At 41.2% G+C, this 487587-nt stretch overlaps 1 protein-coding gene, 1 long non-coding RNA gene, 1 other non-coding gene and 1 pseudogene across 16 annotated transcripts; 3 read left to right on the top strand and 1 right to left on the bottom strand.

Moving 5' to 3' along the window:
• Positions 1–90090: 90090 nt before the first annotated feature.
• BICC1 (BicC family RNA binding protein 1) lies at positions 90091–487156 on the top strand. 14 transcript variants are annotated; one of them, XM_060406437.1, is made up of 23 exons: positions 90091–90174; positions 91438–91577; positions 99455–99557; positions 237309–237355; positions 325394–325463; positions 425207–425286; positions 427097–427255; positions 428751–428804; positions 429794–429988; positions 430455–430706; positions 432870–433001; positions 435467–435653; positions 437480–437641; positions 438243–438439; positions 438574–438706; positions 439497–439653; positions 451869–452028; positions 456565–456604; positions 456975–457129; positions 467282–467438; positions 476177–476337; positions 478910–479009; positions 484512–487156. In XM_060406437.1, the coding sequence occupies exons 3-23, from the start codon at positions 99524–99526 to the stop codon at positions 484640–484642; spliced, it is 2763 nt and encodes a 920-aa protein (XP_060262420.1). In that variant the 5' UTR covers positions 90091–90174; positions 91438–91577; positions 99455–99523; the 3' UTR covers positions 484643–487156. The 14 variants fall into 14 exon arrangements, with proteins under 14 accessions (XP_060262420.1, XP_060262419.1, XP_060262422.1 ...); XM_060406436.1 differs by lacking the exon at positions 91438–91577; XM_060406439.1 differs by lacking the exon at positions 91438–91577 and having other exon boundaries at positions 451872–452028.
• Positions 120422–120509, bottom strand: LOC114110897 (U6 spliceosomal RNA; annotated as a pseudogene).
• Positions 141048–164591, top strand: LOC132658625 (uncharacterized). Its single transcript, XR_009598490.1, has 2 exons — positions 141048–152321; positions 152364–164591. It is a non-coding gene; the product is annotated as an uncharacterized LOC132658625 (long non-coding RNA).
• Positions 361616–361688, top strand: TRNAG-CCC (transfer RNA glycine (anticodon CCC)). The gene has a single exon. It is a non-coding gene; the product is annotated as a tRNA-Gly (tRNA).
• Positions 487157–487587: the final 431 nt, after the last annotated feature.

Below are 487587 nucleotides of genomic sequence, written 5' to 3' on the forward strand. Positions count from 1 at the left end.
CTTCCTAAGCCTCCTCACAAGAAGAGAGTCTCCATTTACTCAAACTCCTAGCCAAAAAGGAGCATAAAGTCTCTAAGGAAAAACTGAAGTTTGTTCAAACTCAAGTTTGTTCAGCACATCTGTTCTCAGAACAAAGACTGCACCCAGATCAGACAGACTTCACGGCATCTTGAACTTCCCAAAGCCCCAAACCAAAAGCAAGCTGCAAGTTTTCTTGGATTGGCAGGCTATTTTCTCAATCAGATCCCTTAAACTTCCCCAATGGCGCAACCCTTATATTCTTGTTAAAAACTAATAAATCTCTCATCACCTTGGAATATTCAGGTGACATGACTTTTACAATCTTAAAGGAAAGTTTTATAACCACTCCTGCCCTTGAAAACCCCAATTATCAATTCCTTTTCTTTTTGTGCATGAAAAAGAAGGGAATGCCCTTGGGGTACTCACCCAAAAGTATGCGGATCACGACTGACCCATGGCGTTTTACAGTCAACAATGAGAACCTGGAGCCTGGGATACGTCTTAACCCCCACCTCAGAGCTGTACCTGAAACTGCCCTTCTTGTAAAAATCACTGAAGAATCGTCATGGGATCTTCTTTAACCATTTTGTGCCATATGCTGATGAAGCTCTTAACCCTTAGCATACTCAACATCTTGCAGTAAGCCACCTCACCTTCTATGAAATTCTCCTGTTAATGAACTGCCCCATAAATCACTCTTGCCCAGTGTAGTAACTTTAGCCCTGCTACTCTTCTCTCACAGATGAACTGTGCCCCTCATGCACCGCCCCCCACACTGCCATGACTGCTTATAGGAAATGCCCTTAGATATACTGACCTTTTACGGTTCACTGATGGTTTTTCTTTGAAAGATGAACATGGCAACTATTGTGCTGGACATACAATGTCCATTCTTCCAAGAAACTGAAGTGGCACTTTTGCCTTGGGCTGCTTTGGCCCAATAAGCCAAATATATGTACTCACGTGGGCCTATAGACTAGTTGAGGGCGAAATGGACAACATTTACACTGACAGTAGCTTTGCTTTGTCTTTGGCATGGCTCACAATTTTGGAATGTGATGGAAACAACATGGCTTCCTTACTTCCAGGAGAGATCAAATTAAAAAAAAAACAGCCTTTTTGTTCAAGAGTTATTAAAGGCCATATTTTTACCTGCTGCTGCTGCTGCTGCTGCTGCTGCTGCTGCTGCTAAGTCGCTTCAGTCGTGTCCGATTCTGTGCAACCCCATAGACAGCAGCCTACCAGGCTCCTCCATCCCTGGGATTCTCCTGGCAAGAACACTGGAGTGAGTTGCCGTTTCCTTCTCCAATGCATGAAACTGAAAAGTGAAAGTGAAGTCACCCAGTCGTGTCTGACTCTTCGAGACCCCATGGACTGCAGCCCACCAGGCTCCTCCGTCCATGGGATTTTCCAGGCAAGAGTACTAGAGTGGGGTGCCATTGCCTTCTCTGTCTTACTTGTTACTTTGCCTATTATTAAAGTTCTGGGGTATGCTAAGCTTGACTCTTTAGAAGCTAAAAGAAGTTACCTTGTTGATATTTCAACAAAAAAAGCTACCCTTCTGGGACTTCCCTGGCACTCAGGTGGTTAAGACTTTGCACTCCCAATGCAGGGAGCAAAGGTTTGATCCCTGTTCGTGGAACTAAAATCCCACATGCCACACAGCACAGGCCCGTTCCCCCCTTCCCCCTCCCCCCACAAACAAAATGCTGCCCTCAAAGGATCATGGTCTAGAGGAACTTGGATACTTCTGATTGTTGGATCTGTCATTAGAAAACCTAATCTGTCTATGACAGCCATGACCCTTTAGTCATCTCCGTTGTGACAGCTAGTTGTAGCTGCACCCCTTTGGATATTTATCGTCGAGTCAAACTTCTGCAACCAGCTTTTCCTGTACCTTGCTTTGACCTCTCCTGTGTTGTAACTCTCGATCCAGCTAATCATACCTATTCTGCCTATATATTAATAGTTCTTAGCAGCAGGTTAGGTCTGCTTGTCATGGCAAAACAACTCCTTCTGTATGGCCTTTGAGAATGAAGTCCATATAATAGGATGGTTTCTCCCTAATTGCTCACCAGGCACCACTAACCCTTGGCTGGAAAGGGCCAATAGAATAATCCCAATTAATGGCACTAATAATAATCAAACCCAGTAGGAATCTTATGTGTACTACCTGTTCTTATATCTGTAATGAATGGGCCTCTTGATGAGTTTATGAATGTTTGTACAGCTGGTGGATTGAAGGCCAGTGCTTACTAGGATTTCTAACTGTCCGCATGGATGTTGACAATAAATCTGAATTCTCCCATTGGTCCTGTCATTTGTCTTCTCCATTAAACCACATTGCCACCCTAAATGGGAATTCCCAAGAGGTAATACACATGACTAGATTTGCTTTGCTTCCATTGGAAGGGCACTTATTCATGGCAAACTTGCCAATTCTACCACTAAGGCGATAGCAGCCCAAGAACAACTACTTGACTCATTGGCCAAAGTAATTTTGGATAATTGAGTAGCTCTTGATTACCTAGCATTTGTGCGAATGCAAATACCACCTACTGTGCATTGATAGATTCCTCTAGAGAAGTAGAGACTCCAATGGTATACCTTAGATATATTTTGGGTTTGGTTCTCAGCAACCACAATAAAATAAATATTACAGTAAAACAAGTTACAGAAATTTTGATTTCCCAGTGCATGTAAAAGTTATGTTTATACCATACTGTAGTATATTAGCTGTACACTGTATGAAAAACCAATGTACATACCTTGATTGAAAAACATTTTATTGTAAAAGAATGCCAACCATCATCTGAGCCTTTAGCAAGTCATAATCCTTTTGCTGGTGGAGAGTTTGAAATATTGTGAGAAATACCAGAATGGCACGTAGAGACACAAAGGGAGGAAATGTTGTTAGAAAAATGGTGCCAACCGACTTGCTCAATTCAGAGTTGCCATAAACCTTCATTTTGTAAAAGTGAAAACAAAAAGTACCCCCCCAAACGTCAATATCTACAAAGCATAATAAAGTGAAGTGCAATAAAATGAGGTATGCCTATACATTAAATTAGGAAACAAGCATATTGGCTACAACAAATTTCACTGACGAGCCATAGTCCTTTGATCTGCTTTCAGCTTAAACTTTCAACTTTTAGCGGTCTTTTATTGAGATAGTAACATTTAATAATTTGTACAATATTCTAAAAATTATTTTTATCAGTTTCTAAGTAACTGTTGTAAGAATTTACTTAATTTACCAGTTACTGGTCTATCAGAAAATTATGTTTTTCTGCCTGGAAGTCTTCATTTAAAAAAGGAGATTTTTTTTCATGTTTATAATACAATATCAAAACAAAATCCTTATTTTAAAAAATTTCTAAATTTTATTATGGAAATTTTCAAAAATACAGAGAAAGAAAGAAAGAATAATCTAACTAAAAAAAAAAAAAAAAAAGAACTGACCAACAATATGAAAGTGCAGCACATAAGTGAAAATGCTAGGAGGGAAACTGGAATTGAGTATAAATGGAGTTTATAGAAGAACTTGCTGAATGGGAGAATGTTGATACTGTTGCTGTTCAGGAGACTAGATCTGCAGGCAGAAGTAGCAAAAAAATTCACATGAAGGGATTCTTGGAGATATTTCATGACATTAAAAGTGGAAAGGATACACATCATTGTAAATCAAATGTACTTGGATAAAATAATTTTTATAATGTGGAAATGGACTTCTGTCATGGTCCAGTGGTTAGGATTCTGAGCTTGCACTGCAGGGAGCATGATTTGATCCCTGGTCAGGCAACTAAGACTCCACAGCTGCTCAGCCAAAAAAAAATATATATATATATATATATATATATATATATATATATATATATATCACCCAACACTTTAATGCTGAATGTTTCTAATAAGTTATGGAATACAAAATAAATATTAGTTTTTGTATTAACTTCCCAAAACACTCTATTTTTGAGAATTAGCTCACCTTTTAATTGAGAGTGTGAGAAGGAAAGAGTAAACATGTTACCTTAGCAGGAATGCTGCTCTAAGGAAACTATCAAAGTCGGCTTTTATCTCAGTTCAGTTCAGTTCGGTCTCAGTTGTGTCTGACTCTTCGTGACCCCATGAATGGCAGCACTCCAGGCCTCCCTGTCCATCCCCAACTCCCAGAGTTTACCCAAACTCATGTCCATTGAGTCAGTGATGCCATCCAACCATCTCATCCTCTGTCATCCCCTTCTCCTCCTGCCCTCAATCTTCCCCAGCATCAGGGTCTTTTCAAATGAGTCAGTTCGTCACGTCAGGTAGCCCAAGTATTGCAGTTTCAGCTTCAACATCAGTCCTTCCAATGAACATCCAGGATTGATCTCCTTTAGGATGGACTAGTTGGATCTCCTTGCTGTCCAGGGGACTCTCAAGAGTCTTCTCCAACACCACATTTCAAAACAATCATTTCTTCAGCACTCAGCTTTCTTTATAGTCTAACTCTCACATCCATGCATGACTACTGGGAAAACCATAGCCTTGACTAGATGGACCTTTGTTGACAAAGTAATATCTCTGCTTTTTAATATGCTGTCTAGGTTGGTCATAACTTTCCTTCCAAGCAGTAAGCATCTTTTAATTTCATGGCTGTAATCACCATCTGCAGTGATTTTGGAGCCCCCCAAAATAAAGTCAGCCACTGTTTCCACTGTTTCCCCATCTATTTGTCATGAAGTGATGGGACCAGATGCCATGATCTTAGTTTTCTGAATGTTGAGTTTTAAGCCAACTATTTCACTCTCCTCTTTCACTTTCATCAAGAGGTTCTTTAGTTCTTCACTTTCTGCCATAATGGTGGTGTCATCTGCATATCTGAGGTTACTGATACTTCTCTTGGCAATCTTGATTCCAGCTTGTGCTTCATCCAGCCCAGCATTTCTCATGATGTACTCTGTATATAAGTTAAATAAGCAGGGTGACAATATACAGCCTTGACGTACTCCTTTTCCTATTTGGAACCAGTCTGGCTTTTATCTCATTTGATGCAAATATATGTACACACAAGTCATAAGCCACAATTGGTGTTTAAGGACAAAAATATAGCTTCTTAGAATGCAAGAGCTAGTGAGCATTTGAAAACTACTTGCACTCTGAAATTAAAATAAAAAATAAAACCTTAATAATAGGGCTGAGTCTGCTGGTATCTGCTCAAGAAGGGCCCTGTGTTAACTCTAGAGGAGGTTTCCTGTCTAGGTGGTTGTATACTGCAGAGGTGATTAGAAGACAGGTCACAACTGGAAAAGCCAAAGGGAAGTTTTCATGAACTTTAACTTATCTTAGGGCTCTTGTTCTAAGAAATCTTCAGTTTTCATCTAAGAATGTTAGTCTGTTTTTTCTCAATAGAGACCTTTTTTCTTGGTTGACCTTTCCTTCTTTTGATTTTAACTACATCATTTTATGATTCCATCACTTTTTCTGGAAATGCTGGAAGAGAATCACCACAATTATCATTATGACCATTGCTGCATAGGCAAAGCCAATGGCCAGAGCCAGGAAGTAGAGCTCAGAGAGGTGTACAGCGTACACAACAGTGAGCCAGAGCTCCCCTGTTCCCTGTTGCCACATCAACATCAGGTGGGTCCTTCACGTGGCAGGTGCATGTCCCATTATCGTCAATCTGCAGCTTCCAAAGGATGGAGACATCACACTAATCAGGGCTCCCATCCCATACCATCCAGTCCTTGAAACTCTCACTCATGGGTTTGAAGGGATCCACATGGTAGTGGAAAATAAATAGATCCCTCCATCTCAGGGACAAAAATTCCAGGTCACTGTTACAGCATAACCCATAGGGATGAAGTTAGAGAAAGTATACAGATGATAAAGAGAATTAAATTGTTTGTGCTTGCCTTTAGAGAGCATACCACAAAGGTCAGGGATTTTTATTCTTAAGAATAAAGTTTAAAAAAATTACAGATAAAAATTCTTGGAAATTCCTTGGCAGTCCAGTGGTTAGGACTCTGAACTTTCACTGCTGAGGGCCTGTGTTCAGTCCCTCATTGGGGAACTAAGATCCCACCAGCCTCATGGCAAGACCAAGATAAAAAGAATAAAAATTCTCAGGAATCAAATGTAACTAAAAAGACTATGAGAACTGAAACTTTGAATAAATAGCATCATAATAAAATAGCCAGATTACTACAAAAACAATACAACTCCAATCAGTCCTTGTCTAAAATATATTCTCAAGCACCTGTGAGCAACCCTAAATTGTACCAAAAACTGTAAGTAAAAGCCAATCACACTTAATCACAAGGGGGAGAGTTAAGAGCAGACCTTGATGCTGCCCATCCCTCTTTTACCCTGAGATTTTGAATATTTGTGCTTTTCACAAATAAGACAACTTCCTAAAAGCTGCTTTTAAATTTTAGACGCTGGCTTAGAGTAAGTCCAGTGTGAAATAATCCATTGTGGGATAAAAGTTCAGGGGGTGACAAATGGAGTTACAAGTCTCTGGTGACTTCCTTCTGAGAGATACCACATCCACAGAGTTACAGTGAATGACTAGTACCCCAGAAAGCTGCATTTCCTTCTGTATACGAGGTCAACTTCCTCAAGGAAACAGGAGCTTTTTTTTCTGAGGTAGTTAGTACTTCCCTGGTGGCTCAAATGGTAAAGAATCTGCCTGCAATGTGGGAGACTCAGATTTGATCCCTGGGTTGGGAAGATATCCTGGAGAAGGAAATGGCAACCCACTCCAGTATTCTTGCCTGGAGAATCCCATGGACAGAGGAACTTGGAGGGCTACAGTCCGTGGGGTTCCAGAGTCAGACACGACTAAGCATTTAACACTAATCACTTTAATTAGTCTGAGTACCATACCTAGGGTCTTCCCTGATATCTCAATTGGTAAAGAATTTGCCTGCAATGAGGGAGACCCAGGTTCAATCCCTGGGTTGGGAAGATGCCCTGGAGAAGGGAAAGGCTACCCACTCCAGTATTCTGGCCTGGAGAATTCCATGGACATATAGTCCGTGGGGTCGGAGAGAGTCGGACACAACTGTGCAACTTGCACTTTCACCGCCCTTAAGGCTTCCCTGGTGGCTCAGATGGCAAAGAATCTGCCTGCCTTGCAGGAGACCTGGGTTTGATCCCTGGGTTAGGAAGGTCTCCTGGAGGCGGGGATGGCCATCCACCCCAGTATTCTTGCCTGGGAAATCCCATGGACAGAGGAGCCTGGAGGGCTATCGTCCATAGCGTCACAAAGAGCAGGTCACAACTGAAACAACTTAGCACCCTTGCACAGCACACACACCACACCTAAGACTTAAATAACAGTTCTAATCCTCTAGTCCATCCTAAAGGAGATCAGTCCTGGGTGTTCATTGGAAGGACTGATGTTGAAGCTGAAACTCCAATACTTTGTCCACCTGATGCGAAGAACTGACTCATTTGAAAAGACTCTGATGCTGGGAAAGATTGAGGGCAGGAGGAGAAGGGGATGACAGAGGATGAGATGGTTGGATGGCATCGCCGACTCACTGGACATGGGTTTGGGTGGACTCCGGGAATTGGTGATGGACAGGGAGGCCTGGCGTGCTGTGGGACACGACTGAGCAACTGAACTGAACTGAACTGAATCCTCCAGGCTGAGTGAAGAAAGGCAGTGACTTAGAGCAGAGACTGAGCTGCCAAGCAGCGCTTTCAGAGTGGCCTCTGAAGATAGGAATTTCTAGTCCTCTTTATCCTTTGTCTCAAGCTGCTCTGTGTGATAAGGGGGCCATTTAGCCACACAGGCTTGTTGAGCACTTGAAATGTGGTGAATATGACTGAGAACCTTAACTTTTTATTTTGTGAAGTACACAACATAAAGTTTATCATCTTAACCATTTCTAAGTTCAGTAGTGTTAAGTACATTCAGTTTTGTGCAACCAATCTTCACAGGTCATTTTTACTTTGAAAACTTGAAACTCTCTATGTATTAACAACTCCCGATTTTCTGCCTCCTCCTAGTCTCTGGAAACATCACCATTGTAATTTCTGGCTCTGTGAATCTACTTTTGATACTTAATGTAAGTGGAATCATACAATATTTGTCTTTTTGTGACTGGCTTATTTCACACTGCTTAATGTCAACGGCACTCCACTCCAGTACTCTTTTGCCTGGAAAATCCCATGGACAGAAGAGCCTGGAAGGCTGCAGTCCATGGGGTCGCTGAGGGTCGGACATGACTGAACGACTTCACTTTCATTTTTCACTTTCATGCATTGGAGAAGGAAATGGCAACCCACTCCAGTGTTCTTGCCTGGAGAATCCCAGGCACGGGGGAGCCTGATAGGCTGCTGTCTATGGGGTCGCACAGAGTTGGACACGACTGAAGCGACTTAGCAGCAGCAGCAGCAGCAGCAGTATCCTCAAGGTTCACCCATCTTTTAGCCTGTCTCAGAATTTCCTTCCTTTTTAAAAAGGCTGAGTAATATTCCCTTGTTTGTATATACCACATTTTGTTAATCCATTCATCTGCCAATTAATGCTTGGGTTGCTTTCAACTTTTGATTACTGAAAATAATGGTGCTATGAACACTGGTATACAAATATTTTGAAACCTTACCTGTAATGCTTTCAGATACATATCTAGCAAAAAGAATTGCAGGATTATATGGTAATTCTTTTTAAATTTTTGAGGAGTTGTTATACTGTTTTCCACAGCAGATGCACAGTTTTATTAGGTTGGTTTAAAAGTAATTGTGGTTTCAAACAGTGAATTTTAAATTATAACTAGGCTCAAACACATTTTTATCAATCAGGATAGGAACCATTACAATCAATATATTTTTGCCAATGAGAAATGAGTTTGTTTATTCCTGTAGTGTAAATATCCATGCTTTGGGATTCAGTGAACTCTTAGCATTTTCTGCACCCTGCTGGCTGTGGAAACATTTTCCCTGAAAAAAGTTGTTGAGACACTTGAAGAAGTGGTGCTAGGTTGGTGAACGGTCAGGTGAATATAGTGGATGAGGCAAATCTTTGTAGTTCAATTTGTTCAACTTTTGAACTGTTGGTTGTGTGACAGGTGGTTGGGCATTGTTGTGGAGATGAATTGGGTCTTTTCTGTTGATCAGTGCTGGGAAGGCATTGCAGTTTTGGGTGCATCTCATTGATTTGCTGAGCATAGTTTTCAGATGTAATGGTTTTTTCGGGATTCAGAAAGCTGTATTGGATCAGATGGGCAGCAGACCACCAAACAGTGACCACGATCTTTTTTGGTGCAAGTTTGGCTTCAGGAAGTGCTTAGGAGCTTCTTCTCAGTCCAACCGGTGAGCTGCTCATTGCTGGTAATGGATAAAGTCCATTTTTCATCACACACCACAGCCTGATGGAGAAATGGTTCATTGTTGTTGCATAAAATAAAAGACTTCAAAATAACAGTAAAAAATTTTTTTTGGTCAGCTCATGAGGCACGTACTTATAGAGCTTTTTCGCCTTTCGAATTTGCTTCAAATAATGAATGACCACAGAATGGTCGACATTGAGTTCTTTGGCAACTTCTCGTGTAGTTGTAGGAGGATCAGCTTCGATGATTGCTCTCAATTAGTTGTTGTCAATTTCCAAAGGCTAGCCACTGGGCTCCTCATCTTCAAGGCTCTTGTCTTTTGCAAAACTTCTTGAACCACCACTGCACTGAACATTTGTTAGCAGTTGCTGGGCCAAATGTGTCGTTGATGTTGTGCGTTGTCTCCACTGCTTTACGACCTATTTTAAACTTGAGTAAGAAAATCACTCAAATTTGCTTTTTGTCTAATATAATTTCTATAGTCTAAAATAAATATAAAATAAGCATAAAGTAATAAGTCATTGAGCTTCCCTGGTGGCTCAGATAGTAAAGAATCTGCCCGCAATGCCGGAGATTGAGGTTTGATAACTGGGTTGGGAAGCTCCCCTGGAGGAGGGCATGGAAAACCACACTCCAGTATTCTTGCCTGGAGAATCCCATGGACAGAGGAGCCTTGCGGGCTATAATCCACAGTGTCACAAAGGGTCAGACATGGGTGAAGTGACTTAGCACACAACGTCATTAGCCAAAGAACATAAAGTGAGAAAAGCATATTAAAATGATGTATAGCATAATCACATTTATTGAAGAATGTATCCAATATCAAATGGCAAATTTCAATAATGTAAAACCCATAATTACATTTGTACCAGCTTAAGAATTGATGCTTTTGAACTGTGGTGTTGGAGAAGACTCTTATGAGAGTCCCTTGGACTGCAAAGAGATCCAACCAATCCATTCTGAAGGAGATCAGCCCTGGGATTTCTTTGGAAGGAATGATGCTAAAGCTGAAACTCCCGTACTTTGGCCACCTCATGTGAAGAGTTGACTCATTGGAAAAGACTCTGATGCTGGGAGGGATTGGGGGCAGGAGGAGAAGGGGACGACAGAGGATGAGATGGCTGGATGGCATCACAGACTCAATGGACATGAGTCTGAGTGAACTCCGGGAGTTGGTGATGGACAGGGAGGCCTGGTATACTTCGATTCATGGGGTCGCAAAGAGTCGGACACGACTGAGCGACTGAACTGAACTGAACTGAACTGAATACATTATTATCAGCTACACACAAGAGTTCCAATTTCTCCACATCCTTGCCTGAATGTAATCTAAAAACTCATAATTCAGTTATGGGAAAACCTTTAAGTATGTTTGGAACAACATGGATATGTGTGAATCTGCTTTTTCATCTGTAAATTATATGAAATCTAAATATACATTAACTATTCCCCAAATTTAAATTCTTGACTAAAAAAAATATGGAGATGCACTATAAGTGGAAAATACACATCAACCTTCAAAGAATAAAAAAAGAACATAAAATGTCTTATTGATAATGTTACATACTGACTACATACAGGAAGATATTTTGGGTGTGTTGATCCAAATAAAGCTATTAAAATGAACATTACTCATGTTTTTACTTGTAAATGTGGCTACTAGAAAAAAATTAAATCACATTTGTAGCTCACATGTTTGTATTGGACAGCACTGCTATAGCTACTCCCACCACATAATGAAAACCATCAGATTCTGGAAGACAAGGTCCTTCTCCTGGAGTCTAATTGTAAGTCAAACAAACCCTTATCATCTTCTCGTCTGCCTTTGGTATTTACATGCATCTTTTTTTACTACAGGAGGATGATCTGAATGAAAATTTCTATCCACTGCTACTGCAACAAGCTGGGCTATTATAGCTAGTCCCTCAGTGACTGTCTGGTATAGGCTTGGGTATCCTATTTTCTCTCTTTTGTTGGTGTTTCATAGCCTGATGCTTTCCATTACAGTGTAAATTAACTCCTGGGCTTGGGTCATGGCTGGGGTCTGTGTCAACACCACACCAGGGAAGGCTCAGGAGATGCATTCATGTGTTTGCAGAGTCCAAAGAAGCATTTTCATCTCTTTGCCTTTGACCTGAAAATTCTTCCTTGACACAACTTCTCCTCTTGTACTTTTGTGATTCTTACCCTCTTACAACTTATTTCTACTCTGAAATCAGTCAGGAATCTTACTTTTGTCTATATGATGACAAAATAATGGACCAGACCTAGATCAGGTGTGGTCACTTTAAGTGACTGTGGTGGCTATAATCCCACAGGGGTTGGGGCAGGTGTATAAGGACTCAGGAAGAAACCCTGAAATGTCAAGTAGAGAAAATCCAGAAGCTCAAATTGAGTCAGAAGAGCAGCTGTTGACTAGAGCTCTTCTCATTTCTGTTGCTCACACTGGGATCATTCTGGATGCAATAACCATCATCCCAGTCAAAAGCAAAAATAAGCCTTCTCCCTAGAGGATAAATTGGGCATAAGTTTTTAAAAAATAAAATTGTTCCAAAATAAAAATTTTTAAGTATTTAGAAAAGTTGCGGGACTTCCCTGGTGGTCCAGTGGTTAAGAATCTGCCTACCAATACATGGGATGTCGGTTTGATCCCTGGTTGGGTAACTAGCAGACTGGTTCCAAACAGGAAAAGGAGTCACCTTGCTTATTTATTGTGACCTTGCTCATTTAACTTATATTCAGAGTACATCATGAGAAACGCTGGGCTGGATAAAGCACAAGCTGGAATCAAGATTGCCAGAAGAAATATCAGTAACCTCAGATGTGCAGATTACACCACCCTTATGGCAGAAAGTGAAGAAGAACTAAAGAGCCTCTTGATGAAAGTGAAAGAGAAGAATGGAAAAGTTGGCTTAAAGCTCAACATTCAGAAAAATAAGATCATGGCATCTGGTCCCATCACTTCATGACAAATAGATGGGGAAACAGTGGAAACAGTGGCTGACTTTATTTTTCTGGGCTCCAAAATCACTGCAGATGGTGACTGCAGCCATGAAATTAAAAAGATACTTACTCCTTGGAAGAGATGTTATGACCAACCTAGACAGCATATTAAAAAGCAGAGACATTACTTTTTCAACAAAGGTCTGTGTAGTCAAGGCTATGGTTTTTCCAGTAGTCATGTATGGATGTGAGAGTTGGACTATAAAGAAAGCTGAGTGCTGAAGAATTGATGGTTTTGAACTGTGGTGTTGGGAGAAGACTCTTGAGAGTCCCTTGGACAGGAAGGAGATCCAACCAGTCCATCCTAAAGGAAATCAGTCCTGAATATTCTTTGGAAGGACTGATGTTGAAGCTGAAACTGCAATAGTTTGGCCACCTGATGCGAAGAGCTGACTCATTTGAAAAGACCCTGATGCTGGGAAAGATTGAGGGTAGGGGGAGAAGGGGACGACAGAGGATGAGATGGCTGGATGGCATCCCTGACTCACTGACAATGGACATGAGTTTGAGTAAACACTGGGAGTTGGTGATGAACAGGGAGGCCTGGCATGCTGCAGTCCATGGGGTAGAAAAAAGTCGGACACAACTGAGCAACTGAACTGAACTGAACTGGGTAACTAAGGACTTCCCAGGTGGCTCCATGGTAAAGAATCTGCCTGTCAATGCCAGACATAGGAGACATGGGTTCAATTCCTGGCTCAGGAAGATTTCCTGGAAGAGGAAATGGTAACCCACTGCAGTATTCCTGCTGGGATAACCCTATGGACAGAAGAGCCTGGCAGGCTACAGTCCATGGGGTTACAAAAAGTTAGACATGACTTAGGGACTGAGCACATGGAGAACTAAGATTCCCACATACCACAGAATGGCTGAGCTTATGTAGCACAACCAGAGAGCCCTCTTGCTGGACATAAGACCAAACATAGCCAAATAAATACTAAAAAAAAAGAAGCTGCAGATAGTAGAGGGTGTTCCTGTATACCCTGCATTATGTCTCCTGTATTTAACGTCTATATAACCATAGCATAATTGTCAAAACTAAGAAATTCACACTGATATGATACTCTTAATTAAACTACAGACTTTAATCTGATTTTATCATTTATGTCCTTCCACTGTTTCAGAATCGAAACTACAATCCCATATTGCATTTAGCATACAAGTTTTTTATACACCAAGTTCAGTTCAGTCGCTCAGTTCTGTCGGACTCCTTGTGACCCCATGAACCGCAGCACACCAGGCCTCCCTGTCCATCACCAACTCCCGGAGTCCACCCAATCCCATGTCCATTGAGTCAGTGATGGCATCCAACCATCTTATCCTCTGTCATCCCCTTCTCCTCCTGCCCTCAATCTTTCCCAGCATCAGAGTCTTTTCAAATGAGTCAGCTCTTCCCATCAGGTGGCCAGAGTATTGGAGTTTCAGCTTCACCATCAGTGTATACCAAGATCTTGCCTCATTTTATTATTCACAATGTTTTTTTTCATTTCTCTTCAGAATAAAGGCTCTAAGGCTTTGTATGGATATATATAATTCATCAATGTAATTATCTATATCCATAAATGTATGGTTATGTATAATGGTTATGTATGTGTCCGACTCTTTGCCACCCCATGGACTGTAGGCTACCAAGCTTCTTGGTCCATGGGGTTTTCCAGGCAAGAATACTGGAGTGGGGTGCCGTTTCCTTCTCCAGGGGATCTTCCCCACCCAGGGATCGACCCCAGGGCTCCGGCATTGCAGGCAGATGCTTTACCTTCTGAGGAACCAGAGAAGCCCATATATAATTCATAAATGTAAGTATCTATATCCATAAATGTATGGTTATGTATAATTCATAAATGTGATGCCCACAACTACCAAAACACAGTTATGGTCAAACAGTGTAGGCCTGTTGTAGCCAGGGAGATCTGACACTATGGGGAACCCTTGGGTATCTTAGGAAGTGAATGTTAAAAGGGGCTTACTGGGACTTACTGAAAGGCCAGTGGTTAGAACTTCACCTTCCAAAGCACGGGGTGCCAGTTGGATCCTCCCTCAGGGAGCTAAGAATCCTACATGCTTCTTAGCCAAAAAACGAAAGCATACAACAGTAGAGATTTTTTAAATGGTCCACATTAAAAAAAAAAATATTAAAAAAAATAAAAAGGGCTTATTGTAGTGTTTGGGCGTATGTAGGTGATTTGGGGGAGGGCCCAAGGAATCAGTGATTTAATTGTCATCTGAAAAGCAGGAAGAATGGAGCAGGGCTAGAGTTGTCACTGGAAAAGCAATAGTCACTCATGTTAGCTAGAGAAGGGATGTTTGGTCTTTTTGTGTTTGCAGTGTCTGTTTACTGTTCATGCATAGTAAGTCTTAAATTTCTTTACCTTCTGTCTCGTTAGATACCTCATTTGACATCAAAATTCCATGATGTCGCTTATGTTCATCCGGGCATTCAGGCCACCTACCAACGATGGTTGTCGGGGCTCCTTTACTTTTTAACGCTAAATCTGACCATAATTAAGATGAAAAACAAAAGGAGATCGCTCAGCTGCTTTTGTAACAGAGTATGACAACTCTTGGTCCCTGACACTACTAATTCTGACTTTGTACAGGTCCGTAACAAATAACTCGTTACCAAGGGCTGGAAAGTTCAATGTGTCTTGTTTAGAGCAAAAACAGCTGGCCTGGATGTAGCAGGAAACGAAACGACACTGGCCTAAACCGTGTTTCTTCCAGAAGTGAAGGGCTCCGGGGTGACTTCCTCTACCCCAGGACTTTTAGGAAAAAGCCCTGCCCTCTGAAGGAACCAGTTAAGAGGGCTAGCCGATGTCACGTGACCGTGCAGAATAGCGACCGTAGAGAGCACACCTTGCGGCTGCGGTCGCTCGACCCGCCTTCATCGGTCTCCGATGTTCCTGGTTCCCTTCCTTTCTCGCCAGGAAATGACTCTCATCTCCTTATACCACGCTAGTTTTCACTCTCGACATTCTTTGAGCTCACTGGGAGAACCTCCCAGTCAGTATCACTAAAGCCTCAAACTTGCCACAAAAAGCCTCTTCTTTCCCAAGGGCTCGCCCACGTCCCGCAGATCCCCTCCTTGCAGAGGGTCGCTAGGCAAGCCCAGGCCCTGCCCTGCGCCTGGAGGACCAAGCCCCGGGTACGCTCCTTGTGCGTCACAATGGCGCCCTGGTGGCCCCGCCCCCGGCCGCCCGTCTCGGAGGCCCCGCCCCCGCGTTGTCCTTCCGGCTCGCTTTTAGAAGTAGGATTGCGCTGTCTTCCGGGAGAAGAAGGTGGGGTTTGATGAGAATCCGGAAGCGGGGCGGGGGCGCGGGCTCGTGGGCTGTTGTTCCCGGATGTTCGAGCACATGACCGATAGAGGGCAGGGCACACCGAGAAGGGCGGCGGGGGTTGTTTGACTCCCGCCCACAGCGCTTCTGCGGGGAAGGCAATGGAGCCCCTCTCCAGTACTCTTGCCTGGAAAATCCCATGGGCGGAGGAGCCTGGTAGGCTGCAATCCATGGGGTCGCTACAAGTCGGACACGACTGAGCGACTTCACGTTCACTTTTCACTTTCATTTATTGGAGAAGGAGATGGCAACCCACTCCAGTGTTCTTGCCTGGAGAATCCCAGGGACGGGGGAGCCTAGCGGGCTGCCGTCTATGGGGTGACACAGAGTCGGACACGACCGAAGCGACTTAGCAGCAGCAGCAGCAGCACAGCGCTTCTGACCACGCCCCTCCGTAGCCCGCCCCAGGGATTTCCATGGCGATGGTAAACAAGCCTTCCTTGACTTAACGAGAACTTCACAGTCCCCAGCGTTTCGTTCTCCTCAGGGTGTTCAGGGAACAAGGACGGCCGAGGTGTGAGATGTGAAGTGTGGGAACGTGGAGACTCGGAGCCTTAAGCGAAGGGTGGACCGGGCGGCCTGTTCGAGACCTGCACACTCAGAACCGACTGGGACCTGGAACCCCTGGGGTTAGAGGCTGTGGGTCTGTGATTTGGGAAAGGGGGTAGTCGTTGCTGAGGTAGCGAAGAGCATCCTTGGTTCCAGTGGAGGAGTCGCCAGCCCACGTGGGGAGACGGAGTCAAGGGGGCCAGAAGGGGTCGCGTTTGGGGAGAATACCTTTTTTAGGGAAGAGATTTAGGGGAGTCGTTGACTGGTCCAAATCCTAGGACCCAAGGGTCTGCGCTAGCCTGTAGGGATCAGGTGTGTAGACGTGGTTGAGAAAAAGCTCTTGTTACTTTTATATCTTACTATATTTTATATCTTAGAGCAGTGCAATTTACTTAAGGCTTTGCTACTCAACTTTGCTCCTACCCATTTCCTGTTCCCTGAGGAAATATTTTCAAACCTTTGAATTTTCTTCCCCATTAGCTTTATTCCTTTTGTACCTGGATCTCTGTGTACTTCGTTCATCAGCTTCGCTAAATTCGAATGCTTAAGTCTGAAATATTTCCTGATTGATTTCCTTTGCCTCCTGGTCGCACTTGGCTGCAGCATGTGTGTAGGCAGCTGTTTGCTTTTCTTTCTTTTTCTAGACGTATCCTTGACTGTATTTTGCACTGGTTCCATTTTTGACGGCTCATCTTGGAGTGAATTTGAATTCAGCAGATTGTGGGAGTGGGTCCAAGGCTCTCATACTTTTCTTTATTACCAAGATTTGCGTGTAGTTTATTTTTTCCCCACTTTAAAAATATGACATGTAAGAGATCTTTTGTAAAACATATCTCAAAGGTGTAAAGAATACTACTCAATCCAAATCTTAAGAAATAGAACTCAGCCTGGTTCTCTTTCTCATCAGATCTGAGCACTGGTCTTGGGAGTTCAGTTCAGTGGCTCAGTCGTGTCCAACTCTGCGACCCCCTGAATCGCAGCACGCCAGGCCTCCCTGTCCATCACCAATTCTCGGAGTTCACTCAGACTCGCGTCCATCGAGTCAGTGATGCCATCCAGCCATCTCATCCTCGGCAGTCCCCTTCTTCTCTTCATAAAGGTCATAAAGTAGTAGTAATGAAACTCTCCTCACAGTGCTTGGAGTCTGCTATATGGCCTGTGGGCTTCTTTCAAACAAGGTTAAATTCTTTTAGAACTTGTTTCCTCCTCCCTTGTAAAATGGCATAATCTCAGGCTTAAAAGTGAAATTGCCCAGTTATGTCCTACTCTGATCCCAAGGGCTGTAGCTTACCAGGCTCCTCCGTCCAAGGGATTTTCCAGGCAAGAGTACTGGAGTGGGTTGCCATTTTCTGCAAAAAGGCATCTGCAGTCAGGCAGACACTTTACTGTCTGGGCCACCAGGGAAGCCCAACAATAGGTGAAGCTTTGTTGTTCAGCTGCTCAGTGGTGTGGTTCTCTTTGCGATCCCACGGACTGCAGCGTTCCAGGCTTCCCTGTCCATCGCCATCTCCCATCTCATTTCCATTGAGTTGATGATGCCATCCAATCATCTCATCTTCTGCCCCCTACTCCTCCTGCCTTCTACCTTTCACAGTATCAGGATCTTTTCTGATGAGTCAGCTCTTCCCATTAGGTGGCCAAAGTACTGGAGCTTCAGTTTCAGCATCAGTCCTAATGAATATTTAGGATTGATTTCCTTTAGGATTGACTGGTTTGATCTCTTTGCAGTCCAAGGGACTCTCAAGAGTCTTCTCCAACACCACAGTCCAAAAGCCCCAATTCTTTGGCGCTTAGACTTCTTTATAGTCCAACTCTCACATCCAAACGTGACTATTGGAAAAACCATGACTTTGATTATATAGACCTTTGTTGGCAAAGTAATACCTCTGCTTTTTAATATGCTTTCTAGATTTGCGATAGCTTTTATTCCGAGGAGCAAGCATCTTAATTTTGTGGCTACAGTTACCATCTGCGGTGATTTTTTAGCCCAAGAAAATAAAGTCTCTCCCTGTTTCCATTGTTACCCCATCTATTTGCCATGAAGTGATAGGACCAGATGCCATTATCTTAGTTTTCTGAATGTTGAGTTTTAAGCCAGCTTTTTCACTCCCCTCTTTCACTTTCATCAAAAGACTCTTTAGTTCCTCTTAGCTTTCTGCCATAAGGGTGGTGTCATCTGCATAATTGAGGTTATTGCTATTTCTCTCCGTAATCTAGATTCCAGCTTGTTGATACAGTGATTGCTGACTAATATTTCTGTATTTGGGAGAGATTTCTCATAAGCTCTCTTGCCTCTTGATTCAGAGTGATCCTTTATTCTAAGATATATTACCAGTAAAATTGTATTTGTCTGTTATTGTGAATCTACAGAGGATCTTCTATAGGAAGAGGAGAACTAAGAGATAATAGATTCTTTTAGGTGAAAACCTTGACCTTTGATGTTTTGTTTTGTTTGCTAATGTTACCTGGCATGTCAATAACCAGTAAAAGATGCCTGGATGTAAAAAAGAACGAGAACTCCACATTTATCTTAAGACACTCTGTGTGATCCCAGTCTTCCCAGCTCCCCCATCAGTATCTTGAATTTTATGTTTGTCAATTGCTTGCTTTTCTTTATAATTTGACTAAAATTGTATCCCATAGAAAAATGTGTTTAGTAGTTTTGCATGTCTTTGGATTCTGTATCTGTTGTTTTCATACTCCATTTTCTTCCATGCCTTTCTTTGGTTAATCAGCCTTGTCGTCTTCACAGGATTATGAAGACCAAGCATAAAGCTATAGTATTTTTTGCTGTTTTATAGTGTTCCGTTTAGTAAGTGGGCAACAACTTATTTCCCCACATTCTGTTAAAGAAGTTATAGATTGTTTTTGTTATGCGCCGAGCCCATATCTCCAAACCAACCGAGAGAGTGAACAAGTCCACCGTGGTAATGCAAAGGCAAGAAGGGAATTTTTATTTCTAGCGCGCTAGGGCTCAAGCCTCATCCGATGCAGCAGAATCAGATGAGAGCCTCGAACAAAGCAGTATGGCGGTTTATATACATTCAGTTCTTTGTCTCAGTTACAGGGTACTTGGCGATACCTGATTGGACAGGCAGAATGAGCTCATGCAACGCCTTCCTTTTGCTATCGCATATAGAAAATTTTCCTTATTTGGTTAAGGAATGTTCTTCAAGAAAACAGGAAACATGACTCAGGTCCCCGGCTCTGTTATGCACCTCATTGAGCCGACCACCCTGCCTAACATTCCCCCCTGTTCTTAGATCATACAGAGGAATCCTTCTCTGGGTCCTGAGATACTGTTTGATATTGCTGCCGAAGCACGAACAGCTCTGCTGTATTAATGCGCTCTTTTACAAAGGCTACAAGTCTATTGATAATACAAGGGCCGAACGTAAGCATTATTAGGATTATCAGGGGTCCTAGCAAGGTAGAGATTAAAGTAGTCAGCCAGGGGGATTGTTGAAACCAGGACTCAAACCATCCCTGTTGAGCCTCACGCTCTCGTTTACGCTGGGCTAGCCCCTCTCTCACTTTGGCCATGGATTCCCTAACTATTCCAGTATGGTCTGCATAAAAACAACATTCTTCTCCTAGGGCAGCACAAAGTCCCCTCTGTTGCAAAAATAGCAGATCTAGACTTCTTCTATTTTGCAAAACTACTTCAGACAGGGAAGTTAAAGATGACTCTAAATGACTAATAGACTGTTCTATACAAGTGATGTCTTCATCTATGGCTGCTCTTAAAGAGTTAAATCCTTGACTTTGCATGGACAAAGCTGTTATTCCAGTTGCGGCCCCGGCTATTCCCAGACCTAACATAGTTGCTATGGTTTTGGCAGTAATGGGTTCTCTCTTAACTTTATAAGCCCTTTCTTGTTGAGTAAGAGTCGATTTGTGGGCCCAATAATCATATACAGCTTCTTCTGGTCGATACAGTATCTTTGGTATCACAGCCACCATAACACAAAATTCTTTTTTAGGATCAAAAATGGAGCTATGTACACAGGGAGTCAACCCAGTGTGAGAGCACACCCACCATCCTCCCATCTGTGGAACTGACCACCCGGCTACCGGCAAACTCATGAGTTCAACAGTGAGGGCACACAATGAGGATCTGTCTGGTGGCACTTTGCCCATACATAGTCCCTTTCCCCACACTTCTCTCATTGTAAGGCCTACTTTTCGTTCTCCCCATCGACACTGGGGAGGATCGGTGCCGTTGGCCAGGTCGTAAGAGGCGTTGAGGCCTACTGCCTCGTAATAAGGGGGAATTAAGTTGTAACATAACCGACAGGATTTAGTTGCCTCAGGATGGGTTTGATTTAAGGTAGCATAAGCTGCCTTTACTAATTTCCATAGTGGATCTGTTTGTCCAAGTTTAGCAAGGGGTCCCGTCTCTGGGTCTTTTGTTGGTCCTTGGGATGTAGGTAGGGAGGTTGTCGGGTAGAGAGTTGCATGGACCTGTTCAACGGGGTTTGGACCGATACTATACATTTGTACCGGTTCTAAAACTTGACTCACAACAATGATCCCATTATAAGTAGTCAGGTCATTTCTGGTCTGAAATCCCCATGATATCCCGTTGACCCAGGCCTTCTCTTTTTTTGCTTTGTCAATGTTAAACCTTATTTTTACCTGGGCAAAGTTATGATCCTTTCCCCAATCGGAGTACGGAGGTACGGGTCCTACAAATGAGAAGTTAAGCAAGTCCCGATTTCCTACATCCCACCGTCTATACCCTGGAGCCTCCGACCCATCATTAGAAGTTACGCAGTCCCAAGATTTACAATAAGAGTCCTGTATCCCCCCACAGATCTTCCAGTTGTGCCTGGGTGCACCTGGACATGCCCAGAATGCATGATTCCGGAGGTAGCCCCTTTTCCAAGGTACATTTACCACCGGCTTAAGGTCAAAGTATAAGTCTGGCCACCAAGTATTTGGTGGATGTATTGCGGTGGTGGAGTTAAGCATCTCACGTGTTAGTCCATTTTGCAGTTTCCAGGTGATTTTGACGGGTTGGTGTGGGTTCACGCTGGTAGCTTCGGAGCAGAGTAACATGGTCATCCATAAGATGGTCCAGACAAGTTGCCTTGGTCCTGTCGACGACGCTGGAGCTTCAGCCTCAGGGGGTTGGACGGGTGCAGAGACGCTTCCCATTCTTTTTTAGCGTCTTCCTGCTCTGCTGAAGTAGCTGGGCGTACGTGGTTGCAATGCACCCAAGGCCCGATACCGTCGACCTTTAGGGCAGTTGGGGTGGTAAGAAGAACATAAGGACCCTTCCATTTAGGTTCTAGTGCCTTGGTGTGGTGCCTTTTGACCCACACCCAATCTCCGGGGCCGATGTTATGTGAGGGGATAGTCCCCTTGTTTTGACCCTCATGTATTTCCCGGAGCAGTTTCCAGACGCGAGAATGCACTTTGCCCAAAGCCATCAAAGCCTCCTGGAATTGTCCCAAAGTAGGCGGTGGAAGTTTCTTTCCTTCAAATATTGGACATACAGGGGGAGGTTTAGGAGGTTTAGAAGGAGCGAGAACAAAGGGTTTAAGCCATTCCGGCGGGTTTCTCACTAGATCCTGCCAGACCAGAATGTAGGGAGTCTTGTCTGGGTGCCCGGCAGGACTAGGGGTAAGCACCCTCCCTTTAACTGCCTGGATAATTTGGGGATTGAAGGTTCCCTTTTGTGGCCATCCGACGTCAAAGGTGGGCCACTTGGCGGAACAGAAAGTCACCAGTTTGCTCTTCTTTACCAGTAACGAAAAATTCTGAGCTCTAGACTTAAAATCAGAAAAATGGTAAGTCATCAGAGACAGTGGAGTAGAAGTAGATTGCCCCATGGGTACAGAGAACACAGACAGTGACAACAAGACTCACACAGACAGTGCCGGCACACAGAGTCACAAAAATGACACAACAAACAGATTCCAACTCTCAATATTACTTTCAGTCTCCTTTATTGCACTAGAGACCCCTTCTCTACTTGCAAGTGTCTTACCGTCAGGACGTCCTCAGTGCCAGCTGCCCTCCCGGTTCGCTACCGGGGACCCGGCCTTACGCTGGGCTTGCCTCCTCACCTTACACCTAGATGCCTCCCCACTACGATACTGGGCCCCGGACTTAATCTAGGCCTCCGCACTGCTAGCACCAGTGCTCGGAGCTCTCAACTCCTAACGAGATTATTCCCTTCTACCAGGAGAGTTGTCCTCCCTGGTAGGCCGGAGATCCTGGACGAGCTCCCAAATGTTATGCACCGAGCCCGTATCTCCAAACCAGCCGAGAGAGTGAACAAGTCCACCGTGGTATTGCAAAGGCAAGAAGGGAATTTTTTATTTCTAGCGCGCTAGGGCTCAAGCCTCATCCGTCGCAGCGGAATCAGACGAGAGCCTCGAACAAAGCAGGATGGCGGTTTTTATACATTCAGTTCTTTGTCTCAGTTACAGGGTACTTGGCGATACCTGATTGGACAGGCAGAATGAGCTCATGCACCGCCTTCCTTATGCTATTGCATATAGAAAATTTTCCTTATTTGGTTAAGGAATGTTCTTCAAGAAAACAGGAAACATGACTCAGGTCCCCGGCGCTGTTATGCACCTCATTGAGCCGACCACCCTGCCTAACAGTTTTCAGTTTTCTGTATTATAAACAGTGATGCTCTGAATTAGTACCTATTTTCTGGTCTGGGGAAATGTTTCCTCCTCTTCCATTTTCTGAGAGAGATTGTTTAAACTTGGTTTTAATTCTTCTCTAAATATCTGATACAGCTTTTCCAGTGAAACCATCTGGTCTGGAGATTTGTGGGAAAGTTTTAAAATTATGAATTCAATTTTTTGGTAGTAACAGAACTGTTCAAATTATTTCATACTAGAGGAGGTATTGTAGTAACTTTTTGAGGAATTTGATCTAAGTTGACAAATTTATGTGAGTAGAGTTCTTTATAATTTTCTCATAAAGCAGCCTTTGAGGTGGTTTTGCCAAAATCGGAATATTTTCAGTCATTATTTCTTCGAATACTTTCCAGGCTCACGTTCTTTCTCTTTCCCTTCTGAGACTCCCATGATGTGATTATTTGATCTTTTGTTATATTCCCACAGGTTCTGGAGGCATTTTTCATTTTTTGATGCTCTGTTTTCATTCCTGTTCCGATTGGATAACATATTGTTCTTTATTCAGGTTTTCTGACTTTTCCCCCATCTATTGGGTCCATTCTGCTTTTGAGCCCATCTATTGAGTTTTTAATTTTGGTAGTTATATTTTTCAGTTCTAGAATTTCTCCCTGGTTCTTTAAATCTTCTGTTTCTTTGCTAAGTTGTACTTTTCCACTTACTTAAGACATGTTCATAATTGCTCATTGAAGCATTTTTGTGATGGTTGCTTTAAATTCCTTGTCAGATATTCCAAAGATTGGTGTTTTTGTCTTTTAGTTTTTTTTTTTTCCTGGCCACACCATGGGGCTTGTGGGATCTTAGATCCCTGAGCAGGAATCAGACCCAAGCCCTTGGCAGTGAAAATGTGAAGTCCTAAGCATTGGACCACCAGGGAATTTCTTCTGGTTTTCTTTTCTCATTTAAGTGGGAATTTTCCTGGTATTGGTATGATGATTTTTTTTTTTTTTTTTTTAAATCCTGGATATTTTGGTCATTTTCTTGAGACTGTGGCTCTTACTCAAATCTCTTTTTAGCAGGTTTTCTCTGACACCATACTGGCTAAGAAAAGGAGATGCTGCCTCATTACTGCCAGGTAGGGTGGAAGTCTAGGTTGCCCACTAGGCTTCTGTTGACTAACTGGGGCTGGGGAATGGGAGAGGTACCTCATTCTAGTGGACTGGGGTGGCTGTCTGGTTTCCTACCGGACCTTCAGTGACAGCAGCTTGGCTGCGAGAATGAGATGTGTGTGTTGCAGCCTGGTGAGGGGAGGTCTAAGCTTCCTGTTAGACCTTGATTGATATGGGTGGCGGTGGTGGCATGCTTATTTTCTGTGGAGTTTGGTTGAAGTAGGGTGGTTATTGCCTGCAAGTTTTGTCTTGCAAGGCTGCCCCTTTCTTTATCCTTTGGCTCAGAAGAGCGAGCTTCTCTTAGTACCCACTGACATTTTCAGATGGCTGGCTTCTCAGACACCCAATGTGGAATATATGAGGCAAAAAAGAAAACTCAGGAACCCTATGTCATATCATTTCTTGAGTCTCAAGATAATTTCTTGGTCTAGTTTCTCTTCACCTTTCAGTTTTGTTAAGTTTAATGTTTATAATTTCAGTATGTTTAGCTGTATTTAATGGGAGGAATATGAAGCATATCTTCTTTATCTTCTGGAAGCTTTGCCTTTATTTTTAAAAGGTATTTTTGCTCTCTCTGAAATTATTTGACAGTTTTTTTTTTTTTTAGGACTTTAAAGATGTCATTCCACAGTGTTCTCTTTTGTATTGTCTCCTGTGAGAAATCTGATGTTACCCTTTATATGTTCTTTATTTAACATGTCTTTTTCTGGCTGATTTAAGACTAAATACACTTGATCTTAGCCAAAAGGCCGAGAAATGATTAAGATTTTTTAAAAAATCTCTTGTTTTGAGCAATTTGATTCTGATGTTATTTGGTGTCACTTCCTTTATGTTTCTTTCGTTTAGGGTTCATTGGGTTTCTTGGAACTGTAGGTTTATAGTTTTTTTAAGTGTGGAAAGTTTTGGGCCATCATTTTGTTACTGAACAAAGTTTGTGTGTCTGATAGACAGTGAGGCCAAACAAACCAAAATGGTGGAGTTTGGAGCAGAGAAGGGTTTATTGCAGGGCAAAGCAAAGAGGACCTGTGGCTCATGCTCAAAATCCCCTAATTCCTCCATTGTTTTGGTGTAGAAGTTTTCCTAAATTTATTTCTGTTTATTAAAATTTTTGCTGCACTGGGTATCTGTTGCTGCTCATGCTTTCTCTGATTGTGGTGAGCAGTGGCTACTCTTCGTTGGGTTATGCAGGCTTCTTATTGTGCGGCCTCTCTTGTTGTGGAGCACAGGCTCTAGTTGTGTGTGCTTCAGTAGTTGTGGTGTGTGGGCTCAGTAGTTGTGTCTTGAGGGCTCTAGAGCTCTGGCTCAGTAGTTGCAGTTCACAGGCTTAGTTGCTCCATGGCATGTTGCTTCCCAGACCTGGGGTCGAACCCATGTCCCCTCATTGGCAGGTGGATTCTTAACCATTACACCACCAGGGTTATAAGCTAAACTTGAGATGAAGACTTCGGGTGTATGACTTCCTTTTGCTAGGCTGATGGTGAGGTAGTGTAACCAAAATTCAGCCCCTGTACACTGGTACCAAATTGCATATTGGCATGGAGTTTTGGGTGAAGTATGAATAGCTATGGGGTTCCCAGGTTGCCCTAGTGGTAAAGAATCCACTTGCCAATGCAGGAGCCAAAGGAGATGCAGTTTTGATCCCTGGGTTGAGAAGATCCCTGGGGGAGGGCATGGCAACCCACTCCAGTATTCTTGCCTGAAAAATCCCATGTACAGAGGAGCCTGGCAGTCCAGTGGATCACACAAAGTTAGACACGACGGAGCACACATACATGCATCCATGAATAGCTATGTTGTTTGGCCAGGCAAAGGGGGCCACAGTAGGCAAGTGCCCTTCAAACTGTGTCCCAACCTAGAGGAGTAGTGAGGAGTTTTTATACTAATGATCAGCATGTGGACATTCTTCTGACTGTTTATTGGTGAGGTAAGTGGGAGTCAGTGACAGCAATCTTCTGGTTCCAACCAGTCTGGGATCTACATGCTTGAGGGCAGCATGTGGACTCAAACTCAAAAACCCTGCTTGGGACTTGAACCCAGGCACAACCCATAGTCTTCCAACTGAGATCACAGACTTGGTTTCAGGGTGTAATGAAGCGAAGGTTCTTGATGTCTCATCACAGAAAAAATTCAGTGAGAGACATAGTGATAGGTAAGAAGTGGATTTATTCAGAGAGAAACACACTCTACAGAGTGTGGGTCATTGCAGAGGGTGAGTGCAGTGGCCTTGAAATGTGTGGTTAGCTTTTATGGCCTGGGTAATTTCATAAGCGAATGAGTGGGAGGATTGTTCCAACTATTTTTGGGACGGGATGAAGAATTCCAGGAATTGGGCCGCTGCCCACTCTTTGGTCTTTTGACAGCTGACCTTGGAACTGTCATGGTGCCTCTGGGTGTGTCATTTAGCTTGCTGATTGAGGATCATGGTCTAGTCATCAAAGTTGACTTGTCTGCCATCTTGAACTCATTTCATTCTAATAAGTTTATGTTGTATCCTCTAGGCTGTGTCATTCTTTCAAAGGTTGTGCCCTGCCCCTTTCCCTCCCGGAAAACTACTGAGCCCACTTGCTACAACTGCTGAAGCCATGTGCCTAGAGCCCGCGCTCTGCGACAAGAGAAGCCCCCGCGGTGGGAAACCCGTGCAGTGCAACTGGAGAATAGCCCCCACTTGCTACAACTACAGAAAGCCCACATGCAGCAGCGAAGACTCACCACAGCCAAAAAATGAATAATGAGTAAGCTAAAAACAACAAAAAAGCAATTTAATGAAGAATCAGCAGGCTCGTAGAAGACATATTCTCTTTTTAGGTTTAGGACAGTTCTTAATACATGAATGGAGATTGGGATTATCTACCAGGAGTAGAGCCAATACCAGGTAGATCTGTAGCCAGTCATGACTAAATAAGTGGTTTTTGACAGATTTATCCCTTAGTCCATTTGGCCTTTGTAGGCATTTTGATTGTCACGACTGGGGCAGTACTACTGGTATTCAGTGGACAGAGGACAAGAATCCTGCTAAACGTACATTTTGTAGATTAGTTACCAAACCAAAAAAATTATCTAGTCCCAAATGTCAATTATGCTGCTGTTGAGAAGCTTAAATCCTGTGTTACCCGAAAACTGGGTTTGCCTCTTGAGGGGTGTTGAACCAAGACACATCCAAGCCAAAGATCAGGAGGAGGAGGGATTTATTACTTGCAGCAGGTGTGGAGAACACGGGAGTCTTTCTCAAAGCAGTGTCTCCCTGAACAGCAAAATTGGGGAAGTTTTAAGCTGAGGATACATGAATATTCATGAAGTGATTTGAACAAGTGGATTCAGCATAGAATAGGGGCAGAGGTTGATAGAGTCCAAACTTTGAAGTTGTGAGGGTTAGAAAAGGTCAGCATCATCATTCCTTTGGTTCCAGCTGATCTAGTGGTTGAGACCTTGAGGAGGGGTTAAGTTATGCAAAATAGATAAAGAAAATGCCTCAGGCTAATCTTTATCATTAAAAGAGAACTGGGAGTCTTTACAACTGACTTCCCTGGGTGGCTCAGACAGTAAGCAGTCTCCCTGCAATGCTGGAGACCTGGGTTTGATTCCTGTGTCAGGAAGATCCCCTGGAGAAGGAAATGGCAACCCACTCCAGTGTTCTTGCCTGAAGAATCCCCATGGACAGAGGAGCCTGGCAGGCTAGTCTGTGGGAGTCACAAAGAGTCGCACTGAGTGACTAAGACTCTCACTTTACAGCTGATTTACTGTCTTTGCTATTGTTATCTCTCTGGCCTGATAACAGTTTATTCTTTTGTTCCTTTAGGATTATTATTACTGAGACCTGTTGAAGGGCAAGCATTGTGACCAGGCTTAGATTCCGAAATGGCTTAGGCCAAAAAATTGCTTGTCTTCTGTCAATAAAGTCCTGCCTAGTTCTCTTTCTCCTGACACTCCCTACCCAATTGGCTTACAACTGGCCTAACAAAAGATCTTGGAATAAAGAGAAGAGTAATTGCTGGCAAGACTTAAGAGAGAATCAAAGTAGTTCTGGGCTTTCCTGGTGGCTCAGTTGGTAAAGAATCCGCCTGCCATGCGGGAGTCCTGGGTTCGATCCCTGGGTTGGGAAGATCCCCTGGAGAAGGGAATGGCTACCCACTCTAGTATTCTGGCCTGGAGAATTCCATGGACTGTATAGTCGGTGGGGGTCGCAAAAAGTGGGACATGACTGAGCGACTTTCACTCCCTAAAGTAGTTCTAAACCATTCTGCAGGGGGAGTTGCTACCATTAGCAATACCCACACCAACACCAAAAGAAATACTAAGCTTTTGTGTCAAGAGAAGGATTAAGGTGGTGCTAGTGGTAAAGGATCCACCTGCCAATGCAGAAGGCACAAGAGATGTCAGTTCAGTCTCTGGGTCAGGAAGATCCCCTCGAGGAAGAAATGGCAACACACGCTCTAGTATTCTTCCCTGGAGAATTCTATGGACAGAGGGACCTGGAGGGCTACAGTTCATAGGGTCTCAAAGAATCAGACACGACTGAAGTGGCTTAGCGTGCATGCACACACCGTCCAAGGCTAAAGAATGTACAAGTGCTTCATAAGCATTATACACAAGCTGTATATATTAGTGCTATAAACATTAGTGCTATATTCAGTCCACTACACGGGGCACCAGTGACCTCCATTTTAAATTACTAAGTCACGTGTTTAATTAATTGTGGAATTTGGCTTTGAGCCCAAATCCTAATCCCATTTTTTATCACTATACTATAAATTGTAACAAGAGACAAGAGTGAGAGAAATAATAGCTAAGGCACAAAAAGAGACTAGAAGAGTGATAGAGAAGTAGAAAACAAAATTAAATTTTTAGCAGACTTGAGATTTGCGGCAGTAAGCTAAAAGAAATACTACTGTGAAAAAAGGCAGATGAGCCCAGGGGCAATTGTTGTTAATAAACATTCCCCTGGTTTTTTCTTTTTTGTCACCACACTTGTGGGTGAGTATTCTAGGCCTGGAACTATCTACGGTGGAGATCATACCATTTACTTAAAACAGTTGGCTCAGTGCCTTGCGAATAATAGCACTTCTCCATTGGAAGGCATCATAGGTACTGGCCATGGTTATCAGTTAATATATTTGTGCTTAAGTTCTATGAGGACTACTGATGTGATATTTTTATAAACCTTGCAGATAGTTACTTGTCAGATGACTAATACTCTCAGTTCAACAGTAAACCCTGTAGCTTTCATTTTTTATATTCCTTGTCTACTGAGAGAGAATGCTGTTTTCAGAGAAACTTTGGGTACACTCTAGAATCACCTAGGAAACTTTAAAAAAAAAAATATTTATTATTTACTTAATTAGTTTGTTTGGTCACACCAGATCTTAGTTGTGGCTTTCGGCATGCTGTATCTTTGGTTGTATGTGGGATCTAGTTCCCTGATTAGGAATTGAACCCAGGCCCCCTGCATTGGGAGTGCACTGGCTTAGCCACTGGGCCACCAAGGGAGTCCCCACCTGGGGAACTTTAAAAGTGATGATGTTTCTGCTCATCCCAAATCAATTAAAGCGCAACCTTTATGAACAGGATGGAAAGAAGGGGTACTCAAGCTTTTTTACTTCTGTTTTTTAATTTTCACATTCATATTTTAAAATTGATATCTAAAATTTCATAAATTTAAAGAATTTTGAAGTATTCAATTTCTGGTATTTGTAAATATTGACTTAAAAAGATAAAAGTCACCTCACTTCTTTAAATGTGAATAATAAGTTGTAATAACCTTAGTGTAATATGTGATAAACTTCTTGTCATTGGGAAGTTTCTCATCATTCTTTTCTGTTCTACTCTTCCCATAGAATTTTATCCCACTAATATATATTCATGCTTTAATGTCTTTTTATTACTCTTTGAGAAGGAAGTGGCAACCCACTCCAGTCGTTTTGCTTGGAAAATTCCACGGATGGAGGAGCCTAGTAGGCTAGAGTCCATGGGATTGCAAAGACATGGACATGACTGAGCGACTTCATTTTGTACTTTGTACTTTATAATTCTCTGGAGCAAAAATTCTTGCCTGGAAAATCCCATGGGCGGAGGAGCCTGGTAGGCTTGCAGTCCATGGGGTCGCTGAGTCGGGGACGACTGAGCGACTTCACTTTCAATTTGGATTAAACTTTTAAGATTTCCTCTGTCCACAGGCTTTAAGTACTTAAAATTTCTGGATTGTGGAATCCTTATAGTACTTGTTAAAACACAGTTAATATAAGCAGTATACATATGTTAAAGCTTTAAGCCCACAAAACCTAAATTTCCATCAATAGGTTAGACGATAAACTAAATATGATATGTTTATACAATGGAATGCACATCAATAAAAAAGTACTTGTATTAATATAACACTAGTATGAATGAACTTCAAAAGCATCATCCTGATTGAAAGAAGCCAGACATAAAAGAGTATATACTCTATGAGTCTGTTTATTTAAAAATCCTAGAAAATGCAAACCAATTCTATGGTGACAAAAAGCAGGCTGATGGTTGCTTGGGATTAGCAGTGGAGGGAGGCATGGACTATAAAGGAATGGACATAGACTTCCCTGGTGTTCCAGTTGTTAAGACTCCCAAGTTTCCAATACAGGGGGCATGGCTTGGAGGCATTGATTCCTGGTTGGAGAATTCAGATCCGTCAAGCTATACAGTGTGGCCAAAAAATAAAAGAGGATGGGTGCTTACAGGATGATGGAAATGTTCGGGAACTTGAGTATAGTAGTGAGGTCACAGGAATCATCATTTATCAAAATTGATTGAATTGTACAGTTTATACATCAATAAGGTCAACAAGAATATATTCCAAGTTTTTAAAAGTAGTGAAATGTACAGCTTTATTGGAAATATGCAGAAGAATAAGTTCAGTTGTTCAGTTGTGTCTGACTCTTTGTGACCCTATGGACTGCGTTATGCCAGGCTTCCCTGTCCATCACCAACTCCTGGAGCTTGCTCAAACTCATGTCTATTGAGTTGGTGATGCCATCCAATCGTCTCATCCTCTGTCGTCCCCTTCTCCTCCCGCCTTCAATCTTTCCCAGCATCAGGGTCTTTTCCATTGAGTCAGTTCTTCGCATCAGGTGGCCAAAGTATTGCAGTTTCAGCTTCAGCATCAGTCCTTCCAATGAATATTCAGGACTGATTTCCTTTAAGATTGACTGGTTGGATCTCCTTGCAATCCATGGGACTCTCAAGAGTCTTCTCCAACATCACAGTTCAAAAGCATCAATTCTTCAGTGTTCAGCTTTCTTTATAGTTCAACTCTCACATCCATACATGACTACTGGAAAAACCGTAGCTTTGACTAGACAGACCTTTGTTGGCAAAGTAATGTGTCTGCTTTTTAATATGCTGTCTAGATTTGACTTCCTTGGTGGCTTAGATGGTAAAGCGTCTGCCTACAACTTGGGAGACCCGGGTTCGATCCCTGGGTTGGGAAGATGCCCTGGAAAAGAAAATGGCAACCTACTCCAGTGTTCTTGCCTGGAGAAACCCATGGATAGAGGAGCCTGGTGGGCTACAGTCGATGGGGTCGCAAAGAGTCAGACACGACTGAGCGACTTCACTCACTCACTTAGTCATAGCTTTTCTTCCAAAGAGCAAGTATCTTTTCATTTCATGGCTGCCGTCACCATCTGCAGTGATTTTTGGAGCCCCCAAAAATAAAGTCTGTCACTGTTTCCCCGTCTGTTTGCCATGAAGTGATGGGACCGGATGCCATTATCTTAGTTTTTTGAATGTTGAGTTTTAAGCCAGCTTTTTCACTCTCCTCTTCCACTTTCATCAAGAGGCTCTTTAGTTCCTCTTCACTTTTTGCCATAAGGGTGGTGGTATCTGTGTATCTGAGGTTATTGATATTTCTCTGGGAATTCTTGACTCCAGCTTGCACTTCACCTAGGCCAGCATTTCACATGATGTACTCTGCATATGTTAAATAAGCAGGGTGACAATATACAGCCTTGACGTACTCCTTTCCCTATTTGGAACCAGTTTGTTGTTCCATGTCCGGTTCTACTGTTGCTTCTTGACCTGCATACAGATTTCTCAGGAGGCAGGTCAGATGGTCTGATATTCCCATCTCTAGAAGAATTTTCCACAGTTTGTTGTGATCTACAGTCAAAGGTTTTGGCATAGTCAATAAGGGAGAAATAAATGTTTTTCTGGAATTCTCTTGCTTTTTCTATAATCCAACATATGTTGGCAATTTGAGCTCTGATTCCTCTGCCTTTTCTAAAACCAGCTTGAACATCTGGAAGTTCATGGTTCACGTACTGTTAAAGCCTGGCTTGTAGAATTTTGAGCATTACTTTGCTAGTGTGTTCAGTTCAGTTCAGTCACTCAGTCGTGTCTGACTCTGCGACCCCATGAATCACAGCATGCCAGGCCTCCCTGTCCATCACCAACTCCCGGAGTTCACTCAGACTCACGTCCATCGAGTCCGTGATGCCATCCAGCCATCTCATCCTCTGTCGTCCCCTTCTCCTGCCCTCAATCCTTCCCAGCATCAGAGTCTTTTCCAGTGAGTCAGCTCTTCACATGAGGTGTCCAAAGTACGGGAGTTTCAGCTTTAGCATCATTCCTTCCAAAGAAATCCCAGGGCTGATCTCCTTCAGAATGGACTGGTTGGATCTCCTTGCAGTCCAAGGGACTCTCAAGAGTCTTCTCCAACACCACAGTTCAAAAGCATCAATTCTTCGGTGCTCAGCCTTCTTCACAGTCCAACTCTCACATCCATACATAACCATAGGAAAAACTAGAGCCTTGACTAGATGGACCTTAGTCGTCAAAGTAATGTCTCTGCTTTTCAAGATGCTATCTAGGTTGGTCATAACTTTTCTTCCAAGGAATAAGCGTCTTTTAATTTCATGGCTGTAGTCACCATCTCCAGTGATTTTGGAGCCCCCAAAAATAAAGTCTGACACTGTTTCCACTGTTTCCCCATCTATTTCCCATGAAATGATGGGACCGGATGCCATGATCTTCGTTTTCTGAATGTTGAGCTTTTTAAGCCAACTTTTTCACTCTCCACTTTCACTTTCATCAAGAGGCTTTTTAGTTCCTCTTCACTTTCTGCCATAAGGGTGGTGTCATCTGCATATCTGAGGTTATTGATGTTTCTCCCGGCAATCTTGATTCTAGCTTGTGTTTCTTCTAGTCCAGCGTTTCTCATGATGTACTCTGCATAGAAGTTAAATAAGCAGGGTGACAATAGACAGCCTTGACGTACTCCTTTTCCTATTTGGAACTAGTCTGTTGTTCCATGTCCAGTTCTAAGTGCTGCTTCCTGACCTGCATACAGATTTTTCAAGAGGCAGGTCAGGTGGTCTGGTATTCCCATCTCTTTCAGAATTTTCCACAGTTTATTGTGATCCACTTAGATAAGTACAATTGTGCGGTAGTTTGAGCATTCTTTAGCATTGCCCTTCTTTGGAATTGGAATGAAAACTGACCTTTTCCAGTCCTGTGGCCACTGCTGAGTTTTCCAAGTTTGCTGGCATATTGATTGCAGCACTTTCACAGCAATATCTTTTAGGATTTGAAATAGCTCAACTGGAATTCCATCACCTCCACTAGCTTTGTTTGTAGTAATGCTTCCTAAGTTCCACCTGACTTCACATTCCAGAATGTCTGGCTCTAGGTGAGTGATCACACCATCGTGGTTATCTGGGTCCTGAAGATCTTTTTTGTATAGTTCCTCTATGTTTTCTTGCCCCCTCTTAATATCTTTTGCTTCTGTTAGGCCCATACCATTTCTATCTTTTATTGAGCCCATCTTTGCATGAAATGTTCCCTTGATATCTTTGATTTTCTTAAAGAGATTTCTAGTCTTTCCCATTCTGTTATTTTCCTCAATTTCTTTGCATTGCTTTCTTATCTCTTCTTGTTATTCTTCTGTTATTTTCCTCTGTTTCTTTGCATTGATCACTGAAGGCTTTTATATCTCTCCTTGCTGTTCTTTGGAACTCTGCGTTCAGATGAGTATATCTTTCCCAGGGGAATAAATGCCTACTTGAAGTAGTAAAAATCTCTTATTTCTTTGAACCAAAGTTAATAGGCTACTTTTAATAGGTAGATTTACCTCCTCTCCTCCCGCATTTCATTTTCTGATCTCATTTCCTGTTGTACCCCAACTCATCTCGTTTTACTCATGTTGCCCCCGCCAGGCAATATGTCTGCTTCTGGAACATGCTTCGCTTCTCTGAGTGTTTTCTCAAATGTCAGTGATACCCATCCGGAACACCTTCTAAACTGGCAGTTTCCATCCCCACATTCCCATATCTTTTATCACTTTATTTTTCCTTTATTCTGTAGACATTAACTCCTTTGAAAAACTATATAATTTACTCATTATGTTTAGTATTTATTGCCATATAAACCCCAGGAAGGCAGCAGTCTTTCTTTTGTTCTCTGTTGTACCTAGAGTTGTCCCCCAAAAGTGTTGAATAAAGAATGAATTGAAGTAGACTTAAAACTGAAGACTGGGGACTTCCCTGGTAGTCCAGTGGTTAAGACTCCGTGCTTCCAGTGCAGAGGGCACTGGTTCGATCTCTGGTTGGGAAACTAAGATCCTATATGCCATGAGGCCAAAAAAAGCACCTCTGTGCTTGTGGTGATAGTTAGGCAACTCTGTCAGCATACTAAAAATCATTGAATTGCACAAGAATAGTAAGTGAATTGTATGCTATGTAAATTATAACACAATTAAAAAGAAAAAAGTTTAAGAACTAGAAAAGAAATTATAAAACTGAAGGCTTTCAAATTAGTGCATATTTGGGTCAGTAGACTCCCTGCTTATAAACATTTTAAACCCGTATTGGGATTTCTATGAGGGTACCCTGTCTGAAACAAACAAAAAACCCAAACAACCTTCAGTTCCAAGAGGTCAAGTCAGTGCTTTTGAGATAAAACAAGCAGGTTGTAAAGACCGTGGAATTCAGAAGGCAGTGGCACCCCACTCCAGTACTCTTGCCTGGCAAATCCCATGGGCGGAGGAGCCTGGTGGGCTGCAGTCCATGGGGTCACTGAGGGTCGGACGCAACTCAGTGACTTCACTTTCACTTTTCACTTTCATGCATTGGAGAAGGCAATGGCAACCCACTCCAGTGTTCTTGCCTGGAGAATCCCAGGGACGGGGGAGCCTGGTGGGCTGCCGTCTATGGGGTTGCACAGAGTCGGACATGACTGAAGGGACTTAGCAGCAGCAGCAGTATAAACATCTGATGACCCAATACAGGGTCTTGGATATGAGGCGGAATTCCCTAAAACTCAGCACTGACCCTTCTTCCTCACAACGAGAGTACCAGACTTAGGAGGAAAAGTAAATTTGAGGGAAAATAAGTTTAGGATGGTTGAATAGATATGTTGAGTTGCCCAACCTGAAGTAAAATACCATTATCTGGGGGAACAAAATTCCCAGAAGCTCTAAATAGATGGTTCTGCATATAAACTGAAAGAGCAGGAATTCCCCTGGGGGTCCAGTGATGAAGAGTCTAGGCTTCTAATGCAAGGGGCATGGGTCTGATCCCTGATCAGATCCTACATGCTGCACCCAAAAAATGGAAAAAAAAAAAAAAAGACAAAGAGCAGACCAGGTGTGAAGCAGAATAGGGGACATCTCTGAAGTGGAAGGGGTGGGGCCAAGGGTATTGAACTTCCTGTGGGGCTTCTGTTACATTCCAGCTCCTTCCTTGTATATCATGAAAGCTTTGTGCTTTCAGTCAAGACGCTGAAACCTACTTTCTTAGAGCCTTTATTAATTTCCCAAACCAAAGGAACCTCCACCTTTGACACAAAAGTGTCATAGCTTAGGTAGATTTCTAGACTACATATGCTAAGCACTGAAGCCCTATAAATGGACATGATGTCAATAATGGGTGAGGAGAAACTGTCCCAGCTGTGTGGGCTTATTGTCAGCATTTAAAGGGCCTAGTGAACTCTGGAACAGATCAAGTAGACAATAATCTCTAGGAAGTCAAACTCAATAGCCCAATTAAGGGTGGGGTGCAGGGGAAATACACAGTATTCAGAGGCAATGGAGATAGCCGGCAATACTCAGAGATAGGTAGACGCAACGGTAATGCCACGGGAAGCCATTTTCTAGATATTGAGGGCAAAGACTGGGCAGTGTGTCAAGAAGGGTGGAGTGATAGCAAGGACCCCCTGTTTCAGCAGCAGCTATGAAGACACTCTGATGGAATCTTATTCAGCCATAAAAAGGAATGAAATTGGGTCATTGTGGAGATGTGGGTGGACCTAGAATCTGTCATACAGAGTGAAGTGAGTCAGAAAGAGAAATATTGCATATTAAGACATAAATATGGACTCTAGAAAAATGGTACAGGGAAGCCCATTTCAAGGGCAGGAATAGAGACCAAGATGTAGAGAACAGAGTTGTGTACACCGTCAGGGGAGGCAGGAAGGGGAGCGTGGGACAAACTGGAAGAGTAGGATCGACATAAACACCACGTGTAGAACAGGCAGCTAGTGGGAACCTGATGTCAAGCACAGGGAGCTCAGCTTGGTGCTCTGATGACCTAGAGTGGGGTGGGCAGTGGGGAGAGGTGGGGGAGAGGTCCACGAAGGAGGGGATATATGTACAGGTACAGCTGATTTACTTCATTGTATAGCAGAAACTTAATGCTATAAAGGAATTGTCCCTCCACTTCCCCACCCCCCACAAAAAAAAGACGCTGTGTAGTTGCAGGGGCTGTCTTGGAGCCCTGCAATATGTAGGGAAAATTCTGAGAGCACTAGGGTGGCCACTGAGTGTTCATATTTTCAGATCATTTACTCTTGAAATTAGATAGTATGGGGAGATTTGAATTCAAGATGGATTTCATTTAGGGTCAGAAGTCTAACTTGTACAACAATAATGAGAGTCAGCATGGCATTGTGAGACTAGCACTTACCTTATAGTCTTGTTTGAAGATTAAATTAGTTATGAAGCATTTAGAACAGTACTTTACATCGTGAGTGCTACTTATCAGGAATAGTGTCTTATAATAGAATTATTGAAAATGCAATGCCTGTGTTCTCATTTAGTATTTAATATTATATTTTCCTGAATAAAATGTAAATTTAGCAAGTTCAGATGGTGAATAACCTGCCTGCAATTCAGGAGACACAGGTTTGATTCCTGGGTCAGGAAGATCCCCAGTATCCTTGCCTGAAGAATTCCATGAACAGAGGAGCCTGACGGGCACAGTCCATGGGGTTGAAAAGAGTCGGACACGACTGAGCACTAACTTTTTTAACTGTGATTGAGTCCAGGAATATTGATGGTTTTGAAAAATATTACAAGAAATTTCCTGGCAGTCCAGTGGTTAGGACTGCACACTTTCCATACTTCAGAGGGCAAAGGTTTGATCTCTGGTCGAGGAACTAAGATCTTGAAAGCCACAAGGCATGGCCAAGCATAAACAAATACATTGAAAAATATTACAGAGCTGATGAAAAGAATGATGAATAGTGGTATAAGAAAAATGTATATATGGTACGTAGGTATTTACACTTGTTTTACCTGAATCACATCTAAGGATAGCAAAAGAAATTGTATCTAAAGATAACAAAAGGCTTTTTTTAAGTCAAAAACAAATGGCAAAAGACAGCTAATGATGAAATAGACTTCAAGAAAAGAAGATAATTGACAATAATGTAGCTACAATACTCATATACATGAACTACAGTATATATAATACATAGAAGTGTATAAATGGTCATTTAAGGGAGTATCTATCTCATGGGTTCACTGAGAAAGAAACTGTCACCATCTAAATTATTGTTGTTTAGTCATTAAGTTGTATTCGACTCTTGTGACCCCATTGACTGTAGCTTGCCAGGCTCCTCTCCGTGGGATTTTCCAGGCAAGAATATTGGATTGAGTTGCTATTTCCTTCTCCAGGGGATCTTCCCAATCCACGGATCAAATCATCATTTTCCTGCATAGCAGAAGGTCTCCTGCATTGCAGGAGGACTCTTTACCACTGAGCCACCAGGGAAGCTCCACCATCTAAATAGAAGTTGGCAGAACATCCTTTAGCCATAGACCAGGCAACCAGTTGTTTTGTGCTCATAGATCCAACTTTCCATCTGTGAGTAACTCTGGATGACCAGCAATTACCTCTGTTGCATTGCCATGACAATTACTATGAAATGATGTAGATAACCTCAAGCTCAAAAGAATGAAAATATGAACATGGAAGGGCTTGCTTCCATGATCAAGCTTTTCAGTGAACAGCAGCCACATTTTAGGGCTCTTTTGAGCTTGAGCTTGAGACCAGATGATGTGTCAGGACTGCCCTCTCATAGATCCTCACGGATTCAACTCTGAAGCCTTTAGTTCATCCCAGATGCTACTTCTCCCTTGCAGGAAGATTTCTTACCACTGAGTCACCAGGGAGGCCCAGAGCAGGAAGTATATAGGAAATTCCCATACCTGCCTCTCAAATGTGCAGTGAACCTAAAACTGTTCTAAAATAGAAAGTCTATTTAAAAAACAAAAATCTCTACTAATTCTGGGTTCAACTCCATACCTACTGAGTCACAATCTCTAAGGGAAGATCCCTTAAATTTTCATTTTCAGCAAGTAACTGATGACTCCTATTCCCACTTAGTGTGTAACCTGCTTCACTAGAGGACACTGATGCGCAGCTTCGTCCACTGAGGCTGCCCAGTTCAGGAAAGCTCAGTCCCCAGCTGGCTAAGAGGCCAAAGGCATCAGATGTGGACAACAGATACTTCCTTCTAGCAAATACTCTTCCTCTCTCCCTTACATTAGCCTTGAATGGTGGTATAATACACATGTTCTGCAGCTTGATTTTTTGTTGTTATTGTTTTGCATTTAGCAATGTATCCAGACATATCGAATTTTTTTTTTTTAAGACTTCCCTGGTGGTCCAGTGGTTAAGAATCCACCTGCTGTTGCAGGGGACACAGGTCTGATCCCTGGTCCAGGAAGAGCCCACATGCTGCAGGGCAACTAAGCCCTTCTGCCACAACTATTGAGCCCACACTGTAAAGCTTGTGCTCCTCAAGAGAAGCCACTGCAATGTCTAGGAGAAGCCCAGGCACTGCAACAAAGAGTCTGTCCTGCTTGCCAAAACTAGAGAGAGCCCTCACCTAGCAACAAAGACCCAGCGCAGCCAAATATAAAAATGTAAAAGACCATACTGTATTTCACTGTATGGCTGTACCATAACTTTTAAAATATGTTCCCTAACTCTGGTTCCTAAATGTTTACAAAAAATGCTGCCATAAGTAATCTTGTACAGGCACATATGTACATATATCATTTTGCACCTCTGAATATGTCTAGAGGATGAACTCATCCAAGTGGAATATGCTGGATTAGATAGAGGTTTATGCATTTGCATTTTCCATCTGTGGCCCCAAGTTGCCCTCTTGAGGGCAGTACCCATTACACACCTATGAGTAATATGTGTTTTCCTCCTTTTTTTTTTTTTAAACATTTTATTTTGTATTGGAGTCTAGCTGAGTAACAATGTTGTGATAGTTTCAGGTGAACAGCAAGTGTCCTACGTTATTTTTTAATGGCTGCGTGTTATTCTGTTGGAGGAATTACCATCATTTGTTTAATCTGTCTGTTGTTTGTGAATACTGAAATTGTTTCTTTACCCCACATTTCTTTTGCTCTCAAAGCCACACTGTTTGACTGTCCTATGACTTAACTACCCAGCATGAGGGATTTTGCCATTTTGGGAGGATCCTTGTGGTTGACTTATTATTGTTTTGATTATCATAACAACAGGCCTACAAACTCTTTTTCTTAGTGTGTCTCCGTCTATGAGCTCACTTCTGTGGCTAGACCTCACCTCTAGCCTCTGGGAATTTTCTTTTGTGAACCCAGCAGGATGAGATCCCGTAAGTCAAATTCCAAAGCTTTGAAGCAAATCAGCAGAGCAGGGCCCCCTAATGACTGATTACACACAGCTCTGACCCCACACAGCCTTGATCTTGTTGTTTTCTACAGCCTTTCATCCCTGCAACCTGAAGATGAGTCCATCTCCTGCCCAGTGGGAGAGCAAAAATAGTGGGGTGGAAAGAGCGATGATGCATGTCCCCTGGGCTATGCCTAGGGGAACTCTCTGATCTCTGCAGTGACTTGTTTGCAAATGCCAGAGGACCCAAGAGACAAGTGAGGATGGGGACAGCTCTGGCACCTGAAAACTGATGATTTGATTGCATGAAGCAATACATGAAGTAGTTTCTGCCGAGCATCTCCAGCTTGTAGTGTTTGGGGACTGTTCTAGCCTCAAACTTGGATGGTTTCATACTGTTTTTGAAAGAGTTCCCAAATATTTAGCGGTTCTCAGAGATGGTGGTCTTGGGGTGGAGACAGTTCTCAGAAAAGAGTGCTACAATTCCAACCATGATGGCCTTTTCTCATTAATCTCCTTGTTTTCTCTATCCTCTATTTGGTTAGAAATCAGAGTGAAATCAAAATGCTATTAGAAATTATTTTGGCCAGACACACAGGAATTAACAGATGATACCACTCTAATGGCAGAAAGCAAAGAGGAACTAAAGAGCTTCTTGATGAGGGTGAAAGAAAAGAGTGAAAAAAAAGCTGGCTTAAAAAAGCATTAAAAAAAAATGTAATGGCATCCAGTTCTATCACTTCATAGCAAATAGATATGGGAAACGTGGAAACAGTGACAAATTTCATTTTCCTGGGCTCCAAAATTACTGTGGATGACTGCAGCCATGAAATTAAAAGAAGCTTGCTCCTTAGAAGGAAAGCTATGATAAACCTAGACAGCATATTAAAAAGCAGAGACATCACTTTGCTGACAAAGGTCTGTCTAGTCAAAGCTATGGTTTATCCAGTAGTCATATACAGATTTGAGAGCTGGATCATAAAGAAGGCTGAACACTGAAGAAATGATGCTTTTGAACTGTGGTGTTAGAGAAAACTCTTAGAGAGACCCTTGGACATTAAGGGTGTCAAACCAGTCAACCCTGAAGGAAATCGGTCCTGAAGATTAATTGGAAGAACTGATGCTGAAGCTGAAGCTCAAATACTTTGGCCACCTGATGCAAAGACCCAACTTATTGGAAATGACCCTAATGCTGGGAATGATTAAGAGCAGGAGGAAAAGGGGACGAGTATGAGATGGTTGGATATCCGACTTAATGGACATGAGTTTGAGCAGACTCAGGGAGATAATGAAGGACAGGGAAGCCTGGTGTGCTACAGAGTCAGACGCCTCTTAGCGACTGAATAACAACAGCTAAAGAATAACCAAGAAAGTTATACAGTCAAGCAAGGTTAGCAAAGGAAAACAGAGTTACACTTGGTTGATGAATTTGCTTTTGATCCCTAATCCCAATGCAGACAACTCACATGAAGTTGTCTGTAAAGAGGAGGCTTACTCCCACCAACAAACCCACCCAAAGATCCCAAGCCATAGTTTTGGTGCAGCACGAAATGACCATAGGAAAGAAGAGGGAAAGAAAGGAAATGGCTACAGGTTGCTTTCTGGTGAGCATGGACCCTGCACCTTACTCCTTTAGCAGCTTGGAAGGAAGACAAAAGAGACTTCCCTGGTGGTCCAGTGGTTAAGACTCTGCACTCCCAGCCGGGGCATGGCTTCCATCCCGCCTGGGGAACTAAGAGCCCACTTTTTAAAAAATTTTTTAAAGAGCCATACTTCTATATAGGGATACACTGCTGGGGAAAAGCCTGTTCCAAGCAGGGAGAAGGTAAGGGCATGGAGGCACAAATATCGATGTGACCAAGGGACAGCCTCTGATCCTTGGATTTTATTATTTAATCCATGATTCTGGCAGGTGTTTTGGGTTGATAGCTGTGGATTTAATAATTTTAAACATAGTAGCTTTCATTTTTTAGTTGTACTGAGCAAGAGTTTCATATAAGAACTTTGTTTTGCTGATACACTCATTTCTCCTGGCATATGAAATTCTGAGCATCAGTGATGTCATTTTTCTCCTAACCAACTGTGGTGGCGGTGTTTGGGGCAGACCTTGCAAAGATAGATAACAAACCAAGAAAATCAAATTAACAATGATGGCAATAAATTAATGCTTTATTGGAAGTTGTCTCTTGGATCCATAATTTATGTAAATAATTTAGTTTTTTGCTTTCTTTTTTGTGAATGTATGAGATTTATATTAGTTTCTTTATTATTATTTTTTTTGGCCAAGCTGGTGTGGGATCTTAGTTCCCTGACCAAGGATCGAACCCATGTCTCTGCATTGGAAGCCTGGAGTCCCAACCACTAAACTGCCAGGGAAGTCCTAGTGTAAATGATTTATAATTTAATTGATCATCTGCTTTCCTGATCATTACATGAATCACAAAGAATACTTACCCTGACTCTGTTATGGAGGGAAAAATAACCCATATCCAGAGGTCTGAGCAATATTTTGGCAAAACTTGATCTCAATGTCAATTGGCCGAATCATTTGTGAGTAGTCTTAGTGTCCCGGTTCAGTGAATTTTCCCGTTTCCATAAAATTCGGATCGCCATAGCTGTTCACTCTGGCTAGATGCATTGTTTCATCAAGTTCTGCTTCAGCGTTTCTTAGTGAAGTCGCTCAGTCGTGTCCGACTCTTTGCGACCCGTGGACTGTAGCCCACCAAGCTCCTCCGTCCATGGAATTCTCCAGGCGAAAATACTGGAGTGGGTTGCCATTTCTTAAACGTAGTTTATTTCACAAACACTAGAGGGCAGCATTTGATAGAGATTTCAGAAAGACCCAACGCTCCACGTCAAACCCGCCTCAGTGCTCCGTTGGGCTAGGCTTTTCTCCCTTCTTCTCTGGTTCCACTTCTGTTTTCAAGCCAGGAAATGCCTTTCCCTGTGGCTTTCACTGCCCACCGCCCTCTTCCTCAAGAAACACCGCTAGCTGGCTGGGGTTTATAGTGGATTAGTGCTCAGTATCCCCTTCCCCCTCCTTTGGGGACGTCAGTCTGTACCACACAGCCTGGAATGCCAAAACCCGTCTTCCAATTCCCTTAGAGTTAAGATTCCAAATGTCATTTAAGTTCGCCCAGTCAGATGCTCCTGGGGGACATTTGGAAGAAGGTATGTCTGTGGAGAGGCGCGGTTGTTGCCTGTTACCTGCAGGCAGGCATGGTGCGGAGAGGTTGCGCTTGCTGGGGTAGCATCACCATCTCTAGTTACTAGCTTCATGGGGGTTGCCTTGTGAGGTCTGAACATGCAGTTTGTTGCTGATGCCAGTCTAGCAGTGTGACTGAAGGCAACAGCAGCAGCAGTGGGCTGTTGTGATACCCAGACTTGCTGTTTAGGCTCTAAGTTTCTACAGCTAACAGTTCTAGGGTAGTTTCTAATTGTATCTTCTTGATTTTATGTGGTTCCTTGGCAGGACAGTTCTGTCATCTGGGAGCCATTTCTGGAGGCCCTGCCTCAAACATGCTTCTCCAGATCTTCCAGCATTTTTTATTTCATCCATTTTTTTACTTAATACCTGTATACATGTAGTAATTACAGAATTGTCTATCCATACACTGTTTATGTACACCTGTCTTTAGACTTGCAGTTTCTACTCATTGCCAAAGTTGCTTAGCTCAGCTTTCTTTTGCCCTGTACTCTTCAGTGAGCTTTATCATTCATTTTATTTATTTGAAATTGATGTATAGTTGGCTTACCATGTTGTGTGAGTTTCTGGTGGACGGTAAAATGATTCAGCCATATGTGTTATATATATGTGTGTGCGTGTATATGTATGTATTTGTGTGTCTTTTCTGAAGGAGATCAGCCCTGGGATTTCTTTGGAAGGACTGATGCTAAAGCTGAAACTCCAGTACTTTGGCCACCTCATGTGAAGAGTTGACTCATTGGAAAAGACTCTGATGCTGGGAGGGATTGGGGTCAGGAGGAGAAGGGGACGACAGAGGATGAGATGGCTGGATGGCATTACCGACTCAATGGACGTGAGTCTGAGTGAATTCCGGGAGGTGGTGATGGACAGGAAGGCCTGGCGTGCTGTGATTCATGGGGTCGCAAAGAGTTGGACACGACTGAGCAACGGAACTGAACTGAACTGTGTGTCTATATAATCTTTTTCAGATTCTTTTCTATTACAGGTTGTTGAATATAGTTTCTTGTGTTATACAGTAGGTCCTTGCTGTTTATATAATTTCTATATAGTAGTGTGTATCTGTTAGTCCCAAACTCCCAATTTATTCCTCTCAGCCTTTCCCCTTTCGTAACCATAAGTTTATTTTTGCTGTCTGTGAGTCTGTGTCTGTTTTGTAAATAAGTTCATCCATATCATTTTTTAGGTTCCACGTATAAGTGAAATGATATGGTGTTTGTCTTGCTCTGTCTGACTGCACTTAGTATGATGATCTCTAGGTCCATCCATGTTGCTGCAAATGGCATTGTTTCATTCATTTTTTAAATGATGGAGTAATATTACATACATATACACATATGTAATATTATATGCATTATACACACACACATATAATACATATGGCTGAATCACTTTGCCATACACCAGAAACTAACACAACATTGTAAACCAACTGTACTTCAATTTTAAATAAACAGAATGAACGATAAAGCTCACTGAAGAGTACGGGGGAACAAAAGCTGACCTAAGTACCTTTGGCAATGAGTAGAAACTGCAAGTCTAAAGATGGGTCTACAGAAACAGTGTATGGAGACACATACATGTGCACACACACACACACACGTATAATGTGTGCCACATCATGTTTATCCAGTTGTCTGTTGATTTAGCTTGTTTACATGTCTTGGCTATTGTCCATAAATGCTGTTGTGAGCATTGGGTTCCATATATCATTTAGAATTCGAGTTTTCCAGTGTTTTCTACTTACCCTGCTGCTGCTGCTGCTAAATCACTTCAGTTGTGTCTGACTGTGCGACCCCACAGACAGCAACCCACCAGGCTCTGCTGTCCTTGGGATCCTCCAGGCAAGAACACTGGAGTCGGTTGCCATTTCCTTCTCCAATGCATGAAAGTGAAAAGTGAACGTGAAGTGGCTCAGTCGTATCCAACTCTTAGCGACCCCATGGACTGCAGCCCACCAGGCTCCTCCGTCCATGGGATTTTCCAGGCAAGAGTACTGGAGTGGGTTGCCATTGCCTTCTCCAATCCTTTGCATTTCTTAAATCCCTTCCTGCTTAAAATAGCTAAAGTGGTTTCTGTTTTTCTAAAACTGACCCATGAATGATACATTAGCTGAAGGTAAACAGAAACTGCAGCTCAAGTATACCTCTGTGATCTTTGTAGTCTTTAGGTGAACTGATGAAATGCCACCATGAAATCTTGGGTGTAACGAGTTACTTCTTCCTGTGTACCTTGCCCCACTTCTAGAGTACATAATTATGATCCCACCACTGCTACTATTATAATGGACGTGAGGTGATAATCTCTTGGGTTGCATGCTGGTGATCAAGCTCACAGCCATGATTCATTCAAAAAGCATTTACCCGGTAGATGACAGTGAGAGAGTTTAGAAAGGCTTATTAGGAACTAACCACACTTAACGTTAGTGTAGTGTGGCTTTCCTGACCCCACAGACATCCTGGGTGATGGATTCTGGTATCACTGGCACGAAGACTCTGTAGATCTCAGGATGCCTACCAACTTCCTCAGTTACTCTACATACTTGCTTCATGAATGAGGCACAGCTGAGATGGCTTCCCCGACACTATCCATACCTGTATGAGAAATATCTAAGCCCATTCGACCTCATGGGGTTGGTCCTAAACAAGACACATTGTGCTTTTTTTTGGGTGCACTATGTCACATGTGGGGTCTTAGTTCCCTGATCAGGGATCAAACTGGTGCCTTCTGTAGTGAAAGCACAGAGTCCTAACCACTGGACCACCAGGGAGTTCCCCACATTTTACTTATTTATACATTTCAACATCTTTTGGAGGTATTTGAAATCCAGGGGCACTTTACATGAATTCCTAGTATACCAGGAACTCTTAAAATGACGTTTCTCCAGATGGTTTATCAAATAGTTTCTGGTAAGTGAATTCTCTACTGAGAATATCCAGAGTTTTGTGTAAGATACTTGAGAAGACTTCCAATTCAACCTGAAAGTGAAACTCCCTCAGTCGTGTCCGACTCTTTGTGACCCCATGGACTATACAGTCCTTGGAATTTTCCAGGTTAGAATACTGGAGTGGTTAGCTGTTCCCTTCTCCAGGGAATCTTCCCAACCCAAGGATCGAACCCAAGTGTCCCGCATTGCAGGCGGATTCTTTCCCAGCCAAGTCAGCTTTCCTCAGGGAAGAGAAGCCCTCAAATTCAACCTACAATTTAGAAAATCAACCTCAGAGTTTGATTTTCAGGGAGTCACAACTGAAATTCCTCAGTTTTCTGTGACCGGTATATGACAAGAATCCCTAACTTTGATAGCTTCAAGGCTGAGATTGTGATAAGAATTGAACAGGAATCAGAGATTTCCAACTTTTCAGTCTCTTAAAAACCCATGTGTGTGAAGTTGCTTCAGTCGTGTCCTACTCTGTGACCCCATGGACTGCAGCCCACCAGACTCCTCTGTCTATGGGATTCTCTAGGCAAGAGTACTGGAGTGGATTGCCATTTCCTTTTCCAGGGAATCTTCCTGACCAAGGGATCAAACCCAAGCCTCTTATGTCTCCTGCCTTAGCAGGTGAGTTCTTTACCACTAGCGCCACTTGGGAAGCCCCACCATTGAAATCTCACTGCATGAGGGAGCAGTTCCACCTTCCTTGTCTGTAGCGACTGTTTTTTTTTTTTTTTTTTGCCATCCAGAGAGCCCTCTTCCAGGAGGAAGCTGATATTCCCCTCAGGCTACATCTACTGTCAGCAGGCCAGGGACAGGGACCAGGTCGCTTTTTTCCCTGGTGGTGGTGTGTGATGCTCAGTCATGTCTGTTTGCAACCCCATGGACTATAGCCCATGGGATTCTCCAGGCCAGAATACTGGAGTGGGTAGCCATTTCCTTCTCCAGGGGATCTTCCCAATCCAGGGATTGAACCCAGGTCTCCTGCATTGCTGGCACATTCTTTACCATCTGAGCCATGAGGGAAGCCCATTTTTCCTTGGGGTCTTATGCAAAACCAGACATTTTAAAAGAAAGTTTATGTTCTGAAAACATTGCAGGAATTGGTTAATTTTTTATCAGCAAAAAACAAAAAAAAACCCCTTTTTACTAATAGATGTTGAGGCTACTTGGCTCAGAAACAGCTGATACTTTCAGATGGCGCTCATCTGTTTCTCTGGGTGACAATTCCCTAAATGGTCCGTACCCTATATCTTGCTCCCTGGAACCAATGTTCACTATCTGTTAGGATTCTTCAGTTGTAAACAACATAAATCAATGCTATATAACTGGAATGGTGTAGTGGTTAATAGCTTAGGCTTTCCTGGGCACAAATTCTGACACTTTAACTTGCTAATTATGTCACTTGGTAATCAAACTAATCTCCATTTGCCCTCTACCAAAGGGAATGCTTAACAATACTACACCCTTCATAAGGCATTGCGAGCAACAAGTGGAAAACTGCATTTGAAGATTTGGTACATGGTGACGATGCCATAGATTTTAACTACAATTTTGTTTCTAGCTGGCCTTGCTTTCATTTCTTGAAAGAATCATAATGCTCATTAAATAAATCCATGCTGCCATTCACCCTGGAGCCCACTGTGTAAAGTTGTTGAAGTAATAAATAAATTTTTGTTTGAATGAGCTCTTGTAGTTTGCAGTGTTGGGCTTTGTGGTGTTAAAACTCGGAGCTTATGCCTCAAATCATTTGTATTAGTTGGGGTCCTGGAGTAAGCAGACCGTGAGACAAAGTTGGGAATGCAAGAGGTTTATTGGGAGGTAATATCTGTGAAAAACAAAAGGGAGAAAAAGTGGTATTTGGCACGGAGAGTCTTCAGACTGTGATGATGCCTGGGAAGGGAGACAAGAAGGAAGTAGGATTGGGATTGGAGAGTCTCAGACTGAGGGGCAGAGGTGACAAAACCAACCTGATGTGGAGCTCTAGAGGAAAGATTGCTCTTAGAGCAGAAATGACCAGGCCCTGATGTCCCTGCTGTGCTGTCATGGGCTGGGGGATCCTTGGAAGAGAGTGGCTTCAGCGAGAAAGTTAAGGCAGATTCCCAAGCATGAATAGACAGGCTAGTTCTTTTTGAAGGGAATTCTGAGTGGTCAGCCTCTGTGACTTCCACGTCCACCCCTTGTGCTGCACAGCACAGCTTCTCCAGGGTTTCAGTGAACCTCTCTTCCTACTGGTGAAGTTATGGGCTCCTATTATTCAAACCAGTCAATCCTAAAAGGAAATCAGCCCTGAGTATTCACTGGAAGGACTGATGCTGAAGCTGAAGCTCTAATACTTTGGCCACCTGATGTGAAGAACTGATTCACTGGAAAAGACCCTGATGCTGGGAAAGACTGAGGGCAGGAGGAGAAGGGGGGGACAGAGGATGAGATGGTTGGATGGCATCACTGACTCACTGGATATGAGTTTGAGCAAACTCAGGGAGACAGTGATGGACAGAGAAGCATGGCATGCTGCAGTTCATGGGGTTGCAAAGAGTCAGACACCCCTCAGCAACTGAACAACGAACAGCCAATAAAAAGTGTCTGAATAACAGACACTATTATTCAGTGTCTATTCCCTTCCAGTGTCCATTCTGAATTTCCCTCTCTCTCCTTTACCCCCTGTCTATCCTCAGTGGCTTCATCTGTTGGTTCAACCCATGTGCTAATTCTGAGTGTACTGAATCCTTGGGAACCATACTCTTCTCATCCAGCAGCACTTGTCCATTTACAGTTATGATTGGACAAGGAAGTAACTGGAAGTACCCCGGTGGGTCACCCAAGTTCCACGAATATTCCTCCCTGTCCTAATTGTGTCATAGCAGCCGCACCTCCTACTGCTCATGCTCAATGACCCCTGTAAAGGCAGTAACTCCTGTTCTTGCCTCCTGGTCCTAAGTATAAAGAGACCAGAATGCCCACATGGCAGTCATGAGATCAGCAGAAACCTTGCTGTGTTCCATTGCAAGGATATGTTCCCTTTTGGGATCAGGATCTAGAATCCTGCAGAGCCCAGAGTTGTTAGACAGAACACACAAAGTCTCCTGATGGATCTTGCTACTGATGCTAAGTCGGGTCACCCCTGCTTGGTTCTTGGATCCATGGATTCTTCCTACTGAGAACACGGAACCAATGCTTGTCTGATTCAGTGTGTGCACTGCACCCTGGAGGATGGTACCCAGTCCTTGCAGAGTACTGCCTAGGAGTACTCTGAACCTGAACTAACAGATGACTTCTGAGTCGTCTTCATCCTAAGATTCTGTGAGCCCAATAATGAGTCATAGTTGGAGAGTATGGCTAGGGAGCACCTAATCCATAGTCTTAGAAGTCCTACATACTGTAGCATCCAATCAGGTAGGGATGGCAGGGGCCAAGACTATGAGATCCATGGTTATCTCACATACTGCTCCATCCAGAAGTGGCCAACCTGTTAGAGTACGGGCTTAACTGCCCCAAGGCATGTGGGATCTTAGTTCCTAGACCAGGGATCTAACTTATATCCCCTGCTTTGGAAGGTAGATTTTTAACCACTGGACCACCAGGGAAATACCACACCACTATTTTTTTTTTAATGACATTTCTGTCTCTGCTGAGTCCAGATGGGGCCTCAGAATCATCTTCAACAATTCAGCAAACCCTGGAAGCAGCTAACACTAAACCATCTGATCACATTGGGTTGAAATCTATGTGCTCTTCTGATCTAGCCTCTACCTGAGAGCTAGCCAAAGACTGGGAATTTCATTGCTATCATTGCATGATTCAAAATACTAAGATCATGGTATCTGATCCCATCACTTCATGGCAAATAGGAGGGGAAAAAACTGAAAGCAGTGACAGATTTTATTTTCTTGGGCTCAAAAATCATTACGAATGGTGACTGCAGCCATGAAATTAAAAGACGCTTGCTCCTTGGAAAGAAAGCTATAACAAACTCAGTGTATTAAAAAGCAGAGATATCACTTTGCTGACAAAGGTTGGTATAGTCAAAGCTATGGTTTTTCCAGTAGTCATGCATGGATGTGAGGGTTGGAACATAAAGAAGGCTGAGTGCTGAATAATGCTTTCAAATTGTGGCACTGGAGAAGATTCTTAAAAGTCTCTTGGACTGCAAGATCAAACCAGTCAGTCCTACAGGAAATCAATCCTGAATATTCATTGGAAGGACTGATGCTGAAGTGGAACCTCCAATACTTTGGCCACCTGATGAAAAGATCTGATTCACTGGAAAATACCTGATGCAGGGAAAAACTGAAGGCAAAAAGAGAAGTGGGTGGCAGAGGATAAGACAGATAGCATCACCAACTCAATGGACATGAGTCTGAGTAAACTCCCGGAGATAGTGAGGGACAGGGAAGCCTGGCAGGCCGCAGAACATGGGGTCACAAAGAGCTGGACACAACTTAGTGACTGAACAACAATAATATATGTTGTTAGGCATATGGCACCCCACTCCAGTACTCTTGCCTGGAAAATCCCATGGATGGAGGAGCCTGGTGGGCTGCAGTCCATGGGGTTGCTGAGAGTTGGACACGACTGAGCAACTTCACGTTCACTTTTCACTTTCTTGCATTGGAGAAGGAAATGGCAACCCACTCCAGTGTTCTTGCCTGGAGAATCCCAGGGCCGGGGGAGCCTGGTGGGCTGCCGTCTATGGGGTCGCACAGAGTCGGACACAACTGAAGCGACTTAGCAATGTGAATATGTAATATGAACCTATATACAGTTTTCCCTTGCTATCTGAAAGCAGAGCATTCTTATGAAATATTTCATAAGCTAAAATGAAGGAACAATTACCTTAGGACACATCTTGCTGATGGATGCACAGGACAAATGGAAATAAAGCACAGTTAGTCAGTCTCTCAGTTGTGTCCACTCTTTGTGACCCCAGGGACTGTACCACACCAGGCTTCCCTGTTCACCAACTCCTGGACCTTGCTCAAACTCATGTCCATTGAGTCGGTGATGCCATCCAACATTTCATCCTCTGTCACCCCCTTCTGCCTTCAATCTTTCCCAGCATCAGGATCTTTTCTAATGAGTCAGTTCTTCACATCAGGTGGCCAAAGTATTGGAGCATCAGCATCAGTCCTTCCAGTGAATATTCAGGACTGATTTCCTTTAGGGTTGACTGGTTTGATCTTGCAATCCACGGGACTCTCAAGAGTCTTCTTCAACACCACAGTTCAAAAGCATCAGTTCTTGTGTGCTCAGCTTTCCAACTCTCACATCCTTACATGACTATTGGAAAAACCATAGCTTTGAGTATATGAACCTTTGTTGGCAAAATAATGTCTCTGCTTTTTAATACACTGTCTAGGTTTGTCATAGCTTTTCTTCCACGGAGCAAGCGTCTTTTAATTTCATGGCTGCAGTCACCCTCTGCAGTGATTTTGGAGCCTAAGAAAGTAGTCTGTTAGTGTTTCCACTGTTTCCCCATCTATTTTCCATGAAGTGATGGGATTGCATGCCATGATCTTAGTTTTTTGAATGTTGAGTTTTAAGCCTGCTTTTTCAGTCTCTTCTTTCACTTTCATCAAGAGGCTCTTGATGAAATAAAGCACAGATGCTCACACACATAGTTCAGAGCTCTGGCAGCTTAATACTGAGATGCAGAGTGTAGTTGCCAGGGAAGGAGCTTGGTGGTGCCCATCTGGCTGCTCAGGTGAGCCCTGCCTCTAGAATGGATCCCTGTAAAGTCAACACTGAACATTGCTTTTGCTTCTTTTTTTCAAAAGCAAAAATCCTTTTTAGATTTTTTTTCAGTTAGCAAACACAGGTGCTCATGTAAGCCTTTCATTCAACTGAAGGAGCATAAAGCAAACTTTCTAAAAGCTTGGTGTATCTATATATGCATGTGCAGCTAAGTCCCCTATATATGGACCTTTAAGTTGGGAACTTTCAAAGGTGTGAACCTTTGTTCACATGTCCAATCAGATGTTAGTTCTTGTGTCTGGCATACATTGTCACATGTGTACATCCTCTTCAAGTGGCTGTGCTTTTGTGTATTTTGCTATACAGTACTGTGTAGACTACAGTACCTTATTTCAAGCCTAGGATGTCTGGAAGCAAACATAAAAGCAGAGGAATATAGCTGGTATTACTGTACTCTTCAAAGTAGTGTACTATAAGATTAAAAATGCATTATTTTTGGGGTTTGTTTTTAATGTTTTATTTGTGTATAAAGTATTATAAACCTATTACAGTATAGTATTATATAACTGATTGTGTTAGTTGTGTACCTAGGCTAACTTTGTGGGACTTGGAACAAATTGGACTTATGAACATGTAAGAGGACTTACTGTACAGACATATTCAGTGGAAATGCTGGGCCACAGAGAATAGCAAGGAGAGACAAGAAAGCCTTACGTGAACAATGAAAAGAAATAGAGGAAAACAATAGAATGGGAAAACCCAGAGATCTCTTCAAGAAAATTAAGAGATATCAAGGAAACATTTTATGCAAAGAAGGCACACTAAAGGACAGAAACAGCAAGTACCTAACAGAAACAGAAGAGATTAAGAAGAGGTGGCAAGAATACACAGAACTGTACAAAAAAGGTCTTATGACCCAAAGGATCACGTTGGTGTGGTCATTCACCTAGAGTCAGACATCCTGAAAATGTGAAGTCAAGTGGAGCTTAAGAAGCATTAGTTTAAACAAAGCTAGTGGAGGTGATGGAATTCCAGCTGAGCTATTTAAAATCCTAAGAGATGATGCTGTTAAAATGATGCACTCAATATGCCAGCAAATTTGGAAAACTCAGTAGTGGCCACAGGTCTGGAAAAGGTCAGTTTCCATTCCAGTTTCAAAGGAGGGCAATGCCAAAGAATGTTCAAACTATACAGTTGCTCTCATTTCACCTGCTAGTAAGGTTATGCTCAAAATCCTTCAAGCAAAGTTTCAATAGTTCGTGAACCAAGAATTTCCAGGTGTATAAGCTGGATTTAGAAAAGGCAGAGGAACCAGAAATCAACTTGCCAGCATTCTCTGGATCATAGAAAAAGCAAGGGAATTCAAAAAGAAATCTGTTTCATTGATTACATTAAAGCCTTTAACTGTGTGGATCACAGCAAACTGAGGAAAATTCTTAAAGAGATGGGAATACCAGACCACCTTACCTGTCTCCTGAGAAACCTGTATGCAGGATAAGAAGCAACAGTTAGACGTGAAACAATAGACTGGTTCAAAACTGAGAAAGGAAAACATCAAGGCTGTATATTGTCACCTTGCTGATTTAACTTTATGCAGAGTACATCATGTGAAATGCCAGGCTGGATGAGTTACAAGCTAGCATCAAGATTGCCTTGAGAAATATCAACAACCTCACATATGCATATGACATGTGCACTCTTAACAGCACAAATCGAAAAGGAACTAAAGAGCCTCTTGATAAGGGTGAAAGAGGAGAGTGAAAAAGCAGGCTTAAAACTCAACATCAAAAACCTAAGATCATGGCATACGGCCCCATCGCTTCTTGAGAAATAGATGGGGGAAAAGTAGAAACAGTGGCAGATTTTATTTTCCTGTGCTCCAAAATCACTGCGGATGGTGACTGCAGCCATGAAATTAAAAAATGCTTGCTCCTTGGAAGAAAAGCCATGACAAACCTAGATAACATATTAAAAAGCAGAGATATCAGTTTGGGAACAAAGCTTTGTACAGTCAAAGCTGTGGTTTTTCCAGTGGTCATGTACCGATATGAGAGTTGGACCATAAAGAAGGCTGAGCCCCGAAGAATTGATCCTTTTTGAACTGTGATGTTGGAGAAGATTCTTGAGAGTCCCTTGGACAGTGAGGAGATCAAACCAGTCAATCCTAAAGGAAATCAATCCTGAATATTCATTGGAAGGACTGATGCTGAAGCTGAAGCTCCAATACTTTGGCCGCCTGATGCTAAGATCTGACTCATTGAAAAAGACCCGGATACTGGGAAAGATTGAAGGCAGGAGGAGAAGGGGGTGACAGAAGATGAGATGGTTGGATAGCATCACCAACTCGATGGACTTGAGTTTGAGCAAGCTCCGTGAGTTGGTGATGGACAGGGAAGCCTGGCTGCTGCAGACCATGGGGCTGCAAAGAGTCGGACACGGCTTACCGACTGAGCAACAATAGAGTATATATTCGTTCAGCTTTGGTAGCTTTTCAAAGTGCTTTACCCATTTAGAAAGGACCACAATGGGGACCTTCCCCGGTGGTCCAGTGATAAAGAATCTGCCTGCCAATGCATTCGACCCCTGGGCTGGGAAGATTTCACATGCTGAGGGGCAGCTGAGCCCAGTGCCACAACTACTGAGCGAGTGCATGTGCTTGTAACAACTGAAGCCTGCATGCCCAGAGCCTGTGCTCCAGAGGAGAAGCCACCAAAATGAGAAGCACTGCCACTGAAACCAGAGAGCAGCCTCTGCTCGCTGCACCTAGAGAAAGCCTGCTAGCAGTAATGAAGGCCGGCACAGCCAGTAAATAAATAATAGTTAAAAAAAAAAAAAAAAAAGGACCACATTGGGACTTCCCTGGCAGTCCAGTGGTTAAAACTCCATGCTTCCACTACAGGAAGCATGGGTTCCATCCATGGTTGGGGAAGTAAGACCCTGCATGCCGCATGGTGCAGTTAGAAAAGTTAATTAATTAAAAACAATTAGGACCACTTTAAGCAGAGGCCCGAAGGACAAAGGGACATGGAAGCTGCAATGAGATTTCTCTGCTAACATCTCCACACTGTTTTGCCAAAAATACGTCCTTAACGTGGTTGGAGTCCAACGGGAGAAGTCCCCTGCCTCCTGTCGTCTGTGGTTTCTCAGTGACACTCTGGTGAGAGGAGCCTCCGTAATTTTGGTCAGACCCTGGGCGACAGGAGATGATGACTGATGACTCAGGCTTCCTGACTCCACCGCCCAGGGCTCCGCTCACCACATCAGTAAGCCTGGCACCGGGGGGAGAGGTAAACACAACACGTGTTGCCATCGATTCTAGCAGAGATGTCAAGAGCCAATGCCTGAGAAGAGGAGGAGAGAATTGGGGTAAATGTGTCAGTGGGAAAAAAGCCAAGCAAGGGACCTGAGAGTCATGTCTGAAGAATTAAGTAGCTCTGGCAAATGAAAACAAAAGATCTGACTGCTAAAATAATCTGTGTTACCTGTCTCAGATTCCCAGGCATCGCTATGTTTTGAGGAAGTCTTGGGACCCAGGGTTTGGCCAAATGTGTGGCCTGGGAGGAAAGCCGTCAATAGAGGTTGGAATTCTCAACAGAAATGAAAGGAGGCAAAAAACAAAAACAAAACGAAACAACAACAACAACAAACTGGCCACAGTAAAGCCTGTAAATGGTGTGTGGGTGTGACGGCCTGCCTCTTTGTCCTGGTTCAGGAGGTGTAAACAAAAAAAGTTGAAATGGGTCATTTTGGGAAAAAGTTTCCAGTGGGAAAGAGAAGAGTGTAGTGTTTGCCCTTCAGTGTTTTAGAATTTCTTCCAGGTACAGAGAGATGCCAATGTGCTGCTTTCAGATGCTGCTCATTAAAGTTCCATTTTTTTTTTAAAATTTTCATTTTTTTTGGCCATCCACACAGCTTGTGGGATCTTAGTTTGCCCACCAGGGATTGAACCCAGGTGGGTCCTCGGCAGTGAAAGTGCTGAGTCCAAAGCAGTAGTGTGAAGCGTGTGTGTGCTCAGTCGTGTCCAACTCTTTGTGACCCCGTGGACTGTAGCCCGCCAGGCTCCTCTGTCCATGGAGTTCTCCAGGCAAGAATACCGGAGTGGGTTGCCATTTCCTCCTCCAGGGGATCTTCCCAACCCAGGAATCAAACTTGCATCTCCTGCATTGGTAGGCAGATTCTTTACCACTAGCACCACCTGGGAACTGCCAGGGAAGTCCTAAGTCCCATCTGTTAAAGAAACAAGACAACAAACATGATTGGTGCATCAAAGTGAGGTTTCCTTCCACACACATGTGACTGATCCCGTTTTGAACCACATGCAGTGTCTTTGAGGTGCTGAGCCCAATGTGTTACAAACTGCACAGTGTCTAGGGCTATAAAGGACTGAGTCTTATGCCAAAATATCTCTCTTTTTTTTCCTTTCTTTAGTTGGCACAAAAAGTTAGACGTTTAAAAGTATCTCAGGCTCATCATTCTGAACTTTAGTTGAGCGCTCATGTTTATAGAGTTGTAAAGACTGGAATGTATATACTCTGTCACAGTTGTGTATATGCATGTTCTGAGAGAATTTCTCATATGAGATAATAGATAATTCTTTCATTTATTTGTTTTTTCCTTTAAGTTTTCTGGGAAAATAAATTAAGAAAATGCTGATTAGCTGGGTTCCACATATATAGGTTTCCTTCTATAGGCATAAAGGAAAGATGAAAGAGAGAAGCAGCCCATTTAAACCTGGGGCCCCATGTGGTCCAGTTTGTATGACGTGTCACATTTCATTAAACACAAGTTTGACAACCGAGAAGTTAATTCAAATATTTACTGAGATTCTCAAAGAATGTCAAAAGAATATCTAGAGTCCTTAATTATTTCTTCATCTCTTGTTAAATTTTCTGCCCATGCTCAAGTTCTTTGCAAAGACTTTCTCAGCTCACCAAACCTCTTTCTCATCCCTGCATGCACTCAGAGTTCTTGTCTTTCCCCCTTTTTTTCTCCCCCAACAAAGCAAGTTTCCATCCCCCCTTTTAAAAGATTAAAATTATATGCATCCTCAGTTTGTCTGTTATCTTCTAATATTCAGATCTTTATTTTTTTTTAAATTTTATTGAAGTAGAGTTGTTTACAATGTGTTGATTTCTGCTGTAAGCAAAGTGATTCAGTTATACATGTACATTTTTTTCATGTTCTTTTCCATCATAGTTTATCACAGGCTATTAAATATAGTTTCCTTGCTGTTTAGTAGGACCCTGTTATTCATCCATCCTATATATAATAGTTCGCATCTGCTAATCCCAAACTCCCAATCCTTCCCTCCCTTCCTTGACAACCACTGTTCTCTATGGCTGTGAGTCTGTTTCACAGGTTTGTTCATTTCTCCTTCTGTTGTATTTTATTATTATTTTAAAGTTCTCTTATTCCTTGGGTTCTTTACTTCCTGTAGATTACTTGCTAGCTTTTATTTATTTATTTGAAGGATAATTGCTTTGCAGTGTTGTGGTAGTTTCTGTCGGACAAGTGAATCCCTCCCTCTTGAGCCTCTCTGCCATCCACCACCTCCCGTTCCACCGTCTCACCCCCCAGGACGTCACAGAGCACCAGGCTGTGTTATCCGCTAGCTGTCTACTTTACACAGGGTAGTGTGTATATGTCAGCGCTATTCTTCCCATTCATCCTCCCCTCTCCCGTCCCACTGTGTCCTCCAGTCTCTTCTGTGCATATGCATCTCTATTCCTGCCCTGTGGATAGGTTCATCAGTACCATTTTTCTAGATTCCACATATATGCATTAATACACATACTTGTTTTTCTCTTTCTGACTTACTTCACTCTGTGTGGCAGACTCCAGGTTCATCCACACCACTACAAATTCATTTCTCTATTATAGTCAGACAGTATCTGATGTCTGCTTATCCAGGAGGTAGGATGGGCCAATGCCAGCATCTGAATCTCGGACCCGAGCCAGAGCAGACAGAGAGGGAGTTGAAGAGCACCCACGATGAAGACATACATGATTTGATAAGATAGAAGCATAATAAAAAGTTAGAGTTGAAAAGAGAGATGGTTAGGTACCGTCACCGACTCAATGGACATGAACTTGAGCAAACTCTGGGAAGTAGTGGAGGACAGAGGAGCATGGAGTGTGCAGTCCATGGGATCACAGAGAGTTAGACATGACTTAGTGATTGAACAACAGCACCACCACCACATTAAATGTAAACATGCTGAGGAGATTGCCACACAAGAGTGTTTTTATAGTGTGGCAGGACAAATAAACACTTCCTCGATGAATAGTGTATTTAGAAAATTTCCATGTCATTTGTACTTGTCTGGAAAGAACTATTTCAAAAGCATCTAGATGTCTTGAGATTAAACTTCTCAGCCCTCAGGGAAAGAAGCAACTGCCTGTTCACTTATCCTTTAATTCAAAATGTGTTTACATGGAACTTACCAGGCATCCAGCAGTCTTATATGGGGCTTCCCAGGTAGTGTTAGTGGTAGAGAACCCACCTATCAATGCAGGAGGCATAAGAGACATGACTTTGATCCCCAAGTCAAGAGCCCCTGGAGGAGGGCATGGCAACCCACTCCAGTATTCTTGTTTGAAGAATCCCTTGGACAGAGGAGCCTGGAGGGCTACAGTCCCTGGGGTCACAAAGAGTCTGACATGACTGAGCGACGAAGCATAGCACAGCATAGTATTAGGTACTAGGAGGAGGACAGAGAATAAGACTAGCATGGTCCTTTCCCTCAAGCAGCCTACAGTATAACAGGGAAGGCAAACATTGACTAGGTTATTTCTCATTCAGACATTAAATGTGTGCATTGAGAGTTGTGATGAAGAAGTGCTAGTATGGTGCTATTGAAACTAGTCAACCAAGGAAGCCTTTATGGAAGAATATAATTTTTGAAAAAGCAGACAATTGCCTTCCTTTCTGTGGTGTATAAAACCAAGTGAATATCCATTGAGCTGTCCAGGTGCTACCGTTGTCACCTCTGGGCTTGTCTTTCTCCTTTACTTGGGAAGAATACTTTCACATCAGATTTAGCAAAGAGCTTATAAAATGCTTGATAGCACACTGACCAATCAAAACATACCAAGCATTCTTTTCCAGAGGATTGGGAAAGAGATTCATTTTGAAATAATTATCTGGCAATATGTTAAACTTGAAAAAAATAAACATTAAGCCATAATTATTTTTCAACAGAACTAGAGACTTATTCATCCTGCTTTTTGAAATCGTATATCTATTTCAGAGCACTGGAAGCTCAATACTATGTTTTATGTTCTAAGGGTAAAAACATGATGTCTGTTTTATTTCACAACATGAATTGAAAGCATTTGTGGGACAGGATGTTGTTTTGGTTCAATAGGTTGTTCAAGGTTCCTTAGGAGTTTTATCCAGTAACTGCTTTCAGCTTTAAGACATTAATGTTTCCATTTGGTTTTCAGATCCAAAGACTGTGTAAGCAGATTTTTCTGTTTTTGATGCCTTATTCTACTGCAAGTGTGGTTTAAGGTCATCAATCATATAACTGAGAGTAATAAAGGACTCTGGCTAAGAGTCTTTACACAAATAAAACTTGCGTTGGTTTGAGTGAGGATGGCGATTATTCAAGGATTGCAGGAATAGCTTGGAGTCAAACCTCAAAAATGTTCCAGATTTGCAGCTCATGCGCTGGTTGGGAAAGCTGCCTCTCAACGTTAATTCAGGTAAGATGCTGGCCAGGCTGAAGCTAGGAAAATGAGAGGACCTGATGGGAACTATAAAGGAACTGATTCCCTTGGGCTATTAAGCAAGTCTCAGGAATCTTTCTGCCAGGAAAACCTTCTCTCTCCTTTCTTTGGGGATCAAAGTCCAGGGTTTGTGTTTCGGAACACAATGAACTAAGTGAATTTGTCATAGACTCTTTTCTCTCAGATCTCCTTTCCCCTTCCTGGATCTGTTATTCACATCTTCCCATGCTCAGAACTTTCCTAGCACTCTCTAGAGGTCAGAGTTCACCACTTTGGAGCCCTAATAGATCTGCCTTAGTAGGAAAGTTATGGCCAACCTAGACAGCATATTAAAAAGGAGAGACATTACTTTGCTGACTAAGGTCCGTCTAGTCAAGGCTATGGTTTTTCCAGTGGTCATGTATAGATGTGAGAGTTGGACTGTGAAGAAAGCTGAGCACCGAAGAATTGATGCTTTTGAACTGTGGTGTTGGAGAAGACTCTTGAGAGTCCTTTGGACTGCAAGGACATCCAACCAGTCCATTCTAAAAGAAATCAGTCCTGGGTGTTCATTGAAAGGACTGATGCTAAAGCTGAAACTCCAGTGCTTTGGCCACCTCATGTGAAGTGTTGACTCATTGGAAAAGACTTCGATGCTGGGAGGGATTGGGGGCAGGAGGAGAAGGGGACGACAGAGGATGTGATGGCTGGATGGTATCACTGACTGGATGGACATGAGTCTGAGTGAACTCTGGGAGTTGGTGATGGACAGGGAGGCCTGGCGTGCTGCGATTCATGGGGTCGCAAAGAGTCAGACACAACTGAGCGACTGAACTGAGTGGCCCAATATTGCTACCTGTTTTGGTATTTTCCTCCCACTTTTATGCTTCGCCGCTATTTCAGTTGCCTGTTGTTGCAAACAAGTTCCTACATGCTTAGGGTTTAAATCAGCACACATTTATTTACACTTCTGGAGGTCAGAAGTCGGCAATGGTCTCACTGGGTTGAAATAAAAATGTTGGTAGGGCTGTGTTGCTTTCTGGATCCTCTAGGAGAGAACCTGTTATCTTGCTTATTTAGTTTCTATATCTGTCTTGTCTTATTTAGTTTCTTTCCATATTCAAAGCCTGGTTGAGTCTCCATCCCTTCATGCGTCTCTTAACTTTGCTTTTGTCATCACGTTTCACTCTGACTCTTAACTCTCCTAGTATTCCTATTTCCAGTCATGACACTCTCCCATACCATTGGTGGTAACCACTAATCTAGTTTTTATCTATTCATTTCCTTGCTCTGCATTTATTCTCAACTCTGCTGGGTTTTGTTGCTGTGCGGGCTTTGCTCTAGCTGCAGAGAGTGGGGGTTCCTCTCCAGTTACAGTGTGTGGGCTTCTCATTGCAATGGCTTCTCTTGTGGAGCACACGCCCTAGTTTGCTCGGGCCTTAGTACTTGCGGCTCCCGGGCTCTAGAGCACAGGCTCAGCAGTTGTGGTGCAGGAGCTTAGTGGCTTTGCTGCAGGTGGGATCTTCTAGATGGAGGAGGGAATTGAACCCATGTCTTCTGCATTGGCAGGGAGATCTTTATCACTGACCCACCAGTCAGTTCAGTTCAGTTCAGTCGCTTAGTCGTGTCCGACTCTTTGCGACCCCAGGAATTGCAGCAGGCCAGGCCTCCCTGTATATCACCCACTCCCAGGGAAGCCCTAAAATATATATTTTTCTCTGTGAATTTTTTTGGTAATCTTTTGGTCACACTACATGCCATGTGGAATCTTAATTTCTCAACCAGGGACTGAACCCTCACCCTCTGCGTTGGAAGCATGGAGTCTTAACCACTGGACTGCCAGGGAAGTCCTCATCTTCAAATTTTATGTAAATGAAATCACACACTATATATTTTATTGTGGTTGACTGTCTTTTTCCATTTACAATTTTTTTGAAATAGATTTATAGAAAAGTTGAAAGTATGGATCAAAACTTTTTTTCTTGCACTATTAGAGACAGATTGCCCCATCATTTTAGAATTCTATAGCAGGTATTTTTTATAAGCAGGGACATTGTTGTATAGCTTAATACAGTCATCAAAAACAGGGAAATAGCATTGGTGCAGTACCATCTCCTCTTTAGATTCCATTCAAGTTTTGTAAATTATCTCAAAAATGTCCTTTATAGCTAATGGACCCCATTCAGAATCACATGTTGTTGCATTTATTTGTTCAGCATCTTTAGTCTCCTGCAATCCAGAATAGTTCCTCAATCTTTCCTTGACTTTCAGGACCAAGATACGTTTACAGATTACATATAAGTTATTTTGTGGAATATCCCTTAATTAGAGATTATCTAATATTTCCTCTTGGTCATATTTAATTTATACATCTTTGACCAAAAAAAACTATAAAAATGATATTGTTCTTTTCATTGCATTCTGCCAGATGGCACATAATTTTAATTTGTTCCATTATTGATGTTCATTTTGATCATTTGATTAAGCTAAGTCTGCTAGGCTTCTCAGCTGTAAATTTACTCTTTTTCCCTTTTATTACCAATAGGTATTTTGTGAGAAGATTTTTTTTTTATGGTATTGAAGCACTTCATTTAAATATTCTACAAAGCTTTCAGTTCATTCATATTAAATTTGAGTCATGGTTTCCAATTTTATTCAGTGGGTTATAGTGCTTTAATATATGATTTATTGTGATGCTCAAATGATCCCAGGAAGGGGTCCCTTCAAGATAGTTCTTTGCCCCTTTGACATATCACTATCATTCTTTGAGCAATTTCCCATTTTCTGGCACAAGAAAAAAGAATGTTCCAGGATCATCTTCTACGTTCCCTGCCTATTCGTTAGAACCAACTATTCCTCTGATAAATTTAACACCAAGATTCCATTTAATGGATATTTAGAGAACAAGATCTGAGCCCCAGGTGTGGTTATTGCTTTTGAGGATGCTGCTGCTCCCATGCCCTCTTAGTAAACATAACTAGAAAATATATGTGTGTATATACACATTTATATGTGTATATGCATATATCTAACATGTATTTATAATATTCACAAATAACCTCTTGTTTATATCTATTTCCCCATCAATCTATGTGTTAAAAACTATGAGACCACAATGTAACTCTAATTTTAATTCAGTACCGTAGGGTTTATTCTAGTTTTCTTTCTCTTTTATAACTTTATTTATTGACTCTACTGGGTCTTTGTTGCTGCGTGAGTTTTCCTCTAGCTGTGGTGAGTTGGGGATACTCTTCAGTCCCAGTGGCTTCTCTTGTTGCAGAGCATGGGCTCTAGAGCACAGGCTCAATAGTTGTGGTGCACAGGCTCTGTGGCAGGTGGGATCCTCCTGGCTCAGGGATTGAACCTGCGTCTCCTGCATTGGCAGGCGGACTCCTAACCACTGGCCACAGGGAAGCCTTCTTTATTAATTTGTCTGTGCTGGATCTTAGTTGCAGCACTCTGGATCTTCGATCTTTGTTGCAGCAAGCAGACTTTTTTTTTTTTTTTTTTTTTTTTTGCTGCATGTGGGATCTAGTTCCCTCACCAGGGATTGAATTCAGGTCCCCTCCATTGGAAGTGCAGAGTCTTAGCCACTGGGCGACCAGGGAAATCCTTTTTAGTAAAGTTTGATGAAAGAAACTGGACAGGAAAGTCCATCTTTCCCTGATGATGTATCAAAACATCCCTTACTGTCACATTACCATTTGCCAACTGCTAAGAATGACAGCTGCCAAAAGGTGTACAGGAATGTGTTTAAATCCCCATGGGATGTAGTAAATTACACTAGTATAGAGCCATTCTATTTAATGTTTCAAAGCATTTTCAAAGTTATCCTCTTCTTTGATGCTCACAACAACTGTGAAATAGGTTGAATTAGTAGTTCTAGCCTTGCTTTACACAGAAGTAAATAGGGCCCAGAGAGACTAAATGTTTACCCAAGACCATATGGCTAATGTTTGGCCAAATTTGGGCTAGAATTCAGGTCTCCAGCCATTTAAACTTGAGCTATTCCCTGGTGGATCAGACAGTAAAGAATCTGCCATAATACGGGAGTCCCAGGTTTCATCCCTGGGTCGGAAAGATTCCCTGGAGAAGGGAATGGCAACCCACTCCAGTATTTTTGCCTGGAGAATCCTATGGACAGAGGAGCCTGGTGGGTCACAGTCCATGGTATCGCAAGCAGTTGTACACAACTGATGACTAACACTTCCTCTTCTGTGGCTCTCAGGGGCTGCCGCTGAAGGGAAATGGGAGATAAGGTGGAGGGTGGATAATTAGGGATCTGAGCCTTCCACCCTTCTCACAGTTCTGCTGCTGTTCTCTTTACATGTTACCATTCCAAATGATTTTTCCTTTGGAAATAGCTCTGCTGTTGATTACAACATGAATCTACTAGTCTGTAAGCACACGCTTGCTTTCTGGCACTACGTGATGCTTCAGTTTCACTTTGTACATTCCTTATACCAATAGACTTGGTATCAGCCATTTCGCCAAGGAGTTCTGGTTCCTTTTGCTGGGGAATGAGATTTAGAATACAGTGGCAGGGCTCTAGGTATGCCCATTGTTTCTTACTGTTTTCAGGGACAGTACTCGGAAATTGCTTTTTAAAAAATCCTGGGTTTCTATCGATACGTCTAATTCAAGTCTAATGCCACAATATAGCTTATTTTTAAATGCTTTTTCTTTAATACTTTTATTATTTTTCAAAAGTATTTATTTATTTATTTGGCTGCACTGAGTCTTAGTTGTGGCATGCAGAATCTAGTTTCCTGACCAGGGATCAATCCCAGGGCCCTCCCTCCCCCTGCATTGTGAGTTTGGAGTCTTAGCCAATGGACCACCAGGGAAGTTCCCCAGTGTTTCTCATCTTCTCCCATCCCATTTTTGTATTACCCCTTTGCCCACTGTGAAAACCCTACTTCCCCGAACGATGCTGCAAATAGTGCTTACTCATTTTCTTTATCCTGCAGTGCACACAAAACAGTATTAGAACAATACCATAATGGAAGAGAACAGTACCCTGGAACAGTCGAACAGTACCCTTGTTCAAAACAAAACTGCTAAATAGAGTTCAAATTTTCTTTGTGATTCTTTAACATGACACCGTGTAAAAGTGTGAAAGTCAGATAATTGTGTTCCAAGTTTACTTGAATTAGTTATTTTTCTTATGTGGTTAAGAGTTCCATCCCTTAACCACAGTTGATTTATAGGTAGAGTCATTTGTTTTTGTTTGTGTTCCCTTTTAGAGTTTGGGTTTTATAAATCCACTTTGATTTAACTTAAAAATATAATATTTCCATGTTTTACAGGTGAATATATACATTTACTCAGAGAAGCCCTGATTTTGATTGCTTCACTCTTCACTCAGCTTCCAACTATTCCATTTCATATGGATAATCATTTTCATCTGTTTTCTATCTTTGCTTCTGTATATATATGCTTTTTCTTCTTTTTTATAAAAATGGTAGCCTACTCCGTACCCACTTTATTGTTTCTAGCTTTGGCTCAGACAGTGAAGAGTCTGCATGCATTGCAGGAGACTTGGGTCCGATCCCTGGGTTGGGAAGATCCCCTGGATAAGGGAATGCAACCCACTCCAGTATTCTTGCCTGGAGAATCCCATGGACAGAGGAGCCTGGTAGACTACAGTCTATGGGGTCACAAAGAGTCGGGCAGGACTAACAGACTAACACTTTCACTTCTCTGTAAATTTTTAAGAATATGTTTGAATTTATCAACTTATAACTTTAGTACTTTCTGTTTCTTGTTTAAGAATACCTTATCTTCCCATGAAAATGTTCTACTGTGTTATCCTTTAAATTTTTAAAGTTTTGCCTTTTTCATTTGTCTTTAATCAGTCTAGAATTGATTTTACATGTGGTCTGAGGGAGCTATCCATTCTTTTTTTAATGTTTTTTATTTATTTTTTAGTCCCATATACTTTGTTGAGTAATCTGTTTTTTACCCAGTGATTTTTAATGTCATTTCATGGGTTTGCTTCTGGACCTTTTTTTTTTTTTTTTTTCTGTTTTACTTGTCATGTCATCTGTTCCTGAGAAAAATCTCTTATTTTTAAATTTCAGACATATTTTTTCACTCTACTATTTCCATTTAAAAAAATAGTTATTGTTTCTTTGCTGGAAGATTTTCTACTACTTGTTCATTTGAATGTATTTCTTCTATGTTCTTGAGAATACTCATAATAAAATCTTTGTTAATTCTGACAACTGACCAGTCTCCACTGATTGCCTTTTCTCTTGAATATGCATCACATTGTTATAGCTCTCTATATGTCTAGCAATTTTGAATTATATCCTGGATACCATAAAGATATTTTGTAGTCTCTGAATTCTGTTATATTCCTCTGAGAGTGTTGATTTGGCAGGCAATTCACTTTGCTGACCTCAAACTCCTAAATCTATCTCCTGTGTAGGTGAAATCTCTGTTTAACTCCTTTAGCCTTAGCAGGGCCTCTTAAGAGTCTGCTCCACACATGGACAGTTCAGGGATCAGTCAGAAATTTGGGGGAGAATTTATAAACACAATTTGAGACTTTCCTTTTTTGGCTCTCTTCTTTCTTAGATTTCTCCCCTCATTTTTTAGCTATTGTTTTTGCCCACACTCTATTCTTTGGTTTTTCAAGCCATGAAGATTACAGCCTTCTATCTGAGTTTCAACCAACCAGTGCCTGCCCTTGAACACAAATCCATTTGAAAATGGGAAACTCACCTGGTTCTGTTACCCTCATCTAAGTGTACATTCCTCCCCAGGTTCTGCCTGCTTCTCATTGCTTTCCGGTTCTTTCAGGAAGTTGTCTTTTACATTTGTTCTAGGATTTTAATTATTGTTGGAGAAGGAAATGGCAACCCACTCGAGTATTCTTGCCTGGAAAATCCCATGGATGGAGGAGCCCAGTAAGCTACAGTCCATGGGGTCCCAAAAAGTCAGACACGACTGATCGACTTCACTTTCCTTCTTTCTTTTAGTTGTATGTGTAGGCTTAGTCTGATAGGAGCTACTCAATCATTATTGGGAGCAGAGTACTCACACTGTTTTATTTATTTTGACTTTTAATTAAACTTATAACTTGTATAACAATTCCCCTCACCTTTGTTTAATTCTTCAGAAATGTGTTAGCTGTTCTGGTGTAGAACCAGAAGTCTTGCCTAGTACACAATTCTACCTCCCAACTGTAAGTGGAAGGACTTCAGAATTAGTCACACCAAAAAAAGGATATGTGAAATATAGTAGAGGAAGTTTATGCTTTGCACATGAATCTCTAAGGTCAGGGATGATGACAACCCGAGGCACAGACATGATATTCAAGCGCACGTCTTATGTGTCGGAGGAAGGTCATTTAATCATCAGGACAGAATATCTGAGGACAGTAAGTGTTTTAGTTGAATGCTGAAAAACCTGGGAAGTCTGCAAATGGAGATGAGGGTTATTTAGTAGGAGGCTTTGTCAGGAGTTAGGGGAACTGAGAAGCTCAACAAAAGTAGTGTCAATGAGAATGCAGAAAGGGACCAGATTTGAAAGACAATTAAGAAGTGGTAAGCTTTGTATTCAGTGATACGGTGTTGAAGGAAATATAAGGATTAGAAACATTTTCTCCACTCAAATCTCAGCTTGCATCAACTCTTATGGGGCTGACATGTGTAATAGCATTCTATAAAGTTTAGAAAAAGAGGAAAAAAATCATTCCAAATTCCAGTATTCTTATGAAATTCATATCTTTATGAATTCCCTTATTCAGAAACAAAGGTATATTTTTTCATATATGTAATCATGCCCCATGTTGAATGTCCTTGATACATCATAATTTTTATTATTTCCATCATCTGAGTGAATAAGAAATTTTCATTTTCTGGTCTTTATAATTGCATGTTTTTAATGTCTGCATAAAATATTCCATTATTTCATACAGCACAAATTTTTAAACCTATTCAATTTTTTTGACGTTTATATTGCCACTAACACTACTATAAATAATGCTGCATGGAAGTTCCCTGGTGATCCAGTGATTAGGACTCCATGCTTCCAAAGCCTGGAGCCCAAGTTTGATTCCTGGTTGGGGAACTGGTCAAAAAAAAAAAAAAGCTCCATGAACACGTCTATGTATATAATTAACTTTTCTGTTTTGTGGGACATAGATTATCAACAGTAGACATCTGTAGTAGAATAGATACATTTAATATTGGTTTGACTTCCCTGGTGGCTCAGATGATAAAGAATCTGCCTGCAATGCAGGAGACCTGGGTTCAATCCCTGGGTTGGGAAGATCCCCTGGACGAGGGCATGGCAGCCCACTCCAATATTCTTGCCTGGAGAATCCCATGGACAGAGGAGCCTGGCGGGGTACGGTCCATAGGGTTGCAAAGTGTCAGACATAACCGTAGTGACTTAGCATGCATTCAGTTCAGTTCAGTCGCTCAGTCGTGTCCGATGCTTTAAGACCCCATGAATCGCAGCACCCCAGGCCTCCCTGTCCATCACCACCTCCCGGAGTTCACTCAGACTTGCGTCCATTGAGTCAGTGATGCCATCCATACATGTATCTTAATATTTACTCACTAGAACCCTGACATTACAAAGCTCTTAGAGTATATGTGTGAGAATCCTTATATTCCAGATCATTACGAAGATAAGGGACTTTGCATGTTGATGGCTGTAGCATGTACCATAGTGCCTATTATTGGACTTGTAAGAGCTGCGTTTGGAACGAATAAATGAATGATTAGTTCAGTTGTCTCTTGAGAAGAGTTTCAACCCTTTTCTCACCATCTAGATGCAGCTTGATTTCAAGTGTACCTGGTGATATTGATGAAGTCTGGAGAGCCATGTAGATGGTCACCCTTGTGATCTGGATTTTATGGAAGTATGGAATGTTGCCCTGAGAACACAGTCTGCAACAGGCTCTGTCTGGAATTTTTACTTGTGCTTCTTGGATCACTACAGACCCATTTTTCCAGGGCTCCCCTTTGAAAAAAAAAAAAAGAAAAGATCTTTTCTGGAGGAAAACTTTCCCATTACTTTCTGCCTCAGTGGGACAGGTCTTTGCAGGACAGGCTAAACTTGGGCCAGAATGTTTGGATATCTTGCCTCAATTCTCTCTTGGGCTTCAGAAAACAACTGGGTTTATGCTCAACTTAAACTGGATCACTGTTTTTATTTTGTTGTTGATGCTTCCTGCCCCTATTTTTTTGGGGGGTGGGGTGGGCAGTAAACAGTAGGAAGCAATTTTGATTCAGATCAATGTGTGAAAAAGAAGTTTGGTTTGGGATTCGGGTAATCTGAATCGTGAGGTCTTCCCAGGTAGCTCAGTGGTAAAGAATCCGCCTGCCAATGCAGGAGACACAGCTTTAATCCCTGGATCAGGAAGATCCCCAAGAGGAGGAAATGGCAACCCACTCCAGTATTCCTGCTTGGAAAATCCCATGGACAGAGGAGCCTGGTGGGCTACAATCCATAGGGTCACAAAGAGTTGGACATGAATGAGCACAATCAGAATCATAAACTTATGGAATGGAAAAATGACATGTCAAAGTCATTTATCTTTTACTAAAAATAACTACTGATGGCACTTTGTGCCAGGCCTTGTTCTATTAATTGCACTTTTCTACATGACTTCACTTAATTTAGTCATCACAACAACCCAATCCTATGAAGTAGGTTTTATGATTTACACTCTGTAAATTATGAAAATGATGCTTAAAGATTTTTTTAATTGAAGTATAGTTGATTTACAGTATTGTGCTAATTTCTGCTATTGTGCTAATTTTTGCTGTAACAAAGTGACTCAGTTACATACATATATATGTGCTTTTTAATGTTCTTTTCCATTATGGTTTATTCCAAGATATTGAATATAGTTCCCTGTGCTTTAAAGATCTTAAGTCACCTTTTCATAAACACATGGACATGGTAGAGTCAGGATTCAGAGATAGTTCTGGCTGATACCAATGTCCACGCTTGTATATCCATTTGCAAAGCACTTTCACGTCAATTCTACTCTAATCCACAGCTGCAGCATGAGGAAGGAGACCGTGATTAGTCCTGTGAGGCAGAGGTGGAGACAGAGTCAGAAATTGTATTCTTTGCCATCCAAGTTCTCACAGGAAAGAGTGGTAAGAGCCAGGCAGTTTATGTGGACTGTCTGGTTCTTCATCCCATACCCTTTTCACTGTTCCCCCTGGAGATCTGTCTGAATCTTCACATTATAATTGAGGAAACACGGGTCCAGAGTATTGCAGTGATTTACCAAGGTCATACGGCTGGCCGGTAAACTAAGACTAGACGCCAGATTTTCCGCCTCCCAAACTGGTGTCTTTTTTATTGCATCTACATGGGAAACAAAACCTAGTTGTTAAAGACTATTCGATGTGAATTATATTTTAAGCCAGAAAAGACATTAACATAGACCCTCCAGTGCAGAGATCTTACCACATAATTTTCTTTGGGTTCAAATGTCTTCCATCATTTGCGATACCTAGTTGATCTGTTAATCATCAAATATATAGTGAATGGCCAATTTAGATGTGCATAGCATCGGGACCAGCCCCTGAGTGGGGTCTCCATGGTCAGTCTATGAAAAGTCTCAGGATTAGCAACTCTCCCTCCTGCAGTATAGACCTCAAAGGAGCCAAAGTAAATAGAATTTTCCGCTTCAACAGCTGTATTTATTTTGGGCTGTTTCTCCACCTACAACGCCCATTTGCTGTCCTCAGAGCTTCTGAACCTGTTTATTTTCAGCCTCCCAGAGGCAGCCAGCTGTTGTGTTCTTGTGTCACGGCAGAGTGAAGTCTTCTGGAGGGAAGCAGGCCACTTTCAAAGCTTAAAGGAAATAATCCAAAGGCGAGTTTACCAACCGAGCCTATTTCCTGAGCAAAACACCAACCCCACTCTCAAATATCTTATTCAAGTAGCTTTACAAGAAATAATTCGAGATAGAACTTGAGCATTGAAAACTACACAATAAAATTAAAAAGAGCTAAGGAATATTAGAAACTCAGGTTTTAAGTGATATCAAGTGAATGTGACTGAACAGTCTCTTAGTCATTGTGTGTATATGTGTGTGTGTGTGTGTTTAGTTGCTCAGTCATGTCTGACTCTTTGCAACTCAGAGAAATATTAAGCTGGCCAAAAAGTTTGTTTGGGTTTTTCTGTAAGAGGTAATGGATGAACTTTTTGGCCAACTCAGTATTTTGTTTGGGCTATAAGTTTGTTTCTGTGTATGTTTAAAAAAAATTTTTTTTTGTTGAAGGATACTTTACAGAATTTCGTTGTTTTCTGTCAAACCTCAACATGAATCAGCCATAGGTATACATATATCCCCTCCCTTCTGAACCTTCCTCCCATCTCTCACACTATCCCATCCCTCTAGATTTATACAGAGCCCCCGTTTGAGTTTCCTGAGCCATACAGCAAATTCCTGTTGGCTATCTATTTTACATATGGTAATATAAGTTTCCATATTATTATTTATATACATCTCACCCTCTCCTCCCCTCTCCCCATGTTCATAAGTCTATTCTCTATGGCTGTTTCTCCATTGCTATCCTGTAAATAAATTCTTCAGTACCATTTTTCTAGATTCTGTATATGTGCATTAGAATATGATATTTATCTTTCTTTTTCTGACTCCCTTCACTCTGTATGATAGGTTCTAGGTTCATCCACCTCATCAGGACTGACTTAAATGAGTTCCTTTTTATGGCTGAGTAATATTCCATTGTGTGTATGTACTATTGGTCTATATTTCTGTTTTTGTGCCAGTACCATACTGTCTTGATGACTGTAGCTTTGTAGTATAATCTGAAGTAAGGAAAGTTGATTCTGCCAGCTCCATTCTTCTTTCTTAAGACTGCTTTGGCTATTTGGACTCTTTTGTGTTTCCATATGAATTGTGAAATTTTTTGTTCTAGTTCTGTGAAAAATGCCATTGGTAAGTTGATAGGGATCGCATTGTATCTGTAGATTGCATTTGGTAGTATAGTCATTTTTCACAATATTGATTCTTCCTACCCAGGAACATGGAATATCTCTCCATCTGTTTATGTCATCTTTGATTTCTTTCATTAGTGTCTTATAATTTTATGTGTACAGTTCTTTTGTCTCCTTAGGTAAGTTTATTCCTAGATATTTCTTTTTGTTGCAGTGGTAAATGGAATTGATTCCTAATTCTCTTTCTGATTTTTCATTGTTAGTGTATAGACATGCAAGTGATTTCTGTGTATTGATTTTGTATCCTGCAACTTTGCTAAATTCACTGATTAGCTCTAGTAATTTTCTGATACTATCTTTAGGGTTTTCTATGTACAGTATCATGTCATCAGCAAACAGCGAGAGCTTTACATCTTTTTTTCCTGATCTGGATTCCTTTTCTTTTTCTTCTCTGATTGCTGTAGCTAGGACTTCCAGAACTATGCTGAATAATAGTGGTGGAAGTGGACACCCTTGTCTTGTTCCTAATCTTAGGGGGAATGCTTTCAGTTTTCACCATTGAGAATAATGTTTGCTGTAGACTTATCACATATGGCCTTTACTATGTTGAGGTAGGTTCCTTCTCTGCTCATTTTTTGAAGTGTTTTAATCATAAATGGGTGCCGAATTTTGTCAAAGGCTTTTTCTGCATCTATTGAGATGATTGTATGGTTCTTATCTTTTAATTTGTTAATACAGTGTATCACAGTGATTAATTTGCATATATTGAAGAATCCTTGGATTCCTGGAATAAACTCAACTTGATCATGGTGTATGAGCTTTTGATGTGTTGCTGAATTCTGTTTGCTAAAATTTTGTTGAGGATTTTTGCATCTATGTCCATCAGTGATATTGGCCTATAGTTTTCTTTTTTGTGTTTATCTTTGTCAGGTTTTGGTATCAGGGTGATGGTGGCCTCATAGAATGAGTTTGGAAGTGTTCCTTCCTCTGCAATTGTTTGAAAAGTTTTAGAAGGATAGACATTAGCTCTTCTCTAAATATTTGATAGAATTCTTCTGTGAAGCCATCTGGTCCTGGGGTTTTGTTTTTTGGGAGATTTTTGGTCATATCTTCAATTTCAGTGCTTGTAATTGGGTTGTTCATAATTTTTATTTCTTCCTGGTTCAGTCTTGGAAGATTGAACTTTTCTAAGAATCTGTCCATTTCTTCCAGGTTATCTGTTTTATTGCCATATAGTTGTTCATAATAGTCGCTAATAGATCTACTAATATGTATTTGTCCTCTTGTGGGGTAACTATGGGCTGGAGAGGTGGGTATGTTAGGTGAAACACATACTCCCCAGTTTGCCACAATTCTCAGCTATAATGTGACAAGCACTGTGGTAGGTATGATAGCTCATAAACTACTCAGAGAAGACACTGCTAGATAGATATTATCCTTCCTGTTTTATAAATGGAAAAGTTGAGGCTCAGAAATGTTATGTGGTCAGCACAAAGTCACCTTTGTAGTGAACAGCTAGAATTCCAACCTGTGACTGCCTGAGTTTGTCCCCTCAAGATGCTGTCTCCCGGAAAACTAGGAAGTAATAAAGCTTGGTCTTGAATTCAGAGTGACTCCAAGCCTAGCTTCCATTCTCAAATCCCATACTACATCAGAGGCATAGACCCTGATTTGCTTGCAAAGGAAGCAAGCAAATATCCCATGAAGAATCAAGAAGAAAAGAACCATTCCTACTGGGAAATGACTTAAATGTCCAGGAATACATTTTGAAGATGTGTATGTGCTCAGTCATGTCCAGCTCTTGGCAACCCCCTGGACTATAGCCCACCAGGCTCCTCTGTCCATGGAACCTTCCTGGCAAGAATACTAGAGTGGGTCACCATAGCCCTTAAATTATAAATAGACCAGACTATCACCATACAGTTGACCTGTGCTTCTTGGGTTGATTGAAAGTTTTCACCATTAATGGCACACTGAGCTATGAGAAAGCACCGTTAGGTATTTTTATGGGAAAGACTGAGTCCTGTGAGGAAGCTAAATAAGGAGTACAAATTCCAAATGGCCTGGGCAGAGTAAACTGCCCATAAATACATGGCTGCACAGCATGTGGGATCTTAGTTCCCTGACCAGGGATTGAACCTGTGCCCCCTGCAACAGATACACTGGGAGCTCAAAGTCTTAACCACTGGACTGTGAGGAAAGTCCCTGGACAGAGTAAAGGAGCAGTAAGACCTATATTCTAGGCCTTGAAGGGCAGATCTAGGCCCATCATCTTCTGGAAGTAGACACCAAAGGCTGGACCTCAAGGAGACTGATGCCCTATGTCAAAACAAAATTCATCACTCTGCTTAAAACTTATCCTGGGTAGTAGAAATACAAAAGATTTAAATATCAGTTTTTCTGTTTTATATTAAAAAAAAGTTTCCATAAGTTGCAAAGCTTGGGTTTTCTCTACTATATGCCACCTTCCAGAAAACAGGTGGTAAAGAGGGGAGGGGGATGTATTCCACATAGGGGGATGCTGTGTTTGGAATTTTCAGATTCTGTTTGGATAGATAAGGAAATAGAATAATAGAGGTTGAAGCCCATGACCACAATTACCAGCTTCATCACTTACCCTGTTAATCACAGGTGGCAGAGGACTGACCATTGCTGTTACCGCCGACATGCTGGAGGGGTGTATTGCGAATAACCAGTCTGCCCTTTTTACTCCCCCTTCCCCAGCCATGGCCATTTAGCTCCACTGCAGGATCCACGCTGCTCTTGGTTTCTGGATCCGTCCTCTTCCTGACCAAGGTGAGTTAGAGGCTGGTGGGTAAACCATAAGCCAGCTGTAATGTGTAATAGCAGCAACAAAACCCAAATGGCAGTTACTATAACACTAATAATAGCAGTCACTTTTACTGACTTATTTCTGCATTCGAAACACTTCGTCAAATAACTTGTATGTCTTAAACCATTTAACTGTTAAATCATCCTGTGAAGTTTATATTGTTGTGCTGTGATTAATCGCTCAGTCGTGTCCAACTCTTTGTGACCCCATGGACTGTAGCCCTCCAGGCTCCTCTATCCATGAGATTTTCCAGAATGGGTTGTCATTTCCCAGAGTGGGTTGCCATTTCCTTCTGAGGTCTCTGTTATGAGGAGACAATTCTCTGAGTGTCTCTTGTTGCATTTCTGCATTTCTTGTGAGCAAGGTACTGGCTCCACCCTGTTCCAGATTAACTTTTGAAGGATGTTTGTATGACAAGAAACCTTGGAAGATAGAGCTGTATCTCCTATCAGAATAAAGGACAGACGTGTTTATTGATTCATGTTCCTTAAACTCAGGGCTCCTCTTTTGTAACAGAACTTTCTTTGCATCTCCATATGGGAAATGGGACTTGAGGAGCTAGCACAAAAATGCTGATTCTCTGCCTACTGCTGTTGCTGTAAGACATAAACTGTCCTTTGCCTCTGACCCAGGAATCTTACGTCTTCTATTATAAGAAGTAGAAGATAAACTACTATCTTACTATCATAAGATAGTAGTCTTCTACTATCATATGGCCGGCTGATCTATTAGCTTGAAAGTAGGGCAGATGTCTCAGAGTCTACACAGTCTTTTGAAAGATTTTACTATTCCTATTTTACAGAATAGAAACTGAGGCTTTAGGAGATGTTTTCAACTGCTCGTATTCATCATATCTGATTTTCTCCAGTCTGTTGCCTGGATATTTTACCTTTTAGAGATTAAATCTCCACTTTGAAATGTATTTCTGGCACCCATTTCCCAGTTTTATTCTCTTTTCCTGAGGCTTTCATCTATCCCAGTGTTTATTCAGTGCATAACATCTATGTTGTTCTCATCAGTTCTCCTAGGGAAAGAAATCTTTCCTTGAACCCAGCTCCCATAACTCATAGTGTTGTAGTGGAAATTAAGTAAAAATTATGGATGGAAAAGCACTTAATACAAATGATTCTCAAATTTTAGGTGGATCTGAAATATTGGGATTTAATATTTTTTATTTTTTGGCGATACCACCTGGCATGTGGTATCTTAGTTCCCTGACCAGGGATTGAACCCTCGCCCTCTGCAGTGGAAGCATGGAATCTTAAGCGCTGGACCACCAGGGAAGTCCTTGAAATATTTCTTTCAAAATACAGAACGCCAGACCTCATCCCAAGAGATTCTGAATCAGTAGATCTAGGTTAAAGTGAAAAGCTGAATATTTCCGTGACCTTAGTCCTCGCTCCCCTCTTGTGCTTTTGTTCCTTATCTTGCGCTTTTCATTCTAGCAGCTGTGAGCTGTGTGTCACTCTTTCTGCTCCTACTCTTTTGTACTTTGTGGCCCTTTTTCTTCTCTACCTACAAGAGTGAGTGAGTGAGTGAGTGAGTGAGCTCAGTTGTGTCCGACTCATTGCGACCCCATGGACTGTAGCCCACCAGGCTCTTCCATCCATGGGATTCTCTAGGTAAGGATATTGGAGTGGGTTGCCATTTCCTTCTCCAGGGGAACTTCCCGACCCAGGGATCGAACCCAGGTCTCCCGCCTTGCATGCAGGCGCTTTACCCTCTGAGCCACCGGGGAGAGCTAATTCTCATCCTTTAGCTCAAGTGTCACCTCCTTTAGAAAGCCTTCCTCCTCTGATGAAGGGATATCTTTTCTCCATTCTCCCAAAGCTTGCTGTCGTTTACCTCTGTCATTTACTTGTGCCTTTATTAAGGTTATGTGTCTGTTTTTACCACTAGACTATCAACTCCTTGAGGGCAGGTAATTTTTCCTGTTCACGTTTATATTTTATATGGAAAGCCTTTAATGGAATAGTATAGGTTTGCAATTCTGGCTCACAATAGGCATTGGGCTTTGAAATCAATTTTTGTTGAATGAATTAAAGCATGAATTGATGGTAGAATGAATGAAGCCTTTTGTCTGCAGAAAATTTTCAATATAAAATCCTATTAATGATATTACTCTTCACTTTCTTAAGTACATTAATTTCATGTGAAATTAGACCAGATATGTGAAGAGAGAGCGAGAAGTTGAATTTTTTAAAAAATTTGAATTTTAGCATGTAGAGAGAGTAAAAATAATATAGCCTTGTCTCCTCATATTTTTCTTTTCCATTATTTTCTTTTGTTCAGTTCAGTTCAGTTCAGTCGCTCAGTCGTGTCCGACGCTTTGTGACTTTGTGAATCACAGCACGCCAGGCCTCCCTGTCCATCACCAGCTCCCAGAGCTCATTCCCTGTGCTGTGTAGTAGAACCTTGTTCTTTATCCATTCTGCATGTCCTGTATTGGCAGGTAGGTTCTTTACCACTAGTGCCCCCTGGGAAACCCATATGTATAATGATTTGCATCTGCTAATTCCAAACTTCCAATCTTTCCCTCCCCAACCCCCTCTTCCCCTTGGCGACCGCAAGTCTGTTCCTATATCTGTGGGTCTGTTTCTGTTTCTTGCTGTGCTGTGCTTAGTCACTAAGTCATGTCCAACTCTTTGCATCCCCACGGACTATAGCCTGCCAGGCTCCTCTGTCCATGGGATTCTCCAGGCAAGAATACTGGAGTGTGTTGCCATGCCCTCCTCCAGGGGATGTTCCCTACCTAGGGATTGGACCCAGGTCTCCCGCATTGCAGGCGGATTCATTACTGTCTGTTTCTTAGGTATGTTCATTTGCGTTGTATTTTAGATTCCACATATAAGTCATATCATATAGTATTTTTTGTTCTCTTTCTGACTTATTTCACTTAATATGATAATCTCTAGGTCCATCCATGTTGCTGCAGATGGCATTATTTCATTCTTTTTTATGAGTGAATAGTATTCCATTGTAGATATATATGTATCACATTTATCCATTCATCTGTTGATGGATATTTAGGTTGTTCCCATGTTTTGGCTATTGTAAATTGTGCTGCAGTGAACATTAGGGTGCACATACCTTTTTGAATTCCAGATATAAGCCCAGGAGTTGGATTGCTGGATTATATGGTATTCTATTTTTAGTTTTTTGAGGAACCTGCATACTCTCCTCCATATTGGCTGCACCAATTTACATTCCTACCAACAGTGTAAGAGGGTTCCCTTTTCTCTATGCACTCTCCAGCATATGTTATTAATATTTGTAGACTTTTTAATGATGGCCAGTCATGGAAAGAGGAGCCTGGTAGGCTGCAGTCCATGGGGCTGCTAAGATTTGGGCACGACTAAACGACTTCACTTTTCACTTTAATGCATTGGAGAAGGAAATGGCAACCCACTCCAGTATTCTTGCCTGGAGAATCCCAGGGACAGAGGAGCCTAGTGGGCTGCCGTCTATGGGGTTGCACAGAGTTGGACACGACTGAAGCTGAAGCAACTTAGCAGCAGCAGCAGCAGCAGTCTAACTGGTATGAGGTGATATCTCATTGTAATTTTTATTTGCATTTCTCTAATTATTAGTGATGATGAGAATATTTTCATGTGTCTGTTGCTGGCTTCCTCATTTTACTGAGAAGGAAACTGAGATTAGAGAGAATAAGAATAATATCACACAGCTTGTTGGTGATAAAGTGAAGTTTGAAGCTTCATTTCTGGTTTTGCAGTCTTAAGCTCTCTAGACTAAGCATGGTCCCTCTCTTCCACTAAATTATGGTCCTACCCAAAGCCCAGTTAAGGCTTTCATTATCCTGGCATTTGTTAACTTCATCTGATATTGATAATACTATTATTTCACATATGAGTAATGTATACACCATGTTTTCGTTACATAAATTTGCTTTCTCTGATGTATACTCAGCATTGGGGGTATTTTTAAAGGTTTTATTGTGTTTATCCTTTATGTTTAATTAGATTTTTGTTTCTATATCCTGTGAATCAAATTTCCCTCCTCATCTTGACTGACTAGTTTTCACCTAATAGATTTTTCTAGAGAAACAACTCTTTCAGTAGTATTTCTCTGTCCATGGAATTAATTCTCCAGGCAAGAATACTGGAGTGGGGTGCTATGCCCCCTTCCAGGGGATCTTTCCAACCCAGGGATCGAACCCAGGTCTCCCACACTGCAGGCAGATTCTTTACCATCTGAGCCACCAGGGAATCAGTAGTATTTAGGGGAGGAAAATATGATATATTAAAATATAAGCCTCCTTGTTTTCCCAGATTCATCCAAAATACAATCATCTCCATCTGTGTTTCCTCTCTCACTTTTATAATCAGATGTGGAAAATATTTAACATCCCATTGAGTCCTCCAGTTTCAATCAGTACACATGATAAATTGCATGGGGGTGTTTGATTTGCCTTGCAATGGAAACCTTTATCTTTGCCCTGAGGCCTGACTGTAGTTTAATAAAAGAAAGGCCCATTGAATAGGTCTTGTGAAATATGGGGTCCCAACCAGGTCTATGAATAATTTATTAGGCAAGGATCTTGTTTCTGTTTTTGAAATACTATTCTGGAGACCATTAGGGCTAGACCTATGCAGTAGACACAAAGTTCTTGAGTTCCAGCTAGAAATATGCAGAAAATTATTGTTGCTACAACTCCTCAAACATATGGCTAGGTTCAGGGCAATCTGTTAACTTCTTGTGTTGCATCCAAAAGTTTCCAATTATCAACAAAAGATGGCATACCAGCCCGATTACTCCTGATGTATTCCAGTCAAGGATTCCAAGTAACCATAGTTGTGTGGGCGTATGCGGTCTGAAATAACAGGAATCAGTGAAAATTTCAAGTATAAATACAGATCGGAGATCATTTACGTATCACAACCAGACAAATGTATCCCACTGAGCTGAATGTGCTTTCAACAGGAAGCAGGAATTTTTGGGCCACCTCCCAACCTCTGATTCTCTGCGGTTATAAAATATTTGAGATACATTTTGTTTCCAGTTTTGCAACAGACTTCTCCAACAGCTTATTTGCTTCATGTGTCAACAAACTTGAAAAATTAGCCTCTTACATAAGATAATGAGAAATGTGAAAAGCCATTGTTGGTGACCTGGTTCCCCCAAAACTTGGGCAAAGATATTGCAGACTGTGACTTGGAAGCAGCCTTATCTTGATGCGACTTCAATTCCTAGATAACTCTTACTCTTTGGTATAAATTGGCTTGGGATCTTTTTAAAGGATATTTACATTTAGTGACTCTGTAAGCCAAAAAATAGCAAAGTAGGAAAGGGAAAAGAGGCCTTTGCATCATTCCAGGAAAATAGTTTTTGCCTACTTTGGAGGGAAATCATCCCCAGGGATGAGACCACAAGGAGACCCCTGAGAGCAGAATCCTGACCGCCCAGGTCCGGTGACCACACTCAACGTTTTTGTTTTTTTTTTTTAATCTGCTCAAACATTAGTAGAAACTACCAAGCCTGTGAAAGTGGCAAAAATTCAAGCTTGATCTTCCCAAAATGCAGCTCAGATCAAGTTGCCAAAGTTTTACTGATCCTTTATCAGGTATAGTAAAATTTAAGTGCAGATTCCTCAGTCTAGCTCTCAGAGTGTGCTTGGTCAGTTCTGACTCTTTTGTGACACCCTGGACCCATCAGGCTTCTCTGTCCATGGGATTTTTCAAGCAAGAATACTGAAGTGGGTTGCCATTTCCTTCTCCAGGGGATCTTCTGGCCCAGGGGTTGAGTCTGTGTCTTCTGCATTGCCAGGGGGATTCTTTATCACTGAGCCACCTGGGAAGCCCCCAACTCTCAGCACCCTCCCCAATAATTTTTCAACTTGTCTTCCATACAGATCCTAATAGAACTAGATTACTGACTAGTCCATGAATTATCCCCTATCTTTTCTATTTTGTTTTCTTTATTCATGTGGTATGACAAATACTATGGATATTGGTACAGTTATGGTTTTCTCTGTTTTTTAAAAATTAATTTTTATTGGAGTATAGTTGCTTTCAGTACAGTTATTAACTCTAGTATTAGTGGAGTCCTGACTGTGTGCCAGATACCATGTGATGACTGTCCATGCATTGTCATATTTCATTCTCATTATGGTCTGGACACAGAGTTGCTAATTAATTGTTTAAGGTCACACGACCTGCAAATGACAGAGTAAGGATTTGATCCTTTCATGTCATATGTCTGACATGAGAGCCCTCATTATATTGCATCTAGACTTCCATAAAAAAATCATATTTCTGAGAGAGTTCATTTTATCTACCATTTAAAAAATAATATGTAATTTTATTTGTTTTTTATTGTATTTAATCTTTATTTATTATTTAAAATTTATTGTTATTTTTTAATACCAAAAACATTTTGTACAGCATATTAAAAAGCAGAGACATTACTTTGTCAGCAAAGATCTGTCTAGTCAAGGCTATGGTTTTTCCAGTAGTCATGTATGGATGTGAGAGTTGGACTATAAAGAAAGCTGAGCACTGAAGAACTGATGCTTTTGAACTGTGGTGTTGGAGAGGACTCTTGAGAGTCCCTTGGACTGCAAGGAGATCCAACCAATCCATCCTAAAGGAGATGAGTCCTGGGTGTTCATTGGAAGGACTGATGCTGAAGCTGAAACTCCCATACTTTGGCCACCTGATGCGAAGAGCTGACTGATTGGAAAAGACCCTGATGTTGGGAGAGATTGGGGGCAGGAGGAGAAGGGGACGACAGAGGATGAAATGGCTGGATGGCATCACCGACTCGATGAACATGAGTTTGGGTAGACTCTGGGAGTTGGTGATGGACAGGGAGGTCTGGCGTGCTGCGATTCATGTGGTTGCAAAAACTTGGACATGACTGAGCGACTGAACTGAACTGATGGCTGATATCGGACTTCGTGGTGGTGCTGGTGTTAAAGAACCTGCCTGTCAATGCAGGAGATGTAAGAGACACAAGTTCGATCCCTGAGTCAGGAAGATTCTCTGGAGAAGGGCATGGCAACCCACTCCAGTATTCTTGCCTGGAGAATCCCATGGACAGAGGAGCCTGATGGGTTTTAGTCCATTGCGTCAGAAAGAGTAGGACACAACTGAAGCAACTTAGCACATGTGCATAGCCAATGTAACAACATTGTGGTACTTTCGGGTGAACAGTATAATTTTATTCAGTAAATGTCCTTTTCAGTGCATTTTTGAGGTGGCAGAAATGTAAAGGAAGAGTTAATCAGCAGAAAAGACAACAAAAAGTTAATCCAAAGCATCAATACTATCACTTAGCTGAATTGCTATACAGTGAAATACTTTCATAATATTAACAAAAATTTTTTTGGAGTATAGTTGATTTACAAGGTTGTGTGTTTCAGGTATACAGCAAAGTTAATCCGTTATACATTCTCTACCATTTTTTTCTGGCTGCACTTGATCTTAGTTGTGGTAGTCTTAGTTGTGGGATCTAGTCCCCTGAGCAGGATTGGAACCCAGGCCTCCAGCATTGGGAGCACAGTCTTAACCACTGGACAACCAGGGAAAGTCCCCATTCTCTACCATTTTTAAAAATAATCACCTTACAATCATTCTGATGCCCTCCCTAACTACATTGTGAGAGTGGGGATCATGACTTTCTGTATTCTGTATCCTTTGCAACACCAAGGTCTTGCACAGAGTAGGCCTTCATTTGTTCTAGGCAACTCTCTGACTATCTGGAGATCAGATTCTGAAAAGGAAAGCAGACTAGACCAAAAGGGGGGTTTGGTGAGGTTGATCTCTGCACCCCAGCTTCTCCCTCTGCTCCTCTTTTCTCCACCAGAACTGGAAGGCTGGGACTTCCCTGGTGGTCCAGTGGTTTAGAATCTGCCTTGCAATGCAGGGGATGTGGGTTCAATCCCTAGTCCTGGAACTATTAGGTTGGTGCAAAAGTAACCTCGGTTTTGCATTGTTGAACTTTGCTGTTTGATATTGCAATACATTTAAAAATAAATGTGGTTATGTTATGTATGATTTTCATGTGCATTTCTTTCTTTTTTTGCTAATTACTTATTACTTGCTATTTATTTTATGTTTATTTTAAACTATAGAAATCATGTTAGACAAAAAGCAAATTTGAGTGATTTTTTAATTCGAGTTCAAAATGGGTCGGAAAGCAGCAGAGACAACTCGCAACACCAGCAACACATTTGACCCAGGAACTGCTAATGAACGTACAGTGCAGTGGTAGTTCAGGAAGTTTTTCAGAGGAAACGAGAGCCTTGAAGATGAGGAGCACAGTGGCTGGCCGTCGAAAGTTGACAATGACCAATTGAAAGGACCGTCGAGGCTGATCCTCTTACAACTATATGAGAAATTGCCAAAGAACTCAACGTCAACCATTCTATGGTCATTCAGCATTTGAAGCAAATAGAAAAGATTAAAAGCTCAATAAGCGGATGTTTCACAAGCTGACCAAAAATCAAAAAAATCGTTTTGAAGTGTCATCTTCTCTTATTGTACTCAACAACCGTGAACCATTTCTAGATCAGATTGTGATGCACAAAAAGTGGATTTTATACGACAACTGGCAATGACCAGCTCAGTGTTTGGACCAAGAAGCTCCAAAGCACTTCCCAAAGTCAGACTTGCACCCAAAAAAACTCATGGTCATTGCTTTGTGTCTGCTGCTCGTCTGACCTGCTACAGCTTTCTGAATCCTGGAGAAACCATCACATCTGAGAAGTGTGCTCACCAAATCGATGCGATGCACTGAAAACTACTACACCTGCAGCCTGCATTGGTCAACAGAAAGGGCCCCCAGTTCTCCACAACAACGCCCAGCCACAGGTTGCACAACCAATGCTTCAGAAGTGGATTGAATTGGGCTACAAAGTTTTGCATCATCCTCCGTATTCACCTGACCTCTCATCAACTTACTACCACTTCTTCAAGCATCTCAACAACTTTTTGCACACAAAATGCTTCCACAAGCAGCAAGATGCAGAAAGTGCTTTTCAAGAGTCCATCGAATCCCGAAGCATGGATATTTACACTACAGGAATAAACAAACTCATTTCTCATTGACAAAAATGTGTTGATTGGAATGGTTCCTATTTTGATTAATAAAGATGTGTTTGAGCCTAGTTATAATGATTTAAAATTTACAGTCTGAAACCACAATTACTTGTGTACCAACCTAATAAGATCCCACATGCCATGGAGCAGCTGAGCCCGAGTGCCACCACCAGAGTCTGTGGGATGCAATGAAAGATCCCTCATGATGCAACAAAGGGCCGGTGTGCTGCAACTAAGACTTGACGCAGCCAAACTAAAAAAAAAAAGGAACTGGAGGCAGGAAGATGTCAAGGTTGTATCGTTGCCAGACACTGGTGTGCTGGAGCTGTTTTGTGCCACTTCGAGAGTATGTTTTCTAAACTTTATGTTTAGAGATGTAACACTAGACACTCGACATTGGCCCAGTGGCAGTATTTACACCATGGAAATAGCTGACACTACAAATTAGTTAGGACTCCCACCCCCCGACCAGGGAGCTGGTTTGCCGGTATCCTAGGGCCTGCCCAAGGATGTGAGGGACCCGTGATTCCAGTTGCCTTTTGTCTTTTCCTTGCTCCCTTTAACTCTCTCAACTTTTGGACCCACAGAACTTTGTTAAGTGCCTTCTTTAAGCAGGTGCTCTGCCAGGAGATAAGAAGAATACTGTGATTACTGCCATCTGGTTCCTTGCTGAGGAAATAACAGATACATGAGCAATGTGAATAATTGCTAACTAATGATCTTGTTTTTTTTTTTTCTCTTCATTTGTCTTAAAATTAAAAGTATGCATATTTACATATATGAAAGTGTAGAAAAAAAATGTAAGTGCCACGAGGATGGGAACCTGACTCTTTGCAACCCCTTGGAAACCCACCATGTTTCCTCTGTCTAGGAACTGGAAATCCAAACACCAGGACCCTGCAGTAAAATCTTCTACAGCTTTACCATCTTTTCCATTTGCTTCTTTATCAATAACTGAGAAATGCATATTAACCTCTCTCACTATGGTAGTGGATTTCTCGGCTTCCCCTTCAAATAAAGTGCTTCATTCTATGTAGTTTTTTCAGATCTATTTTCCAGGTCTCTAGCAGTTTTCCTTTCATCTGTATCTGAATCAATATTTAAATCTTCCACTCAGGTTCAAATTTTAACTATTTATTTTTAGTCTTTGAAAGTGAAAGTGTGAAAGTGTTAGTTGCTCAATCATGTCCAACTCTTGCTGCCCTTGTAGACTGTAGCCCGCCAGGCTCCTCTGTCCACGGAATTCTCCAGGCAAGAATACTGGAGTGGGTAGCCATTCTCTTCTCTGAGTGATCTTCCTGACCCAAGAATCAAACTCAGGTCTCCCACATTGCAGACACAATTCAGATTCTTTACCACAATTCAGATTCTTTACCATCTGAACCACCAGGGTTAGACTTTTAAAAATGTGGTCTTTTTCTACTTTGTCTCATCATTGTTGATACTTTATTATTTTTCTTATGCTTGGAGAAGGCAATGGCACCCCACTCCAGCACTCTTGCCTGGAAAATCCATGGACGGAGGAGCCTGGTAGGCCACTTAAAAATGTTATTGAAGTAGAGTTGATAATGTTGATACTTTAAATACTTTTTGTTTGTTTGTTTGTTTTGGTTACACCCAGCGGCATATGGGATCTCAGTTCCCCAGACCAGGGATCAAACCCATGCCCCCTGCAGTGGACATACTGATCCTTAATCACTGGATCACCATAGAAGTTCCAGATACTTTCAATACTTTTGTACAGTTCTTTAAACTCAGTTGTGTTTGGTATCTGGTAATTCCATCATCTGCTGTTTAAAGCTGATCCTGCAGTTATTTATTTCATGATGATGATGATGATAATGACAACTCGCTTCCAGATATGCTCAGAGACTTTTAAAATTGGTCCCAAATTCTTCTGATGTCCTTAAGGTCCGTCTTTAAGTGTGTTCCTCAAGAGAGGATTGTCTTCTGCTCGGTCAGGTGTCTTATGGTGCCATCGACCTGAAGCTGCTTAAATGATATGAGTTCTAGCTCCAAGCCTGCATGTGGGTGGGCTCATGATGAGTTAGGAATGACCATGGAATTTTTTTTTTCTTTTGTTCTGCTCCATCTAGGACCTAAAGCTGAAACACGGTAGCATTCCCACTATCCCCTCCCCTCATTTCATTCACTGTCCTCATTGTCTTTAATGGGATCTTGAATTTATCCAGTGGTCTATAATGCAAACTCTAACATTGCAATGGTCTGAGGACTTGTATTTTGCCACTCACACTTAGGCTGTTAAACCAGAATTGCCAGCCGCTAGAGAAGGCAATGGCACCCCACTCCAGTACTCTTGCCTGGAAAATCCCATGGATGGAGGAATCTGGAAGGCTGCAGTCCATGCAGTCGCTAAGGGTCGGACATGACTGAGTGACTTCACTTTCACTTTTCACTTTCATGCACTGGGGAAGGAAACGGCAACCCACTCCAGTGTTCTTGCCCGGAGAATCCCAGAGACGGGAGCCTGGTGGGCTGCCATCTATGGGGTCACACAGAGTCGGACATGACTGAAGTGACTTAGCAGCAGCAGCAGAGACTTGTAAAATGATCTCCAGGGAAGGGTGGTTCCAGTGCTTACTTTCTTTCTTGGACTTGTATTGGGTTGGCCGAAAAAGTTCATTTGGGGTTTTCATAAGATGTTACAGAAAGACCGGAGCAAACTTTTGGACCAACCCAATACTTTCTTATTTCCTCTTCTTTCCTACCAGTTCAGCTATGTGTTTAAAAGTAGGAATTTTGTATTTTTAGAAAAAATTTTCTGATATTCTGTTCTCAGAGATTCTTTCTGGAATCTAGTTGCCTAAAGTGCCAAAAATAGATGTCCTGTGTCCAGGCAACAACTTGCCATCTCAGTTAAGAGGAATCTCTGCCCTTATTACCCTTCTCCTCCTCCACAGATTTTATTCATCCTCATCCTCTTTTCATTATCTTATCTATCCCAACTAATAAATAATAAGAGCTCTCATTTGCCTTAGTGCTTGCTATGTGCCAGTTACTGCCCTAAGTTCCTTACACTTTTATTTCGTTTAGAATTTAGAGCAGTCTTGTGATGTAGGTAAAATTTAATTTTTCTCTTATGGAAGAGGAGATGGAGGTTCGGAAAAGTTAAGCTGTGTGCCCATAGGAGTCTGTGCTTGTCCACCAAACTCTGCTCTTTGTCACAGCTGAGAGACAAACTGATATGATGTTCTCAGTCAACATCTTGAACTCAAATAGGCTTAGAAAATACAGTTAGTTAAAATTAAAGGATGTTCTTTGCAGAGGAATCTCAGAGTGTTTAATACATTCAGTGTGCACTGAGTCTTTCAGGGTGTGATGTGTGTAACTTTCCCAAAGCTCTTTGCAGCACAGAACTCCTTTTTCCTGGGGGAGCATCTGCAATGTGTATCATAGAGCATATTTAGAGAACTGTAGCTCTAAAATAATGAAATTTAACCCTCTCCTTCCATACATCTAAACATCAAAAAATTTTGAAAACTTCAGAGAAAAATGAAAACCAGTCTTCAACTTTATAGTGATGATGATGATGATAATCTACACCAAATGTAAGTACCCAACTCAACCGTTCTTCTAATCAGGCAGATTTGTCTTCAAGTGACTTTTCCAATACTCAAAACTAACCTCACGTGACTTATCACTGAGGGCCTTCAAAAGACTATGTCACAGTCTACAGAGTTACCAAAGGGGGTTCCCCAACTTCCTACTATGTGGATAGCATTTTTGGCACAAGTGTGAGCATCAGAGAGACACCAAAGGGGCAACCCTCACTCGGAACTGTATATTCAGTGATAACTAAAATCCCAGAAGTCTCACCAAAAGGAATACACAAAAATGTTAACCATGAGTATGATTATTTTCATTTAACTATCTGCATTTTTAAATGTCTGCAATATGATGTGTTATTTTTATCAGAAAAGTCTTTTTTAATTTAATTTTTAAAATGTTATTTTACTTCATTTTTTTAATTTGGCTGCCTTAGGTCTTAGTTGCCGCATGAGGAATCTTGTTTGTGTCATGCGGGATCCTGCATTGTGGGGCATGGACTCTAGCTGTGACGTGTAGGCTCAGTGGTTATGGTGGGAGGGCTTAGTTGCTCTGCAGCATGTGGGACCTTAGTTCCCAGACCAGGGATCGGACCCATATCTCCTGCATTGCATTAAGTCACTTAATTTGATTTTTAAATTGACTAATGTTATGTTAGTTTCAAGTATACAACATAATGACTTAAGGAAGGTATTTTTAAAAAAGGAATCTTGTAATCACTTAACAGGGCAAATGCACTTAAAATATTTCAGAATCTGGGGACTTCCCTGATGGTCCACTGGTGGAGAATCCATTTTCTAATGCCGGGGATGCTGTTTCCATCTCTGGCCTGGGAACTAAAATCCCACATACTAAGGAGCAACGAAGCCCAGATGCCACCACTGGAGAAGCCTGTGCGCCACGACAAAGACCCAGCACAGCCGGAAAAAAAAAGGGACTCACAGTTCCCTTTAAAAAAAATGTCAGAATCTGAAGCTCAGAGAGGAAAGTGACTTTTCCAAAGTCACACAGTCTGTCAGAGGTCAAATTGGAATTCTCAGCTGCCTGGCTAGGACACTTCTCAAGATACCGTAAATGACCCCATAGTCACTCAAGATGAACTGCTGGTGGGCTTGCCCTTCCTCAGAAAAGACTCCCCCAAAGAAGGAAAACATATGTCTTCTGGATGTCTTCTAGGTGGGTGGGTCCCCTCCCTCTCCTCCCTCTCCTCCCTCTCCTCCCTCTCCTCCCTCTCCTCCCTCTCCTCCCTCTCCTCCCTCTCTGGACAAACAGGAAGCTATGTTGCCAGTTCTGTGGATTCTCTTGCCCATGCTTTAGGGTTATGGCAGTTTTTCTCACCAGAGGGGTGTCCCCAAAGGAGAGGGACTGGGTTTACGTTAGGAGTGTGGGAGAATTCGCCTCTCTCCAGGATGTCATCCTGTAATACACCGAGCTGCTGTTTTTTTTTCCAGGCTATTTATTCCTGTTGAGCACCCCCGGAAGAAGTGGAGAAAGAATTCCCCTCTAGGGAAGGGTGGCTGGAGCCACCTAATATGAAAGTTTGGAGAATCTTTGGTTGCTGAGGTTGAGAGATTGGGAGGTCTGTGGTGATTCTGGAACTCATTTTACAAAATAGACAATGAAGTAATTGATTGATTCACTGTTTTCCATTAAGATTGCATTTTTGTGGTTTTTCTTGTGGAAGTAAGAGCTCAGAGGGATGATGGTATAACATTGGGGAAGGGATGTTGGAATTATGTTGGAACCTCACCCACCTGTGTTTGGCTTCCCTTACAATTTGAGCTGTGGAAGTTGGAAAGTGGGGATAAAAAGAGGACTGAGAACATAGATCCTCTCTCACAGTGACATAGAGCTGGAAGGAACTTCCAGAAAGCCTTGGTGCCAACCTCTTCAGTTTTCACATGAGGCAAATAAATTTACAGATGAGGCCATGGTAGATATTTAAACATCCATTTAATACCTAGTATGTACTAGTATGTAGAGACTGAGCTAGGCATTGAAGGAATAGCAAAAAACAATACAGATGAGGCCCTGCCTTCTGCAATCTAGGGACCCAGGAGGTAAATGACAAAGCAGACTCCAAACCAGAATCCAGATCTTTTAGGTCCAATTGGTGATATTTCTTATATTTTCCATCTAATATACTTTAGGCACCTAAGCTTTCCTATGTGATTTTGGACTTCTCACTAAACATATATGTAGGCTTCAGTTTTACTAACATATGGAAAGAAACTTATATATTTATTTGTTCATTATTTATTTACCAAATATTTACTGAGAACCATTTATATCTCAGGCATATAGAACTCAGAATAGAATCTTTTTACGGAGAGTCAATTTCCATCTGTCAGCGAGCATTTCTTTCTGAACAATAGCCAATAGGTAGCTGGAAATCCCAGAGTTGGCTCTACTTTCTTTTTCTCATTCAAAGCTGACTTGCATGCATGCTCAGCTGCTCAGTCATGTCCTACTCTTTGTGACCCTATGAACTGTAGCCCGCCAGGCTCCTCTTTCCATGGAATTTTTCAGACAAGAATACTGGAGTGGGTTGCCACTTCCTACTCTAGGGAATCTTCCCGACCCAGGGATTGAACCCAGTGTTTCTTGCATCTCCTTCACTGGCAGACAGATTCTTTACCACTGAGCCACCTGGAAAGTCCCAATGTTGACTTACTCCTCCAAATACTTAAATCCCAATTTGGATTCCTCCCTCCCTCTCTTCTTTCTCTTCTTTCTTTCCATCCATCCATCTTCTTTGTACTTAATGTGTAAAACTTGACATCAGTGAATTGATTTACACTAAGAGATTTTAGAGTCGTATAGGTGAACACTTAACAATTGGCAGTTAGGATACTCTTGTTTTGTAACTGCTCCACATTGTAACTTTTGTTCATTTTTCCTGGATGAGAACTTCTCCTAAATCTCAAGATTTTATTTAACATAGAGAAGGGCAGTACTGGATTTTATCCACTACCATATCAGAAAAACATGTTGCTGGCATTAATCCCAAAAAGGGCAAGACAGAGGGAGAGAAAAAGGAAAAATGCAAAATGACATGACTGATTCTTGACAAGTCCCGATAAAAAGGAAGAAAAAAACCACTGGTGGTTATCAGAGCAAAGAAAGTACTGGTCCTTATCAGGGCAAATAGTGTTATCTCCCAAAGTACAGAAGAATTTCCAATATTAACCAACCTGTACCCTTCAAAAGAGATTTTCTCATAGCTGAAGAATCACATTCATGTTGGCAGCTGACTTACAAAGGACAGGAATGTGGTTTCTTGGACCACTGCCTCATCAGAATGGAGGAAGTGTAGAAGTAAGTGGTGCTTATCTGTTTGTTTTTTTCAGTTCACTTGTATGTATATTTTTCTCTTATTTTTTAGGAAATTAATGGAAAGTATTACTTGAAATTAGCAAGAGTTTATGGGCATAGTTCTAAACTGCGTAGTAGACCTTTCAGGGTCTTACTTCAATAAGTAAACAAGGTGAATCTGCATACTTTTTTGAAGATTTTTTTTTAATTTAAATTTTATATTGGAATATAGCTAATTAACAATGTTGTGATAGTTTCAGGTATATAGCAAAGCAACTCAGCCATACATATACATGTATCCATTCTCCTCCAAACTCCTTCCTATCCAGGCTGCCAGGTAACATTGAGCAAAGTTCCCTGTGCTACACAGTAGGTCCTTGTTGGTTATCTCTTTTAAATACAGCAGTGTGTACAGGTGTATCCCAAACTCCTTAACTATCTCTTTCCTCCATCCTTCCCCACTGGCAACCAATATTTTCGGTCTGTAAGTTTGTGAGTCAGTTTCTGTCTTGTGAATAAGTTGATTTATATCATATCTTTTAGATCCCGCATGCTCGCAGTATCATGATATTTCTCTGATGATCATTGTTATATCAGCATAAAGACGGGCCATCTCATCAAGATGTTCCTCCTATTAAGCTGGTAGCTCTCTCAGGCTCTCTGTGTCCACTCACTGCTCATGGTGTGCGTGTGTTTCAGAAGGTTCTGGGAGCCCTCAGCATGTACAGTTGATGGATCTATGGTCTAATTGGTAAAAAAGATGAGTCTTCAGTGGAGAAGCACAAACTGGCCCCTTCTCTTGGCAGGAACTTGATGCTGGGAGGACTTGGTTTTTCTCAGGCTGGGAGTACTTTCCTGGAGACCAATTTTGTGCCATTTCAGGCATTTTCCTATAGGTGGGAAAAATGGCATTTTTTTTTTTTTAAAGTTTCACCCTCTCCAGAGCATGAGGATCCAAACCAGACAGTAGGTTGGAAGAAAACTGTTCTCCAGAAAATCCCACTTGATACTCCATCCCACTGTTTTTTTTTTCACTTAATGTATGTCCTTCTGTTTCCTCTACAATACTGTGCTGCCTATTGCAAATGTAAGTTTTTTTGCAGAGTGTCATCAGTAAATGCTTTGTGTATCTTAGCCACAATTTTTTTTTTTTTTTTTTGGTGAACAAATCACTTTATTGCAGCAGCATCTACAAAACCAGGAGACTGAAACATTCAAATGTTCATGAGTAGAGGACTGGTTGAATACACAATACTATATCCACAGGAATAGAATACTATGCAGCTGTGATAAGGAGTGAGGAAGAGTCCTGTCTACAACTTTGAAATAATCAAAATATACTGTCTGGAATCAGCAAGGAAAAGAAGAGCTTTCGAAAAAGGAGAGGAAGTGGAATACAACCATAGGTGTGTTTTTGCTTATATTTTTTAAGACTAAATAATGGAAAGATAAGTCATGAAAGCAATTTTTAAATATTTCCTAGTTCTTATTCTGATTATTCTCTCTCTCTTTTAATGTGTGTTTATTTGGCTGTGTCAAGTCTTGGTTGTGGCACACAGGATCCTCACTGTGTCATGTGGGACCTTTTGTTGTGGTGCACGGATTCTCTCGTTGTGGAGCATGGGCTCCAGGGTGCCCAGGCTTCATTAGCTGTGGCACATGGGCTTAGCTACTCTGGGGCATGTGGGATCTTAGTTCCCTGACCAGGGATTAAACCTGCGTCCCCTGCATTGCAAGGTGGATTCTCAACCACTGGGTCACCAGGGAAGTCCCCACAGTTCTTTTTATTATACTCTAGTACTGTTACCACCGTGTGTGTGTTCAGTCGCTCAGTCTTGTCTGACTCTTTGCAACCCCATGGATGGTAGCCTGCCAGGCTCCTCTGTACACAGAATTCTCCAGGCAAGAATACTGGAGTGGATTGCCATTTCCTACTCCAGACTACTACCACAACACTACCACTAATGATTGTTACCAGTCTTTTATAATTACTACTCTGAGTCATCTCAATATTGTATCTGAACACTCAACAATGGTAGTATTTAACTATAGAGAAAACTCCAGAAAACTATGTTTTAGAAATCTGCCTTTAGGTCACAGAAAATTCAACTCAAATTGGTGTTAAACAAAAAACCACTGAAGTTTCACTACTGGCAATACTGTGAGCTATGAGAACTTGAAAATTTCCCATTACAAATGAAAAGAAGTGCTGGATAATTTTTTTTTCTAGATTTTAAACCATGAATTCAATTTCTTAAATAGTTTTGGACTATTCACGTTATTTGTTTCATCATGGATGAGGTTTAGTATTTGTAGTTTTGAGGAATTGGTCCATTTCATCTAAGTTGTCAGATTTTTGAGTGTAGAGTTGCTCACAGTATCCCTTTATTTATTTATTTTCTTGTATATAGGGTCTGTAGTGAGATTTTCTCTTTCATTTTTAATATTAATAATTTATGTCTTCTTTCTTCTTTGTATGTTTCACTACAGGTTAATTTGTGTTTTATTGATCTTTTGACATAACAGTTTGGTTATCTTGACTTGATTATTTTTCTTTTTTCAATTTTATTGACTTCTGTCTTTATCTTTATGATTCATTCTTTCTGTTTGCCTTGAGTTTATTTTGTTCTTCTTTTTCTAGTTTCTTTAAGTCCTTTCTGTAAGCATTTAATGGTATAAATTTCCCTCTAAGTGCTGCTTTTAATTATTCTACAAATTTTGATATGTTGTATTTTCAGTTTTGTTCAGTTTAAAATATTTTCTAATTTCTCTTGAGACTTCTCTGATGCACGGGTTTATTTAGAAAGGTGATGTTTAATTTCCAAGTGTTAGGAGATTTTCTGTTGTCTTTCTACAATTATTTCTATTGTAATTTTGTTATTGTCAGAGAGCATACTTCACCTGATTGCAGTTCTTTTAAATATTGTATAGTTTGCTTCATGACCGGGCATATAGTCTATCTTCTCCAAAATTTCTACAGATACTGCTAAATCTTTCTCCTTGTCTCTCAGTACTTCTTTGTCTCTCCTGCTCTATCAGCTCGCTGCCTATCTATCTATCTGCCAAATGTCTCTCTTTTAAAATTTATCTTTATTATTGAAGTAGGTAGCTCAGACAGTAAAGCGTCTGCCTACAATGCGGGAGACCTGGGTTCAATTCCTGGGTTGGGAAGATCCCCTGGAGAAGGAAATGGCAACCCACTCCAGTACTCTTGCCTGGAAAATCCCATGGACCAAGAAGCCTGGTAGGCTACAGTCCATGGGGTTGCAAAGAGTCGGACATGACTGAGCGACTTCACTTTCACTATAGTTGGTTTACATTTAAAAACTGTTTTGGTTGTGCTGGATCTTCACTGATACAAGCAGGCTTCCTCTAGTTGCAAGGAGAGGGGGCTGCTCCTCCTTGAGGTGTGTGGTCTCATTGTGGTGCCTTCTCTTGCTGTGGAGCACAGGCTTAGGTGCTCAGGATTGAGTAGTAGTGGCTCTGGGGCTCCAGGGTGCAGACTCAGCAGTTGTGGTGCACAGGCTTAGTTGCTCTTCAGCATGTGCAGTCTTCCCGGACGAGGGATTGAACTTGTGTCCTCTGCATTAGTAGGCAGGCTCTTAACCACTGGACCACCAACGAAGTCCCTGACGAATGTCTCTTGTGAGTAAATATGCTCCAGTTGAGTGGCATTGCCCTAGAGACTGCAGTACGCACACCTAACTTGTTCTAGTCTCCCTTGCCAGTACATTTTCTGAAGAATGTAAGACTCTTCTAACTTGATTTCATTTGCCCCCGTCCTACCTTTTGTACTGTTGTTGTTATATGTTTTGTGTTACATGTTCTAAACTCTAAAAAATGTTAGTATTGTTGTTTCTTTAAAGAGTTAAGGTTTTTTAAAAATATTTTTCCACAAGTGTATACTCTTCAGTGCTTTTCAGTTGCTCCCTATTTTCTGTGTTTCTAGCTAGGAAAATTTCCCATCTGCCTAAGGAAATTGCTATAGTACTTACATCCGTGGTATGCTGCTGGCAACAAATTCTCTTTGTTTTTGTTTGACAAAAATATTTTTACTGTTAAGTAACTCTAGATTGGCAGGGTTTTTTTTCCCCGCGACTTTAAAGAAGTCATATTACATTGTCTTCTGACTTCCATAGTGCATCACTTTTGAGTTCTGTGGGAAGGAAACACCAAGATGGGATTAAAAATGCAAGGAAGATTTATTGGAGGAAAAATGCCTGTGAAAAATAAAAGAAGAAGGAGAGGTGTAGGAAGGGAGAACCTTCAGACAACCAGGAATTTCTGTCACCTGTGAAAGATGGGAAGGAAGAAAGAATTGGGTCATAAAAGCTTCAGACTATGGAACAGTTGTAAGAAATGCTTGGCTAGACCAGTGGAGATCTCCTGAGTATAAGCTGGCTGTTAAAGAAATCCTGCATCTACTGACATGGCCTGGTTCTAATACCTTCAACTGTACTCGTTCATTGGCTGGAAGCAGCCTAGTGGGAGTATGACTTGGAGTGAAGGTTTCTGTGGATCTGAAAGTGCAGCAGCTGTCAATCAGATATGCTCCCTGCAGCAGGCTTTCTTGAAGGAATGTCTGGCGAGTGCACTTCCATGGACACCACACATAGTTTCTTTAGAAAATTAGCTGTTGGGCACTTCCCTGGTGATACAGTGAATAGGAACTGCCTGCCAATGCAGGGGACACGGGTTGAATCTCTGGTCCAGGAAGATTCCACGTTCTGAGATGCAACTAAGCCTGTGAGCCACAACTTCTGAGCCTGTGTGCTGCAACTTCTGAAGCCCTTGTGCCTAGAATTTGTGCTCAGCAGCAAGAGAAGCCACTGCAATGAGAAGCCCACAGACAGCAATGGAAGATCCAGGACAACCAAAAATGAATATATTTTTTTAAAGCTTCATAAAAAAGAGTTAGAGTCAGTCTTATTGTTCCCAGATGGCACTAGTGGTAAAGAATCTGCCAGCTAATGCAGAAGATATAAGAGACATGAGTTCAATCTCTAGGTCAGGAAGATCCTGTGGAGGAGGAAATGGCAACCCACTCCAGTATTCTTGCCTGAAGAATACCATGGACAGGGGAGCCTGATGGGCTACAGTCCATGGGGTTGCAGAGTCAGATATGACTGAAGTGACTTAGCACACACGAAGTCTTACTGTAGTTCCCTAAGACAATGGGTGTTTCTCCCTCTAGCTGCTTTTATGAATTTCTCATTGTTTTTCAATGGCTTCTGTAATATGTTCAGGTATGAGATTTGTTTTGTATTTATCATGTTTGGGGGATTATTGAGCTTCTTGAATTGGTAGGTTTATGTCTTCGTTCATGTCTGGAAATTTTTCGGTGGTATATTTTCAAATATTCTTCTGTTCCATTATCTTGCCCACCTCTTCTTTTGGGACTCCATTCCATGTATATTACATGGAGTATGTCTTGCTTTTGGACATATTCTTTATTCCCAGTTTAGTTTCTTTTTGTGGTTCAATTTGCATAGTTACTATAGACTTGCTTTTGAATTCACCAATCCTGATTTTAAAATATATACTTTTTTATTCTGAGTTTTATGTTCTGTTTGCTCTTAAGGCAGCCTAGTGAGTTCTTTGATGATGACTTTCACCAGAGAGGTATCTTCTTTTTCCTTTGTTAGTTAGGTAAGGCTGGGGGTTAATTGCCTCAATTTAATCATGGACTAAGTTGGGGTAGGGCTGGATTTACAGTTTTAGCAAGATTCTGTCAATCCCTGGTTTGTCTCTGTCCTTTAGGCATGTCCTTTCCAGGCTTTTGATTGAGAGCCTGGATTGTCTGTCTGTTCCCAGCCCTAAGAATGGCTTTTCCCCCTGGACTTTTAGTTCATCTAATTCTCTACAGTTCTTTGATGCCTCTAACATGTTTCTTTCCTTTTGTCCATTTGTTTAAAGTTGTTGCAGCAAGAGCTTTGGCCTCTTGTGACCTCCTATCCTGTATCCAGGAGCAGAAGTGTATCTAATCTGTTATTCTTACTAATATGGCAAATAATCTTATAATGCTTCATTGCATACAAATGTGCTGCAGCTCTAGGACATATTCTTAGATCGAATATATGTACATTCATAATTTTAGCAGACATTGCCAAAATGCTCTCCTTAGAGATTGTACCAGTTTACACTTCCATCAGCAATATACGAAAGTGCCTGTTTCACAGCAGTGTGATGGTGGTGGCAGTTTAGTCCGTAAGTCATGTCCAACTCTTGAGACCCCGTGGACTGTAGCCCACCAGGCTCCTCTGACTGTAGCCCACTAGGCTCCTCTGTCCATAGCCCACTGGGCTTCTCTGTCCATGGGATCTCCCAGGCAAGAATACTGGAATGGGTCACCATTTCCTTCTCCAGGGGATCTTTCTGACCCAGGGATCGAACCTGCGTTTCTTGCATTGCAGGTGGTCTCCTGCATTTCAGGCAGATTCTTCACCAGCTGGGCCACCAGGGAGGCTGTTACTGTGTTAACTTTGCGGGTCTTTGTGCACACGGCCAGAGCTTTGCATTAAGGTTAATTCAGTGACAGTTTGATAGATGGATAGGAAAAGGCCAAGGACAAAATTTACTTACCTCATCGGTTTTGTTTTGTTGCTAATGATCTACCAAGTGAAAGCCAACTGTATTCACACTTGAACACATTTCCCAATGTTTCCTATCAGGCTTCTTTTTTAGCTGAAAAATTGATGGCTCAAAGTCCTTTGGACTTTGGGCTCAGTACGAATGTTAGATTTTTTAACGGCTACAGTAGAGTACATCTGTTTGTCACACCAGTCTCAGCATTGGAGTCAGGAACAACCAGTCTTTGTGGGGAAAAAAGAAAAAAAGAAGAGAAGGGACAGAAATGGCTGTGGTTTCCCCTTAGGGCTGCAGCAGAGGAGACTATCTGGGGACAGCAAAGAACATGAGATGATGTCTCTGTTACGAAGAAATCTGTTCCTGCCTCATTCTTGGCCCAAACAGCCATAAGCCTGATAAAACAATATTGCATGTTAGTTTCAGGAATGTAACTCAGCCATTTCAGTGTTTCCTTTCTGGGTCTCTGTGGACTGCTAACCCTCACTTTAACAGTAAGGCTATATTATCCTCATTTTCTCCGGCCATCACTCGGCTGTTTTTCTTTCTCCTGGGTTCAATGAGTCATTTCCTCAAGTCTTCCCTGGTTTGGCTTCAGAAATTTAGGATAATCATCAAGAGCTGTCCTCTTCTCCCCTTCAGGCTTAAATTCCTCTCTGTTCGAGACCTTTCGCTTCCCAGTGTGTGAGGTGGGTGGGCTCCAGCTAATATCCTTCCTTAAATCCTGGTGTGTGTGCTAGAGAGAGCCTGACAGACTGCGAGAAAGACTTCACAAAATGAAGGTACAGAGAGAGACAGAGAGGCAGACTCATGACTCAACCAAATAGCTGATACAGATGCATTGTAAAAATATATAAACTCGTGGAAATTTCTTTCAGACGAACATGACAACTTTAAATGCTTTGTGAGGAACATCACTTAGTTTCCGTTCTGCCTTCTTGGTATTTGTGTTCTTTTACCTGATGTAGTTAAGCACTCGAGTCCTGAAGTGAGACAGATCTGGGTTCAAATATTGAAACTACCACCTCCGAGCTTTCTGACCGTTGGCAAGTTATTTGACTTGCATGTGTTTTCATTTTCTTTTTTTAAATTTTATTTTTATTTTTGGCTGTTCTGGGTCTTTGTTGCGGTGTGCGGCTTAGTTGCCCTGTGGCTAGTGGGATCAACTGCAGTTCCCTGACCAGGGACTGAACTCACGTCCCTTGCATTGGAAGGCAGATTTTAACCACCGGACCACCAAGGAAGTCCCTGTTTTCATTTTCTTGTCTGTAAACATGGAGAGCATCTAGTGTGTGTCACAGAGGACTGGTGGAACAATTAAGTGAGGAAAGTCACATAGGAAGTACTTCATAAGTTGTAGCAATTATTATTATCATTTCTATGGGGAATTTAATTTATGCCCACTATTGGCTCATGTTTTTCTGTTCACATGGTATTTAATAAATACCTAGGTCTAGATCAGATTTTGCCAAACTACAGCCTACTGGGCAAGACTGGCCCACACCTTGTATTTTAAATAAAGTTTTATTAAAGTTTAAATAAAGTTTTATAATCATGTTTGTCTATTTTGTCTATGGCTGTTTTGCTCTATTGTGGCAAAGTTTAGTATTATAACAGAGATCATATAACCCTCAATACCAAAAATATTCACCAGATGGCCCTTAATAGAAAAAGTTTGTTAATTCCTGACCTGGTCATATTTTAAGTGTAAATAAATAAATAGATGTGGACAAACTCATAATTCTGTGTCTCAGTTTCTGTAACTGAAAAATGCATACATTAGATAAGATGACTCCTAAATAGGATCTTTTAGAACTATTTGGCTGTTCATTGTATCTTGTGAAATCTGGGAATTTGCAGTTGGTATGTTCTTTCTGGTGGGCTTTTCTATAAGCTAGGGAGAGAGAAAAAGCAGAAAATAACCCTAAGTAACTTAGATGTCAAATATCAAAGTAAATCATGAGAAGTGATTTATTTCAGAGAGGAGGAGGCAGTTTTCTGAGGTTTTCACTTTTTTCTCTGCAGCCAGGTGCAGGAGATCTTGGTAACCACTGGGCCCCTTTCTGGCTGAGTTAACAATTTTCCCAATTCTTTGGCTTAAAAAAAAGATCATTCTTTCTGTCTCCCCACTGCCTGCTCTCCATACCACTTCCTCTTTAGGTTGGCCCCCGGCTTTTTGTCTCCCTCTAGCCTGACTTATTCTCCAGTGGTTTCTCAGTCCTCGGTTCTCCACTCCCTCCCCGAAATGTGATGAAGGCAGGCTGCCAAATCTCCCGGCCTCCCTCTGCTACGCCAACTGTCCTGCTTCCAGCAGGGCCTCCAGCTCCGGGCCTGAACTCCAAGCAGCAGGGGGACCAACAAGTCCTAAAAGGGAAACGCCATCAACCAGTAATCTTATGTCCTTTGAACTTTGGGGTTGGGAAGCAGAGAAAGCTGGGGAATGTTTGACAATTTCCATTGAATACCTAGAGAACAGCCTCAGACAATGGGTCAGGACTTTGTCTCAGCTCTGCCCCAAACACAGTGCAGAGTCCTTGGGTTAGTCCCTTATCTTCCTTGAGTCTCAGTTTTTCTGTGTAAAATGAAAATAATTTCTTCCATGCTCTCCTCACAGGGCTTTATGCTGGTCACATGTATGGTGAAAGAGCTGTTTTTTTTTTTAAATAAATGTTTGATATTTACATTTTTTCCAATTCAGAATTACCTGATGATCAGTGAATAATAACTCAGCCATCAAAAAGAATGAAATAATGCCATTTGTAGCACCATGGATGGACCTGGAGATGATCATACTAAGCGAAGTAAGTCAGAGAAAGATAAATCCATATGATATCACTTATATGTGAAATCTAAAATATAATACAAATTAACATATCTAGGAAACAAAAATACACTCACGGATAAGAGAACAGACTTTGGTTGCCAAAAGGGAGGGAAGGATTGGGAGTTTGGAATTGTGCTGTGTGCTAAGTCGTTTCAGTCATGTCCGACTCTTTGCAACCCTATGGACTGTAGCCTGCCAGGCTCCTCTGTCCATGGCATTTCCAGGCAAGAATACTGGAGTGGGTTGCCATACCCTTTTCCAGGGGATCTTCCCGACCCAGGGATCGAACCCTCATCTCTTATGTCTCCTGCCTTGGCAGGTGGGTTCTTTACCACAGGTGCCACCTGTGAAGCACCTTGGAATTAGCAGAGGCAAACTATTACATAGATGATGGATAAACAACAAGCACAGGGAACTATATTCACTATTTTGTGAGAAACCATAATGGAAAAGAATATGAAAAAAGAATTACCTGATGCTTATTGCTATAAGAACATCTGTGCTTATTTTTTTTTTTTTTTTGCCTGCACCAGGTCTTAGTTGCAGCATGTGGGATCTTTAGTTGGGGAGTGTGAACTTAGTTGCAGCATAAGGAATCTAATTCCCTGACCCGGGATCCAAACTGGGCCCCTTGCGCTGGGAGCATGGAGTCTTAGCCACTGGACCATCCGGGAAGTCCCAGAACATCTGTCATTTTATGGCCTCCCCCGCAGCATCCACCATCCTTCATTATAGAGCCCTGATTTCCTTTGGGAGAGTCAGCCTACAACCATTGGGCATCATCTTGCTGACGTAAAAAAAATCCAGCTGCCTGTGCTCTTGAAGGCCCACATTGTTTCTTTCTTTCTTTTTCTTTTTAAATTTTTATTACAGTATAGTTGATTTACAGTGGTGTGTTAGTTTCTGCTGTACAGTAAAGCGAGTCAGTTATACATATATCCACTCTATTTGAAATTCTTTTCCCATTGAGGTCACTAGAGAGTGTTATGTAGAGTCCCCTGTGCTATATAGTAGGTCCTTATTAGTTATCTGTTTTATATGCAGTGGTGTGTACAGTCCCAATATCCCAATTTATTCCTTCCTCCTTTCCCCCTCTGGTAACCATAAGTCTGTTTTCTACATCTGTGACTCTATTTCTGTTTTGTAAAAAAGTTCATTTGTATCATTTCTTTAGATTCCACATATAAATGGCATCATTTGATATTTGTCTTTCTCTGTCTGATTTTACTTGGTATGATCATCTCTTGGTTCATCCATGTTGCTGCAGATGGCATTATTTTGTTCTTGTAATAACAAATTCCACTTGCTGAGTAATATTCCATTGTAGATACCTACCACGTCTTCTTGATCCATTCTTCTCTCAGAGGACGTTTAGGTTGCTTCCAAGTCTTGGCTATTGTAAATAGTCCTGACATGAACATCGGGTGCAGATTGTTTCTCTCCTAGCCAGAAGGTATGCAGTGGCTTCAGCTCAGTCCACAGAACCTCCCTCCTGGGATTTTGATTTTGAGTGTGTGAAATAGTCAGTGAACGGGTTGGTGTTCTTTTATCCTAGCAGTAACATCCCTACCACGCTCTCCACTACAAAACCATTACAACTTTAATTCCTGATTTCTAAGCCCCTGAGGAGAAGGCAATGGCACCCCACTCCAGTACTCTTGCCTGGCAAATCCCATGGATGGAGGAGCCTGGTGGGCTGCAGTCCATGGGGTCGCTAAGAGTTGGACACGACTGAGCGACTTCTCTTTCCCTTTTCACTTTCATGCATTAGAAAAGGAAATGGCAACCCACTCCAGTGTTCTTGCCTGGAGAATACCAGGGATGGGGAGCCTGGTGTCTCTGGGGTCACACAGAGTCGGACATGACTGAAGCGACTTAGCAGCAAGCCCCTGACACTAAATTGGTTTTTGCCTGTTTCCGATTGGAGGCCTAGTTCTCCAATTTTCCTACATTTATGTCCATAAATTTCATTTCAGTTGGCCAAAATTTATTTGTTACCTGTAATCAAAAACCTCAAATAGCACACATGTTGAGAACCATTTATGGAGCTCTTATTATATGTAGGGCCATGTACTTAGGGCTTTGCATCATTATTTGATTTAACCTTCCTGGGACTGCCTTGATGGTCCAATAGCTAAGACTTCACTAGATCCTGCATGCCGCAACTAGGGATCAGTGTGCCACAGCTAAGACTCGGCACAGTCCAATAAATAAATTTTAACAATTAGACTTTCAAAGAGCTGCATATTATTTCTAAGTAACATGAGGAAACTGAGGCTCTGTGAGGCTGGATAGCCTACCCACATTTGTGTAAGGAGCAAGTGACAGAACTGGGTATTGGAATGAAGATGTCTTTGGCTCTAAATATTTTAACCTTGATACTATCTGAAAATGGTATAAAAGCGAGCATTGTGTTTTGTAGCATGTATTTCTGGGTTAGAAATTTATTATGAACTCCTCTATGTCAGTAATATTCTTGAAAAATATGACTTAAGATCACTACCTAATAGTCCATCATTTGAGGTTTCAAAAATTTTTTTGTTATTTATTTGGCTGCATCAAGTGTTGGTTGTGGCAGGCAGGATTCTGTTTGCAGCAAGCAGGCTCTTCATTGCAATAGGAGAGCTTATTGACATGTCCAATCTTAGTTCCCCCATCAGGGATTGAAACCCCATTCCCTGCATTGGAAGGCAGATTCTTAATCACTGGACCACCAGGGAAGTCCCTGTCATTTGGATTCACTAGCACTTACCTAACGAAATTCATATTGGTTGAATTATAAAATGCACTTAGTGAATATCCTTAAGCTTTACTATTTGTGTCTGTATCTATCTCAAATTTTCTCCTTAAGATAAATTCTTAGATGTGAAACTTCTGGGTTTAAAATTCCTGCATAATATTAAGAATTTTGATGCATATCGGCAAAATGCCCATCAGAGAAATCTTATCAAATTTTGTTCCCCTAGCAATGTGTTTAGATACCAATAAAAGGGCTTTTTCAATGGGGAAAAGTGCTGAAAAGATACAAAGAGCTCATAAACTAATGCCCTTCTTATTTTTAAAAATGGAAAAATGCATTTCTAAGTTATATCTACTACAGGGAAATCATAAAGAAATAAAAAAAAATGTAAGGGTCCAAACTTAAGATATAACTTGAAATGAAATTAGTATTCAAAGTATAGGCATTGGGTTCCTATATAGATGCTTGGAGAAAGGGAATGGCTTTGATTTTGAGGGTTTTTTTAAAAGAGTGAAATCAAAGAGGGAGGCAAGGGGATGATGGTGATGGGGGATGATGGTGATGGAGGTTGATGGAGAGGAGGAGGGAGGGGTAGATGATCCCACAATGCATCTGTGGTGGTCATAGTAGATGCTTAGATTTTCTTTATTTCTGAGACTTTGCCTCTGCATTCCTGCAAGAGACAAAGGAAAGTGAGGTTTGTCCCCAGGCTTTTGGTAGCCCCTGTGGTAAGAAGGCAACTGGGCCACCCAGACGTACATATTTGAGGTAATAAATAGAGATCAAAGTGGTACGACTTAAAGGGAACAAAACTCTTCTCCTCACATACAGTCCTTTTTCTTCCTGCATAAATACACATTGGTTTCTTTTGTAAGAATGCCTACATTAAGATGAAAAGCTGACATCTGAAAATTTTATTGCCCACCATGAAAACTCTAGCTATAATTGCATCATAAATTTTTATTCTAATCGTTTAGCAAGATCTAAGAGAATGAGATATAGGCCTGAATTGTTTTCAAAGGGACAGGGGAGCTAGAAAAGTTAAAATTATCATAGTGAGGAAGAGATACCTCTGGGAAGTTTTGGAGACATTTGGGAAACAAGTGGGAGCTTGAGGCTTTGGGGAACCTGGGATGAGGATATGAAGAGCCATCGATAGATAGGAAGTAGGATGGGCAATAGGGAGAAATAGGAACGGACTCTGCGCTGTTTGGTAGAGTAGTACAGGTGTGCTGTAGCCGATGCAAGCAGTGTGCCAGGGTTCCATGTGGGAAGTAAGGCATCCAGCACCTCAGTGTATTTCATTGATTTTAGGATCCAGCTCAGTATCTCTGAAAGTGGGATGCATCTTATACTCTGTGGTGTGTCATTTGGCAGCATTTTTTAAAACTAATGGAACATAAAAAATTGTGCATATTAAAATCTATGATGTCTTCAACTTTTGTGTGTTATGTATGTGTGTGTGTGAGAGAGGGTACTGTTCATAACAGGAAATATCTGACTATTTACTCCATTTAAATATTGACTAGTTACTCCATTTACAGTGATAGTTGCTATCCTCATGGTTTTCATTTATTTTTTTCTGTTTTAAAAAGAACCTTATAGGTTACTGAACCTGATATTCTACTGAAGAGGACATGGCTCTGAGGTATTAGGTGGCTTTGTTCCCCCTCCTCCTCTTCTCCTTTTTCTCCTCCTCCCCCTCCTCTGCTTCCTCCTCTTCCTCTCCCTCCTCCTACTCCTTCTTCTCTCCACCCTGTCTCACACTTTAAATGGCTGTGAGGCATGATAGCAGGGTGAATTCAGTTGTCCCTTTGAATGAGGAGGGTGCCTCCTGCCTTCTCGGCCGCAGAAGGGACACCTATACAGTGTTCTCTCCCTTCACTTGGGGAATCAGTCAGAGATGTGTTTGTTATTTAAGTGTAGCTTTGGGTTCAGGTCAGCCTGGATGAAGCAGACTGGGGAAGCCCCTTCCCCTTCATCAAGCATTGTATTAAAAGTCTCTCACCATTATAGCAAAGTTATTCTCTATACATCAGTCAGTTCAGCTGCCCAGTCATGTCCTACTCTTCACAACCCCATGGACTGCAGCATGCCAGGCTTCCCTGTCCATCCCCAAATCCTGGAGCTTACTCAAATGCATGTCCACTGAGTTGGTGATGCCATCCAACCATCTCATCCTCTGTCATCCCCTTCTCCTCCTGCCTTCAATCTTTCCCAGCATAAGGGTCTTTCCAGTGAGTCAGTTCTTCGCATCAGGTGGCCGAAGTATTGGACTTTCAGCTTCAGCATCAGTTCTTCCAATGAATATTCAGGACTGATTTCCTTTAGAATTGACTGGTTCGATCTCCTTGCAGTCCAAGGGACTCTCGAGTTTTCTCCAGCAGTTCAAAAGCATCAGTTCTTTGGCGTTCAGCTTTCTTTATGGTCCGACTCTCACATTCATTCACGACTACTGGAAAAACCATAGCTTTGACTAGATGGACCTTTGTCGGCAAATTATGTCTCTGCTTTTTAATATGCTGTCTAGGTTTGTCATAACCTTCTTCCAAGGAGCAAGTGTCTTTTAATTTACTGGCTGCAGTCACCATCTGCAGTGATTTTGGAGCCCAAGAAAATAAAGTCTGTTACTGTTTCCATTGTTTCCCCATCTATTTGCCATGAAGTGATGGGACTGGATGCCATGATCTTGGTTTTCTGAATGTTGAGTTTTAAGCCAGCTTTTTCACTCTCCACTTTCACTTTCATCAAGAGCCTCTTTAGTTTCTCTTTGCCTTCTGCCATAAGGGTGGTGTCATCTGTATATCTGAGGTTATTGATATTTTTCCCGGCAGTCTTGATTCCAGCTTGTGCTTCATCCAGCCCAGCATTTTGCATGATGTACTCTGCATATAAATTAAATAAGCAGGGTGACGATATACAGCCTTGACATACTCCTTTCCCAATTTGGAACCAGTCCATTGTTCCATGTTCAGTTCTAACTGTTGCTTCTTGACCTGCATACAAATTTTTAAGGGGCAGGTAAAGTGGTTTGGTATTTCCATCTCTTTAAGAATTTTCTGCACAGTCAAGGCTTTGGTGTGGTCAATAAAGCAGAAGTAGATGTTTTTCTGGAACTCTCTTGCTTTTTTAATGATCCAGTGTATGTTGTCAATTTGATCTCTGGTTCCTCTGCCTTTTCTAAATTCAGCTTGAACTTCTGGAAGTTCTTGGTTCACATATTATTGAAGCCTCACTTGGAGAATTTTGAGCATTGCTTTACTAGTGTGTGAGATGAGTGCAATTGTGTGGTAGTTGGAATATTCTTTGGCATTGCCTTTCTTTGGGATTGGAGTGAAAACTGCCCTTTTCCAGTCCTGTGGCCCCTGCTGAGTTTTCCAAATTTGCTGGCATATTGAGTGCAGCACTTTCACAGCGTCATCTTTTAGGATTTGAAATAGCTCAGCTGGAATTCCATCACTCAAGCTATAAATTATAGCTTTTAATATTAATTCATGATAAATGTGTGATTTTGAGTTGTTACTCTCCCAAGAGTGTTTTGTATTCTTCACTTCAGTTTATTTTTGCAAAGTGTAATGGCCCTTCTTATATTGAAAGAAGTTCAGTGAAGTCATTTCATGAAGTACATTGAAGAGGAGGAGAGGAGAAATGTCCTTCCATCCCCTTTTTCTCCTACTTCCATTTTTAGTTAAGGCGGATCCTAAACATTTCCCCTGGTTCTGAATGCCCTCTTAGTGACCCTCCCAGTGTTGTATACATGATTGTATACGTGATGATTGGGTCCTTATCTTCCCAAAGACTCCTCCCATTCTATACCTTTGAAAGCAGGGAATCTTTCTGTTTCTTCTTTCCTACCTACTTTGCTTCCTTCCTTTGTTTCTTCTCATTCTTTCTTTCTTTTTTTCCCCTCTTTTACTACCACCTCTTTTCTTTCTGCTGATAGTAATGCCTTGACACTCCAGTCAAACTCCATTTCAGATATTTCCACCTCAGACAACTCTCTTCCACTTCTCAAATCCTCTTTAGTTCTCTCTCTCTTCCCACATTTGTATAATAAAATGTACTCTTCTATTTGTGAATCCCCAAATGACTATGATCATAAATCTGAAGTATAGGAGGCAACAATATCCAGGAAAAGGAAGCTGTAAAGATTCTTGTCTTTTTATTGCTTTTATTCAGATTATAAAAATAATACAGGGTGGCTTAAAAAATTTGAAGGATATAAAAATGTATGAAAGGGAGAGAGTCTCATATAACCTTGCCTTGAAGAGGCAACCACTGATAACAGTTTGGGGCATATTGGTTCTGTTTTTTTTTTTTTCCCCCTAATTTTAAAGTATATTTAGGCATAATGGAGAAGAGTTGGTTTCCTGAAACTCTTAAAAGCCTTTGAAAATACCCAGACTCGCTCTTTGGAATCTGCCTTAAACCTCCAATAAAATCTGGTCTTCCTCAAACTGAACATTCAAAATACATAAAAAGAATTCTTAATTTATTATTTCGTTTAATAACTACCATTGCTAAAGTATTGTATTGCACTATTTTCTTAATAAACAAAGTGGGGTTCAGATTCATGATGGGTAAAACAGGCCTAATCTTGAAACTTGGCAACCACTAAAATATTATTTCTGTAAGAAAATGTGTACTGACAAACTTTGGGAAGATAAGTTGGGAACAGTGAGTATTTACTTCCAAGTGAATGAAGCCTTTGGTCAGAAGCTTACTAAAAAGGACCAGACTTGGACCAAATTTCACTTCATTAGGTGGTAAAGAAAACCTATCTTCGGATCCAGCTCTTGCTTAGATGATAAAACCTTGGGCAAGTCATTGAACTTTGGTTGTTTGGATCTCACTATTAATAGGTAATATTGCAGCAGATATCATCTGTATGCGTGAACATGACCCTGAGACTGCCAGGAAGGCAACAAATAATGCCTTGAGAATGGAAAAGTGGGACTGTTTTGTTTTCAAAAAAAGTTCAGTGGAGTTATTTTGCGTGCGTGCGTGCTCAGTCGTGTCCAAGTTATTTTAGAGGAAAAAAAAGTTGACTTTAGGCCTGAAACTAGCAAAGGGCAGCAAATTAAGAACAGCTGAGTCAAACAGGCAGTGAAAGTGAAAACCGGGGAACCGAGGCTATTCCAAGACTTTTCAAAGGCAGCAGGGTCTGCATTCTTATGCTCCCCTCTGTACATTGCTCTCTCATAATTTTGACTTCAGGGTGATGGCTCTGGCTGTGAGCTTGACTTTGAGCCATGTTTTAATGTCTTGAAACTTGTCTTCCCCAGTTTTTCAGTGTCCCCATGTCAAATTCTCAGAATGGAAAAATGTGATCAGCCCAGGTTATGTCAAATGTCCTTCATGCTCCGATAAACTGTAATTGGAGATTCAGTTGGGGTGGAGGGTTGGGACCAGATTCTCTTAGAAAAAGCTGTGCAGTAGTGGCTGCCATCTTTGACATGAGGGCGAAAAGTGGGGCCTTGTAACTTCTAAATTAGCGACTTTTATTTCAACTTTATTTTAACTTTATTCTAACTTTATTCAGTTAAAAAAATACTCAAACCTCTTCAGTTCTAAAGACACACTTTTTCATAAGTTAATGTATCTAATATCTAGTCACGCCTCAAAATCACTGTTCATGTCATGAGGTATTATGCAGTATTTCTTCTTCTTCCTCCCCCATAGCCAAAAACTATCATTAAACTGGTGAGATTTTTTTAAACTGAGGAAATACTGCATATATTATCCACAGGGCATCCATTGCTTTCTGTAGAGGACATAATAAAGTTGCTACTACATATGGAGCAGGGTTGGAAGATAGGAAAATATTACAGTGTCTTCTTTCCACCACATTTTAAATCCTGCATGGAAAGAAAAGGGAGGCTGTTTTCCTCTTTGCTGTAAGAGATGAAGTCCATTAAAGATTCTGAGGTGGTCTCAGGATTTATAGCCCTGAGAAGCAAACATTTATTTTAGAGAATAATAACTATCAGTGCTGACTGAGCAGGAAGCCGACACTAGAGCACGTGCGGGCACAAAATGTAGCTTTGTATGCAACCAAATTCCAGGCAATTGCCTCGTCTAATTCAGGCAGATTTTTTTTTTTTTTTTAAATGCTTCCTTTGGAACTGAAGTTCTTTCTACTTGGTTTCAGCCCAAAGGTGAGCATTTTTTTTGAGAAGGTTAAATCTTTTCAGATGTTTTTGAGGTGTACAAAGAGGAAAAGCTAAACCATCTTCTATTATGCATGCCTCTCGCTTCCATTACCCAAATGGGTTTGAACTTTACTATTTTTATTCTGAGAGTCCCATGATCTGCTCAAAAAGTAGCTTATGGAAAAAAAAAGTTCTTCTCAAATCAGTCCTGAAAATAGCTACTTTAATATTTGCTTAGACAAGTAAACTTTTGAAACTGTGAGAGGTACATATCAGGCCTATATATAGAAACTCATCAACTGGAAAACTGGCAGATAGAATCTGTTGAAATCCAGGAAAAAAACTTGAATCAAGTCTTAAAAAATAATTAACCTTGAAAGCACCCATAAATTGGGAAAATGGAGCCTTCAAATGAATTACTGAGACTGCCTGTATAGTGGATCAGCTTTGATGCTCATTAGCTGCATGTGGTTGGTTAAATTGCTTTCCCTTTCTATGCTTTAGGTTTCTCATTTATAAGAGTGTCATCATAAAAGAACTTATTTCAAAAGACTGTTGTGAGCAATAAGTCAGATAATAAACCCAAAGCACATAGAACAGTGAATGGCACATTATAAGCTATCAATAAATGTTTTCTATTCATTACACGGAGACCACCTTAAGATAGCTACAAATACCATTTAATTAAGAAATCAAGGGACTTTACTGGTGATTCAGTGGTTAAGACTCCGAGCTTGCAATGCAGGAGGTGTGGGTTCCATCCCTGATCAGAAAACTAGATCCCACATTCTGCATGGTGTGGCAAAATAAACAAATTCTTACTATAGTCCTATAAAGTAAAAAAAAAAAAAAAAAATTGCCATTTTAGTGATTACTTGGTGTTTCAGCTCATTATTTTCAAACTCAGTGGAAGTTTTTTTCTTATTTCATTTCAGTTGCTCAGTCGTGTCCAACTCTTTGCGACCCCATGAATCGCAGCACGCCAGGCCTCCCTGTCCATTACCAACTCCCAGGGTTCACTCAGACTCATGTCCATTGAGTCAGTGATGCCGTCCAGCCATCTCATCCTCTGTCGTCCCCTTCTCCTCCTGCCCTCAATCCCTCCCAGCATCAGAGTCTTTTCCAGTGAGTCAACTCTTCGCATAATGTGGCCAAAGTACTTGAGTTTCAGCTTCAGCATCATTCCCTCCAAAGAAATCCCAGGGCTGATCTCCTTCAGAATGGACTGGTTGGATGTCCTTGCAGTCCAAGGGACTCTCAAAAGTCTTCTCCAACACCACAGTTCAAAAGCATCAATTCTTCAGCGCTCAGCTTTCTTCACAGTCCAACTCTCACATCCATACATGACCATTGGAAAAACCATAGCCTTGACTAGATGGACCTTAGTCGGCAAAGTAATGTCTCTGCTTTTCAATATGCTATCTAGGTTGGTCATAACTTTTCTTCCAAGGAGTAGGCATCTTTTAATTTCATGGCTGCAGTCACCATCTGCAGTGATTTTGGAGCCCCCCAAAATAAAGTCTGACACTGTTTCCACTGTTTCCCTGTCTATTTCCCATGAAGTGATGGGACCGGATGCCATGATCTTTATTTTCTGAATGTTGAGCTTTAAGCCAACTTTTTCACTCTCCGCTTTCACTTTCATCAAGAGGTCTTTTAGTTCCTCTTCACTTTCTGCCATAAGGGTGGTGTCATCTGCATATCTGAGGTTATTGATATTTCTCCCGGCAATCTTGATTTTAGCTTGTGCTTCTTCCAGCCCAGCATTTCTCATGATGTACTCTGCATAGAAGTTAAATAAGCAGGGTGACAATATACAGCCTTGACGTACTCCTTTTCCTATTGGGAACCAGTCTGTTGTTCCACGTCCAGTTCTAACTGTTGCTTCCTTACCTGCATATATGTTTCTCAAGAGGCAGGTTAGGTGGTCTGGTATTCCCATCTCTCTCAGAATTTTCCACTGTTTATTGTGATCCACACAGTCAAAGGCTTTGGCATAGTCAATAAAGCAGAAATAGATGTTTTTCTGGAACTCTCTTGCTTTTTCCATGATCCAGCGGATGTTGGCAATTTGATCTCTGGTTCCTCTGCCTTTTCTAAAACCAGCTTGAACATCAGGAAGTTCACAGTTCATGTATTGCTGAAGCCTGTCTTGGAGAATTTTGAACATTACTTTACTAGTGCGTAAGATGAGTGCAATTGTGCAGTAGTTTGAGCATTCTTCGGCATTGCCTTTCTTTGGGATTGGAATGAAAACTGACCTTTTCCAGTGCTGTGGCCACTGTTGAGTTTTCCAAACTTGCTGGCATATTGAGTGCAGCACTTTCACAGCAATGTCTTTCAGGATTTGAAATAGCTCAACTGGAATTCCATTAGGTGACTTCAAAAAATTTTTTTTGAACATGCAACCTACCAAATGCAGATAGATTTTACCATTGGAAACGGGGCAGATTCTGAGTATGAGCATTCACTCTGCATAGTAAAAATTCCATGCTACTCACTAGACTGCACATTTGGAGGTGCTCTCCTGACACTGGATATGCCTTTGGAAAAACAAAAGATGACTTGCAGAATTAGTAGACTCTGTTGGCTTCCCGCAGGCCTCTCAGCCCATCCACACCCCCCAGCCCCAGTGTTAGCTTTGCCTAAGAACCATTCAGTGTGGGGTATCACTGATGCCATCAACAGTTTTTAAATGATTTAATATATTTATTTTTTATGTTGCTAATGGATTCCTGATTTTTTAATTTCAATTTGGTAAGCTGGCTCCACATTTACCATCAGTGACCATTTCACGGAGTGCCTTGAAACAAGGCAGACACTCTGTTCCATGTATAATAAGTGAAGGACAGATTTCCCACTGTAGATGACATGTTCCCGAAACTTGTGCTGTAGATTAGTTTTTTTATAAACTGAATATTTATCATTGTGCCTTTCTGAGGAATTATAATTTCAGGTACCTTTTTACTTGTCTGTAGATATTTAACACTTAAGGTTTAAGTGTTTCTTCCCTCTTTCTATTTCACAACTTGCAAACACCTCCCTCTTCTCTATCAAGAAATTCATGGTTTGTGGGCATCTCTTTTGAATAATCAGCGCCAGCCCCTCCACCCTGTATACTTCTTGCAGATTTTAATTCCCAAGGATAGGTTGTCTTCAAGTCAGAGCATACTTACAAATATGTTTACTTCAACATTTAAAAGCAGATAGAAAATAAATTTCAAAGGTAGATAGTATCTCTTAATTGAAACATTGTGTTTCTAAACTATATATCATTTAGCCAAATAATATTGTAAAACATAGGGCTTCCCTGGTGGCTCAGACAGTAAAGAATCTGCCTGCAGTTTGGGAGACCTGGGTTCGATCCCTGGGTTGGGAAGATCCCATGAAAGAGGGCATGCCAGCCCACTCCAGTATTCTTGCCTGGAGAATCCCTATGGGCAGAGGGAGCCTGGCAGGCTACAGTCCATGGAGTTGCAAAGAGTCAGACATGATGGAGTGACTAAGCACATTAAAATATATAGCTTTTAAAATAATTAAATGCCCATGATACGTTATAATTTTAGTTATCAGAAACTTTAATATGAAATTTCTTATGCTGAATATTCTTAATACACCATTTTAAACTTAAGAAAAGAAGGTAGATGATGTCTCAAATTTTATAATCCTGAAATGAGTGATCAGAAATAGTATCAAGCCTAAGAAAATGAAGGATGAAACTTTGGGGTTAAATCTCTTAAATGTAACAAAAACCCTTGTTACATTTATGACTCAAAAGCCAAAGTATCTATTTTCCTTCAGCATAAATAATATGTGTTGGCTAGCTGGGAATGGTTGTAATTATGTGGTATACAATAAAGGGTTCCATAGATGCCAAAAACAGAAAAATGGGTGAACCAGACCAGAAATCATGTATTGGGTAAACAGCTTCCCAGACAAATGAATTTAGCTGATTTTAAAAAAGCAGTTTCTTTTACTTTCAGTTTTATGATCCTTATGGATAGATCCAAATTCATTACTTAAAAATTGAGGTACAAGTGTTAGTATCATATATTTCATTCCATGAAACAGTATAGTCACATATTTAACAGAATGAATGGACTGGCTTTGGGATATTACTTTTAGGACTTTAAATACCAAGCAACCTAAAGCTAACCTTTGTACAAGTTATAAAATAGAGTAGGGAGCTACTTTCTTGATTGATATCCTGAGATTTGTTTTTGTTTTTGTTTTGGTTTCATCTTGGGAGAAAAATGTAATTCAACTTAAATTTTAATTCAACTTTAAACTCTCTCTGGTAGGAAGATGCACAATATTTTTAAAATTTATTCTTAATTGGTAGATAATTGCTTTACAATGTGGTCTGATATTTTTTAATTTATAGTATTTTTCACCCAGAGATAGTCACTCTTAATTGTTATCTTCAGTATATATATATATATATACTGAAGATATATATATGTGTATGTATATATATACAACCTCTTAGTCCCTCACCATTTACAATCCAGATTTTAAAGGAATAGCATGTCTGGAGAAATATCAATAACCTCAGATATGCAGATGACACCACCCTTATGGCAGAAAGTGAAGAGGAACTAAAAGACCTCTTGATGAAAGTGAAAGCGGAGAGTGAAAAAGTTGGCTTAAAGCTCAACATTCAGAAAACGAAGATCATGGCATCCGGTCCCATCACTTCATGGGAAATAGACAGGGAACCAGTGGAAACAGTGTCAGACTTTATTTTGGGGGGCTCCAAAATCACTGCAGATGGTGACTGCAGCCATGAAATTAAAAGATGCTTACTCCTTGGAAGAAAAGTTATGACCAACCTAGATAGCATATTGAAAAGCAGAGACATTACTTTGCCGACTAAGGTCCGTCTAGTCAAGGCTATGGTTTTTCCAGTGGTCATGTATGGATGTGAGAGTTGGAGTGTGAAGAAAGCTGAGCGCCGAAGAGTTGATGCTTTTGAACTGTGGTGTTGGAGAAGACTCTTGAGAGTCCCTTGGACTGCAAGGACATCCAACCAGTCCATTCTGAAGGAGATCAGCCCTGGGATTTCTTTGGAGGGAATGATGCTGAAGCTGAAACTCAAGTACTTTGGCCACATCATGTGAAGAGTTGACTCATTGGTAAAGACTGATGCTGGGAGGGATTGGGGACAGGAAGAGAAGGGGACGACCAAGGATGAGATGGCTGGATGGCATCACCAACTCGATGGACGTGAGTCTGAGTGAACTCCGGGAGTTGGTGATGGACAGGGAGGCCTGGCTTGCTGTGATTCATGGGGTCACAAAGAGTCGGACACGACTGAGTGACTGAACTGAACTGAATGTAATACCATGAGTATTGTTCTGAAAGCAACTTTTTAACCTAACAGTATATATCATAGACATGTTTCCATGTCAGTCTTCAGAAGTTCTGGCATTTCTTATTTATGTAAAGGTTCCAGTAAGTCCAAAAGAATTGATGACTTTGGAGGCATCCATTTACTGTAGACCTGCCAAAGACATTGCCATTGAGATGTTTTCAAAACAGTTTTATGAGAAGTGGACATGAATAAGTGGGAGCTGGACCTTTATGTTGTTGTTGTTGTTGTTGTTTAGTTGCTGAGTTGTGTCTGACTCTTTGTGACTCCATGGACTGTAGCCCACCAGGCTCCTCTGTCCACAGGATTTCCCAGACAAGAATACAGGAGTGGGTTGCCATTTCCTTCTCCAGGGAATCTTCCCAACCCAGGGATTGAACCCACATCTGCTTGGCAAGCAGATTCTTTACCACTGAGCCACCTGGGGATGTCCGAGAATGGATTGTACTAATAGATTGATGTGTGACAATGTTTAATGTCCTGTTTGAGGATTCCTTTGCTGTGGCACTAAACGCCTGCTTTAGCTGGTAAAGAAGTACTTGGCTAAAGATAAATGGGACCCCTATTTGCAGTTACAGTCTGTTGGAGGGGAACCATATATCCTTGTTTCCTTATCTGTGAATGATATATTAACCAAACAGGACATCAGATCCCAGTCAAGAAAACAAAACAAAACAAAAAAAGTTATTTTTAACAAAGGTAATTTTTTGACCATCTTATTCAGTAGGTATTTTACTTGTTGACAGTCCACTGGAGCACTCCACTAATAATTTTTCATACATTTTACATTTAATCATCATGACAATTCTGTAAAGTATTCTTCATATTTATTTATTTGAGTTTCAGGTATGCCACATAGTGACTCAATATTTTTATAGATTATACTCCATTTAAAGGTATTATAAAATATTGTTTAAATTCTCTGTGCTGTACAATGTATCCTTGTAGCTGACTTATTTTATACATAGTCATTTGTACCTCTTAATCTCCTTCATCTATCCTGCCCTTCCTAGCTTCCCTCTCCCCCTAGTCCTCCCTGGAACCACAGAGGCTACCCAGGGAGTCATGGGGCTAGTGCTGGCTGGTAGATGGTTCCACTGGTAGGTGGTTCCACTGGTAGGTGGAACTTCGTCCTCTTATCCTGGCTACCATGCTGGGGTCCAGGTGATGGTGTTCCCTCTGGTGAACAGGACTGTGCCCTAGAGTGGGTGTGGGCTCAGGGGGGTCTGAAAGCAGCCAGCCCACTGGGGGATGGGGTGTGTCCCTGCACGGCTAATTGCTTGGCCTGGGGCGTCCCAGTACTGGGAGGACAGACTGGTGAGTGAGGCCGGGTCCTGGTGCTAATAAGCTAGAGGGAGGATTCCAGAATGAATTGAGCCAGCACTACCGTCCATGTGGTAGAAGGAGCTCCTCAGAATGGCTAATGCCAGTATCTATGTCTCCAGGGTGAGCTCCAGTTGCTTCCTGCTTATCTGGGAGCCTCTCCAAGATCAGCAGGTAGGTCTGACCCAGGCTCCTTTCAAATGTCCTGGAGCATGTGAATTTTCTATGTGTCCTTTAAGAGTGAAGTCTCTATTTCCCACAGCCCTCTGGCTCTGCCCAAAGTAAGCCCTGCTGGCCTTCAAATTCAGATGTTCTAGGGGCTCACCTTCTGGGTAACGGACCCCTGGGCTGGGGAGTCCAAAGAGAAGCTCAGACTCCTCATTCTGGGGAGAACCTCTGCAGTTGTAACTATCCTCCCATCTGTGGATCATCCGGGGAAATGGGTCTTGACTATGTCATGTCTACTGCTGATCTTGTTGTGGTTCCTTCTTCATGCCTTTAGATGTATAACATCTCTTCTGTTCTTTGTCAGCATTTCTCATCAGTAGTTCCATGTAAAGAGTTGTAACTTTGTTATGCCTGTGATAAGAAATGAACTCAGGATTTTCCTATTCCGCTATCTTGGCCATCATTCTAACAGAGAAAATTTAATCAAGGAAATCTGTCAAATAGTATTGGATATGGGCTAAAAGGGAACATTGAGGTAATTGAGATAAATACTTTGGTGGAGTAATTGCAACCCCCGTGGCTGGAGAACTAAAGGGAGAGTTAGATGTGCAAAATCTGTGAGCTTGGAGAGGCCCTGAAAAGCTGGGGATACAACCTCCACAGATGGGGTGGCACCATCTCTTACTGGTGTCTGTGAGGATGAGGCAGGCTCGAGCAGTGCTGGGAGAAGCTCGAAACTGGAAATAACCTGTGCTGCTGCGGCCAAAGGACATTCCTGGGACAGTAATGACAGGGACAGGTGGCACAGGGGTGGAGCAAATCCCTTCTTCCTCCTACAGCTTTATCGTCTCCCTCTATTGTTTCCATTTGCAGAACCTAACAGAAAAGTGTTGTACTCAGTGTGCCAGAAAACTTGGAAACCTCAGCAGTGGCCACAGGACTGGAAAACATCAGTTTTCATTCCAATCCCAAAGAAAGGCAGTGCCAAAGAATGTTCAAACTACTGGATAATTGCACTCATTTCACAAGCTAGAAAGGTAATGCTCAAAATCCTTCAAGCTAGGCTTCAGCAGTACATGAACCAAGAACTTCCATATGTACAAGCTGGGTTTAGAAAAGGAAGAGGAAACAGAGATCAAATTGCCAACATACGTTGGGTCATTGAAAAAGCAAGAAAATTAAATGTCTACTTCTTTATTGACTATGCTAGAGCCTTTGACTGTGTGGATCACAACAAACTATGGAAAATTCTTGAAGAGATAAGTATTTCAGACTCCCTAACCTGCCTCCTGAGAAATCGGTATGCAGGTCAAGAAGCAACAGTTAGAACTGGACAAGAACAACGGACTGGTTCCAAACTGGGAAAGGAGTATGTCAAGGCTGTATATTGTCACCCTGCTTATTTAACTCATATGCAGAGTACATCATGCAGAATGCTGGGCTGGATGAAGCACAAGCTGGAATCAAGATTTCCAGGAAAAATATCAACAACCTCAGATGATACCACTCTAATGACAGAAAGCAAAGAAGAACTGAGGAGCCTCTTGAGGAGGGTATAAGAGGAGAGTGAAAAAGCTGGCTTAAAACTCAACCTTCAGAAAACTAAGATCATGGCCCCTGGTCCCATCCCTTCATGGCAAATAGATGGGGGAGAAGTGGAAACGGTGGCAGATTTTATTTTCTTGGGCTCCAAAATCACTGTGGACAGTGACTGTAGCCATGAAATTAAAAGACACTTGCTCCTTGGAAGAAAAGCTGTGACAAACCTAGACAGCATATTAAAAAGCAGAGATACCACTTTGCCTGCAAAGGTCCACATTGTCAAAGCTATAATTTTTCCAGTAGTCATGTACATATGTGCAGGTTGAACCATAAAGAAGGTTGGATGCTGAAGATGCTTTCCAACTGTGGTGCTGGAGGAGACTCTTGAGAGTCTGTTGGACTGCAAGGAGGTCAAACCAGTCAATTCTAAAGGAAATCAACCCTTGAACATTCATTGGAAGGACTGATTCTGAAGCTGAAGCTTCAAAACTTTGGCCACCTGATGCGAAAAGACCCTGATGCTGGTCAAGATTGAAGGCAGGAGAAGGGGGCGACAGAAGATGAGATGATTAGATGGCATTACTGGCTTAATGGTCACGAATTTGCGCAAAATCCAGGAAACAGTGGAGGACAGAGCAGCCTGGCGTCTGCAGTCCATAGCAAAGTGTTGGACAAGACTTAGCTACTGAGCAACAAAAGAAAATACTCTCACAGAAGAGAAATGGCATTTGCAGCGCCCCAGTCGCAGCATCGTGGAGCATGTGTTGGGTTGGTCAAAAATTTCGTTTTGGTTTTCCATTACATCTTAGTGAAAAGCCTTAATGAACTTTTTAGCCAACCCAATTTATATAAAAGTGTGAGTTTGCAACTGACAGGTGCTTAATCCCTGGCAGAGTGACCCGGATATTCCTGTTTCTCTGATTATGAATTATTAACCCATAACCACAAACAAAGAAGCCTATGAAAAAGACAAGTTGTCTAACTAAAGCCTGCTGCTGCTGCTGCTGCTGCTGCTGCTAAGTCGCTTCAGTCGTGTCCTGATAATTGAGTGCTCCATTAATCTATGTTTAGTAAGACAATCTGATTAATTTTGTCAACAAATAAGCAAGTTTCCAAAAATGTCTTAAGAAACTTTCTGAGAGAAAAACTTAAAATTGAAGAACTTCATATATCAATTTAATCTTTGAAAAGAGATTTGGGGGAATTGTTGGCATTATTCACCTGAGAATTTGAACACTTAACCCAACTCTGCATTCTACCTGACATATTTAGAACCAGCGTCAGACTTGTAGTAAATAGTTGTAGAGTATAAATAGACACCATATAACAAGGGCTAGTCCTTCTTTTCTACTTCTGTTATTTAATCCCTTCCTTGAAGTAGCTCTCCTTTTGAGTTTTTATTTTGGCCACACATGGGCAGCATGTGGGATCCTAGCTCCCCTATCAGGGATCGAACCCTAGCCCCCTGCACTGGAAGTGCAGAGTCTTAACAACTGGACTTCCAGGGAAGACCCCTTGAGGTAGCTGTCCTTTTACAGTCCATGAAAACAATCATGTAAAAACCATGTATATGTGTCAAAACAGCCAGCCACTTAAGGAAAAAGGCAGGAGAGAAATCACTTTGGTTCTGCTTGAGCGGAACTCCTGATTATTTTATCATTTCCACTTTTTATTCAGTTTTGTTGGGAAGCAGAACATTAATTTATTCGCTTTATTTAGTACCTCCACTGTGTTACCTTTGTTTAGTGCTAGGGATATAAGGAGATTGAGGCTGCTCTTACGGGACTTAATGATCTAATAGATAAAGATGGCTATGTATGCAGAATCGGGGCTTCCCTGGTAGCTCAGCTGGTAAAGAATCCACCTGCAGTGTAGGAGACCCTGATTCGATTCCTGGGGTGGGAAGATCCCCTGGAGAAGGGATAGGCTACCCTCTCCAGTACTCTTGGGTTTCCCTGGTAGCTCAGTCAGTAAAGAATCCTCCCCGCAATGTGGGAGACCTGGGTTTGATCCCTGGGTTGGGAAGATGCCCTGGAGGAGGGCATGGCAACCCACTCCAGTATTCTTGCCTGGAGAATCCCCATGGACAGAGGAGCCTGGTGGGCTACAGTTCATGGGGTGACAAAGAGCTGGACACGACTGAAGCGCCTTACCACGCACACATGCTCATGGGAGAATCAGGTAGACAGCGCCTTGAAGACACTTAGGGGAGTGGTCAGTTCTGCCTTTGGGATGGTGATAGACAGGAAAGTCTCCCCTGAGGAACTGATATTTGAGTCCCAAAAATGTGAATATGCAGATCAATCAAGCGGACAGTGAACATAGGTAAATAACCTCCACTGATTCTTCTTTCCACCTTCTGCCTTTTGTGTGTGTGTGTCAGATATTATATGTGGAAATGTCAGAGATGTTGTACCAATGGAAGAGTGAAAGTAAGTAACCACAGTGGTAACAGGGCCAAAAGAAAGAAGAAAGAATTAAAAAATATACTGATCTTTGCCAGGAAGAGCAAGTGTGTGTGTGTGTGTTTAATTGTTGGTTTGACCTTGAGCTTTTTCAATACACTCTTTCCGCTTCTGTCTAGCTAATCCTTTGCTCCCTTTAAATGTTGTTTTAGACATTTTGCCTTTGGCCTCATAAAATGCAAATTATACTATGCAAAAGCGATTTTAATATAGGAATTAAATACAGATTCCATTTGTTTTTACAAAGTATGGCCTGTGATCAAGGAATATTGAGCTGCATAACTGATGGTAGAATTTAGCTTGGAGTTAAAATATGGCAGTAACTGAAACCTATTTGAGGGAGGAATTCAATCACAAATATGTGGGTTTGGATGGTTTGGATTTTTGAATAATGTATTTGGACCTGGGTTGAAGGATGGGTCTGGGAGTATTTTTGGTTGAATTTCAAGAGGAAAAAATATCATCTAAGTGTTTTATTTCTCTTTTATTAAAAAAAGAATATGTAATTGGATACCTTATTACTTCAATGAAAGGTATATTGCAGGAATTGACTATATTCCACTGTCATTTGTGTTCCAGTCACCAAGATCCAACTGTAGAGAAAGGGATTATACCTGGACATGGAGATGATGTTTTGTTGGAAAAAGAATTTAGAACAGTGATTTTCAAATGAATCCTGGATCTTCTGGAAAACATTTAATGTGTAGATTTTCAAGGACGACTCCTCCATCTCCCACTGTGAGATTTAGATTCAGTTTGGGAAGAGTCCCATAAATTTGTATTTTTAATAAGTACTCCAAGTAATTCTAATATAGATGACCTTGGACTCCACTTTAAGAAAGGCGCCAGAGGGAATTCCTGGCAGTCCAGTGGTTAGGACTTGGCGCTTTCACTGCCTTGGCCTTGGGTTCAATCCCTGGTTGGGGAACTAAGATTCCACGTGTTGAATAGTGCAACCAAAAGAAAAAAAAAGGCACCATAGAAATTTCATTCTGAAATTTTTCATATTTGAAATTTCTTCTTCATAATGTAAAATATAGAGCTATTAAAAGGCAAAAGGCTTGGAGCAATTCCTTTTTTTTTTTTATGGAATGCTTCACGAATTTGCATGTCATCCTTGTGCAGGGGCCATGCTAATCTTCTCTGTATCGTTCCAATTTTTTTTTTTTTTTTTTAGTGTATGTGCTGCCGAAGCGAGCACTGGAGCAATTCTTATAGATATTCTTCTTACTGATTTCTGCTGAAAATGACTTTCCTAACCTAACTAATGCCTGTAAGTATGAGAGTGATGATAGTGTATGATCTTGTTAGTTATCTTGTTCTTTTCCTTCTCTCTTTCTTTTTAAGACTGTTCAGGGGCCATGCATTAGATTCCTGGTCAGGGATTTTAAAAAACCGAAACATAAAACAGAAGCAATATTGCAATAAAAATTTGCTATAGATTTTAAAAAAATGGTCTATATCCAAAGCTCTTAAAAAATATTTTCTATTTTTTGTATCCTTTCCTGTTTTTCCCTCCTTTCTTTCAGTTTTTCTATATCTACATTGTCAGTATACAGAGATGTTACATACTACACTGTCTCCTTTATAACCATAATTTAGCCTTAGTTCCTAATCATAATTTAATGTTTAGTCCTTATGTTGGATATCTCCCAAATCATTTTGTGTGATGAGAGTTTAAAGTAGATTCCTTAGAAGACTCTGTAAGAAGGGCTCATAGGAGCATTATTTCCTACGTATATTCACAATAGTTTATCTATTGCCTTGTTATACTATTAAACAAGTTTAGCTGCATATAAAATCCTTGATATGGGGGTTTTCTTATCTCTTTTCTTGAATGCCTCAAATTTTATCTTTTTGAATACTTCAAATATATTGTTTGTCTAATGGCACGAAGTGTTCCTGTTGTAAAGTCTAATTATGATCTTATTGTTTTTACTTATAAATGATTTGGTCTTCTTTGCCTGGTAGTCCAAAGAATTTTTTCTTTTTCTTTAAAATATAATACATTGGGACTTCCTTGGTGGTCCAGTGGTTAAGACTCTGTTCTTCCACTGCAAGGGGCACAGAATTCCTGGTTGGGGAACTAAGATCCTGCATGCTATGCTGCACAGTCAAAAAAAAAAGTGTATGTGTGTGTATATATATATATATATATATATATATATATACACCTTATTTTTGGGGGCTCCAAAATCACTGCAGATGGTGACTGCAGCCATGAAATTAAAAGATGCTTGCTCCTTGGAAGAAAAGCTATGACCAAACTAGACAGCATATTAAAAAGCAGAGACATTACTTTGCCCACAAAGGTTCGTCTAGTTAAAGCTATGGTTTTTCCAGTAGTCATGTATGGATGTGAGAGTTGGACTATAAAGAAAGCTGAGCGCCAAAGAATTGATGCTTTTGAACTGTGGTGTTGGAGAAGACTCTTGAGAGTCCCTTGGACTGCAAGGACATCCAACCAGTCCATCCTAAAGGAAAACAGTCCTGAATATTCACTGGAAGGACTGATACTGAAGCTGAAGCTCCAATACTTTAGCCATCTGATGTAAAGAACTGACTCATGGAAAAAGACCCTGATGCTGGGAAAGATTGAAGGCAGGAGGAGAAGGGGACGACAGAGGATGAGATGGTTGGATGGCATCACCGACTTGACGGACATGAGTTTGAGTAAGCTCCGGGATTTGGTGATGAACAGGGAAGCCTGGCATGCTGCAGTCCATGGGGTTGCAAAGAGTCAGACACGATTGAGCAACTGAACTGAACTGATATATATATAATACCTTTTACTAGAATAGTACCAGTGTTGACTACTCTAGGTTGATTGTTCTAAGTTCTGGAAATTTGATTTAATAGGTAGATGTGTATCATCTTTTATTTCATGAATGTTTTCTTAAATCACAGTTGTTAGTGCTACTCTGCCCCATTGCTCTGCTTTCCTTCTTTGAGCCCATTGTTGTATAGAAGTTTCCCTCCTCTAGTTGTACTCTATCACTTTCTCTCAAATCTCTTTAAAAATATATTTTTATTTTTTACTTAAAATATTTTTCTCCTTCCACTTTCCATTTCTTTTCAGGCATTTGTTGTGTTCATTTACTATTCATTATATATATATGTATTTATTTAGCTGTGCCAGGTCTCAGTTGCAGCATGTGGGATCTATTTCCTTGACCAGGGATCGAACTGTCACACTGGGAGCCTGGAGTCTTAACCACTGGACCACCAGGGAAGTTCCTTGTTTACTCTTTAGTTTCTTCTTATCGAGTGTTAATGTCTTAATTTAAACTTGTTTAATTCTTTCCCCAGTCCTTTATCCTCTCTGTCAAATCTCCATTTTCTCCATTCATATTCAGTTCAGTTCAGTTCAGTCGCTCAGTTGTGTCCGACTCTTTGCGACCCCATGAATCGACTCTTTGCGACCCCATGAATTGCAGCACGCCAGGCCTCCCTGTCCATCACCAACTCCTGGAGTTCACTCAAACTCATGCCCATCGAGTCCGTGATGCCATCCAGCCATCTCATCCTCTGTCGTCCCCTTCTCCTCCTGCCCTCAATCCCTCCCAGCATCAAAGTCTTTTCCAGTGAGTCAACTCTTCGCATGAGGTGGCCAAAGTACTGGAGCTTCAGCTTCAGCAACATTCCTTCCAAAGGAATCCCAGGGTTGATCTCCTTCAGAATGGACTGGTTGGATCTTGCAGTCCAAGGGACTCTCAAGAGTCTTCTCCAACACCACAGTTCAAAAGCATCAATTCTTCGGCACTCAGCTTTCTTCACAGTCCAACTCTCACATCCATACATGACCACTGGAAAAACCATAGCCTTAGTTTCTTCAATTCTAGTTTATCTCTTCTTTGGTAATTGCTATTATTTAAAAACCTTTCTTTTCATCTGTTTTGAAATTATAAGTTATATTTTTAGCTTTTTGTAAGGTATGTCTAACATGTTTTCATGATCTCTAGGGATACCTTCTACATTATTCAACTTCTTATTCCTTTTTTTTGGTCATAATTCAATTTATTTCTGTTGCTCATTTTAAAGTGAAAGTGAATTTCTTTAGGAAAGCAATACAAACACATGGCCCCATGTTCCTTAGATCTTCCTCTGTTCCCTTCTTCCATTTGTATTTGATCGTTTTTCTCCTTTGCCCCTATTTTCTGTCCTATTTAATTGAATCCTATTTCCAGTAGTTTTTCTTCAATACAGAGATTTGACTTGTAAGAGAGCTTTGGTTTCTTAATTTTGGGAGTTTGCAGGAGCCAACCTGCTTCAGCAACAACACTCAGACCTATTGCCATCCCATTGCACTCACCTACAGATTGCATCCTGCAGGACTCCCTGCAGGATGAGTTCAGATTAGCTTTCTGTACTCTCCAGTGAGTGTCGCTTAGTTGCTCAGTCGTGTTCGACCCTTTACTATCCCATGGACTGTAGCCCCTCAGCCTCCTCTGTCCACTGGCGATTCTCCAGGCAAAAATACTGGAGTGGGTTGCCATGCCCTCCTCCAGGGGATCTTCCCAACCCAGGGATCAAACCCAGGTCTCCCGCATTGCATGAGAATTCTCCACTGTCTGAGCCACCAGGGAAGCCCGAGAATACTGGAGTGAGTAGCCTTTCCCTTCTCCAGGGGATCTTTCCATTGGGCACGTGATGGCAGTTTTGGGGTTCTCCTGATGCTGTTCCCACTAGCCTCTATTCTGAGGTTTGAGGGAATGTATAATCATCTAGTTTTCTTCTGCATATTCTTGATAAGTTTTTGATTTTGCAAACTGGCTGTTCTGTCTGGGGTTTTCGTGGCAGGGGGTGGGGCAGGTAGAGAAGAGGATTCAGAGATTTTCAGAGAATATACAACTAACCCTACCCCAGTCTTCTTTTATTTATATTTTTCAGGTATATTAATATATCTTGTCTCCTCAGCAGATTTCCCAATTTCTCAACACAAAACAATTTTCAAAAATAATACCCATCATTTTTCAAGTACTTACTACATTCCAGATACTGAAGGAATTAAATGTTTTTACTAAGTATTTATTGATTTTTGCAACAACCTTTGGATGTAGGTACTTTATACCTATTTTAAGTAAGTTTAAACTGAGGTTTGAAAAGGTAAAATATTTGATCCCAGGTTGGGGTAGGCAGCTTCTAAAGTGGCCCCAATTCCTGCTTCCTGGTATTCATGTCCTTATGTAATCCCGTTCCCTCAGTGTGGACTGGATCAAGTGACTTGCTTATAATAAGTAGAGTATGGAAAATATGATGGTATGTCACTTCTGAAATTAGCCCACTACAAGACTGTGGCTCCAGCAGCTCACACTCTCTTGCTTTCTTGCTTACTCATCCTGATGGAAGTCAGCTGCCATGTTGTGTATTGCTTTAGGAGAGGCCCATAGAGAAGGATCTGAGGGAGGTTTTCAGGCAACAGCCAGCAAGGAAGTGAGACCCTCCTCCCAGCAGCCCGTGAGGAACTGGATACAGGTAACAACCACGTGAATGACTTGGGAGTGGATCATCCTTCAGTTGAGGCTTTGAATGAGACCACAACTCCAGTTGACTTTTTTTAAGAAATAAATTTAAATAGACAATTTAATTTTTCATTAATTTTTCCAAAGTTATTTTTCATTTTAAGTATGATGCTCTTCAGAGAAAATATGCCATTTCAGGTGTACTTTTAAAAAATTATTATTTTTTTGGCGGCATCATGTGGCAGACAGGGATCTTAGTTCCCCAAGCAGGGCTCGAACCTGTGGCCCCTGTGGTGGAAGCATGGAGTCTGAACCACTGGACCACCAGGGAGGTACCTCCAGTTGACATTTTGATTGCAGTGTTATGATAGATTTTGAGCCAGAGACACCTGGCTAAGTTATGCTAGGATTCTTGACCCACAAAAATCCATAGATAATGTTTATTAAGTTGTTAATCTGGGGGTGATTTGTTACACAGCAAGAAACAGCCAGTGCACCGGCCATGAAAGTAATGCATTTATACTGGGGTGGGTTGCTGTGCCCTCCTCCAGGGGATCTTCCCAACCCAGGGATTGAACCCGTGTCTCTTCTGTCTATCTGCATTGGCATTCAACATCCAAGAAACAAAGATCGTGGGATCCGATCCCATCACTTCATGGCAAATAGATGGAGAAATGATGGAAACAGTGACAGACTTTATTTTCTTGGGCTCCAGAATCACTGCAGATGGTGACTGTAGCCATGAAATTAAAAGACACTTGCTCCTTGGAAGAAAAGCTATGACCAGCCTAGACAGTGTATTAAAAAGTAGAGGTGTTACTTTGCCGACAAAGGTCCATCAAGGCAAAGCTCTAGTTTTTCCAGTAGTCATGTATGGATGTGAGAGTTGGGTTATAAAGACAGTTGAATGCCGAAGAATTGATGCTTTTGACCTGTGGTATTGGAGAAGACTCTTGAGAATCCCTTGGACTGCAAGGAGATCAAATCAGTCAATGTTAAGGGAAATGAATCCTGAATATCCATTAGAAGGACCGATGCTGAAACTGAAGCTCTAATACTTTGGCCACCTGATGCAAAGAGCCGACTCACTAGAAAAGACCCTAACGCTGGGAAAGATTGAAGGCAGAAGGAGAAGGGGACAATAGAGGATGAGATGGTTGGATGGCATCACCGGCTCAATGGGCATGAGTCTGAGCAAACTTCGGGAGATGGTGAAGGACTGGAAAGCCTGGCATGCTGCAGTTCATGGGATCGCAGAGTCAGACACTACTGAGCGACTGAATGGCGACAAATTAAAGTAATGACTATGCCATCTGATCTGGGATGCAGGGACTCTGATTTGAGTGTCTACGTTTTTCACCTCTTTGTGACACTGACTTTGAGTAGCCTTTACCTTTATGGGCTACTGTTTCTACCGCATAGATTTTGACAGTCTTCCTAACTTCCTTTACTCTGTTCATTGTTCTTTAGATGAACCATTTCTACCTAGAAACTGCCTGTTGCTGAACTGAGTAATAAGTGAGCACTTTGTTTAGGTCATGGAAATTTAAAGTAGGAATGAACCTGAAAATTGATATAGTCCACATCAACCTGTTCCCAGTTTTTACAGGTAAGGAAATTAGGTGCAACAGAATTAAGAAACTTGGGACTTCCTTGGCAGACCAGTGGTAAAGACTCCAACTTCTAAGGCAGAAGGCACAGGTTCAGTCCCTGGCTGGGGAAATAAGACCACACATGCTGTGGGTGGGGTGTGGCCAAAATTTTTTTAAAAATTAAGAGACTTACCTAAAGTTATAGGATTTGTGAAAGAATGGGGATTAAAATCCAGGTCTCCTGATGTCCAGTTCAGGACTGTGAGCAGGTACATACTGGTAGTTCTACATGGACGTAGCTCACTACCACATTCTGAATGTAGAGTAAATTCAATTTAATTCCCATTCATTTTCTCTGTACAAAAACACAGGGATCATGAAGGGAACAGCTGGCTGACAGAGTAAGATATTTACTTCCTTTGCTCTTAGGCTCACCTTCTCTGAAGGACAGGTCAACAGCCTGGGCCCAGCTGAACGATTATTCATTTTCTAATCCCTTAACCACAACACTGGATCCAACATGGCAATGGAGTTTTATATGCAGAGTCAACTGCAAATGATTTGTCTTGGCTCTTTGAACTCGCTGAGGAGCATTTCCTGAGCTGGAGTGGAAGGGGCTGTGATCAGCTAGTAATGTCATCTGTGACTGGAAGTTGAGGGTGTGGCGGAATTTGTGCCATGGATTTGCCCACTGGTGTTTCTATGGTTTGGGGCCTGGTCCTTCCTTTGATGACCCACACTTTTCCTGCTGCGAACTATTCTTGCCACAACAAGCTGCCCAGGAAGGCTCATTTTCAACGCTCCATCAGCGCTTGTTTCTGGAATCTTTTTCTTCTCATTTGATGTGAGGTTTAGCACATAAGTGGCATTGGTGGAATTTACCTTGTAACTGAGTGCAGTGTTAGAAGCAGAGCCAGTTTTCACATCCCTGAAGCCTGGATGCTTTTATAGCTCTATTTCTGTCTAGATCTGAGAGTCACATTGCCAGCAGACTGTCAGTCCATCTATTAAAAAAAAAAAGTGCAGGAAGGTACAATTTTGCACATGCTTACTCTGATTTTTAGCTAAACATTCCATTTTCCTCAGTCCCAGGGCTTCATGAGAATAAATTTATGCATGAATGTTAGTCCAGATACCCTGGATGACAGGGTAAAATACTGGTAGTGTAGATCAAAAGCACAATCAACATGTGCTTTGAAACTTGGACAGAAACTTGTAGAAGCTGTGAGGCAGAGGCTTACATATCTTCATGGGTGGTAGTTTCAATACACTACTGCTAGCTTTTTTTTTTTCTTCCTTTCCCATTTTGGTAAAGTGGCGTATTGGGCAATGTTAGAATTCAGGTAAGTGACTGGGAAAGTTTGTTTCCTTCTTCTTTTCTTCTGTCCTCTGTTTAACTGTCTTCTTCCATTTCGATCCTTTCTATTCTCTTTTCAATTTTCCCCATTCCTCAGTGCTGAAACCCCAATGAAGACTTTCACTTTTTGTAATATTCTCTATCAGAAGCCAATTTTATTGAAATAGTAAGAGAGTCCTAGGATGTCCTCTTGCAACTAGATATTCTCTGCCCCTGACTTCTGGAAAACACAATACCATTCTTTTTCTGATGAGAAAGTGGTAGAACCCTGAACATGCCTTGATGCTTTGCGGTGTGGAATTCAGGCAAGTCACTTTGACTCTGTATGCTTCACTGGGATTATCCTGTGGACAGAGGAGCCTGGCAGGCTAGAGTCCATGGGGTGGCAGAGTCGGACACAACTGAGCACGCATTCTGTATTTGTATCCAGGTATAAACGTGTGTGTGTGTGTGTGTGTGAGACAGAGAGAGAGAGAGAGAAAGATCAGTAGTTTTGTGCGTCTTTGGAACCCTGGGATCATGGAAGGAAAAGGCGAGAACTGAGCTAGTGAGATTCCCCTGTCCTTTTCTGCCCAGACTAACTCTGTTATTATTAGTTTTCTGTAAGAGCTTTCTGCATTAGGATTTATGTGAAACACAGAGCCTACATTTTACATGTGAAAACTGCCAGCATCAGTGAGTCTCAGGTTTCTTCCACCTCTAACCGTTTGCAGTACCTGCATGTAATCAGACCCAGATAGGAGAGCGAGCCAGTGTGATGGTTAAGAATACCATCTCTGTCGGGTGTCTGTGTTTCAGTCACAACCACTCCAGGCTGTGGGTCTTCAGGCATGTTATCCTCTCAAGGCCTTAGCTATTCTCTTCTTTAAAATGGAGATAATAGTTGTAACCAATCTCATAGGATTGTGGTGAGAACCAAATGAGATAATTAACAGTGTCCAGCAAATTTATAAATGCCCAATAAGTATTTGGCATTATTGTTAGTCTTAAAAGACATTCACACTATACATGGTATGCTCATCTTCCTTTACCACTTCATTTGTGTTTATTTCAAATAAGCCTTCTCCTTGAATCATCTATAAATAGAATATCGGATTCTTTGCTGCTTTCTTCACTTGACATTGCAGGGAAATATTATATAGTTTTAGCACATTCACTTAATACCTGTAAAGTATACTGTGCCATACCATAACCATCATTTTTGGGCCAGAAAGTTTCAGTGAAAAGTTAAAGTGAAAAAAAAAAAAGATGAAACAACTAGTTTCTTTGATGATTCTTTGCTGAAAATCATCTTTTTTATAAGTTTTAAGCATATCTTTTCACAACTTTGTTTCTCTTTGAGTCTTTTGAACTGTGACATAGAAGGAGTGGACCAGATAACTTTTCAGGTTTAACACTGACGCTTCTAAGTTGACTTTCACATAATGTGGCACTCCAGTAATCAATTTGTCTCATTTCTCCAGACAGCTTCCTCAGTTGCAAATTAAGAAGAGAACTTCCTACCTATCAGCTGCTTATAATTCTAGCATTAGAGTTTTCTAAATTTTCTTTTTATGCTCTTCTTCAACTTAGTTGAACTCTGGTTACCCAGTTTTCCAAACTATATCACAAAATGATTTTTAAACATGTTTCTAGTTGCATGGTTGAAAGCTTGATAATCTATACCAGCTTCCCTGGTGGCTTAGAAGGTAAACAATCTGCCTGCAATTTGAGAGACCTGGGTTTGATCCCTGGGTTGGGAAGGTCCTCTGGAGGAGGGCATGGCAACCCACTCCAGTTTTCTTGCCTGGAGAATTGCCATGGACAAAGGGACCTGGGGGGCTACAGTCCATGGTGTCACAGAGTCGGACACAACTGAGCGGCTAAGCACAGCATAGCAACCTATACCAGTGAATTGCCGAGTGTTGGAGACACAATAATGTAAAGATACATTTCCTGCCTTCAGGAACTCAGGTATCTGATCCATAACAGTGATGATATGATGATGAAGATAATAAATGCAAAGATAATTGTTTAATGGGAATAAATACAGCACTCATTGGAAACAGAAGGTAAAGAGAACCTACATCAGTCTGATGGTGAGGTGCTTGTGAAGGTCAGGTGAACGAAAGGGGAGAAAATATTCTAGCTGGAGGAATACTGTTTGCAAAGCACAAAGCTCTGATGAGAGAGCAGGACTGGACAAGGAATTACAAACTGTTCCATATTGTTGGACTGCAAAATGTAAAAAGAGAATGAGTTGGGATTGCTAAACAGGGGCCTGCTAAGAGCTCTGTGGGCCATTTAATTGAATATAATCTGTCCATATATTGAGATTATTCAAATTGAAAGGCCAAGGATTTAAAATGAAATAGAAATGTAGTTATTAATGTACATTTCTGAAACTCTTACAAAAATATGTAAGGTCAGGATCAATAGTTTTGTATTGTGTCTTAGAAGAAATTAATTCAGGGAAACTCATTAAGAGAATCTGGAAAAGAATACCGATCCATTTTACTGTAAAACTTCTTAGAGGAGTTTTTTTCATTAGATGAGCACTAATCAGAGTTCAGCATACATTTCTAAAGTAAATGTAAGATAACTGTCACTTCTTATTTTCATTTAATGTCTTACGGTTTTTCATATATTATAAACTTGAAGATTTAAGGTGATTTTAGTTATTTGAGTTTTTCCCAGGGATTTTTCTGTTTCTTTCTTTCTGTTTTTGAAATATAAGCAGTTTTTATTTTCCACCTTAGGAAAGAAGGACAAATGAATTTTTATTAGCATTAGGGATTTTTCTTTTTGAGAACCCTACTCCTTTAAAATTTTTACACAGTTGATTATCTGGCATCTGATCTATTCCTATCCTTCTGAGTAACTGAAATTTATTCTTTTCTTGAATGACATAGGAAGATAAAGGCAAAACAAATATACTTAATGAAAACAAAGACAGTTGTCAGTTATTCTAACTCTGGCCATAAAGAAGGCTGAGCACTGAAGAGTTGGTGCTTTTGAGCTGTGATGCTGGGGAAGACTCTTGATAGTCCCTTGGACAGCAAGGAGATCAAACCAGTCAGTCCTAAAGGAAATCAACAATGGATATTCATTGGAAGGATTGATGCTGAAGCTGAAGCTCCAATTCTTTGGCCACCTGATGTGAAGAGCCAACTCCTTAGAAAAGATCCTGATGCTGAGAAAGATTGAAGGCAAAAGGAGCAGGGGGTGGCAGAGGATGAGATGGTCAGATAGCGTCATGTACTCAATGGACATGAATTTGAGCAAACTCCAGGCCAGAAGAGTGGCGTGGGTAGCCTTTCTCTTCTCCAGGGGAATCTTCCCAACCCAGGGATTGAACCCAGGTCTTCCACATTGCAGGCAGATTTTTTACCAGCTGACCCACAAGGGAAGCCCTTATGGCAGAAAGCAAAGAAAAACTAAAGAGCTTCTTGATGAAAGTGAAAGAGGAGAGTGAAAAGTTAGCTTAAAACTCAACATTCAGAAAACTAAGATCATGGCATCCAGTCCCATCACCTCATGGCAAATAGATGGGGAAACAGTGGAAACAGTGAGAGACTTTATTTTTGGGGGCTCCAGAATCACTGCAGATGGTGACTGCAGCCATGAAATTAAAAGACACTTGCTCCTTGGAAGAAAAGCTATGACCAACCTAGACATATTAAAAAGACATTAAAAAAGAGAGACATTATTTTGCCAACAAAGGTCCATCTAGTCAAAGCTATGGTTTTTCCAGTAGTCACATGTGGATGTGAGAGTTGGACTATAAAAAGCTGAGTGCTGAAGAATTGATGCTTTTGAACTGTAGTGTTGGAGAAGACTCTTGAGAGTCCTGTGGACTCCTAGGAGATCCAACCAGTCCATCATAAAGGAAATCAGTCCTGAATATTCATTGGAAGGACTGATGCTGAAGCTGAAACTCCAATACTTTGGCCATCTGATGCGAAGAACTGACTCATGGGAAAAGACCCTTATGTTGGGAAAGATTGAAGTCAGGAGGAGAAGGGGATGACATGGTCAGATGGCATCACTGACTCAAAGTAAGCCCTGGGATTTGGTGATGGACAGGGAAGCCTGGTGTGCTGCAGTCCATGGGGTTGCAAAGAGTCAGACATGACTGAGCGACTGAACAACAATAACAACAACCAACTCTGGCTCATTTTTTGTAGAAAGAGCACAGCGCAGTGTTGTGAATTCAAGGTTCTATTATTTATATTCCATTTCAGTAATGGTATTATGTATTACTTCATTAGCTTTTTTATAATTAATGTTATGCATCCATATGCTTTAAAGAATCAAATTGTTCTAGAAGACTTGTGTAACAACCACCTTAAGTACAATATGCCTTTCCTGTTCCCCATTTCCTACAGGCTGCCACTTCCAAAACTTTCAGCTCCATTCCATTTTTACCTCCATAGCTCCAAATAACATGCATATACTGCTACTTCTTGATTTTAAAAGTTTTAGTCATTATCTATTGGTGTTACTCTAAAGCAGATGAGGTTTAACATTGTTTACTTCTGCCTCCCCAAACTCCCCGTTACACAAAGTCTACTTCCCAAACTGCCAATTCCTAATCTAGTTATAATTTAGGTTAGATTAGTATCCATAGTTTACATTGTTATAACTGTGTAAATACTAGTTACAGTTTAGCTATGTAGACTAGTGTAACTTTTCAGCACAGTTTTGTTATATTTGGAGTTGCTAATAGTTTTATATGAATGTAACCCCAAAATCTCCATGAACTTTCTTAATCTCTGAATATGTTCATACTCTAGAAAGTCTATTTAATCTAGAAGAAATCTCAACCCCTCAGACTCCTGACCGACTGCAATTTCTGTTCCCCATTCATCATTATTCTGCGGAGCTCCTTTGCCTCTATTCTGGACTGGATCTCTTATTTTCCATGTTGTAAGTTTTTCTTTCCATCTTGATTGACTCCCATGTTTGGGTGGCATGTAACCTTTAATAGCTTTTTCAGATAGATATGAGGAGAGGTCTTTGAGACCATTCATATGGATGCATGAATTTGTCCTCATGTTTGATAGACAGTTTTGCTAGATTCTACTTCTGCAGTGAAGAAGTTTCAGCTTCTACATTAAAAATTATTTTCCATCAGGCACTGTTTTATTGCCTTCAAGCTCCTGGTGTTTCATCTATTTGGCAGGACTCTTATGTTTCTCTGTGTCTGCACCCAAGAAGCTTAGCACTGGTGGAGAAAGTCAGGACAAGCAGGCTGATCCCATTATAAATTTATGACTACCAACATCAACTGAACTCTCAACAGCACCAATTCACTCTTTTAAAAGAATTTTATTGAAGTATAGTTAATTTTAAGCAGCAGCTTTCCAGTTCTTTGTTTTACAGATGCAGAAGCTGTTTTAAAACCTCTGGACACAAACACTTGCATGCACACCCTCTCTACTTTTCTCGAACTTCTGGAAGCTCTCCTCTCACACTCTCAACAGATCACTTTGACTTTTACTTTTGTTTTGGGGAAAATAAAAGCCATCAGATGGGATGCCTTTGTGTTCTAGAAATGAAACCTACAAATGGACCTGTTTTCATACCCTTCTGTTCATATTCTGATGAACTGTTTCTCCTCTACTTATATCTTGTAGTCTATTCTGCTCTTGTTTTCAAAGTGCTATAATAATGATCCCTCCTTTTTTCCCTTTATATTCCATTTCTGTCAACTGGATCATATATAGTGGTTTTTCCAGTACTCAAACCTCACTCATTAAGTCATCACCCAGCCTAAATGCCAACGAACCCAATAAAGAAGAAATGTCTTCTTCCCACATTATCCTTCAGCTACTGTTATTTCCTCCCCTTCGCAGCCAAACTTCTCCCAAATTGTTGTCTTTACTCATTTCATTAGCTGTATTCATTCCCCTACCACTCCATTCTGGTTTTCTTGCTAAGGATCCAGTGACCTCCACCAAAATGTTTGACCTCATTATACAAAGTGGATCACACTTTACTTTCTGAAATAGTCTTTTTCCTGTGCTTACATGCTAAAACTTTGTTTTGTTTTTTCTTCTCATTGCTTTTTCTATCACCTTTCCCATTATACTGTCATCTACGTGATCACTGTTAGAATTTCTGAAAGGCTCTTTGCTTGGTTCTTTTAAATTCTCCTCTCATTCCTTAATCGTACCCATGCACATGACTAGAATTACCACCTATAAAGAAATAATACATTTTAGTCTCTAGCCAAGACCTCTTTTCTGAACTCCAGACCCATACATCCAAGTGTTTACTTGGCATATCTTCTTGGAGCTTTCAACTCATATGTCCTGTTCAACTTTCCTCTGAGGTAGTCAGTCCTCTGCCAGTGTTTCCTATTTCAGTTAAGGGCACTTATCTCTCTTCACTTATGTTAGCCAGAACCCTAGAATCATTCTTGACATTTTCCTTTCTACCATCCCATATCCAATCCATCATCCATCTAGTTCATGATATTTACCACCAAAGTATTTCTCAAATCCTCTCATGTATCTCCATCTTCACCACTCTAGGGAAGCTCCCAGCATCTCTTATCTAAATTTCCTGGATAGTCTCTTAATTGACCTAACCAGTTCTATCCAGTCCCTCAATCTGTTTTCCATACTGTAGCCTCTGCCATCTTTTTAAAGTGTTAATCCAAGGACATCATCCTTTGCTCAGAGCCTCTACATGGCTTCCTTCTGCTCCAGGGATAAAAAGGAAGAACTCCTCAACTTGGCCTGTAGGGCTCACAAGCTCTGTTCCTTACACGCCTCTCCTGCCTTGGCAAGCACCATCTAATTTCCTGTTCTCAGCTGTGCTCATTCTCAGCTCATTTTCGTTTAGCTCTTTCTGTGCCTATTCTCAGCTCAGGTTTTCATTTAGCTCCCCATGCTGCCTCCTCTAACCACATATCTTTGCTTACACTTATTCTATTAAGATCCAGTGTCGCTTAGTGGCTAAGCATATCACTCTTCAAGCCTAATTTTCAAGGGAGATTGCCAAGGTTCACATCCTGATTCTACATCTTATTTGTGCAACCTTGGGTAAGTTACTTAATCTCCTGTACCTTAGTTTCCTCAACTGGAAAATAAAGGATAATTGTGATATACTTGATCATTATAGTGTTATTATGACCAAATGATCGTTTACAGAGAAGGCTCTTTCCTCTTCTTTCTTGCTCAGTTAATTTCTTCTCAAACTTCTATTCTCAGTTCCAGAGTCACTCTCTGAGAGAATCATCCAGTGCCCTCTCTGACTGAATCCAATTATCTCATTATAGCATTTCTCTTATGCTGAGTCTCTTATTTGTCATGTTTAATATAGGTGGGATTTTCTATTTTTCTGAGTGATTTATACATTTACTTTTGGTTAGCCTTCTATCTTTCTCACTAGAACGTCAGCTCCAGGGGCCTAGGGATATTCTTTGTTTTTGGTCACTATTCTTTGTGCCTAACACAGTTTCCATTACTTAGTAGGTTCCCCCTCAAAATGTTTGGCTGCACCTCATCTTAGTGGGATTTAGTTCCTTGACCAGGGATAGAACCTGGGCACTGCATTAGCAGTGAGGAGTCTCAGCTTTGGACTACCAGGGAAGTTCCTCCAAATCTCTGTTGACACAAAGAGACATTAAACATCCCTGAGGGAAGCCTCCTTGATAAACTCTCTTGCTGCTTAAATTAGTGCTTTGTATAGTAATTAGTAAGTTCTGAGAAGGAAACACGATGGTGAATCAAACAGTTCAGCTATAGATCTGCCCTTGGTTCTTTAGGAGATGACTCTGAGCAGGAGGGTTCTCTGTTCAACAAGGCAGGGTTTTTGTGGAGATTATGTGCCAGATACACAGGCCTGGGTTTAATTCTTAGCTCCATAATCTGGGGCTGTGTGACCTTAATCATGTCATGTGACTTCTTAAAATTCCAGTTTCCTCATCTTGTCAAATCACATATTACTCAGCACAGAGCTAACTCTTAACTAGGCAACCAAATCTCTAAGAATTTCGATAAATCTTAAACATGGTAGATGTTTAAACATAGCTCAGGCTTAAACGTGAGCCTGATCATCCACAGGCTCATGCCAATGATATGGGATGAGCCAGTGGGATTTCCTGGTGCAAGCAAGTTTCTTTTTTCCTTGGTGCTTCAAGTCCAAGTTTGAGTAGCAGTGGGTGAGCTGGCTTAGGCAGGTAGGATCAGGGGTTCGTTGCTGCCCATTACCTGTGAGAGACTGATCTTGGGAACAGAGTAGAGCCCTCAGTCCCTGACAAGACAGCCCTGCTCAGATGCCAGCTGAATCCAGCTAACCTCCTGTGCAATCTCAGAGCTCTTTTCTCTAAAGCCCTCCCCCCACCTTTTTTTTTTTTTTAAATCAGTTGAATCTGTTCCCTGAGCATCACACAGAAAATGATTCCCCCTCTCACCTCAATCAAGGGGGAAAAAAAAAATCCCACTCCTTACAGTAAAAAGAGTAAGCCTCTTGTCTACTTCTGTGCATCTAGCCGGCCACTGGCTGCGATGAGAGGAGATACCCGCTTTGAGCACGGAATGGAGGAGTGAGCTGCTTGGAAGCGAGGACCACGGTGGTGTCTGCGATAGATGGACGTTGTTTCTTCCGCAATCCTCCTCTTTTTCTCCTTCCTCCTGTTGCAAACTTGTGGGACCGACTGGGGCTGTGACTTTTAGAGAGTAGTGTTTGTAGGTCAAGAGACGGGTAACTGTGTCTGTACTTCGAGTGAGTTCAGGAGGGTGCTGTGCTTGAACTCGGCGAGTGTCCGTGATGGAAGAACTGTGAAAGTATGTGTGTGGGACAAAATTCAGACGTGTAACCGCAGGAAAGTGGTAGTGCGTACGTGGTGAGTGTGTGCGCGCGAGTGTGTGCGCGAGCCAGGGGCTGCCCGCCCGCCCGCCGCGGCTCCCCGTGGGCCGGCCCGGCCAATGAGCGCGCGGCTGCAGGGGCGGCGAGCGGGGAGGGGGCGCCGGGGCCCTGCGGATGGAGGCGCGGGCGGCGCGGCGCGCTCATTCCGCGCGGGCGTTGCTGGCAGGGGGCGGTGCAGCCACTAGCCGGGGACCGGGGCCCGGACCCGGGGCGGCGGGCGGCGTAGGCGGCGCCGGGGGCTGGGATGCGCACGGGGTTCCGTGGCGGCGGCGTTGGCGGCGGCGTCGGCGGCCGCGGGGGCACGAGCTAGCGCCGCGGCGCGGGGAGCCAGCGGAGCCCGGCGGGCGAGCGGAGGCGGCGGCGGCGGCGGCGGCGGCTCAGGCAGAACAGCGGCGGCAGCCGGAGCCCGAGCGCCGCGCGCCCACCATGGCCGCCCAGGGCGAGCCCGGCTACCTGGCGGCGCAGTCGGACCCGGGCTCCAACAGCGAGCGCAGCACGGACTCTCCCATGCCCGGCTCGGAGGACGACCTGGTCGCCGGGGCGCCCCTGCACAGCCCCGAGTGGAGCGAGGAGCGCTTCCGCGTGGACAGGAAGAAACTTGAGGCCATGTTACAAGGTAGGCATCCCCCCTGCGTTCTCGGACTCCCCGGCCGAGCCCCCGACAGCTTCCCGAACATCCTCGTCCCGCGTCCTAGCGCCCGGGCCAAAGTCGACTTAGTTCCTCGTCCCTTCCCTCGCGGAGCCAAAGGACACCCAGGGAGAGGAGACCTCGCGGGAGTCCCCACCCTTCCACGCCTCCCAGGTCTCCAGGCACCGGGAACCCTGTGCTAACTTAACCGGCTTCAGAGAAGCCGAAGGCCGTGTTTGTACCCGCGCGCCCAAGTTGCATTCTTGGACTTTGGAGATGCCAACTTTAGTCTGGACACCTGGGCTGTGCCATCCGGACCCAGTCGGACGGCACAGAGTATGCGTGACTCTCTCCTTATTCGTTGGCACTCTTGAATTCTAGCTCTGTCTCTTGTTTCTCTCCCTTCTCTTGTCAGTATCCACTTCCTCCAGCTGAGGGGCCTTGTCTCGCTATTGGGAAACGCTCCGCAGATGTCAAGGCTTAAGACAGGAGTTCCCGCCCCCCACCCTCCACCCGGGAGTGAGAGGGGCCAGGATGGGGGTGAGCGGCCAAAGCGTGGGGATGGTGTCAGGGAGTCTGCTGGGTTGGAGGACAGTGTGTGTTCATCGCCTGACACGCTTATAAAACACATCTTGAGTTACACTTGGTTCATAAAAATCTTTCCGTATTATGGATGTCAGACTTTGCCTTTCACAGTCTGGGATTTTTTTTTTTTTAAACTCTCTCGTTTCTCTGGGACTTTCCCAGTCGTAACAGCTTTAACCATGTAGGACGGGGATCAAATTCTGATTCTTAATGGGAGGATTGGGATTCTTAGAGTGAATACTAAAATGTCCAAGGTCATTTTGATCTTCTCTAAAAATGTTAATTACTAGCGTACTTGTACCGCCAGTGTGGCTCATTTCCATCATCTAGAGAAATAAGGTAGTTTGAATGATTGTTCTTCAAATACCATAGAGGGACCAGGCGTTACTTTCACTGAGGGTGCAGTGGTGGATTCATTCAGTAGCTGGTGTCCTTACGTCAGGGAGGGTAGGAGCTTTCTAGCTCGCTTTTGGCTTGGTGCATAACTTATTTCGACTTTATCAGTTAGTGCATCGAAACGTGGGAGCTCTTTAGCCCTCTATGGAAATGCAGTGGTTTTTTAGAACAGTTAAGCAGGTTATTTTAAGACAGAACAAGATGTTTTCCAAAACAATAACTTGGTGGAAACAAATAGCAGGAGTATTTGGCAGGCGTTTTTTGGATGAGCTGCGAACTTGTCTCTCTTGTTGCTTATTTTTATTGATAAACATCTCCTGTGTTTGTCCTGTCTCTGTCTTTCCCCCTCTTTTTTTTCCCTCTTTTAAATTATGTAACATCCTAAGAGAGTTACTTCTGAGATAAACTCTTCATAAAGGAATATTGCAAAGTAGATTTGGAAATTAAAACCCCAGTTGCATTTCAGTAACTTGTTGTAGTTATTTCATTTGTTCCATGGTTCTTTTTGCCTAGTTCCTATTTTAAAACAAAATATTAAATTTATTCAGAAAAAATATTGGTGTAAGATTGTTTATGTTGAACTGTTAACACACATACCTCTCCTTTCAGCAAGTTTCTTGTTTTGTTCATCTGGAGGGTTGTGAAGACAGATGGCTCTTGTAATAATACTATGTTTTCTTTACCTGCCTTGCCTGTGCTCATACACACAGGCAAGTGATGTAAGCATCTAGGAAGCTCTCTTGCATAACCTGAGCTTTAGAAGTGGATTTCTTTTTTGAATTAATTTCCATTTAGAATAAAATGAAATATGGGTGAGGCATGTTTAAAAATTTGAAGGCTCTTCCCTTTGTAGATATGATATTCTGACAGGAGACAGTTTAAAATTGCTTTGTTGGGATAAAGTTTCTTAAGCGTCTTAAGAGTTTGCATTTCTTCAGCAGCCTACGCATTAATAAAATATTCACACTTCAACTCCAAAGAAGTCTTTAATAATTTAACATAGTGCTTTAACTTTTCACAGTCACTGGTAAGTGAATTCCACCTTCTAGGAAAGTAAATTTGAACACATTTGACGATAGAACTCGGTGCACTGTGTACCAAGGCTTTTTGTTGTGCATGCTTTCCAGAGTCAAATTTTGTTAGAGCCACGAGGCTTTATCTTTTTCTTTTTTTGAAAATTTTTAATTGGAGGATAATTGCTTTACAATGTTGTGTTGGTTTCTGCCACACAGCAATGTGACTCAGCCATAAATAGACATATGTCCCCTCTCTGTTTGAACCTTCTTCCCACCCTGCACCCTATCCCACCCCTGTAGATTGTCACAGAGCACCGGGCTGAGCTCCCTGTGTTACACAGCAACTTCCCCTAGCTACCTGTCTTTCCCCCTGGTAAGGTATATGTTTCAGTGCTGCTCTCTGTATTTGTCTCGCCCGCTCCTTCCTCCACTGTGTCCACGTCTGTTGTCACTGTCTGCATCTCTGTTCCTGCCCTGCGTATAGGCTCATCAGTACCATTTTTCTAGATTCCGTGCATTAATATATGATGTTTGTTTTTCTCTTTCTGATTTACTTCATCCTGTATAACAGGCTCTAGAGAGCCACCGTGGAATAAGGAGTAAGACTAGTTTTCTGAACCAAACATAGTCATGTGTCTCATTGCTTGATACTAGGTGGTTAAAGCAAGTGTGGGCAACTGGAATCACTCAGAGTTAGGTTCAAATTCCTGTTGAATCTTGGGACAGTTTGTGGACACTTCTCTGTCTCAGTTTGCCCATCTGTAAAATGGGACTGATGCTAGTATTATACCTTTCTTTTAGAGTTTTGTGAGAATTAAAAGAGATAATGCCTAATGAACAAAAACTTGCCATACCATTTTGTAAACGGTAACAGCTTAATATATATCAGTGCCAGTGAAGTTGCTTAGTTGTGTCTGACTCTTTGCAATCCCATGGACTGTAGCCTACCAGGCTCCTCCATCCATGGAATTTTCTAGGCAAGAGTACTGGAGTTGGTTGCCATTTCCTTCTCTAGGGGATCTTCCCAACCCAGGTCTCCTGCATTGCAGGCAGACGCTTTACTGTCTGAGCTACCAGGGAAGCCCTAATATATATATATATATATATATATATATCAGTTGTTTTTTATTATTTCATTATTATTATTAGTAAATACTATAGCATGAATTAAATCTGTTTCTAATGCCTAGCACAATTTCTGACAGTCTATATTTGAATATCTAGGGAAAAAAGTTTGCATTTTTATAGTTGTTGAAGTAAAATAAAGAAGAGGTAGGAGTTTGGGAAGTCAACAAATATTTTAATATTGTTAGATGTCCTGGGGTGGGAAACTTTTTGTTTGAAAAGTGCCAGTTAAGAAAAGTCTTTATTTTCCTGGTTGGGTTTCTGATTATTGTGAATTTGGATTTGCCATTTTTCTTCACATAGTTGCCCTAAAATATGTATAGGTTCCTAGTTTAAATCAGGATAAATAAGATTCTCTGCCTTTAAGTCTACATAGTGCAAATTGGTGATTATAATGCTTGGAATTTGTTTCCAGAGAGACTGTCCTGGGGGTAAGTTAATGTTTAATGGGTTGTATTTTTATTAGTAGAGAAATTCTTCTACGCAATGGACCAAAAATTCAGTGAGCTTAAAATATGGGCAATAGGGTAGTGGTTAAAGAAATGAATGCCATTCTTGGATGATCATTGACTCCTCAAAGAATTGATAACACATAAAATCCACTAGGACTAAAAAAAACGTAGGAAAAAAATCACTAGTTTTTAAGTTTTTGCTTTTGTTTTTTGGCTGATAATTACTTTGGAACAGCCATGCAGAGTATCTGAGATTGTTGCTTGAATCTAAATGAAGATTACTGATTTTATTAGTCAGCAGTTTTGTAAATGGAAATTCATTTTCAAGTTTAAGGTTTTGATGAGGATGGTCGACCTTGGCATAGATACATGGGCAATATTATAATAATGAAGAAAAATTGTTCTTGATTTACTTAATACTGATATTCAGAATTTAGACTTCATACTTCGTGTGGGGTAGTAGTATTGATTAAGTCAATTAAATTTGAGTTATGGTTTATAAAGACGAAGGAGAGTGGTCTAGAGGAAAGTCTGGAAGAATGTAGCAAATCAGTGGGTAAGAAGAGTCAGAAATATAGCTCTGGTGCTGGCCAACGTTCTGAGAGACAAACATGGAATTTGTTAACTTTAGACTTTTCCTTTTTTTTTCTTTTGGGATTGTTTTATATCTTACGATTATATTTTTATTTTTACATTGAAAAATGTATACACATGCCATACAATTGAAAGCTCCTACATAAAGTTTAGACTCATAGGCATTGTCAAAGTTCGGAATCCCTCATATGTTATCATAGAAAGAAGTATTGGTGGTGAATGAGGCAGTGGCCTGTTTTTATAAACTGAGGTTGATGTCTGGTGGGCATTTAGGATATTGCTGTTAAAGACTTTAAAAGCCATGTTTTGGGGACTTCCCTGGTGGTCCAGTGGTTAAGACTTCCAATCAATGCAGGGGGCGTGGGTTTGATCCCTAGTTGGGGAGCTAAGATTGATCCTACATGCCATGTGGCACAGCCAAAAAAAAAAAAACATGTTTTTACATGTTGACAATGATGGGCACAACAGGATTCATTGACTGCTGTTTGCTTGAGGAACAGAACTAGTTACTAAAACAGCTGATCACACGGTTGATTAAAAGTAAGAGCAGCAGTTACATAATTACGTATCTTTTTAATCTGGCAAACTTTAGTGAAGATTGTCTTATGCCTTGGTAAATAGATAATAATTTTTTAGATGCTTTTGTGAGAGAGATGAAGCCAAAATATATGAAAATGGAGGAGTGCTGAAAATGAAAACAAGAGCTAAGCTGGATAGAGTTTTCTAGCTAGGGCTTGATAAAAGCTAGTAAACATTAAGAACAGGTGCAATAACTTTATGAAGCTTAGTGGTTGAAAGCAAAGGACTCTTGGCCAGATCTGGATTCGAGTCTCGGTCTTACTGTTAAGTAGGGAGCTTGAGAAAATTCGTTACCTGCAGCCCATTTCTGAAAGAGGGTGATGTAGGATTCTGATGTAGGAGCATACCTACATCCTGTGGTGGTTGTGACTATTCAGAGAATAAAAGATGTATGTAGAACCCCACAGCGCTGGCCACATAGGAAGTGCTGGATAAATCACTAATAACCATATTCATTATAAACTGTAGTTCATAAAGTACACATTTTTCTATTGAAAATGAAAATCTAGCATACTGGAAAATGAATTAAATGAATTAAATAAATGGTTCATTTATTAAAATGATAAGTGAACATTCACAGCTACCTAAATATTATTATTGGCCTTCCTGGTAGCTCACAGTGTACCCGGCGAATTAGCCCCTGGTGAAGGTGGTTGAGCGCATAATGAGTAAAGCTGTATTGGACACGAATGCGGAGTTTCACCTTTTGTGCTGGACGAGAGGTCTTTGCACTGTCTTTAGCTGTGATGGTTCTTGCCTTGAGAATTTTTCATTCCTTAAATGGTCTGAAGCCAGTCTTTTCTATTGTTTTTACTAAAGACAAGCCTCAGAATCAGTTACTCTCCCTTATGGTTTGATGTTGCTCTGAACTTGTCATTCATTGGCGCCTTTGAAGAAAATGCTGGGGGCCTGGGGTAACATGTTCTATCTGCTTATCTATACAGTGGGGACCATGGGAGTCCTGTCTTCCAGGGATGTTGTGAGCACAGAAGGAGGTGATGCGGGTGAAATGCTGAGCCCAGGGCCAGGCACACAGTGTTTGGTCACAACAGCCCTGTGCCACGTGATGGAGAGGGATTTCAAAACACTAGACGGAGAGGGATTTCAAAACACTAGAAAGCAAATGCTTGCCAGGTTTTTTTTTTTTAAGATTTTTTTTTTTTTGATGTGGACCTTTTTAAAAAGTTTTTATTGAATTTGTTACAGTGTTGTTTCTTTCTTTCTTTTTTTTTTTTTTTTTAATGTTTTGGTGTTTTGGCCAGGAGGCAGGTGGGATCCAAGCTCCCTGGCCAGGGATGGAACATGGGCCCCCTGCATTGGAAAGCAAAGTCTTAACCACTGGACCACCAAGGAAGTTTTTCCTCTCTTTTTAAAAAACAAAAACAACTGCATATGAATTGCCCCTGCCCACAGTGAAAGTCTTCTTCCAATCAGAGTAGTTTATTAGGACAAGTGTGGTAGAGTTAGAGAGCAGAACGGAAAGTTCAGACTGTTTAGAAGCTAAAGGAAAATACATCGGAGGTTGTAGAGCCCAGCAGTAAAGCGCTCGGGAGCTGCGCTCGGGCTGACCTGGGTTGGGGTCCTAATTTCGTCCTTTGCAGGGTCCTGGGAGGACTCTGTGACAGAGGCAGGGGGTCAGTGCTCTCCGTCAGTCTTGCCTCTGTGAAGACTTCTGGGACTTCGGTTAAGTTGATCATTGATAAGTTAAAACATACAAAGAATTTGTCCTATCGATGATTTTAACAGGCAGGAATGTATCTGGCTGCGACTAACAGAAAACCCAACTCAGAGTGGCTTAAACAAGCCAGGGGGTTATTTTCCCAATGAAACAAAAAAAATCTGGGGCTGGGAGGTTGAGGCCCTAAGAACTACTCAGGGGCTTCAGGGAGCCAAACAAGCCTCCCCCCGACCTTGGCCGTCCCAGCCAGTGGCTGTGGCCTCATTGGTGCAGTCTGGCTAGGACTCTACCTTGAAATGAGCCTGTGGTCTCTGCAGGGAAAAGGGCAGAGAACCAAAATGGTTTTTTATTCAAGATTATGTGACAAGTCTCTCCTGGAACTTCCATCTGTATTTCTTTGGCCACTCTTTGCTACAAGGATTCTGGGAAACAAGGAGACTTCATTTCCAGCTTCTCGTAGAAGGAGGCAAGGAAGAAGGGAATCAGGATGGATCCCGTGATCCAACGCGTAGTTTCCCCACAAGGGGAAAGCTGAGGTCACTGTGACAGAAACACCAGGTTGTCCTGATGTAAAAGCTTACCCGCGTCAGAGACTTTGACCTGCATTGATAACTCCTGGAAGTCCAGATTGTTTGGTAGTGTTTCTGTTGGTGGAATTTCTTCTTGGCTTAGTTCAGGAATAAACCTAATTTCCAAAGAGAAATTTCCAATTTCCCCTTTGATCATGGGAAGCGGTTCTTGTGTTTTTACACCTATTGAAAAAAGGACTTAGGGCCGATAACTAAGTACTAAGAGAGTACTAAGACTTAGTACTAACTACTAAGACAGTACTGTAACTGTCTTTTTCTCCTTCACTCTTTTCTGCCTGTCAAGTGCTTTTTTTTTTCCATTGACAATTATACAGCATAACACATCCATTTTACCTTTTAAGAAACAAATATTATTTTTAATATATCTTATTATTAATAATATCTTATTATCTTTAATGTATTTTAAAATTGAAGTATAGTTAATTTACAGTGTAGTGTTGATTTCTGCTGTACAGCAAAGTGACTCAGTTCTACACACACAGACATTCTTTTTTATATTCTTCTCCATTAAGGTTTATCCCAGGATATTGAATATAGTCCCCTCTGCTGTACAGTAGGGCTGTGTTGTTATCCTTTCTGTATGTGGATAGTGTGCAGGTACTAGTCCCAAACTCCCAGTCCATCCCTCCCCATTTTACCTTTTATTACTCTAAGATACTCTTTCTCTTCTCGCTCTTCCTTCCGGCCTACCACGCATCTCAAGTTGCTTTTAAAATAGACTGGTTCAGTGTAGTTCATGCTTTTTCCCTTTAGGGTGTTTTTAGAGTGGTCACTGCAATAGCATCTGGCCAATGAAGCCAGAATTTGTTTAGAAAATGAAGTCATTTTGGAGGCAGTTTGATAATAGAATTATCATCAGATTTGTGCCATGTTTTGCTGTTTGAAATTTCCCAGAATGATGAGCTAATAAAAATACCAGTTGGCTCATCCTTAGTTTATACTGTTTATTTAAAAATCTAGTCCTTTAAAAATGCATGGCAGGGGGTCGGGGGGTGCTTCCCTGGTGGTCTAAGACTCCAAGCTCTCAATGCAGGGGGTCTAGGTTCGATTGATCGCTGGTTGGAGAGCTAGATCCCACATGTGACAACTAAAGATCCCGCATGCTGCAACTAAGACCAGGTGCAGCCAAATAAATAAATAAGCATTTTAAAAAAATGCATGGGATAATAGTGACCATAAATATTCCTTTAGGTAAAATGCTTAATAAACCACCTGAGATGAGGCACTGTTTCAGTACTGCTCCATAGTAGATTTGCAGTGTGTGGGGCTGACCTTGGCAAGAAACCCTCATTCTGCTGCAAAAGCCACCACATTTGATTTTTAATCCTTGTGGCACCAGCATTTAATATACAAAGTACTCAAACCATTAATAGACACATTTTGTGGATGTTATACTTTTATAAATCCATTTACTACCTAATACGCTACTAATAACTGTAGCTGATGAAACCATTTATATTTGTAACACATATTAAATCCTGTTCCCATTTATGATACTAGCATATAAAAAGATAATGATCACTTTCTAGCTCTGAAGTAGTTTTTTTGTAACTGTGACTAAGATAAATCATGTATTAGTCTGCATATTGAGTCGATCTGGAGCTTAACTACATCTCTTTTATAGGAAGATGCTTAAATATAAGACTTGAAAATTAGCCATAATGTTTTTTTTCCAGATTTTGAAAGTAATACAAATTTATAGAATATTTGAAAATACAAACAGATGTGAAAAAGAAAAACCAAAAGGCATCCCTAAGTCTAGAATCCAGCAGTAACCACTGATAACATTTTGGGTATTTTTTTCCTGGTCTCTAAAAACTATGCTCAGATGTAATTTATTTTAGCAGCAGATACTGAGTTCCTGCTACATGTCAGTGACAGTATTGGGCTTTGGGTGAGGGGTGGGGCAGACAAAACCAAGATAGATACGGTTCTTATTCCTGTGTGACTTGTTTCCCTAAAATTCTAAACTGGGATCATACCTCCCTTCTTTGAAGGAAATGGAAACCCATTCCACTATGCTTGCCTAGAGAATCCCATGGACAGAGGGGCCTGACAGGTTGTAGTCGATGGGGTCTCAAAGAGTTGGACACAACTGAGCGACAAATGCTTTGGTATCATGGGTATTTTCCATCTCATTAAAGATTCTTGTAGAACAGGATTTTAAATAGCTCTATAATATTAACTTTGACATATGATTTGCTTAAACATTATGACATTTTTTCTTTTTTTGCTCACAGTAAAGAATCCGCCTGCAGTGCAGGAGACCTGAGTTTGATTCCTGGGTCGGGATGATCCCCTGGAGAAGGGAATGGCAACCCACTCCAGTATTCTTGCCTGGAGAATCCCATGGATAGAGGAGCCTGGTGGGCTACAGTCCATGGGGTCACAAAGAATTGGACACAACAGAGCAACTAACACTTCCTCTTTATGACATTTTATAACCTTTTTTAGGTGGTCATTCATTGAGAGGAGCCTAATGTTTCTATTCAGATTGTCCCAGATTTAGGTTCTGGCTCTATCATTTAATGGCTGTGGTGGTGGTGTTTAATCGCTAAGTCGCCACTGACTTTTTTGTTACTCCACGGGCTGTAGCCCACCAGGCTCCTCTGTCCATGGAATTTCTCAGACAAGAATACTGGAGTGGGTGGGTTGCCATGCCCTCCTCCCAGGGGATCTTCCTGACCCGGGGATTGAACCCGTGTCTCCTGCATTGGCAGGCAGATCCTTCACCACTGAGACTCCAGGGAAGCCCATTGGTTGTGTGGCCTGGGGCAAGTTAATAACTTCTCTGAGCCTCAGTCTTCTCATCACTAAAATGGAATAAATGTAGTTTCCAGGTTATAAGAAAAATACTGTATATCAGGCATGTACCAGTGTCCTATGTGGTGTGATACTCAAGAATTAGCAGGTAATGAGTGTTAACACTGCTGCCCCAAACCCTTTTTGCCTGAAAAACATTTTTTTTCATCCTTAATTGTTCTTGTAGGAAAAATTCTTTCTAGTGAAAATTTTAGCACAAAGGGAATAGACATTTTTAAGGCTTTTGATAAATTTGCAAAAATATTTTCTGGCAAGATTCATGGGTTAGGCAGAAGAGACAACAGATTTGTAGGCTGTCTGCTCCTTGTACCTGTGATCCCACCACCTGGCTTGTTAGTGGTGGTGAGAGATTAGGAAAGAACTGAATGACCAACCTAGAGTTAGAGTTCTGTTGGTTTCCTTCATCGAAAACTTTGACTGATGCTTCTCATACACCATTAGCATGTCTGGGAGTCATGTAAATTAAAACCAAAGGAGATTTGAATTCTTTTCTTTCTTTTATTCTCTTTACCCTTGAGTACAGCACAGCACCCTTGAGCCTGGTGTGTGTGCATGCTAAGTCGCTTCAGTCTTGTCTGACTCTTTGTGACCCCATGGACTGCAGCGTGCCAGCCTCCTCTGTGCATGGGATTCTCCAGGCAAGAATACTGGAATTGGTTGCCGTGCCCTCCTCCAGGGGATCTTCCCAACCCAGGGGTCGAACCGGCATCTCTTGTGTTCCCTGCATTGGCAGGTGGATTCTTTCCCACTGGCGCCACCTAGCAGTAAAACATTCTCCACCTTGAAGCTTTAAACCATTAAACTACCTTGAAGCATTTTAGTCTAGGAGCATAATTTTTAACTGGCATGTGTTTACAGTGGCTTGCTGTAAGGAACTTGGGGGAAGAGCACAAACTTATATATTTCTGTGGAGGGGATGTACTGTTTTTATTATTGCAGAGCAGGCTCAGAATGATTTGATTTTCTTACAGACTCCTATTAAGTCAGATGTCATAGACACCTATTTAGTATATTATGAATTAACTTAAGAACACATATTTTTTTTTAATTACAGAAATTTAAAAAGCAATATAAGGGAAACTTTTAAAAAGAAAAATAATCATTTGTCATTTCACTATCCTATAGCTGTTTTCATTTTTCTGCCTTGGAATGTAATCCTTGGAAATGTTATCCTTGGGATGTAATCCTGGCTGTCCAGTGGTCAGGACTCCACACTTTCACTGCCAAGGATGTGGGTTTGATCCCTTCTCAGGGAACTAAGATCTCACAAGCTGCTCAGCTCAGCCAAAAAAAAAAGAAAAAAAAAAGAAAAAAGAGAAGTGTAGTCCTTGAGATACATCCTTGACTATTTGCATGAGTTTATGTAGTTGTAGCATTGATTTCTGTATTCATCATTAATATACTAAGTTAAGTGTTTCTGTATTTCTAAGCAGTTTTCAGAATTAAAATTTTATTGTTGGATAATGGTACATCTGATCAAAAAAACCTTTTTTGCAGTTATAGACAGCCTTAGCTTTTTTCTCCTTTGGAACTACATTCCGAGGAAACAGTTTTGAGGAATATAGTTACTAAAAAATGATGGTAATTTTGAAAGCAGCTGCCAACTTTAATTGGGCACTTACTGTGTGCACTGTTCTGGTGCTTTATACCTCTGCAGTCATTTCAGCCTCTCATGCAACACATGAGGTGTAGATGCTGTTTGGATCTTTGTTTTACAGACAAAAAGGCTGTAACTCCTGTGAATTTTTGGAATTCTGAGTGGATCTAGACACTAGTTTTCCTTGTTGTAGAGTCAAAGCTCTTATATACTGTGGAGACGTATCAAATCTGAATCTAGGAAGATCACCTCTACTCCAGAAGAGATTTCAGTGCTTCATCAGTTCCCTGCTGAAATGCAGAGGGCTGTGGTGGTAGGCACAGAGATGGGCTAGGATTCTTGGTGAGAGTGTAGATGTTCCAAACCACTACCTTCTGCTCCCTTTGGTTAGGTTTTCTCTGTTCTTTCCTTTGTGAAACAGGTATAACAACACCTCTCTCCTAGGGTTACTATGAAGATTATATGAAAATGTGTATGGAGTTGGCTTGCTGTTGGTGCCCTGTACCTAGTCTGTGTGTTTCAAACTCACCTCCTATTCTTCTGTGGCATCTAGCGCAGTGCTGTGAAAAATAACGTGTGTGTTTACAGAGTAAATGGCTCATGATGGATCTGGATTAAAGACTCCCATTTTAGGCTGGTGGACCTGCATCGACCTCATAGGATGGAACTTTAAAGCTAAAGCATGTGCTTGACCTTAAGAAACACCAAATAGGGGCGTTTCTGGTGGTCCAGTGGTTAAGACTCTGCACTTCCCCTGCAGGGAGTGTGGGCTCAATCCCTGGTCAGGGAACTAAGATCCCATATGCCCCGTGGTGTGGCCAAAAATAAATAGATAAATAAAGCCTTAAAAAAAAGACACCACATAGTTTTGCCTTACTTAAGTAAGTAAGGCAGAGTAATTCTCCACATGCAAGGTAGTCTTTTTGCACCTTTGAGTCCAGTAGAATGTTATATTACTAGTGATAATACATGGATGTGGCGTTTTGAATGAGGATATATGGAACTTCATTCAAGTGAAGTCTGTGTCTACGTCTGAACTACATTAGTTTTATAAATTGAAATTTGTCAAAGTGGATATAATTTTTCAATGTATTTGGTTACAGATTATTATTATTATTCTTAGAATAATACATTTCCAGATACTTGTTTAAATATGATTTAAAAGCATCTAAGTAAGAGACGGTTTTTTATGTTAGTTTGTTCATTACACGAGGACATTCATTAAGGTATTTTGGGTAGGAGCGAGATAAACTTCTCCCAGTACAGTGGATGACTTGAGCAACTTGAGTTCATGACCTGGTCTTTCCCCTGATACTGTCACCTTGTACAAGTCACTTAACCTCTTAGGGTTCGGATTAGATGCCCCCTAAAATCCTCTCCATCCCCAGGATTCTGGGTCTTTTGCATAGTATGCAATATAAACCCAGTACTAATGGCGTGTGGTGTTAGAGGCTAACTCAGCTCTACGTCCATGAGTAGTTTTGGGAGGAATTTGCCTTGATCTGAATCGCACACATGAGCACTCACAGCAAATGGGGAAGATGGTGAAATGAAAACAGTTGCAGTATCTTTGGAGGAGTATTTCCAAGACAGCTGACCACAAGCTCTGCTTTCTGACATCTTGGCAATCAGGTTTACAGTATTCTGTGGACTCAGTGTTAGCTGATGTAAGGGTTTCTGCAGTAACTGAGCAGGAAGGACAGTGTACATCATAGCTGAGACTTGTGGGTATTGACATACTGTGTTAGATGAACAAAGGAGATTGTATGCTTCCCCAGGCAGCATCTTTTTGTCACATTTTCCTTCCTCCTTTGCCAATGTGTCCGGTTATCAAGTTTCATGTGCCAGGGTTTAGATCTGTCATACAAACCACTAGAGAAATGTAGCTGGGAAACGTAATAATGTTCATTAGAAAAAAGTGAAAGTGTTAGTTGTTCAGTCATGTCCAACTATTTGTGAGCCCATGGACAGTAGCCCAGTAGGCTCCTTTGTCCATGGGATTCTCCAGGCAAGAATATTGGAATGGGTAGCCATTCCCTTCTCCAGGGGATCTTCCTGACCCAGGGATCAAACCCAAGTCTCCTGCATTGCGGGCAGATTCTTTACCATCTGAGCCACCAGGAAAATCTCAATTAAAAAGACATCTGTATGCCCACATTTTAAGTATTTTCAGCATAGATTTAATTGTGTATTGATTATTGAGAACTAACACAGTGTCTCTTATCTTGTACAGAATACCACTGGAGCTTATATTATTTATGTTTTGAGTTAATTCCTTTATCATATTCTGAACTTATGAAGTGCCATTCAAAGTCATATTGTGACAGGCTTTTATTTTTTTAAATTGCTTGATTATAATCATTTACTTCTAAAAAGTCAGGAAAATGGATGTTTAGCTTCAATATTGGAGGAGCAGTCATATAAAGAAATGTTTTAGTCCAGGGGGAATGTTTTTCTTAAAAAATTTTTTGTATGGGAAACAGAAATCCAAGATACAGAGTTCTAATTTTCTTATAGGGATCTATAATTTAGTAAAACATTGCTGGCAGTCATATTGTCACCTCAACAGAAAGATTGCTTCAAAAGTATTTTTACAGGGAGTTCCCTGGAAATCCAGTGGTTAGGAATTGGTGTTTTCACTGCCAGGTTCAGTCCCTGGTTGGAGAACTAAGATCTCACAAGCCATGCAGCACAGCCCTCCAAATTATCAGCAGTGAATGGATATCTGGGATGAATTATCTATGGAAAGTTTATTTGATCAAGTCTAAAGTAAGTAGGATTGAACAAAAAAACCCAGAAAAATGGATTTGAATATGAAGGAAGTTCTGCATAAATGATTAGCTTTCAAGCTTGTGAAAATTGTCTCATAATAAATCATTCAAAAATAGCAAGGCCATTTGGAAAACCTGGTGGGAAATTATTGTATGTGTTAAAATCATGAGGTCATGCATTGGGGACTGTACAGTGAATGAGGCCTTTTACCTTTAAAAAGAATACAATCTAGTAGAAAAGAAAATCTACCTAAACTTGTTAATAGGAAAGAAAAGGACATCCCATAGAATAAGGCTGTGTTTACTTAATGTGCATCTTAGTCTGGGGTTGCCTACCTCTATCCCACGAGATAAAGCCTTGTTATAACTAGTTTATTTGGGAAGTGCTCTCAAGGAGAGGAAGTGAGGAAATAAAGGGAGTCATGTGGAGAAGAAGGCAAAGCCAATACAATGATGCTAAGTGACTTGGCTACCTCTGAGAGTAGTTGCTGTTTCTGGTGAGTTCCAGAGTCTGCATCCCTGAGTCACACATCTGAGTGACTCTGAAAGAATCATTTGTCCATCAGCTTCTGTCCCTCTCTGAAGAGGATCGAGGATTCCCAGGTCGCTCTGGTAAAGAACTGCCTGCCAATGCAGGAGGTGATCCCTGGGTCAGAGAGATCCCCTGAAGTAGGAAATGGCAACTCAGGTATTCTTACCTGGAAACTCACATAGACAGAAAGCCTGGCAGGCTATAGTCCATAGTGTTGCAGAGTCGGACATGATTGAGCAACTGAGCATGTGCACACGCACACACACACACGCACGCATGTACACACACAGACACACACAGACACAGACACACACACACGCACATGCACACACACACGCACACATGTACACACACGCACACACACACGCACGCATGCACACACACAGACACAGACACACAGACACACACAGACACACACACACACACACACGGTTGCCTCATGAAATTTACCTGTTTGAGTTACATACACGTGACACCTACCAGCCTCAGAAGACATCTGACAAACTCCCAGAGCAGGAGGTGCTATCCAGTGCAGTCAGTTTACACATGAACAGAGCCTTTTACTGTAGCCTGACTGGAATCAGAGATGAAGTGGTGGGTGAGACCGTGTGTGTAGTATGATATCTTCATAAACTTTAAATGCAAAAAGAGAAAAAAAAGGGAGAGAGGTAAGTGGATGTTTAAAAAGTTACATATTCTTTGTTCTAAATCAAAGTTGTTACTGTAAATTCTTGTGTTTCTGTTGAGTTTGCTGTAATGTGAGATTGTATAAATAAACCTTTCTGTGGCCAGAAAGATGATGGAGTAAGAAGTTCCAGAATTCACTCTCTGACAGAAACACTGACTTACTAACAATATACAATTCAAAAGTCATTATGAGAATGCCTTGACAAGCCCAAAGACAAGAACAGCAGCAGTGAAATGGGTTAGCAAAGTGGTTTCATTTCATCTACACCAGCCCCATTCCTAAGCCAGCAAAGCTAGCAATTGGGGAAAAAAGCCCAATTTGCTTCTTCTCCCTTGGAATGGAAAGATAATAGTGGAACATACCTTTGACTTTCCAGCTTTTAGGGGAACTACCCAAGGGCTTGGTTTTTATTTTGCCTGACTTGGAGTACTGATGGGGATCTGGCATAGTTTAGATGCCTGGAGACCTGTGTCTGAGAACCTGCAGTACTGCAGACAGACGTTAGAGGGAGCAAGAGACTCATGAGTAAGAAATCAGCAGACTTTCTCCCAGCATGCCTAGAGAGGAGGCAAACCTTCTGAAAGGTTTGAAAGGCCTCCAGAATCTCTTGCTGGGATGATTCATGGAAGTCTTCCTCTATGAGGCCAATCTATAAAGACTGGGAGAGGTGGCTATTTTTTTAAGTGAAAAATCCTAAGATAACATGGCAAATAACACGGCACACAAAAAAGCAAAACATGGACCAATCAAGTGGACGAAATAAACCTTAAGCTGACCCTGAGGAAATAAAGATCCATGAGTTACCTGACAAAGAATTCAAAATAACCATTTTAAAGAACCTTAGTGTACTGCAAGAGAACACAGTAAATAGAATAAACAAAGCAATGTGTGAACAAAGTGAGAATATCAACACAGAAACTGTAAAAAAGAACCAAACAAATTCTGGAACTGAAGGATACAGTAACTGAATTGAAAAATTCCCTAGAGGGGGTCAACATCAGACTTGGTCAGGCAGAAGAAAGAATCGGTGGCTTTAAGACAGTTCATTTGAAATTATTGGTTCAGAGGAATGAAATGAAAAAAGAAGAAAAGTGAAAAAGCCTTAGGGCTTTATGGACCAATATATACTATAAGAGGAGAGAGAGATAAGCAGACAGCTTCTTTGAAGAAATAATGGCAGGAACCTTCCCAAATCTAAGGACGGAAATGAACATCCATATTCAAGAAGCTTAAGAGTCCAACTAGGATGAACCCAAAAATCTCCATGCAAAGTGATCAAACAATCAGAAATCAAAGACTGAGAATCTTGAGAGAAACGAGAGAAAAGTAACTTGTTATGTCACAAGGGAACTTGTGTAAGATTATCAACAGATTTCTTAGCAGAAATATTATAGGTTAGAAGGGAGTGGAATGATCTATTCAAAGAAAGAAAGAAAAAAACTTGTCAGCTAAAAATGCTATATTCAGCAAAACTACTCTTCAGAAGTTGAAGAGAAAGACCTTCCTGGACAAATAAAACCCAAGGGAGTTCATAATCACTAAAACATATGAAATAAGTTTTCTGGTAAAGAAAATTCCTATAATAGATGCACAAAAGCAAATGAGAAAGGAATAAAAACATGTCACTATCTATATTGCAAACTCTATCAAAATCTCAATGACATATTTGAAGACATAGAAAAAAATTAGAAATTCATACAGAATCTCAAAGGATCCCAAATAGTGAAACCAGTCTTGAGAAAGAAGTACAGAGTTGGAAGCCTCACACTTCCTGACTTCAAACATATTACAAAGTTACAGTTATTAAAACAATTGAGGGTTTTCTTGGTGGTCCAGTGGTTAAGAATCTGCCTTATAGTGCAGGGGGCACGAGTTCAATCCTTGGTCTGGGAAGATCCTACATCCAGCGGAGCAACTGAGCCCATGAGCCACAGCTACTGAATCCACACTCTAGGGACCGAGAGCTACAACTGCTGACCCTTCATGCCTAGAGTCTGTACTCTGCAACAGGAGAGAAGCCACTGCAATGAGAAGTCTGCACTGTAGCAAAGAGTAGCCCCTACTCACCACGACTAGAGAAAGCCCTCATGCAGCAAGGAAGACCCACTACTGCAAAAAAAAAAAAATCTTAAAAATGCCCATAATTATATTAGCATAAAGACAGACATATAGACAATAGAGAGCCCAGAAATAAACCTTTTCATTGACGAAGGTGCCAAGGCTATACAGTGGGGAAAGGATAGTCTCTTTAACAAGTGGTAATAAGAAAACTGGATACCCACATTGAAAAGGATTAACATGGATCCTTACTTTTCACCATATATAAAAATTAACTCAAAATGAATTAAAGACCTAGGAGGACAGAAATTATTTCAAACATCTTTTCTGACTACAATGGTATGAAACTGGAAATCAGACATAGCAAGAAAAATGGGAAAAGAATAAACACATGGAGACTAAGCAACATGCTGCTAAAAAACCCAATGGGTCAACAGTGGAATAAGCAGAAAATACCCTGAGACAAATGAAAGTGAAAACACAGCCTTGCAGAATCGATGAGATGCAGCAAAAGCAGTCCTAAGAGGGAAGTTCATAGCGATTCCAGACTTCCTCAAAAACAAGAAAAGTCAAATAAGCACCCTAACCTATTACCCTAAAGACTTCGAAAAAGAAGAGCGAAGAAAACTCAAAGTCAGAAGAAGGAAAGAAACGATAAAAGATTGGTGAGGAGGTGGTGGCTGCATCGCTTTGTGATAGAGACACGGTCTTGCTGGGCTGGGATGAGCTGAGCTCCTGGCGGAGGCAGGGCAGCCAAGCGGGTCCCATGGCAGCACAGTGGTAGCAGTTTGACGGACCGTTGCTGCTGCAGGATTTGCAGGCCATTACTCTTTGCCAGCCACAAAGCATCTGGAGCCTCGAGTAAAACAAGCTTTTCAAAGTCTACTGAAGTCTGCCTTCAGTGGTACCAATTACAGACGTGGGTTTGAACCCCAAATGACAAATTGGGAAGCAGCATTAATATTAGGTGTAAGACTTCTTATATACTGGCCAAAATCAATGAAGCTAAAGATTTACTCGGAGGTCAAACTAAAAAACTGAAGTAAATGTATGATGACTTTTAAGTTCTTATTCATTTATATGAGTACCAGGTTTTTATAATAAAATACTTCAAAGCTATGAATTTTAAAAATGATTTAGCACAAGCTAAATCAGAGCCTTGGTATAAATTTATCATATGGTCCAGCAGTCCTGCGTCTGGGTATATATACAAAAGAGTTGACAATAACGTTCCAGAGATAGCTGTACGCCCATGTTCGTTACAGGATTATTCACAGTAGCCAGGAGTTGGAAGCAACCTAAATGTTCATCAGCAGATAAGTGGATAAAGAAAAGATAGTATGTACATACAACAGGATATAACTCATATTTAAAAGGAGGGAAATCTTATCACATGTTACAACCTGCATGAAGCTTGAGGACATTATACTAAGTGAAAAGTGAGGTAAGCCAGGCACAAAAAGATACATATCGCATGATTCCACTTATATGAGGCATCAAAGGTAGTCAGTCTTAGAAACATAGAGTATAGTGGTGGTGTAAGGGGTTGAGAGGAGGGGAGCAGAGAGTCCTCAGTGGATATGGCATCTGCTTTCAAAGATGAGGAACTTCTAGAGATCTGATGCACGACACTGCATACAGTTAACACTTCTGTACTGTATATTTAAGAAAAGTTCAGTTCAGTTGCTCAGTCGTGTACAACTCTTTGTGACCCCATGGACTGCAGCACACCAGGCTTCCCTGTCCATCACCAACTCCTGGAGCTTACTCAAACTCATGTCCATTGAGTCGGTGATGCCATCCAACCATCTCATCCTCCATCATCCCCTTCTCCTCCTGCCTTCAATCTTTCCCAGCATCAGGGTCTTTTCCAGTGAGTCAGTTCTTCACATCAGGTGACTTAAGTATTGGAGTTTCAGCTTCAGCATCAATCCTTCCAATGAATATTCAGGACTGATTTCTTTAGGATGGACTGGTTTGATCTTCTTGCAGTCCAAGGGACTCTCAAGAGTTTTCTCCAACCCCACAGTTCAAAAGCATCAATTCTTTGGTGCTCAGCTTTCTTTATAGTCCAACTCTCACATCCATACATGACTACTGGAAAAACCATAGCTTTGAATAGATGGATCTTTGTTGGCAAAGTAATGTCTCTGCGTTTTAATATGCTATCTAAGTTGGTCATAACTTTTCTTCCAAGGAACGAGCATCTTTTAATTTCATGGCTGAAGTCACCATCTGCAGTGATTTTGGAACTCCTCCTCAAAATTGAGTCTGTCACTGTTTCCATTGTTTCCTCATCTGTGTGCCATGAAGTGATGGGACCAGATGCCATGATCTTAGTTTTCTGAATGTTGAGTTTTAAGCCAGCTTTTTCACTCTCCTCTTTCACTTGCATCAAGAGTCTCTTTACGGAGAAGGCAATGGCACCCCACTCCAGTACTCTTGCCTGGAAAATCCCATGGACGGGAGCCTCGTAGGCTGCAGTCCATGGGGTCCCGAAGAGTCAGACACGCCTGAGTGACTTCTCTTTCACTTTTCACTTTCATGCATTGGAGAAGGAAATAGCAACCCACTCCAGTGTTCTTGCCTGGAGAATCCCAAGGATGGCGGAGCCTGGTGGGCTGCTGCCTATGGGGTCGCACAGAGTCAGACACGATTGAAGCAACTTAGCAAGCATAATTTTAAAAACTTGTTGAATCATGCTGTGTATATTTTACTCTGTACTCACTTTTTTCTTCTTTCTCTAACTTAACAATAGATGTTAAACATCTCACCATAAAAAAAAAAAAAAAGAGTCTCTTTAGTTCTTCTTCTCTTTCTGCCATAAGGGTGGTGTCATCTGCATATCTGAGGTGATTGATATTTCTCCTGGAAATCTTGATTCCAGCTTGTGTTTCATCCAGCCTGGCATTTCTCATGATGTAGTCTGCATATAAGTTAAATAAGCAGAGTGACAGTATACAGCCTTGACGTACTCCTTTCTGATTTGGAGCCAGTCTGTTGTTCCATGTCCAGTTCTAACTGTTGCTTCCTGACCTGCATACAGATTTCTCAAGAGGCAGGTCAGGTGGTCTGGTAATTCCTATCTCTTTCAGAATTTTCCACAGTTTGTTGTGATCCACACAGTCAAAAGCTTTGGCGTAGTCAATAAAACAGAAGGAGATGTTTTTCTGGAACTCTCTTGCTTTTCAATGATCCAGCGGATGTTGGCAATTTGATCTCTGGTTCCTCTGTCTTTTCTGAATCCAGCTTGAACATCTGAAAGTTCATGGTTCACGTACTGCTGAAGCCTGGCTTGGAGAATTTGGAACATTTTTTTTGCTAGCATGTGCTGCTGCTTCTGCTAAGTCATCTCAGTTGTGTCCGACTCTTTGTGATCCCGTAGACGGCAGCCCACCAGGCTCCGCTGTCCCTGGGATTCTCCAGGCAAGAATACTGGAGTGGGTTGCCATTTCCTTCTTCAATGCATGAAAGTGAAAAGTGAAAGTGAAGTCGCTCAGTTGTGTCTGACTCTTCAGGACCCCATGGACTGCAGCCTACCAGGCTCCTCCAGCCATGGGATTTTCCAGGCAAGAGTACTGGAGTGGGTTGCCATTGCCTTCTCCGCCTAGCATGTGAGATGGGTGCAATTGTGTGGTAGTTTGAGCATTCTTTGGGATTGCCTTTCTTTGGGATTGGAATGAAAACTGACCTTTTCCAGTCCTGTGGCCACAAATTTGTTGGCACATTGAGTGCAGCACTTTCACAGCATCATATTTTAGGATTTGAAATAGCTCAACTGGAATTCCATTACCTCCACTAGCTTTGTTCATAATGATGCTTCCTAAGGCACACTAATTTTGCATTCCAGGATATCTGGCTCTAGGTGAGTGATCACATCATCATGGTTATCTGAGTCATGAAGATCTTCTTTGTGTAGTTCTTCAGTGTATTGTTACTACCTCTTCTTAATATCTTCTGCTTCTGTTACGTCCATACCATTTCTGTCCTTTATTGTGCCCATCTTAGCATGAAATGTTCCCTTGATATCTCTAATTTTCTTGAGGAGATCTCTAGTCTTTCCCATTCTATTGTTTTCCTCTATTTCTTTGCATTGATCATTAAGGAAGGAAGGCTTTCTAATCTCTCCTTGCTATTCTTTGGAACTCTGCATTCAGATGGGTGTATCTTTCTTTTTCTCCTTTGCCTTTCACTTCTCTTCTTTTCTCAGCCATTTGTAAGGCCTACTTGGACAACCATTTTGCCTTTTTGCATTTCTTTTTCTTGGGGATGGTCTTGATCACTGCCTCCTGTACAATGTCACAAACCTCCATCCATAGTTTTTCAGGCACTCTGTCTATCAGATCGAATCCCTTGAATCTATTTGTCACTTCCACTGTATAATCATAAGGAATTTGATTTAGGTCATACCTCAGTGGTCTAGTGGTTTTCCCTACTTTCTTCAATTTAAGTCTGAATTTGACAATAAGGAGTTCATGATCTGAGCCACAGTCAGCTCCCAGTCTTATTTTCACTGACTGTATAGAGCTTCTCCATCTTTGGCTGCAAAGAATATAATCCATCTGATTTTTTATTGATCATCTGGTGATGTCCTTGTGTAGAGTCTTCTCTTGTGTTGTTGGAAGAGGGTGTTTGCTATGACCAGTGTGTTCTCTTGGCAAAACTCTGTTAGCCTTTGACCTGCTTTGTTTTGTACTCCAAGACCAATTTTTCCTGTTACTCCAGGTGTTTCTTGACTTCCTACTTTGGCATTCCAGTCCACTATAATGAAAAGGACATCTTTCTTGGGTGTTAGTTCTGGAAGGTCTTGTAGGTCTTCATAGAACTGTTCAACTTCAGCTTCTTCAGCATTACTGGTCGGGGCATAGACTTGGATTACTGTGATATTGAATGGTTTGGCTTGGAAACAAGCAGAGATCATTCTGTCATATTTGAGATTGCATCCAAGTACTGCATTTCATATCTTTTGTTCACTATGGTGGCTACTCCGTTTCTTCTAAGGGATTCTTGCCCACAGTAGTAGATATAATGGTCATCTGTGTTAAATTCACCCATTCCAGTCCATTTTCATTAGCTAATCCCTAAAATTTCCATGTTCACTCTTGCCAACTCCTGTTTGACCACCTCCAATATGTCTTGATTCATGGACCTAACATTCCAGGTTCCTCTGCAGTATTGCTCTTTACAGCATTGGACTTTATTTATTTATTTATTTTAGCATTGGACTTTAGTTCCATCTCCAGTTACATCCACAACTGGGTGTTGTTTTTCTTTGGCTCCTTCTGTTCATTCTTTCTGAAGTTATTTCTCCACTGATCTCTAGTAGCATATTGGGCACCTACCGACCTGGGGAGTTCATCTTTCAGTGTCCTATCTTTTTGCCATTTCATATTGTTCATGGGGTTCTCAAGGCAAGAATACTGAAGTGGTTTGCCATTCCCTTCTCCAGTGGACCACGTTTTTGTTGGAACTCTCCAGCATTACCTATCTGACTTGGGTGGCCCTACATGGCATGGCTCCTAGTTTCATTGAGTTAGACAAGGCTGTGGTCCATTTGATCAGATTGGTTAGATTTCTGTGATTGTGGTCTTCATTCTGTCTGCCCTCTGATGGAGAAGGATAAGAGGCTTATGGAAGCTTCCTGGTGGGAGAGATGACTGAGGGGGAAACCTGGTCTTGTTCTGATGGGTGGTGCCATGTTTAGTAAACCTTTAATTGGGTTTTTTGTTGATGGGTGGGGCTGTGTTCCCTCCCTGTTGTTTGACCTGAGGCCAAACTATGGTGGAGATAATGAAAAGGTCCCCTGCATGCACACATTGCTACACTCAGTGCCCCGAGCCCTGCAGCAGGCCACTGCCGACCCACACCTCTGCCAGAGACTCCTGAGCACTCACGGGCAAGTCTGGGTCAGTCTCTTGTGAGGTCACTGCTCCTTTCTCCTGGGTCCTGGTGCACATAAGCTTTTGTTTGTGCCCTCCAGGAGAATGTTGCCCCAGTCCTGTGTAAGTTCTGGTGGCTCTATGGTGGGGTTAATGGCGACCTCCTCCAGGAGGGCTTATGCCACACCCAGGTCTGCCGCACCCAGAGCCCCTGCCCCTGCAGCAGCCCACTGCTGACCCGTACCTCCTCAGGAGGCTCTCACACACAGTCCTGGCTCAGTCTCTGTGGGGTCCCTGGGTCCTGGTGCACACAAGTTTTGTGACAGCCCTCCGAGCGTCTCTGGTGGGTATGGAGTTTAATTCTAAATGCAATTTTGCACCTCCTGCCATCTTGCTGGGGCTTCTCCTTTGCCCTTGGACACAGGGTATCTTTTTTTGGTGGGATCCAAATTCTCCTGTCGATGATTGTTCAGCAGTGAGTTGTAATTTTGGAGTTTTCACAGGAGAAGGTGAGTGCACATTATTCTGTTCTGCCATCTTGGAGTTACTTAAGAAAGAAACCTTAAAAAAAGTTCAGTCCAGTTCAGTCGCTCAGTTGTGTCTGACTCTTTGCGACCCCATGAATCGCAGCACGCCAGGCTTCCCTGTCCATCACCAACTCCCGGAGTTCACTCAGACTCACGTCCATTGAGTCCGTGATGCCATCCAGCCATCTCATCCTCGGTCGTCCCCTTCTCCTCCTGCCCCCAATCCCTCCCATCATCAGAGTCTCTTCCAATGAGTCAACTCTTCGCATGATGTGGCCAAAGTACGGGAGTTTCAGCTTTAGCATCATTCCTTCCAAAGAAATCCCAGGGCTGATCTCCTTTAGAATGGACTGGTTGGATCTCCTTGCAGTCCAAGGGACTCTCAATAGCCTTCTCCAACACCACAGTTCAAAAGCATCAATTCTTCGGCGCTCAGCCCTCTTCACAGTCCAACTCTCACATCCATTCATGACCACTGGAAAAACCATAGCCTTGACTAGATGGACCTTAGTCGGCAAAGTAATGTCTCTGCTTTTCAATATGCTATCTAGGTTGGTCATAACTTTTCTTCCAAGGAACGAGCATCTTTTAATTTCATGGCTGAAGTCACCATCTGCAGTGATTTTGGAGCCCCCCAAAATAAAGTCTGACACTGTTTCCACTGTTTCCCCATCTATTTGCCATGAAGGGCTGGGACCGGATGCCATGATCTTTGTTTTCTGAATGTTGAGCTTTAAGCCAACTTTTTCACTCTCCACTTTCACTTTCATCAAGAGGCTTTTAGTTCCTCTTCACTTTCTGCCATAAGGGTGGTGTCATCTGCATATCTGAGGTTATTGATATTTCTCCCGGCAATCTTGATTCCAGCTTGTGTTTCTTCCAGTCCAGCGTTTCTCATGATGTACTCTGCATAGAAGTTAAATAAGCAGGGTGACAATAGACAGCCTTGACGTACTCCTTTTCCTATTTGGAACCAGTCTGTTGTTCCATGTCCAGTTCTAACTGTTGCTTCCTGACCTGCATACAGATTTCTCAAGAGGCAGGGCGGGTGGTCTGGTATTCTCATCTCTTTCAGCATTTTCCACAGTTTATTGTGATCCACACAGTCAAAGGCTTTGGCATAGTCAATAAAGTAGTAGATGTTTTTCTGGAACTCTCTTGCTTTTTGCATGATCCAGCAGATGTTGGCAATTTGATCTCTGGTTCCTCTCCCTTTTCTAAAACCAGCTTGAACATCAGGAAGTTCACAGTTCATGTATTGCTGAAGCCTGGCATGGAGAATTTTGAGCATTACTTTACTAGCATGTGAGATGAGTGCGATTGTGTGGTAGTTTGAGCATTCTTTGGCATTGCCTTTCTTTGGGATTGGAATGAAAACTGACCTTTTCCAGTGCTGTGGCCACTGCTGAGTTTTCCAAATTTGCTGGCATATTGAGTGCAGCACTTTCATAGCATCATCTTTCAGGATTTGAAATAGTTCAACTGGAATTCCATCACCTCCAATAGCTTTGTTTGTAGTGATGCTTTCGAAGGCCCACTTGACTTCACATTCCAGGATGTCTGGCTCTAGATGAGTGATCACACCATAAGAATTGGTAAATTTTATGTTTTATTGACTACAATAAAAATCCCCCAAAGGAAAACTCCTGTGTACTCTCATCTCATTTTTGGTTGTCATTTTAACCTGATATGACTGATATGACAGATTTGCCTTAGGTAAACCTTTGTAACCAGTCATGATCTTTTAAAAACTATTTAAAAGTTTTCAAAATGAAAGAGCTAAAGCACTTGAAGAATCCTGGCAAATTCTTTACCTTTTGTTAAAAGTTTCAAGAGGGGAACACTTAGTACATTTCATAAGGGTGAAAACAAATCCATTGAAACTTGAACCATGAATATTTCCTTCTGAGAGATGCGTAAAAATAAGTCAGCATGAAGGCAGGTTCCTGTGGTAACTGGAACCACGTAATAGCATTTACATTTGGTGTTAACATGCATATAACAGGAAAAGGGATTCAGTTATTTTCAAGCTCTCAAACCCCAAATGTACTGAATAAACATTTCTTTAAAAAAATAAATATACGAAATAGATTTGTATGACTTGAAGTTTAAATGTTCTTGCATTCCATAGTTAACAATTGTAACAGTATCACTTTCTCAGATTTCTTTGTTTTTCAAGTGGACTATCATGGTTTGGCTCAGCTACTAAATTAAATTATTGCCTGCTTGCACATTCCTGCTGGTTACACTGTAATCTTTACCTCCATTGGAAAGAATGCCCTATTTTGAATGTTTGTTTCAGGCTGTTTGACTAGAAACACCTCTGTTAAGCCTTGAAGCTTGGATATGTAAGTGCGATCTGTGCTATGAATCTAGAAAGGAAACAATTAAAAATGCCACACGCTGTGTTAAAAATACACGTTACTAGGGGTATGAGACACTTTAGAAGTGGAATGAAATAAAATACAAGGTCCTAAGGTATAGCACAGGGAACTACAGTCAGTATTGTGTGATAAACCATCATGGAAAAGATATAAGAAAATGTATATATATGTATAACTGAGTCACTTTACAGCAGTGATTGACAGAACACTGTAAATCAATAATACTTCAGTAAAAAAAAAGCTTTAAAAGTGGAGTGAAAAGCGGTACAATTAAATTGTCTTGACAACTGGTTAGAACGGTTCTAGTTACAGGCAAACATTCATGGCATATATACATGCATATGTATAATGTACATATATATACATGTCTGTATAATATTAATAGATTGAATTGTGTCCACTCAAAATTCATATGTTGATGTTCTGACCCCCAGAATCTCAGAATGTGACCTTGTTTATCGGGTCTTTATATAGGTAATCAAAGTGAAGTCATTAGGGTGGACCCTAATCCCGTATAACCAGTGTATTTGTAAAAGGGAAATTTTGGACACAGACACATAGAGGGCAGACAGTGTGAAGACACAGTGGGAGAGCCTGGCCATCCCTCACAGCGCTCAGAAGAATCCAGCCTCGAAGCTCCTTCGTTTTGGACTTCTAGCTTCCAGAATTTTAAATTTAACTTTTCAGTTCAAGTTGCTATAGTTTAAGCCGTCTAGTTTATGGTACTTAGTTATGGCATCACTAATTAACTAATATGTTTCCCTGTTATGCCACACATCAGGATATACTTATTTAGGGGTAATACATGATTACTTTTTGAACATTTTAACATTTCTCAGTATCTCTTAAGCATTCTTACGAAACTGGTTTCCCAATTTTGGCGGCAGAGAAATTGAGGTTGGCCATGGTGATGAGGCAGTTGGATTTGGAAAGTGGATCTAGAACCTCTGACTCAATGCTGTATAAATTAAGATCGCTCCATATTCAGGGATATACGCATTTGTGCAGTTTGTAGCAGTGCAAGGGTCCACTGTAGACATAAATCCACCTACTCTCTTTCAACACCAAAAAAACAAAACAAGCCCCTCGCCTCAGAATTACACATGTTAGAATTGAATTTTCGGGAAATTAGAAACAGATGGCATCAAATGAACATGTTTTTCCACTGCCCCAAGGTGTACGTGCCTTTTTCTTGTGCTCATTTTGTCATCCGTAGAAGGGACACTTGAGTTCAGTGCTCGGAAATGTGGCAGAGGAAGCGTTCCTTCAGCTGTGTCCCTCTTTGAATCCAGCACACCCAGGGTTCCTGTGTCCACTAACTGAGTAAAGCCACGTCTGAGTTCACGACCTCCAAGTGATGTGAGAACACACCTGGCCTACCCAAATCTCTGAGGGTGAATTGGAATTAGTGGTAGAGAAGAATAAAGATTTTTTAAACAAAAAAGACTTTCGGCTGTCTTGTGCAGCATGTGGGATCTTAGTTCTTCAACCAGGGATCAAACTAGTGCCCCTTGCGTTGAGAGCATGGACCGCCAAGGAAGTCTTGAAGAAAGCTATTTTAAAATTCTAGATATTTTTGTTCTTGCTATGGGAGGTGAGCGGAGAAGGCAATGGCACCCTACTCCAGTACTCTTGCCTGGAAAATCCCAAGGACAGAGGAGCCTGGTAGGCTGCAGTCCATGGGGTCGCGAAGAGTCGGACACGACTGAGCGACTTCACTTTCACTTTTCACTTTCATGCACTGGAGGAGGAAATGGCAACCCACTCCAGTGTTCTTGCCTGGAGAATCCCAGGGATGGGGGAGCCTGGTGGGCTGCCGTCCATGGGGTCGCACAGAGTCGGACATGACTGAAGCGACTTAGCAGCAGAAGCAGCATGGGAGGTGAGAGAGGTTAGTCTTTGGGTGAAAAAATTCTACCTACTTGAATTTTATAGACTAAGAGTGAAAGCTGTTAAACTCATCCGGCCAATGATTTTCATAGTAATTAAAAAATTGTGTTGAAGAATAGTTGATTTACCATGTTATGTTAATTTCTGCTCTGCAGCAAAGTTACTCAGTTTTTCATATACATATTCTTTTTCATATTCTTTTGCTTTATGGTTTATCACAAGATATTGAATATGGTTCCTTGTGCTATACAATAGGAAATTGTTGTTGTTTATCCATCCTATATATAATAGCTTGCATCTGCTAATTCCAAACTTCCCATCCCTCCGCTTGGCAATCACAAGTCTGTTTTCTGTATCTTCATATGCGTGCACGCTAAGTCACTTCAGCTGTATCTGACTCTCTGTGACCCAGGGACTATAGCCCACCAGGCTCCTCTGTCTTGGAATTCTCTAGGCAAGAATACTGGAGTGGGTTGCCATGCCCTCCTCCAGGGGATCTTCCTGATCCAGGGATTGAACTTACGTCTCTTATGTTTCCTGGGTTGGCACATGGGTGGCTTCATAGTAACTTTTAATTAAGACAAAAGAAACTACCTTCTATGAAGCTGGCATTCTTTCAGTCATGCTTATGTTGTCCGGTTTTCTATTAATTCAAAATATAGCAAAATATGTCACCTGAAAAGTCTTATGCTAGTGTTGAAAATAAGACTATACAGTTTTTGGAGTAATGAAACACTCAAACCTTTTGGAAGAATTGACCTAGTCATTGGTAAACTTTTATTATCCATTCCAAAATTGAATTGAATTTCATATTCAGAAAATAGCTAAGCAAGGAACATTATATGATTATTATTTATATGAATTTGAAAATTCTGTGACACTGAATTTGTGGTATAGAATTTTCCTGTGGTTTATCTCCATGAGTGCCTTTTCTAAATACACTTTTTTTGAGTGCTTTTATTATGACTGTTTCCATCCTAACATTTCAAACCTGAGATGGTTGGATAGCGTTACCGACTCAATGGACGTGAGTTTGAGCAAACTCTGGGAAATGGTGAAGGACAGGAAAGCCTGGTGTGCTGCAGTCCATGGGGCTGCAGAGAGTCAGACACAATTTAACAACTAAACAACAACAACAATCTAGTCAGTCATTTCAGAGTGATTTTTGGTTTTGGTCATTTAAATTGTCAAGTTTAGTAGAGATACAAGAAATGTAGCAAAAGTGAATTATAAATGATTTACACCACTCGAGTCAAGAAAGACAATATTCTCAGCATCTCAGGAACATGACTGAAGCGACTTAGCAGCAGCAGCAGAAGCACTAGCCTCATGCATACTCCTTTGAAGTCATAAGTCTCTTCATTTGGAGAGTAGTATCTGTTTTAGCTTACCATATAGTTTTACCACGTGTGTGTGTGTGTGTGTTTTATATATAAATCTCCATCCCTGTATACTTTGTTGGGTTTTGCCTTCTTTTAAACTTCATCTAAATGCAGTTATATTGTACATAACCTGTTGGGTCTGGCTTTCTCCCTCAAAATTTGAAATTGATCTATATTGTATATACTGGAGTTTATTGATTTTCATTGCTGAATGTTTTCTGTGGTGTGAGCATATCATAATTAATCCTCTCCATGTGACAACCCTTGCCTTTTTATTGGACTCTTAGTTCCATACATATTTAATGTGATTGTTGATGTTTGATTTAGGTCTGTAACTTTACTATTTGTTATTTGTCTCATCTGCTTTTTAATTTTATTTTCAATAGACGTTATATTTTAGAGCAGTTTTAGGTTCACAGGAAAATTGAGCATACGTTTCAGAGTGTTCCCATCATTCCCTGTCCTCACACATGGATGGTCATTAACAACATCTCCCACCAGAGTACGACAGTGGTTCTAACTGCTGACCCTACATTGGCACATCGTAATCACGCCAAATCCATAATTTACACTAGGGCTCACTTTTGATGTTGTACATTATATGGGTTTGAACAAATATATAATGGCACGTTCTTTGATTTTTTTTTTCCCTGTCCAGCCTTCTTTTAGGTTAATTGATTTCTTATAAAATTTCCATTTAATTTAGATTTCTAGCAGGAGCTCTTTTCCTAATTTTTTAAAATAGTAGATGTAGTATAACACTGTGCATCCTCAAGTTGACACAGTCTGTTTAATTTCTTTACCACTTCATATAAAAGGAAAGGCTTTGCAACCATTTGTCACCATCCTCCAGTCTTTATTATTTTGTTCCTATATGGGTTATGCCTTCTCTGGTGGCTCAGACGGTAGTCTGTCTGCAATGCAAGACACCTGGGTTTGATCCCTGGGTTGGGGAGATATCCTGGAGAAGGGAATGACTACCCACTCCAGTATTCTTGCCTGGAGAATTCCATGGACAGAGGAGCCTGGCGGGCTATCGTCCATGTATCGCAAAAAGTCTGACACAGTGGAGCCACTGCCACAAATTATAAACCCCACAGTACAGTGGTACAGGTTTTTGTTTTGAACAGTCATGTGTATTTTGAAGAAATCAAGAGGATAAGTTTGTGAATCTATTTGCATATTTGCCATTTCTTGAGCTTTTCGTTTCTTCCTTAACAACCAAGTTTCTATGTAATGTTTACCTTCATCCTACAAAAAAATAAATCCCTCCAAGTTTACTTATAATACAATTTTTACTGGAGACCAGTTTCCTTAGTTTTATTTAAACCTGTTTATCACTGCATATTTGTTCCTTTGTTTGCTCTGAGTATTTTATTGTGTGCATATACCAGTCTATTGTACTGACAATCATTAATTTTTTATCTGCTAGCTGTTATGAATAAAGCTGCTATGAGTGTTGTGTATGTAGTTTGATGGACTAATTTCTGTTGGATGTGTGCCTTGGGATGAAAATGATATATGGTAAGACTGTGTTTTGTTTCAGAAGATACTTCCAGTTTTCCAAAGTGGTCATTACCACCTTGCGCTGTATCTGCAGTCTTAAGAGTTTTCCAGTTGCTCTGTAACTTTGCCACTGATAGGTGTTGTAAATCTTTAACATTGTAGTCATTCTGGTGAGGATGTACCAGCATTCCACTGTGGCTTCAGATGTGCATGTCCTTGATTACTAGTGAGGCTGAGCATCTTTTTCCTGGTTCCTGGCTGTTTGGACAGTCACTTTGGTGATACATTTGTTCAATGTGATGTTATCTTTGTTGTTCAGCGTGTCATGTCCAACTCTTTGTGACCCCCTGGACTGCAGCACTCCAGGCTTTCCTCTCCTTCACCAGCTCCTTGAGCTTGCTCAAACTCAAGCTCATATCCTCTTACATAACCCCAATGCCTGGTTCTCTGGCTTCTGGCTGAGAGGTTGTGCAGGGCGTGATGTGGTTCTCAGATGCTCCCCTGAAATCAGCACATGTTCCCGTGGAGAAGGCACTCGATGCTGCTTTCCCATTCTTGGTCTTCTGTTCTTCACTGTATCCTGGCTTGGCAGTTCTTCAGTCTCTTGTTGATGCTGTGATGCCTGCAAGTGGATTTAAAAAAATGTTCATTTTTTTTTAGTTAACCACAATAGGAGGGTCTCTGTTACCTTGTCTGTCTCTACTGGAAGTGGAATTTCTCAGAATTGTTTTCTTTTCATCAAATGATTCCTGTTTTTCTAATTTTAAAGATATGGAGGAAAACAAGCCATGAGACAGTAAGTTTCAGAGGGAATAACTTTTAAGGGGAATTTATATGGAACTTCACTTGTGGTTTTGTTACAAATTATTCCTTGGTTTTCAATGAATTTTTCATAAAAGACCCATACTTATATTTTCGGTTTTCATTTTACAACATTACTCCTTGATGTTTTAAGAAAATATTTTGGCTACAATTGAACTTTAAAATAGTCTAGATATGTAATTATGGCAACAAGTAAGTCAGCATATTCTTTCACAGTAACTTCTTAAATATAAAAATATCTGCCCTTTCAGTTTATTCACAACAAATGGAGTGTCTCTTTGAGTAACTGTGGACTGTGTTCTCATAGAATTTATGCCATGTAATGCAGTGCACTGGGGGAGCTAGAGCGAGGATGGCAGAGTACAGCGCTCCAGGGATCTGTCTTCCCACCTGGACAGCTGTTGCATGGGCAGAATCTGTCTGATATAACTCTTTGGGAACTCTGGAGTCTGGACATGGGCTATCAGACCGATGAGGCCCGATGATATTATGCTAAGTGAAATAATCTAGTCACCAAAGACAAATACTGGATGATTACTCTTACGTGAAGTACTCAGTCAAATTAATGGAGACAGCAAGTGGAATGGTGGTTGTCAAGGTATGGGAGGAGGGAAATTGAGGTATTGTTTAATGAGTAGAGTTTCGGATGGGTAAGATGAACTAGTCTTATATGAAAACCACCTGGATGGTGGTGGTGGTTACACAACAGTGTGAATGTACTTAATGCCGCTGGGCCGTACTTAAAAATGGTTCAAATTGGTAAATTTTATATATATTTTATCACAATTAAAAATAAATAATTAAAAGTGATACAAAGCATTGGACAACATTGTTATTAACTCTTATTCCTCAAATATCGAAATTGAGCCCCAATTTGAATGTATCGAGACTTCCCTGGTGACTCAGATGGTAAAGCATCTATCTACCTGCAATGCAGGTTCGATCCCTGGGTCAGGAAGATCCCCTGGAGAAGGAAATGACAACCCATTCCAGTACTTGTGCCTGGAAAATCCCGTGGATGGAGGAGCTATAATCCATGGGTTTGCAGAGTCGGACACGACTGAGCGACTTCACTTTCACTCTCTTTCACTTTGAATGTATTAGGCTTTATAGCTCTTCAAAGAAATCATATGGTGAATTATTTTCCTAAAGTGAAGCTTACTTTTGGAATGGAAACTCGTGTCTGATTTTTGTTTCTGTGGATGTCCAGTTTTATATACTTAGTTTCTGTTAGTGGGACCCATTGCCTTGATATGACATTCGGTTCTTTTATGTGATGGAGTCTTCTCCATCTAATCAAATACGTCCTTGACTATTTGTAAGTATTACAAAAAAGTCATTTTATTCTAGACTGTGAATTATCTAATGAACATTATAAATGTGTATTCTTAAGCACGATATGGCTGTAGTAAGGATTGCGTAGGATAGTTTTCCTAACCTCAGTACTTTTTTCAGGAGAAACTTTATGAAGACTAAGCAGATGAATAAATAATTGGAAAACAAAAAGTCCATTGATTCAGGTTACTCAGTACCAGATTAAGGGCTTGGAAACAATTTGAAAATATAGCTGAATTATTCAAAGCATTCTCAGATACTACAGGCTTTTTATAAATGGCGCTTGTTTTACTCTGAAAGTAATACGTGGCTACTCCTATTACACTGCTTACTTTAGCTTTGCCTTTTAGATTATTTTAGTCATCTTTTAGTTTAAGATGTATAGATGTGCTATTACTGTAGTATTGGTTTATAATTAGATACTTATATTCACACTTTAATACATGTACTCTAGCTGCTGCTGCTGCTGCTAAGTTGCTTCAGTCTTGTCCAACTCATTGCGACCCCGTAGACAGCAGCCCACCAGGCTCCCCCATTCCTGGGATTCTCCAGGCAAGAACACTGGAGTGGGCTGCCATTTCCTTCTCCAGTGCATGAAAGTGAAAAGTGAAAATGAAGTTGCTCAGTCGTGTCTGACTCTTCGTGACCCCATGGACTGCAGCCCACCAGGCTCCTCCGTCCATGGGATTTTCCAGGCAAGAGTACTGGAGTGGGGTGCCATTGCCTTCTCCGTGTACTCTAGCAGGTTGCTTCAAAAGTTATCCCTTGGATATATTTTTGCAATTAATTTCATTCTTTCAAAGTTTAAAATGGAAGATTTCAGCTTTATCCTTAAGAGTATATATCACTGTGGCCTCAAGTTGTTTGCTATTCTGTGATTCCTTTATTAGATATGAGAGTATAAGGTTTGATACTAATTTGTGGTGTTTTTCTTCTGTATCTGAGGACCTGTCTTGTCTCTTGGACATGAATGATGATGACTAGCTGAAACTAACTTGACTTCAAAGTTTTTCTTTCAATTTATTGAATATATGTACAGAAATAGAAAATGTCAAGAAAAGTGAGTGAGCTCCAATCAGGCTCAGAATCTGGCTCATACTCTTCAGATATTTGGTGGACAAACACTGTCTACAGAGGCAGGGCCCTGCCTTGGGAGAGGGTGAAGTTAGCCCTCTGGTGGCAGCTCCAGGCCTCTTTTTTTTTCCCCTTTTTTCAAGAAATTTTGCTGCTGCCCTAAATTGCCTATTCCACCTTAGTGAAACAAACCAACCCACTCATTAGTCCTGCTGTCTCTAGAAGGTCTTTTAACATGTCCTTTGTGGAGTTCACTTTTTATGCAAAGATTATCGAGTTGTTTTCGGTAAAATGTACAGCAAATCCTCCCTGAGCCAGGTTCTAGTCAGTATCATTTTCTCCATTTTCTTATATTTGGTGATGTTTTACTGCCCTAGAGGTTTTAGAGCCTCTGGAGGGGTAGCACTCTAGGGAGCAAGCTAGTTGGGTTGTCACTTATTTTAGCTCCAGGAGAAGTCCACACAGGTGCCCAGAGCCTTGTTCCTCTTTGTCCCACTGAATGAGCCCATGACCATCCTATTATTTATTCTAGGTTCCTAAAGGTAAATGGGAATTAATGGAGTGTGTGTATTTGTATCTTGTCTTGTCTGTGATATATCTACCCTAATCCATGATTTCTTTCTTGAACCAGAATGAACCAATTAATGCTGTCTTGGCATATTTAGTAGGATTGCCCCCTATTACATGAATCAGGGATACTTCTGGGTCATGAAACAAAATAATATTATTTGTATTAGCTTATGGATATTGTTGCTGTGTCTCCACGTTTGTTGTTCTCCAGGTTTCAGGAGTAATAGGGTGGAGGATTGTAGAGCTATAAGTAATAAGTGAAATGGGTTGGGATATTAATCAGGGTTAAGGCAAACTAGAGAGGCAGTGCCTGGCCTGCAGGGGACAGCTCTGCTTGGTGGCATCAGGTTGTTGCCCTTTGGAAATGTAGGCCAGGTGTGGCCAGATCTTCCCATTGTTCAAACAGAAAGGTAGAAATTTGATTTTTTTTTTTGCATTCAGACTCCAAATTGAAAATATATATTATTGAAGTATAGTTGATCAGTCATCAGTCTCTTTATTTTATTATTGATAACACGTCCAGATTGTTAATAAAAAAGTATTTATGGGCCAAGTAACATAGTACCTATTTTCAGACTTAAGTATAGAGTACAGAAAGATGCCTTGTTGATCCTCCAGGTAGCAGGTAATCCTGGTTACCAGTCCTGTAGGAGTAACCTCTGGGATACAGTATTCAGTGGCTCTTACGGTGGCAGGAAAAAACCCAGATCCAAATGACTCCCACAGTTGACCACAGTTTTACCTAAAATGAATGGTCCTTTTATCATCATAATTTAATTTGTTGTCCTATTATCTTATCAGTAGTTTCAAATACTTAAGAAAAAAATCAATATTAAAGTATCAGTTTTGCAATCCAAAGGATGTTTGTACTTTTTTTTTAAAAAAAATGACATACTTTAAAAAAATGATAGTGTTTGGCCTCCTGCCTTGTAAATGTATCAGGCTTCATTTTATTTTTAATATTTAAAGAATGTGCTAGACTTTTAGATGTGTTTAAATTGATACCTAGAGAAATAACATATGATTCATACTTTCTTCACTGGTGAGAATTTTTAATTCAGTAGAATTTTTTAAAAATAAACTTTATTTTAGAGCAATTTCAGATTTACAGAATAGTTGTGAATATAGTAGGGAGTCCCCATATAGCCCACTCTGTTTATGACCCAGAATCTATATCTTATTCAGATTTCCTTCTTCTTTTTTTTTTTTTTACCTGAAGTGCTTTTGCTCTTCCAGGATCCCATGCAGAATACCACATTACATTAATTGTCACATTTCCTTGGGCTCCTTTTGGCTGACGGATTCTCAGACTCCCCGTGTTTTTGATGAGCTTGACAATCTGAAGGGGTTAGGAACGTCCCTTATTTGGGGGTTTGTCTGAGGTTTTTCTCCTGGTTCAGCTAGGCCGATGAGTTCTGGGGAGTGTGACTAGGGCAGTGAAGTACTGTTTTCACCACATATCACCCATATGACCTGTCACTGTTGATGCTAATCCTGATCACTCGGCTGACGTAGTATTTGTCGGGCTTCTTTACTGTAATGATACTCTTTAAATATTTCCTCTCTATAATGGACACAGAAGGAAGTGCCGATGTTCCGCCCACACTTCAGTAGGGACTCCTGCTTACCTCCTTGTGAGGGGAGAGTCTAGGTAATATTTTGGAATTCTTTTGCATGGGAGATTGATTTACTTCTTATTTATTAATTATTGGTTTATCTCTTTGTTTGATTATTAAAAAATTTTTAATCATCATTATTATTTTTAATTAATTTTTTGGGGCCATGTTCTGCAGCATGTGGGATCTTAGTTCCCCAAACAGGGGTCCGTCCAGCCTCTGCCCCCTGTATCAGAAGCACAAAGTCAACCTCTGAACCACCAGGGAAGAACCCCACTTTAATTTCTTTATTCAATCATTTGTTATATCAGTTTCAGTTCAGTTCAGTCGCTCAGTCGTGTCCGACTCTTTGTGACCCTATGAATTGCAGCACTCCTGACCTCCCTGTCCATCACCAACTTCTGGAGTTCACTCAGACTCCGTCCATAGAGTCAGTGATGCCATCCAGCCATCTCATCTTCTGTCGTCCCCTTCTCCTCCTGCCCCCAATCCCTCCCAGCATCAGAGTCTTTTCCAATGAGTCAACTCTTCACATGAGGTGGCCAAAGTACTGGAGTTTCAGCTTTAGCATCATTCCTTCCAAAGAACACCCAGGACTGATCTCCTTTAGAATGGGCTGGTTGGATCACCTTGCAGTCCGAGGGACTCTCAATAGTCTTCTCCAGCACCACAGTTCAAAAGCATCAATTCTTCGGTGCTCAGCTTTTTTCACAGTCCAACTCTCACATCCATACATAACCACTGGACAAACCATAGCCTTGACTAGATGGACCTTTGTTGGCAAAGTAATGTCTCTGCTTTTGAATATACTGTCTAGGTTGGTCATAACTTTCCTTCCAAGGAGTAAGTGTCTTTTAATTTCATGGCTGCAGTTACCATCTGCAGTGATTTTGGAGCCCCCCAAAATAAAGTCTTGACACTGTTTCCCCATCTATTTGCCATGAAGTGATGGGACCAGATGCCATGATCTTCGTTTTCTGAATGTTGAGCTTTAAGCCAACTTTTTCACTCTTCTCTTTCACTTTCATCAAGAGGGTTTTAGTTCCTCTCCACTTTTCGGCCATATATCAGTATAGACTATGGATATTTATTTTATACTCTGGAGTAGAAGGCAATACTTCTTTATTTTGGTGCTCAGATTGTTCCAGCTTTGGCCATTGGGAGCTCTTTGACTTGGTTCCTGTGTCGCTTTGATGTATCCACAGTGTTGGTGCCTTTTCTTTCTTTCTTTCTTTCTTTTTTGAGCACTCGCTTTCTAGCATTGCAAGATAGCTAAGCTCATCTTTCTATTCCTTGGCCAGCTCTAGAATCAGCCATTTCTCTAAGGAAGCTTCTCTAAGGAGCCCTGGTTTCTTTTATTGGAGAATGGCATCAGAAAGAAAGATCTGGCGAGCTCATTGTTCCTGAGTTGGGTTGTTTCTAGGCCCTCTCAGCTGACAGAGCAAGGAGCTATATTGTGTATAGTAAGCCACACACACTCATATTTTTAAATATTTCTATTTGCATCCTTCTGTATCTGTGTTAAGCTAAATATGAGCTCCCCAAGTGGCTCAGTGGTAAAGAATCTGCCTGTTAATGCAGGAAATGTGTGTTCAGTCCCTGGGTCAAGAAGATTCCTTGGAAAAGGAAACGGCAAACCACTTTCGTCTTCTTACCTGGAGAAGTCCATGGACAGAGGAGCCTGGTGGGCTACAGTTCATGGGGTCTCAAAAAGAGCTGGACATGACTTAGAGACTTTAAAACAACAACAAACATGAGCTCAGAACTGATTGCTCCAACTCTAATCTATTACCACATGAATCATTAGAGCTTTCTTCTGTTGTCTGTCAACACCCACTCCAACAATGAGAAATCTGGCTCCCAGGATCCATCATTTATTTAATTTTTCAAGTCCGGTATATAGTATATGGTTTTAGAATTGTTTATAAATACCCGCTATGAGAAAGAATCTTATCAACAGAGCTTATGCACACTTCCTTTGGCCTTTACCCTTACACATTGCACTTATTTCTTCAAAAATGTTTTCATTGGTATACAATATTGTATGTTTTTGGTGTACAACACAGTGATTTACAGTTTTTAAAAACTGTACTCCATTTATAATTACTATAATATATTGGCTGTGTTCCCTATGCTGTACAGCATATCCTTATCGCTTACTTATTTCATACATAATTTAGTTTGTACCCCTTAATCTCTTGCCTCTATGATGCCCCTTCCTCCTTCCCCCTCGCACTGATAAACACTACCATAGCTTGTTCTCTATGTCTGTAAGTGATATCATGCCGTGTTTGTCTTTCTCTGTCTGACTTATTTCACTAAAAGCATAATACACTCCAAGTTTATTCATCTTGTTGCAAATGGTAAGATTTAAGTTTTATCGTCTTTCAAAGACGTTTTTTGTTGGAGTATAGTTTCTTTATAATGTATTAATTTCTGTTGTACAGCAAAGTGAATCAGTTATATGTATATGTATATCCCCTCATTTTTTATGTTTTCTTCCCATTTAGATCACCACAGAGAATTGAGTAGAGTTCTCTGTGCTAAACAGAAGGTTCTCATTAGTAAGCTATTTTATACATAGTCACACTGCACTTACTTCTAAGGATACTTAGGTCAGCATTTACCTCTGCGGTGAATTTACATCGTATGTTTGTTATATTCTTTTGTCACTGTCTGCATTCCATTCTGGGATTTTCCAACTTCATAAATAATTTAAAATTTGCATACACTGAGGTTTTCTCTGTATGCTGTTAAGTTTTATGGGTTTTGACAAATGCAGAATGTTATATATTCACCATTATAATATGTAGAATACTTTCACCATCCTAAAAATCCCATGTACTTTACCTGTTCAACTCTCATCTCTTCCCAGCCTCCTGTCAATGACAGACTGTTTACTATCTTTATAATATTACCTTTATTCCGAAGGTCATGTAAATCTAATCACATAGTGGGTGGCCTTTTCAGGCAGGCTTTCTTTTACTTAGTTGTGTGTGTTTAAGATTCATCCTGATTTTTGCATGGCTTTATATAGTTCACTCTTTTCTTTCTTAATAGTATTCCATTGTGTGGAAGATGATTTTTTTTTTTTTTTTTTTTGGCTGCACTGTGTGGCATGGAACTTCCCTGACCAGGGATCCAATCTGAGCCCCCTGCCGTGAAAACACGGAGTCTTGACCACTGGATCACAGGGAGGTTCCTGGAAGACCTTTTTTTAAAAAAAAAAAGAAAAAAATTTACCTGTTGAGATGGTTTCCATTTGCTACTATGAATAAAGCTTCTATAAACATTCTCATGCAGTTGTTTGTGTGGATGCAAATTTTCAAATGAATTGGATAAATTCCTAGGAGTGCGATTGCTGGGTTGCATGTTAAGACTATGTTTAGCTTTATGACATGTCAAACCATATTCCACAGTGGCTGAGTACCATTGTGCCTTCCCGCCAGCAGTGAATGAGAGTTCCTGTTTTTCTGCATTTTCATCAGCATTTGGCATTGAAAGTGTTTTGGACTTTAGCCATTCTAGTAGATGTGTAATAGCACCTTATTGTTGTTTTAATTTGTGTTTCCCTATTGATGTATGATGTTGACCAACTTTTCCTGTAAACATATGTCATGTGTCCTCTGTATATCTTCTTCAGTGAGGTGTCTGTTCAGATTCTTTGTCCATTTTTATCTTATTTTAAAATGTCTATTTATATTTATTTACTTGTTTGGCTGCTCCAGGACCTTCTGTTCTCATTGCAGCACGTGAGATCTTTCTAGCTCCTGACCAGGGATCAAACTCCAGCCCCTTGCACTGGTAGAGCAGAGGCTTAGCCATTGGACCACCAGGAAGTCCCCACTCATTTTAAAATTGGGTTGTTTTCTTATTATTGAGTTTTAAAAATTATTTATATATTTTTGTATACAACTCCTTTATCAGACACATGTTTTACGAATATTTTCTCCCAATCTTTAGCTTATTTCTTCATTTTCTTAATGGTGTCCTTCACAGAGAAGTTTTACATTTCATTAAATATAACTTACCTGTCTTTTTTTTCTTAGATTGTAGTTTTGATATGTATCTAAAAACTCGCCACTAAACCCAAGGTCATGTAAATTTTCTCCTGTTTTTTCTTCTGGAAACTTTATAATTTTGAATTTTACATTTGGGATTGTGATTCATTTCGTGTTAATTTTTTTGTTAAGGTGTAAGATCTAAGTCTAGGTTTGTTACTATGGTTTTGCATATGGATATCCAGTTGTCCTAGTACCATTTGTGGAAAAGACTATTCTTTTTTCAGTGAATTGCTTTTGTGCCTTGTTTCAAAAGTCAGGTGTTTCTACTTGTGTGGGTCTGTTTCTGGGCTTTTTATTCTATTCCATTGATCTATATATCTGTTCTTTTACCAGTTCCACCCTGTCTTGATTTAGATTTTAACTGGTATTAATTTTTAGTTAGGAGTTCTCATTCAACTTGACAACAATGTTTGTGTGTTTGTGTTTTCTTAAAACATTAGATTTTTCATCACCATCTTGTCATAAACTCTTAACATTGCACATCGTGTTTATTTTTTCAAGTTAACCTTGAGAATGCACATCTCTAATCTTCCTTCAGATCCCTGTGATATTAATTACAACCTCTCCCTGACATATGATATACTTATTCAGTTGTTTTTTATCTGTTTCCTTGATTCTTCCTAGGAATTGAAGATTGATGAGAGCAGGACTTTGTTCTTGTTGCCCTTCAGTGCGATATCTCTTTCACCTAGGACTTAACCTGGCATATAGTAAGACCTTGATGATGTAACATAAGCTAGATGAATGAAATATGGGGTCTCATGTTTGTAATGTCTTTGAGCAGCAAGTTATTGTACAAAGGCGAATTTGCTAAATAGCTAACCATTTAAACAGTAAGCAGAACTTATAATTGGAAAGATCTGCACTCAGTGTTTTCAGAGTTAGTTAAATGTTACTTTTATTTCTTAAATACATTGTACTTAATTCAGTTTATTCTTTGTGCCATCTCACTTAATATTTTGACTAAAAACCAAGAAATTGGGTCAAAGGCCTATTTCTGAAATTACCTAAGCAAGTGATCTTAGAAAAGTTACAGTTTTCCTGGGTCTCAGTGGACTACTAGTTTTAATGACTAGGTGATTTCTTAAGTTCCCATCAGTCCCTAAAATTCTGCTTGATAATGACCTCATTCCTTGTGGCATATTACACTAGGTCTTTCCTCAAAATAACGTTCAAGTATTGGACTTCCAATACTTCCAATACTTCCAATACTTCGGTCCAGTGGTTAAGATCCTGAGCTTCCAGTGTTTCTAATGCAGGGGGTGCAGGTTCGATCCTTAGCCAGGTGGGTGGAGGGACTAAGATCCCACATGCCACGTGATGCAGCCAAATAAAAAAAAGGTTAATGTAGAACTATTTTATCTCTAATAACATTTGACTTCAGTCAACCATATTTTAAATTATTATTTTTAAAAAAAATCCCCTGTACCTCTGCCTTTTGTTGCTAAGTGTACCTCTCTGTTAATCTCTATATTTTTTCTCCACTGAATTGTAGTTTTATTTTTTTTGTCATTCCCATTAAAGTGATTTCCACAGGGTTTGTCTGTCTTGCAGTCTGTCAGTAGGCGCTCTCAGCAGATAATAAATGTTGTGGTAGGTGGAAGTCTCCTACACTTGGCCACACCCTAGTCCCCAGACCCTGTGAATTTGTTCCCATGGCAAGGGAAAACTAAAACTAGGGTTATAGGTGGAATTAAGTTCACTAAGCGGCTGATCTTAAGGGGCATTGCCCTGGATTATCCAGATGAGCCCCATTGTAATCACAAAGGTGATAAATGAAACAGGGAGGCAGGAGAGTTAGTGGGAGACATGTGAGAAAAACTGCACCAACCCTTGATGGCTTTAAAGATGGCGGGGCCCAAAGAACGTGGGTACCTATCAAAGTGAGTGAAAGTCACCCAGTCGTGTCCGACTCTTTGTGACCCCATGGACTATACAGTCCATGGAATTCTCTAGGCCAGAATACTGGAGTGGGTAGCCTTTGCCTTCTCAAAGGAGAAGGAGATCTTCCCAACTCAGGGTTCAAACCCAGGTCTCCCACATTGCAGGTGGATTCTTTACCAGCTGAGCCACAAGGGAAGCTCAAGGATACTGGAGTGGGTAGCCTATCCCTTCTCCAGCGGATCTTCCCAACCCAGGAATCGAACCGGGGTCTCTTGCATTGCAGGCGGATTCTTTACCAACTGAGCTATCAGGGAAGCAAAGCTAGAAAACAAAAAGAAACAGACTGTCCACCGGAGCTTCCAGAGAGACTGGAGCCCTGCCAATACCTTGATCTTGGCCCAATAAAACCCATTTTGAACTTCTGACCTTGAAAACTGTAAGGTTATACATTTATGTTGTTTTAAGCCATTAAGTTTGTGGTAATCTGTTACAGCAGCAATAGGAAACTAATGTAAATACAGATGTCTAGCCATGGAGTGGTCTCCAGCCTTTTTGGCACCAGGGACTGGTTTCATGGAAGACAGTTTTTCCACAGACAAGTGGGAGGGAATGGTTTCAGGACGATTCAAGCGCATTACATTAATTGGGCACTTTGTTTCTGCTGTTATTACATCAGCTCCAGCTCAGATCATCAGGCATTAGTAGATCTTGGAGGTTGGGGACCGCTGGTCTAGTGCAAAGAGCACTGTGCAAATCAATTTCAGTAATTAACTTCCTGAAAACACTTGTAAAATATATCAAGGCAAATAATTTCAGGGGCATGGGGGTCCCTATTTTTACGTTTCTTTAATGAACGTCAAGAGTTATAATACTCACTTGGAATGCTAAAACTTCTGTCGTTTTCAAGGTTAGTTTTTTAGAGGTTTTGCCAATGAAGTACAAAAGTTGGAAGAAATTTGAAGGTGTCAGTTGGAGTCTGGATAAGAGGGAGTTCATTCCTCTTGAAATAACAGTTTTAACTTCTTGGTTTACTACAGTATTTGAGAGGAATGCTGATCTATAGAATTAAAAACACTAAATAATTTATATTTAAATTCGGATTATGTTGGATGGTTTAGAGTGCCTTCCCAGGTGGCTCAGTGGTAAAGCACCTGCATGCCAATTCAGGAGACGCAGAAGAGGTGGGTTCAATCCCTGGATCAGGAAGATCCCCTGGAGGAGGGCTTGGCGACCCACTCCAAGAATGTTCTTGCCTGGAAAATTCCATGGACAGAGGAGCTTGGGCGGTTACAGTCCCTGGGGTTGCAGAGTCGGACATGACTGAGCAGTCAGGCACAGATGGTTTAGAACAAGTGTTTATTTTAAAAAATAATTAAAAATTTTGTTAAGTGTATTTTAAAATAGCTAGTATTAAAATGAATTACATTTTTCTGGATATTTTATTGGACAGATTTCTTATTGAAGTGGGAGGGAGGAATTGATTGAGTTCAGAGTTGTTAATTCCTTATTAGAATCAGAAGGAGCCATGAAGGTTTGTTGCTGCTGCTGCTGCTAAGTCGCTTCAGTCGTATCCGACTCTGTGGGACCCCATAGACGGCAGCCCACCAGGCTCCCTCGTTCCTGGGATTCTCCAAGCAAGAACACTGGAGTGGGTTGCCATTTCCTTCTCCAACGCATGAAAGGGAAAAGGGAAAGTGAAGCCTCTCAGTCGTGTCCGACTCGCAGCAACCCCAGGGACTGCAGCCTACTAGGGTCCTCCGTCCACAGGAATTTCCAGGCGAGAGTACTGGAGTGGGTTGCCATTGCCTTCTCCTGAAGATTTGTTGAGGTTGTGATAATTGTGTAGTTAAGTAAAGCTGAGGTTCAGAGAGGGTCGTTTAAGAGTTTAGCTCAAGTTAGCTCACCTGGTTTATTTTAGAACCTTGAACAAAAAATTGAGATCTAAAATTTAAATTTAAATCTCTGGGCTCTAAATCCATTCTTCTTTTTGTCTTGCTAGACACAGAGGTGAGTGAAAGTTAGAAAATTTTATGCTTTTAAAGTTGAACTTAATTGTTTCAGTCAGTTCTGGAGTTACTTTTTATAAAGAGCAAGCAGTATATAGATTCTCTTTTTAAATGCAGTAGCCATAAACATTTCAGACAAATAGGCTTTCTTATTTTTGCAGACATTTCTTATGTGCAGTTTCTGAATTTTCTCCTTTTGTGTAATTTTCTTGTGTGAAGTAGAAGTGTTAGTCACTCAGTTGTGTCTGACTCTTTGAGATGCTATGGACTGTAGCCCTCCAGGCTCCTCTGTCCATGGGAATCTCCCAGCAAGAATACCGGAGTGGGTAGCCTTTCCCTTCTCCAGGGGATCTTCCTGACCTAGGGATCCAACCCAGGTCTCTTGCACTGCAGGCAGATTGTTTACTGTCTAGTTTTCTTGTGAGGCAACCCTAAATAGTAGAAGTTTTGAAAGGATAAAAAAGGGCCAAGAATAAGATAAAATGGTCGGTTGTTCGCCAGGATGGCGTATACTGGATAAGGATTATTTTGTGCTTTGGACCCATGAAACATGAATATTTGATATGCCAAAAATGAAGGACATAATTTTAAAACTTAATGTTGACTTAACTATCTGATTTTTAAAGTTCTTACAAGAATTACATGTGGATTTTTTGTTTCTCCAACTTTCTTAGAATTATGTTTAACTTTGGTATAAATTCTGCTAACATGTACCTCTTTTTCTAGAATGTGTATATTAATATACTTTTTCCTTATAAGCTTAATTCTTATATGTTTGTTTCTTCTTTTTGCTTTTGTGTCTGATCAAAAACATGACTAAATGTGTAAACTCTGAATTCATTATTTTCAGTTAACATGTTTGACCAGATTGTGTGATAGAAGCTTCAAAGTCCTTTCAAAGGTGAAAGAATAAATAATAAGTAACTGACACAGGTGGGGAGAGTAAAAATCATTATTTAAGATAAAATTGTTTGGATCTAGAATAACTACTTGGGGAAAAGTGCATTTTTGAGGGTTTTAAAAGCATATTTTTGTTTGAATCATCGTTAGTCAGGGCAGAGTTCTGAAACTTGGTATAATGCACTTTCATTTCCGTTGTTGTGACAACTTCAGAATTCTGTTTTATGGTTGAATAGAATGGAAGCTGTTGGACTTTTTTTGAGAGGGTTAGCCCTAGGACATGAATAGCGTACTGAGTATTGCAACTTGTGGCCACAGATATCTCATCTATTTGATTAATTACTCCTTTTGTGTCGTATCAGGGGGAGAGTTGGTTAGTAAGTAGGACTTAGAGATTGTCCTACTGAATGAAGTAAGTCAGACAAAGACAAATACGAAGATATCACTTGTATGGGAATCTAAAAAATGGTGCAAATTTATAAAACAAAGTCACAGATGTGGAACTTATGGCTTCTGGGATGGGGGTGAAGAGAAGGAGGGAGAAGGGATAAATTGGGAGATTAGGATTGATATATACAAACTACTATCTGTTATATAAAACAGATAACTAATAAGGACCTAGTTTATAGCACAGGGAATACTGTGTAATGACCTACATGGGAAAAGAATCTAAAACAGAGTGTGTGTGTATATATATATATAAACATATAAATGTGTGTGTATATATATAAACATATAAACATATGTATATATAAATGTAAACATATATATATATATATATATAACTGGTTCACTTTGCTGTACAGCAGAAACTAATATAACATTGTCAATCAGCTATACTCCAATAAAAACTGAAAAAAAAATAGTGATCAGTAGTCTTGGCAAGAGTTCTAAAAACATTGGGGTAAATAGGTACATTTTCTCTTGTGATCATCAAGATCAGAGAAGGGAAGCTGAGGTCGAGGTAATGAGGCTTTCTGTGTGTGGAATCAGTTCATCTTCAGTGAGCCTGTCAGCATTCTCATCTCTGCCCCGGTAATGATTAGCAGCCCCTGGTAAGGGGGGTTTCAGCGTGTGCTTGTCAGTGAGGTCTCTCATGTGAAACTAAATGTTGGCTTGGCATCTCAGGAACTCAGACGATGGCCAAATGGGCTTGGCCTCTGATAAACAGAGTTTTAATCATTAAATGGAAATAGATGAAGTCGGTGAACAAATACAGTGGCTTCAAAGCCCTGATTTTGGTTTTTAAATAGCCTCTAACTTTGCTTGGAGGAGAGTCAAGTGAAATATTTCACCACTGTATTATCACCAAAGAGAACTGCTTTTGTAGATTGGTCCTTGCTTCTCTAAACATGGTGTCCTACACTAAGGATTAGAACTGTTATTCAAAGTTAAATAGTGTTTGGATAGAGAAGTAATATTAAATTGTATGTTTTTAAAAAAGCTTTTCCATTTATTTGCGTAATGGTTATTCAGATAATTTACAAATTATAGAATGAGGAAGCCTATTTGTAAGACTGTGGAATTTCTATTTAGGTGTGATGGGGGGATGGCTAATATTATGAGAAATTATTAACTTGGGATGAAAGTTAAACTTCCAAGGTTATGTTAAAAATGTGACTTTACTGCTGGTGTGGGGATATGCATGCAAGTAGAAAAAGATTAATTTTACTCATTTGCAGCTTCTCAAATTCTGAAATTGCAGTACTAATTCTAAAGTGTTATAATAGGTCAGTTTGGTCAGTCATTGAAGCATTTCATGTAAGGAAAAATGTGTATTAGAGGTGTTGCAATTCTTGATGGGCCATAAATCCACTTAGTATAAGAGTCTGCAAATTGGTTAAAAGTATGAAAGGGGAAGGAAATTTATCAAGAAACCCTACATACAGAATATTTATAGTTAGCTTAATTTTAATTTGTCTTTACAATTAATTTGATAGAGCACTTCCTGCAAGAAGATAGGAGTGTGTATTTTTCAGACCAGATTTGTGATTGCCTTTGAGTTCTTTATTAAAACATAGTGCTTGCAATAGTGTAAATCTGTAAATATTGTTTAAGTGCAAAGGGGTCTCATGTTTTTCACATGGCTTGTTTTCTTAGTCATATTCAGTTTCCGTTAAACAAAATCATGTTTTGTCTTACATTATTGTTATTTTTTAGTGTAACATTTTTAGTAATTTCTTCACGTGTGTAGTAAGCATAATAATAGCCCCCAAAATGTCCATGTCCTTTTTCTTGGACCCTGTGAGTGTTCATATAGGATGGAAGGTTCTTCAAATATGTGTTTAAATTTAGGATCTTGAGATGGTGAGATTATCTTGGGTAATTATTTTTCTTCTGTTTGAAGAATTTCTTTTCATGTTTCTTACCCTGAACAATCTTATTTTGCCTTCATTTTTGAAAAACAAGTGTCATTGGATTAAAAATTATAGGTTGATTTTTTTTTTTCTTTTAAGATATTCCACTGTCTTCTGGCTTACTTTGTCTAGGGTGAGATATTGGTGATCATCATTATCTTCATTGCTTTGTAAATAATGTGTAGATTTTTCTTTGTGTGTGTGCTCGCTCGTGTTGGTCTTTGCATCTCCATGCACCGGGGTCTGCCAGTCTCCTCTGTCCATGGAATTCTCCAGGCGAGAAGACTGGAGTGGTTTGCCATTTCCTCCTCCAGGGGATCTTCCCAACCCAGGAATCAAACCCACATCTCTTCATCTTCTGCATTGACAGGTGGATTCTTTACCACTGCGCCACCTGGGAAGCCAGTTTTTTCTTTGGTTGTTTTAAAAGTTTTTTCTTAAACATTGATCTCAAGCGATTTGATGTATATGTCTGTGTTTTACTCATGTGTCTTATGCTTGGAGTTTGTTGAGCTGCTTAAATTTGTGCGTGTATAGCTTTCATTTGACTTAGAAAATTTTCAACTGTTATTTCTTCAAATATTTTTTTCTCTTCCTCTTCCTTTGAAGACTCCATTTATGTACACATTAGACAGTTTGAAGTTGTTTGATAGCTTGCTGATGCCCTGTTAATTTCTTTCCTCTGTGTGTGTGTGTGTGTGTGTTTAACTACTGTTTCCTTTTAGTTGCTGTTACTTTAAACCCACTAATCTTTTTTTTTCCCCCTCTGCAAATTGGTTAAGAGTGTGAAGGGGAAAAGAAAATTATTAAGAAATATTAGTTATAAAATACTGGCATAGAGTTGACATTCTGTGACTGCCTAATGTGCTGTTACTTCCATCCAATGTGTCTTTCTTCCTAGACTAGTTTTTACCTCTAGAAGTTCAGTTAGGATCTTTCAAATTTCTTAATTTCTTAAAAATTTCAAATTTTTCTTGAATGGTTACACATAGTAACCGTTTTTTATGTCTGCTAATTCTAACTTGTTAGTGTTAGTTCTGGGTCAGTTTTACTTAATTGGCTTATCTCCTTATCGTAGATTGTATTTGCCTGCTTCTTTACATGCCTAATAATTTCTGCTAAGATGCCAGACATTTGAATTTTATCTTGTTGGGTGCCGAATATTTTTGTGTTCTTGAGCTTTGTTACGGGACATAGTTAAGTCACTTAGAAAGGGGTTGCCCTTTTCATATCTTGCTTTTAAGCTTTCTTAGGTAGAACCAGAGCAGCTTTTACTCTAATTTTACCTCCTACTGAGATAAAACCCTTCTAAATACTCCACCTAATATCCTGTTAATTATGAGGTTTTCCACTCTGATTAGTGGGAACAAAAGGAGCCATTTCCAGCCTATGTGAGCTTTAGGGATTATTCCCTCTCATCCTTTTAGGGTAGGTTCTTGTGTAGTTTGCTCGCACACATGGGTTGGTCAACTGAAGACTTGAGGGGCACCCCAGCACATCTCCAGGGTTTCCTGTCTTTGTAACCTTCTTCTCTCTGGTATTCTACTCTGCAAAAAAGGCATCCTGGAATCCTTGAACTCCTGGCTTCGTGTCCTCAACTCAAGGTGATCACCAGACCTTTGCCTGGCTTCCTGTTCTTTGGGCCATAGTCTGGAAATTCTATCCAGGCAGTAGGCTTCATATTTTGCTCCCATCTAGTTTTGGCTTAAAACTTAACATTCAAAAAACTAAGATCATGGCATCCAGTCCCATCACTTCATGGCAAATAGATGGGGAAACAATGGAAACAGTAATAGACTTTATTTTCTTGGGCTCCAAAATCACTCCAGGTGGTGACTGCAGCCATGCAATTAAAAGACGCTTGCTCCTAGGAAGAAAAGCTATGACCAACCTAGACAACATATTAAAAAGCAGAGACATTACTTTGCCAACAAAGGTCCATCTAGTCATAGCTGTAGTTTTTCCAGTGGTCACGTATGGATGTGAGAGTTGGACTATAAAGAAAGCTGAGCACTGAAGAATTGATGCTTTTGAACTGTGGTGTTGGAGAAGACTCTTGAGAGTCCCTTGGATTTCAAGGAGATCAAACCAATCAACCCTAAAGGAAGTCAGTCCTGAATATTCATTGGAGGGACTGATGCTGAAGCTGAAACTCCAATACTTAGGCTACCTGATGCAAAGAACTGACTCATGGGAAAAGACCCTGATGCTGGGAAAGATTGGGGGCAGGAGAAGAAGGGGATGACAGAGGATGAAATGGTTGGATGGCATCACCAACTGGATGGACATGAGTTTGAGCAAGCTCCAGGAGTTGGTGATGGACAGGGAAGCCTGGTGTGCTGCAGTCCACGGGGTCACAAAGAGTTGGACACGACTGAGCAAATGAACTGAACTGAGGCTTCATATGGTTGCCTTGCTCATTTCCTGTCTCTCAGGAGTCACTGTCCTTTGTTGCTCTATGTCCAGTGTTTTAAAACCATTGTCTGAAATATTTTGTCCACTTTTGAGTCGTTAAAAGTGTATGGATAAATCTGGTCCCTGTTTCTCTTGCTGTGAGATCTTAGTCATCTCCAAGAAGCAGTCATAGGATTGCCTTGTAGTAGTTAACTTCATAATGCCTCTTGTTTAAGAAAAACACCCAGGCCTTTATTCTCTTACTAATGGCTTGAAAAAAATTATGTCTTTATGTGTTTCGGATTGTTGATGACTTATTATTGGAAGATCTGTAAAATATAGTAGAAATCTTTAGTGTTCAACTGTAATGCTGAATCCATTAAACTTCAAGTTCTAAATGACTTACAAACCTGAAAAATGGTAGCATAGTTACCACTTTGTGTGTGTGTGTGTGTGTGTGTGTGTGTGTGTTTAAAATGTAGAAGTGCAGCCATTACATGGATTGTATGTAACTGTTTTCTGAAATACATGAAATTTCAAATTCAGAAACAATGGAGTGTTGTAAAGTTTCCTTTGGTGTCTCTTAGCGACAGCAAACAAATAATTTTCTTTGGATTGCATTTTTATATGTGATTAAAATTTTTAGGGATGTGATGAAGTTATTGAAATTTCTTGGAAAACTATTGCCAAAATTTTTCCTAATGTTTGCTATGAGAAACAAATTGCGTATTTGAACACCCAAATTCATATATTTAATTACTGATAGAAACCTGTTCCACATTTTCTTTGGTACAATTTTTGCTTTTGGCTTTCAAATAGAAAAGATAAAAGCTCTGTGCTGTTTTGTGATAGCAATGTGATCAGTGTTTGAGATAAGTGAAAGGCAACTTATTTTTAAGCCAGTTTTACTTAAAAATCTCTGTTTTAGCTTTGGACTTTTGTTGTATATCTAGTAATTTTGGGTCGTTTTCAGTCTTCCTTTTTGCTTTCTCTTTGTGGTCTGTTAGAAAAAATGAAATGGTTTTGAAGCAAAGTCTTTCACAAAGTGCTTTGGACTCAGTTATTGTTTATTTGCCATGGCTCTAAATCAAGTCCATAAATGAGAAAATGCTTCTGGCTCCCCGAGTGAGACCAGAAGTGCTGATTGCTGTGCTTGAACCACCGGGGCTCTCCTTGGCTTTGCAGGAGGCAGGCACTTCATATTGATTATCTCTAAAGCATTGGGAGCATAGCTCAGGGTTTCAGGTGAGGGATTGGTCAGCTCAGGGTTACAGGTGAAGGACTGGTCCTCAGTGAGGGCACCAGAAGCTGTTCCTCAGGTAGCCCCACTCGCAAAGGCCTGGCTCTCCAGGCTCCATGGCACCCTGGGCATTATGCTGTCTTCCACCCTAACCCCCTTGGGCTGGTAGAGGCAGCTATTGGCTGTTCTGGTGCCCTTGTTCGTGGTCATGTCGGTCATCGTACCCTCATCCAGGGTACAGTCCGACTGAAGTCTGTCAATTATAGTCTTAAACTGTCTGGAGGAAAGTTCTGCTTCTTTATGTAAAAAAATGGGCTATAATAGCCATCTTATGGGTTTTCCTGATGACTCAGTGATAAGGAATCTGCCTGCAGTGCAGTAGACACGTGAGATGCAGGTTTGATCCCTGGGTTGGGAAGATTCCCCTGGAGAAGGAAATGGGAACCCACTCCAGTATTCTTGCCTGAAAAATCCCATGGACAGAGCAGGCTGGCGGGCTATAGTCCAGAGGGTCACAAAGAGTCGGACACGAGTGGCACAGCACACCATCTTATATGACTTCAGTAAATGTGGACGTTCGTGGCCCTAGTTGCTGAAGAACCTGAGAAATGATGTTCTTTTAGGAATAATAAAAGTATCTATGAAATGACAGGCTTTTGTGTATAAATTTGTCCTTTCCCTTTTAAATGGTATTAGCAGAAAAGGGGAATAAGGAAAGAAGGAACTATTTAAGAATCTGGGTGCTGGCCACTTCTGACACACCCTCTCCTTTCTGATTCTTCCCTGATCTTCCTATGTACAGGTTTTTTTTTTTTTTTTTTTTTTTGCCTCATTTTCTTATAAGCCAAATCTTTCCAACAGTTCAGATTTATTGTTTCATCTCCTGGGCATAACATGAATATTCCTTTTATGCTCTTGAGTTAGAAGGTGATGTAATTTGCAAATTGATAGAAAAGATGTGTTTTAAATTTAGGAGTTTTACTAGCACTTATGCTTATTAGATGACATTGCAGCAGATAGGCACAGCCGAAAGACCTCTCATGTCTGCTCCCTGATCTTAGGGACACTGTGTGAGCGGAACAGACCTCGGCTCTCACCTCCAAAGGCTTGAAGTCAGGGATTGCAGGAGTTTGGGAACCTTGAACAGATGCTGAGCAAAGCCTCTTTTCCTCCTGCCCTCAGTAGCGCTGGTTAGTTAAGTGGACTGAGAAGCCCTGCCTCTGTTTACCCTGTCCCATGGGGTTTTATGACAGAACAAACCTCTGAGTGAGAAAGCAGACCAGCCCTCATCCTTTCAGTAGCTGGAAACTACGGTCCCCTGCCCCAAATTGCCGGCCTGCGAGGGCAGTACTGAATTCTGATGGAAGGACGAAGTGCTGTAACTGGGAGCCCTGCATCATGTTATGTAGATCTCTCTTTGGTTCAGGATGTAAAATTAGTAATTCTGGAAGTCCTTGAGAAGCCTGTGCTCACTTCTTTGACTAATCTGTGAAAGGAGCGGGGAGGTGGTATTTTTAAAATGAAGGTTTGTGGTGTAGTCCTGATCCAGATTAAGTATCCAGGGCAAAACTTGAATTTTCTCTCTCCTTCCTTCCTTTTTCTCCTTTTCCTGTTTTTCTCTCCTTTCCCTCTCTCTTCCTAATCCTTCTTTCTTCTCCCATGAAGCAGGAGGGATGAGAAATGCCTGAAAAATGTGCTCTTTAGTATTTCTCATCTGTGAGTGGTGAGGTGTGCATATATGAATGGAATTTCAAGGAGTAAAAATGTAGAGTTAGATTTATATTTTGGGGGTGTGAATATGCTAATACTAAGTTTACCTGTGTTGCTCTTCTTTGGATCATATCTATAACTGACTTCGTGATTTACACACATATGACTGTTAAGCATTTGGTAAATATGAATATATAAGTCTGATTTTAGCCATATTAAAATGCGTTTAAAAGAAACCTATAAAGGGTCAGTGATTAAAGAACAGATTCCAGGATATCCATTTCCCTGCAGCTGAGAGGGTAAATTAATAATCAGAATGTTGCCTGGAGGGGAGGGGAGTTTGGGGGAGAGCGGATGCATGTATATGTAGGGCTAGTCTGTTTGCCGTTCGCTTGAAAGTATTATAACGTTGTTAATCAGCTATACCCCAATATAAAATAAAAAGCTTAAAAATAAATGTGTGGAGCAGAGAGATGAACAACAAATCAGAATATTGCTCGGTAATGTTATAGAACAGATCTTTAATTAATAAATAAAAATAATTAATAAATGTGGCTTTATAGTAGAAAGGAGTATTCTAATTTAATTGACTGTTTCCAGAGAACTGAAGCCTATACTTTTAACTACCAAATATACTTTAACTACCAAATCATTAAAAATTAAATTTCAGCATATATTTTTCTGCTTGCAAAGATAATGTATGTTTGTTCTAGAAGAAGTTAAAAGAAAGGCTAAGAAAAAAACAAAAGCACCTTTATTTTAACTCATCAGTGATACTTTTAGTGATAATCACTATTAATCCTTGGTTTTATATCATTACATTTTTTTCTGTGACTGTATATATAGGCTGTAAAAATCAATATCAGAAAAAAATCAGGGGTATTTTTTTAACTACTATTGTTTAAATATTTTTAGTTTTCTTTTTTTCCCGAACTAGTGTTTTAAGGACTGTATACATGGTTGAAGTCATTAGTGGACTGGAGGCTACTAATGAAAAGTATTACCTAGGTACAATTTATTTGCTTTGAAAAGTGCTTTTACTACCTGAATATATCTAAAATTGGATTAAAATTACAGGAATAGTAATGCATCACTTGACTTTCAAGCATATAGAGGTTTCTAAAGACTTCTGAACGTTTCTTTCTTCAGTTTTCAAACATGTTTAAAAAGGCATTGTTTGTTTATGGAATTATTCCAATTATTTGGAAACCCCCAAAACAAGAATATTTAAAAAAAAATCAGTATCAGATTGAGCATACTGTAAAACATTTTAAAGTTTAGATGCTTCTAAAATTCTTCATATATTTTTTGGCTTTCTTGAATACACTAACATATATATATATATATATATATATATTTTTTTTTTTAAGATTTCAGTTTTGTCATGCAGCATGTCTGCATTTTATTTTTATGTTTCCTGTTCTGATGTTAATATCCTGAAGTTAGGACCCTAACCTGTCCTCAATTTTTTTGCATTGTGATTCGCCGTGCTGTGATGTGGTTTAGCAGATAACCAGGCTTTTTAGGAATTTTGTTAAGAGTAAAAGTAAGATTCAGCGAGAGGACTTCAAGAATAAAGAATAGCAGCTTTTGCTGAAATTCATGGTTTTATTTCCATCAGTCTTCTTATGGGAGGCTGAAAAGTGACTCCCCCAGAGACATCCATGTCCTAATTGCCAAACCTGTGAGTATATTACCATTTGTGGCAAAGGGACTATGCAGATATGATTAAATTAAGGAGCTTGAGCCGGGTAGGTTGCCCTGGGTTATCCAGTGGGCCGTGTGTAATCATCTAGATGTCCTTATAAGAAGAAAGGTCATAGTAACAGAGAAAGAGATGGGAGGACAGAAGCAGAGGTTGAAATGGTACGCTTTGAAGATGAAGGAAGAGGCTGTGAGCCAAGGAATGAGCATGGCATCTAGTCACTGGAAAAGGCAAGGGAATGATTCTCCCTAGAGCCTCTGGAAGGAATGTAGCTAGCCTTGCCAACACTGTGATTTTAACCTGTGAGATCCATTTAGGATTTCTAACTTCCGGGCCAGCTAGATGATAAATTTGGGTTTTAAGCCCCTGAGTTTGTGATAATTTGTTAGAGCAGCAGTAAGAAACTAATCTATCTCTAAACAGGTCTGTATCCCTCCCGCCCCCCGCCTTTTTTTTTTTGGCCACCCCGCTTGACATGTGGGATCTTAGTTCCCCAACCAGGGATCGAAACTGTACCTCCTGCAGTGAAACACAGAGCCTTCCCTTCCGGATTGCCAGGGAAGTTTTGTATGTTTTAAAACCGAATACAGAATACAGTGCATGCTAACTAAAGGAAAAGAAAGGGTGAGTGACTAAGTAAGTGACTGCTGAAGTCAAGCACTTGAATTTTATTTTTTAGCACTTGAATTTTTAAACAGACAGTCTAGTGATTGTCAGAATAGACTGGTAGTGGTTTAAAAAAAAAAAAGCCTTCCCCAAATCTAGAGGTATTATTTAACAGGTATCTGTTAATTCATTACAACTTTGCTGTGCTCAGGGAGAAATTCCCCATTTAATTAAACAGTGCTTCTGTGTTTTACAAAGCCCTTGAAGCACAAAAAGTGAAACAATGTTTTCAAGAGAGAAACTCATCTTAATAATGAATTTTCTCAAGTCTTACCAGGAAGTAGTCAGGACAAGTAAGAACAGAACTTATTTTCTCATTGCCGCCTGGTACAGAATCACTATCAATAGCTTCAGCTGGAAAAAGACTCTCAACACATTCTCCTATTTCATAGGTCAGTTGAATTAACTAAGCAGAAAGTTCTGTGTCTGTAGTAACCATCCATGTCTGTGAGATTCTAGATGCCTGGAGAAGTGATGAATGGGCAACCGTGCCGCTTCGACCTGGTCGTTCTTCCTGGCAGTATGACAGGCACTGTGTCGCCTCTGCTTGTTTCGCTGGCAGATAACCCTTTCCAGTCCCTGTATTTATGCGCAAGTCACTTCCTTGGAACCTGTGTGTTTTCTTCTGTCACTCAGTTTTAGAAGTTTGCTTACCTGGCACTTGAGCCTACAGCTAACTGGAAGTGGTACATTAGAAGCTTGGCGAAGGGGTACTTAAGCCAGCTCTTCTGACATCATCACCTTGAAGCTCAGTTGAAAACCTGATTGAGAATGATGAGAAGGTATAAAAACTGCTGGTCGTCTGGGGCTCCTGCCACTCACATCTCTGGAGGCTGTGTAGCATTGCCATTTCATGTTCATGGCGGTGACCTGGATTAGACCGTGTCTCCTGTGCCTTATGAAAGATGTGGAAGAAAGTGTTTAGCATGTTCATAGGACACCTTCTGTACTCAAGTTTGCTGTCGTTGCTTTGCTTAAGAGTATAAACATTATTGTTCTGTGATGGCTCGTATTCTAGAAGTGTACCAGAGCTGAAGTGGTAGTGCAGATCTTATGATCAGCCTTTACCATAAGCCCTCAAAAGCAATTTGAATATGGGACTTCTTGGCTGTCCAGTGGTTAGGACTCCAAGCTTCCACTGCAGGAGGCACAGGTTCGATCCCTGGTTGGGGAACTAAGACCCCTCAAGCCACATGGGGTGACCAAAAAAAAAAAAAAGTGAATTCTTTTCTCCCTTTAGGAGAGCTGTGAAGAGAAAAGTGATTTGTCATTTTTTTTAAAGAAATATATATTTTACATAGATTATATATAAAATAATATATACAAATATATGTATTTTTCCTCTCCCTGTAATTGGCTTGATGCTTTAGTATTTGATTGATTTTTAAAGATTTTAAAAATCTTTTTAGCTGCTGCTCAATGCTATAACCAGACTTTTATAGCCCTGGTGGCTCAGACGGTGGAGTGTCTGTCTACAGTGTGGGAGACCTGAGTTTGATCCCTGGGTCAGGAAGATCTGCTGGAGAAGGAAATGGCAATCCACTCCAGTACTATTGCCTGGAAAATCCCATGGACAGAGGAGCCTGATAGGTTACAGTCTGTGGGGTTGCAAAGAGTCGAACACGACTGAGCGACCTCACTTTCACTTTTAAGACCTAAGACAGCCACTGGCAGTTTCAATTAGAGATTTAAATAAATTGCTTATTGTTAAAAAGTTCATAGTAGCATTTTTCAAGTTCCTTAGTGTCTGCGGATCCCCTGACCACTTGTGCCTGGAGAGGTGCTGAAGTCTGCCTGGGAGAGGAGTTACTAGAGACACCTTCTAGTATAAGGGTTTGGATGTTAGAAAGGGCGTGGACTACTCAGAGGATACTGAGAGGTGTTAGGTGATCAGAATACTGCAGGGAAGAAATCTGGGGCAAATAAAAGAAGGGAAGAGTTAATCTTCTCTCCTGGAGTAGGAGTCAGTGATATTTAAATCTCAGCAACTTTCTGGCCATGTGAGTTTAGGTAATTTAACCCACGTCTCTACCTCAGTTTCCTCTTCTGTGCAAATAATGGTGGTCATAGTGTCAGTCTCTAGGGGAGCTTTCATAAGGACTAGCAGAGAATATGTAGAAGCCTCTGGGATACTTCTGGGAATTTTCCGCTGCATGGGATACCGGTCTCTTTCTTCATTCTCCCCAGGACCCCTGGAGACCGTCCCTGGTACTTTCAGCAGGCCTGACCAGGCTGGCAGGTGCCAAACAGAGCCCCAGACTCGTGTGGGAAGGGTCTGGCTTGGGAATGCCCTTGCATAAGCAACATTTGGTCTATTCCCTTCAAAGAGTTTCCCTTGAGAGCATCACACCCTAAACCTGGGTCAGATTTGTTCCAGGGCCTTCTAATTCTGTATCACATAGCACATATTTAAATGTTCCAGTGGGTTATCTCTTCACTCAGAGCTTAAACTGAGGAATCTTTCTGGCAAGGATGAAGGGAAAGGAAGAAGGGTTGCTGGCCCGCACAGACAGAATAGAAAAGAAGCTTGTGCACAGACAGCCCATCGGCAGACCACATCCACTCCTAGGAGGCGGGCAGTTTCTCAATTCCCTAAACCCAGCCAGGGTTTTTTTTTTTTTTTTTTTTTTAGATAAGGGTTGGTCTTGGACTTCACATTCTTTCCCACTCCTGGTGCTCCATCCCCTTCTTCCCACCTCCCCCGCTTCTCTCAACTCAGTAGATTATCACAAGAGAGAGATCAGAATCCTGTCTCTCCACCTTTTGTAAGAACTACGTGAAGGGACTTACCTGGTGATTCAGTGGTTAGGACCCTGTACTTTCACTGCTGAGGGGCCAGGTTCCATCCCTGGTCAAGGAACTAAGATTGCACAAGCCTCCCAGCACAAAATAAAACAAAACTACAAGAAAATACCAAGGCCTTCCTAAAGAAGGGGGATTTTGCCCCACAGCCTGGCAGGTAGAGACTGATCAGGCTGCTCCTGTTTTTTTGTGTTTCTAAGGAAAGGTTTTTGCAAAAGGACAAGCCAAGACATTCTACTTCTTAGGTTATGCTTAAGAATGCTCAGTTTGGCTTCAAGTTATAGGATATATAAGTTCTAGTATTATAATGTACAATATGATAAACATAGTTAACATTGCTATATGTTACCCATTAAAGTTGTTAAGGAGAAGGCAATGGCACCCCACTCCAGTACTCTTGCCTGGAACATCCCATGGATGGAGGAGCCTGGTAGGCTGCAGTCCATGGGGGCGCTAAGGGTCGGACATGACTGAGCGACTTCACTTTCACTTTTCATTTTCAAGCATTGGAGAAGGAAGTGGCAACCCACTCCAATGTTCTTGCCTGGAGAATCCCAGGGACAGGGGAGCCTGGTGGGCTGCTGTCTGTGGGGTCGCACAGAGTCGGACATGACTGCAGCAACTTAATAGTAGCAGCAACAAAGTTGTTAAGGGAATTAAATCCTGAATTTTCATCTTAAGGAAGATATATTTTTTCTGTTTCTTTTATTTTATATCTGTTCAGTTCAGTTCAGTTGCTCAGAGGTGTTGGACTCTTTGCGACCCCATGGACTGCAGCACGCCAGGCCTCCCTGTCCATCAACAACTCCCAGAATGTACTCAAACTCATGTCTGTTGAGTCGGTGATGCCATCCAACCATCTCACCTCTGTCGTCCCCTTTTCCCGCCTTCAATCTTTCCCACCATCAGGGTCTTTTCCAGTGAGTCAGTTCTCATCAGGTGGCCAAAGTGTTGGAGTTCCAGCTTCAGCATCAGTCCTTCCAGTGAATATTCAGGACTGATTTCCCTTGGGATGGACTGGTTGGATCTCCTTGCAGTCCAAGGGACTCTCAAGAGTCTTCTCCAACACCACAATAAAGCATCAATTCTTCAGTGCTCAGCTTTCTTTATAGTCCGACTCTCGCATCCATATTTGACTACTGGAAAAACCATAGCTTTGACTAGACAGACCTTTGTGGGCAAAGTAATGTCTCTGCTTTTTAATATGCTGTCTAGGTTGGTCGTAGCTTTTCTTCCAAGGAGCAAGCATCTTTTAATTTCATGGCTGCAGTCACCATCTGCAGTGATTTTGGAGGCCCCCCAAAATAAAGTCTGTCACTGTTTCTACTGTTTCCCCATCTATTTGCCATGAAGTGATGAGAACAGACGCCATGATCTTAGTTTTCTGAATGTTGTGTTTTAAGCTAGCTTTTTCACTCTCCTCTTTCACTTTCATCAAGAGGTTCTTTCGTTCTTCACTTTCTGCCATAAGGGTGGTGTCATCTGCATATCTGAATTTATTGATATTTCTACCGGCAATCTTGATTCCAGCTTGTACTTCATCCAGTGTTTCTGGATAAAAACACACTGGTGAAAACATTCAGTGTTTCTCATGAGGTACTCTGCATATAAGTTAAATAAGCTGGGTGACAACATATGGCCTTGATGTACTCCTTTCCTGATCTGGAACCACTCTGTTGTTCCATGTCCAGTTCTAACTGTTGCTTCCTGACCTGCATACAGATTTCTCAGGAGGCAGGTGAGGTGGTCTGGTATTCGCATCTCTTTCAGAATTTTCTACAGTTTGTTGTGATCCACACAGTCAAAGGCTTTGGCATAGTCAACAAAACAGAAGTAGATATTTTTCTGGAACCCTCTTGCTTTTTTGATGATGCAGTGAATGTCGGCAATTTGATCTCTGGTTCCTCTGTCTTTTCTAAATCCAGCTTGAATATCTGGAAGTTCATGGTTCACATACTGTTGAAGCCTGGCTTGGAGAATTTTGAGCATTACTTTACTAGCGTGTGAGATGAGTGCAATTGTGCAGTAGTTTGAGCATTCTTTGGCATTGCCTTTCTTAGGGATTGAAATGAAAACTGACCTTTCCCAGTCCTGTGGCCCTTGCTGAGTTTTCCAAATTTGTTGGCATATTGAGTGCAGCACTTTCACAGCATCATCTTTTAGGATTTGCAAGAGCTCAACTGGAATTTTATCACCTCCACTAGCTTTGTTCGTAGTGATGCTTCCTAAGGCCCAGTTGACTTCACATTCCAGGATGTCTGCCCTAGGTGAGTGATCACACCCTCATGATTATCTGGGTCTTGAAGATCTTTTTGTACAGTTCTTCCGTGTATTCTTGCCACCTCTTCTTAATATCTTCTGCTTCTATTAGGTCCATACCATTTCTGTCCTTTATCGAGCCCATCTTTGCATGAAATGTTCCCTTGGTATCTCTCATTTTCTTGAAGAGATCTCTAGTCTTTCCCATTCTGTTGTTTTCCTCCATTTCTTTGCATTGATCCCTGAGGAAGGCTTTCTTATCTCTTCTTGCTATTCTTTGGAGCTCTGCATTCAGATAGATATATCTTTCCTTTTCTCCTTTGCCTTTCGGTTCTTTTCTTTTCACAGCTATTTGTAAGCCTCCTCAGACAACCATTTTGCTTTTTGCATTTCTTTTTCTTGGGGATAGTCTTGATCCCTGCTACCTATACAATGTCATGAACCTCCATCCATAGTTCTTCTGGCACTTTATCAGATCTAATTCCTTGAATGTATTGTATAGTCATAAGGGATTTGATTTAGGTCATACCTGAATGGTCTAGTGGTCTTCACTACTTTCTTCAATTTAGGTCTGACTTTGGCAATAAGCAGTTCATAATCTGAGCCACAGTCAGCGCCCAGTCTTGTTTTTGCTGACTGTATAGAGCTTCTTCATCTTTGGCTGCAAAGAATATAATCAATCTGATTTTGGTATTGACCATCTGCTGATGGCCATGTGTAGAGTCTTCTCCTGTGTTGTTGGAAGAGGGTGTTTGCTATGACCAGTGTGTTCTCTTGGCAAAACTCTGTTAGCCTTTGCCCTGCTTCCTTCTGTATTCTAAGGCCAAATTTTCCTGTTGCTCCAGGTATCTCTTGACTTCCTACTTTTGCATTCCAGTCCCCTCTAATGAAACATCTGTTTTGGGTGTTAGTTCTAGAAGGTCTTGTAGGTCTTCATAGAACCATTCAACTTCAGCTTCTTCAGCATTACTGGTCAGGGCATAGATTTGGATTACTGTGATATTGAATGGTTTGGCTTGGAAACAAGCAGAGATCATTCTGTCATATTTGAGATTGCATCCAAGTACTGCATTTCATATCTTTTATTGACTATGAGGGCTGCTTCATTTCTTCTAAGGGATTCTTGCCCACAGTAGTAGATATAATGGCCATCTGAATTAAATTCACCCATTCCAGTCCATTGTACTTCACTGATTCCTAATATGTCGACATTCACTCTTGCCATCTCCTGTTTGACCACTTCCAATTTGCCTTGATTCATGGACCTAACATTCCAGGTTCCTATGCAGTGTTGCTCTTTACAGCATCACACTTTACTTCCATAACCAGTCACATCCACAACTAGGTTTTGTTTTTGCTTTGTCTCCATCTCTTTATTCTTTCTGGCGTTGTTTCTCCACTCTTTTCCAGTGTCATGTTGGGCCCCTACCAACCTGGCAGTTCATCTTTCAGTGTCCTTTCATTGTCTCTGGTGGAGGCGTGGGTCGGCGGTGGTCTGCTGCAGGATTGGGGGCACTGAGTGCCTCAGTCCATGCACGTGGACCTTTTGAAGGAGGTCACCATTATCTTCATTACCTCCACCATAGTTTGGCCCCAGGTAAATAACAGGGAGGGAACATGGCCCCACCCATCAACAGAAAATTGGATTAAAGATTTACTGAGCATGGCCCGCCCACCAGAGCAGACCCAATTTCCTTGTCAGTCAGTCTTTCCCATTAGGAAGCTTCCATAAGCCTCTTGCCTGGAGAATCCCAGGCATGGGGGAGCCTGGTGGGCTGCCATCTGTGGGGTCGCACAGAGTCGGACACGACTAAAGCGACTTAGCAGCATAAGCCTCTTATCCTCCATCAGAGGGCAGACAGCTGGAAAACCACAATCACAGAAAACTAACCCATCTGATCACATAGATCTCAGCCATGTCTAACTCAATGAAACTATGAGCCATGCCACCCAAGGGCCACCCAAGACGGACGGGTCATGGCGGAGAGTTCTGACAAAACGTGGTTCACTGGAGAAGGGTGTGGCAAACCACTTCAGTATTCTTGCCTTGAGAACCCCATGAACAGTATGAACAGTATTTTATATCTGTATGAGATGGTAGATGTTCATTAAACTTATTATAGTAATAGAAAAGAAAGATCTCATGTTAAGTTTTCTTACCATAATAAAAGTTTAAAAAATTAAAGTTTAAATAATCAATAAGCCATTTAAATTCTTAAAAAGAGAAATTCTCAGTTTGGGCTTTAACATTTTTTTTTCCTTCTCCAAATAGCACAGGTAGGGAAATGAACCTGGATGGGTTTTGTAAAAGTGCAGTACAAGTGCTGTCTGTGTGTTTTTCAAGTTACACTGAAAGACAGAAAGTGTTAGTTCCTCGGTTGTGTCCAGCTCTTTGCGATCCCATGAACTGTTCCCAGCCAGGCGCTTCTTGTCCCTGCGATTCTCTAGGCAAGGATGCTGGAGTGGGTTGCCATACTCTAGGGTATCTTCCTGACCCAGGGATCAAACCTGAGTCTCCCACATTGCAGGCAGATTCTTTACCATCTGATCTACCAGGAAAGACAGGAAAAAACACCTCAGGTGGGTTAGGTATAGAAGACAGTTGATCCAGTTTGTACAGCCAGTGGCATTCACTTGGAGATGGTGTAGCTCAGCGTTTGTCCACAGTTTCCTGGATGTTCTCCCGAGTCTCAAGTCTCTCTAATCACACAGTGTTGCTTTTTCCTACTTGTTGCTGTTCCCCTCACCACAGGGAACAAGTGTCCGTGTCATAAACATTTGAACATCTTGAAGGCTCTCTGCTACAACTGAAACGGAATGTCAGGAATCTTTCTTGGGGGAATATTTATGTTTTATGAGGATCCTTCAAACCTACAGCCTTGGGAATTTTAACTGAAGGTGATTTCTTGATCCACTGCTGCTGCTGCTGCTAAGTCGCTTCAGTCATGTCCGACTCTGTGCGACCCCATAGACGGCAGCCCACCAGGCTCCCCTGTCCCTGGGACTCTCCAGGCAAGAACACTGGAGTGGGGTGCCATTTCCTTCTCCAGTGCATGAAAGTGAAAAGTGAAAGTGAAGACGCTCAGTTGTGTCCGACTCTTCGTGACCCCATGGACTGCAGCCTACCAGGCTCCTCCGTCCATGAGATTTTCCAGGCAAGAGTACTAGAGTGGGGTGCAGTAATGAGTAAAGAAGCCCCCTGACTGCTTAGCTGGAGAGCAATGACAGGATGACTGTGTGTGTGTCTGTCTGTTCTGGAGAGCTCAAAGCCCCTTTGTAGGAAAACTTAGGAACAATAGATGCAACGTCTAGTTCTGATGTCAGAGTAGAAAAATTATCTTTGGCTAAGATTATCTTCTATCTTGCCTTATAACATTGAAATGCATGCTGGAACGTGATGCCCGCATGTGCTTTTCCTGGCTTGCTGCTCTTATAAGTTTGGCCCTGGTAGACTTAAAGTTTCTCCAAGTTGGCCAACCTTCCGCATGAACTCTTTGAACTTGATAGACTGGGGGCGAGGTCAGGAGCAGCCAAGATAACTGGAGCTAGGATTCTGGTGTTGAAAGACGTTGAAGTGGAGCAGTTCAGAACAGATGCAGAGTGACTTACTGCAATTGATCCCATCTTTGTAGGCTTCTTTTCAAACTTTTGAACTGCTTCTTACATTGGCTTTGTATGTTTATCTTTCCCTTAACTTCCCAGCCATAATATATTTGGGCCAGCAGAACTTAGAATTCGTGCTTCATTTGTGTGAATACAGTTTGGAAACTTGAAGGGTTAGGAAAGTTATGTGTCAATAGGAAATTTAACTTAAACCAAAGCTGTGTGTGTGTATTTCCCAGACCTGAACCTGTTTAACCTGGAATCACTAAGCCAGCTGGTAATTGAGCATGGACTCAGGCTAAATAGAAACAAATGGCTAGCAAGTATAGTTTTGGGCAGATTCTTCCAGATGCTTTTGATTTATGTGATTCATAAAGAAGGATCTGAATCACCTTTGTTTGTGAAATGTTTCTTGACCACCATTTCCTTTTGAGGTTTTTAAAAATACTGTTGCTGATCTTTCTTTTGTTGTTGTTGTTTTTTTTTTTTTGCATAGAAAGATTTTCTTGACTCTGATCATTTTCGGTACCCAGCAAAGCTATCTGCTTCACCAGTTTCTTATTTCTTTTACCTGCATCTGTCAGTTCTTTGTGCCAGTGAATTCTAGATTTGTTTGTAAGCAGACGTTAAACAATTTGAATTGTGAATCTGACATCCCAGTTTTTTTTTTTTTAATTTCTACTTCACAGACTGAAAAATTTTAGGAAGGCATTTTAGTCAGCTATGAATAGAAAAATGAAAATTCAGAGACTTGCATAATTTTATTGGAAGGAACCTTGGTCTTTCCACTGGATCTGTCAAAGAAACTAGCTAATAGAAATGCTTAATTAAAAACTTATTGATATGGCAAAGCAATCCATTATTTTTATAGATGTCTTGATGGAAGCCAGATTTATGGAGATTACCTTAGAGGCAAGAATATATAACTTCCATGGGATCTCATTATTAATCTAATATGAAAATATTATTTTGAAAAAATTTCACTAAAATAGTTTTATAATACTTAACATATGCAAAATACTGAAAAGCACAAAAAGTCGCCCTTAAACATTTATATCTCATATCTGTATCTGAAGATAGATATTTAGCACATATATCTAAAGATGTAGAGAAAACTAGAGGGACAGTCTGTCGAAAAGGATTATCTCTGATGTTGGGAAGTACAAGAAAAAAATTCCAGAGGGAAAAAAACACCATGCTCTACATTGCTGGTGTCCCCCTGCACCCCATACCTTCTGGGGACAGAGGAAGTTGAAGTATGGTGAATGTTTTTTTCATTCTTCAATCTATTTTTATTTATTTTTAAATTAATTTGTATTGGACTGTGATTGCTTTACAATGTTGTATTAGTTTCTGTTGTACAGCAAAGTGAATCCGCTGTGTGCATACATATGTGCGTGTTAGTTGCTCAGTCATGTTCGACTCTTTGCAACCCATGGACTGTAGCCTGCCAGGCTCCTCTGTCCACGGGAAGAAGACTGGAGTGGGTTGACAGCTCCTTCTCCAGTGTATCCATCTATCCCTCTTTTTTAGACATCCTTCCCGTTTAGGTCACCACAGAGCATTGAGTGGAGTTCTGTGCTCTACAGTAGGCTCTCTCTAGTTATATATTTTATGCCTAATATCAGTGGTGTATATATGGCAATCTCAATCTCCCAGTGCATCCCATTCCTCTTCCCCACTTGATATCTGTAAGTTCTCTATATTTGTGCCTCTGTGCTTTGCAGTTGGGTTCATTTTTCTGGATTCTGTGTGTGAGCATTAATACACAAATATTTTTCTGACTTCGCTCTGAGTGACGGTATCTAGATCCATCCACATCTCTGCAGGTGACACTGTCTAGTTCCTGTTTACAGCGGAGTGATACTCCGTTGAATGTGCGTGCCGCGTCTTTATCCGTTCCTCTGTTGATGGACATTCAGGCTGCTTCCATGTTCTGGCTGTTGTAGATTGGTGAATGTTTTGATGCCCTGCTTTTCTGATACTTTATGGTATTCCATCATCTGGATATTTGGTTTCTTTTGATTATTTGGAGCCTGAGAGAAGATTTGGTGTTAATTCTTCATCAGGATTGATGGGAGGAAACCCAAGCGGATAATTCACATCTGTTTTTGGGTCTGTAATACCTGAAGTTTTATCCCAAACAAAATGATAACACCTTGGTATAGCTTGAATTTTGGAAGCTGCATTTTTTTCTCTTCTTGGCTCCCTCCTGCTTTTAAAATACTTTCTCTTCTCCCTCCCCTGCTTCCTCTAGTTGTAGGTAGGGCTGGCCTAGTGATTGTGTAATGGTGGCCTTCCCATCTTCTCTGAGACTAGGTCCAGTTCAGAGCATATTTGTAAAGGTGTAGGTCAGTGTAAGTAGTCAGTGGGTGTTCCTTCACTGCTGTTCCTGCAAGAAGAGATAGCATCAAAAGACACTAGGCTCTGAATTTCATTCATTGGAAAAATCATATCTGGCCTTTGTCATTACTGAGGTGACATTACTAGCTTTGCAAGGCAGAATCCCTACATCTTTTGAGCTCATCTAGGCAGCTCTTCGGAGAAGGCAATGGCACCCCACTCCAGTACTCTTGCTTGGAAAATCCCATGGATGCAGGAGCCTGGTAGGCTGCAGTCCATGGGATTGCGAAGAATCGGACACGACTGAGCGACTTCACTTTCGCGTTTCACTTTCATGCATTGGAGAAGGAAATGGCACCCCACTCCAGTGTTCTTGCCTGGAGAATCCCAGGGACAGGGGAGGCTGGTGGGCTGCCGTCTCTGGGGTCGCACAGAGTCGGACATGACTGAAGCGACTTAGCAGCAGCAGCAGCAGCTCTTAGGGCTTCCCAGTGGTGCATTGGTAAAGAGTCTGCCTGCCAGTGCAGGAGATGCAGGAGACACGGGTTCAATCCCGGGGTTGGAAAGATCCCTGGAATGGGAAATGGCACCTGACTCTAGTATTCTTGCCTGGGATATTCCGTGGACAGAGGAGCCTGGAGGGCTACAGTTCAAAGGGTTGTAAAGAATCAGACACCACTGAGCAGGCACAGGCAGCTCTTAGCAGTTAGATAATAGTGCTAGACAGCAGGCATTTCTAAAGCCCTCAGGGTCTAAAAGAGGTTTTGCTCACACTTCTAAACTAATTGGATAGTTTGCAATTTTTCAGTTCTTTTTTGGAAGATATTCATAGCTTTGTAGTGTAATGAGGGCTATAGCTTTCCTCCTTATCAGCCTTACTACCAGGTAATGTGTAACTCCTAAAACAAATTTGACACAATATTCTGCCTTACGTGCAAGTTCTTATTCATAAGCAGGGCTCAGTAGGACTATTCCGTGAACCCAATGAAGTCCTACCTCTCTGTCCTTCTGCCATTTGTACAGTCTTTGTATGAATTGTTCCCTTGAGCCAGAGGGGACTTCTGGTCAACCCTAACACTGGAAACCTTAAGCTAAGGGTGCTGATCCAAAGGGGTTGGGCTGCTGGCTGTTCTCAGTTCATGTGCCCTGTTTGGTCAAGGACTGGAATACCCTACAGTCTTTGTAGTCAGTCCACATTTTAAAACCATCGCTGTTTCACCCATGAGAAAATTTTTTAATGTTCGTTTTGCCAACAAAGCCTCTGGTATTTATGAAAGAGAAAGAAAGACTGAGAAGCCTAGTGACTGACCCTGGAGTGTGTCCTGCGTGGAGGCTTTGCAGTGCTAAGGAAGCATGCCTGGAGTGTTCTCAGCTGGAGTAAGCAGCCATTCCTGGGGTGTTGGTCAGAACCAGCCAACACATTTGTCATATGAGTTGTGCTAAAGTATTTAAAATATAATTACAACACAATGGGAGGATGTTTTGTGATTATTCGTCTGTGTGAGAACCAGGTTGGGAGGTGCATTTGGACACAAAAAATCTTAAAATATAAGGAACATTTTTGTGGTTGACAGGAAAAATTGGAAACACATTTGATGTTAAGATGGGCTGGGAAAACCTGGACACATGGTTGCCAGAGAACAGGCCCTTTCAGTGCTTTTTTCTGGGCAGAGGCAACTTGGAAGTGAGATAAAAACACTGAAAGCAGTCGAATCAATTTCTTTGTATAACGTAGACATGTGTGCTAAAGTAAGGTATCCTTATAAAGACAAAGTTGATTATATGTATGGATCACATATTAAAGCATACACAACCCTTTCACTTTCAGCAACAGTTTTTTTTTTTTTTAATTTAGAAAAAAATTTATTTTTGGCTGTGCTGGGTCTTCATTCAGCAACAGTTTTTTAAATATTTGATCTCTTGACCTTCTTACATTTGAGAAGTTCTTTGAGGACTCTGAAAGAGATGTCATTTGTGTGGGTTGTAGCTGTTGATACTAACTGTATTAGAAAGTAGCACTGAGTATTTTAATGTATTTATCCGTACATTGAAACATAACTCTGAACCTATTGCATGTTCATAAAGGACATTCTTTTTTCCATGAAAAATTTTGTCCTTTCCAAAACAAGACTTTCAGTGAATGAGTGACATTGTTTCGTATTTTTGCATTATAGACATTTAAAAATATTTTTTACTAAAGAGATTCTTTAGTATCCCATGTACTCAGAGACAGCTGGATTCTCATGCCTGCTTCTGCATTCAGCCTGTTGCACTGTTACTTTTCATGTAGCCTCTGAAAAATTTTAGTGTATGCTTGTAAGGAAATGAGAATTAAAAAGGCAAAGAATGTCTTCAGTTCAGTTCAGTTCAGTCGCTCAGTTGTGTCTGACTCTTTGCGACCCCATGAATTGCAGCACGCCAGGCCTCCCTGCCCATCACCAACTCCTGGAGTTCACTCAGACTCACGTCCATCGAGTCAGTGATGCCATCCAGCCATCTCATCCTCTGTCGTCCCCTTCTCCTCCTGCCCCCAATCCCTCCCAGCATCAGAGTCTTTTCCAGTGAGTCAGCTCTTCACATGACGTGGCCAAAGTACTGGAGTTTCAGCTTCAGCATCGTTCCCTCCAAAGAAATCCTAGGGCTGATCTCCTTCAGAATGGACTGGTTGGATCTCCTTGCAGTCCAGGGGACTCTCAGGAGTCTTTTCCAACACCACAGTTCAAAAGCATCAATTCTTCGGCGCTCAGCCTTCTTCACAGTCCAACTCTCACATCCATACATGAATGGATGTCTTAGTATTATGAAAATAGTTGTGGTCTCTCAGACCTCCTTCCCCTACCTCCTCGAGCCTGCAGAAGGGCTATCAGGGCTTCCCAAGGGTCCTGGACAGCACTTGAAAAACTTGACTCAGCAAGTGCCTGCCCACCCACGATTCAATTTGGTCCCTGTACTCACCCTGAGAAGTCATTTACCTTTCCCATTTTATAATGGAGGGAGACAGATTCCTCCAGACCTGCCCTTGAGTACACAGTATTGTGAGAGTTCCTCAGCTGCTAGTGTAGCCAATTTTTATTTTAATTTTTTTATTGACATATAGTTGATTTTCAGTGTTGTTTTAGTTTGCTGTACAACAAAGTGATTCAGTTATGTTATGTTTTTTTTTTCATATTCCTTACCGCTGTGGCTTATCACAGGATATTGAATATAATTCCCTGTGCTAGTAGAGTAGGACTTTGTTGTTTATCTCTATTTATACTAGTTTGCATCTGCTTATTCCAGACTCTCAATCCTTCTCACCCCACTCTCCCCCTTGGCAACCACAAGCCTGTTCTCCGTGCTTCCTAGATAAGCTCATGTGTCATATTTAAATAGATGTAAGTGATATCATATGGTATTTGTCTTTCTCTGTCTTACTTCATTTATTATGATAATCTCTAAGTCCATCCAGTGTGGCTGCAAATGGCATTGTTTCATCCATTTTAATGCTTGAGTAATATTCCATTGTATGTATGTACCACGTCTTCCTTATCCATTCAATTGTTGGTGGACATTTAGATTGTTTCCATGTCTTGGCTGTTGTAAATGGTGCTGATATGAACATAGGGGAGCCTCTTTCTGAATTATAGTTTTGTCTGGATTTATGCCCAGCAGTGGGATTGCAGGATCATGTGGTGACTCTGTTTTTAGTGTTTTGAGGAACCTCTCCTGTTCTGCATAGTGGTTGCAGCCAATTTTTAAATGGTTTTCTGATGATTCTGTTTGTGCAATTGTTCTTTGGCCGCACGTGTCCTTGTTTACTGTGACTTGTGTCTCCCTTCTAATCGAACTTAGATTTCCGGGGAGGGAAGCATTCACCATTGTTGAGGCAACTTTGTGAAAAGAGACGAGTTGTTTGCAAAGAGTTCCTGCTTTGGGTGGTTTTCCAAATATTTGTATATCCAGTTTTCACAATAATATTTTAATGCTTAATGAGTGTTTATGATAAGAATACATGGTACTGTTTACCATGGTTTTGGGGATATGTGCTTTAAATAGGTTATTTCAGGACAGTCACTTTATTTTCTCACCTTATGTGGATTATATTTCACACCTTAGAAAGGAAAGTGGATTTGGCAGACTGTCACCTAGCCTCTAATTAACTGTATTTATATTCTCCACAGACTTGTGCTCTCCACGGAGGTCAAAGCAGGTCTCTGTGCCAAGCACTTCAGGAACAGATCTATTGTGTAGGATCTGTGTTTCAGAATTTTAAAGTTGCAGTAGACTTTTTGTTTCATGTACTAGTTCTTGAATAGTCAATGAAAATGAGTTATGAGAAAAATGAAAATTGCTGGAAAAGCAGCAATGAGGAGCCCCCAATTTTTATTATTTTGTTCCATACACATACAACTACCCTTTCAGGTTACCATAAAGGTTTCTAAATGCTCATTCTCAGTTCTTTGTTATTTGGTATTATTTCCCGGGTATATGGGAGGAGACCATACTTCAGGTAGCACCCGTGTCCATTATAAACACTGTGCCTTCTCACCTACTTCAAACCTCGATTGCTTTTAAAAAATTGGCCACACTCCATAGCTTGTGGGACCTGAGTTCCCAAACCAGGGATTGAACCCATGTCTCCCGCATTAGAAGGTGGAGTCTTAACCTTTGGACCGCCAGGGAAGTCCCTCCAACCTGGATTTTTGTTGTTTTGCATCCTGTCTTCCATCTTTACCCTCAGTTTAAACTGGAGAATTCGTTCCTATTTTTCTCTGCCTTCTCAAATAATATTTAAGTAGTGTTGTACCTTGGAAATGATGTTACAAAAGTAAGGTATGCATACTCAAAGTATATTTTTAAAAAGGATCACTGCTGTTCTCAAAATACACTCAGACATATGTTCAAATAACATTGTTCTTAACCTCATTTTCTCACTGCACAAGATATCAGCACTGACTTACCAGTTTGAGGAGGACAAAATAACAAGTTAGGGAGAGAAAGAGGGTGTCCCAGATGGCTTGAGTTAAGGGAAGGAATGAGTGGTTGCTTATTTCTTCTTTACCTGGGTTCTTACAGAGTCATTTTACTGAAGGCTTGTGTGTGAGGGGAGGAACAGAGGGACAGTCAGAAGGGGCTGCATCTGAGAAAAAGGGAGCGAACAGGATCCAGTGTGTCAGCCGGGGCCAGAGGAGGCTCTAGCACAGCGGTCCCCAACCATTTTGGCACCAGGGACTGGTTTTGTGGAAGACAGTTTTTCCGCAGACTGGCGGTTGAGGGGTGAGGATGGTTTCAGGATGATGCGAGCGCATGACATTTATTGTGCACTTTATTTTGTGGCTGTCTCAGGATATTCCACCTCAACTTTAGGGTTAGAGTTAGGGTTAGTGAACTCTCCTAAGAGAATCTAATGCTGCTGCTGCTGCTGCTGATGAGGCAGAGCAGAGGTAGCAACGCGAGCAATGGGGAGTGGCTGTAAATACAGATGAAGCTTTGTTCACTAGCCCGCCGCTCACTTCCTGTTGTGCAGGCCACGAAGCATAGTGGTCCATGGTCTGGGGGTGGTGGACCCTTCTCTAACAGGTAGAGAGAGCCACTTTTACATCAGATGAGGTTGATTTCCAAGCTGGCCAGCTGTCAGCTAGAGCTGTGACTGTCACAGTCAGGACCTGGGCATTTACCATTTACTGTGTGCTAGGCAGGGCCTGATTTCTTTTCATGGAACTTGTTTTTATCCTCAAAGAAAGAAAGAGAGAAAGAAAGTGAAGTTGCTCAGTCATGTCTGACTCTTTGCAACCCTATGGACTGTAGCCTACCAGGCTCCTGTGTCCATGGAATTTTCCAGGCAAGAGTACCTGCATGGGTTGCCATTTCCTTCTCCAGGGGATCTTCCCGACCCAGGGATTGAACCTGGGTCTCCTACACTGTAGACAGACACTTTACCATCTGAGCCACCAGGGAAGGTGTTTCAAGACAGACCCAAGGAGGAGGATAAGAGGACAGGGAAGCCCATGGAGGTGAAATATTTGTTCAGGGGAAAGCAGCTCAGAAGCAGTGAGGCTGGGATTGGAACCCACGTCAGGGGGATGCACGTCCTCTTGCTCTCCTCAGATGAGCTGCAGGTTGACAACAGCAGGAGCTGGGACTGACATGGGCCCCCAGGGGAGCTGGAGCAGGTCTGTGCTTTCTTGCTCCGGTATAGTTTCCTACCAGTTCCCCCAGTACTTCTCCAGATAAAGAAGATGGATGATGAAGTGTCTGTTTCCAGAAACATTTTGAAGGAAATCAGAGCGAGGCCAAGAGGGACTTAAGTTCCTCCAGAGAGGAAGTTGAGAAACTCAAGGATAGCAAGCCACTAATACCAGATGTTATTTATCCAAAGGGTTTTGGCTACATTGCAATACTTTCTGGATCTCTGCTAGTGCTCTGCAATCTTCCTGAAGCCGCTTTGAGTTTTAAAAATATACGTACCTGAATTTGAAACCGTGGTCAGTTAATCCAAAATATGCTCTTAAAACCCTAAATTCTTTGAAATAACAATGGTGGAAGCACAGAAGGAATCACTCCAAATGATTATTTGAAGTATTATTTTATTCCAAGTGGAAAAAATATTTCTGAATTGGCAACTATTTCAGCTAGAGTAAGCTGTGTTTTTGTGTTTAAAAAAAGATCACATTTAGCGCTCTGTTACTACATACACATGGAATGTTTCCTACTTAAATTTTTAATTATTATTCCTTAGTGAAAGCCTCAAAGGAGGTTTCACTCTAGCTGTCTTTGACTTTTCTACCTAAATGATAACAGAAGCTGTTATCTTTAGTCATAAGGCAACCCATGATGACATATTCTCCTGTAATGGATGTGGAGAGAGGTGGATGTGGGGGTAAGGACTACTAAATGTTCTTATAAAAACGACTATTGATTTGTGACCTCAGTTCCCTAATTAACCTTTTTTTTTTCCCCTGTGTGACATTTTCAGTAACATTCTAACTTTAATATCTTTACTTTTGATCATTCTTTCTGCATTTAGAGAGTGTTTTCAAATTTTTATCTTTTGTTCCAGTAACTTGAGTCAAAAAATGTCTTCGAATTGTTGCTTTTTATTTTTCTACCAGAACGTTCTGCAGGCTGTCTTTCTCTTCTCCACGTACAGCCCCTGGTCTAGGGCCCACGTTGACTTCCAACACACCTCTCTAATTGATAGAAAACTTGGAATGGATTAGTCCTCTCAATCTATTTTTCTTCTTAATAAAGAGCGATGCAGAAACTTTTCTTTTGGACTCAGGCTGTTGAAAATGTCCCTAAAATAATAGCCCACATTCCTGCCTTCGTAAGCACAGTGGGAATGATTGTCTCCCGATGCCTGAAAACTCTACAGTGTTTGAGAGAGGCTTTTTCAGATACTGATTCTCCTTCAGTGTGTGGTAAGTGGAGGTTGGAAAGGAGTGGAGGCAAACAGCCTCTGGCATAATCGCCAGAGAGGCCAGGGATCCAGAGGCTGAGTTCCCCTCCTCTCCATCAGTGTGCAGCTCGGGATCCGTGTCTGATCCAGGCCTCCCCTCCCCCTGTGTGTGGAGGGGTCAAAAGTGTGCAGAATTCTCTCCGTGCCCCCCATGCCCTCCTCACTGAGAGCCAGCACCCACTCTGCTCTTGTGCCTGTGCTGGAGGGAAGCCTACCTTGGCAGTGCCTTTTAGGACACTAAGGGACTTCCCTGGTGGTCTGTGGTTAAGACTTGGGCTTCCAAGGCCAGGGGCTCAGGTGTGGTCAGGGAGCTGAGACCCCACATGCTACATGGCGTGGCTGGAAAAAAAAAATGCATGGCCAGAAAGTGGCTATTTTGAAATAAATCCTCATGATACCAACATTCCTTTTGGGTTGGTTTCTCGTGAAAGTTCTGGCTGATGAGGACCCGCTAAGGCACCTAGAGCTCCCCTCGTGCTGTCTCACTGATGGTCAACCTGTGTGTCCCCCAGCCCACTGCCCTCCTCTGGGACCTAAGGCCTTACCTGCTGCCCTGATGCGGTCATGCCTCTGGCTTCATTAGAACTTCCATGCGCCTGGTTTGAAAGTGAAGCGTAGTGGGTGAGCTTCCATCACAGGGTGCACTGCTCCACGCTTGAGGGAAGACACTCTGACCTGACTCTCAGGTTTTGTTGAGCTGGTCTCATCCTGTGGGAGAGGCAGAACTTCCTTCCTAAGGAGCAGTTGTCTGTGTGTGGGTGCTCATTGGTGCAGACACTGTAACAAGAGTGATCCGCGGAGCAGCCCAGAGCCTGGCCTGGGGGCAAGAGTGCTTTCCCTGCTGCATTGCTCCTGTTCTACAGTCGATCCCAGGCAGAGAAGTTCAGCTCTCGCAGCATGACGTCTTCTGATTTCAGTTCAGTTCAGTTGCGTCTGACTCTGTGACCCCATGGACTACAGCGTCTTCTTGCCAGGTGATTATTTCCTTCTCTCTGGAGGGAGGTTGGGTGGGAAACACTCATTTCTAATCCTTCTTAATGTCTGAAGTGATGGGAGTTTTCCTCCCCACCCCTGAGCCTGTTGTAAAGCACTGGCCGCTCCCCATGACTACCTGGTCTGCTTCCGGATTGCTCTGCCCTGGCCATTGAGTTGGTGTGTCTTCAGAGGGAATGCAGGGTAATTTAGCTTAAAGGGGGTGTGATTAGAAAGGTAAAGAAAGCTCTGGATGTTTTCCGAAGTAGAAAAGAACAGCTTTTTGGACTATCCATGAGTTTGGATAATAGGTTGTTTACACTGTTACTCACCCTGAATCATTCCAGTTGAGTTCCATGGATATGGGAGGATTGACTCTGTTATATTTTTCTTTGAATTTTATGCTTTGGATTGTTGGGTTCTCCCTGCCACCAGCCTCCCCTTCCTGAGATCAAGCAACATTTGCATTAAATTAAAAAACCTGAGTTTCCAAATGGAGTCTGTATAAGAGAAGTGAAACTCAGTGTATAACAGAGGTAGTGACTTTTCAAGATCAAACAGTGTCAGAGGAATTTTGTGTTTAATTTTTAAGTCTGCTTAGGATGTCCTGATGGAGAAGGCGATGGCACCCCACTCCAGTACTCTTTCCTGGAAAATCCCATGGATGGAGAAGCCTGGTGGGCTGCAGTCCATGGGGTCGCTAGGAGTCGGACACGACTGAGCGACTTCACTTTCACTTCTCACTTTCATGCGTTGGAGAAGGAAATGGCAACCCACTCCAGTATTCTTGCCTGGAGAATCCCAGGGATGGGGGAGCCTGGTGGGCTGCCGTCTATGGGGTTGCACAGAGTCGGACACAACTGAAGCAGCAGCAGCACGATGTCCTGATGATGGGAATAAGAACAGAAAAATTTATATGTCAGTTTTTGTATTGGATCCTAGGAAAGGTTTTAATCAGGGAGAGAGAGATGTGGTGTTCAGATTTTGAAGTTGTGCACAGAAAGCTCCTAAAAGTGTCCTAGAGTTTTACTTGTTTCTTTTTTTTTCTTTATTGAGGTATAGTTTATGTCTAATACTCTGTATTAATTTCAGGTGTACAACACCGTGATTTGATATTTGTGTATAATGTGAAATGATCAACTTCAATAAGTCTAGTTAACATCTGTCACTATACATGGCTACAAAAAAAATTTTTTTTCTTGTGAGAATGGCTTTTAAGATCTTTTCTCTTAGCAACTCAAATATGCAGTACAGTATTATTAATTGTAGTCACTATGCTGTATTACTTTTCTTTTAGGAAAAAAGTGATAACTTTATTTCTTGATGTCCTAAAATCAGTGAAAGCTTTCTACTGTCCATACGTATTAAAGGAGGTAGTAAGAATCTCTTTATAGTCTTTATTTAATATTAAATCTTAGATAATTGTGCTCAGTGATATTGAAGATTTGGGAATTCCCGGGCGGTCCAGTGGTTAGGGGGCTTCCCAGGTGGCGCTAGTGGTAAGAACCCACCTGCCAATGCAGGAGACATAAGAGACGTGGGTTCGATCCCTAGGTGGGGAAGTTCCCCTGGAGGATAGCATGACAACCGAATCCAGTGTCCTTACCTGGAGAATCCCATGGACAGGGGAGCCCGATGGGCTGCAGTCCATGGGGTTGAAAAGAGTTGGACACGACTGAAATGAGGAGCACACACAGGCGTCAGTAGTTAGGACCGTGCTTTCACTGCCTGGGGCCCAGGTTCAGTCCCTACTCAGCGAACTTAGATCCTACGAACTGCATGGTGTGGCCAAAAAAAAAAAAAAAAAAAATACTGAAGGTTTCATATGTTGGAGTAACTTTTTAAGTGTTAATTGAACTAGTTTTAATAATAGTACTTCCCTAAATTCAAATATTTCACAGAACCGCACACATACACAAAAACTAAGTGGTAGTGGTAATATTTATATTTAGAATATTTATCAGTTTATTATAATAAGTTATTGTGATCAGCTTCTTTACCATAGGTACACATGTTTAATACTGTTTTAAATGTCTTATTTTTCTTGACTGCAGGTATTGATTAATATGGTCCTTAGGAAAATGCATGAAAAATACTCCATGTTTTTTAAAAAGGATATTTCAAGTTTCCATGTGCCTCTGTTTTGTGGTGTGGTGTAATGATGTTATATACTCCAATTACTATCTACTTAGAGGACTTAAAGACCATTTGTATTTGCTTCCTATTACTTCCGTAATAAACTCTCACAACCTTAGTGGTTTAAAACAACAGAGAGTTATTTTCTTACAGTTTTGGAGGTCAGAAGTGCAAAATAGATGTCTCTGGCCTAAAATCAGTGTCTTTGCAGGGGTGTGATCTTTCTGGAGGTCTTCAGGGAGAATCCTTTTCCTTGCCTCCTCCAGCTTCTAGAGGCTGCCTGTACCCTGGATCAACCCCTTCCTTCAAATTTAAAGCCACTAGAGAAACTCTGTCAAATCTCTGACTCTGACTTTTCCATCTTTTAAGGACCTTTGTGTTACACTGGGCCCACTCAGAGAATCCAGGATAGTCTCTTTATTTTAAGGTCGTCTGTTAGGAACCCTAATCCCATTGGCATCCCTCGTTCTCCTTCCACATGTAACCTGACCTGTTGATGAGTTTCAGTGATTTAGGATGTGGAGGCCGTTATTCTGCCTACCATACCACTTTAACTGCACATATCCAGAACAACATTCAGTTTTCCTACCCTAAACTTAGCCTTCCTCTGATGTTCTGTGTTTTAGTAACTAGCTTCACTATCAGTTGAGCAAATAGATACCTCATAGTTATGTTTGATTCCATCCTTTGTTTACTTCATGTATAATCTGTCATCCGCTTTGTGGGTGTTGCTTCCAAGATAGCTTTCAAAGCACAAAGAAGGACATAGAATACCTTTGATCTCTCTTTTGAACCACTGTGGGAACCTCCTACTACTCTCCCAGTATATGTCTATTTTTCTGCTTTATTGAGGTATGATTGGGTGAAAGTTGTGCAGTTGGTCTTCTGTATATGCACGTTCACATCACAGATTTAACCTAACGCAGATTGAAAATATTTGAAAAATAATTCCAGGAAGTTCTCTAGAGCAAAACTTGAATTTGCAGCTCACAGGCAACTATTTACATAGCATTTACGTTGTATTAGGTATTATAAGTAGTGCAGAGATGACTTAAGTATATGGGAGGATGTGTTTAGGTTATAAGCAACACTATGCCATTTTATTTATTTTTTAAATAAAGGTAAAAAAGGAACCTTTTTTGTCACACCATGAGGCATGTGGAATCTTAGTTCTCTGACCAGAGATCATATCTGTACTCCCTACATTAGAAGAGCAGAGTCTTAACCATTAGACCACCAGGGAAGTCCCTTATGCCATTCTATATAAGGGGCTTGAGCATCTGGATTTTGATATCTTCAGAGGTCTTGAAAGCAATCTCCTTGTTGATACCAAGGGACACCTGCATATATTGAGGTTGTGCAACAGGATTATTTTTAAAGTGTACAACCTTTGGGTATGTTCTCTTGACCTCCTGCAGATGTTTGTCACACTTTATAGCTAGAGTGGTCTTTAAAAAATGCAAATATACCAGTGTTACTTCTCTTCTTCAAAGCTTCGGAGTAAAAATAAGCCTGTGATGTGGCCTCAAGATCATACCACTCATTCCCGATCCTGGGATTCTCTGTGGTCCTCCTCCCAGTTTCCACTCTGCCTCAGGGCCTTTTCATGGACTCCTCTGTCTGCCACGGAGGTCTCCCCTCTCTCTGATCGTTCTTCATCGTTACTTCGTTGGCTCACATTCATTCTTCAGTTTTGATCAGTACCCTTCCTGACGGAAAACCTTCCTTGTGCTCGTCAAGGATTCCAGCTGCGGGTTCACAGACCTCCCTGTAGTTTTTCTTCTGCAATTTTTTTCTTGAAAGGTTTTTTTTTTTTTGAGGTGGATTGTTTTTTAAAGTCTTCATTGAATTTGTTACGACATCGCTTCTGTTGTATGTTTTGGCCTTTTGGCCTCAAAGCGTGTGGGATCCCAGCTCCCCAACCAGCAGCTGAACCTGCACCCCCAGCACTGGAAGGCAAATCTCAACCACCGGACCACCAGGGAAGGCCCTTTCTTCTGCAGTTTTAACTGTAGAGTACTTGGATATCTCCACTCTGAACATAAACATGAGATTCATCATATACACACCACACATGTGTACGCATATGATTTTTCAGTAGCTCTTCTTAGCCCTGCTATATTGAAATTCTCTTCCCTGTGAGGTGAACTATAAAATATTCCTGAATGATGTTTCAATTCATTACAGCTTTCCTTTCTCATTTCTGTGTTTGTCTCAATCTTGTTCTTTTTACACCTTTGGCTTTTTGAATCAGGAATGGGAAGAAATCACTTCTTCCCCCATGAGTTCCACTCTTCCCTAAAGGTGACCCTACGCTGAATTCTCAGTCCCCTTTTGTATTGACTGGGGCTGGATGGATAATAAATGATGGGAGGTGGAGTCAGGGCCGGTCTGGTGTCTCTTAGTAAAATCTTGGAGGAGGGCTTCCCCAGTATCTGGTGCTCCACAGGCTGCTCTCTGAACATGTGCTGTGGTGTGGGCCTTAGCCATAATTTATGATACAAGGATCATTGCCGTGATGCTGTTACATAATTTCTCTTTGTGATTTTAACAAATTACTTATTTAGCTGCACCAGGTCTTGTGGCGTGTGGAATCTAATTCCCTGACCAGGGGTCGAACCTGGGCCCCATGCGCTGGGAGCACCAGGAAATTCTCTTTGTGGTTGTTAATTAATTTCTCTCTCCTCCAGTGAGCAGTGAGGTTTATGGGTATAAGAATCATATCTCTTTTTTCTTCTCGTTTATTTCTCAGAGATGACTTAGTTCATTCCACTTAGTTTAGTACTAAGGGGTATCTGAGGAGGTGGACTTTTCAGTGCTAGAAATGGTCAACGCCTGGGCAAATTGGGGTGAGTTAGTGTATTTCAATGTCTTCTTAGCAGTTACTGACAAAGTAAACATTTTTTTGAGTACAAAAGAGTTTAACAAAGGCTGACATGATGGCGAGAGATAACTGTTTCTGTTTTACTCAGTTAATACAAATTCAGAATAAGTACAACTAGTCATTGTGCAAACTCACCTGTATAATTATTAATTTCCTGCACCTTAGATGTCTAATTTATAGTTGTACTTGGCAAATGTTAATGAGTTACAGAAGCAGAGTATGAAGTGTGAAATTCATTCTACTTAGTGCTGTGTGAACCAGATCAATAATGTGCAATATCTAATAAGACGGGAGTCATGTATTTATATAGCATTGCAGTATTGCAGTTTTTTTTCCTTTGATTTTGAAGAGTGTTTTGTACAGCAAGTAAGGATCAGGTTGTCTGGTCTGTTCCTATTGAGGACCATATGACATAACTCTTTGGGGTAATTTTAAAATCCAGTTTAAAAAAATCAGCTATGATTCTGTATTCCCAATAATTTATTATTATTAACTCTAGTTCATTTAATTATTAAAGCTCTAGGCAGAATAGTCTTCGTTCTTCCAATGTGGCAGGTAATATATTTTCAGAGAGGTGGTCCAGATGGATAGTTCCTATGTATTAGCAAATATACAGTTTTTGTTTGAAAGGTAGGGGTTGGTATGCTACATACAAAATACACAATATTGCTAGCATTCATGTGGATGGTTTTCCTTCAGTTGTTTAGTCGATAAGTCATGTCTGACTCATTGCGACCCTGTGGACTGTAGCCCACCAGGCTCCTCTGTTCATGGGATTTCCCAGGCAAGGGTACTGGAGTGGGTTGCCATGTCCTCATCCAGGGGATCTTCCCGACCCAGGGATTGAAAGCGTGCTTCCTGGGGCTCCTGCATTGGCAGGAGATTCTTTACCCCTGAGCCACCTGGGAAAGCCCATATAGAGGCTTAGAAACATGCAGTTGCATATAAACACGTATATAGCATTTGGAAACTGTGGGTGTGTGTGTTTGCTCAGTTGAGTGTGACTTCAGCAAACAGGGATCAACCAAACGTATGTAACTTATGCCAGGGTCAGGTTTGCCCACGTCTCTGTGGGAGAGACACAGGGATCTGCCAGTTAGCCTGGGTTTAGCTCACAGCTCTGGGTTTTATTTGTGTGTCTTGTGCAAAAGAATGTTACCTCGTTGTCCTAACTAAGCCCTCGTGAATATTGAGTGCCCCATGGCTCGTGGATCGTTTGTGCATCGTGAATATTTAGTGTGCCTTAGATGAGTCCTGCGGATTTAGGGCCTTATGAATATTAGTGCTTCATGAATTTCAGGAATCTTTTGTTCCTTCCACCCCATTGTGTGTTCACACATACATGTTCAATTTACTTTGTCATGTCTCATTACCTCGCACATCTGAAGAGTTTCATCTTTCCATCTATTTTCCTGTGTTGCTGAGCAGAATTTCCTGCCCTATTGGGTAGAATTGAATTTTCTCAGACAATACAGCAGGTGTATGCCGCAGATGTCCAGTTGTAAAGTTTCCTGAGCCTTGTGCCCAGAAGCTTCAGAGAGAAGAAAATGTTTTATTGTTTCTTTTTCTCGTTTATTTTAAAATGTATTTTTATTGAAGTATGTAGTTGAATTATAATGTTGTGTTAATGTCTGCTGTATAGCAAAGCAACTCGGTTATACGTACACATGCACTCTTTTTCATTATGGTTTATCGCAGGATATTGAGTATAATTTCCTTGCTGTACAATAGGACCTTGTTGTTTATTCCCTATACAATAATTTGCATCTGCTAAACCAAAACTCCCAATTCCGTCCTTTGGCCCCCCCCCCCATTCTCTCTTGGAAAAATTATTTTTCATATTCAAAATTTCAGGTCAGTATCATGAAGTTTGTGGATGCAGATGGTAATGCTGTTTGAAACTCCTTACTGTCTTCGGGGTTTTGAACTTGCAATCACTAGTTCTGTTCCTCTGTGTTGTAAACATTTTAATGTAGTTACAATGCAAAGTTCTATAGTATATGGAAATGTCATTTTGTAAGAAAAAGTGTTAGACTAAGATAAATAGGTTTTGGGTGGCTAAGAAGCTCTGTTTCATTCTAAGAGTTAAATCTTCATACAGCTCCTGACTTAAGTAGATCTGGGAGTGTGTTTAAGGTTTAGCAGTAGTAGATAGGATTGTTTGCATTTTCTGTTTTGTGGGAAGTATATCGTTCCTTTTCATCAATAACTAGTCAGGAAGGTACCAAAAGTGGCATCTTCTCTGCCATCTTCAGGGGGGAGTCTCCTGTAGGTTGTTTGAGAAGACATATTTGAACAGACACCTCAGCCATTGCACATATACTACCTAGAAGAGTGGTTGAAAACAATATAAGTGCTTTTCCAAAGTGACTGAAACCAAACGTGGATAAATTGCTGCTGCTGCTGCTGCTAAGTTGCTTCAGTCGTGTCCGACTCTGTGTGACCCCATAGACAGCAGCCCACCAGCCTCCCCCGTCCCTGGGATTCTCCAGGCAAGAACACTGGAGTGGGGTGCCATTTCCTTCTCCAACGCATGAAAGTGAAAACTGAAAGTGAAGTCGCTCAGTCGTGTCCGACTCTTAGCAACCCCATGGACTACAGCCTACCAGGCTCCTCCATCCATGGGATTTTCCAGGCAAGAGTATTGGAGTGGGGTGCCATCACCTTCTCCAGTGGATAAATTGGGGGATCATAAAAATAAACACATATTATAAATATTTTATTATAGCCTTAAAATATAAATATCTACTTATTTTTGTTGTAGGGCCCAAGGCCTTTTCTGAATATGAAGGATTAGAAATGGTCATGATTTTTAGGATTATTTGGCAGACATTTGGGAACAGATACAGCCGACTCTTGGTAAACAAAGGACATGGCTGATGGGGGAGCAGAGATGTCTTGTCAGCCTTGGGAGTTTAGGGTCCTCTTGTGTGCATGTCGCTTCATACTGCAGGAGGGCAGGGAGGGTTTCAGTGATGTGGAGGTTGAGTAGGAGAGCGGCTTCTGTTTTGACACCTTCAGTTCTCTTTTATGTGTAACTTGAATTTCAAGCTGAGCTTCTCTGCTCCAAATCAGTGACAGAGCAGGTAAAGGAAGGCATTTCTCCGATTGGAAGCTCTCCTTTGTGCCATTCTGGAGCCCCCTGGGCTGACTGGGAGCGGCAGCTTGAGCGGTGGTGCGAGTGGACCCAGCCCCAGAGGGTGTGTCCTGCATGGAAGAGCAGATCCCACTCTTAGGCTGCTTTGAATACACAGGAAGAGCTATCATGCCGCTCTGAGTGCTGCACTCGGGGCTGAGCGCTCTGCCTGGAGGAGCACCCCTGGTCGTCGTGACCCTGCAGGGCTGAGCATACACTGGCAGTGCCCTGCCCCAGCCCCTCACCACCCTAGCACCGGGTCGTGCGGCCTGTTGTCTTTGTTTGCCTGGGTCTGATGGTTTTCTTGGAAGCCTGGCCTTTCAGCGCTAGAACCCAATGATGAGTTGGTTACAGGGGTCTGGCCTGTGACTCATGCCTGAGGGCCCTGCAGCCCAAAGACTTTGCTTGGAGCGGAAGCTGCCCTCTAGCAGTGACAGGCTGGAACTGGGGGAGGGTGTGTGTCCACTTCTGAGCCCCTCGAGAGGCAACTCTGAGAGGTCCCCTGCAGAACTGGCCCTGAGGCCAGCAGGGGGTCCCACTCACATACCTGGACCACTGACTCTGCTGTCCTCTTATTTTACCTTCCCTCCTCCATTCCAGCAATCCCTGGGGCCAGTTCTTGCATTAATGACTTTCGCTCAAATACTTGTCACAGAGTCTATTTCTTGGGAGAATCCAATTAAAAAAAAACATAGGACCAAGGACTGTTTTTGCCCCCTTTTCAGATGAGGGAGATTAAGTCATCTTGCTTAGAGTCATCCAGTGGGTGCACTGTTGAACCAGTGATGAGCTTTTCATTACAACATCATGTACGGCTTTTGTTTCCATCCTTGCCTGTTGGCCATTATTTCTAGAGAACGTAGAAGTTTATTTATTCCTGTGAAATTACCAATAAGCAAGCATCAGTCCAGTGGGTGGATGGGTGGTATGCTCTCTTGTCTCTGCTATGCTTGATGTCAGAGAGTTGCACATGGAGCAGAAAGCTCCTCATAGAGGAGTTTGGAGCTGTTTGGACTAAGGAGAAATTCATCTTTCATGCACAGTTTCCCAAACTAGGGAGCTGCTGACTAAGGACGCAGTGCTGATCCTTTGCCCTCGCGATGCTCAGCCTGGCCTTGGCTGGGAGCAGGACTTTGACGTCTCTGACCGGGTTGGATGTAAACGGCCTGCTCGTGCTGAGCAGTTGTGTCTGCTGCTTCTTGGCTCTCGTCCTTGAGCCTTCTATCTATGAAATGACTCATTATAAGGAAGTCTGTTAAAAACAAATCTCTCCCTGTTGTAGAGCATCTCTTAAAACTTCTCTTTAATCGAAGAATTTTGCTTTCAGCTCCAGTTGCTGCCAGGAAACGTCGTGTGCATTGACGAAAGCTGTGATAGTTACGGTACTTGAATTTCTCGCGAAGATGGATGCTTTGGGAAATGAGTTTATTTCCCTCTTATGTGAAAGTGAGAGGCTTGGGAATTATACCCAGACTTGAAACTCCTTTCATGGCAAATCTACAGCCTAACTGAAAGTGTTCCAAGTTTCTCTAATGAAAGTGACTCCCTTCTCTGAGCATTTACGTGTCCTTCCCATTGTTCTCAGTCCCTCGTCATTTTGTCGGTGTCTTAGATTATCCATTGGAAAAAGGCAGCTGCCTGCCGGATGAGCCACGGAAATAAAATGAGTTTACGCAGAAGCAGAGTAGAACCAATGCCCGTGTTGAGGAATCAGTGGGAGATATCTTACTTGAAAAAAGATAGGAATTTTGTGGGGCTTCCCTAGTTCCCTAGTGGTCAAGAACCTGCCTTGCAATGCAGGAGACACAAGCTTGATCCCTGGTCAGGGAACTAAGATCCCACATGCCTTGGAGCAGCTCAGTCCATGTGCCACAACTAGGAAGTCCCTGTGCTGCAAGACTCAAGGAAGATCCTGCCTGCCACAGCCAAGACCTGACTCAGCCAAGTAAACGTTATTTTTTTTTTTTTTTGCTTTTGAGAAACTGACCTTTGACCATGAGTGCTTGCTTTCCTTCTCCCGTCTACTAATCCTTTCTACTGGTGTGCGTCTGTCTGCCTTTGAAGATCTAAACACACACTCCCTGTCCCTGGCTTTGGGAAATACGCTTGAATTCGTCACGTTTGGCTCTGCGTTTCCCAGGTTCACATCTGTTTCACATCCTGTCCTCTGAAGTTGCCACACACACATGTGCTGCTTCACATTGCTTTAGGTGCTGTTGAGTCGTAGGAAGATAAGAAATGCTGTGTGCGTGCCAAGTTGCTTCAGTTGTGTCTGACTGTTTGTGTCCATGGGATTCTCCTGGCAAGAATACTGGAGTGGGTTGCCATGCCCTTCTCCGTGGGATCTTCCCAACCCAGGGATTGAACCCGTGTCTCTTAAGTTTCCTGCATTGGCAAGCGGTTTCTTTACCACTAGCACCACCTGGGAAGCCCTAAGAAAAGCTGGGAAGGTTTAAACCCAGGGTGGGTGGGGCCTGAGGGTCTCTTCCCTGGTGGCTCAGATAGTAAAGTGTCTGCCTACAATGCGGGAAAGCTGGGTTTGATCCCTGGGTCAGGAAGATCCTCTGGAGAAGGAAATGGCAACCCACTCCAGTAATCTTGCCTGGAGGATCCCATGGAAGGAGGACTGTGGTAGGCTATAGTCCAGAGGGTCACAAAAAGTAGGACATGACTGAGCTACTTCACTTTCATTTTCACTTTCTTTTGTCAAGAGACTGAGGAGCAGATTCCTTTTACACCTTGTTGCTGAGTGGAAAGAACAGGAAGGGAAGCTGAACCGGTGGGGAGGTCGTAAGATGCAGCGAGAAGATGGTATTGTTCCCGTGTTCTGAGCGTTAGGCACCTAGAGTTGTCTCTGAAAGGCTGATGTGTCCTCAGGGGTTGAGCTGTGTGCTCTTTAACCCCGCGGACACTCAGCTTGTCCAAACACAAGCCCTCCTGGTGGACCATGGTGTGCATGAATTGCTCGGAGTTGTTTCTTGCTCCTGGTTCTGTTTCTAGGCTCCGCCACCAATTTTCCTAGGTGCTCACCGCATATAAACTAGCACTTAGCAGTGTTTCTCAGGAGGAGGAGGTGGTGATTGCTTTTCTAAAATACATAGAGTGTGTTTCCCAGAATATGACAGACCTTTGTCTCTCTTCATACCTTTTACAGTGTTATCAATGCATTTGTGTGGTACACTCAATTTCTCCTTCCTAGAATGAAAGTTTCCACAGAAAACTTTGTGAGAGGAAAAATATCCTCTAATAAATATCTTATTCATTTTATGAATTGGCTTTCTCCAGACACAGTCCTTTCTTCAGGTGTCATGATGAGAAATACATGCAGTATTCCACGTATGGCTGACTCCTAGTTTTGGGTTAAAATCGGGATAATATTCTTTGCCATCTCTCTTGTCATTGTTCATTTTTCTTCTTTGGGAGGAGGATGGTAGTGGATAAAGTAGGGAGCAGTTAGATTTTGAGTCCCTATCTTTAGAGAATAGTCTGCTGTTGATTTTCTTCCAAACTGTAAGTCCTTCAAATGATTTTAAACAATGCTTCTAAATTTTCTTTTGCTTATCTGTTCTCTTCCTTTTCCATCATCTCCACCTTGATGAGGGACGGACACAGTAGCAGATCAATATGGACTGCCTGCCCAAGGAGCATTCGTTTAAAAATATATGAGACTAGTTTCCCTCCATCTCAGAGGCAGGACAGTGGTGAGTCCAGGAGACCTTTTTTCAGATGGGAATTTCTTCATGCACTGTAGCCACTTGAGTGTCTTCCAGACATCTTACTTGAGCCAATGAGATTACAATTGCCTTTTGCAAAATCTAGTAGAATAGGGGTGGAAGGGAACACCTGTGTGTCTTGTTTTGTGATTCCTTACATTTTGGGACTTAATTTGGGCCAAGATTGCTTGCGAATTACTTTAAGATACATCCATAGAAGCTCAAGATGTTCTTTCTTCAATGCTAGAGGTGAACTCTCTGCTCTTCCCTTGACCCTCATTGTCTCTGCTTGTGAGTGTGAGGGGGAGTTTCTCGGGGGTGTGAGCAGCAGCACTATTTTGAGAAGTTGACCCGCAGCCCTTGCAGCTATGACAGGCATGTAACATAGCACCTCATTTTTGAAATTCATTTCGTTGGCTCCTGACTGCATTCGTGAAGTGCTTATTTGGAAGTGCCGCAGCCGTAATGTTCTGTTTATAGCCACTGAGTAGGTACAATTAAGCTGACTGCCTTGTACAGGGGGAGAGTCTACATGGAATCAGGGCCAGGCCGTGGGAAAGTGGAGGCTGTCTCTTCCTCACAGTAGTGGGAGGAGCTTGGCACGACTTACTTGAAGGTGAGCATCCTGCCTTGGGTAGATTTTGTACTGTTTTGCACGTTTAACTTCAACCTTCCTTTTTTTCTTTTTTTTTTTTAAATTGAAGTATAGTTGATTTACAATGTTGTATTCGTTTCAGGTATACAGCCAAGTGATTCACTTTTACTTACATCTTTTCTTTTTTAGATTCTTTTCTCGTTTAGGTTTTTACAGATTATTGAGTAGAGCTCCCTATGATATACAGTAGGTTCTGATTAGTTATCTATTATATATATATAGTAGTGTGTATATGTCAGTCCCAATCTCCCAATTTATCCATCCCTCCTCTTGATTTTGTTAATCTTAAAATAGCCTTTGGAAATCCAGAGTTGACTGGGTTTAGTTAGATAGATGAGTAAATACAAATTCATAAAGTCCTTATTTTCTTAAGGGAGATAAGTAAAAAATGATTCGATTTATGATAAAAACTCTTAAGTGGTTTACCTTTATGGATACGTGCGTCTATACTTTTTGGGGGTCATTTTCAGAGTACTGCATTTTCTGTATCCCAAGAAAAATTGGGAAATGAAAACAGTTTACAACACTACAAAATAATGTAGTAATCGTATTCTTTTGTGGCATACACATTTTGATCTTTTAATGAGTGTCCCTAGTTTTTGTGTGTATGTTTAATGAATACTGGGGCTTCTCTGGTGGCTCAGACCCTAAAGAATCTGCCTGCAGTGCAGAAGACCCAGGTTCAATCCCTGGATAGGGAAGATCCCTTAGAGAAGGAAATGGCTACCCACTCCAGTATTCTTGCCTGGAGAATTCCATGGGCAGAGGAGCCTGCCCCGCTATAGTCCATGAGGTTGCAAAGAGTCAGACGTGACCTAGTGACTAACACTTTTCACTTAAAGAGTATTTAACTTAATAGTTGTAATCATATTTCACATACAGTTTTGTGATCCATTTAAAAATCATGCTTATTAATTTTTTTACTGAATAGTTTATTGTAATCACTTTTTCCTGACTGCTTCATCTTTTGCAAATCATCAAAACCATCTTTTCATATAACTTTAAAAAAATTGAATAAGTGCCTATGTCTAAATTTTCTTAATTCTCCTCTTGCTTTCTCCATGCTTTTTGATTATTTTAAATGTTACTAAAGTGAACTCATTTGTGCTGATAGTTTTTCCTCTTTATTTCCTGTTTTGGATTGTATTCTTAGGACCTGGTCTCCCAGAAATAGAATTACAGTTATTCTTTGTGTAAACCCAGTTATTTTCCAAGATGATTACATGAATTTATACTTACTGTGCAAGCACTATATCCTTATTGGTGCTTGTGGTATTTCTGAATTTTGTCGTAATTGTAACATAGTTTTATAAATTAAAAGACCTTTACTTGAGACAAAATCTTTATAAATTCTCAGGGAAGATACACCATTTAAAAAGAGGATGGGTTCAGGTATTGTATCTGACCTCTTATGTAATCAAGAGTTTATTTTCACACCATTCTGAAATTCACCTGAACAGATTTAGCAAAATCAGAAAGATAATCTAGAGAATTTTACACTTTGTTTCGGGAGAGGTGCTTTTTAACTATGAACACCCAGAGCTTGACAGAGCCTCGCTGGAAAAGCTTGAGTATTTTGAGACTGGTGAATAATCAAAGCCTGAGACATTTAGTTCCTTGAACTTGAACTTGAGAAAAATGACTTTAAACTCTCCAAAGTAAATAGAGTACAAAAGCTCCTGAGAAGATAGAACTGCTTAAGAAAATGAATACATCTAGACCCATGATGCTATTACAGAAGATTCATTTTAATTGAGATAGAATGTGATCCTTAACCGAAGTTACAATTCTGGGAAGAAGTATAAAGCTATGGGTTAGAATATGACCACCATGTTTGCATTATAAATATACATACATATTTTAGGAAAGGAAATAGAGGTAATGACATCGGTTATAACTTTTATCCAAGGCCAAAGACTATTACCTGAAAATTACTCCTCAAGCATTGTTTGAGATGAAAACCACATTTAAAGGTGGTTTCCTGCCTACTGATGAAAAATGAATTCAATGTTAACCAACCAAGGCCTTTAAATGGAACAAATTATAATCAGATGTTAGATTTCGATCAGTTTTAACAAAAACAAATGATTCTTTTCAGAGATGAGAATTGATGGCTTAGCCCTCAAAGAGTTTAATCTTTTTTCAAACCCAGTGTTTTGGGAGGAGGGGATCGGCTTAATTTCCTAAAAGCACGCTGGTGATTTATCGGCAGCAAAGTGCTGAGTTTAAGAAATAAGAGCTCCTTTAAATGTTTTCCTAGGCGTTCGGAACGAGGATGCTGGGATCTGTAGTAACTTGATGATACACAGCCACGTTTTACAGAAGGTGGAGGTGTGCAGCTGGCTGTGGCAGCAGGACCTGTGGGGGCTGTAGGTCAGATCCTTTCTGAATGACTACCTTTGCTGTCTTGCTTTGGCATTTCTGAGCTCATTCATAAACCTGTAGATCATAACCTGGTCCTCTTGAGTGTGGGGAAACGGCCTCTAGGCCTCTGGACATGTGCTGATTATTATTAGCTCTAGAGATCTCTTCTAATGAGATGCAATGTGAGGCAGTGTTCATTCAACAGACCTTGAGTAGAGCAGGTTTAGAAAGGGCTGGAAGCAGTTTTAATAATAAAAGTTAAGTCTTTGACCACTTCTACCATCTGTTAGTGAGTTCTGAAAATTTCTCTGGGCCATAAAGAATTATGATGAACATTCAGAGCATTGGGATGGCCTCAGTGCCAAGAGTAACTGAGGCTGTCAGATTTAAACCCTTTACCTGCCTCAGAATAATTGTATTTCTGTGTAGTCCTGGGGTTCAGGTGAAAAGTGCAGTAGATGGTCATGGACAACTGAGCTAGGATGATAGAAAACCAGTTTGACTGATAGTTTGGAAAGGAAAGCACTGGCGTCACCACATAATTTTGGCAATGTCACAGTGCTTGAGACTTAACTGTATGTGAGAATTATCCAGCATGTTTATAAAAATGTGTATTCCTAGGGTACCGCAGTGATTAAGATTCTGTGGGATCGGAGGGCAATTTTTTTCATGAGCACTCTTTTCCTCCAGTATGTCTTCCAAGTTGCTGTAACTACAGTCCCCTGGAACCTGAGAAAGCCCTGGTCCAGTTTTTTTTTTTTTTTTTTTTTTTGGCTTCAGTAGATCTCCCTTCTTTGTGCCAGTGGGAGCATCCAGTGAAACAAGATAAATTTTGTGATGCAGTTAAATGTATTGACCACATAAAAGATTATGGAAAGGCCATGTGAATTCCTTGTCCATGTGATAGTTCACTGGGCTTCTCCGGTGGCTCAGATGGTAAAGAATCTGCCTGGAACAGGTTGATTCTGTGGAGAAAGTGAAAGTGTAGAGAGGGTACATTGCCAGAGCTGGAGTTCTCCTTGCAGTGAGGATTGCAGTCTTGCATAATAGTTGTTAGGAGTGGCAGGTCAACAACATTCTGTTGGTACAAGTTCTAAAGTCATAGAAGAGTGGACAGCTAGACACTCATTTAGCACTGCATTTAGTGCCTAAGTGCAGTGGTATGGAGCATCACCAATACTGCTGTATGTGGAGTTTTTCTCAATGACCTTCAGATATGTTCAGATCTGTCTGTTTTGTGCAAAGGCTTGTCTTCTCTTTGGACTGCCGCAGGTGTCATCTGTACCACTGCCTTTCCACTGTCTCACCTTTTTCTGTTTGTCTTCCCATTGGATTCTGTACTGCCAAGAAGACTTAAAAGCAAAAGGGCTCCTCAAGTCTGTTGCCCCATAAGTCATTCCCTTAATGCCACTGTTGTCCCCGAAATTCTTAGTGTGGTGCCGCCGATTCCCACTGTGGGGAGGTGGGACAATAGAACCCCACGCCTTGCTTCTAGTTATTATTAGTTTTTGGCCATGCTGTGCAGCATGTGAGATCTTAGTTCCCCGACCAGGGATTGAATCCCTACCATTGGAAGTGCAGAGTCCTAACCACTGGACTCCTAGAGAAGCCCAGAGGTTCTATTTTAAGTGCTCTGAGGCACATAAAAGGGAAACTGAAGCTATTGAGAAACAGGCATGGGCATCTACCACGTTTTCTCTGCCCAGATTTCACTTTCCACAACTCCCCTTGTGAGATGTGTCTCAGTCCTTTCCCATGTTAAACAGGCAGTTCAAAAGCTCCCTGCTACATCCATACTTTGAATTCCTGTAATCTATGACTCCTAAATAATGTCCAACCTTTTAGAGTACTCTTGTCATTTTAAATTACTGACCTCAAAGAACTTACAGGTAAGGTGTAGGTTCTTTGAGGTCAGAGTTGCAGGTTACCATTTTTAAAATTCTTATGGAGTGTGTATTTACATTTTTGAAGGTGAAAATAGAGCCTTTGGGAGACTAAGTCACTTGGAGTTACAGTCAATGGCAAACCTGGAGGTGAACCCAGTTTTCTCTGACTCCATAATTTTGATCTCTCTGTATATTCCTCAGGTGCTAAATAACTATTGTCTAAATGAATCAATAAATGAGTCTTCCAGAGTTAAAATGAATTGAAGAAGTCCTGGTGAAAGGAAGCACATCTTTATACCCTTCCACCCATGTGTCCATTTCGGAGGGGAGAACAGCAAATAGATCACCCGCAGATTTTTGCAGATAACCTGAACTTTAACATGCCTGAAACACATTTGGTTCTGATTTAAAACCAGTTGGCGTGCTCATTGCCATGTTACTACAAACAAAAGAAATATAAACTTCATTCATGGAATAACCATCTACATAAACTCTTAAATAGATTTGGGTTGGGCCAAAGCTGGGCATTAAGGAAATGGTTATTAATGTTACATATTTTATTCAAACTACTCTAATTCCTTACCCCTCCCACCACCTCCACCAACACCAGGTAGCCTTTTGCTTTTTCCTTTAAAATGTTCCTAGGGGGTTAAGACAGATACAGCTTGGATTTCAAGCTGCTGAGGACTCCTCCTGTTTGGAAGTATTCATTGTTTTTGGTCCTTCAGACATGTCACTGTGATCTCTGCTTGAATCTTTTTAATCCTCTGTGGGTAGTAGCAGAGTTATTATCCACTGTAGGAGCATTGTGACATGGAAATGGGATATGAACCACAGTGTAATGTAGAATTTTCTAATGACATGAAAAATAAAACAAGTGCAGTAAATTTTAATATTGTTTCCTTTAACCCAATGTATAAATATGGTACACTTTCAACATATAATCAGTTAATGAGGTTTTTGCTTTCTTTTGCATTGTCTTTGAAATCCAGTGTGTTTTTAATTCTTTCAGCACATCTGGGTTCAGACGAGCCACATTTCAAGCACTCCGTAGCCATAGCACAGCTCTGTGGCAGAGTCCTTGTGAGCTGTATAAAGGCCATGAACATCCTTTAGTGTCTGATAAAGCTAGAAGAGTGTTGCTTAAAAAAAATATTGTGTAAATACTCAAGTCATCAAATAGTGTTTGTGACCACAGGCCAAACTAAATGATGCTTCAGAGATTGCTTATGTAAGAAGGAATAGGGTGTGAATGAAAGACATTTGACAAGACCAAAGTTTTTGTTAATCAACTGGACTCAGAGTCCATTGATGTATGTTAGGGTCATCAGCCCTCAAGGAAGTCTTCATTGTCAGGCCAATAAATTTGAAGTCTGAATAAACTCTTAGCCAAGTTTCTTGAAGAGTTCAAGTGTGTTTGAAGCAATGAATAATATAATGTAAATGTTGGTGAATATTTGTTTTCTTATGTTTGACGGCAACAGATACTTTCTGAAACTAGAGCCCGTAGATGAGAGAACACTGGCCTATGTCCGAGACTCCTAGACTGCCCTGCGTGTGGCAGGGCCTCCACTGTCTTAGGTTGTCCTCGGCTCTAAAATATTGACAGAGCTTTATTGCCCTGAGAGATTGAATGTGAAAAAAACGTTCCCTGAAGTCTGAATGTTGAGATGTGTAGTCTGCAAAGGACTTAATTGTTTGAGCTAGCAGGTATTAACTTGAAAGAAGCATCAGTGGCCCACCATTAATAGAAGAGATAGAAGGACTTCTCACCCCCATCATAATATTTGGCATCCCTGTTAGTTCTGTTGAAACTTCGGTGGGAAATGAAAAAAAACAGCCTCAATGGATGTCTTGGATTTTTGGTGTAGGTATCATTCAGGTAATGGCCTGCGCTCTTAGCCCAGTTATCATAGATTATCCATTTCTTTTCTTTAAAACCCTTAGCCATTGAACCCTTTTAGAATGTGGTAAATCTAAATATAACATAAATATAACAGGTATTATCTGTTTTAGCTCATATTTCATTTGATGTGCCCTTTCAATAAAAAACGGCCTTCCTTTTCTTCTAGTTACCTTCCATCACCAAAAATGGCCTTCTTTTGAAGTATAACTTATATATAAAATGAGAAACATAGTAAGTAAGGTCTCCCCTGGTTCGTGCATTTTAGAGAGCATCTCTTTCTGTCTTTTGTTTAGCTGTTATATTTGGATGTGACTCAGAGGTTTTCCAAATATTGGATTGTTTAAGTGTTTTCAGTTGTGAAGTTGTGAACTCTAGGCATTGTTTAAACTTTTTTACTCAGAATCAGTTGCAGATAAATCAGTATTTCAGTCTAGAAAGTGCTAGGTTAATTAAGGCCTGTGATGTTCAGTGCCAGGCGTGGTTTTGTGGGCTGTTAACTGTCCTATTACATTAGTCTGTTAGTCATTGTCTCCTTAGGTAGCTTATGTGCACATTGGACTTAGATGTTTATCAGCTTCTGTTATACATGTTGGGCTGGAAATGTGGCCCCAGTGATGGTAAAATCTTGGTTCTCTCTAAAAGGGTTCAAATGACTGTTAACCTGATTTTTCCCCCCTAATTGAAGGCTATTGAAACCTATTTATTCAAGCTATTTAAAGGCATTCTGAAAAATGCAAAGAAGGAAGTGATAAATAACCCAATAATTCAACCACTCAGATACCGCTTGTTCATATTTTGATGTTTATCTTTTTTTCCTTTCCCTCTAGCATATACATTATATGTGTGTGCATACATGTATACTTAAGTATAGAATTGACCATGTTGTATGTCTTGTTTTGTAATCCCAGTCCCCTTAAACAATTTATTGCATTTTTGAACATGGGAATTTTTCTAAACTACAATAATGAAACAGTACCTTAAGGATAAATCCGAAGCTGAAGAAACCATTCTTAAATACCCAGCCACTCTTAAGATAAAATTTATTTTAATTTTTGGCTGTTTCTTGAATTTTTTTGGTAGGCCTACATGATTTTTTTGTTTTTTTCAGGGTGAGTGAATTTGATTTGCTCTCAGTGGACTTAGGAAGCAGGTAAGGGGTTTTAGGAAAGATGAGGTCTGAACATCCTTCCACTTAACTATGATATACTACCTTCAAATGACACTACTTACTGCTGGAGTTTAAACTGGGAGATGTTCTTTAGTTGGCTGGAGTATTTGAGCGACTTTGATTGAGAACTGAAGAAACTTTAAAAATTGACTTAATGTCTGCTGTTACTTCAGTCAGTTGTCAGAGCTCTGCATGCCAGTCTAGACTGTTAGATATGGTTGTTGAACATAAAAAGTTCTCTGAAGACTTCCTTGGTTGTCCATTGGCCAAGACTCTGCACTCCCAATGCGTGGGGCCTGGATTCAATCCCTGGTCAGGGAAGCAGAATCCTACATGCAGCGGCTTAAGATCCTGTGTGCTGCAACTCAGACCTGGCACAGCCAAGCACACAAATAAAAAAGCATTTTTAAAAGATTCCCATTGGACAAAGGTTTAGTTCTTACTGAAAGAGAACTTTAAAAGGTTCTCTAAAAGGTTCTTTTAAAACTCCCTTTTAAAAGGGAGTATACAGAAACTTCATCTTGGACATCTGTTGCTGATTCCTCTTTCAGCAGAATCAGCCAAATAGGGAAGTTTTCTGAAAACAGTAATATCCGAATAAAATATATGGTATAGTTCTTTCAGCATATGGATTATATAGACACAGTAAGTGAATGTTTTAAAAATTGTTAGTAAAATATTTTTGCAAGAGAATCAGACTAGCTAAACAGTTATAGTTGTCTTTCAGGTGAACTTGAAATGCAGCAGCCTTCTTAGTTGCAAATCTGCTACAGCTGGGGAATACAGGGGGGCGGGAATGTCCTGAATCTTAACAGATTTAAAGAATTATTTCTCAGTTATTTTTTTGTAATTTGAATTTGGTCTTTTCTTGCTCAGATTCCACAAGGGTGAAAAAAACCATTACTTTATTCCATACTGTATTTCAAATATGAAATACATGACCCTTGGCCCTTATGTTTTTAGATTTGGCTGTATAAAGCATCAGATGTTATGGAAAAGCATTTCAGAATGAAAAGGGTATTTGAATAAGTTTCCATATGCCCTGCGAAGAATTGAAAATCGAGCCCTCACCTTTAATTCGGTAATTAACTAGACTTTCCCTGTAGTTTGGGGGATTGTAATAGTTTACACCTGTCTCAACTTTTGCTGTTTTTATTGGCTGTGGCTTTTGCCATCCCATATTTCTTACGAAGCAAAGATATGAAATAAAATAGGCCAAAGCATTGGAGAAATTATAATAAACATAAAAAATGAATTGTTCAGCTTAAAATGTGAAATGCTCTACCTGCACAATCCATGAAGCCATGTTTCAGTAGTAGTGAAGTGATTTATTCCTGGAATTATATGTCATGAAAATAAAGACAATTGCTTTCATTGGCAGGAAGATTCCAAAGATTTTTTTAACTATCAAATGATTAACTTTTGGAACATCAGGCAGGCAGAAATTGTTTTGTAAGGACAGTTAGAAAAAGCCTGCTAAATCATTACGTATGTTTTCATGTTGCTGTGAATGAAAAAGATGAGGCTGTATCAGTGTATAAGAATGTGAGGCTTGATAGAACTGTTGTACCACAGAATATAGTCAGACTTTTCAAAGGTCACAGAGCTCCATGACATCAAGTCTGGGTTGGCTCATTTCACAGGGCGATGTTTTCCCCTCGAAAAAATCATTGCGTTAAGATATTATCATACCTCCTATTTTTTCTTGCAACCTAGCTCTCAAGTGGTCTGCCTGGAAGAACCCTTTAATTTTGAGTCCAACAGTAGCTACCTAGTCCTAGTGTTAAGAGTAAAATGACTAGCTTTTTAGTGCATTGTCCAGAATAAGAGTAGCTAAGATTTCTAATAAGTTTAATTTGGATGGAGTGGTGACTGTGAAAAGAGCTCTGGGACCCTTGTCCCTAGAACTGAGTTTTAGTTTTGTCTTGGACCTCACTCATCGGGTGCTTTGACTATATGAGTCAAGGTTGTAAGCTGAATGAAGGCAGGGCCTGGCCTATGTTGAGTCACCAGCATGAGACTCATGTACTTGTGGAGTGAAAGAGTGAACTTTCTTTCTATAGAAAGAACATCTTATATACCTAAAAATACTCCACAAACCTCCGTCTTCTCAATCTCTCAGTTTATTCAAGAGGAGTTGTTATTTTAATGCTGAGGAGTTTAGAGTATGGAATTCTCAAATTTGAGCACAGAAGGATCGGGAGGGGAGAGAATACTTGGGGGAAATGTTGTTCTCCCTTGATTGACTTCTCTGGTCTTGGCAGCTTTGCTTGTGTGGAGTCAGTGAAAGTGCAGGAGACCCAGCAACCTGGGGGTGAGGTAAGGATGCTCCCAGCAGAGGGCCGATGACTGGGACTCACCTTGGTTTGTTCCAGAGACCGTGACCACCCACGAGTCCAACCAGAGGCTTGTCCCAGGTCCTTGTGGGCTTAGGAAGTGGACTGTCGTAGGACTTAGGGGAAATTCAGGCTCAGATTTGGAGTTTCTTGTACATAAACATTCTGGAATGAAAAAAGCCAGAGATTTTTGATGGCACCAATTGTGCGATTTCCAGCTGCCCCTTAGATCATAAGGTTGTTAAAGGTGCAGGTTTCTGGTTAAATTTTAGATGTTTTCCTGGTGGGAGCGTAATTATAATTTGTGTGTAACTAAGGAAATTCCACCCCTCCCCCTGCCCCGGCTTTTAATTCATCTAGGGATTGAAAGGCTGGTCTGTGAAGTCTGTTTAGCTGGACTTGGCATGAAGGGGCATTTCAAGGTTGTGACATAATGCGTTTGTCATGAGCAAAGTAAGTATCTTAAAGGAAGTTTCTGGTTTCTGTAATAAAACATCATTGTATCATGAAATTTAAACCGATGAATTTTAAGTTGCGAAGGAGTCTTCTGTGGGTGAAAGCTTTTATCTGCCCTGCTTGATAGGCTTTTGAATATACCTTTGATTGTAAAATTTCTTTTTGAAAGAAGAGTTCCCTTGATGTTTTTCTAATTTTTTTCTAATCTTTGTGGCCTGGTATGCAGTTTTCATTGCCACACAGTTGTATCATGGAGCAGGAGTGACTTTAAACTATTTTTAGCTGTAGAGATAAAGCCAGCCCAAGAGGTAGCTGAGTTGAAGTGTCCCCAGGGCATTTGTGTCATTAAGTTTGGGTGCCGATCTTTTATGTTTCTGGCCCTCTGGCTAGGACCAACCATGTTCACCTTCTTTTCTCTCTCTTATTTTTTGTTCAAAATTGCTTCTTTATGTTCTTTCAAGAATTCACTATTGGTATATTCCCTAGTTAGCGTGAAAAAAATCATAATTTGTAGAGTTAACTGTAAAAAATTTGTGTCACTTCCCTGCTGGTCCAGTGGTTAATACTGCCCACTTTCAGTACAAGGGTTGCAGTTAGGTCCCTGGTCAGGGAACTAAGGCCCCACATGCCACAAGGTGCAGCCAGAATATAAAATCTGTGGAAATGTGTGATTCAGATGCTCACATCAGTGTCTGCGCTCAGTTTGTCCTGTTGATGATGTGTTTGTGCAAAAAGTGAAGTTAAGATGGCATTGAAATTACGTATTTGTTTCCTTTTCTGCTGTAACAGATAAACTTATTATCTTATAGTGCCAGTGGTCAGAAGTCAGAAATGTGTTTTATTTGGGCTATCCTAAGGTATTGTCAGGGCTGCACTTCCTCCAAAGACCCTAGAGGAAAATCCAGATCCTTCCTTTCCCAACTTCTAGAGGGCGCCTGTATTGCTTGGCTTGTGGCCCCTCCTCCACATTCAAAGCCAGCAGTATAGCATCTCTGTAAGTTTCTCTGCTCTGACTCCCTCCTTTGCAATCAATGCCCTTCTCTCCTTCTGATTCTGTTGTCACATTGCCTTCTTGGACTCTGACCTTCCTTCTCCCTTCTTAAAAGGGCTCCTTGTGATTACAGTGGGTCCACCTGCCTAATTCAGGATATACTTCCCATCTCAAGGTCTTAATTTAATCACACCCACAAAATCCCTTTAGCATATATAAGGTGACTTATTCACAGTCCAGGGATGAGAACATGACATCTTTGAGGGACTATTTAGCCGCCACATATTAGAATACAGTTTTAAATTTATTATTTCTTTTTAGCTCTTGTTTTATACATTTCCCAAACTCTCTTTGAAAATCACAGAAACGTGTACTCTGTGCTCTGCTTTTTAGATGAAAACATGTCAATAAAAATACACAGTTTTACAAAATAGTAGAAGATATCTTACATTTAACTGTGAAATTAAAGTTGGTGACAAAAGAATTTAGACTTTACTACTGTTTTTCTGGGGCAGAGAGGATTTCTTTGAATTTTGAATTCTCTACTTAATGGACTGATTGGCCACAATTCTTGAGTTTTCAGGAACTTTAGCGAGTGTACTTGTTACACACACACACAGACATACAGGCGTGCACACACACACACACACACACACATATACAGGTAGGGTCCCTTGATGGTATTGCCCATTAGGTGTTTGGGGTACCAGTCTTCTAGATTTCAACTTAGAAGTTCTTGCTCCAGCTCATTTCTCTGTCCTGGCCAGGGGGTGGCTTTTTCTGTTAACCACTGTTTCACCTCTGCCTGAATCCGAGACCTAGTGTTTACATTCTGAAAGATGTGATTTGAGGCTGTTGCAAGCAAGATGCCATTAGGTCTTTGTTCTCCTCTCTCTGAAGGTTAAAAAGAAAACGTGCACAGGACCTTAAAACTTTTGCACATATAAAACTGGGCTTGTCCTTTATTTGTAGGCTACCATTTAGACACACAAAAAAATGTTCAAATACAATGACCTTTAAATTAATCTCGGGTGAAATTTTGTCTGGGACCTTGACCATGACTTTGTAGTTCTCTTGTTCTTTTGTCTCTCTGTTTGTAAATGTGCATAAAGGAGTGAATTAAAGTCATGTATGATGCCAGCTGAAATCCAAGTAGATTGTATAATCAGTGCAAAGCATAAACCTGAAATAGCTCCGAGGAGGCCTTGTCAGATGAGCCATCGCTTGAAAAGGCAGTCTCTTGCTTGGAACTGATTCCAGACAGGAAGTACTCACAGCAGTACAGATGATTCTATTGGTAGTTGCATTTGTTCATATGTGTAGCTCCTTAACTATGAAAAAAAAAACCAACAAGATTACTTTCATCTGTGTGTGAAAATAGAGGCTTGTGAGGGTTTTAGACAGAAAACAGAGTGCGAAGGTATCTACAGATGTCTGATTGATAGGACTAGTGTTTTATTTTCCATTTCATATCACAGATGAGTCCTGTGAACAGGCACTCAGCTTGGGGAGAGCGAGGCTGGCATCTTGTTTACCTCTGTGTTCTTGTGCCTGATACTTGAGAGTGTTTTGAATACATAGGTTGGAAAACGAAACTATTTTAAACGTATACATTTTTATTTACAGCTGCTGCCGAAGGAAAAGGCAAAAGTGGGGAAGACTTTTTTCAGAAGGTAAGTGACTTTTTACTCCTGTCTTGGTGATAATTAAAGAGGAATGTACCTGTCTCAGTAGCTGCATCGGAAGCCCCTGAAAGCTCCCCCTTCTCTGTGAAGGGGACTAGGTTTATAGCTGAAGATGCTCGGGGCAAGAAAAGGGTGGTGGGCTGTTTGGGATAGAATCCTTCAAAGGCAGCTCCCTCTGGGCAAACTTGACGAAGCCTTGGAGGCGAGGACTGCCTCATCTGCTGCCGGATTATCTTCCTTACCTGTTCTCTTTGCCTGTTTCCTCCCTCCTTAAACACATACCTGACCTAGGGAGCTGGAGAGGAGTCTTTCTTTTTTTTTTTTTTTAAATTATTTTTTAATAGAAGATAATTGCATTGCAGAATTTTGTTGTTTTCTGTCAAACCTCAACATGAATCAGCCATAGGTATACATATATCCCCTCCCTCTTGAACCTCCGTCCCATCTCCCTCCCCAGCCCACCCCACCCCATCCCACCCCTCTAGGTTGATGCAGAGCCCCTGTTTGAGTTTCCTGAGACATCCAGCAGATTCCCATTGCCTGTCTATTTTACATATGGTAGCTATCTATTTTACATATGGTAATGTAAGTCTCCATGTTACTCTCTTCATACATCGCACCCTCTCCTCCCCTCTCCCCAGGTCAGAGGCTTCATTTCTGGTAAGCGTGACCATGGGTAGGGTGATAAAATTGACAGAAGATGCTTACTGGACCTCTCTGCTCACGACTGGTAGCCTGGTCTATTATATCCCTGGCGGCCCTCTGTAAGTTCTGACCTTCAGTGAAGTCAGCCTGGCCAGTCATAAAGGGAAACAGGAGTAAAACTGATGGCAAGTGATTTGAGATACTGTCGAGAGCAGTTGATTGCTTCTGGTTAGCTCTGTTTTAAAGTAAGTGTTTTATGTAAGGGAAGATGTCTGTCTTTGCCAAGAAGTTAACTCAAGTTCCCATCCTTCTTTCTTTTGAGTTCATTTGAGTTTATTCTGTTCATTTGAGTTTATTATGTTGATATTTGTGTTTGTTGTTGGTATCCAGAAAGCATGTATGTAGGAACAGATACGCAGTTTCTCTTAGAGTGACACCCAGTAGCAACTATGGATGTGGTTAAATATCGCTGTGGTAGGTCATCAAGCTTTTGGAAAATACCTGTGTGACCAGATGTGGCTTTTACAAGTAAGCTTCTTTATTCTCTTGCTCTCTGTGTGATCTGATCTTTTTTTTTGTTAAGTTAATTATTCATCTGCATTTTCTTTCAAGGATATTAAAAGTGAATATTTTCAGAGCTGATACTGGTCTTGCCCTTTCTTCATTCTGAAAATATTTGTTTACCACCTGCTGTGGGCAACACACTGGAAAGACCAAATGAGCAAGGCATAGTCCCCGCCCTAAAGGAATTAGTCTGGTGTTTGATTATATAGCTGCCTAAATAGCAGGGGAGTCTGGGCCAGAGAGGATTAAGCTCTTGACTGGGACTTGAGGAGATTAAAAAGGACTTCTTGAGATCTTTCGAAAAGTGGAAATTAGCCAAGTAGAGGGATAGGCTTGGGTGGGTAGAAAGAGCATGCTGAGTGAAGAAACAGAATGGAGAAAAGCTCCGATGTGGAGAAATTCATGCGGCCTTCACATTTCAAAGCATCGTCTGAGAGGCCCATAGTGCAGGTGAGGTTTACTGTCCTATATAATGAAGTACCTTCTTTGTATGGGGGTGGGGGTGCATTCCTAAAGGGATTTAATTAAAAATTTGCTGTCCTGGCCAAATAGAATATGCCAGACCACAGTTTTCCATCCCTGCTTTTTAGGCCCCTGCTGTTGAAATTTGTATGCTAGGTCTGAAGCCCCCTCGCTTGGCATTATCTGACATTGGTTCGTGTACAGCTTGTACTCAATGCGTGGGCAATTCAGAATCTCTGCTTTTGGCTGGGGTAGGCTTGCCACAAGGCAAAGAAAAGAGAAGACAAATAGAAATCACAGAGTTGCCTTGGTTTGTCTGTGATGGTACAAATAGATGCAATCTATGGAAGGATTTTTTTTTTTTTAGTTCTTTAACTTGTGAAGAGATGTAAAAAACAGACTGTTCAGCTTGATATGACTCACATTTTAAAAACGGAATCAAAACACGGTGTATGTGGTCATAAAGGACCTTCATTCTTAGGAGATTTGCTAATATTTATCACTCTTTACAGAGCTATGCATACATTCCAGCAGTTTAAATGGAAACACATGTCTGTATCTGGGAACATACGTGCATCCCACAAACCCTGAGTTGGAATCATGGATTCCATTCTTGATCACAGGTTAATGAGGTCTCTGAGTAACTAAATGGAGTACTTTTTAATCTCATTTTCTTCTTTAGCTCAATAAAGAGTGTCTTCCTGATCAACAAGGGTCCGTGTCAGATTTGGGTACTTACCATGGGAAAAAGCTCCTGTAACTTAATAAAAGTGGAACAGCTCAGATGTCAGAAAAGTAGTTTTTAGTGTTTTGACCAGAGAGAAGAATAAATTACAGCCTACATTAGAATGAAGGAAAGGAGGAGTTTTGAATTGTCCTCCAGGAACTTTCTTTCAGTTGTGTATTTCCCATTTAAAAATAATAGCATTTTGGGAAACATTTAGGAACAAAAAATAAGCCACATTGTTGGTTGTGAGCATCTTTGGAAAAAATGCTTTTTTTCTTTCAGGGAAATGCACATATGAAGGTTATATTTGCTTATTATTAGGATATCTTTTGGATTTTGACTCTGGGGGTATGTATCACAAACTGACACTGACATTAAAATCTCTCTTTGAGCTTAGTTTAAAATTGGACTGTCCTCGCCCCTCATTTTTTTTTAAAAATTATCCTGACTTTAAAAAGCTGTAAGCCTGGAAGTGTAACTCGTGAACTCATACCAGCTCTCCCTGATGGGCTTTCTGGGTGGCTCAGTGGTAAAGAATCCACCTGTGATGCAGAAGATACAGGAGATGCTGTGGATGCGATCCCTGGGTCTGGAAGATCCCCTGGAGGGGAGGGCACGGCAGCCCACTCCAGGATTCCTGTCTGGAGGATCCCATGGACAGAGGAGCCTGGCAGGCGACAGTCCATAGGGTAGCACAGAGCTGGACACGACTGAAGCGACTGAGCACGCACACTTCTTGATGAGAGGATTGGAAGAGGAGGACGAGACTTTTAGATATTATTATTATTTTTTTTGTCAAAATATATGTAAAACCATAACAATATGATTGTATTAACTATTTTCATTAACAATTTTCAAAAATGAAAAAATAAAACTTTAAATATCTTTAAGAGTAAAAATGGTTCGATTTCTACAAAGGTTGAAATCATAGTTTAACAACTGCTGGGATCATCAGATCTATTGTGTCAAATTTGGAGCCATAATGTATAGTTGTTCAGTTGACTCTGCACTTAAAATTCTCCCCTGGAGTCACAGCTACCACTTAATTTCAAGGAGCTTCCTGGTTTTCTGTAGACTGTTTTGTTGTCTGTGTATTGCCAGGAAGATCCGCTGGAGGAGAGCATGGCAACCCACTCCAGTATTCTTGCCTGGAGAATCGCATGGACAGAGGAGCCTGGTGGGCTAAGTCCATAGGGTCACAAAGAGTTGGACACGACTTAAGCAACTTGGCATGCACACACACAATGTTTTATTTCCACTGATACTCTGTTGGGGTAAAAGACTAACTGGGTATAGCAGATACATCCAACAATATCATGCCTTAAAGAACAGTTCTTTGTTCCACTTTGATGTAACATTTCAAGGAGAGCATTCCAGCTTGGTGGGCAGTGCTGTCTCACGCTGTCAGTGAGAGACCCACATCTCTTCTGTGACTGATTGTTCCTTAAGGCATGCATCTCATCTGTGTGGTTGAAGCTGGGTCATTACCATGGCCACAGGTGAGCTGATGAGGAGGCGGAAGATGCCCTGGTCTTAAGGTCCAGGTCTGGGTCTGTCGTGTGTCACTTGTTCTCACGTTCTGTAGGAGAAAACTCCTGTATGTGGCCTTATGTAACTGTGGTCATAGGGGTGGGAGGAGGAGTTCTGTAGGAGAAAACTCATGTATGTGGCCTTATGTAACTGTAGTCATAGGGGTGGGAGGAGGAGTGTCTGGAGGAAATACTGATTTTGCAAGTGCTGCCTAACTAGAGGCAGACTGTCAGGAAGAAGTAATGTGGTCAAGAGGGTAATGTCTCTGTCTTATGCTTTGAAACCTTTTGTATTATCTTGAGGGCTGCTGTGAAAGTGTACCCCAGATTGAGTGACTTACACAATAAAATGGATTGTCTCACAGTTCTGGAGGCTAGAAGTTTAGGGTCAAGGTATGGGCAGGACTCTGCCTTCTGAATGCTGAGAGAGAATCTGGTCCATGCCTCTCCTGGCTCCTGGAGATTTGCTCACCATCTTTGGTGTTCCTTGCTTCTAGAAGCTTCAACCTGATGTCTGCATGTGGAGTTCTCCCGGTGTGTTTCTGTCTGTGTCCAAATATCTCCTTTTTATAAGGACAACAGCCCTATTGGATTAGGGCTCAGTCTAGTGATCTCCTCTCAATAATTACATCTGCAGTGACCCTGTTTCCCGTCATTTCGCATTTGAGGTACTCACTGGTGGTTAGGATTTCAACATTATGAATTTTGGGGGATATGGCTCAACCTATAATATCTTTTAATGGAGGAAATGATTTTGTATAAAATTTACTATAGTCGGAAAAATTTGGTAAAACTAAATGTTATCACGTTTTGATACTCAGTTTGATTTATAGATTTTAATTTCCTAGTCACTTATACTAGAGACTTCCCTGGTGGCTCAGATGGTAAAGCGGTAAAGCCTACAATGTGGGAGATCCGGGTTGGGAAGATCTCCTGGAGAAGGAAATGGTAACCCACTCCAGTACTCTTGCCTGGAAAATCCCGTGGACGGAAGAGCCTGGTAGGCTACAGTCCATGGGGTCGCAAAGAGTCGGACATAACCGAGCGACTTCACTTTCACTTATACTAAACCTTTTTCTTTCCTTATAGCAAGTCATTTTTAAGTTGTTTATAACAAATACATAATCAACATGCAAGAAAAAGAAAACAATATCTACTTAGTCATCCTACCTTTGAAGGAAAACTACTCTTTATATATTTGTTGTCAGTCCCTACGTTGTGTCTGACTCTTTGTGACCTCTTGGATGGCAGCGTGCCAGGCTTCTCAGCATCTCCTGGAGTTTGCTCCAACTCATCTCCATTGAGTCATTGATACCATCCAACCTTCTCATCCTGTGTCACCCCCTTCTTCTGCCTTCAGTCTTTCCCAGTATAGCCATCTTTTCCAGTGAGTTGGCTCTTTGCATCAGGTGGCCTAAGTATTAGAGCTTCAGCATCAGTCCTTCCAATGAATATTCAGAGTTGATTTCCTCTATGATTGACTGGTCTGATCTTCTTGCTGTCCAAGGGACTCTCAAGAGTCTTCTCCAGCATTAGTTTATATACTTTAGTCCTTTTTTCTATATATAAAAAAATGTATATAAAATGCTTTTAATATTCTTTAATTGGCTGATGAGATTACAAATTAGACCATATTGGATACATCCCAGATGTTTTCCTATGTTAGAATTTTGCGCATTCTTCAGTAATTGTGTTTTTTATTCTTTGCCTCTAACTATACTTACAAAAGGAGGGAATGGATTCAACTTTGATCGCTTTCTGTCTAGTTTTTGTCCGCTTGTGATGGCAACTTTAATCGAAACACATGGAAATGATCTGCCAGGAGTTTTACAGCTCTGTGGGCAGTAGCTCATGGCTTACTCACTGTCTGTCCTGTTTCCTTTAATCAGTTCTTTTTTACGTTTCTCTTGTGAAATGACTATGGTGAGATCTTGGAGGGGAAAATGTGTTACACTGTATTAGGTGGGGATGAGTAAAGTGATTGTATTACAAATGTGATTCATCAAAGCAAAATGCTTTAGGAATCTTGAATCCCATTGGCTGAAGAGGGGAAAATCCAGTGAGTGTTGTAATTCATGAAACCAGATTTTCTGTTACATTGGGTTATATACATAATTTTTCCATAAAGTACACATCGCATGCTTTAAATGTGGGGTATTTTATATCCTTAAAATACGTCAGTTAGAAAACTGACCTGTAAACTATGGTTTTTCAGAAGGGCTTATCACTAAGGCCAGTATAAATAAGAAACTGTTTGATGGTTTATGTGGTATATTTTTACTACCCTCAAGTTCATCTTTTTAGGCAAATAGATTACTTTTGTCAATTTGAGACTGGAAAGTAGCAAATGTTGTCTTCTGGGGTAAATTGCTTGGAGGAATGGCTGGCTCCCTTTGTATCTCAAAACAAGTACATTAGGTGGTCTTAGATGAGGACTACTTAAATATTTTTATTGGAAGGGAGACAGAAATGTCTAACTACAATTTCTTCTTTCTCCACTGGCCATTAATTTGTTTAGTTTGGATAGCTCATAGTCCTCTGGTCATAGAAATAACTTTGGATTTAATTATTTAAAAGTGCATTCATTTCACTGTAGCTCATGGTATGCTTTCTCTGACACTGAGGCTTTTTGCTTAAACATGTAAAATCAAATTTGATTTAAATAAAATTAGGATATTTGACATTTTAATCTCAGTGTGTGTTTCAGTAGGGAATATATTCACGTGTTTTGCAATTCAAACATTCCCAAAAGGTGTATGTACAGTGGAGTATTTGATGCCACGGTTGTGAAAATGGGCAGAGAAACCTGCAGAATGACAGGGTTGATTTCGATTCCACACTCAAAGGTTGTCACCAATGGATGTCATCACAAATGGATAGTTAGGCCTTACAGCTAACATTCAGGGACCCTGAGTTCTTACTCCTGACGACAGCTTTATGACCCTGAGTGTAAGTTTCATTGAGAAAATCTATCACTCTTCTCTTCTACAACTGACTAAATAGAGGTGAGTGGCGCATATATGACTTGGAAAAAAGAAACAACCCCCCAGACAGGTTATCTGGTCATCTTTTGCTTACTTACTTATTTTCTAAATTTTTATTGGAGTACAGTTGTGCTGGTTTCATGTGTGCAGCAAGGTGAATCAGTTATGCATATATATATATATCTCTCCACTCTTTAGATTCTTTTCGCATATGGTCATCTTTTAGAAAGTTGTTAAAGGTAAGAACCGTCCTATTTTTAGTTCTTTTTTTTTGCTTTCTGTCTTCCAGCAGAGTCTAGCAGTTAAGGGTTAGTGAGAAAAGATTCAGAAAAAAGACCATCTTATGTGACTTGCTCCTTCTCTGTTCTTAGTGGCTTCTAAGTTCTGTCTTTGTGTTGATTTGAGCAAGATGAGCCTGGTGTCAAGCCAGTGTTCTTGAGCGTGTTGTACAGTTACCTGTTGAGTTCCTTCGTCGTGTCAGGTATTCTTCGGCAGTCATTTCACGCTGCTTTATGAGAACCACATTTGCTCTTTTAGTCCTCTCCCTGCAGCCATGGAAATAGGGGGTGCAATTGAGAGTCCTTTAAACTGGGTGTTTGATGGCCATGAATGTACCCTAATTGCTACTATGATTTTTTTAAAGTGACTAATAATAGTGAACGTGAAAAGTGAAAGTCACTCAGTCGTGTCCGACTCTTTGTGACCGCATGGACTATAGAGTACATAGAATTCTCCAGGCCAGAATACTAGAGTGGGTAGCCTTTTGCATCTCCAGGGGATCTTCCTAACCCAGGGATGGAACCCAGGTCTCCCTCATTGCAGACGGATTCTTTACCAGCTGAGCCACATGGGAAGCCTTGTTAAATAATAGTTAGCTATTATTTAATAGTTATATAATATTAGTTAACTATTATTAAAAATAATTAAAAGTTATTTAAATAATTATTTTAAAAGTTATTACTTAACTAAATAAAGTTATCAAATAAAGTATTAAGTTATTTAAAATAATTAAGTTATTAAATAATTAGAAGTTAAATAATATTTTTAATAGCGAAATAATAGTTAAGTATTATTTATAAACAATACCATATGAAAGTTTAGTTGTAACTGGTGAAAATGTCCTCTGTCTTCCTAAATCCAGACTCAAAGCATTGGATGCTGTGGAAAATCGAAGTGAGTTTATGACTGGATTATTATGTAGGCCTTAAAAGTCATGCTTTTACCATCAGTATTTAGTGACTTGGGAAATGGATTATCATATCAATGCAAAAATCAGGACAAAAGGCATATAAATAGGTTGACTCAAATTTTGTTATATATATTTGTGCCTTGAAAGGTTACTAAGAAATTATTGTAAAATGTTAAGTTCTGTCTCAAAGGTGAGATTATGGTTGATTTGAATTCTTTATACTTTTTATGGAGTGAACCCGTGTTATTTTTAAAATCAAGATTAATCACCACTGCCACCACCTCATGGAGGAAAACAGATCATAATGGCTGATCTAGGTTGAGGTTGTGCATGAATACATAAATTAAAGCCAGTTTGTAGAACACACAATATTTTGTTGAGAGAAGTGTCAAAGGTCATTTGATTCTGCCTCCCGTGAGGTACTGAAGTTCCTTCTGTATCACCTACAGCACCTTCTGTATCACCTACAGCAGGTATAAAGACCGTACAGGTCTCACATATGTATACAAGGCAAATGATTTTTAGTCAGTGCTGATTTGCAGAAAGTTTCCACTTTTTTTTTCATCCACGTGCTCTTTTTGTTTTGCCATTTGGATGTATAAAATTTTTTTTTGAAGATTTTTTAAAATAACATCTTTATGTCTTTAGACTAAAGATAATTTAAATTTTATTTATCATATGACTTAATTTTCATACCACTTACCATTCTATTCTCTTTTAGGAGCAGGATCAATGTTGTATGTTAAATGTGGCAACAATATCTGGTACAGTATTTTGAGCATAGGCTGATGAGTACAGTTATAGTGAGGCCATAATATCCATAGTATAGATATGATCCAGAATTAGCTAAAGCCTATGTAATCTTCAGGCACTGAGTTGGCTTTTTTTTTTTCCTATTCTTCACCCAAATAAAGAGGAATGTTTGGCTCATATTGTCATTGCTAGGTACATAATATAAAATTAAGGGTACTAGAATTCTGACTAGCAGGTAAGCCCACTTAGAAATTGCTCACATGCTCTTTCACTGTAATCTGACCTGACCTTTGGCTTGGAGATCATGTGGCAGCTAAGGTGGCCAGAACATGCAAATGCAGGGAGCATCCTTTGAAAGAGTTCACCTGTCCTGGTTCTGTGTAGTGGGAACTCCTGCCTGATTTTCTTTCTTCATTATGGACCCCACAAGGTTCCCCAGAAAAGGACTTGACCACAGCATGACAGCCTAGTGGGGTAAGGCAGTGACTCTTCATGTGACTCCAGGGAATGCTGTGACATTTAGTAAAGAGCTTTAAACTTTACTGCTTTAAAATGGGTGTACAGGGACTTCCCTGCTTAAGACTTTGCCTTCCAATGCACAGGGCATGGGTTTGATTCCTAGTTGGGGAGCTGAGATCCCACAGGCCTCGTGGCCAAAAACATAAAACAGAAGAAATATTGTAACATTCATTAAAGACTTTAAAAATGGTTCACACCAAGAATCCTTAAAAAACTGGAAATAGAACTGCCATATGACCCAGCAATCCCACTGCTGGGCATACACACTGAGGAAACTAGAATCGAAAGAGACACGTGTACCCCAGTGTTCATCGCAGCACTGTTTACAATAGCCAGGACATGGAAGCAACCTAGATGTCCATCAGCAGACGAATGGATAAGAAAGCTGTGGTACATGTGCACAATGGAGTATTACTCAGCCATTAAAAAGAATACATTTGAATCAGTTCTAATGAGGTGGATGAAACTGGAGCCTATTATACAGAGTGAAGTAAGCCAGAAAGAAAAACACCAATACAGTATATTAACGCATATATATGGAATTTAGAAAGAAGGTAACGATAACCCTGTATGCAAGACAGCAAAAGAGACACAGATGTATTGAAGAGTCTTTTGGACTCTGTGGGAGAGGATGAGGGTGGGATGATATGGGAGAATGGCATGGAAACATGTAAATTATCATATGGGAAATGAATCGCCAGTCCAGGTTTGATGCATGATGAAAGATGATGCTGTGAAAGTGCTGCACTCAATATGCCAGCAAGTTTGGAAAACTCAGCAGTGGCCACAGGACTGGAAAAGGTCAGTTTTCATTCCAATCCCAAAGAAAGGCAATGCCAAAGAATGCTCAAACTACCGCACAATTGCACTCACCTCACATGCTAGTAAAGTAATGCTCAAAATTCTCCAAGCCAGGCTTCAGCAATAGGTGAACCATGAACTCCCTGATGTTCAAGCTGGTTTTAGAAAAGGCAGAGGAACCAGAGATCAAATTGCCAACATCCACTGGATCATGGAAAAAGCAAGAGCGTTCCAGGAAAACATCTATTTCTGCTTTATTGACTATGCCAAAGCCTTTGACTGTGTGGATCACAATAAACTGTGGAAAATTCTGAAAGAGATGGGAATACAGACCACCTGACCTGCCTCTTGAGAAATCTGTATGCAGGTCAGGAAGCAATGGTTAGAACTGGACATGGAACAACAGACTGGTTCCAAATAGGAAAAGGAGTACATCAACGCTGTATATTGTCACCCTGCTTATTTAACTTCTATGCAGAGTACATCATGAGAAACGCTGGACTGGAAGAAACACAAGCTGGAATCAAGATTGCCGGGAGAAATATCAATAACCTCAGATATGCAGATGACACCACCCTTATGGCAGAAAGTGGAGAGGAGCTAAAAAGCCTCTTGATGAAAGTGAAAGAGGAGAGTGAAAAAGTTGGCTTAAAGCTCAACATTCAGAAAACGAAGATCATGGCATCTGGTCCCATCGCTTCATGGGAAATAGATGGGGAAACAGTGTAAACAGTGTCAGACTTTATTTTTTGGGGCTCCAAAATCACTGCAGATGGTGACTGCAGCCATGAAATTTAAAGACACTTACTCCTTGGAAGAAAAGTTATGACCAACCTAGATAGTATATTCAAAAGCAGAGACAGTACTTAACCGACTAAGGTCCATCTAGTCAAGGCTATGGTTTTTCCAGTGGTCATGTATGGATGTGAGAGTTGGACTGTGAAGAAAGCTGAGCGCCGAAGGATTGATGCTTTTGAACTGTGATGTTGGGGAAGCCTCTTGTGAGTCCCTTGGACTGCAAGGATATCCAACCAGTCCATTCTGAAGGAGATTAGCCCTGAGATTTCTTTGGAAGAAATGATGCTAAAGCTGAAGCTCCAGTACTTTGGACACCTCATGTGAAGAGTTGACTCATTGGAAAAGACTCTGATGCTGGGAGAGATTGGGGTCAGGAGGAGAAGGGGACGACCCAGGATGAGATGGCTGGATGGCATCACGGACGTCATGGACGTGAGTCTGAGTGAACTCTAGGAGATGATGATGGACAGGGAGGCCTGGTGTGCTGCGATTCATGGGGTCGCAAAGAGTCGGACACGACTGAGTGACTCAACCCAGAGGGATGGGATGAGGGGGGAGGTGGGAGGGGGTTCAGGATGGGGAACACGTGTACACCTGTGGTGGATTCATGTCAGTGTATGGCAAAACCAATATAATATTGTAAAGTAACATAAATAAATTATTAATTAAAAAATATATCTCTTACTAAATTTGGAAAAAATGGTCCACACCAAAACAAGTAAAAGTAAAAGAAATGGATTTATAGAAGACTTGGCATGTTGAAAAATTGGGTGTGATTGTGATGTCATTTTCTTCTAGATAATGATCTGAATAGTGTTGAATTGTTTTTTTTTTTTTTTTGTATTTTCAAGGTCAGACAGCTGGTTGGTGGCAGCCAGGACCTGAAGATGCTTTTTGGATTTTAACTGTTGTTAATAAAATATACATTATTTTCTTTAAACTATCGATTAGCATGCTCTCTTGAGCATGTACACTGTGCCTGTGTAGTGAGAAAAGTTCTGGCTAAAGCTGTAAGTTTTGCTAACTAGGGCTCTGAATTAGGGTCATTGTGGTGCATTAGAGGGACAGCCAGAGGGCTGGAGGCAAATTAGTATGGTAAAATAAATGGTAAGGATTTTGTAATCCTTTGTATTTTGTTTAAACAGTCAGGTTTCAAGATCATCTTGAAGGTTGGTTCTTCTGAAGTTGGTACCTGTTATTTCTCTATTTTCCTTTATCCAGGAGACATACAATAATGGCTTATTGTCATTTTATGAGTCAGTCTTTTCTTCAGTTTAGGAATCCTGTCTGGTTTCTTAAAGAACAGCCTTTTACCTGATATATTTAACATTTTGCATTTTATTTTGACTAAATAGATTGCGTTAGGATTTGTCCTTTGGCTAATTCAGCTATTATCTTGCTTTGTCTCTGGTTAGTACTTTTAAATGTATGGACTTTGTCATTTATGTGATTATATGCCTGTCTTTTCATGTCCCCTCCCATGGAAAGGAGAGGAGCAGGCTGTGTTTTGCATCACCTGCTTTCTGGCTCTTCCAGCCTCAGCCAACAGGCCTAGATGTGGCACCAGATCCAAAGATGAGCCTTCTGTAGATACTGGCCATGACCTGTGTGGCTTGCTCTGAAAACTCTGAGCGAGACTCGTCCCTAACAGATTGGGGAAACTAAGACCTCGAGTGGCTGTGGGACTGTGGAGGGAAATGTCGTGATACCGGGTGGGTCGCGGAGAAGCCAGCAGTGGCCGTAAGGGCCACGGGTAAGCTCTGGGGTTATAGGAAGAAGAAGCTGAGTCAGCAGAAGAAACCAGTCCACAGAAGGAAATGTGGGACAAAACAAAAACAACTTGAGAAGCAGATATAGCGGAAGTGATTCATGCCTCTGGTGGGGAGCTGCCAGTTTGTGACATTTCTCAAGTTTGAATCGATAAGTGTCTTTGCAGTCTTCTTCCTTTCTCTTGATGCTCTTGAGAAACTGGAAAGCCTTGTAATTAAGTTCAGATGGAAATGTATAAAAGGTATTCGATTGCTTGAATAATTTCATAATTATCCTCTTCAAAGGGAATCCCTGGTGGATCAGCAGTGAAGAATCTGCCTACAGTGCAGTAAACTGCCTGCTCTTCAGGAGACAAGGGTTTGATTCCTTGGTTGGGAAGATTCCCTGGGGTAGGACATGGCAACCCACTCCAGTATTCTTGCCGGGGAAGTTGCATGGACAGAGGAGCCCTGTGGGCCACAGTCCATTAGGTCTGAGAGTCTGATATGGCTTAGTGACTAAACCACCACCTCTTCAAAAGGTTATGCTCGTACTTGTTAACAAAATTTGGTGTGTGTGTGTGTGTGTGTGTAGAATAGTTTAACCCTTCAGTGAGTATCTCAAATTTAGTTGCATCTTTAAAGGAGCAATGCTCTCTAAATAAGACGTAAGACATCCTGCCACAGTGGGTCATTAAATTATGTATATAGTAGCGCATCCACATGAATTCTGTTCAGACAGAGTGCTCATCATATGTCTGACTCTTGTGACCCCTTGGACTGTAGCCCACCAAGCTCTTCTGTCTGTGGGATTTTCCAGGTAAGGATACTGGAGTGGGTTGCCATTCCCTTCTCCAGGGGATCTTCCTGACCCAGGGATCGAACCCCGATTTTCTGCGTTGCAGATAGATTCTTTACTGTTTGAGCCACCAGGGAAGCCCATTCATCATATACTGATATGGTATGTTTTCATGTATAAAAATACATCATACCAGTACATGATGAACACTGTGAATAGAATTCATATATATGTGTGTGTGTGTGTGCATGCATTTGTGTGTGTGTGTGTCTGTGTGTGTGTGTATATATACACATATGTATTTGTATATGAATAGTATTCTTATTCCTTGGTGGCTCAGACGGTAAAGCATCTGCCTACAATGCGGGAGACCCAGGTTTGATCCCTGGGTTGGGAAGACCCTCTGGAGAAGGAAATGGCAACCCACTCCAGTACTCTTGCTTGGAAAATCCCATGGACGGAGGAGTGTTGTAGGCTACAGTCCATGGGGTCGCAAAGAGTCGGACAGACTGAGCGACTTCACTTTCTCTTTTCAGTATTCTTATTCAGGGTGTTTCTTTTTGGTAGCCAGTTGCCAGCATTATTCGAAGAATCATAAGGTCATCATTGCTGTTAATATCTCTGGTGGAAAAAAGTTGTGCTGTCCTGATTTTCCAAAATGCTTTTCTTGTGGGCGTTTATTGTACATTGTAGGATTTCCTCCTTCACCTTGGACACTGGCACTAACATTGCAGTGTTGCACTTTTTGAGGGAAGTTTATAGTCAGCCAGCATGCAGAGTGGTTTGTACAGCTGTACAGCATTTTCTGTGTTTCTTAGTAGTGGTTAGGGAGAACACGTTGTTACTCTTTGCCTCTTTAAGTAACATGATCCTTGAATTAAATTATTAAATATCCCGAATGTTACACTCTTATTTTGTATGTTCAGCAGTCGTGGCTTGTCCAAACTAGTTTTTTGGCAGGTTTTTATTTCGTTGGAGGCAAATTCCTTCTTGAAAGGAGCTGCCTTGTAAGTGGTAAAAAAAAAAAAAAAAGATTTCATTACCTCTTTTTCCCCCTTGGTAAAATCAAAATGATCTAGGAGGAGTGTATAAGCGTGCCTTTCTTGCTTAGCATTTATTACTTTTAGTACTTTCGTCGCCCTGGATTATCATTTACTTATTAAAATTTTCTGCTGCTTAGTGGTTAAAGTGATGATGATTGGGAATGAAGGACTTCAGCCAGAGATGAAACCAACTACAGGCAAATATTATGTATAGAGGCTTCTGTGTTTCCTTCTCGATTTTCTTTCTTGAGTTCACAATCAATTAGTTTTTTGAGGTGGGGGGGGAAATCTTCCAATTCCCATGTGCCTGTTTCCTTTGGAGTTACCAAGAAACCTTAATCCCATGTGAATAAGAAAACTTTAAACTCAGTGAGCTTGGAGTTGTCTTCCTGTTATATTTTTCTATTGGATTTTCCAAGACAATGGTCCAAATCCATGTGTAAGTCGGTAGGAGGTGCTGTTTGGGAAGCTCTGTGGTGTGGTCCCTAGGTTGGTAGGTTGGGAGAGCCTACATTTTTCCTGGTTTCAGCCAGTAGATTGAGAGGGAATATTAACAAAATTGAGGAAATAGTATATTTCAGTATTTAATTGGAACATGAGTGTGTTTCTTCTCATTTGCACTTCACTTTAGCTTCCCTCTCACACATTAAAAAACACAGTGTGTTAACCTTTCACTTTTCACTTTGATGCATTGGAGAAGGAAATGGGAACCCGTTCCAGTGTTCTTGCCTGGAGAATCCCAGGGATGGGGGAGCCTGGTGGGCTGCCATCTGTGGGGTTGCACAGAGTGAGACACAACTGAAGCAACTTAGCAGCAGCAGCAGCAGCAGCAGCAACCTCATACTCTATCAACCTGGAGACTTCTGTCACCTTCTGGTTTCATGGAAATACTAAAGCGAAACAAGTGAAGTTGCTCAGTCATGTCTGACTCTTCGTGACCCCATGGACTGTGGCCTACCGAGCTCCTCCGTTCGTGGGATTTTCCAGGCAAGAGTACTGGAGTGGGTTGCTATTTCCTTCTCCAGTGGAAATACTAGAGGAGAAATAATTTCTGCCTTCAGAGAGCCTTCAAGCAGAAGGGAATGATGTTCCCAAGAAGAGCTTAGAATGAAAGATTACGTACAGGCTATATAAAGATGCTCTTGAGAGTCCCTTGGACTTAAAGTAGATCCAACCAGTCCATCCTAAAGGAGATCAGTCCTGGGTGTTCATTGGGAGGACTGATGTTGAAGCTGAAACTCCAATACTTTGGCCACCTGATGTGAAGAGCTGACTCATTTGAAAAGACCCTGATGCTGGGAAAGATTGAGGGTAGGAGGAGAAGGGGATGACAAAGGATGAGATGGTTGGATGGCATCACAGGCTCAATGGACATGAGTTTGGGTATGCTCCCGGAGTTGGAGATGGACAGGGAGGCCTGGTGTGCTGCAGCTCATGGTGTCTCAAAGAGTTGGACATGACTGAGCACCTGAAATGAAGGAGGCCATTTGTGAGACAGTTTCCATCCTCCTTGTGAGCTCAATACTGTCCAGGTACAGGGTTGTGGGAGAAGGGGAGGTTTCCATCTGGCCCTTGTCCTCAGAAAGGTCACACTTACGGAGAAGTGGCACTGGAGTGCCAGCCAGCATGGCGACAGTAGTAGAGAAAGCAGAAGGAGTGATTTGTTCTACTCAGAAAAGTCAGGGAAGGCTGCCCTCAGGAGAACGTGTTTGAGTAGGAAAGGTAAAGGGTGTATGTTGATCAAGATTAGGGCAGGCCTTGTGGAAGAGTTTCTGAGCAGAGAGCAGGGTTGAGATTAGATTAAGGTGTTTTCTAGACCATTCCACTGCCTACATGATTTAATGGAGGCAAGATGGAAAGGCATTCCTTGTGGAAAGGACCTCCTGAGGGCCTTTGCAAAGGCAAAATAAGCGACAGTGGAGAGAGGACTTCCCTGGTGGTCCAGCGGTTAAGAATATGCATGCCAGTACAGGGAACATGGGTTCGATCCCTGGCCCGGGAAGTTCTCACATGCTGCGGGACATCTGAGCCCGTGTGCCACAACTGCTGAAGCCTGTGTGCTCTAGACCTTGTGCTCCACCACAAGAGAAGTCCCTTCAATAAACCCGAATACTGCGACTAGAGAAAGCCTGAGCAAAGTATCGCGGACACTGCACAGTAGGAAGAGAAAGACAGTGGAGAATGCTTTTCTGTCTTGTGACCTAGAGAGCAAATGAGTTAAAAGTGATATATATGTATAAATATGTATATAATTATATCATTTTTCTGAGCTAATTATGCAGAATGAAGTGGAAGGTTGAGAGGGTGAGTAGAAGGTTTGGAAGTTCAGATGAAATTTAGGAAATCATACTGTTGTATTCATTGTGTATTGAAAGATGATGAGAATTAAAGATGATAGCCAGGATAACCAGACATTTTGTGTTGATTTGTTTTGCAGCTTCTGACTTCTTTGTAAGTGCTGGGTTGAAGGATGTATTATTACTTTTTTCTTCCCTCTCCTTTCCTGGAGGGGAAATGCATTCCCAGGAAGATTAACTTTTAAATGTGCTTTGAAACATGGGTTTCCAACTATTGTAATACCTTCATTGTATTTTGGATGATAACATTTCCAAGTTTGGAATGATGGCTATAAAATAAATAGCATCATTTAACTAACCTCCTATGATAGGCAGTTTTAAAAACTGTATTTTCCAGGAAGACAGTTGAAAGCTTTGGCTTTGCAGTTTACTTCTGGCTGTGTTTAATGGGAATCAAATGAAAACTTAAGACCAGTGATTCCAATTTGGCAAATATTAGAAAATTTGGTTCTGTTTGTTTAAAATGAAAACTTCTCTTAAAGAAATTGTTGGCCATCAACAATTTAGCATATTCTAGTAATAGCATTAAATCGCCATTATGTAGTGATGAACAAGTACAGAGAAGGCTAGGAATATTCGAGATTGTATTGTATGCAAAATAAATATAGCCAATTCTTTTTTCAGATGAAGAGTTTCTAACTGAATTAAGTGGAATTCATATTCCCTTTCCCGTTTCCCCAGACTCTACCATTAACCATTTTAGAGTTAGCAAACTTTTCATCTGCAACAGTGTGCTTAACCTTCATTGGTATAGGTTTGCCTGAGGACCTTTTAAAACCTATTGATGGCTAAACTAGAGATTCTGGTTTAATTGTTCTGGAAGTAAAGCTTGAGCATTAGTGTTCCCCCCCCCCCCCCCCGCCAAACTGCCAGAGTGACTTACATTTGCAGCCAAGGTTGGGAACCACTGATGTGGCATGTGGGCAAGCTCAAAGAGAAATTGTAAGTTTGTGTTGGTCTCTAATGCTGATTAAAAGGAAGGAATTGTGTGTATTTTGTATGTTTGTGTCAGTTATCAATGGGTTTCACTTTCTGTTGAGTTTCATTCTCTTAGGACTAAATGCTCCATGGTATGATTTCCAAGGGCATATACTGTGGAATGCTGGTTCTATATTATGTTAATAAATATAGTACTTTTAAAAGTTCCATGTTTAGGTGAGTTTGAGGAATGCGGTTGTATACAAGTAAAACAGGTTCTTTCCTGCAGAACTGCTTGCAGCCACTAACGTGTTAGTTATTCCTAATTTGTGAATTTGTTAGAGGAATATATATCATGCAACATTTCACAATATTTGTGTTTGGGGTGAAAAGATTGTTTAATTTTATAGACTATCAGTGAATCATTTAGAAATTCATTTTTCCCTATCGACCAAGATTTGTGTTAGGGCTGGATGTAATGCAGTTTTACAAAGGAGGCTTTCTTTCTTTTCTTTTTTTTTTTTAACTTTTTATTTTATGTTGGAGTATAGTGGCTCAGACAGTAAAGACTCTGCCTGCAGTGCAGGAGACCCGGCTTCTAACCCTGGGTCAGAAAGATGCCCTGGAGGAGGGCATGGCAACCCACTTCAGTATTCTTGCCTGGAGAATTCCATGGATACAGGACTTGGGCTATAGTCCATGGGGTTGCAGAGTTGGACACGACTGAGCCACTAACAGTTTCACTTTCACATAGCTGATTAACAATACTGTGATAGTTTCAGGTGAGCGGCAACAAATGAGGCTTTCTTAAAAAATGTATATCCTCAGTGGGCTTTATGATAGGGGTGAGAGTGTAAATCATTTCAAAGCACATGATTTTTGCCTAAAACACAACCATTCTCCTTTGATAACTGTGCTCAATTTCTTTAACATCGCTCCACTGCCTCCCAGAAAAAGCTAAATGTCTACCCTTTGGCATTGGATATTCATTACAGTCTGGTTCCTTCCTGCTTATCCTTATCCCCTTTTCCCTTGCCTGATGTATGCCATGTCCTCATTCTGAATCAACCAGTTGGATGAAACAAATGAGAGATGTCAGTATTGTAAAGAACTCAACTAGGACCCATGAGATCTGAGTTCAAGTCACAAACCATGAAATCTTAGGCAAGTCATTTGGTTGTTGAGACTCACTGATGTATGACAAAACCAATACAATATTGTAAAGTAATTAACCTCCGATTAACATAAATAAATTTATATTAAAAAATGGGGACTGTTCATCGTAGAATTAGTGTTAAAAATCCATTGAAACTGAGCAATTCCAAATCGATTGAAATTGAAAAGCTCTGAGCAAATGTGAGACGTGATGGGATTCTTCTGAGGTCCTCCTGTATGGGTACTTGCATCTTTGAGATTGAGGGAAGCCTGCAGAACTTTATTGTTTCAGGATGGGACCCCATGTCTTTACTTCTTTACATTCTGGCTGCACCATGTGCCTCGCAGGTTCCCCGATCAGAGATCAAACCAAGGTCCACAGCAGTGAAAGCATGCCGTCCTAACCATTGGATTGCCAGGGAGTTCCCAGCATAGGGTCCCCATATCTTTAATTTCTTGAGAACAAAAGCCGCATACACGTCTATGATATTGGTGGTAACTTTTTTCAGTTTAGTATTAGTGATAGTAACTTTTATTTGGGAATACCACTTTCTGGATTCTTATGTGGAGAAAAGATTCCATTTGTTTATTTTTTATTGAAATATATTAATTTTTTTGGTATTTGACAGAGAATATTTTCTTCCTCAGTGGCTTTTTCCCCCCTTTTTGTTTTCTTGAGGTGGTGTCAGTGGTGCCAAGTTTTCATGCAGTGGGATAGTTTGTACTGTTACTCCTAGAAATCCTCATGCCGCATTGTTTCAGGGTGGAGAATTGTCAGGGAATGATGGGCTGTGGCTGGGGGAGGTTTGCTACCAATACAGAATCATCAGGGCCAACCAGAGTCTCATTTTGGATGCAGAAATCTTTCTGTTCTGCTTGGCAGAAGAAGATAAAAAGAAAATCTAGGCAACTCTTTTGATTCAGGAGCTGCCAGTTCTCTCTGGGCGCACGGAATGTTTCGTGTCTCAGCCACAAGAATTTGCCATTTTGGTTCACGTGTGCGTTGCCTTCCCGTCTCATGCCTGCTCTGCTTTCAGCTTGTGGCTTCGTGGCTCTTGGCTCTGAGCCATAAGAGTCCTTTGAAGACCACTCATGAACCACTTTTTCTGCAGCCAGTTGGCCTGTTAGTAGGGGGTATGAGCCATGCATCATGATGGTTTTGAAAGCTTTTACTGAACATCGACTGTGGGGCACTGTTAGGCTTCTGCAAGAACATGGCAAAACGGGAGATTCTGTTGGTTGCTGGTTATGAGTGGAGGTATTTATTTGGGGATCAGTATAGGTTTGGATAGGGGCTCCTCAGTGCATAAAGAATCTACCTGCAATGCAGGAGACATAAGTTCGATCCTTGGGTGAGGGAAGATCCCTTGGAGGGGGGCATGGCAACCTGCTCCAGTGTTCTTGCCTGGAGAATCCCATGGACAGAGGAGCCTGGCGGGCTATAGGCCATGTGACCTCAGAGTTGGACATGACTGAGCGGCTGAATACCACCACCACATAGGTTTGGATATTGTAACTGACAGTTAAGTTGGTACAGGCATGATGGACCAGTACTGTGGGGGTCCAGGGGAACCACTTAAATGGGACCTGTAATCCGGTCCCATAACTTCATGGGAAATAGATGGGGAAACAGTGGAAACAGTGTCAGACTTTATTTTTCTGGGCTCCAAAACCACTGTAGATGGTGACTGCAGCCATGAAATTAAAAGATGCTTACTCCTTGGAAGAAAAGTTATGACCAACCTAGATAGCATATTCAAAAGCAGAGACATTACTTTGCCGACTAAGGTCCATCTAGTAAAGGCTATGGTTTTTCCTGTGGTCATGTATGGATGTGAGAGTTGGACTGTGAAGAAGGCTGAGCACCGAAGAATTGATGCTTTTGAACTGTGGTGTTGGAGAAGACTCTTGAGAGTTCCTTGGACTGCAAGGAGATCCAACCAGTCCATTCTGAAGGAGATCAGCCCTAGGATTTCTTTGGAAGGAATGATGCTAAAGCTGAAACTCCAGTACTTTGGCCACCTCATTTGAAGAGTTGACTCATTGGAAAAGACCCTGATGCTGGGAGGGATTGGGGGCAGGAGGAGAAGGGGACGACAGAGGATGAGATAGCTGGATGGCATCACTGACTCGATGGACATGAGTCTGAGTGAACTCTGGGAGTTGGTGATGGACGGGGAGGCCTGGTGTGCTGCAATTCATGGGGTCACAAAGAGTTGGACATGACTGAGCGACTGAACTGAACTGAAGGTGAAGAAGACCAGGAATGTTGGACAGATATGAGACAGGAAGATACAGGGATAGATATGAAGAAACGGGAATGAAGAGTCTTGCTAGCATCTAGTGGTATGGAGAAGAGGAACAGGAAAGAATTAAGGATGACTTCAACGTTTCTCATGTGAAAAGAACATAGTATCATTTAGCAGGAGAGCTGTTTAGGAGAAATGCGTTGAAGCCAAGTTGGAGATGTTTGATAGCGTGTAGCTGAGAAATCGGGGCTGGAAATAGTGACTCATTTGGAATCACTTGCATTGTTCCAGTAATGGTGAGGTGGTTCCTGTAAAATTGCCTATAAACTGGGAAATTTCTTATCCAACTTCTTAACATTATGGAAAATAATAATTATATTTTATGTTAAATAATTATGGATTTTTTAAAAAGATTTAAAAAAATGACTAGAAGATATCCAGTAGGAAATGGGGCATATGTGTATTCTTTTTTATTTTTTTGGCTGTGTCCTACACGGTTTGTGGAATCTTAGTTCCCTGACCAGGAATCGAACCTACACCCCTGGCGGTGGAAGCATGGATTTTTAACCACAGGACCAGCAGTGAAGTCTCAGTGTGCGTTCTTTCTGAAACGTGGGTCTGAATTTGGAGTAACTCAGCCTTCAGTAAAAGCTTCATTTCCTTTGGCTGTTGCTTCCTCGGCTCTCATCCTGTCTCAGGCTCCTCTGCCCTGACTCTGATGCAGGCCAGTGCCTCGCTGCCTCATATGCACAGGTGGTCACACAGGGTTCAGAGACCTGAACGTTCCTTCTTCCAGAGGGCCGCGTGTGTCTCACCAGCCTCCCCAGTGGTTGTGTGGCACAATTATAATGAGAAAGGAGACCCGAGGCTACTGTACCAGTTTATTAATAGCTGGTTATTGGGAAAAGAGCATTGGATGAGGAGAAAGAAGAGGGAGCTAATCCCAGTGTTGAATCTCTTTTCTAAGTCTCTGGTTCCTTATTCATTAAGGGAGGGCAGAACCATCTGGTCTCTAAAGCTGTGATTCTCTGCTTTTTGGTATACAGAAATAAGATCATATCCATACTATAAGCGTTCCCAATAAATCAGGAGAGTGTCCAAGTAGCAGCTCATGGAGTATATTTATTCTTCTTCTTCATGGGAGATTTATGCAACACTCTTACATTTGCCAAGGCTTTTATTTTTCTAAACTCCCCAGTAAGATAGGGCAGCAGAATGTCTTCAACTGTTAAAGAAGTTTGATAAGCAAGCTCATTGCCGAAATTCATCCGGGGTCATCTTCTTGGAAACCATGTGATGATAAATGGGGCATATACAAAAAAGATTTATGATTTTCCCTGAGCCTCCTGACTAGCTCTTGTTAACTGTTAATTTTGGACAGAAATGGTAACTTCTCATTAATCATAAGGAAATATTATTTTGTACTCCCCTTTCTGGTGGAGGCAATATATAATAAGCTAAGCAATTTAAGTGTGTCAGAACTGATTGGGTGAGAAAAAGAATTGAATCCACAGGATTACTTTGGTGGCAGGTTCACATCATATGCCCTACCTTTGTTTAGTGACAACATTCCTTGCAGATTTTGTTCACTATTTGGGTACTGAAAGGATTTGCTTTTGTAGAAAGAAGCAAGTTATGATAGAGTACTTATATCAAAATGTTTACCTGTAAACTGGTAGGGGCTGTCATTAATAACTAGTTTTTATTCATACTGAAGAATGCTGAATTGTGGCTTCTTTACATGTGACATTTTAAAAGATTTTTAAATTTTTTAGAAAATTTACTTATTTTTAATTGGAGGATAATTGCTTTACAATTTTATGTTGGCTTCTGCTGTATATATCAACATGAATCAGCCATAGGTGAATCAGCCATAGGTTTATGTGTATAGGTATACACATATGTGCATAGGTATACATACATAGGTATTCATCGAAAAAGCAAGAGAGTTCCAGAAAAACATTTACTTCTGCTTTATTGACTATGCCAAAGCCTCTGACTGTGTGGATCACAACAAACTGTGGAAAATTCTTCAAGAGAGGGGAATACCAGACCACCTGACCTCCTTCCTGAGAAATCTGTATGCAGGTCAGGAACAGCAACAGTTAGAACTGGACATGGAACAACAGACTGGTTCCAAATCGGGAAAGGAGTACATCAAGGCTGTATACTGTCATCCTGCTTATTTTAACTTATAATGATGAGAAACGCTGGGCTGGATGAAACACAAGCTGAAATCAAGATTGCTGGGAGAAATGTCAATAACCTCAGATATGCAGATGACACCATCCTTCTGGCAGAAAGCAAAGAAGAACTAAAGAGATTCTTGATGAAAGTGAAAGAGCAGAGTGAAAAAGTTGGCTTAAAGCTCAACATTCATAAAACTAAGATCATGGCATCTGGTCCCATCACTTCATGGAAAATAGATGGGGAAACGATGGAAACAGTGTCAGACTTTATTTTGGGGGGCTCCAAAATCACTGCAGATGGTGACGTGAGCCATAAAATTAAAAGATGCTTGCTCCTTGGAAGAAAAGTTATGACCAACCTAGATAGCATATTCAAAAGCAGAGACGTTACTTTGCTGACAAATGTCCGTCTAGTCAAAGCTGTGGTTTTTCCAGTAGTCATGTATGGATGTAAGAGTTGGACTGTAAAGAAAGCTGAGCACTGAAGAATTGATGCTTTTGAACTGTGGTGTTAGAGAAGACTCTTCAGAGTCCCTTGGACAGGAAGGAGATCCAACCAGTCCATCATAAAGGAAATCAGTCCTGAATATTCATTGGAAGGACTGATGCTGAAGCTGAAACTCCAATACTCTGGCCACCTGATGTGAAGAACTGACTCATTTGTAAAGACCCCAATGCAAGGAAATATTGAAGGCAGGAGGAGAAGGGGACAACAGAGGATGAGATGCTTGGATGGCATCACCGACTCAATGGACATGAGTTTGAGCAAGCTCTGGGAGTTGGTGATGGACAGGGAGGCATGGCGTGCTGCAATCCATGGGGTTGCAGAGTCGGACATGACTGAGCAAGTGAACTGAACTGATACATATGTGCCCTCCCTCTTGAACCTCCCTTCCACCCGACCCCGTCCCTCTAGGTTGTCTCAGATCTCCTGATTTGAGCTCCCTGCATCATATAGCAAATTTCCACTGGCTACCTAATTCTGTATGTGGTCATGTAATATGTTTCAGTGCTACTCCCTCAACTTGTCCCACTGTTTGCTTTCCCCACTGTGTGGGGAAAGAGAGTTTTAGATTAAAAACAATTTTTAAAATCTTTTGGCTGCACTGCATGGCATGTGCGATCTTAGTTTCCTGATGAGGGACTGAACCTGCACCCCCTGTGTTGGTAGCATGGAGTCTTAACCACTGGACCACCAGGGAAGTCCCAACATATGAAATTTTAAGGTGTTTTAAGTCATTATATTCTGAAGAACTTTCAGACTGCCTTTTTTTCCTTCTTGTGAGTTTTTAATTCCAGAGCCCCCAAAAACTTACATATGCATCATTTGCCTAAATCTTAAAATGGTTGTTGCAGCCATGGAACTAAGTTATTTAATACGTATTTGTTGATCGAGTGAATGAAATGATTTACTCATTAAAAAATTTGAAGGACTTTTTAATGTGTGCCAGGTGCTGTGTTGGGCATACAGTGGTGAGCAATTTAGATGTAAGTTCTGTCATTTTGGAGCAAACGGAAATTTTACTGAAGGATATAGACAGAATACAAGAATATAAGCAAATAAAATAATGATTGATTATAATCCACTTTTAAAGAAACATCCAATGTATGGAAATGGGGAAAGACTTATTAAATGGATGAACACATCAAGTGAAAACTCAGTTTTTCTAAACAAAGTAATTTCAGGAGACAGCTAAATTTTAATCATTTGCTTGGAATAGACAAAAGCTTTTTAAAGTATTTGTTTCAGCTTTCAAAAGCAATTCTTTACCCTCCCGCTTAGACTAGCACGTCTAAGAAATCTTACCCATGAAGGATATACTTGTCTTTTCTGTATTTGTCTTTATTGGAATTCTTTTACAGTTCTTCCAAAACAGTACTACATTCCTTAGAGTTAAGCCTCAGCAGGAATAACGAAGCATCTCATTTGATGTGTTTCCATTACCTATGATGTCAAGACAGTTGGTAAATAATTTCTTTTTATAGAGCAACCAAAGTGAGGGCGGGAGGGGAGAAAAGACTGATTTAACCCCAGCTAAACATTTGGATCCTCAGAAATGATTTAGGGACGCTTTATCATGTGATGGCTGCTATTCATTATCTGCTCTGTGTTGGATAGACTTGGGGCTTTGTTTGCCTTTCAAATCAGGGCAACACTCGGATTGTGGTTTTGCTGTCGTGCCCTTTCTTCATGTCGGAATTTTTCTAGGGCTTGTTGCAAATTCAGAGGCAAGATATTTGCTTTCCTTAGGTTCGGGGGTGATTTGGCGCCATCTAGGTTGATTTTGCTATTTTTTTTTCCCCGCTTTCCCTGCAAGAACACTCGTGCTGAATAGTTTCAAGCAGTGACAACAGATGGAAGGAAATGTTTTAGTGGTGTCTTCGTGCCGGGAGCTAGTCAAATATCGATTAGTCTTAGATGAATCATTTATAACTTTAAGTTCTAATAATATGGTAGAGCTTATCACCTGTTTTAGGAAGCCATTAGTTTCTCTACTTTCTAAGGAAGGATGAGTTGGCTACATGGTTACTAGTATGGTTAGATGGAGAAAACCTTACTTGAGGGATTCTTTGTTTTTTTGTTACTGTGGTAAAATACACATATCATAACATTTATCCTTTTAACCATGTTTATGTATACAGTTCACCGGCATTAAGTGCATTCACGTTTTTGTACTACTTAAATTCTTGCTGTAAAAATAGCAACTCACCTGAATTGTATTTTAACATTAAGATAGCCACTTGTTTATAGGGAAAAAAATTCATACTGAATCACAGAAACTATAGATATTTTGCTGGAAAGATAAAATTTGGATTGTAATAGCGTTGCTGTTTATTGACCTGGGATAGCGAGGACTCTTAGAGGTCAGCTTTGCACATTTCAGGGAATAGTATCCAGCCCAGATGCTGGGAAAGATTGAAAGCAAAAGGGGAAAGGGGTGGCAGAGGATGAAATGGTTAGGTAGCATCACCTCCTCAATGGCTATGAATCTGAGTAAATTTCGGGAGCTAGTGAAGGACAGGGAAGCCTGGTGTACTGTAGTCCTTGGGGTTGCAAAGAGTCGGGTATCACTTAGTGACTGAACAACAACACAGGTCTCTGTATTTTGCAGAGGCAACTCTGCACTTCAGGGGTGAGCGAAAATGCACAGCAGCTGCTGATCCCAGCGTCTTACTCCGTGTTGTGAAAGATGCTTGTGGAAAAGAGCACGCATGTAGAGCTCATTTCATCTTCCCTGAAATGTTGATTAAGCCCATGTGTGTGCCATGTTCCAGGATGGAGAATAGTGACTCTGGAAGGGCAGAGGAGGAGGTCAGAGAGAGGAGTTCTAGGCTGGTGTCATACCTGGAACTTTGTGGAACTTTCTCTGTAATGAGTTTCTGGTGACTTGAAACTGTAGTGAGTTTCTGTAATGAGTTTCTGGTGACTTGGTGATATTCATCTGCCAGACCTTGCCCTCAAGTCTGGCCCATGCAATCACCATTTCTGTTCTACCAGTCCAGCCTGTTGTCTTCTCCACAGCCTGTGGTCTTGCAGGAAAGGTGTGGTTGACTGCACAACCCATCATTTAATTGGACAAATCGGCAAAAACACCTATGCTCCTGAAAATATGGAACTTCCGTTTGTACTGCCTATGAGGTGATATTTACTCATGGGGTTTGTCAACCAGTCTCTCTTAGACACCACTGAACAAAATTTTGTGTTGTCTGGCTTTCTCAACTAACCCATGAGTTAAAGGAAAGCTGAGTTGAATTTCTCAGCTTAGAAACTGGGGAGTTGGAATCACTGTGGTCGGTCTGTCTTCTGAAGGCTCTGTGATGGTGCCAGTCTCAGATCCGGACATGAGCCTTCGTGGGAGGGGTAATATTCTCGCTTACGCGGAAACCTTGTGCATCCAAAAACATTTGGCTGCATCTAGTGATTAAAGTGCCTTCCTTTGATGACAGAGCTCTTTGCTGTCTTCTTCCTTTGCATCTAATTTTGTCAAGCTTCCCAGATATTTCTTGAAGCAGTTTCCTCCCTAGTCATCTGTCACCATCTGTCCATCAGAGAAACCTTTCCATTACCTCCAGACCTGAACTTGGCTGGCCTGGGCTGAACACAGCTAGGCACCCCACTCCAGTACTCTTGTCTGGAAAATCCCATGGACGGAGGAGCCTGGTGGGCTGCAGTCCATGGGGTTGCTAAGTCAGACATGACTGAGCAACTTTACTTTCACGCATTGGAGAAGGAAATGGCAACCCACTCCAGTGTTCTTGCCTGGAGAATCCCAGGGACGGGGGAGCCTGGTGGGCTGCCGTCTATGGGGCTGCACAGAGTCGGACACGACTGAAGTGACTTAGCAGCAGCAGCAGCAGCGATTAAAGTGCCTTCCTTTGATGACAGAGCTCTTTGCTGTCTTCTTCCTTTGCATCTAATTTTGTCAAGCTTCCCAGATATTTCTTGAAGCAGTTTCCTCCCTAGTCATCTGTCACCATCTGTCCATCAGAGAAACCTTTCCATTACCTCCAGATCTGAACTTGGCTGGCCTGGGCTGAACACAGCATTTTTCTGTTGTCAGTGTGAGTTCTTAATGGCGGAGTGGTCAAGCTTTAAGATATATTACGTTATCTCTTGTTCCAAAAAATGGATTTGAGTGGCTTTTAGTAACCCATGTGTATTAACAGAGACTAAAAAATAAATGCAAGAGGAAATTGGTGTGAAGGGAAGATAGGAATCTGAAAATGATCTGAAGTGAGGAGCATTAAGGTTTGTATACCACACACACCTCGGAATTGGAGCTTCCCCAGTTGTCAGAGCTGAAAAGCCGGCCAGTTATAAGAAGCACAAGGTTCAGAAGATTAAAACTGCATCAGTGGCTCAGGAAAACCACAGGTTTTTTAAAAACAATATTTATTTGTTTAGGCTGGGCCAGGTCTTAGTTGTAGCATGTGGGATCTAGTTCCCTGACCAGGATTCGAACCTGGGGCCCCTTGCATTGACAGTATGGAGTCTTACCCACTGAACTACCAGGGAAGTGCCACAAATCACAGGTTTTATGGCTATAGAAGCCTCAACCTCAGAAGATCTTTTGTGAATTTGCTAAAGGGGATAATGTAGTATGAGGCCGGTAGACTGTGTTGTCAACAGCAACCACCCCTAGCTTCTGTGTGATTGTTTCCAGTTACCTCTCAGTATAGAAAAATAGTTGCTTTTGTGCTACTGTGAGTTAAAGTAGTTCTACAAGAATTAGGGATTTAAAATATCTAGGGTGATCTATACAATTGTGAGACAGTCCTCTATGAATATTCTTTTGCCCAGCTGAGTCAGATAAGGTGGTGATCGAGCTTTTGTTATTACTCATTCAGTTTTTTTTAAAAAAAAAATATTTATTTGGCTGCACCACGTCTTAGTTGTGGCATGCAGGCTCTTTGGTTGCAGCATGCGGGATCTGGTTCCCTGACCAGGGGATGGAACCCCGGCCCGCTGCATTGGGAGTGCCGAGAGCCACTGGACCACCAGCGAAGTCCCTACTTATGCATTTTTATCATTACTAGTAATTCTAGCAATAGCACCACTTCCTAACATGTGGCTACTCTTTGCACAGCCCCCATAACGTGTCAGACATTAAGGCACTAGCTGCCGAAGACATCTCGTAATCCTTGCAGAAACCCTGCAGGAGCTTGATTTTGACTTTAGGGAAAGGAAATTGGCTCAGAGAATTTGACTGACTTGGCCCGTGCGCCTTGTACGGATTCCACCACCCAAGACCAAGAAGTTGAGGAGAGAGGGCAGTTGAGCTCTTTTAAGCCAAATCTTAAAAACAGTCCTGGGAGCAGCCTTTTCTTCTCATTAGCCCATGTGCAGAGATAGCCCCCGGCTACCCCCTTCCTCCCCCCCGTGCCTGGGCGCCCCTGGTTTCTGGTGGCCCCCTGTGTGTCGCATGCCTGCGTTGTGGCATTCCACAGCTGGATCCCTTTGAGACTGAATCGTGCCTCCAGAGCGAATGAGAGTGATTGGAAAAGCTAGATAAGAACAAGTGTTTTCTTGCTTTGATTTTTAAAAATGCTCTTAAGCTTTGAAAATATAATTAAATTTAAGTTGGTTAATGTCAGGAAGGGCAGTCTTACAAGAAGGGGAGAAAAAAACCTTCCATGTAAAGATGCTTGAGATTTGATATATTTCTACCATGTCCTTGTGATTAAAAATTTAAGTGAAAAAAAATGTATAGTTTCTCTCCTTCCATCATTGTGACGGTATATTATATGTTGAAAAGTAGCCTTAACATTTGCCTGTATATATTTTAAGCCAGAGGCAAAGTCACTTTTGAATATCAATTTTTAATGACAGTGTTCGCTGAATAGTATTATGCCCGCAGTCTAAACTGTCGAATGTGTGTTGAAACAAAGCATTTGCTTTATATGGACAGAAAGGGACCATCTCCAACGACCCCCCCGCCAATATAACCACAATTTGTGGTACCTTAGGTCAACATGGAGAAGCTGATGATAAGTTTTAAAGAGGGAGGAGGTATGCAATTAGAACCGCATTGGCATTTTGGCAGGTATTTATTTTTCCAGGGTGAACGTGCTTTTAGAAGTTGCCAGTAGTTGCTAGGCAGACTTCAACAAACACAAAGGACATTACCCAAGCGTCCAACCTGACTGGTTTCTCAATTTAAGTTTTGTGATCCTGGCTCAAAATGTAGTAAACTCTGTTACCATTTGAATTTGGAATACACAATTTTGCCAGCAATTGCATTGGCATTTGAGTCAGTAGTGAAGTGAATTTTCTCCCCAGGAGGCCAGGTGACTGACTAGAAGTAAAGCCAGGCAGTCCAAGATTGTGGGCCAGGTCATTTGAACGGCCTCAGAGGTGAAGAGAAGCTATATAAAGAAAAGTACTCCATCTTGCCAGGAGCAGCTGCCTTTTCCTTTGGTGCTCTCCTTTGTGATGACTAGATTTTCCTGCTGGAGATATGCTTGCTTTAAAAAAAACCTTTCTCTTTCTTCCGGCAAATGAACAAAATTTTCAAACACCTAGGCACCCTCAGTTCTTTATTTAAGTAGCTTTTCTAGGTGAATTTGGAGCAACGCCAGTGAAACTGGAGAACTACATGTTTTTCGGACTAGTGATCAGATGCGTAAAGCTTTTGAAAAATAATTTCTGAACCATAGGTCTATCCATTTACTTTGTTTTTATTTTGCACTGACTCTTTGGGCTGACAGCAGTACTGTGTGGGCCAACAATGGTACTGTGCTATTTGCTATGAGATGGAAAATGCAGACTAGTTATGAAAGCTAAATATTTAAAAGAAAACACCTTTTAAATGTGTGAGTCATGCTGGGGGCAAGATGCTGATAAATATAACTGTCCTTTCCACTTTCCCAAACAGAGTCAACATGCACATTTGAAAAATTAATAAGAGTGTGAAGTATGAAATTTATCTGTAAAAGAAATGAATATGAATAACCCATTATTTGACCGGGTTCAAATTCTCCATAATACATTAACAGAATTAGCTGTCCCATGCTTCCTGGTGAGGTATATGCCAATCATATATCCTTCCAAAAGGCTAAGGATCTTGCAGGCTGCTTGCATCACGTGTTTGGATATCATTACGTGGATATGAGTACTATAAAGATGGACATCCCTCTGCATATAAACTCTCATTGCTAATAACCCCTTTTATTTAGTCTCCTTGGTCTAGAACATTTTGATTGAGACTCACATGATATCTGTGTGCCTCATGCCTAGAACCTCTTAGGAAATTCACAGTAGAAATAATGGTAGTTGACACTTGTATTTTAGGATGTAGAAGATGCTTCTTTGAAAAATGCGACACGTAGTATTGCCTTTGGGAGAGATAGGATCTCTCTTTCCTGCTCCTGAATTTACTTTTTAAATTTATTTTATATTTTTTACTATCTGCTGCCTTTTTAGGTAGTTTACATGTTAATTTAAATACAACAGAAAATGTTCCTTTTCATAAGTTTATGTTTGGAAAAATAGCCTTTTCTTTTTCTTTTATTCAGCAAAAGAGCTTTGTTCTTATTGAAAAAAAAGGTGCAGAGAATTACAGAGCAGAAACTAAAGAAAAGCCACATTCCTCCTTAAAGATACTATATACATTTTAGAAATATCTCTCGTTATGTTCCTGTCATAGATAAGCCTCTACCTATATACATGTAATTATTTATTTAAGTCTATATCTATATAACTGTTATTTAAGTCAGTATATATATTTTATGTAACATTTATTTAATGTCATTTACTCTACCAACTAGTCTGTATATTTTTTCTTCTAGTCATCACCTTTTCTTGTTCATAAATATCGATTTACAACATTCTGTTTGATCATGGACTCACTTAATAATTTTCTCATTAGAATATGACAGTGTTCTGTTCAGTTAGAAAACTAGCATTAAATACTGAATATTTGTCTTAGTAACCATTGAAAGAGAGGATGCCAAATATCTGCCATAAGGAGTCTGGTTCATAAAATACAGGAATGTCAAAATCTCTTTGATGCTTTAGAGAATCAGAGCTCCTTGGTCTTTAGCTTAGTTCAGAAATTTGAAGGAACTCACAGATAATTCATGAATGTAGGAAGTATTTGAATGCCATAAAACACTATCGGTACTCCAGAAGAATGCATCCTGGTGGTTGTAGTATCAAAAACGGAAGAAGTGCTTTTTCCCAAGGTGATTTTCCACCCTCCTGAAAACCATCACCCTCACCACAATCTGTGTCTTTTGGCTTGTCAGCACTTCGGAAACTTAAGACTTTTCCAAGTCACAAAACCCTCTTTGGCTATACACAGATACTTTTTTGATTTACTGATAGGGTATTGAGGAATGTCCCTCACCATTACAAGAATGTGTGCTTGAGGGATTTGGGGAGTGCTTCCTGAAAGTGTGTGTGTGTAATCATGGGAGAGAAGCGTGTGTGTATATGTGTGTGTGTAAATCATGGGAGAGAAGCACAGCTCTGCAAACATGAAACTGATGTTTTCTCTGGCTCTCTTTGGTGCTTCAGTTTGACCAGAACTACAGAGAAAAGTTGACAAACTTTGCCTTGATTGACTGATTTTGTAAGCGTTGTAAACTGTTCAGAGCGCACACTGCATTCAGCAATGTATTTTCCAGAAATCACATCATTTCTACCCCCCTCAACTTTAGGGCACGTTGAGTTCTATTCAACTTGTGTCTAGTGTCTTCACGCCTTATTTTAATTTGAAAAAGTTTTCAGAAATAAACACGACATGGTGAATTCCATTAAAGAACAATGACTTTGCTTATTCAGCAGGCTGCGAGACTGTCTCAGAGGGCAGGGCCAGCTCTTTTGACTGAGAACTTCTGCAGTAGAACATGGGGGAAGTCATCTGCTGGAGACATGTGTCTCTAAACCTCTTGGAGGTTTTAGATGCTCACAGTGTATGAAAATATTCCAGCAACTGTGGTGTCTGAGCTGTTGGTCTCAGATGCATCGCAGTGCACATACGGAGTCAGTGTCCTGATATTGTGCGGATCCTTCTACATTTTCTCCCACTCACCCGCTTTTATTTCTTTTTGCCCTTGGTCAGAGAAGCCTTTGAATACAAGCCACTGAAGGTATTTATCATACACAGAATTCTATTCTGTGGTGTGTACAACACTCTTGTGTGCTAACCACTCTCGCTGTGACTCAGTTTATTAGTGTAGTGATGTCCTAGGATTTTAAAGGCTGTGGTATAGAAAGAACAATGCCATGTCTAGTGTCATTCTCTAAATCAATTATCTCTGTCTCACAACAGCACATGTGCACACAGACATGCACGCACGCGCGCACATGCGCGCACACACACGCACACACCCCCCCCCCCCATCCTGTATCTTTAGTGGCCAGAGCACTGAGGTACAGGGTGGCTCGGTGTTGTTGGAAATCCTTTCTAGTGTCTGAGTGTAAAGCTACTTGGTATTCCTGCCTTTTGCTTTACTCTAGACAACTTTCCATCTGTTGGCTTCTCTCTCTCCTTTTTGAGTTTCTTTTTTTCTTGGTAGTTCCACTACCTAAGCTTTGAGTAGGATCTTTTCCTGTGATCCCCCAGTTGGCAACTAGGACTCAGAGTGGAGGGCTGTGTGGTCCTGGCATTCTGAAAAGAGTTTCAGAACTGCCGGCACTTGAGTCTGTACACTTCTTCACATTTATTAAGAGGTGGCAGAATCATACCAACAGCCACCACGACAAGCCACCCCTCTTCCGTGCAAATGCCCTTCCCAATAATAAGTGGGAAGAAAGAGGTGGTGAATCTCTGGGGACGTTGGACTGGTGGGAAATGGCAGTGGTCCCCATAAAAAGTGAGAGGATGTCTTGCGAAAAGAAAGGCTCTTTCCAAGGAAATCTCTCATCAACATCAGGCATGTTTGCGGGAGGAGGAAGACCAGTGTTGGTACCTGGTGCCGTAACTGCATGAGCAGCAGGCTTGCTGGCGTGCTCCTGTGCCTGTGTGAGGTTTGAAAAGAGCACTGGGGAGAAACTCTCCTGTAGTTCAGCAGGGTCACGTGGATACCAGCGAAGGCAGCTGGTCTGGAGAGCTGTCTCTTTGGTCACCCACCCATGAAGCCTGACTGCTGGGTGAGGAGAGCCCAGCACCTGGAGACCGTTGGATATTCCACTGCTGTCATGGAAGGGGACGTGGGAGGGTGTTGGTTTTCTCATGTCAGGGAAGTGGAGGCCTCATGGAAGCCTCAGGAAATTGACAGGCTCCCCACAAGAGAGCCGCACCTGCAATCCTTCCCTGAGAGGCTGTCAGCAGCCGGTTAGCATTAGTCAGAGGACGCACTGGAATGCAGTAGAGAGGGGATTGCTGGTGCACCCAGGTCAGGGAGGGGGCGTTTGCTGCTGCTTCTGTCCTTTCTTCCCCTGAATAGCTAATCTCCACGGGCATATGCTGTGTGCTTTCCATACGTTAACTCATCGAATCCTCCCAACACAACCCCGTGATACAGGTTCTTTTATTGTTCGTATTTTACAGACACAGGAAGCTAAGGCATAGAGAGATTTTATTTTTTAAATTAATATTTATTAGAGTATAGTTTCTTTAAAATGTGCTCGTTTATACTGAACAACAAAGTGAGTCAGCTAGATGTCTACACATATCTCGTCTTTTTTTGGATTCCTTCCTGTTTAGGTCACCACAGAGCATCATGTGGTGTTCCCTGTGCTGACCAGCGGGTTCTCATTAGTTGTCTGTTTTATACACAGTATCAACAGTACTTATATGTCAACCCCAGTCTTCCAATTCACCCCCGCCCCCGTTCCCTCTTGGTGTCCAATATGTTTTTTCTCTATGTCTGTGTCTCTAATTCTGCTTTGTGAGTAAGATCATCTACACTGTTATTCTGGATTCCACATATATGTGTTAATATACGGTATTTATTTTTCACAGAAAGATTTAGTGTTTGAAATTTGGAGTGAGGTGGCCCAGCTCCCAGGGTTGTGGCTGTAACCACCGTATTGTTGCACCATCCGAGATCAAAAGACGTGGCTTTGAATCTTTTGACTGTCACTAGTGACAAAAAACACATTTTACATCCTGAGCCTGTACACACCTACATAGAAGTAAGTGGAAAAAAAACTTAATAACATTTACATGTAATATAGCCTGATATTTTTCTGTCTCGTTAAAAAAATGCTAGTTACCAGCTGAGTAGAAGCTCTGAAGCTCAGAAGAGATTTGAAGGGAGGGAAGCACAGCACCCGGTCCCTGCGTGCCTTCTCTGTCTGTCGCTCTGTCCTCTCCTCCCCCTGTCCACACTGCCGTGAGTTTTCTGAGTTGTAAACCTGAGTGGTCACGGAGAGTGGGGTTAACAGAATTGGTTGTGAGAGTGGAGAGTTACCCTTCACAGGACTGAGTTTCTCATACTGCTTTCAGTATGACTAGAAGCTGATGGATTCTTGGGTGGCTCAGATAGTAAAGAATCTATCTGCAACGCAGGAGACCTGGGTTCAGTCTCTGGGTTGGGAAGATTCCCCCAGAGAAGGGAATGGGTACCCACTCCAATATTCTTTTTTGGAGAATCCCGTGGACAGGGGAGGCTGGCGGATTACAGTCCATGGGGTTGAAAAGAATCGGACACGACTGAATGACTAACACTTTTACGTTTCTTGTAGAAGATAGGGAAGGAGGGATTCAAGAGAGCCGTTGAAAGTCGTGATGTTGGGGTTCATGTTACCGGTGGTGGTGGTTTAGTCCTAAGTTGTGTGTCCAACTCTTGCGACCCCATGGTCTATAGCCTGCCAAGCTCCTCTATCCATGGGTTCTGCAGGCAAGTATACTAGAGTGGGTGCCATTTGTTACCCCCCGCTACCTCCCCCTCTCCCCCGCCAACTCATGGTTTGTTTGTGAGCTGGTTACATCAGCCTTTGTCTCAATGACTTTGTGAGGGGCTTGCAATCTGCTTAGGATGACCCTGTCATAGGCTATTCTCTTCTTTGCTGCTGAAGTGGGGGTTTGGAGGTGCTAATTTCAGACTTAAATATATTTTGTAATATTAGCCCAGAGTAGATTTTATTGAAAAGGTTTATTTTGTTAGTTTAGACTTCTTTATAATTGTATTGATCGCTTATAGCACATCATATTCATTCATTCATCGTCGGTTTATAATTTATTTTCAGTAAAACTCAGCCACTTTATATCCTTTCAATAAACTTTTAAAGTCAGCCTGGAATTCCCTTTGTTAAAAATAAGTCAAGATGAAAAAAACGTCATAATAGGAAAAGATGAAACCAGCGTTAGTCTTTGACAATTTATTAAGAAGTAGAAGCGTTAATGGCAAAACTTCTGTTAGAGTTCGTTGAATCATGCTTTTTAGAGACCAGAAAATTACTGGGCCCCCTCTTCACCCCACCCCCAACTTACAAATTGCTTTTGTAGGCAATGAGGAATGCCTGCCTTGAACACTTTACAGGCTAAAATGATTGTGACCATGTTCTGGCCTTAGTCACCCATTGGTCTGGAAATCGGAATGAAGCCAGATGGTTCTCTAAGGGAGATTTGGACCTTCTTTGCGTGTACTCCTGCCCTCCCCCCACCCACGTGTTGTCTGTCTCTCCTTTACGTGGCACCAGGCCATCAACCTGTATTTAGAAACTATGAAAAGAGACCCAGCACACGCCAGTATTATGGAGGACATCCACCACATCACAGATTGACTCTTGATGAGGAACTGCTGGGGAAATTGCTTGCAGAGCTTCATACCAGCAACCTCAGTGCTTTTGCCCCTGGAACATTGGCTTTCTTTTTAGCTTTATGGACAATACTGAATACTGTACAAATGGGGTTTCTCTCTTTGCTTGAAGGAAGCAAGGATCAAGGTTCTAACTCAAGATACCGTCTTCCATCCTAATTTTCCTTCTGGTATTCTCGGTTCTTCACGGGATGCTCTGGTTTCCTGTGTGCTTTGTAAGATCCCTCCAGTCCTCATGGTGAACCACATACATCTCGAGTGCCATTGCTGAGTAGATATAACATGTGTTTTCAAGGCTTTAGCTTTGCTTATCTATTGCCTCATAGTGGTTGTGGTTGAAAGCAAGTTATGCCCCCAAATTTGTGGTGGAAGAGTGAGACCACAGCTTTCCTACAGACCTTTGAATCTTGTTCTAGGTTTGGCAAGGGTAGGTAGGTATGACTAAGATAAAAAGGGTTTTTTTTTTTTTTTTCTTGAGATACCGGGATGAAGATGATTGAAAGATCATGTTAATTACTGAATATGAGATTGTAAGGAACCATCCACATTCAGTAATGAATTGGGACAGAAAGCATATCAACAATTCACACTTGGGAATTCTCTGGCACTCCAGTGGTTGGAACTCTGTGCTTTGCTGCCAGGTGCGAGGGTTCGATCACTGGTCTGGGAACTAAGATCTTATAAGCTGTGTAGTGCAGAAACAAGTAAACATACTTAACAGTTCAGAAGAAGCAGGTAGAGTTAGAGGTGTTGATCCTGCGAAGCAACAGAACTGTTAACTAGCCGTGTTACTGTGAGAAGCCATTTTCCCTTTTCTAAGTTAGTCTTCTTGTCTCTAAAATGAGGGAACTAGACAAAATGAATGTAACTACTCTGCCAACTCTAAAATTTGTGATTTTCCAAATGCAGTTAAATTAGAACCTTGAAAAGAGAATTTACCACCATGATGTATGTAAGTAGAAATCTGGGAGTCCTGAGATTTGAGGCCCTTTAGCAGTGTCTGAGTTAATATTAATCATCACACCCTCATTGCAGTCTCTTGGCAGAATGATTGGCCTCCAGACCCAGAATACAGGTGTTTTCCTCATAATTTTGGAGTAACACAAATGAAAATAACTGTGTATACACATCCATGCATGCTGCTGTGATTATAGTTTACTAGAAAGTTTACTTACTCTTAGGCATATTCTAGGTGCGTTTTGTAGGTATTCAATAAGTGTTTATTGTTCTGACTTGAAATTTTATAGCATTATCCATTAAAAATGGTCAGTTATATATCACCTTGTTACTTTACCTTATAATTCACTTTAAAACATTTTATAAAGCCGCAACATTTTAACTTAGAAAGAGACCTTCAGTTCAGTTCAGTCACTTAGTCGTGTCCGACTCTTTGCAACTGAGTGACTTTTGGAAAGTAGTATATTTAGTAAGATTATTGTCTGGCAGGAGGTAGCTTGTTTTTGTATATTTATTACAGAACTCTTATCCATATTTTGTATATTGGGTGGAAGAGAACAAGCACTGTGCCTAGCACATAGTTGGAATTTTGTTAGTTTTTTTCCCCCCTTTCCTTAAATGAGTGTTTGCTGTTAGTGGAAGGCTTCATAATTTGGAATCTGTGCACATGGAGGCCAAGCACAAGTTTCCCTGACAGCCTGTTACATACACTTGAACATTGGGGTCATGCCAGTAAGTATTTTAACCAGTAATGCAAGAGACAAACAGGAAACAGATTAATAGGCTAGTCACAATAATGCATTGTTATTGCCTTAGAGCTAATCATTGAGTCCTTTTAATAACGTGATTGATGTATTTAGAAGATTAGATATTCTTGGGACTCCCCTGGTGATCTACTGGTTAGGACTCTGCACCTCCAATGCAGGGGAGCACAGGTTCGATCCCTGGTGGAGGAACTAAGATCCTACATGCCGAATGGTGTGGCCATAAATAAATAAATAAGGGCTTCCCAGGTGGCATTAGTCCTGCCAATGCAGGAGACACAAGAGACGCGAGTTCGATCCCTGGGTTGGGAAGATCCCTTGAAATAGAAAATGGCAACTCACTCCAGTATTTTTGCCTGGAAAATTTCAGACAGAGGAGCCTGGTGGGCTACAGTCTGTGGGGTCACAAAGAGTCAGGTGCAAGAACTGAGCACACGTACGTGCACACACACACACACACACACACAGAAATGACTGGTTATTCCCTGCAGTATAGCATGTATTTAGTCAGGGTGGATGGTTTTGACGGTTTGTCCTGCTGGTGGTAGCTGCCATAGTCCACATAAGAGATTGTTTTCACTGGGATGGGCAGACACAAACACTGCCCCGACTTTGGCCAAGTAGCCAGAAATAGCTTAGGGATTTGTAGAGTTGTTTCCAAAATTCCAGTGCTGTGGCATCATCTTCACGGATCTGGTTAGTTTTCAGTTCTTTCTGAAACTGAGCCCCACTGGTGGGACAAACACTCAGAGATTCACACCCATGCAAACATGGGGGACCCCAGGGGTAGGGGCGGAAATTGAAAGCCCCTTTCCTGAGTGTCGGACTATGCAATTCTCTTCTGAAGGGGGGCTTTATTTCCATGAAAATGTAGTTCAGCAAAGTGTGAACTCAGAACAGTCCAGCATGGAAAACTGCTGGAGTCTTGCCTTCTTTTGCCGTGTGTTCAGTCCACAGGTCTGTTTGAATCAGGGTACCATGTATCCTTTACCAAGTGTCATTGCCCCTACTTTGTGCCAGCAAATACATGTTTAGCCTGTGTAGGCTGTGACCTCAGTAGGAAAACAGTTGTTTAAATCAGCAGTCCCCAACCTTTTTGGCACCAGGGACCGGTTTCGTGGAAGACAGTTTTTCCACGGACTGGCAGGGAAGATGGTTTCAGGATGATTCAAGCACGTTACATTTATTGTGTATTTTATTTCTACTATTATTACATTAGCTGCACCTCAGACCATCAGGCATTAGATGCTGGAGGCTGGGGACCCCTGACTTAAATCGCAGAAGTCCTAATAAGTTCTGTCTTGGAGAATTCTTACCAAGTTTCTGGATCTAAGAACACAGCTGTAGCAGTTTCTTCAAGTATTCACAACCAGCCGAAGGAATGGAAATAAATGACATCTCCACATGCGCTGCCAGGACTACTTCCAACCTTCAGAAGATTGCACGTGGTTGACTGCATCTGGGTGTACAGACATTTCATAATCTTGACTGTGTCTGCACCATGACTTACCATGGTACGCATTTATTGAACATCTATTATGAGCTAGACACTAACCAGGCCTTGGATTTGCCTGTGATTTCAGTTCCACTCTCTGCTGTACTAGCCTCACTTTCCATTCTCTTCAATTTCAGCTTTTGTGTACTAATCATGTCCATGGGATTCTCCAGGCAAAAATGCTGGAGTGGGTTACCATTCTCTTCTCCAGGAGATCTTCCTGACCCCAGGGATTGAACCCGGGTCTCCTGCATTGCAGGCAGATTCTTGACCATCTGAGCCTCCAGGGCAGCCCATACGAATCACGTGCTGCTGCCAAATGGGTGGCCAGCTGCCCCCCAGATGCAGCAAAGCCTTGCTATTCCATCTACATGAATGCGCTCCCCCCCTCTCTCTTTTTGCCTATTGATGCATTATTCTTGAAAGGCCACCTGACATACTGACATAAAGAAATCAGTGATCCTTGTGAATGAATTGAACATACCATCTATTCCCCCTTGGGGTTTTGTTTGCATATAACACTGCATTGCAATGTAGCATATGTGTGAAGTCCAGATATAGGCAGGGTGGTTGCTTTCTCCTGGAAACATTTCCTTCTCCAGGGGATCTTCCCGACCCAGGAATCGAACCCACATCTCTTGCATCTCCTGCATTGGCAGGTGGATTTTTTACCACTTTGCCACCTGGGAAGTCCATATATACACTGCTATGCATAAAATAGATAGCTAATGAAAACCTGCTGTATAGCATAAGGAGCTCCACCAATGCTCTGTGGCGACCTGAATGGGAAAGAAATAGAAAACAGATGGGATATGTGAATATATACGCATACATATAGCTGATTCACATTCTTGTAACAGCAGAAAGTAACATTGTGAAGCTACTATACTCCAATAAAAATTAAGTTTTTAAAAATTATTTGGACAGTTGTAAAATTGTCTGAAAAATTCCACAGACAGAGGAGCCTGGTGGGCTATAGTCCAGGGGTGCAGAGTTGGACACAGCTGAGGTCACGCGTGTGGTGCGCGCGCACGCACACACACACACACACACACACACACACACACACAGTGTAAATGTGTCAATCCCAATCTCCCGTTCCATCCCACCCCTCTTCCCACCTTGGTTATCCATACATTTGTTCTCTACCTGTGTGTCTGCTTCTGCTTTGCAAATAAGTTCGTCTACATCATTGCTAAATTCTACATAAAAGTGATACTATAGTATATTGATTTTTCCCACAGTATGCCAGTGTCTAGGTCTGTCTGCATCTTTGCAATAGCACAATTTCATTCCTTTTTATGGATGAGTAATATTCCATTGTATGTATGTACCACACTTTCTTTATCCATTCCTCTGTTGATGGACATGTAAGTTGCTTCCATGTCTTGGCTATTGTAAAAGTGTTGCAGTGAATATTCTGGTGCCTGTATCTTTTTGAATTATGGTTTTCTTTGGGTATATGCCCAGGAGTGGGATTGCTTGGTCATGTGGTAGTTCTATTTTTAGTTTCAAAAGGAACTTCCCTGCTGTTCTCCATGGTGGCTGTACCAATTTACATTCCCACCAATAGTGTAAGAGGGTTCCCTTTTTTCCACGCCATCTCCAGCATTTTTGTTGGTAGATTTTTTGATGATGGCCATTCTGACCCGTGTGAGGTGCTATATCATTATAGATTTGATTTGGATTTCTGAACATAGAGACAATTTTAATAGGTACAGCTTGTTTTTTATTGTTTGTTGTTGTTTTTTTTTTTAGTGAACAGAATAACAAAATTTGAAGAGCTACTTAAAAACCCATTTAGCACAAGTAGCTATTACTTAAATAGACTTCTTTTTTTATTCTAACTGAAGTTTATATTTTATTTCTGAGGATTCCATAGGCAAATAATGTTTGTAATAATTTATAGTCTTATCTGAGATCAAATTCAGTAACTGTTTTGTGATATAATAAGCATTTTAGAGATTAAAGACTTGTTTTCCCATCACTATTAATATTTTACTTACAGTCTTCTTAGGCAACCTCATTACTTGTGTTGGAACTTTGCTGCTTAAGATAGGTCACAGTTATTCAGGATTGTTGTCTTAAAGAGTTATTTTCAACATATAGATTATGTTCTGCGTATAGACGTTTGTGTGCGTGCGTGTAGTCATTTCAGTCGTGTCTGACTCTTTGCAACCCTATGGACTGTAGACCACCAGGCTCCTCCATTCTCTAAGCAAGAACACTGCAGTGGGTTGCTGTGCCCTCCTCCAGTATAGACATGTGACGTCATGCTAAGTAGAATGGTCTGAGCAGCAGGTGCTATATCTGTGTGCTTAGTCGTGTCCGACTCTTTGTGACTCCATGGACTGTGGCCTGCCATGATCTTCTGTCCATGGAACTTCCCAGCAAGAATACTGGAACAGGTTGCCATTTCTTCCTCAAGGGGATCTTCCCAGCCCAGTGATCAAACCTGCATCTCCTGTGTTGGCAGGCAGATTTTTTACCGCTGAGCCACTAGCTCATAGCTGTAGCAATCACTTACTGAACAATCACTGTATCGTAGAGTGCTAAGTCAGTGGATTCCCCCCACTCGAAGATTTAGTTTGTCAAAGGGGCGACCTGGGGTGTTGGGATTTTTAACAATCTCCGTAGGGGATTCTTTGTTAGTAGGTGAGTTTCCTTTTTAAATAATATTGGATCTCCAAAAATGCCGCCAAGAACTCTTGTACTCCTGTCATCTAGATTCCTAGTTGTTAACCTTTTACTGAATTTTCTTTCCTTTGTATTAGCCTATGTAACCTTTAAAACAAGAAGTTTGTTTGGCTTCATCAGGTCTTAGGTGTGGCACACGGGCACAGTAGTTGTGGCATGCTGGCTTATTTTCCCACAGCATGTGGGGTCTTAGTTCTCCAACCAGGGATCCAGCCTGTGTCCCCTGCATTGAAAGGGAGATTCGCAGCCCCTGAACTGCTAGGGAAGTCCCTATGTAATTTTTTTTTAAGAATAATGCTCCATCACCCCTAAATGCTGTGGTGTGTGCCTCCCTCCAAGCAGAGCCCTTCCCTGCGTACATCTGTGTCTGTAGTAACCACTCTGCGGCCACTCTCCTTCCCCCATCGCTGCCCTGGTTCCCCTTCACTGCCCTCCGCCCTCCTTGGGTTGTTAGGGACTTGCACCCTGTCCCCTTTTCTGCCCCGCTTCCTTGGATGTCTGTGTTACCATGATGGTGAGACAAAGGAGAGTAAGGGAGGATGGGAAAGAATGGAAAAGTGATCTCTCAGCCATCAGGAAACCAGCACTGTACAAAATCATCACACAATCCAATACTCTGTTCAGATTTCATCAGATGCCCCGGCAGGGCCGATCTTTCCCTTTCTGGTCTAGGATTGTATATGTGCACGTGAGTTTAGTTGTCACGCCCACCGGTCTTCTTCAATATGGAACCCATTCCTGTGTCTCTCCCCTGTTTCTCATGCCCTTGACAGGGGAAACCCTTACCTGGAACTAGACTCAGGCCATGCGATCTTGGCAGGAATGATGCCGGGCCCTTTAAGGTGTATCACGTCAGGAAAAATAAACTGTCTAACCACTGGTGATGTTAACTGTGGTCGCTTCATGAGGTTGGTGAATGCTAAGTTTGTCCACTGTGAAGTCACTATTATTATCCCCCTTGTATTTAATTCTGTTTGGTAAGGAGGTGTTCCCATATGGTGCCTTATCCTGTTCTTCATCAGATCTCCGCCTCTGAGCCCTAGCATTCGTCCATGGCGCCTACCTTTTTAGACTGTTACTTGATAGTTGCTGAATGATGATGGTTTATTTTCGATATCCCACCTATATTTATTAGTTGACATTCTGTAAGAGCATTCTTTTCCCCCTGATTTATCAACTGATTTACTCATTTAACTTATTTCAGTATGTATGTATGAATTCTTATTTTATTTAGTAGATTTTAATCTGATAATTTCATTATTGTGATGCTCACATTGTTCTGGATTTGGAATCTTTCGCATTGACCCCTGTGTTCTTTTGATGATTTCTTATCTTTTCTTGAGCATTTTCCTGCTTTCAGGCACCACAAAATGTTCCAGGCTTATATTGTATTATCCCTTCCCCAGCCCTATCCTGTGTTCTTTTCTCTTTAAATTAATTAATTTTGGGGGGCAGCATATTATGCTACAGGCAGGATCTTTAGTTCCCTGGGTAGGTATCAAACCTGTGCTCCCTACAGTGAAAGCGCAGAGTCTTAACCACTGGACCATCAGGGAGGTCTCTCGCCCTTGTTCTTTTGAGTGGAAGATGCTCACTAGAATCATGATTGGGGTATCAATGGCGCTGTTACTTCTAGGCCCTCTCAGCAGGCAGAACTAGGAAATGTACATGTGTCAACATATATCCACGCATATGTATCTGTGACTATTTCTGAGTCTGTCTGTATAACTTACTGTAATAATGAGTTTATTCTGATAGTTCAGTGTGTAATTTAATTCTTCAGTATTCTTTGTAGCCTTTCTTCTTCTCTAGAAATTGAGGAGGCTGGCTTCCATTATCCTCAGTCTATTAATTTTGTGCCCAGTTAGTTAATTAATTCCAACCACACAGGAAGCTTCTTCTCTGCCACCGTGGTGCTCCCCTGTTCTCCTCTCCCTCTGGCAGCCGGCATGCTGCTGCCAGTGTCTCTGTGTGGCACTCAGTCCCTATCATGGTCCCACTTCCTGGGATCTCAGTGTCTTCATGCCAGGAGGGCGGAAAAGGGAATGAATAGAGAGGACCCTCCACCCTCCACCTCAGGTGACTTCATGTGCTGCCAAGGTTGAAAATCGCTGTATCAATGTGTTAGGTACATTATGTCTGATTTAAATATTTCAAACCAAACATTCTTTTGTTATGAAATAGTTGAGATTTTAGAGATGCATCTTTGTTATCAGCTTGTCTTTTTATAATTTGTCCAATTCTTTCATACATGAAATAGAGATAAATTCTTATTAATTGTGAGACTCTAGCAGGGTATTGATAGCTGAATTTTATTCTAACGTTTTTAATTTCCTTTGTGTGAGTAGGATGTTTTCCAAAATGGACTGATCTGGTGTATTGGTAGTAACCCGGTGCTGTCAGAGTTTTTAAGGGGGAGATGCTTTCTTTTAAAAAAAATTCTTGTTGGGGGTATAGTTGATTTACAATGTTGGGTTAGTTTGGGTTGTACAGCAAAGTGAATCTGTTAAACATATACTAACTACATCCACTCTTTTTTTGATTCTTTTCCCATATAGGCCATTGCAGAATTAGAGTTCCCTATACTATATAGGGGCCTTCCCTGGTGGCTTAGATGGTAAAGCGCCTGCTCGCAGTGCAGGACCCCTGGGTTCGATCCCAGGGTGGGAAAGATCCCCTGGAGAAGGAAATGGCACCCCACTCTAGTACTCTTGCCTGGAAAATCCCATGGGTGGAGGAGCCTGGTAGGCTACAGTCCATGGGGTCGCAGAGAGTCGGACACGACTGAGCAAATTCACATACTACGTAGGGGGCTTCCCTGGTGGCTCAGCAGTTAACAGTCCACACGCAATGCAGGAGATGCAGGTTTAATCCCTGGGTTGGGAGATCCCCTGGAGGAAGGCATGGCTACCCGCTCCAGTGTTCTTGCCTAGAGAATCCCATGGGCAGAGGAGGCTGGCGGGCTACAGTCCCTGGGGCTGCAAAGAGTCGGATGTGACTGAAGTGCCTGAGCACGCGCACATGCTATATAGTGGGTCCTTGTTATTATCTGTGTTATATGTAGGAGTGTGTTCTTCACATTCATGGCTTTACAAGGACGTGCATCCTGAGCGTGGATTTCTCTTTCAGTCTTTGAAGTTCTCTCATGCCTCTCTCTGCTTCTGCTGCTTCGCTAAATTCAGAAGCACTAATACCAAGAGGATCCCACGTCTTTTCTTCCTGGAGTTTAAAAGGGGGTTTTAAAGTGGTAACACATCTCCTAAACTAACTCCATCTTTTTCGAAGGAAATGTGGGAGGGAGAAGTAGTTGGGAGCTAGTGGCCTAGATTATAAAAATCAAAGCTCCGAACCTGATTATAGTCAGGAGAATCTTAAGGGTGATCTAAAGCTAAATTCCGTTGCTGTGTGATTCATGATGATCTAAGACTTTTCATCTGGTTTTCATTCTCTGAAGATTGTTAAGTTGGTTGCTATTATCGACAGTGTTTAGGTTTTAAACAATTAAAATCAAGGTATAGAGTTACCTACGTATGCGGTGTTCAGGTTTTGTTCATCTGTTGGCACATGTTCGTTCTGCAGAGGTTATATAGCACAAGTTTACTTTAGATAATCTCTTACATAGTGGAAAATATCTGAAATCAGTTGTAGGGTAAGAGAGTCTGTAAAATCTCACTTTTACTTGAAAAATTGGATTAAGTATTATTGAATTTATACCAGTTTCAAATCTGATATAATTTAGATTTTAAAACATTAGGCTTTTTAGTAGCATTCATTTGACTAAAGATTAAATTCCGTAACTTGAAGATTTGAAACAGTTATAAAAGATGGAGAAATCAAGCAAGCAAAAGCAGAAAAATTTGAGTGTGGCTTGAGGAAAAACATTGGAAAAAGAAAACTAGACTTTTTAACTTGGAGAACTTTCATATTTTGGAATTCTGAAAAATATTATGAATGAGGGATGAAAAGTTTCATCTCTAATGTTTAGTGAATTTCTGCTCATTGTGTTTTCTCTGTGATGAAGTTCTTTGTGAGACTCATGGTCCTAAAACTCCATTTTCGTGGTGTGTGGCTCTTGAGTGACACCTGTCATTTAGGAGCCTAAAGAAGACTTCAGGAACCACAGAATTAGTAGTTCCTCCAGGCCAAAATATTGTCAACACAGTTAATGGAAATAACCCACTAGGAGTGTACGTATGCCCCAGTGGCTTATAAAAAGATATTAAGATAGTGTTAAAGCATGAACATTGACATTTTTTCTAGTTATTTGCATGAATTATACCATCTAAAATTGCTTATTCAACAAAAGGATATTCCTTTTAAGTTTTTCTGATTCTGGCAAGTATATTTTTTTATAAGTAGGTGTATTCCACTTTAAAATGCCTTGATGAAATTAGCCTTTTGAGAAGGATTGTCACATGTTTTGTACTAACTGTAAAGAAGGAGGTTAAAGATAAGACTTTTGACTAAAAATGGGAATAACTTTGTTGTCCTTTAGTCTTTACATTAAAAATAAGAAACCAGAAGTCAGCTAAGTCTCCATGGCAATCATTTCTATTTACAAGATGAATAGCACATTTTAGTCTGGATTTTGGGAATAATTCTCAAAAGTGAAAAGAAGCTCACCCAAAATATCAGGTGTTTTGGCTAGAAATTCAGTCATTGATTATTTTGCATTACAAAGAGAAAGTGTGACATGACCATTGATGAACAGATTTCTTAGTTGAGATCTTGTCTGGGGGAACATAGGAAAGAACTATTTTGTTGATTATACTGAAGTTTCATATGGTTCAACTCTAATAAATGTATAATTATCATGGTAAAATGCAGGCTACTTTGTAACAATTTTATAAGAAGATGGGGAAAATATTAAGAGTTGTGACTGATAACTTTGTCCACACATGGAAAACTTGGATTAAATGAGTTTTGTTTGTTCTCATCAGTTACTTTCCTGAAAATTCAGAGTTGTGCAACTAAAAGAACCTCTTTATTTGTTCAGTGCTTACTGTACTGTAGGTACTTAGTGTTTGTTGAATAAATAAATAAAAGATATTTTGCTTGTAAGTTGACTTTGAAAATTTAATTTATAAGTTTTAATGAAAGAGCAGTTTCCTTCCTTTCAGCCTCTAGCATCTGCCAACCACCAATCTGTTTCTCTCCCTACAGTTTTGCCTTTTTCAGAATGTTGTGAAAGTAGCATCATATGATACTTAGTCTCTTGTATCTTTTTACTTACAGTAAATCTTGGAGACTCATCTAGGTGGTCAGGTGTATCGGTAACTTATTGTTTTGGTCCTGAGTAGACATCTGTTGTATAGATATACTTCATTTTTGCTGTTGTTCATTCACCCATCCACAGGTATTCGAGTTGTTCACATTTTACGGCTATTCATAAGTGAAGTTTCTGTGAAATTCGCATATAGGTCTTTGTGTAGACAGATGTTTTTGTTTCTCTTGAGTGAGTGCCTTCAAGTGGAACTGCTGGCTTATATGTCCGTGCATATTTCACTTTATCGAAAACTGCCCAGTGTGTTGTAAAGTGCATGATTTTAGCTTCCCACCAGCAATGCATGAGAGTTGTAGGTTTCCACATCCTCGTCAGCACTTGACATTGCCCATCTCTTTAACGGCATTCATTCTGGTGGATACCTTAGTAGCTTTTCATTGCGGGTGTATTTGCATTAAGGTAAGGTAAATGCATAAGATGTATTTACGTTTTTCTCATGGCCAGTGTTGCTGAGCAGGGTTTCCTGTGCTGTTGGCTATTCGTGTAGCATCTTTTGTTCAGTGTCAGCATTTTCCTAATTTTTAAAATATGTCATTTATTGAAGTCGCAAGAGTTCTGGACACAGGTCCTTTACTGGAGATATGTTTTGTAAATGTTTTTCTCCCAGCCCATGACTTTGCTCTGAATTTTAAGCATTTTCATTTGACTCTTTTTATGTAGTTTTCATCTCTGTAATAAATCTACCTCCCCCATAGACATACATTGATCATTTTATTCAGTTATGTCCTTATCATATTTATAATTGTTTTAAATATCCTGTTTGATACTTAGGGAAATCTGGGCCATCTTGAGTCTGGTTCTGTTGATTGTGCTGTCTATTAATAAGGGCTCTTTTTTCCCCTTTTTGTGTCTAGTGTGTCAAGTATTATGTGCTAAAGAACAACGGAAACTGGGGTGAATAATATGTCAGGAAGCTCTGATGCTGGGAGGGATTGGGGGCAGGAGGAGAAGGGGATGACAGAGGATGAGATGGCTGGATGGCATCACCAACTCAATGCACATGAGTTTGAGTGAAATCCGGCAATTGGTGATGGACAGGGAGACCTGGCGTGCTGCAGTTCATGGGGTCACAAAGAGTCGGACACGACTGAGTGACTGAACTGAACTGGTAATTTCTCTTTTTCCTTCAGGCTCTTGATATATGTAACTGTGTTGCTATTGTCAGTAGTTAAGCTGAATTTGAATTTTGCTTTTCCTGTATTTATATTTATTGTGAGTACAATATAGGATTAAATTTCCTCAGTGGTGGCCTGCTGCTACCTTGAGCTTAGTGTGAGGCCTTGGGTGGGCAGGAAGGTTTTCTTAGTGATCCACCTCGATTTTCAGGTCAGTGCTGTGTACCTGGGCCCCAGGGCACCCCGAGTTCCTACCTCTTCCCTTGCTGGTAGACTGTTGTTGCTTGTTACTTGGTGCAAGGTTCATGGTGGGGTGGAGGGTGAGTTGATAGTCTCCCTTCTCCCCCAAGCCTCAGTGTTAGGTGAGCTCTCTGTGCCTGACCCTTAGGAAAGGGGCCTTCTCAGTGTTCCTGCCCACTCATGATTATTTTTGAAATCTGCATGATTAGTTTTGATGGTATCTTGTTACTTCAACATACTTTTGATACATTTTTATAAGCATAAATGGTCTATGTCTATTACTGTAATATCTGCATTATTTTGGTGGTCTTTTTCTGTAGCTTGTCTGTTATTCTTCACTAGTCATAGCTTTTCCTCTGATATCTTTAGTGATTTTTTTTTTATTGTGAGCTCATCATAATCATTGGATTTTTTAACCATGAGATTTCTTTGAAGACCATGTTTAAAGTCCTTTGCTCCAGACAGTATTTGTCTCTCTGCCTGAGAGCACAGCCTTAGCCTAAGGCTATTCCAAATGAATTTGTTCTGTTTGTGGATCCTGTTACCAAGGGTGCATTAATATAGACTTGGGTTTGAGAATTCTTAGGGGATAGGGAAGGAGTGGATTGAGAGTTTGAGATTAGCAGATTGGAAAGTCCCATGGATGGAGGAGCCTGGTGGGCTGCAGTCCATGGGGTCACGAAGAGTCAGACACGACTGAGCGACTTCACTTTCACTTTTCACTTTCATGCATTGGAGAAGGAAATGGCAACCCACTCCAGTGTTCTTGCCTGGAGAATCCTGGGGACGGGGGAGCCTGGTGGGCTGCCATCTGTGGGGTCACACAGAGTCGGACACGCCTGACACAACTTAGCGGCAGCAGCTTTTATATCTAGTATAGATAAACAACAAGGTCCTACTATATAGCACAGGAAACTATACTCAATATCCTATGATAAACCATAATGGAAAAGAATATTTATTCATATGTATAACAAATCACTTTACAGCAGAAATTAATACAACATTGTAACTCAACTGTACATCAAAAAAAGTGTGAACACTGCTTTATTCTTTCAGAGGAAACAAAATTTAATCCAAATCAGCGCCAAAACAAGTGTAGTTTACTAGGGAAGGCGAAAAGAGTGAAGAGTTCATGTGAGGTCGGAGGAGTTAGATTTAACAGAGAAACCGCTCATAGGAAACTTGAAAGATGAATTGGAACTGCTGAATGAGTACACTCAAGACAATAAAAACCCCGTTGATAATGTTTGTTGTACTTCGGTGTTGTATCTTTATGCTGGGTGGTGGGGGGAGTGTGCTGTTTCGAGGGAGTTCCCAGGCGCATTGCGGTTCTCAGTTCTCAATCCTGCTGGTCGTACAGACGGAACCGTGAGCTTACAACCACCAGCGGCCTTGGGCTTAGATGAAAGGAAATGCTGTTTTAGATGCAGACAAGTATATATACGATGGATAAATAGTGAGGTCCTGCAGTATAGCAGAGGGAACTATATTCAATATCTTGTGATAAACCATAATGGAAAATAATATGAAAAAGAATATATGTATGACTGAGTCACTTTACTGTATAGCAGAAATTAGCACATTATTGTAAATCAATTATACTTCAATAAATTTTTTAATTAAAAAAAATTCTCAGGAGAGACGTCCTCTCTTTCCCCTCATTTCAACAAGGAAAAGCCATGCACGTATTGCCATGGTCCATCATTAAGGGGAAGTTTTATTTGTTTTGACCTCTGTAGCTTTATGTGAGTGTTTTTGATGTGAACTTTATTTTCCATTCTCTGATCATGGTGTTTAAATCCAGACTAAAGGCTACCAGGTTAAATAATAGACATTTCTATGGCAGTTGCTGAGTCTTCACTTATCTCTTTTATCATTTCTGATCTCTGAAGAATTTCCATATGTTCTAAAATACCTTTTTATTTTTTTAAGATATTTTCTACTTCAATGGCTTTATCTGATTATCCAGTTTACCCTGTTGCTGGAAGTACAAGTTCTGTCTTGCACTATCTTATGCTATCTTCTCATCTCTCTTGCTGTAGATGTTGATAAATTGTCATAATCATGTAGTTTAAAAATTATTTTTAGTTTTTATTGTAAGATTTTTAGCATCTTTGTAAATAAAGTTTTTTTTTTAATAGCAGAATTAAGTGAAAATTTCAAAAAAGCCTGAAGATAGCAGTTTGGTACACTGGCTCTTATTTCCTTATTGAGATATTAAATACGTTCAGTTTCAGTTTGTCATGCACGGATTCATATTCTGTAGTAGGCAGTAGTAGATGAGCAGCAGAAACCTATAATCGTGTGTTTTTTAAGTTCTTTACTTTTGGCTGTGCTGGGTCTTGCTGCAAGCAGGGGCTGCTCTTCAGCTGTACTCAGGCTTCTCACAGTGCTGGCTTCTCTTGCTGAGGAGTGTGGGCTCTATAATCATGTGTTTTTGAATCCCTAGCCAAGCATGGAAAAGGTGGAAGGAGGAAGTATAAAGACTTTTCATGCCATTTATATTCAGGTGTATTTGAGCTGGAAATAGATCATCAGTATTTATTCGCTGTGTGACCTTGGACAAATTACCTAGTTTCTTTCTTCATCTGTTAAATGGGATAGTAATGCCTACCTTTTATAGGATTAAAGACTTGATTAAATGAAGCAACCTACAGAAAACCTCCTGCTTGGCATGTCCCTGTAGTAGGCATTCAAAGGTTAATATCATGCTTCCTCTCAAATACCCACTGGATTATTCAGTGTACACTTGTTCTTGTCTTGAGTTCCCCTCTGCAAAGAATTTCAGACACAGATATCTCAGCCATTTGGTGCTATTTAACCTGCCTTCTCTATTTAATATTTAAGCTCCTTTGACAGATACATTGGAAGTGATAGCTTATTCTATCTTTTCAATAATGAACTAGAAAGAGAGGTTCACAATCAGGCTGGATGGAAAAATCTCAATTCAGTGCAGCTCTATAGTTGACTCATTGGAAAAAACTCTGATGCTGAGGGGTTGGGGGCAGGAGGAGAAGGGGACGACCGAGGATGAGATGGCTGGATGACATCACGGACTCGATGGACGTGAGTCTGGGTGAACTCCGGGAGATGGTGATGGACAGGGAGGCCTGGCGTGCTGCGATTCATGGGGTCACAAAGAGTCGGACACGACTGAGCGACTGAACTGAACTGAACTGAACTGTAGTTTCACGAAAGGCACAGATGACTACTTAGCAAATTAAGATTTTGTTTTCTACTTAACTACTATAAGTTTTGTACCTCTGTAGATTATAAACAGGATTCAGATGAAACTACTCATTTATTTCCCTCAGCCTTCTCAGAGTTAACTTACGAAGAATGACATTTAAATACAGCCTACATATACAATTTCTCACTTGCAATTGATGATGCTTCTTTACCAAACTTGAGAAAATTTTTTTTAAAATTGGATTGATTTGCAGTTTACATCTGTTTACAGTGTTGTGTTGGTTTCAGGTATATAGCAAAGTGAGTCAGTTCTATGTATATCCACTCTTTTCCCTTATAGGCTGTTATGGAATAGTGAGTAGGGTTCTCTGTGCTATACAGTAGGTACTTGTTAGTTATTTACTTTATATATAGCAGTGTGTATATGTCAGTTCCAGTCTCCAAACTTACCTTCCCCATCCCCTGGTAACCATAATTTTGTTTGCTACATCTATAACTCTACTTGTTTGTAGATAAGTGCATTTGTACCCTTGTTAAAGATTTCATATGCAAGTGACACCATATGATATTTGCCTTTCTCTGTCTGCCTAACTTCACTCAGTATGGCAAGCTCTAGATCCATCCATGTTGCTTCAGAGGGCATTATTTCATTCTTTTTCACGGCTGAGTAGTATTCCGTTTTATATGTGTCCCACATCTTCTTTATCTGTTCCTCTGCTGATGGACATTTAAGCTGCTTCCATGTCTACCAAGCTTGTTATTGTGAGATCACCACAATGATTTATTTTTTGTAGTGAAGATGTGAGGCATTTGAGGGAATTTTATGAAGTCAGTTCTCACTCAGTCACTGTAATCATGAGAAAACTGTAGTATACGATGAAAGTCATGAACAGTCTATTTTTAGGAAGTAGTTTTAATTTCTCTGTTCACAATTTTTTTCCTTTAAAAATCAGATGTGTTGTCAGCTATCAAAACTTTTTAAGTACTTTTTTGGGGTAGGAGAGCTGTTCCTTTTACTACCTTCCTGTGGAGTGGGTGAAGAAGAGTGAAATTAGACCAAGAGAAGGAAGACACAGTAGAGGGCAAGAGTGCGAAGCAAGAAGTCTGGGCATCCATCATCAGTCCCTAAGAACCCAAATTAACCTTTTAAAGTAATAGGAATGTTCAGCTGAGTCTTTTTTATTTTGCATATGAGAGAATAGGGTGTCAGAGAGGTGACTTACAAATATATAGGATTTATAGCTAGTTAATGGCAAAGCCAGAACCGAATGATGCTCCTGACTCAGAGCTACATGATCCAAGCAAACTCTTTAATCTCTCTAAACTTCCTTTTCAAGTGTTAAAGGGGATCATGCCTGCTTTGTAAGTTTACATGGATGAAGTGGAGCTCGTGTGTGTGTGTGTGTTTATGAAGTGCTGATGTATACCAGGTGCTTTTGTCTCATCTTGACTTACTGTAAATGATTTTTTGTGTGTGTGAGCATAATAAGTAGAAAATTGGCAGTGAGCACCGAATTAAATATTTTGTGGTCTTCTACATTTTAACAAAATGCACACGGTGAAGACTGGAGTCAGACTGCTTTTGGAAGATTCCCGTAATCACTTGGCTTGAGAAAATGGAGTTTTATATAATCTTTAGATGCTCTGATTTCAGTCAGTGCATATTATTGCCTTGGGTCAGGTACACCAATTTATACAAAAAGTAGTCGTAACGACTTTTCCTTGCCTTTTCTTCCATGAATTCCTCTTGTGAGCTTTTGATCTTCACCGAATGACCTTATAAAAGAGAGGGAAAATATCAATAAACTTTAAAATGTAAACTTTCCACTTAGTGTTTTTTTTTTCCAGATGAATTCGTAGCCTTTTAGATCTGACTCTTGTTGAAAAAAAATCTCAAAATTTTTCTTTGGCACAACATTCTCTATCCCAGTGGTCACATTGGAGATTTACACTACTTCACTTGCCCTTTTAACGAACACACATCCCAAACATTGCATCGGTTTAAATGGATAGTGTGTGTAACTCCAACATACCGTTATTTGGGAAAGCTCAGTTTTATTGATGACATTGAGCTCTGCTGTTTGTTTACCACATTTATTGGAAAGCACTTTGCTTCGGGCCCGTTACAGTTTGCAAACCAGGACCCATCAATCTGTAAAACAAGATTTCTCTTCCCTCTCTAAAACTGGGGTGGGGTGGTGGATCTCGTTCTTTATTTCTTCTGGGACTTCCCTGGTGGTCCAGTGGGTAGGACTCAGTGCTTTCACTGCTGTGGCCTTGGATTTAGTCCCCAGTCTCGGAACTAAGATCCCACAAATGTGGCCAAAAAAAATTTTTTTTTCCTGATTCAGACCAGAGAACAATTTAGAAACTGAGGACTTGGGACCAGCCTTGTGCTCACTTAGCTATTTCTCTTTCCTTTAACAATGGGCTCTAAGTAGATATTTACTTGATGGATTAATAGGCCTTTCTTTGGGAATTTAAAAAGAATTCTGTGGAGATTCCTTAAAAAACTGGAAATAGAACTTCCACGACCCAGAAATCCCACTGCTGAGCATACACACCGGGGAAACGGGAATTGAAAGAGACACGTGTACCCCAGTGTTCATCGTAGTACTGTTTACAATAGCCAGGACATGGAAGCAACCTAGATGTCCATTGGCTGGCAGATGAATGGATAAGAAAGCTGTGGTACATATACACAATGGAATATTAGTCAGCTATTAGAAAGAATGCATTTGAATCAGTTCTAATGAGGTACATGAAACTGGAGCCTACTATACAGAGTGAAGTAAGTCAGAAAGAAAAACACCAATATAGTATATTAACGCATATATATGGAGTTTAGAAAGATGGTAACGATGGCCCTATATACGAGACAGCAAAAGAGACACAGATGTGAAGAACAGACTTTTGGACTCTGTGGGAAAAGGTGAGGGTGGGATGATTTGAGAGAATAGCATTGAAACATATATATTACCATATGTGAAACAGATCGCCAGTCCAGGTTCGATGCATGAGACAGGGTGCTCAGGGCCGGTGCACTGGGATGACCCTGAGGGATGGGATGGGGAGGGAGGTGGGAGGGGAGTTCAGGATGGGGAACTCATGTACACCCATGGCTGATTCATGTGACTGTACGGCAAAAACCACTACAATATTGTAAAGTAATTAGCCTCCAATTAAAATAAATAAATTTACGAAAAAACTGAAAGAATTATAAAAAGTTTTATACAGGAAAGGTCCAAATGAATAGCATGTACAGTAAGGAAAGTACTTGTTTTACTAAATTCACCAGACTATAGGTTAAAAACTTCACTGTTGAAATAAGCAATAAATTATAGTTTCCCAAGCAGTGAATGTATAATTAAGTATAATTATATAATTAAATATTTATGTTACTAAATGAAAACTTTTCCATATATATAGTGTCCACAGTAGTCCTTGCTGCATAATAAGCTCTTTGTAAGGACTGGTTGAATAAATGAAAGTTGACCTTGAGCGTTTTAATTTGTTGCTGATTTTGAAGATGGTTTAATGTAAAGTTTTAATTAAGAAGATAATTCGAGGTAGGGCTCCAGGTGTGGCCTATAATCGTTTCATGTCAGTATCATCACTGACTCTCTAGAGAAGCGCCTAGGAGGGGACAGTGGAAAGAGGTTGACTCCATGGAGAGGAGTTTGCCTCCTTCTCTACCTGCTGCTTCAAGTGAAAGGAAGCACTCTGTTGGTCACTTGGACTTTGACCAGCATGGGAGTAGAGCCTGTCGTTTGACAGAAAGGTTTCTGTCCAGTCATGCTCTAAGCATCCCACTCACATCAGCCTCTCCTTCACCCTGTCTATTGTCCTGGAAGTGGATGCACAGCTTGAGCTGATGACATCATTCCTGTGGCTAAATACGACCTTGTACAATGTATCCACTGGGCAGAGCCCAGAGGCATGTGGAGACATCAGGAAGCTCAGCATGGCAACTGAGAGCCTGTGGCTTCCAGATATCTTTATTGAGGAGCTCATGCCTGTGGATCAGGCACCTGCAGGTCTCATGACTTACGTCAGCAGTGAAGGTCCAGAAATGAGCAGCTACCACAAGTGGTCCTCATCTGTAACCTGGACCTCTTCTCTTGCCCCTTTGATGAACAGAATTTCACACTCATCCGAGGCCCTTTTCATCTAAACAGGTGGCCATCAGGCACAGGTCCAGCCTTTGCGTGATGCATCTTGTGGTGCCCGATGGCTTTCTGTTTGTCGTCAGTACCTTCAGTGTCTTCCTGCCAGCAGAAAGAGGGCACTTCTCCTGGGCTCCACACCTTCCCGCTCATGATGATGGACTTATTCCTGGCCACTGGCGCCCCGCTATCAGTGTCTCCTTGGCCCGTACTGCCTCTGATGGTGCAGGTCAGCCTCCTGCAGACCACGTTCATCACCTGTTTGCTGAACCTGGCTCCCTCATGCCTTGGTGGCTCCATTCTCTGCTTTTGCACTGCACTGACCGAAGGAAATGCTGCCCACTGCACCCCAGAAAGGAAATAAGGGTCTAGGCCTTACCCCCACTCATCTGCCTGGCCTGAAGGAGCCGTTGAATTTGGTGGGGAAAGTGTGAGGTGCAGAGAGGCAGAGTTAAATGGATGCCCTGCAGCAACAAGGGCCAGTAGGAACCTGAGACCCAGAAGCAGCACTTTGCGGGCTGGTGGGTTCTGTTGAACCGCACGATGGGTGTCCTGCTCTTCCGCCTCTACTGCTCTGCTTGTCCTCCTCTATCATCATGGTCATCGTCCTCTGGACACCTTGGCAGATGTCTAAGTACAAACCCTGGAGTCTGGTCAGGCTCTCACGCCCGTCCAGAGCCCAGCCACCAGCCGTCTTGTTTTTAACGCAGACCTTCTGCACAGTTTCAGACCAGCCCTGCCTCTTTCCCTGTGCCCTCAAAAAGCAAGGAGTCATGTCCTTGCTCCTGAATGCAGTCAGCTCCCCTCAGCCAGCCCTTGAGCTCTGTCTGGGTCCTCAGGATTCAAGTTCCTGGTGTTCCTACTTTGGTTGAATCATCCTCAGTAAATCCTTTTGCAAGGGGAAAAAGGGGGAAATTTGACTTAATTTTTTGAAGATAAGTTTTTAGTATAGTTTAACTAAGCCATTAATAATTTTATAGTTGATATTTTTTGCAAAGAGTGACTGAGGAGTTTTCTTAAGTAAAACACTTGAGTTTGGTAGTGGAAATTAAGGATATAAGCAGGATTCCTAGGGAAACATGGAAAAAATACATTGATGAGTAACATAATGTGACATTTGGTATGCCAGTAATAATTACCTCCTTGTTAAATAGGTCCTAAAGACCTTCTAGTGCATGAAAATAGGAAAACATTATCCGTTAAAATGTTGCATAAATCAGAATGACCATCATTTTGCCTGTTTTAGTTGGAACTTTTTGTACTCCTCCCCACCCCGAAATTATCATGGTTTCATTGCTTAAAATGCGTTAGATATTTCTACTTAACTCTTCTTCTGAAAAGTCTGTATTTTGGGTCCTTGATAATGATTTCAGATGGCATAACATAATAGTTTTCTTGGTGATTGAATTGGTTACAAGTTCCCTAGTAGTAAACATTCATGGATTCACAATCAAAGTGAAGATACGAAGAAAAGAAAGGAAGAGTTTGCTTGTCTGTGTTTTTGTAAAATCTTAGTTATTGCTTTTAAAGAAATGCAGTTTGATTACATAAGGCTTTTCTACCGTGTTGTTATAAAAATACAGAGAAGTTGAAAGGATTATGCAACGGATGCCCTATACCCTCTACTTATATTCTACAATTACTTTAAAAGTATTTGCTTCATCACACATGGATCATCTATCCATCCTATTTTTTCACGAATCCGTCTTTTTGATGCATTCCAGGCTCATGTGTAGACAGCACACTTCAACCCTTCACCGTGCATGCCAAATTTATCCATAGTGTTTTGTTGTTGTTAACATCAATGTAGCATTTTCTGTCTTGTCAAATGTATAATATACATCCATGTAACTCAAACTCTAATGACAATACAGACTATAACTTGGAAAAATTTCCTCCCACCCCTTCCCCTAAGCCCTCTTGAATCTCCCTAAACTCAGAAGTAACCACTCTTCTGAGTTTTCTTTTTTAAATCAAAGATTAGTACTTTGTGTTGTAGAATATTATATATGTTGAAACATATGGTACATACTCTGGTATAAGAGTTTTTTCACTCAGCATAGTGTTTTTGGGTTTTATCCACATTGTTACATATATCAGTAATTCATTCCTTTTTATTAATGAGTTATGTTACATTGTATGAAACCTACCATCATTTATCTGTTTCTTGATTGTTTCCCGTTTTGGGCTATTATGAGTAAAGCTGCTGAGAACAAGCCAGTTACTTGCTGGGTACTTCCATTTGATTAACTCAGGAGCTTAAAAATCAGTATGTTCAAAAATGTTCTTTAAACATTTTTTTTTGCTGTGCTGGGTCTTAGTTATGGCACATGGGCTCTTTGTTCTTTTCTGTGGCACGTGAAATCTTGTTGTGGTGTCTGAGATCTAGTTCCCTAAACAGGGATCGAACCTGGACCTCTGTGTTGGGAGCATGGAGTCTTAGCCTCTGGACGACCAGGGAAGTTCCCTACTATGTTCCAAATTGAGCTCACCCAGCTGTGTATTCTCCCTGAGCCCCTGTGTCAGAGAATGGCAGCACCATTTATAGTGCTGTCCAAGTCATAGCCTTGACTGCTCCCAGTCCCTGAGCTCTCAGACATCATCAGATACAGAGTCCTGCCACTTCGGTCTTCATCACATTCAGTCACTTTGCTGTAGTGCCGAATCATGACCCTTTTTGAAGCCAACACCATTTTCATCTGGATTGCCAAAATAACCATCTAACTGGTCTCCTTGCTCCCTCTCTTGGCTCTCTTTCTATTACCTTTTCCAGACCTCTGTCAGGGATCTTTGAAAAAATACACATGAAGTATACTACTTACCTGTTAAAAGATGTCTAGTTGTTTCCCATTGCTTTTAGGTAAAAAAGGAAAATCCTTACCATAGTTTTCATGGTTCTGCATGATTTGACTTTCTCCTGGTTCTCATCCTTCTAAGCACACTGGGTCTGCATGTCCCACATGCTTCATGCCTTAGACTTGATCCTTTTCTGTCTTGAGTCAGTCTCTCTAATTGGATTACTCCCATTGACACACAGTTGTGTTCTGGTGTCTCATTTTATTTTTTCATTTTTTTTTAAAATCAATTTTTATTGGAGTGTAGTTTTGCAATGTTGCGTTAGTTTCTGCTGTACAGCACAATCAGTCCGCCATACATAGGCATGTATCCCCTCCCTTTTGGACTTCTTTCCCATTCAGGTCACCACAGTGCATTAAGTAGAGTTCCTGGGGCCATATACTCTATTCTTACTAGTTATTTATCTTAGCAATGGCACCCCACTCCACCACTCTCGCCTGGAAAATCCCATGGACAGAGGAGCCTGGTGGGCTGCAGTCCATGGGGTCGCTAAGAGTCAGACATGACTGAGCTTTACTTTCACTTTTCACTTTTATGCATTGGAGAAGGAAATGGCAACCCACTCCAGTGTTCTTGCCTGGAGAATCCCAGGGACAGGGGAGCCTGGTGGGCTGCCGTCTATGGGGTCACACAGAGTCGGACACGACTGAAGCGACTTAGCAGCAGCAGCAGCAGCATAGTATCAGTAGTGTATCTGCTTATACTAGTCACTCCACTAGTCATTGGAAGAACAGTTGCTGAAACTGAAGCTCCAATACTTTGGCCACCTGATGCAAAGAGCAAACTCATTGAAGAAGACCCTGATACTGGGCAAGATGGAAGACAAAAGGAGAAGAGGGCAGCACAGGATGAGATGGTTAGATAGCACCACTGACTCACTGGACGTGAATTTGAGCAAACTCCAGGAGATAGCGGAGGACAGAGGAGCCTGGTGTGCTACAGTCCATGGGGTTGCAAAGAGCCAGACATGACTGAGTGACTACATGACAGCAACAGGCAATAATATGAATGTGTCAATCCCAGTCTCCCACTCCTTCCACCACCACCCTCTTTCCCTCTTGATATCCATATATTTCTCTACATTTGTGTCTCTGCTTCTGCTTTACAAATAAGATCATATGTATACTTTTCCTAGATTCCACATATATGTGTTAATATATACTTGTTTCTGTCTTACTTCACACTGTATGACACTCTGTACATCCATCCATGTCTCTACAAATGACCAGATTTCATTCCTTTTTTTGGCTGATTAATATTCCACTATATATAGATATCGCATCTTTTTTTATCCGTTACTCTGTTGATGGACACTTAGAATGGTTCCATGTCCTGGCTATTGTAAATAGTGCCGCAGTGTACATTGGGGTGCATGTATTTTTTTGAATTATGGTTTTCTCTGGGTATATGCTCAGTAGTAGAATTGCTGGGTTGTATGGTAGTTCTCTGTTTGATTTCTAAGGAATCTCTATACTCTTCTCCATAGTGACTATATCAGTTTACACTCTCATCAAGTAGTGTCTCCCATTTTAAAGACAGACAAAAACTGCCTATATTAGTTGGAATTAGAATTGTCTGTAGAAACAGAAAATAAACACAAAGCAAAATGAGTGATATGTTGTTTAGGATAAGATGGAAGATTATTTCCCCTTAAAGAATTGTGTAGCAGGGCAGTGCAAGTCTGGGAGGCACCAGTGGTCCCTCAAGACCGCAGTAAACCCCGTCGATTCTGCCTGTACAGTTTCCTGCTCGCAGGCGATGGCCTTTATCTTCGTAATCCAAGTTGGAGCTTTAGACATCACAGTCCAGAGAGCAGGATGGAAGGCAGACAAAGGTCATCCATTTCTCAGAATCTGCTATCATTTCCCTGGGCAGAACTAAGTTACCTGACCATACTAATTCTTCAAGGAAGGCAGAGTACTTATTTTATTTTATTATTATTATTTTTTTTTAGAGTACTTATTTTAGGTGTCCATGTGCCCAGTTAAAAATTGGAGGTTCTGTTTGGGAGAAAGTGGACATTGGCCTAGGCTATAAGCAACTGCTGTATCTCCCTTGAGCATACTTCCCTTCCAGCCACTGTCTTGCTTTTCTGCTTCTTTTTAGAATTAAAACTTGAAAAAGTTTTCTATTACTAATGCTATCCTTCAAAATCCCTTCTCTTCTCAGCTCACCACATCTCTTGTACTCAGCCTTCCACGTAGTTGGTTGTGTCAAGATTACCTGTGGTCTCCATGTTTCAAGAACACAAGGAATATGTCAAAGTCTTACCCCCTCTGTAGCTTTCAGTTCTTTTTCCCTCGAGGGACTCTCCTGTAGGCAGATAAGTCTTAACATTTTCATTCATGTTCTGTGACTTTGTCATTCGCCGTCTTCCTGGAAGCTCCTTGTCCTCCTATTTTTTCAGCATCTCCTATTCTACCCAATGCCTGAATGCTGGAAATTTTCAAGGTTTAGTGTTTTTTTAAAAAATTATAGTGAAAGATACATAGCATAAAATTAATCATAAAAATTTTACCATTTGAACGTGGTGCTAAGTACACACACATTCAGTGCAACCATCATCACCGACAGGCAGTACTTTTTCAACTTCCCAAAGTGAACTTCTATAACCTTCAAGCAATAACTACCCATTTCCCACACCCCCGCGTCCTTATGACTGCCTTTCGACTTTGTCTCCTTGAATTCTCAAGGCTGGTTTGGCACCTAAATTAGGAGAACTTTTATCTCTTCTTTGTGTTCTTCCTATGTGGGAGCCTCAGCTTCCATGACCTTAAATGTCATCTATAGAAATCCAAGTTTATATTTGTGACTAGATTTTTCCCTTTGATCACTTTAGCTTGATACTACCACTTGGATGGAAATCTACTTCAGTGGTTTATAGACTTTAAAAGTATAACCTGTCTAAACCTTAAGTATTTTTTAAAAAAATATATTATAACTGCATTGGTGTGTTTTTCTTCTTATCGTTTGGCCATTTCAGGCAGCAGGTGGGATCTTAGTGCCCCAACCAAGGATGGAACCTCTACCCCTGCATTGGGAGCATGGAGTCTTAACCACGGAACCAGCAAGGAAGTCCTTATTTTCTCAGTCTCATCTGTTCTCCTTTCTTCCAGGCTCAGTGATGGCACCAGCCATCCAGTTACTTATACCGGAGACATGTGTGATTATTTCATGACTTCCTTTCCCTCACACCTCGATCAGTTCTGTCAGTGGTCTCGTGACTTCTACCCTCAGTACATGTTGATGTGTTCACTTTTCTTCATTCCACCTTCTAGAACCTTCTCCGTGTTCCCATCATCTCTTGCCTGACAATTGCTACATTGTCCTAATCTCTAACTCGTCTCTCTAACTCATCTCTCTGCTCCCGGTCCTGCTCCCTTTAATGTGTTCTTTTAAACACACATAAAGCCGTGTTGCTGTAATGCTTCAGCCCCGTCATTGCCTTCCTAATGTGCGTGGAATCTGAGATCTGAACTCCTTTCCATGGCTTTCCTAGCTCTGCATAAGCTGGCCCTTACTGCTCTCTCCATGTCATATGTTACTGTCTGCGTCCAGTCTGGCCTTCTTTTGGTCCCTTTAACACTGAGCTCCCCCTGCTCCGGGGCTTTCCTGCTTGTCTTGTACTCTCTGCCTGCAGTGTTCTGTATTCTTTTCTTTAAAATTTATTCATTTACGGCTGCGCCGAGTCTTCGTTGCTGCACATGGGTTTTCTTTGGTTGCAGTGAGCGGGGGTGACTCTGGTTGCGGTGTGTGAGCTTCTCATTGTGAGGCTTCTCTTGCTGGGGCCGCAGGCTCGAGGGTGTGCTGGCTCACTAGTTGTGGTGCACGGGCTTGGTTGCCCTGCGGTATGTGAAATCTTCCCAGGCCAAGATCGACCCTCTGTTCCCTGCATTGGCCGGTGGATTCTTAACCACGAGACCACCAGGGAAGTCCTGTATATATTAACATCCTTCAAATCTTGGAGAGATGGTCCTAGGCAATATAAAGTACAAACGCTCTTACTGTTCTGATTCAGAGCATCTTGTTCTTTTTAACCCCTCCGCCATGTTAAACGATGATGTTTTCCCCCCATTTTTCCTTCATTTACCCCAGTATATTTATTTTTTTATTATTTTGAAAATGTGTAGCTTTCCCCCAGTAGATTGTAAATGTGATCAGGGCCTGTTGAAATTCGATTCCGTGTGACATACCTAATGTCTAACACAGCGACTGGCACATGTGTGGCAGGCGGTGCACACTTGCGTGTGAATAAGAGCCGATCCCTCTCCCTAGCATGGTTAGTGTTACCCCCCTTGTGTGATCTGGATGGTATGTGTTACCATGCTTCAGGATGTGACTCCCTTGTTGAAGGTTGCTTTTCCTGATTAACAGACCACGTGGCATGTCTCTATCAGATGGTATCGCTGCAGCTTTTCAGTTCCCTTTGTGAAAATTTTTACCTCTTGTATTGCATTGAGCAGGGTTGTTTGGTTGGTTGTTCCCTGGACTACTGTCAGCCTCACGAGAGCAGTGGCTGTGTGGCAGTTTGCATCAGTCATTGGTTCCCATAGATGAACCTCTTGCTCCACACTCACTCTGTTTCATAAATGAGTTTATAGTGGTGAAAATATACCTCACCCACTGGTTAACATTTCACAGTATGATAGTTATATGCTGTTTAATCAGATGGGACTAGGTGTTGGAGGTTGAGGATAAATGGAGAGAATCTTAATTTCTTGAAACCAGCCTTTGGAAAACGGAGTCATTTTTTTAACTGGATTCTCCTCAGATGTTAAGAACCTAAAATTTTGAAGGGAAAAACTGTTTTGAAAATTTCAGTCTAAAAATCACATGAAGACATCTGAGATAATGCCAAATGCAATTCTGTGCTGTTGAGGATTAATTAAATCCTTGTCCATCTGCATGTTTGTCTTTCCAAGTCTCCCTTTGACATCATTAGTGAACTTAAGCCTCCAGAGAAGCTCCTTTGGAAAATTTCATAATCAATTAAATTCATTTTTGAAATGTGTAAATTCTTTGAATATTACTCATAACTTTTTATGGGCTCCACACATTTTCCTATATGAGACAGATTTAAAATTACTTTTGCAGAAAAATACATTTGGAGTACAGTCGATATTTTCTACCATGATGTACAGATTCAATGAGTAACACTTTTCCTGGCATCTTCTTGGAAGAAATGATTTCCAACATTAATTCAGGAACGTCTTCTGGTTTGAAAAATCCTGCCATGTTCAAGGGGATTCACCTTGTGTTAATTGGCTTCAGTTTCGCAGCAGCTTTTAGCCCTGGGCCACCTCCCCACTGTATACCCTTGACCAGAAGTCAGGTGCTGGGCTGTAAAGCTGTCTGTTCATCCCTTCTTTCTACAGTCAACGCACAGCTAGTTATAAAATGCGTGGGACACCAGCTTTCGTGATTCTGGTAGAAGCACCATTTACTCACTCTTCTGAGTATTTCCACATTCCTGACAGTTTTTCTGTAACCCATTTCAGATAAACAGAAAATGAATGGATAGCTTCCTGGTTGTATATGACATACAGGCGCGTTTAGGCCCTATTGTATTTCTTCAGAAAGTGATTTTGATATGAATTATGTGTCTGCCAACATTTTAAAATTAAGGAGATTTTACATAGCAGTCTGGTTGGGTAGCTTTTCTTGAAAAACCCGAAAGACGGGCCAATTTTGGCCAGCTCTTGCATGCTAATGGAGGCTGGTGTTAGCAAGCAGCCACCTTGGGCAGGACAGTGGTCTCCTGCCTGGGAATCCCTCCCACTGCAACTCCCTGTTATTTCCCTGACACTGAGGTCAAGTGTCAGTTTCCACTTTTCCTTGTACTGTGGATTTTCTCATGGTAGGAACAAATAGTTTTTGTATTGTGGCCGATCGAGGGGAAATGTGAATGAGAGGGGGATAGTGAATTCCAAGAAAATAAGAGGAGGTATATTTGGAAAAGAAATGCAAAAAAGCAAAATGGCTCTCTGGGGAGGCCTTACAAATAGCTGTGAAAAGAAGACAGGTGAAAAGCAAAGGAGAAAAGGAAAGATATAAGGATCTGAATGCAGAGTTCCAGAGAATAGCAAGAAGAGATAAGAAAGCCTTCCTCAGCGATCAATGCAAAGAAATAGAGGAAAACAACAGAATGGGAAAGACTAGAGATCTCTTCCAGAAAATTAGAGATACCAAGGGAACATTTCATGCAAAGATGGGCTCGAAAAAGGACAGAAATGGTATGGACCTAACAGAAGCAGAAGATATTAAGAAGAGGTGGCAAGAATACACAGAACTGTACAAAAAGATCTTCACGACCCAGATAATCACGATGGCGTAATCACTCACCTAGAGCCAGACATCCTGGAATGTGAAGTCAAGTGGGCCTTAGAAAGCATCACTACAAACAAAGCTAGTGGAGGTGATGGAATTCCAGTTGAGCTATTTCAAATCCTGAAAGATGATGCTGTGAAAGTGCTGCACTCAATATGCCAGCAAATTTGGAAAACTCAGCAGTGGCCACAGGACTGGAAAAGGTCAGTTTTCATTCCAATCCCAAAGAAAGGCAATGCCAGAGAATGCTCAAACTACTGCACAATTGCACTCATCTCACACACTGGTAAAGTAATGCTCAAAATTCTCCAAGCCAGGCTTCCGCAATACATGAACTGTGAACTTCCAGATGTTCAAGCTGGCTTTAGAAAAGGCAGAGGAACCAGAGATCAAATTGCCAACATCCACTGGATCATGGAAAAAGCAAGAGAGTTCCAGAAAAACATCTATTTCTGCTTTATTGACTATGTCAAAGCCTTTGACTGTGTGGATCACAATAAACTGTGGAAAATTCTGAAAGAGATGGGAATAACAGACCACCTGACCTACCTCTTGAGAAACCTGTATGCAGGTCAGGAAACAGCAGTTAGAACTGGACATGGAACAACAGACTGGTTCCAAATAGAAAGAGGAGTATGTCAAGGCTGTATATCGTCACCCTGCTTATTTAACTTCTATGCAGAGTACATCATGAGAAACGCTGGGCTGGGAGAAGCACAAGCTGGAATCAAGATTTCCAGGAGAAATATCAATAACCTCAGATATGCAGATGATACCACCCTTATGGCAGAAAGTGAAGAGGAACTAAAAAGCCTCTTGATGAAAGTGAAAGTGGAGAGTGAAAAAGTTGGCTTAAAGCTCAACATTCAGAAAACGAAGATCATGGCATCCGGTCCCATCACTTCATGGGAAATAGATGGGGAAACAGTGGAAACAGTGTCAGACTTTATTTTGGGGGCTCCAAAATCACTGCAGATGTGGCTGCAGCCATGAAATTAAAAGACACTTACTCCTTGGAAGAAAAGTTGTGACCAACCTAGATAGCATATTCAAAAGCAGAGACATTACTTTGCCAACTAAGGTCCGTCTAGTCAAGGCTCTGGTTTTTCCTGTGGTCATGTATGGATGTGAGAGTTGGACTGTGAAAAAAGCTGAGCACCGAAGAATTGATGCTTTTGAACTGTGGTGTTGGAGAAGACTCTTGAGAGTCCCTTGGACTGCAAGGAGATCCAACCAGTCCATTCTGAAGGAGATCAGCCCTGGGATTTCTTTGGAAGGAATGATGCTAAAGCTGAAGCTCCAGTACTTTGGCCACCTCATGTGAAGAGTTGACTCATTGGAAAAGACGCTGATGCTGGGAGGGATGGGGGCAGGAGGAGAAGGGGACGACAGAGGATGATAAGATGGCTGGATGGCATCACTGACTTGCTGGACGTGAGTCTGAGTGAACTCCGGGAGTTGGTGATGGACAGGGAGGCCTGGCGTGGTGCGATTCATGGGATCGCAAAGAGTCAGACACAACTGAGCGCCTGAACTGAACTGATATTTGGGGAAACTAATAACTTTCATCTATTCTTTTCTTTTGTGGAATGCATATTTGAATTAAAAGCTTGCAGTATGCTTATTCATTTTTAAAAGTTTCATGCGTGACTTCTGTAAACAAATGAGTTAGAGACTCTTGATAAGATGTATGGTTCTATAAAAAGAAAGTGAGTCCACCTTTGGGTCCCTCAAAGATGAGTATTTTGATTTTCTAGAAGCTTACAGATCTCTTGGAATGAAACCCCCAGATATCATCTCGATGACTTGTCAAGAGGGTAGTTGTTACTGACTTCCCAAATAATTAGACCTTATAGGAATTGGCAAATTTGTTATAAGTAAAACAGACTTTGCCCTGAGGATTTTATATTCTAAAAGGGAGATTGGGCCATTTAAAAATAGTACTGTCATATAACTGGCCTCAGAGAGACAGTAGAATCCGCCTGCAGTGTGGGAGATCTGGGTTCGATCCCTTGGTTGGGAAGATCCCCTGGAGAAGGAAAAGGCTACCCACTCTAGTAGTCTGGCCTGGAGAATTCCATGGACTGTATAGTCCATGGGGTCGCAAAGAGTCAGACATGACTGAGTGACTTTCACTTTCATTTTTCAAAGACAGGATAGCAGCTCTGAGGAGGGAAAGGTTACATCTGATTGATGGAGTCTTGATGTTGCTTTTATGTTTTGTGCTGAACAACAGGTAGAGAGTCAGCAGCTGGAGACGGTGAGGCTGTCTAAGAGTGTGATTAAAAGGGAAGAATTGTAAGGTGTGGCTAGAGAGGTTGATGAAAGTAGAGGAGTTTGAGGAAAAGCAAAACTAAGACAGGTGGGTCAAGGCCTGGTTTTGGACAGTCTGAAATTTTAGGCCACGAAGTTTATGCCTAAATTAAAGGATAATGACGAAGCACTGGCTGACTTTGGAATTGCAAGAGAGACATTTTAGAGCCTGTGACTTGAATGGGAGAAGACTGGAAGTGACCTCACCAGTGGTGAAACCCATATTGTGGAACCCATTTTGTGGAAATGTTCCCGGGGGCCATGATTTGGATGGAAGCTTATTTTAGATTCTGGATGCAGTTTTGGAGAGAGCATCACTAGGTTCAGGCAGATTGTGGGAGAAGGTAGTGTAGGGGATGGGCAGCAGGGGTGGAGGAGTGGAGGGGATAAAGTTTTGAACAGATGTCTTCTGGCATTTAAAAATTTTTACTTTGGCTTCTTAATTGACCCCATATTCGCTCAGTAGTTTAGTCTCCACACATTTGTAATTTTTCCAGCTTTCTTCTCATAGTTGATTTCTAGTTTCATACCATTGTGACTGGAAAAGATGCTTGATATGATTTCACTCTTCAAAATTTATTAAGAATTGTTTTGTGTTCGAAGATATGGTCTGTCATTGAGAATATGCACTTGAGAAGATTGTACATGCTGCTGCGTTTGGATAGATTCTAAATGAATGTTCTGAATCAGGTTCTGCATTTGGAATGTTCTGTATAATTCTATTAAGTCCATTTAGTCTAATGTTTGGCAGAAGGCAATGGCACCCCACTCCAGTACTCTTGCCTGGAAAATCCCATGGACCGAGGAGCCTGGTAGGTTGCAGTCCATGGGGTCGCTAAGAGTCGGACACGACTGAGCGACTTCACTTTCACTTTTCACTTTCATGCACTGGAGAAGGAAATGGCAACCCACTTCGGTGTTCTTGCCTGGAGAATTCCAGGGACTGGGGAACCTGGTGGGCTGCCGTCTATGGGGTCGCACAGAGTCGGACACGACTGAGGTGACTTTGCAGTCTAATGTTTTACATAAGGCTGCTGTTTCTTTGTTGACTTTCTGTCTTGGTCTATCCCTTGATGTAAGTGTAGTATTAAAGTACCTCTCTGTAATTGCATTGCTGTCAATGTCCCCCTTTAGGTCTGTAAATAATTGCTTTATATATTTTAGAGCTCAGGTTCATATAAATTAAGAACTGTTATGTCTTTTTGATGGATTGTCACCATTTCCATCCAGCTTTGTCTCCTGATGCCCTTTTTGGCTTGAAGCCCATTTTATCTGACATGAGTATGAGTCTGCTCTCTTTCTTCGGCTGTGTGTCATTTGGTTGGAATCTCACCTTTCAAGCTTTTACTTTGAGCCTATGTTTGTCTTTAGAACTGAGATGATTATCCTGGGGGAAACATGTGGCTGAGTGTTGTTTTTTAATCCATCTAGTCACTTCATGACTTTGGATTGGTGAATTCGATCAATTTACATTTAGGGTGACTATTGATAAATTCTTAGTACTGCCGTTTTATCTTTTGTTTTCTGGTTGCTCTATATTTCCTTTTTTCTTTTCCCTTGTGTTTCTGTCTGCCATTTTAATTTAGCAGTTTTCTACAATTTTTCTCAGTTTTCTCTTTTATGTTTCATGTCTTTGCTCTAGATTAAAACAAAATTAATTTATATTTTAATAGGAGGCTAATTACTTTCCAGTACTTTGGCCACCTCATGTGAAGAGTTGACTCATTGGAAAAGACTCTGATGCTGGGAGGGATTGGGGGCAGGGGGAGAAGGGGATGACAGAGGATGAGATGGCTGGATGGCATCATTGAGTCGATGGATGTGAGTCTGAGTGAACTCCGGGAGATGGTGATGCACAGGGAGGCCTGGTGTGCTGCGATTCATGGGGTCGCAAAGAGTCGGACACGACTGAGCGACTGAACTGAACTGAACTGAATTACTTAGCAATATTGAGGTGGTTTTGGCCACACATTGACATGAATCAGCCACGGTGTATGTGTGTCCCCCCAGTCTCAAAGCCCCCTGCCGCCTCCCTCCCCATCCCATCCCTCTGGGTTATCCCAGGGCACTGGCTTTGAGTGCCCTATCTGCTCTAGATATTTTTATGTGGTTACTGAGATGTGTACGAAATGTCTCAAAGCTAGAATAGCCCTTTTATTTTGATAGCATCTTATCTTCACTTACCTGTGTGTTCTGTTCTCGTCCTTTTCCTCTTTTAGGTTTTGTTGTCACAAGTTATCCCTTTCTATGTTGTGAGTTTGTTACCAAAATGAGTGTATATATATTTTTACTGCTCTTCCCCCTTTTAACCTTTATATTATTATTGTGTAACAACCTAATTTGATATAAAGTTGAATTTTTCTGGTTTTTCCTGTCTGATCATCACCTTATTCAGTTTTGTGTACTTTTGCCTCTTTATTTCAGGTAGAAGAGCTCCTTTCAACATTTCTTGTAAGGCAGGTCTGGTGGTAGTGAACTCCCTCAAAGTATGTTTACTGGGAAGACCTTTATTTCTCCTAAAAGCCTGAAGGATAACTTTGCTGGGTATTCTTGGATGAGAGTGTTTCATCTTTGAGTAGTTAGAGCACAGCATGCCATTCTACTCTGTTGGCCTGTAGAGTTCCTGATGGAAAATCTGATGATAGCCTAATGGGGCTTCTTTGTAGGCTACTGGCTTTTTCTTCTCTGGTTGTTTTTAAAATTGAGTCTTTGTTGTGGACTTTTAACAGTTTGTAAATGTGTCCTGGTGAAGGTCTTTTTGCTTCAAGAGAATTAGATATTCTTTTGGCTTAATTGATTTGCATATCCAGTTTCTTCCCCAGGTTTGGAAAGTTCTCAGCAATTATTTGTTTAAATAATATTTCTGCTCCCTTCTCTCGCTCTTCTCTTTCTGGGATACCCATTATCCTTATATTGCCTTTTAAACACATCTTGCCTTTCCTAATGGACAGTTCTTTTAGAATTTCCTCATTTAAAAAAGTCATAACTCTCTCTCCTACCCGAGTCATGCCTAGATTTCTATATCCAAGTTCACTAATTCTGTCTCCCATAGGGTCTGTTCTGTTTCCAGTGCTTTCTAATACATTAAAAAAGGCTCATTTATTGAATTCTTCAGCTCCAGAATTTCTGTTTGGTTCTTTATAATTTCAGAGTTTCAGTCTTTATGGCCAAGTATTGTTTCTGTTCATTATTTATTTATTCCTGAGCTCATTGGAATGGCAACCCCCACTCCAGTGTTCTTGCCTGGAGAATCCCAGGGACGGGGGAGCCTGGTGGGCTGCTGTCTATGGGGTCGCACAGAGCCGGACATGACTGAAGTGACTTAGCAGCAGCAGCAGCAGCAGAGCTCATTGAACTGCCTTTCTGAATCTTCTTATAGCTCGTTAAGTTTCTTCATGGCAGCTATTTTGAATTCTCTGTCATTTAGAGTTCAGTATTCAGACTTTAAGTTTGGTTTATGGAAAATAGTCCTTTTTCTTTTTCATGTGTGTGATACTATGTGTCTTGATTTTTTCGTGGTGCTCGGTGAGTTGTTCCTCTGCTCGTGCTTTTTACCTTTCTTTAGGTAAAGCTTTTTTTCATTCAGTTCTAATTCAACAGGTTGGTAAGTAGAGTCTTTTCTTTTGCTCTTCAGTAGGTGGCGATATATCTCCAGTTTTGGATTTCTCTCACCTGAGGTGCCTCTGGCTCCATCTGAGAACTGGCACTTTGCACCCTCTGCTGCCTCTCTGGCAGAGGTGTTGCCTGGTGCCTTCGCTGTTGCGTGTGCCTCTGGGGTTGCTGGTGCTCGGCTGCTGCTGGTGTCACTGCTGCGAACCCTGGGATGATGGGCACTTCCGCCATTTCTGGGGTCCCCTGGGTTGCAGGCAGCTGCTGTGGTGGGGGTACTAGGAAGGATGGGGAGGTGAGTTGGATGCTTCTGCTGTAGCTAGGGTTGTTGGGTTCATGGGCCTGTTGCTGCAAGTAAGGGGCTGGAGACATGGGCACTGCAACAGCTGCAGGGACTGCGTTGCAGGTCCTACTGTTACTGCTGCAGCAGCCTCAGTTCCCTGGCGGGGGTGCTGTTGGAGCGGGGACGCCAGAGCTGCGTTGCCCAATTCCCCTCCTGCATCTGGGTTCCCTGGAACTGCAGGCTCAGCTGCCATGGCTGGGCGATGGGGCTCACGGGCACTGCCTCTGCCCTTCCCCTGCTTCCCCCTCCTCCGTGCTCTAGCCCACCCACCTTCAGGAGTGCAGATGTGTGGAAGTCTCCAGCATCCTGGTGTGTTGGGCAGAGAAACCTTTGTTGAGTTATGGATGCTTTACTGTTGTAGATTAAAAGAGGAGAAACAAAGAGAGTGTCTCATGCCCCCATGATGCTGATGTCACTTCATTTTACCCATTTTTAATTGTATCTTTCTGTGGTATTAAGTACATTCATTAACGTTGTTCACGGGATCCAATACTTTGGCCACCTGATGTGAAGAACCGACTCATTGGAAAAGACCCTGATGCTGGGAAAGATTGATGACAAGAGGAGATGGGGGAGACAGAGGATGAGATGGTTGGACCTACTCAATGGACATGAATTTCAGCAAACTCTGGGAGGTAGTGAAGCCTGGCGTGCTGCAGTCCGTGGAGTTGCAGAGAGTCAGACGCGACTTAGTGACTGAACAACAACAGCAACAATGTTGTTCAGCGCCGTCACCACCATCTGCTCTATAGTTCTTTTCATCTAGTAAAACTGAAACTGTACTTGTTTAAGAATGCAAACTAGTACAGCCACTATGGAGAACAGTGTGGAGATTCCTTAAAAAACTGGAAATAGAACTGCCATACGACCCAGCAATCCCACTGCTGGGCAGTGGAAACACTGAGGAAACCAGAATTGAAAGAGACAACGGGTACCCCAGTGTTCATCGCAGCACTGTTTATAATAGCCAGGACATGGAAGCAACCTAGATGTCCATCAGCAGACAAATGGATAAGAAAGCTGTGGTACATATACACAATGGAGTATCACTCAGCCATTAAAAAGAATGCATTTGAATCAATTCTAATGAGGTGGATGAAACTAGAGCCTATTATACTGAGTGAAGTAAGCCAGAAAGAAAAACACTGATGTAGTATACTAACGCATATATATGGAATTTAGAAAGATGGTAACGATAACCCTGTATGCCAGACAGCAAAAGAGACACAGATGTATTGAATAGTCTTTTGGACTCTATGGGAGAGGGCGAGGGTGGGATGATTTGGGAGAATGGCATTGAAACATGTATAATATCATATGTGAAAAGAATCCCCAGTCCAGGTTCGATGCATGATACAGGATGCTTGGGGCTGGTGCACTGGGATGACCCAGAGGGATGGGATGGGGAGGGAGGTGGGAGGGGGGTTCAGGATGGGGAACACGTGTATATCCATGGCGGATTCATGTCAATGTATGGCAAAACCACTACAATATTGTAATTCGCCTCCAATTAAAATAAATAAATTTATATTAAAAAAAGGCCCAACATCTAAGCAGGCCTTAAAGAACACACACACACACACACACACACACAGACAGACAGACAGACACACAGACACACAAAAGGAATACCTCCACATTGCTTTCTCCCTGCAGTCCCTGGAAACCGCCATTCTACTTTCTATCTCTCTGATTTTGATTCTGCATTTCTCGTATAAAGGGAAGCACATAGTATATCTATTTTTGTGACTGGCTTATTTCACCTAGCATGATGTCCTCAAGGTTTATCCATGTTGTAGTATATATTAGAATTTCCTTCCTTTTTAAGGCTGGATAATATTCCATTGTATATATAAACCACATTTTGCTTATCTGTTCATCCAATGATGGACACCAGGGTTGCTTCCATATTTTAGCTACTTTGAATAGTGCTACTATGAACATGGTTGATCGTTGTACAAATATCTCTTTGAGTCCCTGATTTAAGTTCTTTTTGATATATACCCAGAAGTGCTAAATCATATGTTAATTCTAAATTTACTCTTTTGAGAAAGTATCATAGTGTTTTCTACAGCAGCTGTGCCATTTTATATTCTTACCTATAGTGCACAAGGGTTTCAATTTATCCACATCCTTACCAACACTTGTTACTTTCTGTGTGTGTGTGTTTTGGTAGTAAGCTATGCTTATGAGTATAAGGTGGTATCTCATATCAGTACTTTTGATTTGCACTTCCCTAATGATCAGTGATATTGAGCATCTTTTTATATGCTTATTAACTATTTATATATCTTTGTTGGAGATATGTCTTTTCAAGTTCTTTGCCCATTTTTGGATGAAGTTATTTGTGTTTTTTGTTGTTAAGTTTTAACATGCTGGTTTTTAAACTAACCTCTGGCAATGGGAGTGGCAGCACTCCTAGATAATTGGGTTGATATTTGGATCCTGGTTAGGCAACTTACAGTGTCAAGTTGCATGGAGAAGATTGTGTTCAGTTTAAACATGTCTAAGAAGCTAGTGAGATACCCAAGTGGAAATACGCTTAAAAGGCTATGTGATGGGTCTGGAGTATTAAAAAAAAAAAAGAGCAAGGGGAGGTTTCATTTTGTAATAAGTTCTTCAAGCATGGGACAATGAAGCTTTTAAAGAACTATCTGGCAGTAAGGAGACAGCAGTGCCCACCAAGTATTCTAATTGCCTCCTGCATGTCCCAGCTCCCTTTGAGTTTGGCAGAGATGTACACATAGTCATGGTCAGTGAGCTGTGGGGGAAGTAGCGTGTTTTTCTTTTACACCAAGGCAGTAAAATATTGATGCAGGGTTCTTCCTGTTTTTCTCCCAAAGGGAGACTCAGGAGGCCATGGATTCCAGATGGGCAGCTATAATATGGAAGTGCCTCCATTTAGCTCGGGTCCCTCAGTGTGTAGAACCAAGCCCCTTGACAAGTTACACAGGCCATTCAACATGAAAGAGAAATGACGCTTTTTTTTTTTAAATAGTTTTTTATTTTTTAAATTTTAAAATCTTTAATTCTTACATGCGTTCCCAAACATGAGCCCCCCTCCCACCTCCCTCCCCATAACGTCTCTCTGGGTCATCCCCATGCACCAGCCCCAAGCATGCTGTATCCTGCGTCAGACATAGACTGGCGATTCAATTCTTACATGATAGTATACATGTTAGAGTGCCATTCTCCTAAATCATCCCATCTTCTCCCTCTCCCTCTGAGTCCAAAAGTCCGTTATACACAGCTGTGTCTTTTTTCCTGTCTTGCATACAGGGTCATCATTGCCATCTTTCTAAATTCCATATATATGTGTTAGTATACTGTATTGGTGTTTTTCTTTCTGGCTTACTTCACTCTGTATAATCGGCTCCAGTTTCATCCATCTCATCAGAACTGATTCAAATGAATTCTTTTTAACGGCTGAGTAATACTCCGTTGTGTATATGTACCACAGCTTTCTTATCCATTCATCTGCTGATGGACATCTAGGTTGTTTCCATGTCCTGGCTATTATAAACAGTGCTACGATGAACATTGGGGTACATGTGTCTCTTTCAATTCTGGTTTCCTCGGTGTGTATGCCCAGCAGTGGGATTGCTGGGTCATACGGTAGTTCTATTTGCAATTTTTTAAGGAATCTCCACACTGTTCTCCATAGTGGCTGTACTAGTTTGCATTCCCACCAACTTTTTTATATTCATCCACTGAACACACTCCGTTTAGAGTTGTTGCAGTAGCATAGCCTGCATGGGATTTTATCTCTTTGATGTCTCAGGGACACCATTATAGAGCTGCTGTGTTATGTTGATCTCTTATTCCTTAACAGCATCAATGCCATTGGAGGTTACTGAGCTAAGTAAGATTGTTGACTTTGAAAAGATTAAAATAAGCGGGGTGGTAAAATGTATTGTCTGAAAGAACCTATAATGTAGATTCTTATAACTGGAGTTAACCAGGCATGTGAAAAATCAGAGGCTAGGAAATTAACAGTCAGAGCTTGGTAACTTGATTTTATTAAATATATCAATTTTCTCCTGGTTATATACTGTTACACTCAAGTTATACAACAGAGTGAACTAACTCTGATAGTTCACGTTTAATAAATCTCTTCAGAGTTACTCATGATGTCAGATTAGAGATTTGGTTAATCTTTCTGAGGAATAAAGGGATACTTGGAGAATGAAATGTAGTCTTAAGAATCATAGGTCCTTATGTCCCAGGGGAACCGAGAAGCCAGGTTTTTACTAACATAGGTCATCAGAAATAAAGGACTCATACCCCATGAAAGGGCTTCCCAAGTGGCTTATTGGTAAAGAATCTACCTGTGATGCAGAAGACGCAGGAGAAACCGTGAGGTCGATCCCTGGGTTGGGAAGATACCCTGGAGGAGGGCATGGCAATCCACTCCAGTATTCTTGCCTTGGAGAATCCCATGGACAGACGAGTTGGCAGGCTACAGTCCATGGGGTCACACAGAGGCGGACACATCTGAAGTGGCTGAGCACGTATCCCATGAAAATTCTCCTTGGTTTGGAGCACAGATCAAGAAGTGGGAACCATGCCTTTTTTCCCCACAAAATGTTTTTTACATTACTAAAACAGATGCCAACGTTCAGAAATCAGATTTAATGTGAAAACTTGGCTTGTCTCTTAAAATGGGGGTGTGTCCCCATTCCCCAAGTGGTGCCAGCCGTAGGCTGGAAGAGAAATGACAGAAGTTAGGCTTCCTGCTTTACACAGCCTACACTTGGCCCAACTTGCATTCACTGTACTTAGCCCACAACTCCAGACATTTTGGTTGGAGAGTTTTTTTCTCTATTATAATACTGCTGTACCCTGAGAGAATGAATCTTGTCAGTGATTTAGAATTTACTTTCACCTAATGAATTTTCACTTAGTTCATTTATTCTGATAAGCATATTCCTCAAAAATACCATATTTTGGATGAGTTAAGGAGACTTTGTAGAGGAAATGGCTGTTATCTCTGCTACAGCATGTGCTGTGTGACTGGAAAATCTCATATAAAGGGAACGTTTTCTGTTCCCTTCATAATTTCTTCCTCATCGCTGCTAATTACTTTACCAATGCTTATTGAGATCCTAATAGCGTATGATATCACTTATATGTGGAGTCTAAAACACGACACAAATGAAGCTATTTATGAAACTGAAACAGGATCCGGGACACAGAGAACAGTCTGGTGCTTGCCGAGGGAGTGGAGGGTGGGAGAGGGTTGGGTCAGGAGTTTGGGATTAGCAGATGCAAACGCAGAATGGATAAATGACACGGTCCTACTGTATAACACAGGGAGCTATATTCAATATCCTGTGATAAACCATAGTGGAAAAGAACCTGAAAATGAATGTCTGTGTGTATAATTGAGTCATTTTGCTATATAGCAGTAATTAACATTGTTCTTCAACTATACTTCAATAAAAATAAATTTTAAAAAGTTTAAAAATATAAAGTTATCTAGACCATACCCCCCTGAAAAAGGTCAAAATACAGCTGTTGGCTACCAGAAGCCCAACTCATTTGTGGGATTGGTAATCTCAGCACAGAGATAAGCACGATCATGCTGGCACACCAAGGTGAGAATGGGGATGGGGAGAGAGAGCTGAACTTTGCCTGGGAAAGCTGGAGGAGTTTTCACAGTGGAGGGCACATTTCATCTAGGTTTTAATTGATAAGTAAGAGTTCTTTGAACTTTCTGAAATAAATGAGCTTAAACTTGCCTGTAGTGTAAATAGTTTAAAACCCCTTATCTGTGATTTTCAGTGGGGCGTTAAAAAGTTGTCTTCACCTTGTATAGTAATGTGGGACCCTTAAAACAAAACCCTTTTAGTAATCAATGGGAAAATGGGATGATGTGCAACCTTTAAAACATTTTGTCAAACATTAGAAAAAAATCTCTTCCTATCAATCATAAATTATAGGAAAATAAAAAAATAGTAAAATTAATAATTATTCAGAACATTGTATTTAAACATTAGAAACACTGAGAATTATTGTGTTTCATTTCTTCGTAAAATCTTGTCAGGTTGCAACAGCGCTAGCTTTCTTTTTATGGCATAACTTACAGTATTGAGCTAGCATCTTTTCTGTGCCTTGAATTATCATAGTCTGAAGTCTAAATCTTAGACTTAAGTGGAGAGTGAAAAAGTTGGCTTAAAGCTCAGCATTCAGAAAACGAAGATCATGGCATCTGGTCCGGGGAAACAGTGTCAGACTTTATTTTTTTGGGCTCCAAAATCACTACAGATGGTGATTGCACCCATGAAATTAAAAGACGCCTACTCCTTGGAAGAAAAGTTATGACCAACCTAGATAGCATATTGAAAAGCAGAGACATTACTTTGCTGACTAAGGTCCGTCTAGTCAAGGCTATAGTTTTTCCAGTGGTCATGTATGGATGTGAGAGTTGTACTATAAAGAAAGCTGAGTGCCGAAGAATTAATGCTTTTGAACTGTGGTGTTTGGAGAAGACTCTTGAGAGTCCCTTGGACTGCAAGGAGATCCAACCAGTCCATTCGGAAGGAGATCAGCCCTGGGATTTCTTTGGAAGGAATGATGCTAAAGCTGAAACTCCAGTACTTTGGCCACCTCATGTGAAGAGTTGACTCTCTGGAAGAGACTCTGATGCTGGGAGGGATTGGGGGCAGGAGGAGAAGGGGCCGACAGAGGATGAGATGGCTGGATGGCATCACTGACTCGATGGACGTGAGTCTGAGTGAACTCCGGGAGTTGGTGATGGACTGGGAGGCCTGGCGTGCTGCGATTCATGGGGTCGCAAAGAGTCGGAGACGACTGAGCGACTGAACTGAACTGATAAGTCTAAATCAAATTCAAAACAGCTTATCCTTTGTACTTTCAAAGTTGTGAAATTTCTGAGTGTTTTAAAATAATTATTTTTGTGCTGAGTCTTCACTGCGCGCAGGCTTTTCCGTAGTTGTGGCGAGCCAGGGGGGTTCTCTCGTTATGTGCGGGCTCCTCGCTGTGGTGGCTTCTCTTGTTGCGAGCTTGGGCTCTAGGCGTGCGGGCTTCAGTAGTTGCAGCTTCAGGGCTCTAGAACAGTCTCAGTAGTTGTGGTGCACAGGCTCAGTGGCTCTGCGGCATGTGGGATCTTTCCAAATTGGGGATTGAATGTGTGTCTCCTGTATTTCCAGGTGGATTCTTTACCACTAAGCCACCAGGGAAACCCCCTCGCAGAGGTTTTGTTTTGTTTTTTTTTTAACGTGAGTTATTTGGCTGGTATCATCTCCTTTGGGACATCTTCATCCTTTTTGTCATGACTGCGTTCATTCTTTGATGTTGTTGCTTCTGTCTTCACAAAGTTCCTCTGGCTGTGAATTCAGAGTCTCACATCCAGCATCAGTGTCAAAATTCTCACTGTTAGCTATCAATGGGGATTGATACTGGATTTAAATTCCAGTTCCAGCAGTAGAATCTTTTGCTTCTCTGCTTCACTTTCATCTTTGTTGACCAGTTTTCACTTTGGGTTATCCATTTTCATGTCCTTTGGTTTTATCACTGGAAGACAGAAAGCACCACTCCTTGCTTTGCTGTCTGTACATGAACTGATTACAGATGTCTTGTGAGTAACCACAGACAGACTTTGAAAGAAGCAGTGTGACTGGTCACTGATCAAGCTGAACATCTGTTACATATGTAGTGATCTGTGTACTGAAGAGCTGGCAGGGGAATTTCTGTTTGATGCAGCTATTCAAAATCACAGTGAATAGACTGGTAACTGGAATATAAACTTGTGTTGTTGAGGGTTTGGTGGTGTTGAACTGCAGGACTCCAGGCTTCCCTGTCCTTCACCATCTCCCAGAGCATCTTGTTCTCTGTCGTCCCCTTCTCCTCCTGCCTTCAATCTTTCCCAGCATCAGGATCTTTTCCAGTGAGTAGACTCTTCACATCAGGTGGCCAAGTATTGGAGCTTCAGCATCAGTCCTTCCAATGAATATTCAGGGTTGATTTCCTTTAGAATAGACTGCTTTGATCTCTTTGCTTTTCAGGGAGCTCTCAAGAGTCCTCTCCAGCACCACAGCACCATTAACTGAACTGTGGTAACTGAAATCGATGTATCAAAACAGTGCAAAGCCAGGACTCTCTCTATGGATATCTGGTGTTTTTTTGGCTGTGTGGCATGTTAGGTCTTAGTTCCCAGACTAGGGATTGAACCTGCGTGAAGGCAGTTGCAACCCACTACAGTACTCTTGCCTGGAAAATCCCGTGGACGGAGGAGCCTGGAAGGCTGCAGTCCATGTGGTTGCTGAAGGTTGGACACGACTGAGCGACTTCACTTTCACTTTTCACGTTCATGCATTGGAGAAGGAAATGGCAACCCACTCCAGTGTTCTTGCCTGGAGAATCCCAGGGATGGGGGAGCCTGGTGGGCTGCCATCTATGGGGTCGCACAGAGTCGGACATGACTGAAGCGACTTAGCAGCTTAGCAGCAGCAGCCTTGCACTGAAGTGTGGAGTCTTAATCATGGGACCACCAGGGACGTCCCTGTGGGTATCTGGAGTGGCTGTTCCCACTCTGTGTGGGAGGTTCAGCTGAGTGCCGGTGTGGCCCTCATTTGTGTCATTGTGGCAGCCAAATTGCTTCTCACAGTCTCCATACATGTGTGGGGTGGGGGTTCCTCCCTGGGTTGAACTGTTCTGGGGCCACTTCTGGGTCACCGTGTCATTAATCAGAATGCGAGGGGCAGCCAGGCTGCTGCTGGCGAGCACTTCTGTGTTCACAGCAGGGTTCTGACAGCAGCCTCCCTGAGTATGTGGTGCCTTCCCTTCCTTCACAAGCGAGGTGAGCAGAAATCACCCTTGCCTGGGAAGTCAGTCACTTACTGTCAAGCTGGGCTTTGCCACATGCCTATCTGCTGCTTAACCTCTTTGAATCCTGCTTTCCTCATCTGTTTATTTAAAAAAAAGAAAGGTTTCACATACCTGATTTATAAGAATATCTTGAGTACATGGGAAGTGTATGTTAACATCAGGCAGATGTGAGCAGATGTTCTGGGGATGATGAATAACTGAATCATTGAGATATGTTTCTTGGATTTAAAATGAAATACAACAAAGACCTCTAATGTCTCAGCAAAATCAATATCCCCAGCTTTTGTTTATTTTGACGCACCACATGACATGCAAGGATCTTAGGTCCCCAGCCAGGGATTGAACTTGTCTCTGCTGCAGTGGAAGCGCAAGAGTCTTAACCACTGGCCACCGGGAAGTCCCCTCCTCAGCTTTTAGACATGGCCTCATGTGAGACTTCACTGGTTTCCCAGCTCCACCTTGCAGTGGCTTCTAGTTGCTCTTTTCTCACTTAGCTCCCTTCATGGTGAAGTTCAGCAAATTGACTCATAATCCGTCAGTACACGAAGTGAGTTCAGACAGCCTCCTCCGTGAAGGTGGACCTTATTTTTCCATTGATAGTAACACAGGGAAGATAGAGCACACAGGAGTTGGTCTCTTAAAGAAGCAGGCTGCAGGTGGTGCCCAGCTGGTAGCCATTTTGAAGGATGAATTTTCAATAGCTTAGAGTATAAATGTCAAGCATTCTTTTCCTGGTTCAAAAATAAATATTTCAAGTAAAGTCAGCATAAATAGATTTGTCTCGGGTTGATCTGAGATGCTCATTACTTACCTGTGGATTTTTAGCTTTACGTCTGGATTGAAGAATTTGGTGAAATAAGCACATTAGTAGAATGTTGTTGGTTTAGCAAAGGTTTCCTTCATCTGTAAGATATTATCCTATAATTGCTTCAGACCTTCAGAATGTGTAGTATAGTGAGCATTTGTAGACATGTTCTCTTTTTACATGGTGTACTAATGTGGAATTTGTTGGAGAGGGAAAAAAATCTATGACTTATTATTGAAGAATAGAAATAGAGATTATTTTTATCATGAATGAAGCTACTTATAGAATTTGATTAGGTTATCTTATTTATTTTATTCTAATTTTGGCAAGTTATTTAAGGAAAGTGAGATTATTTCAGTGCTTCCATGTACATCTGTGATGACATTTTTTCAATAGCTGATAGAACTTTCTTCCAATCACAAAAAGCTTCCGTATTCCAGCTTAGATAAATGTTACCTTCCTTTCCTTCCCTTATTCCCCCAAAACTAAAACCAAAGTAAGAATATATAATTCCATTTTTATTAGATACCTTTTTAATATAAGAAGCAGTGCTGTTACTCTTTGATCAGGGAAATTACTCCCTGCTTATGAAAAGCAAATGTGAATTAGAACTTTAAGACGGTTCTTTAGCTTCCAAAACTGTTATCTATCCATAGTTTTCTGTTTTTTTTTTTCCATTAGAGGATAATTGCTTTACAACGTTGTGTTGGTTTTTGCTGTACAACACCTCAAATCAGTCATAACTACATACAGCATTCTATTTTCAACAGATTTTTCATGATGAAGAAGTAACCTTTGAAAATGAAATAGGTGTTCTTTCTAATATCAGTCATCTTAATTTTAATTGCTTCATATATTTTGAAATTTGTATTAGGTCAGGTACTTTTGTTACTATGTATGCTCATTCACTTAGTCGTGTTTGACTCTTTGCGACCCCATGGACTGTAGCCTGTTAGATTCCTCTATCCATGGAATTCTCCAGGCAAATATTGGAGTGAATTGCCATTTCCTCCTCCATTTTTTACTATAAATATTTGGAATTCATCACAACTGAGATTAGCATAAGAATTAAGTTACATTTTAATGATTAATTCCCTGTTAGTAGTCAGTACAACCAGTCTAATGACAGAAATTTAAGAGTTATTTTTCAACTAATTGCATTTTTAGATCGACTCCTCCAAAATTGCCTTTCTCTTTATGACATATAGAATTGCTGCTTATTATATATAACCTGAGAAGGAAATGGCAACCCACTCCAGTATTCTTGCCTGGAGAATCTCATGGACGGAGGAACCTGGTAGGTTACAGTCCATGGGGTTGCAAAGAGTTGGACATGACTAAGCGACTTCACTTTCACTTTCATATATAACCTGGCAGAATTAGCAGAATTGAGAAGAGATTCTTGTGAGAGTGAAGATACTCAGAAGCTGACACTGACCTAGTTGAGATGGTATAAACACGAAGCATCCAGAATTATGGATTAGAACAAGTCTTTAAAATATTTGAGGTGTCATTTAATATTTATTGAAAATGACTCAACATCAGATATTTGTTCTTCAAGGTTTGATTTTGTGAAGGTGGAAACCAGAACAATAATGCAATTGGGGGAAAAAAAAAACTAGCTGGAATTAATGTTAGGATTTTTTTTTTTTCCTGAAACAGAAGTTAGTCATTTTCTTCTCAAAGGTTTTGTGGGTTTGCATACCCAGGCATTCCTGGCTTAACTGATATCAGAGTATTTATAGATTTAGTTTCACATGGGAGCACTAGTGATTTTAGGCAGGTTTCCCAGCTTTCAGTTCAAATTTCACACAACTGGGGGACATGGACAACTTATTTTTTGTAAAGAGGTTGGTCAGGAGTTGGGCGTGTAATTGAAATTATTCCTTGAATGCAAATGAAAGCTTTTGGATATCATCCTGATTTGCTTAAAAATTAGGGCATTTAGGGACCCTGGCAGTCTAGTGGTTAAGGCTCTGCCTTCTAAATACAGGGGGTGTGGGTTTGAGCCCTGGTCAGGGAACGACGATCCCATATGCCATAGGGTGCAGGCACAAATTCTTTAAAAATTAATTAAAAACAATGAAAAAATTAGGGCTTGTCATGGTTTTCTGGGAATTGATTTCTTTGTGAAGTTTTGCAGGAATTATTAATTCATTTGTAGAAAATACATTTTCTTGAAAGATGTCAGTGTTTTCATACATTATAAAATCCACAGAATGAACTGCTCCAGAGTTCTTCCCTGTTTTCTAAAAAAAATGTCACTTTAGTTCTGTGGTTCTCTATTACACATGTCTGGATTTTGTGAAGATGGTGAGAGATTGCCTGTAGCTCCTGTGATAGTTGCCCCTTTCATCTCCTTTCCCTGTGTGCTGACCCTTTAGATGCACTAGGAACTTGTTGCATCCACGGCCCAGTCTCCTCAGCGACTTTGACATCATTTGGGTCTACACCCAAGCTGTCCAACTCGAGGACGTGGCCTCTGTGAAAAGGAAGATAAGCCCTTAGGTCAGGGCTTATCTGGTAGCCCTGGAACATCTTTTTTAAAAAGTGTGGAATTCACCTGTAAACTTTCTAGGTCTTATTTTTGCCTCTAGCTGAAATTTTCACTTTATCTCTGACCTCCATTCATTAGCTGCTTTGTTAAGGTTACAGCATCCAGAATTACGGGTTAAAACAAGTCTTTAAAATATTTAAGGTGTGATTTAATGTCTGTAGGACATGATTCAAAATTAGTAGTTTCTTCTTTGAGCTTTGGTTTTGTGAAAGTGGAAACAAGGGTCATAATAAGATTAAAAAGAAAGAACTAGCTGACACTCACTTTAGGATTTTTTTTCCCCCTTTTCTCTTAAGATGTAAGATAGTCATTTTCTTCTCAGAGGTTTTGTGGCTACTTTGATTTCAGCCACAAGCTTCCTGGGCTCATCTTTGCCAGCTCTCCTATCTGCTTGTTCTGACGACCACTTAGAGCATCTTTTTAAGCCAAACGTGCTAGCAACAGAGCTTCAGACTTGCTTAGCGCTATAATTCTGTCTCTGAACTCAGGATGCTTTCTAAGATGCTCTCCAAGTGATTAAGATATTAGAAAGTTATGTCTTTCAACCATCTTTGACAAGGAAACTTCTTTATTAAGTATTATAATTATGGCACCTGATAAAATTTACTGGATTACACAGCCAAATTATTTAATTCACAAAAGTATATAGATTATTCTCTTTCTGCTTCCCCACCAATATGACAGTAAGATCTTAATTTCCCATTTTCTCTCTTGAGCTATCTTAGAGGAAAATGTTCTATCTAATTTTAGTCACTTTGAAGATACGTGTATAGTAGCTGGAACTAATAGGTGATAAAACATGACCCATAAGAAGCCCTCCTGATTGGGCCTTCCTGCCCTCATGTAGTGACTGATAAGCTCATTCATAAATTAGCTTTTACTTGGCTGTCAGGACTTGAGTGACTTTGCAGGCTATATTTTGGGGAGCCCTTTACTAACTTTACCTCCAACCCCAACCTTTCTCAATAGGAGCCAGAGCCACCCTTGTGAATGGCCCTGTGCCAGCACCCAGCCCACTGCCTCTGATGGTCTGTCTGTGTCCCTGAACTTGACTGTAAGCTTGTGAACACCAGGAATTGTTCCTTATTCATTGCTATGGGTCTTCGCATTTCACTGCACTGTAGAGACACTGGACTGGTGTGAGGTTTAGAGGAAGTGTGTGTAAAGAAGGCATTTCATCTCAATAGCTGTTACCTGCTATTAAGATATTTTCTATGGCAAATTATTTTCTTTATGGAGCATCTATTGGTGTTTAATAAAAAAGAGATGATCACATGCAAGGTAATTTCTGGGAAACTCTCCAAATGATGAAAGTTTCAGAAAGTTGTATCTTCCAACTGTCTTTGATGAGCAACTTCTTTATTAAGTATTATAATTATGGCACCGAAGTAGGTTTTTGATAAATATTTGCAGGTTGTTAAAACCAGTCAGTCTGCATAAATTCTAAAGCATATTTTCAAATGTGTTAGACACATTTTTTAAAAGAGAGAGGTCCTATATTGCATATAGTATGGTGGTTAAAAGGCCAGTCTTTGTCAGCTGTCTAAAGTTTTTATCCCTACTCTGTTCCATCCCAGCTATTTGAGGAATAAAGAAATCTACTTCCTAAGGGTGTTAGGGAGATTCATTTATTCAGATAAATCTGTGCTTGCTGTGTGCAGGGTTTAGAGAGCTTTGATTTTGCAGAGACAAACTATAAACAAGTAAACACAGAAAATAGAATCTCAGATTGTGATAAGGGTTAGGAGGAAGATAAACAGAGAGAGGTGGTTGGGGTGGTGCATGAGTCGAGGCTAGGGGGAAGCTGGGGGAGGGGGGGTGCAGGGCCCTGAAGTGATATCATATGATATTTGTCTTTTAGTAGTTATAGATAACTACTGAGGACCTATGATTTGGGAGAATGGCATTGAAACGTGTATAATATCATATAAGAAACGAATCGCCAGTCTAGGTTTGATGCAGGATACAGGATGCTTGGGCCTGGTGCACTGGGATGACCCAGAGAGATGGTATGGGGACGGAAGTGGGAGGGGGGTGGTTCAGGATTGGGAACACGTGTACACCTGTGGCGGATTCATGTTGATGTATGGCAAAATCAATACAGTATTGTAAAGTAAATAAAGTAAAATAAAAAAATATGGGTTTAGAGTTAAGTTTAGAAATTAATAAGTTCTTATTTTAACTTGTTTAGAAATAAGTTCTCTTATTTCATGGAGAAGACGATGAAACCCATGAATAGGACAGCATAGATAGGAGGAGTCGAGGCAGGGGCCGGATCTGGAGAGTCGGGGCAATGGGCTTGCCCGCCTGCAGGGCCAGGGCAGCCCCTTGCCTTTGTGAAGACAGTGTGACTTTAGTTTTGTTTTTCAGTTTTCTGTAGAGACACGAGTGTAGAAGTGCAAACACTGTGATAAATGGCAAGTGAGTAACACACAGTGACAAGAAGGGCAAGTGGCTTGGGATCTCGTTGTGGGAGACCCAGGGGGAGTTGGTGGGGGGGACAGCACAGGGTCTCCTGACCCTGGGTAAAGAGGGCATCTGGTCCTCAGAGCCAGCCGAGTGTTGCCACGTTGGGGTGTGGGCTCCGGATGCTAACTCTGCCATATTTTCCAGAGAAGCAGAAACCTGAATGTCTATGTGAAGTTTCCAGATTTAAAAATGTTGGCTCAGATTTAAAAAAAACCTTATAGTGGGCGGACAACATGCCTCTGTGGGCTGCCAGGCTGAAACATCTGCTGCAAGCCCTTTGCTGTGATAAAGGGGATTAAAGGAAGAATGATGCACGCTAACATGTTAACCATTTAGCCTTACGCCCAGAACATAGCCAATACAGAGGGAGAAGAGGGACTTTTTATTAACTACAGTGTTCATGAGTTTCATTGCCTTTGCCATTAATTTGTTTAGTTACCTCTCAATCCATATGAAAGATTAAATATTATCCCACTCAAGTGACTTACAAGTGGTAGTTGCTGTCATTTGCCTGTGAATAATGTCAGTTATTGGCTTCATTCATTTGTTGAGTGAATTTTATATTCATGGTATGAAAGTCAACAATAACCTAGGCTAATTCGTGTGATAACAGAAAGGATGGGCATTTCTTGGTGATTCACTCGTCTCTCATTTGCTGTGGGCTTCCTTTGCTGGGCACACCTTGCCTGCATCACTTGTCCTTGGGCTTTGGCACAGTGGGTCTCCAGTCCTTCTGGCCAGTATTAGCTGCCTGGGAAGTGGGAAGGAACTGTGGCAAAAATGCCATCACAGATCAGGCAAAAGATGACGGAAAATGCAGCCTTATGACGCGATGTCCTGTTTAGAGGCTTTTCATCAGTTTTAATGAAACACAGATGTGCCCAAAGCAAGTTTATTTTATTTTCTCCAGGAAAAAAAAAAAAAAACAAAAAACCAAACACGCTTCATTTTGTAAGGCCCGTCCCACATCGTTTTGTATTACAAGGATCGTGTTTGATGTGTTGCAATCCACTGGTGATTGTCATGGGGGAATTTTATTCAGCACAGGCATCTCGGGTGGTTTGGCAACGAGTTCAAATTCTGGAGCATCACAGAGAGGAATGCTGGGAGTAACAAATATACTTGACTATTTCTAATAGATTAAAGGCTTATAAAAATGTGTCTCCCTCCCAACTCCAATAAGGTTTTGTTTTGTTTTTGAATTGTTTTAAAAAGAGGTCATTTTGTTACAACAAGATTATGCTAAGGACTTGAAAATAATTTTTTTTTTCCCCTGGGAAAAAAATCTTACCTATAAATGCAAGTTCTTAATCGAATCAATGTTTTTCTCTAAATTTTTGCTGCAGATCATGGAGGAAACAAACACTCAGATTGCTTGGCCATCAAAACTGAAGATTGGTGCCAAATCCAAGAAAGGTAAACGATGCGAGATGGAGAAATTGGTGGTTGTGATAATGCAGACTGTGGGATACCCGCAGGTTTCCTGGGGATTAAAATCAGCCTTTATCCTTATCATAGTTGTTCCCAAATATTTGTTATATAGCAGTATTTAGGAAGGATTATCATAATGCAAAATAACATAACTTTTTGATTCAACAACAGAATAATATTTTTAAGTATTCTGTAATAATAGACATGCTATTATAGAAGATTATTGTAGCATCTAATGATTTCAAGGATGACCATCTAGTGGCCACGAGTCATGGTAATTCCCCACACGTAATAACGTGTTTTTAACACACAGACTCCCTCTGTTTACACTTTAGACTTCTTGTTTATGTCCCAGATTTAACAGTTGATTATTTTCACCTCCAATTTGATAGGAACTTAGATTTCCTTTCCTAACTGCTGCTTCTCCTCTTTGTCTATCACACAGCAAAGAACACACAGGATTTTTCTTTTAGGCCAAGCATTTTCCTTGTCTTTTTTTTTTTTTTTTCCCTGCTTTAACCTAGAGGACACTCACTGGTGCATGGATGGTCAGAAATGAAAGCATAGGACCCTTAGTTTCCTTCCAAGATTACATGTTATTTTCATATTTTCATTATTACATATTATGGATAGCTTTTTTTTGGTATAACCTCAGTGTCAAGAAACTTTGTTGCATATGCTTCATTAAAAGATGCCCGTAGTCACTAGGAGATAATGGAGAACCATCACCAAGCAATTCAGAAAATGGTGGTGTGAGCTGAGTGTTGTCTGTTGTGGTCTAGCTTTTTTGTTGTTGCTGTTGAGTTTTGTGTTTGCGCCCCCTTCTCTCTATGACCGTTATTGCTAAATGATGCTGAACACTGCAAGATTTGTCAGCTTTCTTGTTTCTGGTCATCCAGATTGCCTTCTTTTAATCTCATTTTATTAGAGCTACTCATCCCTTGGAATGTAAGTTATTTTACAGCTTGTTGCGAGTGTTGTTATCTGGACTTCAGTGGACTGGAATTCCTGTTGACACTCTGACCTTGTTACTTTCAATATTTGTGACGACGGTGGCAAGAGCAGGGAAGCTTTTATGCTAAACAGTCCTAAGAAAACATAGTGAATTTCCAAGTGGAATTCCACAACTCTGTAGGAATCTTACGTTTGCTTCGTGCTATAGGATATATCTCGGAGAAGGCAATGGCACCCCACTCCAGTACTCTTGCCTGGAAAATCCCGTGGACGGAGGAGCCTGGAAAATCCCGTGGACGGAGGAGCCTGGAAGGCTGCAGTCCATGGGGTCGTTGAGGGTCAGACACGACTGAGCTACTTCACTTTCACTTTTCACTTTCATGCATTGGAGAAGGAAATGGCAACCCACTCCAGTGTTCTTGCCTGGAGAATCCCAGGGATGGGGGAACCTGGTGGGCTGCCGTCTCTGGGGTCGCACAGAGTCGGACACGACTGAAGCGACTTAGCAGCAGCAGGATGGGATATATCTGTCTCCAGTGTGCTGAGATGTGCTATACTTATGCAGGAGGAGAAGCTGCCACTAGCTGGCTGCCTCCCTATTTGGTTGTTTGCAGCTGTTCAAAAATCCCTGGCCTGCCATTTGAAAAAGTTGGAATTTGAACATGAACTGGAGCCTCCTTCCGTGTTGTCACGTATTTTTACTTAAAGAATGACATGAGTTTCATTACTAGCCTAATAAAAATGTAATTTGATCAGTCCCTAAAGAAAAGCCCCAAGGAAACATGAATATTACAACAATCCCAGATAATTTTGGATGGCTTATTCTCTTCCATTATCCATGCTACAGTTTTTGTCCCCCTATCGTGGGAAACTGAGAATTATTCATTTTATTCATTTTTTTAAAATTTAAAATGTGGTTGCAACTTTAGAGATGTTAGATAATATGGATCGAATAGATTAAGATAAGGTTTTAGATCGGTTTCTGGTCATGGATCCATTTAACCTGTTCAGAGTAGCCAACTCTATTCCACACTGTGATGATACATTTTGCTTTGAAAATAAGAGTATCTCAGCAGTACATTTGAGGGCATTTAGCATAATTTCCACATGGTTAAAGTTAACTTTTGGAATCATGCCTAAGAATTGATCCCTGAAGGCCTATGTCTAAAGACATCCTTCAATTTTTTTTATTATTTATGAAGTGCCATAAATGTACACAATACTGAATGATAGCAGAATGTGCCAAAAGAGAGAGATTGAGCTCAGGGAAGAAAGAAAAAAAAAATGTGTTCCTCAGAGGAAATTACTCCAGAATTGACTTGATTTGCCCTTAGTACTTAAACACACAGCTGCTGAATTACATTTTGGCTTACATCCCTGATATGTGTATTCCTGTATACTTTTCAAATGGTCTTAGAGATGAAATTTGTGTGACTATAGATTGTATTTAGTAAAAGTCAAGTGGCAGGAGCGCTTTAGAAGGTAATTATTTGCTTTTTTACCTGACCCTTTCTTACCTCTGAATGTTGTTGACAAAAGAGTTAGTGTTCTTAATTTTAAGCTTTCTTCATTCCAAACTATTATTATTATATTATTTGGTCAAGAGACCAAAGAATATAAAGGTATCTAGGGACTCATGCCATGTTTTGGATGATTATTAACTTCTAAGTCCCATGGTGATGTGAAGGTTTGGAATTTGCAGATGATCCCTCGTGTGCCAGAGAGACAGTGCCGCCATGTGTTTGTATTGTATTTCACGTTTAGATTTATGATGCTTATTGATTGAATGTTTGAGCCTAGACAAATGTTTTTCATGGCTACTGTTGCCATAGTCTGTCCCTTTCTTTACCTTATGGGAATTAGTCCTGCATTTTTCACGAAGTCCTGTCGAAACTTTTTCAAGTCATCAGTCCTTTATTGGAGCAGCTGTATGTGTGAGTAGCTATATGACTCCTTGGGTTGATGTGTTAGTAGGATCCTGCTTGGCAGAAAGGCAGAAAGCCAGCATCCTGAATTTGCCATCATGTAAGGAACTTAAGATTCTTCTCTGGAGAAGGAAACAGCAACCCACTCCAGTATTCTTGCCTGGAGAATTCCATGGACAGAGGAGCTGGCAGGCTCCAGCCCACGGGGTCACAAAGAGTCAGACATGACTGAGCGACTAACGCACTAGAGATTCTGGTTTAGTAGGTCTGGGATGGGACTGGAAATCCATATATTTAACAAGTTCCCCTGGTGGTTCTTAAGGTTGAGTTTGGGAAACAAAAATCTCATCATCTGATATGGAAATACCATTATTTAGTGACTAGGGAGACCATGGGGCTTCCCATGTGTTCAGAAGGGAATGGATGAATGATGACTGCTATCGGAAAACAGGCAGGATCCTCCAGCGGCCGCTTCTCTGAAACAGTGTCCATCTTGGCTCCTAAAGAACTGCATCTATATGGATTCATTAATTTTGTGTCTCTGTCCTCTTTGCAGTCAGCATGAGTGAGTTTAGAGTGACAGTGACCTCGCTCTTCAGTGCCTGTGTGAGTGTCATTTGGGGTACAAGACTGTCTGGTGTTTGTCCCCTCCATCTGCCCCTCTTCCTTCCATGTCACCCTTCTACCCCCTTCTTCTCTCCCCTTATCCTCCCCTTTACCTTTCTTCATTCCCTTTAACCATAGAGAATACAGTGGAAAAAAGTACTAGGAATATTGTCATTTGGTAAGCAGGGCATTTTGGGGAAGTGCATGTTTTGTGATATAAACTCAGGGACTATAAAACTTAAAAAAAAATTCCCAAGTGTTTGAAATCATTGAGAGATTGAATCCTCAGTCAAAAAGAACTAAGAATTTAAGATTCAGTAAGATTCAGTATCTTAAATTTACGTAGGCAATTGGGCATTCAAATAGGCAAGCCTAGGATTATCTTGATGGGGGCCGTGATTAAGAAAATCAAGCAAAACATAGTATTTCTACTGTACAGCATAAATTTGTTTTGAGTAGAAGAAAATAAAAATCTCTCCAACTGTTAGATTTAGAATAATAGAAGGTTCTGCTTTCCATAGAAAGACGTGAGGTTTGTTCCTGTGAGAGCAATATTTAAGAATCAAGGGACTTCCTGGCAGTGCAGTAGATGAGAATCGGCCTGCCAGTGCAAGGGACACGGGTTTGATGCCGGGTCTGGGAAGATTCCATGTACTGCGGGACGAGTAAGCTTATGTGCCACAACAGCTGAGCCTGTACTCTAGAGCCTTGAACTGCAACTGCTGAGCCCACATGCCACAACTCTTGAAGTCAGGATGCCTCAGAACCTGTGCTCAGCAGCAAGAGAAGCCACCACCATGAGAAGCCGTCATACTGTAACGAAGAGTAGCCCCTGCTTGCGCAACTAGAGAAAGCCCACACACAAAGCAAAAAAGACCCAGTGCAACCAAAAAAAAACCACAAAAAAACAAAAAACAAAAAACAATTAAAGTTCTGGGAGTTCCCCGATGGCCTAGAGGTTAGGATTCCAGGCTTTCACTGCGGTGGTGCAGGTTCAGTCCCTGGCTGGGAAACTGAGATCCCACAAGCTGCACAGTGCAGCCAAAAGTTAATAATTGTATAATACCACAGAAGCATACTAACAGAGAATGATTTCAGGTACTCATTAAACTTTTGAATGTTATTCTGAATCACAGCCTATTTTAAAATAAATGCAGCTTCATTAAAGTACAGATTACATTCTGAACAAGTTTGACTGTTTTGCTAAATACAAGTCCTGCCAAAGCTGCCTTAACAAATAGATAAAAGTGATTTGTAAGGAGAACTTATTGCGTTGTTATGATCATCCTGCACGCTCCTTGACGTTAGATGGGCTTATTCCCTCAAATAGGTAAACATTTGTCTTAAAATCTTATTCTTGCTTTTAATTTGCTTATCAGTCCTGTTTCTTCTTAGACTAGCCAAGGTGGATGTGGCTACGAATTGTTTAAAGTTTGTATGCCAAATTCCATGTAAGTAAGATCAGCATTAATAAAGCTTTATTGCCTTTTGTTCTGGGAAGAGTTGTCCTGCAGAGTTTAACTAAGTGATAGCAACTGTGGTCTGCAAGTGTTTCTGTTACGACAGTTTCAGTGCCCCAAGACAGCCGGAGTGGAAGGTGTTGGCTGGGTTGCCTGATGTTTTGAAGGCCATTTGGCACCAAGTCTGGCCGTTCTCTTCCTCCTGGAATAAACAAGAAGATCATCAGAATTCTATGGGGCTTTATTATTGTTGGTTGTCTTCCATCAGAACAAGCAACATCTAATATAGAATCTTCGTGTGAGAAAAAATGTAGACTTTTCGCTTAATTTTTTTCCAGAGGAAAATGTATTGTCAAGTGTACTAAAGCTTCTATTGTGTGTTCACATGGGACTTGATGATGCTTCTCCCTTGGTATTTATTGCTCAAAGGGCAGGGGGCAGAAAGAGGGCCTGGCGCAGCATATGGACGACAGTGTTCCCAGTGGTGGGTTTCGACCACGATATTTGTGTATTGTGGGGTCACAAGCGGCATGTACACAGACCACAACCAGATTAGAGAAACAAACTTCAGAGTGTGAGAGCATCGTTTCATGAAACCTTTAGTCAGGTCTGTCACTGTTTTTATGTATGAAGAAACACACACGTATATATTATTCAGTCATGGTGTGAAATGGGGCTTCCCAGGTGACTTGGTGGTAAAAGAATCTGCCTGCTTTTGCAGGAGACGCAGGACACACTGGTTTGATCCCTAGGTGGGGAAAAATCCCCTGGAGAAGAGAATGGCAACCCATTCCAGTATTCTTGCCTGGAGAATCCTATGGACGAAGGAGCCTGGCAGGCCCCAGTGCATAGGGTGGCAGACAGTTGGCCATGAGTGAGCAGGTGTGCATGCCGTAATGTGAAATGGGTGATAAAGAAAGGTCAGAGGACACACCATTGTAGGCAGTTAGATCTTCGGGCGGTAAAGAGGACGTGCATTTTGTTCACCGTTGTGTCTCTTCTCTGGTGGCTTGGTGGTGAAGAATCCACCTGCCAGGGCAGGGGAAGCAGCAGGTGCAGGTTTGATCCCTGGGTTGGGAAGATCCCTTGGAGGAGGAAATGGGAACCCAGTCCACTATTCTTGCCTGGTAAAATTGCATGGCCGGAGGAGCCTGGTGGGCTACAGTCCATGGGGTCCTGAAGAGTTGGAGAGGACTGAGCAAGCCCACGCCCGAACATGGGGGACACCGAGGCAGCATTTGTAGATTGTCTGGTAACTCAGTCATGATCACAGTGAAACTACGAATAGAGATGAGAATGTGTATCACCAAGGTGTGTTGTGTAGGAAAAAGATTTAGAATCACAGCCCTCACATAGGAGTAGCATTCACTATTGAGAAAATTGACTACTGATATCTTTCCTGTAGACCTCTCTAAGTGAACGAAAGTGGACATGATTTGTGGCTGAAGCTTATGTGGCTCAAACTGCTTTTCACGGTCTGAGTAGCCCTAGTCAGGGAAGTGGAAGGACACTTAAGGAAAATGATCTGATGGCTGCCATTTATGGGACCTTGAATGAATGAAACTCTGGTACTGTTCATAGTAGGTGTGTAAATGAGACTTAACAAGATACAGCCTCCTGATTATCTTCCAGACCAAAGTTGTTTTGGTTGTGGTATTTTAATTAGGATTTGGTTATGTCATTGACATGTCGATAGTAATATTGGCTACTGCCATTTATTGAGGCCAATTGGGGCACAGCATTCTGCTAAATATTTTATGTAAATAATCTTATTTCCTGATCAGAACACCATGTAAGTTAGGTGATGGTATTTTCATTTTACAAGTGAAAAAATTAAGGCTCATAAAGTCAAATAACTTGCCCTGGGTTTTACAGATAGTAAATAGAAGACTGGTAAGGCATCCTGTATGATTCCAATTCCATGAACGTTTTAGAAGGTAAAAAACATGGAGATGGTAAAAAGATTTAGTGGTCAGTATTTGCTAGGGACTTGGAGGAGGGAAGGATGAATAGGCTGAACACAGAGGACTTTTAGGGCTGCTAAACTATATAATCTAAAATAGTAAGTACATGCCATTTTATATCTGTCAAAACCCACAAAATGGTTTGTGATATTGATGGTGGGGGAGCCAATGGCTGTGTGTGGGGAGGGGCATATGAGAACTCTGTGCTTTGCATCAATTTTGCTGTGTTCCTGAGACGGTCTAAAAAACAGAGTCTATATTAAAAAATAGTCCTAGATATTAGGCACAACACTTAAATCAGCATTTAAAAGTATATGATATGCAAAGATAATGCTATATTATCAATAACTTCTTAGTTGTAAGTTTAAAAGCACTATGAAATCTCTTAAGAACTAATGAAAATTTTTGTAAAATTTAAAAAAAGAAGAAAGTGAGAAGGGTGGTTAAATGGTATATCACGCCTTTGTGTTCCCCAGAAGGGACTGGAAGCCAAGTCACAAGCTTTCTGAATTCACCTGCCTCTGTTACCCTGTCTCCTGGGGAGAGAGCTCCTTTCCCCTCAGTGGTCTTGTTCCTGAACAGATGTTTTATTTCAAGTCAGTTACCTTTAAAAGTGAAGAAATTGCCATCCCAAGATCCCTGCTAACTACAGCTCCTTTCCTTGTTAAACCCCATGAGGAGGAAGGGCAAAACTATTCCTGATTTGTCTGCCTTGAAATATGTGTTGTCCCAGGTGTGCTCTCTCTCTTTATCCTCACAGTAATCCTCCATGAATGACCATGGTTATCCCTACTCTGCGCATGAGTAACTGATGGAGAGATGGTGTAACTTGTTCAGTGTCATACATAGGGTTTGAAATGAGGGAGTTAGGCTGGAAACCTTGATTGCAAAATTCAAGGGCATTCTCTCCACTCCTAAGCAATTATGTAGGTGCTCATGGTGAGTGAGTGCTCCCCAGAGGAATGAAGATTCACCAGCACATTCATTTAGGAAAACTCACATTGAGAATATGTTTCTTAACTATTTCTGCAAGAAGAAAAGCAATGCTAAGTCCTTACCCACATTTTAGAACCTTACTGGATGACCATCTTTAAAATTACTTTCAACCTCGGTTTTTAATTTCTATTGGTGCTTTTTACAGTATTTTTCCTTTCTTTTCTCTTTTAAAATCCATTAATGGTTTCACTAGGATTTGTATACTGTTATCTGGTATCGTGATTCTCAAGCTGGGTTGATTTTATTCCCTGGGGGCATGGTAGCACTGTTGCGATAGTTTTGGTTATCACGTGTGGGAGGTGGTGCTACTGGCTTCTGGTGGGTAGAGGCCAGGGATGATGCTAAACATCCTACAATGCAAAAGGAAGCCTCCACAATGAGAATTATTTGACACAAAATGTCAACAGTGCAAGGCTGAGAAACACTGAGCTTAGAGGAACAGGTGTGGTATCAGGAGATGGCTTTACATAGCATTGGATTCTTCTTTAAGAATTTACTTTTAAAGGTTTTATTGGAGTACAGTTGACTTAGTGTGTCATGTTAGTTTCAGGTTACAGCAAAGTGATTCAGTTACGCAAATACATGTATTCATTCTTTTTCAGATTCTTTTCCCATATTGAGTATTGAGTAGTAGAGGGTATTGAGTAGACTCTTCCTCTGCGCTATACAGCAGATCCTAATTGTTATCTACTTTATATATAGCGGTGTGTGTATATGTCAATCTCAGTCTCCCTATACATCCCTCCCCTCCTTAACCATGTTTGTTTCCTACATCTGTGACTCTACTTAAACGTTTTGTAAATACGTTCATTTGTACCATATTTTTAGATTCCAAATGTAAGCAATACCATATGATACTTACCTTTCTCTGTCTGACTTCACTTTGTATGACAGTCTCTAGGTCCATCCATGCACTGGATTCTTATTAGGCCGTTTCATGCAAATGGGTGTCTGGGTAACTGGTTTTCTTTTGCAGCGTTAGGAACAGAGTCGATCTATATGAGTAACTCCTGAAGGAGGGCATATATCCGTAGTAACATAGGTGAATGGACAGGATTTCAGTGGGAGAGACGAAACACAGTAGGAGGGCAGACCCGCACATTTTGAAAGCTAGTTTGTAGTCCGGGCTGAATTATGCAGCTGGTGCAGCCTGCATCGTTTCTCCCCCCCCGAGTGTTTCAGCCCTGTCTCAGTGTGCCTGTAGCTCCGGTGCTTGTCGGGCTGGCTGCCCTCCCGGTTCCAGCTGACTGTCTTCCATTCCTCCTTTCTGGAATGTGTGCTGGTGATGACTGCGACACTTTCTATGGTTTAGGACCATATTTGAGCACCATGAGGGTGCTGTGCACTCCCTTCTTGGTCTAGAGATGGGTACAAGATTTTGATGGTTGCCCCAGCTGCGTGTGGGATCTCCCTGGCTTTATTCTGCCAGTTACAGCACCACTGGACAGAACTTGGTGACATCTGTCAGGCCTGTCAGTAGCAATTAGATTATTTTCAAGAAGTCTTTTGCAGTTGCAAACATGACCAAACCACCATGTGGTATTTCTCATTAGCTAAGGAAAACAAGTCAGAGTAGCACCCTCACTTCTTCAAATGGTCTTGCTATTGGCACTAAAGCATGGTTTGTGGCTTATTATAGCCATTTTCATACAAGCTTTGGTACTAAGAGACATTGTTATCAAAAGGTAATAGAGAGATTTCAGGAATGAGAAGTTACATTCTCTTTATATCTTGTTGCCAGAAATTACTCTTAAAGCAAAATAAGTCTCGCCTGAAATAAAAATAAAATAAGAACACAGCATATGTCTACTTTTGGCTATTTGGTCTTTGCCAAGTTACGTATTATCACTTTATGAAAATTGGCTCATTTTTTACAAACAAGCATTTTTTTTGCAATTGGATCTTTCCTCTTAAAAAATGAGAGGTTGTTGCTCACTCGCTCAGTTGTGTCCGACTCTTGGCGACCCCACGGACTGCAGCACGTCAGGCCTCCCTGTCCATCACCATCTCCTGGAGCTTGCTCAAACTCATGTCCATCGAGTCGGGGCTGCCATCCAGCCATCTCTTCCTCTGTTGTCCCCTTCTCCTCCTGTCTTCAGTCTTTCCTAGCATCAGGGTCTTTTTTTAATGAGTTGACTCTTCTCATCAGTTGGCCAGCATATTGGAGCTTCAGCATCAGTCCTTCCAGTGAATATTTGAGTTGAATATTTGGGTTGAATATTTGAATATTTGGGTTGATTTCCTTTAGGATTCACTGGTTTTTATCTCCTTGCATTCCAGGAGATTCTCAAGAGTCTTCTACAACACCACAGTTCAAAAGCATCAGTTTTTCGATGCTTGTCTTTCTTTATGGTCCCACTCTTACATCCATACATGACTACTAGAAAAACATAGTTTTGACTAGATGAACCTTTGTTGACAAAGTAATGTCTCTACTTTTTAATACGCTGTCTAATTTGCCATAGCTTTTCTTCCAAAGAGCAAGCATCTTTTAATTTCATGGGTGCAGTCACCATCTGCAGTGATTTTGGAGTCCAAGAAAATAGTCTGTCACCGTTTCCATTGTTTCCCCATCTATTTGCCATGAAGTGATGAGAAGAGATGCCATGATCTTAGTTTTTTGATTGTTGAGTTTTAAGTCAGCTTTTTCACTCTTCTCTTTCACCTTCATCAAGAGGCTCTTTAGTTCCTTTCCGCTTTCTGAGATTAGGGTGGTGTCATCTGTGTATCTGAGGTTATTGTTATTTCTCCCTGGAATCTTGATTCCAGCTTGTGCTGTATACAGCCTTGCATTTTGCATGATATACTCTGCATATAAATTAAATTAGCGGGGTGTCAATATACAGCCTTGACGTCCTCCTTTCCCAATTTGGAACCAGTCTGTTGTTCCATGTCTGGTTCTAACTGTTGCTTCTTAACCTGCATACAGGTTTCTCAGGGGGTAGGTAAGGTGGTCTGGTATTCCCATCTCTTCCAGAATTTTCCACAGTCTGTTGTGATCCACACAGTCAAAGCCTTTAGCATAGTCAGTGAAGCAGGAGTAGGTATTTTTCTGGAATACTCTTGCTTTGTTATGATCCGGTGGATGTTGGTAATTTGATCTCTGGTTCCTCTGCCTTTTCTAAATCCAGCTTGAACATCTGGAAGTTCTCCATTCCCATACTATTGGAGCCTGGCTTGGAGAATTTTGAGCATTACTTTGCTAGTGTGTGAAATGAGTGTGGTTGTGAGGTAGTCTGAGCATTCTTTGGCACTGCTTTTCTTTGGGATTGGAATGAAAACTGACCTTTTCCAGTCTTGTGGCCACTGCTGAGTTTTCCAAATTTACTGGCATAGTGAGTGAAGCATTTTCACAGCATCATCTTTTAGGATTTGAAATAGCTCAACTGGAATTCCATCACCTCCACTAGCTTTGTTCATAGTGATGCTTCCTAAGGCCCACTTGACTTCACACTCTAGGATGTCTGGCTCTAGGTGAGTGATCACACCGTCATGGTTATCTGAATCATTAAGATCTTTTTGTATAGTTCTTCTGTGTATTCTTGCCACCTCTTCTTAATATCTTCTGCTTCTGTTAGGTCCATACCATTTCTGTCCTTTATCGAGCCCATCTTTGCATGAAATGTTCCCTTGGTGTCTCTGATTTTCTTGAAGAGATCTCTAGTCTTTCCCATTCTATTGTTTTCCTCTATTTCTTTGCATTGATCACTGAGGAAGGCTTTCTTATCTCTCTTTGCTGTTCTTTGGAACTCTGCATTCAGATGGATATATCTTTCCTTTTCTCCTTTGCATTTCACTTCTCTTCTTTTCTCAGCTATTTGTAAGGCCTTCTCAGACAACCATTTTGCCATTTTACATTTCTTTTTTTTGAGGATGGTTTTGATCACCGCCTCCTGTACAATGTTATGAACCTCTGTTCATAGTTCTTCAGGCACTCTATGTATCAGATCTAATCCCTTGAATCTATTTCTCACTTCCACTGTATAGTCATAAGGGATTTGATTTAGGTCATACCTGAATGGCCTAGCGGTTTTCCCTACATTCTTCAATTTAAGTCTGAATTTGGCAATAAGGAGTTCATGATCTGAGCCCACAGTCAGCTCCCAGTCTTGTTTTCGCTGACTGTCTAGAGCTTCTCCATCTTCGGCTGCAAATAATATAATCAGTCTGATTTTGGTGTTGACCATCTGGTGACATCCATATGTAGAGTTGTCTCTTGTGTTGTTGGAAGAGGATGTATGGTATGACCAGTGTGTTCTCTTGGCAAAACTCTTATTAGCCTTTGCCCTGCTTTATTTTGTACTCCAAGGCCAAATTTTGCTGTTACTCCATGTATCTCTTGACTTCCTACTTTTGCATTCCAGTCCCCTATGATGACATCTATATATATATATATATATATTTTGTATCTATAAGAAATGCCATTGTGTTTATGTGGGGTGTGGATATATTATAATGTGTTTTGACAAATCTGTTTTAATGGACTTTGGACCATGTTCTTTTTTTTTTTTTTTAATACAATGAATATCAGATTTATTTGCCCCTTGGCATAGCCTTTCTTCTTACATACATTTTTATAAGTAGAGTTCCCAGGTCTCAGGTAATGAGCAACTTTGGTAATTTTTAGGATTGCCATCTGTCCTCCCAAATGACTGTTGAAATTCTACCAGAAGGTTCTGTCTTCTGGAAAGGAAATACCCCTTTCCTGTCATCTTTGCCAACTCTGTGTTTTCCCATCTTTGGGTAGCCTAAATATGTAGTGAAAAATACGTTTTTCATACACTACCTTAATTAATAGAAAAGCTGAACCTGTTTCGTCTGTTCATGGAACATTTGTTTGCATTACTGCTGTAAATTACTTGTCCTTGCTTTTTATCCGTTGATTCATAATCTTTCCCTATTTAGTGAGTAGTTCATCTTTTTTTTTTATAATGAAATAAAGACCTTTAAATGTTTTTTCCTAGTTGGAAATTTAAGATTACTTATGTTTCTCTCTAACCATAGTGTCCACACAGCTCATTTCTCACTATTAATAGTTATTTACAAGTCATTCATGAATCATTTCTATTCAAAACTAGAAAGAAATGAATTGACCTTAAGTGATAATAATGTATTGATTTTTGAAGGAAAGTATGGATAAACTTTTAAGGTATTGGATTTCCAAAGTAAACAATTTATAAAGATTAGATCATCAATATTAATAGCATGGAACTTATGTAAATATATAGGTATACACATATATACACACATACCCATAGATATATATTTATGTATATACATGAGTGTGTATGTATTGGCAAAGCATGAGAAATAATTAAAATGCTATTGAAGAAGGTAACTGAATTCCTGAGTTTTCTTGGCGTAACCGAAGTAAGACCCAGTAAGTCATTTGCTTTTATTTCCATGTGTTGAGCTTTAGTTTTGTATTTTAGTGGGAAAAATTTGTGAAAAATTTTCCATTTCTTTATATTCAAGGGATGGACACTTGAATATGTTATTTTGGATTGACTTGTATTCCATTTCTATACTGTCCCCATTTTTAGAGTGGGATCTGTATTCTTGCCTGGAGAATCCCGTGAGCAGAGGAGCCTGACAGGGTGTAGTCCTTAGGGTTGCACAGAGTCAGACATAACTGAAGCAACTTAGCATGCACTGTCAATGAGAGTATTTAGTTTTTGGTGTAATTTACTTCCTCTTCAACATTGAACTTGCTTAATGGAACAAAAGCCACCTTCTGCATTGCAGTGTTTTGCTTTTGTTTGGGTGGTTCATGCTCTTTCTCAAGACTGACACAGCACCACAGAGTCTAGATTTATTTCATTTAGCTGGGAGACATGCATGAACTCAGCAAAATGAGGGAGAAGAAAGGAAAAAGGTCTTTCAGCCACTAAGGATATACATAATTTGAGATCAAACTCTATGCCCCTGTTTCTTTTGCTTTTACCATCAAGGGGGATCTTTTAATCTAATCCTCATGGGTTTTCTTCTTCGGTCAATGCCTAATGGATTTTTACATCATAGGCAAGTTATGAAACACTGTTTCCACACCTGCAAAATGTAGTATCCATATGACCTGGGTTTGGAAATCCATTCAAGTTCATTGCAGAATTTTTAGTTTGGAGTAAAGTTTTTTTCCAGCCACATTGACTTATGCTCTCTTCGCTAACCTAGGAAGCCATCTCTCACCTCTGCATGTGCTGTGTCTGCTGCGTCTCCACCCTTCTTTGCCTGACTGGTCAGCCCCTAGTCTTTGTTCCACATCCATCTCAGGTGACGTGTCTTCCTGGAAAGCCTCACTATCCACCCTGAAACAGAGTTAACACTCAGTTCCCTGTGCTAACGCGGTACCATATGCATTTTTACATTTTGGCACTTTCTCAGCTTGTGTTGCAGCAGCCTAGACTTTTGCCTTTCCTCCTGGACTCTGAGCTCATGGACCTGCGTCAAAGGCCAGCATGTCTTATTCCCATCTGTGTGCATGGTGCCTGCCAGGAGTGGAATTATAACTTAGGAGGTAAAGTTTACATTATAACTTAGGTTTAGAACAAATTTGAAATTAATTCAACAGTGATTTAAGTCATTCTGGTATCTTTTGAGTCACTTCGGAGAAAGTGGAAAATGGTCCTGGCAGCCTGGCCGCAGTGTTCCCGATTGAATATAAATACCTCTCACGGAGTATAAATAATCAGACAGGGTTACTCCTTGGTTAGGTCTGAAGCAAGGCTGAAAACATGGACACTCTGCAGCCACAAGATTAATTAAGCATCTCTGTCTTACGAGCAACCTCAGTAATTGTTGCTGCTTGAACAGTGATGACTCCACCTCTGCTTTCATCCTCTGCCTTCTATGTTACATTTGCCAAGATATTCATTCAGTAAATTTCCCCTGCTTTCTGGCAGCTTCCGACCCAGATTTGGCCACCTCCGCTTTCCTAAGACCTCAATGGAATCACCCAGAACAAACCCAGATTCTGTAATGAGCTTCCTTCAGTTTCCTCTTCAGTGCTTCGCAGGGAAGAAAGCTCGCTTTATCTACGGCAGCTGTGTTCTTGGTGGTCTTCGGCCAGTGGGCACCATGGTGAATGTTGTGGAAACATGAGGACGAAGCACTGAGCTCAGTCTCTGCCCCTTGGATTCTTAGAGTTTGGCCAGGGTTTCCTGCCTTACTCACTTTAAACAGCCTTTTAAAAGTGGCATTGTTTGCTGTCAAGACTAGAATAGTTCAGAGGAGGAGGAGAAGAGTGCAAGCCAAGGAAAATATTCCTGAGCAGTAGGCACTTGATTGTGTGGATTTCCAAAGGGTGGGTAGGGTTAAGCCTTTCTGTGTGGGGAAGGCTCAAAGCTGAGAAGGATCATTGTGTGTTAGAGAAGAGAGGAGAGTGATTGGTAAAAGGGGGAGAGGGGGAAGAGCTGGTAGCCAGTGAGTTTGGACCTCATGAGAACCTCGTCCATTCTGTAGACAGTGGACAGCCGGGGGTAGGGGATGGTTGCAGGAGATAACTGATAACTCTGGTAGGAAGGGGTTAAAGGTTGGGAGGCCAGTGTAGTACATCATATTTGATAATAGTGGGATCAAGGAAACTTTTTTTTTTAAAGTTTACTTATTTTTAATTGAAGGATAATTGCTTTACAATATTGTGTTGGTTTCTGCCATACATACACACGAACCAACCATGGGTATACTTATGTCCCCTCCCTCTTGAAGCTCCCACCTCCCACCCAAAGAGAGTTCATCATGACATGGCGGCTTGACACAAGCAAGGAATTGGGCAGTTGGCTGGCACAGCAGATGTTCACGCTCTGGGTTTGTCTCTGAGTTTACCTGCTGTGGGCATCTCCCTTGCAGGCTGACAGTTCCCAGCTCGGGTGCTGGGTCGCTGCCCTTCTCTCTGGGGTCAGCACAGTGAGAACCTCCCCTTCTGGGGCAGAGCAGCCTGGAAATGCTGGCAGTGATGCTGGAGGATGACCTCTCCCAGGAACAGGCTTCAACCAGGGAAGGACCAGAGTCAGAAGACAAAGGTCCAGTTTTCCCCTCTCTCTGTGGAATGTTCTAAGGCATATTATTCATGTCTTCTCTGGATAGCCCAGGGGGCTGGAGCTCTAGTAGCAGCTGCTCCATACCACTCCCTTAATTGGCTTCCCTCTCTCCTCACCCGTGTCTTCCTTCCTTCCTAACCTGTGATCCCTGGGATCACCTCCCAAATAAACTACGCAAGTAATTATACACTAACCCAGGTTCTTGTCTCAGAGTCTCTTTGTGGGCAATACAGGCTAAGATGGCTATCCTGGGTGATCGAATGGTTGGAAAATGGAGTTGGCATTCTCTTCCAGTGGTTAATTAATGACTCTTGTTATTTTAGTGAAAAAAAAAAAAAAAGACTGCATTCATCTCAAGTGTATTTTATATATCAGTGCAAACATGGCAAATGATTTAGAGTTCATGGCTCATTTTGAGAAAAAAAAAACGCTCCAAACCATCTGCAAAAGTATTAAAGTGATCCCAAGTGGCACATAGGCACTTGAAGCAGTTTCCAGGCACATTAGGTTGTTGTCAACATAGAGAAAAATATGCACTACAGGGAGAAGCAAGAAGAGAGAAAGGTCCTGAAAACCCATGATTTCAGCAGACCAGGAAGAAGAATGTCAATGAGTGTGCAGGGCAGGCGCCGTGGGCGTCCTCACCTGGGTGTCAGCCAGGTGGCTTAGGAATCCTGGGCCATTGGCAGCTGTGATGCAGTTCACTGACGATCAGTCATAGGGAGAGGACCCAGCCATAGGATCATTTCTGTCCATGTGCTGTGATCTCCTGAAAGTCATGCTGAGTGGCTGGAGCCAAGTTAGCAAAAATATTTCCGTTACTAACAATATAGTTGTTAAGTGTGCTCCATGGGGATTCTGAAATATTTACTTGATGGTAATCACAAGAATTTCATTATTTTCATTTTTTTTCCTGATGATCCTATTAGCATCCAACTATTGTAAAAGTCAGCACTTGATAGTGTTTTATTGACAAATGGCAAGAAAATTGCTTATAAGGAAGCAGTGATGCATCCGGTTTCCATGAACAATTGTAAGTGCATTCTTCAGCACTTGGAACTTGATGTTTGAATGAAAAGATGCCCACACAGGGGTGGTCCTGTCCATTACACTCTCTTGCAAAACGAAACCCTGTCTTTATTTAGCCACATAGTTCTGTTTTTCTTTTTCTTTTTTTTTTTTTTGCCATGCGGGACCTTAGTTTCCTGACCAGGGATCAAACCTGTGCCCCTTGCATTGGAAGCACAGTCTTAACCACTGTACTGTCAAGTCCTCAGCCCTATGTTCTATGTTGGACCTTATTCTAGAAGGGAAAGAATAGTGTACACTGGTGTTTTTCTTCTAAAATCTATTGTGCAGGCTTCCCAGCTGTCTGATGGTAAAGAATCTGCCTGCAGTGTGGGAGACCCAGGTTCGATCCCTGGGTCGGGAAGATCCTCTGGAGGAGGGCATGGCAACCCACTCCAGTACTCTTGCCTGGAGAATCCCATGGACAGAGGAGCCTGCCAGGCTACAGTCCATGGGGTCACAAGGAGTCAGACACCACTCAATGACTAATAGATCATCTGCACATATAGCACCATAGATGATCTATCCATTAGAGATTCTTAATTTTCTTGAAATGAATTGAAAACATGGATCGTTTGTTTACCATTTAATAATTTTGGGGTGTTCATCTGCATTATCATTTTAAAATCTCATCCATCATACGAATTAAGGAATAAAATAATAAAACTTGAATAGTTTTTGGAACATGTATTTTTAAAAAATCAGAATATCCTCACCTCTGTTGAATGAAACATCATGTATAGGAAAGTGAAAATAAGTACTGATCCTTTTAGTGATCTTTGAGAGAACAACAGAATCTAGAATACAACAGTCAGAAAAGGAAAACGCAGCAACTAATATTGAAGATTGTAAAAGAAAATGGTAATGGATGGAGTGGCTGCTGTGTCCTTGATCTGAGGTGAAACGATACCATTTTCTTTTACTGTTTCATTCTTTTAAGAATAGAAGTTGAGAGAACTTTGAGGCTAAGAAACTGTAGAGAAGAGAATGTCACTAGAGAAAATAGGAGGGCAGAGCTAGATTGAAGATAACAGGTGCTAGGCTGGGGCGAGTCAGCCTTGAGCTGTTCCCTCACTTTGTGAGTCTTTCTGCTGGTGTATTATGCTCATTTTAGTGAAACAACCAGTTTCAATTTTTGGTTCGTATCTACAATCCTCAATAGGCTCTGCTAGGTATGGTCGTGGGCTTAATGGCTGTGGTCATTGATTCCTCCAGATCCATACCTCGTAGAATGCTTGGCTTGTAGTATGTCCTCCATAAAAGTCTGTTAAATGGGTTTGAACATATTTTCCTGAGTTTGGTAAGAAGGAGAGAAGAGTAAAGATTATGGTGGATTTAAGAGAAACAGGAGAAAATTGAGTATAAATTTCCTTTATTTTTCTCAATCTATTTGGAGATGAAGTAATCTCTTGGGGGCACAGAGGGGTGTTTTGGGGACTTGAAGAAACTGGGGAGAGTTCAGAAGAGCTGCTTATGGAAAATGCAATTGAAATGAATGAAAAACTTACCAAACCAAATTATTATACAGCTGAGGCTGTGTAGTATAAATTTGTAGTCAGATTTCTTGGGATAGTTATATGCCTTTTTCCAGTTCTTTACAGATTGGGGGTGGATTTTAAGAGCGTGTGATGAGAGGGTGAAATGGTTACCCTTGGGGTAGGATGGCACAGGAAGAATTAAAGCCAACAGGAAGACAGAATATTCTAGAGAACTTTCAGAGTTGAGGGCTTTCAAGAATTGCACTGATAGGAGGTTGTAGCCATAGGAAGAAGTGACCAGTTAGAAGATGTCTTAGAAGTGGTGGAGTCTGGTTGTGATGAGGTCCAGTTTATGGCTGGTTTTGTGGGTTACTAAAGTAATGTTTCACGGTTTAATAATTCTTATCAACTTTAGGATTGTTTTGCAAACTTAAATTTGATTCTTAAACAAGCAGAAAGAAACTTGTTAAGGAGTTAAAACCAAGTATGATGGAACCAGTTAGTGGCAATATGACTCTAGTTCACTGAATTCTGGTGTGATTTTTAAAGCTGAATAGCCAAGTTCATATTCCTTTAGTCATTGACTTTCATGTATGGGAGAATAAATTACATAACAGCTGGTCAGTGCTTTTTGCTAGCCAGTTTTAAAATGTTACATGTGCGAACACCTCATAACTTATGCATGTTTTCCAGTGAGAATTGCATCATAGGTGGAAAGAAATTAAATGCATCCATGGTTCTTAGATGTTACATAATCTAGGAACTTCATAACTTCCTAGTTAGACAATTTGAAATCATTATGTAATCTCATGGCTCCTTACAAGGGAGAAAAAAGTTATGTTTTTTATAGAAAATCAACAGGATGATTGGTTGAAGAACATTTGTGTGGGGGTGTAATTTTGCAAATCAACAAATAATAAGTACTAGTTAGAACTGATCTGCCCGTCTCTTTGGCTACTGCTTGTGGACCACCAGAGTGATAAGGTAGGTCACCTTTCAGTTAACAGAACATCAAAAACTTGTGCCAACCCAGAGCTATACACAGGATTCCTTGGAGTCACAGGGAGTGTTCTCCACCCTCTGAGCCATTCTGTTTGGGGCCTTGGACTGAATGGCCATTTATACTCAACCCCTTTTACCTTTCCAGCATCTCCTGAATTGCTGTAGTAGTAGAGTCTGCTGGTGATTTGCAGGATGTGAAGGCTGTGGCTTAAAGACTGGCTGTCTCTGGAGCTTGTCTGCCCCAAACCCTGGCTGCTCTGTCCTGACAAGGCAGACAGTACACCTTTAGGTTTGGTTCTTGTACCTCCAGTTACTCATCATGGGATCGGGCCTCCCTTACTGAGAAGTGAGTTCAGGAGATGAAGGCGTTTAAGAACCTCGAAGGATCTTGTTGTCTGGCTGTCTCTCTCCCTTTGCTAACCAGAATCTTATTTGAACTTGGATCCCTGTCTGGTGCAGGTATACGCTGAAGTCCACTACTCCCTTTGAAATACAAAAAAATTTTGCTCATATCCCTCCCTATTTGCAGTGAGAGAGAATCTGGAGTTCTCCAGAGCAATTTGATGGGATGTGTTTTAGGGAGAGTTTCATCTAGTTATTTCTACCTTATTTAAATTATGGCTGAATTTCCTGTCGTGGGCCCTTTATTATGCATTGATGGCAAAGAGCACAGCCTTTCCTTTTGGATTTTCATCTTGTAAATATTAGCCATTCAAGACTTGTGTGTTGGTGGCAGACGAGACCTGTGAGGCAGCGAGAGATTTTGCTTAGTGTGCTCTGTTCCTTGGAGACTTGCTGTTTCTTCGCAAACCCCCACACTACTGCAACCCTCAACTCCAGGCTCTGCCCAAATGTAATTCAGCAAACATTTAAAAACATCAGATCATCTCTGCCTTCATCTTGACCCTGGTCCCCATTTGGGCTTCTTCGAAGTATGGATCATGTACTGTCTGTTCTGGCTTGGGACGGTACCTTCTCCCTCACCTGCCAGTCTTGAAGAGGGGAGAGGAGCAAGGTTGAAGTGGATTTGATCACAGTGTGAACACATCATATCAGAAGGCAGAGACACTTCAGCTGCATGTGGTTTTGTTTGTGAGTTTGCTTGTTTTACTTTCACAAATCCACATGATTCTTAAGTCTTTCAGACTGTGAACCAGTGGGCCCTCATCTTCTTTTAAATACATTTATTTGGCTGCACTGGGTCTTAGTTACAGCATGCAGGATCTTTAGTTGTGGCACGTGGGATGTAGTTTCCCCACTAGGAATCAAACCCGGACTTCCTGCATTTAGAGAGTGGAGTCCTAGCCACTGGACCAGCAGGGAAGTCCCTTGGGCCCTGATCTAATTCCTAGCGCCTTCCTGGCCACCTCAGGCTTGGGAGACAGCTAGGATTACTAGTCTTAATACTATAAATTTGGCAACATCTAAGGAAAAAACTAGTGGAGGTGATGGAATTCCAGTTGAGCTATTTCAAATCTAAAAAATGACATTGTGAAAATGCTGCAGTCAATATGCCAGGAAATTTGGAAAACTCAGCAGTGGCCACAGGAATGGAAAAAGTCAGTTTTCATTCCAATCCCAAAGAAAGGCAATGCCAAAGAATGCTCAAACTACCACATAATTGCACTCATCTCACACGCTAGTAAAGTAATGCTCAAAATTCTCCAAGCCAGGCTTCAGCAATACATGAACCATGAACTTCCAGATGTTCAAGTTGGTTTTAGAAAAGGCAGAGGAACCAGAGATCAAATTGCCAATGTCCGCTGGATCATGGAAAAAGCAAGAGAGTTCCAGAAAAACATTTACTTCTGCTTTATTGACTATGCCAAAGCCTTTGACTGTGTGGATCACAATAAACTGTGGAAAATTCTGAAAGAGATGGGAATACCAGACCACCTGACCTGCCTCTTGAGAAACCTATATGCAGGTCAGGAAGCAACAGTTAGAACTGGACATGGAACAACAGACTGGTTCCAAATCCAGAAAGGAGTACGTCAAGGCTATATATTGTCATCCTGCTTATTTAACTTATATGCTGGAAGAAAGACAAGCTGGAATCAAGATTGCCGGGAGAAATATCAATAACCTCAGATACGCAGATGACACCACCCTTATGGCAGAAAGTAAAGAAGAACTAAAGAGCCTCTTGATCAAAGTGAAAGAGCAGAGTGAAACAGTTAGCTTAAAGCTCAACATTCAGAAAACGAAGATCATGGCATCCGGTCCCATCACTTCATGGGAAATAGATGGGGAAACAGTGGAAACAGTGGCTGACTATGTTTCTGGGCTCCAAAATCACTGCAGATGGTGATTGCAGCCATGAAATTAAAAGATGCTTGCTCCTTGGAAGGAAAGCCATAACCAACCTAGACAGCATATTCAAAAGCAGAATTACTTTGCTGACTAAGGTCCGTCTAGTCAAGGCTATGGTTTTTCCAGTGGTCATGTATGGATGTGAGAGTTGGACTATAAAGAAGGCAGAGCGCCGAAGAATTGATGCTTTTGAACTGTGGTGTTGGAGAAAACTCTTGAGAGTCCCTTGGAGTGCAAGGAGATCTAACCAGTCCATCCTAAAGGAGGTCAGTCCTGGGTGTTCATTGGAGGGACTGATGTTGAAGCTGAAACTCCAGTACTTTGGCCACCTCATACGAAGAGTTGACTTATTGGAAAAGAGTCTGATGCTGGGAGGGATTGGGGGCAGGAGGAGAAGGGGACGACAGAGGATGAGATGGCTGGATGGCATCACTGACTCAATGGACATGGGTTTGGGTGGACTCCAGGAGTTGGTGATGGACAGGGAGGCCTGGCGTGCTGCGGTTCATGGGGTCACAAAGAGTTGGACGTGACTGAGTGACTGAACTGAACTGAAGGAGATACCCTATAAGCTCTTGGTTTCCTGAAGACATATTTTTAGGGGAGAGTTAGTTAAAAAGAAAGATTTTTTTAAATGCTGAAGTAAGTTCTTGAAGGCTTGCCTTATTATTTTGATTGATGTTTCTTAACTTTGTGGGAAATGATTGCACACTCAGTGTATTAAAAATACCCTTTATAATTGGAGATGTCAAAATTAACTTTAATGTAGATTGTTAGTGTTGTTTTCACTTATAAAATTTATTTTAAAATTTCTGCCGCTTTCTCATATCCACAAAGAATGAGAATTTGCTCCTTGTGTAACATAATCTTAAAAATAATTGTATTTATGTACTTATTTTTGGCTGTGTCGGGTCTTTATTGCTACACGAGCTTTTCTCTCATTGCAGCAAGTGGGGACCACTCTCTAGGTGCAGTGAGCGGGCTTCTCCTTGCAGTGACTTTCTTTGTTGTGGAGCACAGGCTGTATGGAGCACAGGCTCAGTAGTTGGGGCACACAGGCTTAGTTCCTCCATGGCTTGTGGGATCTTCCTGGACCAGGGATAGGACCCACATCTCCTGCGTTGGCAGGTGGATTCTTTGCCACTGAGCCACCAGGGAAACCCTGCAATTTAAATTAGCCTGAAAATTCAGTGATTTGACTAACTCTTCCCTGCCCATTAAAATTAAGTCTTAGTACCCTTGAGTAGGACGAATTAAAAGTAAAAATTGGATCAGATATTAAGCATGCCAGTTTTCATGCAGATAAGATTGTGTTACTATACACAATGAGTTTTATCTTTCAACTTGTTTCAATAATAACAACTTTTATTGAACACTTATTAAGTCAGTCATTGGATTAACAGTCTATGTGTTTTCTGAATTACCTTACTCTAATGAGTTCTTTGACCTAAACCTGTCATCCTACATGCAGAAACAGAGTCTCAGAGAACTCCATATGGTTAGGCAATTTGTAGGTGCCCTGACTGGAAATTTGCACCTACCGTTAATTTAGCTGGTAGATCATCTTCTTGACAGTGCTTGGAGCTGCTGGTATAGAACCCTGAACCTGACCTTCTGCACTTGGATAGCACATGTATAGCTCTCTGCATGGCTGCAGATGGTGACTGCAAGCACAAAATTGAAAGACTTGCTCCTTGGAAGAAAAGCTGTGACCAGCCTAGACAGCATATTAAAAAGCAGAGACATTACTTTGCCAATAAAGGTCCATCTAGTCAAAGCTATGGTTTTTCTAGTAGTCGTGTATGGATGTGAGAGTTGGACTATAAAGAAAGCTGAGCACCAAAGAATTGATACTTTTGAACTGTGGTATTGGAGAAGACTCTTGAGAGTCCCTTGGACTGCAAGGAGATCCAACCAGTCCACCCTAAAGGAACTCAGTCCTGAGTATTCATTGGAAGGACTGATGTTGAAGCTGAAACTCCAATACTTTTGGCCACCTGATGCGAAGAACTGACTCATGGGAAAAGACCCTGATGTTGGGAAAGATTGAAGGCAGGAGGAGAAGGGGATGACAGAGGATGGATGAGTGGTTGGATGGCATCACCGACTCAATGGACATGAGTTTGAGTAAACTGCAGGAGTTGATGATAGACAGGGAGGCCTGGCGTGCTGTAGTCCATGGGGTTGCAAAGAGTTGGACATGACTAAGAGACTGAACTGAGCACGTGTATATTTTTAAGCATTTTAATAGTTAAATATATCTGATTTTAGAAGATAATGTTTTTATTACATGTCATAAGCATAGATTGGAGATGACTGTATAGGCACCATCTGTCCTGTGTCTCTTTCTTGCACAAAAGAAATTAACTGATAGCCTTTTCTTCTGGAACAGCTACTAATCTCCTACTTTTTTGTCATCATCTTAAAAATATGCACCTATTACCACGGAGTGTTCTGCAGTTGTTTCTTAAGGTTGAATAACTCAATCGATGGTAAATATCTTTTAATCAGTGTACGAAAGAACAAGTTTACCCCAGGGAAAATCAGATCGGTAGACTGCCATTATATAAAAGGAAACTCTTTCCTCCTGGAACTTGGCAGGGTTCAGAGTCCAGGAGGAAAAGTGTATGTGTGTGGGTGCGAGACTGAGAATTTGTGAAGGAGTTGACTGAGAAATGTGAGCAGTCAATTAAAAAGTAAGCAGAAATGTTAACCTTGCAGAACTTTATAACTTTATCTCACTAATGTTAATGTTTGCCTTTAAAAGATGGTAGAATTTATTGTTGCTGTTCTCATTACAAAGTCGAAATGATTTTTATTGAGAGAAAATGAAATTTTGCATGGGACAGTAACAATATATGTGACTAAGTAAGTAAGTGAAGTCGCTCAGTCGTGTCCGACTCTTTGCGACCCCGTGGACTGTAGCCTACCAGGCTCCTCCATCCATGGGATTCTCCAGGCAAGAATACTGGAGTGGGTTGCCATTTCCTTCTCCAGGGAGTCTTCCTGACCCAGGGATCGAACCCAGGTCTCCCGCATTGGAGGCAGATGCTTTAACCTCTGAGCCACCAGGGAAGCCTATGGTTAAAATGCTGATTCTGGTCGTATTTTATGTATTTATTTCTCCTTGAGAAACCTTAAGTGTCCAATGCCAGATAGTTAAAAAAATGGTTTTCATACTTCACAATTACAAAAGGATTCATAGCAAAGCTCTATTAAATAGTAGATCTCTTTAGTATTGGAAATACGGTGGTGAGTGGTTTAGTCGCTAAGTTATGTCTGACTCTTGTGACCCCATGGACTGCAGTCAGCCAGGCTCCTCTGTCCATGGCATATCCTAAGCGGGAATACTGGAGTGGGTTGCCATTTCCTGCACCCAGGGGATCTTCCTGACCCAGGGATTGAACCAGTGTGTCCTGCACTGGCAGGTGGATTCTTTAACGCTGAGCCATCAGGGAAGCCCTGTTGAAGGTATAATCTCTTAGAAACTGACTTTAATCATTCACTTAGCAGTACACCTGAGTAGTATCTGTTAACAGCCTTTTAATAAAGTAATAAACTGTTCATGTATAGGGAGATTAGGTAGACAATCATGATGTGACTGAAATAAGCATAACTCTGTGAACACTTGCAATTCTTCTAATTTTTATGCATCACTGAGAATGGCACTTTGTGAAAGTTACCAGCCCTTGAGGTAGTACCTCGTGCACAGTAGGTGTTCAAAACTGTGTGTTTGTATCTGTGAGTGAATAAATAAGAGTGAATGAATGGTTGATGCCTTGATCAATGGGTTGATGTATGAGTATATGAATTCACCCCCTCCTTTTGCAGCCAGTGCAATTCTAATGAACAATCAATGGTTCCTCTTCTCTTCCCTGCTTCCTTACTTTGGTATACCTAGATACATGTTCAGAGAACATGCTGGATTAAAGCTAGAGTAGTAATCCCAGGCACAAAGTCCAAAGAAAGTTTGGTGGCGATTGATGTTCATGGTGGTGGTGTTGGTAGGAACCATGTCTCACCCCAAATAGCCTCAGTACCCTAGACATTCTCAGTCGCCGACACAGTCAGACCTGCTTTCCTGCCTTCCCAGATTCAGCTGAAGCTGAGGAAGTCAACTGGCTTATTGACTGTAGCCACTGCACGATCAGATAGCCTAGCTGCGTGAGTGCGTGTGGGATTGGCCTTGGTTATCTTGGAAGGACTTTCTTCTATGCTTTAAAGATCTCTACTCTAGCGCCGGGCAGTGGTTAGGAGTGCGGTGTCTTGATTGAGAACTCCCTATGTTGGAAGACTAGCTCAGCTGCTTACCAGTTATGAAACATGGGCAGTGGGCCCCCTTCAACCTCTAGATTGTGTGTGTGTGTTTGCACGTTCACTCAGCCATGTCCGACTGTTTTGCAGCCTCGTGGACTGTGGCCCTCTAGGCTCCTCTGTCCATGAGGATTCTCCAGGCAAGGAGAGTGGAGTGGGTTGCCATTTCCTCCGCCAGGGCATCTTCCTGACCCAGGGCTTCAAACCTGTGTCTCTTATGTGTCCTGCATTGGCAGGCAGATTCTTTACCACTGAGCCACCTGGGAAGCCCCGTTAAACCTCTAGATTCCTCATCTGCAAAATGGGAGCACGAGTAGTGGCTACCTCTTGGAGGATTTATTGATGTCTACCTTAGATTGTAAAAACTGCACTTCCATCCATGGGAAAAGTGTGGTCTGTAACTTTACACAGCTCTAGACAAAAATGAGGACAATTCTAACATGTAGCCTAGGCTATATTATTTGTGTGCCACCCTGCCTCTGGTCATCTATACCTGTTGGAGAGCAAACATGCCCACTCAATGACTTGTAAGGTTGACAAGGACTGCCGGTCAGTATATCCATCCAGGTGCACATGTTTAATTAAACTCTGTTCAGAGCATGTGATCATTATGATAAAAAATATTCATTCTGGAGAAGTTCAAAAATGCTTTCTGGTTAGCATGAGATTTTTGGCATGTATTGACTGTGGTTTTTGGCTCTGAATTCCTGAAATGCTGACATAGTTGAATTTATTTTTGTTTAAAATACAATTGCTAACATTTCCAAGCATCCATATGGACTCAATAAATACTTCACTTCTGCCCACTGGATGTAGGAGCTGGATGAAGAGGAACAATATGATTTGGGAATTCCTGAACATTTTTCTTCTTTTAGCTGGATGCTGAAGCACACTGGAAACATTTCTTTGTCATCACAATTTGGGGTTTCAAAAATTGTGTTTGGATTTTCAGGAAATTGGTGGTAACTTTATATTAGCTGAGAAAAGTGAATTTTAAAATTCTCAGTGAAGAGGCGAATGAATGATCCATCTTTCATAGGAAAAACTCTTTTTTCAAGGGAATTTGTTGCCAAGTTGTCTGCAGTGCTCTAGGCATTACTTGACCTCTTGGCACTTCAAGAAATTGTTTTCTTTGTCTAAGTATTAAATCAGTATTTGAGCAAGGCTGGGTGTACTACATGGTATGCAGAACAGGGGGATGAAAGCAGTCAGCCATGTGTATTTCCACATTTGCAAGTAGATTTGGTTTCTGTAGCTGTCAGTCAAGCAGATCTTATGGAATGAATTTTCATTCCCTCACTACAGGTTCTAGTTCTCCAGGAAATAAATCACAGCGGCCTTTCTGACGGAGGCAGATGGTGAAAAAACTGTATGAGGATGTAGTACATTCACTCTTAAGCGGAAGCAAATTGCTTTTTAAATTTCTTTTATGCTCTGAAAAAGAAAACCATTTTTTTCTAAACATGCATTGTCTGTGGTGTGATAGACTGTGTCCTTTTCATGACTGTCTTGAAATTTCCGCTTGCAGCAGGGTCTACTTGGAACATGTGGTCTCCTGTTTGGATGCCATTGGCAGGGGTATTTTCTCCTTGCTGCTCCTAGTGTTACTGGAAACACTGACTCTCTACATTAGCTGCCGTGTAAGGGGAGGCAATAGGGACATGCCATGCACTGTTCAAACCTGTGGCGCCATCCAGGTTTCACAGGGCACAGACCCTTCCTTCTAGGATGTTTTCCCAAATCCTCCCATGTGTGTGTCTGTGTAATGAAGGTGTTAGGTGGAGAGAGGAGCCTGGTGGGCTACAGTTCATGGGGTTGCAAAGAGTCGGACACAAATGAGTGACTAACACTTCTCTTTAGGAAGAACTGGCAGTGCCGTGGCAACTGGCTAGTCAGCTGACTGCCTCCAGCTGCAGGGCCTTAGGATTCACTTCGGCTTTTCAGCCCAGGCCACACTCTTGCCCAGCAACCCCTTGTTGTTTTCGTATAGTTGCTCAGTCAAGTCCAACTCCTTATGCCCCCTTGGACTGTAGCCCACCAGGCTCCTCTGTTCATGGGATTTCCCAGGCAAGAGTACTGGAGTGGGGTAGCCATTCCCTTCTCCAGGGGATCTTCCCGACCCAGGGATCGAACCCAGGTCTCCTGCATTGCAGGGAGATTCTTGAGCATCTGGACTACCAGCGAAGGCCAGTTCTTTCAGAAAGGGAGGTCAAAACAGCGACCCCCACCCCAGTGGCCACCACCACGGATCAGTCTGTCACTCCCAACTCCAGTTTCTTCTCTCACACCCAGTCAGCTGCCGTCCGCTTTCCCCTGTACTGCAGTACTCCAGACACTCTTGTTGCACACTAATCTGTTCCTCCACTTGATCGGTTTTGTTTTGGTTTTTCAGAAGGTGGCTCTGTCCAATAAGTACAATTTAAAAGTTGCTTCTTCTTGATAGGCTATATCTGGATAAAAGACTATATTTAAAATGGGCTTGTATGCATCACATTGAATGAATTATCTTTGGCAGAACTATGGTTTATTTGCTACCACCTTTTATAACTTGTAAACCAAAAAAATAGAGCCACCAGAGGTGTTACATACAAAAATACCAAAAGGTGGCAACATGAAGATATTTTCAATAAATTTCCTTTGGTATGACTTTTACACTACCTGAAATATTAAAATTGCAAAGTCTTATTTAACAAAAAGGATTTTTCTTTTTGTTAACTTTTCTTCTAGAAAATAGCTGTTATGATATACGGAATGGGATTTTTTCTTTTATTGTTATGTGATTCCATACAAGAATTTTTAATGAATGCTCTAGTATTTCTAATCTAAAGCCTTTGAGCCTCACAATCCCTGTATCAGGGTTGGATGACCAACAGTACACAAACTGGAGTTTAGTCCTATTGTATCAGAATTTCAAGATAATTTCCTTTCCATAAAAGGCTTTGAGTACATCTACCCTGATGATCAGATCACCTGGTCTCAAGGTCTGGGGAGAAATCCTAGTGGGTGACTTTTTTTCCCCTGATGTTCCCTCTTTGTATTCTCTTGTCCTCCTCTAGGATTCGCCTCTGATGGTGTAAATAGTGATCTTATCTGTCACACCTTTATTGTAAACCCTTAGGCCGAGTTCCAGGTGGGGCCCTGAGTGTGCTGCCCTCTGTCAGCATTTTCACCTCTCTTCCCGGCTCACGCGGGATCCCAGAGCTGGAGAGCAGACTCTGAGAGGGAGTTTCCTGTATGAGACATTTGTCAGGGAATGCCTTTGCCCTTGAGATCAACCCATGTGGCAGGGAGGGGTGGAGAAGAAGGCCTGGCTGTGCGCAGGGAGGAGGGGCTGCTGTGCAGGGCTCACAGCAGGCCCCCACCATCAGTGGAAGCTCTGGAGTCGTGAGGCCCTTCAGAGCTGTCCCCAGCTGAGTCAGAGGGCCAGTCTTCTAGACCATGGGTTGGATAGTCCCTCCATGACACGGGAAGGAGGTGTCACCAGGGAGGGGCATTTTCTTCAGCAGAGGCAGTGGGGACAGAACATGCTGTCCCCTCCCAGCACCTGAGGGGGTGAGTCCTTAGGTCCCAAAGGGAGATCTGCTTGGCTCCCCACCTGGGCTCCTCTCCAGCCCTGTGTGACTTGTCCCTGAGGCCTCTGGACCTGCTTGTCTGTTGTTGATGCTGAAATTTGGTCTCTGTTCACTGGTACCAAATTGAACCTTGGAGAGTTTTTGATGAAGTAGAAAAGAATAGCTTTATTGCTTTGCCAGGCAAAGGGAGCCACAGAGGGTTAATACCCTCAAAACTGAATGTCCCAACCCAGGTGCATTTGGGAAGGAACTATAAGGAACAGGGTGCATGCGGGGCCTACAGTCCCTAAATCTAGAGATCTTCTGGCATCCGATGGTCTCGTGATCTGTGGTTCTCAAGGTTATTGAACTGTGGCCTTCTCTCTGGAACATATTCCATTTGGTGGGGGTTTTAGTTCTGCAGAAGAGCTTGATACTGTTCTGTGTTTCCCTTGACGGGGAACCAGGACCCTGCCCCAAGGCTACACATTGTTTCATAGGGCTCCTCCATTGTCTCTTCATCCCTCTTCTCCCCAACTAGCAACTGTGTGAGCCTTCCCTTTGGAACTCTGGGAATGGGACACAGAAAGGCTTTTATGCCCAGGAGCCCCTCAGGGTCCTGCCTGCTCAGATTCATTACTTCTCTTACTTGGAAACTTCTTGTTTGCTGTTTTTCCCTACTTTGTCTGCTTGTTTCCTCTTCAAACCTTATTTTACACAAAAGCCACAGCACCCTATATTTCTCTTCCTTTATAGTGCTCATCTCACTGGTCATTGTTTGTTCACTCTTTCTATCTTATCCAACAGGCGCAACTCACTGCATCCCTGAAGGGTGGAATATGGTACATGCCAGGCATTCAACAAATAAGGGTTGACTTGAAGAGTCGGACACGACTGAGCGACTTCACTTTCACTTTTCACTTTCATGCATTGGAGAAGGAAATGGCAACCCACTCCAGTGTTCTTGCCTGGAGAATCCCAGGGACGGCGGAGCCTGGTGGGCTGCTGTCTATGGGGTCGCACAGAGTCGGGCACGACTTGAAGCAACTTAGCAGCAGCGGCAGCAACAGTAAAATGAGGGAGAGTGTTAAAATGTTTTAAAAATTATTTTGCTTATCAAATATTTCTTCTTTCATAAATAATATGCAGAATTGTGTGATTATAATTCATACTTGATTTATTCATTACTTTATCGAATGTAGCATCTTCTTTTTTTCTTATGGTCTTATTCTTGTGAAAAATCAAGTACCAAATAATTTATGTCAGTCATCACAGAGGTGAAAACATTGGTCAGTTTGAAGCATTTTGAATGACTAAGAAAACGAAGATCATGGCATCCGGTCCCATCACTTCATGGGAAATAGATGGGGAAACAGTGGACACAGTGTCAGACTTTATTTTGGGGGGCTCCAAAATCACTGCAGATGGTGACTGCAGCCGGGAAATTAAAAGACACTTACTCCTTGGAAGAAAAGTTATCACAAACCTAGATAGCATATTGAAAAACAGAGACATTATTTTGCTGACTAAGGTCTGTCTAGTCAAGGCTATGGTTTTTCCAGTGGTCATGTATGGATGTGAGAGTTGGACTGTGAAGAAGGCTGAGCACTGAAGAATTGATACTTTTGAACTGTGGTGTTGGAGAAGACTCTTGAGAGTTCCTTGGACTGCAAGGAGATCCAACCAGTCCATTCTGAAGGAGATCAGCCCTGTGATTTCTTTGGAAGGAATGATGCTAAAGCTGAAACTCTAGTACTTTGGCCACCTCATGAGAAAAGTTAACTCATTGGAAAAGAGTCTGATGCTGGGAGGGATTGGGGGCAGGAGGAGAAGGGGATGACAGAGGATGAGATGGCTGGATGGCATCACCGACTAGATGGACATGAGTCTGAGTGAACTCCGGGAGGTGGTGATGGACAGGGAGACCTGGCGTGCTGCGATTCATGGGGTCACAAAGAGTCGGACGCGACTGAGCGACTGAACTGAACTGACTGAAGTATCCATAAAATTTAAGAAAGACTAAAATGCTGTCTTCCAAGTGGATGTATCTGTGATTTATTGCTGCATTTTCAGAAAGTATAAATAAGCAAACAAATTTTATAATTATCTCCATTCCAGGTAAGAAAGACTGTGTGTGAAGATAAATATGTATTTGCAAAGTAGTTAGAATCAAGGTCTGTGTTATGATATAGAAGTCTTGTGTTCATGGAAGACTCGAAATACTCTTTATGATCACCCAGTACTTGACAAAAAAGAAGAGAGCCAAGTAGTTTGAGAGAGCTGTAAGTCTAAATCGTTTGTCATGTTCAGTCAAAATAAGAAATATCAATTTGATTGGAGAAATAAAAATAGAGGTGGATTTATAAAACCTTGGTTTAATATTTTCTAGACTTTATTTCCAGCAATTCTTCCATGAACTGCAAGATTTCTGCCCTCTTGTTTGTTTGATAAACATTAGCTGAAAAAACTCCTTTGATTTAGACTAGATTTTTCTTAAATTGTGTTTACTGTTCTGTCAAATTAAATAAATATAAATATTTATATATAAAAATAAATAAAATAAAATAAAAATATATATAATTTTCTAAGGAAATTTTAAAGTTGCTCACTTTATGAGGAAATAAAAATACTTTTGATAACTTCATCTAGCTGTCTGGTGATCAGTATATAAGTCTTAGATAAAAGCCCCCTGATTATAGAAGGGTGCCCCTTTGAAGTGAGCCAGTCCATGGTTATTTCCTCACAGAGAAGTTACCCAGTTGACGCAACTTTTGGTTCTGTGTCATAGCTTATAGAATGTGTGCATGCGCCAGGGAGCCATAGGGTCTGGGTTTGAGTCTTCACTGGATAATAGGTGGATTCCGTTAATCTTTTTGACCAGCTTCCTTATCTAAAACATTGGAATAATGACTCTTACTTCATGGAGTAGCAGCAGGAATTCTATGCAGGAGTCTGCAGGGACTGCCCCAAGGAGCCAGCATGAAGCCCTCAGCAAATGGTAGAGACTGTTACTGGGACGGATCTCAGTTGTGTCTGACTATCTGAGACCCCATGGACTGTAGCCCTCCAGGCTCCTCTGTCGGTGGGATTTCCCAAGCAAGAATAGTGGGGGTGGGTAGCTATTCCCTTCTCCAGGGGATCTTCCTGATCCAGGGATCAAACCTGTGTCTCCTGAATTGCAGATGGATTTTTTACCATCGGAACCACCTGGGAAACCCGTTATTATGAATAGTGCCTGGAAGTGGCATATGTTTTTATTTCCCAATTTCAAAGTTGATTTTTGAAATGAAAGTTTATTTCCCCATTGAATTCTAAAAGTTTTACACATGTATGAAGAAAAGACTGTTACAATTTAGAAATTATATTTTGGAAACTTAGGAGAGCCTTAAAATATTTTGGCTGTTCCCTGAAACTCCTTTGACATTTAAAAATTGTCAAGACACCAGCAGGTATTTCAAAATGAGATCAGGCCTGATTCATTTGGATGAATATGGTGGTTTCTGAATTTATTTGATTATGTCGAGGCCCTTTGTTCCCAGTATTTCCCTTGGATCTTGTGTATATGTAATCAAGACAAAGTATGGAGTGCCTAGGATTTCGGTGGGAAAAATTCATTAGGAATTAATAATTTTAAGATCACTATTTATGTCTTTCGCTTTTGCTCTTGAGTTTAAATAGCTTGCCAGGACAGAGTTAAGAACAAAGTGCTATGGGAGTCCACAGAAGGAGTGACTAACTCATTCTGGAAGACCTCATAGAAGAAGTGACATTTGGGTTGGCTTTGAAGGATGAATTGTTTGCCAGATGGAGATTGGGATGGGTGTGGGTGGTTTTCACAGACCAAGGGAGTGATACGTGAAAAGGCACAGCCCTGAAAGCACACGTATTTCATTAACAGTAAAAAAAAAAAAAAAAAATTATCTGCTGGGACCCTAGGACATGACAATATGAAAGCTGCCTTCAGGCCTGTGCAAGAGAGGCCAATGGGGAATGGTGTGTCGAGATATTGGAAGAGGATTGGGGCCAGATCCAGAAGGGTGTATATCCTAAGGAATGTATTCTTTACCTGAAAGGCAGTTGCTCACATCTGTATGTTAGAGAGGTTTCTGGGTTGACCCAGGAGGTGAGAGAATAGCTGAGATCTTGGAAGGTGTTAACCGCAGTCTAGATGGGAGATGAGATGTGGTGACAGAGGTCGGAACAAAAGAAGTTAAGAGTGGGATACTTAGGTGATAGAATTGGTTTGCAGAAGGAGAAAGAATTTTAATTAATGTGTGTGGGATATGTATGATATTACATGAGCTTTAATCTCGTATTGAAACCTTTTTCTTAAAGCACACAGGAGTTTTATTCTCCAAGGTATATAGAGTTCCTTTCACAATAGGGAATGTTTTCTTTTTCTGGCTTCTGACTCCTTAAAAGAAAATCCATCCTACTGGCATCTGTGTTGCTGCAAATGGCGTCATCCCGTTCTTTTTCACGACTGAGTAGTATTCCACTGTGTTTATGCACCACGTCTTCTTTACCATTTCTTTGTCGCTGGACCTTTGGGTTGTTGTCCTGTTCTAGCTGTCGTGAATAGTGCTGCTGGGGAGGGGAGGACTGGGAGTTTGGGATTAGCAGACGTAAACGGTCATATATAGATAGGATGGATAAACAACAAGGTCCTACTGTATGGCACAGGGAACTATATCCAGTCCCCTGCGAGAAACCATAATGGAAAAGAGGATGAGAAAAGAATGTCTATATGTGAGTAACGGAGTTACGTCGTCGTACAGAAGTGATTGGCTGTATTATACTTGTCACTTTCATGCACACACACGTGTGTGCCCGCGCACACACACATGAAGTGACTGGCTATATTATACTTCAGTCATGTGCACGTGTGTGTGCACACATAGACACACATGTGCATACACACACACACACACATGAAACCCTGTCCTGTTTAGTCCTACCCTGGGCAGAAACTGCCCTGAGCAGTATTCTGGACCCAAATGAAAGGCTAATGGGGAGAGGGTGGGCACACACCAGGGAGCCCCCAGACACCCTAGGAACTGGTGGGACAGCTAGGAGGGATGCAGTACAGAGCGAAACTCCAAAAGACACCTATGTTTCCACACACACAGCCATGGAGTCAACCCCATGAAATAGGTTAGTATTTCACAGCTAATTTTTTTTTTTTTTAAGAAGAAGAAATGTCAGTGCATTCCTTAAAAGTAAGGCAAGTAAGTTTAGGAAAGAGTAATTAAACCAAATGAAATAGTTTTTGCTGTCATTTTTTAATTTCCCATCACCTTGAATCTGATAGCATGTTTTGTGAATTCCAAGAGAATAATAATAGGATAATAGGAATCTATCTCAAAACCTATTTATTTATTTTTAAAAAATCATACATGACTCAGAGTCTCACTGAGAGTTAATAAGATTAAATGTGTTTTCCAAGGGTTTTAAAGTTAATAAGAAGCCCTGATATTTAAATCCATGCTGTTTGTTTTACCTGATATTGTTTCCCTATTGAAGTTGTTGAATTTAGGATTTGAGGCTGAGAAGCAAGTCAGCGCTGACTCAATGGCTTCTAGTTTGAGTGACCACAGTTACTGGCACTTTTAACTGGAACAGGAAATAGGAGTGAAGGAGTACTTTTGTTTTTATTTTGTATGTGTGGGAATGGAATGGATCATCATTTAAGCTTTGGACTTGTTACATTTGAAGTAGTTGGTGGTGATGTCTGGTAAGCAGTTGTAATACAAGAAAAATGAAAGACATATTTTTGGACTTGACAGAACTGTAACTTTTTCTGTTATTAAATGAGCCATTAAGGTTTGGATATTCAATTTTATTGTAGCCTTAAATAAAAGTTTAGAAGTTAATGTTCCAAGTGGCCAAGGTAGTCACTTTGAAAACTTCTATTTTTTTTCTTTCTAGATGCAATATTACTTCATGCCCAAGTATCATACTTCATTTTGTGTATATATATTTTGTCAGAAAGGTGTCTGGAAAAAAATTTAGGAGAAAAATATCTTTAATCATTATCTTTAGAGAGAATTGTGGTATATCTAGCTCCTATGGAGTGTTTTAAGGATTTTCTGACACCAGTGAGTGTTACCACATGAATAAATTATATCTCAGTGGTGTTTTCAAGAGTTGTTCATCTCTGCCATGAGGTTACCCGTATGATTTTTTTTTTAATTTCTGTCTCATACAACTCTGGCATGACCTGTTTAAAGGTATTAGTAGATGCTGGTTGTTATCAATATTCCTTAATTTTCTATGGTCCCTTCTACTGTTGTTGTCCAAGTAACTGAAGAACTAGCTATTAGATCACAAAATATAACCCCCTTCCTAAATGGTCAGTGTCAGGGAGAAGTGAAGTAGACCCCTGAATACTCTGGAAGGCAAAAAGTTAATATCAAATAGGCAATATAAATAAGATAGTTACATCAATTCGGAAGGCACTTTTGGTGATTTTCCTGGTGGTCCAGTGGTTATGATTCTGCACTCCCAATGCAGGGGGCCTAGGTTCAATCCCTGGGCAGGGAACTAGACCCCACACGCTGCAGCTAAGAGTTCAGATGCCGAAACTAGAAAAAAAAAAAAAAAAAAGACCCTACATGCTGCAACTAAAGATCCTGCATGACCCAACAAAGATTTAGATCCTGCGTGCTACAGGTAATACCCAGTGCCACCAAATAAATAAACAGATATTGAAAAACACAGGCGCTTTTGCTGGGTGGGGATTGGTCATGGTTTTTCTTTAGTTTTGAGTGGAGGATAAGTGCTTTACAGTATTGTGCTGGTTTCTGCCATACATTGACATGAGTCAGCCACAGCCATATGCCCCCTCCCTCTTGAACCTCCCCCCGCATCCCAGCCCTCTAGGCTGTCAAAGAGCACGCGGGTGCCTTCCCTGTGTCGCACAGCAAACTCCCACTGGGAATCTGTTTTACACATGACAGTGTATATGTTTTCATGCTACTCTCTTAATTCGTCTCACCCTCTCCTTCTCTTGCTGTGTTCACAGTCTGTTCTCTATGTCTGAGACTCCCTTCCTGCCCAGAAAACAGGCCCATCAGTACCATTCTTCAAGATTCTGTACTCAAGCACTGATATACAATATTTGTCTTTCTCTTTCTGACTTAGTTCACTCTGTACAATAGGCTCTAGGTTCATCTATCTCAAATGTGTTCTCTTTTATAGCTGTAATATTCCACTGTACATAGGTACCACAATTTCTGTATCCATTCATTTGTCATGGACATCTAGGTTGCTTCCATGTCCTAGCTATTGTAAACAGTGCTGCAGTGAACATGGGTTACATGTGTCTCTTTCAGCTACGGTTTTCTCAGGGTATATGCCCAGTAGTGGGATTGTCGAATCATATGGTAGTTTTATTCCTAGTTTTTAAAGAAATCTCCATACTGTTCTCTGTAGTGGCTTATCAGTTTCTATTCCTACTAGCAGTGCAGAGGGTTCCCTTTTCTCCACATTCTCTCCAACATTTTTGTAGACTTTTAAATGATGGTCATTCTTGGTATGAGGTGATAGCTCATTGTAGTTGTGATTTGCATTTCTCTAATAATGAGTGATGTTGAACACCTTGTCATGTGTTTTTGACCCTCTGTATGTCTTCTTTGAAGAAATGTCTGTTTAGGTCTTCTGCCCCTTTTTTGGTTTGGGTTGTTTGCTTTTCTGGTATTGAGCTGCATGAGCTGTCCGTATATTTTGGAGATCAATCCTTTGTCAGTTGTTTTGTTTGCAATTATTTTCTCCCATTTTGAGGGTTGTCTTTTAATCTTGTTTATTGTTTCCTTTGGTGTGTGAAAACTTTCAAGTTTAATTAAGTCCCATTTGTTAATTTTTTTCCCCCATTACTGTAGGAGGTGGGTCAAAGAGGATCTTGCTGTGATGTATGTCAGAGGGTACTGCCTATGTTTTCCTCTAAGAGCTTTATCATTTCTGGCCTTACATTTATATCTTTAATCCATTTTGAGTTTTTTTTGGGGGGGTATGGTGTTAAAAGGTGTTCTAGTTTCATTCTTTTACACGTAGCTGTCCAGTTTTCCCAGCACTACTTATTGAAGAGGCTGTCCTTTCTCTGTTGTAGATTCTTCCCTCCTTTGTAGCGATACAGTGCCCATAGGTGCATGGGTTTATCTCTGGGCTTTCAGCTTACTCCATTGTTCTGTATTTCTGTTTTTGTGCCAGTGTCATGCTGTCTTAATGACTGTAGCTTTGTAGTATAGTCAGAAGTCAGGAAGATTGATCCCTCTAGCTCCATTCTTCTTTCTCAAAATTGCTTTGGCTATTTGAGGTCTTTTGTATCTCCATAAAAATTGTGATTTTTTTTTGGTTATAGTTCTTTGAAAACTAGCATTGGTAGTTTGATAGGGATTGCATTGAATCTGTAGATTACTTTGAATTAATCTACATTGAATTTGTAGATTACATTTTCACAATATTCTTCCAATCCAAGAACATGATATATCTCTCCATCTGTTTGTGTCATCTTTGATTTCTTTCGTCAGTGTCTGTATAATTTTCTGCATACAGGGCTTTTGTCCCTTTAGGTAGTTTTATCCCTAGGTATTTTATTATTTTTCTTGTTGCAATGGTGAGTTGGATTTTTCCTTAACTTTCTAAATTTTAATCATTAATGTATAGAAATGTAAGGGATTTCTGTGTGTTGGTCATGGTTTTATAGATCATTTTACTCCCTGTAGGACGAAGGCTCAGAGAGTGTTCAGGTGGTGGGTGTAGTGAGTGAAGGTCAGAAGGACACGCAGCGTGTGTATGGAATGACAAGCAGGCAGATTTGGCTGGAATGCAGAGTTCATGGAATAGTGTGGTTAGAGACAGGCTCAAATAAGGTTGCTTGGAATCAAACTGAGGAGGACTTAATAATATCTGATTTCTTAAGAAAACACAGTCTCCCAGGCTCTTAGTAGGAGCCTGGCTATGATGCTTCTGTGGGCTGGAGTTTGACTATCAGGCCAGCTGATAGCATGGCGCACACAGGCTTCCAACTAATTGAAAATCAAGGCCTCTCCCCTTTTTCCCACTTGCATTTGCATTTCTCTGATGCCTTTTGATTTTGGGCAAAATTATCTGTTATTTTGATGATGATTTGTGGGTGAGCTTTAAGGAAAAGATGAAGTTAGATGGATTTCTTTTAAAATACCAACAGAAATAAAAAAGGAGACAGCATCAGTGAAAATACATGCCAGACTTCTCAGCTGTGGTCTTATCATGTTAGCTTTAGTGCAGGCTCACAATGTGTGTGTGTGTGTGTGTGTGTGTGTATGTACACTTTAGTTGCCATGACGACCTGCTAGGCAGCAGTATCCCCCCATTTGGTATGCTCTACCATCAAAATTTGTCATGGAAAGGAAATTTAAGACTTTTCAAAGAGTGAAGTCAGTACTTTTTTTTTCTAAGCAGATGGATTGTACATTTTTTAAAAAAAAGACGGTCGCTACAGTTTTGATTTCCAAGTTGTAAGTAAAGCCAGACCTGAAGGCAATGTTCCAGGGGGTTTGAAATTCTGGCATTTAAATGGTTTCTCCTAGATGGTCCCCATGACAACAAAACTCCATGCAGGTATTGAGTATCATCTTTGCTATAAAATATTCATACCATAAAAATGCCTTTGATTCTCAATGCTGTCTAATAAACTAAGGCAGGAGAATTTAGCTAGTTCAAGGTGTTATATGGGCAAATATTTCAAAATCTTTTTTGTTAAGAGCTTAATAAAATTATAATTATAAGCAATCTGTTAAAAAATTGAATGATGTTAAATTTATGTTTTGTTCACTTAAAAACAAGTAAATACTATTTCAATTGCCAGTTGGGAAAAATACTGTTTTATGATTGAAAATTTTAAATTTCCTAAGCATAGAAAATGAATGTTTTAATAATGGTGATTTTATAGTATAATAAATAGTCTCAGTGTTCTGGCATATACCTTCTCCCCCTAATTTTTCTGCCAAAGATAAATTTCATTTTCAAGTTAATACCTGATGAAGCTATATATTTATTAAAAGATGTAATTGAATACTAGTTTTAATGTTTATATCAGTAGCCATTGTGTGCTTTTTGAAGCTTTGTGAAGGGTTTTAAACTGTTACTCAGGTATAATGAATGCAGTGCCATTTTTAGGGAATAAGTTGTTTATTCGTTTACCAGTATCACTTGCATTTTAAAAGGATCACTTTTTTCTAAAAGTGACAGTATTCTTCCTATATTTGTTTATTGTTAAACATTCTATTTTATTTATTGACCATTGAGGGGAAGACAATGAAATCTTTAGTTCGCATCTGTATCCTTATCTCGGGTAAGAAGGCCTGCTTTGTCAAATCCAGATGTCTCTGCCTGGTGCTCATTACAGTGTCCCCTTCTGGACCACAGTTCCCGGAGAAGGATGTAGGGAATCATGGCAAAGACGCTGGGAGCTGGAGGAACCTTGAAGGGGAACAGGGGTAACTTCCTAAGAACTGAACCATGGGAAGGAAGTTCATTACAGCAGATGGAGGGAGTGGATGGTCTGGAAGAAATGAGAAAGCTGGACTCATCCTGAGAGATCTTATAAGGGTGTTCTTGTTTGGTCTCTTTCTGCAGATTCAGTCAGGCCTTAAATTAGATTTTCTCTTGTCTCCTGTTATGACCTATTCTAATATATCCACATTCCTGATTGTTGTAACAACCCACTTCACTTCCTTTGATGACCACATTGATGACTCTAGTCTTCAGTGACTCTTCATCATGAAACTTTAAATTTTAGTCACAGGGATGTACTTGTCCATGAGGTGTTCTCTGCACCATCATATCTTTCACAGCGTTAACTATTGGCTGGCAGTGTGGTTGCTAGAGCCTGATTACCTGGGCTGGAATTCTGGCCCTCCTCTGTGACCCTGGGAAGGTCATTAGCTTCTCTTGTCTCAGCATCTTCCTCTGTGAAATGGGAACAATAATGGTACCTGATTCATACAATTATGTAAGAATTGATATATTAGGGACATCCCTGGTGGTCCAGTGGTTAAGATTCCACTCTTCTTATGCAGGGGATGCGAGTTCGATCCCTGGTTGGGGAACTAAGATCCAATATGCTCCAATGTATGGCCAAAAAAAAAAAAAAAAAAAAAAAAAAGAATTGCTATATCATAATTGTCTAATATGTTAGTTTTCTACTGCTGCTGTATCATGTCACCACAAACCAAGTGGCTTAAAACAACACAGATTTTGTCATCTTATGGTTTTATAGGTCACATTTCCCTCATGGGCCTCACTGGGCTAAAATCAAGGTGTTGGCAGGACTACATTCCCTAGTGGAGTCTTTAGGGGAAAATTCATTTTCTTGCCTTTTCTGGTTCCAAAAGGCCACCTATATTTCTTGACTCATAATACCACTCATCCACCCTTAAAGCCTTTTTTTCCCCTATAGTCAGCATCTCCCTCTGACTCTCCCCTTCTGCTTCCCTGTAAAGGACCTGTGGTTATATTGAGCCCATTTAGATAATCCAATATAATCTCCTTATTTACTTAAATATTTTAATTGTTTATTTAATTAGCTGCTCCGGGTCTTAATTATGGCCTGTGAGATCTTTAGTTGCAGATTGTAAACTCTCAGTTGCAGCAGGTAAGATCTACTTCCCTGACCAGGGACCAGACCCGGGCCCCCTGCTTTGGGAGTGCAGAGTTGTAGGCATCGGACCACTAGGGAAGTCCTGGTCTCCCTGTTTGTAAAATCTGGCTAATAGTAACCTTGATTCCATCTGCAGCCTTAAGTCTCCTTTGCCATGTAACCTAATGTCTTCACAGGATCCAGGGAGTTAGGAGATGGAAGGAAACCTCTAGTATGGAGTGGATGATAATTCTTTCCCTTTTCACCCCATGATATCCTAGTGTTTGAGTAGAAGTTTATATTTTTCCACAATTCTTTTCTATTTGGGGGCAGGTATGTTACCCCAGGCAGAAGAGAGGGGCCAAAGAAAGAGAGAAAAGTGGGAAGGATTATGTGGCAATGCTATTTTTTTCTTTTGCATCTATATGGACTAGAGCTAATTCCTTTGTCAAATGTTTATAACTATCCAAATTGACCTTCCCCTTTGGTTAGTGCCTCTGAAAGGTTTGCTGACAGTGGTGAAGAAGGCAACATTTAATTCATTTATCCATGAGCGGTTGTTTTCCTACTGACACTTATTCTTTTTTTTGCTTATATCCATAAAATGTGACCTAATTACATAAAATATTATGATTTAGAGTGGGCAGAGACTCAAAACAATGAAATAAAACGGGTCAACATTTGTGAGGTGGCTCACAGTTTATAAATGTTTTCTTAAAAATTATTTTATGAGCCCTGTCAGCATTTTGAGAACTAAGACAGCACAAATCTTTTAGATAACAAAGTCATCCCTAGAGATCTGTCTTCCAAAGAGGACAGGGTAAGAAAAGCACCTACCTTCTTCCTTTTTAAAGATTTTATTGGAGTATAGAGTTTTGTAGTGTTGTGTTGGTGACTGCTCTACAGCAGAGTGAATAAGCTATGTGTATACATATGTCCACTCTTTTTTTTTTGGATTTCCTTCCCATTTAGGTCACCGCAGAGCATGGAGTAGAGTTCCCTGGGTTATACAGTGGGTTCTCATTAGTTGTTAATTTTATACATAGTAACAATAGTGTATCTGTGTCAATCCCAATCCTGTCTTCTTCCTTGATTAAAATTTGCAGGTAGGATTAGTGTGAAGAGGGAAAGATGAATGAGTAGGTTAGTTCCCATTTCTATAGCCCGGGAAACCGGGAGGAGACACTGTTTGTACCTGTGTTTCTATGTCAGTCTGGTTCTCTTTGATTCTTGATATAACTCAGTTTGCAAGGGAGGGATGCGAGAGAGAGGCATTCTTTTCCTTTCTTAAACCAGGCCAGGGATATATTAAGCCATTGTTTTCTAGTACAGTGTACACTGACCAGCACACTCAGTGATTATATTTCATAAAAAGGGGGTGGAGGGGAAAGTGTGTTCACAGAACTCACCAAAGAAAAAAAGTCAGCTGATAGGTCAACAACAGCGAAATAATTCATTCTCTCTTCGAAAAGTGAATGCCAATAACAATAGCCATGATTCTGGCAACAAAATAATGCTTCAGAGGGTGACTTTCAGCTCTTGGCTCTCTCCTTTCCCTCCATGTCCAAAGGACATTTTCCCCAGCAACAGAACCAAGTGATTTATCCTTGCTCATGTCAGCTGCTGAGGTTTGCAGGACCACACAGTATGGCTGGTGGGCCAGGTCTGTCTTCTTTTGGCTGTAATTACAAAGGAAGCACACTTTATTTTTTTAAAGAGAAATACAAAGTGATATGTTTCTTATTAAAGCTTTTTGGGATGCTGTGGAGAAGATTAACCTTATAGCTTTGGGGTGCCAGAGTAAATTGTATTTAATAAAGTAATGCTCATTTTCCTACTTCGTTGCCCCCAAAACTTACAAGGTCAGTGAAGTGAAGGAAGCAGGCTTTCTTTAATGTCCATCTTGGTTATACCTCTGTTTTAAAAATGTTAAAAGATACTGGAATGAACTTTATGTTAACTGGCCTCTAAGTAAGTAAATAACTGCCGTTAAGTCTCTACAACTTATCCTAATTTTCTTAAGAGGATATAGATTTTACGTAATAAGCATTAATGTGCTCTTTTTAAAAATAGGTATTAGAGAGCTGCTTATAGCCTTTGGGACTTCCCTGATAGCTCCCACGGTAAAGCGTCTGCCTGCAATGCGGGAGACCCGGGTTTGATTACTGGATCGGGAAGATCCCCTGGAGAAGGAAATGGCAATCCGTTCCAGCTCTCTTGCCTGGAAAATCCCATGGACAGAGGAGCCTGATAGGCTGCAGTCCATGGGGTCGCAAAGAGTCGAACACGACTGAGCAACTTCACTTCACTTCACTATAGCCTTTTATTTGTCTCTGTTAACTTAGTCTTTAAAATGTAACAGTAATAATAGTTGTTAGTTCTGTTGCTTTGATCAGTGATCAGCAAACCACATAGCACAGACCACATCTGCCCTGCCTGCGCCTGCTTTTGTCAAGAAAGTCTTATTGGGATGCAGCCACATCCATCATTTACAAATTGCCTGTGGTTACTTTCCTGCTTCAGAGACATAGCTGCTGCTGCTGCTGCTGCTGCTAAGTCGCTTCAGTCGTGTCTGACTCTGTGCGACCCTATAGATGGCAGCCCACCAGGCTCCTCTGTCCCTGGGATTCTTCAGGCAAGAATACTGGAGGGGGTTGCCATTTCCTTCTCCAATGCATGCATGCATGCTAAGTTGCTTCAGTCGTGTCCGACTCTGAGAGGCATAGCTGAGTAGTTGAAATAAAGACGTTATGCCTTGCAAAGCTAAGATGTTTACTGTCTTGCCCTTTACAGAAAAAAATAGTGTCAACTGTTAGGTATGGTACATTATACCTTCTAGGTGATGTGGGTTCAAGAATCATCGAAGGCGGAGTCTCCAATAACTTAAATGTAGTTGGAGAAACAAGATCCCCAAATTTAAGTGATAGTACAAGTCAAATTGAAGTTCATTTATTTGTTGATTCAAATTGAGTGCTTTTTGAGTGCCGCCTCAGAGCTGGGCATTGTTCTAAAGTAAAAGAAATAGAAGTAATCAAAGAAGACAAAACACCCTCGTGGGTCTTGCAGCCTAGCAGAGCAGGCAGATAATAAACAGACAAACATCTCCTCTGACGCCTGGTATGTACTCTATTTTTATGTATATTGTGGGCACAGTAATGGTGGTGTTTGTCATTAGCAATAAATTGGTTAGTTTTCCAAAATATCTGAATCTCCGATGAGGTTTAGATTTTTAGAAAAAGGGAGGGGATGGAGAATGAAATATTTCAAACCAATAATTTTTTCTCTGAGCTTTTTATACATGGTTCAAAAGTGCGCAAGGATAGAACATGGCAAATAAAATATACACGTTTTGGTATGGCAGAAGAAAATTTGATTAGACAACAGGCAACCTGTGTTTTAGTCCCTGTTTAGAAGATCATGGCATCTGGTTCCATCACTTCATGGGAAATCGATGGGTAAAGAGTGGAAACAGTGTCAGCCTTTATTTTGGGGGGCTCCAAAATCACTGCAGATGGTGACTGCAGCCATGAAATTAAAAGACGCTTACTCTTTGGAAGAAAAGTTATGACCAACCTAGATAGCATATTAAAAAGCAGAGACATTACTTTGCCCACTAAGGTCCGTCTAGTCAAGGCTGTGCTTTTTCCAGTGGTCATGTGTGGATGTGAGAGTTGGACTGTGAAGAAAGCTGAGCACTGAAGAGTTGATGCTTTTGAGCTGTGGTGTTGGAGAAGACTCTTGAGAGTCCCTTGGACTGCAAGGAGATCCAAGCAGTCCATTCTGAAGGAGATCAGCCCTGGGATTTCTTTGGAAGGAATGATGCTAAAGCTGAAACTCCAGTACTTTGGCCACCTCATGCAAAGAGTTGACTCATTGGAAAAGACTCTGATGCTGGGAGGGATTGGGGGCAGGAGGAGAAGGGGACGACACAGGATGAGATGGCTGGATGGCATCACGGACTCTATGGACGCGAGTCTGAGTGAACTCCAGGAGTTGATGATGGACAGGGAGGCCTGGTGTGCTGCGATTCATGGGGTCGCAAAGAGTCGGACACGACTGAGCGACTGAACTGAACTGAGTCTCTTTTGGGCTTCCCAGGTGGCTCAGTACATATAAAGTCTGCCTGCAACGTGGGAGACCTAGGTTCAATCCCTGGGTCAGGAAGATCCCCTGGAGAAAGAAATGGCAACGCACTCCAGTATTCTTGCCTGGAGAATTCCATGGACAGAGGCGCCTGGTGGCTACAGTCCATGGGGTCACAAAAAGTCAGACCTAACACTTTTACTTTCTCATCTCTTTTTGGCTGAATGGCCTTTAAAAATTCTCTGTGACATGTAGTGGATTGTACTCTGTCAGTGCTTCTCAAAGTTAAGTATCAGAATTATCTGGAGGGTTGGTTAAAGCACAGATTGCTGTCTCATCTCCCGAGTTTCTGATTCAGTGGGTCTGGGGTGGGGCCTGAGAATTTCCGTTTCTCTCAAGGTTCCAGGTGAGGCCAGCTCTGCTGTTGGCCTGGGAACCACACTGAGAGAACCACCATCCTCCATGAACATGGGAGTCCTTCCAGTTCCTCCAGTATTTTTAAATTCCCTAAAAAAGCTTTATAGCTTTTCTGGAGAATAACTTCCAAAGAAGTGAGAATTCTAAGACACTTTCTTACAGTCCCCTAGATTTGTGTTCATTAATAAATTTTACATTATTTCTTTGGGAAAATTGATGAACACTCAGTTCTAAGGGTGGAGGCCGTGACTGTTCCTGATTTTCTCTTTGTATTCCAAGTCCACAGTGTGTGGTATGTACCCAGTACTAATATGTTTAATTGACATAAGCTTAGGAAAGGACAGAATATCTCTTAAGGTCATCTTCCTGAGTTGCTGCTGGTTTTCTGTAAAATTCGATTTAGAAGTAAGGAGAATTAATTCCATTGGATGTCAAAACTCTAAACTGTTCATAGCATGTATTCTGTGTCTGCAAACTGTACTGTTATTTCTAATAGAAATTCCCTAAAAACCTTCATTGATATTGTCTGTCTCATCTCTTGAGTATGAATATACACAGAAAATAGGAAAATATGAAAACCATAATAAACAAAAGGTCACCACATTTTCTGTTACCTATAATAAAATGTACTTAATTCAGTGTAATTTAAGACATTTTGTTTTAAGATTTGGCTTTTGCAGAGCATCCCCCAAAGCCGTAATGTGAGTAGTGTTTTTTTTTTTTTGTTTTAAAGGGTGTAATCATTTCAGCCTGTGTTTAGAAAATACCTACTATGTGTCTACAAAGGTAAAATTTCTACCTTAAGGCACCTTTCAGACCTTTTGTTGGATAAGGCAGAGATTGCAAATTTGAATTCTAAGGTGCTAGGCACATAATACTCAAAAGTTTGGGGTTTTGTGAGTTTTTTTTTTTAATGTTCACGCAAGTGAAAAGTAAACAAAACTAAAACATAAACTAGACAAAGCCTAGTTCACCAGCTGAGTTCCAGTGTGAGGAAAGATCCCCTGGAGGAGGGCATGGCAACCCCCTCCAGTACTGTTGCCTGGAGAATCCCATGAGCAGAGGAGCCTGGCAGGCTATAGTCCATGGGGCCACAAAAGAATCAGACACAACTGAGTGCACGCACACACACACACACACTCACACTCACACACACACACACAGAGTGCATGAGAAAATAGCAGGAGTGAATATGAGGGAATCCTTTGGGAAGCAGATGAAGCAGGTGTTCAGTACATCATGAACAGTTCATTCCTAACTAGCAAGACAGTAAGAATAGTAGCTACTGAGAGAGAAGCTGGGGGATGTAGTTAAGATTCTATTGTGTGCAGCCCTGATGGCCAGTGGGAAGGCTTTATACTCTGTGTTAGACAACTTGAATCACTAGTCACGGACAAGTACTGCTTCTCTGAATTATATTTATGTCCTGCGTTACTGACTGTGGGTAATCTCATTGAATGTTAGAAACATATCCAGCATGCAGGAAGAAAAAAACACTACTATTTAAATCAGGACACATACTTTCTTGTCATTTGGAATTATTATTTTAAACTTATATTGCTCTTTTAGAAGTGTTTTGTCACAGAACATATGAAAATATGGACCTTTGTGTCTCAGTTTGCACAGTGGAATTATACTGACCATGATCACTACAGGACCAAGAGCCATTATAGCCTGTCATTTAAAAAATATTTTATTGAAGTATAGTTGATTTACAATGTTGTCTTAATTTGTACTGTACAACGAAGTGGTTCGGTTATATATATATATTCTTTTTCATATTCTTTTACATTATGGTTTATCACAGGACATTGAACATAGTTTGCTGTACTATACAGTAAGACCTTGTTGTTTTTTGTTGAAGGTGAACGTGTTAGTTGCTCAGTCGTGTCTGACTCTTGTGACTCCATGGACTGTAGCCCCCCAGGCTTCCCTGTCCATGGATTTCTCCAGGCAAGAATACCAGAGAGGGTTGCCATTCTCTTCTCCAGGGGATCTTCCCAACCCAAGGATCAAACCCAGGTCTCCTGCATTGCAGGCAGATTCTTTACTATCTGAGCCACCAGGGAGCCCTGTTATTTATCCATAATATATATAATAGTTTAGCTTGCATTTGCTGATCCCAAACTCCCAGTCCTTCCCCCTCCCTCCTTCTCCCCTTTGTCAGGCATGGGTCTGTTCTCTGCGTCTGTGAGTCTGTTTGTGTTTCATAGATACGTTCATGTGTGTTGTGTTTTAGATTCCACATATAAGTGGTATTTTTCTCTAGCTTACTTTGCTTAGTTATGGTGATCTCTAGGTCCATCCATGTTACTGCAAATGGCACTGTCTCATTCTTTTTTATGGTTAATATTTTGCTGTGTCTATGTATTATACCATTGGAGAAGGCAATGGCACCCCACTCCAGTACTCTTGCCGGGAAAATCCCATGGACAGAGGAGCCTGGTAGGCTGCAGTCCATGGGGTCTCATATTTTCTGTTTCCATTCATTTGTTAATGGACATTTAGGTTGTTTTCCCTGTCTTGGATATTGTAAAGAGTGTAGGGGAGCATGTATCCTTTCAAATTCTACTTTCATCCAGATATATGACCAGAAGTGGGATTGTGGGATCATAACGGCAACTCTTATTTTTAGTTTTTTGAGGAATCTCCATATTGTTTTCCATAGTGACTGCTCTGGTTTACATTTCCACCAACAGTGTGAGAGGGTTTCATTTTGTCCATGCCCTCTTCAGGATTTATTGGGTGGTACTTCATTGTAGTTTTTCAGTCAGTTCAGTTCAGTTGCTCAGTCATGTCCGATTCTTTGTGACCCCATGGACTGCAGCACCCCAGACTTCTCTGTCCATAACTAACTTCCAGAGCTTGCACAAACTCATGTCCATTAAGTCAGTGATGCCATCCAACCAGCTTATCCTCTGTCATCCCCTTCTCCTCCTGCCTTTAATCTTTCCCAGCATCAGGGTCTTTTCCAGTGAGTCAGCTCTTCACATCAGGTGGCCAGAGTATTAGAGTTTCAGCTTTAGCATCAGTCCTTCCAATGAATATTCAGGACTCATTTCCTTTAGGATGGACTGATTGGATCTCCTTGCAGTCCAAGGGACTCTCAAGAGTCTTCTCCGATACCACAGTTCAAAAGCATCAGTTCTTCGACACTCAACTTTATGGTCCAACTCTCACATCCATACATGACTACTGGAAAAACCATAGCTTTGACTAGACAGACCTTTGTTGGCAAAGTAATGTCTCTGCTTTTTAATATGCTGTCTAGATTGGTCATAGCTTTTCTCCCAAGGAGTAAGCATCTTTTAATTTTATGGCTGCAATCACCATCTGCAGTGATTTTGGAGCCCCCACAAAATAAAGTTTCTCACTGTTTCCCTTGTTTCCCCATCTATTTCCCATGGAATGATGGGACCGGATGCCATTATCTTAGTTTTCTGAATGTTGAGCTTTAAGCCAGCTTTTTCGCTTTGCTCTTTCACTTTCATCAGGAGGTCCTTTAGTTCTTTGCTTTCTGCCATAAGGGTGGTGTCATCTGCATATCTGAGGTTATTAATATTTCTCCCGTAAATCTTGATTCCAGCTTTTGCTTCCAGCTGGCATTTCACATGATGTACTCTGCATATAAGTTAAAGAAGCACGGTGACAATATATAACCTTGACATACACCTTTCCCAATTTGAAACCAGTCTGTTTTTCCATGTCCGGTTCTAACTGTTGCTTCTTGTCCTGCATACAGATTTCTCAGGAGGCAGGTAAGGTGGTGTGGTATTCCCATCTCTTTAAGAATTGTCAACAGTCCGTTATGATCCACACAGTCAAAGGCTTTAGCATAGTACATAAAGCAGAGGTAGATGTTTTTCTGAAATTCTCTTGCTTTTTCGATGATCCAGCGGATGTTGGCGATTTGATCTCTGCTTCCTTTGCCTTTTCTAAACCCAGCTTGAACATCTGGAAGTTCACGGTTCATGACTGTTCAAGCCTGGCTTGGAGAATTTTAGACATTACTTTGCTAGCGTGTGAGATGAGTGCAATTGTGTGGTAATTTGAACATTCTTTGGTATTACCTTTCTTTGGGATTGGAATGAAAACTGACCTTTTGCAGTCTTGTGGCCACTGCTGCGTTCCCCACATTTCCTGGCATATTGAGTGCAGCACTTTTACAGCATCATCTTTTAGGATTTGAAATAGCTCAACTGGAATTTCGTTCCTACACTACTTCACCACCACTTCAGTATTCTTGCCTTGAGAACCCCATGAACAGTATGAAAAGACAAAAAGTTATGACACTGAAATACAAACTCCGCAGGTTGGTAGCTGCCCAGTATGCTAATGGAGAAGTATGGAGAAATAACTTTGGAAAGAATGAAGAGACAGAGGCAAAGCAAAAGCAATGCCCAGTTGTTGATGTGGCTGGTGATGGAAGTAAAGTCTGACACTGTAAAGAACAATATTGCGTTGGAACCTGGAATATTAGGTCCATGAATCAAGGTTAATTGGACGTGCTCAAAAGGAGTTGGCAAGAGTAAACATTGACATTTTAGGAATCAGTGAACTAAAATGGACTGGAATGGGTGAATTTAACTCAGATGACCATTATATCTACTACCGTGGGCAAGGATCCCTTAGAAGAAATGGAGTAGCCCTCATCGTTAACAGATTAGTCTGAAATGCAGTACTTGTGTGCAGGCTCAAAAATGACAGAATGATCTCAGTTCGATTCCAAGGCAAACCATTCAGTATCACAGTAATCCAAGTCTATGCCCCAACCAGTAATGGTGAAGAAGCTGAAGTGGAACAGTTCTATGAAGACCTACAAGACCTTCTAGAACTACCACCCAAAAAAGATGTCATTTTCATTATCAGTTCAGTTCAGTCGCTCAGTCGTGTCCGACTCTTTGCGACCCCATGAATCGCAGCACGCCAGGCCTCCCTGTCCACCACCATCTCCCGGAGTTCACTCAGACTCACATCCATCGAGTCAGTGATGCCATCCAGCCATCTTATCCTCTGTCATCCCCTTCTCCTCCTGCCCCCAATCTCTCCCAGCATCAGAGTCTCACCTCAACTCTTCGCATGAGGTGGCCAAAGTACTGGAGCTTCAGCTTTAGCATCATTCCCTCCAAAGAAATCCCAGGGTTGATCTCCTTCAGAATGGACTGGTTGGATCTCCTTGCAGTCCAAGGGACTCTCAAGAGTCTTCTCCAGCACCACAGTTCAAACGCATCAGTTCTTCGGCGCTCAGCCTTCTTCACAGTCCAACTCTCACATCCATACATGACCACAGGAAAAACCATAGCCTTGACTAGACGGACCTTAGTCGGCAAAGTAATGTCTCTGCTTTTGAATATACTATCTAGGTTGGTCATAACTTTTCTTCCAAGGACTAAGCGTCTTTTAATTTCATGGCTGCAGTCACCATCTGCAGTGATTTTGGAGCCCCCAAAAATAAAGTCTGACACTGTGTCCACTGTTTCTCCGTCTATTTCCCATGAAGTGATGAGACCGGATGCCATGATCTTTGTTTTCTGAATGTTGAGCTTTAAGCCAACTTTTTCACTCTCCTCTTTCACTTTCATCCAGAGGCTTTTTAGTTCCTCTTCACTTTCTGCCATAAGGGTGGTGTCATCTGCATATCTGAGGTTATTGATATTTCTCCCGGCAATCTTTTCATTATTGGGGACTGCAAAAGTTGAAAGTCAAGAGATACCTGGAATAAGAGGCAAATTTGGCTTTGGAGTACAAAATGAAGCAGGGCAAAGGCTAACAGAGTTTTGCCAAGAGAACGCAGTGGTCATAGCAAACACCCTCTTCCAACAACACAAGAGAAGACTGTACACATGGACATCACCAGACGGTCATACAAAAATCAGATTGATTATATTGTAGTTTTGAGTGTTCTCAATTTTAAGATGCATCACCACTTCATTGGTGTTGAAATGTGCATCTTATAATCAGTGAAATACAATAAATGAAAAGTTCTTTGTGCTGGATATTATGTTTCTATGCATAAAGTAAATTGAGTAGAAGATTTTTGAAATGAAATGGCTAGATCATAACTTCCATTACCATCCAAGTGTTATCCCTTCCCAGTGAAAAGTTTTTTGTTTGTTTTTTTTTTAAGAAAAATCTAACTTCTAGAAATCTGAAGGGCACCTGCTTTTTAATTGGAATCAATCTTTACTCTTTTGAAGCCACAAATACTTTCTTACATGAAGGGTTCTCACTGAATACTGCTGATTCCTATTTCATGTTTGTCTTCTTCTTCAGAAAAGTATTTTGCTTCTGCAATTTTTTTCTCTTTCTACTGAAAAGAAGTTTGAAGACTTTGTGAAATAGAAGCACAACCCTGGAGAATAAGCTGTTAGTCACAGGGCTCATTGAAGAGGTTTAAAATGGAAAATGCACATACCCAAATCAATAGCAAGAAAAGTGTAGTGGGGCTGCAGACTTCCAGAAACTCTTCTGAATTCAGGAAGGGCTGTGGGCTCCAAATAATTACAGTTGTTTTTCTCTTTTCCACTAAGTTTTAAAAGTTTATTTATTTTCAGTTGAAAGATAATTGCTTTACAATATTGTATTGGTTTCTGCCATACCTCAAACATGAATCAGCCATGGGCATATATATGTCTTCTCCCTCTTGAACTTTCCTCTCATCTCACATCCCATCCCACCCCTCTAGGTTGTCACAGAGCCCTGATCTGAGTTCCTTGAGTTGTACAGCAAATTCCCAGTGAATATTTTACATATGATCCATGAATTTTTTTATTATCCATTCCTATAAATTATCTAAAATCTTCTTTGAAATTTCTCTACTAGTAAAGTGATTCTAACACAAATGATACAGTTGCCAAATACTGATCGCAACCTTTTCCTAATATCCCTTCTGTGGTGATTTTGACAGATGTCAGGCAGCCTAATGTGCTATCAATTTTTGTTACTGATAAAGATTGTAATACAGTAGAGATATCATAAAACTATGTCAACTATAGATTTTTTTAGAATTTAAGTGTTTCATCTGTAGTACCTGGGCTATATTTTGTATTTCTGAAGTAGTGTGCCTAGTAGGAATTATTTCATCTTTGTGTGTGTGCATGCGTATACACACCCATCTATGTTAGGGACTCAATACTTACGACTTAAGTTTAAAAGTATTTCATTACTAGAGCAAGCAGATTGATTTTGCTAGAGAAGAATAGGCCCAGGAACTAATACAGCCCCAAATATATCTGGGGCTTACTGTTAGTCAGAATGCATACTCTGCTTATATTTTAATTTTCCTTTATCGAACCACAAATACTTCAAATTTTGTTTCTAAAAGACAAAGTTGATTTATTTTTAAAGTCCCTAAAGCATTTCTAAAATCACATGTAGATTTGGACCCAGAAGTACCCAGGCTCTGTATTTTTAGGTGATCTAATTCATTTGGGAATTGAAACTGTACATGTAACATACCTACAGGGTACATTTATAATTTTTTTTTTTCCAGAAAATCAAGTAAAGAGAAGGTGTTAAAATGGAAACATGTCTCCCTGTCTGTGATAAACTTCTCTAGTAAACATCACTAGGGTTTAACATGAGCAACTGAGATTTGCTTACTTTGAGACATAGAATTTAATGTTGGGTGCATTTTCCTTTTAGACTTCTTTAGATAAGGAGGAAAAAATGGCCACCCCCTAATCCTCCTCAAAAAACCCAGTTTGTTATAATTACAGTTCTGAATCTGAGGCATTCCTCAATAATTTCCCGGAAGAGTCTGAGATTGCTTACTGGAGGCACACTTGGCTCACCGTATGGCACTCAGACTGTACGCAGTTGTTTATTTAAACAAATAAATAAGTTTTTGTTCTCAGTGTTGTATTGGTGGCATTTTCAATGTATTGTTATGCGATTCTCTGATAGCAAAGGGCCCAGGGACAGAGTTTGAATATCTGCTTGCAAAAGAGCTTAGTAGATAGGCCTGATTCTGTCACAGGAATGCAAGATTCAGGACTTCCTCAGCTATCCCAGTGTCTGTCCAAGGCCAGTTCCATCCTGAATGTCATCAGACCCTTAGTGGGCAGCAGTCAAGCCACGCCCCGACAAGACTGATGAAAGAGGAGCTCTCTTCCAGCACTGTTATCTTTTGCCACTGGACCACCATCTGTCTCATGTCTATTCCTCCTAAATCCTCCTTTGATACGTGAATCCTCCATTGAATCCATTGAATGTTTTAGAGACACTGTTGAGTGTAGAATTACTTTTGATTATTTTCAAGAGCACATCCCGTGTGTGCTCAGTCGCAAAAATGACAGAATGACCTCTGTTCATTTCCAAGGCAAACCATTCAATATCACAGTAATCCAAGTCTATGCCCCAACCAGTAATGCTAAAGAAGCTGAAGTTGAACAGGTCTATGAAGACCTACACGGAGAAGGCAATGGCACCCCACTCCAGTACTCTTGCCTGGAAAATCCCATGGACAGAGGAGCCTGGTAGGCTGCAGTCCGTGGGGTCACTAAGAGTTGGACGTGAATGAGTGATTTCACTTTCACTTTTCACTTTCATGCATTGGAGAAGGAAATGGCAACCCACTCCAGTATTGCCTGGAGAATCCCAGGGAGAGGGGAGCCTGGTGGGCTGCCGTCTATGGGGTCACACAGAGTTGGACACGACTGAAGCGACTTAGCAACAGCAGCAGCAACAGCATGAAGACCTACAAGACCTTTTAGAACTAGCATCCAAAAAAGATGTCCTTTTCATTATAGGGGACTGGAATGCAAAAGGAGGAAGTCAGAAAACACCTGGAGTAACAGGCAAATTTGGCCTTGGAATACGGAATGAAGCAGGGCAAAGGCTAATAGAGTTTTGTCTTCCAACAGCACGAGAGAAGACTCTACACATGGACATCACCAGGTGGTCAACACCAAAATCAGATTGATTATATTCTTTGCAGCCAGAGATGGAGCAGCTCTATACAGTCAACAAAAACAAGACCAGGAGCTGACTGTGGCTCAGATCATGAACTCCTTATTGCCAAATTCAGACCTAAATTGAAGAAAGAAGGGAAAACCACTAGACCACTTAGGTATGACCTAAATCAAATCCCTTATGATTATACAGTAGAAGTGAGAAATAGATTTAAGGGACTAGATCTGATAGATAGAGTGCCTGATGAACTATGGATGGAGGTTCGCGACATGGTACAGAAGACAGGGATCAAGACCATCCCCGGGGAAAAGAAATGCAAAAAAGCCAAGTGGCTGTCTGGGGAGGCCTTACGAATAGCTGTGAAAAGAAGAGAAGTGAAAAACAAAGGAGAAAAGGAAAGATATAAGCATCTGAATGCAGAGTTCCAAAGAATAGCAAGAAGAGATAAGAAAGCCTTCCTCAGGGATCAATGCAAAGAAATGGAGGAAAACAACAGAATGGGAAAAACTAGAGATCTCTTCAAGAAAATTAGAGATACCAGGGGAATATTTCAGCAAAGATGGGCTTGATAAAGGACAGAAATGGTATGGACCTAACAGAAGCAGAAGATATTAAGAAGAGATGGCAAGAATACACAGAAGAACTGTACAAAACAGATCTTCATGACCCAGATAATCACGGTGGTGTGATCACTCACCTAGAGCCAGACATCCTGGAATGTGAAGTCAAGTGGGCCTTAGAAAGTATCACTACAAATAAAGCTATTGGAGGTGATGGAATTCCAGTTGAGCTATTTCAAATCCTGAAAGATGATGCTGTGAAAGTGCTGCACTCAATATGCCAGCAAATTTGGAAAACTCAGCAGTGGCCACAGGACTGGAAAAGATCAGTTTTCATTCCAATCCCAAAGAAAGGCAATGCCAAAGAATGCTCAAACTACTGCACAACTGCACTCATCTCACACACTAGTAAAGTAATGCTCAAAATTCTCCAAGCCAGGCTTCAGCAATACGTGAACCGTGAACTTCCAGATGTTCAAGCTGGTTTTAGAAAAGGCAGAGGAACCAGAGATCAAATTGCCAACATCTACTGGATCATGGAAAAAGCAAGAGAGTTCCAGAGAAACATTGACTTCTGCTTTATTGACTATGCCAAAGCCTTTGACTGTGTGGATCACAATAAACTGTGGAAAATTCTGAAAGAGATGGGAATACCAGACCACCTGACCTACCTCTTGAGAAACCTGTATGCGGGTCAGGAAGCAACAGTTAGAACTGGACACAGAACAACAGACTGGTTCCAAGTAGGAAAAGGAGTATGTCAAGGCTGTATATTGTCACCCTGCTTATTTAACTTCTATGCAGAGTACATCATGAGAAATTCTGGGCTGGAGGAAGTACAAGCTGGAATCAAGATTGCTGGGAGAAATATCAATAACATCAGATATGCAGAGACACCACCCTTATGGCAGAAAGTGAAGAGGAACTAAAAAGCCTCTTGATGAAAGTGAAAGTGGAGAGTGAAAAAGTTGGCTTAAAGCTCAACATTCAGAAAACGAAGATCATGGCATCTGGTCCCATCACTTTATGGGAAATAGATGGGGAAACAGTGGAAATAGTGTCAGACTATTTTTTTGGGGCTCCAAAATCATTGTAGATGGTGACTGCAGCCATGAAATTAAAAGACGCTTACTCCTTGGAAGAAAAGTTATGACCAACCTAGATAGCATATTCAAAAGCAGAGACATTACTTTGCCAACAAAGGTCTGTCTAGTCAAGGCTGTGTTTTTTCCAGTGGTCATATATGGATGTGAGAGTTGGACTGAAGAAAGCTGAGCGCTGAAGAATTGATGCGTTTGAACTGTGGTGTTGGAGAAGATTCTTAAGAGTCCCTTGGACTGCAAGGAGATCCAAGCAGTCCATTCTGAAGGAGATCAGCCCTGGGATTTCTTTGGAAGGAATGATGCTAAAGCTGAAACTCCAATATTTGGCCACCTCATGCGAAGAGTTGACTCACTGGAAAAGACTCTGATGCTGGGAGGGATTGGGGGCAGGAGGAGAAGGGGATGACAGAGGATAAGATGGCTGGATGGCATCACTGACTCGATGGATGTAGTTTGAGAGAACTCCGGGTGATGGTGATGGACAGGGAGGCCTGGCGTGCTGCGATTCATGGGGTCGCAAGAGTCGGACACAGCTCAACTGAACTGAACTCTGCTCAATCACTACTTCTGTCCGACTCGTTGTGACCCCCATATACTGTAGCCTGCCAAGTTTCTCTTTCGTAGGATTTTCCAGGCAAGAATACTAGAGTGGGTTGCCATTTTCTTCTCCAGGCTATATTCAGAGACGTTTTCACAAACATAGTGTGGATGTGGTTTTGTTACCTTGGGGGTACACACAGCATTTGGGCTTCCCAGGGGGTGCAGTGGCAAAGAATCTGCCTGACAGTGTAGGAGACACAAGCCTTGGGTTAGATCCCTGGATGGAGAAGATCCCCTGGAGGTGACAACCCACTCCAGTATTCTTTCCTGGCAAGTTCCGTGGACAGAGTAGCCTCATAGGCTATAGTCCATAGGGTCACAGAGAGTCAAACACTGCTGTGAACATGCACATGCACGGGTGTGCACACACACACAACATTTACTTTTGCACACTTCTCATTCATGGCTGCAAGGAACAGAAACCTTAATCAGCGGTAGTTTCCAAAAGTGGGAGTTATTTTTTCCTTGCATCTCAGGATATCTGGAGGTCAGCAGCCTAGGGCCGGTTCCACTGATTGACGGTGTTTATTGCCGGGGACCCGGGTGCTGACATTCTCTCGGTTTTGTGCTGGCTGTCTTCATGCTCGTCGTGTGTGGTCACAAGGTGGTAGCGCCATCACTCAGCAGTCTGGAGGAAGCAACAGATGGGTGCAGGGTCGGCGGAGAGGTCTGTGTGGTTTTCATCACTCCTGACTCTGCTGATAGAAAGTTCAACTGCCTCTGCGGGTCTTCCCCCAGCCCAGTGGCTCAGAGTTACCTTATTTTTTTTTTTTTGTCTATTTAATTTTGCCTTTCAGGCATAGATCTTTGATCCACCCACAGTGTGTTTTTGTATATGATGTGAGGTAGGGATCCAAATTTATTTCCATGGAAGGAGTCCATTTTCCCAGCACCAATTTATAGGTTATCTGTCCTTTCTCACTGACTTGTGATTTTTCTTGTTAACCAAGTTGATCGACACACACGTGTGCATTTTTCCTCCTTCCCTCATATTTTTCTGGAACTTGTTTGTTTTGTCTCTTAGATGGCATAATGTGTCTTAGTATATGGTAGGCAAAGACCGTTTTTGCTTTTCTTTTCCTGTCCTTCCCATTGGCTACTCTCTTCTATCTTGATGTTTTCCCTTTTTCCTTCTTGCTTTTCCCTTCTTATAACTGACAAATGATGGAGATGGTAGACATGATGTTTCTGCATACTGCTGTGATAGAGCTTATTAATGTCTGTGTTTCTATTTCACGGGCCACCAATTCAAAGCAATAAGCCTCCATTTAAAATTAAAAAAAAAAAAAAAAACTTCCATAGGGTCAAGAAAAAAAAAAAAAGCAGTTTGAAGTATTAGGTATATAAGAAGCCTAGATTCAGCAACCACCCCTAAAAATAGCAATATGAAAATCTTAATATACAGTCTATCTCAGAAGTTAGTGGTTTGGTTTTGCTTTGTCCTTTTACCACCAGATGTTATAGTGTGTTCTAAAATTATAACAGCCCTGAACAGTGTTGCCATGTTTTATTCTTGTCTCTCTCACCCCTTGAAAGTGAAAGTGTTAGTTGCTTAGTCCTGTCTGACTCTTTGCAACCCCATGGACTGTAGCCTGCCAGGCTCCTCTGTCCGTGGGATTTCCCAGGCAAGAATACTGGAGTGGGTTGCCATTCCCTTCTCCAGGGGATCTTCCTGACCCAGGGATTGAACACCGGTCTCCTGCGTTGCAGGCAGATTCTTTGCCATCTGAGCCAGCAAGGAAAGCCCCCCTCTTATCCCTTATCTGACTAAAAATAGTGTTTTGGGAATTGAGAGCAAACAACTTTGAGCGGAAGTGCTTATTTCCTTGTATTCCAAGGAGGAAGTGACTTTTTAAAAAATTCTGTTGAACAGTACTTGAAAGATGCTGAATGAATCTAGTCAGTTCCATCAGCAAACTGGATCATCCTGAGGTTGGAAACATGGGGGTTTGGAAAAATCAGTCACAGAGGATTAAAACACGTTTGGTCACAAGTTGTTTAAAAAACAACAAACCCTGCAGCTGTTTTCAAGTGGGCGTTTCTCTTGGAGAGAAGTCCAGAGTCTCTTGGATTTCTAGTCTGATTTCTTCATAACTTGCCAAAGGTTGGCAACCTCTGTTCAGCCGATGTCCAGCACGGCAGGGAGGAGAAGGAACATCTCATCAGTGTCTGGAGAGGGTGGGCCCTCCAGGGAGTCCAGGGATGCCTCAGATATGGCTGGGGAATTTTTCTTCCGTGGCTGTCTATATTGTACCGGTTTTAGGAATAAATACCTGAACACACGTGTGTGTGTGTGTAACACTCTACTTGAACCCTAATTTCCAAGTTGAAGTTGTTTACCTTCCAAATAACCAAGAGAAAAAAAGAGGAAGCCTGAAAAGGCACTTTGGATGTGAAAATGGTTTTCTTGTAGCAGATCAGAATTGCAAGCGGGTCCCCTGCAGACCTGAGGTTTATTGCTTGCAATTCTAGACAAATTACCGTACTTATTGCAGTCGTATTTAGGTTACATCTGCTTTCTCTTAAAGTTCCTTGGTAAACCGAAACTGTTAGTGAGTAGGAGCCTGACTCTGAAAATTTTGAAAAGCAACTGTGTCCAGATCACAAGATTTCTCTTTGTTTTTGTTTTCATGGAGGAATTGTTCTGGGTTTGGCGACTGTTTAAACCATGTACAAATGCAGGGAGCTAAATAGACAGCCTTATTTTAGCCTTATGAACTTTAGTTTGTTATGATCCACCCCCCCCCTTTTTTTTAAACGCCGGGGCACACATTTTAGTATCTACCCTACTTTCGATCTCCATCTCTACAGCTTTGTGTTTGGTCATCTCCGGGAAGAAAGATGAGAGCATTTGTCCTCAAATTGGTCTCAGCCTTACATCCTCCACACTCCAAGGTCCCTAAGTCAGTGGGGCTGTCAAGTTAAAAACTGAGAAAAAGCTGGTTCTTCGGTGGCCAGCTGAGACTCCTCATGTGATTTCGGTTTACATTTGATTGGGTTTCACATTCCAGGACATTTGGGGAAGTATTTCTCAGACTCTGGCAACTCTGCATCAGTTCCTGTGCGTCGGGGATTTTCCATCTGAGGTCTTCAGAAGAAATTACAGTTTGCGGAAAGTCATGATCTGAAATGGACAAAGGAAGAAACACCTTCGGTTTGAGTGGGTGTTTCTCAGTTACATTCCTGGATTGTGTGTGTGTATGTATATAATGTAGATATATATACAGTGTGTGTGTATATATATTTAAAAAGAATTTTTTTCCCCCTTTTTGGTGTGATTTTGTGTGTGTGTGTGGGAGAAGGTGAATTTCAGTTGAGTGTTGGGGAAATCTTTGCAGCCGTGCTTGAGTCTGGATTGGACGCTGGGGTTTCCAGCAGCAGCCCCACCTGTCTTTTGAAAGACCTGAGAGACTTCTTGGGGACAGTGTCCGCTGCTGGCATATGAGTCACCTCCCAGTTCTACAGTGTTCTCCGTGAGATGCTCTTACTCGCCCCCGCCCCCATCAGTGCTCAGGAGGCCCCTGTCTGTTTTTGCCCGCCTGTGGCTTTTCTCTTTTCCTCTAGATCTGTGGCCCTCTCATTTCTTTATACCTCTGCTTCTAATCAGCCTTCAAAGGTCACACCCCTGCTTGTTCCATTTTCACTTGTGTCTTGAAGTCTTGCATCTTTTCCTTTGAAAAAATGTTCCTTCGTACGTGGCCTGTGCTGGCATCATCAACCTGGAGAACTTCTTTTCGATTCCCTTTCATAGCATAGAAGGCAGTAGCTCTCCTCACTTAATGACTGGTTGGAAGGGCTTCTTTTTACTTTTCCTAAGTGGACTGGGTTGCTACTTCCTTGGAAACCACAGGTATGCCTGTGTGAAATTAAACTGGCTCATTTTGAGATTGTGTGTGGGGGTAGGAGAGGGGGCAGGGTGATACTTAGAGTCTCTGGCGTCTACCTCCCACAGGTTTTTCCTTAACATTTTGCTGCTTTGAAGTTGTTCCTATATTTAGGTCTAGTCTCCTGAGGTAACCTCTGGTTCCCTTTCCAGCAGGATTCCCAGGGGCCCTGTGGGTTTGCTTCCTCTTGCCCTGGTCCTGCCCCTAAATGTTTCCCTTGTGATCACCACACATCTTTTCACAGAGGTTCCTGGTCATCAGGACTCCTCAGCACCTACTACTGTTTCTGCCAGAATGTTCTCCATGCTAACTGTAGTCACATATTAAGTTAGCAGTTAATTCCTTTGTGGAGAAAAGCAAGAATTTAATCAACAAAATTATTTTTGTGCAAATATATCTGATTTAACACTCTGACAACATTGAGATGCCTTTTAAAATGGCTTTATCTGACAAAGAAGAGAAACAACTTTCTAGCCTTTGTACTGTGTAAACCATGCTATCTAAACTTAGCTGACTAAAGCTGATTAAAACTCAGGGATTTTTAATCCCTGATATCTAATAAATTCAGATAACATGAATTTAATAGACTTTGATAGTGAGGAATGCTTGTATGGTATTTGCAAAGAGTTGTCTTAGATGCTAACATGAAAAATTGCAGTTTATTTTCTTGGTGCTTTAATTTTCTAATTGCTGTGACAGAAAACTTCTATTATGCATCAAAATAACCATGTGTAATTAAAACACACAATGTGAACATATAATTAGATAGCTCACTTTAGAACATACAAAGCATGCATATAAAATAATTTCATTTCTCTGACCCTGAAATGAAATCAGCCTCCCTGTTGGATGTTGGATGTTAACACTACATGTATCGTGTATTCTGTGAATTTATATTTGCTCTCGACTCTGTGGACATTTTTCAGCTGTGAAATACAAATTTCAGAAAATTCTTTACAGTCATAGCACATTGTCTATAGGAAGAATACTTAGTGTTATCAATTCATTGCCCAACTATCGCATTCTGTGTTTCTCTTGGAAAATGCACTGCTAATTGAGATGTGGGAGGGAAAATGTACAACAGATATTAAACCTCTGTGTGGACATTGCTTTGTCCTTGAAAGATAACAAAAGTAAACATTAGTTCACTGCTAGAGTGTGCGTGCATGCTAAGTTGCTTCAGTTGTGTCTGACTGTTTGCGACCCGCCAGCCTTCTCCACCCATGGGATTCTCCAGGCAAGAGTACTGGAGTGGGTTTCCATGCCCTCCTCCAGGGGATCTTCCTGATTGAGGGATCGAATCTGCCTCTCTGATTTCTCCTGCATTGGCAGGCAGATTCTTTACCACTAGTGCCAGCTGGTAGCTTATGATTAATAAGCAGATATTTCAGAGGATAAATATTTAGGATTTCTCACTCAGATTTCAGTTGCATCAAGAGGTCTTATGCACTAAGAGGGGTTTCTTAACTGCAAACACCTGTGTAAATCACTTACGCTCTCAGAGAGGCTGGAACCCCACCTAGCTCATTCATTCCCAGATATCCTGAGGAATAAAGAAGGTAGCAAGACAGGGACCCACATAAGATTTCCATCAAAGATCATTCATTGATTTAGGTTGCTCATGGGTAAAATTAGTTCGAATCAGGAGTGCCATAAATATCAATGCAGTCTGTCCTTAACCACTCATATCAGCTGTGAGCAACTGGCCTTCACATCAAAAGCTTTTCTTTTTGCTGTCACAGCAACAGCTTTGAAGTTCTTGAAAGCTGGTAACACTGAGAAGTTTCACTCCCTGTCTCAGAAACAACCGCAGGAGAGAACCTTGGAAATGGTGCTCGGTTTCCAAAACCACGCTGTAGAAGACAAAATGCCCTGATATGCATTCACAATATGTTTCCTCTACTGTCTTAAAAATTAAGTCTCTAGTTCTTTGAGTCATCCTGTGGGTTATTAGACCTTTGGGAGCCAAACCTGGGACCAGAGCCATCATGTAAAAATATTCGTATTTTTGGCTAGGAGAATATATTACATGTCTCATAAAACCAGTACAGAAAAACATTCAGAGAATACTACCTGTTCAAAAGCTTGTAGTCCCCGGTTGTGTTGCGCATGGGCCACTTATATTTAATAGATTTCAGATTATGTGGGAGCCTTCACAGGCCATTAAGGTTGCTGAATGGTTTCTCATGCCCTTCTTCCCTACCAAATAAAAAATAGAATTTGTCAGGACTTGTGGTCCAGTGGTTAAGACTTTGCCTTCCAGTGCAGGGGGTAAGAGTTCGATCTCTGGTTGGGAAACTAGATCCCACGTGCCTTGGGGCCAAAATAAAAAAACAAGACATAGAACAGAAGGACTATTGTAACAAATTCAATAAAGACTTTAAAAATGGGAAAAAAAAAAAAAAAAAGAATTTGTGGCAGATCCTGGTAGAGGCAATTACATTGCTGTCGTGGATATGACACTCAGTTAGGAAGCAGTTCCTGGCATGTGTTTCAGCCACTTCTCTCCCTCCACTTTTAGGGCTGGGATGAAAAGCCAGCCCATTATTCCTTCCTGTCCTCCATCCGGCAAAGCCAGGGTTACTTCTAACAACCAAACTATTGGACTAGATAATAATTCCATTTCAACCCTTTACGTTCTTACCAAATGTTGTCAAGCATCAGAAATATTTCATCAGCCATTTCTTCTCACCATCTGTAGGTCCAAGATAATGAAATGGGTGGACCTGGCTTCTGTTATTTCTTACTGGTTAAAAATTTCTGTTGCTCTTGGGAGGAAAAACAGTTAAGTTCTATAAATTGTGATCAGAGTAAAGAAACAAAAACTGAGCATTTGTTCCAATGGGATTTTTTTTTTAAGGGTGGCCACTTGCTGAAAGCCCAACTTAAATTCCAAAGACAAACTTCAGGCATTAAAATAGAATGTAAGTATAAATATGAACAAAAAGATACCTCTAAAATCTAAAATCTTTGCAGATTTTCCAGAGGAAAAATTTCAAGCTAAGTATTTGGGAAGCAGGCATGTTAAGCCCTTTTGCTGGCACACAGAAAGGATTAATTGATATGGACAGCTTTGGGTATTTACTGTATTTACTGGTATGGTGCCTTAGAACCTTCTTTACAAAGTTACAAATAAGAGTAGGAAAGGAATGAAAACTACTAAATTGTCTTTTATTGTTAAGACAATACTTTCTGTTTCCTCTTTTCCTATAATCCGAAATAAACTCAGTGTTGGCATTCTGTTTTATGAAACCTAAAACTAAAATTAAATACTATTAATAAAATAAAATACTATAATAAAATAAAAATACTAAGAAGAAAGGCAAAGGAAATTGTTCATTTTTGAGAGAATCGTGGTCATTTGAAACATGACCAAATGCGAGCTGTTTTTCATCAACACGTTTTAAACAAACACATTCTTAGCTCTGTTTTTGGTTTTGATAGTAAGTCCACTGGGAATTCATATATTGTGGGAAGAGCTGATGATGATAAAAGAAGCCCGGTTGTTGCCAGGTCTGAGAACAGGATTGGTTTTCTCAAGGAACCTTTATTCCATCAAGGGTGTTAAATTATTATAGATTACATTCACACAGCAGATCGCTGAGTCCCCAGGTGACAGTTTCCACTATTTTTTAGCTCCTTGGTATGTCTGTACCTAACAGTTTTGCTTTTTGTTGAACTGTAGAACTCATATATTATCTTCCACAGAGAAGCTTATGTGTACATCCCAGGTGAGATCTCACCACTGTAAATACATCACCACCAAACATTATGGGAATATATTTTCTAAATCATTTATTTAAACTATCATTGAATGCAGAGAAATTTCTGTTAGCCAAAAAATGCTTTTCAGAATCTATTGTAATAGGGTTTAAATTGTCTTTATTCATAGCCTTGGGAATTATTGGTTTTAGACTTAAAGGATCATTTCCCCCCAAATGAAAAATCCTGACTCTCCTACAGATATAAATTGAACATGTGTTAAAGATTTTATTTATCTTATTATTAGTGAGAGAACCAGACAGATGTTATAACCTCTCAAAGGAGAAGCACAAGTTTATATGGAATAAAGGTTTATATGGAATAAAGGTTTACATGTGATTACAGATGTATCTGAAGTTGTTTTTTTTCTAATGGGAAGGGGAAAGGAAGTTAATTGAATCATCAGGAGACAGGATTTATTTGCATGTCTGTAGACAGCTCCCTGGTGGCTCAGACAGTAAAGAATCTGACTGCAACGCAGGAGACCTGGGTTCGATTCCTGGGTTGGGAAGATCCCCTGGAGGATGGCATGGCAATCCACTTCAGTATTCTTGCCTGGATAATTCCATGGACAGAGGAGCCTGGCGGGCTACAATCTATGGGGTAGCCAAGAGTTGGACATAGCTGAGCAACTAAGCACTATTAGACAACACTTATTTTGCTTGCTCTCAGTTGTATAAAATTTAAGGAGTTCTATTAAGTAGTTCAAAGGCAGTGCTAGGCTAGCATCAGAGAACCTGGAAAGTTGAGCTATAAACCATGCAGAGTTTCCATTAGAGACTCCAAGAATCTCTTTTGCTTATCATTACATTAGTTATGATTAACATAAATGAACATTTGAATAGGACCAGAGGAACTAGTGGAGAAGTAACACACAGCTGTCCTTTGGTTATTTTCTGAAAGGTTTGTAAGGTTATTTCAGTTCCTATACAGACAGTCCGGAGAAGGCAATGGCACCCCACTCCAGTACCCTTGCCTGGAAAATCCCATGGATGGAGGAGCCTGGTAGGCTGCAGTCCATGGGGTCGCTACAAGTCGGATACGACTCAGCGATTTCACTTTCACTTTTCACTTTCATGCATTGGAGAAGGAAATGGCAACCCACTGCAGTGTTCTTGCCTGGAGAATCCCAGGGAGAGGGGAGCCTGGTGGGCTGCCATCTGTGGGGTCGCACAGAGTCGGACACCACTGAAGTGACTTAGCAGCAGCAGCGTACAGACAGTCTTTTTTTTTTTTTTTTAATTTGTTTATCTTTTTATTTTTGGCCAAGTTGGGTTTTCATTGCAACTCATGGGTTTTCTCTAGTTGCAGCGAGCTGTCGAGCTACTGTCTAGCTGCGGTGCCTGGCTTCTCATTGCGGTGGCCTCTGTTGTTGTGGAGCACAGGCTCTAGACCGCAGGCTCAGTAGTGGTGGTTCATGGACTTAGTTGCCCTGTGGGGGAAGGATCTTCCTGGACCGAGAGCCAAACCCACATCCCCTGCATCGGCAGACTGATTCTTAACCGCTAGACCACCAGAGAAGTCCCAACAAAGATGTCTTCGTTCTCTGTTATAAAAGATGTGAAGTTCATTCTTAAATGTCATGATTTAAGATTTTTTTGTGAAGTTAGATGCTACGAATTCCTAGACAGAATGATGACTTCATATGAAACTGGATGATGCCGAGATGCAGATGGAGGTCGATGCCTCTGTACCAGCTATCTATGTATGGGACTGGGAAGAAAGTTGATTTCTTTCTAATTGGAAGAAGTGAAGTGAAGTCCCTCAGTCATGTCGTGACTCTTTGCGACCCCATGGACTGTAGCCTACAAGGCTCCTCTGTCCGTGGGATTTTCCAGGCAAGAGTCCTGGAGTGGGTTGCCACTTCCTTCTCCAGGGGATCTTCCAGACCTAGGGATCGAACCTGGGTCTCCCGCATTGCAGGCAGACGCTTTACCATCTGAGCCACCAGGGAAGCCCCTCTAATTGTAAGAGGAGGTGCACAAATCCTCGAAGGGGAGGCAATGACAAAGTTGAAGGTCTACATGAGAGGAACACTAAAAACAAGTCAGTGAAGGACTTTATGCTCCCTGGGACCTTAAATCAGTTTCCATTTGAAGGAACTGGCCGAGAACCCCATCAACGTACAGTTTTAGAGATGGTTTTACTGTTATTTCCCTTGTGCGTTAGTTAGTTCCATCTGTCTCTAGTTCGATAGAATCATTTAGAAAAATATAGAAGTGTTTGTGTGCTTAACTATTTAAGATCACAAAAGGGCGTTGTGTTCCTATAGATAAGGGTTGTTGAGAGTAGACGATTAGCAAATGGTTCAGGCTCCAGATTCCTTAAGTCTGTCTTAGAGAGAAAGCACTAACTGAAGGAGCTGATGGGGCCTCTTTTCTGGAGACTGCAGAGCAAGGATTGGCCTGGCATTCTGATTCTTGGGAGGACACCCTTATCTTCCAGGAGTGTGGAGTAAGTACCTTTATAATCCTTGTCATCAACACACTCCAAGAGCTCATGGGTTTTAAAGAACCTTCGTTTATTTGACTATGCTGGTGTTAGTTGCAGCATATGGGCTCTTTGCTGTGTCTTGAAGGGTCTTTCGTTGTAGTACATGGACTCTCTAGTTGAGGCGCTCGGGCTCTGGGGTGTGCAGGCTTCAGGAGTTGCAGCACCTGGGCTTAGCTGCTCCACTGGCATGTGGGATCTTAGTTCCTCAACCAGGGACTGAACCCCCATCCCCTGCATGACAAGGCAGATTCTTAGCCACTGGACCACCAGGGAGTCCCAAACTCATAGGTTTTGAAGTTCGTATCAGCCACTGATAAAAGTAACCATTTCCATAATGACTGGAAAAAAATTCTTGGGAAATGCTCCCGTCAGGAAAGAACCGGGAGCTTATAGTTGGATAAAAATAGGTCAAATGGTAGAAGTCGACTTTGTTTTGTAGATGTGAGTCCAGGATTCTTTTGGAAACCAAACTCTTTTCCAGGTGTTTGTTTCCAAGTTGGCACTGCTTTCCCTCACGACCCTGGTTTCCCCACATGTCTTTGTTGTTGATTTATGTTGGAAAGAGCCTGTACAGACTGTGTCTCTAACCTGGGGTGGGCCAGTTCCTTCTCACTCTCAGGGAACTTTGTGGCCAGGAGACTCTCAGGGCTGATCAGATTCAGGGCCAAGTAAGGGAATGCTGAAGAATGTACAAATATAGAAAAACAAAAATCACGGAAACTTAAAGAGAACAAAACAAGAGACTGTGAGAGGTGCCACCAAAGTGAGGAAATCTGGTCAGACATTGAGATCTGTTTTGCAGCCAAGCTTGATGGGAATGTCTGTGAAAACTGCAGAATACCGTTGTCAGTTTTGCTGAATACAGCAAAAAATGTCTAAAGTATACAGTGGAACTGCCAAAATCAAGATCCATAAGGTTTTATATGATATATTTTTATCGTGGTATCTGGCCAAAAATGCAGTCAACTTTGCTTTCTTTTGTTTCCACATCATATGGTAAAAGAAATAGGAATAGGTTATTAAGTAGCTGGTGTTCTTCTATACAAACTCTAGGGCCTGTGGTCAGCCTTGCTGCAGGTAAGGTCCAGCCTGTCTGGTTTAAACGAGTGGATTGGCTGTCATGATGGGCCATTTGTACCAGGTGATATTCATGGCATTAAGCTTCTGTACATTTCTCTTTTCAAAATTTTCTTTACACAGAAATTGACTTGAGGTTTTTTTTTTTTACTGTATATTTTATTTTTTATTTAAATTTTTGTTTTTTAAATTATGAAAATATGATAACTAATAGGAGACTTGGAAAAGACAGAAAAAAAGTTACATATAGTTCCACTACATATTGCAATTATTTAAGTAGATAAATTAAGATTTTTAATTAGAGTTTCAATGTCAAACTCTCAAAAATTAATAGAATGATTATACTGAGAAGTAGAAGGATATAGTAGACCTAAAAAGCACTATGAACCAATTCAACCTAATTTTTTATTTTATATTGGAGTTACTTGCTCCTTGGAAGAAACGTTAAGACCAACCTAGACAGCATATTAAAAAGCAGAGACATTACTTTGCCAGCAAAGGTCCATCTAGTCAAAGCTATGGTTTTTCCAGTAGTCATGTATGGATGTGAGAGTTGGACTATAAAGAAAGCTGAGCACCGAAGAACTGATGCTTTTGAACTGTGGTGTTGGGGGAGACTCTTGAGAGTGCCTTGGACTGCAAGGAGATCCAACCAGTCCATCCTACGGGAAATCAGTCCTGAATATTCATTGAAAGCAGAAGGCAATGGCACTCCACTCCAGTACTTTAGCCTGGAAGATCCCATGGATGGAGGAGCCTGATGGGCTGCAGTCCATGGGGTCGCAAAGAGTCGGACACGACCGAGCGACTTCACTTTCACTTTTCACTTTCATGCATTGGAGAAGGGAATGGCAGCCCTCTCCAGTGTTCTTGCCTGGAGAATCCCAGGGACGGGGAAGCCTGGTGGGCTGCCGTCTGTGGGGTCCCACAGACACGACTGAAGTGACTTAGCAGCAGCAGCAGCAGAAGCATTCATTGAAAGGACTGATTCTGAAACTGAAGTTCCAATACTTTGGCCACTTGATGCAAAGAACCGACTCATTTGAAAAGACCCTGATGCTGGGAAAGACTGAAGGTGGGAGGAGAAGGGGGCAACAGATGATGAGATGATTGGATGGCATCACCGACTCAGTGGACATGAGTTTGAGTAAACTCCAGGAGTTGGTGATGGACAGGGAGGCCTGGCGTGCTGCGGTTCATGGGGTTGCAAAGAGTTGGCCACAACTGAGTGACTGAACTGATAGCCATTTAACAATGTTGTGATAGTTTTAGGTAGACAGCAGAGAGGCTCAGTTATACATATACCTATATCCGTTTCCCCCCCAAAATCTCTCATCCAGGCTGCAACATAACATTGAGTAGAGTAGGGCCTTGTGGGTTATCCATTTTAAATATAGCAGTGTGTACCTGACCATCCTAAACTCCCTAACTATCCCTTCCTTCCTTCCTTCCCCCCAGCAACCATAAGTTTGTTCTCTAAATCTGTGAGTCTGTTTCTGTTTTGTAAATAAGTTCATCTGTATAATTTCTTTTTGGATTCTATGCATAAGGGATCTCATACGTTATTTCTCTGTCTCTGTCTGACTTACTTCACTCAGTGTGACAATCTCTAGGTCCATCCATGTTGCTGCAAGTGGCATTATTTCATTTTCTTAGATGGCTGGGTAGTATTCCATTATATGTATATATATACTACGTCTTCTTTACCCACTTGTCTCTCGATGGACATTTAGGTTGCTTCCATGTCTTGGCTACTATAAACAGTGCTGCAATGAACGTTGAGGTGCATGTATTCTTTTGGACCATGTTGAGTTTTTATTGTGAGATGGAAGTTGAAAGACACTGGCCAAAATTGCAAGTGTACACTGGAAGTTTAAAAAACAAATAGTATTAATTTTTTCTAGATTAGCCTTACAAGTATATCACAGTATTTGAGTGATTTAAACTTTAAATAAAGAATATTGCGCACCCCTCATCACCACACAGAGCAAATCAGCATGTGTTCATCAGACTCAGTAGATTAGAAAGTTTATTGGAATTTCTTAGGTTCTAAATGTTTTACATTTTTTGCTTCAAGGCCCTGTGATCTTTTACTTTTTTGAATGAGGAATGATAGGAGAAGCAATTGAGTATTGAGTTGTGATCATGACATAATTTCCCTTCTAATAACCAGCTGTAGTTCCGTCAGATCTTCAAATCTGAACAACTATGACCATCTCTACCAGGGATAAAAGTAATAGAGTTTTCCAATAATGAATAGACCCTGAAAAGATAGGATAGCTGCTTTATTAGAGGTTTGGGGAAAGATGCCTAAAGTACTTCATATATTTTTTTCTCATCATTGTTTAGGTACTAGCCACTGTAGCCGGTAGCGGGAGTTGGTCAACTTTTATAGGTGATTTTTAAAACTATGAATATATAGAACTGAGCTTTTCCTAAGACAGTGTTTGCAAAGGACAAGTTAAATCTAGTTTAGATGAAGGAAGAAAATGTTTTCAGGTGTAAGTGAGCCTCGTAAATTTTGGAATTAGTCAAAGAAAAAGACAAGCATGACGATTTCTGATGATGGACTGTGGCCCCCTAGCTGGTACACTGGAGAGAACCAGGAGGGACCTAGTTGTGAGCACAGACCTTGTCAAGTAGGACAGGATCACATGCTCTCATCTGTTCATCTTTGAACTGCTCTTTGCACAAGCATGTTCGTTCCTCAGCCATGGAGATCTTCATTTCTCCCAAAAGGAGAGAGTGTAGTAATAAATTTTGGATTTGCCATGTTGAAATTGGAGAGGGTGAGGAAAGTGGGAAGTTGTTGACTGGGTGGCTGGAACTATAGGGTGATCAAAGTTGGGAAACCAGAATTTGGACGCATCAGGGTGTTAGGACTACATGAGGAAATGGATTATCCAGACAAAAGACAGATCCTAAAGGGTATACCCTGGAAGCAGAGGCAGACAAGGCAGGAAAGGAGACTGAGGAGGGATACCAAGCAAAGACTCAGTGATAAAATTGCAGTAAGTGTAGTGATGCTTTAGGGCCCCTAGAAGGTAGAGGTGCAGTAATGCATTCTGACATTTACTAAGCATAATATGAAATACGCAGTTCATCAAAACCATTTTATGAGTGAAGAAACCATTCACATCAGGAGAACCAGAACTCATATCAATTTTACTTTGATAATAACCATTTGCCCACTGTAAGCTTTTGAATGTTATTAAATAAGTGATCAAACACAGAGAGCTGGAAGTGACTGCAGATTGCCAGAAACACCGTTCCATCAAAACTCTTTAGGAATTCAACTCACTTACCCAGAGACGTTAGCCATGAGCAACAGATGTGGAAAAAATCTAGTTTATGTGACTATGGGGAAAATCTGTACTTGGAATGCTGTGTCCTTTTCCGGACACCTTATTGGCAGAGAGATCCACTAACTTGGAAGGGATCCGAAATTCACTTGTGGATGAAAAAGCTAAAGAAGTGCTTGAGGCAGTAAAAATCGTACAGAAAATGAAGAAGGTGATACATGTGTGTGTGCTGATACAGCAGAAGGGCAAAAAGATCTGAGTTAGCATAAAACCCTCTCCAGACTTGGGGAAGAGAAACTTGAAGCCTTGAAAACTAAGCTGTAATTCCCATTTTTCTTTCTGATCAGGTGTTTCCTAGTTTCTTCCTAAAGCAGGAAAAGGGGTTTATTTTAAATTTTATGCCTTTAGTTTTTTCTAATCTTTGTTTGATAGAGATAAAAATAGAAGATCAATGAACTGAAATTTAGGGACACTGAGGAAACAAAAATAGGTGAAACTGGGCAAGTTCACTAGCCTGTCAGGGAATCGTCAACAGATTATGTGAGCACAAATAATCCAGGAAATCATTGCTGATCTAGAATAGTCAGTGTGATACCTGTGTTAACTAGGGGAAAATCTGAATCCAAAAGGTATTATTAGAAGAAAGTTTTCTTATCCTCCTCTGGGTTGCATTCTCAAATGGTGACATAGTATTCCCGAGGAGACACTTTGACGATTTGTTATTAGGATTTTATAGGTATTCTGTGGCTTAAAATGTAGATGTTTGGCTTCTAAAGGACCTGATGGTGTTTGAATAGTATTTCTCTTGCCCAGACATTTTTATTCATATTCATTCACTTATTTAAGCGCTTCTTCATTTCCAAAGGAGAGGTAAAGCCCAGCCTAGCTCCAAACTTTGGTACTGGGAGTGTGTGATGTCCACATGGATGAAATGGCACTTAAGGAAGGCCCAGTGTGAACCTGAAGCATGTTCTCTGTCAAAGCCATGAGAATCCCTTTGTGACCTAAGATTTGAAAACTTAGCTAGGCAGCAGTTCTGGGTAGGTCAGACTACCAGTGAAGCAATCTCACCTTTCTCCAACCAACATCCTTGGATTCTAAGCTAAAGATCAGAGGGGGAAATACTTCTCCCACTCTAAAAGGGTACGTTTCACGCTTCTGTTCTTATTAAATACTTACGTCAGAAAAGCTGATGGCCTGTTCTATGTCTGGGCTTCCCTGGTGGCTCAGTGGTAAATAATCCACCTGCCAGTGCATGAGATGCCGGTTTGATCCCTGGGTCTGGAAGATCTCCTGGAGAAAGAAATGGCAACCCACTCCAGTATTGCCTAGAAAATCCCATGGGTAGAGGACCCTAGTGGGCTACAGTCCATGGGGTCGCAAAAGAGTTGAACACGGCTGAGCGAATGAGTGTGCACACACATTCCATGTCTCCTCCTGAACTCTATTAAGAAAAACAAGCCCTGTTAAAATTTAATCAACAGAAGCAGGTGTTACTGAGAAGAATGGGTCTGTTGAAAGCTGCCAGCAAATCCAACTCCTATCTCTTTTCCAGGCACACAATAAAGTTAGTCCATAGGGCACATGCAGTCTTTCCAGTTCACAGTAACATTAGAGCATGTGTGGTGTTCCTGGACGCAGCACGGAAATATTCCCTATTGGCTCAGTTCCGAGTCAGCCCCACACTCTGCTCCCCAAAGCTGCCTCCTGCTGCTTCGAAAATCTCCATCGTTTCTGGCTGACAGGAGGGATGCTGTGTGGTGTCCAGTGGTTGCAGAAGTGGTTCATGCTGCACTATATTAAAAAAAAAAAAAACCACCTGTGCATCAGAATAAAGCCAAATCTAGTCTTGAGAGAAGGGCTACGGGGCAGGCGTAGAGAGGGGTGGCAGGGCCCTGGCTGGCAGGACAGCTGAAACTTGCTGGATTATATGGTAGAAGAATGACCCCATGTGTGTATTTTTAGATTCCACTGCTCCTCTTGAAATGGAGTGGAATGGCATGCGTGCTCAGTCGTGTCTGACTGTTTGTGACCCTCTGGACTGTAGCCCGCCAGGCTCCTCTGTCCATGGAATTTCCCAGGCAAGGATACTGGCATGTGTTGCCATTTCCTTCTCCAGAGGATCTTCCTGACCCTGCCTTTCTTGCACTGGCAGACAGATTCTTTACCACTTTGCCGTGAAATGGAGTGGGAAGAGTAATTGAGTGTGGGTGCAGGAAAATGTTTCACTTCCTTAGCATATGCATTTTTATTATGTAAATCACAATAAAATTTGGATCATCTCAGAGTTACCAGCTGAAGGTGTTAATAACAACAAAATCTCATGCTTTTGAAAGCCATCCTCCTTTCATGCCCGTGTCTCATTAGGGAATGATTTTATACCATTATGTCTATAAGAACCACGCACATATTTTCTTTGATTTTATGTGTGTCTCTTAATGAGTGTTCTCTGAACTAGTTGGCTTAACTGTACATGCATGAATAGTTCTGAACTTGAGAATTCAATAATGGTTATTTTTCTTTGGAAAATATTTTTGTGCATACTGATGGCTTTTTATCTCATATATTTTATTTCACTAACAATATACTTTAGCATCTAGGAAGCTGAGAAGACATGTGAGATTTGGTACCTAAGTTCCTAAAAGTGGACAGTAAAATAGGAGATATTATGTAAAGTAATGTAGATTGGGCTTCCCTGGTGGCTCAGATGGTAAAGCTTCTGCCTGCAGTGGGGAGACCCGTGTTCAACCATGGGTCAGGAAGGTCTCCTGGAAAAGGAAATGGCACCCCACTCTAGTACTTTTGCTTGGAAAATGTCATGGATGGAGGAGTCTGGGAGGCTACAGTCCATGGGGTCGCAAAGAGTGGCACATGCCTGAGCGACTTCACTGTCGCTGTATCACTGTAATGTAGATTGGAGACTTTTGTACTGATTAGTATGAACGCAGGAGAATTTTGAAACTAGGACTTGCAAAGAGTTTCATGTCTCTATGTCTTTATGTTCTTTCCAAGCTGTCTAAACCAGCGGTTAAGTTTTTAATTATAATTGCAAAATGAGAATTCTTAAAATTTTCTGAGTAGTCATTTATAATATTTAGCAGATATGACCTAGTTTAACTTTCAGAAGTCTAGCTTCGAACTCCTTTGCTTTGTTTTCTAGTTTATAAATATCATCAAGAGGCTCTGCCAGGGAAAATATAAATGGTAGAGACATGATAGATTTATGCTGAATTTGTCTTCATTGATTTCCAGCCTTTAGAATTCCTGTTGTGGCCATAAGGATCTAATCCGATATTTTGCTTTTCTTTTGAGAGGAACCGTGAGATGTTGGCAAACTGGATACATCCATTTTAATTCTTGTCTTTCTTTTTCCAAATGTTATCCTCTCACAAACTGCTGAATCTGTCCTCACTGAGGATGGATCGTATTGCTATGTCCTCCATTCCTAATACTCATTGAAAGTGAGGGAAAACAAACAGATGTCAAACTATATATAAAAGTTTCTCTAAAATGTCAGGAATAAAAGTTTATCTTATTGTTGTTTCTCTTCTCTCTTTCTGAGGGCAATGGTAACAGTTCAATAGGAGTTTCCCATTAAAAAAGAAATACTAACATAATGAAGCAAATCAGAGATATTTTAATATAAACTATAGTAAAACATGAGGCATTGTTTGCACTTGTTGGGTAGTCCAAGGAGAGGAGATGCAATGAGAAAACTCTGGGGTTTTGGTTTTCGAAGTCACTGCACCAGCTGTGATGTGTCCTTGGTGCGGTTACAAATGCCAACTTTGTCGGCTTTAACAGAGGGATCAAAGGTTCTATAGACCTAAACCGGTTATGCTGTCCCCGGTACTATCATTTCTTCCTCACAGCTATGTATGTGGGACACCTACTTTGTGCGAGAGATGGAGGATTCAAAAACTTAAAGTTGCTCCACTTAAAGTCAGGCTTCCCAAGTGGCTCGGTGGGTAAGGAATCTGCCTGCAGTGCAGAAGACGCAGGAGACGTGGGTTCAGTCCCTGTGTCAGGGAGATCCCCTGGAGGAGGAAAATGGCAACCCACTCCAGCATTCTTGCCTGCAGAATCCCATGGGCAGAGGAGCGTGCAAAGAGTCGGACACGCCTGAAGTGACTTAGCACACACGCACACCTTCCTAGCTGAACAAGCAAGGGTCACACTGCACTGAAACAAAATGACTGGACACATCGCTGATGACTGTGCCAGAGTCCGAATGGCAGTGATGGGTGGGCCGAGGGAGTGGGTTTTTAATGTGGAAGGGGAGGGGACACTTGCATCAGAAAGACTGGGGAGCAGACTCCCATCACTGGAGTGAAGTCCAGAGTCATCTCCCGCCTGCACTCAAGAGGCAGTGAGCAGTATGTTCTGTGGAGGATATGCGCAGTCAGATCCAGGAGCCTGCGGACTTCAGGAGACCAGAAGGGGTGTGGATGATAGTGGAGCACGCGGCAGGCCTGTTGGAGGTTGAACAGTGACAGGAGAAGCCAGCAGAGATGCACTGGAGGGACCTGACGAACCGTGACATTTGAGTTGGTCTTGGCAGGTGCGGATGGGCCAGGTGGAGCTGAAAGGAGGAGCATGCGGTGTCCAGTGTCTCCAGGCACAGTGGAATGGAGGTGGGAGGTCTTAGGACATGTTGGTATAATGGGGACTGTTCGGTTTAGGCTTAGTGCAGCTTATATGAAGGGAAAGTAGGGGAGTGAAAGAGAAATGGCTGGGTGTGGTCCCAATCACATGGGCTTTCGATAATGCCGGCAACAGTCCATACCTGTGTGTGTGTGTGTGTGTGTGTGTGTGTGTGTGTGTGTGTGTGTGTGTTTAATATATAATTTTGGCTGCGCTGGGCCTTCATTGTGGTGCTCCAGCTTCTCTAGTTGTGGTGTGCAGGCTTAGGGGCATGTGGGATCTTAGCTCTCTGACCAGGAATCGAACCTGCGTTCCCTGCATTGCAAGGTGTATTCTTAACCACCTGGTCCAACTTTTAATTCCATAAGGTTGAGGCATCTTTGGAGGTTTATGACGAGAAAGATGGTGTGAAGAGAGTTATTTTTAACAGCTAATGTCTGCTACCTGGTAAAGTAGTACACTTGCTGTCACCAAAAATATGGCATTCTAGATGCCACTTGGGGAGGAGTGTTCTATAGAAGAAAGCATCCTGGGAGGGGGAGTTTTAAAGTCCGTGGGCCCCTACCTGGCTTGGACTGTGTTGTCGTCTCCACTGCAGCTGGACTGGTTAGGGTGTCGCCCACCCAGTGGGGGCCCTTCGTGACCTTTGATGAAGGACAGGAAGGCAGGCTAGGACTCCGTTCCTTTCCAGGTCTGAATTCTTTAATATACTTTCTAGGAGTTGTTCTGAAACACGATTTCATGTCATCTGTTGAAGATCCATTTCTGTAGCAGAATGGCAAAAGTTCCAAGATTTCTGCTCTAGTGAAATATATAGGATTTTTAAGCAAAGAGAATTTGATTCACTTATGCCTTCTTTCACAGACCTTCTGCCTTTTTTTTTTTTTTTAATTTATTTGACTGTGCTCGGTCTCAGTTGTAGCATGAAAGTGAAAGTCGCTCAGTTGTGTCCGACTCTTTGTGACCCCATGGACTCTATACAGTCCATGGAATTCTCCAGGCCAGAATACTGGAGTGGGTAGCCTTTCCCGTCTCCAGGGGATCTTCCGAATGCAGGTCTTCTGCATTGCAGGCAGATACTTTACCAGCTGAGCCACAAGGAAAGCCCAGGAATACTGGAGTGGGTAGCCTAACCCTTCTCCAGGGGATCTTCTGAATGCAGGTCTTCTGCATTGCAGGCAGATTCTTTGCCAGCTGAGCCACAAGGGAAGCCCAGGAATACTGGAGTGGGTAGCCTAACCCTTCTCCAGCAGATCATCCCTACCCAGGATTTGAATTGGGGTCTCCTGTGTTGCCGGTGGATTCTTTACCAACTGAATTATCAGGGAAGCCACAGTTGTAGCATGCAGTATCTTAATTGTGGCATGTGGGATATAGGTCCCTGACCAGGGATCAGACCTGGGCCCCCTGCACTGGGAGCTGAGTGTTATCTCCTGGACCCCCCTGCACTGGGAGCTGAGTGTTATCTCCTGGACCACGACGGTAGTCCCAGACCTTCCATTCTTTGTTACTGTTTTCTTCTGTGTCTCTTATAATAACTGAAGGAAAGTAATGATGAACACAAATTTGGTGGCATTTTATTGGTTAGCAGTCATGTTTTAAGTATTCCTGAAACTATCCTAAAATTTCACCAAAGCAGATGCACACAGTCTTTGATTTCAGTTTTAGGGGAGGTTCACAGACCCCACAAAGATAATCCATTGGCGTCCCCCCACCCCAGTAAGAAACTCTGACTTTAGAATGATGCTGGGGTTTACAGAAATCCCACTTGTATAGATTTGACTGACGTTGGCACAACACAGATTTATGTATGTATTTAAAATAGTGGTGTTTGGGGAGAAACACGAAAACAAATGTCTTTAGAGATAAAAGTTGTATAGAAGCCAAGAAAATATTAAAGAAAAATTTAAGTGCTGCTGAATCCACACATATTTCTCAACAACATATTTATCAAGGAACGTAAGAAGGTGCCAAGATATTTCCAGTAATGTGCTGGAGTAAACATGACTATGTGATGAAAACGCATTTGCAAGGCCTGTGGACAGAGAGAGACCCAGAGACAGAAAATAGGGGTGGAGGAAGGAGGGAGGAAGGGAGAGAGAAAAGGAAAAGAAAGTAAAAAGAAAACTGTATTACCATTTTCTGCTGTTGTTGTGAAATTGACTTGTGTTGAACAGTAAGAAGGAACTAGTCTCTTCAAAACAATGTCTGCCAAGACCTAAGGAGTATGATACTTAACCTACATAAGGCGTGGAGTCCACCCCCTAAAAGTTAGTCCTTTCGTGAGAAGAGAAACAGCCCTCAGGGCAGGGCTGTCTGCGTCACCACCTCCGCCTCAGGCACGCTTTCTCATCAAAAGAAGACGAGAGACTTCCCTGGCAATCCAGTGGCTGTCTTCACCTTCCAGGGTGGGGGTGGGTTCAATCTCTTGTTGGGGAGCTTAACATAACCAGAACTTAAGATGCAAGCAGTGTTGTAACAAAATCAACAGAAACTTTAAAAATGACCCACATTAAAAAAAAATCTTAAAAAAGAAGATGAGGACTTGGTGGAGCAGGCGGTCTTGCTCTGACAGAAAACAGAATTAACTGCAAATGACTTAAACTCACTCCAGTGAAGGAGCTGCTTACAGTGGACAGAGTCAAGGGGCAAGCAGAGGGCTGCTGATAGACTGAGGCACCAAAACTGGCCACAGCTGGAGACCTGACCGCCCAGGGGCTGAGGGGCGAGGGGAGGACGGAGTGTGTGGCGGCTGGGGTCCCTGGGAGATGGGGACCGTGGCAGGAGGCTGCCCAGTGGAGTCCGGAAGCTCCCGCCAGAGACGCTGGCCCCGTGTCCCGGGTGTGAAGCAGGACGGAGGGGAGACGGCCAGCGCGGGCAGACCTGGGGTGGAGCCGCTGGGGCCCGTCCAGGTCCCGTGACCGCCCCGGGGCCTCTCTGCTGAGAAGACAGATTGTTATTGGCCGTCCCAGTGAAACTCTGTCAGGAAGACACTGTTCTTTGAGGTTATTATTTACTTATATTAAGGGCTGGTTTCATCATACCCTGAGAATGATATGTCCTTGCTTGGTGGAGGACATGGGAGAACTCTTATCAGGAAAGAGCATATTACACAGGAAACTCAACCCAGTGCTCTCCTAGAGGGGTGGGTGGGGGGAGGGCGGTCCAGGTGGGAGGGGGTGTATGTATCCTTACGGGTGGCTGATGTCACTGTATGGCAGAAACCAACGCAACCTTGCAAAGCAATTATCCGGTGCACGGGGATGATCCAGAGAGATGCTATGGGGTGGGAGGGGGGTTAAAAAAATTTAAAATGATAATAATAAAAAAGAACACCAAGGGCTTCCCTGGTGGTCCAGTGGCTAAGACTCCTCACTCCCAATGCCAGGGCGTCCGGGTTTGATCCTTGGTCAGGGAACTAGACTTCACCTGCTGCAACTAAGACCTGGCACAACCAACCAACCAAATATATATTTTAAGAGCGCTATGCTTCCACTCGGAGAAGGCAGTGGCACCCCACTCCAGTACTCTTGCCTGGAGAATCCCATGGATGGAGGAGCCTGGTGGGCTGCAGTCCCTGAGGTCGCTAAGAGTCGAACACAACTGAGCAACTTCACTTTCACTTTTCACTTTCATGCACTGGAGAAGGAAATGGCAACCCACGCCAGTGTTCTTGCCTGGAGAGTCCCAGGGACGGGGGAGCCTGGTGGGCTGCCGTCTATGGGACCGCACAGAGTCGGACATGACTGAAGCGACTTAGCAGCAGCATACTCCCACTACTAGGAATGGAATAAATTCCATTTATTTTGGAAACAACTGCTGAAGAAAAAGAGAGATGTGGCCATAATTGTTTGAAAGAATTCCATGTTTCGTTAGTGGGGGCATAAACATATGGCCTTTGCCAACTATTTGGACCCTGTTCCAGCTGCGTATTTCAGCTTCGGTTTCCCCGTCATCAGAGGCTCACTCTAGTTTCATTGGGGAAGTCTGCATCAAGAACCAGAGTATGCTGATAAAATATTAAGGGTCATGGCACAGCCAATAAGAAGCGGTGACTTTCAGAAAATGCCTGGCAGAAGGCCTGTAAAGGGGAAAGAAGGGACTTTTCTAATTGAGAAAGCATGGTTGTCATTATCATTAGCATTTTTAAAGGTCTCAATTTTTAAGAGAATTCTTGTGAAACATTGTGTTTGGAAAACAGGGAGCTTTGACTTAAATACATTTTAATCTCTTAAAGTATAAGGATCTAATTGGAGCAAGCTGATTTCAGATTTTCGTGATACAGATAACCTTCTTTTAAGATATGAGTATTTTTTTCCACATTATAAAGGCATTTTTTTTACTAAGAGAAAATATAAAAAATCTTGAAGCATAAAAATGAAATAAAAATGACCTGTAACCCTGTTACTTAGAAGTAATCACTATTAATTTGGTAGTTTCCCTTTTTATTCCACTGAATATATGTATATCTTTAAAATGAAATTATGTTATTATGAGTATTTGTTAATATTTCCAAATTCCTCTCCAGGCATTTTGCACCAGTCTTTATTTCCATCAAGAGTATAATTAGTTTGTCTAACTAAATCCTTGTTAGCTGTATAATATTAAAAAATTGTCCCCAATTTTATAAATAAAATGTTATTTAGTAAGGTCAAATTTTATTTGTGTTTGTACATTTATTGGCTGTTTTTCTATTAAATTATTTATCCATGCCTTTCCCCAATTGTTGCAGTGTGACAATTAGTGGTTTTATCCCCCTTGGTCTAGAGGAGCTCTTTGTATAGATACAAATTTATTTAAGAAGATCAAATTTCTTATTAACAAAAATAGGACAGGTTGATCACCCTTATACCTTCGGTGAGAAGCCCTATAGTCTTGCTCTCAAAGGCAAGCCAGTTTTAAAGTACTGAACTCTGAACTTTTTCATTATTTAAGATATTTAAGCAGGAGTATTACCTTTGGATAAATATTCAGTGAATCCTGATTTAGAAACTGTTGGGCCTCTTTTATTAAGAATGATAGTCTTTTTAAAGTTATTTGATAATTGAAATAATGTATTGCTCCACAAGGTATGAATCTCTTAGGACTGAGAGATTAAGACTCTTGGTCAAAAGAGTTACTAAAAAAGTATGAGAGAAATGAACAGTATACAGAGTGATACTGAGTTGGAGACGGGGGTATGACTGTTGTTTCAATATGTGTGGCTGCATAAAAAGTATTAACAATCAGCTGTTCAGCTATCCTGTAGAAAGTGGGGGGAAGAAGAAAGGACTGGTAGATAGGCCTTTCGGAATAATTTTCTTTTAAGCTCATTTGCCAAGTATTAGTTACTTCCACTTCTTGTGAAAATTACTTTCTTGAGATTATGAACAAGGTTGAAACAGTCGTTAACCCCCAGTGTCACGTGGACCCTTAATTAACTGCTCTTCAGGGCATTCTGTAACACTTCCGCACTAGATCTTACAACAAAGATGAGAAAGGGGGAGAATTTTAATGCTGGCCTCAAGCTCGTTAAGTTTTTTTAGAACTCATCTCAGAGTTTTGCTGTCTCTTATGTAAGCCCCTAATTGTGCCTCAGATATCTTCAAAAGTCACAGATTTTTTTTTTTTTTAATTTCTCCTCTCAGTAGGCCAGAAGTAAAACAAAGAGACCACGTGTATGGTGTGACAGGGTCCTATCTTCATTTATGGAACTTCCCTCACGCAATGTGTGTGAGCTCCTCAGTCGCTTTCCCGTGGCTGCAAGCGGCAGCTCCGTGCTCAGACTCTGCGTGAGTGGTCCCAGCTGCTGTCAGATGGAACAGTCCGTGCTGGCCCCGGACGACAGGGTTTAGACCAGGGTTTATACCTCTGGGACCTGCTGTGTACCGTGCGAACAGTCATGTTCCTTGGAGAGAGAATGAAGGTTAGTCACTCGTGGCTCCCAGAAATTCTTGCATAACTTGCTGGTATCTCAGTACAGTTTCCTGGGGATGCTTTAGCCACCACAAGCTCCATCCCCTCCTCAAAGCGCCCTCTTCTCTCAGATGGACCCCTGGTATCAGCCTGGGACTCGAGTTCCCCTCCAGAGGGCAGGCCTTCAGTCCAGCGCTCTTCTGTGGAATCATGGCCCTTCCTCTTCCTGAGCCCTCACAGTACTGTTCTGCCGGGTCCCGGGGCTTTGTCCCCACTGTCAAAAACGTCGTCCCTGTCTCGACCACACATATGAGAACGTTCTCTCTTGAAGTAACCTAGCGTTGCTCATACTTGCTGTAGAATTGTTATGTACTGGGTTAGTCAGTAAGTTCGTTTGGGTTTTTCCATAAGAGGTAACGGAAAAACCTGAGTGATCTTTCTGGCCAACCCAGTATAAACCATTCAGAAGATTCCAGATCTCCTCCTGGCGTTTTGTTTCCTTGCATCTCTCTTCTCAGAATCCTCGTATTTCTGAAGTGTAGAGCCTCAGGTACCAAAAGGCTTCAAGAAACGAATTGCGTCAGGCTTGGTGATTTTAACTTTCTTTTTTTCACCCTCCGCGTCCCATTTCGTTTGTGCTTTTGATTTTTGCCTCGCCCCCTGCCACCCCACCTGAATAGCAACCCTGCAGTTATGCATGGAGTTGAGTTTACACCGCATAAGATAAGGCGGTTTGTAAAATAAAGTCATTAACCTTTTCTCAATTCTCACACTCCTTAAGTACATCTGTTCTTGATTTTCTCATCTTATGCCTCGAGTTTGCTTTATACTTTGTTTGCATTTTGTTTTTCTCTGAGATTATTTCTAGCTTTTTGCTGAGTCCCTAAAACTGTTTCTGATTAAATAAATAGCTGTGATAAGGCACATAGGAATCTTAACAGAAAAGAAATATGTGCCTGATTGACCTCCTTCATCCTCTTGTGCCTTATTTCCTCCTAAATCTAAAACATCAGAAGAGAACAATTATCACAGCATATTATCAGTGGATTTGGAACTCTTTTATTGCTGATTTTGTTGGAAATGCTGGTATTTCATCAGCAAAAGCTCTTTTATATCTTCTAGCTAGCTTTGGATTTTCTCAAGCTGATAGCTCTTTCCTACCAACTTGATAAAGAGTCCATATGCTCCATCCTGGGATGTGAATTCACCCTTTCCTTGCATTCAGCAGGAAGTTGCCTGAAGTGTTCATCACCAAAGAGGTTGCTGCTGCTGGTGCTAAGTCACTTCAGTCGTGTCCAACTCTGTGTGACCCCGTAGGCGGCAGCCCATCAGGCTCCCCCGTCCCTGGGCTTCTCCAGGCAAGAACACTGGAGTGGGTTGCCATTTCCTTCTCCAATGCATGAAAGTGAAAAGTGAAAGTGAAGTCGCTCAGTCATGTCTGACTCTTAGCCACCCCATGGACTGCAGCCCACCAGGCTCCTCCATCCATGGGATTTTCCAGGCAAGAGTACTGGAGTGGGGTGCCATCGCCTTCTCCGACCAAAGAGGTTAGGACGCCTCATCCCAGTCATTGCCAAACGGTTGAACTGAAAACGTCTTGAGGAACTTGCTGTGCTTTCTTGTCTTTTAACTTGCTGTGTCATTCATGCCACTGTCAAGAGTACCATTTCCCTATTGCGTATTCTTTCTTTCTTCTGAATGGAATTTTGATAGGAAGTTATCTAGGGGCACCATGGTATGTAAATTGATTGTAGGTAACAGTGCAAACCTTTTATTCTTGTGAAAATTAGGTCTTTGAATTTAAAACACATTTGGTTTTTCACATCTCAGTATCCAGCCCTCCTGTCTTCTACTTGACTAGTAAGGGGATTAATCTGTTTTTAGACATCTATTTTTGTTTTTGGCTGTGCTGGGTCTTGGTTGCTGCACAAGCGTTTCCACTGGTTGTGATGTGAGGGCTTCTCTCCGCAGAGTGCGGGCGCTCGGGCACGTGGGCTTCGGTGGATTCAGCGCTCTGGCTCAGCAGTTGTGCATGGGCTCAGCTGCCCCTCAGCATATGGGACCTTCCTGGACCAGGCATGGAACCTGTGTTTCTGGCATTGACTGCTGGATTCTCTACCACTGAGCCACTAGGGAAGCCCAGTGTTTTTTATTGGTTGTTTTAAAACAAGATAAATAAGCATGAGTTTATGCCTTTACCCTAAAGCAGCATAGCTGTTTAGGAAATACTTACAGGTGAATTTGTTCTTCTTGATCCCAGTTATACTATCCGACTCTTCGCTCAGCAACAGTTTGCCTTAAATATTTACAGCTTGGACTCTTCTGCCTCTGTCCAAATATACTCCTTGCACTTTTATTTTAATGCTAACTCAGTTTATTGGAATTCTTGTTGTCAAAGAGCATTCCTTGAAAGAATCTGGAGTATCACTGGCTACAGAATAAGCTTCAAGTGCATTGACTTCCTGTGACTCTGTTTCGTTCATTTCAAGTTATTCCCAGTAGGTTGGATGAGGTTTTCTCTCTGGATCAAATATATATCTTTACTTTAAAAAGGTGATACTGGTATGTATTTGGCCCATATCACACTTTTATCCCCCCCTAAAAAGGAAAGTCTTTTTCTTAGGAAGTTACAGGGAAACTCTTTAGTTTCACAGAAATATACAAGCCGTGGCCATTTGACTGTAAGTTTAATCGACTTTTGCTGATCAGCAAACCCACTTTCCAGCCTGAAGGACAAGTGATCAGAATAGCAGACAGGGATGGTTTCTAGCTGCGAATAGTGATGTAGCCCAGTAGGGTGCGAGGTGGAATCCCAGTCCTTCTGGGCTTGTCACTGCACATGTTTTATGCTTACAAGCTCCGTCTGCAGGAGATGACAGTGGGGTGAGCACTGAGTTTCATCTACTGTGACACACGATTCCACGTTCCCAGAGTATACGGCACACGAGGCCAGCCCAAGCTGCCATCTCTGAAGCCACTTGTGGGTCTGTCAGCAAGGTTGGGGGCCGAATCTTCTTCCACTCAGAGGCGGAACACAGTTTCAGGCACGCTTGTGCTTCCCTCCTGTATCTTCTGCTTCTTGGAAACATTTTAGATGGTGGTATCTTTGGTGTGATCGAAGGCAAAAGGAGAAGGGGGTGGCAGAGGATGAGATGGTTCAACAGCATCATTGACTCAATGGACACAAATCTGAGCAAACTCCAGGAGAGAGTTGAAGGGACGGATGACCCTGGTGGACCACAGTCCATCAGGTTGCAAAGAGTCGGACATGACTTAGTGAACAACAACAAATCTTTGGTGTGAGCCACTCATGAGATCCCCCAAAATTGGAAGATAAACTTGTCGAGGTTATTTTTATTTAAGAATCTGATAGTACTGCTTTACACCAAAGAAATTTAGATTTATGAAACATTATATAAATGCTCTGACCAAACTTCCCCTCCCCTTTATTTTTTTTGAAGAAAGTACACTCCAGAGATTCAGTAGATTCAGTGACCTCTCATAACAGACATTGTTTATGCTGAATTGGGATTCGGAACTTATCATCATGATGGTAGAATCTATGACTATTCCTCTCAGCACAAAGGAACTCTATAGCTTAGGCAGGGTCAAAGACCTTAAACCATAATAGCTGCTCTGTGATATCTGCTGGCTTTCCTAGCATCCCCCCAATGTGATCCAAGTCAACTAGTGCCCTTGAGATGCCTGGAGATTTTTCTGAGATGTATGTTGGCTGTTGGGCAAAATTCTTATCCTAGAGCCAAAGTTTTCCTTCCATAAAAACTTTGGCCATTACTACTTGGAACTACTTGCCAACGGAGGATATATTCCCAGTGTTTGAGGGAATTTCAGAGGAAGCTGAAATTCTCTGCCTGTCAACACTGACCCATTCCTAACAGCGTTGACAGACCCGTCCCCAGCCAACATCCTTGGTTAGTCAGGTTTAAAGGCTAAGAGTTTTTAGGAAGAGCACGAAATAAAAGTGAGAAGAGTTCCAAGCCAGGAGAAAGTGAATTCTGCCTCGTGCTCTCTTCTTATGGGTTTAAGGCCAGGCTGACCATTTTGTTCGTTTGTATATGCTCAGTTGCTTGGATGTGTCTGACTCTTTGCGACCCCGTGGACTGTAGCCTGTCTGGCTCCTCTGTCCATGGGATTTTCCAGGCAGGAATACTAGAGTGGTTGCCGCTTTCTACTCCAGGGGGTCTTCCTGACCCAGAGACTGAACCTGAGTCTCTTGTGTCTCCTGCATTGGCAGGCAGATTCTTGAATCATTCTGATCACCTGCGAAGCCCTGTTTGCTTGTAAAAATGTACCAAAAGCCATGCTGATTTTAGGATAGGATATGGAATATTCCCCCATAAACAGACATGAAGTTCTAATATGATGATTTTATTTGGGGGTGTTGTGTGTGGGAGGACTGAGGTCAGTCAAACAAAGGATTTTCTTTCTTTTTTCTGTCCAAGAGAGCATGCTGACAATGAATCATTGCTTTGAATTTTTGATTGAAGTTTCGTTCAACAGCACTCAAACCATGGAAGCAGGAAAGTAGTTACAATTAGATCATTAATGAGACATCAGTGGCTTCAGTTCATCATGTAAGCAGAAAGCACCTTACTTTCTGCAGCGTAATATTGAATAAATACAGTGAAATGGCTGATGTGAGCATATTCTGTAGATTTTGCTGTGGGATAGGAATGAAACAGAAAGGAAGTTTAAACTTGAGGAGAGAAGGAAAAGATACTAAAATATCCTCTGATGTTTCCAGGATGGGCACTGTTTACAAGGATGGGAAACCAGAGGGGAGACACCAGAGTTCTAAGAGATTCTCTTTTTAAAACTATCACTTAAGCTCAAATAAACATACAAACTCTTTGAAACATTTATCTTTCTGAAAATATGGTATTTAGCATGTTCTTATGAAAACATTTGTTTTCTTACCAAGTCCTTAGGAATTTCCATATGGAGTCATAAAAAACCTGTGTTGCCCCGAGGTTTGGCTATTTTGCAGGGTACACATATAATATACTCGTATCAAACCCATGTCCGTACAGCTTCGTATTCCGTATGGAAGGTTGCATCACTGTCAACTCTTCTTCTCTTCCGTAGGATGACACCAGAGAGCTGTGAGCAGATTAATGGGGCAGGAATCTAAAAAACAAAACTCTGGAAAATATTTGACAGTTTTCTGTACTTTTATAGAGGTGCTGAGATCAGAATATTTGAAATCAAAACTATGTTGGGAAGTGCTGGACATATGGTCACCACAGATGTGAGGCTTCAACTCTTTTCACAGATTTACATCTCCTCTCTCTGTATTCTGCCCTCTCTCCAAAATAGGGGAGCCATCAATCTATTTCACAGCAGTTTGCTGAGAATCTACTTTTTTGGCACTGTTCAGTTCATTTCAGTCACTCAATCATGTCTGACTCTTTGCGACCCCATGAACTGCAGCATGCCAGGCTGCCCTGTCCATTACCAACTCCCGTGATGGAGTCCACTCAAACCCATGTCCGTTGAGTCGGTGATACCATCCAACCATCTCATCCTCTGTCATCCCCTTCTCCTCCTGCCCTCAATCTTTTCCAGCATCAGGGTCTTGTCAAATGAGTCCATTCTTTGCATTAGGTGGCCAAAATACTGGTTTCAGCTTCAGCATCAGTCCTTCCAGTGAACACCCAGGACTGATCTCCTTTAGGATGGACTGGTTGGATCTCCTTGCAGTCCAAGGGACTCTCAAGAGGCTTCTCCAACACCACAGTTCAAAGGCATCAATTCTTTGGCGCTCAGCTTTCTTCACAGTCCAGCTCTCACATCCATACATGACCACTGGAAAAATCATAGCCTTGACTAGATGGACCTTTGTTGGCAAAGTAATGTCTCTGCTTTTTAATATGCTGTCTAGGTTGGTCATAACTTTCCTTCCAAGGAGTAAGCGTCTTTTTCTAATTTCATGGCTGCAGTCACCATCTGCAGTGATTTTGGAGCCCAGAAAACTGAAGTCAGCCACTGTTTCCCCATCTATCTGCCATGAAGTGATGGGGCTGGATGCCATGATCTTAGTTTTCTGAATGTTGAACTTTAAGCCAACTTTTTTACTCTCCTCTTTCACTTTGATCAAGAGGCTCTTTAGTTCTTCTTCACTCTCTGCCATAAGGGTGGTGTCATCTGCATATCTGAGGTTATTGATATTTCTTCCAGCAATCTTGATTCCAGCTTGTGCTTCCTCCAGCCCAGCGTTTCTCATGATGTACTCTGCATATAAGTTAAATAAGCAAGGTGACAATATACAGCTTGATGTACTCCTTTTCCTATTGGGAACCAGTCTGTTGTTCTATGTCCAGTTCTAACTGTTGCTTCCTGACCTGCATACAGGTTTCTCAAGAGGCAAGTCAGGTGGTCTGGTATTCCCATCTCTTTCCGAATTTTCCACAGTTTATTGTGATCCACACAGTCAAAGGCTTTGACATAGTCAATGAAGCAGAAATAGATGTTTTTCTGGAACTCTCTTGTTTTTTTCAGTGATCCAGCTGTGGAAGTGATAAAATCCATTAAAATAATCCCTCTATCCAGAGAGCTTGAGGGTCGATTCAACAGCAGTCAGTATTATTTTTAGAGCAGTGTCTTCAAACTTTCATGCTTGAATGAGAGTGGTCCTACAAAGTCATTAGTTCTGGGGAAGAGGAGACTGCATACTTATTTTCTATTTTCCCACCATCCTCCAAGAGTCCTTTTCCTTGTTTTTATGTTTATTAATATAGTTCATACTTTGATTTTTCATCTCTCTATTGAGCATTTCCAGAATGGGTCTGAATGACACCATAGTCGCTTGTGGTGGTACACGGGCCAAGCTTGAATGGGAACTGTAACACTCATTGAAAGCAGGAGTAGTATTTCAGGCTTTGAGATGAGAACATTAAGTTCAACCTGGAAGAAGAGCTCACATTCTGTAGATGCCCTTAAGCAAGAGCGAAGAGGGAAAGAAAAGCACCATACTATGGCTGCTTTAGCAGTCTAAATCAGAATTTTGTCATCTTTTCCTCTGTACTTCAGAGACTTGAGTTTTTTTTTTTTTTTTAAAAGAACCATGTTCCAAACGAGTCCTGCTTTGAGCCGTGGAGACAGTTCGATGCTACTGGTGATTGTATCGTCTTTGTTGTATTCGTTGATAATTTATATTTCTGGCCACTAGATGGTGCTCTTTCGCTTTGAAATATATATGCATTTTAAAAATTGAGTCTTTTTTGCCTTTTGTTTATTGTTCTGTTGATGCAGAGATGGTAGAAAATCAGATTCCTTCTTAAATTGGATCTGAGGTTTCCTGTCCCTATACAGATGCATAGGAATTTTAATGTGATTATGCAACCTGTAATGTAATAGGTTTTCAGATTATCATAGCACTCAATACATGCTGTTAATTTGTTTTGTAAGAAAATACACTTTTTTTCCTATAGAAGCATTTTATGTTACATATACTTGGCTGATACATAAGAGGCTATTGTTGCATGTCTTATGTGGCTTGATCTGCTGTGTCCTATGCGTGATTAAGGAATCACTTGGGAAAACAACAAAATGCTGACTGCTGGGTCCTAGAGACCTGGAACCTATGTTTTAGAAAGTGAGTCTGATGGGCATACATGTTTGAGATACACCAGGCTCCAATCTACAGTGTAGCAGTGAGCACTTCTAGGGGACACTGATGACAGAGTGTCGGCCTACCAAAGTACCAAAGTTCAAGATAGTTGAGACCAAAATTTTGAATGTAGATAGCTTTGTGTAAATATTGCCTCTAGGAGTCTTAGTGGGTATAATACGAATAATTAAAGAGAATGGAAATGACAACCCACTCCAGTATTCTTGCCTGGAGAATCCCATGGACAGAGGAGCCTGGCAGGCTACAGTCCATGGGATTGCAAAGACTCAGACATGATTCAGCAACTAACACTTTCACTTTCTTTACGTAAGTGTGTTGAAGTTGGCAAGAGTCTTACACAGACAAGATGATCTCTAATAGGATGGCAGCATGAATGGATGCAAGCAGACAGAACATTGTGTGTGGAAGCTCTTCCAGCTTGCAGGGGTTGGACAGCCATTTTTCCCTACATTTTTTTTAGCCCCTCTCCTTAAATACCTGATACATCAGTTCAGTCACTCAGTTGTATCCAACTCTTTGCAACACCATGGATTGCAGCATGCCAGGTCTCCCTGTCCATCACCAACTCCTGGAATTTACTCAAACTCATGTCCATTGAGTCGGTGATGCCATCCAAAAATCTCATCCTCTGTCATCCTCTTCGCCTCCTGCCTTCAATCTTTCCCAGCATCAGGCTCTTTTCAAATGAGTCAGCTCTTCACATCAGGTGGCCTAAGTATTGGAGCTTCAGCTTCAACATCAGTCTTTCCAAAGAACATTCAGGACTGATTTCCTTTAGGATGGACTGGTTGGAACTCCTTGCAGTCCAAAGGACTCTCACGAGTCTTCTCCAACACCACAGTTCAAAAGTGTCAATTCTTCAGCACTCAGCTTTCTTTATAGTCCAACTCTTACATCCATACATGACTACTGGAAAATCGATAGCCTTGACTAGACGGACCTTTGTTGGCAAAGTAATGTCTCTGCTTTTTAATATGCTGTTTAAGTTGGTCATAACTTTTCTTCCAAAGAGTAAGTGTCTTTTTATTTCATGGCTGCAATCATCATCTGCAGTGATTTTAGAGCCTCAAAGTCTGCCGTTGTTTCCTCTGTTTCTCCATCTATTTGCCATTAACTGATGGGACCAGATGCCATGATCTTGGTTTTCTGAATGTTGAGCTTTAAACCAACTTTTTCACTCTCCTCTTTTACTTTGATCAAGAAGCTCTTTAGTTCTTCTTCACGTTCTGCCATAAGGGTGGTGTCATCTGCATATCTGAGGTTATTGATATTTCTCCTGGCAATCTTGATTCCAGCTTGTGTTTCATCAAGCCCAGCATTTCTCATGATATACTCTGCATATATGTTAAATAGGCAGAGTGACAATATATAGCCTTGATGTACCCTTTTCCTCTTTGGAACCAAGTGAGTTGTTCCATATCCAGTTCTAACTGTGGCTTCCTGACCTGCATACAGGTTTCTGAAGAGGCAGGTCAGGTGGTCTGGTATTCCCATCTCTTTGAGAATTTTCTACAGTTTATTGCGATCCACATGGTCAGAGGCTTTGGCATAGTCAATGAAGCAGAAGTAGATGTTTTTCTGGAACTCTCTTGCTTTTTTGATGACCCAGCAGATGTTGGCAGTTTGATCTCTGGTTCCTCTGGCTTTTCTAAAACCAGCTTGAACATCTGGAAGTTCATGGTTCACGTATTGCTGAAGCCTGGCTTGGAGAATTTTGAGCATTCCTTTGCTAGCATGTGAGATGAGTGTAATTGTGCGGTAGTTTGAGCATTCTTTGCCATTGCCTTTCTTTGGGATTGGAATGAAAACTGACCTTTTCCAGTCCTGTGGCCACTGCTGAGTTTTCCAAATTTGCTGGCATATTGAATGCAGTACTTTCACAGCATCATCTCTCAGTATTTGAAACAGCTCCACTGGAATTCCATCACCTCCACTAGCTTTGTCAGTAGTGATGCTTCCTAAGGCCCATTTGACTTCACGTTCCAGGATGTCTGGCTCTAGGTGAGTGATCACACCATTGTGATTATCTGGGTTGTGAAGATCTTTTTTATACAGTTCTTCTGTGTGTTCTTGTCACTTCTTCTTAATATCTTCTACTTCTGTTAGGTCCCTACCTTTTCTGTCCTTTATCAAGCCCATCTTTGCATGAAATATTCCCTTAATATCTCTAATTTTCTTGAAGAGATCGCTAGTCTTTCCCATTCTGTTGTTTTCTTCTGTTTCTTTGCACTGATCCCTGAGGAAGGCTTTCTTATCTCTCCTTGCTATTCTTTGGAACTCTGCATTCAGATGGGTATATCTTTCCCATTTGAATATGGCTTCTCTTCTTTTCACAGCTGTTTGTAAGGCCTCCTCAGACAGCCATTTTGCATTTTTTCATTTCTTTTTCTTGGGGATGGTCTTGATCCCTGTCTTCTGTACAGTGTCATGAACCTCCGTCCATAGTTCATCAGGCAGTCTATCAGATCTAGTCCCTTGCATCTATTTCTCACTTCCACTGTATAGTCATAAGGGATTTGATTTAGGTCATATCTGAATGGTCTAGTGGTTTTCCCTACTTTCTTCAATTTAAGTCTGAATTTGGCAATAAGGAGTTCATAATCTGAGCCACAGTCAGCTCCTGGTCTTGTTTTTGCTGACTGTATAGAGCTTCTCCATCTTTGGCTGCAAAGAATATAATCAATCTGATTTTGGTGTTGACCACCTGGTGATGTCCATGTGTAGAGCCTTCTCTTGTGTTGTTGGAAGAAGGTGTTTGCTATGACCAGTGCGTTCTTTTCGCTGAGCTCCATTAGCCTTTGCCCTACTTCATTCTATACTTCAAGGCCAAATTTGCCTGTTACTCCAGGTGTTTCTTGACTTCCTACTTTTGCATTCCAGTCCCCTATAATGAAAAGGACATCTTTTTTGGGTGTTAATTCTAGAAGGTCTTGTAGGTCTTCATAGAACAGTTCAACTTCAACTTCTTCAGCATTACTGGTTGGGTCATAGACTTGGATTACCGTGAGAACACGCTGAGGAGATGTGCCTGAGCCCAGGGCAGCCAGCAGGAGGCCCAGTCTGGGGAGAGTGTGGGGCTGGAGTGTAGGCACTGATTCAGATTGAGGCTAGCTGCTGGGAGGTCTCCCCGGGAGGCCAGATTCATTCCTAGGCTCTGAAGCTCCCTGTGTACTCTTGCTGATTAGGATTGCTTCATCCTGGACCTAAGGGGTGGGGAGCTTTAGAAAATGGTTTCCTCCTCCTTCCCATCCTTCCCTTTCTCTGTCTGCTTCTCTTTGAGTCACACCTTATGAATCATGAAACTCAGTGAAACTATGAGCCATGCCGTGTAGGGTCACCGAAGATGGATGGATAACGGTGGAGAGGTCTGGCAGAATGTGGTCCACTGGAGAAGGGAATGGCAAACCACTTCAGTATTCTTGCCTTGAGAACCCCACGAACAGTATGAAAAGGCAAAGACATAGGACACTGAAAGATGAACTCCCCAGGTTGGTAGGTGCCCAATATGCTACTGGAGATCAGTGGAGAAACAGCTCCAGAAAGAATGAAGAGATGGAGCCAAAGTGGAAACAACACTCAGTTGTGGATGTCACTGATGGTGGAAGTAAAGTCCAATGCTGTAAAGAGCAATATTGCACAGGAACCTGGAATGTTAGGTCCATGAATCAAGGCAAATTAGAAGTGGTCAAACAGGAGATGGCAAGAGTGAACATTGACATTTTAGGAATCAGTGAACTTAAATGGACTGGAATGGGTGAATTTAATTCAGATGACCATTACATCTACTACTGTGGGCAAGAATCCCTTAGAAGAGATGGAGCAGCCCTCATAGTCAACTGAAGAGTCTGAAATGCAGTACTTGGGTGCAGTCTCAAAAATGACAGAATGAACTTTGTTTGTTTCCAAGACAGTTCAATATCACAGTAACCCAAGTCTATGCCTGAACCAGTAATGCTGTGCTGGGGTCCAGCCCTGGTGGATCCAGGGTGATTCGAAGGTGGGGATGGAGTCGGCGTCCCTGGAAATAACTTATTTAATTACAGAGAGGGATTAGAAAATTAGCAGAGAAAAAGAGGCTGAATAACTTGGTTTACATGGAATACCAATCACCACCTATGTAGGCCGCAGGTGTCTTCCCGTTCTTCTGAAGGAGAGGAGGCACTGAGGCCACCCCGGTCCGATCTTAGAAGCCCAGGCAAAATTAGCAGGCTTGGTGGGTACCCATGTACCAGATGGGAATTCAGCCAGAAAATAGTAGGAGAGAAAAAGAGGTTGAATAACTTGGTTTACGTGGGATACCAATAAAATTCCAAGACAAGGAATTTGCACCATCTACATTGGGCCACCGGCGCCACTTGAATATCGGAAGGTGCTCCTCCTTGGGCTCCTTCTCGCTTGGGCTTGAAAGCTGGGACAAGTAAGTAGACATGGCGAGCACCCACGCTCCAGATGGGACTTCAGCCAGAAAAACGGGGAGCAAGAAAGAACAACATGGGGGAATCAGTCTTTCCGGAAACTGATCCCCTTTCTTTGTTTTTAAGTTTGCTTATATACCTTTTGTTACACATAGGGATGAATACAGAGTCACGCGAGGGTCAGCAGTCCTGACCTTTATCAAAATCAGGTGCTTTACATAAAAAAAGATCTTACGGGTTTTACATCATCTTCTGGCCATGAGGCCTGCTGACATTCTACGACCCTTTCTTTCTGATAACCAAAAAACTTATTTTTTCCAAGAGTGTTTTTTCTTAAACCAGGCACCACCCTCCAAATAAAGTTGCATTCCTATAGGGTGAGGGTGTAGTGAGTTACAATCAAGAAAGGAATTTATTTAACCCAAGGTTAACAGGATTAATCTTAAAGGTTAATACTTATTTCTCCTATATGCTTAAAGGTTAATACTTATTTCTCCTATATGTTAGTTATATTCATTATAAGGGCAGGGAATATGGAGATTTATCAGCAAACATCAGCCCAACAAATGAAAATCCTTTCACCAATGTTCCCCTTAGGATCTGTTTAGTCTTAAGATAGTGATAAAGTTACATTTTTACATAGAAAGGACACAGTGATTTATAACAAAATACAGTGATCTATTACAAAAGAGAAAATTCATTAACTCAAAAAGTCTAGTATTGCTAACCTTAAAAACGACTATATTTCCTTACCTATATTCCAAATACATTGATTAATATTTTCCCAGGTACCTAAGGATGTAGAGGCCTGGCAATCATTGACTCAACAATGAGAAAAGCCCTATGCTAATTAAGACTCTCAAAATACTCCAAAACTCTCTGTGCTGTTTATGGTTGCGAGGTAGTAAACAATCATGTGCATAGTGGCAGGAGTATGGATAATCCTGTCACACAAGCTAGTCTGTCAGCAAGAGGTTTGACCTGAGACACCCTTGTCACACCCAGGGCAGGGAATTAGCAGTAATTATTGGTGCAACAAATGAAAAACCCTTCACCTATATAATTCCTAACCAACCCACTATACTGACAATTTCCCAAAAGAATTTGCTTTTAGTAAGTCTAAAACATCTCGTGCCTCTCAGGTTGGGAGGCTGTAAACAATCACATGTGGCCGGAGGAACCTATACAGGCGGGCTAGATAACCTTCAGAGGAGTTCGTAATTTGAAACACTCTTGTCATGCCCAGGAATTTTTATTGACTTGGAGCTGCACGTTTACTCCTTCTCCAAGAGAAACGGTGATGGGGGAGAGCCCCCGTAAAGTCAGAGGTGTAGGTGAGAGCATGAAACAGTAAAGTAGATAGACTCTGATTATGGGGGTAGAAGCTCGGGAACAGGGGGTTTCCTGAGGCTTGATCATGTCTTCACGTATGCCAAGCCTCCTTCCTCATGACCTTTGCCATGGGCGGAGTTCCTCATGCTGGCTCCCGGCAATGCTGAAGAAGCTGAAGGTGAATGGTTCTATGAAGACCTACAAGACCTTCTAGAGCTAATGCACAAAAAAGATGTCCTTATCATCATACTGGATTGGAATGCAAAAGTAAAAGTAAAGAGATACCTGGAGGAGCAGGCAAATTTGGCCTTGGAGAGCAAAATGAAGCAGGGCAAAAGCTAACAGAGTTTTGACAAGAGAACACACTGGTCATAGAAAACACCCTCTTCCAACACACAAGAGAAGACTCTACACATGGACATCATCAGATGGTGAATACCGAAATCAGATTGATTTTATTCTTTGCAGCCAAAGATGGAGAAGCTCTTTACCATCAGCAGAAACAAGACCAGGAGCTGACTGTGGCTCAGACTATGAACTCCTTATTGCTAAATTCAGACTTAAATTGAAGAAAGTAGGGAAAACCACTAGACCATTCAGGCATGACCTAAATCAAATCCCTTATGATTATACAGTGGAAGAACAAATAGATTCAAGGAATTAGATCTGATAGCGTGCCTGAAGAACTATGGATGGAGGTTTGTGACACTGTGTAGGAGGCAGTGATCAAGAGAAAGAAATGCGAAAGTGCAAAATGGCTGTCTGAGGAGGCCTTACAAATAACTGAGAAGGGAAGAGAAGTGAAAGGCAAAGGAGAAAAGGAAAGATATACCATCTGAATGCAGAGTTCCAAAAGAATAGCAAGGAGAGATAAGAAAGCCTTCCTCAGGGATCAATGCAAAGAAATAGAGGAAAAGAATAGAATGGGAAAGACTAGAGAGCTCTTGATGAAAATTAGAGACACCAAGGGAACATTTCATGCAAAGATGGGCTCAATCAAGGACAGAAATGGTATGGACCTAACAGAAGCAGAAGATATTAAGAAGAGGTGGCAAGAATACACAGAAGAACTATACAAAAAAGATCTTCACGACCCAGATAATCATGATGGTGTGATCACTCGCCTAGAGCCAAGCATCCTGGAATGTGAAGTCAAGTGAGCCTTAGGAAGCATCACTACAAAGAAAGCTAGTGGAGGTGATGGAATTCCAGTTGGGCTGTTTCAAATCCCAAACGATGATGCTGTGACTGTACTGCTATTAATATGTCAGCAAATTTGGAAAACTCAGCAGTGGCTACAGGGCTGGAAAAGGTCAGTTTTCATTCCAATCCGTAAGAAAGGCAATGGCAAAGAATGCTCAAACTACCACACAATTGCACTCGTCTCACATGCTAGCAAAGTAATGCTGAAAATTTTCCAAGTCAGGCTTCAGCAGTATGTTAACCATGAACTTCCATATGTTCAAGGTGGAATTAGAAATGCCAGAAGAACAAGAGATCAAATTGCCAACATCTGTTGGATCATAGGAAAGCAAGAGAATTCCATAAAACAGCTATTTTTGCTTTGTTGATTATGCCAAAGCCTTTGACTGTGTAGATCACAGCAAGACTGTTGAAAATTCCCATCTTAAAGAGATGGGAATACTAGACCATCATACCTGCCTCTGGAGAAATCTATGTTCAGGTCAAGAAGCAACAGTTAGAACTGGACAGGGAACAACAGAGTGGTTCCAGATCAGGAAAGGAGTACATCAAGGCTGTATACTGTCACCCTGGTTATTTAACTTATATGCAGAGTACATCATGAGAAATGCTGGGGTGGATGAAACACAAGCTGGAATCAAGATTGCCAGGAGAAATACCAATGACTTCAGATATGCAGATGACACCACCTTTATGGCAGAAACTGAAGAGGAACTAAAGAGCCTCCTGATGAAAGAGAAAGAGGAGCGTGAAAAAGCTGGGTTAAAACTCAACGTTCTAAAAACTAAGATCATGTCATCTGGTCCTATCACTTCATGGCAAATAGATGGGGAAACAATGGAAATAGTGACAAACTTTATTTTCTTGGACTTTGAAATCACTGCAGATGCTTACTGCAGCCATGGAATTAAAGCATGCTTGCTCTTTGTAAGGAAAGCTATGACAAACCTAGACAAACCTAGACAATTAAAAAGTAGAGGCAGTACTTTGCCAACAAAGGTCCATCCAGTCAAAGCTATGGTTTTTCCAGTAGTCATGTACGGATATGAGAGTTGGAGTATAAAAAAAGTTGAGTGCCAAAGAGTTGATGCTTTACAACTGTGGTGTTGGAGAAGCCTCTTGAGAGTCCCTTGGACTGCAAGGAGATCCAACCAGTCCATCCTAAAGGAGATCAGTCCTGGATATTAATTGGAAGGATTGATACTGAAGCTGAAACTCCAATATTTTGGCCACATGATGTGAAGAACTGACTCATTCGAAAAGATCCTAATGCTGGGAAAGTCTGAAGGCAGAAGGAGAAGGGGTCAAAAGAGAATGACATGATTGATGGTGTCACCGATGGACAGGGAAGCCTGGCATAATGCAGTCCCTGGAGTCACAAAGAGTTGGACATGCCTGAGTGACTGAACTGAACTGGACTGATGAATCATGGCCTTGATGACTGGGAGGTGGAGATGGGTGGGTTAAATCACAATATGAGGAAATACGTGTAGTTTGGTAAAATCTACAGTGAGTCATTTTGCTTATCCTAGTTTATCTTGGTTTAGAAGAACTTCATGGCAAATAGATGGGGGAAAAAATGGAAACAGTGGCAGACTTCATTTTCTTGGGCCCCAAAATTGCTGTGGATGGTGACTGCAGCCATGATGTTCAAAGACTTGCTCCTTTGAGGAAAAGCTATGACAGACCCACACAGCATATTAATAAAGAGTCATCACTCTGGCAACAAAGGTCCATCTAATCAAAACTATGGTATTTCCAGTAGTCATTACAAATGTGAGAGATGGACAATAACGAAGGTGGAGTGTGACTTTTTAATAAGCTTTTTAATATGCTGTGTAGGTTTGTCATAGCTTTTCCTCCAAGGAGCAAGTGTCTTTGAATATCATGGCTACAGTCACCATCTGCAGTGATTTTGGAGACCAAGAAAATAAAGTCTGTCACTGTTTTCATTTTTTCTCCATCTGTTTGCCATAAAGTGATGGGATCAGATACCATGATCTTAGTTTTCTGAATGTTGAGAAAAGCCAGCCTTTTCACTCTTTCCTTTCACTTTCATCAAGTGGCTTTTTTGGTCTAGTTACTAGAGATTTATTTATTTGACTGATTTTGCCTTCCTGCACAAGTCTGTAAGGCCCATGTGGACAGATGGCTTTCTCTTTTTGGTCATGGCATGTGGCATGTAGGATCTTAGTTCCACAACTAGGGATCGAACCAGCACCTCCTCCATTGAAAGTGTGAGGCTGCTGGAGAAGCATAGTAGAGGTTCAGAAAATCTTTACTGAATGAATGAGTGGTTTCCTGCAGACATAGCAAGTACTTACTCACTTACTTAGTACTAATTCTGAATAAATATTAAATATTCCTGAATGAAGATTGTTTTTTTCCTGTCAACTTTGGCCTATAAGAATATCTATTAAATGATCATGTAGTTTAAAGTATGGATCCAGAGTTGGAAGACACTGGATTATAGGAAACATCCCCTGAATGCTTTTCTGGGGCAGGTTGCTAAACTGCCCTGTGCCTTAGTTTCCTCTGCAGACAATCACAAAACGGTGGTGTAGAACACTTATTATTGTCTGTTTCATTTTAACTATTGTACTGTGAGGTGGTACTGCATTGTGGGATTTTTTTCTTTAATTGAAAAATGCTTTATTTTTAGAGATGTCACCATTGGAATTTAAAATAGGCAGGATATTCACTAAAGAAATTGCTTTACAATACAGGTAGTTTAAAAAAGAAAAAAGCGAACCATGGTGTAGATTGAATGATTCAGTGCCTTTTAAGCCTTTAGAACAGGGGCTGGCATGTACCAAGATATGAAGTGATAAATTGAATATATAGACTCTTCACTTGTTTAAAAAATAATTATATGCTATACTTATTTTGCAGTTAAATAGGTTAGTCAGTGTTCAGAAGGAAGAAAGCATAGATAAATGCACAGTTTGAGTATTTTACATATTTCTGGTTTTATTACAGTGACAGCGCATCTAGAATGAATCAGATATTGAATGTATTATGGAATCATTTTTTCTTATATTGTAGCATAAGTTTTAAAACAGAGCTTAGGGGTTTCGTATGAGCTCTTTGTTCTTGATTTCTTACAGATCCCCACATTAAGGTTTCTGGAAAGAAAGAAGATGTTAAGGAAGCCAAGGAAATGATCATGTCTGTCTTAGACACCAAAGTAAGTGAATGTTAAAGACACTCACATGTCAGAATCCTGTCTCTGCAAGGGGCTACTTCATGCTGTTATGAAAGAGCCATTTGGAGAAGGAAAACCAGGAGAAAGTAATGGTGGGTTTTAAAGTAAGCACGTGATTCTACAATGGATGTAAAGGTCTGTTTCAAGTTTGCATAGGTTCTCTCATGTTGGGTAATTAAATAATTCTCTCTGTCTCTCTCTCTCTATATATATACATATACTTAAATACATAACATGTATATGTGTGTATGTCTTTATGTAGTGCATATGTATGTATATGGTATCTTCAGAAATAGACACTGACCTTGGTTAATATAGAGCAAGTAATAAAGACTGCAAGAATTTAGCATATTTGCTTTTATGATGTCAGTGCAAAACCAAAATTATGTTCTGTATAGCTGTGTGTATGTGATGGCATGAAATCTGACAGTGTGTCTGGTATGTTCTCTCTCTCTACAAGTACATGTAGAGAGAGACAATAGAGAAGTGAAAATATTTAAAAATGTATACTTGTTTTTGAGAATTTATTTTAATAAACACTTCTAAATCACTTACTCTATGCCAGGCACTTAGCTATATCATTTACAAATATTAATTTGTTTAATCCTCATAACAAGCTCAGGAAAGAGATATTAGCAAATTTACATAGGATATAATAGCTGATGAGTAGGGAGGTAGGTTCAAATCCAGTCTGTCTGGTTCTTAACCACTATTTTTGCCATGGAGTATTTCATTGAAATTATTTTTAATCTCTTCCTCCCTATTTTTTGTTCCTTTTTGTTGCTGTTTTACTTTTTTAAGAAAATAATTATTCATCCTATAAATATTAAAAATTTGCAATATCCAAAAAAGGTTATCTTTTTTCTTTTTTTAGTGGTTAGCTAAAATAACTAAGTTTAAAAACCAAAGTATCTAATGGATCTAAGTTTAAAATTTAAGAATTCAGAAAGTGTACAACTCCTGATCTTTTAAAAATCTTGCTGTATTTTGACTTTTTAATTTTACTCTGTCAGGACTGAAGAATTTCAATATCAGTTTTATAAATGAGAAAACATTTCATGTTAGTCTTTATAATTTTACAGCACTACACTTCCCCAAATAAAATACATGAATTCCAGTCTGACTATAATTATTCATTGTGTCTAAAAATTTTACATTCGCCTCTAGTGTAGTTAATCTTACACTCTGTACTGGTTTACTTAAGCCGTTTTACTCCTGGAGATGTATACTTTGTGATTTCTTCCTCACTCTTCTTCTTACCTGCAAGAATAATTTCCCTACTTTGTACAGTTTGACATACAGTGATAGAGAAGTTGTGAAAATGTTTGTAAATGCTTTTTATTCAGTTTTGAGCTTTATTTTTGTTTCTAGTTTTCTATCATTGTTCAGTGTTTCTAAGATACATTTATTCACTCTTGCAATTTTTTTAACCTGTTTTTCAGTTACTTGAATTCATTTTGCATGAATAATACCTATTAAAGAGAAAACAAGTAATTTATTTGTAATTGTAACTAATTTGACTTGAATGCTACTGTCCAAAAAAATTATCTTGGTAAAGAGTATATCTTCGTATTTCTTCTGACAGATTTGTCTTTAAATGAAACATTTTTATGAGCCAAGGATATATAGATAAAATTGAAGACTTTATAGATCAAGATGATCTTAAGAAATCTGTAAGAACTTCCAGTGGGTCACTTGTTGTTAATCCTGTTCCCTTGGGGTAAACGTGTCTTTTTATGAGTCGTTCTTTCCTTTTTCGTACATCAAGAAATAATACGTTATTTCCACATAGAGCAATCGGGTCACCTTGAAGATGGATGTCTCACACACAGAACATTCTCATGTAATCGGCAAAGGGGGCAACAATATTAAAAAGGTCATGGAAGAAACAGGATGCCACATCCACTTCCCAGACTCCAACAGGAATAATCAAGCAGAAAAAAGCAACCAGGTGCTGGGACTTTTCACGTGAAACTTTATGGGACAGATTAGAGCTTGGATTTCCTGTATGCGCATCTTTTGGGGGAGATGAGAACAAGAGTACTTGTGAAGATGGCAGGTAGTATGGATTGTATGTCCCCCTCTAAGGAGACTGAATGTGCTCAGCTTTTATTAAGAGATGTGTTGTAGATGGGCCTTAAATTCTTGACCTCTAAGTGGTTGGTAGAAGAGAGAGAAGGTTGTCATGGCAACATTAAATGAAGTCCTTGCAGAAAGGCTCAGAAGGCATGTGAGTTGGGAAAGGATCTGAAGGCTCGCCTCGTCCAGGCACCTGTTGATAGCTGGCATTCTGTCTGGAGCATCACGCAAGTGCTCCTCCAGGTACCCCGGGCCACCTGAGAGGCGGCGTGCAAGTGCCTGACTTTCTCACATTGGCTGAATTACGTCTCTCCTTTATGCCTCCCTCCTTTTTTTTTCTCCCTAGTTCTTAGGTTTGGAAACCAATGGAGCTCACACGTCTACATCAAAATGCCCTCAGTACTTGAGGAACAGATAGTGTTCTTTGTATTATTTGGAAGTTTTCTCTCCTCTAATCATGATATTAGAACCTGGGTGGCTCAGGGCTAAAGAACACACTGGCCAGGGCAGGAGACCCGGGTTCGATCCGATTCCTAGCTTGGGAAGATCCCCTGGAGGAGGAAATGGCAACCCACTCCAGAATTCTTGTCTAGGAAATCCCATGGACAGAGGAGCCTGGTGGGCTACAGTCCATGAGGTCGCAAAGAGTTCGACACAATTTAGCAACTAAACAACAGGGAAACTATGTTGGCCACAAAGATGGATAAGACAGTCTTTTCTCTGTGGGACTGCTGGTAACAGTGGCATATATACACAAGGAACTAGATAGAAAGTCGTGGTAAAAAGTAGGAGCAGAGTTATCTGACAGCGTGGTGGGGGCCTGCCCCGAGAGAGCGCTGACCTGGAGCCCCGGCCTCTCGCCCTACTGCCAAGAGCAGTTCCTCAATTGCTGGATCATAGCAAAGCCTAGAAGACCCTGAGAAAGGGCTGGTGGAGCCACAGTGCTTTTTGCCAACCAGCATGGAAGTAGCCCACTGCTCTGTGAACATAGTGTGGCAGTATCATTGCACATTGATGCCCGCCTCGTGTGCAAAGAGTTTAAACGAAAGGCGGAAGATGCAGCGAACACAAGGAAATGGGAAGAGGGTGGGAGGCCCCCTGTGGGCTGGGAGGTTTTCGGTCAGTCTAGGCAGGACGTAATGTTGGTCAACTGACACGGATCACCAGAGCTTGTTAAAATGCAGATTCTGATTAAGTAGGTCTGGGTTGGTGCCTGAGATCCTTCATTATTAACAAACTCCGAGATAAAGATGATGCTGTACGATGCTGTTTTATCCTGGATGACACTTTGAGTAGTGAGGGAGTAGACAGCTGAGAAAGTGGAAGTGGATTCAAGAACAATAAATCTGTGTTTTTTACTTTTGCAGGTATCTATAGCAGGACAACCAGCAGGAGTAGAATCTGCCCGAGTTAGAATTCGGGTAAGTATCGATTCCTTTTCGTACTATAAAGCAATGTCAGCGATGTTGGCATTATAAGGCAATAAAAATATTGTAATTTATCAGTTTATAACCAGATCATGTGTTCAACATGTAGGAAAGAGTGACAAAAGTTGTCTCAATGTCTCAAAGATGCTTCTTAGAGATGGTCTGAATTTTACCTGGCTCTGTTTCTCTGATGTTTTTGAAATGATCAAAAAGACGCCAGAGGAAAAATGCCACAGGCTATTCAAGTTGTAAACTCTCAGGTTTCGCAGAAGTCTCCTTCCATTTAAAAACTTCAGATTGCCTACCCAAGGTTATGGCTGTAATAAAAGCATTATTTCTTTAAAAAAATCTTAAATTATTGAAGGATGATTGCTTTACAATGTTGTGTTAGTCTACTGTACGATGAAGTAAATCATCTATATGTATATATACATACACACACACATATATATATGGGGCCAGTGGAGTTACAGCGGAGTTTTGATGAAAACGTGAGCGGCACTAATTGTTGCAGGATGAGGGAGTCGAGGGGTACTGGGGAAATGAACACATTTTCAATAGGTTTCCCATATTTTTCTACATTTGCTTCTTTTTGTCCCCATTTTCTACAAGGATGGTGTTTAAAAAAATTAATGCACATTTAATTTTCATCTTGAGAAAAAAAATCCCATCTTGAGAAAAGAATGGATAGATTACACATATCTCTAAATGAATGGGCTTCCCTAGTGGCTCAGAAGGTAAAGAATCTGCCTGCAATGCACGAGACCCGGGTTTTATCCCTGAGTCAAGAAGATTCCCTGGAGGAGGGCATGGCTACCCCCTCCAGTATTCTTGCCTGGAGAATTCCATGGACAGAGGAGCCTGGCGGGCTACAGTCCTTGGAGTTGCAAAGAGTCAGACCTGACTGAGCAACTAACGTTTTCACTTTCAGTAGCTATGCAGTGACCTAACTGTCTGCTCTGGGTTCTATGATTTCATTTTAGGAGCTGCTTCCTTTGGTGCTGATGTTTGAGCTGCCAATTGCTGGAATTCTTCAACCAGTGCCTGATCCTAATTCCCCCTCTATTCAGCACATATCACAAATGTACAACATTTCAGTGTCATTTAAACAGCGGTCCCGAATGTATGGTGCTACAGTGATAGTACGGGGGTCTCAGAATAATACAAGCGCTGTGAAGGTGAGTGGTGTAGGTCATTCCAAACATTGTAGGTATAGGAATCGTATGAGTTTTATTTTTAAAGGATTTTAAGACAAATCTGTTTTCTGGATTTTTTTTTCTCACATTGCATTCTGGTTCCCATTTTTATGTATTTATTTTAAAAATATGTGTGTGTTTATTTGGCTGTGTTGGGCTGTAGCTGTAGCATGTGGGATCCTTCACTGTGGCCTGTGGGCTTCTCTGGTGGCTAGCTCATGGGCTTACCCCTCGACATGTGGAATCTTAGTTCCCTGACCAGGGATCAAACCTGCATACCCTGCATTGGAAGGCAGATTCTTAACCACTGGACCACCAGGGAAGGCCCCACATTCTGGCTTTTAGGACATGTTGAATTTTCCCATAGCTGTCAGAAGCTCAGTAGAACCTTTCCCTTCAGCGTGGGCGGCTATCACATGGGACTGTTTCTCCCCCACCTTTTCTCCAGGAAGGAACGGCCATGCTGTTGGAACATCTCGCCGGGAGCGTGGCGTCAGCTATCCCCGTGAGCACGCAACTGGATATTGCAGCTCAGCATCATCTCTTTATGATGGGTCGAAATGGAAGCAACATCAAACATATCATGCAGAGAACGGGTGCTCAGATCCACTTTCCCGATCCCAGTAACCCACAAAGGAAATCCACCGTCTACCTCCAGGGCACCATTGAGTCTGTCTGTCTTGCGAGGCAATATCTCATGGTAGGTTTACTGAAATTAATGGTACAGTTTTTTTTTTTAAACCTCTTTGGGTACAGTGTATGTTGCTGCACATACTGTAGCAATGTGGTATTTATGGAAGCACTTTGGAGTTCTGGTTTAATAAGGAAGTTTCTTGGTAAAAGAAAGTAAAAGAATAAGGTACATGGTGCTTCCCAGATTTAATTTCATTTTGTGGGTAATTCTCTGGCAGTATTTGTTTTTAAATTTAAACAACTGAAGAGGTTACATGGAAACAATTGGCTATATTTTGTGGAAGGTGGTTATTTTTATTTGACATTTAGCATTAGTTTGTGTTTGACAAAAAAAATCACTGTTTAAACAGAGCAACTAAAAATTAATAAATTTAAAATTTTACACTACCCTCAAAGATAATAAATTTTGGTAGCATGAAACATTTGAACATTTCATAAATCTTTCATACCATTTAAAAAATGCTATATAGTATTTGAGCTGTGAATTTGAGTGTCATGAATTGAAAGAAAATAAGTTACATAATTGACTACTGCTTTCAGTTTATAATATTCAATCTGTCTATCCTTCCTATATTCATTAAAAACTCAGGGTGTAGGTTGATAGATATTAACAAAATGGACTGACATACCATGTATTCTTATTAAAAAATACCATTATATTCTCCATTCTGGCTAGACCTTTAGTGACATTTGAATCCATAAGCTTCAGGCATGACCTTTACTGTTATTAACTTGCAGAATCTGTTTTTGAGAAGCTTTTAGAAAATGCAGATTTGTATTGTTGATTCCATTTCTCTGACAGATGAAAACTTGTTATAATCACTAAGAATTATGATATAAGAATTTAAGAAATTAATTTCATTGTGAATGATTTTTTTTAGCTAAGCTTACTTAGGCTACTCTTAATATACTGCTAGTTAGACAGCATATTTGTATCCAAAGATTATTATGATTACTCTTCATACTTTCTTTTTTCACACTTTTCAAGTTCTTTAGATATTGAGTTCAGTGAAATTTTCAAGCGATCAGCACAGTTATGAATTCATATTCATACTGTGCTCATACCTGACAAAAATACAGGTATGCAATGAAATGTATTATTATTACTGCACGATACTGAAAGATTGAGAGAGAAATTAAAAGACTTTAACTTAAATCTTAAATAGTATCACTGTTTTTTATAGCAACGCCATTATAAACATCTCTTATCCAGAAGAGAAATGGAACAGATAAGAGAAATGGAACATGGTGATTTCTTTTTAATTCTGTTATGTTTGACAGTAACTTCTTCCAATACTTATGTACAAACCCATCACAAAAAGTGTGGGATGTAGTTCCTATACTCAGTAGATGAGGAGCCAGGAAGAAAGAATCAGAGAAAAAAGCACAAGTGCTAAAGCCTGCTAGCTGAAGAGTGAGACAGTTACAGGAAACGGTGATGGTAGCAGTTTCCTCCAGGAAGGAGGTGAGGTTTGAGCTGCATCAAAGGAGAAGTAGGACTTGGGTTGGCAAAGAAGCCTGTGATGAGTTAAGATTCTGAGGAACAGCATCTGTTGCAAAGACTGTCTGTAGGTTGGTGTAGTTTGGAGAAGGGGCAGACATACACAGAGAGACCTGTGACTGCACAAGCCAAGCTGGGTGGAAATGTGGAGATTTTAAAATTCTGATACATGTTTAGATTTCATTCAGGGGACAGTAAAAAGCCTCCACTGTAAGTCTTTGAGCCAGACCACAAGATTACTACCCTTCATGTGGCTGAGAATATAGTTTCTGGCACCACCAACAAAGCTGAAGTCAGAGAATGGAAGAATTTTTCCAAGGGGGAGAGTAGGTAAAAAAAATTCATGGCCAGAAAGAGAAATACAAGACACTTATTTCCATCATCCTAAAGGTAGTTTCTACCCCTCCGTATTATTTCCACACCAGCCTTCTAAGCTATGTGAAGGCATATAATTTAGCTTTGACACGTTGGTTTATTCTTTTTTAATTAAACTTTTTATTTTGTATTGGAATACAGCTGATTAACAGCATGATAGTTGCTGGTGGACAGCAAAGGGACTCTTACTCTTTAAGTCTATAAAGTGTTGTGTATCTGTAGGCGTGTTAAACTATCGGATGTATAGACAACTTGTGTTTTACCCCCCACACTTTCCACTGTGGCACTTTCTAGGGTTGTCTTCCCCTTGTGCTGATGTTTGATATGAAGGAAGAAATTGAAGTCGATCCACAGTTCATTGCTCAGCTGATGGAACAGCTCGATGTCTTCATCAGTATTAAGCCAAAGCCGAAACAGCCAAGCAAGGTGGGTTCAGTGTCTGGGCCCACAGAGAACCAAGTGTCATATCACATTCAATATAGTATGATTTTCATGTAAATGAATATCTGCATATACATGGCACTTGATTTCTATATAATAGACACTGTTACATATTATATTTTACTTTATATAAAGGCAGATTTGTAACAGCATTCGTTACTGATCATTTTCTCTATATATGTGTTGGTTTTTGGAGTCTATTTGTGACCATTGTTTTAATTACATATATGGGAAGGAGACTTTTTTTTTCTCACTTTGCAGTCTGGTAACTTTAAGCTTTACTAAGTTGCCACAGAGTTGGTGAGCTAAATGTTGTGTTCTGTCCACATGTGTGTGTACAGATCCAAAGCAGTTTTAAAAATGCTTGGTTTATTTACTACTTGTGAGCCACTGTGCTCGCCCTGGAGGTTTGAAGAATAGGTGCCCATTCGCTTTCATAAATACTTCAGATAATTAAGTGTCCCTAGTTCAGCTTTCTTGGAGCTTCTCTCTTAAGATGTTGTAAAATTTCAGTAATTATATGTGCTGTCAAAAATTAAATGGGATAGGTCCGATGATATTAAGTGCTGGTAAGGATATGAGGAAAGAGAAATGTTCCTGCATTAAATTGGGTAAGTTGGCCCAAGCACTTTAAAAGTAGTTTGTGATCATTTGATCACAAAAACACTGATATTCTACCACCAGCGATTCTATTTCTAGTCACACGTGCTGAGGAAACCTTTGTATCAGAAGTCAATCGACAAGAGTGGTGTTGAATAAAAAAAAGCAAGTTGATGAAGTCAGTCAGAAAGAGGAAAACAAATATCATATACTGATGCATATATATGAAATCTAGAAAGATGGTGCTGATGAACCTATTTGCAGAGCAGCAGTGGAGATGCAGACACAGAGAACAGACTTATACACATGGTCGGAGAGGGAGGGGAGGAGAGGGCGGGATGTACGGAGCGAGTAACATGGAAACATACATTACCGTATGGAAAATAGACAGTGGGAATTTGCCGTATGATTCAGGGAACTCAAACCAGCGCCCTGCGATGACCTGGAGGGTGGAATTGGGAGGGAGGAGGGGAGGGATGTTCAGCAGGGAGGGGACATGGGTATGCCGGTGGCTGATTCATGTTGGTGTTTGGCAGAAACCAACCCAATGCTCTAAAGCAATTATCCTTCAATTAAAAATAAATAAATTTTTTAAAATGTGGAAAAAAAAACAAGTTATACAACAACATATACTAAATGGTAACATATATTTTTATTATAGTAGATAAAACACCAGTCATGCCTTTAAAATTTCTAAACTATGAATTTTATCATATATGCATATGGTACATGTATAAAAATATGTATTGTTATATATGTGTATGTATGCAAATAATGTGGTAGTCAGTGTCTAACATGAGAAAAAAAATCATGCCTTCCTCAAAGCAAACTTTAAAGGAAAAGATAGGATTGATTCTAAACGAGTTTGCTATATTGAGTTTAAAATTAGAGAATAGGACATTAACTTTATGTATTGTGAAGCTTCGTATTTGACTAATTTGAGTTGACTAGAGTCACTGTAGGTAGTACTGGGATGAAAAGAGGCAAATGAAAGAGACTTTGCAGGTAAAGATGGACAGGCCCAGAAGAGTTCTGGAGCTCAGCAAGAAGTGAGCAGAGGTCGGGAAAATGGTAAACGAGAGCTCTGAAACCTGGCAGCATCCCAGAGCTTTTTAATCATGCCTCCCCGGCCTCCAGGCTGACCACTGCTTTAACTGCTTTGTCAGCCACACATTTTCTTTATTTTCCATTGGAGGCTTTCCCTCATGGGTTCAGATTTCCAATTCTCTAGATGAGTCCATTGAGGAAAAAAAGATTTATTGTTTGGGAATTTGTTTCACCATAAGCTTTGCCATAGGTATGTCATCAGCGAGGAAGAGTGGTACCTCCAGGTCCATTAGTCAACCGGTAGACTGCAAATGTTGAATGTAAATGACCATTACTGTGCAGTCTATCTGTGGTGACAAATTTGATTTTTGAAAGCTGAGATAAATGGGGGGAGCCTTAATGTAAAGACAAGAGGATGGAAACGAGAATGGGCTGTAGGACAGACGGGCCTAGGGTCCTCTAGCGGCCCCCTGCAGCTGCACTGTGACTTTGGGTCTTCACTGAACACGCATAATAATTTCGCCCCCTAAGGTTCTGCAGGAATTAGAGTATTTGTGCAGCTTCCATCACAGTGCCTGGGATGGAGGACACACCGAGTAAGTGGTAATTAACCTTTTGTGCTTTTACCAAAAGGAGTAAACTTAGGAAATAAGTGTTTAGAATTTGCAGTTGACTTTAAGGCAGCATTGATCCATACCCTGAGTGGAATTCTTATTATCATGCTCATTTTCTCACCCCCTTCCCCAATTCATGGTAGACTTCTTGCGTGTCACTTTTTTCTTTCTCATTATGTGTTTTCATAGTCTGTGATTGTGAAAAGTGTTGAGCGAAATGCCTTAAATATGTATGAAGCAAGGAAATGTCTCCTCGGACTTGAAAGCAGTGGGGTTTCCATAGCAACCAGCCCGTCCCCAGCGTCCTGCCCTGCCGGCCTGGCATGTCCCAGCCTGGATATCTTAGCTTCTGCAGGCCTTGGACTCACTGGACTAGGTATAAAATTTATTATTACAGCCCTTCTCAGTCACCAGAGGATTGCTTATCCAGTTCCCTTTCTTTCTACTCTCTGGGGCTACATTTTAGAGGCTCTTTTTCCCTTCTTTAGGTCCTGTAGGTGAAAAGCAACACAACTCGGATCAATCTATTTTGATTTTTTGTTGTTGTTGTTGTTGTTGTTAGACTCTCTGGATTTCTGTTACCTGGATTCTTTTTATTTCTGCATAAATAATCAAGGTCTGGCTGTTTTATTTTCGGTGGCTGTGTTTGTTCTTCTAAATTAAGAATGCCATGGAGAGTGAAGTGAGCAGGCTGACTATAATTTATGTGTTTGTTCTTTCTTGCATTAGCAATATTGCCATCAGTCCCTAGAGATAAAGATTATCCAGTTTGCTTTACAAAAAGTAATTGCAAATCTGCATGTGGGGTGGGCAGAGGGGGAGGTGAAGGCAAGCAGAACCGTCCTGCCAGTGGTTACTTTTGCCTGGTCCAGACACAAAGGAACCCTAGCCTGCAGCCACCATGGGAAGCAAATGGACCTGCATTTACCTCTGAGGTAAAGAAGAGAAAGATGGAAGAAAACATCAGCTTGGTGCTTTAGTTTTTTAAGAAAGCAGGGTGAGCCATTTAATAGTCATGGTGTGGTATGAACTGTCTCATTTATAGATTCCCGTTTTGTTGGATAAAGTTCATTGCTATATTACAGTTATTCTAGGTTCACTACTTTTTTGTACATTTTTAGTAGCTTGTGTATAAAAAGTTAATGCAATGACCCTCACAAATCATTCTGCCTCAGTGCTGATTTGAAACAAAAAATACTCTTCTGCGTGCATGCTCAGTCACTCCATCATGTCTAACTCTTGGCGACCCCAGGGACTGTAGCCTACCAGGCTCCACCATCCATGGGATTATCCCGGCAAGAATATCCAAGTGGGTTGCCATTTCCTCTTCCAGGGGTTCTTCCGACCCAGGGATCGAACCAACATCTTCTGCGTCTCCTGAATTGGCAGGTGGATTCTTTACCCATGAGCCACCTGGGAAGCCCTAACAAAAATACTCTCAGCAGTCTTTACATTTTTCAGTAGCTATTCTAGCTTTTTAAAGAGGTAATGTGGTTATAATACGATGAAGGTTCCAAGTAGCCCCGCCCAGACACCATTAGAAGTACAGACAAATTTTCCTCCTTGGCCCGTAATCTCCCAAAGCTGTCCCTTCCACTGGAGATGCTGAACAGGATTGTGAGAATAGAGCACTGCTTGTAAGTCAGGAAATGCCAGTCAGGCACTTTGGCAGGAACTTGAGATCTTCTTTCGAACGTGGTATGAAAGCTTTGTCAGGGAGGCCAGCCTCTCTGCAGATGAACCAAAGGAAACTGTCCTATTGCAGGGAAACATTTCCCAATTCACTGCTAATTGTAAGTGGTTTAGAAAGAGTTTTGTTTGTTTTTTTTTTAAAGCAGATGACACATGAGTTATGCAGAGAAATTAAAATTGGGTTTCCACTTGAGCACAGTTTCGTTCATGCTGGCTCACTGAAATGATTCCAAAGCAGCCGGTGGTCTCCAGGCCCTGAGGTCTATCCTGGTCTGAGCTCCCTTGTCCTTCCATTTCTGGATCTGTTTGTGGACAAACAGGGTCCAGTGTTGGAGCTGTGTATCATGCGGTATTTCATGTGGATATTTGAAAGAAGGTAATCTGTCACTCATACCTTATGACTGCAAAACATCAGATTCTATGAATGTGCATTCCTAACGGCAATATCGATGCCATCTGTATATTACAGTCTTGAATTTATGTGTATTGACTTTACATTCATCTTTTCAGGTCTTTTGGGACCCACCACCTTATCTCTCAACACTTCAACAACCCCAAACTCACTTTTAAATGCTCTGAATAGCTCAGTCAGTCCTTTGCAAAGTCCGAGTTCTGGCACCCCCAGCCCCACCTTGTGGGCACCTCCACTTGCTAATACTTCAAGTGCCACAGGTCAGTAGTATTTAAGTACAATCGAAGGTGTGTATTCCTAGGTATTATTGGTTTCTAAGTAAAATTTACTAGTGGTTCCGTTTCCTCAGGGAAAAACTATGGCTCAGAGCATACTGCAGCCAAAAAATTCTCCAAAGTGTCAATCAGTTAAAATGAAGCATAATTAAACAGTGAGTTTTTCATAAAAGTAATATGTAATCTTCAGATGTGACAAGCAGATCAGGAAAAAGAGCGTGATATACACAGAGCAATGGCAGAAACACCCGAGGGTCACTGACCTGGTAACTAGGAAATGCAGGTTCTAGTTTGACAAATTTGCTTAGTAGTCTAATGCACTTGCAAAGTCTAGCTATTAATAGTTTCCTTGTCTGTACAATGAAGAGCTTAGATTAAATACTCTCTAAAATGTTGTTCCATTCTAATACTCCTTTGTTTGTATAGTAATGTGTTAAACCTATTAACAGAGGTATCAAAATTAAATTTTCTTCAGCCTTGACAGCAACAAGTTACTTTTTTGTTGTTACTTAAAATAACAAAACAATGCTTCTTGATTGTGAGTTGCTTCGTGTCTAATACCTGTCTTCGTGAAATGCTGTTGTAGGTTTTTCTGCTATACCACACCTTATGATTCCATCCACTGCCCAAGCCACGTTAACCAATATTTTGTTGTCTGGAGTACCCACTTATGGGCACACAGCTCCGTCTCCTCCTCCTGGCTTGACGCCTGTTGATGTTCATATCAACACTATGCAGACAGACAGCAAAAAAATCTCTGCTGCTCTAAATGGACACACACAGGTAATGCCCTTTAGCAAGAAGCTTGTGATTTATGCTGTTCGTAAACGAGAAGCCACTGGTAACATTCTACCTGAAATGAAATGAATTTTAGGATTGTGACCATATCTCTGTGCTATTTTCTACCATTATTTTAGTCTCCAAGTATAAAATATGGTGCAATATCCACTTCATCACTTGGAGAAAAAGTGCTGAGTGCGAATCATGGTGACCCATCCCGGCAGACAACTGGATCTGAGCAGACATCTCCCAAATCAAACCCCACGGAAGGTATCTTTCCTTCTGAACTTCAGCCTGCTCTGTTGATTGGATAAAGGGATCGTAAAAAGTCTATGCAGTGATGTTTGAGTTGGTTTTGCTAACTGGTTATGACTCATCCTGCCTCAAGGATGCAGAAAGACAGTATCTTGAACAAAGCTCCAAAGAACATGATGAAAGAGCACTTTCCCATTCCACTGGAACTTCCTACATTAAAGTGAATGTAATTGTGCAGCAGGAAAGCATTAATTTGCTGTGTAATTTTTTTTCCAAGTAGAGTATTTCTTTTTTTTTTTTTTTCAAAGTAACCTGGAATTTGTGTTCCTGCCTTTTTTTTTTTAAATTTTAATTGGAGGCTAATTACTTATAATATTGTGGTGGTTTTTGCCATACATTTCTATCAATCTTTAAAAAATATGAGGGTCTACTTTTCAAATTGCATCTTGCATTTTTAAGATAGCCTTAATTTAAGGTATCATCTCTGTAGCTGAAAGCTCTTATGCTGTGTCTCCATAGAGTCAGAATCTGATTAGCTTCTATTGCCGGTGGTTGTTGATAGTAAGGTGATATTTTGCTTTTTTTTTCTTTTTTTGATGTGAACCATTTTTAAGTCTTTATTGTATTTGTTTACAATACTGCTCTGTTTAATATTTTGGTCTTTTGGCTGCGAGGCATGTGAGATGTTAGCTTTCCGACCAGGGACTGAACCCTTCACCCCCTGTATTGGAAGGCAAAGTCTTAACCACTGGACTCCCAGGGAAGTCTCCTGGATTTTTACTTTTTTTTTTCTTCTCCTCTACAGGTTGTAATGATGCTTTTGTTGAAGTAGGCATGCCTCGAAGTCCTTCCCATTCTGGAAATGCTGGTGACTTGAAACAGATGATGGGTCCCCCCAAAGTTTCCTGTGCCAAGAGGCAGACAGTAGAACTGTTGCAAGGCACGAAAAATTCACACTTACAGTATGTGTCTTAATCCTGAAGCCCTTGACCCTTTGAAAGAAAGTATGTAGCGGGTTGGATGTATGTTAAACTGAATAGTTAGTGCTCTTTTATTTGTGTTTTTTTTTGTAATTTCTTCTTATAATTACCTTTTCTTTTTACTTTTAAAAATTTTATTAAGAAATAGTGTCTGGTAACCTTCACCTTTATTATAAAACAAAATTCAACTAAGTAAATTGAAAGATCAAATTTATTTTATTCAACAGTTCATGAATCAGCAGCATCCCATGGCAAATGGGATGCTAAATCTTAGTGTTTTATCTGATTTGAAAAGGACCTGGATATTTAGTGACTATCCATCATTTAATTTAGCAAAACTTTAAGGTTTTAGGTTACAAATAATATTTTAGAGAAACTATTTAAAAAATGTACTGGAAAACTTTTATCTCATTTACATTTGCTGTAATCCCCTTTTATCTTTAGGGGATATGTTTCAAGACTTGCAATGGATGCTTGAAACCATGGATAGTCCTGAATTCCACATATTCTCTGTTTTTTCTATACATATATAACTCTGATAAAATTTAATTTATGAATTAGGTACAGTTAGAGATTAACAAAAACTAACGAACACTTGCAACAATATGAGTTATGTGAATGTGGTCTCTCTCATTTTATCTCTGTCTCTAAATATCTAATTGTACTATACTCACCCTTCTTCTTGTGATGATGTGAGATGATGGAATGCCTGTGATGAAGTGAAGTAAGGCGAGTGATGTACGCCTTGGTGCTGTACTGTTAGGCTATTACTGACTTTCTGATGGTAGGTCAGGAGAAGGATCATGACTCTGGATCGGAGAGCCATGTCACTGTTCATGGTTGGGGAGTCCCAGGATGGGGTAGAGAGACGTGGCAAGAAGTTTCATCACACTATTCAGAACAGCAAACTGTGAAATTTATGACTTATTTTTGAAATTTTTCTTCTAATATTTTCAGACTGAGGTTGATGGTAGGTAACTAAAATCATGGAAATTGAAACCACAGATTAAGGGGGACTACTGGATTCAATTTACTTGATTTATGTAAGCACTTAATCTTTTAAAGCCACTTTAATAGAGCTTTTTTATGAATTAATTTTGGCAGTACCATCTGTAGGTGGAAAATTCAGTACATCTCTAACACATAGATTGTTGTTGTTTAGTTGATAAGTCGTGTCTAACTCTTTTGTTATTCTTTTATAGCCCACCAGGCTCCTCTGTCCGTGGGATTTCCCAGGCAAGAATACTGGAGTGGGGTGCCATTTCTTTCTCCAGGGGATCTTCCCAGCTCAGAGATCAGACCTACTTCTCCTGCACTGGTAGGCAGATGCTTTACCACTGAGCCACCTGGGAAGCCCCCAACACATATATAGACACACATGAATTGACAGAGACCTTTGGGGTTCCACTTTTAAATTACTGCTGTGACTCAAGTACAATAGTACAGAATTTAACTAGTCATTAAAAAGTGTTGGATTTAAGTGTTTTCTCATAGGTGAAATAAGTCTGCTCAAAGGGGTGAAATTTTTTACTGCACTGGTGGGGAAGACACTTAAAATTTTTTTTGCCCACCTATGTTTCAGATTATCTTTTCCTTTTGTTCATCTTTTGATGAGAATTAACTCCCAGAACTTTTTTGGGGGGTTATCTTTTTTTTTTTCAAACTTTAAACTTTTTATTTTATATTGGGGTATAGCCGATTAATGGGCTTCCTAGGTGGTGCTAGTGGTAAAGAACCCATCTGCCAGTGCAGGTAGACACAAGAGATGCAGGTTTGATCCCTGGGTCAGGAAGATCCCCAGAAGGAAGGCATGGCAACTCACTCCAGTATTCTTGCCTGGAGAATCCCATGGACAGAGGTGGGCTACAGTCAATGGGGTCACAGAGTCAGACGTGACTGAAGTGACTACGTATGCACGCATAGCCGATTAACAGCGTGTGGTACTTTCAGGTCAACAGTGAAGGGATTCAGCCATATATATACGTGTATTCATTCTCCCCCAAACCCCCCTCCCATCCAGGCTGGTGCATCACATTGAGTCCCATGTGCTGTGCAGCAGGTCCTTGTTGGTTATCCATTTTGAATGTAGCAGTGTGTACATGTCAGTCCCAAACTCCCTAACTATATGGGGTGTCATATGATATTTCTCCTTGTCTGTCTGCTTTACTCAGTATGACACCCTCTAGATCAATCCATGTTGCTCCCGCTCAGAAAATGGGCAAAAGACCTGCATGGACATTTCTCCAAAGAGGATGTCCAGACGGCCAACAGGCACATGAAAAGATGCTCAGCATTGCTAGTTATTAGAAAAATGCAAATCAAAACTAGAGTGAGATGTCACCTCACAGGTCAGAATGGCTATCATCAAAAAATCCACAAACAACAAATGCTGGAGAGGGTGTGGAGAGAAGGGACCCCTCCTCCTACAGTGTAGGAGGGGATGTAAACTGGTACAGCCACTATGGAGAACAGTATGGAGGTTCCTTAAAAAACTAAAAATAGAGCTACCATGTAACCCTGCAATCCCACTCCTGGGCATGTGTCCAGAGAAAAACATGATCTCAGAGGATACATGTACGCCAGTGTTCATTGCAGCACTGTTTACAAGCCAAGATATGGAAGCGAACTGAAGCCCATAGACAGATAAAGAAGATGTAATACACATATACAATATACATATACAATATTACTCAGCATTAAAAAGAATGAAATGATCCCATAAGTTTTTAGTGTGACATTTGCATCTCAAAGGTACAGGGAAAGAATAAAATTTCCTCCAAGGACTTTGGCTTCCTAAGGCCAGAATTTCTACAATACTAATGAGATAAATAGGGGAGGTTTTAGGACTGATAAAAGGAATAGATGTTAGTAATAAGTTCCTAGTTTTGCAGAGACTTCTAAGATAAGGAAAAAGAGTTGTTCTTAATTTTCCCCCAAATTGGATTGCAGCCTAAGTGACATTATAGTTTGAGCCACCCATCCAAGTACATTATCCTTAATTTCCTTTTAAAAAAAATATCAGGGAGAAGATTTCTAACTAAGATGGAAATCAAAAGATTTCTGTGTTCTGGATTTAGAGCTGTTTGCCTTTGAATATTTTAGTGCATCCTTTCACAAGCGCTTTAGAGCATTTTTCTTTCCCTCTGGGTGCATAGGTAGTTTCATTTTGCTTAAGGGAAAAGGTGTTAAAAAAAACTCCCATCAGCTTTTGAATATCAGCTTCCAAATTTTGACCAACTTCTGATTACAGATACACTTTAGTTCAGTCACTCAGTCGTGTCCGACTCTTTGCGACCCCAAAAACTGCAGCACGCCAGACCGCCCTGTCCATCACCAACTACCGGAGTCCACCCAAACCCATGTCCATTGAGTCAGTGATGCCATCCAACCATCTCATTCTCCGTCATCCCCTTCTCATCCTGCCCTCAATCTTTCCCAGCTTCAGGGTCTTTTCAGATGAATCAGCTCTTCACATCAGGTGGCCAAAGTATTGGAGTTTCAGCTTCAACATCAGTCTTACCAGTGAACACCCAGGACTACTGATCTCCTTTAGGATGGACTGGTTGGATTTCCTTGCAGTCCAAGGGACTCTCAAGAGGCTTCTCCAACACAGCACTTCAAAAGCATCAATTCTTCGGCGCTCAGCTTTTTTATAGTCCAAGTCTCACATCGATACATGACCACTGGAAAAACCATAGCCTTGACCTTTGTTGACAAAGTAATGTCTCTGCTTTTTAATATGCTGTCTAGGTTGGTCATAACTTTCCTTCCAAGGAGTAAGCGTCTTTTTACTTCATGGCTGCAGTCACCATGTGCAGTGATTTTGGAGCCCAGAAAAATAAAGTCAGCCACTGTTTACACTCTTTCCCCATGTATTTGCCATGAAGTGATGGGACCAGATGCCATGATCTTTGTTTTCTGAATGTTGAGCTTTAAGCCAACTTTTTCACTCTCCTCTTTCACTTTGATCAAGAGGCTCTTTAGTTCTTCTTCAGTTTCTGCCTTAAGGGTGGTGTCATCTGCATATCGGAGGTTATTGATATTTCTCCTGACAATCTTGATTCCAGCTTGTGCTTCTTCGAGCCCAGCATTTCTCATGATGTACTCTGCATATAAGTTAAATAAGCAGGGTGACAATATACAGCCTTGATGTACTCCTTTTCCTATTTGGAACCAAGTGAGTTGTTCCATATCTAGTTCTAACTGTTGCTTCCTGACCTGCATACAGGTTTCTGAAGAGGCAGGTCAGGTGGTCTGGTATTCCCATCTCTTTGAGAATTTTCTACAGTTTATTGTGATCCACACGGTCAGAGGCTTTGGCATAGTCAATAAAGCAGAAATAGATGTTTTCTGGAACTCTCTTGTTTTTTCAATGATCCAGTGGATGTTGGCAATTTGATCTCTGGTTCCTCTGGCTTTTCTAAAACCAGCTTGAACATCTGGAAGTTCATGGTTCACGTATTGCTGAAGCCTGGCTTGGAGAATTTTGAGCATTCCTTTGCTAGCATGTGAGATGAGTGCAACTGTGTGGTAGTTTGAGCATTCTTTGGCATTGCCTTTCTTTGGATTGGAATGAAAACTGACCTTTTCTAGTCCTATGGCCATTGCTGAGTTTTCCAAATTTGCTGGCATATTGAATGCAGTACTTTCACAGCATCATCTTTCAGGATTTGAAATAGCTCAACTGGAATTCCATCACCTCCACTAGCTTTGTTCGTGGTGATGCTTTCTAAGGCCCACTTGACTTCACATTCCAGGATGTCTAGCTCTAGGTGAGTGAGCATACACCATCATGATTATCTTTTTTGTACAGTTCTTCTGTGTATTCTTGCCACCTCTTCTTAATATCTTCTGCTTCTGTTAGGTCCATACCATTTCTGTCCTTTATCGAGCCCATCTTTGCATGAAATGTTCCTTTGGTATCTCTCATTTTCTTGAAGAGATCTCTAGTCTTTCCCATTCTATTGTTTTCCTCTATTTCTTTGCATTGATTACTGAGGAAGGCTTTCGTATCTCTCCTTGCTATTCTTTGTAACTCTGCATTCAAATGGGTATATCTTTCCTTTCTCCTCTGCTTTTCACGTCCCTTCTTTTCACAGCTATTTGTAAGGCCTCCTCAGACAGCCATTTTGCTTTTTTGCATTTCTTTTTCTTGGGGATGGTCTTGATTTCTGTCTCCTGTACAATGTCACAAACCTCCATCCATAGTTCATCAGGCACTCTGTCTATCAGATGTAGTCCCTTACATCTATTTCTCACTTCCACTGTATAGTCATAAGGGATTTGATTTAGCTCGTACCTGAATGGTCTAGTGGTTTTCTCCACTTTCTTCAATTTCAGTCTGAATTTGGCAATAAGGAGTTCATGATCTGAGCCACAGTCAGCTTCCAGTCTTGTTTTTGCTGACTGTATAGTGCTTCTCCATCTTTGGCTGCAAAGAATATAATCAGTCTGATTTCTGTGTCGACCATCTGGTGATGTCCATTATAGAATCTTCTCTTGCTTAAAAAACAAAACAAAAAAGCTTTCAACTCTCTTGTCAGTTTTCCATATAGACAAACAGTAAATATTTCTGGCAGTGTTGAACAACCCCTTGGACTTAAAAGCTATTTGAAATAGGAGTGCAAAAATTATTTTATTTTCCTTTCTTTATTGGGTACTATACACAGAGATCCAGGAGTGCTGGCTCTGGTAAGAATTCTCACCCTTAGCTGACTTCTGCCAGTTTTTTGAGAATCTCATCTGTAGGCTCCAAGGAGGGTTTAAAATAGATGGTTAGCTCCAGTGTCTGTCAGAATTTGGCAAAGTTTTTCATTCATTTCTATTTAATTTCCCTTAGCTGTTTAAGGGAGTAATGTAGCAGTTTACAAGAAAATCCCTCAGAATCGCATCCATTTTGGGAAAGGCCGGTACTGAGACCCTCTTATGAGGATGTCTGCTGATGCTGAAACTCGGCCTTTGTGCATCAGCGCTGAATTGAATCTCAGAGTGATGCTGGGGTGAAATAGAAAAGAATAGCTTTATTACTTTGCAGAGCAAAAGAGGACACTTCAGGCTCGTGCCCTGGAAAACTGTCCCAACATGGAGGGTTTAGTGAGTTTTACAGTAATAGTTCTAGGGCAGGTTGCTGATAAGGATCAGGGCGTGTGCAGGCCTCCATTCCTCAGGCGGTCTCCTCACCTGAGGAGCTTCCTAACCTACCCAGCTTCTCTGGTTCTCAAGGCTGTCAAACCGTGAGCTTCCCTCTGGGATGACAGCTGCTTCCTCAGCTAGTTTGTCTCCCATTTGTTGAGGGTTTTAGTTCCCTGCTGCTGCTGCTGCTGCTGCTGCTGCTGAGTCGCTTCAGTCGTGTCCGACTCTGTGTGACCCCTAAAAGAACTCAAAGATGTTAAGTGTATCTGACTGAGGTGGAGCCAGGACCCTGCCCCAAGGCCGCACCACTGTTTCTTGGCTGCTCCTCCCTTGTCTCTGAATCCCCTTCCTTTGATTAGCAACTGTTCAAATCTGCCCTTTGGAACTCAGGGAAGATTATACAGGCCAGAGCTTATTCCCTACATAGAAGAAACCGGGGACACAGAAAGGCTTCATGACTAGAAGCCCCACGACCACTAACATGGTGGACTTTTGTTGCGGTCTTGCAGTCTCTTCAGAGTGGAAAGACAGTTCAGACAGGATTACTAGAATGAGCACTCAGAGAGGATGGGGGGTTCCGGGTGGTCCAGTGGTTAGGACTCTGCGCTCTCACTGGTGAGGGCCTGGGTTCCATCCCGTGTTGGGGAACTAAAATCCCACAAGCAGCATGACATGGCCAAAAAAAGAAAAGTATAGAGGACAGCAGTAGCACATAGCCAGTCATACTATCTCTTGTTTTAGGAACCTCTTGCGTCTTTAATTTTTCATTAGCCTTCTTGCAGTGAATCTTTCAGTGAAGCTATTTTGGAATTAAGCCTTTTGGAGCATTCTGCACGTCAATTAAAATAGGTATCCTTCCCCCCACCCTTGTTTTTTTGTGGGAGTGGGGCAGGAAAGCTCTTGCTTTTAAGTGCAGTTCTTAAATGATCTTATATAATTGGAATATTCCTCATAATGGCCATTCTAATTATAGGCTGTCTTTAGTAACACTGACATTTTTATAGATAGTTACAGCTTCCAGGGCCATAGTTCTTAGATGTAAAATCAGCAAGTGTACCAGAAGGTAGAGTGCTTAACTCTTTGAATATTAAGGATCCCATTTGCTTCAGCTAAGCCTTTTTTGGGTTTGGGGGAGCCACATTAATATGTGCTGTGGGCCTAGGGATTGTGTGGTATTTTACAGTGAGCCTTGTTGCATGGAAGTCTTCTTGAGGCTGGTGGATGAGCTAGTGTCACGCTAACCTAGACAGCTTATGTGACCAGCTTATTTGAACTTGGGAGTCCTTGAGTTAGGTGGAGAGTACTTCATCTGCTTTTAAAGGCTTCACCCTTGCCCACTAATTTCTGCAAATTTTTGGCCACAGAGATTCCTAATAGCAGTAGCTTGTACAAAACAAGACGAACAAACATGTACACCTTAAATTGGCAGTAACCAAAAGATTCTTCTGTGTCCCAGCCATTTAAAGGCCCTGTGTGCAACCCAACAATTCCTGCCATGGGGAAAGAACTGGGGAAAGAACTGAACCAGCAGAGCTCAACAAAGGGGACTGAGGACTAGGGGCTCCACATACGTGGTTCCCACATGGATCTTGGGACAGAATCAAGGCCTGGGGGTTTCCACCAATTAATTGACTGTCATGGTCTGAAGTAAAGGGTAGGGGCTTGAGCTCCAGGCAGAGCCATCTGCCAGATTCAGCTGACCTGCCCTGTACTGGGAAGCCCATTAGATTGGGAGCTCAGTGCAAAGAGAGCAGAGCTCAGAACTGAAAGGAACTTAGCCACAGACCTCAGAAACAGAGAGACAGAGAACTGAAAGGGTTTGCAGGTGCCACACCCATGTCTCATGCCCAGAGTTACTGGAAGTCTCCTTCAGTCTTATTCCTGCCATCAAATCTGTTAAAAAAAGAAAAAGAAAACTAAAATTAAACTCAGTTTAAAGATCAAATTTGCTTTATTCAACAATTCATGACTCAGCAGCATCCCATCTAGTAAATAGAAAGAAGCTCCAAAATGCTGTAGAAAACATTTTTAAAGCAGCCAAAAGGAGGGACAAGGAAGTCTTCCACAAAAGAAAGGATTATTTTAGGCAAGGTCACCTTTCTGCGAAGTCAGGTGGGCCTTAGGAATCATCACTACAAACAAAGCTAGTGGAGGTGATGGAATTCTAGCTGAGCTATTTCAAATCCTAAAAGTGATGCTGTGAAAGTGCTGCACTCAGTATGCCAGCAAATTGGAAAACTCAGCAGTGGCCACAGGACTGAAAAAGGTCAGTTTTCATTCCAATCCAAAGAAAGGCAATGCCAAAGAATGCTCAAACAATTGCACAATTGCACTCATATCACACACTAGCAAAGTAATGTTCATAATTCTCCAAGCCAGGCTTCAACAGTACTTGAACCATGTACTTCCAGATGTTCAAGCTGGATTTAGAAAAGGCAGAGGAACCAGAGATCAAATTTCCAACATCCGCTGGATCATCAAAAAAGCGAGAGAGTCCCAGAAAAACATCTATTTCTGCTTTATTGACTGTGCCAAAGCCTTTGACTGTGTGCTGGTGGTTTAGTCGTTGTGTCTGACTCTTGCAACCCCGTGGACTGCAGCCTGCCTGACTCCTCTGTCCATGGGATTGTGTGGATCACAACAAACTGTGGAAGATTCTTCAAGAGATGGGAATACCATACCACCTGACTGGCCTCCTGAGAAATCTGTATGCAAGTCAGGAAGCAACAGTTAGAACTGGACATGGAACAACAGACTGGTTCCAAATTGGAAAAGGAGTATGTCAAGGCTGTATATTGTCACCTTGCTTATTTACCTTATATGCAGAGTACATCATGTGAAATGCTGGGCTGGATGAAGCACAAGCTGGAGTCAAGATTGCCAGGAGAAATATCAATAACCTCAGATAGGCAGATGATACCACCCTTATAGTATAAAGTGAAGAGGAACTAAAGAGCCTCTTGATGAAAGTGAAAGAGGAGAGTGAAAACGTTGGCTTAAAACTCAACATTCAAAAAATAAGATCATGGCATCTGGTCCCATCACATCATGGCAAATAGATGGGGAAACATTGGAAACAGTGAGAGACTTTATTTTGGGGGGCTCCAAAATCACTGCAGATGGTGCCTGCAGCCATGAGATTAAAAGATGCTTACTCCTTGGAAGGAAAGTTATGACCATCCTAGACAGCATATTAAAAAGGAGAGACACTACTTTGCTGACAGATCCATCTCGTCAAAGCCATGGTTTTTTCTGTAGTCATGTATGGATGTGAGAGTTGGACTGTAAAGAAAGCTGAGGGCCGAGGAATTGATGCTTTTGAACTGTGGTGTTGGAGAAGACTCTTTGAGAGTCTCCAACCAGTCCATCCTAAAGGAAAGAAGTCCTGAATATTCACTGGAAGGACTGATGCAGAAGCTGAAACTCCAGTACTTTGGCCACCTGATGTGAAGAACTAAGTCATTGGAAAAGACCCTGATGCCAGGAAAGATGGAAGGCAGAAGGAGAAGGGGATGACAGAGGATCCCCTTGTCATTGCTGACATGATAGACCTGAGTTTGAGCAAGCTCCAGGAGTTGTTGATGGACAGGGAGGCCTGGCGTGCAGCAGTCCATGGGGTTGCAAAGAGTCAGACATGACTGAGCAACTGAACTGAACTGACCTTCCTTTGGGAGAAGGCAGGGGTCTGTCTGGCAGATTACCTCACAAGTGTTGGCCAGGAAATTCCAGATAAGACTGTTAACACTGTATTACTAGGAGAGGCTGAAACTGCAGTTAGGCTAGAAAGCTTTGGTTTGTTGATACTGGGTTTAGCACAAGTGACTCCATTTTGGGCCTGTTGTCTCTGTAAATCTTTGTTTTCCTGCTCTTCTTTTAGCTGGTTGGGTTTATATGTGGAGCCTTTAAACCACCTCTTTCGCTCTGAAACTTGAACATTCTCTCTGCTCTTCAGTAATCAGCATGGTGATTTTAACTTTGAATTTTGCTGTAAGAAATTTTCTCAATGTGAATTCTCCTTCATTTGGCTTTGAATTTCCAACTTAAACTATGGCTCCCTGTTCCAAGTTAGTTAATTGTTCACTCTGATAATGAATACATGGTAGTATCATGAATTTACTTATTACAAAAAACTGTGAATACCTATATTATATTAAATATAAATATAAATATAAATAGGGGTTTCCCTGATAGCTCAGTTGGTAAAGAATCCGGCTGCAATGCAGGAGACCCTGGTTTGCTTCCTGGGTTGGGAAGATCCCCTGGAGAAGGGAAAGGCTACCCACTCCCAGTATTCTGGCCTGGAGAATATACAGTCCATGGGGTTGCAAAGAGTTGGACATGACTGAACGATTTTTCACTTCTTTCACTTATATTAAATATAGTTCTCCCTTGCCATAGCACTGTTAAGGATAACAAATGTGTTATCTTTACTTTCTTTTTCCATTTATTTTATTTTTTCAAATAGGCAGTCTGTTCATGTTTTAAAAATGCAAAACAGTGGAAGGTTTCCACATTGAAAAGTTTTGCTCCCATCCATTTCATCCACCCAATTTCCTCTACTGTCTTTTATATCCTTACAGAATAGAGTGTCTCTAGGCAAATATAACACATGTATTTTTTTAATTAAATTTTTTTTATTGAAGCATAGTTGATTTAAAATGTGTTAAATAATAATTCTATTCTTCCTCCATTCCTCAGCAAAATCTGTTTTGCTTTTATGAAAAGAAAAATCTGTTCTACTTTTATAAAGTCTTTGATTAAATTATAATTTTTCCCATTTTTCCCAAATCTGCTTTTATCTGTGTTTTTCTTGACATGGTACTAATATGCCAAATGAACATTATTTGTTATAGGGGGCTTCCCTGGTGGCTCAGATGGTAAAGCATCTGCCCGTAATGTGGGGGACCGGGGTTTGATCCCTGGGTTGGGAAGATCCCCTGGAGAAGGAAATGGCAACCCACTCTAGTATTCTTGCCTGGAAAATCCCATAGACAGAGGACCCTGGTAGGCTACAGTCCAAGGGATTGCAAAGAGTTGGACATAACTGAGCAACTTCACTTTCTTTCTTAGAGGAATAAGGTTAGAGAAGTAATTCTGGCTTTAAAACCAGCAGTGATGTGCACTGCATACTTCCTTGCCTTCTCTTACGCTGTTCCCTCTGAGTTGCTGCTGTTCAATGGTGGACCTGCAGACGCCCTTTCAGTTCCAGGTCACAAGCCCGTGTGAGGCCTCTGTGAACTTTTGTCAAACAAACAAAGCTCTTTGCTCTTCCTGTTGTGTTCCAACAGCCCTTTCTAAATTCCCCTGAATTCCTCTGGCACAGCTAAATAGTGAATGATACAAAAAGAACGCGTGAACAGATCAGCTCTTTGACTAATACTGTTTGTTGTTTCTGTCTTACTTGAGCTTAAACTTCAGTTGGAGTTAAGCTTGAGGTGCATGTTTGGGGCACTCTAAATTCTTATAATTCATTTAACTCTCCCTCGTTTTGAGAAGCACTTTCATGAGGTGTTCTTTCCCTGCACCCTGAACAGATACTAAACTATATTTATTTATCTGCTGCCTCTATCACAGCAGATTTGTAGCAACGTCATGTGTATTGCGCACAGATGAAATGGGTTATCTGCATGCTTTCAGACTGACTCAGTGTGTTCAGATTAGGTAAACATGGGTCAGAGATAGCTCCTTGATATCTATAAATTAGAAATCTTGTCTGCATGTCTATTCCATATGTACCATATACAGACGGTCATATATACATATTTACTGTGTGTGAATATATATCTTGAAATAGTTTCAACACCATGTTGAGAGTCAGCAAATCTGCGTTCATATCCCATCTCTACCGTTTACCAGAGGCAGGACTTTGGATAAGGTACTTCCCTCATGTGAAACTGGGGACAGTAATACTGCCTGCCTCGCAGCAGTGCTGTGAGGATTGCATGAGATAGTACTGGTAAATGGTGGACATGGTAAGCCTAAACAGTAAGCGTGGCCCCTAGCAGAGGTGTGGCCCATGTGGATGTAACAGTGGCGTGTGCAATTCCAAACTCTTTCTTTCACAGCAGCACTGACAGGTTGCTCTCAGATCCTGAACTGAGTGCTGCAGAAAGCCCACTGGCTGACAAGAAGGCTCCGGGGAGTGAGCGCGCTGCCGAGAGGGCCGCCCAACAGAACAATGAAAGGGCCCGCCTTGCCCCACGGCCATCATACATCAACATGCAGGTAATGAGTAAAAAAAAAAAAAAAAAAATGGGAGAGTCATCCAAATATAAGCTGTCTAGATTGAGGGAAATGGAGAATTCAGTGAGCCTTTAGCAGTAGAGCAGAAATTCCGTCTTCCTTCTGCATGCTCAGTTCAGTTCAGTTCAGTTGCTCAGTTGTGTCCGACTCTTTGCAACCCCATGGGCTGCAGCACGTCATGCCTCCCTGTCCATCATCAACTCCTGGAGTTGACGCAAACTCATGTCCATTGATTCAGTGATGCCTACTCAAAATTAAGTTTAAATATATATGCAGTAGTTACGAATTCAGGGAAGGCAATGGCACCCCGCTCCAGTACTCTTGCCTGGAAAATCCCATGGATGGAGGAGCCTGGTGGGCTACAGTCCTTGGGGTCCCTACGAGTTGGACACGACTGAGCGACTTCACTTTCACTTTTCACTTTCATGCATTGGAGAAGGAAATGGCAACCCACTGCAGTGTTCTTGCCTGGAGAATCCAGGGACGGGGGAGCCTTGGTGGGCTGCCGTCTATGGGGTCTCACAGAGTCGGACACGACTGAAGTGACTTAGCAGCAGCAGCAGCAGCAGTTAGGAATTGGTTTTGCTATAGACATTAAAAATGAAATGCAGGATTTAGTTTAAGTGAGGAAAATTCTTTAAAATATTAAAAGTGATCTACCATGGTTTATGTCGCTGTGTCTTATACAAATGACATTTTTCATCTGTTACTTAAATAATTTAGATAAATATGCGAGCTACTATTTCTGAGCATTTACTACCTCATGACATAGTCTTAGATAAATAGATATAATATCCTTCTATCTGTGAAATGGGGAAGATGAATTTGTTTGGTGCTCCTTAGACAGTTATAAAAATAACTAATGTGAGGCTTTAGTTTTTTGAAAGGAGATACTGAATATTATTGATGATTATGTTGGTTCACAGATTTTTATGATTATTTTAAACAGTTTCCTTAGCACAGATTTTCTCTGTATTCATTTTCAAACTATTGGTCCAATTACCAAAAATAAAAAATAAAAAAAGACTATTGATCATGGAATCAATCAGATTCTGTTGATCATGGAATGACTGTGATTATTGATCATGGAATCAGATTTCTGACAATCTGATTTTTATATTGACCACAATATGAAAGATAAGGATTCTGTGCTTTTAGAGATGTCTATAAACATTTGGCTTCAGTGAATTAATGGGTAGACTTACCTACTTCATAGTAAGATATATCATCTCCATCTCTCCACCTCCAAAAAAGAAAAAAACTTCACAAAATCTTAGAAATAAAGAAGTTGTCACAAATATGTCAAAGAAATTAATTCACGAAACTAAATTATACTTCTGTAATTCCAGAGAAAACTATAGCACAACCCTGCTTGTCTGCTTATACTAATCCTTTGCATTTGAACATTTTCATGTTTTTAGATGAATGTTTTTACAAAAGCCATGGCCTTTACGAGGTGCAAAGTTAAAAACAAACATTTATTACATTTTCTCTGGTGGATATATTTTCAGTTATTGTACATTAAAGTTCTCTCATTTAAAAAGTATCAGATTACCTTATGGTCCCTTTGTGAGTTTCACCCATCTTGTGAGTCCCATCAAGTTTATATCTGTACTGAATCATTTCATGTTCCTTTCTTTCAAGATGGATGAGAGTATTCCTGGTCATAGAGTTTCAATTTAAATAGATGTTATTTATTTCATTAGTGAAGAGCTGACTTTTAAAATCACTAAGAAATCAATGATAAGAGTTACTGAGCTCTGATAGGGAGAGAGATTGAAGACTTCTGTGATTTCTGGAGCTAAAGATGACCTTTGTCTCCTGACCATTCTTGGACTTCTGAATCTCCAGCTCTCTTTTCACATGTATCTCACTTTCTAATTTATTTTGTGGTCATTTCTCTTACTCATCCCTGCTAAGCCTCCATGTGATTTGAGGCTACAGATTACTTTTGATTCGTTGTCTTATTCTCCCACAAAGTGTAGAGCAATATCTATAACCAGAAGGCACTCAATAAATATGTATTGACCAAGTAACTTTAGAATCTCCCCACATCTTGCCTTAGACATTAGTCATTAGAAGTTGATTTTTAACTCGCAGAGCCATTTTAGACCTAGGATTTCAAAAACATTATCAAACTGTGTTATCTAAAAATCTGACCCTCCCTGTTTACTGCCATGTTCCTTCTGGTTGGTCAGAGTCAGCCAGTTTACTTTCATTATTTTGACCCAATCATTTGTAGTACTTTTTGCTTTTAGAAGTGTCCTGTTTCAGATGGTATAGTCCTCCGGGAGGAAGGGCCAGAGGGCTCTTGTCAACGGGTTCTTGCCCTATCTTTGAGAGATTTTTTTCCCTAACTTACTGAAGTATAGTTGATTTACAATATTGTGTTAGTTTCAGTTATATAGCAAAGTAGATAAACATATATATGTATATATCTCTGTTCTTAAGAGACATTTAAAAATCAAGCCTAAGTTCCTGAAACACGAGAGTTGAGAGCCCAGAGTCAGCATTTGAGATGTAGCTCTATCTGGACTTCAAAACTTACCTCGGTCTCTATATAGACCCATCTGTACCACAGTCACTTATTCAGTGTGGATGAGAAGATTAAATGGTGCCATCCTAGTCCTGTGCAATACAAGATAAATAAGTTTCATTTTTTAACTTAGGTTTATATCTTTATTTAATTTTAATGTTCTGCTTGTATCACTATTAAAGCTAGACACTTATCATTTATGTCACTTTAAAAGCATCAGTTCAGTTCAGTCGCTCAGTCCTGTCCAACTCTCTGCGACCACATGAATCGCAGCACGCCAGGCCTCCCTGTCCATAACCAACTGGAATTCACTGACTCACGTCCATCGAGTCGCTGATACCATCCAGCCATCTCATCCTTGGTCGTCCCCTTCTCCTCCTGCCCCCAATCCCTCCCAGCATCAGAGTCTTTTCCAATGAGTCAGCTCTTCACATGACGTGGCCAAAGTACTGGAGTTTCAGCTTTAGCATCATTCCTTCCAAAGAAATCCCAGGGCTGATCTCCTTCAGAATGGACTGGTTGGATCTCCTTGCAGTCCAAGGGACTCTCAAGAGTCTTCTCCAACACCACAGTTCCAAAGCATCAATTCTCCGGCACTCAGCTTTCTTCACAGTTCAACTCTCACATCCATACATGACCACAGGAAAAACCATAGCCTTGACTAGACGGACCTTTGTTGGCAAAGTAATGTCTCTGCTTTTGATTATGCTATCTAGGTTGGTCATAACTTTTCTTCCAAGGAGTAAGCGTCTTTTAATTTCATGGCTGCAGTCGCCATCTGCAGGCTCTTTAGTTTAGAGCCACTAAAGAGGCTGTTTAGCTCCTCTTCAGTTTCTGCCATAAGGGTGGTGTCATCTGCATATCTGAGGTTATTGATATTTTTCCCAGCAATCTTGATTCCAGCTTGTGCTTCTTCCAGCCCAGCGTTTCTCATGATGTACTCTGCATATAAGTTAAATAAGCAGGGTGACAATATACAGCCTTGACGTACTCCTTTTCCTATTTGGAACCAGTCTGTTGTTCCATGTCCAGTTCTAACTGTTGCTTCCTGACCTGCATATAGGTTTCTCGGTGGTCTGGTATTCCCATCTCTTGAAGAATTTTCCACAGTTTATTGTGATCCACACAGTCAAAGGCTTTGGCATAGTCAATAAAGCAGAAGTAGATGTTTTTCTGGAACTCTCTTGCTTTTTCGATGATCCAGTGGATGTTGACAATTTGATCTCTGGTTCCTCTGCCTTTTCTAGAACCAGCTTGAACATCAGGAAGTTCATGGTTCACGTATTGCTGAAGCCTGGCTTGGAGAATTTTGAGCATAACTTTACTAGTGTGCGAGATGAGTGCAATTGTTTGAGCATTCTTTGGCATTGCCTTTCTTTGGGATTGGAATGAAAACTGTCCTTTTCCAGTCCTGTGGCCACTGCTGAGTTTTCCAAATTTGCTGGCATATTGAGTGCAGCACTTTCACAGCATCATCTTTCAGGATTTTAAAAGCGTAGATGATGCCAATTAAGTTACGTAATTTCATAGGTTGTTGTGACATCATACCATTTTACCCAAATGAAGAGGGGATTTTGAGAAACAAAGGAGGCCAATAATAGATAACCTGAAAGTATTTTGAGAATGCATTGTTTTGAAATTTAGCATAACTCTTATTAACTTATTCACTATATGTTAGCATATATTGATCCTGGTATGTTAAATATTCATAATAAAGAGGAATTTTTTTTCCCTTTGAAGGAAGATTTCTGACTCTTGTCACTGTCATGACTTAAAGTCGGAAGTAGTATATTATTATAATGAATTGGTTTTGAAAACAGGTTTAAGTTCATCAGACTTGCATGGATTACTGTCACATTATGGTGCAGAGCTTAGCGTTTGTCTCAGGCAGGTTCATGGGCTGTAGTCGTGTAATCTTTTTGTGGAGTATTGGTGTGACATTTGGATAAACTGACAATAAAGATATTTTCTGTCTTTTTTAGGCATTTGACTATGAACAGAAGAAGCTATTAGCAACCAAAGGTATGTGATACATTATGATCTATACTTTGATTTTTTTCAGTAGACACATTAAAAGTTTTTCAGTACTGATGTTGAACTGAGAAACTGGACTTTCATAAAAGGAAACTGAGAATGTTTAGGTTTAAGTTGCATAAACTTTGTTGAGGTTGAATAGATTAGCATTAGATCAATTAAGAAATAATGTATCATTTTAAAATTTACTGTTATTTTGTATAAAATGTTTTATGAAGAAATTTTAAAGGTATTTTGTGTTAAATGATATTCAGTGGTAACTTCTTTACATATATATATGAAAAAATACTCATCAATGTTATATTTAAGAAATGGATTAAAAGTAGCAAGCATTTGTTTTATGTTCTCTTTTCCAAAGCTATGTTAAAGAAACCAGTGGTGACGGAGGTCAGAACACCCACAAACACCTGGAGTGGCCTGGGGTTTTCTAAATCCATGCCCGCTGAAACAATCAAGGAGCTGAGAAGGGCCAACCACGTGTCATATAAGCCCACAATGACGACCACCTTTGAGGTTTGTAGTCATGCCCTACTTACCCTTCCCGTTGATTCTCTCAGCAAAAGAGAACCATCTTCTCTCCTCTCCCATCCTCTGTTTACATAAGGACAGTTTCTTAATGGTGATTTGCTTTAATTTCTAATATTGTAAACATATTGCTGTGAAATAGATACAATCTGATATATTATGATCTTTTGATATATTATGATCTTTTGTTTTCTTTCAAAGTTGTTGATCAGCTGTGAAGGAAATTCAGATAAATATGTTTTTGTTAGGGGAGAATGTCAGAGAGCAGGGCTGAGATTAAGCAAAGGGCATATGTAATATGCCATAAAAAATGTATAAGGAATTCATTCCAGGGTATCACTCGCAAGCCCACCAGAGGGGGAAAAGGCAATTATTCAACAAAAACAAGTTCTCAGATCTGAGTTAAAAATTCAGTGTGTTCAGATGTGCCAGGAACACCGCAGGAAGTATCACAAACAAGAGCTCCAAAACATTATGCTTCCCAGATGTTCGCTGCAGGGCTTAGGGGTGAGACGGGGAAGCTGGCATCCTCACCAGAGGGAAAGGGGCCCAGAGCTCCTTGCCTCTCGGCCGGGCTGTGCGTGGCTCGGTCGGCAGGGCCTTTGCGGCGGCAGAGCGTCAGATTTTGGCGGTAAGTCTTTTGCAAGTGCAGGTGGGGTTAGAGTGCGTGTGCACGCACACACTCACACACACAACTGCAGAGACTGCACAAGCCCAAAAGATGGATGAAAACTATCCAAGAATCACAGTGTTCAGTCAGACCACTGGAGGTTCAAAAACAAATGCTGGTTAAGCATTTCATAATTGTTAGTCTAATCACTAGCATTTGCAGATTGACCTTCATTTCTCCACCCATTTTCTTTATAATAAATTAGAATGTTGATGAAAGGCAAATACAAACATGCGATTTTTCCCCCCTTTGTCTCTTTAAGAAAGTGAAAAAGAAAGTACTGTTGAAATACTAAAAAGCACAGTCTCCTGCAAATTTCATTGTCAGACTTACAGTAGCAACTTGGCAGGGTATATTTAAAGTCTGAAGTTACTGTTGGCAGCTAGAATGCAGGAAGCATTATGAAAGATTTGAGGCCCTAGGAGGTATACACCCCTCTTTCTGCCATTATAGCTCTGAGAGAAAGTCAACATCTCCTTTCATTGGCAGAGACCTTAAAAACTGCTGTGCTCATCCTTAGGCTTCCACTGATACCTGCAGTCGTCTGTGCTCACCCCCACCTTCAGCAGAATGGAGCTTTAGGTGGCTGATTATATTTCTGTCATTTCAGAGATGAAATAGTTCAGTTTAGAAATGCTAATTCAGTTCTGTTCTCAGAGACCAATAGTCTGACAGGCTGAAATGACTATCGTTCTAATAAAGTAGTCGTCAAATGCAGGGGCTATGGGAACCTGACAGCCACCACCGACACACGTACAGCTTTGATGGGTGACTTCACGCCTCAGAGCCCGTTTTCTCATTGCAGTTATTTTGAGCATGCTGTGGGAGAAGGCATCCAGTGCTTACTGTGGTGTGCAGGAAGTCTCAGTAATATTTAGCAACTACTGTTATTTCCACCAAAGAACTTTACCCCGGGGAAAACCAAGAGCCTGATGAAAGATATGATTCATATACATATATGAATGCTTATTACTGGAAGTATTTCTGTACATTCAAACTAGATATGCTTTTTATATCTAAAGGGATGCTTTAGAGTGTTACATGAACACATAATGTGCTAGTAATAATTACCTTAAATCACATTCATTTATTTCTTTGATGTTTTATATGGTACATTTTCATCCATGAGCTTATTTGATCCCTATAAATTCCCAGTGAGGGAAAGGGTCCCAGATCAGTTAAGTGTCTTACTTGAGGTCATGGCAGTAGTTGTTAGAAAAAAGTACTTGAATTCATTTTGCAAAATTTCTTTATCCTTGTTTTCCTAATGGTTTAACTCAGAGGGTACATAGCAAGTTAGTCAGTCACTCAGTCATGTCCGACTCTTTGCAACCCCATGGATTGCAGCCCACAAGGCTCCTCTGTCCATGGAATTTCCAGGCAAGAATACTGGAGTGGGTTACCATTTTCTTCTCCAGGGGATCTTCCCGACCCAGGGATTGAACCCGGGTCTCCCACATGGCAGGCAGATTCTTTACCATACGAGGTGGTTTATAATGCTCTAGAGCCATGTGAAAAGACATGAGAACCACTCGGTGCCCTTAAAAATGCAGATTCTTCCCCCAGCATCTCACTCATCAGGGAGACAGCCAGCAGGAACCAGTAATTTACATTCTCACCGAAAGCCTAGTCTGCTTCTGACGCAGGCACCCTCCTGGAAACACTGCTCTGCAGAGACCTGCTGTAAGGGGAGTGACTCAGACGTGGTGTCAGAAGCTGGAGGGCCTCTGCTCTGGGCCTTGTCCAAGGACGAATAGACCTCTCTGTGGGCTTGAGTTTGCAGGCTCCTGACTCAGTGGCTGAGTCTCTCCTGTGGCTTCTCTTGCTTTGGTTCTCTCGGGCCAGCCTGTTCCACGTTTCTGGCTAATGTCTAACAGCTCATTCACATTGAAAGGTGGGGGAGAGGATGAAACCAGCGAGATCAGTTCCAGGGCATTCACCAGGAAACCTGCTTTTATTCACGGCCCCTTTAAACAGTGGTGATAAGAGTTCTTAGGGAATGGTTCTAGATTCTTGCAGTGTGGAGGACTTTCATACAGCCCACAGCCATCGAAAGGAGGTAAAAGGGCCCTTAACCTGGCATGATCTGATACTCTGAAGCAGCTGCTCTTTGTGGATGCCTGCCCTCCTCTTTATTCTGCTAAAACTCAGAGGGATTGTAAACTGGGCAATTAATGGGTTAGAACATAGGGACAGGGTGGGAATTGAGAAGGACCTGGGGAGAGGTGGAGAGGGCTTAACATTTTTAAAATGATTTACCACATCTCCACTTGCAGCTGTGTTAAAATCAGAGGGTAGTTACCGCCAGAGGGACCACCATCAGAAAATACGCAAGCAATAAACGCTGGAGAGAGTGTGGAGAGAAGGGAACGCTCTTACACTGTTTTAAAATCAGAGGGTAGTTACCGCCAGAATGGCCACCATCAGAAAATATGCAAGCAATAAACGCTGGAGAGAGTGTGGAGAGAAGGGAACGCTCTTACACTGTTGATGGGGATATAAATTGGTATAGCCATGATGGAAGTTTCTTTAAAAATTAAAAATAGAGCTACCTTATGACCCTGCAAGGAGATCAAACCAGTCCATCCTGAAGGAAATCAGCCCTGAATATTCATTGGAAGGACTGTTGCTGAAGCTGAAACTCCAGTACTTTGGCCACCTAATGGGAAGAATTGACTCATTGGAGAAGACCCTGGTGCTGGGAAAGACTGAAGGCAGGTGGAGAAAGGGATGACAGAGGATGAGATGGTTGGATGGCATCACTGACTTGATGGACAAGAGTTTGAGCAAGCTCTGGTAGCTGGTGCTGGACAGGGAAGCCTGATGTGCTGCAGTCCATGGGGTTGCAAAGAGTCAGAAACAACTGAGCGACTGAGCTGAACTGACTGATGACTCTGCAGTCCCACTCCTGGGCATATATTCAGAGGAAAACATGATCAGAAAGGATATATGAACCCTGTGTTCACTGCAGCTCTGTTTACAGTAGCCAAGACATGGAGGCAACCTAAATGTCCGTTGACAGAGGAATGGATAAAGACGGTGTGGTGCATATATACAAACAATGGAATGTTACTCAGCCATCTAAAAGAATGAAATAATGCCATTTGCAGCAACAGGAGGGACCTAGACATTGTTACACTGAGTGAAGTAAGTCAGAGGAGAAATAGCATAGGACATCCTTTATAAGTCGAATCTAAAAGGAAATGATACAAATGAACTTATAAACAGAAACAGACCCACAGACTATGAGAACGAGCTTTATGGTTGCCAGGGGGATGGATGGGGGAAGGCATAGTTAGGGAGTTTGGGATTGGCATGTACACACTGCTGTATTTTCAATGGATAACCAACAAGGTCTGTACAGCACATGGAACTCTGCTCAATGTTATGTGACAGCTTGGGTGGGAGGGGAGTTTGGGGGTGAATGGATACATAAAGATGTATGGCTAAGTCCCTTCACTGTTCACCTAAAACTATCACAACATTGTTTGTTAATTGGCTATACACCAGTACAAAATAAAAAGTTAAAAAAAATTAGGGGGTAGTTAGAAACACTTTTTCCTTATTCTTTTCCAAAGAAAACCAAAACCAAATGGACAAGTAGAATGCTCTGGAGAAGCACGTTTAGCCAGTGGGTCCTGACTGGTGTGGGTTACCCAATGTGCAGGGGATCAAGGCATATGGGTTTCCTGCTCTAGGAAGCTTGCTTTAGGCAAGAAACTGATGCTTTGAACACCCTGTTCACATTACTGAGAAACTAGACTTGAGTGACTGTTTCCAGTTTTAAGGCATTTTTGAGAAATTGGACTTTTCCAAAGAACTCCTTTAGATAAGAAGCAAGTAGCTTGAGGCTTCTTTTTGTTTTCTTCAAGACTCAAAAGCATGACCCTGTCCACTTAGTGATATACTGGTATGGCAAAGGTCAAACAAAAGGTTGCTTTGACCTGCAGTATTTCTGTCACATCAACAGAACTAAAAAGTTTCGGATTTTCCTTTTCTTTTTGCCACTTATCTCTTAAAGGCATTAGAAATGGTTGCGTATTCTCTGGAGCAGGTAAAACCTGCATCGGAACTTAAAAGAAGGTTTTAAATTTACCCCTAAGAGTAATGAGGTTGTCTGACTATTTTAAGTCTTGCAAATCTAAATAATCTTGTGATATTTACCAGTTTGTTGTCTTCTAACATATCACAACAAACTGGTAAACATCACAAGATTATTTTTTATTTAATGTTTTTAGAAAACATCATGTTTAGCCACATCTGAGGTAACTGTGTGAATGAAATCAGCTTAGATCTTAGATGAGTGACTTTTTAATACTCAAAAAGAGTTTAGATACAGAAGTTTTAAAATATATAGAAATACTACATAATGGTCTCTTTCCTGGTAATTAACCCATTTTGAGCATGTTCTTATTTCTCTTGCTGCATGGAATTTATCTGGTTGAATTATGTTAATGATGGTTTTAGCTGAAAAACCCATTTTTTTGGTGTGAGGAGCCTTCCTTTCCTTAGGCCCCTTCCCAAAAGTCAGCAAAGGGGATCCCATAGATGTAGGAAAAGGTAACTGTGAGGTCTAGTAATTCTGCAAATATTTATTAATAAGCATTTCCTGTGTTTTGTATGCAGTTCTGGGCATTAGATACAATGCTTGAATTCTTGCTTTCACGGATAGAGCATTTTTTTTGGTGGGTAGAGAGAAATATATAAAAAGTTAACCAGAAGGCATTAAGTAAAAAAGTTCTTGATAAATATGAAACAGAGGCTATTTTATATTGGGTAGTTTTAGCTGGCTTTAATGAGCAAATGACATTTAAGCTAAGACCTACATGGCAAGAAAGGGCCAACCTTGTGAATATCTAGGGAAATAGTACTAGGCCAGGGAAACAGCTGGCATTATCATATTGGAGTCAGAGCCAACTGGTAACTTCATGGAGCAGAAGGTGGATAGGATGGTGGAGCACAGAAGATAAGGCTGGAGAGACAGGCAGAGACTTGATTATGGAGCATTTCAGCCCATGGTAAAGTACTGGCAAGGGATTATTATAGGACTGTAGGCTGAGAGAGGCATGGTTTTGTTCTAATTTGCATTTAAAAAAACAACCTACAACCTAGTTGCTTCATGGAAAATGGATTATTGAGGGGGGGAGGCAAAAAAAAATCAACATGTCCATTAAAGAGGCTATTAATGACACTGGTGGAGATTGGTAAAAGTAGGTAGATTTAGGGTATGTTTAGATACGACATTGATAAACTGACCAATTGGATGTAGTGAGAGGACGAATGAGTATGGCTCCTAGAAGTCTGGCTTGAGCAACTGGGTGAATGGTCATCACTTACTGAGATGCAGGGATTCTGGGAGAGGAGTAATTTGAGTGTAGCTGGTGGGGATGGTCATGAACAATATAGTTTCAAACACTCTTAAGTTTAAAATGTCTGTGAGACAGTAAAATGGAGGTGTCAGCTAGGCAACTTCATGATGCTAAATTTCAGTAGAGAATTCAAACCCAGAGGAAACAATTTCAGTCATGGCTTGTTGTGGTCCTTTAATGGACTGGAACCTGGTGGTCCAGAGTCGACGATAAGAAAGTAAAGGAGAGAAAGAGGCTGATATTCCTTGGTTTACGCAGAAAGCCAATAAAGCCCCTGCATGGGGTTTGCTCTGTTCACGAAGGCCTCAGGCGCCCTCTTGATGGGGTGAAGGCACAAAGCGCCTTCTCAAGAGGGTCTTAGAAGCTGGGGCAGGAAAGTGAACTCAGAGGGCCTCTGCGCTCCAGAGAAATAGCCTGAGAGAGAGAGAGAGAGAAAGAGAAAGAAAGACAGACACGGGGACCAGAGCTCTGATGGAGCAAAGGTGTTTTAATTAACAAGGTGTGGGCATATATACTGTAATTATTCTCAGAAAAGATAAAGATTAAAATTCCAGACTTACAAAACATAGGTGATCCATATTAAAGAGAGAGAGAGAGTTGTAAATAATCACTTTTACCATATGGTTCACAAGAAGGAAGAGGGTACTTATCACCGTACAGAAAAACTAACGAAGGAAATGCCTGGATCCCTCAGCCCCGGGAGAGGCTTGCCTCTCCTCTTAATTCCTGAATATTCAGGAATTAATAAGGAACAGAGGATTCCTGACAGATCCAGGACAGCACACAGGAAGCCTCCTGTTAAATGCTTCCTGACAATGGCTGTTGTTAAGCTTTGAAAAAGGTTGTGATTACTGATTACTTAAGGAGAAAGTGTAGAGAGAGAGGATAAGGAATGTGAAGACCAAACCTGACACCTGGAATAGAAAAGAGAGGAAGACCCTACAGTCAGGATGCAGTGGGGCAGATGGGAAGTCTTGAGAGCGGCGTCATGAATGGTACCATTATGCCCTGGAGAAAGAAGTGTTGCAGCCGGGCACTGTCAGCTGAGGGTGTGCTGCCGTGGGACTGAATGGAGTTCAGTGACCTGAATAGTAAAGGATTCTCTGGGAGTTACCCAGTAAACATAAAACTTGGGTTATCAGAAAACGTTGACCTTAATACTATAGATATTTAGTACCAAGTATGGTACCTGTAATATAGTGATTAAATAAATGAATGAAGAATGAATAAATGCAGGTTAGGCGTAAACTTTGAGATCTTTTAAATTACTATTTTTATTTTGATTTGGGAGAGTTCATTTTGATTTCCAGGCACTTGTCATTTGCTGCACATATCATGTGCTTATTTGGGTGGGATAACACAGGACAATGCCAGATTCCTCTCTGCCCTTCCATTCTGTGAGCACGATTCCTCTCAAAGCGTTGGGTGTGGCTGCAGCACTGCCCTGCTCATCCTAGTGAGATACTAGGCAGGGAATCTCGACTGTGCCAGATGGAGGACTTGCCTTGTGGTTCCCCAAAACAGGAATCTTAGCACCTACTCCTCCAAATCTTATAGGAGTGACTCTTTTTACTGGGGGCTCTCAGAACTCCACCAGATGTCCATTTCATTATAGGGGACTGGAGTACAAAAGTAGGAAGTCAGGAGATACCTGGCGTAACAGGAAAATTTGTCCTTTGAGTACAAAATGAAGCAGGTCAAAGGCTAACAGAGTTTTTCCAAGAGAATGCAATGGTCATAGAAAACACCCTCTTCCAACAACACCAGAGAAGACTCTACATGTGGACATCACCAGATGGTCAATACCCAAATCAGATTGATTATGTTCTTTACAGCCAAAGATGGAGAGGCTCTATACAGTCAGCAAAATCAAGACTGAGAGCTGACTGTGGCTCAGATCATAAACTCTTTATTGCCAAATTCAGACTTAAGTTGAAGAAAGTAGGGAAAACCGTTAGCCCATTCAGGTATAACCTAAATAAAATCCCTTATGATTATACAGTAGAAGTAACAAATAGATTCAAGGGATTAGATCTGATAGAGTGCCTGATGAACTATGGACAGAGGTTTGTGACATTGTACAAGGCAGTGATCAAGAAAAAGAAATGTACAAATAGCTGAGAAAAGAAGAGAAGTGAAAGGCAAAGGAGAAAAGGAAAGATATACCATCTGAATGCAGAGTTTCAAAGAATAGCAAGGGGAGATAAGAAAGCCTTCCTCAGTGATCAATGCAGAGAAATAGAGGAAAACAATAGAATGGGAAAGACTAGACATCTCTTCAAGAAAATCAGATACCAAGGGAACACTTCATGCAAAGATGGGCTCAATAAAGGCCAGAAATGGTCTGGATCTAACAGAAGCAGAGAATATTAAGAGGTGGCAAGAATACACATAGAGCTGTACAAAAGAGATAATGTAGGAATGAAAACTGACCTTTTCCAGTCCTGTGGCCACTGCTGAATTTTCCAAATTTGCTGGCATATTGAGTGCAGCAGTTTTACAGCATCATCTTTTAGGATCTGAAATAGCTCAACTGGAATTCATCACCTCCACTAGCTTTGTTCGTAGTTCTGCTTCCTAAGCCCCACTTGACTTTGTCTGGCTCTAGGTGGGTGATCACACCGTCGTCATTATCTGGGTCATGAAGATCTCTTTTGTACAGCTCTACGTGTAGTCTTGCCACCTCTTAATATTTTCTGCTTCTATTAGATCCATACCATTTCTGGCCTTTACTATCGAGGTGGGAATACCAGACCACCTGACCTGCCTCCTTAGAAATTTATATGCAAGTCAAGAAGCAACAGTTATAACTGGACATGGGACAACAGATTGGTTCCAAATAGGGAAAGGAGTATGTCAAGGCTGTATATTGTCACCTTGCTTATTTAACTTCTAGGCAGGGTACATCATGTGAAATGCCAGGCTGGATGCAGCACAAGCTGGAGTCAAGATTTCTGGGAGAAATATTAGTAACCTCAGATATGCAGATGACACCACCCTTATGGCAGAAAGTGAAGAAGATCTAAAGAGCCTCTTGATGAAAGTGAAAGAGGAGAGTGAAAAAGTTGGCTTAAAATGCAACATTCAGAAAACTAAGATCATGGCATCTGGTCCCATCACTTCATGGCAAATAGATGGGGAAATAATGGAAATAGTGACAGACTATTTTTTTGGGCTCAAAATCACTGCTGATGGTGAATGCAGCCATGAAGTTAAAAGATGCTTCCTCCTTGTAAGAAAAGCTATGACCAACCTCGACAGCATATTAAAAAGGAGAGATATTAGTTTGTTGACAAAGGCCCATCTAGTCAAGGCTATGGTTTTTCCTGTAGTCATGTATGGATGTGAGAGTTGGACCATAAAGAAAGTTGAGCACCGAAGAATTGATGCTTTTGAACCGTGGTGTTGGAGAAGACTCTTGAGAATCCCTTGGACCGCAAGGAGATCAAACCACTCAATCCTAAAGGAAATCTGCCCTGAATGTTCATTGGAAGGACTGATGCTGAAGCTGAAACTCCGATACTTTGGCCACCTGATGTGAAGAACTGACTCATTTGAAAAAACCCTGATGCTGGGAAAGATTGAAGGCAGGAGGGGAAGGTGACGACAGAGGATGAGCAGCTGGATGGCATCACTGACTTGACAGACGTGAGTTTGAGCAAGCCTCAGGTGTTGGTGATGGACAGGGAAGCCTGGTGTGCTACAGTCCATGGGGTCAAAACTGTGCTGAACTCAGAACTCCTCTGCTCACCCCTGTTATCAACACCTTCATAAAGAAGGAAGAACACTTCACCATATGTATATGACCCAGTGTCCTTGGTATTCTTGCCTGGAAAATCCCACGAACATAGGAGCCTGGTGGGCTACAGTCCATGGGATCGCGGAGAGTTGGACGTGACCGAGTGACTAAAACACTTTTGGTAGCTGGAGGAAAAGACTATAAACAGGTCCCGCACCCTGTTCTTGAGAATATGCATTTGTGGGTAACTGCTATGGCCAGCAACTGACATAAATGATAGGGGTCTAATGTGGGTTCTTTCTTCCTCCCACTCTGGGAAACTCACCTTATTAAGCATTTTCCCTGTCTGGCTTTGTCTACAGGGTTCATCAATGTCCCTCTCGAGGTCCAACAGTCGTGAGCACCTGGGAAGTGGAAGCGAATCTGACAACTGGAGAGACCGAAATGGAATAGGTCCTGCAAGTCATAGCGAATTTGCAGCTTCTATTGGCAGCCCTAAGCGTAAACAGAACAAATCAAGTGAGCTTTGACTTTTCGTCGTTTTAGATGTAATCTGCTTTTAATTTACTTTGTTTAGTGTGATATTCAAGTATAAACTCTGGACTTCATGCCTTTAAGAGTTTTGCATTACTCACATATCACCTCCTGTGAGAAGCCTCCCCTGTTTTTCCCAGGGAAGCAGGCCATTGGTTCTCTGCTTTCACTGCTTTGCGTGTACGCTTTCACCCTAGCATTTGTCTTAGTGAGGCACAGTTATTTGCATAACTGTCTCTTTGTGTAGAACTTGAGATCCACAAGCCAGGAACTAGATTCATTCAGTAAACTTTATTGCCCATGCACCAGACATTCTTTAAGGCTGTGTGTTCTTTCTTTAAGTTGAAATATAGTTAGCATATATTATTATGTTTCAGGTATACAATGTAAGTGATTTTACATTTGCAGGCATTATGAAATGATCACCATCAGAAGTCTAGTAACTCCCGTACAGTTATTACTATATTGCTGACCATATTGCTTATGGTGGATGTTATATTCCTGTTGCTGTTTTATTTTATAACTGGAGGTTTGTACCTCTTAATCCCCTTCATCTGTTTCACCTCCCCAACTCCCTCTGGCAGCCACTCATTTGTTCTCTGTATCTGTGAGCCTGTTTTCACTTTGTTTTGTGTTTTTTTAGCTTTCACATATAAGTGAGATCATGCAGTACTTGTCTTTCTGTTTTTGACGTATTTCACTTAGCAGTATACCTTCTGGATCCGTCCATGTCGTTGCCCACGGCAGGAGTTCGTTTTATGACTAATACATTATTGTATATGCGCCTTTTATCCAGTCATCTGTTGATGGACACTTAGGTTGCTACTGTATCTTGACTATTGTAAATAATGCTGTAGTCAACACAGGGGTTCATATATCCTTTTGAATGAGTGTTTTTGTTTTCTTTGGGTAAATACCCAGAAGTGAAATTGCTGGATATGGCAGTTCTAGTTTTGATTTTTTTAAGGAACCTCCATACTGTTTTCCATAGTGTCTGCACCAATTTACAATCTCAGTTACAGGAAGGCTATGCCTTATTTCTTACTTTGTTATTTCTTCCCAAATGTCTAACAGTGTCTGACACTAGTAGGTGCTTGGTAAATGTTTGTAGAATGACTATACAAATGAGTTATGCACACACAAACATCAAGATGATGAGGAAAAGGCAGGAATGTAAAGGAATTGAGCAGAATGTGATTGAATTAATTCTGTCTTGGACAACAGAAGAAAGTCTACCCAGTGACCTGTAGCTACCAAAGGTGAACAGGAGATTTTTCACGTTGACAAGACGTAGTTACATGAAAAGTTTAAAGCATAGGCTTTGAACAGATATGATTAAGACTCAGCATGAGTCAAGTGGCTGTGTCTGTAACAGCGCCCACATGTCTGTATAAATAGGTCAGCAGACAAGAACTGACGGAGTAATCACAAGATATGCCCCTAATGTCTTTTTTCAGGATTTTGAGTCCTGAAACACATATCTTAGACTATTTGAAGAATACTTGGAGAAAGGTGATCTAAATGAGCATAGTAAACAGTAACAGCTAGTTGTTTCCACCAATCAAGTGGGCCATGTTGTCAGAGCCTCAGATTTGGAAAAACAAGTCATGGTGTCAGCCAACTCTAAATCAGAAACCAGGGTCTATTCTTTTATTACCATGTGTACGGTCAATAGCTGTCTGAAGTCTTCCTGTTAGTCCTGGGCTAGGTCACCCACCACTGACGGGAGGATGGAGCTGCGAGGTAGGCTGGTGCCAGAGGAATAGCCAGGGTAGGAGTTATCTCCATTTTATCTCCCAACATGAATTAGCTCTGTGCCTCTCCTCTGTCCTTATCCCCTTTCCTTTCATTTAACACTAGATAATTAAAATTGACTGTGCAAGTTAGCTGCATTGAAATTAAGGACTAGGGTTAGGGTAGGGGATCCATTAATTTAAAACGATTGATTAAAGAAGCACTGTTCTTTGGCCTTTGTTAGATGTTTGAAGAGCCTGGGGTAACTACTGTAAGTAGTTAAGATAAAACCAGATTTTTTTTTAAAAAAGCTGTGTACCATAATAAATATTTATCACTAAGAGTATGTTGAAATATTTTTAAACTTTTACTGATGTATTGCTTAACTCAGCATCTGTAAAGTATTATCATTTAAACACGAACAACATGTCATCAATGTAAGAAAGGATGTAAATGTCTTTTTGTTGTTGTTCAGTCCCTAGGTTGTATCCAACTCTTTGCAACCCCATGGACTCCTGCACGCCAGGCTCCCCTGTCCTCCACTATCTTCCAGAGTTTGCTCAGATTCAAGTCCATTGAGTCAGTGATGCCTTCTAACCATCTCATCCTCTGCCGCCCTCTTCTCCTTTTGCCTTCAGTCTTTACCAGCATCAGGGTCTTTTCCAGTAACTTGGTTCTTTGTATCAGGTGGCCAAAGTATTGAAGCTTCAGCTTCAGCATCAGTCCTTCCAATGACTAATCAGGGTTGATTTCCTTTAGGATTGACTGGCTTGATCTTGTTGTCCAAGGGACACTCAGGTCTTCTGTAGAGTTTGAAAGCATTAATTCTTTGGCATTCAACATTCTTTATGGTCCATTTGTACATGACTACTGGAAAAACCATAGCTTGGCCTGTATGGACCTTTGTTGGCAAAATGATGTGTCTGCTTTTTAATGTGCTGCCTCGGTTTATCATAGCTTTCCTTCCAAAGAGCAAGCGTCTTTTAATTTCATGGCTGCCAGTCACTGTCTGAAGTTATTTTGAAGCCCAAGAAAATAAAATCTGTCACTGCTTCCATTTTTTTCTCATTTATTTGCCATGAAGTGATGGGACTGGATGCCATGATCTTAGCTTTTTTAATGTTAAGTTTCAAGCTAGCATTTTCACTCTCCTCTTTCACTCTCATCAAGAGATTCTTTAGTTCCCCTTCACTTTCTGCTATTGGGGTGGTTTTATTATCTGCATATCTGAGGTTGTTGATATTTCTCCTGGCAACCGTGATTCCAGGTCATGAGTCATCCAGCCTGGCATGATGTACTCTAAATATAAGTTAAATAAGCAGAGTGACAGTAGACAGCTTTGTCATACTTCCTTTCTCAGTTTTGAATCAGTCAGTTGTCCCATTGTTGTTTCTTGACCAACATACAGGTTTCTCAGGAGACAGGTAAGGTGGTCTGATATTCCTGTCTCTCTAAGAATTTTCCAGTTTGTTATGATCCACACAGGTTAATGGATTTAGTGTAGTCAATGAAGCAGAAGTACATGTTTTTCTGGAACTCCTTTGCTTTCTCTGTGATCCAATGAATGTTGGCATTTGATCTCTGGTTCCTGTGCCTTTTCTAAATTCAGCTTGCACATCTGGAAGTGTTTAGTTCATATACTGCTGACGCCTAGCTTGAATGATTTTGAGCATTACCTTGCCTGCATGCAAAATGAGCACAATTGTACAGTAGTTTGAGCATTCTTTGGCATTGCCCTTATTTGGGATTGGAATGAAAACTGGCCTTTTCCAGTCCTGTGGCCACTGCTGAGTTTTCCAGTTTGCCGACATAACGAGTGCAGCGCGCTCACAGCATCATCTAGTCTAGGATTTCACATAGCTCAGTTAGACTTCTGCTGCCTCTGTCAGTTTTGTTTGAGCGATGCTTCCTATGGCCCACTTGATTTCATGCTCTACGATGTCTGGCTCTGGGTGAGTGACCACACCACAGTGGTTATCCCACTTTTTTGTATAGTTATCCCTTTTCTGTATAGTTCTTTTGTGCTTTCTTGTCACCTCTTCTTAATTTCTTCTGCTTCTATTAGGTCCTCATCATTTCTGTCCTTTATCATGCCCATCCATACATGAAATATTCCCATGATGTCTCCAATTTTCTCAAAGAGATCTCTAGACTTTCCCACTCTATTTTTTCCTCTACTTCTTTGCATTGTTCCTTTAAGAAGGCCTTCTTTTCTCTCCTTGCTATTCTCTGGAACTGTGCATTCAGTTGGGTAGATCTTAACCTTTATCCTTTGCCTTTTGCTTCTCTTCCTTCCTCAGCTATTTTTAAAGCCTACTCGGACAACCACTTTGCCTTCTTCCTTTTTTTTCCTTTGGGATGATTTTGGTCACTGCCTCCTATACGATGTTATGAACCTCCATTCATAGTTCTTTAGGCACTCAGTCTACCAGATATAATCCCTTGAATCTATTTGTAACCTCCACTGTATAATCATAAGGGATATGATTTAGGTCATACCTGAATGCCTTGGAGAAGGCAGTGGCACCCCACTCCAGTACTCTTGCCTGGAACATCCCATGGATGGAGGAGCCTGGTAGGCTGCAGTCCATGGGGTTGCTAAGAGTCAGAAACGACTAAGCAACTTCACTTTCACTTTTCACTTTCATGCATTGAAGAAGGAAATGGCAACCTACTCCAGTGTTCTTGCCTGGAGAATCCCAGGGATGGGGAGCCTGATGGGCTGCCATCTATGGGGTCGTACAGAGTCGGACACGATTGAAGTGACTTAGCAGCATACCTGAATGCCTTAGTCATTTTCCCCACTTTCTTCAATTGAAGCCTGAATTTTGCAATAAGGAGCTCATGCTCTGAGCCACAGTCAGATCCAAGTCTTGTTTATGCTGACTGTATAGAGCTTCTCCATATCTCGCTGCAAAGAACATAGTCAGGCTGATGATGTCCATGTGATGTCCATCTGGTGATGTCCATGTGTAGAGTCATCTCTTGGGTTGTTGGAAATTGCTGTTTGCTATGACCAGTGCATTCTCTTGACAGAACTGTTAGCCCTTGCCCTGCTTCATTTTGTACACCAAGGCCAAACTTGCTGTTGTTCCGGGTATCTCCTGACTTCCTACTTTTGCATTCTAGTCCCCTGTGATGAAAAGGACATTTATTTTTGCTGTTACTTCTGGAAGATCTTGTAGGTCTTCATAGAACTGGTCAACTTCAGCTTCTTGGCATCTGTGGTTGGGCATAGGCTTGGATTACTGTGATGCTGAATAGTGTGCCTTGGAAATGAACTGAGATCATTCTGTCATTTTTGAGATTGCACCCAAGTACTGTGTTTCCAACTCTTTTGTTGACTATGATGGCTACTCCCTTTCTTCTAAGGATTCTTGCCCAGAATAGTAGATATAATGGTCATCTGAATTAAATTCACCCAATCCCATCCATTTTAGTTCCCTGCTTTTTAAGATGTCATTTTTGTACTAAGTCTTTAAAATATGGTGTATTATTTCACATTTACAGAAAATTTTTAAATTTCCACTGGCAGATTCCAGGTGCTCAATAGCTACAAGTTGCCAATGGCTAATATGCTAGCAAATTTGGAAAACTCAGCAGTGGCCACAGGACTGGAAAAGGTCAGTTTTCATTCCAATCCCAAAGAAAGGCAATGCCAAAGAATGCTCAAACTACCACACAGTTGCACTCATCTCACATGCTAGTAAAGTAATGCTCAAAATTCTCCAAGCCAGGCTTCAGCAATACGTGAACCGTGAACTCCCTGATGTTCAAGCTGGTTTTAGAAAAGGCAGAGGAACCAGAGATCAAATTGCCAACATCCGCTGGGTCATCGAAAAAGCAAGAGTTCCAGAAAAACATGTATTTCTGCTTTATTGACTATGCCAAAGCCTTTGACTGTGTGGATCACAATAAACTGTAGAAAATTCTTCAAGAGATGGGAATACCAGACTACCTAACCTGCCTCTTGAGAAATCTGTATGCAGGTCAGGAAGCAACAGTTAGAACTGGATACAGAACAACAGACTGGTTCCAAATAGGAAAAGGAGTATGTCAAGGCTGTCTATTGTCACCCTGCTTATTTAACTTATATGCAGAGTACATTATGAGAAACGTTGGACTGGAAGAAACACAAGCTAAAATCAAGGTTGCCGGGAGAAATCTCAATAACCTCAGATATGCAGATGACACCACCCTTATGGCAGAAAGTGAAGAGGAACTAAAAGCCTCTTGATGAAAGTGAAAGAGGAGAGTGAAAAAGTTGGCTTAAAGCTCAACATTCAGAAAACGAAGATCATGGCATCTGGTCCCATCACTTCATGGGAAATAGATGGGGAAACAGTAGAAACAGTGTCAGACTTTATTTTTTTGGGCTCCAGAATCACTGCAGATGGTGACAGCAGCCATGAAATTAAAAGATGCTTACTCCTTGGAAGAAAAGTTATGACCAACCTAGATAGTATATTCAAAAGCAGAGACATTACTTTGCCGACTAAGGTCCATCTAGTTAAGGCTATGTTTTTTCCTGTGGTCATGTATGGATGTGAGAGTTGGACTGTGAAGAAGGCTGAGCGCTGAAGAACTGATGCTTTTGAACTGTGGTGTTGGAGAAGACTCTTGAGAGTCCCTTGGACTGCAAGGAGATCCAACCAGTCCATTCTGAAGGAGAGCAACCCTGGGATTTCTTTGGAAGGAATGATGCTAAAGCTGAAGCTCCAGTACTTTGGCCACCTCATGCGAAGAGTTGACTTATTGGAAAAGACTCTGATGCTGGGAGGGATTGGGGGCAGGAGGAGAAGGGGATGACAGAGGATGAGATGGCTGGATGGCATCACGGACTCGATGGACGTGAGTCTGAGTGAACTCCGGGAGATGGTGATGGACAGGGAGGCCTGGCGTGCTGCAATTCATGGGGTCGCAAAGAGTCGGACATGACTGAGCGACTGAACTGAACTGTACTGATCAAAAAAGTCTTAGGTAATTTTCTTGACACCCTTTTCAAAGTCACCAATATATAGGTTTTCTCTGGGAATCCCTGTTATACCAGTTGTTCCACTGTAATTCTTGTGTTTAAAAATTTTTGTTGGAGTTCAGTTGCTTTACAGTCTTGTGTTAGTTTCTACTGTAGAGCACAGTGAATCAGTGATACGTATACATACATTTCCTCTTGCGGGGAGTTTCCTCTAGTTCAGGTCGCCACAGAGCACTGAGCAGTTTGCTGAGCTGTACCGTGGACTCTCATTATCTGTTTTATACACAGTGTCAGTACTGGATGTATGTCAGTCCCAGTCTCCCAGGTCGTCTCATCACCCTCCACTCCTTCCTCCATGTCCGTACATTTCTTCTCTACACCTGTGTCTCCATCTCTGTTTTGCAAATAAGATCATCTGTACCATTGTTTTAGTTTCCACATATATGCAGTAGTATATATGATATTTGTTCTTCTGACTTACTTCACTCAATATGATAGTGTCTAGGTCCATCAATATCTTTATATATGAACCAATTTTGTTCCTTTTCATGGCTGAGTAATATTCCATCGCATATATGGACCACATTTTCTTTATCCACTCCTCTGTTGGTGGACATTTAGGTTGCTTTTTTTCTCCTTAAAGAAAGTAAATTTATCACTTGGACAGCAAGTGGCATGGCCACCCAGACTGCTTCCATTTTGTCACGTCCAGGGGTCACTCCAGTGCGGTCATCGTACTCTGCTTTGTGTCACCTTTGAACCAGAAGCTCACTGGTCATCACTCCTCAATCTTTTCGGTGATTCTGGGGTCTTACCTTCAACTGGTGAAGTGTTCCAGGGCTCAGGGCCTCTTCACTTTGGTCTTAGATCCTTTCCCCTACACATTCTTCCCCAAAGAGATAAAACATCTGTTTTCAAAAGAGAAATCTTATGAAGAGATTCCTTCCCCTTGAGACCTATCTAGGACTTCTGAACCAGGAGATGAAAACAACCAGAGAAAGTGATCAGTGGCCATACAGAACAGCGTTCTTAGATTTGGTGAATGCATTGGTGCTAGAGGAGACTAGATGGATCTTATTAGCTCGGTGAGTGTCCTCTGCCCTCATCTCTCTGGGAATCCCTGCCAAAGTGGCGTCTTTGGTAGAATTCCCAAAGGGAGGAAAGTTCATTGTCGATTAGGGTGTTGATTCCTACCGGAATCGAGCACAGCTCTGCTAGATTCTCCAGAGCTGCTCTTGAACGGTGTGTGGTTATCTGGTCAAGTACTTGGTACGGCTCACTAGCCTGTCACCCAGCTGTGCATGCCATTGGGACTGAGAATCACAGACAATATGGAGAAATCTTTACCCACCAGATCAGGAGGAGAATCCAGGCAAAGCTGAACATGGCTGTCTTAGAATTTCCCCTAAGAGATGGATATGTTTCTATTGTAAGTTAAACGCCGGAACTCCAGCATCATTCTTTTCATTTCACATGTTCCTCTTCATTTTGGAGCACTATTTCATAAACTCACTGCCCAGTTATGTTGGAGGGAAATGGACTTATATGTGGTAATATCACATAATTTCTTTGACCACAGGAAAGCACAAGTGTGGATACAGAGGCCCAGCCTCCATGCAAGAGGAGCCTGTAACTTTCCTTACCTTTATTGTGTCCTAGGGATCTTCCTTCCAATTCCTCATTTAATTCACATCAAATCAATTATAAAGAGCAAATGTTTCTGAATGCTGAGGGAGAATATGATTAATGATTATTAACTACAGAGACATTGTTGCTGAATTGCTGTCTCCCAGGTGTACCATTTTAAATGGCAAGAGCCTCCCTGAAAGCAATAACCAGCATTTCCTTAATGAAAAGCCAATGTTTCAGTAAAGGATTTGCTGTGTTTCTGTAGCAACTGCTCTATTCAGCCCAAAACAATGAATCTGAAATATTTGAGTGATTAAAACTTTTAATTAAACCATGTTCTCTCTGGGCATTTCCACTTCAAGCCTGTCTCTCCTCTGCCTTTCAGCGGAGCACTATCTCAGCAGTAGCAATTACATGGACTGCATTTCCTCGCTGACAGGAAGCAATGGCTGTAACCTGAACAGCTCTTTCAAAGGCTCTGACCTCCCTGAGCTCTTCAGCAAACTGGGCCTGGGCAAATACACAGACGTCTTCCAGCAACAAGAGGTCAGTCAGTATTTATTTTCCCAGGTGTCTTTGCCTTGGTTGTATATATGATGACTTCTAGAAGGAAACCACTCATTGACCTATCACAGTGCTTCCACTGAGCATTTATTCAAGTCTCATAGCTTGTTTTTGCCAGGAAAATGGTCGTTTCTTATTTATTTAGTGCAACAGTAAACACAGGATAGCAGAAATACAGGAAATTGTGCTTGCAAAAACACACATAGCCACCCTTCACCAGTTTTAGCTAAAAGATCTAATGAGTGTTGTGATTCACATTAACTTTTGATTCATACTTTCCTGAAGGTTGGCAGCAACTCTGTATTTAAGAAGATTTTATTCTTTCATCGTTGTTATCTTTATTTGCGGCACTTAAAAGTTAACAGCGTCATAGTTATTTTTTGACACCATCCTAATTATATTACTGAAGATTGTTCTCATAGAATATAATGTGCTTTTTATACATGTTAACTTATTAATTTACTGTTTGGGTTTTGTCTGAACTGAGACAGAACTAAGATGTCTTCTGAATCAGCCATGGCCGTGATGCACTGGCGTAAGGAGAAGACCCCCTACGCATGGTTCTTTCTAATCATGTTGTCATATTATCAAGGCACCAGAAACTATTCAGAGAATAGTTCTCTAAATTTATCTGTTTTCCAAATCCTGATATTATCCAAGTTTCATGCTAGTTGGCTTTACTTCATGAGAAGAGTACATGCCAGTAATTCCAGAGTACATGCATTAGTCAATAAAGAATCTATGATTTTTATTAGGCACTTTGTAGCATAAATTTAATGTATTGTCCATAATTTAAGTTTAATTGCTGAACTTTTTTGTTCTTTTCACACCCCCAAAAATGTTTTCATGTGTATTTTGGACTTTAGGACAACTATTTTGTTTCCTTTTTTCTAAAGTAGTATTCATTTAACCAAAGATTTTCTAAGTTGAATAACACGTTCATCATCTGTGCACTAAAGAACTACATTTATTTACTTAGTCTTGCTGGTTCGATGCAGGTGGCTAATTGAGAAGCTCATAGCTGAGGAGTTTTAACTTGTTCATGCACATAAGGTTTTAGAAATAAGTAACTAGATGCTATTCAGTGATATCCTGGGTATGTTTTAAATCTGTATTTCCTATATGAAGATGCACAGAAATTAATTTAATATGGGCGCTTGTTATCTAGTTACTTCAAAAAGGAAGAAAACATGAAAATATAAAGTCATACTGGCAAACCGCAACCTGCAGACCTGCTGCCTAATTTTGTAAATAAAATTTTGTTGGAACACAGCCATACCAACTCAGTTACCTCATATTGCCCATGATTGCTCTTGAGCTAAATCAGCAGAGTTTGAGTACTTGCAACAGAGACAATATTGGCCCGGTGAGCCTAAACTAGTTATTCTCTGGCCCTTTAAAAAGAGTTTGAGGATCCCTGTAATAGTCTCCACTAGATAGAATTGCTGGGGAGGGGGGAGAAAAAAAAAAGTATCTCCAGACCTGTTACAAATGATAAGTGAAAGGGATTTTCAAGATCTGGATGTAACCTTCAAAATCAAAACAGAAAATTTCAAATTAATTGCTATATAATTTGAATAAAAAGTATATTTTACTATTTTCAGCTGTGTTGAAATTTGGTACTGTTCTCTTCATATAGGATATTTTCTTATATACAGATAAGACTTGGAACAGGAATCCCCATTAAGTAACTGTGTGAGATTTAATATATTGTAAGCAGGATGAAGATTAGCAACTTTCACAGATGATGTGTCTGAATACATTATTGCTAACCATAGCTGCCGACTATTTTACCCCTTTGGTGAGCACACTACATTATATCTAGGATCATGTTTAATGCCCTGAACAACCCTGTGAGGTATCATCAACCCTGAGTGTCCACAACTAGTAATTACAGATTCAGAACTTGAACCCAGGCCTCTCTGGCTTCAGAGCCCATTGCCTTTCTGTCCCTCCAGTGGTTTTCAAGGCAGGATGGGATTATTGGGGTGGTTCCCTCCACATATTTTTGCTGATGCCAGGAAGTACAATTATACCGTCTCTTGGAATACTTCATATATGCCACTCTCAGAGATGGTCAGCTGGACTGAGCCGAGGGAATCATGGGTCTGAATTACACTGTGAATTCTGCTCTCATTTTTATGTAGAGCACAATTAGAGATACGCTATATGGTATTATTCAGTCCCTTTTAATGGAGATATACTTACCTGAGTCAGAATCTAAAACTAATAAGTATTTTCTCTCTTCTGGACGGGTATATATTCTTTATCAGGTTATGGAAAACTGTGCCATTTCTTTTTCCCTTTTTGCTTTGGCTTCCAGGATGCTAAGACCTAAGTTTGTTGCAGTAAGACTAAGTATACAAAGTCTTCTGCTAGAATCATCAGTTTCATTTGACCACCTTTGTGACTTAACTGTTGTCCCTTAGGTGTTTGTAACAGCACCATTGTTCTTTGGAAGCAGGCAGAGCATAATAAGTATAGCAGTTAGTTGAACTTGTACTGAGGAAGAACTATTACTATATTGACCATCGATTTACTTGTTCACCCACAGATCGATCTTCAGACATTCCTTACTCTCACAGATCAGGACCTGAAGGAGCTGGGAATTACGACTTTTGGTGCCAGGAGGAAAATGCTGCTTGCCATCTCAGGTGAATATACCTGTTGTTTATATCTTAGAACCTGAAGACTCTCTGCCATGGTCTCCGCCAGTGGGGCTGGTTCTGCTTCCTACCTGGCAGCTTTGTGGTTGTGGTTTCAGAGTGTTTTTCCACTAACAATGTAACAAATGCTGAGGATACCCCCGCTCCCTCACCAAGGCACTGCCTGAAAACCTGCCTTGACAAGTGTCATCTGTGAAAACAGATCTCGTCTGAGAGATCTAACCAGAATTTCCCTTTGCAGAACATGGAGGTGGAGGAGCAGTTTGAATCTCTGTGTTGCAGTTGTGTTAAGCGCTAATCATTGGGTTCATGAGTAATTATTCTGGATTGGCTGTCATGCTTTAAATACTCGTGTCCTTGTAGAGCAGCTGAGATCACTGCAGCAGAGAGAAAGAGAATGTTCTTCGGTACAGCTGGAACCTGGCAGTATTTCTTGTCTTAATGCTTTTTAACTTTCCCCAAAGTTTTAATAGAATTTGCGAGTCACAGAAGAGGGTAGTATCCTGAAAGTAGTCTCAGAATGAAGGAAAATCTGAAGGTCTGTCTCCCAGACCACTGCCTTTGTTCATCTTTTGCGTGTTCTGTGTATTAAGAAGATGCTGTGTGTGTTTACTAGGTACCTCCCATGTGAAAGGAATGGCCAAGAGTCATAACAGTGTACCTCAAAAAGGTGTTTAGGGAAATATGAGGAAGAAATTTGGGAGGCAACAAAATAAGGTTATGGAAGATTTTCTGATTAAGTTCATGAATGCCAATTTTACATGTGTGCCAGTCTCTCAAAAAGAGACAGCAAGGGCAGAAGCCAAATGTTAGGTGTGATGAGAAAATTATGTTGCTTTTTCAAAACATCAAATTTGCAGGCTATGCCTTTGAGGCCAGCAGTGGCATCCAACTGGTGAAAGTTCTTTATAAACAACATTCGCTAATCAAATCATCAAATGAAATTAAAAGCCTCAGTGCTTTTCCATTTTATTTTAGCAGCAGATTGCTTTTCCATTGGATTATAGAAGCAGATCAACCCCACCGACCTCCCCACAGGAAATCTTGTATACAGACCTAATATCCGAAGCAGATATAAGCAGAACAGTCTTGAAATGGGGTAGAAACTGAGCTACTGAGCAGCCTGGTAGGCCTCTCCATGGATAGAGCTCTGTACATAACAGTTTGAGAAGTCTCCTTGCCCGCTGTGTCCCGAAGCAGCTGCACTGATGGAGCTCCATAGGGCGGCCACTGTTTTCCTTGTTCACTCGTAAAATTAGCTTGGTTATAGTGGAAGGAACACTATTCACATAAGGAGGTCCGAGATTTGCCTCTCCAAGTCATGCACCCTTGGGTGAATTTCCAGATCTCTTTTGATTTTGGTTTCTTCATGAAGATAGACTAGAGTATATGATTATGTCAGGTCACCTTCCACTTCTAAGATCTGTCCTTCCATATGGTATATCATCAGACACAGTGAAGATAACCTATAATTTTAACAATATGTATCATTGGTAGGGTACTCCCCCTTGTTTTTTAACTATCTGTGGCAGTAGAATAGCTTTCAACTTGTTTAACTGAAAGCTAAGTTTCAGAAGGCTACTTCTGAACCCAAATTAACTTCATATATTTTTTATATTTCTTTTATTAATTTGAAAATGAAATTAATATGCTACTTGGAACTTTATTAACTCAATCACCATATCTATACTGTGGGGCTGCATGTCTAAATGTGGGGCCACACATTTATACCATAGAAATGTATGTTTCAGAACTCTATACTTTTTCACTAGAGGTCTGTGGAATGTCTGTGACTGTATAATGAAAATTAAGTTGTTTCTTTGTGCAGCAACCCAATTCCAAACTGTAAAGCTTCCAGCAACAAGCAGATGTCTCTAAAAGTTTTCATAGATTCCAGGTAGATCATCAGTACTTTTACTCTGGAATACATTGGTGATGATTCTAGGTCGGTTTTGGTGCGGGGGGTGGGGGGATTAGGGTGCAAAACATGAGGGGTTTTCAGTTCTCATTTAAGAAAAATATTTTCTCTAGTCATCATCTTCAGTGTGGTTCTGTTGAGGTTATATCCTGCTTCTACAGACTGCCTCTCTCAGTGGGGTTCACAGGTCCTCTTGCTTTTAAACGGAATTAGAAACTTTGAATAAGATGTGTTATGAATGCTCTGTACAGCAGGAAGTGTTTGATTATTTTAAGGGTGATTTTGGTGAGTGCATTTGTTTGAACCTGGTAAATCATTTTCTCTGCAAGGAGTAAGTTTTTGAGAAACCCTTCATTGAAAAGCTTCTTTTTCCAATTCAGTTCCTCTGATAACAAAGACATTCATTTAAAGTCTCAGGACACTTCACTTCTAGATAGACGCAGGGTAGCAGGGCGGCCTTAGCATTTGTCTTGTGGTTACACAGGTTGGCTAGATAGAGAGTTTGCTCAAATTATTTTTTAAAATTTTTGTAGATTTTTAACTTATAATTGAGTTGTTCTTTCAGTATCAGGTTTTGGTTAGCTTTTAATCTTGGGCCAGAAGACACATATTTTAGTATTACAGGAGGAGATGAGATTTCTCTCCTCTAGAGATGGATCAGAGAAAACAATTTTTTTCCCCCCAATGCATGATTTTTGGAAAATTCATGGATTTCTCTCTGAGTATGGTAGTGATTGGTTAACTAAACGTACAGGGACTAAATGACGGGAAGTCTAGCATCCTATTGACAGGCTTTCCACCACAGCCTCAGGTAGATCTAACATTTCCCGACCTATTCTTTTAGTTTGTGACTCTGTTCAGATCCGCAACAAGATCCTGAGAGCTGCCAGGATTGTGTGAACCTTGGAATTTCAAAGAAAAAGGTTGGTATTTTCTCAAACTATCCCTTAGGCTTACTGAAAAAAATCAGAAGAGGGAGCTTGCTTTTTAATTTAAAAAACAAAAAACTAAAGTCTCTTCAGTAGGGCTTTGATCCTTGATAATCTCTCTGAAAAGATTTCTTTCTCTGCTTCACACTTGGAATATCTCTATGTATGTACTGTTAGAAATTACATCTTTAGGGAATGGCTGAAATTCTTCATGATCATTTATTCTCTCAAAAATCTAGTTGATGTGACTTTTCAGAATGAAGTTTTCAATGTCTATTAAATTTTTTTGTCTTCGATGGCCCAGTTATTCTCCATGCCCATCTGAAAACAGTGTTTGATCTAACTCCTTTCTTTTCCTTCTCTGTAGTGGGGGAATGAATGTCCTCCTGACTCATGGGTTCTTGCCCCCAAAGGAAATGGAGGCCAAAGAAAGTCTCCTATCTGAAGGTGATAAAACTTTTCCAGGCTGTGTTTAAGGGGAATCATTTATTTTTAACTCTCCTTAAGTTTGCCTTTAAATATATTCAATTCTGTCTTGAATTGTGAATTTTATATATTGTTTTTAAAATGAGATACATGTAATAGGAATGTTATTGCTACTGTGTTTTTGTAGGAACTTGAGACACTAGCCATCTGTATGCATGCCTGCATGTGTCTGTTGCTTGTAATATTTTCCTTGCTTCTTTATTTCCTAAGCTTTGTTTTTCTATTTAAAAAGTAATTTTGGTATAGACATAAACTGTGAAGGAAAGCTCTGTTCTCTGGCATACTGGAACTACCAGTTTCTCAGCTTTGTACTCCTGATACCTCAGGTAGTCTCTGCCCAGTGGATGGATCACAGCAGCTTGCGGCATAGTCCTTTGCATCAGGCAGGCAGGGTTTCAGCTTTGTCACCAACAGCCACGTGGGCAAGTTACTTCGTCTGTTTGTAAAACGCAACTTTCTTACCTGTAAATTGAGGATAGTAATACTATCTGCCCCTTAAGGAGGAGTTAAATAGCCCACAACGAATGTAGGCTGTAATAAACTACTGTTGTTTCTCTTTTCCCCTGAGACCTAAATGTGCACAGGAATGGCATGTCTCCGCTCTTGTATCACCCCTATGAGACAGTCAGTTACATTTTGGAAAGCAGTGGCGTGAAATGTTAAGGGTTCTGGTCCCTCTTTAAGAACTTGGGACACAAGAGTGTGTCTGGCCATATGGCTGTCCCTGGCCACCTCTGACCCCCTGCCACCTGCTTGAGTCTGTTCTCGTCCCCAGCATTCCTGTAGCAAGCTGTAGCTTTCTGTCACCTCCGAATTTAGAATGGGGCTGTGTGCGTGAATATGGTTGAAGAAGTACTGGGTACTGTGCAGACTGTTGAAGGCAGTGACTCCCGTGCCTCGCCACCCTCCTAGAGAAAGACAGCAGCTTCAAGCATATGAACTGTTTAATCCGTATATTTGAAATAGAATAAATCTGAAGATACATTTGACCCTTGAATCACATGAGAGTTAATCCTCATGTGACTTATAGTCACCTTTGTGTCCACAGTTTCTTTGCAGCTTCCACCCACCCTGTAATACTGTAGTATTTAGTGTTGAAAAATATCCATCTATAAGTAGACCCACTCTCTTCAGATCTGCGGTATTCAAAGGTCAGCTGTATTTGCATTTGGTGGCTATCAGAAACACTGCTTTCTGGTCTGATAATTGTTTACTGGTATGTATTCATTAGTAATAATTACGTCAGTTGACTTGAGGGTTTGCGAACGTGTGTGTGGAGGGGAGGACAGGGCATTGTATAGTCATATACAAGGTAGGCTGCTTCAATTGTTCACTATTCTGATTAATAATTTTAAGTTAGGAAAAGACAAACTAAACAGCACTCTGGTTCAAAACTAAATTATTTAAAACTTAATTCCAGGATCTTATTAGTTTTTCCCTGAAAAATCTGGATTCACGTATTGGTTGTTTTCAATTGTATTGATTTCCTTAACTGTTGCTGTTTTTACTAAGTTGATTTTTTTATTCAAGGAAACCTCTCACTGATATATTTCTTCATATAACTAACTCTTTCTGACTCGAGTGTAGGCACCGTGAGTCAGTGGAGCCACCGGGCTGTGGCTTAACACGTCAGTGTGCTTTCTCAGTATTCTCATGTTTAGGTACGAGGTCCTCTTTTCATGCCTGACTTAAATAATTGAATGATCACTTTGTTTGACATGGATGAGTCTAATGAGCTGTAATAATGTTCTATGTCACTGGTAATACATCCTGTCATATACCTTTCGCCAACTTTGATGGTTCCCCTCCCTTTGCCTCTGAAAGGACATTTAGGGTAGGTCAAACTATTTTGTATATTGGAGCTTGAAAAGGTTCTGAGAATGACATATTCCTTAGAGAGTTTATAAACTGCAGTAAAATGATTTGCTATGCTTGGTTCTCTCAGCTACACATGCTACCTTTCATATCAGACTTTTGATTTTGAGCATTTCAAAAATGTCTTGATGGTCAACTTAAAGGTTTTCCTTTTGCTACCTACCGGACACCCCCCGCCCCCCAAACCTACTGCAACACCATTTTTTGAGCTCTTCTGCCACGTCCTGAAGATTATAGAACTTCCCCCTTGCATTCCTAATAAGTCTCTGTTTCTCTCTCCAGAACTAAATAAAAACCGAAGAAAGCTCTTTGAACCGCCGAATACACGCACCTCTTTCCTGGAAGGCGGAGCAAGTGGGAGGCTACCCCGTCAGTATCACTCGGACATTGCTAGCGTCAGTGGCCGCTGGTAGCGGTACCCTCCAGGCATATGCCCTCCAGCTGTCAAGCTGGATGCAGAAGATCTGTGAACGGCCTTCACTGCACACCGTCCTCAGCATTCTGGGTGTCTGGTATCAGGACCAAAGCATCTTATTCACGCCTGAACTTTGTGCCAAGAAGGAAGAAAAAAGAGAAGATGTTCTTATGTCATCGTACCAAATGCCACATACAGATTACTTTTTTTTTCCTAATGGCAACTGGACAGAATTTGCAATATGGGGGTAGGGCTTTATATCCTCTTTTTTATTTACCTATATAACATATGCACTGATTTTTTACTTAACATGAAGGATGAGTTGACATCTGGGATGCCAGAAAACACAGAAGTTATTTTGTTTGCTTGTTTTAGTATTTGGGGATTTTTTTTTTTTTTAATAATCAAAGTGGAATTTTCTGGTACTGCTTTAAAATAATTATTGAGGTCTTTCAGCACTTTACACTTTCTAATTTCTTGTCCTGTGGAAATTATCTCTCTCTCATTTTTATGTCACCTGATGTATTGGTACAAATCAGATTTAGTCACATTTTTCTGACTGCGTTAAACTTTTATTTGAAATAGTACTGGTTTAATAGTTTTTGTGCAGAGTATTCTGTGACTTTGGGAAACCTAAGTGACTCCACTTGGTTATGGACCAGTTCTGTTCATTTATGTCAACATCCTAGAAATACTTTATAATGAACCAAGTTCACTGGAACAGGTGCGAGCAAAGAAAGACCAAATGGACTTTGCAATATTAACCCTTTGCAGTCATCATATTTAGCTGCTGCCTTTATTGCTAAAGTGATTTTAATGGTTGTCTGAAGGCAAAGGGCTATTTTTAGTATACTGCCACTAAAGGACACTTATTTATATCAAACTTTTATTTTTAGATATTATAAGCATACAGTACATAACTGATTAAATTGATATCTACTAGAGATTTATGGTAGAGAATGGACGGCATTCAATAACTGGAGCCCTAGATTGTCACTTTATTTAAAAAAGACAAATAATCATCTGACAAGACAGCACTGTTGCCATGAGGAGGAAAAATACATTACTGTCCTTATGTACACATTAGCTGTGCTCCATATGGTCACAGGACTTTCCTAAAACCATATCAGTCTGCTTGAAGTAGACTTGGGTTTCTTGAGACTGGAAAGGTTTTATTTAAGTCTCTATCTAGGGTGACAGTTTATAAAGATAGCAGAGTTCTGAAGGAGGAAAAATAAGACTATTCTGTAAGCGGCTAAACTCATTGTAACAATCTTGATACTGTGAAAGTCCCAGAAATCAGGCAACGTTGTTTTCTAGGTCTTTTCAGACATCTTTTTGTGGATTTATGAAGGGTTTTCAATCCATGAAGACAATCACTAAGTGCCTCTCTTTCTTCAAAGCAATATTATTTCCAAGTGTATGAATTTGTTGGAAAACCTCCCCATTAGGAAATGTGGTGACTTACCTGTACTGTAATGACTTATTTATGTTCAGTATTCAAGACTTGCTTCTGCGTGGACATAAACCACTGTTGAGTGCCCTCCACAGAAGGTGTTAGAGTCATACAAACAACTGGGGGCTTTCGTACAAATGTGGGGTAAGAAATACTTGGCTAATCATTAAAGAACAGAAACCGAGAGAGAAATATTGCACACAGAAAAATTTTCACTTAAAAAGTACTGGTTACCTTGAAGGCATAGGTAATGGGCCTGTCATAAAGTTATCAATTATAATAGCACTAAGGGGATATGTCCATTCCTAAAAGGAACTGTATCTGCTTATGGATGTAGAACTAAATTGTTCCCTTTGCAAACAGGACGGAACTATGCTGCACACGGGGAACATGGATGCAGGTCAGCACATAGAGCTCCCTGACATATACGGCTGTATGCACACATCATGCCACACATTCAGCAGAGAGTAAGAATTCCAAATTTGTTTCCTGTGCAAAAATACAGCGCTTTAAATTTTACCATTTCTTTAATGAGATCTTGGTCCCCGCAAAATAGTCATTTGGAGTCTTTTCCCAACTTGCCACCGTGCATTTGCAACAGGAGGAAGATGGAATGAATTTGCAGTATAGAGTGGATATAGGTTTTATGAACAGTGCTTTGATATTATGCCAAAGGGAAAACTCTCCCAATTAAACTTTTAGATTAAATAGAGTGGCTAAAAAAAAAATAAAAACACTGGAAATTACTTTTCTCACTTTCTCGATGCAATGAAGGGAATATGACACTACAGTATACAGTGTTGTCAGTGTTATATGATGCACAAAATATTTGGATTATTTGAATAAATGTTTTTAATCAATCTGTGCCTTAATAGTGACCGGTTATCTGTAAATATAGAACAGATACAGATTGTATTTTTGTGTGGGTTTTTGTCCTTTTAGTGATTTTTTTTAAATGAGAGATGGAATTAAACATTGAAAATGGGAATTTTTCTAATCTAATCAGTTGTTATATGAAAAATAAATTTATATAACCCCTTTGTATTGCCCTTGCTACATGGAATGTGTCTTTGTTTTCTAACTTTTCTATTCTGAGCAGAATTGAAAGACATTTCTGCAAGTAGAATTAAATATCCACTGTCCATGCTCTTGTTTTGCATTGGCAGTCCTCATTTTCAGCAAAAAACTAAGGCACTTTATTTCAGCCAGAGAATCCAGCACCAGTAATCAATCATTGTTTCTGTGGCCACCAATAGGTACATATAGAAAGAGTAAGATGATGAAACACGTTTTATTCTTATTCATTCTTCTTTTTTAAAAATACAGACTCAAGTGTATGATCGCTTTGACAACCTCATCCATCAGCAAAGGAGCTCCTTACTAAAGTGATACTGGGCTTCCTGACCCAGGTTCCCATTTCAGAGACTGACTATGCCAGCAGAGTGAATGGTTATTGTGCCCTGCTCTGAGATTGTGTCTGAACTTAC

Source organism: Ovis aries, chromosome 25 (genome assembly GCF_016772045.2).
Source record: "Ovis aries strain OAR_USU_Benz2616 breed Rambouillet chromosome 25, ARS-UI_Ramb_v3.0, whole genome shotgun sequence".
In the NCBI taxonomy this organism is placed as follows: domain Eukaryota; kingdom Metazoa; phylum Chordata; class Mammalia; order Artiodactyla; family Bovidae; genus Ovis; species Ovis aries.

What these genes read in the sequence shown, in the direction of transcription:
- BICC1 (XM_004021382.5), top strand. Translation starts at nt 137,038, where the DNA reads ATGGCCGCCCAGGGCGAGCCCGGCTACCTGGCGGCGCAGTCGGACCCG. An exon ending in TGGTGCCAAATCCAAGAAAG is followed by an intron (nt 325,464 to 425,206) that starts GTAAACGATGCG and finishes GATTTCTTACAG; the next exon opens with ATCCCCACATTAAGGTTTCT. An exon ending in CTGCCCGAGTTAGAATTCGG is followed by an intron (nt 428,805 to 429,793) that starts GTAAGTATCGAT and finishes ATTTCATTTTAG; the next exon opens with GAGCTGCTTCCTTTGGTGCT.